This window comes from Salvelinus fontinalis, chromosome 30, assembly GCF_029448725.1.
Source record: "Salvelinus fontinalis isolate EN_2023a chromosome 30, ASM2944872v1, whole genome shotgun sequence".
Lineage (NCBI taxonomy): Eukaryota > Metazoa > Chordata > Actinopteri > Salmoniformes > Salmonidae > Salvelinus > Salvelinus fontinalis.
The window spans coordinates 28397149-28864993 of NC_074694.1; the positions used below are offsets into that span (position 1 = coordinate 28397149).

At 43.4% G+C, this 467845-nt stretch overlaps 11 protein-coding genes, 1 long non-coding RNA gene and 4 other non-coding genes across 35 annotated transcripts; 2 read left to right on the top strand and 14 right to left on the bottom strand.

The window, feature by feature from the left end:
• Nucleotides 1-2171: 2171 nt before the first annotated feature.
• LOC129828956 (serine/threonine-protein phosphatase CPPED1-like) lies at nucleotides 2172-31426 on the bottom strand. Its single transcript, XM_055890298.1, has 3 exons — nucleotides 31339-31426; nucleotides 19581-19792; nucleotides 2172-3817 (listed from the first exon to the last, which is right to left on the bottom strand). Exons 1-3 carry the CDS (start codon nucleotides 31357-31359, stop codon nucleotides 3730-3732), a joined length of 321 nt encoding a protein of 106 aa, XP_055746273.1. The 5' UTR covers nucleotides 31360-31426; the 3' UTR covers nucleotides 2172-3729.
• A 91-nt stretch (nucleotides 31427-31517) lies between these two features.
• LOC129828955 (protein shisa-9A-like) lies at nucleotides 31518-78416 on the top strand. The gene is made up of 4 exons (XM_055890297.1): nucleotides 31518-32035; nucleotides 33369-33475; nucleotides 67383-67511; nucleotides 72506-78416. The coding sequence occupies exons 1-4, from the start codon at nucleotides 31518-31520 to the stop codon at nucleotides 73768-73770; spliced, it is 2019 nt and encodes a 672-aa protein (XP_055746272.1). The 3' UTR covers nucleotides 73771-78416.
• Nucleotides 78417-175531: 97115 nt separating this feature from the next.
• Nucleotides 175532-297709, bottom strand: LOC129828957 (sorting nexin-29-like). 2 transcript variants are annotated; one of them, XM_055890301.1, is made up of 22 exons: nucleotides 297126-297708; nucleotides 296360-296424; nucleotides 294336-294388; nucleotides 294077-294201; nucleotides 289577-289757; nucleotides 289395-289465; nucleotides 288661-288930; nucleotides 288408-288502; nucleotides 288139-288302; nucleotides 287903-287997; nucleotides 287486-287582; nucleotides 286046-286134; nucleotides 284288-284351; nucleotides 283970-284098; nucleotides 279676-279764; nucleotides 220617-220723; nucleotides 211322-211438; nucleotides 210369-210424; nucleotides 206605-206686; nucleotides 195080-195220; nucleotides 183471-183610; nucleotides 175532-178117 (listed from the first exon to the last, which is right to left on the bottom strand). In XM_055890301.1, exons 1-22 carry the CDS (start codon nucleotides 297130-297132, stop codon nucleotides 177988-177990), a joined length of 2367 nt encoding a protein of 788 aa, XP_055746276.1. In that variant the 5' UTR covers nucleotides 297133-297708; the 3' UTR covers nucleotides 175532-177987. The 2 variants fall into 2 exon arrangements, with proteins under 2 accessions (XP_055746276.1, XP_055746275.1); XM_055890300.1 differs by having other exon boundaries at nucleotides 288139-288502; nucleotides 297126-297709.
• A 6286-nt stretch (nucleotides 297710-303995) lies between these two features.
• Nucleotides 303996-305375, bottom strand: LOC129828958 (transmembrane protein 238-like). The gene is made up of 2 exons (XM_055890302.1): nucleotides 304700-305375; nucleotides 303996-304254 (listed from the first exon to the last, which is right to left on the bottom strand). Exon 1 carries the CDS (start codon nucleotides 305212-305214, stop codon nucleotides 304708-304710), a length of 507 nt encoding a protein of 168 aa, XP_055746277.1. The 5' UTR covers nucleotides 305215-305375; the 3' UTR covers nucleotides 303996-304254; nucleotides 304700-304707.
• Nucleotides 305376-310054: 4679 nt separating this feature from the next.
• LOC129828959 (uncharacterized) lies at nucleotides 310055-333226 on the bottom strand. 8 transcript variants are annotated; one of them, XR_008755318.1, is made up of 16 exons: nucleotides 333138-333226; nucleotides 331370-331481; nucleotides 327855-327999; nucleotides 325986-326087; nucleotides 325680-325775; nucleotides 325134-325245; nucleotides 321623-321767; nucleotides 319754-319855; nucleotides 319448-319543; nucleotides 318902-319013; nucleotides 315390-315534; nucleotides 313521-313622; nucleotides 313215-313310; nucleotides 312669-312780; nucleotides 310755-310873; nucleotides 310055-310439 (listed from the first exon to the last, which is right to left on the bottom strand). It is a non-coding gene; the product is annotated as an uncharacterized LOC129828959 (long non-coding RNA). The 8 variants fall into 8 exon arrangements; XR_008755321.1 differs by having other exon boundaries at nucleotides 313499-313622; XR_008755322.1 differs by having other exon boundaries at nucleotides 319732-319855.
• On the bottom strand, nucleotides 312952-313079 carry LOC129829275 (small nucleolar RNA ACA64). Its single transcript, XR_008755364.1, has one exon. It is a non-coding gene; the product is annotated as a small nucleolar RNA ACA64 (small nucleolar RNA).
• On the bottom strand, nucleotides 319185-319312 carry LOC129829276 (small nucleolar RNA ACA64). Its single transcript, XR_008755365.1, has one exon. It is a non-coding gene; the product is annotated as a small nucleolar RNA ACA64 (small nucleolar RNA).
• On the bottom strand, nucleotides 325417-325544 carry LOC129829279 (small nucleolar RNA ACA64). Its single transcript, XR_008755367.1, has one exon. It is a non-coding gene; the product is annotated as a small nucleolar RNA ACA64 (small nucleolar RNA).
• Nucleotides 331653-331780, bottom strand: LOC129829280 (small nucleolar RNA ACA64). The gene has a single exon (XR_008755368.1). It is a non-coding gene; the product is annotated as a small nucleolar RNA ACA64 (small nucleolar RNA).
• A 10-nt stretch (nucleotides 333227-333236) lies between the features above and the next one.
• LOC129828960 (eukaryotic peptide chain release factor GTP-binding subunit ERF3A-like) lies at nucleotides 333237-344854 on the bottom strand. The gene is made up of 14 exons (XM_055890303.1): nucleotides 344440-344854; nucleotides 344067-344108; nucleotides 342323-342592; nucleotides 342154-342187; nucleotides 341901-341978; nucleotides 341544-341724; nucleotides 341011-341165; nucleotides 340632-340772; nucleotides 340300-340393; nucleotides 338784-338864; nucleotides 338237-338410; nucleotides 334475-334564; nucleotides 334151-334319; nucleotides 333237-333996 (listed from the first exon to the last, which is right to left on the bottom strand). The coding sequence occupies exons 1-14, from the start codon at nucleotides 344636-344638 to the stop codon at nucleotides 333944-333946; spliced, it is 1761 nt and encodes a 586-aa protein (XP_055746278.1). The 5' UTR covers nucleotides 344639-344854; the 3' UTR covers nucleotides 333237-333943.
• Nucleotides 344855-346455: 1601 nt separating this feature from the next.
• Nucleotides 346456-360573, bottom strand: dmc1 (DNA meiotic recombinase 1). The gene is made up of 13 exons (XM_055890311.1): nucleotides 360113-360573; nucleotides 359749-359793; nucleotides 359390-359536; nucleotides 359143-359225; nucleotides 358975-359027; nucleotides 358796-358837; nucleotides 358592-358664; nucleotides 354994-355085; nucleotides 348423-348496; nucleotides 348114-348228; nucleotides 347905-347965; nucleotides 347653-347769; nucleotides 346456-347492 (listed from the first exon to the last, which is right to left on the bottom strand). The coding sequence occupies exons 1-13, from the start codon at nucleotides 360167-360169 to the stop codon at nucleotides 347423-347425; spliced, it is 1029 nt and encodes a 342-aa protein (XP_055746286.1). The 5' UTR covers nucleotides 360170-360573; the 3' UTR covers nucleotides 346456-347422.
• Nucleotides 360574-360848: 275 nt separating this feature from the next.
• tomm22 (translocase of outer mitochondrial membrane 22 homolog (yeast)) lies at nucleotides 360849-365560 on the bottom strand. The gene is made up of 4 exons (XM_055890313.1): nucleotides 365259-365560; nucleotides 363820-363938; nucleotides 362842-362959; nucleotides 360849-361842 (listed from the first exon to the last, which is right to left on the bottom strand). Exons 1-4 carry the CDS (start codon nucleotides 365340-365342, stop codon nucleotides 361768-361770), a joined length of 396 nt encoding a protein of 131 aa, XP_055746288.1. The 5' UTR covers nucleotides 365343-365560; the 3' UTR covers nucleotides 360849-361767.
• A 434-nt stretch (nucleotides 365561-365994) lies between these two features.
• Nucleotides 365995-371572, top strand: LOC129828965 (transcription factor MafF-like). The gene is made up of 3 exons (XM_055890312.1): nucleotides 365995-366321; nucleotides 367835-367921; nucleotides 368023-371572. The coding sequence occupies exons 2-3, from the start codon at nucleotides 367889-367891 to the stop codon at nucleotides 368464-368466; spliced, it is 477 nt and encodes a 158-aa protein (XP_055746287.1). The 5' UTR covers nucleotides 365995-366321; nucleotides 367835-367888; the 3' UTR covers nucleotides 368467-371572.
• A 2246-nt stretch (nucleotides 371573-373818) lies between these two features.
• On the bottom strand, nucleotides 373819-389837 carry LOC129828961 (transmembrane protein 184B-like). Of its 5 annotated transcripts, XM_055890306.1 has the most exons (11): nucleotides 389561-389837; nucleotides 389237-389265; nucleotides 389043-389115; nucleotides 384288-384539; nucleotides 382276-382441; nucleotides 378001-378091; nucleotides 377709-377876; nucleotides 377328-377497; nucleotides 376932-377132; nucleotides 376434-376460; nucleotides 373819-376156 (listed from the first exon to the last, which is right to left on the bottom strand). In XM_055890306.1, exons 4-11 carry the CDS (start codon nucleotides 384537-384539, stop codon nucleotides 375927-375929), a joined length of 1305 nt encoding a protein of 434 aa, XP_055746281.1. In that variant the 5' UTR covers nucleotides 389043-389115; nucleotides 389237-389265; nucleotides 389561-389837; the 3' UTR covers nucleotides 373819-375926. The 5 variants fall into 5 exon arrangements, with proteins under 5 accessions (XP_055746281.1, XP_055746282.1, XP_055746280.1 ...); XM_055890307.1 differs by lacking the exon at nucleotides 389043-389115; XM_055890305.1 differs by having other exon boundaries at nucleotides 389237-389837.
• A 574-nt stretch (nucleotides 389838-390411) lies between these two features.
• Nucleotides 390412-398371, bottom strand: LOC129828963 (casein kinase I-like). Its single transcript, XM_055890310.1, has 11 exons — nucleotides 398022-398371; nucleotides 396311-396411; nucleotides 395689-395799; nucleotides 395330-395478; nucleotides 394885-395113; nucleotides 393992-394162; nucleotides 393566-393714; nucleotides 393108-393315; nucleotides 392548-392687; nucleotides 392281-392344; nucleotides 390412-392073 (listed from the first exon to the last, which is right to left on the bottom strand). The coding sequence occupies exons 2-10, from the start codon at nucleotides 396384-396386 to the stop codon at nucleotides 392312-392314; spliced, it is 1266 nt and encodes a 421-aa protein (XP_055746285.1). The 5' UTR covers nucleotides 396387-396411; nucleotides 398022-398371; the 3' UTR covers nucleotides 390412-392073; nucleotides 392281-392311.
• A 7201-nt stretch (nucleotides 398372-405572) lies between these two features.
• Nucleotides 405573-441145, bottom strand: LOC129828967 (trinucleotide repeat-containing gene 6B protein-like). 8 transcript variants are annotated; one of them, XM_055890316.1, is made up of 22 exons: nucleotides 440673-441145; nucleotides 439051-439138; nucleotides 438604-438625; nucleotides 436438-436794; nucleotides 433207-436227; nucleotides 432791-432961; nucleotides 431661-431860; nucleotides 431414-431488; nucleotides 431017-431229; nucleotides 430519-430623; nucleotides 429966-430094; nucleotides 429397-429552; nucleotides 425360-425518; nucleotides 416686-416881; nucleotides 416263-416424; nucleotides 415929-416090; nucleotides 415573-415716; nucleotides 415187-415279; nucleotides 414350-414559; nucleotides 413890-413963; nucleotides 409172-409311; nucleotides 405573-408526 (listed from the first exon to the last, which is right to left on the bottom strand). In XM_055890316.1, exons 2-22 carry the CDS (start codon nucleotides 439105-439107, stop codon nucleotides 407965-407967), a joined length of 6408 nt encoding a protein of 2135 aa, XP_055746291.1. In that variant the 5' UTR covers nucleotides 439108-439138; nucleotides 440673-441145; the 3' UTR covers nucleotides 405573-407964. The 8 variants fall into 8 exon arrangements, with proteins under 8 accessions (XP_055746291.1, XP_055746289.1, XP_055746290.1 ...); XM_055890314.1 differs by having other exon boundaries at nucleotides 430519-430626; XM_055890315.1 differs by having other exon boundaries at nucleotides 413890-413960; nucleotides 430519-430626; nucleotides 440673-441144.
• Nucleotides 441146-467845: the final 26700 nt, after the last annotated feature.

Genomic DNA, 467845 nt, shown 5'->3' on the forward strand with positions numbered 1-467845 from the left:
CAGACCTGACTGCCCTTAACCAACACAAAAACATCCTATGGCGTTCTGCATTAGCAGCGAACACCCCGTGATATGCAACTTTTCAGGGAAGCTAGAAACCAATATACACAGGCAGTTAGAAAAGCCAAGGCTAGCTTTTTCAAGCAGAAATTTGCTTCCTGCAACACAAACTCTAAAAAGTTCTGGAACACTGTAAAGTCCATGGAGAATAAGAACACCTCCTCCCAGCTGCGCACTGCACTGAGGACAGGAAACACTGTCACCACCGATAAATCCACTATAATTGAGAATTTCAATAAGCATTTTTCTACGGCTGGCCATGCTTTCCACCTGGCTACCCCTACCCCGGTCAACAGCATTGCACCCCCACAGCAACTCGCCCAAGCCTTCCCCATTTCTCCTTCTCCCAAATCCAGTCAGCTGATGTTCTGAAAGAGCTGCAAAATCTGCACCCCTACAAATCAGCCGGGCTAGACAATCTGGATCCTCTCTTTTTAAAATTATCCGCCGAAATTGTTGCAACCCCTATTACTAGCCTGTTCAACCTCTCTTTCTTGTCATCTGAGATTCCCAAAGATTGGAAAGCAGCTGCAGTCATCCCCCTCTTCAAAGGGGGGGACACTCTTGACCCAAACTGCTACAGACCTATATCTATCCTACCCTGCCTTTCTAAGGTCTTTGAAAGTCAAGTCAACAAACAGATTACCGACCATTTAGAATCCCACCATACCTTCTCCGCTATGCAATCTGGTTTCAGAGCTGGTCATGGGTGCACCTCAGCAACGCTCAAGGTCCTAAACGATATCCTAACCGCAATCGATAAGAAACAATACTGTGCAGCCGTATTCATCGACCTGGCCAAGGCTTTCGACTCTGTCAATCACCACATCCTCATCGGCAGACTCGATAGCTTTGGTTTCTCAAATGATTGCCTCGCCTGGTTCACCAACTACTTCTCTGATGGAGTTCAGTGTGTCAAATCGGAGGGTCTGTTGTCCGGGCCTCTGGCAGTCTCTATGGGGGTGCCACAGGGTTCAATTCTTGGACCGACTCTCTTCTCTGTAGACATCAATGATGTCGCTCTTGCTGCTGGTGAGTCTCTGATCCACCTCTACGCAGACGACACCATTCTGTATACTTCTGGCCCTTCTTTGGACACTGTGTTAACAACCCTCCAGACAAGCTTCAATGCCATACAACTCTCCTTCCGTGGCCTCCAATTGCTCTTAAATACAAGTAAAACTAAATGCATGCTCTTCAACCGATCGCTGCCTGCACCTGCCCGCCTGTCCAACATCACTACTCTGGACGGTTCTGACTTAGAATATGTGGACAACTACAAATACCTAGGGGTCTGGTTTGAATGTCAACTCTCCTTCCAGACTCACATCAAATCTCCAATCCAAAGTTAAATCTAGAATTGGCTTCCTATTTCACAACAAAGCATCCTTCACTCATGCTGCCAAACATACCCTCGTAAAACTGACCATCCTACCGATCCGCGACTTCGGCGATGTAGCCTCCAATACCCTACTCAATAAATTGGATGCAGTCTATCACAGTGCCATCCGTTTTGTCACCAAAGCTCCATATACTACCCACCACTGCGACCTGTACGCACTCGTTGGCTGGCCCTCGCTTCATACTCGTCGCCTAACCCACTGGCTCCAGGTCATCTACAAGACCCTGCTAGGTAGAGTCCCCCCTTATCTCAGCTCGCTGGTCACCATAGCAGCACCCACCTGTAGCACGCACTCCAGCAGGTATATCTCTCTGGTCACCCACAAAACCAATTCTTCCTTTGGCCGCCTCTCCTTCCAGTTCTCTGCTGACAATGACTGGAATGAACTACAAAAATCTCTGAAACTGGAAACACTTATCTCCCTCACTAGCTTTAAGCACCAGCTGTCAGAGCAGCTCACAGATTACTGCACCTGTACATAGCCCATCTATAATTTATTTAACTACCTCTCCCCCTACTGTATTTATTTATTTTGCTCCTTTGCACCCCATTATTTCTATCTCTACTTTGCACATTCTTCCACTGCAAATCTCCCATTCCAGTGTTTAACTCGCTATATTGTATTTACTTCGCCACCATGGCCTTTTTTTTTGCCTTTACCTCCCTTATCTCACCTCACTTGCTCACATTGTACATAGACTTATTTTTCTACTGTATTATTGACTCTATGTTTGTTTTACTCCATGTGTAACTCTGTGTTGTTGTATGTGTCGAACTGCTTTGCTTTATCTTGGCTAGGTCGCAATTGTATATGAGAACTTGTTCTCAACTTGCCTACCTGGTTAAATATAGGTGAAATAAATCAAAAATATATATATTGTGGCTGAATGTAAGCAAGTCCCAACAGCAATGTTCTATCATCTAGTGGAAAGCCTTCCTAGACATCAATGCATGAAGTGAAAATATGTTTTTAGTGGAAATTAGGATTCTCTCCTAAATAAAGTTTAATTCAAGTTAAATTACTAAAATTAAAGGCTTGTTTGGGAGTGACCCCAGGCCCCTGGGAGGCCTTCTGCAGCTGGCCCTCTAACCAGGCCTCCTGGACGTCTCTCAGGTCCGGGCAGGCCCACACACCAAAGAACAGCTGGGTTGGGATTACAGTATAGGTTAATGTTATTTAGATTATGTCATTATCAAGCTTTATGTATACAGCACATTTCAGACATGGAATGCAGCGCAATGTGCTTCACAGAAAAAAACAAATAAAAAACAGTGAAACTTTTACTACACAACAAACATAATAGGATAAAAAAACTAAAGAATAACAATAAAAACGGAATGACTAAAAAGCACACTAAGATCTCAATAAATTTCCACAGTTTTGGCCCCTTCAGGTTCTCTGGCAGGCTATTCCATAGGCTGGGGGCATAATAACTAAAGGCTGCCTTCATGCCTCTTTGTCCTAGGCTTTGGGATAGTTAAAAGGCCAGTGTCAGAGGACCTGAGGGACCTACTGGGTACATAACTTAAAAGTATGTCTGACATGTATTGGGGTGCACAGTTGTGGATTGATTTAAAAACCCATAGAAGAATCTTAAAATGAATTCTAAAACTCATAGGCAGCCAGTGCAGAGACCTTAAAACCGGTGTCGTGTGTTCTCCGTCTGGTCTTGGTCATTACCTGTGCTGCTGCATTCTGTATGTTTTGCAGTTGACCAATGGCTTTCCTGGGTAGACCAGACAGGAGACCATTACAGTAGTCAAGCCTGCTTTTAATAAAATCATGGATGAGTCTCTCTGTATCAGCCTGAGAGAGAAACAGATGCACGATCGAAATAGAGTTCAGAATCTAAAATGACACCTGTTCAGAGCAACATTTGTGTGACTGTCCTTGTCTATCAGTTTTTTGTTACTTGTCATGTTTTGTGTTATTTGTGGACCCCAGGAAGAGTAGCTGCTACTTCTCCAAAAGCTAATGGGGATCCAAATAAACAAACAAAACAGTCGTAGCCTAATTCACATTGGATTAAAGTGTTAGCTAAGGGCTGGCACTCTGCCCCTACCATTCATGCTATAGGCCAATTGTTTCTATCTGGGTCAAAATGACCAGTGTTTTTATAAGGGACTGTAAGGGCTTTGTACAATCTCCTTCTACAGTATGTTTTCATCTCACTCTACCCACCCAGAAGCTGAAGTAGTCGTCTCCCCAGGCGTTGCAGAACTGGCCTACAGTCTCCGGGGTGGGTGTGTTACCCAGGTCATGGTTCTCACTGACAAACACCAGAGGGATGGAGGGGTCTGTACCCCTCAGAGCCACCTTCAAGTCCCGCGCCTGCCCCTCCCGGAACGGGGTGCCTGCATGGGGGAGAAAGGACACACTCACTGTTAGGGGTCGGCAATTGGCGACCTGTGGGCTAGAAATAGCCCAAGCCTGCCTTTTATCCGGCTTGAGAATTGGTGGTATTATTTTTAACTTCCAAGGTTGTTTTTTTCCATTTAAAGTTTGGATGGATATTATGGCCCCCTACCTGTTCACAACATTCATTACCATCCACATATTAAAAACTGAGAAATTGAACAAAGTGAATATATCTGCTCTGTGAATAAAGTAAGGAGAAAGAGTAAAATAAGTCTATTTATAATTTACAATCAAACAAACCCATCAATGCATAGCAAAGTATTTCTTCCTTCCTTTCTTCCGGTTTTTATTTTTCCATTTAAGTAATTATTTTACTGCCCTACTTTTGGAGATAAAAATTCCTTAGAAGTTTGGATAGGGTTGGTTTCATAAGACAAGAGCATTTCCGGCAATACGAATTGTGCTGGAAGTAGAGAATAATAGTTTAGTAAAAAAATAAAAAAAGATAAAAAACCAAAGTGACTTTTTCCCTCCCTGCTATAATTAAGTGAACCTTTCTGTATTCTGACACACATACGCACAAGCACACACACACACACACACACACACACACACACACACACACACACACACACACACACACACACACACACACACACACACACACACACACACACACACACACACACACACACACACACACACACACACACCACTCTCTCACCCACAAACATGGGAAAAGGAAATGGGAAAATTAGGATAGCTCCTTCTGTCATTTAAATCTGGTGCTTGTATTCCCCATTCAAGCAGCTGTGGTGTCTGTACTGTATCAATGCCTGCATGCATTGACTTTATTAACATTTGGGGATCCTCGTGGGGTGGGGAGCCAATCAGCCCATATGTCCTGCTGAAAGGAATGGACGAGCAGCTAATTATCTGATGACTGATGTGGAGACCGGAGAGACTAAACCAAATCAGAGAGCCATCTGGACTAATAGTTACAATACACTAACATGATTTAGACGAGAGGAACATTTATCATATAGAGCAACAAAATCCGTTAAGTAAGAAAGAATAACAATCAAATGAGGTACAACGACTGCCAACTGACTGCTGATTGCTGCTGTGAACAAAGGGTCAATACAGGAAGTCTGGTCTGAGGCTTTCAACAATATGTGTCATTATGTTTTTTATTTGATTTATTTTACCTTTATTTATACAGGGTTTTTCTCATTGAGATAATATCTATTTTCCAAGAGAGACCTGGTCCAATAGCAGCAGGGGGAACAACATTTCAGACATAACAACTTCCATACACTAACACAACATTAAACAAAACTATAAACACACATACAGTACAACAATTACATATTACATTAAAAACACAAACATCTTGACTAAAAACACCTGGCCTAAAAACAATTACACTCTTCTATGTTAAATACAACTGGTAAATAAATGCTCCTGTCCTCTTAAATACATTTTCAAAACAATAATACAATTATAAAAAAGGAGCCCTCACATACAGACACAGATTGACATACAGGCTACTGTTGATAAATCCACTACACGACACCATACAAGGCTACTGCTGTTAGATCCACGACACGACACCATACAATGCTACTGCTGTTAGATCCACGACACGACACCATACAAGGCTACTGCTGTTAGATCCACGACACGACACCATACAAGACTACTGTTGTTAGATTTGCATCCTGTAGTATAAACTCTAAAAAGTTCTGGGACACTGTAAAGTCCATGGAGAATAAGAGGACCTCCTCCCAGCTGCCCACTGCACTGAGGCTAGGAAACACTGTCACTACTGATAAATCCACATTAATTGAGAATTTCAATTATCATTTTTCTACGGCTGGCCATGCTTTGCACCTGGCTACCCCTTCCCCGGTCAACAGCCCTGCGCTCCCCACAGCAACTCGCCCAAACCTCCCCCACTTCTCCTTCACCCAAATCCAGATAGCTGATGTTCTGAAAGAGCTGCAAAATCTGGACCCCTACAAATCAGCCGGGCTAGACAATCTGGACCTTCTCTTTCTAAAATTATCTGCCGAAATTGTTGCAACCCCTATTACTAGCCTGTTCAAACTCTCTTTCGTATCGTCTGAGATTCCCATAGATTGGAAAGCTGCCGCTGCCCTTCTAAGGTCTTTGAAAGCCAAGTTAACAAACAGATTACCGACCATTTCGAATCTCACCGTACCTTCTCCACTATGCAATCTGGTTTCAGAGCTGGTCATGGGTGCACCTCAGCCACGCTCAAGGTCCTAAACGATATCATAACCGCCGTCGATAAGAGACATTACTGTGCAGCCGTATTCATCGACCTGGCTAAGGCTTTCGACTCTGTCAATCACAACATTCTTATTGGCAGGCTCAACAGCCTTGGTTTCTCAAATGATTGCCTCGCTTGGTTCACCAACTACTTCTCAGATAGAGTTCAGTATGTCAAATCGGAGGGCCTGTTGTCTGGACCTCTGGCAGTCTCTATGGGGGTGCCACAGGGTTCAATTCTCGGGCCGACTCTCTTCTCTGTATACATCAATGATGTCGCTCTTGCTGCTGGTGATTCTTTGATCCACCTCTACGCAGACGACACCATTCTGTATACCTCTGGCCCTTCTTTAGATACTGTATTAACTAACCTCCAAATGAGATTCAATGCCATACAACTCTCCTTCAGTGACCTCCAACTGCTCTTAAATGCAAGTAAAACTAAATGCATGCTCTTCAACCGATCGCTGCCCGCACCTGCCCGCCCGTCCAGGATCACTACTCTGGACGGTTCTGACTTAGAATATGTGGACAACTACAAATACCTAGGTGTCTGGTTAGATGTAAACTCTCCTTCCAGACTCACATTAAACATCTCCAATCCAAAATTAAATCTAGAATCGGCTTCCTATTTCGCAACAAAGCGTCCTTCACTCATGCTGCCAAACATACCCTCGTAAAACTGACCATCCTACCGATCCTCGACTTCGGCGTTGTCATTTATAAAATAGCCTCCAACACTCTACTCAACAAATTGGATGCAGTCTATCACAGTGCCATCCGTTTTGTCACCAAAGCCCCATATACTACCCACCACTGCAACCTGTATGCTCTCGTTGGCTGGCCCTCGTTTCATACTCGTCGCCAAACCCACTGGCTCCAGGTCATCTACAAGACCCTGCTAGGTAAAGTCCCGCCTTATCTCAGCTCACTGGTCACCATAGCCGCACCCACCCGTAGCATGCGCTCCAGCAGGTATATCTCACTGGTCACCCCCAAAGCCAATTCTTCCTTTGGCCTCTCCTTCCAGTTCTCTGCTGCCAATGACTGGAACGAACTGCAAAAATCTCTGTGCAGCTGTAGCTCCAGTCCTGTTACAGTTATACCTGATCAATCTGCATTTGGGACAAGTCAATACCACGGTATCGGTGAGTGATGATGAGACTAAGATTTTTCACATTAGGGTACTAGGGGGTAACTAGCCACCCCTAACAAAAATGTCTAATTGCTGACACAAAAAAGCAATGTTTAGAAAAAAAAGTATCTGGATGAAGGTTATGCTTTGGCGAATAAACTAAAGGGACATAAATGGCTATTAAATCCATTTAATCAGTTTTATTTAGAAATTCTTAAGTAAGTAATACTTAAAATCCAAGTCTAGTTGTTATATTTTTATTATTTAAATCAAATTTGGGGGAAAAGGGTGTTGCACATGTCACTATTAATATCTGTACTATGAGGAGAATTGATGTAAAGTCCCTCTTTTTAACTCACCTGCACATTCATTGTCTTTGTTCTTTCTTTGTTGTTTATTTTCCTACAATCCATTATGTAAATTACACTAAACATCATTTGAATAATACAAGATTTTAAATCCCAGCAGTCTTTAAAATGACATTCAGGAGCAAAAGGTTTTCAATAGCTTTTAATTCATTCAAAAATGTATTCATTGGAATATGATATTGTAATGGAATATAACTAATAACATTAAATAACATTGGAATATAACATTTAATAACAATAAAACATAACTTAACTAATTCAGTGTAACATTGATGTTGCATCTCTTATGCTCTGCTATTGCACAATTCTAATTTGTACCTGGGTCACAAATGAAGCTATCCCCAGTCAAATTGGAGCACAACTCATGAGCCCACCTCCTGCATTGCTCACACCTAATCCAGTCCTGTGACTGAAAACAGCTCCTCACAGGAAAGACATTCCGCATCCTCTTCTTCTTCGGTGGCTGATGTGGCTTGTTGTGCTGCAACAACCTTCTCTGAGACCACTTTTATTTGAAGAACCTGCATCATTTTCTTACTCTCTCTCTCTTCTTGTTGATGTTTCTGTCGAGCGTTTTCCTCCAGCAACCTTTTGTAAGGTGAGGCTGTCAGTCCAGCCGCAGACTCTGCCTTCCTCTTCCTCGTCCTCGACTCCTGGAGCCTCGACCTCAGGGACAACTCCAATAGAACTGCTGCAGCTGTTGGTTGTCGGTTTAAGCAAAAACAAACAAACAAGAACACATGAGTATTGGTACAATAAACACTTCTAACAGACTTTTTTATTTTCTTACCAACATTTGGACACGGGTAGGCTGCAGTGTGGAGATTATGGCAGAGGTAGATGGGGTGGAGGTAGAGGTTTTGGTGTTAAAGCTGGTGGAGGTAGAGCTAGTGATCGGTAGAGGTGGCGGCGGTAGAGCTGGTGGCCGAATCGGTAGAGGTGGAGGCGGTAGAGCTGGTGGCCGAATCGGTAGAGGTGGAGGCGGTAGAGCTGGTGGCCGAATCGGTAGAGGTGGAGGCGGTAGAGCTGGTGGCCGAATCGGTAGAGGTGGAGGCGGTAGAGCTGGTGGCCGTATCGGTAGAGGTGGAGGCGGTAGAGCTGGTGGCCGAATCGGTAGAGGTGGAGGCGGTAGAGCTGGTGGCCGTATCGGTAGAGATGGCGGCGGTAGAGCTGGTGGCCGTATCGGTAGAGGTGGCGGCGATAGAGCTGGTGGCCGTATTGGTAGAGGTGGCGGCGGTAGAGCTGGTGGCCGAATCGGTAGAGGTGGCGGCGGTAGAGCTGGTGGCCGTATCGGTAGAGGTGGCGGAGATAGAGCTGGTGGCCGTATCGGTAGAGGTGGCGACGATAGAGCTGGTGGCCGTATCGGTAGAGATGGCGGCGATAGAGCTGGTGGCCGTATCGGTAGAGGTGGCGGCGGTAGAGCTGGTGGCCGAATCGGTAGAGGTGGAGGCGGTAGAGCTGGTGGCCGTATCGGTAGAGGTGGCGGCGATAGAGCGGGTGGCCGTATCGGTAGAGGTGGCGGCGATAGAGCTGGTGGCCGTATCGGTAGAGGTGGCGGCGATAGAGCTGGTGGCCGTACCGGTAGAGGTGGCGGCGATAGAGCTGGTGGCCGTATCGGTAGAGGTGGAGATGGTAGAGCTGGTGGCCGTATCGGTAGAGGTGGCGGCGATAAAGCTGGTGGCCGTATCGGTAGAGGTGGCGGCGTTAGAGCTGGTGGCCGTATCGGTAGAGGTGGAGGCGGTAGAGCTGGTGGCCGTACCGGTAGAGTTGGCGGCGATAGAGCTGGTGGCCGTATCGGTAGAGGTGAAGACGGTAGAGCTGGTGGCCGTATCGGTAGAGGTGGCGGCGATAAAGCTGGTGGCCGTATCGGTAGAGATGGCGGCGGTAGAGCTGGTGGCCGTATCGATAGAGGTAGGGCGGGAGAGCTGGTGGCCGTATCGGTAGAGGTGGCGGCGGTAGAGCTGGTGGCCGTATCGGTAGAGGTGGCGGCGATAGAAATGGTGGCCGTACCGGTAGAGGTGGCGGCGATAGAGCTGGTGGCCGTATCGGTAGAGGTGGCGGCGGTGGAGCTGGTGGCCGTGTCGGTAGAGGTGGCGGTGATAGAGCTGGTGGCCGTATCGGTAGAGGTGGCGGCGGTAGAGCTGGTGGCCGTATCGGTAGAGGTGGCGGCGATAGAGCGGGTGGCCGTATCGGTAGAGATGGCGGCGATAGAGCTGGTGGCCGTATCGGTAGAGGTGGCAGCGATAGAGCTGGTGGCCGAATCGGTAGAGGTGGAGGCGATAGAGCTGGTGGCCGTATCGGTAGAGGTGGAGATGGTAGAGCTGGTGGCCGTATCGGTAGAGGTGGCGGCGATAAAGCTGGTGGCCGTATCGGTAGAGGTGGCGGCGGTAGAGCTGGTGGCCGTATCGGTAGAGGTGGAGGCGGTAGAGCTGGTGGCCGTACCGGTAGAGGTGGCGGCGATAGAGCTGGTGGCCGTATCGGTAGAGGTGGAGACGGTAGAGCTGGTGGCCGTATCGGTAGAGGTGGCGGCGATAAAGCTGGTGGCCGTAGAGGTGGCGGCGGTAGAGCTGGTGGCCGTATCGATAGAGGTGGCGGCGGTAGAGCTGGTGGCCGTATCGGTAGAGGTGGCGGCGGTAGAGCTGGTGGCCGTATCGGTAGAGGTGGCGGCGATAGAAATGGTGGCCGTACCGGTAGAGGTGGCGGCGATAGAGCTGGTGGCCGTATCGGTAGAGGTGGCGGCGGTAGAGCTGGTGGCCGTGGCGGTGATAGAGCTGGTGGCCGTATCGGTAGAGGTGGCGGCGATAGAGCTGCTGGCCGTATCGGTAGAGGTGGAGACGGTAGAGCTGGTGGCCGTATCGGTAGAGGTGGCGGTGGTAGAGCTGTTGGCAGTATCGGTAGAGGTGGAGGCAGTAGAGCTGGTGGCCGAATCGGTAGAGGTGGCGGCGATAAAGCTGGTGGCCGTATCGGTAGAGGTGGCGGCGGTAGAGCTGGTGGCCGTATCGGTAGAGGTGGCGGCGGTAGAGCTGGTGGCCGTATCGGTAGAGGTGGCGGCGATAAAGCTGGTGGCCGTATCGGTAGAGGTGGCGGCGGTAGAGTTGGTGGCCGTATCGGTAGAGGTGGCGGCGGTAGAGCTGGTGGCCGTATCGGTAGAGGTGGCGGCGATAGAGCTGGTGGCCGTACCGGTAGGGGTGGTGGCGATAGAGCTGGTGGCCGTATCGGTAGAGGTGGCGGCGATAGAGCTGGTGGCCGTACCGGTAGAGGTGGCGGCGGTAGAGCTGGTGGCCGTATCGGTAGAGGTGGCGGCGGTAGAGCTGGTGGCCGTATCGGTAGAGATGGCGGCGGTAGAGCGGGTGGCCGTATCGGTAGAGGTGGCGGCGATAGAGCTGGTGGCCGTATCGGTAGAGGTGGCGGCGATAGAGCTGGTGGCCGTACCGGTAGAGGTGGCGGCGATAGAGCTGGTGGCCGTATCGGTAGAGGTGGAGACGGTAGAGCTGGTGGCCGTATCGGTAGAGGTGGCGGAGGTAGAGCTGGTGGCCGTATCGGTAGAGGTGGAGGCGGTAGAGCTGGTGGCCGTATCGGTAGAGATGGAGGCGGTAGAGCTGGTGGCCGTATCGGTAGAGATGGAGGCGGTAGAGCTGGTGGCCGTATCGGTAGAGGTGGCGGCGGTAGAGCTGGTGGCCGTATCGGTAGAGGTGGCGGCGGTAGAGCTGGTGGCCTTATCGGTAGAGGTGGCGGCGGTAGAGCTGTTGGCCGTATCGGTAGAGGTGGCGGCGATAGAGCTGGTGGCCGTATCGGTAGAGGTGGCGGCGGTAGAACTGGTGGCCGTATCGGTAGAGGTGGCAGTAGAGCACTGTGGTTGAATGAATTCTTTGCATTGAAAATAAACAACAAAAAACACTTTCTACCAAATACATGCTGCTTCTGCAACGTTTCCTTCATTTTGATGACTTTTTCTTACCGGCAATGGGCCCCTCTATAACCTCAGCGGACACGAAGTCCACTTCTATGAAGATATCCTTCTCCAAAGGCCACAGCCCACTGGCCCGGAAGCCCTCCACTCCTCTCGCCACACTGGCCAACTTGTCATAGGCCTTTGCGAAGAGGCCAGCCATTTGGTATATACCTATCGTTTTCGCAGGATGGGTCGTCATACACTGATCTGCTGCCCTGTTGTAAAAGGCCTTCAGACCCTTGAAGATGGTACGGTCTAACGGCTGCATCTTGTGGCTGCATTGGGATGGCAGAGTGATGAGAATCACTCCCTGGCTTCTTGCCGTCAGAACAACCTCCAGGGTCTAATGGAAGGGGTGCCCATCGGGGATCAGGATGTGGGGTTCCTCAGGGATGCAACCAACACTATGGGTGAAGTGGTGGAGCCAGACGACAAAGATGGTCCTGTCGACCCAGCCTGAGTCACTCACCCTTCCAACGGACCCTGGAGGTGCTCCAATCAGGAGCTGTTCTTTCATCCTCTTCCGGGGAAAGATGAAGAGGGGAGGTACGTACTGCCCCGCTGCACTGATAGTACAAATTACTGTGACTGTGAAGCCCCTCTCTGTGCTGGTCATCCGTGCAACCTGTTTTGCTCCCTGGGTGGCCACCACAGGCAACGGTTTCTGGACACTTTGTATTCCCATCTCATCCATGTTCCAAATCCTCATTGGCCCAACGTCCCTGACGCTGTTTAAAATGTCCTCATAGGCCTTAAAAAAAACTGGTCAACCTTAAGCTCATTAATGCCCACGGCCCTCACAAGACCGGTTGCTTACAGTACTCAAACTGATAGTTGAGTTGCGCTTCATGAAGCCACTGCACCAATCGAGCCCTGCATACCCCGTTCCTTTGCTGAACCTGTGCTTGATTCCCATCCTCTCTGTCAGATCGAAGGCGAGTCTTCTCACGTCCCATGATGTTAGGCCAAACAGGGCTCTTTCCAATTGTTGAATGTGGTTGACAAGGTCACTTTCATACGTGGAAGAGAAGGCTGGCACCCCACCCATTTGGCTGAAGCCTGGGTTTTTCACCTCCTTTCCTCTGTGGTGCTGTAGGGTTCTTGGTGGAATGTTGAACACCCCAGCAGCCCCTTTAAGGTCTGCCAATTTTCTACTGCCTTCAGGGCATGCTGTATCACCTAAGAGCCATAGCTTCCAAGGTCTGTTTCCTTCTTGTATGTTCTTATTTGCAAATAAAAAAATGAAATTATTTTAGGAACTGTAAGGAACTGACCCCTAATCTAACAGATGGCCCCTAACCCCCCTAACTACCCCACATAGGATGGTGTACCTTAAGACAAGTCAGTTTCTTTCAAACCACCTGACTCAAAGTATTATTATTAACCTGCAGAGGGAAGAGGTGCCAATTTAAAAGACCTCTCTTAAAAACGTAGCTTGTTATCTAGCTATATGACGTAAAATGCTGTGTAAAATAGCTAAAAGGCTATACAGTAAGATTAACTGTAAAGCTATCAGTCACTAGTGCAAACATTTACAACTGCTATTAAGTTGTGTTATATTTTTTTATGTATCTTACCTCAGACGATCTTGTAGTAAGGTTGCTAGCTATCACTGCTAGCAGCTTATGCTAACTAGCATTTACTGGTATGCAGGTTAGCATAAACTAGCCCATAACTAAATGTCTAAATGACAGGTAGAAACACATTCATAACCATAACCCCAGGGGCCAGTTACCCCCTAGTAGAGGGGGTACTCAAAAATGATCTACATTTCTCTTTCTAAACAAGTAGATTATTTATCTTAAGGCTTTCCTACTTGTATATACACTTGAAGTCAGAAGTTTACATACACCTTAGCCAATTACATTTAAACTCAGTTTTTCACAATTCCTGACATTTAATCCGAGTAAACATTCCCTGTCTTAGGTCAGTTAGGATCACCACTTTATTTTAAGAATGTGAAATGTCAGAATAATAGTAGAGAGAATAATTTATTTCAGCTTTTATTTCCCTCCGATGAACCATCAAACACGCAAAGCGCCAATAAAATAAAGTGGTGATCCTAACTGACGTAAAACAGGGAATTTTTACTAGGATTAACTGTCAGGAATTGTGAAAGACTGAGTTTAAATGTATTTGGCTAAGGTAGTAAAACTTCCGACTTCAACTGTACCTTTATTTTAAGAATGTGAAATGTCAGAATAATAGAGATAATTATTTATTTCAGCTTTTATTTCTTTCATCACATTCCCAGTGGGTCAAAAGTTCACATACACTCAATTAGTATTTGGTAGCATTGCCTTTAAATTGTTTAACTTAGATGAAATGTTTTGGGTAGCCTTCCACAAGCTTCCCACAATAAGTTGGGTGAATTTTGGCCCATTCCTCCTGACAGAGCTGGTATAACTGACTCAGGTTTGTAGGCCTCCTTGCTCGCACACGCTTTTTCAGTTCTGCCCACATATTTTCTATAGGATAGAGGTCGGGGCTTTGTGATGGCCACTTCAATACCTTGACTTTGTTGTCCTTAAGCCATTTTGCCACAACTTTGGAAGTTTGCTTGGGGTCAGTGTCCATTTGGAAGATCCATTTGCGACCAAGCTTTAACTTCCTGACTGATGTCTTGAGATGTTGCGTCAATATATCTACATAATTTTCCGCCGTCATGATGTCATCTATTTTGTGAAGTGCACCAGTCCCTCCTGCTGCAAAGCACCCCCACAGCATGATGCTGCCACCCCCATGCTTCACAGTTGGGATGATGTTCTTTGGCTTGCAAGCCTCCCCCTTTTTCCTCCAAACATAACGATGGTCGTTATGGCCAAACAGTTCTATTTTTGTTTCATCAGACCAGAGGACATTTCTCCCAAAATTACAATCTTTGTCCCCGTGTGCAGTTTCAAACTGTAGTCTGGCTTTTTTCTGGCGATTTTGGAGCAGTGGCTTCATCCTTGCTGAGCGGCCTTTCAGGTTATGTCGATATAGAACTCGTTTTACTGTGGATATAGATACTTTTGTACCCGTTTCCTCCAGCATCTTCCTCCAGCATCTTCACAAGGTTCTGGGATTGATTTGCACTTTTCGCACCTCAGTACGTTCATCTATAGGAGACAGAACGCGTTTCCTTCCTGAGCGGTATGACGGCTGCGTGGTCCCATGGTGTTTATACTTACTATTCTTTGTACAGATGAACGTGCTACCTTCAGGAGTTTGGAAATTGCTTCCAAGATTGTACCAGACTTGAGGTCTTCAATTTTTTTCTGAGGTCTTGGCTGATTTCTTTTGATTTTCCCATGATGTCAAGCAAAGAGGCACTGAGTTTGAAGGTAGGCCTTGAAATACATCCACAGGTACACCTCCAATTGACTCAAATTATGTCAATTAGCCTATCAGAAGCTTCTAAAGCCATGACATCATTTTCTGGAATTTTCCAAGCTGTTTAAAGGCACAGTCAACTTAGTGTGTGTGAACTTCTGACCAACTGGAATTGTGATACAGTGAATGATAAGTGAAATAATCTCTATCTGTAAACAATTGTTGGAAAAAATACTTGTGTCATGCACAAAGTAGATGTCCTAACCGACTTGCCAAAACTATGGTTGAAAAACGAGTTTTAAGGACTCCAACCTAAGTGTATGTAAACCTCCGACTTCAACTGTATATATATATATATATTTTTTTAAATATAAAAAAAATCACAAAATTGTTTTGTTGAAATATATCCAAGAGTTGTGATGACACAAATTACATTTTTGGTTGAGCAAGAGCAGTGGCAGCCAGGGAAAGTGTTCGTTGACATCTTGTGGTCTTAATTTGAATTACAGGAGGGAGGGCAGTTACCCCCCTAGTACCCTAAAATGTGAAATGATTACAAAGTTAAACAAACCATACAACTCTATGCACAATTACTACTTTTTTAAATTTCCACTGCAAATTTTACAAAAACATATTTCGGCTTACTAGAAGAAGAGTGCAGATGCAAAGATGGGTAACAGGATGACAGTTTGTGCTGTTTTAGTGCCGTCATTCTGTTACCAAACTTTGCATCTGCACTGTTCTAAAAAAAAAAATGAATATGTAATACATTTTAAAGTGAAATATCGGTGTCTCCGCATTATTACCATGAAATTGCCCAACACGTCAACTGAGATTCATGAACCATGGCTAGCTGTGATTTCTGTAGACACAACCCCACTAAGGCATTGACAGCAACTGTAACCTAGAACCACATGTCTAGCTGTGATGCTGATTTTCATTCACCCATTGATTTCTGATATTAAAGTTATGATGTATGTGGACCACAGGAAGAGTAGCTGCTGCTTTTGCAGTGGCTAATGCGGATCCTAATAAATAGCCCTAAATACCAAATATTGCAACGCTAAGGCCACTAGCTTCTATGATGGTATCATTTTATTTAGACAGCGAAAGGCACACTTTAATAGGCTGAGCTGAGCTCAGAGAATATCTGAGAAAGAAAGGATTTTGACAGGTCGGGATAAACACTTTCCCATGGGACTCTGCTGAGAACTATAGTCCTGTACTGTATACCACATCGTTGGCTCAAGCATTTAGGAGATTGAAGGGTTCTCCAGCTGCTAGTCCTTCAGTCTAGCCAAATACTGTATATAACCTATGTATCCATATTCATCAGACTGCATACTGTGCTTAACTTCCTGTGCGTACAACCTTGTCCTTGAGATAAAGTATAAAAATATGCATCACAATTAGTCTAAAAGATTAAAACTATATAAAACGGAATACATAATAGGCAATTCACAAGAGCAAAAACAAAACAAGGGCACAGGCAGTATTACAAAGTACTGTATTGACTTCACTATGAATCAACTGAGCCAGCCAGGACATTCTGACACAGATGTACCAGAGACAGTTAGTTCTAACTCTTCTCTGTAGGGGTCCCCCCTACATAGTCTCCTCTCTCCTCCTCTCCTTTCCTCTCCGCTGTCCCCAAACCACTCATAAACCCATTAGAAGCTCTTCCCATTGGATGTCCCCATCAGCAAAACACAGACACACACACGCACACGCACACTACGCTGCATGTACACACACTACGCCTCCTCACAGAGCCTGATTTCCCCACTCTCTCTCCTGTCCAAATGATGTGCTGCTGTTGCTCAATTCCACAGAGTCCCACTTTATCTGCCTTCAACTACAATTAGGAGGCTTCCGCATGGGTGGAGGGTGACTGTATGGCTCAGTTGGTATAGCGTGGTGCTTGCATCACCAGGATTGTGGGTTCAATTCCCGGGGCCATCCATATGTAAAATGTATGCACACATGATTGGATAAATGCATCTGCTAAATGGCATACAGCATATTATTCTATACTACTGGGAGTCCGAGACTAACCTCACTCTTACCTTCCCCCGTTCATGTGCTCTTCTGTCGTCCCCTAACCAACCCCTGAAGTCCTTTGTAGTGCTCATTAGGAGTGTGTTTAGTCCAGCATGTTGCTTTAATCGAATCATCCTTCCTTCTCTGAACGTTTCACGGCTCTTCATTCTCTGTGAGAGAAAAGTCCTTGATGGGTCTCTCCCTCAGTCTCTCCTGGGATGGGATTACATTTTAGTCATTTAGCAGACACTCTTATCCAGAGCGATTTAGAGGAGCAATTAGGGTTAAGTGCATTGCTCAAGGGCACATCAAGGGATTTAAAAGAGCAACCTTTCGGTTACTGGCCCAATGCTCTTAACCACCTGCCGCCTTGGGATCACAGCGAGATCTGTCAGTAATAGCAGCACGGGATGGGATGGTAACAGGGGATATGTTTCCTCTGACAGCTGCTAGTTAGGGAAGGAGACCTGTGGATTGCTGGAGTAGGGGCTCAGGGATGGGCATTTTCATTGGGCCCAGCATGGAGCCTTGTGGCACACCACAGGTAGTTAACAAAGGTAATGGATGATCAAACTGTCAGTCGCTGAGTCATTCAAGGCCCTGTGTTTTCCTGATCACTACAGTGATAATGTACGGTGTTGAAGGATACAAGTAGAGAATTTAATTAATTATTTAGTCTTTCTCCCTTCGTGGTGACTGAAGAATGGTGAAATAAGAGATGTATTTTCACACAGTAAATTGAGTTATGCAAACAGGTTGGGAAGGGAGATGTTTACTCAAAGACACCCACCCAGGAGACATTTGGCGCCAATTTCCTGTCTTTCCCTGACAGCACTGTTTGTGGACAGGCAACTTCCTCTGGCCAGCAAAATACTTTTTTTCTGTTTGTAAATAAACACAAACAGTTTTTGGGCGATACCCCCCCGGCAGTGGGAGCCGTGGAAACGGTTGTGCGTGTGACGGACGTAGCTTGTAATGCACCTGGCACACACAACCTGCTCAGGCTGCCTGATGGTAACTAAGAGAGACGGCAGGCCATTTAAAATGTGCCCAAACCCTGGGCGGTTAGACTATCACTATGCATTTGGTAGGGACATGTGAAATCACAGTGACCTATAAATGCAACTGATCAGGGAGGGAGGGAGGGACAAAGGGGAATGAGAGGGAATCGTGCCCGACTTAAACTGTACAGTCATGGAAAATATTAGTTACCGAGCACTCAGAGGATTGTGCAGGAGTGGAATGTGTTTAATGTATAAATATATCCATTATAGTGTTTGTCAGCACAAGGCGAATTGGAGGTACAGTACAAGGCGAATTGGAGGTCATTATTACTAAGCATGGACAAAAGGAGAGGAAGAGGGTAGCTCTGGGGTTATCTGTATGCACAGCATTTCTTATGTAAGCAGAAGTAAGATTTTTCCCTCGTCATTTAGCTAAATGTGCATTCTGCAAAATGTGAACAAACAATACAGAAAAATTATACCTTTTTATATAGTCATAATAAAATCCTGTTCATGAGAACTATATTGGACACGTATAGTATACATCCCAGAGAAAACAGACAGACAAGCCTGATGACTTCTGCAGATGCCAAATATTCAGAGCCAAATATTCCACAGATCCACCCTTGGAAGGCAAGGCACCCCACAGTCCCTAATTGTCAGGCAAAGGTAGTTCCATTGGGAAGCAGCACGTTGGTGTGCAACAATATTATCTCTGCAGTGGGTCTAGCCTTCCGATTCCTCTTATCCTGTTATCAAATTAGTCAGCTGGACATCAAACACTCACCAAGCTATAGCCGCTCACTTAATTACATTCACCACCAGCACCTGTTTCCCCGCGAATGCCTCTCAGGCATACAGAGAACACCACTCAAACTTGTTCTCCTCTTTAAAACCACACAGGGAAGGATTGGGTTTTTCTGCATTTTTTCTTACATTGACAAATGGGAGTTTAGTTTTCCTTAAGGCCCAACAAACCTCTGCTCTGCTTTCTCCCAAGCCAGACTCAGATCTATTTGAGTAGATAAAACTCATCAATTTTCCAAGATCTACCATTTGTGAAAAATTTCCTAGAGGCAAATACTTCCCTCATATATTTTTGATAAAACGTCACAAAGATACAGTAGTGGGAGGGAGTCTGCTGCTAAGTCCACCGGTATCAAGATGCGGCTCATTCTTCTGCCTCTCATAGAGAACATTCTGTAATGATTCCAAACGCTCTAACGTCCTCAAGAGTGCATACATTTAATCAGAACAATCTCAGTGGGGAAGGAGAATCCATTAATCATTATATAACAGCCATATTCCATTCCCTTTATAGACCCATATAATATGAGAGACTTTCAAACTGATTTATCAGAATGTCAGTAACAGTGCATCTGCATAGCTGCTGGACATAAAACTGTTGTGGTCACACAACTACAATGAAATGTGCCGTAGCAAAACTATACTCGTCCACTCCTAGTTGTTGTTATGAATACAAACGATGGCATCATGTCGGGGACAGTGACACAAAAAGGATCCCATCATTGTCAAAGCATGACTGGACTGCTCTCTTCTATACAGTATGTCTACCATATGAATACAGGTAATATCCTCATGTTCACACCTGTTAAGGCTCAGGTGTGTTTCCTTTGAACTTTGTCTTACCTGGCATGGACCATGTCCCCACACAGCACCATGAACTTGGGCCTGCGGCACAGCTTGTTAATGGCCTCCACAGCCTGCTGGGTCAGTTGGACCTCTTCGGCCCACTCGTCCCCTTCCCCGTCGCAGTCCCCCTCCCTCCAGGCCTTCATCAGATCCAGCTGGAGGTCTGCAAAGGATGAAGCCGAATGGACCTCTCCATTCCTTCTGCTCTTCTGGGAAGGTAGGGGAAGAGGAGAACAGGGGAGAGATGCCAGAGACATTGAATAAAAGATACACTCAACATACGTTTTTTGACACCCAGTCTCTCTGTTCGTGAAAGTAATGCCAGAGTTATAGTCCTAATAGCAGCATTCTTACAAAATGGTCCTGTAGACCCACAGGGGATTTTGTTCTAGCTACTAATCAATTAGTCATCAAGCCCTTGAATTGTTTATTCTGGTATGTTACTACTGTGTGTAACAAAAAGCCTACACACCCTGTGGGTCCAGGACCAGGAGTGGAGAACAACACTGATGTAACAGTTATTGTCATAGTCGTGTTTCTCCTCTCAATAAAGAAAAAGGTTAAATAATTAGGCCTAACAGAACTATGGATATTGATGTGTGCATGGCAAAGTGTTTGAAATAATCTGGACATTACATAACGTGCCCATGACCTACAATAATCTCACTCAAATATGCATTTAAAAAGGCATTTGTTTTCACAGAGATAGGCAGGCATGCTGCGCCGCCAGTGAGTAGCAGTCGGGAGGACCTAAGACGGATCTAACAGTTTTTAATGGATTGCCCTTGTTGCATGAAAATGGCCAGCAGAAACAGACATCCGCTGTTTGTACAATGTGTTAAGAGGAAGGACAAACAAACTCTCTCTAGTCTGGTCTGCATCCCTCATTCTGTTCTAGAAGCTCAAAAAGCTACACGCTGTGTATACACACACAGGACTACACACACACACACACACACACACCCACACACACACACACACACACACACACACACACACACACACACACACACACACACACACACACACACACACACACACACACACACACACACACACACACACACACACACAGGACTACACACACACACACACAGGACTACACACACACACACACACACACAATACAGTACAGTATACACTCTCTCTCACACACACACACACACACAGACACACACACACACATGGCCGTACACAGCAGGACTTCCTTTCTCATCAGAATCTTCAATGTTTAACAAGCAGCAAATGAATGATGGTGAATCACAGTACTTGGAACAACAGAAAAGAGCTTTGTCTTTGGTCTTTGTATCTTCGTTTAGGAAATAATGGGGAACATTCCCTGCTTCTATGGTCAGGGCAATTCTGCTACATTTTGACCTCATATTCATTATCTCCAGCACCATACCAGTGTTTACATAATGTGACAACGGCATGTTTCTATGATCTGTTATTAAAACAATAAGAAGGAAGATCCTAAAAAATTATTCTCTGTGACTCACAGGGTAGAATTAAAAGTAAGGAAAACTGTGATTTTTAAAACCTGCAACAAGTTTCTATGTCACGTTCCTGACCTGTTTTCCTTTTTCTTGTATTTATTTAGTTGGTCAGGGCGTGAGTTGGGTGGGTTTGTCTATGTTTGATTTTCTATGTTGGGATGTTTGTGTTCTGCCGGGTATGATTCTCAATCAGAGACAGCTGTCAATCGTTGTCCCTGATTGAGAATCATACTTTGGCAGCCTGGGTTTCACGTGTGTTTTGTGGGTGTTTGTTTCCGTGTCTGTGTTTGTTGCACCACACGGTACTGTATCGGTTTATGCACTTCGTTTATTTGTTTTGTAATTCAGTATTCAGTTTATTTTAATAAATCATTATGAACACTAACCACTCTGCGTATTGGTCCGATCCGTCTCGCCTCTCCTCGTCCGAGGAGAGGGAAGAATATGACGATAGCCGTAACATTCTAGCCAGAGGGAGGGTATTTTCTTGCTCCCCAAGTCACCACGAATGTCATACTTTGAAAATCACTGTTTTTAAAATATTGTATATTTTGATGATGTCATCAGGTAAAACTTTTTTAATGTATATTCTTTCTACAAAAAGTATAAATATACCGTTTTCATATATGTAGACACTGGTATTGTGCTGGAGATAATGAAAATTAATTTGAAAAGAGTTGGAATTGCCTTAAAACATCAGATTTATTAAACACAACACCAATTAGATGTCTTACTTGCAGGGTATTTGGAGGGAACAAGGTTAAGGCAGTGTAATGTCTGCTTCCAACTCACACCCTCAAACACGTAGATCACCTGAACCCAGCTCACTTTCCAGACCACGTTTCAGCTCACACCCTCAAACACGTAGATCACCTGAACGCAGCTCACTTTCCAACTCACACCCTCAAACACGTAGATCACCTGAACACAGCTCACTTTCCAGACCACTTTCCAACTCACACCCTCAAACACGTAGATCACCTGAACGCAGCTCACTTTCCAGCTCACACCCTCAAACACGTAGATCACCTGAACGCAGCTCACTTTCCAGCTCACACTCTCAAACACGTAGATCACCTGAACGCAGCTCACTTTCCAGACCACTTTCCAACTCACACCCTCAAACACGTAGATCACCTGAACGCAGCTCACTTTCCAGCTCACACCCTCAAACACGTAGATCACCTGAACGCAGCTCACTTTCCAGCTCACACCCTCAAACACGTAGATCACCTAAACGCAGCTCACTTTCCAGCTCACACTCTCAAACACGTAGATCACCTGAACGCAGCTCACATTCCAGACTACTTTCCAGCTCACACCCTCAAACACGTAGATCACCTGAACGCAGCTCACTTTCCAGACCACTTTCCAGCTCACACCCTCAAACCCGTAGATGACCTGAACGCAGCTCACTTTCCAGCTCACACTCTCAAACACGTAGATCACCTGAACGCAGCTCACTTTCCAGCTCACACTCTCAAACACGTAGATCACCTGAACGCAGCTCACTATCCAGACCACTTTCCAGCTCACACCCTCAAACACGTAGATCACCTGAACGCAGCTCACTTTCCAGCTCACACTCTCAAACACGTAGATCACCTGAACGCAGCTCACTTTCCAGCTCACACTCTCAAACACGTAGATCACCTGAACGCAGCTCACTATCCAGACCACTTTCCAGCTCACACCCTCAAACACGTAGATCACCTGAACGCAGCTCACTTTCCAGCTCACACCCTCAAACACGTAGATCACCTGAACCCAGCTCACTTTCCAGACCACTTTCCAACTCACACCCTCAAACACGTAGATCACCTGAACGCAGCTCACTTTCCAGACCACTTTCCAGCTCACACTCTCAAACACGTAGATCACCTGAACGCAGCTCACTTTCCAGCTCACACCCTCAAACACGTAGATCACCTGAACGCAGCTCACTTTCCAAACCACTTTCCAGCTCACACTCTCAAACACGTAGATCACCTGAACGCAGCTCACTTTCCAGACCACTTTCCAGCTCACACTCTCAAACACGTAGATCACCTGAACGCAGCTCACTTTCCAGCTCACACCCTCAAACACGTAGATCACCTGAACGCAGCTCACTTTCCAGACCACTTTCCAGCTCACACTCTCAAACACGTAGATCACCTGAACGACACTAATGACGCCTTTTGCCTATTCGCTGCCTGTTCTTTAGCCTTTATCGGATTTCCTGTTATCTACCTATTGCCTGATCTCTTGGACTACATTACTAGCCTTTTCCCTGCCTGTACTGTTGCCCTTTTGGACCCCCTGTGCATGACCTTCTGCCTGCCCCTGGACCCAGCTACCTGCCTCCTCCTGTGGTCCTTTGCAATAAACACCTGCTGCGCCCTGCGCTTGAAACCAGCTCTCGGTCTCCCTCGTGTTCATTACTGGCAAATACTAACTAATTTTGACATTACAATTTTCAGTCGAAGTTTATATTATTTTCACTGAAGACAGAATGTTGCTTGGGTACTTTTCATAGGTTGAAAACTTCCCTGAACTTCTACAATTCAGCAAAACCCTTATGCTGTAAAGGTTTATGCTGCAATATATTGGAATATCCTGCATCAGCATATGGGCCTTAGTTCACTGATCTCTCCAGCACCAATTGGATATATGTGTTTCCTCCCAACCCTAGATATGTAACAGGCTAAGCCCTCTCTTTTTTACTGCCTCATATGAGACAGACGCGTGATTTGTAAGGCTTTCATACTAGCCTAGCATTTAATCTCTCATTCTAGCCAAGCATGGTACCTTTACAGTAGTGTGCGTCTCAGGAATCGCTGCTGTGTGAACTATTTTAGAGGCAACTTTTTTTTTTTTAAGCATAAATAGTTTTTTACACAAGGAGCCAAAGCTCCCATGACCGCTGATAAGTACACGCAACTTTGTGCGCATGCGCTGATCGAGCACCACTTCAAACATAAATCGGAGAGATTTCTCAGGTGGCAGATGGTATGTTCAAACAATCCTAATCATAATTCAACATGAAGCACTGAGGGCCTTTTTAATAAAAAATTAAAAAAGGAATGAAATATGGAACTTATGTGGAATTGTCAGTGAAGAGAAAAACCTATTAATTCCACCATCAGTTTGAGGTGCTGAAAAACTAACACGGTTTGTAGAGATGTGATGGTGCAATCAGCAAAGCTGTCAGAGGAAGAGATTAGTCTGCGAATCTGATTAGTCTGAACACTCAAATGCCTCAGTCTGTAAGCTTGGCCAGAAATAGGACTATTCAGCCCAGCCCGTTCACTGGTCAAAGGTCAAATGTCTAAGGTAGATAGGGTCTTCATTAGTTACCACAGCTACAAAGTCATTATTAAGGCTAAACCTAACTTTAACCACACTTCTAACCTTATGCCTAAACTTAAAAAGCAATTATTTGTTTTTATACATTTTTATGATATAGCCGATATACACCGAGCAAAAATATAAACACAACATGTAAAGTGTTGGTCCCATGTTTCATGAGCTGAAAAAAAAGATCCCAGAAATGTTTAATATGCACAAAAAGCTTATTTCTCTCAAATAAAATACTCAAATTTGTTTACATCCCTGTTAGGGTTGGCATATCAAGAAGCTGATTAAACAGCATGATCATTACATGATCATTACACAGGTGCACCTTGTGCTGGGGACAATAAAAGGCCACTCTAATGTGCAGTTTTGTCACACAATGCCACAGAGTTCTCAAATTTAGAGTGAGTGTGCAATTGGCAAGCTGACTGCAAGAATGTCCACCAGAGCTGTTGCCAGAGAATTTAATGTTAATTTCTCTACCAATGTCGTAATAGACCGCAGACCACGTGTATGGTGTCTTGAGGGCGAGCGGTTTGCTGATGTCAACGTTGTGAACAGAGTGCCCCATGGTGGCGGTGGGGTTAAGGTATGGTCAGGCATAAGCTACGGGCAATGAACACAATTGCATTTTATTGATGGCAATTTGAATGCACATGAGATACCGTAATGAGATCCTGAGGCCCATTGTCTTGCCATTCATCCGCCGCAATCCCCTCATGTTTGAGAATGATAATGCACGGCTCCCTTTTGCAAGGATCTGTACACATTTCCTGGAAGCTGAAAATGTTCCAGGTCTTCCATTGGCCTGCATACTCACCAGACATGTCACCCATTGAGCGTGTTTGGGAAGCTCTGGGTCAACTTGTTTCAACAGCGTATTCCAGTTCCCGCCAATATCGAGCAACTTTGCACAGCCATTGAAGAGGACTGGGAAACATTCCACAAGCCACAATAAACCACCTAATAAACTCTATGTGTAAGAGATGTGTCGCGCTGCATGAGACAAATGGTGGTCACACCAGAAACGGACTGGTTCTCTGATCCACGCTCCTACCTTTATTTAAAGGTATCTGTGACCAACAGATGCATAGCTGTGTTCCCAGTCATGTGAAATCCATAGATTAGGGCCTAATGAATTTATTTCAATTGACTGATTTCCTTATAAGACTGTAACTCAGTAAAATCTTTGAAATTGTTGCACGTTGCGTTTATATTTTTGTTCAGTATATATTTTTACTTTGTGTCTGTGGCAACTAGTGAGAACCGATAGACAGTGAGCGGGTTCGATTAATCTTGCCTGGGCGCACGTGTAGCCATGTTTTGCATAGGCTGAAAGTTGATTTTAATTTGGAACCGGGCTGCTTCCCGGGCATGAGCCAGGTGCCCGCTTTGTCCAACGGCAACGTCTGCTCAAAACAAAAGTTACTTAATTAAGCACATGTTGTAATTAGTAGGATTCTGTGTTTTTACATGAAAAAGTGATTGCTTTTGATTAAAAGCCTTTATCTGCCTTCCCAATGAAAACTAGTTTGAAAATTCTAAATGTATTTGATAGAAAAGAATAGATGTATATTTAAGCAATTAGGCCAGAGGAGGTGTGCTATATGGACAATATACCACGGCTAAGAACAGCCCTTAGCCGTGGTATATCGGCCATATATCACAAACCCTAGAAGTGCCTTATTTCTATGATAAACTGGTGACTAACGTAATTAGAGCAGTAAAAATAAAGGTTTTATCATACCCATGGTATACTGTCTGATGTACCATGGTTGTTAGCCAATCAGCATTCAGTGCTCGAACCAGACAGTTTATAATTCTGGACAATGCACCATGCTGCCTTGTTGACAACATGACCGAGCGGTGCAGATTACTGTTCGATTTGAGACAGGCAGTCCTCCTTCCCCACTTTCGCCCAATGATGTGACAAGCCATTGCCCAGTTCAGCCCGGGCCAGCATAAAAGAACTCCCACCCTAACTGACTTCCTATCACACCATGACCAACCAATCCTAAAATAGGCCTATTTAAAGTTAAAATCCTAAATTGCTACAGCCATTTTTGGACTTATAAATTAATGATATATACCCATTGAATCTTGAAGAATTTTACTTATAAACGCCTCATAAGCTTAGTTCAACCCTCATACCCCATCAGAAACCCAAATATTCTTTAATATTCTTTAATTGCCAAAAGACTACAAAGACATAGAGAAATATGTGCAGTCCTTTCGATATGATGTTATCATATTTCTTTATTGTTTCTAAACAATGTAAATTTAAACAAACACTGCATAGCCTCAAAACATGTTTAAACCTAGCTTATACATGTGATATCATGGATGGTCAGTACTTGCATCCATAGCTCTGTCTATGAATTTGAGAGTGGTTACATTTCTCCAGCCCTCCCCTTAGCTTTTTAACAAAACAGGGGTGGGGTTGTTTTCTTATTGTTTCAATTAAGGATTCTAGCTTCAAAAATAGGATTTGAAGGTATTCATAATTTGTTAAGTCTTCCATACAACACCACATGTAATATGCCATTGGTTTTGGGCAGAGACCCGTTTTGGGGTTATGATAAGGTAGCTAAACGGCAATAATGCAACTCACATTTACAGCTATAGGCTATACAGCTATAATTCAAAATCAAGGGGTATATTTCAGCAAAACTAAATTGCAAAACAAATGGATGTTAGCTAGCCTACTATATGGACGGCTAGTTAGTTAGCTTGCTAGCTAGTTGGCTAGATTTAGGTAGCTACGTTCAGTCAGTCTTGATGTTGTTCTTTTTTTGTCAATGTACAGTGAGGTATTTGTGAATCACAAACAAGGCGAAAGTCACTATCTGGCCAAGTAGCATAACAACAATGTCCGAACCCCTGCCTAGTTCTACAATTTCTACAACAACCCCCGGCCTTGTTGCTGACGAAACTCAGAGGGAGACTTCCAGAGACTGACAATACACTCGTGAATTTAATTATGTAATTCATATGAATCAATAAAACGAGCATGAAATTCATATTTGTGATTCAGCCATAAACTCGTCGCTCGTGTTGAATCGATGTCACGATCGTCGTAATGAGGCAGAGTGGACCAAGGCGCAGCGTGATAGAAAGACATCTTCTTTATTATGAAGACGAAAAAAACGAACAAAAACAACAAACAGACGACCGTGAAGCTATTCAAACAAATAGTGCTGACACTAAACACTACACATAGACAATTACCCACAATAGCCTAATGCCTATGGCTGCCTTAAATATGGCTCCCAATCAGAGACAATGAATGACAGCTGTCTCTGATTGAGAACCATTCAGGCAACCATAGACTTACCTAGACACCTACACTCAACACAAACCTATACACTCTACCCAAAACCCCCTATACCATACAACCACCCAAGACGAGACAAATACACAAACATCCCCCCTGACACACCCTGACCAAACCAAAATATTACAGAAAATAAAGATAACTAAGGCCAGGGCGTGACAATCGACTACATCATCTAACTATTAACTTTGCTTTGCTGCATAACTTTTCTGTAGCAGCCCTTGTGACTGACTGACTGCATCTGGGAGCTGTACCTTGACTTTCTCTCTCTCATATATATATATATATATATATATATATATATATATATATACAGTATATATATATATAAACTCAGGAAAAAAAGAAACGTCCCCCTTTTCAGAAGCCTGTCTTTCAAAGATAATTCGTAAAAATCCAAATAACTTCACAGATCTTCATTGTGAAGGGTTTAAACACTGTTTAAACACCCATGCTTGTTCAATGAACCATAAACAATTAATGAACATGCACCTGTGGAACGGTCGTTAAGACACTAACAGCTTACAGATGGTAGGCAATTAAGGTCACAGTTATGAAAACTTAGGACACTAAAGAGGCCTTTCTACTGACTGAAAAACATCAAAAGAAAGATGCCCAGGGTCCCTGCTCATTTGCGTGAACGTACCTTAGGCATGCTGCAAGGAGGCATGAGGACTGTAGATGTGGCCAGGGCAATAAATCCGAACATCACACCTGCGGGACAGGTACAGGAGTGCAACAACAACTGCCCGAGTTACACCAGGAACGCACAATCCTTCCATCAGTGCTCAGACTGTCCGCAATAGGCTGAGAGAGGCTGGACTGAGGGCTTGCAGGCCTGTTGTAAGGCAGGTCCTCACCAGACATTACCTGCAACAATGTCACCTATGGGCACAAACCCACAGTCGCTGGACCAGACAGGACTGGCAAAAAGTGCTCTTCACTGACAAGTCGTGGTTTTGTCTCACCAGGGGTGATGGTCGGATTCGCCTTTATCGTCAAAGGAATGAGCGTTACACAAAGGCCTGTACTCTGGAGCGGGATCGATTTGGAGGTGGATGGTCCGTCATGGTCTGGGGCGGTGTGTCATAGCATCATTGGACTGAGCTTGTTGTCATTGCCGGCAATCTCAATGCTGTGTGTTACAGGGAAGACATCCTCCTCCCTCATGTGTTACCCTTCCTGCAGGCTCATCCTGACATGACCGTCCAGCATGACAATGCCACCAGCCATACTGCTCGTTCTGTGTGTGATTTCCTGCAAGACAGTAATGTCAGTGTTCTACCATGGCCAGCGAAGAGCTCGGATCTCAATCCCATTGAGCACGTCTGGGACCTGTTGGATCGGAGGGTAAGGGCTAGGGCCATTCACCTCAGAAAGGCCCGGGAACTTGCAGGTGCTTTGGTGGAAGTAGCGTAACATATCACAGCAAGAACTAGCAAATCTGGTGCAGCCCATGAGGAGGAGATGCACTGCAGTACTTAATGCAGCTGGTGGCCACACTAGATACTGACTGTCACTTTTGATTTTGACCTCCCCCTTTGTTCAGGAACACATTATTCCATTTCTGTTAGTCACATGTCTGTGGAACTTGTTCAGTTTATGTCTCAGTTGTTGAATGTTGTTATGTTCATACAAATATTTACACATGTTAAGTTTGCTGAAAATAAACGCAGTTGACAGTGGGAGGACATTTCTTTTTTTGCTGAGTTTATATACCGACTACCGTTCAAAAGTTTGGGGTCACTTAGAAATGTCCTTGTTTTCCATAAAAACATACTTGAAATGAGTTGTAAATATAGTCAAGACATTGACAAGGTTATAAATAAGGATTTTAATATAAATAATAATTGTATCCAAACTTTGTGCTCGTCAAAGAATCCTCCATTTGCAGCAATTACAGCCTTGCAGACCTTTGGCATTCTAGTTGTCAATTTGTTGAGGTAATCTGAAGAGATTTCATCCCATGCTTCCTGAAGCACCTCCCACAAGTGTAGACCTTGTTAATGTTGTAAATGACTATTGAACCTGGAAATGGCAGATTTTTTATGGAATATCTACATAGGCGTACAGAGGCCCATTATCAGCAACCATCACTCCTGTGTTCCAATGGCACGTTGTGTTAGCTAATCCAAGTTTATAATTTTAAAAGGCTAATTGATCATTAGAAAACCCTTTTGCAATTATGTTAGCACAGTATCTGGAGCATCAGCCTTTGTGGGTTCGATTGCAGGCTCAAAATGGCCAGAAACAAAGAACTTTCTTTGGAAACTTGCCAGTCTATTCTTGTTCTAAGAAATGAAGGCTATTCCATGTGAGAAATTGCCAAGAAACTGAAGATCTCGTACAATGCTGTGTACTACTCATTACAGCACAAACTGGCTATAACCAGAATAGAAAGAGGAGTGGGAGGCCCCGGTGCACAACTGAGCAAGAGGACAAGTATATTAGTGTCTAGTTTGAGAAACAGACGCCTCACAAGTCCTCAACTGGCAGCTTCATTAAATTGTACCCGCAAAACACCAATCTCAACATCAACAGTGAAGAGGCGACTCCAGGATGCTGGCCTTCTAGGCAAAGTTCCTCTGTCCAGTGTCTGTGATCTTTTGCCCATCTTAATCTTTATTTTTATTGGCCAGTCTGAGAGATGGTTTTTTCTCTGCAACTCTGCCTAGAAGGCCAGCATCCCGGAGTACCCTCTTCACTGTCACTGTTGATGTTGAGACTGGTGTTTTGCAAGTACAGACAGTATTTTGATGAGGTGAGCTTTTTGAACAGGTGAAAGGCAGCGAGTAGAATATGATAGCATATGGGAAATATGAATTGTATATAAGGGAAATCATTCCCAAAGGAAATCAATCCACAGAGCTCTATAATCCAACGTTTGTGAGGCATAACAAATATAATTTTGTGATGAATAGAGAAACGTCTCTGTGTATGATGTCACTGTGCATGGAAAGAGACGAGTGTTTGTGTGGACACTTAGTCAGGCCAGTGTATAAAAGCATTAGTCTTCGAGTGTAAAAAATAAATACATACGTGTAACCTATGCAACTCAGGCTGGCAAAACAACCCCCCTATAATCCTCTAATCTCATTTGGAAGTTACCGTAACGGAAATGTCTGCATCCCGTGACCATATTTTGTCCGTGCGCAAATTATAAGAAGGAAAAAACTGATTTGCTAGGCAGCACAACTCGATCCACAATTCGTAATGCGCGTTTTGGGCTGTCACAGACTCACAGATATGTTTAACAATACAGTGATCTCTCTTTCTTCTTCTGAATTCCTCCTTACCTTCTCTCCTCCTATCTTTTTGCGCACCATGCTCTCCCACCTCAGCTCTTATTCGCTCACTCCCGCTCAAAACATTTGTGCAGTTAGTTCTAGCTCCATCGACTCCTGTGTGTGAGAGCGCGCTGATGGATGTGAGAAGTGAAGTAGCCTAGATTTGATAACATCATGGAATTATTTTTCTAAGAACACCTGTAGAGAGATTGTGCACTGGGGAAATATTCTAAGAAGGACAATACCCATATAAATGCAAGGTTTTATTTGGGGAAAAAATAACAACAAATGGTTCTCTTTACCTTCATGGATGTCGAGGACATTAGTGAAAACGTTCACCAACACTGATGGCAGTGTTCTGCAATTTGCATGTATGTTTTTGGACTTTTCATAATACCAAGACCGTACGCTCTTCTTTTTCTTCGAGTGTCTTCTGAAATGCTCTAGAGGAGCTGAAAGGAAGGGGGAGAAGGACAACACAATGAGGGGGAAATACTTTCTGCTCGGTTACTTGTTGGTCAAAGTTATGGCGCTGGTCTGCAAGGCGGACGGAGAACCAGGACAACTGGATGGCTTTGTCATGATGACGACGTCCAACGGATCTAGGGAGGACGAGGGCGCAGGCTTCTCAGAGCCCCCACACACGGAGGACCGGTGCCGGGGGTACTATGATGTGATGGGCCAGTGGGACCCGCCGTTCGTTTGCAAAACGGGCGATTATCTGTATTGCTGCGGCACCTGTGGCTTTCGGTTCTGCTGCTCCTACAAGACCTCGCGGCTGGATCAGAGCACCTGTAAAAACTACGACACTCCGGTGTGGATGATGACAGGTCAAACCCCGTTTAAGAAAAACGACCTCCGGCACGACCCCACCAAAGATAAAACTAATTTAATCGTGTATATAATCTGTGGAGTAGTCGCTATCATGGCACTTGTTGGGATATTCACCAAACTCGGCCTGGAAAAGGCGCACCGACCCGAGAGAGAGAATATGGCTAGGTGGGTTTCTGGGGTTCTGCTGCTGAGCGCGCCGCGAGCTCCTTTCATGCGCTTGTTTTCAAGGAGCTCGCTTGGTGCGCACATGTAGGCTAGAGCGCGCGCCACAATAATATTAAAGCTTGAGTTCTAGACTCGTGCTTGACAGTTTTACATTGGTAAACGACTCTATTGTAATAGCCTTGTCACTGATAGTAGGAACGATCCAATCTAAATGTGGTTCTTGTTTAAAATTATAATAAGAAATCCCCCCTATAAATTACTTTTACGCGAACAATAAGACCTCTTCGATGGACAGAAAGTAGCTGTCATCGACAGTTTATCAATTGGACTAGATTGCATAATGTCATCAGACACTTGGCTCACCTGTGTGGGTTGCTTGCCTGCTTCACTCGCGGAGAGCACGGGGGCGTGTGTCTCTTGCAGTTGTGAGCGAGGCCACAATGCCCCCCCACAACATGCGCATGCTATGCCTTTATTTGGAGATAACAATGGACCAATTATTGTCCTATTAGTTTTCATCATCGTGTCTTATTTATTCTTAGAATTTAATATTTTCGAATTAATGTGGAACCGGTTAAAATTAACTAGTCAAATTAACTAAATGTTTAATTTTGCTTTCTCTTGAACTCCCTGCCCTGTGCCTGGTCTCATAGACTAGACATATCATAGTAAATGTAAATCTGAGACACTAAAATTAGCATGATATGTTATGTTTGGTATGGTTACATAAGACAGATGGTTACGTGGTTGGTCAGGGTAGTCTAGCAACTGAAAGGTTGCAATTTCGAATCTCATCACGGAAAACTTTTGCATTTTAGCTAATTAGCAACTTTTCAACGACTTACTTATTTTTTCCTAATTTGCAACTACTTAGCATGTTAGCTAACCCTTCCCCTAACAGTAACCCTTTTAGCTAACCCTTCCCCCAACCCTAACCCTAACCTTAACCCTTCTAGCTAACCCTTTAACCTTCCTCCTAAACTTAACCCTAACCCTAATCCCTAGCCTAGCCACCTAACCACCTAGCTATTATTCGTAACATATCATACGTTTTGAAAATTCGTAACATATTGTGCGTTTTGCTAATTCATAACATATAATACAAATTGTAATTCGTAACATATACAAAATGGATGATGGACATGCACAAATGAATAAATAATATTCAAAACTTAGCATATCACACTAAATGGATTGTCTCAGATTTCCTTACAGAATAATACGAAATGCTCTGAGACCAGGTTGCAGCGCAGCGGTGTTTAGCATGAAATCAAGCATTAGGCGCAATTCTTCATTCTCTCTCTCTCTCTCTCTCTCACTCATACACACACAGGGCTGTCCAAAGCGTGTTACAGGTCGGCAGTCCAGGTGAGCAGTTCCAGGGGGAGGACACCCTTGGCATGCACGCACAGCACTATGACACAAGGGCCAACAACCTCCGTAAGTTTTACAGTTTTGGCCCTTATAAGCAGAGGTTTTTGGTGGTGATGGTTGTGGACAGCTTTGTGTGGATGTATCTGCAACTTCAGAGAAATTTGAGACTGGGAGGGTTGGCCATGAGGTCCCCAAACAGATAATAGCAAACGTAATGTGGGCAGGTTGCATTGTTGCATATTGTATTTGTTTCAAGTGTGGCATTCATGTTATAATCTTAGATGGAGTCATGTGGATGGAAACCAACTGCCTTATGCTTTAGAAATCCAGTGGTAATTCACAGTTTTATTTTGTCCCATGTCTACATGATTCAACGATTCAAAATGTGTAGGAGAGACAGAGAGAGAGAGAGCGAGAGAGAGAGAGAGAGAGAGAGAGAGAGAGAGAGAGAGAGAGAGAGAGAGAGAGAGACAGAGAGACAGAGAGAGAGGAGAGACAGAGAGATAGAAAGAGAGAGAGAGAGAGATAGAGAGAGACAGAGAGAGGAGAGGGAGAGGAGAGAGAAGAGAGAGAGAAGAGAGAGAGGAGAGAGAGAGACAGAGAGAGAGAGAGAGAGAGAGAGAGAGAGAGAGAGAGAGAAAGAGAGAGAGAGAGAGAGAGAGAGGAGAGAGAGAAAGAGAGAGAGAGCGGTGTGAATGGCATCTATTTCTGTTGCATCATGTGGGCAGCACAGTTATGGGCTTTGTGTAAACAACTCAGAAACACAGAAGAGGCTTAATCTGGAGTATTTCATACTCATTCCATACTGCTGTAGCAAGAGATTCTGATTCCAGTATGATTACATCACCACCTTTTGGGGCTGGATGTGTTTCATCCTAAAAATTGAAAAATTATTAAAACACAAAGCAAGCGGCACATCTAAGCCCCCTTCTACTTGAAAGGATGTATTTTGAGACGTACTGACTGAAACTGAGAGTGTAGCTGACAGTGCTGTTGTCAATGGGATTTGTCCTATTTTCTTGATACTATCAAACACAATCTGACTGACACACCTTATCATCCGGTGTGACTGTACTGGACTCCTAACAGCTCTCCTTCGAATCATTTTAAGGTAGTGTCCTTTGTCTCTAATGTATTCTGGGGTGCTGGTGTCATCTGTCATCAATTATATCTATAAATAACGGTCACTGATGTTTCGAAGAGGCAGATGTACCAGGTCTACCTCAAAATAAATAAAGGTTAAATATATATAGATAGAAGTACCAAACATGAGGAGGCATGTGTGGAAATCTTAAACGAGGCTCTAGTCTAAAGCCAGGCTCTCTGAAGTATGCATAGTAATATATGTCTTCTGCTGCTGTGAGGGAACACAAAAATAGGATAATATCACCTGGGAGGCCTGGCTGGTGAAATAGTGATTATTATTGATGTGGAACCCTGCTCCACTCTTTAGTCTGGGGTCTTGTGGGTAATCATGTGGAGTGTTATTAACCCCTATGATCTGATTCGATCCCCAGAGAGGCTTCATATGGGTTTAGATGTCTCAACCAGCCGGGAGACGGATTTATCATAGAGAGAGGGATGGATGAAGGGAGTTCAACTGTGTACGTGTCTTGTTGATCACACTCTATTTTTAGAGTAGACCATCTATTGATTATAGCTTATGGCCAGATTACCTTATTACTGACATTATCAGTAGATCCCCATCTTAGCTGTCCTCACCCAGCTTTGGAGAAGAATGACGAGGGCAGTTTGTATGGCTGATAGTCATAACAATGCCTCTTTCAGCAGGGCAATGGTGGATAACAGCTTGGGATGAGCTACTTTCTCCCCCAAGCATTTTCTTCAAGCACCTCTGAGTATTAGCTAAGGACAAGACTAGAGCAAGTGTTTTGTTCCTTACGTTGCTTTGTTTTGCCATCATATGGGATGTAATGCGTAAAAAACCCTTTATCATGTATCGCACATGTGAGACATGTCTCACACACCACATCAATGAGTAATACGTCAGATCTCTCCATGTTATGTTAGACCCCATGAGGACTGGGGCCTCTGCTCTGTACCCCTCTACATATGAAAAAATTAACAGTTTAATCTTGGTGGCTCCACGGCCATGAACCAAGCAGCCCTCCCAAGCCTTGCTGGGCTGGTGATAACACTTTCATGTCATCTCAAAACGGGATACTTTTTAAAAATTCTTAAAGAGGTCAAAATTCCATGTCTCCGAGCCTTCAGCATCAAAGCACAAAGTGAGAAATGGAGTGAGAGACGGAGACAGAAATAAAGAGGCAGCGAGACACAGAGAAGGAGAAGGGGAAATGGAGTGAGAGAATGAAAGAGAAGGAGAGAGAGAGAAAGGGAGAGAGGACAACATGTCAAGACTGTCGGAGAGGATCAGTTCAATGTCAACAGTCAAATATCTTTAGAGTGACAAAGTTGACAAACTGCAGGCAGAATGTAACCTCGTTTACATCTGTGAAGGGAAATGTGTCATACAAACGATATAAGGTCAGCGCTGCTTCTGGTAGATTTGTCCCACCTCAACCTAAACTCATGAGGTGGGACATTGATAAAAATAGAAGAAAAAAATGGTACTCTGAAAAAAATGAAATATTGTTACGTGAGAGCCCCAGGACGAGAGCAGGGTAGGCTTTCCATCCGTGAGCTGACTGGGAGTGATCTGTATTTACAACTCACGTTCACAAAGGTAATTACCTGCCCAGCAGTTCTAATCTTCCCTTAAACATCTCCAGATATGAAGTATGAAATTGCTAATAAGTAATTGCTTGGAGATTACAAAGCATGAAGAAAGGCCCTGTCTCCAAAATACTCTCCACTCTTGGATTTCTCTAACCTCATCTACTGTTTATTAATTATGCTGAAAAGTATCACCTGCAGCTATAGTGTGTGTGTGTGTGTGTGTGTGTGTGTGTGTGTGTGTGTGTGTGTGTGTGTGTGTGTGTGTGTGTGTGTGTGTGTGTGTGTGTGTGTGTGTGTGTGTGTGTGTGTGTGTGTGTGTGTGTGTGTGTGTGTGTGTGTCTAAAATGTAACACTACTGCTGGGTTTATCAGATCACACAGTTATGTTGAGAGATGCAACTTTACCCTGACCTCTAAGTCACCCATCACCTAAGACTCCAGACTCTTTCATCCTGAATCCTACACAGACAGGCATCCAGGGAAGCAGCTACAGACAGGCACAAAGCAAAGGAAAATAAAGAAAATTTACATTTTCCAATCAAGGTACAGGAACAGGAGCAAGCTAAGAATAAAAAAATATTCAGCAACCCTAGGGAGGACAAAAATAGTTATTTATTATTGGCAAAAAAAATAACAATAAAGAAACAATGTGACCCACCCCCTGGATTCGGTCCTATGTAGCAAAATTTGAAATGTTTTTTTACATTGGATAAAAGTACAGAATCCGAGCTAGATAATGATATATCATACTCTGCAGTTGAGGAACAATGAGAAAGTAATTCTACTTCGAAAGTTGATAAACTTGTAGCCCAGTTTTGAGAAAATGGCCTGTGAATAGGTTTGTACACCTACTGGAGAAGCTCTTCTTCGTCTACACCCGTTCAGCAACGTTCACACCCATCTCTTTAAGGATTCACAGTGTAGTAAACAACCAAACATTTCAAGTAGTGAAAGTAGTAGCAAAAAGTAGCAGTAAAAATAAACTTTATCTAGTCCTTGGCCTTTATTCTAATCTGACTTTGGTGCAGGTCATGTTGTTCTTCACGTTACCATCTCTGGTAAACACACACTATATCAAATGAAATCAAAGTTTATTTGTCACATGCACAGGATACAGATGGTGTAAACGCTACAGTGAAATGGTTACTTGCATAATGGAGTCTTTTTTGGCTAGCTAGCTAAACAGTGAACCATAATCTCAACTCTAATGCGGCATTCAAAACAACTGGGAAAAAACTATACCTGGGAAAAATCTATTTGAACGGTCATCCAACTCGGAATTCCAACTCAGGAACTCGGGCCTCTTTCTAGAGCTCCTACACAGATCATACACGTAACTTTAGCTAGCGAGCCAGCCAGCAAACATTAGATAGCTAGCTAACAGCATGCTTTAACTTGCAATGAAAATGACTTTCTGACCAAATTTGAAATGTATAATATCTGAAAATGTAGCTAGACTCTTACCCGTATACATGGATGGACGCTTCTCCCTCTGTCATGGTTGCCCTTAGTTTGAAGATGTAATCCAAAGACAGGTGTTTTATACAACAGCCTTCTTTCTGTGTTCTCTTTTTGGACTCTCTCCGCATTTGGCAATCATCTCTCTGCTTCACTGGGCATTCCACTGATTTCAAAACTCGGTTAACTTATTCCCTGACAACGACACCGTTTCGTCCCCAGCATTGTCATCAGAAGACTATACAATGTCTAGTTCAATGAAAATGCTTTTACCTAAATCAGGGATTTCCGCATTCTCTGATTCATTTTCAGAGTCAGGTGAGAGTCAGCATGGCACGATCATCTTCCAGAAAGTAGTCCCTCACAACGTTTTCCCACTGATCTGTCGATAGCGCTATTAACTTCAGGGCAGCAATGTTGAGAGCAATAGCAAAACTTTTTCAGTTCTTCATGATAACTTTCAAAAAAAGCTGCTGTAGACAGGATTATCCACACATACTTAGCAGTTCATGTTAAAGACAGAAGCATGCTACATGGCAGACCAATCCGAACTCATCTCTTGGCATGTCCAGCCCATCCATTATCTCAGCCAATCATGGCTAGCTGTATTTTTCCTTGGCTAAACCAACTATGCTCATTATTTAACAATTTTATTCGTATTTACAGATGGCATACAAGTTTGTTATTAAGGCACATGAACGTTTGCATGTTCGAGAAGGCATTTCTGCCCCTCCCCCCAAAAAACGTTCAAATGCTTCTCCTGTGAAGTAGTAATGAGCGACATACGCCTAGTTTCTTGAAACAGGTCACAAGTGTATACCTTGAACTTCCATTGTGTTTTTTTAATCCATTGTCCTCCTAAAAGTTGCAGAATGTTTTTGAATCTACAGACAGACCCAGGTCCAGACGTGCTCCTCCCGGGCCTCGTTCCCATGCCCTTGCTCAGGCTAATTACACTAATATGAGTCCCCTCAGCAGCACCGGAGATCCATTAGGCTGTGTTCATTAGGGCTGTGGGCCTCCCAGCCTCCTCAGACGGCTCTGATCGACCAGACACAGTAATCAGCTCAGAGTCATACACATGGGGAGGCTGGGACTCACTGCTCTTTGGAAGAAGTAGAGTAGAAAACATAGAAAAAGGAAGTGAACTAAAGTTGAACAAGGGAAGTAGAATAGCCACACGCTGTTTTAATGCTTTTAGGGATTATTTAACCATCTAAGGATTTTTGTCATGGAGGGAAGTTCCCCTGTATGTCCTAATTGTCCTCTATCTGACTGATTACTGGACTTGGTCTTAATGTATGACTCTGTTCCTATGTACTGTATAATCTGCCATCTTGTCATGGTGTAATAACAAAAGAAGCTGTAAGGAGGCTGAATATCTCAGGGTGTAATCAGCGGACTGGCCTCTGTCCTTGTACGACCCTGGGGAATATTAATCAGTTCATTTACAGCCAGAGACTCAAATAAACATTTTGACAGATAATTACGTGTGTGTGTGTCTTCTGCATGTGTGCGTGTTTGGCTTGTGCGTGCGTGAGTGGGTGTGTGCGTACATGTGTATCTGCTCGTGTGTGTGTGGATTGGGTCTGAGGAGGGCTAAGTGGATAAGAGTCTGTCATGTCTTCAAGGGAGCGACTCATCAGACATTTGTATTACTACACCCATCTACATCAATATCAATAAAAAGATGAGCATTCCTCCTTTCTATGTTTGAACAGTCGGGAATCCTTTGGATTGTAATTAAATGCTACAGTGAGTATATCTTATTACACAGTTTAATTCATTTGAATTAAGATCTTCACAAATATTAGGATTATGTGTTTAATCTGCAAAAGGAAATTCTTTTTCCAGATGTCCTCTGATTTTAAATGTCTTAAGTTTTAATGTAATGTAATGTAATACCCCAAGGAAATTAGGGCGGAAAATTGTTATTGATTGAGGCTCAGATTATGATGCATATGGAATACATCGATGTAGCTCCTACTGAGAAGGATGCTCAAATGTCTGTTTTGCTCCTCTGGGGTCCAAACAATTGGGGATCCTAATAAAATACAAATAGTGAAGGGAGGCAAATCTGAGAGAGACATTCTAGCACTATTTAGCTTCTGTATGTGGCTACACAGTAGTATTTAGCTTGCCGAACATGTGGCTGAGTTAGTACTAGTCTCCCTAGCATGTGGCTGTGCTACACAGTGAGAAATCCCCTTAATGTCTTGCATCATATTTTCAGTGAGAAAATTCCATTTGAATTTCCATTCATCACATTTACATTGTGTTGATGAACGCCTCTGTATGTAGGTTTGCATTGCAAAATTGCATTGTGAAGAAAGACTATACAGAGTTTTCATGTTGGTTCTAAGCTCTGACGCTACAGAACATACGGGCACTTCTGGTTCAATCTCTGTACATAAACTGAGATGTTTGGCTCACTTGCTCACTCAATCAATCACACACACACACTCACTCACTCTCTCACTCTCTCACTAACTCACATACACTCAAACTCTCCCTCCCTCATGATTTGCCCTGGGGGCAGGCAGCAGATTCTTTTGGCTAACTGACTAACGCCACCAGCGATGTCATATTACTGGCAGGGGGACCACCCACTGAGGGCAAATTTTGTGATGCACCACCTCCCTCTCTCTTAGGGCACGGCTCTATGGAGAGTTGGCCCCTTCTCCCCCGCCTAGAGATTCTCTGGCAGCAGCTCTCTGTATGCCTCCTGGGCTCTGGCCCAGCCCGGGAAACAGGGACATGTGGTGGCAGTGAGAAGTGCGTCACGGAGCTGGGCACATTCACAGGTCTACTGCTGATCTTATCTATTTAGGATTGGTGGTTACACACACTGAATCCTGCTGCTTTCTGGGTTTTGATTTTGACAGACTTTGATCTGTAATTAGCTTGCAATTGATTTGGGAAGCATTATCAGGTATCAAATCAAACTTTATTTCTCACATGCGCTGAATACAACAAGTGTAGACTTTACCGTGAAATGCTTACTTAAAAGCCCTTAACCAACAGTGAAGTTCAAGAAGAGTTAAGAAAGTATTTACCAAGTAGATTAAAATAAAAAGTAATAATAATAAAGACGACCGCCGAGCGCCGCCCGAACGGGAAGAGGCACCATCTTCGGCGGGATTCGTGACAGCAGCACTAAGGTCTAAGAAGGACATATGCAGAGCCTTGGTCTGACGTGATTAAAAAGTAATTTACCACCTTCACGAGTGCAGTCTCAGTGCTATGAGGGGTCTAAAACCAGACAGAAGCTTTTTATATACATTATTTGTCTTCAGGAGAGCAGTGAGTTGCTGCTCAACAGCTTTTTCAAAAAAATTTGAGAGGAATGGGAGATTCGATATAGGCCGATAGTTTTTTTTACATTTTCCGGGTCAAGGTTTGGCTTTTTCAAGAGATGCTTTATTACTGCCACTTTTAGTGAGTTTGGTACACATCCGGTGGATAGGGAGACATTTATTACGTTCAACATAGGAGGGCCAAGCACAGGAATTAGCTCTTTTAGTAGTTTAGTTGGAATAGGGTCCAGTATGCAGCTTGAGGGTTTAGAGGCCATGACTATTTTCATGAATGTGTCAAGAGATACAGGATTAAAAAACTTGAGTGTCTCCATTGATCCTAGGACCTGGCAGTTCTGTGCAGACTCAGGACAACTGAGCTTTGGAGAAATACACAGGTTCGAAGAGGAATCCGTCATTTGTTTTCTAATGATCATGATCTTTTCATTTAAGAGGTTCATGAATTCATCACTGCTGAAGTGAAAGCCATCCTCTTTTGTTGAATGTTGCTTTTTAGTTAGCTTTGCGACAGTGTCAAAACTACATTTGGGATTGCTCTTATTCTCCTCAGTTAGGTTGGAAAAATTGGATGATTGAACAGCAGTGAGGGCTCTTCGATATTGCATGGTACAGCTAGTCGGAAGATTTCCAGTTTGGTGGAGCTCCATTACCATGACACGCCTCGGGTATTTTCTGTATACCAGGGAGCAAATTTCTTGTGACAAATGTTTTTTGTTTTTAGGGGTGCGACTGCATCTAGGGTATCACGCAAGTTTACATTTATATCCTCAGTTAGGTGGTTTACCGATTTTTATTATCTGACATCCTTGGAGGGAGTCTAGAAATGCATCTAGGAATCTTTGGGCTGTCCGAGAATTTATAGCATGGCTTTTGATGATCCTTTGTTGGGGTCTGAGCAGATTATTTGTTTGCGATTGCAAATGTAATAAAATGATGGTCCGATAGTCCAGGATTATGTGGAAAAACATTTAGATTTAGAAAACGTCCTCTCACTGTCAACTGTGTCAATTTTAAAACCTCTTGAAGCTAGGGGGCAGAATTTTTATGTTTGGAAAAATAACGTTCCCATTTTAAGCTGCCTATTTCTCAGGTCCAGATGCTAGAATATGATAATATTGACAGAGTGGGATAGAAAACACTCTAAAGTTCCTAAAACTGTCAAAATATTGTCTGTCAGTATAACAGAACTGATTTTGCAGGCGAAAATCCAACCCGGAAGTGACTCTTATTTTGAAAAAACACTGTTCCATTGCCTGCCTTTCGTCCATTTTAAGGGACATCAACCAGATTCCCTTTCCCGTGGCTTCCTCAGGGTGTGAGCAGTCTTTAGACATAGTTTCAAGCTTTTATTCTGAAAAATGAACGAGATTTATCATATCGCGTCAGTGGATGGCCGATGTCCTTCCATTAGTTCATGCGCGCAACACTGGTAGCTAGACATTTTCTTTCTCTCCAGTATTGAATAGTTTACAGTACGGTTGAAATATTATCGATTGTTTATGTTAAAAACAACCTGAGGATTGATTATTAAAAATGTTTGACATGTTTCTACGAACTTTACGGATACTATTGGAATTTTCGTCAAGCCTTGATGACCTGCCTAAAGCTGTGGAATACTGAACATAACGCGCCAAACAAATGGAGGTTTTTTGCTATAAAAATAATCTTTATCGAACAAAAGGAACATTTATTGTGTAACTGGGAGTCTCGTGAGTGCAAACATCCGGATATCATCAAAGGTAAGCGATTCATTTTATTGCTTTTCTGACTTTCGTGACCAATCTACATTGCTGCTAGGTGTTCTTAATGTTTTGTCTCGTGATCGATAAACTCACACAAATGCTTGGATTGCTTTCGCTGTAAAGCATAAAATCTGACACGACAGGTGTATTAACAACAAGCTAAGCTGTGCTTTGCTATATTGCACTTGTGATTTCATGAATATAAATATTTTTAGCAATTTTTATTTTATTTGGCGCTCTGCAATTCAGCGGTTGTTTACGAAACTGATCCCGCTAAAGGGATCCGTGCGACAAGAAGTTTAAGCAAACTTAACATGTGTAAATATTTGTATGAACATAACAACATTCAACAACTGCGACATAAACTGAACAAGTTCCACAGACATGTGACTAACAGAAATGGAATAATGTGTTCCTGAACAAAGGGGGAGGTCAAAATCAAAAGTGACAGTCAGTATCTAGTGTGGCCACCAGCTGCATTAAGTACTGCAGTGCATCTCCTCATGGACTGCACCAGATTTGCCAGTTCTTGCTGTGAGATGTTACCCCACTCTTCCACCAAGGCACCTGCAAGTTCCCAGACATTTCTGAGGGGAATGGCCCTAGCCCTCACCCTCCGATCCAACAGGTCCCAGATGTGCTCAATGGGATTGAGATCCGGGCTCTTCGCTGGCCATGGCAGAACACTGACATTCCTGTCTTGCAGGAAATCACGCACAGAACGAGCAGTATGGCTGGTGGCATTGTCATGCAGAAGGGTCATGTCAGGATGAGCCTGCAAGAAGGGTACCACATGAGGGAGGAGGATGTCTTCCCTGTAACGCACAGCGTTGAGATTGCCTGCAATGACAACAAGCTCAGTCCGATGATGCTGTGACACACCACCCCAGACCATGACGGACCCTCCACCTTCAAATCGATCCCGCTCCAGAGTACAGGCCTCGGTGTAACGCTCATTCCTTCGATGATAAACACGAATCCGACCACCACCCCTGGTGAGACAAAACCACGACTCGTCAGTGAAGAGCACTTTTTGCCAGTCCTGTCTGGTCCAGCGACGGTGGGTTTGTGCCTGCCTTACAACAGGCCTACAAGGCCTCAGTCCAGCGTCTCTCAGCCTATTGCGAACAGTCTGAGCACTGATGGAGGGATTGTGCGTTCCTGGTGTAACTCGGGCAGTTGTTGTTCCCATCCTGTACCTGTCCCGCAGGTGGGATGTTCTGGATGTACCGATCCTGTGCAGGTGTTGTTACACGTGGTCTGCCATTGCGAGGACGATCAGTTGTTCGTCCTGTCTCCCTGTAGCGCTGTCTTAGGCGTCTCACAGTAAGGACTTATTTTATTGCCCTGGCCACATCTGCTGTCCTCATGCCTCCTTGCAGCATGCCTAAGGCACGTTCACACAGATGAGCAGGGACCCTGGGCATTTTTCTTTTGGTGTTTTTCAGAGTCAGTAGAAAGGCCTCTTTAGTGTCCTAAGTTTTCATAACTGTGAACTTAATTGTCTACCGGCTGTAAGCTGTTAGTGTCTTAACGACCGTTCCACAGGTGCATGTTCATTAATTGTTTTTGGTTCATTGAACAAGCATGGGAAACAGTGTTTAAACCCTTTACAATGAAGATCTGTGAAGTAATTTGTATTTTTAATTACTTCACAGACAGGGTCCTGAAAATATAGGCCTATAGGCTAGGCTACATGAGGTGTGTGACTATGATATGACTATGATTTGACCAAGTTGACAAAAAAAAGAATTTACCATTATCAAGCACCTGTATCAAAACAGGGGCAGAGGAAAAAATGTATGTCATCTATGCACTTAAATAGCGAATGGAGGGCTCTTTTCCCCGTGGTTTATTTTCAAGGGTATTCTCCTTTAGTAAATATAAGCAATGTGCTTAATATTAGGAAAGTTGAGAAATAAATATAGTAGGCCTAGCCTATAGAAAGCTGATGGGATCCTATTTTTATTACCGGCCATCACTCGGTTTTCTCCCGCAATTGCATAGCCTATAGGTATGTTGCTCAACATGAGCTCATGGGCTCTCATGAAGTGTTTGATTAGATTTTCGAAGACATTTGCATTGATGTCAGAGTGACTAGAGGGACAATAGAGTGCTGAGTACCAGGCAGTTAGCAAGTTTGGTAGGCTACTAATAACCAGCAGCAGCATCAGAGCTTGGAGAATCCTAATTACCGGGACTAAACGGTCATGTGGAATTTGACTGCCTTCATGACTGGCGACCGCCGGTAATACGGTCACCGCAACAGCCCCAGGCGTGACCACCATTTGCCTCATTCAGCGTGACATCTTCTTTGCATAGAGTTGATCAGACTGTTGATTGCGGCTTGTGGAATGTTGTCCCACTCTTCAAAGGCTGTGCGAAGTGGCTGGATATTGGCGGGAACTGGAACACACGGTCGTACACGTTAATCCAGAGCATCCCAAACATGCTCAAAGGGTCAAATGCAGCATGCCTAAGGCACGTTCACGCAGATGAGCAGGGACCCTAGGCATCTTTCTTTTTTCTTTTTTTTTAGAGTCAGTAGAAAGGCCTCTTTAGTGTCCTAAGTTTTAATAAATGCGACTTTATTGCCTACCGTCTGTAAACTGTCTTAACGACCGTTCCACAGGTGCATGTTCATTAATTGGGAAACAGTGTTTAAACCCTTTACAATGAAGATCTGTGGAGTTATTTGGAATTTTACAAATTATCTTTGAAAGACAGGGTCCTGAAAAATGGACGTTTCTTTTTTTTGCCGAGTTTAGATCCAGGGTATGACTGTGGGAAAGAGTAGGTCCGGAGACATGTTAGACAAAACCCACTGAGTCAATGATGGCTCCGAAAGCCTTTTGGAGGGGTTCTGTGGACTTTTCCATGTGAATATTAAAGTCACCAAATATTAGAATATTATCTGCCATGACTACAATGTTCGATAGGAATTCAGAGAACTCTGAGGAATGCGTTATACGGCCCAGGAGGCCTGTAAACAATAGCTATAAAAAGTGATTGAGTAGGCTTCATAGATTTCATGACATTTTTTTTTCTAAATCGAAATTTGCTGTCATAAATGTTAGCAAGACCTTTGCGGGATGCAAGGGGAATATGGTCACCAGTGTAACCAGGAGGAGAGGCCTCATTTAACAAAGTAAATTCATCAGGCTTGAGCCATGTTTCAGTCAGGCCAATCACATCAAGAATATGATCAGTGATTAGTTCATTGAGTATGACTGCCTTGGACGTGAGGGATCTAACATTAAGTAGTCCTATTTTGAGATGTGAGACATCACAATCTCTTTCAATAATGACAGGAATGGAGGAGGTCTTTATTCCAGTGAGATTGCTAAAGTGAACACCGCCATGTTTAGTTTTACTCAACCTAGATTGAGGCACAAACACGTTCTCAATGGGGATAGCTGAGCTGACTACACTGACTGTGCTACTGGCAGACTCCACTAAGCCTGCCTGTGGAGCTAGAGGAGTTAGAGCCCCGTCTATGTTGATAGATAAGATGAGATCACCCCTCCAGCTAGGATGAGGTCCGTCACTCCTCAGCAGGCCAGGCTTGGTCCTCTTTGTGAGTGAGTCACAGAAAGTGGGCCAATTATCTACATATTCTATCTTTTGGGAGGGGCAGAATACAGTTTTCAACCAGAGATTGAGTTGTGAGACTCTGCTGTTGAACTCATCACTCCCACTTACTGGGAGGGGGCCAGAGACAATTACTTGATGCCGACACACCTTTCTAGCTAATTTACACGCCGAAGCTATGTTACTCTTGGTGACCTCTGACTATTTCATCCTAACATCATTGGTGCCGACGTGGATAACAATATCCCTATACTCTCTACACTCGCCAGTTTTAGCCTTAGCCAGCACTACCTTCAGATGAGCTTTTATGTCAGTAGCTCTGCTCCCTGGTAAACAGTGTATGGTCGCTGGATGATTATTTAATTTTTATTGCAGGTAATGGAATCGCCAATGACAAGGGTTTTCAATTCGTCAGAGCTAATGATGGGCCGCTTCGGCGGCTCAGACCCCGTAACGGGTGGAGGAGAGACCTGAGAAGGCTCGACCTCTGACTCCGACTCGTTGTTTAATGGTACAATATGATATTATTACAGGTTGAAAGTTCCTGTCGACTGAATGAGCGACACTGGTTGAGCTTCACCATAAGGCGATAGTTCTCCTGTATATTATAAGTACAGTGACTGCAATTGGATGGCATAGTGTTAATGTTACTACTTAGCTTTTTCAGTGGGTGGAGGTCCTGTAGAAACATATATAGCGTCCGGGGTGAAAACTTTCAATGAAAAAAGTTGAGCGAGGAAAAATACGAAATGTTTGGCAGATAGATAGTCAAGTAGCAACAAATAGCACAGCAGCATGATAACAAGTCCGGAAGTTTGTTAGGACTGTCTGGGAGTGTTCAAAAATCGAGATAGCAGCTGTACAGAACTCATCCAAAGTAGCTAGTAAACATGTTTTACAATTAACAGAGACATACACTGTATTTTGTCACGATCGTCTTGCTGTGAGAGATTGGACCAAGGCGCAGCGTGTGCAAAATACATCTTCTTTATTTTTAAGAAGAGAGAAACAAACAAGAAACGGACAACTATACACGAACTAACACAATAACAAAACTGACGACCGTGAAGCTATAAATACAGATAGTGCTGACACAAACACTACACATAGACAATTACCCACAAACAGCTAAAGCCTATGGCTGCCTTAAATATGGCTCCCAATCAGAGACAACAATAACCAGCTGTCTCTGATTGAGAACCAATTCAGGCAACCATAGACTTTCCTAGACACCTATACTAAACACTAACCCATCTACTCTATATAACCCCCTAAACCATACAACACCCTAGACAATACAAAAACACACAAAGACAACCCACCCCAACTCACGCCCTGACCAACTAAATAAATAAAAGAAAAAGGAACAATAGGTCAGGAAGGTGACAATTTTACATTTTTATAGTGGCCTTTAAAGTAATAATATTTATTATTTATTCATACTGTCAGGTCGTACCAGTATCTCATTTAAAGCCAGATTTTGTCAGAGTGAAAAAAGTGTTTTGCTTGACATTGGACAAAAGATGTAACCCACAAATATGTTGGATTAGTTTTTTTTTGCCAAACTAACAATGTCTTACTGTATTTAATTTATTTATTTGATTTCAACTAACTTATGTTTTAATGTCCTTCAGAAACTTTGATACCTCTGATACCTCCCTCCTTGAATCTGAGACGATCACTCACAGAGACGCAGTATCAAAGAGATTGGTCAAAGTTTTTAATGTTACCCTTCCTGATTGAATGTATAACATCAAAGACATTCATACGACCTTGCCTTCAAAAGAAATCCAGGGATTAAAACTGTTTGAATAGATGAGATCAAATGATATAATCTCCACCCATCATCATCTCTACATAGCTCGATCTATTATCATGTACAGTATACCATCCCCTTCACTCTTCTCATAGATTTCTGAGTGTGTGTTTGTGAAACTGGTGACTGTTCTGGAAATGCTGGCAGTTTCTCTGCCTTTTTGTCACCCACTGTATTTCGTGCAAATGCTACTACATGATACTCCAATGTTCCCTATACCCATTATGAGGTTGCTCCAACCTAGCCTATGAATAAATGTTTACACGCACACAGGTCGAGAGAACATTTGATTTGACAGACAGTGACACATTCAATTCCGCTTGCACACTCTTTCCTGCATCTAGCTGATCTAGGGTGTAATCATTAGTCGAACAATTGCGAACAAGATTTTTTATATGGGACAAATTCAGGTAACTTTATCCTCATTTCGTTCCGTTTGCGTCCGTTTAATATTTTTTTTTAAACAGAATCGGCGGAATGAATACACCCCTGATCACGGGTAAACACAGTTCACTTTCATAGCAGCCAGGTTGTATTCCTTCTCGCATCTATGCGCTCTCCTCCTCTCACCTTTTCCCTTTGCTTGTGGACTTGCACAACTCATCAGCTGTATGTGACCAGGCAAAAAAAACGTTCCATGCCAAACCATATCATAACCGCTACAGACAGCCTACATTGTTGTCACCATATTAGCTAAATTAACGTCAGTCAGCATAGCTAATAGAACTAACGAGTTAGTAGACCCACTACAATCATGCAGTAACATTACAGTGTACTGTCAGTTAGCAGTTTAGAACTTACACCGGCGGGCCCGGTGGCAATATTTTTGACAAACCAAAAGCTTACCTTGACTTGGAAGACTTCCAGTGTTGTGTTGGATAGTCATAGACAGCTAGCTAACATAGCATCTCTCTGTTTGAGCAGGGTGTTTGAGTGGGCTTAACTAGCTCTCTGCATTTGCTAGCTAAGTAAGTGAAACTGAAAGTTAAAAAAAAATAACTGTCTATATCTCTCTCTTGCTTGTCCTTTATTTGAGAAGAAATGAATTTGTTCAAAACTATTCAACTATTGTCTTTCTTTCTCTTTGAGTCAACTACTCATCACATTTTATGTGCTGCAGTGCTAGCTAGCTGTAGCTTATGTTTTCAGTACTAGATTCATTCTCTGATCCTTTGATGGTGCACCATGGTGCTACCCTACAGAGTGTTGTTGAGGCTACTGTAGACCTTCATTGCAGAACAGTGTTTTTATCAATTATTTGGTGATGTGAATATATTTAGTATAGTTTTATCTAAAAAGGATAATTGTTTTAATATTTTGCAATTTAATAAAAATAAAATCCACTAAGGAGGATAGTCCTCCCCTTCCTCCTCTAAGGAGCCTCCACTGGTACAATATGATATTATTACAGGTTGATTAATTACTTTATCTAGCTCTGTGACATATTGACACGTTTGACTCCGAATGTTTTTCTGTCTTGTCAGTAGTATGTTTCTCTCTGCGACTTGACAGCGAATTTCCCCTTGGGGATCAATAACGTCTGAATCTGTCTATCTATCTGTCAGTATGGCACACTGCAGAATACTCCAACCCTACCTTTAGGATTTCTGTCCTTTCCTCAAAGTGAAACATGCCCATTGTCTGAACATGCACAGGCTAAACTCAAGCAGGCAGTAAGTATACCACTCCCACGGTCACCCAACGTATAATCAAACATCTAGACATCTTGAAATCATAGAACAGAGAGTGACTGTACTCTGTACAGTTGAAATTCAAACAGGGCATGGGGAGAAAGAGCTCCAAAGGGAGAAAAATACCTTGGATGTCACTGTCATTCTCTTTAGAAATTATATCGAGTTTGCCCCTAGGATTCCTGGAAAATAAAAGAACACAGGAGTTGAAAGGATCTTTTTCCCCGATATGGTTTGTAGCCCGAAGGGGAGTAAGACGTGTCACACACCCGCAGGAGCACCTCTCTTCGGAATACTGATCTGGGAGCCATGCTTTGCAGAGTGCTTGACGGCTCAGGAGAGAATTCTCCCAGTCGGTCACCTGGTACTGGATTCTGACACAATGGGTGTTGTTTTGGTGACGGCTTCGACTTTCTTTACGTAAAAAAACAAACAAATTTTCATGTGATCTCATGTGAAGTTAATGTGATAACATGTGACAACATGTAACACAACATGTGATCACATGAGAAGTGTTCCAAAAACATGTTTTCACATGATTTCACATGAAATTTCACATGAAATCATATGATTTTCCAAATGTGAAATCATGTGGTTTTTCTGTAAGAGTTTATAATTAGTCAATGATTCTCAGTATGTAAAGAACTGCCCCGAGCCCAATAGGAAATCCCTATTATGTCAAGTGTAAACACATTTGACAGGTTGCGTCAGTCTAGTAGAATTTCATTTGAAAAGATAGCAGCCAGTTGTATGGTGCATCATTGATAACTGATTCCTTCAAGGACTAGGCTGCAGTTTTATAGTCATACGGTACGATCATGATGAAAAGACTTGGTCTGGTTGGGCTGCTGGGCAGTGTGTGTGTCTGTGGACGTCTTTAACTATTCTTGTGGGGTCCCCACATTTAAGGTTAAGCTTTTTGGTTAAGATTATGGTTAGGATTAAGGCTAGGTTAAGGGTTAGGGAAAATAGGATTTTGAATTGGACTGAATTGTGTGTCGTCACAAGGTTAGCTGTACAAGACTGTGTGTGTGTGTGTGTCGGTGTGCTCATATGTGCTCGTGTGTGTGTCTGCATGACGCAATTATTTTAGTATCATATAGAATTGCATCTATCCTGACCTCAGTCACTTAGCAGGTGTATATGTGTATTGATTTTAATCTGTAACTGTGGCTCTTCCAGCACCCCCCCCCCCCCCCCCCCCCCCACCCCCACACACACACACACACGCACATCTCGGGTAAATTACTGATTGTGTGCCAGGATCTGCAGTCCTCATAAAAACGTTTTACAGGCCTAAATCATGTATAATTCATAGCATGTATGTGTGGTTTCTGTTTTTCACCTAGAATATTTATCTTGTGGAAACTCTCTAGATTTTAATGCATTACTCACTTTTCTTGGGTGAAGTAAGAGAAACGGGAATATTATTCTACATGTTGTCATAGGAATTCTGCGCTTGCTATGGTTTTATGTATTTTATCTACACTATAGCACAGTACTGCAGTACTTACCGTATACCCCTCAGTTTGGTAATCATGTAAATATGATTAACAAACATCAATGATTCTCAATTATCTCCAAAAATGTCAGCATGTATGTTTATGTACCCAATTATAATTCATTACATACAGTATCATAACTACATTGACATATCGTCCTGATAAAAAACAAAGACCTTGCATGTCTCTATTCTTCTGTCTCTCGTCTCCCGGACCACAACAGACAGCTGAGTGTTTGTTTATTTGTTAGTTTATTATCTAAAATGATTTGCTAGCAGCAGGAGAAGGCCACAGGTTGTGAATGGTAATGAGTAGAGAGTCTGAAGGTCTACCGTTGTGGCAGCGTGTCATTTTCTCCTGAGGCAGTGATTGGCATTAATTACCTAACAGGTGTTAACTGGGATGAATCTCATAATTAACTATTTTAGAATTTTAGTTCACTCGGAGTGTGTATCTTTGTGTGTGTGCGTGCATGTGTGCACTTGTGCGTGCGTGCGTACACTCATGTTTGTGTGCATGAAAGCATGCATACCGTACATACACAGTTCCTTGCTGAAGGCGCTGAGTTAGTTCTGCAGCCCTGAAGGCAGTGGGGCTGAGCCGAATGGCCCGGGGTTCCATATGGGGTTTCCTAGCGACCCACTTCTTCCTCCATAAAAAAAGTAGTCCCTCCCTGGCGCTGCTTCATATTAGGAAGAAGGAGATCCTTTGTCTTGGACCAATATATTTTTCTCACCATTTCCAAGACGCCGCAATGGCAAAGCACACCCAAAACTACTGCTCATTCTGCTTGTGCCCTCACCAACAGAGCCACACGCTGTGTTCAGTAACCTAGTTTTCTCCCTGCTAAATGTGCTAGCTTGTATTTTTCTCCAATGGAGTATAGTTGTCTTCTTTGAATTGATTTTCATCTCTCAGATCGCCACTAAGATACATGTTCAGTTTTAGCTAATAATAAAAATAATGTGCATCCTAGAATGTAAATGGATAGGCTTGACCAATGCAGGGTGGACATCACTGGTGAGCTAATATGCCCTTCTCATTGCTGCATTCCTATGGGATGCTTCTGCTCCTCCTGAAAGAAATGCCTCTGCATCTTTAATGAGCTATAGGAGAGGAAAGGTATCTGCTGCTGGAGTGTTGACCTAGTCTCTCTGTGTCAACAGACTTTGCAGCAACCTTCAACACACAGTGGCCCGTCACTGCTTTCCAAACACAGAGAGAAATGAGAGCAAAGCGAACAGACGGACAAGTAGACACACATGGACAGACTGACAGACATGTACGTAGTCACATACATGAACACACACACACATCAAGCTCCCCATGCCCTAAAAACCCAGTCCTGAGGTTTAGTGTCTCTTATTATGATGTTTTTTAATAATAGCATTTTCTCTCAGTAATGGAAAGTGAACCTGTAAAAAGAGCAGCTTAATCATGTTCAATTTCAGCTAATTCTAGTTTCACTGCTGCCTTTCACAAACGCTAATCCCCATGCTGGGTGAAACCTCTCCAGAAGAATCCTACCCAGCTTCCCTGTCTGGGCTGATTTAGAAAAACATCAGTACACAGATTAAAAGCATGAAGTAGCCTGAGGGCCCGAACAGGAAGAGGATGACAGTGCCGTTTAAAGAACAGGGGGACAGACGTACAGTACAGTATTATCTAAGTTTTACCAATTTGATTCTGATGTTTATCCACGTTAATCCAAGAGTCAAATTTCAAAGTTAAGGGTTGATGTTTTTTATAGGGTTAAAACAGTACATTTAGGCATTCATTCCGAATGGTTAAGTTTGGGGTTAAGGTTTGGGATAGGGTTAAAACAAAACAATTTTTTTTGTGTGTATCACTGGGATCAAACACGCAGCCTTTCGGATCTGGAGTCATGGGATTACGCCTAACCACCACCCCCATCCACCCTAGCAAAATCCAATCCTACATGATGTAATAGCACTCACCATTGCCCATAGTGGTCGGTTTTGAAGACATTTCCTGACTTCCTCAGGACATGGACAGGTGTCCAATTTTAAAGTCAATCTTGAGCGATCTGCCTGGTACGGAAAGGCAGGCGGATGCTTTTGACTCACTTGTTTGGGATTTCGCTCTTTTTTTTTTAACCAGAGATAAATATATGTATTTATTCAGGTTTTTCCTCGTTTTCATATTTCATATTTAAAGTTATTACACATTTCATGATTTACAATTACAGATGACTTCTTCCAGTTACATACTGTACATTTAGATGGGTCAGAGGGCCAGGTCTATTCAAGGTCATGGACACTCTAAAAGGCAGTGAGAGTATTACCAGAGATGATTTGATGTTGAGTTTGAGTGCTAGGGTTTTGATGCTACCACCACACATTTCTAAACATCCCCCTTTATGATCCCTATGTAGATTCCCTGGTGCATTTATTGATGAGTAGATTATGATACTTTAACGGACTGTAGGCTATCTCCAGCCTATCACCTCAAACTGTGCAATAAGAAGACATTTTGTAGAATCAATAGAATCAATAGTTTTTTGTAAAACACTACAGAGTTTTTTGGACCTGGTGAAAGATTAGTTTGCAGTGTTGCTGTGTAAATAGTGGGCCCGTTTATTGTTTATCCCTGTTTGTCCCGTAAACCCACATATAATCACTTGCCTCTCTCATCCAGCTTCTGTTGCTGAGGGATTTAAAAAAATATCTTAATTTTATTTAACTAGGCACGTCAGTTAAGAACACATTCTTATTTACAATCAATCAATCAATCAATCAATCAATCAAATGTATTTATAAAGCCCTTTTTATATCAGGTGATGTCACAAAGTGCTATACAGAAACCCAGCCTAAAACCCCAAACAACAAGCAATGCAGATGTAGACGCACAGTGTTGAGGAAAAACTACCTAGAAAGGCAGGAACCTAGGAAGCAACCAGGCTCTGAGGGGTGGCCAGTCCGCTTCTGGCTGTGCCGGGTTGAGATTATAACAGTACATGGCCAAGATTTTCAAAGGTTCATAGATGACCAGCAGGGTCAAATAATAATCAATGACGGCCTACCCCAGCCAAACTCTAATCCAGACGACTCTGGGTCAATTGTGCGCCGCCCTATGGGACTCCTAATCACAGCCGGTTGTGATACAGCCTGGAATCGAACCAGGGTCTGTAGTGATGCCTCTAGCACAGAGATGCAGTGCCTTAGACCGCTGCGCTACTCGGGAGCCCAGCTTGGGATGAACTGCAGAACTGCTGGCAATCGAACCACTCTGTTCTGTCTTCTCTTCTCAGGGCCAAGAAACTCCCTCAGAGAACGGGCTTTGCCTGGCACTCTCTCACACCTGCCAAGGCCTACAACACAAGGCCATGCAGGCTGAGGCTAGCGGTATTAGTTATTTAACGCACAGTCGTTTCACAGGAGCCAGACTGTTACACTAGGCCAGGGATGGGCTACTTTGATAGGGATGGGGTCCAAAGAAAATCAGAGCTCATGTTTCTCTGAGGATATTTACATCACATCCCTGTCTGTCTCTCTGAGGATGTTTTCATCACATCCCTGTCTGTCTCTCTGAGGATGTTTTCATCACATCCCTGTCTGTCTCTCTTAGGATGTTTTCATCACATCCCTGTCTGTCTCTCTGAGGATGTTTTCATCACATCCCTGTCTGTCTCTCTGAGGATGTTTTCATCACATCCCTGTCTGTCTCTCTGAGGATGTTTTCATCACATCCCTGTCTGTCTCTCTGAGGATGTTTACATCACATCCATGTCTGTCTCTCTGAGGATATTTACATCACATCCATGTCTGTCTCTCTGAGGATATTTCATCACATCCATGTCTGTCTCTCTGAGGATGTTTTCATCACATCCCTGTCTGTCTCTCTGAGGATATTTACATCACATCCATGTCTGTCTCTCTGAGGATGTTTTCATCACATCCCTGTCTGTCTCTCTGAGGATGTTTTCATCACATCCCTGTCTGTCTCTCTGAGGATGTTTTCATCACATCCATGTCTGTCTCTCTGAGGATGTTTTCATCACATCCATGTCTGTCTCTCTGAGGATGTTTTCATCACACCCCTGTCTGTCTCTCCGAGGATGTTTTCATCACATCCATGTCTGTCTCTCTGAGGATGTTTTCATCACATCCATGTCTGTCTCTCTGACGGATGTTTTCATCACATCACATCCCTGTCTGTCTCTCTGACGGAGAGGATGTTTTCATCACATCTCATCCCTGCCTGTCTGTCTCTCTCCGAGACCTGTAGAATGTTTTTATCAGGGGTTGCTGGCTGCTGGCTGCTGACACATACAGCTGTCCAGGAACTGTGAGCAGGCAGGGAATATAACTCACCCTGACGGTGGCAAAGAGCTACTCAGAAGGCCAAAATAAAATGCTCTCAGCAGATCACTCAGGGAAAACCAAAGATTAAAAACTAAACAGGGGTGACTGTCAGCCAGGCTGGCTCCCTTTAAACTCACAGAAACAACCATGGACCTTTTCTACGCATGTAGGGCGTGGAGAGAACACCTTGAACAATACGAACTGGACAGTTGTTGCTCCGGTCTCTGTGGTTCTGTGGTGGTCCATCACTATGATGAACGAGCTGCTCTTTGTCAATCCTATTGTTTAGTGGACCATTGTTTATCTATCTGTCTGACTGATGAGGCTGTCAAGGAGGAGACACAAACGCTAGTCACAGGGGAAACAAGTTCCCGTTCAGAGTCCTACCTGCCCGGAAACCAGAGCATGACCTGAGACAGAAAGCAAACTTGTAACCACCTAGTATGACAGAAACTGGATGTGTATATTTCATAGCAAAATTTCTGTTGAAATTTATAAACTATCCTTTTTGAGAGATAATATTTCTGTTTCCCTCATATTTAGGTTAGGTCCCTCATTATCCAATTCCTTATTCACCAGACAAGACAATGGTGGAGAAGGCTGCTTGTTTGTGAATCCACCTGGGAAGACTATATTCAGTTGTGAGTGAGTAGAACAATGGAGATAAATATGTGGTCTACAGAATAGGGGTGGAATATTATAACAGGAGCCAAGTGGAATTCATACACGTCGTATCATAGCATAAAAGACACAGACAACTAATCATAGCATGAAAGGTACGGGCAGGACAATGAAAGCAACAGAAGCCAGTGCTTTATCTATGATCATCTCACTCTAAGAAAATATATGAAACCCTCCACATTTTGTATGCTCCTGTAACAGTATTGCTTCCGTCCCTCTCCGTGCCCCAACCTGAGCTCGAAGCAGGGGCCCTCTGAACACATCGACAAGTCAACCTCGAAGCATCATTACCTACCACTCCACAAAAGATGGATTATTTTTATTATTAGCTAAAACTGAACATGTATTTTAGTGGCGATCTGAGAGATGAAAATCAATTGAAAGAAAACAGGACCCTATGGGCACTATATAGTGAATGGGGTGCCATTTAAAACCCAGTCAGGTTCTGTATCTTGTTCCCCTCTGAGTCTCCTTTAACTGTATTCTCATTAATGAATACACCCTGTCCTGCTAATGACAGATGATGAAGAGATGGACATATGGTGACGATAATGAGCACCACAATGTTTAGAAAACAAGCCATGTATTGTACAGCACCGTACTGTGGATCTCACACATTGTCTTCGCCAACGTACAGTATGACTACTGCAGAACCTATGAATTTAAGCTATACAGCAGCAATACAGACTCCTGATCAGTTGGCACTTACTGCATAAGTGTACACTTGGAATAAGTGCAGAGACAGGTATCTGCATAGTCCGCTTAAGTGCACTCTTGAACAACACTCCAAATGATTGCATACAGAACATCAGGAGGATGCTACTGTAAATTACAGATTCAGCGTCAAATGCGCAAAAACAATGTATGGCCACCTTTATGTGAGAAATAGAACACACAGTAATACCACAATCTGTCTAATCACACATTTACGGATACAGATGTAGGATCTTAATTTGATCACTCTTTTATTGCTGAGAATTTTCCTGCGCAGAAGAAAATCCAAACTTGTAGTGTATTCAAGGTTTAAAAATGCTTCTAAAGTTTGTAATTTCCACTTAAAAATGTCCGACTTGATTTTCCTAAAACCAAAAGTGTATCAACCCCTACAAAATATGTAAATGATTTTTAATCCACATTATAATTCACATTTCCTGATGCGGTAGGGTTATTTACCTGCTGTATCAAACTGGCTCAAATTAAGATATGGCATCTGAAATGCCGAACACACACACACACACACACACACACACACACACACACACACACACACATACAGTATACACTCACACTCCTACAGATAGAGAAAACACACATAAATCCACATACAAACACACACACACGCTCACACTTACCTCACACTTCTCAGAGCAGATAAACCGGCTTAGAGGGCAAGTTCTAGTATACATATACAGTGCATTTGTAAAGTATTCAGACCCCTTGACGTTTTCCACATTTTGTTGGATTGGATTAACTTGCATTCCCCCCTCATCAATCTACACACAATACCCCATAATGACAAAGCAAAAACAGGATTTGAGATTTTCTTTGCAGAAAAAAGGAAAAAAAGAAAAATAAATATCACATTTACAAAAGTATTGAGACCCTTTACTCAGCACTTTGTTGAAGCACCGTTGGCAGTGATTACAGCATCGAGTCTTCTTGGGTATAACGCTACAAGCTTTGCACACCTGTATTTGGGGAGTTTTTCCCATTCTTCTCTGCAGATCCTCTCAAGCTCTGTCAGGTTGGATGGGGAGCATCGCTGCACAGCTATTTTCAGGTCTCTCCAGAGATGTTAGATCGGGTACAAGTCCGGGCTCTGGCTGGGGCACTTAAGGACATTCAGAGACTTGTCCCGAAGCCACTCCTGCGTTGTCTTGACGGTGTACTTAGGGTCGTTGTCCTATTGGATGGTGAACTTTCGTCTGAGGTCCTGAGCACTCTGGAGCAGGTTTTCATCAAGGATCTCTCTGGACTTTGCTCTGTTCATCTTTCCCTCGATCCTGACTAGTCTCCCAGTTCCTGCTGCTGAAAAACATTCCCACAGCATGAGGTTTAGTGTTGAGTGAGTGATTTGTGCCAAAAACGATGCTTTTAGTTTTGGAGATATTTAGCACCAGCACATTGCTAGTTAAAAAACTGTCTGGAGCTCTATATTAAGGGTGTCAGTTATTTATTTTACTGTCGTAGCCGACATGTATACTGTTGAGTCGTCAACCTACATATCAATCAAGTTTATTTTATATAGCCCTTCGTACATCAGCTAATATCTCGAAGTGCTGTACAGAGACCCAGCCTAAAACCCCAAACAGCTAGAATGCAGGTGTAGAAGCACGGTGGCTAGGAAAAACTCCCTAGAAAGGCCAAAACCTAGGAAGAAACCTAGAGAGGAACCAGGCTATGAGGGGTGGCCAGTCCTCTTCTGGCTGTGCCGGGTGGAGATTATAACAGAACTATGCCAAGATGTTCAAAAATGTTCATAAGTGACAAGCATGGTCAAATAATAATCATGAATAATATTCAGTTGGCTTTTCATAGCCGATCATTAAGAGTTGAAAAACAACAGGTCTGGGACAGGTGGCGGTTCCATAACCGCAGGCAGAACAGCTGAAACCGGAACAGCAGCAAGGCCAGGCGGACTGGGGACAGCAAGGAGCCCCCACGCCCGGCAGTCCCGACGTATGGTCCCAGGGCTCAGGTCCTCCGAGAGAAAGAAAGAGAGAAGGAGAAAATTAGAGAGAGCTAAGATTTTCAAAATGTTCATAAATGACAAGCATGGTCAAATAATAATCAGGAATAAATCTGTTGGCTTTTCATAGCCGATCATTAAGAGTTGAAAACAGCAGGTCTGGGACAGGTAGGGGTTCCGTAACCGCAGGCAGAACCGTTGAAACTGGAATAGCAGCAAGGCCAGGCGGACTGGGGGCAGCAGGGAGTCGTCATGCCCGGTAGTCCTGACGTATGGTCCTAGGGCTCAGGTTCTCAGAGAGAGAAAGAAAGAGAGAACGAGAGAATTAGAGAAAGCATACTTAAATTCACACAGGACACTGGATAAGACAGGAGAAGTACTCCAGGTATAACCAACTGACCCTAGCCCCCCGACACAAACTACTGCAGCATAAATACTGGAGGCTGAGACAGAAGCGGTCAGGAGACACTGTGGCCCCATCCGAAGATACCCCCGGACAGGGCCAAATAGGAAGGATATAACCCCACCCACTTTGCCAAAGCACAGCCCCCGCACCACTGGAGGGATATCTTCAACCACCAACTTATAATCCTGAGACAAGGCCGAGTATAGCCAACAAAGATCTCCACCACAGCACAAACCAAGGGGGGGCGCCAACCCAGATAGAGACACATGCTTTATTCAAGGTCAGTAAAAATAGAAAACAATAATGGCTCAAGCCGGCTTCCCTGCGGTACACCACACTCAACTAAATTTGCATTAGAGGGGCTTTCATTGGGCCTCTCGAGTGGCGCAGCAGTCTAAGGCACTGCATCGCAGTGGTTGAGGCATCACTACAGACCCAGGTTTGATCCCAGGCTGTGTCGCAGCCAGCCGCAACTGGGAGGCCCATGAGGCGGCACACAATTGGCCCAGCGTTGTACGGGTTAGGGGAGGGTTTGGCTGGCTGGGCTGTCCTTGTCCCATTGCACTCTAGTGACTCCTTGTTGCGCGCTGGGCGCATGCACACTGACTTCGGTTGGCAGTTGTACAGTGTTTCCTCCGACATATTGGTGCGGCTGGGTTAAGCAGTGAGTCAAGAAGCAGTGCGGCTTGGCAGGGTCATGTTTCAGAGGACGCATGGCTCTCGACCTTTGCCTCTCACGAGTCCGTATGGAAGTTGCAGCAATGGGACAAGACTGTAACTACCAATTGGATATTATGAAATTGGGGAGAAAAAGGGGTAAAAATTTGAAGTAAAAAATATTTAGCAACTTGGATTAAATAAAACCCTCTGTGTTCTATTAGATAGGTAACTCTCAATCCATGATAAGGCAGAGGATGCAAATCAGTTATATCAAAAGCTGCACTGAAGCCTAACAAAACAGCTCCCGCAATCTTCTTACTATCAATTTCTTTCAGCCAATCATCAGTCATTTGTGTCAGTGCTGAGCAGATTGTGTGCACTTCCCTATAAGCATGCTGAAAGTCTGTTGCTAATTTGTTTTCTGTAAATTTACTTTGTGCAACATTTTTTCACAAATTTGCAAAGCACTGGCAACAGGCTGATTCGTTGGCTATTTGAACCGTTAAAGGGTCCTCTGCTATTATTGGGCAGTGGAATGTCCTTTGCCTCCCTCCTGGCCCGAGAAAACACACCATCTTCTAGACTTAAATTGAAGATGTGGCAAACAGGAGTCGTAATGTATTCCGCTACCTACCTCAGCAATTTACCATCCAGGTTGTTGGTACCAGGTGGCTTGTCCTTATTTATCTGAATCCAAGATGGCGTAGCAGTCAGGCGTCTTTGTCTTCATCTTGTCGTCTCCCGTGTTATATCTTTTTCTTCGCATTTATTTCGTATATATTTTTAAAATATTTTTTAACCTCAACTTCAACATACTCTCCTGCAACCCGCCTCACCCAATGTGGTATGGATCTGCTATTTTCTGTACTTTAGAACCGGAACCCCCAACAGAAGCTAGCCAGCTAACTAGCTACTAGCTAGTAGTCAGCTAGCCACTGCTAGCAGTCATCAGCTAACCTTTAGCCCGGACAACTCCTGCCAGTCTGCACAGCGCGATTCAATCCAGAGCATACATTACTTATTTTTCTCCAAATCTCCGGATTCCTACCGCGAGCTCTGAACCTTCATCTCTGTCCCGAAGCAAGCACCAATTAACCTGGAGCTAGCCTATGCTAGGCCCATCTCCCAGCTAGCTGAAGAGGTCCATCAGCCACTCCTTGGGCTACAACACCTATTTTACCAATTGGCCTGGACCCCTTTTACTGCCGATGCGGAGCCCTGCCGATCCATCACGACTGGACTACTGACGTAATCCACCCGAGGGGGTTTTCAACAGGCTCCTCCGTCGTGACGTCCCCTGAATGTCCATTGCTAGCCTGCTAGCCGCGGCCCGCTAGCTGTCTAGAGCATATCCGACTGTTAGTTGAAGAGGTCCATCAGCCAATTTCTTTGGCTACAATACCTATTTTACCAATTGGACTGGACCCTTTTACTACACGGAGCCCTGCCAATCCATCACGACTGGTCTGCCGATGTAACCGCAGGAGGGGGCTACAACAGACTCTTCCGTCGCGACGTCCCCCTAAGGCTCTTCTGCTAGCCTTCTGCTAGCCCGCTAGCTGTCTGAATCGCCGTGTCTCCAGCTCGCCTATCTACTCACTAGACCCCATGATCACTTGGCTACGCATGCCTCTCCCTAATGTCAATATGCCTTGTCCATTGCTGTTCTGGTTAGTGATTATTGTCTTATTTCACTGTAGAGCCTCCAGCCCTGCTCAATATGCCTTAGCTAATCATTTTGTTCCACCTCCCACACATGCGGTGACCTCACCTGGTTTAAATGGTGTCTCTAGAGACAATACTTCTCTCATCATCACTCAATGCCTAGGTTTACCTCCACTGTATTCACATCCTACCATACCCTTGCCTGTATATTATGCCTTGAATCTATTCTACCGTCCCCAGAAACCTGCTCCTTTTACTCTCTGTTCTGGACGTACTAGGCGACCAGTTCTTATAGTCTTTAGCCATACCCTTATCCTACTCCCCCTCTGTTCCTCTGGTGATGTGGAGGCCAATCCAGGCCCTGCTATGCCTAGCTCCACTCCCATTCCCCAGGCACTCCCTAAGTTTGTTTTATTCACTGCTTTAGCACACTCTGCCAACCCGGATGTACTAGCCGTGTCTGAATCCTGGCTTAAGAAGGCCACCAAAAACACTGACATTTTCATCCCTAACTATAACATTTCCCGACAAGATAGAGCTGCCAAAGGGGGCGGAGTTGCAATCTACTGCAGAGATAGCCTGCAGAGTTTTGTCTTACTATCCAGATCTGTGGCCAAACAATTTGAGCTTCTACTTTTAGAAATCCACCTTTCCAGAAACAAGTCTCTCACCATTGCCGCTTGCTATAGACCACCTTCTGCCCCCAGCTGTGCCCTGGACACCATATGTGAATTGATTGCCCCCATCTATCTTCAGAGCTCATACTGTTAGGTGACCTAAACTGGTACATGCTTAACACCCCAGCCGTCCTACAATCTACCAGGTACAACCCCAAATCCGTAAACATGGGCACCCTCATAGATATCATCCTAACCAACCTGCCCTCCAAATACACCTTTGCTGTCTTCAACCAGGATCTCAGCGATCATTGCCTCATTGCCTGCATCCGTAATGGGTCTGCGGTCAAACGACCACCCCTCATCACTGTCAAACGCTCCCTAAAACACTTCAGCGAGCAGGCCTTTCTAATCGACCTGGCTCGGGTATCGACCTGGCTCACTGTAAAGTCCATGGAGAATAAGAGCACCTCCTCCCAGCTGCCCACTGCACTGAGGCTAGGAAACACTTTCACCACCGATAAATGTACGATAATTGAGAATTTCAATAAGCATTTTTCTACGGCTGGCCATGCTTTCCACCTGGTTACCCCTACCTCGGTCAACAGCCCTGCACCCCCCACAGCAACTCTCCCAAGCCTCCCCCATTTCTCCTTCACCCAAATCCAAATAGCTGATGTTCCGAAAGAGCTGCAAAATCTGGACCCCTACAAATCAGCCTGGCTAGACAATCTGGACCCTCTCTTTCTAAAATTATGCATATATGATAAACAGAGAGCAGCAGCAGCGTAAAAGAGGTGTTTGGGTGGGGACACAATGCAGATAGTCCGGGTAGCCATTTGATTACCTGTTCAGGAGTCTTATGACTTGGGGGTTAAAACTGTTGAGAAGCCTTTTTGTCCTAGACTTGGCCCTCCGGTACCGCTTGCCATGCTGTAGTAGAGAGAACAGTCTATGACTGGGGCCTTCCTCTGACACCACCTGGTGTAGAGGTCCTGGATGGCAGGCAGCTTAGCCCCAGTGATGTACTGGGCCGTACGCACTACCCTCTGTTGTGCCTTGCGGTCGGAGGCCAAGCAATTGCCGTACCAGCCAGTGATGCAACCAGTCAGGATGCTCTCGATGTTGCAGCTTATCTCAGCTCACTGGAACCTTTTGAGGATCTCAGGACCCATGCCAAATCTTTTTCCTGAGGGGGAATAGGCTTTGTCGTGCCCTCTTCACAACTGTCTTGGTGTGTTTGGACCATTCTAGTTTGTTGTTGACGTGGACACCAAGGAACTTGAAGCTCTCAACCTGCTCCACTACAGTCCTGTTGATGAGAATGTTCGGTCCTCCTTTTCCTGTAGTCCACAATCATCTCCTTAGTCTTGGTTACGTTGAGGGAAAGGTTGTTATTCTGGCACCACCTGGCCAGGTTTCTGAACTCCTCCCTATAAGCTGTCTCGTCGTTGTCGGTGATCAGGCCTACCACTGTTGTGTCACGGCCGTCGAAAGACCTTGACCAAAGCGCAGCGTGGTGAGCGTACATATTCCTTTTTATTAGAAATGACGCCGACAAAACAATACAAAAACGACCATGAAGCTTAAGGGCTATAGTGCCACAAACAAAGACAACTTCCCACACAGAAAGGAGGGAAAAGGGCTACCTAAGTATGGTTCCCAATCAGAGACAACGATAGACAGCTGTCCCTGATTGAGAAACATACCCGGCCAAAACAAAGAAATACAAAAACATAGAAAATAGAACATAGAATGCAGACCCAAATCACACCCTGACCAAACCCAAAATAGAGACATAAAAAGCTCTCTAAGGTCAGGGGTGACATGTTGTGTCGTCTGCAAACTTAATGAGGGTGTTGGAGTCGTGCCTCCCCATACAGTTATTGATTTGTTTTGCCCCTTTGCACCCCAGTATCTCTACTTGCACATTCATCTTCTGCACATCTATCACTCCAGTGTTTAATTGCTAAAGTGTAATTATTTCGCCACTATGGCCTATTTATTGCCTTACCTCCCTTATCTTACCTCATTAGCACACACTGTATGCAGAATTTTCTATTGTGTTATTGACTGTATGTTTGTTTATTCCGTATGTAACTCTGTGTTGTTGTTTGTGTGGCACTGCTTTGCTTTATCTTGGCCAGGTCGCAGTTGTAAATGATAAAAGTTCTTAACTGGCCTACATGGTTAAATAAAGGTGAAATAAAATAAAATAATTTTTTTTTTTTATGTATATACACTTTTTTATGTATAGCAGCAATTTTCTCACCTCTTCCACACCCACTTTGTGGAACTCACAACTACAGTGCTTGTCTTTCATTATTTGGTCTTTATGCATGAATATGAAGGCTCATCGTTTGTTGTTTGCATGTCATGCCTAAGTTTGCTGATCAAAAAAGTTATTAAAGTGGTTGGCAATATCAAAGGGTTTTGTTATGAACAAGCCATCTGCCTCAATGAAGGATGGAGCCAAGTTTATTTTTCATTTAAAGTAGTCCAGAGCTTTTTTCTAGCATTCTTTATGTCATTTATCTTTGTTCCATAGTTTAGTTCCTTCTCCTTGTTTAGTTTAGTTACGTGATTTCTCAATTTACTGTATGCCTACACAGTAGCCTGTTGGTATGTGTGGGCGATGCGCACAAGACAGAAAAGAGCTCTCACACACACACACATACACACTTCATGTTGCCATGACAAAGTGAAAGCGTGAGAACAGGAGAACATAAAAGCAATCAGTAGCTGAATCCAGGAGAGGAGGTTTATTATGACACAGCTCTTAAACACCAAACCAAACAAACACTGAATTCACATGCAGCTCGACATGAAGCCATGCCAAGCACTAAGCATGTAAATAACTCCCATGTACATGGGTCACATGTACTGTGCTGCTGTTAAACTGTCAGTTTCTTCAGCATGTACATGTTCTTACTGCACTGCTACTGTTTCAGCAGAGATGGAGCAAAAGTCCAGATAGAGAACTGTTGTATTCGTGCCGCGATTCATGCAATTCAGAAACAGTGTGAAGGTGAGTCATTCGATACTCCATACAGACCTCAGAGGCACAAGTAGAGGAGTACAGATACAAAAACGTAATGCTCTCATACTGCAGAGTGCATCATGTGCCGTGCTGTTACTACCTATAGACCATGTGAATGTGTAGTGCTGTTACACTACTCCCCTTGAACTCAGCCTTCTAACTGGGCCGACTCGTCATGCTGATGGACAGGCTGACATCTGTCACTCAGATGGGGGTTTGGATACACAGTGGATGAGATTGAGATGCTTACTGACTACATGTGTGTCGAGGTGGGACGGTACTGCAAGGTCACAGACTTACTGTGTGTGTGTGTGTGTGTGTGTATGTGTATGTGTGTGTGTGTGTGTGTGTGTGTGTGTGTGTGTGTGTGTGTGTGTGTGTGTGTGTGTGTGTGTGTGTGTGTGTGTGTGTGTGTGTGTGTGTGTGTGTGTGTGTGTACGTTCATGTGACTAAAATGTAAATGTTAGTCTCCTCTGTCCTCTGTTGTGTGTAGATTAGAGCCAGATCAGAAGCAACCATTGAGCCATTCTATATGGTGGTACACTGTGGAAATTGAAAACATTGCTGTTCTCACAGCATTCATCCTGATTTAACCTCTGACTATGAGGGGTTCTGCTGAAGTGTGTGTGAGTGGGCTTGAAGTTATGGTGTGACTGCAATCAGTCATTCTCCCTCTCCCTCTCCCTCTCTCTCTTTCTCTCTCTCTCTCACTCTTTCCCTCTCTGTCACAGACCCTGCATCAAGCGTAGATGATTAATTAGTCACAGCTTTAGCTGCCTGTCTGACAGGTGTGACGTGGAGGTTACAGGTGCTTTGATTGTTCCGCCACTCTGACAGCCCAAAGAGATGAAAAAGAGGGAAACAACTGTCTGAATCAATAGGCGCTTGTTGCTGACATGGCTCCCCTTCCTCTGTCTGTCTCTCTGTCACGGGAGGAAGACAAAAGGGTGATGTCGCCGCTGCCATAAGTAAATGAGACCGCTGCCGCTCTCTCCTCTCTCTTGGGCGGCGCAGCGTTTAGCTCTCTGTAGGGCTCTCTGTTTGATTCTGAGACTTAAGCTAGACGAAGCTACTCGGAGTCGGTTGGGAATATTAATATGAGGACTGGGTAAATCCTCTGATCAGACATACAAAGCTCTTTCTTTTCTGCTGTCTGTCTCATTCACTCTTTCTTTTCTGCTGTCTGTCTTATTCACTCTTTCTTTTCTGCTGTCTGTCTCATTCACTCTTTCCGTCTCTATTTGCTCTCTATCGGCCCTCTCCCCTTCTTTTATTTTTTCCCTCTTGTACTGCTCTCTCTATGTACTCTCTCTGTCTCTCTTCAACTCCTTCTCCTGCGCTCTCTCTCTCTCCCTCTCACGCTCTCTCTCTCTCTCTCTCTCACTCTCTCTCTCTCTCTCACTCTCTCTCTCTCTCTCTCTCTCTCTCTCTCTCTCTCTCTCTCTCTCCCTCTCACGCTCTCTCTCTCTCACGCTCTCTCTCCCTCTCTCTCTCCCTCTCACGCTCTCTCTCTCTCTCTCTCTCTCTCTCTCTCTCTCTCTCTCTCTCTCTCTCTCTCTCTCTCTCTCTCTCACACTCTCTCTCTCTCACGCTCTCGTTCTCTCTCTCTCGCGCTCGCTCGCTCTCCACTCCTTCTCCCTTTCTTAATCCGGCTTTCAAGGGCTGTAGTCTCTTATAAAGTATCACTTTACCTTGAGTAAGATGGCAATTAATGTTCATCTCCATTACAGTAGGAGGATGGTTCTAAATGAGAGCTTGCTCTTTTTCTTACTGTCATTATCACAAGAAAAAAGACACTACCAGACCTGTCATGTACTTACCCAACAAAAACATCAAAATTACCAATGGTTCATTATTTCGGCCCATGGTGGGCCGATACTGGGACAAGGCATGTGTATTGTAAAGTGAGAACAGCTGTTCATTGATGTGTTATATGTCCCCACTAGTGACATACCTAATATTTGTGTGTTATTGACTACAATGGTTAAATGTCACTATCTTGACTTATTGTAATGAGACCATGTTGGTACCAAAGCCCTCTAACATTACTCCATTTTGTGTATTGTCTCTTCAGAGGGAGGTCAGATTAACAGCACCGTGGGCCAGCCACACCCCTACCCTGCTCTGAGCCAGCTGGCTCACGTCTATGAACAGCAACAACCTGGGAAGGAACTCAACAAGTATGCCTCGCTCAAGCTCGTCGGTGAGTCTCTGCTCTATCTGCTTTGTCCTGCTTTGTTGACGCTGCCTGTGTCTGTAGAGGCCTGGGTTCGACTAAGTAAGTAAGCCTTGTTCGAGCCAGAACGGCCCAACGACTAAGTAGTGTATACCATTATGTATACAGTCGTGGCCAAAAGTTTTTAGAATCATTTTCACAAAGTCTGCTGCCTCAGTTTGTATGATGACAATTTGCATATACTCCAGAATATTATGGAGAGTGATCAGATGAATTGCAATTAATTGCAAAGTCCCTCTTTGCCATGCAAATGAACTGAATCCCCCCAAAATTCCCACTGCATTTCATCCCTGCCACAAAAGGACCAGCTGACATCATTTTAGTGATTCTCTCGTTAACACAGGTGTGATTGTTGACGAGGACAAGGCTGGAGATCACCCTATCACGCTGATTGAGTTCGAATTACAGACTGGAAGCTTCAAAAGGAGGGTGGTGCTTGGAATCATTGTTCTTCCTCTGTCAACCATGCTTACCTGCAAGGAAACACGTGCCGTCATCATTGCTTTGCACAAAAAGGGCTTCACAGGCAAGGATATTGCTGCCAGTAAGATTGCACCTAAATCAACCATTTATCGGATCATCAAGAACTTCAAGGAGAGCAGTTCAATTGTTGTGAAGAAGGCTTCAGGGCGCCCAAGAAAGTCCAGCAAGCGGCAGGACTGTCTCCTTAAGTTGATTCAGCTGTGGGATCGGGGCACCACCAGTACAGAGCTTGCTCAGGAATGGCAGCAGGCAGGTGTGAGTGCATCTACACGCACAGTGAGGCAAAGACTTTTGGAGGATGGCCTGGTGTCGAGAAGGGCAGCAAAGAAGCCACTTCTCTCCAGGAAAAACATCAGGGACATACTGATATGCTGCAAAAGGTACAGCGATTCGGACTGTTGAGGACTCGGGTAAAGTCATTTTCTCTGATGAATCCCCTTTCCGATTGTTTTGGGCATCCGGAAAAATCTTGTCCGGAGAAGACAAGGTGAGCGCTACCATCAGTTCTGTGTCATGCCAACAGTAAAGCATCCTGAGACCATTCATGTGTGGGGTTGCTCACTCACAATTTTGCCTAAGAACACAGCCATGACTAAAGAATGGTACCAACACATCCTCCGAGAGCAACTTCTCCCAACCATCCAGGAACAGTTTGGTGACGAGCAATGGCTTTTCCAGCATGATGGAGCACCTTGCCATAAGGCAAAAGTGATAACTAAGTGGCTCGGGGAACAAAACATCGATATTTTGGGTCCATGGGCAGGAAACTCCCCAGACCTTAATCCCATTGAGAACTTGTGGTCAATCCTCAAGAGGTGGGTGGACAAACAAAAACCCACAAATTCTGACAAACTCCAAGCATTGATTATGCAAGAATGGGCTGCCATCAGTCAGGATGTGGCCCAGAAGTTAATTGACAGCATGCCAGTGCAGATTGCAGAGGTCTTGAAAAAGAAGGGTCAACACTGCAAATGTTGACTCTTTGCATCAACTTCATGTAATTGTCAATAAAAGCCTTTGACACTTATGAAATGCTTGTAATTATACTTAAGTATTCCATCGTAACATCTGACAAAAATATCTTAAGACACTGAGGCAGCAGACTTTGTGAAAATTAATATTCGTGTCATTCTCAAAACTTTTGGCCACGACTGTACACTACATTTCATAAAGGGTTTCTGTATATAGCCCACTTTCGCTGGAGCTAAAGACCGGTGGGTGTCTAATGTAAAAGTCTCACAGTCAAAACAGAATCAACTTGTTTGGTGATAGACATTCTGTACATTCCATTCACTGACGGCATATTTGAGCCTAAACAACTTTTCAATTTCAATACCATAATACATACGAGCAAAGCAAATAACAATTTATTTGAGTAGAAGTCGTGCTGAGTCTTCTTCTTTAGTATGCTAAAGGCAGCTCCCCCAGAAACAAAATGATAGGATCCATCTGGCTCTGAGTACTGTAAAATCATAGTCACTACCTCTGGAAAACACAACATCACGGGAATGCAAAATACCCACATCTCATTGAGATGTTAAATGTAGGAGTAAAGCTCTTAATTTTAAATGCAATTCCCAATCCATCACTTTACCATTCAGTCCCTGACTCATTTTGAACAGATTGTTGTGATTGTTTACACAAAGGCACTCCATTATGCTGGGGCATTCAGAGGGAGTAGAGAAGATGAAGTGTTTTTCTGTTTTCTGTTTATGCCACACAGTTTATATAACCATTAGCTATTCAATCTGAGACAATTAAGAATGGGAAATGTTGACTGATATGGCCCATATCTCCTATGTTTGACTAATAAAGTGAGCTTGGTAGCTTGGTATTCATGAGGCTATCTGCATACTGGAGTAGGTCCACAATACCAGCAACTGTTTTAGAGAGACACCTATATTTGCTTATTTCTCCTCCTCCTCTTCCGCCCCCTCTTCCTCCCCTTATTCCTCCTACTCCCCCTCCTCCTACCCCTCCTCTTCCTTCTCCCACTCATCATCCTTTTCCTCCCCTCTTTCCCGTGCTCCTCTCCGTCTACCTCCAAACCTAATCTCAATGTGATTCTCCTTTTCTCATCTTCACCTTTCCGCTCCCCAGGACTCTATCTGATGTAATGTCTGTAATAGAGGGTCTCCCACCCCCAGTATTCAGAGCCTTGACTACGGCCTAACTGATAGCTTCTCATTCTAGAGCCGCTCTCCAATGAGATGGCACGGGAGTTATTTTAATCTGCTTTAGAAAGGAATGGACGCATAGTCCCAAGAGACCATCTCCATCTCCTGGAGTCATGAACCGATGAAATGCACGTGGAGATGCACAATAACGAGGGCAGCCTAGAGGGACAGAAAGAGAGAGAGAGGGAGAGAGACGGAGACAGAGAAAGAGAGAGGCACAGAGACAGACGATAAATGGTGCCTTCATTTGAGCTGTGTTATTGCGAAACTTTAACTGAGCCCTTTTTCTTCTCTCCTCCATATTGCTCTGCCCTTATTCCACTCATCACTAGTGGCCTAAAGGAAAGAAACACTCTAGTTTGAAACTACAGTGCTCTTTTCCCCTTTTTTCTTTAATTGCCTTTCTGTCACATTCCCAACGGTAGCTACAGAATCCTCAGGCTGAGAGCTGAGAGCTGATAAGCCACAATTCTGCAAATCAATATTTATCTGTACTGTCCCCAAGCGAATCTATAAGGTCACACTATTGGATTTTAAAACCAGACATGGAGAGATGGACTAATAAAAGGGACCCAGTACCCAAAACGTAACCCTGAAGACGGTTTGGATATCTCTATCTTTCACTGGAGCAAATGGCCAATTACTATGTATGGCATTGCAAATGCATTTGTGTCTCACTACTCCACCACCCCAATACCATAGAGACCAACAGTTATGCTATCTCTGGCATTTCCCAGATACTGTTGTAGCCTAATTGGAGTTGACACATCATTTAGTCCCTACAGTCCCGACGCCAAGCATCCACATTTGAATTGTTTTTGTATGTCTGTGGCCTTTTGTGCCGGAGGAACTTACTCTGTCTGTCTGTAGTTATTCTGTTTCTCATCACGTTTCCCTGTGAATGTGTGTGTGCCAGTGAGCTGACTGTTGCAAGATTGATTTATGTGTCGCCTGACTGAGTTTGATCCCAGAGGCGGTTTTCTTGCAGCCAGGCAGCCAGGCAGCCAGGCAGACAGGTAGACAGGCAGACAGGCAGACAGGTAGACAGGCAGACAGGCAGACAGGCAGCCAGGCAGACAGGCAGACAGGCAGACAGGTAGACAGGCAGACAGGCAGCCAGACAGACAGGCAGACAGGTAGGCGGGCAGACAGGCAGCCAGGCAGACAGGCAGATAGGTAAACAGGCAGACAGGCAGCCAGGCAGACAGGCAGACAGGCAGACAGGCAGACACCCAGACACGCAGACAGGCAGCCAGGTAGACAGGCAGACAGGTAACAGGCAGCCAGGTAGACAGGCAGACAGGCAGACGTGAGGCGAGCTCACCGTTCACAGTGCCTCGCCATGCCCTCCTGGCTCGTTTTCCTGCACTAAAAGGAGAGCAGAGCGATAAACTAGATGCATAGTTGCAGCGGCAAGTCAAACTCCCCTAGTATGTTAGCTTTATCTTCAAGGATGTGAAAAGCGAAGGGCCATCCACCTTAACTTAAGAGTTACACTAGGATGCTTATTGCTCAACAGCTAAGGTTAAAGATTAATGAGTGAACCGGGGAATGTGAATCACCCAGTAAAAAGGACACATTTCTCAGTGTTAAGAGCGATTACAGATTGCTGACATGAACGACAGAGAAATTAATGAGGTCAATTTAACGTGAATAAACTGATTGATGTAGGCTAGCTGGAGGGCACAGGTCTTGGGAGACAGGAAGCATACGAGGCAGAGAATGCTATAGCCTAGACAACATTCCCCTGCCTAGAAGTGTCCTCATATCAATTGATCAGCAGAGTCCAATTTAAATTCTCCTCATTTACGGTATTTACAGTACATGTGTAGAAGTAGTAGCCTGCAGTGTCTGTATTATATCATTGGGTTTCAACCAAAGCAGTCTGTGTTCATTTGATGGTTGGAGGCTGTCTGGGTGATTTCAGGGCCGTTGGAAAGTTTGAGCGAAATATAATTCCTTCTGAGCAAGTTTCTCCTCCAACAGGGTGAAGTAGAAAACATGTTTTATTTCAGACTCAGTGCTCGATAAGGGAACTAACATTTGTAATAAAGTTTGGAATGTGATGAATGTACCCTGAACGGCACGTATGTGGATTCCTTATGATCTGAACAATACTCCATGATTGTTTTGGTCTGGTATTACAGTAGGGGAAAGAACTCGAGTTAAAGGTAATGGTAAGTGCACAACCAGAGACAACTTTTGGGAGCATAGGCCACTAGAGGTGCTATAGGGCAGTACTGTAGTGTTATAAACTACAAAACATCTTAAACATATGCATCTGCCTCTATCTCCATGCAGCGGCCAAGGCCAACGGCGACTTCTACAACAAGCGGCGTCTGATGGTGGAACTGCCATCCGAAGGCGGCCTCCCCCTCCAACAAATGAACGCCATGCGACCTATGAACCCTATGACCAACAACCCTATTTCCCACAACCCAATTAATAACCCCACCATGACCCACAATCCAATGAACAACCCCACCATGACCCACAATCCAATGAACAACCCCATGGCCCACATCAACCCCACGGCCCACATCAACCCCACTGCCCACAACAACCCCATGTCCCACATCAACCCCATGTCCCACATCAACCCCACTGCCCACAACAACCCCATGCCCCACATCAACCCCATGTCTCACAACAACCCCATGCCCCACATCAACCCCATGTCTCACAACAACCCCATGTCCCACAAAACCCCCATGGCCCACAACAACCCCATGTCTCACAACAACCCCATGGCCCACAACAATCCCATGCCCCACATCAACCCCATGTCTCACAACAATCCCATGGCCCACAACAATCCCATGCCCCACATCAACCCCATGTCTCACAACAATCCCATGGCCCACAACAATCCCATGGCCCACAACAATCCCATGGCCCACAACATCCCCATGGCCCACAACATTCCCATGGCCCACAACAACCCCATGGCCCACAACAACCCCATGGCCCACAACAACCCCATGGCCCACAATCCCGTGAATCCCATCAGCCCCCTGGGCTCCCTGGGCCCAGAGCCCGTGGCCACCTACATCACAGAGATGCCCAGCAGCTTGCCCATTCTATCCAGCTCCCACCAGGGCTCCACCATGCCAGCCGCGCCCAAGCAGAACGCACTGAAGCCCCAAAGACTCAGCAGCAGTGGCGGCGACAGAGTCAGTAATAAAGGTTCAGGAGCCATGACCATGTCCAGCATGACTAGAACAGGGACTTTCCCAGGGCCTCACCGCCACACCGGGACGGTTCCCGGTCCTCACCGCCAACAACAACACCACCACCAACATCAAGAGCAACAACACCACCCACTGGCCTACAGCTCCAACACCATCGCTGCCCCCAGGGGGATGGGGGGGGGGATGGGTCTGAAGGGCTGGGGGGGGACTGAGACGGTAGGCAGGAGGAAGGGTTACGGCTCCAAGAGGCCCCAGTGTACGGTGGAGCAGATCAACAAGCTGCACAGTCAGTCCCGCTCCCAGAGCCACAGTCAGCACTTCCTGCCCACTCAGCCTTACTTTGTGACCAACAGTAAGACGGAGGTGACTGTGTGAGAGAGTGGGAGACGGGGACGAAGGTTGCCCAAAGCAGAGTCACCCAACAGGCAAAGAGGGAGAGGACAGAGATGGTGGTGTGTAAGGCCCAGGTTGTTTTGTGTCTTTCTGGGAGCGGGGGCCAGAACAGTGCACCCTGGTGGTGTGGCAGTGTGCTTGCGTGTGTCGTCCAGTATGAGTGGATAACTGCACATGTGACTGTCAGTCAATCCTACACAGATCCTCAGTCAGAGGGCAGGGGGGCGGAATTGTATAACCATGGCAACGTCCAACAGAAGTATCAAATTCATTGTGTGTGTTCTAATATCTTCTGTGTAATGACAACATTATCAACCAATGACAGTGAAACGCGAATCCAGCAACAGCAAAAGGAAACATGAGATTGCCATGGATTGCATTACCAAATCTGACAAGCAATATGAGATCTATGGACACCACAGTGGCTGGGGCTAAAACATTGAGCAGGGAAACAACAAACTGTAGGGAAAGGAAAAGACATTCATTAAGGAGGCTCTCTCCTACAAAGCCATTGAATCCGCCACAGTTTTAGGTTTATGGGATATGGCTACGAACATTATGGGCTTTGTTCTGTGCTTGTAGCCTTGAGAAGTCTCTTGGTCATCAACACAGAGAATGGAGGCCGTTGTCCTGTATATTTGAAGTACAGTACTTGATCACAGCTGACCCGAAGGCAAGGAGGCTGAAGCATCATCTGGAGGATAGTACTGTACTCCTGAAAGACTCATCAGTCACAATGCTGTGCACACATAGAATCTGTGATCCAATATTTAAAGATGTGACTACAGAACATGGCCATCTGTAGTGATACCAGCAAGCTTTTATATTCCCCCTTTTCTCTCTCTTTCATTTTCTCTATCCCACTGAGAAAAGGCAACCTTCAGGTAAAGACAATGTAAAGAGAGAGAAAGTGGTTCTGAATCGTTTCTGTTCTACAGCGTATGGCGAGGCCCCGATAAGAACTATGAAACCGTATTGAGAGATATCCCTCACCTGTATTATTGCTACACAGTATTGTGATTTATATAATGTACCAACATTTGTATTTCTGTTTGTATTTTTGTATGACTGTGTTCTCTTGACCTTTGGCCATCTCTTCACTCTGGCGTTTGTGGAAAATACTGTTGCTAGGGCATCCAAATATATAATGGTCTAAAAGTAGAAGACAAAACCTCATCAAGCAAATTGAACAGTCAAATCAATACAAGCTGAATTTATAGTTCCATTTCAGCCTATAGAAAGCATACTGCATTCATGTACTGTGTTTCTGGTTGTAAACATCCCCCATGTGCTTCTGATTGTAAACATCCCCCATGTGCTCCTGATTGTAAACATCACCCATGTGTTTCTGATTGTAAACATCCCCCATGTGCTTCTGATTGTAAACATCCCCCATGTGTTTCTGATTGTAAACATCCCCCATGTGTTTCTGATTGTAAACATCCCCCATGTGCTTCTGATTGTTAACATCCCCCATGTGTTTCTGATTGTAAACATCTCCCATGTGTTTCTGATTGTAAACCCCTCATGTGTTTCTGATTGTAAACATCTCCCATGTGTTTCTGATTGTAAACCCCTCATGTGTTTCTGATTGTAAACATCTCCCATGTGTTTCTAATTGTAAACCCCTCATCAGTTTCTGATTGTAAACATCCCCCATGTGTTTCTGATTGTAAACATCCCCAATGTGCTTCTGATTGTAAACATCCCCCATGTGTTTCTGATTGTAAACATACCCCATGTGTTTCTAATTGTAAACCCCTCATGTGTTTCTGATTGTAAACATCCCCCATGTGTTTCTGATTGTAAACATCCCCCATGTGTTTCTGATTGTAAACATCCCCCATGTGTTTCTGATTGTAAACATCCCCCATGTGTTTCTGATTGTAAACATCTCCCATGTGTTTCTGATTGTAAACATCCCCCATGTGTTTCTGATTGTAAACCCCTCATGTGTTTCTGATTGTAAACATCCCCCATGTGTTTCTGATTGTAAACATCCCCCATGTGTTTCTGATTGTAAACATCCCCCATGTGTTTCTGATTGTAAACATCTCCCATGTGTTTCTGATTGTAAACATCTCCCATGTGTTTCTGATTGTAAACTCCTCATGTGTTTCTGATTGTAAACATCCCCCATGTGTTTCTGATTGTAAACATCCCCCATGTGTTTCTGATTGTTAATATCCCCCATATGTTTCTGATTGTAAACATCCCCCATGTGTTTCTGATTGTAAACATCCCCCATGTGTTTCTGATTGTAAACATCCCCCATGTGTTTCTGATTGTAAACATACCCCATGTGTTTCTGATTGTTATTATCCCTAATGTGTTTCTGATTGTAAACATCCCCCATGTGTTTCTGATTGTAAACATCCCAAATGTGTTTCTGATTGTAAACATCCCCCATGTGTTTCTGATTGTAAACATCCCCCATGTGTTTCTGATTGTAAACATCCCCCATGTGTTTCTGATTGTAAACATCCCCCATGTGTTTCTGATTGTAAACATCTCCCATGTGTTTCTGATTGTAAACCCCTCATGTGTTTCTGATTGTAAACATCCCCCATGTGTTTCTGATTGTAAACATCCCCCATGTGTTTCTGATTGTAAACATCCCCCATGTGTTTCTGATTGTAAACATCCCCCATGTGTTTCTGATTGTAAACATCCCCCATGTGTTTCTGATTGTTAACATCCCCCATGTGTTTCTGATTGTAAACATCCCCCATGTGTTTCTGATTGTAAACCCCTCATGTGTTTCTGATTGTAAACATCCCCCATGTGTTTCTGATTCTAAACCCCTCATGTGTTTCTGATTGTAAACATCCCCCATGTGTTTCTGATTGTAAACAGCCCCCATGTGTTTCTGATTGTTAACATCCCCCATGTGTTTCTGATTGTAAACAGCCCCCATGTGTTTCTGATTGTAAACATCCCCCATGTGTTTCTGATTGTAAACATCCCCCATGTGTTTCTGATTGTAAACATCCCCCATGTGTTTCTGATTGTAAACATCCCCCATGTGTTTCTGATTGTTAACATCCCCCATGTGTTTCTGATTGTAAACATCCCCCATGTGTTTCTGATTGTAAACCCCTCATGTGTTTCTGATTGTAAACATCCCCCATGTGTTTCTGATTCTAAACCCCTCATGTGTTTCTGATTGTAAACATCCCCCATGTGTTTCTGATTGTAAACATCCCCCATGTGTTTCTGATTGTTAACATCCCCCATGTGTTTCTGATTGTAAACATCCCCCATGTGTTTCTGATTGTTAACATCCCCCATGTGTTTCTGATTGTTAACATCCCCCATGTGTTTCTGATTGTAAACATCCCCCATGTGTTTCTGATTGTTAACATCCCCCATGTGTTTCTGATTGTTAACATCCCCCATGTGTTTCTGATTGTAAACATCCCCCATGTATTTCTGATTGTAAACATCTCCCATGTGTTTCTGATTGTTAACATCCCCCATGTGTTTCTGATTGTAAACATCCCCCATGTGTTTCTGATTGTTAACATCCCCCATGTGTTTCTGATTGTAAACATCCCCCATGTGTTTCTGATTGTAAACCCCTCATGTGTTTCTGATTGTAAACATCCCCCATGTGTTTCTGATTGTAAACCCCTCATGTGTTTCTGATTGTAAACATCCCCCATGTGTTTCTGATTGTAAACATCCCCCATGTGTTTCTGATTGTTAACATCCCCCATGTGTTTCTGATTGTAAACATCCCCCATGAGTTTCTGATTGTTAACATCCCCCATGTGTTTCTGATTGTTAACATCCCCCATGTGTTTCTGATTGTAAACATCTATGTGTTTCTGATTGTAAACATCTCCCATGTGTTTCTGATTGTAAACATCTCCCATGTGTTTCTGATTGTAAACCCCTCATGTGTTTCTGATTGTAAACATCCCCCATGTGTTTCTGATTGTAAACATCCCCCATGTGTTTCTGATTGTAAACATACCCCATGTGTTTCTGATTGTTAATATCCCCCATGTGTTTCTGATTGTAAACATCCCCCATGTGTTTCTGATTGTAAACATCTCCCATGTGTTTCTGATTGTAAACATCCCCCATGTGTTTCTGATTGTAAACATCTCCCATGTGTTTCTGATTGTAAACATCTCCCATGTGTTTCTGATTGTAAACATCTCCCATGTGTTTCTGATTGTAAACCCCTCATGTGTTTCTGATTGTAAACATCCCCCATGTGTTTCTGATTGTAAACATCCCCCATGTGTTTCTGATTGTAAACATCCCCCATGTGTTTCTGATTGTAAACATCCCCCATGTGTTTATTTTCTTTCTCTTCTTTGCTCATGTAAAGGACGTCACACTGCTTGTTTATCGAGTGCCACTTCCTCCTGATTCGGCCCATACCATTTTGCCTCCCGAGTGGCGCAGAGGTCTAAGGCACTGCATCTCAGTGATAAAGGTGTCATTACAGACCCTGGTTCGATCCCGGGTTGTATCACAACCGGCTGTGATCGGGAGTCCCACAATTGGCCCAGTGTTGTCTGGGTTAGGGGAGGGTTTGGCCGGGGTAGGCCGTCATTGTAAAAAAGACTTTGTACTTAACTGACTTGCCTAGTTAAATAAAAAAATTAACAATTCCTAGTGCAAACTCTGCCTTGCTAGGACATGTGACCACCCTCCTGAAGCGTCTTACCAGTCAGCGCCACTCGAAAAGCTAGCTATACACTGGTGCAAGTGGGGACACTTCAGGCTGAGGAGTAACTTTCACACGTCTCCATGTGCTACATTCACCCCCAAACTTACTCAACTGCGACCCCAGATTTGAGCTGAGCGCAACTGTACATCCGAGTCACAAGGCACCACTGAAGAGGACGTCACGCTGCTTGCTTAGCCAGTACCACTTCCTCCCAAGTTGGCCCATACCTGGCGCGAACTCAGGACCTCTGCCTGGCTGACCATCCTCCTCACACCTGACCATCCCCTTGAAGCAATTTACAAGTCAGCTCCACGTGAAAAGCTAGCTATTCGCTGGCGCATGTAGGGACACTCAACCCTGGTGGTTCCACTGTGTAAGCCATGATAAATAACATCAATGTTTTCAGGATGTGCATTATCACAATACTCAATTAAATTAATCCAGCTATGCGGAAATCTGGAAATATGAACCCCAAACCATCAACATTAAAGTTCACACTGCTCTCAGTGCAGCGGGAAGGCAGATGGGAAGGCAGACATGGAGGGAGGCAAACCAGGCAGGCAAAGGAACTCAAACAGAACATATTTTGTCTGAGCAGTGCACCGGGAAGGCAGGGAGGGAGGCAGGCAGAGAGGCAGGGAGGGAGGTAGGCAGAGAGGCAGGGAGGGAGGCAGGCAGGCAGGGAGGGAGGCAGGCAGAGAGGCAGGGAGGGAGGCAGGCAGGCAGGCAGGGAGGCAGCTGGGCAGGTAGGGAGGCAGGCAGAGAGGCAGGGAGGCAGCTGGGCAGGTAGGGTTACAGGCAGAGGAGGAGGCAGGCAGGCAAACCAGGGAGGCAAAGCAGCTCAAGCATAACATATTTTGTCTGAGCAGCATTCTGCACTCAGCATAACTTAATAGAGAAGAGTCATCCTTCACACTGTGTTCTTCCCAGCAGTAGACTCGGTGTGCATTCAGAGCACAGTTGGTCAGCGGGACTCACTCTGAAGTAGCAGTCATACAGCTCTGAGACGCTGAGAGGGCAGGAGATACTGGAGTATTACTAGTGTAGTAGATTACTACTTTGTCAATGATTGCCTTCTCATGACTGTCCTTATAGTAATGTTATGATATAATAGCTTTATCATTTCCATACTTTTACCTGGCTTGATTCGGCCCACTCGGACAAAGTGTATAAGGTCCCTAGGAGACCATTCCACACTAGCACACCATTTAGAATGCATGGCCATGCCAATGCATTCCCTCATTCTAAGTGTGCCAGTCTGGATATTGGAATGGAGCCTAATTCCCCCTCATCACATCTGATCCTTTCTTCCCCTCTAAAGCCAGGTGTCTGAAATTAGCAGATCGCCGAGCCAGCCAGCTCCTGATTGACCTGCTGCCAAAGAAAATTGTTTCTGCTCGGCTGAAAGGAGCGAAATTAAGACTGGATGGTGCGAGTGGCCTAATTAGTGGAATCAGAACCTCTCGTTCCCCCGCTCTGCTCTTGCCTCACGGTAGCAAATTGATCGAAGGAGTCGGGTGGTCGATACAATCAGGGCTGCCAGGCATGCAGCTGAAGTCTTGTATTAACTGCCTGGCTGAATATGATTTAGTATTGTGTAGTATGGTGTTGCTCGTTAATAACAACAATCACCCTGGATTTCTATATGGCTTGAACATAAACTACCCCTGATTGAGAGACCAATTAACATAAACTACCCCTGATTGAGGGAGCAATTGAGGGAAAACTGTACAGTACCGATTGTCACTCAAAGAAGCTACATTAAGGAACTCTGTGAACCCGGAAATATTTTGTGTGTAGAATAAATGTGATTTTTGTTCATTTTCTTGGAAACCTGAAAACGTATTGAAACCATTCTTGTAAAGGTGTCTAAAGGAAGTGACTCATTAGAATGTTGGGACGATGTTTGAAGCCACCACACCGTTATTCTCTCTTTCTGTCAAACTTAACTTGGTGGTTTCATTTGATTTTCCTCCTACAACCTTGAAGTGAGGAAGTTGAGATAATTACATATAATTACAATCTTGCGCCTATCATCTCAGAAAAGAAGTGACTGAAGGGAATCTGGAGAGAGAGAGAGAGAATAAAAACCTCTCTAAACCGTCAACATCAAACTCTCACGTTCTTTCAGCTGCCTGCTGTAACAGGGAGAAACTCCACCTGGAAACTCAACATAAAAACTCATCTTGGAAACAATAAGATCTACAAACCAGACGAGATTAAACCTGACCTTAAAATACCTGCCATTACTACTTACCATTATTGACATTTATAATATAAAATCAGAAAACATCTGCAACCTACACACACACACACACACACACACACATACACATATACGTACACATACACAAACACTCTCCCACAGTAATCAGCATCAGTAAAGGTAACAGGATTGTGAGCACTGAAAAATCATGGAAGTTCTCTAAATTCTTATAAAAGCTTATAATGAGCAATATAGTCACAGGCATCAATTTTGCAGATTGCCCAACCAAATGTATATTGAAAAATATATTTGTCCTTGAATGTTATGTTTGTATGATTTGGTTGGACTGAGTATGTACACCAGGTTACATCGAGCCAGATTAAAACATAACGGAGGCTTATACTCAAAACAGAAATTGGAAGTGTATTAGATCATGAACTCTTTACCACAGTTCTGTACTAACCAGATAAGCAAACCAGGCGGGGATGTTAGTAATTATTGTTAAACCATTCTGTATGACAGAGAAACATAATTGTATTTATCGAGCAGTAAAAAAGGAATACATACAATGGGCTGATATTAAAGGACTTCTGCAGGTCTGATTTCTATAACACACTGTTTATTTGGTTACCCAGAAGAGGTGAGCTGAATAAATTCCAGTTAATTCCAGTTCCACCCTGTCATTGAAACTATGGAATGTTTAATCATGCTTTTGTCTGCTATGCCAACCTGTTAATTTTCTGTCATTCTGCCTTCTATCAAAAACTGTCGAAACTAAATATTGTACTGTATACACATGATGAGGGTGAAGATATCAAACAAGATCTGCAGTTTCTCTTACATCTGATTAAGGGGTTTGTTCCAATAGGAAGTATATCATTAAGTTATTATCTGATATCAGAATCAATGGAAGGGTATCAAACCCATACAATCTGTGTGTTTGATATTTCTGGGGTTTGAACTCTATTGCAATCAAGGGCCAATGGATACAGTTACCATGGAATGATTAATATGCTTTCTATAAACTACAGTATATAAATATAATCCATAGAAACCACATCCTTTAATAGATTCTTACATTTATTAGATCATCTGAATTCTAATCATGCATTAATCAATAAAAGTCTGTTTTTGATGTCCAACTCATTCTATGATATTTATATACACTACTGTTCAAAAGTTTGGGGTCACTTAGAAATGTCCTTGTTTTTGAAAGTGAAGAGGTGACTCCAGGATGCTGGCCTTCTAGGCAGAGTTGCAAAGAAAAAGCCATATCTCAGACTGGCCAATAAAAAGAAAAGATTAAGATGGGCAAATGAACAAAGACACTGGACAGAGGAACTCTGACTAGAAGGCCAGCATCCCGGAGTCGCCTCTTTACTGTTGGCGTTGAGACTGGTGTTTTGCGGGTACAATTTAATAAAGCTGCCAGTTGAGGACTTGTGAGGTGTCTGTTTCTCAAACAAGACACTCTAATGTACTTGTCCTCTTGCTCAGTTGTGCACCGGGGCCTCCCACTCCTCTTTCTATTATGGTTAGAGCCAGTTTGCGCTGTTCTGGGAAGGGAGTAGTACACAGCGTTGTACGAGATATTCAGTTTCTTGGCAATTTATAGCATGGAATAGCCCTCATTTCTCAGAACAAGAATAGACTGACGAGTTTCAGAAGAAAGTCCTTTGTTTCTGGACATTTTGAGCCTGTAATCGAACCCACATATGCTGATGCTACAGATACTCAACTAGTCTAAAGAAGGCCAGTTTTATTGCTACTTTAATCAGAACAGCAGTTTTCAGCTTTTGCTAATTGCAAAAGGGTTTTCTAATGATCAATTAGCCTTTTAAAATTATAAACTTGGATTAGCTAACACAACGTGCCATTGGAACACTGGAGTGATGGTTGCTGATAATGGGCCTCTGTACGCCTATGTAGATATTCCACAACAAATCTGCCGTTTCCAGCTACAAAAGTCATTTACAATATTAACAATGTCTACACTGTATTTCTGAACAATTTGATGTTCTTTTAATGGACAAAAAATGTGCTTCTCTTTCAAAAACAAGGACATTTCTAAGTGACCCCAAACATTTGAACGGTAGTGTACATATGTGTATATTCATACATTGGACTGAACACTGCATAGTATGAGTGATTATTAGTCAAGCATATTTTATTATAGAGCCTATCCCATACTCTTGTTTGAACAGTAGCTATAAGAACACACTGTTGCCAGTCCTGACCTAGGATTTGTGAGGTTCAGTTATGGGGTAGCTGTATTTTTGGGTACTGTTAAATTATAAATAGATATAAAATTTTAAAAAGAAGAAATATAGCAATGTTTTGTCCGAGAATATATTACTATAGTGTTGCTATGAATTTGTCTTTTCTAGTTTATGGATTGACAGGAGTATCTTCTTTTTTTAACAATTCATTTGATGTTGAAAAATGTTAATTTGTCATCTACAGATTACTATCAGTGTTCTATATTCAACTTTCTTATGTGGCAATAAAAAGATGAGTACATGACTTCTGAAAACACTGCATTCTGCCTGTTTCTGTTTCTCGTCCTGTTTTTCTGTCCTAATCGTCCCCCAAGAGGTTCTCCCACTATCCCTGTCTCTCCTCTCTTCCTCTCCTCTTCAAGCTCGCTGAGTCCATGCCAGTCAGTTAATGTGTCCTTGGAATTAAAACGGCTGATTGCTGCCAGCTACAGTCAAACCATACTGTTTGGTCATAAACATTGCTTTTACCTTCAAATGAACCGGGCGATTCATGAGAAAACATATACTGTCCTCACCTTTGCAGGTAGGAGACTGCCAGATTTCCAAAGCACTAATTACAGCATGCTGCCAGCGCTATTGGCTATAAAAGAACAGCTGTAGAGGCAATCCTGGGTTTTCCAATCAATCAGAAAAAAATAAGACCTGAGTTTCATCCCACCATAGAAGCTACCTTCTCCTCCTGATCAACCTAGCCAAATAACACAGCAGTGAGGTAAATAACATAACAATGAACCAAATAACTCAACATTGAACTGTTTATGCAATATGTCGCTGAAGACAGGGATTTCTCTCCCTCTTGCCCTTCATTCATGTCTTTATTGATGTCTGGTCCTCCACGAGTCGACCTGGAGTAATTGTGTTGGAGCCTGGCCCACAGTGGCTCATTTCCTGAGAGAGAGTATAGGGAGAGAGGACCACTGATGAGCCATGTGGTATCCAGGTGCACTGACACACTCCCCTGGACCTTACTGCCCGTTCAAATCAAATCAAAGTTTATTTGTCACGTGCACCAAATATAACAGGTGTAGACATTACAGTGAAATGCTTACTTCCAGGCCTCAAACCAACAGTGCAATTTTTAAGTAAAAAAAAAAAGGTATTAGCTGAACAATAGATAAGTAAGGAAATAAAAAACAACAGTAAAAAGACACTGAATAATAACAGTAGCGAGGCTATATACAGGCACCGGTTAGTTGGGCTAATTGAGGTAGTATGTACAGTTGAAGTCGGAAGTTTACATACACTTAGGTTGGAGTCATTAAAACTCGTTTTTCAACCACTCCACACATTTATTGTTAACAAACTATAGTTTTGGCAAGTCGGTTAAGGCTTCTACTTTGTGCATGACACAAGTACTTTTCCAACAATTGTTAACAGACAGATTATTTCACTTATACTTCACTGTGTCACAATTCCAGTGGGTCAGAAGTTTACATACACTAAGCTGACTGTGCCTTTAAACAGCTTGGAAAATTCCAGAAAATGATGTCATGCCTATAGAAGCTTCTGATAGGCTAATTGACATCATTTGAGTCAATTGGCGGTGTACCTGTGGATGTATTTCAAGGCCTCCCTTCAAATTCAGTGCCTCTTTGCTTGACATCATGGGAAAATCAAAAGAAATCAGCCAAGATCCCAGAAAAAAAGTGTAGACCTCCACAAGTCTGGTTCATCCTTGGGAGCAATTTCCAAATGCCTGAAGTTACCATGTTCATCTGTACAAACAATAGTACTCAAGTATAAACACCATGGGACCATGCAGCCGCCATAGCGCTCAGGAAGGAGACCCGTTCTGTCTCCTAGAGATGAACGTATTTCGGTGCGAAAAGTGCAAATCAATCCCAGAACAACAGCAAAGGACCTTGTGAAGATGCTGGAGGAAACAGGTACAAAAGTGTACATATCCACAGTAAAACGAGTCCTATATCGACATAACCTGAAAGGCCGATCAGCAAGGAAGAAGCCACTGCTCCAAACCCGCCATAAAAAAAGCCAGACTACGGTTTACAACTGCACATGGGGACAAAGATCGTACTTTTAGGAGAAATGTGCTCTGGTCTGATGAAACAAACAGAGAACTGTTTGGCCATAATGGCCATGTTTGGACCATGTTATGTTTGGAGGGGAAAGGGGGAGGCTTGCAAGCCGGAGAACACCATCCCAACCGTGAAGCACGGGGGTGGCAGCATCATGTTGTGGGGGTGCTTTGCTGCAGGAGGGACTGGTGCACTTCACAAAATGGATGGCTTTATGAGGAGGGAAGATTTTGTAGATATATTGAAGCAACATCTCAAGACATCAGTCAGGAAGTTAAAGCTTGGTCGCAAATGTGTCTTTCAAATGGACAATGACCCCAAGCATACTTCCAAAGTTGTGGCAAAATGGCTTAAGGACAACAAAGTCAAGGTATTGGAGTGGCCATCACAAAGCCCTGACCTCAACCCTATAGAAAATTTGTGGGCAGAACTGAAAAAGCGTGTGCGAGCAAGGAGGCCTACAAACCTGACTCAGTTACACCAGCTCTGTCAGGAGGAATGGTCCAAAATTCACCCAACTTATTGTGGGAAGCTTGTGGAAGGCTACCCAAAACATTTGACCTAAATTAAACAATTTAAAGGAAATGCTACCAAATACTAATTGAGTGTATGAACATTTCTGACCCACTGGGAATGTGATGAAATAAATTAAAGCTGAAATAAATCATTCTCTCTACTATTATTCTGACATTTCACATTCTTAAAATAAAGGTATAGTTGAAGTCGGGAAGTGTACATACACCTTAGCCAAATACATTTAAACTCAGTCTTTCACAATTCCTGACATTTAATCCTAATAAAAATTTCATGCCAATCTTCCACTCCCAATGTGTATCACCCACATGGGTGATTTGATTTTACAGTCAGAGATTATTATATAAAATTGTGTTGTTTAAATAAAGGATCACCACTTTATTTTATTGCCGCTTTGTCTGTTTGATGGTTCGTCGGAGGGCATAGCGGGATTTCTTATAAGCTTTCGGGTTAGAGTCCCACACCTTGAAAGTGGCAGCTCTACCCTTTAGCTCAGTGCGAATGTTGCCGGTAATCCATGGCTTATGATTGGGGTATGTACGTACAGTCACTGTGGAGACGACATCCTCGATGCACTTATTGATAAAGCCAGTGACTGATGTGGTGTACTCCTCAATGTCATCGGAAGAATCCCAGAATATGTTCCAGTCTGTGAAAGCAAAACAGTCCTGTAGTTTAGTATCTGCTTCATCTGACCACTTTTCTATAGACCGAGTCACTGGTGCTTCCTGCTTTCATTTTTGCTTGTAAACAGGAATCAGGAGGATAGGATTATGGTCAGATTTACCAAATGGAGGGCGAGGGAGAGCTTTGTACGTGTCTCTGTGTGTGGAGTACATACAATCTAGATTTTTTCCCCCTCTGGTTGCGCATTTAACATGTTGATAGAAATTAGGTAAAACTGATTTAAGTTTCCCTGCATTAAAGTCTCCGGCCACTAGGAGCGCCGCCTCTGTGTGAGCGGTTTCCTGTTTACTTATTTCCTTATACAGCTGACTGAGTGCGGTCTTAGTGCCAAACTCGGTTTGTGGTGGCAAATAAACAGCCACGAAAAGTATAGATGAAATCTCTCTTGGCAAATAGTGTGGCCTACAGTTTATCATAAGATACTCTACTTCAGGCGAGCAAAATCTAGAGACTTCCTTAGATTTCGTGCACCAACTGTTGTTCAGCTGTTGTTCACACCACTCAGACCGAGACGTTCATAAAGGCTACAGAGACAGGATGACATCAATAAAGGCTGAGTTTAGAAACACCTTTATCTAATAATCCCAGATTTCTAAAGACATACAAAGACCTGTATTGGTATTGTCTGTCCTCTGAAATTAACGTCAATCTGGTCTCGCCTTTTCTCAACTTGTTCTGAATATATTTTTCAACACCAGCAATTCAGTGATTCATTTGATATTTCATGTTGATATGAAATTATTTAGGAAATGCTCTTTAAAGCCTTAAATCCATTGAAAACTATTATCACTATTTCCTGCATGTTATTTTCAAAACCTATTTTCCCAACTGAGATGCCAAAGGCCTCTGCATATATTCCTCTCTTGTAGAACATATTGAATAGAGTACATGACTCTGTATAGTTAGGAGCTAATGGGAAAGTCTTTGGGTGGCAGCCACCACTGTGCCCTGTGTGCACCATGACAGCACATTTTATTTACACAAACGCACACACACACACACACACACACACACGCACACACGCACACACACACATGCGCGCGCGCACACGCGCGTACACACACACACACACGCACGCATGCGGGCGCACACACACACACAGACATACCTGTGTTGTGCCCTTTTCAGTGTCACGGTGACAGCACTGTTTATTCACCCCGCTCTGACGAGGGTACCCAGGTGCCCCTGTGCTGGCTTCGTGTCAGCAGAGTGAACACTCCATATTTCTAAAGGAGGCACTCATGTTGTGCCTCTCTACTTATTCTGCGTCACGCTAACTGTGGTTTTATGACAGGGTGGATGGAGGGTGATGTAACCGTTTTCTTCCTGGGATGAAGGAGAGGACCAAAACGCAGCACGGCTAGTGTTCAACATGTTTAATAAAGAATAATAACGTGAACACTACAAGCTACAAAACAGTAAAACGTGAAAACCGAAAACAGTCCTATCTGGTGCAGAACACAAAGACAGAAAACAATCACCCACAAACCAACAGTGCAAACAGGCTACCTTAATATGGTTTCCAATCAGAGACAATGCAAAACACCTGCCTCTGATTGAGAACCATATTAGGCCAAACAACAAACCCAACATAGAAACACAAAACATAGACTACCCCCACCCAGCTCACGTCCTGACCAACTAAACAAAGACTAAACAAAGGAAATAAGGTCAGGAACGTGACAGGTGATGTATGCATACAGGCACAACTCTGAGAACACAGCCACCCGGGGGTGATAATAACATGTGCAGTTTTTCTGTCTTTATCCACGCTGAACTTTAAAACTGGAAATGTACTTTGTGTGTATCTTTCCATTTTTGTTGAAATACTTTATGTACAGTAAATTGGCCAGAATCATGTGGCTAAATGTGGTTCTCTACTCATACCCTGCAACTGTACAGTGCAAGCCTACCCCATCAATCTCTCCTATCCCCACAGTGTTCCTTAGTGTTTCCAAACTCTTAAATTATAACCTCATCAATAGCGATACCACTGCTTCCTTCGTGTTTTCCAGTCAAGTGTGAGTGTCTGCTGGTGGTCAATTTGACAGCTGAATTTGAGGAGCCAGAGGGGTTGCAGGACTCAACAGTTCCTGGATGAAAGCCAGCCGTTGCCAGGGTGACCGAACTTGTGCCTCCTGTGAAGAAATCTCTTTGTATTGTTTCCAAGGCAACAACTGTAGAGAGAGAGAAACTAGAGAGAGTGTGTGAGAGAGTGAGAGAGAGAGAGAGGAGGCTGAGGGTAGAGTGGGTAGGGCTATTGGGTTTGGTTAGATTTTTCTTCCCATGTCTGTGTTGTTTATGTTCAGTAGTTGTTTGCGTGGGCAAAGTCATATGATATAAATCCCCCAAAACAACGTAACTCAGCAGATTCTATAAAGTCAGGTGCAATGATACAGCTTACAGAGGGAAAGAGTAAGATACAATGGTTCTTGACGATGTTTGAGGTGTTTTTATGTGCAGTTATTGAAGAGACTGTCAACCCAAAAGCTCTTTCCAGATTATAGAATAGGACATGAAAAACCAGATTTACTGCGGGGATGATTCCGTTTTAAACAAACAACAACTTCAAAGTCTTTATGAAACCTTTAAAAAAACATTATAAAACCTTCATAGATTTACTGTGGGGATGATTAGAGCTGTGACATTTTGTCAGCCGGTTATTGTCATGCAAAAGACTGCCGGTCTCACGGTAATTGACCGTTATTTAACATAAACATGTTTAGCAGCTCCAGGCCTCCACACATACAAGCAGCTGATGCCCGCCTTTGGAACATCTACATTTTAAAAAGTTGAATAAAAAAGTTGAATAAATGGGCCTCCAGCAGTCTAAGGCATCACTACAGATGCAGGTTCGATCCCGGGCTGTGTCGCAGCCGGCCGCGACCGGGAGACCCATGAGGTTGCGTACAATTGGCCCAGCTTCGTCCGGGTTAGGGATGGTTTGGCTGGATGGGATGTCCTTGTCCCATCACAATAAATCAATTTTACTTTAGGCAGGTCTAACATCTCTGGGTCGCTCGTCTTTTCAGTTCGCTGCGGCTAGCGACTGGAACGAGCTGCAACAAACACTCAAACTGGACAGTTTTATCTCAATCTCTTCATTCAAAGACTCAATCATGGACACTCTTACTGACAGTTGTAGCTGCTTTGCTGATGCATCGCTGTCTCTACTGTTTTGCCCTTTGTGCCGTTGTCTGTGCCCAATAATGTTTGTACCATGTTTTGTGCTGCCAACATGTTGTGTTGCTACCATGTTGTTGTCATGTTGTGTTGCTACCATGCTGTGTTGTCATGTGTTGCTGGCATGATATGTTGTTGTATTAGATCTCTCTTTATGTAGTGTTGTGGTGTCTCTTGCTGTGATGACTTGTGTTTTGTCCTATATTTATATTTTATTTATTTTTATTTTTAATCCCAGCCCCATCCCTGCAGGAGGCCTTTTGCCTACCGTCATTGTAAATAAGAATTTGTTCTTAACTGGCTTGCCTAGTTAAATAAAGGTTCAAAAAAACATTTTTAAAAGTCTAAAGAAACATTACGATACAAAGAAAATGCATTTTATAAGAACAGAATATGATTTGGCTTGTATGTTATCTGGCTGTGCACCAGGGCATCGGCTGTAGGCTTGCTCATTCAGCAGACAAGATATGCTTAGAAGTCTTGTGCCATTGTTTTATATTGTATGATTTTATAGTAAGAAGTATAATAGCTGAATAAAATAGAAAGGATATTTTTCCCATACCAGAGCGAGTGTGCATATGAAGTGGCTATGTTGAGCGTAAAAGGGATCATTTGAAACAGGTCCTATTTGCTAGATTTAGAGTTATTTGGCAACTTTAGTTGTGAATGATACAAACCTTAGAATGCCTTAGAAATCAGAAGCTCTATGTGCTGCATGATGCGGCTATAGGTTATTGACTTGAGAAAGTCGCATAAAAAGCTTGCCTGTTCCTTGCCTCAGGCTGTACACGTTGTTCTCTCATATTTTCACCAATCAGACTATTCTCAATTTAATCTACTCTTTAATAATATGTACAATTGGTTTTGATTTAGAATGGCACATTATCAAATGGGCAGAAAAAGGAGCAGGAGAAAAAATCCATGTCATCTGTGTGCACTGGAATAGTGAATGGAGGCAACTTTCCAGGTTCATTTTTCACTCATGTCAGGTAGGCTATTCCGGTTATTTCACTCCATGCATCAAGCACTGTTTCAGGAGCTGGCAGCCTCTGGCTGTGTGACAGGTGATATTCCCACCCAAACTCTGCCATGTTCTCTCCAACCCTGTTCCTGCAGCTACCCAGTGTTTCATTTGGGAAACCAAGTTAAATCTGTCTGGGAATATTGACAGTAACATGTTTTCACAACAAAACATATTTCATGAAACTGTTGACAGCCTCTCTTTCTGTCTGCTTTAGAAAGGAATGAAGGAGAGAGGGGAGGAGATGGAAACGCATGGTGGTGAGATATTCTGTAGCTAAAGGTAATGTGTCAGCCTATTCATTATGGGGGCCAAAAGCCCTATTACTAGGCTATTCAAAATCAAAAATGTATTCAAGAATGCAAATTCACTTTAATTGTATGCCAACTCGAAATTAGTTTAATTATGTACCAAAGATGTGAAATAAATGTTTTATGTGTTTATGCCGTGCGTAATATGTCTAGTATTGTATAACATCACAATCATTATTTGAATTCAGGTTTTATGTCGGTCATGGGCTCATTTAGAGGCCTGTGCTTATGCATAGGCCAATATATTTTTGTTGTGTTAGGCTTTGAAATAACATCCACAACGACCATGTTCTCCACTCAGTTTCAACCTGTTGTTGAACTTCTTTCTTCACATTGATCAATCACAGTGAGGTGAGTTTTAAAAGCATGATACTGTTTTGATGATAAGTGATGTGTTTTTAGATTGTATTTGCATCGATGTCAGAGTGGTTAGCGGGACAATAGAGCCCTGAGTAGCAGACCATTAGGAGCTGATGGTCGTTAGCGAGTTGGATACTACTATGTGCATAAAAGGAGATTACCGTGACTCAAGCATCACTTAGAATTTGACTGCGGTCATGAATCATAACTGCCAGTGTGACGGTAATGTGGTCACTGCAACAGCCCTGAAGATGGTTCCATTTTAAACAAACAACAACTTTAAAAGCTTCATGAAGCCTTTATAAAACCCTTTATAAAACCTTCATGAACCATTTCTGAGAAAATGTCATGATATAGCCTTTAGTAGATGGAAAAGGGACATCATCCTACATTTGGCAAAGCACCTCTCATATCAAAACTTTATAAAGCCTGAAAAGTTGTTGATTTTAATTGGGACCAAAATTATGTATTTTTTTATTTTTTATTACAATAGCTCTTTAATATGGAGAGGAAATGGATTCTGCTGCTTGATAATTGATTGCATAAATTTAGCAGTGATTTTACAGTTGATTAATAATGTTGCGAGTTCTCTCGCATATAAAACTGGTTTATCCATATCACCGGATTCCACTAAGACGCTCCTTCTTTCCTCAGTAGAATCTATTCTATAATATATAACTTACGTTTTGTTCAGGTCCAGTGATTTGTTATTTGATTAAAGAGTATGTATGACTTCATTTGGATAATGGTGTGGATTAGATTCCTACTATCTGCTGGACAGTCTACCAATAAATGAAAGGGATTGAAAGTTTTTGCCATTTAGTTTCTCACTATCTACAAATGTACTGTACATGTGTGGAGAAAGAATGAAGAGTGGATAAAGACACATTGCATGTACACACACACACACACACACACAGACACACACACACACAGCAGAATTCAGGAGATCTTCAGGGGAAGATGGATCTATACCTCTGGGTAAATATTATCCAAGTCTGGTATTATATGACACGTGTAAAACAATAACTTGCAGAGAAAATCCTAGGAGAGAGCTGAACGGGCTGAAGACTCAATTCCAACTTTTCAGAAAATCTCCTGGGGCCATTTATTAGTTTGTTCCTCCGGCTTCCTTCCAGGTGAGGTTGTTTTCTCTCTACAGAGACACAAACAGCACCCGACAGCAGCCATGGAATGTGAAGCTCTTCACCATGAATATTCTGAATGAGGCGATGAAAATTCAACTGTCAGGTAAACCCTGTTATCTCAGGGAGATTTACATATACCCTGTGAGGGTACTGCACCACTTAAACCCCAGGATCAGGCATCTGAACATCCCACTCCTCCTTTAACTGTGCCTGTTGGGGTTTAATCAGACACAAGGCTACTGCAGTAGTTGGGATAGCCAACCCTCTACCTATATCTATAAGCCAGACCATAGAATAGAAGGTAAAGCACCATGTTGAATCAATATAGGAGCCATGCTCCTTATCGTGGGCATTGCACAGACATTAGCGAAGGGGTTGTTGCCCCCTCGCCCCCCCCTAATTCCGAGTACACACACACATGCACAGACACACACACAAACACACACATGCAGGCACTATCACACACAAACACAGATATGCACACACATACATACACACATGTACATGTAAATACACACACACACACAATCACCATCCCTCTTCATTTTTGCCCTGCAGCTAAAGCGAAGCTCAGAGTGATAATCAAGTGTTTTTCCACAGGGACTCAGTGCTTAGTGGAGAAGACAAATAGAAACGCATACATCTCCTACCAACCCACTCCCTTCACACGCACACGCATACACACAGGCATGCACACACACACACGCATACACACAGGCATGCACACACACACACACACGCATACACACAGACATGCACACAGGCATGCACACACACAGACATGCACACAGACATGCACACAGGCATGCACACAGGCATGCACACAGGCATGCACACAGGCATGCACACAGGCATGCACACACACACACACACACACACACACACACACACACACACACACACACACACACACACACACACACACACACACACACACACACACACGATCCACCTGAAGCAAAGCATTTTCTGCATCTGTGTAACAACGTGAGACACACTCTTCCACACACTCTTCCACACACTCTACTTACAGTAAGCTGAAGGGGAAAACATCCATATATAGCTAACAGATATGTGTTAGTAGATAACAACACCAGCACATTATTTTCAAGATGGAATGCATATGGCTGTAAAAGAATGCTAAATCTCCCCAGTGTACCTTAGAAACAGTTTTTTTCAATTGCTAACAAGCATCGGTCAATACTGAAGCCACTTCTTCAAAACTCTTGACCAAACAGTTTATCTCACCTCCAAAACTCACTCAAACCACCAAAACACTTCATACATGTCTCAAAATAATCTTGTTCGACCAAAACACTGGCAACATTTCTCACTCAGAAAGCGTACATTGTCACTCATAACACATTGACCTACAAAACACTAACAACTGGGAGCATTACATAAATGATGAACTTTTCTCTTTGAAGTTAGAATGATTGCACATACTGTACAGTACTGTGAGGGTTCTAGTTCTCCCTTTCTCCTGCATTTGGCCACAAGTTCTCATCAACATCACATCTTATGTCTTCTCTGGCGATGCATCTTGGAAAGTATCTTCTGGAATGTCTAATCCAACCCTGGCCATCTTCAGGAGAAGTGTCTATACACCCTGGCATGTCTTCAGGAGAAGTGTCTCCACACCCTGGCAGTCTTCAGGAGAAGTGTCTCCACACCCTGGCAGTCTTCAGGAGAAGTGTCTCCACACCCCGCATTCATGGCATCCAGTATGGACATCTGGTCATGTGGATGGTGGTCATAAACCTTCCACCTCCAAGCAGAGAAAAACTCCTCTATGGGGTTTAGGAGGGGGGAGTATGGAGGCAGGAATAGTACTGCCATCCTGGGATGTGCAACAAACCAGTCTGTGACTGCAGCAGAGTGGTGGAATCCCACATTATCCCACACAACAACGAAGATAGGGGAGTTTATTGCCCCTCTCTCCTCCGCTGGGCCAAGTCGATTATGTAGATCATCAAGAAAAGAAATGAGCATCTGTATTGTAGGGGACAATGAGTGGTTTGTGTAACAGCAAACCATCATTGGACAGTGCTGCACACATTGTGATGTTAGCTCCTCTCTGGCCTGGAACATCCACGGTTGCTCTCTGTCCAATCACATTTCTTCCCCTGCGGCGTGTTTGTGCCAGGTTGAATCCAGCTTCATCCACAAAGATGAATGTATGTGCAGTTTGCCTGGCTTCCATCTCCATTACTCTCTAAAATACAGTAAATCCACAGTTTTAACGTACTTTACATTATGCATAGCTGTTTATGTACTCTGTTTGGTTATTGAACAGACATCTTACCTGGACATATTGATAGTTCTTTCACACGTTCACCATTTCTCTCAAAGGGTTCAGTGTACAACTGCTTCATCCTTATTTTATGTTTCTCTGGGACTCTGGCAACTGTCGTTGTGCTGACTGTATTCCCATTCCCACACGTGCTATTGTCTGTCAGCATTCTGTCCCGAATTTCCCGCAGTTTTATTGCATTGTTACCAATTACCATGTCAACAATGTCAATTTCCTGCGCATCTGATAATATTCTGCCTCTCCCTCCTGTGGGAGAATACCTTTGGATCTCACTGAAAAACACAAAACAATTAATATATTTCAAAATGTCAGTACATGTAAAAATGTGAACATACTGTATTTTACTGTAACATGTAGTTCAATTATCATTGAAGGATGCACATCTCATCTTTTGCCCGGAAAATGTGTACTATTGATGCAACTGTTGAATGCTGCAGATTTGGTTGCACCCTTAAACCGGCCTCTCTCAGAGAAAGACCATGGTTTACAACATGGTCAATATTTGTTGCCCTTGTCTCGTCAGAGACCACCTCTCTTCGTCTTCCTCTCCTTTGTCCTCCACGTATTCTCCCTCTCCCTGCCACTCTTCTTTCCCCACCAACCTGTCTTCCTCTCCTTTGTCCTCCATGCATTCTCCCTCTCCCTGCCACTCTTCTTTCCCCACCAACCTGTCTTCCTCTCCGTTGTCCTTCACACATTCTCCCTCTCCCTGCCACTCTTCTTTCCCCACCAACCTGTCTTCCTTGATCCATGTTTCCAAACTAAATCATTCCGAAGCCGTCCTCTCTTGTCTGTTTGGTAACGAGACTAAAACAGGACACCTGAGTAGGCTGTCAGCTGAAATTGCAATCAGCTGTGTTAATTAAGAATTATTAAATATTCTGATGAGATTTTCTATATGTTTCAATCTGGTTACTGCAGAAATGCACAACATTTGCCATCGTTCTGTTTTGAATGTGTTTTTAACAGTTTTGGAAACAGTGTGTTTGCATTTGAAAACATGTGCTGCAAATATATAGTTTAGCAGGTGGTGAAGTATGACTGAGAAAATAGTTGATGGATTTCGGAGAATGTGGTCATTGAATGCATTTTGTGTGAAAGCAATGAAAAACGATTCACAGTTTGGTCCACATACACGACTGTTTCGCTGATTGTATGAAGAGTTTTGACAATGTGACTTCAGTTTTGACGAATGCATGTCAGAAATTGAAAAAACTGTAAATGTATGCCAGGAGATATCATCAAATCAAATCAAATTGTATTTGTCACATGCAGCAAATACAACAGTTGTAGGTAGAAAAGCTTACTTACAAGCCCTTAACCAACAATGCAGTTCAAGTAATAGATTTAAGAAAATATTTACTAAATATACTAAAGTAAAAATTAAAAAATCAAGTAACACAAGAAAATGACATAACAATAATGAGGTTATATACATGGGGTTCCGGTACCGAGGCAATGTGTGTTGGTACAGGTTAGTCGAGGTAGTTTGTCAAGTTGTCACACCCTGATCTGTTTTGCCTGTCTTTGTGCTTGTCTCCACCCCGCTCCAGGTGTCGCCCATCTTCCCCATTATCCCCTTTGTATTTATACCTGTCTTCTCGGTTCCTTTTGTTTGTGAAACCTACCAGCGTTTGTTCCCTAAGACCCTGGCTGCAATTCTGGACCCTTTGAACCCTCTCTGGATTATTGACCCCTGCCTGCCTTTGACCTGTCGTTTGCCTGCCCGTGTTTTAGAAATAAACTTTTGTTTCTTCGACACGGTCAACACATCTAGGACATACCTGAAACGTGATGGTACGAACTGGTCATGACTGACCCAGCAGACTCAGACCAGCTCCGCAACGCCCTCTCCTCCCAAGGAGCCACCATTGGATGTTGCTTCGTGGTCTTTTGGAATGGTTCCAGACCTTAGCCGAACGCCACGACCAAGCATTGAACACATTTCTAGAGCAATTCCGTGGGTTGTCTACTATGCAGCCTACCACGACGGTAACCTCCCAGCAACTCAGTAACCCAGCTGTTAGCAGCGCTTTTCACCCCGGTTCACCAGGAACTCCGCTTATCTCCCCCGGAGCGCTTCGATGGAGAGTCGAGCACCTGTCAGGCGTTTCTCACTCAGTGTTCACTCATCATCAAGCTGCAGCCCTCCTCCTTCCCCTCAGACCGCTCTAAGATAGCATACCTCATCACGCTGATGTCCGAGAGGGTTCTCGCCTGAGCTATGGCAGTATGGGAACAACAGTCGGTCGTATGCTCCAGTCTGGAGGAGTTCGTGGCAGAGGTAAAGAAGGTTTTCGATGCTCCATTGTCTGGGAGAGTGGCTGCCCGGAAGTTACTCCAGCTTCGGCAAGGCTCCTTCAGTGTGGAAGACTACGCAGTGGATTTCTGCACATTGGCAGCTGAGAGTGTCTGGAACCCGGAAGCACTGTTCGACATTTTCCTGCACAGAGTTTTGGAGGAAGTAAAGGATGAGCTTGTTGCCCGGGAACTACCGACAGATTTTGACTTGCTCATTGCCTTGACCATTAGGATCGATGGGAACGAAGGAAGGAGATTGGATTTCACTCGCCCGTTTCCACCTCGCCTCTGAGGGAACCCGGAAGTCCCCGACGGCTCTGTTGCCGAGAGAACCCGAAGCTACCCGAGTTCCCCTGAGAGTCTCCGAAGGCTGCCAATTCACCTCTTCCCGAGCCCATGCAACTAGGCAGAGATAGCCTGTGTCCAGCTGAACGGCTATACAGGATTCACAATAAGAGCTGCCTGTATTGCGGGACTCCTGGTCATTTTGTCTCCATCCGTCCACTAAAAGACCAGGCTCACCGGTAGGAGCAACTATTCTGGTGGGACTGTGGGATTTATCGTCTCCCAGGCACCACTCCACCCCGGGGACGACTGTACTCTCTGTCGGGTCCGGAGACCAAGGCAATGGAGACCTACATTGATGATTCCCTAGCTGCTGGGTTCATCCGTCCTTCTGCCCCTCTGCTGTTCGTCTTCTGTTGCCCCGTACCCTTCATATACATCCCACCTTTCATGTGTCCAGAGTTAAACCCACGTCTCACAGCCTTTTGTTTCCTGTCTCCTGTTTGCCTGCCGTTCTGGACCCTTTGCACCCTCTCTGGATTACTGACCCCTGCCTGCCTTTGACCAGTCATTTGCCTGCCCCTGTTTTAGAAAAAAAGTATTGTTTCTTCGACACTGTCTCTATCTGGGTCATACCTGAAACGTGATAAAAGTGACTATGCATAGATGATAAACAGCGAACAGCACCAGTGTTAAAAGCAAAGGGGAGATTGCGTTGTCTGTGGATCTGTTGGGGCAGTATGAGAATTGGATTTAAAAACCAATCAAAGAATCTTAAAATTAATTATAAAACTTACAGGCAGCCAGCGCAGAGACCTTAAAACTGGTATAATGTGTGCTCTCCATCTGGTCTTGGTCAGTACCCGTGCTGCAGCATTCTGTATGTTTTGCATTCTGTATGTTTGCATTCTGTATGACCAGACAGAAGAGCATTACGTTAGTCATGCCTGCTTGTAATAAAGTAATGGATGAGTCTCTCTGTATCAGCCTGAGAGAGAAACAGACGCACCTTGGCATTCTTCCTCAGGTTGTAAAAAGCTGTATTTGGGTCACATTGCTAATGTGTGATTTAAAATTGAGTTCAGAATCTAAAATAACACCTAGGTTTTTTATCTTTATTGCCTGTGAATTAATATACCGTAGGTAGATACATTACTATCACATACGAGTGTATGAGTCTGCTTCCGCTACTGCATATTTAACATCCAATTACCGTTGTGAAGTAGAGAGGAACAAGACACTTCCCAGGTGCAGATTAAAATAAAAAAGTTAGTTTGTCTTCTATTCTTAACTCTTGCAAAGTTATGGAAATAAAACGTGTTGTAGAAATAAAGAAAGTTGCACACACTATGCTCCCAACAATTTAATTGGTAAACCTAATAATCAAATGGGATATAACATATAATAACAACAGGAGATGACGTCCTGTGTCCTAGTAATGAAATGACAGTAATAAAATTAGTATTTGCTATCACTAGGGCTCAGAGTCTATCCTTATCATGTCAGCTAGCCAGGAACTACTCTGATCCTAACTATACAGTTTTCTCTGACAGACCCACACAAATGAAAAGATACGGTATTTCTGAGCTCAAACTTCGTGTGAAAGTAAGTTAAATTATCCCTACTCTGCTTCCCTCGTTGCTAATGGGCTTATCCAGTCGCCTGAGGTAGAGAAAACCAGTTTAATGATAATGAAGTATATGGGCTGGTCTGATAGCCACACTACACCACAGGTTTAGGATAACAGAGGCAAGTGCTTAATTGCAACAGTTTCTGCAGAAAAAGCTCATGGTTTTACATGATGTACAATAACAGTGCATTAGGAAAAGGGACATCTCTGGTTGTGCTGATGTTACTGAAAAATGTGTTTTGTGATGCTGGTTTTTCTTACCACACATTTCTTGTTTGGTTCTTCAACTATCATAATGCCTTCTGTCTTGATGTAAGATGACCTAACTGGGCTGTTCAGAAAGGTTCCTAACAAATTGCTCGAACAGCCATGCAGTGTGAACAGACACTACATGGCTAAATGTATGCGGCGCCTGCTCGTCGAATATCTCATTCCAAAACATGGGCATTAATATGGAGTTGGCCCCCCCTTGCTGCTCTAACAGCCTCACCTCTTCTGGGAAGGCTTTCCACTAGATGTTGGAACATTGTCCACATACACTGTATATACAAAGTATGTGGACAACCCTTCAAATTAGTTACTATTACTATTTCAGCCACACCCGTTGCTGACAGCAGTATAAAATTGAGAACACAGCCATGCAATCTCCATATACAAACATGACAGTACAATGTCCTTACTGAAGAGCTCAGTGACTTCAACATGGCACTGTCATAGGATGCCACCTTTCCAACAAGTCAGTTCGTCAAATTTGTGCCCTGCTAGAGCTTCCCTGGTCAACTGTAAGTGCTGTTATTCTGAAGTGTAAACTTCTAGGAACAACAACGGCTCAGCCACAGTGGTAGGCCTCACAAGTTCACAGAACAGGACCGCTGAGAGCTGAAGTATGTAGCGTGTAAAAATCGTCTGTCCTTGGTTGCAACACTCCCTACCGAGTTCTAAACTGCCTCTGGAAGCAACGTCATCACAATAACTGCTCGTCGGGAGCTTCATAAAATGGATTTCCATGGCCGAGCAGCCGCACACAAGCCTTAGATCCCCATGCTCAATGCCAAGTGTCGGCTGGAGTGGCACGATGCCAGGAGAACGCTACCTGCCCCCAATGCATAGTGGCAACTGTAAAGTTTGGTGGAGGAGGAATAATGGTCTTGGGCTGTTTTTCATGGTTCGGGCTAGGCCTCTTAGTTCCAGTGAAGGGAAATCTTAACACTACAGCATACAATGACATTCTAGACGATTCTGTGCTTCCAACTTTGTGGCAACAGTTTGGGGAAGGCCCTCCCTGTTTCAGCATGACAATGCCCCTGTGCACAAAGCGAGGTCCATACAGAAATTATTTGTCGAATATTTTTTACATTTTTTATCCCTTTTTCTTCCCAATTTGTCATATCCATTTGGTAGTTACAGTCTTGTCCCATCGTTGCAACTCCCGTACAGACTCGGGAGAGGTGAAGGTCAGGAGCCATGCGTCCTCCGAAACACGACCCTGCCAACCCGCACTGCTTCTTTGCACACTGCTCACTTAACCCAGAAGCCAGCCGCACCAATGTGTCGGAGGAAACACCGTACAACTGGAAACCAAAGTAGCGTGCATGCACCCGGACCGCCACAAGGAATCGCTAGAGCACGATGGGACAAAGTCATCCCGGCCGCCCAAACCCCTCCCTAACCCGGACGATGCTGGGGACAATTGTGTGCCGCTCATGGGTCTCCCGGTCGCCTGTCCAGCTGCGACACAGCCTGGGATTGAACCTGGGTCTGTTGTGACGCCTATAGCACTGCGATGCAGTGCCTTAGACCGCTGCGCCCCTTGGGATGCCCCAGTGTGGAAGAACTTGACTGTCCTGCACAGAGCCCTGACCTCAACTCCATTGAACACCTTTGGGGTGAATTGGAACGCCAACTGCGAGCCAGGCCTAATCCCCCAACATCAGTGCCCGATCTCACTAATGGTCTTGTGGCTGAATGGAAGCAAGTCTCCTCAGCTATGTTCTTACATCTAGTGGAAAGCCTTCCCAGAAGAGTGGAGGTTGTTATAGCAGCAAAGAGGGAACCAACTCCATATTAATGCCCATGATTTTGGAATGAGATGTTTGACTTTTGGCCATTTAGTCCATTTAGCCTATTGGCCATTTAGCCAACTGTTTGACATTCAATATTAAAATGCATTTGTCCTTTTATTATGTTCAAAGATGGTCTAACTCACATAATCATGAGCCCTGCTGTTGACTCAAACATGACCTTTCAGCAAGAGGTCGGATAAAAAAATACATGACTCCTCATCACATCTCTCTAACGGTCACATCTGTCTGCAAACCTGGATCACGTCACGCTTCACAGCCTGCTGACGAGCCCACAGACTGGGATAACACACAGACCAGGATGTGGGCTTGGCTCCATAGCCAATCAAATCTCAGCATGGATAAACCCCTCAAAAACAATGATCCACAATGCTGCACCCATTTACTCCACTCCCAAATCATAAAACTCACTCACTCATCATCATAATCCCTTCCCCTTAAAAAGATTACAGGGTAAGTGAGTGAAGTACATAAGATATGTGTTAAAAACTATTTTAAGTCTCTTAACTTTCTGTCTCTAGCTCTGTTCCTGTTCTAATTCAACCAACACAGTACAGGAGGCCTACGTAGGGATTGTCTAAAATGACTATATCATATAGTGGACTACTTTTAATCAGAGCCCACATAGAGAGACATTTCAGAGGGAGCCTAACCTCACGTCACTGGACACAGCAGAACACAGTCAGGTTGGATCAGTCTTCCCGCCTAGAGAGGGCTCAACGTTTTCATCATCAGTACAGATTCATCTACAATAACTAAACAAACCACATGGGACTGTGATGACTGTGATGACACCCAGTAGGCCCCCTCTATCCATCCCTCCCTCCCCCCACTGTCCACATGTTTAATCTCATCATAACTACAGTACCGTCAGTAATTACCGGATTACACTGTAATGAATGATGCAATGCCACCACCACCAGTGGAGTCACTGAGATGGATGGAGGATTACTCTGTTACTCCAGACAGATTTTTTACCATCTCACTCCAACAAGCTAATAAACACATGGATTTTCTCCCTGCACATAATTAGTGGCAGTATTCCAGCTTAATCCAGTTTTTTTACACACACACACACACACACACACACACACACACACACACACACACACACACACACACACACACACACACACACACACACACACACACACACACACACACACACAACCGTATAAATTGCCCTAAATCTTCAAAAGCATTAAATAAAGGATGATTTATCTAAATCATAACACTCTGTTATGAAAATGACAGATTATTATTTTTCCAGAACACAATTTGTAAATTAATTAGAACCAGCTTCTGCTCCGCAGTGTGAAAAATAACACTACATTTACAAGTAAACAAAAACATTATGTGAAAGCTTATTTCAGCATTGCATTTTGTAATTTGCCATAATAAGAGAGAGGAGCATATATTAGTTTCAGGTTGTCGTCTACTCCTTCATCGATCAGTGTTGTGTGTGGAGGCAGCAGGCTTCGTAATGATAAAACTGCAGCGTTAGATGGAGATTCCAGATTGCAATGTAATAATGTAGTGTTGATATGCTGGAGGAGTTATTACACATGGAGGATTACAGATAGAAGCAGATGAAGTAGCGTGGCTGGACCCAGTAGACCTCATATCCTGCTTTTGATTTAGGAGGGAAGTCTCCACAGACAAAATTAATAAAACAATAAATCACCAGCCTTGAAGAGAAATCAGGATGACCTTTTGGAAAGATTGATTCGCAGATTGATTAATCCCATGCGCTAATCTTGATTTATTTAAACTACAGTAAAACGTCAAAGAAAATAAAAACTAAATTCAGATCATTACCAGTGAGTGTTTTTATTCTGTTCATTCTCTTCATTCACATCATGGCACAAAATATTTTCTATAGATGTTGATGGAATTCCATCCCTCCATTTGAGTATTCTAAATGTCAGGATCCTCTCAAAGCCACTCTAATCTTTCTGGAATGTGTTTTGTTCCATTGAATCAACGACGGATCAACATTCTCGCATACACAGATTATAGCATAAAAATAGGTCAAGATTTAACACTATGGATTCAAGTGGGTTCTATGGAACAATAAATGAGATGGACATATGAGTGAATCCAAGCAGCAGACAGAGGTCTTTACTGTGTGGCCTGCTGAGGCTACAGCTGGAGCTAGCATCTCATCTTGCTGCAGAGTGGGTCAATCTGGGAACAAAATAAACCAAGGAAGCAAGCGACAACTCAGACCAGAGGTGGAGGGATGAGACAGAAAACAATGGCGAGAGAAAAAGTTTAGTAGGTGAGTATTGCAAAGAGGCTCTACTGTTGGGGAAGCCTGACATACGGAGTTTTCTTGTACAGTAGGTGTAGCCCATGTATCTGATGCTTTCTGGACCAAAAGAGTATGACATGTTGCCACCATATCATTTGATTGATTGACGCCAGCAAGTGTTTGGCTTCCCTTGATAAAAGAAAATATTAAAGAATTAGCCAATCAACGTTTAGCTGAGCTCAACTGCGGGTTTTCCTGGCGCAGCAAAACGCACCCCCGAGGGAGGCCAGTTTGGATTTGACTTAATGCTAATCAAATCAAATCCAAAGCAACACATCATTGTCAGAAAAACTTGTCTGTTTCTGGTCTGATTGTGTTGATGTCCTGCAGTAGCTAGCTTGCTAAATCAGCCCTTTCCTAAGCCATGATTGGAGATTGGAATTTGGACTTGTGGTTTTGACTTAATTTTCTGTACAGTTCAATGATTAAAAGGAGCAATTTTGGTCTAACCATAAATGTATATACAGTTGAATTCGGAAGTTTACATACACCTAGGCCAAATATATTTAAACTCGGTTTTCACAATTCCTGACATTTAATCCTATTAGAATGATTTATTTCAGCTTTTATTTATTTTGTCACATTTGCAGTGGGTCAGAAGTTCACATACACTCAATTAGTATATGGTGGCATTGCCTTTAAATTGTTTAACTTGGGTCAAACGTTTTGGGTAGCCTTCCACAACCTTCCCACAATAAGTTGGGTGAATTTTGGCCCATTCCTCCTGACAGAGCTGGTGTAACTGACTCAGGTTTGTAGGCCTCCTTGCTCGCACACGCTTTTTCAGTTCTGCCCACAAATTGTCTATGGGATTGAGGTCAGGACTTCGTGATGACAATTCCAATACCTTGACTTTGTTGTCCTTAAGCCATTTTGCCACAACTTTGGAAGTTTGCTTGGGGTCATTGTCCATTTGGAAGACCCATTTGCGACCAAGCTTTAACTTCCTGACTGATGTCTTGAGATGTTGCTTTAATATATCCACATACTTTTCCTCCCTCATGATGCTATCCATTTTGTGAAGTGCACCAGTCCCTCCTGCAGCGAAGCACCCCCACAACATGATGCTGCCACCTCCATGTTTCACTGTTGGAATGGTGTTCTTTGGCTTGCAAGCCTCCCCCTTTTTCCTCCAAACATAACGATGGTCATTATGGCCAAACAGTTCTATTTTTGTTTCATCAGACCAGAGGACATTTCTCCAAAAAGTACGATCTTTGTCCCCATGTTTAGTTGCAAACTATATTCTGGCTTTTTATGGCGGGTTTGGAGCAGTGGCTTCTTCCTTGCTGAGTGCCCTTTCAGGTTATGTTCATATAGGACTCGTTTTACTGTGGATATAGATACTTTTGTACCTGTTTCCTCCGGCATCTTCACAAGGTCCTTTGCTGTTGTTCTGGGATTAATTTGCACTTTTCGCACCGGAGTACATTCATCTCTAGGAGTCAGAACGCGTCTCCTTCCTGAGCGGTATGATGGCTGCATGGTCCCATGGTGTTTATAGTTGCGTACTATTGTTTGTACAGATGAACGTGGCACATTCAGGCATTTGGAAATTGCTTCCAAAGATGAACCAGACTTGTGGAGTTCTACCTTTTTTTTGAGGTCTTGGCTGGTTTCTTTTGATTTTCCCATGATGTCAAGCAAAGAGGCACTGAGTTTGAATGTAGGCCTTGAAAGACATGCACAGATACACCTCCAATTGACTCAAATGATGTCAATTAGCCTATCAGAAGCTTCTAAAGCCATGACATCATTTTCTGGAATTTTCCAAGCTGTTTAAAGGCACAGTCAACTTAGTGTATGTAAACTTCTGACCCACTGGAATTGTGATAAAGTGAATAATAAGTGAAATAATCTGTCTGTAAACAATTGATGGAAAAATTACTTGTGTCATGCATGAAGTAGATGTCCTAACCGACTTGCCAAAACTATAGTTTGTTAACAAGAAATTTGTGGAGTGGTTGAAAAACGAGTTTTAATGACTCCAACCAAAGTGTATGTAAACTTCCGACTTCAACTGTGTATATACTTTTGTCTAAACATAGCTTACCAGTGTTTCCCAAATGGCAAATGGTGGGTCGAGGATTTAGACCGAAGCTGTGAGATGAATGAACAGTGGACAAAGTGTGGACTGGACTATCATCTTTGTTACTACTGGAATATAGCAGGCGGAATTCTAATTGACATATATCTCATCAACTCTCCAAGAGAACGGACATCAATTAGACATCGACACGGTTATCGATTAAAACACAATCTGGAGTACAATCCTGCTGGTTTGTTATTCTTATAAAACCCTGCGAACACAGATGATGCAGGCTTCATAGAATTAGAATTCTATGAATTCAAACATGAAATTATTAAGTAAATGGATGTTATTTGCACCTGGGTCATATTAATTTGGAATCCAGGGTAGCAGGATTTTGACAGCCAAGTTGCCAAACCTAAAACCAAGTTGATTTAGTCTATGAAATCGCTCTCTGAAAGTGTTGATTAGCGTGAAGAAAATAACTTTGCCTGTCAGCGAGAGATGTATATAGAACTGTGAATAAGGTCCATTCCATGATTTATTCAATTGAGTTTCCCTACAGTGTGATTAACACAGTACATTCGGAAAGTATTCAGACCCTTTTCCCAAAAAAATTACGTTACAGTCTTATTCAAAAATGTATCAAATTATCATTTTTTCTCATCAATCTACACACAATACCCCATAATGACAAAGATGTATTAAAAACAAAAAACAGAAATACCTTATTTACATAAGTATTCAAACCCTTTGCTATGAGACTTGAAATTGAGCTCAGGTGCATACTGTTCCCATTGATCATCCTTGAGACATTTCTATAACTTGATTGGAGTCCACCTGTGGTAAATTCAATTCATTGGATATGATTTGGAAAGGCACACACCTGTCTATATAAGGTCCCACAGATGACAGTGCATGTCAGAGCAAAAACCAAGCCATGAGTTCGAAGGAATTGTATGTAGAGCTCCAAGACCAGATTGTGTCATGGCACAGGTCTGGGGAAGGGTACCAAAACATTTCTGCAAGATTGAAGGTCCCCAAGAACATGAAATCGCTCTGAAGGGAAGCAGTTTGGATTTGGCTTCACAACAATCACATCACATCAAAATGTAATTGTTGCATCTTGTTGTGTCGTTGTTCTCCGGTGGCTAGCTAGCTAGCTAAAATTGTCCCTTTCCTAAATTAGCCATGGATGGAGATAGAGATTTCGACTTTCGATTTTACTTAATTCTCAGTACTGGCCAATGATTTTAACGGTGATTCTGATCAAACCATTAATTCATACATTGCGCCCTGAGCTGAGAGGATGGAAGTTCAATATGTAACTAGATGTAGTAGGCTAATGTTAACTAGCTGGCTGATCGTTGCCTATGAAAGGAAGTTAGGCTAGCGAGCAAGCATTTTAGCCAGGTAGCCTAGGACACTTGCTTGTGTCACGTTCCTGACCTTATTTCCTTTGTTTAGTCTTTGTTTAGTTGGTCAGGATGTGAGCTGGGTGGGCATTCTATGTTTTGTGTTTCTATGTTGGGTTTGTTGTTTGGCCTAATATGGTTCTCAATCATAGGCAGGTGTTTGTCATTGTCTCTGATTGGGAACCATATTAAGGTAGCCTGTTTTCACTGTTTGTTTGTGGGTGATTGTTCCTGTTCATGTGTTCATCTTTTCTTTGTTCCCATGTTCAGGACTGCAGCGTTTTCGGTTCCTTCTGTCAGTTTGTTGTTTTTGTTCGTCGTTTAAATAACCTAATTAAAATATGGATTATCATCACGCTGCATTTTGGTCCTCCTCTCTTTCACCCGAAGACAGCTGTTACAGCTTGACCATGCTGTAGGTCATGTAACTGTTTGTTATCTGTAATATGCTTTGCGGACTTCACCGGACAGAGGTTGCTCTCCAGTTTTGTGATGAAACAAAGGTGTGGTTGAATTTATTCTGCCACTGTGTCTTCATATTGTCTTGGCCTTAGGCCTATGTATGATGGTGGCAAGGCATATGAACTAACAGATTATAGAGCAAACAATGCAATTATTACAACACAGGTTGTAATATGGCATTTTTGGGGGGCTTGGCTTCCCCAGTGATTTTACCCACACACAGCTACTGGTCACAAAAGTGTTTTTGTTCAGTTGCTTGCCTGTTGCACGATTATAATTGATTTAATTGGTTTATCTTACACCTTTCATGGTCATAGTTTAATGCAAGTTTAAAAGTTGAATGTAAGGGTAAAAGTGGAAAGAAGGTTTGGGTGCAGACAATTATTCCACTTTTGTTTTATGTCATTAGTCAGGCATGTTATCGCTGTGAAATTCTATGCAAATTCCTACTCCATGGTGACATCACATTGACATGACAACAAACCTACATATGTCGCCTCACAACAAAATAAAAGGCCCTGCTGTGTTGTCTTGTGTTTTGCATTTGATCAAAGTACTGTCTGTGCCGTATACCTATAACTCTCACAGAGAGAAAGCAGAACCAGATTGGATTCATTTGATTACAGAGTTATACTCTTCTGGATGCACACATGGGAACATCTGCGTTCCCATTAAATCACAAATATATTATGTTTGTTACTTCTCCTTTGATATGCTCGGTGTGCCACTGTCCCTCGGGACCATATATATGTTCTCATTCCGGAGGGTATTGGCATTAATGGCGTTATTACACACCACATTGCTATCCTCAGCTGAAGGGAATCAAATCAAATTTCAAATCAAATCAAATGTTATTTGTCACATGCTTTGGTAACAATAGGTGTAGACTAACAGTGAAATCCTTGCTTATGGTTCATTTTTCACCAATGCAGCATTAAAGATAATAAAAAATCTATATATAAACACAGTGAGTAATGAATAAAGTAACAGTATAGAGTCGATGTGCAGGGGTATGAGGTAATTGAGGTAGCTTTGTACATATAGGTAGGGGTAAAGTGACTAGGCAAGAGGATCGAAAATGGATAGTAGCAGCAGTGAATGTGGTGAATGTAAATGTGTGTGTGTGTGTGTGTGTGTGTGTGTGTGTGTGTGTGTGTGTGTGTGTGTGTGTGTGTGTGTGTGTGTGTGTGTGTGTTTGTGTGTGTGTGTGTGTGTGTGTGTGTGTGCGTGTGCGTGCGCGTGCGCGTGCGTGTGCGTGCGTGCGTGCGTGTGTGCTTGTGTGTGGTGTCAGTATGAATGTGCGCACGTGTAATGTGTATGTGGGCGTATGTAGTGTGTGTGTGTTGGGGTTTCAGTGTAAGTATGTGTGAGTGTGTGGGTAGAGTCCAGTTTGTGTGCATAGAGTCAGTGTAGGGGAGGTAGTGCAAAAAAAGTGTACGTGTTAGGGTGTCAGTACAAAAAAAAATGGTCTTGTTTAGCAGTCTTATGGCTTGGGGGAAGAAGCTGTTCAGGGTCCTGTTGGTTCCAGACTTGGTGCACTGGCACCGCTTGCCGTACGATAGCAGAGCGAACAGTCTATGGCTTGGGTGTCTGGAGTCTTTGACAATTTTATGGGCTTTCTCCTGACACCACCTGGAGGTCCTGGATGGCAGGGATCTCGGCCCCAGTAACGTACTGGGCCATACTTATCACCCTCTGGAGAGCCTTGCGGTCGGGTGCCATGCAGTTGCTGTACCAAGCTGTGATGCAGCCAATCAAGATGCTATTGATGGTGCAGCTGTATAACTTTTTGAGGATCTGAGGGCTCATGCCAAATATTTTCAACCTCCTGAGGGGGAAGAGGTGCTGTCATGCCCTCTTCACAACTCTGTGGGTGTGTGTGGACCGTGTCAGATGTAGAGTTTGCATCCCAACCCAATATTACACTTTATACACATCATAGAAGACTTAAATATAACAAAAGTGTTTGACATAGAAACACTGGATTTTTGGCGATTTAAACACAATTATGTTAATGAATTATGAAATTATGAAAAATATGAATAACATTCCACTCATGAGGCCACTAAATTAAATCAAATCGCGAAGCGAGGCGGTCGGTCGGCATCGGAAGTAGGACTAGAGGGAGATTTGGTCATTTGACTGCAGAAAAGGGCTACTTCCTTAGTGATGTGGACACAGAAGAACTTGATGCTATGTTGATGGTCAGCGTGGCAGATGTGTTGTTGCCTACCCTCACCGCCTGGGGGCGGCCCATCAGGAAGTTCAGGATCCAGTTGCAAAGGGAGGTGTTCAGTTCCAAGGTCCTGAGCTTGGTGATGTGCTTGGAGGGGACTATGGTGTTGAATGCTGAGCTGTAGTCAATGAACAGTTTTTTTTACATAGGTAATCCTTTTGTCCAAGTGGGTGAGGGTAGTGTGGAGTGCAATAGAGATTGTGTCGTCTGTGGATCTGTTGGGGCGGTATGCAAATTGGAGTGGGTCCAGGGTGTCTGGGATGATGGTGTTGATGTGAGCCATGACCAGCCTTTCAAAGCATTTCATAACTAAAGATATGAGTGCTACTGGGCGCTAGGCATTTAGGCAGGTTACATTGGTGTTCTTGGGCACGGGGACTATGATGGTCTGCTTGAAACAAGTTGGTATTACAGACCAGGTCAGGGATAGGTTGAACATGTTAGTGAAGGCACTTGCCAGCTGGACAGAGCATGCTCTGAGTATACATCCTGGTATTCCGTCTGACCCCGCAGCCTTGTGAATGTTAACCTGTTTAAAGGTCTTCCTCACATGAGGCTATGAGAGCGACATCATACAGTTGTCCGGAACACCTGGTGCTGTCATGCATGGTTCAGTGTTGCTTGCCTCGAAGTGAGCATAGCTGGTTTGGTAGGCTCGCATCGCTGGGCAGCTCGTGGCTGGGTTTCCCTTTATAATCCATGATAGTTTGCAAGCCCTGCCACAGCCTTTTAGCGTCAGAGCTGGCATAGTAGGATTCAATCTTAGTCCTGTATTGACGCTTTGCCTGTTTGATAGCTCGTCAGAGGTCGTAGCGAGATTTCTTATAAGCGTCCAGATTAGTGTCCCTCTCCTTGACAGCGGAAGCTCTAACGTTTAGTTCAGTGCGGATGTTGCCTGTATTCCATGGCTTCTGGTTGGGGTATGTACGTACGGTCACTGTGGGGACATTATCGATTCAATTATTAAAGGATCCGGTGGCTAATGTGGTAAACTCCTCAATGTTATCAGACAAATCCCGGAACATGTTCTAGTTTGTGCTAGCGAAACAGTCCTGTAGCTTAGCATCTGCTTCATCAGACCACTTCCGTATTGAACACATCACTGGTACTTCCTGTTTGAGTTTTTGCTTGTAAGCCGGAAGCAGGAGTTTAGAGTTATGGTCTGATTTGCGAAAGGGAGGGCGAGGAAGAGCCTTGTCATTTCTGTGTGTTGAGTAAAAGTGATCTAGAGTTTTGTCCCCTCTAGTTGCTCAGGTAACATGCTGGTAAAAATGAAGGGAAACAGATTTAATTTCCTTGCATTAAAATCACCGGAGATATTATGTATCAAAAAAGTTAACATCAGAGTAAAATACTAGCCCGTAAGATGGCTACTATCCACTGCAGAGCCATCTTTTCATGAATATCAGATGAGGATGATGTGTATGTGTATGTGTATGTGTATGTGTATGTGTATGTGTATGTGTATGTGTATGTGTGTATGTGTGTATGTGTGTATATGTGTGTATGTGTGTATGTATGTATGTATGTATGTTTGTATGTATGTATGTATGTATGTATGTATGTATGTATGTGTGTGTGTGTGTATATGTGTGTATGTGTGTATGTATGTATGTATGTATGTATGTATGTATGTATGTATGTATGTATGTATGTATGTGTGTGTGTGTGTGTGTGTGTGTGTGTGTGTGTGTGTGTGTGTGTGTGTGTGTGTGTGTGTGTGTGTGTGTGTGTGTGTGTGTGTGTGTGTGTGTGTGTGTGTGTGTGTGTGTGTGTGTGTGTGTGTGTGTTTCAGTCACCAGATCTCAACCCAATTAAACACTTATGTTAGATTCTGGACTAGTGCCTGAGACAGCATTATCCATTACCATCAACAAAACACCAAATGATGGAATTTCTTGTGGAAGAATGGTGTAGCATCCCTCCAATAGAGTTTCAGACACTGGTAGAATCTATGCCATCACTTTTCTTTAATTTTGACAGTTACCTGTAGCTTCTTTGTTGGTAACAGTATCTAAAGACATGATAACATATTAATATCTATTCAAGAACATGCATTGTTTATTCCTCTGTCTTTGGGGATGGAAATAAAGTATCTAAGAAAAAGTCCCTTGTTATCCCACTACAATACATAGGGATCATGCTGAAAGATGTACAGGCTGACATTCAGACAGCCATTTGTAAAGCCCATAATAATCAATGAGGCATTTTATTCGCTCTACATTCACATATCATTTTTATAGTCCCATAGATCACACCCTTGCTCTGTACTGTAGGTCTTTGTGTGAGTATTGAGTGTACAAAACATTAAGAACACCTTCCTAATATTGAGTTGCACCCCCCCCCCCCCTTTTTCCCTCAGAACAGCCATAGCTTAGTTGACTCCATAGCTTTCCACAGTTGTGTCAAGTTGTCTGGATGTCCATTGGGTGGTGGACCATTCTTGATCCACATGAGAAACTGTTGAGCGTGAAAACCCAGCAGTGTTGCAGTTCTTGACACAAACCGGTGCGCCAGGCATCTACTACCATACCCTGTTCACAGGGACTTAAAACTTTTGTCTTGCCCATTCACCTTCTGAATGGCACACATACACAATCCATGTCTCAATTGTCTCAAGGCTTAAAATCCTTCTTTAACCTGTATCCTCCCCTTCACCTACACTGACTAAAGTTGATTTAACAAGTGACATCAATAAGGGATCATATCTTTCACCTGGATTCACCTGGTCAGTCTATGTCATGGAAAGAGCAGGTGTTCTTAATGATTTGTATACTCAGTGTAGTTTATTAATGGCATCTGTAATGTTTTGTCATGACTGAGAGAATTCTGAATCCACAATTAGTCAGTATAAACACCTGTAGGCCTAACCCTATCTCAGCCACACAACCTAACCCTAACCCAAGCCTCAGCCATAACACAAACTCTAACCCTAACTAACCATAACCCTAACCCTAGCCGTGGACATGCCACTCCATGTAGGACATTACGCCCACCTCACATGACTAACTTTCCCACTAACCAATCTCCATCCACTCCCGAGGTGGGACTTCTACCACACCCTTTCCCCCTTAAATAGACTCACTGGTTGTTAATCAGTGTGGCCGACCTGACAAACTCCCGCAAAAATTAACCTAGCTTCATATCCACATCCCAGTTCAACCCTTACCCTCAGCCACTACTCTAACCATAAACCTAACCATTACCATTACCCTAAGTTATGCAAGGACATAAGTTATGCATGGAAATGGCTGAAGGCAGTCTTATCATTGCCTCCCCTATGCATGAATATACAGAAGCAAATTGGAACTGTCCATGTGGCTGAAACAGGATAGAATATGCAAAATAACACATTGGTCTGTTTTCTGTGGAAATTAAGCTGCCCTGTAAGCAGGGTTGTCCAAACTCACAGTTCTCTAAAGAATTAGAAGCTTTTATAATTAGGTGCACAGTTGACGTGAGCAGGCAGAATTGACTAGACTTGTCAGAACTTGAGTTAGGAAAGGTAGGAAATCTTTAAACATGAATTCTCCTTCCACTTCTGAGGAGCAGAGTAGAGCAGAGCTAGAGAGGAGAGAGAATGTACACACGTCCAATAAATGCATTACCTTATTTTACATCTGCTGTCCAATGAGATGCATGAATATTTGAAACGTTGGACAGATAGAAAAACAACATTATGCCTTCTGCAGTAATGCATACTTCACGTAATGGCGGTGTGGGAGAGTGAATACATCAAGCAAGCTAAAAAAAAAAGATTGTTTTGTATCAATAAATAACCATTCTTGAATGATATTCAACCTGTAATTAGTGTAGGCCTACATCAATATTGCTTTCTGTAGATCTATATAAGGCTGAGTTTGAAGTTGAAATGACTAGAAAACTCATAATAATAAAAAACAACTACAACTAGGGCTTGGAGTTCTTTCTGGTTTGTCTACTGGTCTGGGAAAACTCATAGCAATAGATACACTAAAGTATGTGGACACCCCTTAACATTTGTGGTTTCAGTTATTTCAGCCACACCCGTTGCTGACCGGTGTATAAAATCGAGCACACAGCCAGGCAATCTCCACAGACAAACACACGCACTGAAGAGCTCAGTGACTTTCACCGTCATAGGATTCCACCTTTCCAACAAGTCAGTTCGTAACATTTCTGCCGAGCTAGAACTTACCCGGTCATCTGTAAGTGCTATAATTGGAAGTGGAAACGTCTAGGAGCAATAATGGCTCAGTCGCGAAGTGGTAGGCCACACAAGCTCACAGAACGGCACCGCTGAAGTGCGTAGTGCGTACAAAACGTCTGGCCTCGGTTGAAATACTCACTACCAAGTTCCAAACTGCCTCTCGAAGCAACGCTGTTCGTCTGGAGCTTCATGAAATGGGTTTCCATGGCCAAGCAGCCGCGTACAAGCCTAAGATGTCCTCGATTTGTCCTCTAGAGTGGTGTAAAGCTCACCACCATTGGACTCTGGAGTGATGAATAACGCCTCACCATCTGGCAGTCCGACAGACAAATCTGGGTTTGACGAATGCCAGGAGAACGCTACCTGCCCCAATGCATAGTGCCAACTGTAAAGTTTGGTGGAGGAGGAATAATGGTCTTGAGCTAGGCCCCATAGTTCCAGTGAAGGGAAATCTTAACGCTACAGCATACAATGATATTCTAGATTATTTTTTACTTCCAACTTTGCGGCAACAGTTTGGGGAAGGTCCTTTCCTGTTTCAGCATAACAATGCCCATGTGCACAAAGCAAGGTCCATACAGAAATGGTTTGTCGAGATTGGTGTGGAAGAACTTGACTGGCCTGCACAGAGTCCTGACCTCAACCCCATCGGACACCTTTGGAATGAATTGGAACGCAGATTGTGAGCCAGGCCTAATCGCCCAACATCAGTGTTATAGCACCAAAGGGGGGGACCAACTCCATATTTATGCCCATGATTTTGGAATAAGATGTTCAACGAGCATGTGTCCATATACTTTTGTATATACTTAGTGTATAACCTTATATTCTAGTTTCCACTCAGCGCCTCCGTGACACAAAAAGGGCAGAAGCTATTTCCATATTTATTGAAGTGTGGCTGTGATGAACAAATCAAAGCCCCAGCTAATGGCCTTTGCACATTCCTTAATAAATCTCCTCTTTAATGTGCATCATTAAGTACTCGCCTGTGTGTGGCTCCTCAAAAGACCAAGAGTGCTTTGTTTTCATTTGCTAAAACATTCCTCTCTCTTTTTCTCTGCCTGTTGTTGTTGTGTTGTGTCTGTTCTCTTCTGTCTTGTTGCTTGCTTCTTGCTTATTCTACCATCGCCACGACGACTGGGTCACAATCACTGTTAGTTGCCATGATTAAATACGACGTGTAATCAGCCAATTAAGATATACTGGTGTCCAATTAGTGATGTAAAATCACATGTTGCGTCAAACTCTGTCAGACAGAGGAGGAGATCGAGGGTACCGCTCCCTTTGATTTCAAGACCGCCCCTGACATCAGCTCAAACATGTTACTAGCATCCCACTAGTCGGAAACACTTTATTTACTTATCACTCAGACTGACGATCCTCTCTAGCCAGCTCATCCAAATAAATGTGAGGAATTATGTAATTTGTTTAATGGAATGTTTCATGTAATACAGCATTAACAAACTATGTAACCCTAGGGACAGCGCTAAATAAATTAAAATGGTTATTTGCCAAGCTGTATGCATATTAATTGTCACATCTGATCTTTTCTGAGTGTGCTCTCCATGGTTAATATGCCAGGATATCTGCACAGCCACTGGGACAGGAATGCTTCGAATACGAATTTACATTTGCTTTCTGAGAGAATTGTAAAGTTTCAGGAGCTGGGAGATGGAGTGTGAATGTGAGGAGAGCCATGCTGGCTGCGTGAGATGGGAGCGTTGTAGCGCGTGCGAAATGGGAAGCTAGGTAGCTGGGCTGGGTATTGTTCAGGTAGGAGAATGGATCTCTGAATGGTGTTCAGCAGGAGGTCAGGGGCCTAGGGTTCACACAGGCACAGCTTTCTCTCTCTCCTCTCCTTGGGTGAGACTACACACACACACACACACACACACACACACACACACACACACACACACACACACACACACACAGAACAGCACCCCGTCTCACACCACTTTCTCGCAAGTAATACATTTCAAGACACGAGAAGGGAGCAAAACTAGAAAATTCATGGAGAATGGATGCTCAGCAAGGAGAATTTAATCATTTTAATATCTATAGACTTCATTCTAACAAGGCTCTAGACATGGCTGGCTGCTGGCAGGGGAGAAAATGCACAGCAGAGGTACCTTCCAAAATGTTATACAACACAGCAAGCAACAGTTGCAAGTTGATTTATCAATAATTTAAAATATGGCAGAAGTATTGAAATGCGTCAAGCAAACTTCTGGAAAGCATTTATTCAGGAATATATTGGATCCAGTTGTTCAGGTCTCCACGGTAATACTTTGAAGGAGGGAGTGGAGGAGAACCGAGGGATTTGAAGAGAGGTTATGAGACAAAACGAGAGGACAGAAGAGGAGAGGACATACAAGGATAGGTAATAAAACACAAGTGAAGTTAGAGAAGAGAAGAGAAGAAGGTCCTTCGGGTATACTTGACATGGCTACATGCCTCATTGCCTCCTCCACACCGCCTTTGCCTCCCAGCTTCTCCTCACCGTCTCCTCTCCCCGCTTCCCCTTTCACCTACTCCCCACTCACAAACTCTTTCATCTTGTCCTCTTTTCAATTTCCCCACATGTATTCCCAGCCTTGTCGCCTCCCTGCTCCTTCCTTCCCTTCCTCCTCAGTTCCTCCTTCTAATCGTGTCCTCTCGCTGGCTCCCTCCTTTCTTTGGGTGGCTGTGCGACTGAGGCAACGCTATGTGGCTGTGTGGCTAAGGCGGCGGTGCGATGCCAGGTCGGCTGTTCTGCTCCATTTGGCACGTCTGTTGGGGCTGGCATGTCTCAATGACACCCAGCAGCGCTAACGTTCTTCTGCTCCCCTGCACCACAGTCACCCCAGCACCACAATCTCCACAGCACAACCACAATTAATACAGAGACCCAGACCAATCCAAAAGAGTCCCCTGCTCTTTCTTCCATACACACAGAACCTCAGGCTACATCTGTGTCTGTAATAAACCATTTAACTTAGCTTTGAACTGATTGTATGCAACTGGGTGCTCAGAATCCAGGGGTATACAAATTATATATTTTTTTACAACAAGATGGTTGCACAACAGTGATCTTGGTGTTATGGGACAACATAGATAAAATGGCTAGAGGGGCAGTCCATGAAAGCATCTGCCCTGGGACATCATGGGGTGACATTGGAGAAGGCTGGCAGGGAAGGCACAGTGTAGTAGAGGAGAGGAGGAGGAGGATGAAGTGGGAGTGCTGGATAACTGGCAGAGAGACAGAGTGTGTTTAGTGATTGACAGAAACAGACAAGACTATCTGTGTAGGGGAGGTTTTCCTCTGAGCTCTGATCTAAAGTGCAGAGTGATTTATTGACAGATAGACGGGCAGTATCATCAACCAGACATACAGGAGATGTATGACAATCACTGAGAGATACAGAGACAGAGAGATGGGGAAGGGGAGGGAGGGAGGGAGGGAGGGAGGGAGGGAGGGAGGGAGGGAGGGAGGGAGGGAGGGAGGGAGGGAGGGAGGGAGGGAGGGAGGGAGGGAGGGAGGGAGGGAGGGAATCAAGAGGAAAAGGAGAGTGAGAAAGGTAGAGAGAGAGGAAGAGAGAGGTGTAGTAGATCTTAATATTCAAAATATTTTAAAAAATGACTCCCATATCTGACTGAAGTCCTCAGTTGAATAAGGACAATCTCTTACAGGATGTAGAATGAGTTGATTACAGGAAAGAGGTACAGTACAGTTGGAGAAATGGCAAGTGGTGTTTTTCAACTGCATCCGGTCAATTGAGGACCTCTGTCCTTAGAAACCAGTTATTCCCACAGTCTGCAAGTCAGCTCTACACAGCTCTGATGAATTACCACGCAATATTAGGAAAGATAGAGTGTATCAGCTGAGAGGAGAGGGGGAGAAAGAGAGAGAGAGAGAGAGAGAGAGAGAGAGAGAGAGAGAGAGAGAGAGAGAGAGAGAGAGAGAGAGAGAGAGAGAGAGAGAGAGAGAGAGAGAGAGAGAGAGAGAGAGAGAGAGAGAGAGAGAGAGAGAGAGAGAGAGAGAGAGAGAGAGAGAGAGAGAGAGAGAGAGAGAGAGAGAGAGTGGAAGGAAGGGGGGAGTAGAAAGGAGGAGAAACTTGTGAACGGCATCTGTTCTGATCACTGCCCTCCTCGTTATTTCAGTTATTGTTACTAACTAAACTGTAATGACTGGTAATATGAGAGTTGTGCTATTCTCCCCCAAAATTACACTGCTGCTTATCATGTAAGCCAACATGCAGGGAGAGAAGCCAGGGAACTACAGTATCTCCAAATTGTCAACCAGCCATTAGCAGTCATTTCTACAGCTGCTGTCCTGGACACCGGTCTTTGGCTAGCCAAGCTAGTTCTTTTGTGATCTACTGTGGCTCAATCTCAAATAAATCAAATCAAATCAAATTTTATTTGTCACATACACATTACATTTAAGTCATTTAGCAGACGCTCTTATCCAGAGCGACTTACAAATTGGAAAGTTCATACATATTCATCCTGGTCCCCCCGTGGGGAATGAACCCACAACCCTGGCGTTGCAAGCGCCATGCTCTACCAACTGAGCCACACGGTTAGCAGATGTTAATGCGAGTGTAGCAAAATGTTTGTGCTTCTAGTTCTGAAAATGCAGTAATAACCAACAAATAGTCTAACCTAACAATTCCACAACTACTACCTTATACACAAATAATATCCTATTCCCTCCCTATAAAGTGCACTTTTGGCAAAAATAGTGTGGTAGCACACTATGTAAGGAATAGGGATTGATATTGGCCCTGTGTTATTGTCATCGTATACCATGGCATTGTTAAATACTTGTTTCTGATTGGTTTGAAGGGCAATCTAGAACGTGCATTATTTCCCAAAAACGCAGGGTATATTTGCACGGTAGAATTCAATGGCTATAGTTCATTCTTATATCTTCTATGTTTAAACTTCTTTTGACAGCAAAAGTCAATTTGAAAACATTAATGGCATTGTTGAATTCGATGTTCATAATGTCAAGCTAGGACTGTTGGTTTGGTTAGCTAAACTAGCAAATCTGTTTGTTTGGTTACCACAGCAACTACTGTAGCTATCTAATAAACCTGCTAGCTACTTCAGTGGATGTTGAACACAGATTTCTAGCAGCAAGTGTGCTAAATTATAGCCATTGTATAAAAGGGACTATATACAGAGGCTCTATGCTGTGGAAGCTCTTCTCTTCTTCCGCATGGAACACACCTTCCACGTCGTTCATTATTTTCAATAATGCATACCCCCGTATTGATTAATCCTTACATAACCATTACCCACAGCCTAGGCTTTACAGGCAACAAGTAGTGCTGGACATTCTGGTTGCTGTGGCAACTGCTATATCAAAAGTTGCAGTGATTCAGTTTGGTGAGGAATATCAAATTAATGTTTTGAAAAGCACACGTGAAATACAATTGTGTAGAAATGTTGGAGCAAATATTGGTTCTCTCAGGCTCTAAAAAGTCATTAATACTTTGATTTGATTTATCACTGTGTTGCTCGCAGTGTATAAAAGCATACACTTTGTTTATTTCTGGTATGCATGGCTGGAGTGAGAGTTAGCACTTTGTATGCAGCCCCATACATCCCACGCAGTCAACAACATGCAGCAACAAATGTATTCTACAATAGATGATCAGATTCAACCCCTTTAAACCACCTCGTGCCCACGAAAACACAGCTCATGTTCGTTTCCTGTCAAATTGTCACGATTTCACGTGTCATGTGGATTTTCACATCATCACATGTGAATTGTTCCAAAAACACATGTGTAAATGTCACGTGAAATTGTGACATGAGGTGTGTTTTCGTGGGCACGAGGTGGTTTAAAGGGGTTGAATCTGATCATCTTTTGTAGAATACATTTGCTGCATGTTGTTGACTGCGTGGGATGTATGGGGCTGCATACAAAGTGCTAACTCTCACATTTGTATGCGCTTAGCGGTGCAGAGATATTTCAGGTTCTTATGATCAGTCCACACTAAGAATGGATGTTCAGCCCCCTCTAACTAGTGCCTCCACTCCTTCAACGCCACCACGAGTAGTTCTCGATTTTCCACGTCATAATTCCTCTCAGTGGTGTTAAAATGATGGGAAAGGAAAGCGCAGGGATGCATCTTTTGGTTCTGGGCAGACTACTGGGACAGGACAGACCTCACTTAAACAACCGAGGCATCGACCACCACCATGAACTGATGGGATGGATCCAGATGGATTAAGATGGGAGATGTAGTGAATTGATGCTTGAGGTCCGAGAACGCCCAGTCAGCAGCTAGAGACCACGTGAATGGGATCTTTGGAGAGGTGAGTACTGAAAGGTGGGAAGCCAGGGTGCTGTAACCCTGGATGAAATGGCGGTAGAAATTAGCGAACCCTAGGAAGTGTTGCAACTGGAGGGGTTACTGAGAGTCTGGGAGGATACTGTTGTGGCTGGCTGCCTAATAGACAATCAGCAGAATTGCTCCAGCAATGTACTGAAAGTGTGGGGATGGCGTTCTGCCAAGGTCTGGAATCCTTACTTAAGATGGGTCAGGGCAGGCAGAATGGTCAGAAGCGGGAAAACTAGAAAACAGAAATTAGAGATACTGGAAACCGGGAAACACGCTGGTAAGACTTGACGAACTGGCAACAGACCAACAGAAGACGCAGGTATAAGTACACAGGGGATAATGCGGGAAAATGGGAGACACCTGGTGGGGGGTGGAGACAAGCACAAGACAGGTGAAACAGATCCGGGTGTGACAGTAAATACAAGTTGGATGCATTTACATGCTTTGAAATTGTTGAGAAATGCTGATTGGCTAAGGACGAACAAGCTGCATAAACCATAAACTAAAACTAAAAAGAAATCACAGTAATTTACTGTAGCTAATTACAGTGACATGCTATAAATTAAATATTGTATGGCTCTTTTGTGCACGTACATCAGCGTTTAACAAGGCTACAGAACTTCCAACTACAGTGTTTATGAACTGAATACAACAGAGCACATTAACAGGGATGACATTCCCTCTCATGGGAGACCAAAAAGAGTTAGCTGAAAGCCACGCCTGCAATCTTCTGATATGCTGCTGGTGCTACAATATGCAACCAATCAGCAAGTGATGCGCATGTTTTCAACAGAAAAGTCAGTGATGGCACAATAGGTACTGGCAAGAATTGCTAGTGGCAGAAAGTGTCCTCTTGATACTGGCAACGTTTTGCCAGTAAGTTACTGTGGATTCTACAATAACTTACTAACTAGTAGTTTCCAGGTAAGAAATTACAAATTCACAGCAACTTCTGGGAACTACACTGAACAAAAATCTAAATGCAACATCCAACAATTTCAAAGTTTTTACTGAGTTACAGTTCATATAAAGAAATCAGTCAATTGAAATAAATTCATTAGACCCTATTCTATGGATTTCACATGACTGGGAATACAGATGTGCATCTGTTGGTCACAGATACCTTAAAAAAGGTAGGAGCATGGATCAGAAAACCAGTCATTATCTGGTGTGACCAGCATTTGCCTCATGCAATGCGACACATCTCCTTCGTATAGAGTTGATCAGGCTGTTGATTTTGGCCTGTAGAGTGTTGTCCAACTCCTTTTCAATGGCTGTGCGAAGTAGCTGGATATTGTCGGGAACTGGAACACGCTGTCGTACATGTCGATCCAGAGCATCCATTACATGCTCAATGGGTGACATGTCTGGTGGGTATGCAGGCCATGAAAGAACTGGGACATTTTCAGCTTACAGGAATTGTGTACAGATCCTTGCAACATGGGGCCGTTCATTATCATGCTGAAACATAAGGTGATGGCGGCGGATGCATGGCACGACAATGGGCCTCAGGATCTCATCATGGTATATCTGTGCATTCAAATTGCCATCAATAAAATGCATTTGTGTTCGTTGTCTGTAGCTTATGCCTGCCTATACCATAACCCCACCGCCACCATGGAGCACTCTGTTCACGACACCATACACACTGTCTGCCATCTGATTAATACAGTTGAAACTGGGATTTATCCGTGAAGAGCACACTTCTCAAGCATGCCAGTGGTCATAGAAGGTGAGCCTTTGCCCATTGAAGTCGGGTTACAACGAGGCCGGTTGTACGCACTCCCAAATTCTCTAAAACAACGTTGGAGGTGGCTTATGGGAGACAAATTAACATTACATTCACTATTTTCACGTCCGGATGAAAAGTGTGCCCAAAGTAAACTGCCTGAGGAGCTAGGATTTGGATAGAAAACACTCTAAAGTTTCTAAAACTGTTAGAATTGTGTCTGTGAATATAACAGAACTTATTTGGTAGGCGAAACCCCGAGGACAAACCATCCAGGAAAAATAAAATTTGAGGTCACTCTCTTTCCAATGGGTTTTCTATGTGGATCTAGATTTCTAGGGCACTTGCTTGCAGTTCCTATCGCTTCCACTAGATGTCAACAGTCTAGAAATTGGTTGATGTTTTTCCTTTGAGAAATTAAGAAGTAGCCATTTCCTATCTGGGTGGATAGCCAAGTGTACTGTTGTGGTTGGGGCGCACGACCTGAAAACTCGCTCCACTTTGTTTTCGTCAGGTATTGAACACAGTTTATTCCGTCTTAAATTTGATCGATTATTTACGTTTTAAAATACCTAAAGTTGGATGAGGAAAGTTGTTTGAAATGTTTGGATCAAGTTTACAGGTAACTTATTAGATACTTTAGTCATGTTGCACAAGTTGGAACCAGTGATGAACAACCATTTGTGATGTTTAATGGACATATTGGAGTGCCAACAGAAGAAGATCTTCAAAGGTAATACATGAATTATATCGTTATTTCTGACTTTTGTGTCGCGCCTGGCGGGTTGAAATATGATTTTCATGTGTTTGTTTGATGGGGTGCTGTCCTCAGATAATAGCATGGTTTGCTTTCGCCGTAAAGCCTTTTTGAAATCTGACACTGTGCCTGGATTAACAAGAAGTTCATCTTTAAACCAATGTATAACACTTGTATGATTTATGAATTATTATTATTATGAGTATTTCTGTTTTTGAATTTGGCACGCTGTTATTTCACTGGGTGTTGTCAAATCAATCCCGTTAACGGGAATGGCGCGCGAAGGGATCACTAAGAAGTGAGGTTGCAAGTTCAAATAATCAATGTATATTCTATGATGTCAAGTGTCCTTGAGCACTGTTAGTTTTACATTAAGGGTATGTTGGTGGTGATAATTGGACATTTATCTACTTAATTCTGGGCAGCTTTTAGCAAAGTGCAGAAATACTTTCTTGCCAGTAAGTCTGTGGCCCATAGCTCTTAAACACTCACAGATCGTGTGGTGCAGCTGAACTGTAGCAGGACATTTCAGGTTGCTAGTAACCAAGAGGTTATTCATTCAAATCCTATTTGAATCTGAGTCCCAATTGTGGTCACAGTACAAGATTTTACAATAATTGAAATCAGAATACAGCAGCATACTGTGATTTTATATATATTTTTTTACTTTAATAAGCAAAGCGCAGAAATGTGTTCTTGGCAATAAATATATAGCCGATCTCCACAATGTCCACAGGCCCGGTTGGCACAACAGGAACTTCAGGTAACTACAAATCTAGAGGTTGTGAGTTCATATCCCAAGTGAGGTTGAGTCCCAAATAGTCAGCATCATACTGTCCTTTAACCTTAACACCTCAATTTCACTGTTCATGGTATCATGTTGAAATTTTGCTTCCCCATGTTGTCACATTTATTTCACATGAGATTGTGTTTTCACATGTGCTGACATGTCACTTGTAGTTTCATGTTAACACATGTTGAGATTTTGCATCCCCATGATGTCATATTTATTTCACATGAATTTCACATTAAATCACGTGATCACATGAGATCACACGAAATCACATGTTCACATGAAATGAATGTGTTTTTTCCGTAAAGGAAGCCACCGCGGGCGGCCCTGCTCCTCGCTTCCCTGGCCCCTCTCCACCCAGCTCCTCTCCTCCCCGGGTCCTCTCCTCCAGTGTCGGTTTAGTCAGGGTCTCAACTTACTGTCGAGAGTTAGAATAGTAGAAGACACAAGATGCAATTTCTAAGCCCACGATAGTGCATCAGCAGATTTCCTCTTGTTATCTCACTCAATTAACCCATGTATGCTCACATGTTTTAGATTGCCAGGTAAGTTAGTCTAGCCAGCTATCTAAACCTTGTAGTAATCATGGCTGAATTACCAACCGGGCACCTGCCCATGCCCTGACCTCAAGGGTGCCCCCATTGATTATGTTAGGCCTATATTCAATCAGATCAGGCATTAACCAGCAATAGCAGACACCCGCATAGAGGTTTTGGCGGTGTCAAAGGTGGAATTGCGTTGGAGCCGTCAAATTAGTGAGCCGCTGCTCTTGTGATCATTGTCAGGAAGCCACACCCGCCACACGCGCATTAGAAGTTCAGAACGAGAAAGTGTAGGCAATACAGAAATAATAAGGCTCATATTGAAAAATCATTAAACAAAATGATGTGGATTTCTATAATCCTAACGGAGGTGTAGATTACATCTCACATTCCACTGTTCAAACTTGCATGGGATTTCTGTTAATGTGACTCCGTGCAGCCAATAGCAATGTCTGGTTTAGGTATATGCCAGGAGCCGCTTGTGGATTTGACAGCTCTAACGCAGTTCCATCTCTGACAACATCAAAACATCAGCTATGCGGATGTCGGCTAAAGTGGATCTGCTTGAATAGTCAGTTTAACTCAGATATCATGGCATAAGTCAACAATTACAAGAAAAGCCAAATGTTCTCTCCGCCCCATGGCAAAACATGTAGAATTACAGAAAATGTGCTTTAAAACTGCAAGAACAAAAAAAACACAACCTAGAGGGGTGCCACTTCAATGTTTTGCATGCAAAGTAGTGGCTTAGGGCCCCCAAAAGGCTAGACTCAGCCCTGCTCTCCTAAACTTGACAGCACACTCTGTTTGTACCTCAGAGCACCAAGCGTTCACCAGCCAGGCAAACAAATTAGCATAAGAGACTTGACCCCCACTAAAAGCAAAGGGCAGGCTGGGAAATTGGAATTTAGACGTTATTATGGTTACAGCGGCACACTCCCCAGATGGTTGTCAGAGATATGGTGGGGCTTTGGCACATGTTCAGGTCTTAATTAACATACACAGAAAGGGACAAACACACGCACACCCGCACCCACACAAGTCAGTAGTCACTCAGTCCCAAATGTGTAAAACCCATATATTACACACAATTCGGTTTCATAGTGCCAACATACTGTACTATACATTACATACTAAACCACACGACTACAGAACGTCTAAAAAGAGCCTCATAAATATGTCCTAAAAGGAAATATTCATGAAATTGTGTTAATCTCCATGAAACAACCACACTATCCCTGGTTACTTACTCCAACAAATTAGCATAAAAACCACAACAATTGAGCATTTTTATTTTAATCAATGAAGCAGGTCCCCAAATAAATCCTACTCTGAATAGAGGAGGGAGAATAGCACAAACAGACAGAGAGATTTGGGCAGCTTATTGAATCCATTTGTCTTTGGATTACAGATAATAAAAGAGCTATTAGCCTGAAAATGTATTAGTCTTTATGTTCCTACTGTGAAGCTGGGGCTGAGGCTAGAGAACATTGAGATAATGACAGGAGTCTATCTATTGAACAGTCACAGAAGGCCAAAGTAAGAGACATCCCTCAAGACAAAATACTTTTTCAAAGTAACATTCATTTATATGGAGAGTTCAACATCCTCACACAACTGATCTGGGGTGAGTTTCCTTTGTAGCTTTGTAGCTCTCAACAACCCAGCTGCACAGCCAAGAGAGAGTTCCCTAAAACTGTTAAAACATTTTACACCCTAAAACTTCAGAGGCAACCAGAATAACAAAAACATTACATTTTAGATTTATTTCTGGTAGAAACAGCACATTCACGTTCTCCCTCCCATCACCCAGTGTCTCAGACTCTCAGCAATGGAGTGAATTCATCTCTATCCTCCAAACAAAAAGCACCAAGGTCCCTCCCGATATGAGAGCCAGTGAGAAATTACAGTGGCTTGCGAAAGTATTCACCCCCCTTGGCATTTTTCCTATTTTGTTGCCTTACAACCTGGAATAAAAATTGATTTTTGGGGGGTTTGTATCATTTGATTTACACAGCATGCCTACCACTTTAAAATTGCAACATATTTTTTATTGTGAAACAAACAAGAAAAATGAAGACTTGAGCTTGCATAAATATTCAACCCCCCAAAGTCAATACTTTGTAGCCACCTTTTCCAGCAATTACAGCTGCAAGTCTCTTGGGGTATGTCTCTACAAGCTTGGCACATCTAGTCACTGGGATTTTTTCCCATTATTCAAGGCAAAACTGCTCCAGCTCCTTCAAGTTGAATGGGTTCTGCTGGTGTACAGCAATCTTTAAGTCATACCACAGATTCTCAATTGGATTGAGGTCTGCACTTTGACTAGGCCATTCCAAGACATTTAAATGTTTCCCCTTAAACCACTCGAGTGTTGCTTTAGCATTATGCTTAGGGTAATTGTCCTGCTGGAAGGTGAACCTCCTTCCCAGTCTCAAATCTCTGGAAGACTGAAACAGGTTTCTCTCAAGAATGTCCCTGTATTTAGCGCCATTCATCATTCCTTCAATTTTGACCAGTTTCTCAGTCCCTGCTGATGAAAAACATCCCCATAGCAGGATGCTGCCACCACCATGCTTCACTGTGGGGATGGTATTCTCTGGGTGATGAGAGGTGTTGGGTTTGCGCCAGACATAGTGTTTTCCTTGATGGCCAAAAAGCTCAATTTTAGTCTCATCTGACCAGATTACCTTCTTCCATTTGTTTGGGGAGTCTCCCACATGTCTTTTGGCGAACACTAAAGATATTTGATTATTTTTTTCTTTAAGCAATGGCTTTTTTCTGGCCACTCTTCCGTAAAGCCCAGCTCTGTGGAGTGTACGGCTTAAAGTGGTCCAAAGGACAGATACTCCAATCTCTGCTGTGGAGCTTTGCAGCTCCTTCAGGGTTATCTTTGGTCTCTTTGTTGCCTCTCTGATTCATGCCCTCATTGCCTGGTCCGTGAGTTTTGGTGGGCGGCCCTCTCTTGGCAGGTTTGTTGTGGTGCCATATTCTTTAAATTTTTTAATAATGGATTTAATGGTGCTCCGTAGGATGTTCAAAGTTTCTGATATTTGTTTATAACCCCACCCTGATCTGTACTTCTCCACAACTTTGTCCCTGACCTGTTTGGAGAGCTCCTTGGTCTTCATGGTGCCGCTTGCTTGGTGGTGCCACTTGCTTAGTGATGTTGCAGACTCCGTGGCTTTTCAGAACAGGTGTATATATACTGAGATCATGTGACAGATAATGTGACACTTAGATTGCACACACGTGGACTTTATTTAGCTAATTATGTGACTTCTGAAGGTAATTGGTTGCACCAGATCTTATTTATGGGCTTCATAGCAAAGGGGATGAATACATATGCACGCATGCACCACTTCTGTTTTATTTTTATTTTTTTAAGTTATTTGATTTGATTTCACTTCACCAATTTGGACTATTTTGTGTATGTCCATTACATGAAATCCAAATAAAAATCAATTTAAATGACATGTTGTAATGCAGCAAAACAATGAAAAATGCCAAGAGGTATGAATACTTTTGCAAGGCACTGTAAATCCCCTTAATTAGGCCAACTGATTTGCCGTAGCGTTCTCCTTTGCAACACAAACCCCTCCTCCTCTCAACAAATCTGTAATTACTGGGAGCAAGGAGCTGATTACCAGCACTTCTTCAGAAACAAGGCAGGGCATGACCAGAGATTCTCAAGGTTGGAGAGTAATACACTGGAAATAAGGATAGTACAATCAGTTGTGTTTCCTCTTCTTGTTTCCTCTCCTACATTTACACTCATTTTGAGACACAGGACAGGTTCTTTTACATCAATGCAGATGAAGGATAAGAGAGGAGGCCAGGTCAGACTTCATTGAGATGCACCCGGCGTCCCTCTCATTCTGCATCCTGCTGTACTATCAAATGCAAATCACAACATGGGAATTGTATCACCCCTAGAATATCTCTGACCATCAGCAGAATCGTGACATACTGTAACCACCTCATTTACCCACAAATCTAAAGGTAGAGATAGGAAGAGCCTGCTGCTCCCATCTTTGCAACACCAGGCAGGAAGGAAGAAGCAATCTTACCCAAATCTCAGGTGGTTGCAGAGCAATCAATGTCATGTATTCCTCTGCTACAATTTGACATATTCCATAATTTCTCTCTCGCTCTCCCTCCCTTTCTCTCTCTTTCCTTCCCCCTCTCTCCCTCCCTTTCTCTCTCTTTCCTTCCCCCTCTCTCCCTCCCTTTCTCTCTCTTTCCCTCCCCCTCTCTCCCTCCCCTACCCGCCTGCTGAACCCCTGGTTTAGATAAACATAGCTGTGTCCCAGCTGGGCTATACTCTTCAGAGCAGGGCCTTATTAGGCCTATTTCTATTTTGTCCTGTTTATCAAAAATGTTGGAAAAACATGTCAATAATCAACTGACTAGCTTTCTTGTTGTCTATAGTAGTCTCTCGGGTATGCAATCTGGTTTCCGATTCAAGTTATGGATGTGTCACGGCAACCTTAAAGGTCCTCAATGGTGTCACCATTGCCCTTGATTCTAAGCAATATTGTGCTGCTATTTTTATTGACTTGGCCAAAGCCTTTGATACGGTAGACCATTCCATTCTTGTGGGCCGGCTAAGGAGTATTAGTGTCTCTGATGGGTCTTTGGGCTGGTTTGCTAACTACCTCTCTCAAAGAGTACAGTGTATAAAGTCAGAAAATCTGCTGTCTCAGCCACTGCCTGTCACCGAGGGAGTACCCCAAGGCTCGATCCTAGGCCCGATGCTATTCTCAATTTACATCAACAACATAGCTTAGGAAGTAGGAAGCTCTGACTTGCCTAGTTAAATAAATATACAATTTAAATAAAAAGTCAGGGTGACTATATAGGGAATAGATTGCCATTTGGAAGGTAGCCTTATTGATGGACCCATGTTGTCTCTAACACCCCATGATTCACATTAACCTCTGTGCTCATCAGGCAGATGGGGATATACAGTATGATGCTCATCTACCCTATGCTGTGTTTATATGGAAACAGAACCTATAGCCCACAACACCGTAAAAAGATAACTCTGGATCAACCCCCCAAAAAATACTTAAACTGCTTATAAGTAGGGGAGAGTGGTGTAAGTTGAGCCAAAAGGGTATGTTGAGCCAACCTTGTTTCTAGGAAACCATACACAAAATTAATAATTTTACCAAATGTTTAGGAAGCAGTCATCATTTCATGGAGTCTGTGAATGAAGAAACCACATTGAAAAAGTGGTAAGCAAGTTATTCAAAAAACGGATTTTCATAAAGTCAAATTAATTTATTGTGTTAGAGGTTTCATGATGCTTGTATCTAAACCAAAGTACATAATTTTAAGATTGTTCTGTAAATCAGTTGGGGTCTATATAGTCTTCAATATGAGGTCCTAAACCTGGCATGAAAGTGCATCCTTGTAGCTGTGTGGGCTAATAGTCAAAATGTTTGGCTTGGGGTAAGTAGAAACAGGGGCCATAGGGTAAGTTGAGTCAGTGTTTGAGCCAATGGTTGAGCCAATGGCAAGTTGAGCAAATTCCTCGTGTTTTCTTCCCAGGCATAATGCAAGGCATTATCGCTGGGATATGAGACAGATTCGAACATCTGTCAAATTTACTACTTCCCAAAAAACTAATCCTCCCTCAAATATGGTCTTTTACAGTTAATACTTTCAATGAGTTTGTAGCCTACTCAGTGCGCCGTGCACACGCCCAGAGCCTATAGGGGGGTTCCGTCAGCTGGGAGAGCTAAGTGTTTGTAAATGTTACATTTAAATGTTAAATGTTTTATCTATATTCTCTTTCGTTGGCCTAGTACTGTTTAGAATGTATAGTTTTTAAAGTTTTACATTTTTTAAGTACAATGTTTTTGAAGGTGTTAAGCCTGTGTTAAAAGATGCTTAAAATGATTAAAAGACTAAAAAGCGATTGTGTTGAATTGTGTTTGTGAAATAAAGATAGAAATGGTTTTGAAAAGGTAGTGGTCATATTTCATTCAGTATAGGAATGGGTAAGTGGCTTAATTTACCCCATACCATGGGTATGACGTGCCAAGATACCACTTTTTTTGGGACAAGCTATATTTTCAAAACGATCATGAATTCGGGTTACTTCCAGGGAAACACAACATCCTGAAATAATATATGTAGATATCTTTGTTAAAAATAATACTATATTTCGCTTTGACGGAGTGATGCTGAATGTAAAAAATGGCTCAACTTATCCCACTTGCCCCTAAATTAGGTTTTATCAATTGAAAAATATTACATTTATTGAAACCAAATATATGATTCAATACCAACTGTTTTATTTGATTACTACCAAACCTACAGTACCAGTCAAAAGTTTGGACACACCTACTCATTACAGGGTTTTTCTTTATTTTTACTATTTTCTACAATGTATAATAATAGTGAAGACATCAAAACTATGAAATTGTCACGCCCTGGCCTTAGTATTCTTTGTTTTCTTTATTATTTTAGTTAGGTCAGGGTGTGACATGGGGAATGTTTTTGTTTTGTTGGTTTTGGGTGGTTTTTATGGTATAGGGGTTGTTGTATAATATATGGGTTTGTGTGGAGTACAGGTGTCTAGTGTTGTCTATGTAAAACGTTTGTAGCCTGTATGTATGTGCACAACGTTTGTAGCTTCACGGTCGTTTTGTTGTTTTGTTAGTTTGTATAGAGTTTTTGTGTCGTGTTCATCTTCGTACTGTAATAAAGAAGATGGCTTATTTTCCAACTGCTGCTTTTTGGTCCGTCAATCCGCCACACGATCGTGACAGAATTACCCACCATAGGACCAAGCGGCATGGAAGGCGGCAACAGGACCTACCTACACAGGATTTCTGGAGTTGGGAGGAGGAATTGGAAGGAGATGGACCTTGGGCTCAACCTGGAGAATATCGCCTCTCTCGTGAAGAGCTGGAGGCAGCGAAAGCCGAGAGGAGGCGATATGAGGAGGCAGCACGGAGACAAGGCTGGAAACCCGTGAGTACAACCCAAAAATTTCTTGGGGGGGCCCTTAAAGGGAGTGTGGCGAAGTCAGGTAGGAAACCTGCGCCTACTCCTTGTACTTACCGTGGAGAGCGAGAGTACGGGCAGACACCGTGTTACGCAGTAGAGCGCACGGTGTCTCCTGTACACGTGCATAGCCCGGTTCGGTACATTTCAGCTCCACGTATCGGCCGGGCTAGACTGAGCGTTGAGCCGTATGTCATGAGGCCGGCCCAACGCATCTGGTCACCAGTGCGTCTCCTCGGGCCGGCGTACATGGCACCAGCCTTACGCATGGTGTCCCCGGTTCGCCTACATAGGCCGGTGCGGGTCATTACACCTCCCCGCACTGGTCAGGCGACGGGGAGCATACAACCAGGTAAGGTTGGGCAGGCTCGGCGTTCAAGGGAGCCAGTACGCCTGCACGGTCCGGTATTTCCGGCGCCACCTCCCCGCCCCAACCCAGTACCACCAGTGCCTCCTCCACGCACTAGCTATATGGTGCGTGTCTCCAGCCCTTTACCACCAGTGTCTAAACCACGCACCAAGCCTCCTGTGTGTCCCCAGAGTCCTGTGCGTCCTGTTGCTGCTCCCCGCACTAGCCCTGAGATGCGTGTCCCCAGCCCGGTGCCACCAGTCCCGGCACCACGCACCAGGCCTACAGTGCGCCTCAGCCGGCAGGAGTCTGCCGTCTGCACAGCAATGACTGAACTGCCCGTCTCCCCAGCGCCATCTGAGCCATCCGTCTCCCCAGCGCCATCTGAGCCATCCGTCTGCAATGAGCCTGCAAAGCCGCCCGTCTGCCATAAGCCTGCAAAGCCGCCCGTCTGCCATGAGCCCACTGAGCCGTCCGCCAGACAGGAGCCGCTAGAGCCGCCAGCCAGACAGGAGCCGCTAGAGCCGTCCGTCAGACAGGATCTGCCAGAGCCGCCAACCAGACAGGATCTGCCAGAGCCGCCAACCAGACAGGATCTGCCAGAGCCGCCAACCAGACAGGAGCAGCCAGATCAGTCAGCCAGCCATGAGCAGCCAGATCCGTCAGCCAGCCATGAGCAGCCAGATCCGTCAGCCAGCCATGAGCAGCCAGATCCGTCAGCCAGCCATGAGCAGCCAGATCCGTCAGCTAGCCATGAGCAGCCAGATCCGTCAGCTAGCCATGAGCAGCCAGATCCGTCAGCTAGCCATGAGCAGCCAGATCCGTCAGCTAGCCATGAGCAGCCAGATCCGTCAGCTAGCCATGAGCAGCCAGATCCGTCAGCTAGCCATGAGCAGCCAGATCCGTCAGCTAGCCATGAGCAGCCAGATCCGTCAGCTAGCCATGAGCAGCCAGATCCGTCAGCCAGCCATGAGCAGCCAGATCCGTCAGCCAGCCATGAGCAGCCAGATCCGTCAGCCAGCCATGAGCAGCCAGATCCGTTAGCCAGCCATGAGCAGCCAGATCTGTCAGCCAGCCATGGGCCGTCCCTCAGTCCGGAGCTGCAGTCCCTCAGTCCGGAGCTGCAGTCCCTCAGTCCGGAGCTGCCATTCCTCAGTCCGGAGCTGCCCCTTACCCTGGAGCTGCCCCTTACCCTGGTGCTGCCCCTTACCCTGGTGCTGCCCCTTACCCTGGTACTGCCCCTTACCCTGGTACTGCCCCTTACCCTGGTACTGGCCCTTAGTCCGGAGCTGTCCCTTAGTCCGGAACTGCCCCTTAATGCAATGGGGTTAATGTGGAGGGGGGTCGTTTGGAGGAAGCCTAGGAGGTGGTTAGGTACTGTGGTGACGTGGGGACCGCGACCAGAGCCGGAGCCGCCACCGTGGATGGAAGCCCACCCAGACCCTCCCCTAGACTGTGTATGGTGCGCCCGGAGTTCGCGCCTCAAGGGGGGGGTTATGTCACGCCCTGGCCTTAGTATTCTTTGTTTTCTTTATTATTTTAGTTAGGTCAGGGTGTGACATGGGGAATGTTTTTGTTTTGTTGGTTTTGGGTGTTTTTTATGGTATAGGGGTTGTTGTATAATATATGGGTTTGTGTGGAGTACAGGTGTCTAGTGTTGTCTATGTAAAACGTTTGTAGCCTGTATGTATGTGCACAACGTTTGTAGCTTCACGGTCGTTTTGTTGTTTTGTTAGTTTGTATAGAGTTTTTGTGTCGTGTTCATCTTCGTACTGTAATAAAGAAGATGGCTTATTTTCCAACTGCTGCTTTTTGGTCCGTCAATCCGCCACACGATCGTGACAGAAATAACACATGGAATCATGTAGTAACCAAAAAAAGTGTTAAACAAATGAAAATATATTTTATATTTTAGAGTCTTCAAAGTAGCCATCCTTTGCCTTGATGAAAGCTTTACACACTCTTGGCATTCTCTCAACCAGCTTCACCTGGAATGCTTTTCCAGCAGTCTTGAAGGAGTTCCTACATATGCTGAGCACTTGTTGGCTGCTTTTCCTTCAGTCTGCGGTCCAACTTATCCCAAACCATCTCAATTTGGTGATTGTGGAGGCCAGGTCATCTGATGCAGCACTCCATCACTCTCATTCTTAGTCAAATAGCCCTTACACAGCCTGAAGGTGTGTTGGGTCATTGTCCTGTTGAAAAACAAATGATAGTCCAACTAAGAGCAAACCAGATGGGATGGCACATTGTTTTAGAATGCTGTGGCAGCCATGCTGGTTAAGTGTGCCTTGAGTTCTAAATAAATCACAGACTGTGTCACAAGCAAATCACCCCCACAGCATCACACCTCCTCCATGGTGGATCTCGCATTTTGCATCACACGGTTTAAAAAATAATGTGATCAAATGAAGCTTCAGATGTCTTTGATGACGTACTTCTGATAGTGATACACGCATTGGCACACTGCTTCGAATTTAGCTGCTTAGCGATTTCGAACTCATGTCTCTGAGCTCCAGTATCAAACGTAACTACTATTCAATTACCATTGGCAACCGTCACACCTGTTTTGAGCCCCACATTTTTAGCAATTATTTTTTTAAATAAAAATAATAATAATTTGTTTGTGTTTTGGGTTGCCTGTTTTGCATGTCATTTTGGCATTAATACATGTCACATATCAGTTTGCAAACAATGTAAAAATAAATAACAAATCACTGAGTTAATAAAGCTGCATACAAACATGGTCTCTTTTTTGCTTTCTTGAGTAAGGCAGCTCCAAAATGCAGGTGTTTCAGCCTAGCTCAGTGCTTTGTGGTGGGGCAGCCAGAGGAAAATACAAAGCGTAGGAGTTGGTAATTCTCTCTAGGTGCGCCGTGATTGGCTCAGTGTTCTGTTACTCATGGGGACACTACGTCACCATCAAATCTAAGGGTAGAGTTTGAAAATTCAAGCCCCTTGGGTGCTGCCATAGAGTTACATTAGAAGTGCCCAAGAAGGCTCAAGGTCATTGGCCACAGATAAAATGACATCAAATTATATCTACAGTAGCTTTGATTGGGCTTTTCAAATCTTAGCTAGCAGTCCTAATCATGAATAAAGTCGATAATCTACTGGCAAATCATTTTTAATCCTTGTCATATGAAGAGAAATTATAAAGAGAAATTATAGATAAAACGTATTGGTGCTCATCGTTCACTGAACATAAACATTACACAACAAGTTGGAAATTGCAAATTCAACATTGAGTGGTTTGGAAGGAATCAGTGGCTAACTGCAAACATTGCAAAGCAATCACTAGACTGCTATTCAGTGTAGTGGCTGTGTGGTCCCAAGTCTGGGAGTAAGGGTCTATTTTCCAAGCTTAAAATTATAAACATTCAACATTGGCCACGCTGTCAATCCAGCATGATTTCTCTCTGACCTCTTTCTAGAACTACAACCTGAAGATCACCAACGTCGTCATGATTCAACCTTGTTTTTTTTAGTTCCCAGTTGTCTTGAAACTACCATGAATCCAGAGAATGCCAGACTTTAATGACAAAGTTTGATGACAAATTTTCCCACGAAGGACCGCCATGCCACCTTCCTGTTCAAGTGAGCACAGTACAACAAGGCGAGTCCAAGAATGTCTTGTATGCTGCTGCATAAATTAGGTAATATGCCAGGGAGATATGTATTTTGTAGCTAAGAAATTAATACTAAGTGTATGTTGTGTAGTAAGCTGTTAGTAGCCCATGTACCTCACTCTATTAATTTGGTCTATTTTCCCCTCTTAATTTTGCCTGCTGTTCTGACTTGGTGGTGCACATGTAGCCAATAGCCTATTTTAGAGAAATGTAATCATCGAAATCTATAAGAGCTTTCATTGGCTGCTTATATGCCCCCTTTATTTATCCTACGGTTCTGACTTGGTGTACAGGGAGAACACTAAGAACTGCCAATGTTCTGAATTCTGTCGCTGTACATTTCAAAAGTGCTGAACAAATAGTTAAATTGACTACGTCCGTCCTAGCTCACTCATTCATGTATTAATCAAAATTACAGATTGCGTCTTATCCGCTTGCCGTCCCCTTATACCATAGTCTGTACATCTCAATTGTCAGTAGAAACCACATTTGTTAAGCAAATCAGCCATATCAGCTATGTTTTTTTAAAAGGCAGTAAATGAGACTGAATGAACTGTTTCGCTGCCAGACAAGGCTCCACAGACAGCCAGGATTAGCGGAGATAAGGTGTTGGGACTCTGCTGTTGGGACAGCTTTATGTAGGCCCTAACAGTTTGTGGGCACCGTTTGTCACCGCTATAGTGCAATTACTGTATTGTTTAGTGTTGTATTGGGTTGTGTAGGGTAGTGGCTTTGCTGGCTTGCATCCCCACCCAATTTTTTTCTGCCCTATCAAGATTTACATGCTAAAATCGCCACTGTCAATGACCTGAGCTGTCAGGTGTTGAAAGCAATTTAAACGCTTTCTTTCAATAAAGAAAACCACATTGATCTGTCGAATTTGTTATTTGATTTCAGACAAAGTGAATAGAATAGGTTGAACAAACCAAAGCGTAATTTTCAATCATTCTAATCAGTAAAAGCCCTTTAGATGAACAGCTTCGTCCTGCTTTGTATACTGTACACACACACCAGTGTTTCCTTTTGGAAAATGTGGCTCCGGACAATTTACCGGCAGCATTTTAAATTACAGGACATTTAACAAATGTACCGGATCCATATGCATTGGTTGCGCAACCTGATTAGGGTGTCCACCCACAGTGTTCAGAATGCCAGAAATCACATTTAGTTTATGATAATTCATCTTAACAGAACATCCAACTCGGATGCCACTGTGTGCATCGTTCTTACAGAATTCCAATGAGCAACTTGAAGCTGTCAGAATACATCCTTAACGCTAGGGGAAGCTTTCCCTAAATTCAATTGAATTAAATTGCCAAAATTATATGTTCTAAATAGCTTACTCTTGTCTATAGAGAAATAAATAAAATAATTCAAAATAGGCTACTACACCAGAAAGCATGATTTGTCCACAGGGACAAATGCCAAATAGATTATTGTTGAGTTGCGACTGTCAGTGAAAAGCAGAGACAGACCCAGCCAGGCATATCGCAATATTTAAAAATGCAATCACAGAAAAACTGTTAGGAAAGCGAAATAGCTATTGCTGTAAATAGAAGACAATGAAAAGACTCCAATCTGTCTTTTAGTTATCAAAATTCTCAACTTAATTGAGCGAAAAGTAGCATCTTATTGGCACCATTGGAGAACATCGGCTATAAACCCAGTGAGTGGGCATATTCACTGTGTTTTGGGTCAGTGGCACTTTATTTTGTTTTTGGACAATAATTTCCGCCTCCAGGTTGTATTCGTCTCCCCTTTTGGTAGGCCTAGTATATGGATCAGACAACGGCGTTCTAATTGATCTGTTGGTCAGTGTCAGCAGAGCAGGCTACCCTGACATTTTTGTTGTATTAAAAACGATTCTGTTAATGTCTCCTGTCATATAAAGTGTATTATAAACTGGATGGTTCGAGCCCTGAATGCTGATTGGTTGACAGCTGTGGTATATTAGACCATATACCACGGGCATGACAAAACCTTTCGTTTTACTGCTCTAATTATATTGGTAACCAGTATATAATAGCAATAAGGCACCTCGGGGTCTGTGGTATATGGCCAATATACCACGGCTAAGGGCTGTTCTTACACACGACGCAAAGCGGAGTGCCTGGATACAGCCCTTAGCCGTGGTATATTGGCCATATACCACAGCCCCTTGTGCCTTATTGCTTAAGTAGAATTGCATGAAATTAGTTTATGAAAGGCCAACATTTTCCTGTGCAAAGAAGACATGTATGCTATCTGATATAGCCCAAAGCTATAAAGCCTAATCTACGCCACTACACGCTACATTGAACAGTCTTTTTTGAGAACAGTGATTGAGTTAAATTATTAGCCTAAATTATGACTATCCAAACAAATCATCACATTAGGAATAGTAGGTTATCTTAGATAAGTCTGCAAATGCGAAGATGCATGGAATGATTTATCATAAAGGTGCATTTTTAGAGTAAATATTTGCTTCCCCAAACTTGAAACCCACACGCCGCTTATTATTATTTTTCTTTCTTTAACCTTTAATTAACCCTCCTGCTGTGTTCCCGGTCGAATTGGAACGATTTACAAGTTTTCTCGCTGAAAATGTAGTTCATTTAATCTGATTGTCATAAGGTTCCATGACTTTGTCTACCCAGGGCATCTGAACACACAAAATACATTTTGATGATTTTCATTACATTTTGGGTGTTTTATTTAACTTTTGTATACCTGTGGTGTTCCCGGACAAAAATTACCGGTCGTTAGAAATTAATGGGTGAGACGACAATTAGTGTATAAAATTGAGTTCAGTCACATGCCCATTCATCAGATGGACTCTCCCAGACTCCCACATGCATGTGTGTTTGAGCACACACACATGCACGCACGCACACACACCTCACTCCCCTTTTTGGTTTCCATGACAACTGCCACAGGAACCTTTCCCCAGTAGAATCTTTCCCCCACGGGAACCACACCTGTTGGCATTTTCACAAACAATTCCAACATTGTTTCAACAATATATAGAACTTTCCTCGCAGCTCTGGTATATAAAGCTTTTTTGAGGCCTTGCTCACAATTCATTCTGTGGCAGCACAATGACCAAACAATATACTGTATGTGAGGCCCTTGATCATATCTTTGATCATGACACTGGTGAGGAGGAGAGTCCTTGTTTAACTTTGACACAAAGTAGTCTGTGATAAATAGCACAATATGTTTCACCTGAGTACTTGATATAGTCAAAATAATCCATACATTATACTTTTTTTACTCAAAAACGAGTTGTATGAGCTGAGGTTAATGAGGCCTACAGGCCATAAATAGCAAATAGAAGTTCAAAACTTGTAATGTTCACAAAACTTAAGATGCTAAAAAGATGTACCACAACATTAGGTGATAATATATGTATTATTATGGATTTATAATCAGCTATAATGGGGCGGTCATTTTGGACCGGGAACACAGAATAATTAACATGAAACAAACACAACAGGAGGGTTAACTAGGCAATTGAGTTAAGAACAAATTCTTATTTACAATGACGGCCTCCACCGGGCCCTGACGACGCCGGGCCAATTGTGAGCCAGCCTATGGGACTCCCAATCACGGCCGGTTGTGATACAGCCTGGATTCGAACCAGGGTGTCTGTAGCAACGAACAGCAAAATCCCTAGCCTATGTCAATCTACTATCCCCCATAGTAGAAAGGTTGACCTATTCTATTGGTCAGCTTGTCATTCTGTGTGAGAAAGAAATAGCCTATTCCAAACAGACTAGGGCAGTTGTGGAACGATAGATCCCAAGTTCATACAACCAGTAGGCCTAGGCTACATCACAATTTTTAAAGCTATGAGGCTCATGCAACAGATCTGAAAGTTTAGCTTAAAATGTTGATAAATTATATATTTTTTTCACATTCTAAGCTCAGCAATGCACACTCTTGCCTGCATCTAGCTGATATACTGTAGGGTGTAATTAGTCAGAGGAAAGCCCAAAAAATTGTCAAAGACTCCAGTCACCCAAGTCATAGTCTGTTCTCTCTGCTACCGCAAGGCAAGCGGTACATGAGCGCCAAGTCTAGGTCCAAAAGGCTCCTTAGCAGCTTCTATCCCAAGCCATAACAATGCTGAACATTTAATCAAATGGCCACCCGGACTATTTGCATTTTTACCCCCCCCCCCCCCCCCCCCACCCCCTTTGTTTTTACACTGCTGCTACTTGCAGTTTATGCATAGTCACTTTACCACTACCTACATGTACAAATGACCTCTGCTAACCTGTATCCCCGCACATTGACTCAGTACCGGTACCCCTTTATATAGCATCATTATTGTTATTTTATTGTGTTACTCTTTTCTTTTGTAAATATTTTCTTAACTCTATTTTCTTAAAACTGCATTGTTGGTTAAGGACTTATAAGTAATCATTTCATGGTAAGGCCTACTACACCTGTTGTATTCGGCGCATGTGACAAATACAATTGTATTTGAAGGCAGTATGATACGCATTAACGTTTTTTCCTTAATGCAATCAGCCGGAAAAATACATTGTGAGCGGTTACATGGTAGGGAGATGACAATGTCTCTGTATTTAGAAAGAGGGGATATCTAAATATGCAACAACTAGCATGAGTTGCTAATATCACTTTTTTCATGCGCATGGCCTTGCAGCCTATTACAGCCTATTACAGCCTATTACAGCCTATTACAGCCTATTACAACATATTGGATGACTGTCATTCATATTCCATTCACCCAGTTCATTGTAACAGCGATAGGTTTAGGCTTCTACATGATACTCAAATTTTCCCTATACCCATCATGAGGGTTGCTACAACCGAGCTTATGAAGGAAAGTTTACAATGTAGGTGCACACAGGTGGAGAGACAAATTTGAGGTGACAGGCATTGACACATGGACAGACAATGACATTCAATACTGCTTTGCACACTCTTACCTGCATCTTGCTGATATAGTGTGTCATCATTAGTCCAACAGTTGCAAACAAGAGTTTTTATTGGACAAATTCAGGTATGTTTATTCCCGTTATGTTCCATTGACTTCCATTTCAGAAATGTTTTTCAACAAAATCAGCAGAATGAATACACCCCTGATCTCGTGTGAACACAGTTCACTTTCATAGAAGCCACATTGCATCCTCGCATCTATGCACTCTCCTCCTCTCACCTCTTCCCTTCGCTTGTGGACTTCTACTCAATCACAACTACTCAACCACATTTTATGCACTGCAGTGCTAGCTAGCTGTAGCTTTTGCTTTCAGTACTCCATTAATTCTCTGAATCTTTGATTGGGTGGACAGCATGTCAGTTCTTTCTGCAAGAGCTCTGAGGTTGTAGGACGTCCTCCGGGAAGTTGTCATAATTACTGTGTAAGTCTATGGAAGGGGTGAGAACCATGAGGCTCCTAAGTTTTGTATTGAAGTCAATGTACCCAGAGTAGGACGGAAGCTAGCTGTCCTCTGGCTACATGATGGTGCTACCCTACAGAGTGCTGTTGAGGCTACTGTAGACCTTTGCAAAATAATGTGTTTTTTGGTTAGATTTGGGCTAGGCTATTTTGAAGCTAGGTAAGATATGCCTCTTAACACGCAGTAAAACGTTCAGGTTTTAAACAATTAGGTATGTTTCCAAAATGGAAGCTAAGTGCAAAGTGGTGTGTGACATGCTGAAGCCTGCCTAGTTGCCTATGCACTTGAATGATGAATGGGAAGCGCACTTCAAATACCAGTTTTTTTTTATTTATTTTTTTTACATGCGATTGCCTTTATAATTGTTGTGCAATGATTGGGCTTATTAAAGCACATGTTTCACTCCAGCAGCAACAAACTGCTTTTTGATCAAGCCGATCTCATAGTTTCACTTCTGAACTTCACGTAATTGGATGAACATTGATTTGTTTTACCCATTAATTCTGTGTTTGCAGGGTTCATTCCGCGTGGTTACAGGGTTCAAACAGAAACAACTCAAAGGGTTAAGTTTAGGTATTAATGAGTGGCTAGAACTATGGTTTGGGGAAAGCATAAAATTAAATTATTGTACAAAAAAATGCTGTTTCCATTTAGTATCATCAAGTACTCTCCCTGATTGCTAGACAATTGTGAACTGCCATGGCGCAGTGGTCTAAGCAGCGTGCTCTGGTGTTGTGAGTTTGAGCCCATTGCTGTGCCATCGTTTTTTTGGGGGGAGTGAGCGCCGAGGTCGGCATATATATCAACATCCTCAGGACCTTTTCAAACAACCGAAATCGACGTGTGTTTCTAGTGACCAGCCTTGATTGATGAGCTGCAGCAGCATCACTCGCGCTACATCAACTGGTATTTCAATCAATGAATAGGCTAAAATGCATTATTTCGCAATGGGATTATTTATATTCTTTGAACAATTGGCTGGTGCCAATTATATTTATATTTATTTATCATTTTTTGGTGGGGGCCAAAAGACGGCTTTTACCCACTAACTGAAACACTGACACACACGCACACGCTGTGTTATGTCTCGTGGGTTTCATAACCACGTCTTCATAAGAATTCAATAATGATGAGACGGGAGACAGGAATTAGTTCAACAATTTATAATGAACGTGTGTTGATCTCAACACATATAACTCCCATGATGCTCAACTGCACAACCCTAATACATGATATCTCCTCTCCTCCTAGTTAAATTGTTCCCATTTTTAACAACAGTCCTGAGAAGGTGACTGTGAGCCCCTAGGTGATGACTGCTGGGTCAGGGTATCACCCAGTAACATTTCTGACCGCTCACGACTGTTGGTTCTGTCGGTGTGGCTTTACTCAATAGTAACTGATCTCTCTGCCTTTTCCAGTTGACGTCCTATGCAGTCTGGACAGTGTAGTACACAGGGCCAGTCTGAGCAATGACTGTAGCAGGAACCCACTTTCTCCAGGATTGAAAGCTCTGTACTTCGTTCGCAGTTCATGACATTTGACTTGACTCTTGTTCTGTTTGAGTAAGTCGAAGCTTATGCGTAGCTCTCCTTTCATGTGTAGCGAAGCGTTGGTGATTGCATGAGGTGTGTTCCTGGTGGCTAGCAGGAAGCTGTGTCCCTTGACCCTGAGACCCTTTTAAGGCATGTTTCATGTGCTGTACGAACCTCTCCGCAAGCCCGTTGGTAGATGGATGATACGGTGCGGACCTGATGTGCTGTACGCCATTCCCCTGTAGGAACGTGGCCATTTCTTTGGACACTAGCTGCAACCCGTTAATGAGTTGCAGTGGTGATCAGAACTGACTAAAAACGTATCCAAGTCTTCTCTGCAGTAGTAGACCTCATGATGACAACCTCTGGCCACTTGGAGCATTCACGACCAAGAGAAACATTCTGTCTTCAAATGTGAATTCGATGTGTATGCGTTGCCATGCCTCCTCCAGCCAACCCCACGGATGAAGAAGTGCAAGTTGAGGTACATTGCAAACCTTCTGATATGAGGAACATATTTTTGTTTCTCCTTAATGCTTCCATCCAATCCAAGCCACCAGAAGTAGCTATGTGTGATTTCCTTCATGCAAACCATTCCACAATGACCTGAGTGTAGCTGTTGAAACACTGGTTTCTTCAGCAAAGGCGGATTGATAACTCTCCTCCCCCACAACAGACAACCGGACTGTACTGACAGGTTTTCAGTTCTGGAGCATCTCCTGCGACTTTATCTTTGATGATAATGTCCATCACTTCAGAAACCCCGGGTCATTCCTGGGTCATTCTCCGCACTTGTGTTGAAGTGACTGGTGTGTTTTCCACTTGTCTGAAATAGAGGATGTCCACTTGGCATGACTTTGGCTTGACCACAGCTAGTGGTAACCTGGAAGGTCCACCTGCATTTCAGTCCAGTTCTGACTTGTGCTACTTGATGTCGTAGGTGTGTGCTGACAACTACAAAGCCCACCTTTTCATTCTAATTGCAGCATGTGACAGAATTCCAGTACACAGCCCAAAGATGCTGGTCAGCGGACAATGATCTGTAAGAAGGGTGAACTTCCTCCCGTACATATACTAGTGAATGCACTCTGAAAACAATTTATTTATTTATTTATTTTATTTTATTTATTTCACCTTTATTTAACCAGGTAGGCAAATTGAGAACACGTTCTCATTTACAATTGCGACCTGGCCAAGATAAAGCAAAGCAGTTCGACACATACAACAACACATAGTTACACATGGAGTAAAACAAACATACAGTCAATAATACAGTGAAAAATAAGTCTATATACAATATGAGCAAGTGAGGTGAGATAAGGGAGGTGAAGGCAAACAAAATATATATATAAATAAATAAAAATATAAAAAGGCCATGCTGGCGAAGTAAATACAATATAGCAAGTATAAAAAAAGAAAAAAAGTAGAGATAGTAGAGATAGAAATAATGGGGTGCAAAGGAGCAAAATAAATAAATAAATAAATACAGTAGGTAAAGAGGTAGTTGTTTGGGCTAAATTATAGATGGGCTATGTACAGGTGCAGTAATCTATGAGCTGCTCTGACAGCTGGTGCTTAAAGCTAGTGAGGGAGATAAGTGTTTCCAGTTTCAGAGATTTTTGTAGTTCGTTCCAGTCATTGGCAGTAGAGAACTGGAAGGAGAGGTGGCCAAAGGAAGAATTGGTTTTGGGGGTGACCAGAGAGATATACCTGCTGGAGCGCGTGCTACAGGTAGGTGCTGCTATGGTGACCAGCGAGCTGAGATAAGGGGGGACTTTACCTAGCAGGGTCTTGTAGATGACCTGGAGCCAGTGGGTTTGACGACGAGTATGAAGCGAGGGCCAGCCAACGAGAGTGTACAGGTCGCAGTGGTGGGTAGTATATGGGGCTTTGGTGACAAAACGGATGGCACTGTGATAGACTGCATCCAATTTATTGAGTAGGGTTTTGGAGGCTATTTTGTAAATGACATCACCGAAGTCGAGGATTGGTAGGATGGTCAGTTTTACAAGGGTATGTTTGGCAGCATGAGTGAAGGATGCTTTGTTGTGAAATAGGAAGCCAATTCTAGATTTAACTTTGGATTGGAGATGTTTGATGTGAGTCTGGAAGGAGAGTTTACAGTCTAACCAGACACCTAGGTATTTGTAGTTGTCCACATATTCTAAGTCAGAGCCGTCCAGAGTAGTGATGTTGGACAGGCGGGCAGGTGCAGGCAGCGATCGGTTGAAGAGCATGCATTTAGTTTTACTTGTATTTAAGAGCAAATGGAGGCCACGGAAAGAGAGTTGTATGGCATTGAAGCTTGCCTGGAGGGTTGTTAACACAGTGTCAAAAGAAGGGCCAGAAGTATACAGAATAGTGTCGTCTGCGTAGAGATGGATCAGAGAATCACCAGCAGCAAGAGCGACATCATTGATGTATACAGAGAAGAGAGTCGGTCCAAGAATTTAACCCTGTGGCACCCCCATAGAGACTGCCAGAGGCCCGGACAACAGACCCTCCGATTTGACACACTGAACTCAATCAGAGAAGTAGTTGGTGAACCAGGCGAGGCAATCATTAGAGAAACCAAGGCTGTCGAGTCTGCCGATGAGGATGTGGTGATTGACAGAGTCAAAAGCCTTGGCCAGGTCAATGAATACGGCTGCACAGTATTGTTTCCTATCGATGGTGGTTAAGATATCGTTTATGACCTTGAGCGTGGCTGAGGTGCACCCATGACCAGCTCTGAAACCAGATTGCATAGTGGAGAAGGTATGGTGGGATTCGAAATGGTCGGTAATCTGTTTGTTGACTTGGCTTTCGAAGACCTTAGAAAGGCAGGGTAGGATAGATATAGGTCTGTAGCTGTTAGGGTCAAGAGTGTCCCCCCCTTTGAAGAGGGGGATAACCGCAGCTGCTTTCCAATCTTTGGGAATCTCAGACGACACGAAAGAGAGGTTGAAAAGGCTAGTAATAGGGGTGGCAACAATTTCAGCAGATAGTTTTAGAAAGAAAGGGTCCAGATTATCTAGCCCGGCTGATTTGTAAGGGTCCAGATTTTGCAGCTCTTTCAGAACATCAGCTGACTGTATTTGGGAGAAAGAGAAATGGGGAAGGCTTGGGCGAGTAGCAGAGGGGAGGGCAGTGCTGTTGACCGGGGTAGGGGTAGCCAGGTGGAAAGCATGGCCAGCCGTAGAAAAATGCTTATTGAAATTCTCAATTATAGTGGATTTGTCGGTGGTGACAGTGTTTCCTATCTTTAGTGCAGTTGGAAGCTGGGAGGAGGTGTTCTTATTCTCCATGGACTTTACAGTGTCCCAGAACTTTTTTGAATTTGTGTTGCAGGAAGCAAATTTCTGCTTGAAAAAGCTAGCCTTGGCTTTTCTAACTGCCTGTGTATATTGGTTTCTAGTTTCCCTGAAAAGTTGCATATCACGGGGGCTGTTCGATGCTAAGGCAGAACGCCATAGGATGTTTTTCTGTTGGTTAAGGGCAGTCAGGTCAGGAGAGAACCAAGGGCTATATCTGTTCCTGGTTCTAAATTTCTTGAATGGGGCATGCTTATTCAAGATGGTGAGGAAGGCATTTTAAAAAAAATATCCAGGCATCCTCTACTGACGGGATGAGATCAATATCCTTCCAGGATACCTCGGCCAGGTCGATCAGAAAGGCCTGCTCGCTGAAGTGTTTCAGGGAGCGTTTGACAGTGATGAGTGGAGGTCGTTTGACCGCTGACCCATTACGGATGCAGGCAATGAGGCAGTGATCGCTGAGATCTTGGTTGAAAACAGCAGAGGTGTATTTGGAGGGCAAGTTGGTTAGGATGATATCTATGAGGGTGCCCGTGTTTACGGAATTGGGGTGGTACCTGGTAGGTTCATTGATAATTTGTGTGAGATTGAGGGCATCAAGCTTAGATTGTAGGATGGCTGGGGTGTTAAGCATGTTCCAATTTAGGTCGCCTAGCAGCACGAGCTCTGAAGATAGATGGGGGGCAATCAGTTCACATATGGTGTCCAGAGCACAGCTGGGGGCAGAGGGTGGTCTATAGCAGGCGGCAACGGTGAGAGACTTGTTTTTAGAGAGGTGGATTTTTAAAAGTAGAAGTTCAAATTGTTCGGGAACAGACCTGGATAGTAAAACAGAACTCTGCAGGCAATCTTTGCAGTAGATTGCGACACCGCCCCCTTTGGCCGTTCTATCTTGTCTGAAAATCTCTAGTTGGGGATGAAAATGTCAGAATTTTTGGTGGTCTTTCTAAGCCAGGATTCAGACACGGCTAAAACATCCGGGTTGGCAGAGTGAGCTAAAGCAGTGAACAAAACAAACTTAGGGAGGAGGCTTCTAATGTTAACATGCATGAAACCAAGGCTATTACGGTTACAGAAGTCATCAAAAGAGAGCGCCTGGGGAATAGGAGTGGAGCTAGGTACTGCAGGGCCTGGATTCACCTCTACATCACCAGAGGAACAGAGGAGGAGTAGGATAAGGGTACGGCTAAAAGCTATGAGAATTGGTCGTCTAGAACGTCTAGGACAGAGAGTAAAAGGACGTTTCTGGGGGCGATAAAATAGCTTCAAGGAATAATGTACAGACAAAGGTATGGTAGGATGTGAATACAGTGGAGGTAAACCTAGGTATTGAGTGATGATGAGAGAGATATTGTCTCTAGAAACATCATTGAAACCAGGTGATGTCATCGCATATGTGGGTGGTGGAACTGAACGGTTGGATGTGGTATAGTGAGCAGGGCTAGAGGCCCTACAGTGAAATAAGCCAATAAACACTAACCAGAACAGCAATGGACAAGGCATATTTACATTAAGGAGAGGCATGCTTAATCGAGTGATCAATAAGGGTCCAGTGAGTAGAGGTTGGTTGGGGTCACGGCGATCCAGACAGCTGGCCGGGTAGATGGCTATCGGTAGCAAGATAGCATAGGATGGAGATCTATTTTTAGACACCTCGTGCGTTTCCGTCGGTAGATTAGTGGGGTTCCGTGTCTTGTAGAGGGGATCAATCCAATTGGCAAAATAGATATAGTGACCCAAGAAAAAAAAAAGAAAAAATGTCCGATATACGTATTAAGATAAGACAGCTAACGATTAGCGGGCCCCAGATGAGCGTTCAGGTAACGTCGCGACGGAGGTGCCAGTTGGATAACTCCCTCGGACAGATAACGTCGGCAGTCAATCGTGAAGGCCCGGTGGGGCTCCGTATCTGCAGCAAAAAAAAAAAAAAAAACGGGTCCGGATAGGTGACTGTAGCCCAGGAATGGCTGATGGAACTCCTCAGCTGGCTAGCTCCGGAATAGTTTAAGTTTGCTCCGGGATCGACGTAAGCCAATAGTCACACGGTTTGCAGCTAGCTAGCTGCGAAATCAAGGTGCAAATGTCCAGAGCCTGCGGCTGAAATCCGGGGAAACTGAGAGAAAAAAAAGGCCTGGTATGCTCCGGTCCGAGTCGCGTTGCACAAAAGTGCCGGTAGATTATCGAGCTAAAGGAATAGCTGATGACCACAAAACGTGGGCAGCTGAAACACCAAAGCTAGCCAGCAAGCCGGCTAACTTCTGGGCAGCTTCAGATTAGCTTTCGGCTAGCTTTCGGCTAACTTCTGGTTAGCTTTCTGGCTAACTTCTGATTAGCCCCTGGTTAGCTTCCACTGTGGATTTTCAGATTTGAGGTAAATAATACTTTTTTTTGTTGTAATTGGTGAGGCGGGTTGCAGGAAAGCTTTTGTAGTTGAGTTCTTGGATAATAAAAAAATATAAAAGATATGCGAAGAAGGTGTAAATATATATATACAGGACAAGACAGTACGAGGAAAAAAAAATGACGTCTGAACTGCTAAGCCATCTTGGAATCGAATGCCTAGATCTTCCCATTCTATCTGTGTGTAGGTACTTTCTGCTTTGTTCAATGTCCTCAATGCAAAAGTGATCAGCTTCTCTTCACTGGAAGGCTCAATATGGGTCACGTCTGCTCCCACACCATATGGACTAGCATCACAAGTGAGTTGGATGGGCAATGACGGGTCGAATTGTGTCAGTGCCTCAGATTTCAGTATTGTTTCCTTGGTTTTCACAAATGCTTCCTTGCATTGTTCTGTCCATGTACATGTTTTGTCCTAATAAAGCAACTGATGCAGCAGCTTCAGCTTCGTGCTCGGGATAAAGCATCCTTAGTAATTCAGTAACCCCAGGAAAGAACGTAGTTGGTGTCCAAGATAGCCTTGACCTTGAACAGAGTCCTTATGAAATTCAGCCCTTAGTCCTTCAGTTTCTATAAGGTAGCGTCCATGTTCTGGAGATGGTCCTCAACCTTTTTCAGTTACGTGGATGTCATCCAGGTAGCATTGTACTCCTGGCAATCCTCTCAAGATCTGGTCCATCGCTCTCTGGAACAGCGCTGGCGCACTAGTTATTTCTAACGGTAGACGACAGTACCTGACGAGCCCCTTGTGTGTCACGGCAATCAGCAGCTCATTTGACTTTTTATCCACATGCATCTGCAATTGGGCTTGGCAGAGGTTGACTTTGATATTTTTTTTACCCACAGCTAAGCCCACAAAAAGTGTCTTCACATGTCCTGATTTCACCATCCTTCTTAAGGACTGGTATGATAGGTGTTGCCTGTTCACTCATGCTGACCAGCTCCAGGACTTTGTTCTTGACTAGAATGTTCAAGTCAGCCTCGACTTTTGGTCTAATAGCATAACTCACCTCTGTGTTCTCTTTCTCAACAGCGTGAATATCTATTTTTCTTTGGTTGGAATGTCTCTTTCTTGTTATCAGTCTGACGTTTTCTCAGAGGTCTTTTTGTTGCTGCTGGCTAGCTCGATGTGGCCCTTTTTACCACAAGCTTGGCAATCTATGTACTTACGCCAGCATGTAGAAGAAGCCTGAAGTCACGACTTGCCAAAGTGGAAGCATGTGCCTTGATTTCCCTGTCTCTGATTTTCAGTTGCAACTCTGTGCACTTTTCCTGATGAACTAGCAGCTAGTTCCATGGACACACTTCAATGGCCTTTGCCAAGCTCAGATGACTTTCAGTCAATAGTCTCTTTTGTGTACATTCACTCCGCAGCCCACATACAAGTCTGTCTCTAATTGTGTAATGTAGAACATCGTTAAACTCACAGTGCTTTAACGCAGAAGCAAACACTGTCACTGATTTTCCCTCTTCCTATATGGAACCTAAACCTTTCAGAAATAACTAGTGGTTTTGGTGAAAAGTGTCCTTTAAGTATTTCCACAATATCCCCACACATCTTATTACCTGGCCTGTCTGGCTGCAGTGGGCTGCGTAGTAAATTAAATCTTTAAGTCTTGAACCCCATTACACTAAAAAATATAGGCACAATTTTGTCCTCACCAATGTAATTCGCAAGAACAAAACATTCAAACCGTTCTGTATATGAGCTCCAGTGCTCAATACTTTCATCAAACTGTCCAATTTTTCCAACAATTCCAGACTTTTTTCGTCCCTCACTTTAATATTGTGTTCAACCATGGCAATATTTTCCTCAGTCACGTGATCTTCATTCACTTCACTTACTGATTTTTTTATCCTAAAGTTCCCTCATTTAGCAGTTTTTAATTCCACAGTTCTTTTTCACTGTTGAATGACTTTCCTTTCCTTTATTCACTGTATATTTGTCACTTTTGATTCACATCGTTTTCCCACTCTGACGTCCGTCTCAAATCCTTTTCTGCCGTTCATGATGACAGGACACCATGATGCTCTGCCACACACACACACACACACACACACACACTGGCATTAGGCGTCAATGTACATGTATGGAAATCAGCGACATCAGTCTCCCGTATGGGGTTTCAAGTGAGGAGAAACATGTGTGTTAATCTGTCAGTTGTGTCTGTTTCTGAGACCTCACCCCCGGATTTTATTCATGCAAAAAGTCATTTATATAACGTCCTCAGAGGCAGAGAGATGCTGTTTGAGAGATTGTAGAATCAGTTATTACATATATTACAGTAATGCAATAAAGTTGACTGTATGTTTGTTGTGTATTTTAGGGAATGTTTCGATTCTGCAGTTGACTCTGGTGATTGTTTGCAAACAGAACTCCTGTGTTTGTGTAAGGGCTGTTGTCCTCCTCCTCCTCCGATGAGGAGAGGAGAGAAGGATCAGTGGACCAATACGCAGCAGTAGGGAAATAAGCCATCTCTTTATTTGAATACGACGGCAACACGAAAACAAAACACTTACAAAATTACAAAACAAGAAAACGACGTAGACGAAAACCTGAACATGAACTTACATAACTAAACGTAGAACTCACGGACAGGAACAGACTACATCAAAACGAACGAACAGCCAAACAGTCCCGTATGGTACAGACATGGACGAAACAGGAGACAATCCCCCACAAACAAACAGTGAGAACACCCTACCTAAATATGACTCTCAATTAGAGGAAAACGCAAAACACCTGCCTCTAATTAAGAGCCATACCAGGCAACCCAAAACCAACATAGAAACAGAAAACATAGACTGCCCACCCAAAACTCATGCCCTGACCATTATACACATACAAAAACAACAGAAAACAGGTCAGGAACGTTACAGTTTGCCTTTATTCCATGAGATTTTTTAACAAAGCAAAGAAGAAATTGAACATCTAAGTTGCTATGGTGATGTACAGTACAATGAAATAAAAGGCCTGGTTGCCGTGGGGACGGGGTTATATTGAGTTAAAAGCTCCCTAATAATTAACCATATACACAAGGCAGACCTATGGGACAGATGGAGAGACAGACTGACGGACAAATAGGTTCAACCTGTTCTTCCCATAGACTTCCACAGCATACAATGGCAATACCCATAGCTCCCCATACAGTTATAATGTGTGAGTGCAGTAGGCAGCTGTGGTGCTGAGAGCTGTATCCACCCTGTGGCCTGTGAAATGGATGCTCTCCAGAACAGACAGTGGGAGACACGGAGCCCTGAGCGTTATGTAATCCCCTGTAGCTAGAGCTGTAGAGGGGCGTGCTGCCAAACAGCCACACTAGAGCAGAGTGGAGCACAGGAACCAGTCAAATCCCTAACAAAGCAGCCCTAGCTCTGCATGGTTTCCTCTTCTCTCACCATGCATAAACTACTCACTGAACAATAGGTCTCACAGCTGCCTGGGACCCACTGGGAGAAAAAGGATGGATACACACTCTCTAACACACACATGCACACATACACACACTGAAACTGCATGCACACAGAGGTATGCACGGAAAGTAGACATACACCCGCACGCACACACACATTTGTTTTACTATCGTTGTGGGGACCAAACAATTGATTCCTATTCAAAATCCAACTTTCCCTAACACCTAACCCTTAACTTAACCTTAGACCTATCCTTAACCCCTAACCCATACACCTAAACCCTAACCTTAATTCTAACCCAAACCCATAAGCCTTAAATACCTTTTTTTCTTGTGGGGACCGGCGAAATGTCAATGTTTCTTGCTTTACTATCCTTGTGAGGACTTCTGGTCCCCACAAGGATAGTAAAACCAAACCCCACACGCACACGCACACGCACACACACACACACACACACACACACACACACACACACACACACACACACACACACACACACACACACACAGCTATGTTCAGGTCTCTCCAGAGATGTTAGATCGGGTTCAAGTCTGGGCTATGGCTGGGCCACTCAAGGACATTCAGAGACTTGTCCCGAAGCCACTCCTGCCTTGTCTTGGCTGTGTGCTTAGGGTTGTTGTCCTGTTGGAAGGTGAACCTTCACCCCAGCCTGAGGTACTGAGCGCTCTGGAGCAGGTTCATCAAGGATCAAGGATCTCTCTGTACTTTGCTCCGTTCATCTTTCCCTCGAACCTGACTAGTCTCCCAGTCCCTGCCGCTGAAAAACATCCCCACAGATTATGCTGCCACCACCATGCCTCACCGTAGGGATGGTATTGACCAGGTGATGAGTGGTGCCTGAATTTCTCCAGAGATGACGCTTGGCATTCAGGCCAAAGTGTTCAATCTTGGTTTCATCAGACCAGAGAATCTTGTTTCTCATGGTCTTAGAGTCCTTTAGGTGCCTTTTGGCAAACTCCAAGTGGGCTCTCATGTGCCTTTTACTGAGGAGTGACGTCCATCTGGCCACTCTACCATAAAGGCCAGATTGGTGGAGTGCTGCAGAGATAGTTGTCCTTCTGGAAGGTTCTCCCATCTCCACAGAGGAACTCTGAAGCTCTGTCAGAGTGACCATCGGGTTCTTGATCACCTGCCAGACCAAAGCCCTTCTCCCCCAATTGCTCAGTTTGGTTGGGAGTCAGCTCTAGGAAGAGTCTTGATTTTTTTATTTATATATATTTTTTTTATTGAACTAGGCAAGTCACTTAAGAACCAATTCTTATTTACAATGACTGCTTACCCCAGCCAACCCCCAAAACCTACTCTGGCCAAACCGCTGGGCCAATTGTGCACCGCCCTATGGGACTCTCAATCACGGCCAGTTGTCATACAGCCTGGAATCGAACCAGGGTCTGTAGTGATGCCTCTAGCACTGAGATGCAGAGCCTTCGACCGCTGCGCCACTCGGGAGCCCCAAGAATGATGTGGTCCCCACTGTGTTCTTGGGGACCTTCAATGCAGCAGACATTTTTTGGTACCCTTCCTCAGATCTGTGCCATGACACAATCCTGTCTCGGAGCTCTACGGACGATTCCTTCGACCTCATGGCTTGATTTTTGGTCTGACATGCACTCTCAGCTGTGGGACCTTATATAGACAGGTGTGTGCCTTTCCAAATCATGGCCAATCAATTGAATTTACCACAGGTGGACTCCAATCAAGTTGTATCAATGGAAACCCGATGCACCTGAGCTCAATGTTGACTCTCATAGCAAAGAGTCTGAAAACATATGTAAATAAGGTATTTAGTTTTTTTTTAAACCTGTTTCGCTTTGTCATTCTGGGGTACTGGGTGTAGATTGATGAGGATTTTTATTTATTTAATCCATTTTAGAATAAGGCTATAATCTAACAAAAATGTGGGAAAAGTGAAGGCGTCTGAATACTTTCCGAGAGCACTGAACGTCAAGAATACAGTATATACATACATAGTATGTAAACAACAGTATATAAACAGAATAGGAGGTGACCAGCGTTCAATGATTCTATCTATATACATGGGGCATTAGTCCCAAGTTTCTACAATAAATAGTTCCCTCCAATTATGTGAGAAGCACAGCCACAGTCACACTGGTGATATTATGAGGCTAAGTGAAATCTTGGTCACATGGGACACACACACACACACACACACACACACACACACACACACACACACACACACACACACACACACACACACACACACACACACACACACACACACACACACACACACTCTCAAGCAAGCGCGTGCACACAGACACACATACACACCACACACACAATCAAGCACATGGAAAAGCTTTTTTGGATGTGTGAAAACTGTATCACAACTCCTCTTAAGGATCCGCCCCTTTTTTTCAATTTCCGCCTAAAATGACATACCCAAATCTAACTGCCTGTAGCTCAGGTCCTGAAGCAAGGATGTGGATATTCTTGGTACCATTTTAAAGGAAACACTTTGAAGTGTGTGGAAATGTGAAAATAATGTCGGAGAATATAACACAATAGATCTAGTCAAAGATAATACAAAGACAAAACCAACTGTTCTTTTGTATTTTTTTTGTCAATCATCTTTGAAATGCAAGAGAAAGGCCATAATGTATTATTCCAGCCCAGGTGCAATTTAGATTTTGGCCACTAGATAGAAACAGTGTATGTGCAACGTTTTAGACTGATCCAATGAACTATTGCATTTCTGTTCAAAATTCTGTATCAAGACTTCCCAAATGTGCCTAATTTGTTTATTAATAACTTTCATGTTCAAAATTGTGCACTCTCCTCAAACAATAGCATGGTATTATTTCACTGTAATAGCTACTGTAAATTGGACAGTGCAGTTAGATTAACAAGAATGTAAGCTTTCTGCAAATATCAGATATATCTATGTCCTGGGAAAGGTTTTTGTGACTTACAACCTCATGCTAGTCGCATTAGCCTACGTTAGCTCAACCGTCCCGCAGGGGGGGACACCGATCCCGAAGAAGTGAACAATCTCATCTGCCGTTGCCCACCTTTTTGCTTTACAGTCTATTTTAGACCTAACAACCTCCCCTCTTTCTCCCTCTCTCTCCCATCCCCTCTGTGCAGTAGTGTCCTTGCTCGGGCAGGGAGGTGTTGTCTCTCTGAGCTCTGGGGTCTGGGGTCGGCAGCACAAAGGAGTCTGATTACACTCAGCCAGTCAAGGTGCTTTGTGGGTGGGCAATGTCAATGTCTGAGACTTTCCCCAGCTGCTTCTATTACCTCTTTACTTCATCCACAGGGTCTAACCTAATCGTCTGTCAGACAGACAGACTGACAACCCGTGTTGGGGAAGATACTCTGAAAATATAGTTTACCAAGCTACAGTACCAATTACTTCACACTGGAAGAAGTTAACCTACACTAAAGCTACCCTTACGAAAAATATAGTTTTACTGAACTAAAGTTGTCATTACATCCAAACAACTTTGTGATGAATTCTCATATCTAAATCGCAAGAACAGATCACTCTGAAGTCAGACTTTAACAGAATGTGGAATTTACCTATTAAACACAATAATGTTTCAAGTGAAAATTCAGTAGGTCTTATGCTGAAAATGAAAGGAAATTCTTACCTACATGACAAAAACGCTAGTGTGTAGTTACAGTAGTTAGCTACATGGCAAAACAGTAATTAACTACTCAAAACACTACCAAAATTTGAATTTAGTTAAACTACCATCAAGCTACTGCAAAATATAGTTAAATTACTAGTTGATCTACATGTAATTTACTACTCCCCAACACTACTGACAACTGCAGGCCTTGAGAAGGGTAGTTGGAGGGGGTGGTGGGTCTACGATATGCCAACATATGCAATATGTATCGTTCCCAAGCCATTCTACCGACTAAGCCTATTTTCCCTGTCAAAACCATTCTACATGATTTGCATAATTGTTATAATAGTCCAATGTTTTGTGTTTATTTTCAAACACAGGGCAGTGAGGTTAAGAAGTTTTCCTGTGAATCTGCATTGCTATGAGCAGGCCTGAGATGGTGTGATGTTGCAGGAAATAAAAATAGCAGCACTCATGAGTGCTGAGGTACTGAAAGGCAATTAGAGACACAAACACAGACACACGCACACACACATACAAAGACACACACAAAGTATGAGTGAGTACAGAACATAACGTGGGTGGGAAGTCGAGCAGGTAGACGTGTTACTGTACGGGGGAATAATCCAAATACAACCTGCAGAGAAATGTATAGTCTCCACAAACCCAAACTTGGCAAATCATGCGTGTGAATATAGCTGTCGATTACACCTGCTGATTGCATACTTTACATTCAGTGGCACATTTACAGAGTGAGGACTAACTTCAGGGTGAAAACAAAGTGGAGTGATAAAACAAGTGTTCCTGAGAACTAGCACAGCAACACATGGCGTGGAATATGAACTCAACTTGACTTGACTAAAAAAAAAAACACATCTGACAAAGTTTGATTTTGTGGTTAACTATCCCTAGGGTTGCAAAGGAAGGGTATATTACTGGAAACGTGAAGTTTACAGGTAAACTACCAGAATTTTGGTAGCTTTTTATTTATGAATTTTATAAGACAGTGGCCTTTTGGAGTACTTCAGATTATCACAGGTCTGTTATTATCTCTGGCACTCTGTGCATCTTATTGCATGTAAAATGTATAAAATAATCAAATAAGTATAAACCATATACTGAATACCACTGATGTTTAATATAAGGGGTTCAGCATGAAATATCCTTTCTATTTTTTTTATTTAATTTTACAATGTCAATATGTCATTGTTGTAAATGTTTTGTCACCAAACTGGTGGCAGTTGTGAAAAAAGTAAATAGTTGGAAGTTCTAGAGTTCATTAAAAATAATGTCATCTTTGATAAGATGCTTTTTTTCATTAATTAGCTTATTTTCTCTTGAACCATATGCACTAGAAACTGATGGATAGTATGGACACAGATATAAACATTTTATACTATATGTGAATAATTTTTTAAAAAGTTATTCAAATATAAATTACTCAAGTTACCATAGATACCGTAGCTAACTATCCCTTTAACATGTTTTGAGAAAAATACAAAGCTGGTCTCAATGACAGTGTATCATTTCTATATGCAATATCAGTCACAGAATGCTATGAAAACTAAAGATTCAATACACACACTACTCATTACTCATTCAGTAGTTACCTATTTGACAGTCAAATGGACATTGAAATGTATTTCGGTGTAAGAACATCAGTCCATAGAATGACAGCCAGTAGGACACAGAAACACAGGTAAATGAATCAACCCCTGTGATCTCACCAGTTATCATCTCTCCTATATGGCAGTCCTCTGAAGGACCCAGCATCTCAACACAGAACAAATGGAGCTGACCTTGAAGCTTTAAGGGCAATTTCACCACTTTTCAACCTCATTTATTACCTCCAGCACAATACCAGTGTCTACATATGTGAAAACAGAGCAAGTTGAAAAGTGGCGGAATTGCCCTTTAAAGCAATAAGATGAATTCACCTTGGCAGAAAGTCTGCCTTGAAACCTACTAGCTAGTGAATACTCAGCTGGGCCGGAATAAATACACAGCATAAGTGTGGATGACAGAGGATGTTCAGAAGACTGAGGCCAGGATTCAATCTGTTCAGCAGTAGCCCGTATTATAGCCGGCGAGTTCGGAGGTGTAACTGCGTTAGTGCTGTCAAATCCACAAGTGGCTCCTCACCTATTGTGGACATGAGTAGATATTCAATGCAGCTGCATTACAAGTTTGAACACTGGAATGTATGATGTTGTAGTTTAGACCTCGATTAGGCTGACATAAAGGCCTATTTATTCAGTTGAATTAATTACGTAAAATTGGATTTCTCATCGATAGAGCCTACACTTTATATTGCCATTCTGAACTTCTAATGTGGGAGTATGTACTGTATCTAATGGGATATAGGCTATAAGGATGGGTGTGGTTTCGTGACAATGAAACACTCACCCATTTGACAGCTCTAACACAGTTCCACCTCCGACACCGCCAAAACAGGACCAATGAGTTTTGGTGGCCTAACACGGACTACCACTGATCGGATTGAATCCTGGCCTCAGCGACAGGGGCGGACTGCTCCGGCATTTCTAACACACAGGACAGTTTTTTTCCTTGAGGCCCCAACACCAGCCCATTTTCTACCTTGAGGCCCCAACACCAGCCCATTTTCTACCTTGAGGCCCCAACACCAGCCCATTTTCTACCTTGAGGCCCCAACACCAGCCCATTTTCTACCTTGAGGCCCCAACACCAGCCCATTTTCTACCTTGAGGCCCCAACACCAGCCCATTTTCTACCTTGAGGCCCCAACACCAGCCCATTTTCTACCTTGAGGCCCCAACACCAGCCCATTTTCTACCTTGAGGCCCCAACACCAGCCCATTTTCTACCTTGAGGCCCCAACACCAGCCCATTTTCTACCTTGAGGCCCCAACACCAGCCCATTTTCTACCTTGAGGCCCCAACACCAGCCCATTTTCTACCTTGAGGCCCCAACACCAGCCCATTTTCTACCTTGAGGCCCCAACACCAGCCCATTTTCTACCTTGAGGCCCCAACACCAGCCCATTTTCTACCTTGAGGCCCCAACACCAGCCCATTTTCTACCTTGAGGCCCCAACACCAGCCCATTTTCTACCTTGAGGCCCCAACACCAGCCCATTTTCTACCTTGAGGCCCCAACACCAGCCCATTTTCTACCTTGAGGCCCCAACACCAGCCCATTTTCTACCTTGAGGCCCCAACACCAGCCCATTTTCTACCTTGAGGCCCCAACACCAGCCCATTTTCTACCTTGAGGCCCCAACACCAGCCCATTTTCTACCTTGAGGCCCCAACACCAGCCCATTTTCTACCTTGAGGCCCCAACACCAGCCCATTTTCTACCTTGAGGCCCCAACACCAGCCCATTTTCTACCTTGAGGCCCCAACACCAGCCCTTTTTCTACCTTGAGGCCCCAACACCAGCCCTTTTTCTACCTTGAGGCCCCAACACCAGCCCATTTTCTACCTTGAGGCCCCAACACCAGCCCATTTTCTACCTTGAGGCCCCAACACCAGCCCATTTTCTACCTTGAGGCCCCAACACCAGCCCATTTTCTACCTTGAGGCCCCAACACCAGCCCATTTTCTACCTTGAGGCCCCAACACCAGCCCATTTTCTACCTTGAGGCCCCAACACCAGCCCATTTTCTACCTTGAGGCCCCAACACCAGCCCATTTTCTACCTTGAGGCCCCAACACCAGCCCATTTTCTACCTTGAGGCCCCAACACCAGCCCATTTTCTACCTTGAGGCCCCAACACCAGCCCATTTTCTACCTTGAGGCCCCAACACCAGCCCATTTTCTACCTTGAGGCCCCAACACCAGCCCATTTTCTACCTTGAGGCCCCAACACCAGCCCATTTTCTACCTTGAGGCCCCAACACCAGCCCATTTTCTACCTTGAGGCCCCAACACCAGCCCATTTTCTACCTTGAGGCCCCAACACCAGCCCATTTTCTACCTTGAGGCCCCAACACCAGCCCATTTTCTACCTTGAGGCCCCAACACCAGCCCATTTTCTACCTTGAGGCCCCAACACCAGCCCATTTTCTACCTTGAGGCCCCAACACCAGCCCATTTTCTACCTTGAGGCCCCAACACCAGCCCATTTTCTACCTTGAGGCCCCAACACCAGCCCATTTTCTACCTTGAGGCCCCAACACCAGCCCATTTTCTACCTTGAGGCCCCAACACCAGCCCATTTTCTACCTTGAGGCCCCAACACCAGCCCATTTTCTACCTTGAGGCCCCAACACCAGCCCATTTTCTACCTTGAGGCCCCAACACCAGCCCATTTTCTACCTTGAGGCCCCAACACCAGCCCATTTTCTACCTTGAGGCCCCAACACCAGCCCATTTTCTACCTTGAGGCCCCAACACCAGCCCATTTTCTACCTTGAGGCCCCAACACCAGCCCATTTTCTACCTTGAGGCCCCAACACCAGCCCATTTTCTACCTTGAGGCCCCAACACCAGCCCATTTTCTACCTTGAGGCCCCCATATTATCCAGATAATGATAATGTTGTGCAAAACAAACAAGTCAGACAGGCCTACTTGGCTAAAAATGGACCAGCCCATCTGGCATTTGCTAGAAATGCTCATCTTAACTAAGGACACTGTTTTCTTCATGTCCTTCAGATACATAGGTAAAAGCATGGTAATGAAGGGCCTCCCGGGTGGCGCAGTGGTCTAGAGCTGCGCCACCAGAGTCTCTGGGTTCACGCCCAGGCTCTGTCGCAGCCGGCCGCGACCGGGAGGTCCGTGGGGCGACGCACAATTGGCATAGCGTTGTCCGGGTTAGGGAGGGTTTGGCCGGTAGGGATATCCTTGTCTTATCGCGCTCCAGCGACTCCTGTGGCGGGCCGGGCGCAGTGCGCGCTAACCGTGGGGGCGGGTGCACGGTGTTTCCTCCGACACATTGGTGCGGCTGGCTTCCGGGTTGGAGGCGCGCTGTGTTAAAAAGCAGTGCGGCTTAGTTGGGTTGTGACTCGGAGGACGCATGGCTTTCCACCTTCGTCTCTCCCGAGCCCGTACGGGAGTTGTAGCGATGAGACAAGATAGTAATTACTAGCGATTGGATACCACGAAAATTGGGGAGAAAAGGGGGGGGGGGGAATATATATTTTTTTTTTCAAAGCATGGTAATGATATTCAGTCCTATACCACCATACTGGGCGATCACGTCAGCGAGAGAAAATTACACTTTAAGGACTGGCTTATCGTCCTATGTGTGTGTGTGTGTGTGTGTGTGTGTGTGTGTGTGTGTGTGTGTGTGTGTGTGTGTGTGTGTGTGTGTGTGTGTGTGTGTGTGTGTGTGTGTGTGTGTGTGTGTGTGTGTGTGTGTGAGAGAGAGAGTGTTTAAGGACGCATTACAATACGGCCTCATGTCCTCTTTCCTTCATCTGCACTGACTTTATTAAGATGAAGATAATTTTATTCGCCAATTGAACACAAGGTCCAACTGAAATCTGACTTCTGCTTCATCCCAACACATACAGGTTAAGTGACTTGCTCAAGGGTACAACGGCAGGCAATGGCATACAGGATTTGAAACCAGCAACCCTCCGGTTGCCAGCTCACTTCCCACCAGATTTTTCCCATCAGACCCAGGATTCGAATTGGCAACCCTCCGGCTGCTGGCTCACCTCTCTAACAGCTGGGCTACTGTACCTGCCGCCACATCAAGTTATAGAACTGGAATGGTGAAGGAACATAACAGATGTTACTGTGTTAAAGTGTGTTTATTGCATTTCAATATCTGGGCCAATGTCTTGTTGTGGTCCGAATCCTTCCCCTTTTCTCTTCCCTCCCTCCTGCCTCAGGGTATCAGTTCCTGCCATCACACCCAACTTGATGAGATTAACTATCCAATTAGGTTCCGAGACCGGCTTCCTCCTTGACACAATGGTGGAGATTTCAATCACCCTGCACAAGAGCACATTTCTGTGGTTGTGATCAACTGGAGAGCTACAGTTCACAGTACTATACCCCCACAACTTGAAACAGGCTGGAAAGAGAGGTGGAGTCCTATGGTTCTACAAGCAGCTCAGCTAACGATACGAGTTCACTTAGCTTCCCCCCTGGATAGGGCAGTGCACAGATCTTTAAGAGGGCATGTGCTCAAAATGACCCCGCTAGTTACAGTGCCTCCTAACACATTATTGACATCGGGAAAAGAGTGGGCTATCAGCTGATCATTGATGTTGGTGATTGATGTAAATCTGCTAGTTAGCTAGCTCTATTTATTTTACTGATGCATTTAATGATTGGCTGGCTGGCTAGTGGCTTGTGTGGATATTTTAATATGAAGGTTAGCTAGAATGTAGTCTACCTGTGTTGCTGCTGCCCTCGATTGAAGAAGGGGTGGAGTTGGGGGGTCGTTTCTGCCTCTCTCTGCTGCATGTATAAGCCAACCAGAACGAATATTGCTGATGATTTAGCTACCTACACACTTGACCGCTGGCCACAGCTCTCAAACTGTTGCATTGTGTATGGATACTGTGTGCACCCAATCTCCATAAAGGGCAGATTGGGAAACAGGCACAACTGGGCGCAAACGAGCCCCATACACGTCAGATCAACAGGCGCAACAAACGGGCAGGGTGGGGTGTGAACTTGACAATGTCACAACAACTTGCAGGCAGTGGGTTCCGAACAACAATGACAAAATATTTATATAAATCAATAAAAAATTATGCCACCACCCAAAAGGTCACTTTGGAGACTGGAAGGGAAAAGGTAGAGCCTTATCTGTGCACCTGCCTGCCCCTCGTAGACGACAGCAGCTCCACAGAATTTTCGAACGGGTTAGATCAAATGTGGAGGCTTGATCAAAATAGCCACTGGGGCTATTGTTAAAGCTTTGAGCTTTGTGAGGTGTGTGAGGTGTAGTAGCCCAGTAGGAGCAATAGATTGAGGAGCTACTGGCAATTATCTTGAGCCAGTGAGTCTGAGGCTAAGTCCCAAATGGCACCCTACCCTATTCCCTATATTTTGGGGTATTTTATTAGGATCCCCATTAGCTGTTGCGAAAGCAGCAGCTACTCTTCCTGGGGTCCACACAAAACATCAAACATGACATAATATGGAACATTAATAAACAAGAACAGCTCAAGGACAGAACTAGATAAATGTAAATACGTCACACACAGCCTACATATTGGTGCATACACACAATATCTAGGTCATATAGGGGAGTGGCATTGGACAATGAGGTGTTGCTTTATCTGTTTTTTAAACAAGGTTTGCTGTTCACTTGAGAAATCTGAGATAGAAGAGAGTCCATGCAGTTATGGCTCTATATACAGTGGGGTTCAGAGAGTATTCAAACCACTTCAACATTTTGTTGTGTTACAAGCCTGCATTTAGAATTGGTTATATAGATATTTATTTGTCACTGGTCTACACACATTGAGCCATAATGTTAAAGTGGAATTATATTTATTGAAATGTTTGCAAATTAAATAAAAATGAAAAGCTGAAATGTCTTGAGTCAAAAGTATTCAACCTCTTTGTTATGACAAACTTAAATAAGTTCAGAAGTAAAAATATGCTTAACAAGTAGCATAATACGTTTCATGGACTCACTCTGCACAATAATAGTGTTTACTATGATTTTTGAATGACTATCTCATCTCTGTACCCCACACACACAATTATCTCTAAGGTCCATCAGTCGAGCAGTGAATTTCAAACACAGATTCAACCACAAAGACCAGGGAGGTTTTCCAATGCCTCGCAAAGGGCACCTATTGGTAGATTGGTAAAAAAAGAGCAGACATTGAATATCCCTTTGAGAATGGTGAAGGTATTAATTACACTTTGGTGGTGTTTTAATACAACCAGTCACTACAAAGATACAGGTGTCCATCCTAACTCAGTTGTCAGAGGAAGGAACCCCTCAGGGATTTCACCATGAGACCAATGGTGACTTTAAAACAGTTACCATTGGCTGAGGATGGATCAACAACATTGTAGTTACTCCACAATACTAACCTAATTGACAGAGTGAAAAAAGGAAGCCTGTACTGATACAATATATTCCAACAAGGCACTAAAGAAATACTGCAAAAATGTGGGAAAGCAATTCACTTTTCAAGCATAGTGGAGGCTGCATATGGGTATGCTTGTAAAAGTTAATGACTGCAGAGTTTTCAGGATAAAAAAAGAGAACCCGGTTCAGTCTGCTTTCCACCAGACACTGGGAGATTAATTCACATTTCAGCAGGACAATAACCTAAAACACAAGGCCAAATCTACACTGGAGTTGCTTATCAAGAAGGCAGTGAATGTTCCTGAGTGGGCGAGTTACAGTTTTGACGTAAATCTGCTTGAGAATCTATGACAAGACCTGAAAATGGTTGTCTAGCAATGATCTACATCCAACTTGACAGAGCTTAAAGAATTTAAAATAATAATGTGCAAGTATTGTACAATCCAGGTGTGCAAAGAGCATATAGATGTACCCAGAAAGTCTCACAGCTGTAAACGCTGTCAAAGGTGATGTAACGGTTCTCTAAATCCTCCTCCTCCTCAGACGAGGAGAGGAGAGAGGGATCTGAAGACCAATATGCAGCGAGGTATGATGACATGATTTATTGATTTAAACAAGACACGACATAGACAGAAAACGAACTATACTTGAATAACTACAAAACAACAAACGACGTAGACGCACCTGAACATAAGAACTTACGTATAACGAAGAACGCATGAAAACAGGAACAGACTACATAAACCGAACAAACAAAACCGAAACAGTCCCATGTGGCCTAACATCACACAGACACAGGAGACAACCACCCACAAACAAACAGTGTGAAAACACCTACCTTAATATGGCTCTCAATCAGAGGAAATGAAAACCACCTGCCTCTAATTGAGAGCCATATCAGGTCACCCTTAAACCAACATAGAAACAGAAAACATAGACTGCCCACCCAAACTCACGTCCTGACCAGCTAACACATACACAAACTAACAGAAAACAGGTCAGGAACGTGACAGGTGATTCTAACATGTATTGACTCAGGGGTTGAATACTTATCTAATGAAAATATATTAATGTTATATTTTTTATATTAGTTTTTACAAATGTTCTAATTTTTCTTCCACTTTGCATTAGTAGTAGCACAGACCTGGAGAGAGGCTATATGAGGGTGTGTGCTCATGATCTGACGATGGGGTGAGGGAGGGGGGGTGTAATAATGTAATATTTTTTTTTTAATATATATATTCTGTTTGGGCACCTACTGCAGCCATGCAATGTCATAAGGTACCGCCTTCATTAGGCTACCTTGTTTAGGAAGCTCATTGGAACCCAGGACCGATTTTCTTTTCTATTTTTCCCCCTCACAGATGGGAAAAAGTTGTTCACAAACAGCTAATTTATTTTATTTAACTAGGCAAGTCAGTTAAGAACACATTCTTATTTACAATGACGGCCTACCCCGGCCAAACCCTAACCTGGACGACGCTGGACCAATTGTGCGCCGCCGTATGGGAATCCCAATTATGGCCGGTTGTGATACAGACAGGAATCAAACCAGGGTCTGTAGTAATGCCTCTAGCACTGAGATGCAGTGCCTTAAACCGCTGCGCCACTCAGGAGCCCATTAAATAATATGGTAGCTAGTAGCTACTAGCTTCGTTAAGTTTAGGTAGCGGCGCTGTGAATATTTATAGCTAGTTGGCTAAGTTTTGATCAGCATGGATATCCGGAAATGGCTGGGCACTGCCAAGAGCAAAAAAAAACGGAGGACCACCATGTTGAGAGCGATACCAAGCTCACTGACCAGCCTGCAGCAAGCCCAACCCCCGAGGTTGAGGAGCCTACTGTAGCATAAAATGTAATACCTGCCCATCCCCCACACCGCCTGCTGACCAACAAGATCGAGAAGAGCCAGGGCCTAGCACCAGCAGCAGGAGGGTAACATCATAACAAGCACCTGCGCCTCTTTTACCCCAACCACTAGCACCTGACGACGTGTTGAATCTAACCAAAACTGAAGCAGATGAAGCAGAGTTTATTGTGGCTCGCACATTCTTTCAAAGTGAAATCGCAACCACAGCCAGCAACAACAAATGAACCCCACTCAGTGTTGTTCAAAGATACGGCGGGCCTCTTCCAGCGATGCCGGCTGTGCTGTTGGCACTGAAACATGATGAACAGTTTTGTGGCATCTACAGCAATGTGCGAAACTTCCTTCTCCACCTTGAAGAACACAGACTCTGAACTCAAGACATGTTACATCAACGAAAAGCCCAGCTTGTCCAGCTTGCATTTGAGAGGGACCTTAAAAATAAATTTAGCCAGGAAGGAAAATGGAATCAGAAACTTCTTATGAGGTTCAACAAAGCATCGAAGAGGCTGCAGCTCTTCTAAATGGTAAGCTACGATCTTTATGGCTCTGGCTGCCGTGCCAGAATTATTTATTCATTGGTTTTTGCTCATGTAAGCCTACTGGTTGTTTGGCTAAATGTTTTATGTAATGTATAGTTTAGACCTTTGATTTTTACTTCAATGCAATGGATCTTTTAGATGTATCTGTGATTCTTAATATCCTTAGGCTACTGGCTTTTGCGGATCTAATTGTTGTTGACAGATAAACAGCTTTGCATTATTTGATGGGTATAGGTACAATGATCAATGAAGCCCAGTTGGTTGTGTTCTGAGGTGAGCCCTGGCTCAGTGCTCCTGTGGTCCTGGCTGTCCACTCCGGTGGTGCTGAAATTGTCAGAGCATCTAACGTTATCCTTTAATCGCGCTGACTGGCGGTAGCCTTCTGTCCAAAATGATGTCAGTACGATGATATAACGTCTCTGCTCTCTTGCTATTGCGTGTTTGTGAGTGTGTGTATGTGTGAAACTCTCCCATACAGAAAATATAACAGAGTTGAAGTCAGAAGTTTACATACACTTAGGTTGGAGTCATTAAAACTCCTTTTCAACCACTCCACAAATGTCTTGTTAACAAACTGTAGTTTTGGCAAGTTGGTTAGGACATCTACTTTGTGCATGACACAAGTCATTTTTCCAACAATTGTTTACAGACAGATTATTTCACTTATAATTCACTGCATCACAATTCCAGTGGGTCAGAAGTTTACATACACTAAGTTAACTGTGCCTTTAAACAGCTTCCAGAAATTCCAGAAAATTATGTCATGGCTTTAGAAGCTTCTGATAGGCTAATTGACATCATCTGAGTCAATTGGAGGTGTACCTGAGGATGCATTTCAAGGCATACCTTCAAACTCAGTGACTCTTTACTTGACATCATGGGGAAATCAAAAGAAATCAGCCAAGACCTCAGAAAAAAATTGTAAATGTCCACAAGTCTGGTTCATCCTTGGGAGCAATTTCCAAACGCCTGTAAGTACCACGTTCATTTATACAAACAATAGTACGCAAGTATAAACACCATGGGACCACGCAGCCATCATACCTCTCAGGAAGGAGATGTGTTCTGTCTCCTAGAGATGAACGTACTTTGGTGCGAAAAGTGCAAATCAATCCCAGAACAACAGCAAAGGACCTTGTGAAGATGCTTAGAGGAAACAGGTACAAAAATATCTATATCCACAGTAAAACGAGTCCTATATCGACATGACCTGAAAAGCTGCTCAGCAAGGAAGAAGCCACTGCTCCAAAACCGCCATAAAAAAGCCAGACTACGGTTTGCAACTGCACATGGGGACAAAGATCGTACTTTTTGGAGAAATGTCCTCTGGTCTGATGAAACAAAAATGGCCATAATGACCATCGTTATGTTTGGAGGAAAAATGGGGATGCTTGCAAGTCGAAGAACACCATCCCAACCGTGAAGCACGGGAGAGGCAACATCATGTCATGGGGGTGCTTTGCTGCAGGAGGGACTGGTGCACTTCACAAAATAGATGGCATCATGATGGAGGAAAATTATGTCGATATATTGAAGCAACATCTCACGACATCAGTCAGGAAGTTAAAGCTTGGTCGCTAATGGGTCTTCCAAATGGACAGTGACCCCAAGCAAACTTCCAAAGTTGTAGCATAATGGCTTAAGGACAACAAAGTCAAGGTATTGGAGTGGCCAGCACAAAGCCCTGACCTCAATCCTATAGAACATTTGTGGGCAGAACTGAAAAAGTGTCTGCAAACAAGGACGCCTACAAACCTGACTCAGTTACACAAGCTCTGTCAGGAGGAATGGGCCAAAATTCATCCAACTTATTGTGGGAAGCTTGTGGAAGGCCACCAGAAACGTTTGACCCCAGTTAAACAATTTAAAGGCAATGCTACCAAATACTAATTGAGTGTATGTAAACTTCTGACCCATTGGGAATGTGATTAAAGAAATAAAAGCTGAAAGAAATCATTCTCTCTACTATTATTCTGACATTTCATATTTTTTTAAATAAAGTGGTGATCCTAACTGACCTAAGACAGGGCATTTTTACTAGGATTAAATGTCAGGAATTGTGAAAAACTGAGTTTAAATGTATTTGGCTAAGGTGTATGTAAACTTCCAACTTCAACTGTATGCACACACCAATTTATCGTTTTTATTTTTTATAATTTTTTGAAACAAGTTACATTTTTAATTTCACTTTACCAATTTGGACTATTTCGTGTATGTACATTACATGAAATCCCCCAAAAAATCAATTTAAATTACAGGTTGTAATGCAACAAAAGAGGAAAAACGCCAAGAGGGGTGAATAGTTTTGCAAGGCACTGTACTCACATGGGCTGCGGAGAGCGTGATCACACAGTCGTCCGGAACAGCTGATGCTCTCATGCATGGTTCAGTGTTGCTTGCCACGAAGCGAGCATAGTAGTTATTTAGCTTGTCTGGTAGGCTTGTGTCACTGGGCAGCTCTCGGCTGTCCTTCCCTTTGTAGTCTGTGATAGTTTGCAAGCCCTGCCACATCTGACGAGCGTCGGAGCAGTGTAGTACGATTCGATCTAAGCCCTGTATTGACGCTTTGCCTGTTTGATGGTTTGTCGGAGGGCATAGTGGGATTTCTTATAATCTTCCAGGTTAGAGTCACACTCCTTGAAAGTGGCAGCTCTACCCTTTAGCTCAGTGTGAATGTTGCCTGTAATCCATGGCTTCTGGTTGGGGTATGTACGTGCAGTCACTGTGAGGACGACGTCTTCGATGCACACATTTTTTTGTTTTTGTTTATTTTAATTTTTCACCCCTTTTTCTCCCCAATTTCGTGGTATCCAATTGGTAGTAGTTACAGTCTTGTCTCATCGCTGCAACTCCTGTACGGACTCGGGAGAGGCGAAGGTCGAGAGCCATGCATCCTCCGAAACACAACCCAACCAAGCCGCACTGCTTCTTGACACAATGCCGATCCAACCCGGAAGCCAGCCATACCAATGTGTCGGAGGAAACACCGTACACCTGGCGACCGTGTCAGCGTGCACTGCGCCCGGCCCGCCACAGGAGTCTCTAGTGCGCGATGAGACAAGGATATCCCTGCCTGCCAAACCCTCCCCTATCCCAGACGACGCTGGGCCAATTGTGCGCCGGCCCATGTGCCTCCCGGTCGCGGCCGGCTGCGAAACAGCCTGGACTCGAACCCAGAATCTCTAATGGCACAGCAGCCTTAGACCATTTCGCCACTCGGGAGGCCCCCTCGATGCACTTATTGATAAAGCCAGTGACAGATGTGGTGTACCATCGGAAGAATCCCGGAACATATTACAGTCTGTGCTAGCAAAACAGTCCTGTAGTTTAGCATCTGCTTCATCTGACCACTTTTTATAGACCGAGTCACTGCTGCTTCAATTTTTGCTTGTAAGCAGAGTTATGGTCAGATTTGCCAAATGGAGGGCGAGGGAGAGCTTTGAACGTGTCTCTGTGTGTGGAGTAAAGGTGGTCTAGAATGTTTTTCCCTCTGGTTGCACATGTGACATGCTGGTAGAAATGAGGTAAAATTGATTTAAGTTTCCCTGCATTAAAGTCTCCGGCCACTAGGTGTGCCGCCTCTGGATGAGCGTTTTCCTCTTAACTTATGGCGGAATACAGTTCATTGAGTGCGGTTTTAGTGCCAGCGTCTGTCTGTGGTGGTATGTAGACAGCTACAAAAAATACAGATAAACTCTCTAGGTAGATAGTGTGGTCTACAGCTTACATGAGATACTCTACCTCAGGCGAGCAAAACCTTGAGACTTCCTTAGATATCATACACCAACTATGGTTTACAAATATTCATAGGCCCCCGTCCCGTGTTTTACCAGAAGATGCTGTTCTGTCCTGCCGATAGTGTATAACCCGCCAGCTGTATGTTCTTAATGTCGTGACTTGGTGAAACATAAGATATTACCGTTTTTAATGTCCCGTTGGTAAGATATACGTGCTTTCAGTTCATCCCATTTATTTTCCAGCGATTGAAAGTTAGCTAGCAGAACGGAAGGCAAGGGCAGATTAGCCACTCGTTGCCTGATCCTCACAAGGTATCCTGATCTCTTTCCGTGAAACCTACGCTTCCTTTTCCAGCAAATCACGGGGATCTGGGCCTGGTCGGGTGTCTGTAGTATATCCCTTGCGTCCGACTCATTGAAGAAGAACTCCTCATCCAATTTGAGGTGAGTAATCCCAGTTCTGATGTCCAGAAGATCTTTTCGGATATAAGAGATGGTAGCAGCAACATTATGTTCAAAACAAGTTACGAACAACGCAAAAAAACTATCAAAATAGCATGGTTGGTTAAGAGCTGATAAGACGGCAGCCCTCCCCTCCGGCGCCATCTTGACTTATTTTGTGTAGTAACCAAAAGGTCATGTGATGCTGCCTTTGAGTCAAGCGAGAAGAAGAACAGTAGAGTATTATCAAATTTAGGGAAACGTAGTTTTCCAACAAATTGAATAGGTGGCCATCACGCCAGCGAGCAGCTACTGTATACATTCTACTTGCACAGACCTGCACAGCTGTAATCAGATGGGGAAGCAGCAATGGTCAGGTAATGAATGACATCATTATAATATTCCACTAGAATCCCCACTAAGATTCATGCAGAATCCCTAGCCATAGATTCCAAGCTTCTGAGATTCCCCATTCCCCATTCATTAAGTTCACAAACTATACATTCTTCTATTTTCTTACCTTTCATGTCAATGTAGAAATGAAAGCCATGCCTTCCGGTATTCAAATGACTGTGGCCTATTACTGTATAACTGCATATAAAGCATAACCAGTCTTTGTGTTAGTAAAGATCTGTTTATGCTGTGACCTCATCTTAACTAAGGTCACTGTTGTCTTCATGTCCTTCAGATACAAAGGTAAAAGCATGGTAATGATATACAGTCCTATCCCAACATACTGGACCATCACTTCAATGAGAGAAAACTATATTTTAAGGACCGTCATATTCCTATGGTAAAAGGGACCTCAGTAGGCCTATTGTATTCATTGCTATGCATAAACACTGTATATATAATGTAGATTGAAAGTCAATGCCCTACAGTACACGTGAAACGGTAAATATAATCTCTGTGTAAATGCTTGGTGTGTTTGGCCTGTATCCGCTCAGCTGTAAGTGAGCAAGTGTGTACTCTGTCGAACATAACCGCGAGCACTCATCCCCATCCTAACTGGGCATGTACACAATTTTCTGGTCAATAGACAATGCACATTTAGCACACACTCGTCTTCATCTACCGAACACACCCCTGGAAATTCCGGAGTGTGTTAGTAAACAAAAGCGCAGGAAGGAATAAATAAAGACTTAAGGCGATGTATAACTGATGTTAAAGAGCCAGCAGTAGAAGTAATATGCAGATGTAACATTCAGAATGTGTTTATCCATCCAGGTAGCCTAGCGGTTAGAGCGTTGGGCCAGTAACCAAAAGGCAACTGGTTTGAATACCAGAGTGAACTCCAGCAACACACTTCACTCTATTTCGCTCCAGGGGGGCCGTCCTGCTATGGCGGACCCTGTAAAACAACACAAATGATATTGGTGGGGTACACAGTTAGTAGGTGTTATGGCGGACCCTGTAAAACAACACATTATATTGGTGGGGTACACAGTTAGTAGGTGTTATGGCGGACCCTGTAAAACAACACAAATTATATTGGTGGGGTACACAGTTAGTAGGTGTTATGGCGGGTGCAAGGAAATACCTATGTGCCTAGTTCTTATCAATCAATGCAGTAAATATCAAACAAGCACATAATAATACATTTCAAATCAAATTTTATTAGTCACACGCGCCGAATACAACATACAGTGAAACGCTTACTTACGAGCCCCCTAACCGACAGTGCAGTTAAAATAAATATGGATAAGAATAAGAAATAAAAGTAACAAGTAATTAAAGAGTATTTAAACATTATTAAAGTGACCAGTGTTCAATGACTATGTACGTACAAAGGGCAGCAGTCCCTAAGGTCCGGGTAGAGTAGCTGGTGGTAGCCAGCTAGTGATACTAAGGGGCAGAGTAGGACAAAGGACAAGGCACTGGGGGAGGCCTAGTGGGCCTAGTCTAGTGGTGGCTGTTTAACAGTCTGATGGCCTGGGGATAGAAGCTGTTTATCAGTCTCTCGGTCCCAGCTTTGATGCACCTGTACTGTCTTTTTTTATTTATCTGTATTGTTGTTTATTACACATTTTCTTTGGTGAAAATAAATTAAACCTAAATTAAACCTCATTATTGTGATGGCAGAAACTGAACAAGACCTGCAGAAAATGTTATTATGTATAGACAATTGGTGCAAAAGATGGATCAATTGACACAGATAATGCATTTTAGACCAAGTACTACGAGAAGTATTTTTCAGTTTTGGTGAAGAAATGCTTGAGTTTACTGGCAATGAAAAATATTTGGGTCTTTATTTTGATGAACGGCACATTTCCCCTGGCCGACTCAGCAAATAGAGCTCTTTGGGGAGGAATAGGGAAAACAAAAACACTGAAAGATATTGGTTTTGCCACGTATTTCAAACTGTGTCAGACATGCGTGTCTCCTGTTCTGGACTATTCAGCAGGAGTGTGGGGTGCTAAGAGGTATCTCAAAAACCCTAATAGAGCAGGATGTCATTTTTTAGATATCCACAAGTTTGCACCTATACTGACAATAACTAGGCACACGGGCTGGGAACCGTGTAAGGTGAGATGGGAGCATGTATGGTGAGACTTTGGAATAGACTCTTGGATATGCCAATTGCCAGAATAGCAAGCAACGTTTTTCAATGGGATCTCTCCATATGAGAGCATGGGCAACTGATGGTTTGGGCTAGGCCCCTTAGTTCTCGTAAAGGGAAATCTTAACGCTACCGCATACAATGACATTCTAAACGATTCTGTGCTTCCAACTTTGTGGCAACAGTTTGGGGAATGCCCTTTCCTGTTTCAGCATGATAATGCCATGCACAAAGCGAGGTCCATACAGAATTGGTTTGTCGAGATCGGTGTGGAAGAACTTGACTGGCCTGCATAGAGCCCTGACCTCAATCCCATCTAATACCTTTGGTATGAATTGGAACACCAACTGCGAGCCAGACCTAATTGCCCAACATCAGTGCCAGACCTCACTAAAGCTCTTGTGGCTGAATGGAAGCAAGTTCCTGCAGCAATGTTCTAACATCTAGTGGAAAGCCTTCCCAGAAGAGAGGAGGCTGTTATAGCAGCAAGAGGTAGATTTGGCGTAGACAGAAACATAGAAAAGTACCTCATCCCCACTGTGAAGTATGGTGGTGGATCTTTGATGTTGTGGGGCTGTTTTTCTTCTAACGGCTCTGGACAAATTGCTAGGATACATGGTATCCTGGACTCCATCAAGTACTAGCAGATATTAAATCAAAACCTGACTACCTCTGCTAGAAAGCTTAAACTAGGCCGTGGTTAGATCTTCCAGCAGGACAATGACCCAAAGCACTTCATAATCAACACAAAAATGGTTCACTGACCACAGAATCAAGGTTTTGCCATGGCCATCCCAGTCCCCTGACCTAAACCCCATAGAAAACCTGTGGGATGAGCTGAAGAGGAGAGTCCACAAGTGCAGACCTCGGAATCTGAAGGATTTGGAGAGATTCTGTATGGAGGTCTCAGATCCCTTGCCATGTGTTCTCCAACCTCATTACGCATTATATGAGAAGACTCAGAGCTGTTATCTTGGCAAAGGGAGGTTGCACAAAGTATTGAATGAAGGGATGCCAGTAATTGTGGCACACATACAGTTGAAGTCGGAAGTTTACATACACTTAGGTTGGAGTATTTAAAACTCGTTTTTCAACCACTGCACAAATTTCTTGTTAACAAACTATAGTTTTGGCAAGTCGGTTAGGACATCTACTTTGTGCATGACACAAGGAATTTTTCCAACAATTGTTTACAGACAGATTATTTCACTTATACACTGCTCAAAAAAATAAAGGGAACACTTAAACAACACAATGTAACTCCAAGTCAATCACACTTCTGTGAAATCAAACTGTCCACTTAGGAAGCAACACTGATTGACAATAAATTTCACATGCTGTTGTGCAAATGGAATAGACAAAAGGTGGAAATTATTAATATTATATTAATTAGCAAGACACCCCCAATAAAGGAGTGATTCTGCAGGTGTTGACCACAGACCACTTCTCAGTTCCTATGCTTCCTGGCTGATGTTTTGGTCACTTTTGAATGCTGGCGGTGCTCTCACTCTAGTGGTAGCATGAGACGGAGTCTACAACCCACACAAGTGGCTCAGGTAGTGCAGCTCATCCAGGATGGCACATCAATGCGAGCTGTGGCAAGAAGGTTTGCTGTGTCTGTCAGCGTAGTGTCCAGAGCATGGAGGCGCTACCAGGAGACAGGCCAGTACATCAGGAGACGTGGAGGAGGCCGTAGGAGGGCAACAACCCAGCAGCAGGACCGCTACCTCCGCCTTTGTGCAAAGAGGAGCACCGCCAGAGCCCTGCAAAATGACCTCCAACAGGCCACAAATCCAATCCCTTTATTTTTTTGAGCAGTGTAATTCACTGTATCACAATTCCAGTTGGTCAGAAGTTTACATACACTAAGTTGACTGTGCCTTTAAACAGCTCGGAAAATTCCAGAAAAAGTCATGGCTTTAGAAGCTTCTGATAGGCTAATTGATATAATTTGAGTCAATTGGAGGTGTACCTGTGGATGGATTTCAAGGCCTACCTTCAAACTCAGTGCCTCTTTGCTTGACATCATGGGAAAATCAAAAGAAATCAACCAAGACCTCAGAATTTTTTTTTAGATCTGGTTCATCCTTGGGAACAGTTTCCAAATGCCTGAAGGTACCACGTTCATCTGTACAAACAATAGTACGCAAGTATAAACACCATGGGACCACGCAGCCGTCATACTGCTCAGGAAGGAGACGCGTTCTGTCTCCTAGAGATGAACATACTTTGGTGCGAAAAGTGCAAATCAATCCCAGAACAACAGCAAAGGACCTTGTGAAGATGCTTAGAGGAAACAGGTACAAAAGTATCTATAACCACAGTAAAACAAGTCCTATATCGACATAACCTGAAAGGCCGCTCAGCAAGGAAGAAGCCACTGCTCCAAAACCGCCATAAAAAAGCCAGACTACGGTTTGCAACTGCACATGGGGACAAATATCGTACTTTTTGCAGAAATGTCCTCTGGACTGATGAAACAAAAACAGAACAGTTTGGCCATAATGACCATCGTTATGTTTGGAGGAAAAAGGGGGAGGCTTGCAAGCCAAAGAACACCATTCCAACCGTGAAACACGGGGGTGGCAGCATCATGTCGTGGGGGTGCTTTGCTGCAGGTGGACTGGTGCACTTCACAAAATAGATGGCATCATGAGGAAAGAAAATGATGTGGATATATTGAAGCAACATCTCAAGACATCAGTCAGGAATTTAAAGCTTGGTCACAAATGGGTCTTCCAAATGGACAATGACTCAAGCATACTTCCAAAGTTGTGGCAAAATGGCTTAAGGACAACAAAGTCAAGGTATTGTAGTGGCCATCACAAACCCCTGACCTCAATCTTATAGAACATTTGTGGGCAGAACTGAAAAATTGTGTGCGAGCATTGAGGCCTACAAACCTGACTCAGTTACACCAGCTCTGTCAGGAGAAATGGGCCAGAATTCACCCAAGTTATTGTGGGAAGCTTGTGGAAGGCTACCCAAAACATTTGACCCAAGTTAAACAATTTAAAGGCAATGCTACCAAATACGAATTGAGGGTATGTACATTTCTGACCCACTGGGAATGTGATGAAAGAAATAAAAGCTGAAATAAATCATTCTCTCTGACCTTAGAGAGCCTTGTTTTGTCTCTATTTGGTTTGGTCAGGGTATGATTTGGGGTGGGCATTCTATGTTTTGTTTTTCTATGATTTTGTATTTCTATGTTTTGGCCGGGTATGGTTCTCAATCAGGGACAGCTGTCTATCGTTGTCTCTGATTGGGAACCATACTTAGGTAGCCCTTTTCCCTCCTTTCTTTGTGGGAAGTTAACTTTGTTTGTTTGTTTGTGGCACATAGCCCTTAAACTTCACGGTTGTTTTGTATTGTTTATTGTTTTTGTCAGCGTCATTTCTAATAAAAAGGAATATGTACGCTCACCACGCTGCGCTTTGGTCCAGTTCTTACGACGGCCGTGACACTCTCTACTATTATTCTGACATTTCACATTCTTAAAATAAAGTGGTGATCCTAACTGACCTAAGACAGGGAATTTTTACAAGGATTAAATGTCAGGAATTGTGAAAAACTGAGTTTAAATGTATTTGGCTAAGGTGCATGTAAACTTCCGACTTCAACTGTATTTTTGAGAAAAATATTTGTTTTATAAGAATTTAGTTTTTCTTTCAATTATTTTACTTTAATTAAAGGTTTGATTTTTGTGAATATTTTGAATGAGGATAAACAATAAAGAAAAACATTTCACTGCCCGTTTTACTCATATTTACCAAGGGTTCCAATATTAGTCAAGGGCACTGTATCTGTAAAGTCCCTCAGCCGAGCAGTTATTTTCAAACACAGATTCAACCACAAAGACCAGGGAGGTTTTCCAATGCCTCGCAAAGAAGGCACCTATTGGTAGATTAAAAAAAATAGAAGCAGACATCGAGCATGAAGTTATTAATTAAACTTTGGCTGGTGTATTAATACACCCAGTCACTACATAGATACAGGCATCCTTTCTAACTCAGTTGTCAGAGAGGAAGGAAACCACTCAGGGATTTCACCATGAGGCCAATGGTGACTTTAAAACACATACACAGTTTAATGGGTGTGATAGGAGAAAACTGAGGATGGATCTACAACATTGTAGGTACTACACAATACTAACCTAAATGACAGAGTGGAAAGGAAGCCTGTATAGAATAAAAAATATTCCAAAACATGTATCCTGTTTGCAACAAGGCCTAAAGTAATACTGCAAAAAATGTGGCAAAGCAATTCACTTTTTGTCCTGAATAAAAAGTGTTATGTTTGGGACAAATCCAATACAACACATTGCTGAGTACCACTCTCCATATTTTCAAGCATAGTGGTGGCGGCTGCAGCATGTTATGGGTACGCTTGTAATCGTTAAGGACTGCCAAAGATGATTCTAACATGTATTGACTCAGAAAAATATATAATTTTTCTTCCACTTTGACCATTCGAGTATTTTGTGTAGATTGTTGACAAAAAAATTACAATGAAATCGATTTTAATCCTGCTTTATAACACATCAAAATGTGGAAAAAGTCAAGGGGTGTGAATACTTTCTGAAGGCACTCTACATACTGTATATACGTTGATGTCTTTATCTAGCCTTTATTTAACTAGGCAAGTCATTTGACCTAGATAGTTTGTGTGTATGTATTGATGTGTAGGCTACGTGTGCCTTTCTGTTTAAAAATGGATGTAGTTCAGTCCTTGAGCTGTTCTTGTCTATTAATGTTCTGTATTATGTCATGTTTCATGTTTTGTGTGGACCCCAGGAAGAGTTGCTGCTGTTTTGCAACAGCTAATAAGGATCCTAATAAAATACTCCCCCAAAAATACATTGATCCAATTAATTTACATAATGTTCATGCCCTTAATGAATCATCAAGAACCAATATTGTCACAGATCCGTTCCTGCTTTGGACTTCCATATGTAGAATATCACAATAACAACACCATTGGTATGTATGTACAGTATGAACCCCTTTATTCATTAGTCTCTCTGTGCCACTGTCTTTTAAGGCAGACTGTTAGGCTAAACGGTAGGACAGAAGGTACAAGAGAAGCCCTCTAAAGACAGGAGCGTTGTGGAGGGCCAGGAGTTTTTCTTTCTCTGACCATGTGACCTGATAGGGCAACACTTTGGGCTCTAGTCGTGAAATGACCAGGAAACACTCTAGGCTCTAGTTACAGCCTACAACTAGGGTCCAGAGTTTCTCCTGGTCAGGTCACATGATCTGGGGAAAACTCCTGGTCCTAGCCATGAGACACAAACAGGAAATGAACCTTAGTAGCGGTCCTGTAGAAGTGGCAACGACAACATCACATAATGTCTGAGTAGAAAGAACAGCTAGATCAATTGAAGTGCTTCGTTATGAATAGATAGAACCAGCGTCCTGTTTCTCCATGTCAAGTTTAACATACAATATGCAACAGCAGCGCTGTTTGTCGGGGTGAATGAAAAAAAAATACATTTGTTGTTTATCATTAATATTTTATAATTGTGCTTCAAAATAAGATTGGTAATCATTTCATCATTTGCTCCTATTATTGATGTGTGCATACTGATTTACAGTCTTCCCCAGTGCGTTATCATCTGCAGCTTCCTGTTTAAATCTAATTTTAACAGTTCTGATTGGACAGCTGACTGGGGGGCGGTCACAAGAACAACTTCCATCACAAGCAATCTCTTATTTTTCCCCCCGAAGTAATCTCTATACTTGAGTAAAATGTATGTATTTAGGATTTCTATTTTATACAAGTTAAAGCAGTGTACAAACTGCATCTGTAAATTACTTTTCATGCACTTGATCAAGCGGCTTCTCTTCAAGTGTTACCCAACTGTAAGACATTCATCTATGATCTATTCACTGTTAAGTCTCCTGATAAGTCACATTCAGTCCACAATCACTGGAACGGCTGGATAATCAGTCCAGCAGTAATATTTGTATTAAAAGTCCTTAAATTGTGTGATGGAATATGTCATTGTGCACATTATCGTATGGTAACAGACTGGCAAAATAAATATAAAAGATGAATGCCCATTGCTTTGGTTAATGTTAGGTAAAAGGATGATGTCAAAATAAAAAAATGGCACCGAAATGCTGACATTGACCAAGAAAACACCTGTTAGTTTTGTTTGAAGAACACTTCTCTCTGTCCCCACACCTCAATGCAGAAAAGCTAGAAAACACTGTAGGTACCATGACCATGATACAGTTTCACTACAAAACTGAGTAAAATTAGGAAACAGTCCTCCCATCTTGTTTTAATGCCCAGTTAGTCCATGTGTGGTCTTTGAGTGAATCCTCCGTTCAGGAGAGCAGGCATAGTTAGCCTCTGGGGTTCCAAGAATTTCAGGATAAAAGGTTCTCCTGTTGCCTCTCCCCTCCATAACCTCCACTGTCCGTCTCTCTCTCAGGCTCTGCGTTAGTCCAGGAGCAAGAAGTACCCCTCAGTATCAACAAATCAAAGAAAAGATCAGAGTGTAGAGGGTAGAGGTTAGAGGTCGCCGCTCTGGGGCTCTGGGTTGCGGCCCTCCTGATTGCGGTTGCGCCCCAGTCTGGGAAAGCGTGACGAGGCTTTGGACCGGGCTGTCTTACTGCTCCCCTCGCTGGCCACTGATGTGTCCCTGGGAGGAGACAAAAGGTCAAGAATTCAGCAAAGGAAACCAGAGGTTAGTAATGCCACTTAGGGTTTTTATTTTATTCTTGGCACCAACCAGAACTTGAGGCTAGAACTTGAACTGTGTTTTCTGTGTTCCTGTGAATGTGCCATTTTGGGCAGAACGTGCTGGCTGCTGACACTAAAGGCGACACTTTTGGGGTGAGGTGAGACCGAGTCACCTCCCAAGAAAGGAGTGATGACAAGTGCAGCTTTTGAAGAATCAGGTTCTAATCTCTCTCCATCTCAGCCCCCTCCTAACCAGGGGCCCACTCAGTCATTCATAAAAGAAAGGTCACCATTTTGGATGAGTCATCAATGAATCAATGGATTTTGGATGAGTCATCAACCACTGACAGCTCTACTGTTAATGTAGATATCATCAACTCAGCTCTTTATTTAGCTGAAGAATAGCGCCAGAGGGGATGGCTTCCGTTTTACGGGCTCCTAACCAATTGTGCTATTTTGTGTGTTTTTTCGCATAGTTTATAACTTATTTTGTTGATGCTACCATCTCCTATGACCGAAAAGAGCTTCTGGATATCAGAACAGCGATTACTCACCTCAAACTGGACAAAGATAATTTTTTATGAGTCGGACTCAAAGGATATAATGTTCCCAGACAAGGCCCAAACCCCCGTCATTCACATGAAGAAAAGAAAGAAATACATGGGGCGGAGATCAGGATGCCTTGTGAGAATAATTCCGCGAGTGGGTAACCCGCCTCTACCATCCATTCTATTAGCCAACTGTCACACCCTGATCTGTTTCACCTGTCCTTGTGATTGTCTCCACCCCCTCCAGGTATCGCCCATCTTCCCCATTATCCCCTGTGTATTTAAACCTGTGTTCTCTGTTTGTCCGTTCCCAGTTCGTCTTGTTTGTCAAATCAACCAGCGTTTTGTTTCTCAGCTCCTGCTTTTTCCCAGTCTCTCTTTTCTCGCCCTCCTGATTTTGACCCTTGCCTGTCCTGACTCCGAGCCCACCTGCCTGACCACTCTGCCTGACCCTGAGCCTGTCTACTGTCGTGGAAATTCAAAGTCAGTACTGGTATCCACCCGTGACCGCTACCTCTCAGATCATAGGCGGGTCCAGCTGCTCAATAATAAACATGGTTCACCCTGAGATCCCAATTTCTGATCTCCTGTGCACAGTTTACCCAGATCTTCAGGAGCGGTCAACAGGTGAAGTTGCAGATCACCTCCTCGTCGCCAAGAATGTTGTGGAAATTCAGTACTGAGAGAGACTTGGTCATTTCTTCAAACAATCATCTTTATTTAATATCGATGAATTATTGAAATGATGAAGCCGTCAGCCCAGAAGTCTTGACTGTCGGACCGAGTGCTTGAACCATACAGAGAATACTGTGTCCTTATATACCAAACCTAAAAATGCTTCAACCATGGCTGGCTCCACCCTTCCCATATAGATTGGGGGGACCATGAGACACTTTGGGCTCATCCTGTCTTTATCTGCCCCTGGCGTTATCTTAACCCCCAACCCTGGCCTAATTTCCTAGATGCCAGGATGTCTAAGAACCACTGAGGCCTTTGTTCTACTCCTCTCTATCCCAGTCACAATCACCCCACATCCTGTCACTGGAATGCCAGCTGTAGGTTTTATCACCAGGTCAATCAATGTCCACGACAGCTAGACTAGCTGCAGGAAGCTAGAGTGGACACCATAAAACTCAGCATTAGCAGGACAGACATATCTTACTGTTTGTTAAGTAAATCATTGTTACATATCCAACAAATAAAGTGAATACATAATTTTTCCCTCACACTACCAACCTGTACCTTTGCCCCCCACTGGATTTTTGACCGCTGCTTATCCTGAGCCTGCCTGCCATCCGGTACCGTTGCCTCACCTCTGGTTTACTGACACCTGCCTGCCTTGACCTGTCTATTGCCTGCCCCTATTGGATCATTAAACTATTGTTTATTCAACGTGGTCTGCATCTGGGTCTTACCTTCATACTTGATACCAACGTGCAATTACTGGAGAATAAACTGGATGAGCTCCGTTCGAGACTATCATACCAACAGGACATTAAAAACTGTAATATCTTATTACTGAGTCGTGGCTGAACGATGACACGGATAATATACCGTTGGCAGGGTTTTCCGTGCATCGGAAAAATAGAAAAGCTACGTCTGGTAAAACGAGGAGTGGGGGTGTGTGTCTATTTGTCATTAACAGCTGGTGCACGATGGCTAATGTTAAGGTAGTCTCGAGGTATTGCACGCCTGAGGTAGAGTACCTCATGATAAGCTGTAGACCACACTATCTACCAAGAGAGTTTTCATCTCTATTTTTTGTAGCCGTCTATTTACCAACACAAACCGACGCTTGCACGAAGACCGCACTCAACGAGCTGTATACGGCCATAAACAAACAAGAAAATGCTCATCCAGAAGCAGTGTCCTAGTGGCTGTGGACCTAAATGCAGGGAAACTTAAATCTGTTTTACCTCATTTCTACCAGCATGTCACATGTGCAACCAGAGGGGAAAAACTCTAGACCACCTTCACTCCACACACAGAGACGCGTACAAAACTCTCCCTCGCCCTCCATTTGGAAAATCTGACCATAATTCTACCCTTCTGATTCCTGCTTACAAGCAAAAACTAAAGCAGGAAGTACCAGTGAATCGCTTAATACGGCAGTGGTCAGACAATGCGGATGCTACGCTACAGGACTGTTCTCCTAGCACAGACTGTAATATGTTCCAGGATTCATCAAATGGCATTGGGGAATATACCACTTCAGTCACCAGCTTCATCTATCAGTGCATCGATGACGTCCCCCCCACAGTGACCGTATGTATATTTCCCAACCAGAAGCCCTGTATAACAGGCAACATCCACACCAAGCTAAAGGCTAGAGCTGCCACTTTCAAGGAGCGGGACACTAATCCGGACGCTTATAAAAAATCCTGCTATGCCCTCAGACGAATCATCAAACAGGCAAAGCCTCAATACAGGACTAAGATTGAATCCTACTACACCGGCTCTGACGCACGTCGGATGTGGCAGGGCTTGCAAACTATTACGGACTACAAAGGGAACCCAGCCGCAAGCTGCCGAGTGACGTGAGCCTATCAGATGGGCTAAATGCCTTTTATGCTCGCTTTGAGGCAAGTAACACTGAAGCATGCATGAGAGCACCAGCTGTTCTAGACAACTGTGTGATCACGCGCTCCGTAGCCGATGTGAACAAGACCTTTAAACAGGTCAACATTCACCAGGTTGCGGGGCCAGACGGATTACCAGGACGTGTACTCTGAGCATGCGCGGACCAACTGGCAAGTGTCTTCACTGACATTTTCAACCTCTCCCTGACCAAGTATGTAATACCCACCATAGTCCCTGTGACCAAGTAAGCAAAGATAACCTGCCTAAATGACTACCGCCCCGTAGCATTCACGTCGGTAGCCATGAAGTGCTTTGAAAGGCTGGTCATGGCTCACATCAAACACCACCATCCTGGAAACCCTAGACCCACTTCAATTCTCATACCGCCCCAACAGATCCACAGAAGATGCAATCTCAATCGTACTCCACACTGCCCTTTCCCACCTGGAGAAAAGGAACACCTATGTGAGAATGCTGTTCATTGACTACAGCTCAGCGTTCAACATAGTGCCCACAAAGCTCATCACTAAGCTATGGACCCAGGGACAAGACACCTCCCTCTGCAGCTGGATCCTGGACGTCCTGACGGCCCACCCCCCAGGTGGTAAGGGTAGGCAACAAAACATCTGCCACGCTAATCCTCAACACAGGGACCCCTTAGGGCTGCATGCTTAGTCCCCTCCTGTACTCCCTGTTCACCCACAACTGTGTGGCCTGGCACGAATCCAACACCATCATTAAGTTTGCAGATGACACAACGGTGGTAGGCCTGATCACCGACAACGATGAGACAGCCTATAGGAAGGAGGTCAGAGACCTGGCCGTGTGGTGCCAGGACAACAACCTCTCCCTCAACATGAACAAGACAAAGGATATTATCGTGGACTACAGGAAAAGGAGGGCCGAACACGCCCCCATTCATATCGACGGGGCTGTAATGGAGCGGGTCGAGAGTTTTAAGTTCCTTGGTGTCCACATCACCAACAAACTATCATGGTCCAAACACACCAAGAAAGTTGTGAAGATGGCACGACAACACCTTTTTCCCCTCAGGAGACTGAAAAGTTTTGGCATGGGTCCCCAGATCCTCAAAAAGTTCTAGAGCAGCACCAATGTGAGCATCCTAACTGGTTGCATCACCTCCTGGTATGGCAACTGCTCGACATCCGACCGTAAGGCACTACAGATGGTAGTGCGTACAGCCCAGTACATCACTGGGGCCAAGCTTCCTGCCATCCAGGACCTATATAATAGGTGGTCAAAGACTCCAGTCATCAGAGTCATAGACTGTTCCCTCTGCTACCGCATGGCAAGCGGTACCGGAGTGCCAATTCTAGGTCCAAAAGGCTCCTTACCAGCTTCTACCCCCAAGCCATAAGACTGCTGAACAATTAATGAAATTGCCACCCGGACTATTTGTATTGACACCCACCCACCCTTTGTTTTTACACTGCTGCTACTCGCTGTTAATTATCTATGCATAGTCACTTTACCCCTACCGACATGTACAAATTACCTCGACTAACCTGTACCACTGAACATTGACTCGGAATCGGTACCCCCTGTATATAGCCTCATCATTTTTTATTTTTTTACTTCAGTTTATTTAGTAAATATTTTCTTAACTCTATTTTCTTACAAGCCCTTAACCAACAATGCAGTTAAGTAATAATTTCATGGTAAGGTCTACAACCTGTTGTATTCGGCGCATGTGATCAATCAAATTTGATAATTCTATCTCAGCGTTTTAGAACCTCTGTGCTATGACTATCAGCTGCTACAGAACAGAATTCTTGTTGGGATCTGTGATTGGTCGTGCTCACCGAGTGGTCACAGCCTCAATTGGTGTGAATGATGCAGGAAATGACTGGATCCTATGACTGAGCTGGCACAAGAAGTCCCTTTCAAGGTGTTCACAAAACAATTTGCATTATCTATCGCACTCGCACACAGATGTGTCAGGCAATGCATTATTATGAAGCACTTTGTGAAATGTGTGTTTTCCCCATCTGACAATGCACACTCTGACACACACACACACACACACACACACACACACACACACACACACACACACACACACACACACACACACACACACACACACACACACACACACACACACACACACACACACACACACACACACACACACACACACACACAGACAGTGGGGTCACTCACTGGCAGAAGGGCAGCAGCTGCAGCAGGGTCTCCTTAGTGGGTTTAGCAGAGAACTCTGGCAGGGTCTGGATCAGCTTGTTCAACACCATCCTCAGGTACGACTGGAGCTGTTTCCTACGCTCCTCTACAAACTTGGCATCCTAAGGAGAAGAGTGGACAGAGGCAAGGGAGACATTAAAACTATACCATACAGAATGAGAGGGAAAGTACAGGTAGGAGTTATAGATAAGTGTGTAGGGTAAGTGGGTGGAGAATGATGCCAGCTGTCAGATTAGATAAGGTCCCAGCTGCCATGTCTCATTTAATGGTTTGTTTGCATGGAAATGTAACACCCCCATTTCTCTGTCTCTCTCACTCTCACTCAGTGACACACTGAGCCTCTCTCAGTCCTTGTCTCTAGCACCTATGCTCTGTGGATGCTCTGTGGATCAAAATTGCAATCATTCAATTGAAAACTGTGGGTGTACAATGTAACACTTTTGAAGTTTATATATGAAAACCATCAGAAAAATGTTAAATGAACACTTTTCAAAGCGTTGCTCTTTTAACACTGTCATAGTGTGCTTTTCCTCACTCCAATGGTGTAGATACTATTACAGTAGGTGACTGAGTGAGTGTTGTCCAACTGATACTTTTCAACACCGGTGGCATTTACATTTTACAACTCAGTGTGAAAGGTACACTGCTATGGTGTTCAAAGACACCGTGAATTTAACACTTTAGAATTTTAAAATTGCAGTCTACTACTTTTTCTAGCTGTCTGTCTTTCCAGTGAATTGTAGAGTTGCCACCAATGGCTATGTTTGTTAGACAGGCAGAGTTGTTGTATTCATTCTTCTTCTTAAGTAAATGTGTTATCATTCAAATAAAACACTTTAGGACAAAATATTTGATATATATATATATATATATATATATATATATATATATATATATATATATAGTAAATCAAATCAAATTCTAGGTCACATGCGCCGAATACAACAGGTGTAGACCTTACAGTGAAATGCTCACTTACAAGCCCTTAACCAACAATGCTTTAAGAAGTCTTAACAAAAAATAAGTGTTCAGTAATAATAGATAAGTAAAAAATAGAAAATAAAAGAAACAAATAATGAAACAGCAGCAGTAAAATAACAATAGCGAGGCTAAATACAGGGGGTACTGGTACAGAGTCAATGTGCGGGGGCACCGGTTAGTCAAGGTAATTGAGGTAATATGTACATGTAGGTAGAGTTAAAGAGAGAACAGTCTATGACTAGGGTGACTGGAGTCCTTGACAATTTTTAGGGCCTTCCTCTGAAACCGCCTGGTATAGAGGTCCTGGATGGCTGGAAGCTTGGCCCCAGTGATGTACTGGGCCTTACACACCACCCTCAGTAGTGCCTTGCGGTCGGAGGCCGAGCAGTTGCCATACCAGGCAGTGATGCAACCCGTCAGGATGCTCTCGATGGTGCAGCTGTAGAACCTTTTGAGGATCTGAGGACCCATGCCAAATCTTTTCAGTCTCCTGAGGGGGAATAGCCTTTGTCCTGCCCTCTTCTCGACTGTCTTGGTGTGTTTGGACCATTGTAGTTTGTTGTTGATGTGGACACCAAGGAATTTGAAGCTCTCAACCTGCTCCACTACAGCCCTGTCGATGAGAATGGGGGCGTGCTCGGCCCTCCTTTTCCTATAGTCCATAATCATCTCCTTTTTCTTGATCACATTGAGGGAGAGGTTATTGTTCTGGTACCACACGGCCAGGTCTCTGACCTCCTCCCTATAGACTGTTAAACAGTCTGATGTTATAAAATTGTTCAGGGGATGTAACACATACTAAAGCCCAGGCCCAGACAAAATACGTGGACATGTGTTAAAGCACTGTGCTGAACAATTGGCTGGTGTTTTTACAGACATTTTCCAATCCTCACTCGACCAGCAACACGTGCCAGTATTGTGTAAAAACTCAATAATTATACCAATTCCTAAAGCATCTAATCCCTCTTTGCTGAATGACTACCGCCCTGTCGCCTTGACATCCTTAGTAATGAAATGCCTTGAGAAAATTGTGAAAAGTCATATTCTCAGAGTCACCCAGAAGCTCCTCGACCCATTTCAGTTTGCCTATCAGCCTAGCAGAGGAGTTGATGACGCCATTCTTACCCTCCTTAACATGGTCTATAGACATCTAGAGGGTGCCAAATCCCATGTCAGGGTTCTGTTTGTTGAATTTCAATTTACATTTACATTTACATTTAAGTCATTTAGCAGACGCTCTTATCCAGAGCGACTTACAAATTGGTGCATTCACCTTATGATATCCAGTGGAACAACCACTTTACAATAGTGCATCTAACTCTTTTAAGGGGGGGGGGGGTTAGAAGGATTACTTTATCCTATCCTAGGTATTCCTTAAAGAGGTGGGGTTTCAGGTGTCTCCGGAAGGTGGTGATTGACTCCGCTGACCTGGCGTCGTGAGGGAGTTTGTTCCACCATTGGGGTGCCAGAGCAGCGAACAGTTTTGACTGGGCTGAGCGGGAACTGTACTTCCTCAGAGGTAGGGAGGCGAGCAGGCCAGAGGTGGATGAACGCAGTGCCCTTGTTTGGGTGTAGGGCCTGATCAGAGCCTGAAGGTACGGAGGTGCCGTTCCCCTCACAGCTCCGTAGGCAAGCACCATGGTCTTGTAGCGGATGCGAGCTTCAACTGGAAGCCAGTGGAGAGAGCGGAGGAGCGGGGTGACGTGAGAGAACTTGGGAAAGTTGAACACCAGACGGGCTGCGGCGTTCTGGATGAGTTGTAGGGGTTTAATGGCACAGGCAGGGAGCCCAGACAACAGCGAGTTGCAGTAATCCAGACGGGAGATGACAAGTGCCTGGATTAGGACCTGCGCCGCTTCCTGCGTGAGGCAGGGTCGTACTCTGCGAATGTTGTAGAGCATGAACCTACAGGAACGGGTCACCGCCTTGATGTTAGTTGAGAACGACAGGGTGTTGTCCAGGATCACGCCAAGGTTCTTAGCACTCTGGGAGGAGGACACAATGGAGTTGTCAACCGTGATGGCGAGATCATGGAACGGGCAGTCCTTCCCCGGGAGGAAGAGCAGCTCCGTCTTGCCGAGGTTCAGCTTGAGGTGGTGATCCGTCATCCACACTGATATGTCTGCCAGACATGCAGAGATGCGATTCACCACCTGGTTATCAGAGGGGGGAAAGGAGAAGATTAATTGTGTGTCGTCTGCATAGCAATGATAGGAGAGACCATGTGAGGATATGACAGAGCCAAGTGACTTGGTGTATAGCGAGAATAGGAGAGGGCCTAGAACAGAGCCCTGGGGGACACCAGTGGTGAGAGCACGTGGTGCGGAGACAGATTCTCGCCACGCCACCTGGTAGGAGCGACCTGTCAGGTAGGACGCAATCCAAGCGTGGGCCGCGCCGGAGATGCCCAGCTCGGAGAGGGTGGAGAGGAGGATCTGATGGTTCACAGTATCAAAGGCAGCCGATAGGTCTAGAAGGATGAGAGCAGAGGAGAGAGAGTTAGCTTTAGCAGTGCGGAGCGCCTCCGTGACACAGAGAAGAGCAGTCTCAGTTGAATGACTAGTCTTGAAACCTGACTGATTTGGATCAAGAAGGTCATTCTGAGAGAGATAGCAGGAGAGCTGGCCAAGGACGGCACGTTCAAGAGTTTTGGAGAGAAAAGAAAGAAGGGATACTGGTCTGTAGTTGTTGACATTTTCAATGAAATCCAGCCTTACATTCTGTCTTCTCCTTAGATGGGGGGCTGGTTTTGTGGCTGTTGGACTTCCTGAATCAACGCTCACAGCGAGTCAAAATAGGTCCCCACGTGTCGGACATATGCAACACCAACACAGGCTCTCCTCAGGGAAGTGTTTTGTCCCCACTCCTGTACACAAATGGTTGTACTAGTTCCTATCCTGACAGGCACCTCGTTAAGTTCGCTGATGACACTGCCTTGATCAGCCTGTTGCATGATGACGAGGAACATCATGGCCCGGTCCTAGATGACTTTGTAGAGTGGTGTGAGGAATCACACTTGGTCCTCAATACCAACAAGACCAAAGATGTGCATAGATGTGCATAGATGTGCATAGAAGCGTACAACACCTACCTCTGCAACATCTATCAGAGGTCAGAATATAGAGATTGTAGGGGAATACAAATATCTGGGTGTCCTCTTGGACAATAAGCTTCAGTGGAGTAAATGTACAGACCTGATCCACAAAAAGAGCCAACAGAGACTGTACTTTCTCAAAAAGCTGGGATCTTTTAATGTAGACTGTACTATATTGACTCTGTTTTACAAATCTTTCATTGAGAGTATTTTAACTTTTTGTATTGTTTGTTGGTTTGGCAATGCCACTGTCAGCCAGAGAAATATGCTGAGAAGGATTATCACCACAGCAAGCAAGGTACTTGGAGTCAAACAGACAGGCCTGGATGAGATCTTTAAGGTGACTGTGACTGATGTGGTGTACTCCTCAATGCCAACGGAAGAATCCTGGAACATATTCCAGTCTGTGCTAGGAAAAAAGTCCTGTAGCTTAGCATCTGCTTCATCTGACCACTTTCTTATTGACCGAGTCACTGGTGCTTCCTGCTTTAGTTTTTGCTTGTAAGCAGGAATCAGGAGGATACAGTTATGGTCAGATTTTCCAAATGGAGGGCGAGGGAGAGCTTTGTATGCATCTCTGTGTGTGGAATAAAGGTGGTCTAGAGTTTTTTCCCTCTGGTTGCAAATTTAACATGCTGGTAGAAATGAGGTAAAACAAATGTAAGTTTCCCTGCATTAAAGTCCCCGGACACTAGGAGCGCTGCCTCTGGATGAGCGTTTTCCTGTTTGTATACAGCTCATTGAGTGCGGTCTTAGTGCCAGCATCGGTTTGTGGTGGTAAATAGACAGCTACGAAGAATATAGATGAAAACTCTCTTGGTAAATAGTGTGGTCTACAGCTTATCATGAGATACTCTACCTCAGGCGAGCAAAACCTTGAGACTTCCTTAGATTTTGTGCACCAGCGGTTGTTTACAAAAATACATAGACCGCCACCCCTTGTCTTACCAAAGGCCGCTGTTCTATCCTGCCGAAAAAGCTTAAAACCCACCAGATGTATGTTATTCATGTTGTCGTTCAGCCACGACTCGGTGAAACATAAGATATTACAGTTTTTAAGGTCCTTTTGGTAGGATATACGTGCTCGTAGCTTGTCTCTTTTATTATCCAATGATTGTACGTTGGCTAATAGGACCGATTGCAAAGGCAGATTACACACTCGTCGTCTGATCTTTACAAGGCACCCAGACCTTCGTCCCCGAAATCTCAGTCTCTTTCTCCTGCGAATGACGGGGATCAGGGCCTTGTTGGGCGTCTGGAGTAAATCCTTCCTGTCCGACTCCTGTCCGAGAAAAAGTATTCTTCCAGTACGGGGTGAGTAATCGTTGTCCTGATATCTAGAAGCATTTTTCGTTCATAAGACACGGTGGCAGAAACATTGTGTACAAAATAAGTTACAAATAACATGAAAAAACACACACAACAGTGTAACGGATGTGAAATGGCTAGCTAGTTAGCGGGTACGCGCTAGTAGCATTTCAATCAGTTATGTCACTTGCTCCGAGACTTTAAGTAGGGTTGCCCCTTGCCCTGCAAGGGCCGTGGCCTTTGTGGAGCGATGGGTAACGACCGTGCTTCGTGGGCAACCGTTGTTGATGTGTGCAGAGGGTCCCTGGTTCGCGCCCGTGTCGGGGCGAGGGGACGACGTAAAGTTGTACGGTTACATTGATGCTGTTGACCTGGATCACTGGTTGCTGCGGAAAAAGAGGAGGTTGAAAGGGGGGTGAGTGTAACGGATGTGAAATGGCTAGCTAGTTAGCGGGTACGCGCTAGTAGCATTTCAATCAGTTACGTCACTTGCTCTGAGACTTTAAGTAGGGTTGCCCCTTGCCCTGCAAGGGCCGTGGCCTTTGTGGAGCGATGGGTAACGACCGTGCTTCGTGGGCAACCGTTGTTGATGTGTGCAGAGGGTCCCTGGTTCGCGCCCGTGTCGGGGCGAGGGGACAGTGTAAAGTTATACTGTTACAACAGCACAATTGGTTAGGAGATCGTAAAACAGCATTATTACAGCTTAATGAGGAATTATTTTCCAACAGTCTTGAAGGAGTTCCCACATATGCTGAGCACTTGTTGGCTGCTTTTCCTTCCTCCTGATGCAGCACTCCATCACTCTCTTTCTTGGTCAAATAGCCCTTAAACAGGCTGAAGGTGTGTTTTGGGTCATTGACATGTTGAAAAACAAATTATAGCCCCACTAAGCGCAAACCAGATGGGATGGAGTATTGCTGCCGAATGCTGTGGTAGCCATGCTGGTTAAGTGTGCATTGAATTCTAAATAAATCACTGACAGTGTCACCAGCAATGCACACCCACACCATCACACCTCGGGTGCTCCATGCTTCACGGTGGGAACCACACATGTGGCGATCATCCATTCACCTACTTTGGACTCATCAGACCAAAGGACAGATTTCCACAGGTCTAATGTCCATTGCTCATGTTTCTTGGCCCAAGCCAGTCTCTTCTTCTTATTGGTGTCCTTTAGTAGTGGTTTCTTTGCAGAAATTCGACCATGAAGGCCTGATTCACGCAGTCTCCTCTGAACAGTTGAAGTTGAGATGTGTCTGTTACTTGAACTCTGTGAAGCATTTATTTAGACTGCAAACAGAGGTGCAGTTAACTCTAATGAACTTATCCTCTGGGTCTTCCTTTTCTGTGGCGGTTTTCATGAGAGCCAGTTTCATCATAGCGCTTGATGGTTTTTGCAACTGCACTTGAAGAAACTTTCAGAATTCTTAAAATTTCCCGGATTGACTGACCATGTCTTAAAGTAATGATGGACTGTCGTTTCTCTTTGCTTTGTTCTTGCCATAATATGGACTTGGACTTTAACCAAATAGGGCTATCTTCTGTATACCACTCCTACCTTGTCACAAAACAACTGATTGGCTCAAATGCATTACAAAGGAAAGAAATTCCACAAATTAACAAGGTACACCTGTTAATGGAAATGCATTCCAGATGACTACCTCATGAAGCTGGTTGAGAAAATGCCAAGAGTGTGCAAAGCTGTCATCAAGGCAAAGAGTGGGTACTTTTAAGAATCTAAAATATATTTTGATTTGAACCCTTTTTTGGTTACTACATGATTCCATATGTGATATTGTAGTTTGGATGTCTTCACTATTATTCTACAATTTAGAAAATAGTAAAAATAAAGAAAAACCATTGAATGAGTAGGTGTGTCCACATTTTTTACTTGTACTGTATATATATCTATCATAAGGCGTTACTTTGATGGCCTAGTTTCTCCCAAAGACAGTGGTTGTATTCACCTGCAGTAGTGCATGCTGGTAAATATGATAATAATGGGCGTGGTTTTAAATGTTTTTGAGTGTTTTACTCTACATTGAGTGACATCATCACACTCAACTCTGGTTAATAAAACAAACACAAGCAACACCCCGATTGAACAGTATATTAAAAGATATGAACAACAGCTGGTCTTCAGTTACACAAAGTAACGCCACATCAACATCAAAACTGCTTACACTAGGATACGAACACAGACAATTGTGTTGTACAGCTCTACTTATAGCTACCATCCTCACCTGCTGTTTCAAGGCAAACCTGCTACAGCCCACTGACTGACGGACAGACGGACGGACGCACACACACGTATGTAGCGTAGAGACACAGATAGAGGCAAATATAGCCCCGTAGTTCTTTGTTTGCCACGTCCCTAACCTGTCTGTTCCAGATGACTCATTTTAGTATAGTACATCTCACTATACGACAGAGCCTCACATACACTCCCCACACATGGAAATCAACACAGAGATGACACTATGGAGGTGTAAGTTTATATGTACACGTATAAAGACATGAACTATTCTTATCCCATCAGCGTTCACCTGTCTGCTACTGTATATGAGGCATGTTACTGTAATTTAACTCACTATAAGACAGGGACACACTCGGGTAGACATGGATATCAACACAACACTGAAGGCACAGACACAGGGAGATATCGCTATAGATAGGATCGCCACTGGCTACACCTGTCCGCTATGAGGCATGTTACATCAATTTACAAGACAACTCAGACAGATACACACGGGCATGTGTATCCACATGTGTGTACAGACATTGAGAGCATGGCGACACAAGTGAACCACGCAGTCAAAGTGAGACAGAGGACAAATCTCAAGATCAGAGGGAACAGTATGACCAACTCAGTATCACAGATTATTGTAAAATAGACACAAATATCTTATTGGAAATTCGTGACCGGCACACGATTTTGTATACAGTGAATTTCAATCACAGATTAAGACAGTAGGTTACTTAAGACAGAAACGACAGGAGGGAGGTTGGTAGGGGGGGATAGGTGGGCATAGAACAAGAACGTCTAGCAACCCAAAAGCACGGCCATGCCAATTCACAGAGCGGTGAGACAGATGTGAGTAGTCCTGACAGAGGAAGGAAGCAAAGCGACGAGAGCTCAAAGTAGGCCAACACAGCTCCAGCAAAGGATCATGGGTAGGGCATGAACAGATTTGTGAGGCTCAAAGGAGTTGTTTGCGATGGAACTCAAATGCAAAGCTTGTGACGGGTTTAGTGAATAGAAACGCATCGTCCGTAGGGGTACAACAATCAAGCCATGACACAAACACACCATTTTTAGCTTGGAAGATACATAATATAAACAAAGAGATGCGAACTATAAAGATAGTTAACCTTGTTTTGTAACTAATGTCACAAACAGGAAGTGTAGACTAAAATACAAAAACATCAGCGAGATACTGTAGAATAGAAATCAGGCCACCACATTGACTTATGATTATGGCACGCAAAGAAACTCCTCAAAGACTGCTCCTATGAAAATGCTTATACACACAAACCGCCGTGCAACTGATGCATAAAAGATCACAAGCAATTCAGGAATGTTCATACAAGACCTCCACAATGTCTCTTTGCCATCATTAAAGGCATTAGACATGCATATTGAATGTTACATGTGAACACAACATGCAAGATTCAGAAATGATTCCACGTTTACTGGTTAATTATTCACTTAGCTCTCCTGTTCTGTCGCTCAAGGTGCAACGCCAGCCCTGACTTTTACAGCCCTCCATATACTGTAATATTACAGCTCATAACGATCTTGTGTTATTATCATCAGAAAGATCAAATGCTGTTTAAAAAATGATGAGAGTAGGACAGTAGACAGTTCCATAGTCTCTAACAGCGCTCTGATTTGGTGGAACCCCCATAACACTACACTCTACAAAGCAGCCCAGCAGGGGAGGAAGAGGAAAGCAGCAATTGAAAAATTGACTGATTTGATCCAAATGAAAGGAACATGGGTAGGAAAGACGCAGAGAGAGAGAGAGAGACAGAGAACTAGAGAGACAGGAAAAACCTCCATCAAAGCAATAAGAATTCTCTGTGAATCTGAGACGAGAAACCCTGACAGTTGAACTCTGGGGAGCAGAGCAGAGCAGACAGACAGTGGCAGCCTTTGATGTCATCATTCTTCCTTCCGCAGTCATGGCAATGGTGTCCATCAGGACGGATGTGACAGGTGCGCTCGGGAACATTTAGCGTGTTTTGCCAGCCGAGCCCTTGACAAATCAGCTGTTTAGGGGCTGTCAGTGTCAGATGTGTGTGTGTGTGTGTGTGTGTGTGTGTGTGTGTGTGTTGGTGAGGCTATGTCAATGCAGTTAGGAGATTCTCAGAGACAGCAGGAGGCCGAGTAATGCTCAGATAATGTTGCCGTGGTAATACATTGTGCTGTGATTCTTATGTACACTGGCAGTTATGGCGCTTGACATCACAAAACTGAGATGTATTAAAATGTCATCACACAACACTACCTGTATTCCATTCCATCATCCATACACCTGATCCTGCAAGCTAACGCAGATACATCCTATAGGTATTGTGGCTATTAGAATTAGCTTCTTACATATACGGCCCCATGCTGTAGCCAACTGACAAGATTAGCTACACGTCTCTCTCTCTCTCTCAGGATCAGGTGTTCTGTGTGTGTGTGTGTGTGTGTGTGTGTCTGTGTGTTTAGCAGGCATGATGACCCAGGGTCCTTGGTGTGTAAGGTTGTTAGCTTCTCAATGAGGATAACCATGGCGGGGCTGAGGCAGAGTGCGTGTGTACACTTGTGTGTGTATGCGTGTTTACGTATGTATGTGTGTATGTGCATGTGTGTTCCTTCCTGTTTCCCCATCTCCGTGACAGCTCTCTCGTTTCATCCATACCGTAGCAGATATCCATGCTACCCAGTTAAAAGGATTTGGAGAGGTTTCTCTCCCCATGACCACTGATCATATGGACCAACATTAGCATCCCCCCATCATTAACTGAACACATCCACCATGTAAGCCCCAGCGTCTACCTTAGAATATATACAGCATAGATATTCCATATTTCCGAGCTGCAACGATGCTGTGTTTCATGAAGAGAGAGCAAACTGAACATATTGTGCGTCCCCAGTGAGTGAAATAAAGAGAACAGTTTATCTGTTTGACTACAGTGCTGTTAAACAACACATCTCCATAACAGCATCTCCGTCAGAGGAGATCAGATAGACAGAGGGGGAGGCTTTTTGCCAGCGCACCACGCTTCACCTGAGGGAGAAGAACTAAGCCTTGTCTGTACAAAGTGTTCCTTCTGAGAGGATAGAGGGAAGGAAGGAGGGAGGGAGAGAGAATCAGAGGAAACAATGATGAGATTAAAAGTGACATGACAGCCCATACCCCAGGTAAGCAAGCTCACTGATTACACACACAGACACACAAAAATGCATACACACACGCACACATACCTACCCATGCACGCACACCTACCCATGTACACACACACACGCGCACACACACACACACACACACACACACACACACACACACACACACACACACACACACACACACACACACACACACACACACACACACACACACACACACACACACTACCCTCTCAAATGCATACCCACATTCACCTACCCATATGCACACACGCAAACACACACACACACACACACTCAATTACCAACGCAATCCTGTCTCTATGTGAACCCTCTGCCCCTACGTCTTTACTGTCAGCTCCAAACACCCTCTCACACTATCTAGTTTTAAACTCTGCCCCCAGGCCTGGTGCACTCCTTTGTGTTTCCATGTCAAAGTTACTCTACAACTTCTGTAACAAAAGCACTCACAGCCCCCTCAACTCTACTCAGAGACTTAAAAAGACTCCTTCCCTCTGGAACTGAAAGGGAGAGGGAGGAAGAGAGTAAGGAGAGAGCGGTGGAGAGATGAAGACAGAGAGAGGGAGGTAATGTTGCCCAGGGGCTACTGTAACTAACATCCAAGCCTGTCGATTCAAGTGATGGACAAGTGACCACAATATGACTTAACAATGCATTCACATTCAATACATTTGACTACAGGTCATTTAAAACAACATTGAAGGAGGGTGACCAATAGTAAAAACCGGATTACATCAAAAAGGCAACGATCTCCCCGACCGTACATACCTTGTTCCCTATGGCTTTCTTGGGTGGGAAGTTGAAGGTGCCGACTTGCGGGAATTGTGAGCGTAAGTGGTTGTGGAGCGTCCGGAATTCCGTGTAGCGTCTGTAGACATTCCATTCGTTGTCTAGGATACGGATGTACACCTACGGAACAGGTAAGACACAAACAACAACACAAACAGCGCCACAATCAGAATACTTTCTGTGGTACAAATCCTGCTCTTACGAAACCGCTCACAGTCTACAGAGGAGGAAATTAGCCAACCATAATGTCTCAATAAGGTTATCTATTCTCAATATGGCAGTAAAACATAGTAGGCCACTCTCTGCCTGTGCACTGCTATTTTCATGCATCATTAAAGGAGAGCGTTGGATTCCTTTGTTCAGCTGCTGATGGTCTGTGGCAGGCAGACACTGGGGATTGTGAAGGGAGGATAAGAGAGGCAATTACAACTCGAGGAGGGAGAGCGAGAGGGGGAGAGTATGAGAGGGAAAGCGATAGAGTGAGAGATGTTATTTTCAAATGGAGGAAAGGAAAGACGAGGAGAGAACAGAGATGCCATTTTCACGCATCATAGTCTCTCCCTCAAGCCTAGCTGGAGAACAGTGTCACAACGGTGAAGCAACGTAGCGTTAGAATTAACAGACGTCCCATCTCAAAGCTATAGAGGCACAGACTGATCCTGTCTATTGGGGTTCAGTTGTCCTATCTGAGGTGACAAGCAATCACTTTATCACCTCTGTACTTTTTTGAAAACTTTTCTTCTGAAAGTGAGGGACTGTAGAGTAGAGAGAAATGAAGAGAAGACAACAAAGGCAGCATTTTAAACAGCCTGAAGCTTAGATGAACCTGTTGTTTGTTCGTAATTGTAGTTTTCAAGGGGGAGTGTGTGTGTGTGTGTGTGTGTGTGTGTGTGTGTGTGTGTGTGTGTGTGTGTGTGTGTGTGTGTGTGTGTGTGTGTGTGTGTGTGTGTGTGTGTGTGTGTGTGTGTGTGTGTGTGTGTGTGTGTGTGTGTGTGTGTGTGTGTGTGTGTGTGTGTAGGCACATGTGCGTATGTGCTGTGCGTGGCATGCGTGTGCATGTGTGTTCGTGTCTGTGATCAAAGCGTTAGGATGAAACGGGGCAAATGGGTGGACACTGGGTCCCTGGGGAGGGCTGGCCAACCTGGGCCAACATTAAAGTCCTCACACCCCACAATAAGACCAGTACTCTTGGAAAACTGCCCCCTGGCACACTCACACACAGTAGTCGTGTGCGCGCAGACACACAACACTCACACACAATGTATTCTCTCTCACTCATACACACACACACACACTGTATTCGTGCACAGGCAAAGTGGAGCGGGTCGAGAGTTCCAGGTCCTTGGTGTCCACTTCACGAACAAACTATCATGTTCCAAACATACCAAGACAGTCGTGAAGAGGGCACGACAAAACCTTTCCCCCTCAAGAGACTGAAAAGATTTGGCATTGGCCCCCACATCCTCAAAAGGTTCTACAGCTGCACCATCGAGAGCATCCTGACCGGTTGCATCACTGCCTGGTATGGTAACTGCTCGGCATCTGACAGTAAGGCGCTACAGAGGGTAGTGCGAACGGCCCAGTACATCACTGGGGCCAAGCTTCCTGCCATCCAGGACCTATATAATAGGCGGTGTCAGAGGAAAGCCCATAAAATTGTCAAAGACTCCAGTCACCCAAGTTATAAACTGTTCTCTCTGCTACTGCACGGCAATCGGTACCGGAGCGCCAAGTCTAGGACCAAAAGGCTCCTCAACAGCTTCTACCCCTAAGCCAATAGACTGCTGAACAATTCATAAAAATCGGCACCGGACAATTTACATTGACACGCGACCCCCCATCTTGTACACTGCTGCTACTCGCTGTTTGTTTGTTATCTATGCATAGTCACTTCGCCCCCACCTACATGTCCAGATTACCTCAACTAGCCTGTACCCCCGCACACTGACCCGGTATCGGTGCCCCCTCTATATAGCCTCGTTATTCTTGTTGTGTTACTTTTTATTTCAGTCTACTTGGTAAATATTTTCTTCTTCTTGAACTGCACTGTTGGTTAAGGGCTTGTAAGTCAGCATTTCACCCGTAAAGTCTACACTTGTTGCATTCAGCGCATGTGGCAAATAAAGTTTGATTTGAATGGCATTCATACATGCACAGGATCACTGTACACACACACACACACACAAAGACATATGCAATCACACATTTACAGACACACTCTGTAAATGTGTGATTGCATATGTCTTTGTGTGTGTGTGTGTGTGTACAGTGATCCTGTGCATGTATGAATGCCATTCAAATCAAACTTTATTTGCCACATGCGCTGAATGCAACAAGTGTACACACACAGACGTTGGGCTTGCTCATTACCATACACATTTAAGGCAACATCATCCCCAGAGCAGCTATTGTTTCCTCCTCAGTAACAGCAAATTCATTATTTCATCATCTTTCACAAAATATTTGCCAACATCCAACGCTCGCGTTCTGCATTAAAAAAAACATCTCTTTGTTTTCAATAGAAAGATCATCAAATGTGACACATCCGTGGCCTAGGCTCAGCTAGCTCTGGGCCAGGTCCAGACTATTCTGATTATGTTATATTTGAACTAGTCAGAGCTTTTTTGTACAGCGAAAGTAACAAGCTTACAATTCACAAAATACATTATCATGAATGAATTTGAAACTGTTATAAAATTGTGTACAAATTATGGTGCCATGTTTTTTTGTTTTTGTTGTATATATGGAAAGTAAAAAGATATTTAAACAGTGTTTCTGAAACTTTCTAGAATATTGTTGACTAATCTTTCAGTCAAAATAAATCAATTTTCTCAGCTCTCCAATTGTCTTCAAGGGTTGCAGCCCCCAGTACAGAGCCCCTGGTACAGAGAAGAGAAGCATTAAAACAACATAAATCTAGGGGGTCAAATTAAATTCAAAAGCTTTACCCTTCAACGCGAACAAGATAGATAACTGCAAGTTAGCACTATTTTACTTGTTGTGTTCTCACCATCTCTTTGATATAGCCTGAACAGGCAGGTCATGTATTATTGTAGACTAACAAGGCTATTGAAAGGAGCAGCGAGTGATTCATCAACAGCCAGATAGACTGGGAGAGGAAATGCTGTCATTTACAACAACAACAGTGGCATTTACAACTGCTCATTATACAGAGACTGATCAGTTCATCGAAAGGAAGGAGGCAAAGACAGACAGACAGACAGACAGACAGACAGATGTTTTCGAGAGGGGATCCGAGGTGATTAGCTCACTTAAGCAGACACCCATGATGAGATGATTCTGGGCAATCTGAAAGTTAGCACTTTTCATTCAATAGTGTAAATGGTTTGCAAAATCTTGAGAGACATGCCCAAAAAACCTCTGAACAACATATAGATGTTGCTCTTATGAGAGCTACAGCACAGTATGACTCAAGATGTTATACTTCAATCAGCCACAGTGTTAGATGCACACCCTTTACTCTTGTAGCCTGGTCCCATCTGTGTAATGTGTAAAATATTCTTCAACCAGCTCATTTATTGTTTATATATCTATTGGATTATCTAGTACATCTGCTACATCATGTACGTTTGTCTAGCCACCCAGTTCCCTCTCTCTCTCTCGCTCTGAAGTACGTAACTATGAGATACAGTCTGGTCTGATAGCATAAGCCGACACTCTTCTGACAGGTAGGGTAATTGTAGGTTACCAACTGTGGTAAAAGCACTGGACTCACCTCTTCCATCTTCTGAGGAAACCACTAAGAGCCCTCTTGCTCACCTCCGAGTGGGAAAACACTGCAACTACCATAGAGACCGCACAAAATGGCAGACAAAGGATCAGGACTCCCGCTCACCTCATAATGGGAAAACACTGCAACTACCATACAGACCGCACAAAATGGCAAACAAAGGATCAGGACTCCCAGGGAGTGGGGATGTTAGTTTCACCATAATGAGTGGAAGTAGAAGCACTATTAGGTGGACCGATGTTGTAATAAGATGTTGCATGTACGGTTTGTGTGCTAATCTCTAACAATAGCATTGAAACCATAGAAATAAATGCTGTCTATGATTGAAACATTCTTAGCTGGAGAACTCCAGCTAAGGCACTTTGAAAGAAGGCTGTATGATAAGTTATATTGCTCATATGATCTAGTCCTTTATTTAAAGAACATTCAGCTATATTCATCACCTTCATCACCTGCCAGACTTTTCCTGGTCAGGTCACCTATAGTAGTTGGCCTGTAGCAACAGTGGCCTGTTATACTTGAGCCTCAGGCATGAAAGTAAACATGAAGTTACAACAAAGCCCAGAGAGAAGGATAATATGGAGATATGAAATATTAATGTGAAAAACAACCTTGATCATTAATCTAGACTAATGCAAAGTTATTTATATTTTTGCACTGACTATGTAGAGGACTCCACACACTCACTCACACAGACTCCAACACACACTGACACTCCAACACACACACTCACTTTGCTCACACACATTCCTACTAACTCTACACACACACTTACTTTGCTCACACACATTCCTACTAACTCTACACACACACTTACTTTGCTCACACACATTCCTACTAACTCTACACACACACTTACTTTGCTCACACACATTCCTACTAACTCCACACACACACACACACACACACACACACACACACACACACACACACACACACACACACACACACACACACACACACACACACACACACACACACACACACACACACACGCAAACCAGGCCAAAGACCCCCTCAGAGACACCAATTCTCCTTAGCCGAACCACAAAAATGGAATGGTCTACCATTGTCACGCCCTGACCTTAGAGCGCCTTTTTATTTCTCTATTTGGTTAGGTCGGGGTGTGATTAGGGTGTGCATTCTAGTTTTTATATTTCTTTGTTGGCCGGGTATGGTTCCCAATCAGAGGCAGCTGTCTATCGTTGTCTCTGATTGGGGAATATACTTAGGCAGCCTTTTTCCCACCTTTAGTTTGTGGGATCTTGTTTGTGTGTAGTTGCGTTCTGCACTGCATGTAGCTTCACGTTCGGTTGTAGTTTAATGTTTTTTTCGTGTTCATCTAATAAAATGATGTCCACTCACCACGCTGCACCTTGGTTCGATTCTTCCGTCAACGAACGTGACAACCGTATCAAAAGCTTAGGCCAAGTCAATAAAAATAGCAGCACAACATTGCTTAGAATCAAGGGCAGTGGTGACATAATTTAGGACATTTAAGGTTGCAGTGACACATCCATAACCTGAGCGGAAACCAGATTACATACCAGAGATAATACTATAGACATCAAGAAAGCCAGTCAGTTGATTATTGACATGTTTTTCCAACACTTTTGATAAACAGGGCAAAATGGAAATCGGCCTGAAACAAGTTAGGATCAGCTTGATCTCTCCCTTTAAATAACGGACGCACAATCATTATGTGCGTCACGCTGCTGCTACTCTGTTTATCATACATCCTGATGCCAAGTCACCTTACCCCTATACCTATCTAACCCTACCACACATTTTAAATATGGTACTCATGTTCTATTTCTCCTATGTTTTTCTTCTACTTGACTTTATTTTATAGTATAATATGTTTACTACTGATATTGATTACTGCATTGTTGGGAAAGAGCTTGCAAGAAAGGCATTTCACTGTACTTGTGCAAATGACAATACAACTTGATTTTGAAGCACCACAGTTTTTTCAGGGCTGTGTGAGACAGAGATATAGTAAAGCAAAGTACATGCAGCGGAACAGTAGTGCTTATGTCATCCCTCCCTCGTTCCCTCTCTCCTTCTCTCGCTCTTTATTTCTCTGTCCACTCCGGGACACAACATTTGCCAAATTAGGCAGAAAATATAATCCATTTGGAGGACTGCAGTAAAGAAGGAGGACGCGGAGTGATAAGAGCGTATAAAGAGAGAAATTTTCCATTAAAAATATTCAGCAGAGATTTATCGGCCGTACACACTCTGTGTGTGTGTGTATGTGTGTGTGTGTGTGTGTTGGAGGGAGGGAGGCAGGAAGCGATACCCTTCCCAGTGTCATTGAATCTGTTTAAGTAAAATAGCCTCTTGTCATGGACTAGTATTCTTACCACAATCATCATAATAACAGAGATGACTAATAATACTAGCAATGGACATTTTTTAAATATGATCATAGTATCATCTCACATCCTTCTCAAACCATCATCTGTCCAGTCATCCTGCTGAATGAGTTTGCAAAATGACCCACTGGTTTGTGATTCATTAATATACATACTATTCAAACATAAAATCCCTGTGAGGCCTGCTGTAACATCATGAGTGACAGAGCAGTTAGCTAACCAGGGCACACACACCTTCATTAGTGCACACTCTAACCTCTGGCTCTCCGGAGTGGATAAATATTTCATCTTCATACGTACAACACGTAAATGTAGTTGACACATGACTCTAAATTACATCCCTGGTACATGTACAATACTCTGACCTACGAGCTACGACACAGACTTGACCTTAACGAGATCGAACATGCATACACAAATCCTGCTTTACATAACTGATGGGAGAGAAGGTTGTGTGCACAGACACAGACAGACAGACAGACAGACAGACAGACAGACAGACAGACAGACAGACAGACAGACAGACAGACAGACAGACAGACAGACAACTCATATACTTTGACATATGTGAGTAGATTAGTATGGATGACTTTTGTCGCATCATTTGTAGACATCAATACTCACTAGCCAAATGAAGTTCTCAGTCATATACCCTTAAAAGATGAGTGCAGCAAGGGTCTTCAAGGGTATCATATTATACCCTTGAAGTTTGAGTTCTGGAACATTAACAGAGTTACAGAACACTGAGAACTACATCACCCATGTATTACTACTCCAGGTAGACCAATAAAATGTGAGATGTTTATCTGTGCACTAAAGTCCATCTCACCCCGCCACACACTCCTGCTCTCCCCAGGAAGGGAAGGTTTGTTTATGATTGGGCTGTGAACTTCTAAAACACTAGGAAGGTCGCTTGTAAAAGCCACTCCTACAATGTACCTCATATTTCTCCTTTCCATCCAGAGAAGAGGATTTGGAGCTCGATAAATGAACAGTGATGTTGTTGACTAATGATTGGAGAGCAACATGTTGTTGTTTATTATCAGTGGTATGGATTAAGTACTTGAATATGTTTACCTCTGGAAGAACCTGAGGTAAATCTACCATAATGGTAAACAGTTTTATGATTACAGCACATATTTTGTTCAAGAGCAGCAGGAGAAAGCTAGGATCACATTGACTTGACTATGTATCCTCATCACATGCAGCCTACAATCATCCAAGCTCATTCCGAGCTACCAAGCTAATTTCTGCATAACCTCAGCCATTCTGCATTCAAACTGTACAACCTTCTCGTTGTCATAACCTTCAAAGATGGATTACAGCGTTTTGTTACAAGCTCTGATAAAACAACTGGAGCTATGTGATGATAGACAGATAGATGACTGCTGTCACTGGATGAACACTGTCACTCTTGTCTGACAAACTGCCAGGGACAACTTTGCATTCAAACACCAGGGAAAATGCTGATACTCACTCACTTTTGTCTCACTCAATCTCTCACTTACTCTCTCTCTCTCTCTCCCACCCTCTCTTTCTTCCATCTTATTCTCTCTCCCACCCTCTCTCTCTCTCCTGAATGAATAAGTCACGAGTCGGGTTCGTAGCATTGCTCTAATGAGTATGGCAGGAAGTGGCAAAGTGAGGGAATGAGAAAACGGATAAACGAGAGAGAAAAAGAGAGAATTAGATGGGAGACGTGGAGGAGGTTAGAAACACAGCCCCATAGTGTTTCCAGGAACTATAGTAAATGAATGGCTTGAGTTGACTCGGACTCTGAGGTACGGCATTGGTGATTCCACTACTAGCCCCTCACAAGACAAAGATCAAACAGCCTAGCAAGGCTCTGCAATCTAGAGCCGCTGCAATTCTGATTAAATTACCAAGAGAGAAAGTTGGGCAATTTCCTGTCACCTTCCAGCCTTAACATCATCTTCTCTGAATTGCCGTTATTATCTTTGTATATCTGAGTTATTTGATGGTTATTTCCTTCCAAATATATTTGCAGATCGTACAACGTGTTCTCAGTTCTCTGACTAGCCTAACGTGTTCTTCTAAAGCTGGAAATCTAACAAAAGCGATCTTTGGCTTTTACAGTGGGGATCCAATTTATGATGAATCGATGCAACTAAAAACAACGATCATCATAGTAATCAACATCCACCACAAACAACTACCACCATGTCGATAATCAAGGGCCTTCATTACCATTACCATAACCATCATCTTTACAGACTTGATCATCATCTCAATTAGGAATCAGATTAATAATGGGCTCTGGTCTACTTATGGATATGATATCCCTCATTTGCATAGCCAAAGAAGCCAATGAGATGCAAACTCAGGCTTTGGCAAAAGAAACACGCACATACACAAAGAGTTTGCAGACTGAACTACGTAAACCCTCCACCACTCCATTGTATGAATCCTCTCAGTGCGTTGTGAAGTCAACTGCATGCAATATAGAGATTATCATCATTAGTACTTTTCCCACAGTGCACCTCTGGGGAATGGGACCTATGGGATCTATGTGATGGGAACAGCACACGTTGGAAGCATGTCAACGAGGATGACTCAATTATTCATTGTTATAGCTGATTTATATTTCTAGTATGTGCATGTTCAAGGGCTTGGCTCCAACAGGAAGCCAAAGGTAGCTTATATAATGCCTATTGAATACTCGATTAGTGTGTCTGTGACTCTCTTTCAAATCACCCTCACACACACTCAGCTTGCCTCTGAGAAACTAGTCTCAGGTATCCCGGAATATTTGGAATTGAAATGAGAGAGCAGGCGAGAGAGAGAGAGAGAGAGAGAGAGAGAAAAGCAGTTATCAAATCTCATTAGTGTTATAAAAATATGGGAAAGTTTGCAGCAGGCCTGACTTTGTGTGGAAGCGATTGGCTCAGCTGCTTTTTACTGATCAAAGGGAATCACTCATTTAGAATAAAAAAAACAGTACATTCTGTGTGCCGTGGCTCATCTAGAGTACAGGGCTTCACTTGGCATCAGCACACAAGAGGTAAAATAAATCTGTGTACAGTGTGTGTGCTCAACTAAGCAAAGAGTTTTCCCATGAATCATAACATTGCTTTTACTTTCCTTTAAGCAATTAGTCTACTCTAGAAGATATATATATTTATTTTAGCTACGCTGGGAATGTAAGTGGATTTGATATGTTGGTTCTGTCAGAGACGTTTGGAGGGAAGGAGGGAGGGTATGTTATCACTACAACATGCCAAAGTGCATCCGTCATCTCCACCTGGCAAATGAAGGGCTCTTCAGTTCTGTTATTATTTGACTTGTTTCTCTGAGGGAGAAGAGAAAAGCCATTTTTGTTATTTTTTCCATGACACACATAACTTCTTGTTGGTATCGTATGAGAATGCAACAATAATTTCCAACTGCCGTTATAGTCTCATGAAAGGAGATGGAGAAAGGGAGAGTGTAGGGGAGAGACGGAGAGCTCATCTGAGGAGAACAAAACAGGAGTGATAATAGTGAGAACCATCACAACGTCCCTCTCTCTATGGGCATCCCAGGCCTTGTTCTGTCTACATAGAGTCATTTTAAACGGAGAAGAAAAGTGGCTTTTGAGAAAGGCAAAGACAGAATGGAGAACAAGCAATTTGCCTGCTCAATAAATGCCCTGTAATCTAGTGGCAGAGAAGAACGCCACGCTTCTCTGGCTCCCATTTCTCTCTCACTTTTCTCTCTCTATTTATCTTCTCCCCCCCCCCCCCTCTCCATCATTTTCAGTTCAGCAGAGAGTGAAACGGAGCTGTGTGGTTCTGATGTTGTGTTCTGCTGGGTGGGGCTGGTTTTTAGGCCCTGCTGTTGTTGGAACAGTACAGGAACAAGATGTTTAGAATGACTGGCCGAGGGTTGCTGTCACCTGGTTGGCTGGTTGAAAATGGGAACATTTAATTATTTAAACACATTCTACAACAAATTGTTTGTAATGCCATTAGTCTCTCTTTCAAATGCTATTTAAGAACAGGTGTATGGACCTTCTGTATGAGAAATACTTATTCTCACGTATCTCGCATACAGTTCCAACGTTTTGGCCTGAGTGACCCATCACGTCTGTTTTTAAGCCTTGGAGAGGAAGATACAAAGCGCCTATCACACACAGCCAACAATGGCAAACCGTTCTCATCTATCTAGTCTATTAAGAACAATAGTAATGTTTCCGTAGGGATCTATAAGACAAATAGACCCCTGAGAACACACCACAAAGGCACAAAAGACTATACAGGACACAGCCATTGTCTGAGGCTAGACTAAGCAATAGTTTCAAAGCGCTAGTAAAAACAGGTGTCATTAAATCAATGAAAAATATTTACGTAACCATTTAACTAGAATATAGAAGTTCAATGCTAAATCCGTCAACTGAACTTCCCAGCAAAACCTTGAATGACCTCTGATTCCTTTCTGTACCAATCAGATCATTGATGTCTTATCAGCCATAACTTTTCACTCTCCAATACCAGCCTCCTGTCACTACTTATCAGGGGTAAACATCTGGAGGCAGCTGCCCAGGCCTCTACTATTCTGTCCAGGGGTGCGTGTTATGTCTTCACACCACACTGCAGTGGCAGAGATACAAGAGCAGACTTGTATATAGTTCAGTTCGGGAGCAAGCCAATCACGCTCGACTATCTCTCTGCTGAGGTTGTGTCACCTGTCGTGTCCCATCATTTCTGGTTTCACCTCGCTACACTGTGTGGCACGCCCTGACCATAGAGAGCCTTTTTATTCTCTATTTTGGTTAGGTCGGGGTGTGACTAGGGTGGGTAATCTAGGTTGTTTTATTTCTATGTTGGCCTGGTATGGTTCCCAATCAGAGGCAGCTGTTTAGCGCCATATATTAATACTGTCATATTAGGCAGCCATTTCCCCACTGTTTTTTTGTGGTATCTTGTTTTTGTGTTGTTGCCTGTGAGCACTCCAGAGCTTCACATATCATTTGCTGTTTTTTTTATTGTTTTGTGCGTTTCACGAATAAAAAGATGTGGAACCCATATCACGCTGCGCCTTGGTCCGAATGTTATTTTGACGATCGTGACACTGTGGCTCCTCTTCCTGACAGAGGAGAGTGGAACCGAGCAGGGCAGTGACACATATCCCCTCGGGGGGGAACAGGAAGGAAGGCGACACAGTGAGAGACCTGAGGTTTCACGCCTAGTCAATGTGCTAGGTACAATAAAAAGCAGTTATCGAGGCCAGGGCATATGTTGGGTGTTAGTTTTTACTAGTTACTCCATTCAACAACCAAACACAGAAATGGGATACCAGAAAATTAGGATGTCTTGATCTGCAAATACAATTTGTGTTTGTTTATTAGACTAGGATCTGGTGTTAGTGTCTCTTACCTGGTATACATGGTAGGCGTTAGAAGCGCGTCCTTGCAGAAACACAGAGGGAATCCAGACATTGATGAGAGCACGGTGAGCCCTGGGGGAGAGGAATACGCAGGAAAGCTGTCATTCATCAAATATACTACGACATTAAAGAGAGGGTCTTCAATAGATTCAAGAATTCACTACTACTACGCTTATATGAAGATCACGTTGTCAGGAAGCATAAATCAGAACCATGAAGCGCTACGATATTTGCCTGGCTACCCATCCATACCACTCCGGCCAAACGCGACGGCCACTAGCGTTTCTTCTCCACGATGAATGTATGGGGAAATCGACAGAGCAGCGGAATTCAATTCAGGATGAGTCGTCAGGCAAGCAGAGTATTAAACCATGAGAACTTTCACCTCAGGAAGGAAAACAAATGGCATAAAAAACTACATAAATACCTACATTGTCACGCCCTGGCCTTAGTATTCTTTGTTTTCTTTATTATTTTAGTTAGGTCAGGGTGTGACATGGGGAATGTTTGTGTTTTGTTGGGTTTGGGTGTTTTTTATGGTAAAGGGGTTGTTGGGTATAGTATATGGGTTTGTGTGGAGTACATGTGTCTAGTGTTGTCTATGTATGTTTAGTTGTCTAGGAGAGTCTATGGTTACATGAATGAGTTCCCAATTAGAGACAGCTGATTTCGGTTGTCTCTGATTGGGAACCTTATTTAGGGTAGCCATAGGCTCTCATTGGTTGTGGGTAATTGTCTATGTCAGAACGTTTGTAGCCTGTGTGTGTAGTGCACAACGTTATTTAGCTTCACGGTCGTTTGTTGTTTTGTTCGTTTTGTTAAAGTGTTTCGTGTCGTGTTTATTTTTCGTCATCTTTTAAAATAAAAGAAGATGGCTTACTTTCCAAAAGCTGCGTTTTGGTCCATCAATCCGCCACACGATCGTGACATACATAAAAAACTCCAGGAGGAGACCTTTCATTAGGGAAATGGAAAGAACGCAAAGGGAGATAAAATGTGAACCTCCTACCAGAGGATATTACTACCACCTTGCTGGAACAGTGTTTCAGACACTCATGGTTTGTTCAAAATCGCACACTATCCCTATATAGTACGCTACTTTTGACCAGAGCCTTATGGGTACTAGTTAAAGGTAGTGGACTATATACGGAATAGGCTACCATTTCAGGCACCCAGTAATAGTCAGGTGTTCCAGCCCTCTAGTCCTCTACCCCTGTTCCCTGTGTTTAACGAGAGACATAACTGATTTAAACAGCACAGTGACCCAGCCTCCCTCCTCCCTCACAAAGGTTGCACAGTGTTCTCTTTTCACCGCGCTAACGAGGACATGAGGAAAGTGGTCAAGTGGGTGACCACCTTGGTTCAACTCTGTTTTAAACCACTCCTCTCCTAATGAGACGACAAGGGTCATCCCTTGACCAGGAGAGCTAGTGTCAACAGGCTTTCTTTACAAATAGCCCTCTACATTTTAGTCATTAGCGGATGCTCTTATCCAGAGCGACTTACAGTTTGCATTCATCTTAAGATAGCTGGGTGAGACAGCCACATGTCACAGTTGCACATTTTAAGTAAGTACCTTTTCCCTCAATAAAGTAGTTATCATAAAGTACTAGCCAGGTTCTATTAGCAGTTAGTACAACACCTGTAAATACACTGCATGTACAAAACATTAGGAACAGTAGGAACACCTTCTGAACCCCCTTTTGCCCTCAGAACAGCCTCAATTCTTGGGGGAATGGACTCTACAAGGTGTCGAAAGCATTCCACAGGGATGCTGGCCCATGTTGACTCCAATGCATCCCACGGTCATGTCAAGTTGGCTGGATGTCCTTTGGGTGGTGGACATTCAAATCAAATCAAGCTTTAATTATACAGCACATTTCAGACATGGAATGCAATGCAACGTGCTTCACAGGAAAATAACTAATAAAAACATTGAAAATAAAAGCTGAACTATTTACTACACAAGGAACATAAGACAAAAAACTAAACGGAAAAAACTGAACGACTAAAAAGCACGCTAAGGAAAAGCAAAGCTAAAAAGATGCACACAGGAACCTGTTGAGCGTGAAAAACCCAGCAGCGTTGCAGTTCTTGACACTCAAACCGGTGCACCTGCCACCTAATACCCCAGTCGAAAGTACTTAAATCTTTTGTCTTGCCCATTCACCCTCTGAATGGCACACATAAACAATCCATGTCTCAATTGTCTCAAGACTTAAAAATCCGCCTTTAACCTGTCTCCACTACTTTATCTACACTGATTGAAGTGGATTTAAAAGGTGACATCAATAAGGGATCATAGCTTTCACCTGGATTCACCTGGTCAGTCTATGTCATGGAAAATATTGTGTACACTCAGTGTACACAGTAATGTATGTTTACAATATACAGAGTATATAGCTTACCATGAAAATGGTTTAGTGTCTTATGACTGGGGATCTACAGGGCTGGGGTTGTCCTCCCCTGATTTTAAAGACTGTCATTCTCACTCATTGTCACAGATTTTCAAACAGAGAGGTAGAGGTAGAGACCAGCAGCGATAGAGGAAGATAGATAGAGGAAGATAGATAGAGGAAGATAGATAGAGGAAGATAGATAGAGGAAGATAGATAGAGGAAGATAGATAGAGGAAGAAGGATATTTTCCGAGATCTGAAAATAGGTCTGAAAACGGTCACCTACCTTCCGTCACCTGAGGTGATAAAGATACACATGATAATGACAGAGCTGAGCCGTGGTGTCAGAGATACACATATACATATACAGTGCATGACTTTTTCCACATTTTGTTGTTACAGCCTTATTCTAAAATGTATTCAATAGTTTTTTTTCTTCATCAATCTACACACAATACCCCATAATGACAAAGCAAAAACAGGTTTTTAGACATTTTTGTTAATTTATAAAATAAATTCTAACTGAAATATTACATTTACATAAGTATTCAGATCCTTTACTCAGTATTTTGTTGAAGCACCTTTGGCAGCACTTACAGCGTCAAGTCTTCTTGAGTATGATGCTACAAGCTTGGCACATCTGTATTTGGGGAGTTTCTCCCATTCTTCTCTGCAGATCCTCTCCAGAGATGTTTGAACGGCTTCAAGTCTGGGCGCTGGCTGGGACACTCAAGGACATTCAGAGATTTGTCCCGAAGCCACTCCTGCGTTGTCTTGGCTGTGTGCTTAGGGTCGTTGTCCTGTTTGAAGGTGAACCTTCGCCCCAGTCTGATGTCCTGAGCACTCTGGAGCGGGTTTTCATCAAGGATCTCTCTGTACTTTTCTCTGTTCATTATTGTCTCGATCCTGACTAGTCTCCCAGTCCCTGCTGCTGAAAAACATCCCCACAGCATGATGCTGCCATGACCATGCTTCACCGTAGGGATGGTGCCAGATTTCCTCCAGACGTGACGCTTGGCATTCAGGCCAAAGAGTTCGATCTTAGTTTCATCAGACTTGTTTCTCATGGTCTGAGAGTCTTTAGGTGCCTTTTTGGCAAACTCCAAGCGGGCTGTCATGTGCCTTTTACTGAGGAGTGGCTTCCGTCTGGCCACTCGTCCTTCTGTAAGGTTCTCCCATCTCCAGAGAGGAACTCTAGATCGTGTTCTTGGTCACCTCCCTGACCAAGGCCCTTCTCCTACGATTGGGGTCTGAATACTTTCCGAACACACTGTATATAGTAGAGATAGACAGACACTGCTCATGTGATAAGAGATATACTGTAGATGTAGATATGGGGAGATAGAAGGTGCTTACGTCTCAAAATCTGATAGGCTGGGGTCGTCAGAAGTCTGGCTCAGGTCACCAGGAACCTTTATTCAAAAGTAAGGAGAGGAAGATGGAGCGAGAGAGAGACGGAGCGAGAGAGAGAGCAAAATGTCACTGTTTATACAAAATGTCACTGCGTTACTATGTCAGCTACCTTTCATCCATTTCTACTTTACACAACCCTCTGTGTCTGAGCAGCAGGGTTGGGTAGATCCTGAGGGAGAGGGAGTCTTTCTGTGTGACCAGTGGAGCAGAGCACTGTGACATTACTGTACTCTGCCCCCCCATCCCATCACCACCACTCTCACATCAACGTACTGTACACACCAGAAAAACAATTGGAACTCATAGTGTAGTGCGTGACCCCATAGGGCCTCTTGTTGTTGTTAATCCCTGGATAGAAGGGAGCGCCAGCGGCAGAGATGGACACTATTACCCAGCGTGGCTGTAAGGGATCCATTCCTATAATCTGTCTGCAACTTCTCCTCAAATCCCCCCACAGCCCAGGGACACATGCAGGGGTAATTCTTTGTGTGTGTGTGTGGCGGGGGCTGTGTTTATGTGTGTGTGGGTTTCAACAGCCTTTTGTCTTTCATTTTCAATGTGTGGAATGTCTATTAATAGAACAAAATGGTCTGGTGTAGAGAGGATGAAGTAGGGCTCTCACACCCCAGAGACAGGGCCACAGGGCTGGGATAGAGGGGGCAACATCTCCTCTACTCCCCTCCTGCTCCAGACCCAGGGACCAGAGAACCACACATACAGCTTGCCTGGTCAGCTAGCCAGTGTGCGGCCAAAGCTGGGCCAGCAGATGAGGGCTGGAGCTCTGGGATAAGAGGTAGCCTGGGGTAGTTGATTTGTTACCGAGTGGCCGGCAATCTCCCATGGGTGTGCTTGTGTGTGTGTATGCAGGCAATGTGTCTGTGTAGAGGGTAACTCACTGGTCCTCTGAGATCAATGAGTTCCTGTTTCATTTGGTTGATGAGGTGGTCCTTGGCCATCAGAGAACGGTACAGACGCTCATTGAACTCTATCAGCTCGCCATGCATCTCAGCCACCTAGTATAAACACACACACACACCGGGTTAGTTACAGTCTGGAACACACACATGATCCTTGCAGCTGTATATGAACTGAAACAAAAGACTCCAAGAACAAGTCAACAATGATACACAGTGGAACCGTAAGATTGACAGTTTGGCCAATCAGCTAATCGGATGCGCACACACACACACATGCACGCACACACACAGGGTGGTTGAGTCCAGGCTGCTCACGACATCAGCTGTCAGTGTCCATAACAGACCTGGACAGGGTGATAGGTTTCTGCCATCAGCATGTCACAAACAGAGACAGCCAGATAGCTGTGACATGCATTCATTTGTCTGGGGACATCAGGTGTCAGGGTAGATTGAGGACAAGGACGTCTGGGTATGACCGGTGAATGATGTAATTTTTGACATGACTGTTGTCATCACTGACCATCACTGACACAGAGTATACCACCTCAAACACACTGGGTTAAAATAAGACATCATAGAGTCTCAATTTAAAGTGAGACAGAATGTTTTAGCCTGGTTGTTGGTTTTAACAGGAATGTTTGGGACAAAAACTACCAAGGAATTCACTTCAGTACCAGGCTAGTTTGAGAATGGTTATTTTAAGAAAGCTCTTTGTCTGTTATTATGAGGGAGAGATATAATTATAGTAGTTAAACAGCAAGAAATAATGAAGACAATTTATAGCACAAAGTTGAATAATAACCTCAACGTGGCATCTGGGAGAGGTGAGGAAACAAACTTTTCCTTTGTTATAGTTTTCCAGCTTGGCTATAATTATTTCATAGTTAGCTAACATTTCAACATTCACCTAGGTTTCTAGGTCACTATTAATAAATACAGTCATTTTTAACTTTCCAGACTTCAGATGAATAAATTCAAACACAGTGACCTCAGGATCAGGTAGAGAGAGTTGGGCATTAAAATGCAGAATTTGACATCTTTGAAGGCAGCACCATCAGAACACTCCTGCTTCCACTGCTTCTACTTTGAAATGCACTCAACATTCAACTTTCCCATCTCAGGAGTTAACCTGCAGCTTCCTTGAAGTTGTCTAACTCTACAGAGACCGGGAGAGACAACGGGCATGTTGAATGATGTGAACACACCCACCCACACAAACACAGGTACGCACACACAGGTACAAACACGGACACACAAACACAGACGCGTGTGCATGTGCACACATACACACGTGCGTGCACACACGACTCAGCTGGCATTTGGAGTACCAACAGCACTAGCGAGGCCCAACAGTGCCGCATCACCTTTGACAGCCTCCTTGTGGGGAACACTAAACAGCACAACAGAAAGGTTCCTAGCTACCAAGTCGGAACAACAGAACTCACTGACGGCACAACGGATCATTCTGGAAAACTCAATCCATTCATCACCTCTATTTATTTGTGCCGTAACTTTCAAATAGGACATTAAAAAAAAGAAATTAATTTGAAGCGTGAAGGAACCCAATTAATTCTCAGTGAGAGGGAGCTAATCAGTTTGTTATTCTGTGGCCGCGCGTGCTGATTTGCATATGTCATTTCAGTCAGTCACAGCCACTTGTAACGCTCCCAATTCAGTTAAACAGTTTCAACCTCATTACTCACCATGCAGCGTTGGTCGGGAAGACAGGACCAAGTCACTGCATTCATTCATTCAATGTTTTGTTTAACTGGGTTTGAATTTGAATTTTGTCCATTTTCTATTTCAGCTTTTCCATTAAAACTCTCAGAAATAGCAATGCATCTTATTGAGAGCAGTTAGTTTTGGTCTATTGTAATTTTTATTTATTTATTGTAAGTTATTTAGAACCTACAAACTAACTTAAAACCTTTTCTCAATAGGGGGTGCTGTTTGCACTTTGTAATAATTTCGTTCCCAAATTAAACTGCCTCGTACTCAATTCTTGCTCGTACAATATGCATATTATTATTACTATTGGATAGAAAACACTCTCTAGTTTCTAAGACCGTTTGAATTATATCTGTGAGTAAAACAGAACTCGAGTTGGAGCAATTTTCCTATGAGGAAGTGAGAAATCTGAAATCTGCAGGCTGTTCTGAGGTCGGTTTATTAATTTGCATGTCTTCTATTGGTTGAGATGCACTGCATACGCCTTCCCCTGGATGTCAGCAAATAGTGAGAATTGGAATGGAGTTGCTAGGCAGATCTGAGGCCTTATAAATGGGCTGGCAACGTGGGGTCCTCTCTTTCTTTTGCCATGACGCAAGACAGACCTCAGGATGGCGTTCTAGAAAACTCCCGTTATAGCCCTTAGATATATCCGGCTCTGATTTTATTCGATATAGGTGTTAAAGACATCATAATGTTGTTATTTTAAACCGAGTTATATCAGTATATTGCGATTTTCGGGGATTTATTTGTGCTGCGTTCTAGTGAGTTGGGCATGTCTGGCCCACATGGCTAATGTTTACTGCTAATTCCAAAGTTGAAGGCGACAATCTACAACCGAGCAACAATTCTTTTGGAAAAAGGACAACTTGCCCAAGATTCTGATGGGAGCTCATCAAAAAGTAAGAACTATTTATGATGTTAATTCGTTGTTCTGTTGAAAAATGTAAAACTCATATTCCGCCATTAATTTCGGTGCGGTCTCGCTTTAACGCACGCTGTATGTCGTAGTAACGTTAATTTAAAAAATCTAACACAGCGATTGCATTAAGAACTAACATATCTTTCATTTGCTGTCCAACCTGTATTTTTTAGTCAAGTTTAAATTTAGTTACTGATTAGATTAGGTGCCTCTCCCAAGATTTCTCCCGACATATTGTTGGCAGCTTGGCTACTATTCTCATTGTATAACCACGATTTCTGCCACTAAATATAAACATTTTCGAACAAACTCTATATGTATTGTGTAATATGATGTTATAGGACTGTCATCTGAAGAAGTTTGAGAAGGTTAGTGAAAAAATTAATATCTTTTGCTGGTTTATTCGTTATCGCTATTGTTGGCTTGAATCAATGCTGTTGTGTGGTTGGCTATTGTAGTAAGCTAATATAATGCTATATTGTGTTTTCGCTGTAAAACACTTAAAAAATCTGAAATATTGGCTGGATTCACAAGATCTTTGTCTTTCATTTGCTGTTCGCTGTGTATTTTTCATAAATGTTTTATGATGAGTATTTAGGTAATTCACGTTGGTCTCTGTAGTTATTCTAGTTGCTTTGGTGAGAGTTGTGATGGTGGCTGCAAAGGTAAACTATGATTTATACCTGAAATATGCACATTTTTCTAACAAAACATATGCTATACAATAAATATGTTATCAGACTGTCATCTGATGAAGTTGTTTCTTGGTTAGTGGCTATTTATATCTTTATTTGTTCAAAATTGTGATAGCTACCTATGCAGGAAAAAAATGGTGGGAAAAAAAAGTTGTGTCTTTTGCTATCGTGGTTAGCTAATAGATTTACATACTGTGTCTTCCCTGTAAAACATTTTAAAAATAAGAAATGATGGCTGGATTCACAAGATGTGTATCTTTCATCTGGTGTCTTGGACTTGTGATTTAATGATATTTAGATGCTAGTATTTACTTGTGATGCTATGCTAGGCTATGCTAGTCAGCTTTTTTACTGATGGGGGTGCTCCCGGATCCGGGATTGTGTGCAAGTAGAAGTTAACAGTAAAATCAGTTGTCAGTCTCTATTTGTGGGCCTTTGAGTTCTATATGGCACTGTTGTGATGCAGGTGATCCTGGCAGTTCCCTCCCTCCCTCTCTCTCTCCCTTCCTCCCCTCCCTCTCTCTCTCTCCCTAGGCTGACAGTAGTGTGAGGTGAGCAGCAGTTAGTGTGAGGCGAGCAGAGTTGCTGTGCTGAGTTGGGAGCCTGTACAGAGAAGTCCCAGCCTAAGCAGAAACGGCCACCATAGCTGACCTGCTATCTAACACAAGTAATTGGATGTGAAACGAGTCTGAAGAGAGAGAACAGAGAGAAGTGGAAAGAGGAGACGACAGGCTTAGCTTTCCCTCAGAGCGGTAGCATGAGAGGGGGATGAATGTGTGGTGGATAGGGGGATGGATGTGTGTGGTGGAGAGGGGGATGAATGTGTGTGGTGGAGAGGGGGATGAATGTGTGTGGTGGAGAGGGATGAATGTGTGTGGTGGAGAGGGGGGTGAATGTGTGTGGTAGAGAGGGGGACGAATGTGTGTGGTAGAGAGGGGGGTGGATGTGTGTGGTAGAGAAGGGGATGAATGTGTGTGGTGGAGAGGGGGGTGGATGTGTGTGGTGGAGAGGGGGATGAATGTGTGTGGTGGAGAGGGGGATGAATGTGTGTGGTGGAGAGGGATGAATGTGTGTGGTGGAGAGGGGGGTGAATGTGTGTGGTAGAGAGGGGGACGAATGTGTGTGGTAGAGAGGGGGGTGGATGTGTGTGGTAGAGAGGGGGACGAATGTGTGTGGTAGAGAGGGGGATGAATGTGTGTGGTGGAGAGGGGGGTGAATGTGTGTGGTGGAGAGGTGGATGAATGTGTGTGGTGGAGAGGGGTGAATGTGTGTGGTGGAGAGGGTGGTGAATGTGTGTGGTGGAGAGGTGGATGAATGTGTGTGGTGGAGAGGGGTGAATGTGTGTGGTGGAGAGGGGGATAAATGTGTGTGGTGGAGAGGGGGATGAATGTGTGTGGTGGAGAGGGGGGTGAATGTGTGTGGTGGAGAGGGGGATGGATGTGTGTGGTGGAGAGGGATGAATGTGTGTGGTGGAGAGGGATGAATGTGTGGTGGAGAGGGATGAATGTGTGGTGGAGAGGGGGATGAATGTGTGTGGTGGAGAGGGATGAATGTGTGGTGGAGAGGGGGATGAATGTGTGTGGTGGAGAGGGATGAATGTGTGTGGTGGAGAGGGGGATGAATGTGTGTGGTGGAGAGGGGGATGGATGTGTGTGGTGGAGAGGGATGGATGTGTGTGGTGGAGAGGGGGATGAATGTGTGTGGTGGAGAGGGGGATGAATGTGTGTGGTGGAGAGGGATGAATGTGTGGTGGAGAGGGGGATGGATGTGTGTGGTGGAGAGGGGGATGGATGTGTGTGGTGGAGAGGGGGGTGAATGTGTGTGGTGGAGAGGGGGATGAATGTGTGTGGTGGAGAGGGATGAATGTGTGGTGGAGAGGGATGAATGTGTGGTGGAGAGGGATGAATGTGTGGTGGAGAGGGGGATGAATGTGTGTGGTGGAGAGGGATGAATGTGTGTGGTGGAGAGGGATGAATGTGTGGTGGAGAGGGGGATGGATGTGTGTGGTGGAGAGGGGGATGGATGTGTGTGGTGGAGAGGGGGGTGAATGTGTGTGGTGGAGAGGGGGATGAATGTGTGTGGTGGAGAGGGATGAATGTGTGGTGGAGAGGGATGAATGTGTGGTGGAGAGGGATGAATGTGTGGTGGAGAGGGGGATGAATGTGTGTGGTGGAGAGGGATGAATGTGTGTGGTGGAGAGGGATGAATGTGTGGTGGAGAGGGGGATGGATGTGTGTGGTGGAGAGGGATGGATGTGTGTGGTGGAGAGGGATGAATGTGTGTGGTGGAGAGGGATGAATGTGTGGTGGAGAGGGGGATGAACGTGTGGTGGAGAGGGATGAATGTGTGGTGGAGAGGGGGATGAATGTGTGTGGTGGAGAGGGATGGATGTGTGTGGTGGAGAGGGGGATGTATGTGTGTGGTGGAGAGGGATGAATGTGTGTGGTGGAGAGGGATGAATGTGTGTGGTGGAGGGGGGGATGAATGTGTGGTGGAGAGGGATGAATGTGTGGTGGAGAGGGGGATGAATGTGTGTGGTGGAGAGGGATGAATGTGTGTGGTGGAGAGGGATGAATGTGTGGTGGAGAGGGGGATGAACGTGTGGTGGAGAGGGATGAATGTGTGGTGGAGAGGGGGATGAATGTGTGTGGTGGAGAGGGATGGATGTGTGTGGTGGAGAGGGGGATGTATGTGTGTGGTGGAGAGGGATGAATGTGTGTGGTGGAGAGGGATGAATGTGTGTGGTGGAGGGGGGGATGAATGTGTGTGGTGGAGAGGGATGGATGTGTGTGGTGGAGAGGGGGATGTATGTGTGTGGTGGAGAGGGATGAATGTGTGTGGTGGAGAGGGGGATGAATGTGTGTGGTGGAGAGGGATGAATGTGTGTGGTGGAGAGGGGGATGAATGTGTGTGGTGGAGAGGGATGAATGTGTGGTGGAGAGGGGGGTGAATGTGTGTGGTGGAGAGGGGGTTGAATGTGTGTGGTGGAGAGAGGGATGAATGTGTGTGGAGGAGAGGGGGTTGAATGTGTGTGGAGGAGAGGGGTGAATGTGTGTGGTGGAGAGGGGGATGAATGTGTGTGGTGGAGAGGGGGGTGAATGTGTGTGGTGGAGAGGGGGATGAATGTGTGTGGTGGAGAGGGGGGTGAATGTGTGTGGTGGAGAGGGGGTTGAATGTGTGTGGTGGAGAGGGGGATGAATGTGTGTGGTGGAGAGGGGGGTGAATGTGTGTGGTGGAGAGGGGGTTGAATGTGTGTGGTGGAGAGGGGGGTGAATGTGTGTGGTGGAGAGGGGGATGAATGTGTGTGGTGGAGAGGTGGATGGATGTGTGGTGGAGAGGGGGATGAATGTGTGTGGTGGAGAGGGGGGTGAATGTGTGTGGTGGAGAGGGGTGAATGTGTGTGGTGGAGAGGTGGATGGATGTGTGTGGTGGAGAGGGGGGTGAATGTGTGTGGTGGAGAGGGGTGAATGTGTGTGGTGGAGAGGGGGGTGAATGTGTGTGGTGGAGAGGGGTGAATGTGTGTGGTGGAGAGGGGGATGAATGTGTGTGGTAGAGAAGGGGATGAATGTGTGTGGTGGAGAGGGATGAATGTGTGTGGTGGAGAGGGGGATGAATGTGTGTGGTGGAGAGGGGGATGGATGTGTGTGGTGGAGAGGGGGGTGAATGTGTGTGGTGGAAAGGGGGATGAATGTGTGTGGTGGAGAGGGATGAATGTGTGTGGTGGAGAGGGGGATGAATGTGTGTGGTGGAGGGGGGGATGAATGTGTGTGGTGGAGGGGGATGAATGTGTGTGGTGGAGAGGGGATGAATGTGTGTGGTGGAGAGGGGATGAATGTGTGTGGTGGAGAGGGGGATGAATGTGTGTGGTGGAGAGGGGGATGAATGTGTGTGGTGGAGAGGGATGAATGTGTGGTGGAGAGGGGGGTGAATGTGTGGTGGAGAGGGGGATGGATGTGTGTGGTGGAGAGGGCGATGAATGTGTGGTGGAGAGGGGGGTGAATGTGTGTGGTGGAGAGAGGGATGAATGTGTGTGGTGGAGAGGGGGATGAATGTGTGTGGTGAGGGGGAGATTGGTGTCAGTGTCTGGGTACACACTGTCGCTCTCTCACTGACTCACTTTACCCAGCAGTCTCCACAAACAGGAAGTGACATGAGCAGGGAGACGGGTGGTGGGGAAGGAGGAGGGGCGGGTAGAGGACTAAGCTGTCCACTCAGATTGGCACGCATGCAAGCACACACACAGGCACGCACATGCACACCCAAATTGGCAATTTGTTGAGCATTATTTAGTCCATCCATCTCTTCCATTTTTAAGATCAATATAGGAATGGCTACAGTGGAACATGTTTCCAGGCTGCTATTATTGTGAGTCTATTGTGAGTCTTTTCTAAATTGAACAGAAATAAAGCCTGTTAGTAATTGCTGTGGTGTTTCTGCTGTTGGATAATTAATGAGAGAACAGATCAAAAGGAAGATCCAGAGATCCCACAGGAGTCCCCGACCCATATCTCACTGTTATATACCACACACACACACACACACACACACACACACACACACACACACACACACACACACACACACACACACACACACACACACACACACACACACACACACACACACACACACACACACACACACACACACACACACACACACACACACACACACACACACCCTCAAACACCCTAATCTCATTGAAGAACAAACACCCTCAAACACATATCCATCTCTCCTCCACAAAAAGACTACTACATCCCATAATACTATCTTACAATATTAAACTATCTCATATCACACCGCTGAACTTGATTATAAAGAATTGTGGTTATACATGTGGGTATTACATATTCCTAATGAATGCAAATCTCCTATACTTTCCAACTATTTCACTGTGGCCACCAGTAAAACCCATCGTCAATAGCAACAGCCAACAGTACTATCCAAGATGCTGTAGTCTAAACATCTGCATGTTTCCATGACTTCAGAGAGTGTACACTTTAAATGTACACTGTATGCCAGTACATTTAAATAAAGTTGTCACAGTGTTGAACTGAGATTTAAAGTGAAAACGGCAGTACCCGTCTCAGCATGTTTAGGAAAGCCCTATTGAGACTGACAGGCAAGCAAATGAACGCATCATTAAGTAAACACAATACAAAAGACATAGATAAATGCATAAATAAGTGAAATGACAGTTTTCCCCAAACACAAACAGAATTATTTCTTATTAAAGAAATATAAAACACTTATGAATAATTGACTGCAACCTCATTAAAATAGAGGCGGGCGGTGTTCCCGGGGTTTGCTGATGTCATTGTCTCTCAGCACAGAGTGCCACACCGTTGGTTGGTCATTAGTTAACCAGCATGCCAAGAACTCCCAGAACCACCCACTCCCTGGCTCTGTCTCTGAGTGACTGCATCATCGTCATGTGTAAAAACAGAGTTGGAACTGTACATCAGCTGCCTACAAACTCCATGACTGTTTGAATACTTTAGAAATCCCTTGTTGAAGTAATCACAGGGATTTGACCAGGCTGGATTGGTGATAGCAATCCCCTTCACTGATCTGTGATGACTGGGTAGATAGTTTGAAGTTGTATTAGTCGTATGTACAGGATACACATGGTATACAACTTCCATCAAAATGATTACATGCAGGTTCCTTCTTGATAATGCAACAACGAGAAATAACAAAAGATAAGAACACAAACGCAAAGTAAACGGCTCAGTAGAATAGAATAAACATTTGAGCTCTGACTAGTTGCTGCCATATGCATAGAAATCCACGACCTCTCCATCAGCTCCAAGAAAGGGAGTGAATGAGGGTAGAGGGGAGAAAGCTACATTCTGGAATGAAATGCAGCCATCTCAGCTGCCTAAGTACTGGTAAGGGTAAGACTGCGCCAGCCAGTAGTACCCACCTCTATGAGTTTGCGTTCATAGCTGGCAGCCAGCTCCTCAACATCACCCATAGACCTGCTCTGAGGGGCCAGAGTAGGATCATCACAGTTCCTCACCATGGGGAGAGCTGGAGAGAGAGGGGGGAGAGAGAGGCAAACAATTACTTTGGGAATAATAATCATTTGATGGGTGTTTATATTTGTCCTGTTTCACACATGTACAATTATGTATGATATGCATGTGTGAAATGGAAATGTGTTTTTGCACAAATTCTAACGCCCTCTGAGACATCCCCGGAAAGAGGGGTCCCGGCCAGGGTCTGCCATTAACAACAGTGACCCAGGAGCAATTAGGATTAAGTGCCTTGCTCAAGGGCACATCAACTTTTTTTCAACATGTCGGCTCGGGGATTCGAGCGAGCTACCTTCTGGTTCCTGGCTAAACGCTCTAACCACTATGCTACCCGCCTCCCAACATAATGAGTCATATTAATAAGAAGAAGTGTTTGATATGCCTGGGGCAACAATCAACAAACACACACACACTATTATCACTGGATTATTATGCAGAGGAGTATTGTCTTGTCGGTAGTTAAAGTAAAAGCCAACAACTGTTTGATGGGACGTTTTTTTTCACGCAGCTCTAATTGTCTGTTGGAGGCATGGGTCAGAGAGCAGAGCGGTTACTTCCTGGAAAGCTTTCAAACAGCATCCTCTCTAAGGTACTAAACCCGCTGTATGTACCAGGGGAAGTAAACAAGTAAACATTGTTGTTATGACAACCATTTTCTCTAATTACTGTCTTTTTGCACCGAGATTCACATTAAAAAAAAGATTGTTTCTCAAAACTTCAGACTGTTGTATCAAATTGACACACTGCTTGGCTCTCCCCACATACTCCTAAAACTGTGGTTCATCACTACTAGTTCTAGCTGGCTAACGTCATCAATATGGGCCTACAGCGGTTCCACGTCAGCTATAAACATGGTGTAATCTAGTTATAGGAGGGAGAACAACAGAAGTTAGACTAGAGGGACTTGGAGGAGAGGTGGCTCCTACAGCGAGAGATGGATCGTTTCTCCCTTAACACCTTTATATATAAGGTCCCACATTAGGTTAGATAACACAAACACACACAACAATTATGGCAGAACACACACACACACACATACACACACACACACACACACACACACACACACACACACACACACACACACACACACACACACACACACACACACACACACACACACACACACACACACACACACACACACGTGTGCCCAGTACACAAACAAACATCTCAGAAAGTAGAGCACGTGTGCCCAATACACAAACATCTCAGAAAATAGAGAATAATAACCCACTTAAAATAACAGATGTGAGTTTTGGTTGAATTTGAAGAGAAACTGTCCAAATCTCTCAGTCCTTATAGTGATAAAGGGCAGTGTGTGTCTGGTCTCGCAGGGGCAGATATTGATTTAGGAAGATGATTGCTGGTCCAGAGGAGACAAAAGCACAGCCTGCTGCTGAGAATCTGAGTGATACAGCCCTATCAGAGGACGACGAGGAGGACAAAGTCAATCAACCCTTTCAACACACATCTCCCCAGTCTACACACACCTCCCCAGTCTACACACACCTCCCCAGTCTACACACACCTCCCCAGTCTACACACACCTCCCCAGTCTACACACATCTCCCCAGTCTACACACACCTCCCCAGTCTACACACATCTCCCCAGTCTACACACATCTCCCCAGTCTACACACACCTTCCCAGTCTACACACACCTCCCCAGTCTACACACACCTCCCCAGTCTACACACACCTCCTGAGTCTACACCAGTTTACACCAATGCAGGATGCGCAGACTAGTAGTACAAAGTTGGGCTAGAACAGCAAGAAAGTTTAAAAATATCATCCCCCCTACACACACACACACACACACACACACACACACACACACACACACACACACACACACACACACACACACACACACACACACACACACACACACACACACACACACAATCGTAGAGAAGATTTGCCACCCAGTCATCCAGAGAGAGTCAACAGGCGTGATAGGGTCATTATCACCCCAGCCAGCAGCACACAGCTCTCTGCCACAGCAATCCTAAGGCTTATCTTTCACTACCAATAGCCTGTATATCCCCTCACACACATACACACACAGACTGCCTTTGTCAGTAAAACTGCTGACAGTACATTCCCAAGTTACCTCAGCTCAGAGTTTCTCTTTCACTTGGATTTCTGTTCCCTGTCACGGCAATAGGGTCTTAATAATAAAACACCGAAGACATAGTGAATGGCTAAGTGTACGTGCGTGTGTACACTGTAAACACTTATTTGGCCTTTCAGTTGTTTCAGCAGTTAAGTCAACTTAACTGAAACATACTGAAATGGGTCATTGTTAAAAAAGATTTGTTGAGTCAACATAAAAGTGTGTTATCCTGCTGCCTTGAAATTTGAAATCAAGTCTAATCTGGATTCCGTGTTGAGTTAACTTAATCTTAAAGTTACTTCAATTTAGTATAGTGAACTTCATACTTTTAGTCAAATCAATATGCTTCAACTAATGCTTTAAGTTGTGCTTACAAAGATACACTGTACGCAATTGCTGTACATTTTATGATACTGATAAAATTATAATTTTATGGTAAATAAATAGTGTATTACTGTTTTGCTGTATATTTACAGTCAATCGCAATGCATTTGGATACTTTTTGGATCGTCCTGTAAACTCTCATCACGCCTCACTTGCAATTACAGTTATTAGTATAGGATACTTCAGATGTGCTTATGGAACGCATGTTTATTTTTTTACAGTAAATATCGAACTTACTGTATTTTTACAACTGAATTCGTTATTGCTGTAAAATGACAGTATGCAACTGTATTCTGATTACAGTATACTTGTTAATTATGATATTTTCTGTATTTTAACAGCAACTCAGTAGCAAGTCAGCTATTTTAATTTTACAGGATAAGTACACTATATATACAAAAGGTATGTGGACAGCCCTTCAAATGAGTGTATTTGCCTATTTCAGCCACACCCGCTGCTGACAGGTGAATAAAATCGAGCACACAGCCTTTCCAACAAGTCAGTTCATAAAATTTCTGCCATGCTAGAGCTGCCATGGTCAACTGTAAGTGTTGTTATTGTGAAGTGGAAACGTCTAGGGGCAACAACGACTCAGCCGTGAAGAGGAAGGCCACAAAAGCTCAAAGAATGGGATCGCCAAGTGCTGAAGTGTGTAAAAATGGTCTGTTCTTGGTTGCAACACTCACTACCAAGTTCCAAACTACCTCTAGAAGCAACATCAGCACAATAACTGTTTGTCGGGAGCTTCATGAAATGGGTTTCCATGGCTGAGTAGCCGCACACAAGCCTAAGATCACCATAAGCATATGCCAAGCTTTAGCTGGAGCAGTGTAAAGCTCACCACCATTGGACTCAAGCAGTGGAAACACGTTTTCTGGAGTGATAACGCACACTTCACCATCTGGCAGTCCGACGGACGAATCTGAGTTTGGCGGATGCCAGGAGAACGCTACCTGCCCCAATGCATTGTGACAACTGTAAAGTTTGGTGGAGGAGGAATAATGGTCTGGGGCTGTTTTTCATACAAAATACCCCATAATGACAAAGCTGGCGGCCCGGCCAAACTGAGCAATCGGGGGAGAAGGGTCTTGGGAGGTGACCAAGACCCAATATTCACTCGGACAGAGCTCCAGAGTTCCTCTGTGGAGATGGGAGAACCTCCCAGAAGGACAACCATCTCTGCAGCACTCCACCAATCAGGCGGAGTGGCAAGATGGAAGCTACTCCTCAGTAAAAGGAACATGACAACCCGCATGGAGTTTGCCAAAAGGCACCTAAAGTCTCTCAGACCATGAGAAACAAGATTCTCTGGTCTGATGAAACTAAGATTGAACTCTTTGGCCTGAATGCCGAATGCCGGTGAAGCATGGTGGTGGCAGAATCATGATGTGGGGATTTTTTTCAGCGGCAGGGACTGGGAGACTAGTCAGGATCGAGGGAAAGATGAACGGAGCAAAGTACAGAGAGATCCTTGATAAAAACCTACTCCAGAGCTCTCAGGACCTCAGACTGGGGTGAACGTTCACCTTCCAACAGGACAATGACCCTAAGCACACAGCCAAGACAACGCAGGAGTGGCTTCGGGACAATTCTCTGAATGTCCTTGAGTGGCCGGGCCAGAGCCCGGACTTGAAACCGATTGAACATCTCTGGAGAAAGCAGAAAATAGCTGTGCAACAACGCTCCCCATCCAACCTGACAGAGCTTGAGAGAATCTGCAGAGAAGAATGGGAAAAACTCCCCAAATACAGGTGTGCCAAGTTTGTAGTGTCATACCCAAGAAGACTCGAGGCTGTAATCGCTGCCAAAGGTGCTTCAACAAAGTACTTAAAGGGTCTGAATGCTTATGTAAATGTGATATTTCCGTTTTACATTTGTAATACATTTGCACAATAAAAACGTTTTTGCTTTGTCATTATGGGGTATTGTGTGTAGATTTATTATTACTTTTAATCTGTTTAAGAATAAGGCTGTAACATGACATGTGGAAAAAAGCAAGGGGTCTGAATACTTTCCGAATACACTGTACATATTTATAACCACGAACATACAGTATATCCACACAATCTCAAAAATAATGGTACAGTTAAGGTACACTGTTGTTGCCTGGGGTACAAATATATCAAATGTATACAGATAACCTAGTATAATGGTACATTTCTACACAATATTTTTAATAAGGTACAATCGTCAATGCGCTTTGAAATGTAAGTGGGGCTTTTGAGGCCGGGGTGCTCATTAACATACTTTGGGGCACAGTCTAAAATATGTTGTATTTGTGCCAACCGTTAGTGGAAGTTGAGGCTGTGAATTCAAATCCCAGGTAGGGCTGAGTACCAAATGTTCTCACAGCAGAGAATGATTTCCTTGTGAAGTATTTTTACAAGTTATCATCACAAAGCTTCTATGAAATGACAGTAATTCACTGTCAGATAGTTGGCTGTAAAATGCACAGTAACCTCTTTAAAGTGCAACTCTTTGTCACCAACTCTTACAAAGATTGCAGGACTGCAAGTGGACAAAAGAGGTGCTCGACCTTCCTCAACATAACCATAAACCACTTAAACTGGTACGACGCTCTCACTTAAACTGGTACGACGCTCTCACTTACAGTTGGTACAAGTACAACATATTTTAAGTGTACCTAAACACTGCTATATTTATGTTGGTGTTGTCAGAGAATTGTAATCCTTGCCAATCAATTTGTGGCTATCTCTGTCATGGCCACAGACCTGATGATGTGGAAGGAAATACAGGTCTCTGGCATCCAAGAGGTTCAAATTGTAGGTGAGTCCCAAGTAATCCGACTATAGCAGAAAACTGCCTAAATACAGCTGTAAAAAATTATAGTAACTTGTTGTATATTTACCGTATTTTCACTCCAACCAGTAGCCGGTAGTGTACCGTAAAATAACAATTTTAACAGTGAAGTTCACTTCACAAGTCACCAAATCCACATGTATCAGTTCAACTAGGTTGAAGTAACTTTAGAGGAAGTTAACTCGGCAAAGAAATCCAGCTTGGACATTAAAGCAGCGTGTGCGCATGCACAGATGTTACAAACTCTATGAAGTTGGGAAGGCAGCTAGTCTGTAAGAACTGACTTAACTGAGCAGAAATATTGAGCAGCTGCCTGTCTGCAACAGTGTGTCTGCGAGGCCATGTGTGAGTGTGTGTGAGACAAGTGTTATGGTCCTGAGAGAGGTTGGTTCTTAAATAGTGAGAGAATGGCAACAGAGACATTTGTTCTTAAATAGTGAGAGAATTTCAACAGAGACTTTTGTTCTTAAATAGTGAGAGAATTTCAACAGAGACTTTTGTTCTTAAATAGTGAGAGAATTTCAACAGAGACTTTTGTTCTTAAATAGTGAGAGAATGGAAAGAACAGAAGGAGCAGGACTTCCATCATACAAACAGAACCCCCAATATGGAGGAGAGTTCCAAACTAAACAGGAACTCACAGCTGTGTGTGTGTGTGTGTGTGTGTGTGTGTGTGTGTGTGTGTGTGTGTGTGTGTGTGTGTGTGTGTGTGTGTGTGTGTGTGTGTGTGTGTGTGTGTGTGTGTGTGTGTGTGTGTGTGTGTGTGTGTGTGTGTGTGTGTGTGTGTGTGTGTGTGTGTGTGTGAGAGTGTGTTATGTACGTCCGTGTGTGTCTGTCTCTCCGTAGGTGTGTGTGTGTGTGTGTTACGTATGTACATGAGTGTTTGTGTGGCGAGCTCTTTAGCTGTGATTCCTCCTGCTCAGCTGTAAGTGTTAAACAGGGGAAGCCGTCTAAATAATATATAAATAATATTCGCATCCAGTCTTTTTCACAACAAGCCCTTTTTTATGTGCAATGAAGTGGAGACTAACATGTAGGTCACAGCCATCAGAAATCCCTTTTCTCTTGAAAATGTTTCACTTTCACAGTGGGTGAACTGAAGCATGGTACAATGTATTACTACAGTCTCAGCGGCAATTTATACATGTTCTCTAAGAATCCCTCAATAAAACTATTGAGTGGCTGATAACGGTTCCTGAAGGTTTAGTGCAGAAAGACAATGAGAAACCTACACACACATATATATAGAACCATAACAGAAGCAAGAAGACATGACATACTTCGCAGATCCACAAGGGAGAAGGCAGGAGAGGTTAATTAAAATGTGGTAATCAAAGCAATCTCCTTTCATAGTCCCATCACACACTGTCTGTTGCTTCCTGTATCTCTCCTCCAGACAACAGTGTGTGTGTGTGTGCGGGTGTGTGTTTGTTTTATCGGTCCATCGGAGTGAGACTGTCTGCACTGATGGCCAAAAATTACACGATCCACAGGCGTGAAATCGCACACCAAACACTTCACACCGCACACACACCTCACCAACTAAAACAGGACAAAAAGTCCACCTAGACTTTTTCCTTCTCTGTTAAAACAACAACAACCCGTGGAAAAGACCATTTAACATGATCTGATGAGAGCAATCAAAGTGTTTGGACGTGGCTGACCAGTGCATACTGATGAGTTATGTCAGTTGGTACACAGGCAGCACACACACCTCTAGGTGACACTGGATTTCTAATTGTTCAGTTAAAACAAGAGTCCAGATCATAGCTAAGCGTCACCCGGACTATTTTCATTGACCCCCCCTTTGTTTTTACACTGCTGCTACTCGCTGTTTATTATCTATGCATAGTCACAAAATTACAAATTACCTCGACTAACCTGCACATTGACTCGGTACCGGTATCCCCTGTATATAGCCTCGTTATTGATATGTCATTTAAAAAATATATATACTTTAATTTATTTAGTAAATATTTTCTTAACTCTACTTCTTGAACTGCATTGTTGGTTAACTTCTTGTGGCTGCAGGGGCAGTATTGAGTAGCTTGGATGAAAAGGTGCCCAGAGGTGCCCAGAGTTAACTGCCAGCTCCTCAGTCCAAGTTGCTAATATATGCATAGTATTATTAGTATTGGATAGAAAACACTCTGAAGTTTCTAAAACTGTTTGAATGATGTCTGTGAGTATAACAGAACTCATATGGCAGGCAAAAACCTGAGAAAAAAATCCCACTAGGGAGTGGGAATTCTGAGGTTTGTAGGTTTTCAACTCATCGCCTATCGAATACACAGTGGGATATGGGTCAGTTTGCACTTCTTACGGCTTCCACTAGATGTCAACAGTCTGTAGAACCTTGTCTGATACCACTACTGTGAAGTGAGGCCGAAGGAGACGGGAATGAGTAAGGTCTACCATGACCTGACCATGCTCTGACCAATTTTTGACATTTCGTCTGCTTTTAGTGAACGCGCTTCCTGACTTTGGATTTGTTTACCAAACACACTAACAAAAATAGCTATTTGGACATAAATTATGGACATTACCGAACAAAACGAAAATTTCTTGTGGAAGTGGGAGTCCTGGGAGTGCATTCCGACAAAGATCAGCAAAGGTAAGTGAAGATTTATAATGCTATTTATAACTTTTGTTGACTCCACAATTTGGCGGGTAACTGTATGGCTTCCTTTTGTGGCTGAACGCTGTTCTCAGATTATTGAATATTGTGCTTTTGCCGTAAAGCTTTTTTGAAATCTGACACAGCGGTTGCATTAAGAACAAGTGTATCTTTAATTAATATTTATATCTTGGATATAAATATGAATTTTAATGAACAAAACATATATGTATTGTGTAACATTAAGTCCTATGAGTGTCATCTGATGAAGATCATCAAAGGTTAGTGATTAATTTTATCTCTATTTCTGCTTTTTGTGACTCCTGTCTTTGGCTGGAAAAATGGCTGTGTTTTTCTGTGATTTTGCGGTGACCTAACATAATCGTTTGTGGTGCTTTCACTGTAAAGCCTTTTTGAAATCGGCAACTGTGGTGGGATTAACAAGAAATGTATCTTTACACGCGCGCACGCACACACACACACACACACACACACACACACACACACACACACACACACACACACACACACACACACACACACACACACACACACACACACACACACACACACACACACACACACACACACACACACACATCTTTCTATTCTTGTGAGGACTTTTTGGGGACCAACAATTGATTACTATAAAACCTAACCCTAACCTCTCGAGGGCTCCCGAGTGGCACACCGGTCTAAGGCACTGCATCTCAGTGCAAGAGGCGTCACTATAGTACCTGGTTCGAATCCAGGTTGTATCACATCCGGCAGTGATTGGGAGTCCCAGAGGGCGGCGCACAATTGGTCCAGCGTTGTCGGGGTTTGGCCGAAGTAGGCCGTCATTGTAAATAAGAATTTGTTTGTAACTGACTTGCCTTGTTAAATAAAAAATTATCCTCTAAGCCTGGAATAGCCTTTTTACAAGTGAGGATCTGCAAAATGTTCTCACTAATGAATTTTAGTTGGTTTACTATTCTTGTGAGGGCTTTTGGTACTCTCAAGTATAGTAAAGCGTGTACGCACACACACACAAACACACAGTACTTGTTAATTCATTCAACCCAGCCATGTCAAATACCCCTGTCAAAATACAAACTTTCCCAGCCAATCTCCCACCATTTTCAAAGCAATTTCCAAAGCCCAAAGGGAAATGTTGACATTATTAGTTTGTTTTCATCCTGGGAGGACATCTCACAACCAATCACTCCCCAGGTAAAGAGGAGCACACCATTTTATTTTTTTGTGTGTACGTGCAGTGCTTACATGTGGTGTTGGGGGAAAATGTAAAGTGCCTCTCAATAAATGAGTACTGAGTGTTAATCAGGGGGAGAGAGAGACGTTGCGTGGCGGGGTTGTCTGGGTGGGAGACTGTGATGAAGAGGCTGACGTGTATTTTTGTTGAGCAAAAATGTTTGTGAAAGGTACTCCGGAGCGCACAGACCTCCTCGCGCAATCAACTTCATTGAGATATGTTGAGTTTCCTTGTAGGCCTATTTGGCAGGAAAACTGTGCAGCCAACTGTATAGCCTATTGCCTGTTTGAGTTTTTATTAAAGAATGTGAAACCACATTGTGTCTGTTTACTGCTTTTCCTTAAATCATGCCTAGCTGTTCTTTATATGGCCTAAAATAAACATGTTCATATGGACAGATTATTATCAGTTCTGAAAATTACACATTTCATGAGGAAAAAATTGATCTGCTCAAAGGCTGACATTTGGATGTTTCAGTTAATACAGACTATTTGTCACATGACTATAGAAATGGAAACAATGTGTTTTTCGAAACACAAAGTAACAATAGCCTATGATTAAAGGGTTAGGTCTCACCATCATCACTATTATCATTATTAACATCATTCCAATTCAAACAAGTCAAAAAAAAATATTTTTATTTATTTTACCGTTATTTTACCAGGTAAGTTGACTGAGAACACGTTCTCATTTGCAGCAACGACCTGGGGAATAGTTACAGGGGAAAGGAGGGGGATGAATGAGCCAATTGTAAACTGGGGATTATTAGGTGACCATGATGGTTTGAGGGCCAGATTGGGAATTTAGCCAGGACACCGGGGTTAACACCCCTACTCTTACGATAAGTGCCATGGGATCTTTAATGACCTCAGAGAGTCAGGACACCCGTTTAACGTCCCATCCGAAAGACGGCACCCTACACAGGGCAGTGTCCCCAATCACTGCCCTGGGGCATTGGGATATTTTTTTTTTAGACCAGAGGAAAGAGTGCCTCCTACTGGCCCTCCAACACCACTTCCAGCAGCATCTGGTCTCCCATCCAGGGACTGACCAGGACCAACCGTGCTTAGCTTCAGAAGCAAAATGATCAGCTTTGGTATTGACATCTGAAAACGAAAATGATTAGGAAATTTGGACCACAGAAATCCAATGTTTATATAAAATGTCTGCCTTTTCCTTAATAAAGGACATCACAAAATCCATTTGGCCTATGTCGTGTCATTTAGTCTCATTATGATACAGAAAATGTAGGCTATTTCAAAAGAACAGAATACCATATTTTGAGTTGACTGTATAGGCTATTATACTAAATATCTATCCGAGGTTCAACTTTAATGCAAGGGCATCTTTTCAAACTATCATCGCTCCCATTGTTCCCTATTTTAGATCCAAAAATATGCATGAGATTCACATTGGAATGTTGTAAAGTGCCACCCTACTCTGGCTGGCGAGGACACAGGTGAAGCCATTGAATAAAATGAATTACAAGGAAATAAAGCTTTTTAGCTTTTGAACCTGATTCGAAAAATGCTATAGGCCTACATTTTTTGCCTGTATAGTTTGGACTAACGTATGAGACAACATTCTAGAAAAACCTTGCGTGTCATCACAACAGCCCTCCCCCACAACTCACTTACATTATCTGATGCTCCCCCATGACATTCTTTCTCCTGCTGCTCCACCCCAGTTGTTAATATGCATATTATTTAAATGTTTTATTAACATTTTTATTGTTTTTATTTCACTCAATGGTCATGCTGCTGCTCCCCCCCTATGGTCATTCCACCCCACCCCCTCATCAGTCTTTACTCTGCCTCCACCCCAATGGACATTTATTTATTAATCACTGCCACAGTTGTTATTATGTATATAGTGCTATTTATCTAGTTTTTTATTACAATTTTCATTATTTTATTTCACTTCGTCCTGCATGTTGGAGCTTTAAGCCTACGATTGCAGGGTACAGTGACAATCACACCTGCAACCCTGTACATGTGACTATTAAACACTCGTAATCTGAATTGATCCTCTCTGTGAGTGGATAAAATATCCCGGCGCATGAAGGCTACACCGACAGACGGCAAATAAGTCCTTCTGGAAGAGCACCGAATATGAAGATTCGAATGCCGAGTTCGCGTAACGCTCACTGATGGGGTTATCACCAAGTTATCTGGAGAATACAACCGCATCCCAGACAATGCTCGGATTCGGATTCAAAAGGTGATGAATGGCCTGAAGTAGAGAAGCCTGGAGACCAAGACAGAAACCGACCAAGTTGTGGACATTGGCACATTTAGCTTGCCTGAGTCTATTTGTGGAGAAATGCCCTCTGAAAAACATGAAGAAGTTGGTGCAGAGCCACTGACAAAAGAACAACGCAGCATCCCTGTCTGAACTCGTCATCCCTGACAGCTATCAGAGCTACGGCAGAGAGCTGCTCCTCCAGCAGACAGAATTCTGATCTTTACAACCACGCGCAACTTATCTATGTGACGCAAAGGACTGGTTTGCAGATGGAACATTCAAGACAACCCGTCCTTTGTTCAGCCAGGTGTACACCATTCATGGGTCTTCATGTTGCTGCCCAATAAGACTGAGGTATGTATGAACAATTACTATAGATGTTGTTTTATTGAAGTGTTCGTAAAACAACTAAAACAATACAAAATGTAGGCCTAAACATGCAGTCTAACATGATATATTTAATATTTTTAGGGAACATACGCTCATGCAGTTGTGGAGCTGAAGAGCCTGAAACGCCCGACCTGAAACCAGACTCCATCATGACTGACTTCGAGATGGCGGCTTTTAAAGCCTTCATGAAGGTGTTTCCTGGGAACCACCAGGGTTGCTTATTTCACATGACACAGGCCATTTATCGAAAAGTACAAATGCTTCTCAACAAAAGTACCTGAGCGGCATTGATTACGCCCAAGAGATCAAGAAGCGTGGCTCGCTCGCATTCGTCTCACCAGCTGATGTAGGCGAATGCTTCAATGACCTGCTGGATACCCGGTTCTTTCAGCGCCCAGAATGTCAACTGGAGGAGCTCCTAACTAAACTTTCAGGGAACATGGGTTGGGGAGAAGGTTGGATGTATTTGTTGTATTTTGCTATGCTTTTTTTGTTGATAAATAAATGTTTTATAGTGAATGGTTGATGTTAATGGATGGTGTAAAAACTATATCAAACCAAAACACATTCCTTAAAATGAAAATATACTGAACAAAAACCTAAACGCAATATGTAAAGTGTTTCTTGAGGTGAAATAAAAGACTTGATTTTCTATACTCACAAAAATCTTCCCTCAAGTTTTGCGCACTAAATTTGTTTACATTCCTGTAAGTGAGCATTTTCCTTTGCCAAGATAATCCATCCACCTGATAGGTGTGGCATATCAAGAAGTTGATTAAACAGCATGACCGTTACACAGATGCACCTTGTGCTGGGGAAAATAAAAGGCCCCTCTTGTAAGAACCGACGCTGGAGATGAGAAGCAGGTACAGGGAGTTGAACATTTAATGAACGGACAAGTGACAGAGCATGAACAGCGTCAGAACAGGGGCAACAAAATGACATGACAACAATAATGCTGAAGCGGGGAACAACCTTGGGAACAGACAGACATACAGTAGGGGAGGTAATGAAAGCAGGTGATTGAGTCGCTGATGCGCCTGACGAGGGAAACAGGTGTGCGTAATAATGGTGGCAGGAATGCGTAGTTCTGGGAGGGAGCGTGGGAGAAGGCGTGACAGTACACGCCCCCTCCCCCCAAGGGCGCCACCTGGTGTCCCACCTGAACAAGCCTGACGGGCCGGCCGAGGCATGGGAGCCTGGCGAACCAGCTGAGGCGTGGGAGCCTGATGATCCGATTGAGGCGTGAATCCTGATGATCCCGCTGGGACAGGGAGCCTGACGAGCCGGCTGTGACGTGGGAGCCTGATGATCTGGCTGAGGCGTAAAAACCTGACGATCCGGCTGAGGCATGACGTGGGATGGGAGCCTGCCGAGCCAACCGGGGCAAGGAAACCTCTCGAGCCGGCACTCCCTGATGCTTCAAATTATGACTTCAGCATTCTGTCAATACTTTCCGAATGTACTGTTTAGTCATACATGATTTAATGAAACGCAGTAAATATACAAAGTTTTTCACATTCTTTAATAATAGACTCAATCACGCAATAGGCTACAGCTCGCTTCACAGCTTCCCCGGCGCTTTCAGCTTCCCCGAGTAGCTCAACGTATTGTAGCGCGGACGAAAGAATAGCAGAGGAAGGAGTTCACTTCTGCTGTAGTGTTTGCGGTAAAATATTATGCGTTGCGGTGGTGCTTCAGATAAAGAGACAGTAATAAAGTCCAGCAGGGGCCATTTATCATGACGGCTGTCATGGGTGTGAAGCTCCATCATGTAGCATTGCTCTACACTGTCTGGCGGCTGGCCCTATCCTTCATCTATCTCAGCTGGCCTTAGGGAAACTGATTAGGAGTTTTGGGACTAGGGGTAAATGTACTATAAGGGGAATGGGATAAATAGTGTTTCCTACATAACTACCCAGTGCATAACGTAGAGGCCATTTACTTGTTTGAATAGATCACTTTCCACACTGACGGACTGGCTACCTGTCCTACAAAAAGAGGATGTGAGAAGTAGCTGACCCACTTGGTTTAATTCAGATAGAGAAATGATGAGCACGGTCAATGCAACCGCCACACATTCTCTAAAAGTGGTGCTTCACTACTGCAAGTGCCTACGTGGGGAAATTAGGTACCATCGCTATGTCACACAATCCTGGCAGTGGTAAATTGGATATTATAGGTATCCGAAGTACCAATGTCTCTGTAGTAAAATGGTTCCCAGTTATAGAGAACGTAGTATGTCTTTTTTTCAGAGCCGCTGTGCTACTGAAACGAATGCAGTTTTCTGCATTATCAACTCCTCATTTTCTCAGGTACAGATGAGAAACCACAACCCAATTTGAGAATCAAGGAGTTGTAAAATGATTCATGCCTTGAGAAAACTGAGACATCTATGATTGTGGCTCCTATGAAAAACCAATGAAAAGCAATTGAATTTGGTTTTATAAGTCAAAGCTAGAGTATGCATATTATATTTGGAGGCGTATCTGAAATAAAGTTTGGATTCTTTGAGATGTACATTTGAGGATAATGAATAAATTTGGTTACATAGCGATGTGGAGGCTGCTATTTAAAATCCTTATTATTGTGCCTGTGTGAATAATTACATATGCATTTGAAGTAAATACCTGACACAATAATGATCTCCTATTCTTCACTTGTTTACCGCACTGGGATTGAGAGAGATGTTAGATGTGCTTCTATGTTTTGTGCTTACGTGTGTTTACATGTGTGTTTTGTTAATGTGTGTTGGTACCATGCCAGTGTGTGTGTGTGTTTGTGTGTGTTTGCATGTGTGAATGTGACTGTGTTTGTACTGTTTCAGAGAATAAAGAAAACCTCATTATTTTCAAGATCAAAGCAATTATTTAAAAAACTTTGAAACAAAAATGTCTCTGTTGGAAAACATCAGAGCTCATGCTGCTGCAAACTATTAAAACGGAGTTACATGCTGACCAGACCGTTCATGTGCACCCGTGTGCCATCGTGCGCATGTAGATTTTGTTTACCCACACCAGGACAAGATCAGGACACGCAGTTTGAAATATCAAAACAAACTCTGAACCAACTATATTAATAAGGGGACAGGTCGAAAAGCATTAAACATTTATGGTAATTTAGCTAGCTAGCTTGCTGTTGCTAGCTAATTTGTCCTGGGATATAAACATTGGGTTGTTATTTTACCTGAAATGCACAAGGTCACAGATAAAAGGGTAACCCGAGTTTGTTTCTAGTAATCTCTCCTCCTTCAACTTTAAGGTGCATTACCACCACCTACTGGACTGGAGTACGGACCTCAGTTCATCTTTCAATCACCCACGTGGGTATATGCTCCTAAAACCCAATGAGGAGATGGAAGAGGTGGGACTTTCAGCGCGTTAAGCATCAGAAATAGAACCAAGTTCTATTTTAGCACCTGGCTACGCACACTCGTTGAGGCGCGCGAGCAGTGTGGGTGCAATGATTGAATAACAAGTCAACTCAGCAAAAAGGAAACGTCCTCTCATTGTCATCAGCGTTTATTTTAAGCAAACTTAACATGTGTAAATATTTGTATGAACATAACAAGATTCAACAACTGAGACATAAACTGAACAAGTTCCACAGACATGTAACTAACAGAAATGGAATAATGTGTTCCTGAACAAAGGGGGGGGGTCAAAAGTAGCTGCATTAAGTACTGCAGTGCATCTCCTCCTCATGGACTGCACCAGATTTGCCAGTTCTTGCTGTGAGATGTTACCCCACTCTTCCACCAAAGCACCTGCAAGTTCCCGGACCTTTCTGAGGTGAATGGCCCTAGCCCTTACCCTCCGATCCAACAGGTTCCAGGCGTTCTCAATGGGATTGAGATCCGGGCTCTTCGCTGGCCATAACAGAACACTGGCATTCCTGTCTTGCAGGAAATAACGCAAAGAACTAGCAGTATGGCTTGTGGCGTTGTCATGCTGGAGGGTCATGTCAGGATGAGCCTGCAGGAAGGGTATCACATGAGGGAGGAGGATGTCTTCCCTGTCACACACAGCGTTGAGATTGCCTGCAATGACAACAAGCTCAGTCCGATGATGCTGTGATACACCGCCCCAGACCATGACGGACCCTCCACTTCCAAATCGATCCCGCTGCAGAGTACAGGCCTTGGTGTAATGCTCATTCCTTCGACGATGAATCCGACCATCACCACTGGTGAGACAAAACCACGACTCGTCAGTGAAGAGCACTTTTTGCCAGTCCTGTCTGATCCAGCGACGGTGGGTTTGTGCCCATAGGCGACATTGTTGCCGGTGATATCTGTTAAGGACCTGCCTCACAACAGGCCTACAAGCCCTCAGTCCAGCCTCTCTCAGCCTATTGCAGACAGTCTGAGCACTGATGGAGGGATTGTACGTTCATGGTGTAACTCGGGCAGTTGTTGTTGCCATCCTGTACCTGTCCCACAGGTGTGATGTTGGGATGTACCGATCCTGTGCAGGTGTTGTTACACGTGGTCTGTCACTGCGAGGACGATCAGCTGTCCATCCTGTCTCCCTTTAGTGCTGTCTTAGGCGTCTCACAGTAAGGACATTGCAATTTATTGCCCTGGCCACATCTGCAGTCCTCATGCCACCTTGCAGTATGCCTAAGGCACGTTCGCGCAGATGAGCAGGGACCCTGGGCATCTTTCCTTTGGTGTTTTTCAGAGTCAGTAGAAAGGCCTCTTTAGTGTCCTAAGTTTTAATCACTGTGACCTTAGTTGACCACAGGTGCATGTTCATTAATTGTTTATTGTTCATTGAACAAGCAGTGTTTAAACCCTTTACAATGATCTGTGAAGTTATTTGGATTTTTACAAATGATCTTTGAAAGACAGGGTCCTGAAAAAGGGACGTTTCTTTTCTTGCTGAGTTTATGTGTACATTTATTTTAAAACACTCGCAACGCAAGCGGTGTGGTCGGCATGTTAATCTCTCTATCTCTCTCGATTTGGCATGGATCCCCAGATCCTCAAAAAGTTTTACAGCTGCACCATCAAGAGCATCCTGACCAGTTGTATCACCGCCTGGTATGGCAACTGCTCGGGCTTCCGACCGTAAGGCGCTACAGAGGGTAGTGCGTACAGCCCAGTACCAGTACTAGGCGGTGTCAGAGGAAGGCCCAAAAAATTGTCAAAGACTCCAGTCACCCAAGTCATAGACTGTTCACTCTGCTACCGCACGGCAAGCGGTACCGGAGCACCAAGTCTAGGTCAAAAAGGCTCCTTAACAGCTTCTACCCCCAAGCCATAAGACTGCTGAACAATTAATCAAATGGCCACCCGGACTATTTACATCGACACCCCCCTTTTGTTTTTACACTGCTGCTACTCACTGTTTATTATCTATGCATAGTCACTTTCCCCCTACCTACATGTACAAATGACCTCGACTAACCTGTACCCCCACATTGACTCGGTACCAGTAACCCCTGTATATAGCCTCATTACTAACCTGTACCCCCCCACATTGACTCGGTACCAGTAACCCCTGTATATAGCCTCATTACTAACCTGTACCCCCCCACATTGACTCGGTACCAGTAACCCCTGTATATAGCCTCATTACTAACCTGTACCCCCACATTGACTCGGTACCAGTAACCCCTGTATATAGCCTCATTACTAACCTGTACCCCCCCACATTGACTCGGTACCAGTAACCCCTGTATATAGCCTCATTACTAACCAGTACCCCCCACATTGACTCGGTACCAGTAACCCCTGTATATAGCCTCATTACTAACCAGTACCCCCCCACATTGACTCGGTACCAGTAACCCCTGTATATAGCCTCATTACTAACCTGTACCCCCACATTGACTCGGTACCAGTAACCCCTGTATATAGCCTCATTACTAACCTGTACCCCCACATAGCCTCGGTACCAGTAACCCCTGTATATAGCCTCATTACTAACCTGTACCCCCACATAGCCTCGGTACCAGTAACCCCTGTATATAGCCTCATTACTAACCTGTACCCCCACATTGACTCGGTACCAGTAACCCCTGTATATAGCCTCATTACTAACCTGTACCCCCACATAGCCTCGGTACCAGTAACCCCTGTATATAGCCTCGGTATTGTTATTTAAAAAAATTAACTTTCGTTTATTTAGTAAATACTTTCTTAACTCTATTACTTGAACTGCATTGTTGGTTAAGGGCTTGATAGTAAGCATTTCACTGTAAGGTCTACACCTGTTGTATTCGGCGCATGTGACAAAAACAATTTGATTTGATTCATTGTAAAAATGTGGAATACAAGTGGTCAGTTGCCAGCCCTACATACGGAAACAAAGAACATTAGGATATCGTAATGCATCTTGGAAATATAGACCTGTAAACATAGATACAATAGGCGGAAATATCAACTATGAATATGTATGATGAATGTAAGTTTTACTTTTTGGTATATGATTATTATTAGATAACTTTACAAGTCAAATCTGCTCTCATTCATTGCTGTATGTTCCTGCCTGACAAAAATGCATACAGTTACACATAAGAGTTGGAACCGGATGAGGGAACAGAAACGAAAACTGGAGAAAATAAAATGAAATTATTTTTGGGACCGAACCGGAAACAATACTGTTCTGGAATATAACCATCATTTTAAAAGTGTTGGATCCGGTTAATAACATTCTTTGACGTTCCAGGCATTTTTTTCCAATCCCACAACAATCGCGGCAAAGCGCCCATGCAAAGCCCTCAGAAACGTATTCCAGCGTTTGCCTGCCATCTGGAAATCTTTGCCAGAGGGTGTGCGTAGGCTACCTGCCCCCCCCCCCCCCCCCCCCCCCCCCCCCCCCCCTGCTAGTTAATAAGGATATTATAGTTGTCACGTTTCACATTGGATTTATTAACTACAAAATGTAAGACGTGTTTTTATTTATAGTGATGCTCTGCACACACAAGCTAGCTAACGTTTGCTCTGGTCCAACGTTAAACCACCCCAGAATTTCAAAGACATTAAAAGTTCCCCCATAGAAGCCACTCCTCTGTAGGTATAACTCTGTGGGCCTAACTCAGATAATGCATGTCATAGCAAGATGCCCAGCACTTCAAGCCAAGCTTCCTCCCATCCTTACTCGCTCTCTCCCCACCCGCAAAATGTCCGTTGCATCTCACGCCCTACAATGTGACTGGCAGCAGTGTGTGTTTATCTTTCATTATGATTAAACCATGCTGTTACAGCAAAATACAATTTGCTCTTAACGACTTTCCTATGAAGATTAAATCACTTATCCGCTCCATTGCAAGCTGCTCTATTGGTGAAGTAATTTAATATCCAGACGCATACACAGTGGACGGATAGGGGCACATTTTAATACAATGTATAGATGCAACAAACCTTGATCAGATAGTGATTGGATTATATTGATCAGATCACAATACTCACATGTAAACGCAAGGTGGTGTAAACGCAAGGTGTAAACGAAGCTATGGTGACATTATGGTGTATAGGGAGGATGCAACCACATATGATGACTAGCTCATAAGACAGGTGCTCACCGCATTGAACCAACACACCTCCAATGTCAATGTCATCCTGAATCTCCCAGAACTGTCCTCAATAGGCCCACTCCACCATCAGTTCCCCCTCTGGCAGTTAATAAATACAGACACACCATGGAACTCGACTGCGACATGTCAGGAGGCCATTCAACAACTAAAATGCCATCTGGAAAGTGCTGGTGTGCAATGCCCTCATATGTACCTATTTTGCTACCACCCATGAGCGCTCATGCTGGAAACCATGTGTTTGATGGATTTGATATCATCACACTGATTCCGCTCCAGTCATTACCACGAGCCCGTTCTCACCAATTAAGCTGCAACCAACCTCCTGATAGTGGTCTGTGTGCACCACCACCCCTCATAACCAACAATTCATAGTCGTAGTCTATGACCTACACTGTAAGGAACCTCTAGGTAACCTGAGGTCACCCTCACAGGTTCTGTCACTTTCCTCATCTCCTGCTGGGCCTGACCCAGACCGGAATCAAAGACAACTACCCACAGAAAATATTGGCCAAATAATCATCGTACCCGACTTCCAAAGGAATATAAAGGAAAATGTAGGATATGTGACCTGCAGGATTTTTTGCTACATTCAACATAAAACACACAGATCACACGTCAATTAGGTTTTGTAAAGATCTAAAGGAAGGCCTGTTTGTAACAGCCCTTTTACATACTCTCCTTCACAACCAGAAAACCAACCATGCCACTACTGGAGTATCCAATATATTGTGCCTTCCTGTATTATACTTATACAAAAAATACAAAACAAAAATCTATTCTACTGAGCCATTTACTTTATGTTCGTCTTCTTATCTTTTATTATTTCTTATTGATGTTGCATTTAAAGATGGAACCTGCAAGTAAGCATTTAGTTGGACGGTGTATACCATGTGTATCCTGTACATATGACTAAAAATGTGAAACTTCCCCCGGCATCATTCTGGCTGCGATAACATTCCAGTTAGTAAATGGGTCTCATTGGAATCCAAGCTGCATCTGCTGAGTGCCTGCACCCAACTGCGGTAGAAATGGAAACTGACCACCACACAGCCCTGAATACCCTGCCAGTCATTCATGAAGGATACTGCCCTTGTCGCTGCAGCTTGTCCAGAATGACTAGTCCAAAAAAATGAGTCATCTACAAAATTCATATTTACTTGTAATTTGACATCTATCAAATGGTATTATGGTGGCCATTTTGGATTTGAGGCAAAATCCAGGGTAGCCTCAAAGATAATCTATGGTGGCCCCCTGACTAAATTGTAAGAGAATGGGTTAAAGATACAAAATCCTTCAAGGAACCGTGGACCCCAAAACATTTTATTTCGATGTCTGAACCCACTTGTTTTCCTTAGAGCCAATTACAATAGCCACAACATCAACGTGTAACTGTATGCATTTTTGTCAGACAGCACCACTGAATGAGAGCAAATTTGAGTTGGAAAGTTGTCTATTAATCAGCTACCAAAAAGTAAAGCTTACATTCTTCAAAAATATTCATAGTTGATATTTCCGCCTATTGTATCTCTGCATTTACAGGTCTATATTTCCAAGATGCATTAAGATATCCCAATGATGTGTGTTTGTGTATGTAGGACATACAATTGACTAATTGTATTCTACATTTTAGCCATATCAGAGCTTGCAATATTGGGTTACTTGAGTTTGTGGTCCATCGCCCCTCCAGCCAGGCATTACTCTGCACTTTAGAGATTAGAGGTGTGTCACATTATCTATAAATTTAAGCACTTTTGCAGTGAAATATTTTTACACAACCATCCATTTCATAAATGGGAGACATATGTGAAAAAACATGGTTGTGTTTTGTTCTACCTCTGGTAGGGTATCAACAACAAACATGGTTGTGTTTTGTTCTACCTCTGGTAGGGTATCAACAACAAACATGGTTGTGTTTTGTTCTACCTCTGGTAGGGGTATCAACAACAAACATGGTTGTGTTTTGTTCTACCTCTGGTAGGGGTATCAACAACAAACATGGTTGTGTTTTGTTCTACCTCTGGTAGGGTATCAACAACAAACATGGTTGTGTTTTGTTCTACCTCTGGTAGGGGTATCAACAACAAACATGGTTGTGTTTTGTTCTACCTCTGGTAGGGGTATCAACAACAAACATGGTTGTGTTTTGTTCTACCTCTGGTAGGGGTATCAACAACAAACATGGTTGTGTTTTGTTCCACCTCTGGTAGGGGTATCAACAACAAACATGGTTGTGTTTTGTTCTACCTCTGGTAGGGGTATCAACAACAAACATGGTTGTGTTTTGTTCTACCTCTGGTAGGGGTATCAACAACAAACATGGTTGTGTTTTGTTCTACCTCTGGTAGGGGTATCAACAACAAACATGGTTGTGTTTTGTTCTACCTCTGGTAGGGGTATCAACAACAAACATGGTTGTGTTTTGTTCTACCTCTGGTAGGGGTATCAACAACAAACATGGTTGTGTTTTGTTCTACCTCTGGTAGGGGTATCAACAACAAACATGGTTGTGTTTTGTTCTACCTCTGGTAGGGGTATCAACAACAAACATGGTCAGAGTGACAAGTTACAATGTATATTTGTAGCTAACCGAGTGAGAAGTGGCATGAACGAGCCACGAATGCACAGCAACTGCTTGCTCCTCATCATCTCCCTACAGTGCAGTGGAGTGCATCAGTTATATTTCCGATGTTGTCAACGTAATTACATTTTCATGCATTTTGGAGTAGAATGTCATTTTAAAAAGTCCCCAGAAGTAACCTTCTCAATCGACTGGAACGAGCTTCAAGAAAACACTCAAACTCTTCATTCAAAGACTCAATCACAGCCACTCTTACTGACAGTTGTGGTTGCTTTGCATGATGTATTGTGGTCTCTACCTTCTTGCCCTTTGTGTTGTTGTCTGTGCCATATAATGTTTGTACCATGTTGTGTTGCTACTATGATATTGTCATGTTGTGTTGCTACGATGCTGTGTTGTCATGTGTTGCTGCCTTGCTATGTTGCTGTCTTACGTCTCTCTTTATGTAGTGTTGTCTCTCTTGTCGTGATGTGTGTTTTTGTCCTATATTTATATATGTTTTGTTTTTAATCCCTGCCGCGTCCCCGCAGGAGGCCTTTTGGTAGGCCGTTATTGTAAATAAGAATTTGTTCTTAACTGACTTGCCTAGTTAATTAAAAAAATGTAAATTTAAATCGTTCTACAAAAAAAGATCTTCCAGGGGGGCTTGCCCCTGGACAGCTACATTTACCATTGCTGCTGAAAACAATCCTAGGGGAAACACTGACGTTCACATAGAGTGCCTATAGTCCACACCCCCCTTGGATTTCTTCCCATTTTATTGTGTTACAATGTGGGATAAAATTGATTTAATTGTCTTTTTTTTGTCAACGATCTACACAAAATACTCTGCAATGTCAAAGTGGAAGATTTCTTTTTTTTATGAATGAAACAATAAAACACTAATATACCTTGATTAGATACAGTAAGTATTCACCCCCCTGAGTCAATACATGTGAAAAACACTTGTGGCAGTGATTACGGCTATGAGTCTTCTTGGTTAAGTCTCATAAGAGCTTTGCACACCTGTATTGTGCAATAGTTACCCATCATTCCTTTCAAAATACTTCAAACTCTGTCAAGGCATTGGGAATCATGGCTAGACAGCAATGATCAAGTCTTGCCATAGATGTTCAATTAGATTTAAGACAAAACTGTAACTTGGCCACTCAGGAACATTCACTGTCTTCTTGGTAAGCAACTCCAGTGTAGATTTGGCTATGTGTTGTAGGTTATTGTCCTGCTAAAAAGGTGAATTCCTCTCCCCGTGTCTGGTGTAAAGCAGACTGAAGGTTTTCCTCAAGGATTTTGCCTGTGCTTAGCTCCATCCCGTTTCTTTTCATCCTGAAAAACTCCCCAGTCTTTGCCGATGTCAAGCATACCCATACCATGATGCCACCACCATGCTTGAAAATAAGGAGGCAGTTACTCACTGATGTGTTGTCTTGGATTTGCATTTAGGCCAAAAAGTTAATTCCTTTGCTGTGATTATTTTGCAGTATTACTTTAGTGCCTTGTTGCATACATATGCATGTTTTGGAATACATTTTTATTCTGTATATGACCTAAATGACAAAGTAAAAAAAAAAATATATATATTATTTATTTTTTACTTAGTCATTTAGGTCATTATTGTGGAGTCACTACAATGTTGTTGATCCATCCTCAGTTTTCTCCCATCAAAGCCATTGAACTCTGTAGCTGTTTTAAAATCACCAATGACCTCATGGTAACATCCCTGAGCAGTTTCCTTCCTGTCCTGCAGCTCCGTTCAGAAGGACGTCTGCATCTTTGATGTGTCTGGGTAGTTAAATACATCATCCAGAGCATAATTATTAACTTGACCATGCTTAAAGACATTAAATCCAGCGGATAAGAACCAAATATACCTGAGATCATTTCACTTCATGATACGGGTATCAAACTTGGTACACCAATACTAGATAACATTTTAAAGATTGGAGGCAATCTGGGAAACATGTCAGTCAACCAGGGTGTCCATTTTAATAAAATGGCTGCCATTCAGATTTCCTGTTAAAAGAAAATAGGGTAAAATCATTCTAAACAATATCAAAATGACTTTGTAATCTTACACACCCACTAAATGAACCCCACAAATGATATAGACAATAATTATGACCTTATGACCTTCATGGTCATTTTGAACACAGTCTAGTGGCTATGGGAATAAATGTTGGACTCTGTGACAGATCCACCGAATTTCCCACAAAACTGGGGCATGTCTAAAGAAGTATTTTTGGTTATAGTGCCATCACAGATTTCCAATATGGCCACAAACCAGCTGCATGAGTCCATATTGTACTAGATTCACTTGGCCATATCTCCAGAAAAAATTGGTACAGCCCAATAATAGCTTAACTTCTTATGGCTGCAGGGGCAGTATTGAGTAGCTTGGATAAATGGTGCACAGAGGTGCCCATAGTAAACTGCCTGCTCCTCAGTCTATATGCATATTATTATTCATATTGGATAGAAAAGACTCTGAAGTTTCTGAAACTCTTTGAATGATGTCTATGAGTGTAACAGAACTCATATGGCAGGCAAAAACATGAGAAAAAATCCAAACAGGAAGTGGGAATTCTGAGGTTGGTCGATTTTCAACCAAGACCCTATTGAATACACAGTGGGATATGGATGAGTTTGCACTTCCTACGGCTTCCACTAGATGTCAACAGTAGTAGAACCTTGTCTGATGCCTCTACTGTGAAGTGGGGCCGAAGGAGACACAAATTAGTCAGGTCTATCATGACCTGACCATGCTTTGACCATGCGCGTTCACATGAGAGGGAGCTCTGTTCCATCGCACATCTGAAGTCAATGTAATTCTCCGGTTGGAACGTTACTGAAGATTTATGTTAAAAACATTCTAAAGATTGATTCAATACATTGTTTGACATGTTTCTACTGACTGTTACGGAACTTTTTGACATTTCGTCTGCTTTTAGTGAACGCGCTTCCTGACTTTGGATTTGTTTACCAAACACGCTAACAAAAATAGCTATTTGGACATAAATGATGGACATTACTGAACAAAACAAACATTTCTAGTGGGAGTCCTGGGAGTGCATTCCGACGAAGATCAGCAAAGGTAAGTGAAGATTTATAATGCTTTTTATGAGTTTTGTTGACTCCACAATTTGGCGGGTAACTGTATGGCTTCCTTTTGTGGCTGAACGCTGTTCTCAGATTATTGAATATTGTGCTTTTGCCATAAAGCTTTTGAAATCTGACACAGCGGTTGCATTAAGAACAAGTGTATCTTTAATTCTATGTAAAACATGTATCTTTCATCAAAGTTTATGATGAGTATTTATGTTATTTGACGTGGCTCTCTGCAATTTCTCTGGATATTTTGGGGGCATTTCTGAACATGGCGCCAATGTAAACTGAGGTTTTTGGATATAAATATGAACTTTATCGAACAAAACATATATGTATTGTGTAACATGAAGTCCTATGAGTGTCATCTGATGAAGATCATCAAAGGTTAGTGATTCATTTGATCTCTATTTCTGCTTTTTGTGACTCCTGTCTTTGGCTGGGAAAATGACTGTGTTTGTCTGTGATTTTGCGGTGACCTAACATAATCGTTTGTGGTGCTTTCGCTGAAAAGCCTATTTGAAATCGGACACTTTGGTGGGATTAACAACAAGATTACCTTTAGAATGGTATAAGATACATGTATGTTTGAGGAATTTTAATTATGAGATTTCTGTTGTTTGAATTTGGCGCCCTGCACTTTCACTGGCTGTTGTCATATCATCCCGTTAACGGGATTGCAGCCATAAGAAGTTCATCCTTAAAAGTCTATAGACACACCAGTGCGTCAATCTAAGTAACATATTAAAATATTCACCTTCAAAATCCGTCAGTTTAAGCTAGAGATATTTTTAGCATGGGCTGTGTCTCAATCCACCACATCCGCCTATGTCGGCCTTCCGCATCTGCGGTGGAAGGTGGCTGAGTTACAGCGGTGTTAGTCAGACCATGAGACATCCTGAAAATCACGAAAACAGCAGTTTTAATGGCCTTTGTGAAAAAGAGGGGTATCCCAGCTTTGCATTCCTATTTTATTTATCAACTCCTAAATATGCGAACTGCACCATTTTAGGCTGAGTTTTTAGCAGCAGCATGGTTAAGCATGTTACTGCTTGGCAATTCACAGTGAGTGGGGTTAAATGTAACACCAGTCAATTGTAAGGTAACTTGGGGTACAATGCCACACTAGCTCAAAATCTTTTTTTGGGAGTGACTTAAAAGATTGTGATAAGACAAATCATATTTTTAGTTGACCAAGAGTAGTGGCAACCAAGGAAAGTGTTGGGCGGAAAATTTGTGACATGAAGTGTTTTCTGTGATAAGTACAGGCCGGGTGGCGAGTTCTCAAGTTACCCTAACAGGTACATTATACTACATTATTCATTATACATTATTACTGTTATATTCAGTGTTTTTGCTCGTTTTTTGGGAAATCAAATTCTTTAGTAGGATAATAACTAGTTAAAAGATTTGGGATATGGCTAATGATTAGCCCAATGGGGTAAATACAGTTAGGCAACCCCACGCTTCAGCCTATTTATTTGCAATTTGCTGCCTCAGCCGGGCTACAGCTGATCATGTTTATTGCTAATAGCATACCTGATAATATGGACCATGCATAGGCCCAATATGATAAAAAAATTATTTTAACAAATCATTTTACCTATGTGTTATTGGGCTCATTCTGGATGTGGAAATTATATTTTAGATGGTGTCAGAATACTTTCATTCATTTTGGAGTAGAATGTCCCTTTAAAAAGTCACCAGAACTGAGCTTCTCAGTCCACCCCAATAGGAATATATTATGTTCAGCAGAGAGACAAGTAACCTATTTTAACAAAATACTTTTATGACCAGCCTTTACACAAAGTAAGTAAAAGTTTAAACAAAGATGAGTAGCTATAATGCCATTGAGATTTAACCGATTATACACAGTGGTGTAGTGCAATTTTTTTAGGTGCCGGAGCGCATAAAATTACATAATTTCTCAATCAACGTTTGCACAGTAGCCTGTTGAATAATATCCTTTTATATGCATAAAGAGGCATCATCCAAATGGAACGTCTGCCTATGTCTACACACATTGACTTGAATAAAATGTATATTTAATACCCTTAAACATCAAATTAGGCCTACCTCATTTTTTGGGGGTCTTACATAAAAATGATAGTATGCTATTACATTCAGGCTGTTATGCAGAATACTAATTAATCATTCATTAAGTGATCTTGTGAGACATTGATTCATCGCTCCAGTGCGTTCCAGCAGCACTACACCCCTGATTATACTAAGTGGTGGCATGTCTTCTGGGGTATGCATGGGTGTCCGAGCTGTGTGCAACTAGTTTTAACAGACAGCTTGGTGCATTCACCTTGTCAACACTTACAAAAACAAGTAATGATGAAGTCAATCTCTACTCCACTTTGAGTCATGAGAGATTGACATGCATATTATTAATATTAGCTTGCCGTGTACATTTAAGGGCCAGCCGTGATGCCGTGTTCTGAGCCAATTAAAATTTTCCTAAGTCCCTCTGTTGCACCTGACCACACGACTGGACAGTAGTCCAGGTGCGACAAAACTAGGGACTGTAGGACCTGCCTTGTTGATAGTGTTGTTAAGGCAGAATAACACTTTATTATGAAGAGACTTCTCCCCCATCTTAGCTACTGTTGTATCAACAGTAACCAAAACATGATCAATAAAGCGTACCTTTCGGTGAAAAAGGAAAAAAACATTAAAAAAAAGGACAACAGTGTGTCTAAAAGTTATTTTCCAGAATCTACCAGTCACTGCCCTTCTTCATGAGCCTTTCGAAAAGCTCCCTGGTCTTTGTAGTTGAATCTGTGCTTGAAATTCATGAATTGACTAAGGGACCTTACATATGTATGTATGGGGACAGAGTAAGAACATGTCAACATCCTAGAGTGAGTCCATATAACTTACTATGTGATTTGTTAAGCCACATTTGACCTCTGAACTAATTTAGGTTTGCCTAAACAAAAGAGTTGAATACTTACGCAACAACTATATTTTAGTTATTTTATTTGTATTAATTTATAAAAATGTGCAGAATTTTATTTTCACTTTGACGTCAGAGTATTTTGTGTAGATCAATGACAATTCAATCTATTTCAATCCCACTTTGTAACGAAACAGAATGTGAAAAAAGTTCAAGGGGTGTACACTTTTCTATAGGCACACACATACAATACCCACCACCACAAAAACCCCACAGACAGACACACACACTTCACATGAAGTGTTAAATGCTGTGTTAAATGAGGCCTCACCTCCTGGTTACACTAGTGACCATATCCCCCGTGCATCCCGCAAAGGCGGAGGTGTTCCTAACATTTACGATAGCAAATTTCAATTAAATGTTTTTTTTTTAAATGACGTTTTCGTCTTTTGAGCTTCTAGTCATGAAATCTATGCAGCCTACTCAATCACTTTTTATAGCTACTGTTCACAGGCCTCCTGGGCCATATACAGCGTTCCTCACTGAGTTCCCTGAATTCCTATCGGACCTTGTAATCATAGCAGATAATATTCTAATTTTTGGTGATTTTAATATTCACATGGAAAAGTCCACAGACCCACTCCAAAAGGCCTTCGGAGCCATCATCGACTCAGTGGGTTTTGTCCAACATGTCTCTGGACCTACTCACTGCCACAGTCCCATGGAATAAATGTTGTAGATCTTAATGTTTTTCCTCATAATCCTGGACTATCGGACCACCATTTTATTACGTTTGCAATCACAACAAATAATCTCAGACCCCAACCAAGGAGCATCAAACGTTGTGCTATAAATTCTCAGACAACACAAAGATTCCTTGATGCCCTTCCAGACTCCTTCTGCCTACCCAAGGACGTCAGAGGACAAAAATCAGTTAACCACCTAACTGAGGAACTCAATTTAACCTTAACCTAGATGCAGTTGCACCCCTAAAAACTAAAAACATTTGTCATAAGAAACTAGCTCCCTGGTATACAGAAAATACCCGAGCCCTGATCTGTCTTTTGACGAACATATCAAGACTGTTTCAAGGACAGCTTTTTTCCATCTACGTAACATTGCTAAAATCAGAAACTCTCTGTCCAAAAATGCAGAAAAATGAATCCATGCTTGAATCCTAATGAATCCTGGGCTCGGGAAAGACGAAGGTCGAAAGCCATGCGTCCTCCGAAGCACAACCCAACCAAGCCGCAGCGCGCCTCCAACCCGGAAGCCAGCCACACCAATGTGTCGGAGGAAACACCGTGCACCCGCCCCCCTTGGCTAGCGCGCACTGTGCCCGGCCCGCCACAGGAGTCGCTGGAGCGTGATGAGACAAGGATATCCCTACCGGCCAAACCCTCCCTAACCCGGACGACGCTAGGCCAATTGTGCGTCGCCCCACGGACCTCCCGGTCGCGGCCGGCTGCGACAGAGCCTCGGCACGAACCCAGAGACTCTGGTGGCACAGCTAGCGCTGCGATGCAGTGCTCTAGACAACTGCGCCACCCGGGAGGCCCCGCTTTTGTTACTTCTAGGTTAGACTACTGCAACGCTCTACTTTCCGGCTACCATGATAAAGCACTAAATAAACTTCAGTTAGTGCTAAATACGGCTTCTAGAATCCTGACTAGAACCAAAAAAATGTAGCATATTACTCCAGTGCTAGCCTCCCTACACTGGCTTCCTGTTAAGGCAAGGGTTGATTTCAAGGTTTTACTGCTAACCTACAAAGCATTACATGGGCTTGCTCCTACCTATCTTTCCGATTTGGTCCTGCCGTACATACCTACACGTACGCTACGGTCACAAGACGCAGGCCTCCTAATTATCCCTAGAATTTCTAAGCAAACAGCTGGAGGTAGGGCTTTCTCCTATAGATCTCAATTTTTATGGAATGGTCTGCCTACCCATGTGAGAGACGCAGACTCGGTCTCAACTTTTAAGTCTTTACTGAAGACTCATCTTTTCAGTGGGTCATATGATTGAGTGTAGTCTGGCCCAGGAGTGTGAAGGTGAACGGAAAAGCTCTGGAGCAACGAACCGCCCTTGCTGTCTCTGCCTGGCCGGATCCCCTCTCTCCACTGGAATTCTCTGCCTCTAACCCTATTACAGGGGCTGAGTCACTGGCTTACTGGTGCTCTTTCATGCCGTCCCTAGGAGGGGTGCGTCACTTGAGTGGGTTGAGTCACTGACGTGATCTTCCTGTCTGGGTTGGCGCCGCCCCTTGGGTTGTGCCGTGGCGGAGATCTTTGTGGGCTATACTCGGCCTTGTCTCAGGATGGTAAGTTGGTGGTTGAAGATATCCCTCTAGTGGTGTGGGGGCTGTGCTTTGGCAAAGTGGGTGGGGTTATATCCTTCCTGTTTGGCCCTGTCCGGGGGTATCATCGGATGGGGCCACAGTGTCTCCTGACCCCTCCATTCTCAGCCTCCAGTATTTATGCTGCATTAGTTTATGTGTCGGGGGGCTAGGGTCAGTCTGTTATATCTGTAGTACTTCTCCTGTCTTATCCGGTGTCCTGTGTGAATTTAAGTATGCGCTCTCTAATTCTCTCTTTCTCTCTCTCTCTCGGAGGACCTGAGCCCTAGGACCATGCCTCAGGACTACCTGGCATGATGACTCCTTGCTGTCCCCAGTCCACCTGGCCGTGCTGCTGCTTCCGTTTCAACTGTTCTGCCTGCAGCTATGGAACCCTGACCTGTTCACCGGACGTGCTACCTGTCCCAGACCAGCTGTTTTCAACTCTCTAGAGACCGCAGGAGCGGTAGAGATACTCTCAATGATCGGCTATGAAAAGCCAACTGACATTTACTCCTGCGGTGCTGACTTGCTGCACCCTCGAAAACTACTGTGATTATTATTATTTGACCATGCTGGTCATTGATGAACATTTGAACATCTTGGCCATGTTCTGTTATAATCGCCATCCGGCACAGCCAGAAGAGGACTGGCCACCCCTCATAGCCTGGTTCCTCTCTAGGTTTCTTCCTAGGTTTTGGCCTTTCTAGGGAGTTTTTCCTAGCCACCGTGCTTCTACACCTGCATTGCTTGCTGTTTGGGGTTTTAGGCTGGGTTTCTGTACAGCACTTTGAGATATCAGCTGATGTAAGAAGGGCTATATAAATAAATTTGATTTGAGTTGATGATTTGATTTGATGAACAAGCTCAGGTACAGTACTACAAATACTGTAAGTTGGACTCACCCCAGTCACAAGACTGCGATCTAGCGGTAAATCACCAGACGCATAACTGATATTACAGCTTCTATATTGTACTGAGCTAAAGGACACAGCTTGTACTGATGATCTCTAATGTTGATATAATCTCTTGTGAACAGACGAACATAGAGGTGGCAGATAGCCTAGTGGTTCGAGCGCCAGTAACCAAAAGGTTTCTAGCTCAAATCCCCGAACTGACAAGGTAAAAATCTGTCGTTCTGCCCCTGAACAAGGCAGTTAACCCACTGTTCCTTGGCCGTCGTTGTAAATAAGAATTTGTTCTTATTAACTGACTTGCCTAGTTAAATAAAGGTTAAATAAAAAAGTAAATGGTAGCACCTGTCAACAGACTGTAGGAGGCAACGATTAACAAAGTACTTTGTTCCGGTACACTGATTTTTTTGTCAATGATCATTCGCAGGTGGGGGGGTGCATGTCTAACAGATCAGATGGCGTGAAAAGACCTTTGTTCCTGTTCAAACACAAAAGATTAATTTATTGACCAATGAGATCTTTGAAGAGGTCACTAATGACAACAACAACAAGAACATCATCAATAATGGTTCTGACAGCGATGACCCAGCATGCTTTGCTCTCTTGTTACATCAACGACAAGTGAATGACTAGCCTTTCTCATTAGCAACATGCTGCTTCTTCGTCGGACAGCCAACGCCGTGTATCCCCCCTTCCCGCTTTACGATGTTCGCTGCAGCGTTGCTAATTGACTGAAAAGTCAACCAAATTGCGTTTTGGTTATTGTATTAACCTACTTGAAGCTGTGGAAAGGGGTCTTGAGGTCACTGGTGACAACAACAACGACATCATCAATAACGGTTCAAACAGCGATAACCCAAAATGATTAGCTCTTGCCACTTAGACAATGACTGAACAGCCAGCTTCACAGAAATAAACTGCCTCTCTCATTAGCGACAAACTGCATTCTTCATCAGAGAGCGATCACCGGAGATTCCCCTTCCCGCTTTGCGATGCTTGCAGATGCTGCATCGTTAATTGACTGTCATTTTCAAAAGTCAATCTAACTGCGTTTTGGTTATTTTGTTAATAGTCTTGACTCTGTGGAAAGGGCGGTTGGCCCTGCCCACGAGAGAGAGGATCACACAGGCAATAAATTTGCCTCCGCCATAATTTAATTCAAGGAAGCAGATGACTAACGACAAATGTTAAAGTGGGTCAAATCATTAATTCCTCCGTCTAGTACTGAAGACAAATGCTGTCGTGGTGCTTCAACCTTAAATGCAGCGTAGACTCGTCTCATACTGTACAAAAAGAGGATGAAGGGTAGGGAGGCATGGGATTACGATGGCAGGTGATTGATCAAGCACCCTGAATATGGCATTAAACAATGTTTTTTTTTGTGTATTTTTTTGTATAATATTACTTATTTATTTATTTTTTCACTCTATATACAAATAACAATTTACAGACACACACAAACAATGACTACATCTCATCTGTCCAGACCAGCATGCTCACACCCCCATCCCTAGTGCCTGCATGATTGCCCATCATATTTCAATAGTAAATCATTAGATTTTTCTATTATGTTAATGATGGCGGATTGATTGATTTCCAAGTTTTTCATATACATTTTTTCTAAATGAGTGATGAGAAGAGAATCATCCAGCCAATTGGGTATCTCACTACATCACCATATTCCAAGTCTCCCAAGACAGACAACTTTCTAGCTCCGCCCACAACTTCCAGACTTGATAGCATTCCCAGAAAGCATTGATTATTGAGTCATTATTAGTTTTACACTTAAGACATGACTCTGCCATTGTGCTGTAGAATTTGTGAATTTTGTCTCTTGTATAATACATTCTACACATAAGTTTATACTGGATTAAGCGTACATTTTCATTAAATGTAATTTCGTTAGTTATGCCCCTAAACATTTAAAATCTAAATTTTGTGATATGTAACTTTTAAGTTGGATGTATTTGAAACTATATACATTTGTTAGTCAAAAATTACTTTTTAATTCTGTCATGGAATAAGTGTATTTCCTGTTACCAAGTAATTTACAATATCTATGCCTTTAGTTTTCCATGTGTGCCAATTTATCTGTGAATTCTGAAAAGCTATCCAAGGATTGTTCCATAGGGTTGTGTTTTTAGGAAGTTTGACTTGATCTATTGGAATCCCCATTAGCCGATGCCAAAGGCGACAGCTAGTCCTTAACAGGGTCCGACACGTAACAAAATATACATTACAGACAAAATACTTCACAATTTCCTAAACATTTAAAAACATTAACATGTTGTTTGTGTGTGTGTATCTATCAGTTACACATACAGTGCATTCGGAAAGTATTCAAACCCCTTCCCTTGCTCCACATTTTGTTACGTTACAGCCTTATTCTAAAATGATTCTCTGGTCTGATGAAACCAATATTGAACTTTGGCCTGAATGCCAAGCATCACATCTGGAGGAAACCTGGCACCATCCCTTCGGTGAAGCATGGTGGTGGCAGCAGCTGTGGGGATGTTTTTAAGCAGCAGGGACTGGGAGACTAGTCAGGGTTGAGGGAGAGATGAACGGAGCAAAGTAGAGCGATCCTTGATGAAAACCTCAGGACTTCAGACTGGGGCGAAGGTTCACCTTCCAACAGGACAACGACCCTAAGCACACAGCCAAGACAACGCAGGAGTGGCTTTGGGACAAGACTCTGAATGTCCTTGAGTGGCCCAGTAAGAGTCCGTACTTGAACACGATCAAACATCTCTGGAGAGACCTGAAAATAGCTGTGCAGCGACGCTCCCCATCCAACCTGGCAGAGCTTGAGAGGATCTGCAGAGAAGAATGGGAGAAATTCCCAAATACAGGTGTGCCAAGCTTGTAGCATCATACCCAAGAAGAATCGAGGCTGTAATCACTGCCAAAGGTGTTTCAACAAAGTACTGAGTAAAGGGTCTGAATACTTATGTAAATGTGATTTTAGTTTTTTTATTTGTAAATCATTTGCAAACATTTCTAAAAAACTGTTTTTGCTTTGTCATTATGTGGTATTGTGTGTAGATTGATGAGGGAAAAAAGCAAACAATTTTATCCATTTTAGAATAAAGCTGTAACGTTAAAAAAAAAAAATGGGAAAAATGAAGGAGTCTGAATACTTTCCGAATGCACTGTACATGTCAGTACATAAACACAACAAGTAGGTCACATGGGGGAGAGGCGTTGTGCTTTGAGGTATTGCTTTATTCGTTTTTTGAGTCATATTGTTTCTTGTAGAATACGTTTCATTTTCTTCCATATTGTTATAGTGTTCTTAACTAAGAAGTTGTTAAATGTTCTTAGGTTTATCCTTTGTAAATAGACACATAAAAATATGCTGGGGATGAGCATCTTCAATATGTACCCATTATTCCTGTTTAGTGCATTTAACTATATGTCGCAAGTAAAAGCCTTTGTTAGCGAGTTGATACAATTCCAAGTCTGGCAGGTTAAAACCCTCCTCAGACTCCTTTTTATTCTATGAGTTTTATTTGCCCATATAAAGTCTTATGACTAAGTATACTTTTCTAAAGAATGTCTTCGGTGGGGTAATTGGTATTACTGAAAAGAAATACCAAAAACTTTGGCAGCCATTTATTCTAAAGAGGTTTATTCTACCTGTAATATTTACTGGAAGATTATTTTATTTAATTCGATCTGCATTCAAATTGTTGAGTAGTTATCTTTATATATTTGTTGTCATTTATTAAGCATCCAAAGTATTTAATATTTTTTGTGGTCCACTTAAAGGATTGCTGTAGATCATGAGTTATTATTTTTATTTTTCCTATTGCCTTTATTTAATTTTTTCCCACGTTAATTTTATATCCTGAGATTGAGTATTCTGAAAACAATTTTAGCATAGGGGGCATTGAGTTTTCAATATTGGTCAGGTGTTCCAGGAGATCATCTGCAAATAATTTGAGTTTATATTCATGTTCACTATTACTCATACCTGTTATGTTTGGGTCCTGTCTAATTCTTTCTGCAAGCAGTTCAATTACCAGTGCGTGCAAACAGGAGGGGGGAAGAGGGGACATCCCTGTCTTGTGCCCCTTTCTAAAGCAATTTCATCAGATAATGTATTATTTTTGTATATTTTTGCTTTAAGACATCTATACAATATCCTTATTACATTTATTATTTCAACTGGAAAGTTGAAAGCTTCCAAAGTTTTGAATGGAAAACACCATTCAAGATGGTCAAAAGCCTTTTCGGCATCGAAAGCCATTATTGATAAATCTTCTTTTTTTTTGCATATTGTATTAAACTGAAACATGTTCTAGTATTTGTTTGTGTTTATTTTTAATAAACCCTGTTTGATTGGTATGTATCAAGTCTTGACATTCTCTTGCTTATAAGCTTTTTTATTATTTTATTGTCACAATTTATTAAACCTACAATGTGTTGGGTTTTAATGACAAACACATTTTCCATTTAAAGTTACATTTTCTTCCAAGAGTGTCTGCATTGCATATCTAGTGTTGGGTTTGTAAGTAAATATTTCACTGTCAGGTCTACAGTACACCTGTTGTATTCGGCGCATGTGACAAATAAAATTTGATTTGATTTGAAGATCATTACTGATCTCCATCAGACACATGGATTCCCACAATACACACAGAGATGGCTGAGGACTATGAGGTTGGTGATTGATCATATGAATATGGTGTGCGTGGATGCTATGATAGTCATGTTGTTTGTTTTGTACTATACACAAAATGAAATGTTTTCTAACAAATGAAAGGCTGAATGCACAAACATGATTTCCAGTAACACAATCTAGGCTACAGTGTACCATGATTTAACTTTACATCTACAATGTATTCTGATAGGAGAAAAACCAGACAACATTCTGCAGACAATAAAAAGCTTTCAGAACATAAGTACATTGCATTGTAGGAAACTAAAGGAAGGCCAGAGAGTTGCCTGGTGTGTATTGTATTTCATTTTAACAGTCGATTGTGACTGGGATTGAGGCTTGTCCTGGTATTTAGTCTATAGGCAGAGGAGTTCTAGCGGCAGAGGGGAGTTCTAGAGGCAGAGGGGACTATTAACTAGTATCTGTTTAAAGAGGATGGAGGGGCATCCACTACAGTAAAGGAGAAGATAAGAGGAAAAGAGGATCTGGCTGTATATACCATACTTCCTCTCGCTCTATAAACCACTCTCTCCCCCCAACTGAAGTTCAGCCACTCCTCCCATTCCCTCGTCACTCTTTTAACAGTCGATAAGAAAAAGCCTTTCATTTGGTATCAAGTGAAATGTGCTCTGTCCCTGATGCAGAATTAGACTGAAGACAAGGAGAGAGAAAAAGCTGCCGCCGCATCCTATTAGCAAGTGTAATTTAGACATTTCCTATTTTTAGAAAGAAGGGGGGAAGAGAGAGGCACATGGAGAGAGAGATGGAGAAAAGGGGGAAGAGAGTGGCACATGGAGAGAGAGAAAGAGAGAGTCAGAGAGGGGAGAGAGAGAGATGAGTGCTATTAGTGCTGGCAGAGGGCTTTGTGATATTTTGATTTTATCACTGGGCTATTATGAGAACAAGGAGTCTCTCTCAAACACACACACCATTTGACGGAAGACCTTTCCTGTCACTCTGGAGGGCATTAAAACACACACTTCAAATAATAATAATAATAATTTGGTGGGTGCTTATATTTGTCCTATTTCAAGTGTGTATTAATACTCATGTGTGAACTGGAAATGTGCTTTCTGCATATCACAACTCTCCCTGAGACACCCTCGGAGAGAGGTGTGCGTGTGTTTGGATGTACAGTGGCTTGCGAAAGTATTCACCCCCCTTAGCATTTTTCCTATTTTGTTGCCTTACAACCTGGAATTAAAATAGATTGTTGGGGGATTGTATCATTTGATTTACACAACATGCCTACCACTTTGAAGATGCACAATTTTGGGGGGGGGGGTGAAACAAACCAGAAATAAGACAAAAAAACAGAAAACTTGAGTGTGCATAACTATTCACCCCTCCAAAGTCCATACTTTGTAGAGCCACCTTTTGCAGCAATTACAGCTGCAAGTCTCTTGGGGTATGTCTCTATAAGCTTGGCACATCGAGCCACTGGGATTTTTGCCCATTTTTCAAGGCAAAACTGCTCCAGCTCCTTCAAGTAGGATGGGTTCCGCTGGTGTACAGAAATATTTAATTCATACCACCGATTCTCAATTGGTTTGAGGTCTGGGCTTTGACTAGGCCCTTCCATGACATTTACATGTTTCCACTTAAACTCCTCGAGTGTTGCTTTAGCAGTATGCTTATGGTCATTGTCCTGCTGGAAGGTGAACCTCCGTCCCAGTCTCAAATCTCTGGAAGACTGAAACAGGTTTCCCTCAAGAATTTCCCTGTATTTAGCGCCATCCATCATTCCTTCCATTCTGACCAGTTTCCCAGTCCCTACCCGATGAAAAACATCCCCACAGCATGATGCTGCTGTGGGGATGATATTCTTGGGGTGATGAGAGGTGTTGAATTTGTTCCAGACATAGCGCTTTCCTTGATGGCCAAAAAGCTCAATTTTAGTCTCATCTGACCAGAGTACCTTCTTCCATATGTTTGGAGTCTCCCACATGCCTTTTGGTGAACACCAAACATGTTTGATTATTTTTTTTCTTTAAGCAATGGCTTTTTTCTGGCCACTCTTCCGTAAAGCCCAGCTCTGTGGAGCGTACAGCTTAAGTGATCCTATGGACAGATACTCCAATCCCCGCTGTGGAGCTTTGCAGTTCCTTCCGGGTTCTCTCTGATTAATGCCCTCCTTGCCTGTTCCGTGAATTTTGGTGGGCGGCCCTCTCTTGGCAGGTTTGTTGTGGTACAATATTCTTTCCATTTTTTAATAATGGATTTAAATGGTGCTCCTTGATGTTCAAAGTTTCTGATATTTTTTATAACCCAACCCTGATCTGTACTTCTCCACAACCTTGTCCCTGACCTGTTTGGAGAGCTCCTTGGTCTTCATGGTGCCGCTTGCTTGGTGATGCGCCTTGCTTAGTGGTGTTGCAGACTCTGGGGTCTTTCAGAACAGGTGTATATATACTGAGATCATGTGACAGATCATGTGGCACTTAAATAAAGTCCACCTGTGTGCAATCTAACTAATTGTTACTTCTGAAGAAAATTGGTTGCACCAGATCTTATTTACAGGTTTCATAGCAAAGAGGGGTGAATACATATGCACGCACCACTTTTCCGTTTTTAATTTTTTTCATTTCACTTCACCAATTTGGACTATTTTGTGTATATCCATTACATGAAATCCAAATAAAAATCTATTTAAATTACAGGTTGTAATGCAACAAAATAGGAAAAACGCCAATGGGGATGAATACTTTTGCAAGGCACTGTATGTGTGTGTGGTTCCGTGTTATGCCTCGCTGCAGGTGAGAATCGCTGACTACTAATGAATGTCCTCATCTCATACGAGTTGTTACTTACTGAACCTAAACATCCTGTCTGATGATCTGATGCGACCTGCTGGAAGAACTTTCCTAAAACTTCAGTTAGCCGTCATCAGTCCGTTACATCACAAAGAGACGCGGAAATTCTGACAGCACCGCAGCAAGGATCATTTAAAGTTAACAGCCCTCAACAGAGAATGACATCTCCTTTTAAAAAGAAAACCTTTTCGGCCTTCCCTCTTTGTGCGGATAAAAAATGTATGAAGAGAAATTACATATCACTGCCTCTCTATGGCTACAGGAACAAAGGAAGTATTAATTGAGAGACCAGAGAGGGAAGAAGCACAGAGGCAGGTCGGGGTGAACAGTTAAAGGAAATACTACTATATAGTCGTTTCTGTCCAGTTAAACCAAAGGCAACTTATCAACAGGTTAAGATCAGAGGTGCCAGATAGAGAAAAGGATGAATTTTCTGGTCCCAATCATTAGCATCATTACTCAAAGGCAGTCTGAAACGTTTTGGTCTGTGGCAAACAGCAAGGTCATCGCAGACAGCGGAGCAAGATGTCTTAACTGTCTTTCCAAACTATTTAACACTGTACATCTCATTTCCTACGAGAACATTATGGTAAATCTACATTAGGGAGAGATGTCAGGGCCTGTCTGCTCTGCTCCCCAGGTTCACACCCCTCACCATACAGGAAAGGGCTCGTAAGGAGTCATGGAAACACTGCCATCTATGGGTTAAAGGTATAGCAGAGCAGTCAGGATGGGTAGGCAGGAGCGATCCATGCATTATCTAGGTGGGAGAAGAAACGTTAATACGTCACACATACATCCAGACACCACTAAGAAAGAAAAGATACAAGCAGCAACTTTATTAAGCAACTATGGTTAACAAACACCACTGTGAATATCTGATTTAAATCAGGAGGGCAGACAATTATGATGGAAATTAAACCTCCATTAGATATTAGAGGGAGACAATTATGTTAGCATAATGATGATTACCGCTACCTTCTCTTCTACCATTATAGTACATTGATTAGAAATTCTCTACCATTCTAGATAGGATGACAGTGAAAGAAGTTGTCTACTAACCACTGGATGGACAGTACAGTCGTTTACTTTGACAGAGGTGAATTCTACCCAGCTATTCTGTTGAGAAACTACTGAGTATTTAGGCTACTTTGACATATCCCAGATAGTCAGTTGATTATCTGTCTCAGTATTTACTTTAACATGTCTGTTAAATGATCTCTGCTGATCTGTTGATTACATAATATATCTATATTAAGATCCTGGTCTCCAACAGCAGCCTTTAATATTTCCTGCCTTGTTGTGTTGGCAGCCACACGCTCATTAGCCACTGAAGTTCCAGGAAGTGTTGTGCAGGTGTCAACAGCAGCCCCAACATTCCCCAACGCTGTGTTTCATATTCAGACTAACACAAAGAAGAGCACTCACATTCAAACTTCTCTACCTGCGAGGATGAAAGGAACGTTTTGCCACAGCTAAAACACCAGGTATACTGTACCTATCTCACTCTCTTCTTTGTTCTCTCCCTCTACTAGGCTACTTCCACTGCTACTTCTCTCTCTCATGTGAGAATCTCCAGAGGCCCATTACTCAAATCCAGCCTGTTAATCAGGTCAAGAGGTCAGCCTAAAGACAATCCAATATGAATAACATTTAATCTCCCTACAACTACCATTACAGACGATTTCGAACGGAGGACAGGGATTTCATGGGACAGTTTCCAGTTTTCAATCAGAGATTTGATTTCCGTCCTATATAAAGTAATGCTTAAGGACTTGAAGCAAAACTCACTTGTGCTTTTCACTGTGCCTGGCATGTTATAAACATATGGACAATTGCACTGTAATGGAATTACGCTTTGACTCCGTTTTTTTTTTCACTTTAAAAATGTATGCCAAACAAAAAAACACTGATTTCAAATTTTAACAAACCATACAGCTCTATGTACAATGACTACTTTGAACAATTTCCACAGAAAAATGTACAAAAACTAATTTAGTGGAAGAACTGTGCAGATGTGATCTTCAGTAGTGTAACGACTCCCACCGAAGGTGGCTCCCCTCCCTGTTCGGGTGGCGCTCAGCTGTCGTCGTCACCGGCCTACTAGCTGCTACTGACTTTTCCTCCCCCTCCCTTTTTGTTGATTATTGACACCTGTTTGTGGTTAGGGTGATTTGTGGGGCTTTATTACCCAGCAGCCCGTCCTGCTGGGTGTGCGGGATTGTTGTGTGTACAGTCTGTACATTCTTGTGTGTCAGGGTACGTGTTCGTTGGTTTGTGTTTATTCGTGTTTCTCACTTTGTTTGTGGTGAAGCATTTGTTTTAGAGTAGCGTCGTGTTTTCACCCGTGTGGGGAATTAAATTTGGAACGCTACTCTGAACTCTCTGTCTCCTGCGTTTGACTCCTTTCATCCACGACACCCCGGGCATTACAAGTAGCTGAATTAGTGTACAATCTACCTCAGGTTCTTATGCGACCACATTTTCCAAAAACACAATATCTGCTCTGTATTAAGATTCAAAGATGTCTGCAGAAAAAAATGGGATTGAAGATTGAGATTGAAAAAGTATATTTTGGTTATTGAATGTGAAGTATGTGAAGTGGATTTACACCCAGTAACGGAATTACATCATGGGTCCCTGATCTGTACTACACAGAGATGCATAATTATGGATATGAATGTCATTCTCCTCATGTTTCACAAGTTTGGACAGCGCAGTGCAGAGTAGAGCAGAGATCAGTAGAGTTCAGTACAGTACATTATACTGTACTCAACTGCAGGGGTTCCCAAACTTTTCTACTCAGGCCCCCCTTCCAGCATTGGGGAACCCCTATGGGCACAAACTGTTCACACCCCTCTTGTTGACAGAGAGAAAATGTTGCATGTTTTAAACCTTATTTCCTGCAATTCTATACATTTTGCCAGGAGGTGCAGAGACGATTTGCAGTTTTACAGCTCATGTTCTTGCAATTCTATACATTTTGCCATGTCTAATGTGTATCCGTGTGATATTTAAGTGACTCAAACATTAGAACAAAATCTATGGGCTAAAAAACATGGGCTTGATCTGGACATATAAATAACTCTAAGGTATGCAATGACTGACGTGACAGGAGGATTCTATTAGTGAATTCTACTATTACAACTTTCAAGAGTAAGTTGTAAGCCGGACTGAGTTCCAACCCCAAAAATGCCGGTTTGGTTTGGGAACCTGCTCTACTGTACTATAATCTACTTTTCTTTAATGTACTGACCTGTATTGTACTCTACTACTGTATTGTACTGCACTCTACTCACTATACTGTACTATCCAAACTTATGAAACATACATCTATGATAGGTTCAGATTTGGTCCAGTGCGGTCCACCAGGGTGGATTGACCAAATTTCAATGACGTCCGGTGTTGGCCGGTGCTCAGTGGGTGAGGATGCTGGTTACAGTAAATGGAAGCAGAGAGGACTCATGTAGGTGTCAGTAAAAGCTGGGAAATGTGACATTAACTGGAAAGTGAGAGAGAGGCAAAGAGAAAGAAAGATGGCTACTAATTGTCTACTAATTGGTTGATGATTGATCAAACTTATTTTCCTATATCTGTTTTACTACACAACATAAAAACACAGGGCCTCCCGAGAGGCGCAGTGGTCTAAGGTACTGCATCGCAGTGCTAGCTGTGCCACTAGAGATCCTGGTTCGAGTCCAGGCTCTGTCTCAGTGGTCTAAGGTACTGCATCGCAGTGCTAGCTGTGCCACTAGAGATCCTGGTTCGAGTCCAGGCTCTGTCTCAGTGGTCTAAGGTACTGCATCGCAGTGCTAGCTGTGCCACTAGAGATCCTGGTTCGAGTCCAGGCTCTGTCTCAGTGGTCTAAGGTACTGCATCGCAGTGCTAGCTGTGCCACTAGAGATCCTGGTTCGAGTCCAGGCTCTGTCTCAGTGGTCTAAGGTACTGCATCGCAGTGCTAGCTGTGCCACTAGAGATCCTGGTTCGAGTCCAGGCTCTGTCTCAGTGGTCTAAGGTACTGCATCGCAGTGCTAGCTGTGCCACTAGAGATCCTGGTTCGAGTCTAGGCTCTGTCTCAGTGGTCTAAGGTACTGCATCGCAGTGCTAGCTGTGCCACTAAGGTACTGGTTCGAGTCCAGGCTCTGTCTCAGTGGTCTAAGGTACTGCATCGCAGTGCTAGCTGTGCCACTAGAGATCCTGGTTAGAGTCCAGGCTCTGTCTCAGTGGTCTAAGGTACTGCATCGCAGTGCTAGCTGTGCCACTAGAGATCCTGGTTCGAGTCCAGGCTCTGTCTCAGTGGTCTAAGGTACTGCATCGCAGTGCTAGCTGTGCCACTAGAGATCCTGGTTCGAGTCCAGGCTCTGTCTCAGTGGTCTAAGGTACTGCATCGCAGTGCTAGCTGTGCCACTAGAGATCCTGGTTCGAGTCCAGGCTCTGTCTCAGTGGTCTAAGGTACTGCATCGCAGTGCTAGCTGTGCCACTAAGGTACTGGTTCGAGTCCAGGCTCTGTCTCAGTGGTCTAAGGTACTGCATCGCAGTGCTAGCTGTGCCACTAGAGATCCTGGTTCGAGTCCAGGCTCTGTCTCAGTGGTCTAAGGTACTGCATCGCAGTGCTAGCTGTGCCACTAGAGATCCTGGTTCGAGTCCAGGCTCTGTCTCAGTGGTCTAAGGTACTGCATCGCAGTGCTAGCTGTGCCACTAGAGATCCTGGTTAGAGTCCAGGCTCTGTCTCAGTGGTCTAAGGTACTGCATCGCAGTGCTAGCTGTGCCACTAGAGATCCTGGTTCGAGTCCAGGCTCTGTCTCAGTGGTCTAAGGTACTGCCTCGCAGTGCTAGCTGTGCCACTAGAGATCCTGGTTCGAGTCCAGGCTCTGTCTCAGTGGTCTAAGGTACTGCATCGCAGTGCTAGCTGTGCCACTAGAGATCCTGGTTCGAGTCCAGGCTCTGTCTCAGTGGTCTAAGGTACTGCATCGCAGTGCTAGCTGTGCCACTAAGGTACTGGTTCGAGTCCAGGCTCTGTCTCAGTGGTCTAAGGTACTGCATCGCAGTGCTAGCTGTGCCACTAGAGATCCTGGTTCGAGTCCAGGCTCTGTCTCAGTGGTCTAAGGTACTGCATCGCAGTGCTAGCTGTGCCACTAAGGTACTGGTTCGAGTCCAGGCTCTGTCTCAGTGGTCTAAGGTACTGCATCGCAGTGCTAGCTGTGCCACTAGAGATCCTGGTTCGAGTCCAGGCTCTGTCTCAGTGGTCTAAGGTACTGCATCGCAGTGCTAGCTGTGCCACTAGAGATCCTGGTTCGAGTCCAGGCTCTGTCTCAGTGGTCTAAGGTACTGCATCGCAGTGCTAGCTGTGCCACTAGAGATCCTGGTTAGAGTCCAGGCTCTGTCTCAGTGGTCTAAGGTACTGCATCGCAGTGCTAGCTGTGCCACTAGAGATCCTGGTTCGAGTCCAGGCTCTGTCTCAGTGGTCTAAGGTACTGCCTCGCAGTGCTAGCTGTGCCACTAGAGATCCTGGTTCGAGTCCAGGCTCTGTCTCAGTGGTCTAAGGTACTGCATCGCAGTGCTAGCTGTGCCACTAGAGATCCTGGTTCGAGTCCAGGCTCTGTCTCAGTGGTCTAAGGTACTGCATCGCAGTGCTAGCTGTGCCACTAGAGATCCTGGTTCGAGTCCAGGCTCTGTCTCAGTGGTCTAAGGTACTGCATCGCAGTGCTAGCTGTGCCACTAGAGATCCTGGTTCGAGTCCAGGCTCTGTCTCAGTGGTCTAAGGTACTGCATCGCAGTGCTAGCTGTGCCACTAGAGATCCTGGTTCGAGTCCAGGCTCTGTCGCAGCCAGCCGCGACCGGGAGACCCATGGGGCAGCGCACAATTGGCCCAGCGTCGCCCGGGTTAGGGAAGGGTTTGGCCGGCAGGGATGTTCTTGTCCCATCGCTCTCTAGTGACTCCTGTGGCGGGCTGGGCGCAGTGCACTCTGACACGGTCGCCAGGTGTACGGTGTTTCCTCCGACACATTGGTGCACGGTGTTTCCTCCGACACATTGGTGCGGCTGGCTTCCGGGTTAAGCGGCATACTGTCAAGAAGCAGTGCGGCTCGGCTGGGTTGTGTTTCGGAGGATGCACAGCTCTCGACCTTCGCCTGTTCCCAGTCTGTACGGGAGTTGCAGCGATGGGACAAAACAGTAACTACCAATTGTATACCATGAAATTGGGGAGAAAAAGGGAGAAAAAAAAATAAATAAAAATAAACACATTTTCCCCATATGTAGATGTTGGGATGGTGCTGATAAATATGAAGTTGGACATTTTTTTAAATGTTCTTTAACACTCTTGGTTTGACCACCAGAAAGACAACGAAAACAGTTATGAGCTGAACATAACAGTATGACAGTGGAAGGGAGCAGGTGACCCAACTGTGGTTTGTGACTGTTATGATTTCCCATTGTAGCCAATTCAGTTGCAGTAAATCCGTTACAGATTTTTGGGTAATTCGGCTACCAATTTGGTAACGGAATTACAAGTTTTAATCACTTAATAATTCATAAACAAAATCACTAAAACCAATTGGTAGGTCTACCTTTACTTCTGTGAACTTTCATTATGCTCCCTTTATGAGGGAGAGAAATGTGAAAATATCTTAAAGATAGTAACGGTATTAAAAGGCACAAGGCAATATTTCTTAAACTTACAGAAGGTAAGCAATTTCTCCAAAACAAAATATACGTATTGATATTAGTTGTCAGGGGTCTTTAGGTCAACATTCTTGTCTTTTGATGTACAGTCGTGGCCAAAAGTTTTGAGAATGACACAAATTTTCAAAGTCTGCTGCCTCAGTGCCTTTAGACATTTTTGTCAGATGTTACTATGGAATACTGAAGTATAATTACAGGAATTTCATAAGTGTCAAAGGCTTTTATTGACAATTACATGAAGTTGATGCAAAGAGTCAATATTTGCAGTGTTGACCCTTCTTTTTCAAGACCTCTGCAATCCGCCCTGGCTTGCTGTCAATTAACTTCTGGGCCACATCCTGACTGATGGCAGCCCATTCTTGCATAATCAATGCTTGGAGTTTGTCAGAATTTGTGGGTTTTTGTTAGTCCCCCCGCCTCTTGAGGATTGACCACAAATTCCCAATGGGATTAAGATCTGGGGAGTTTCCTGGCCATGGACCCAAAATATCGATGTTTTGTTCCCCGAGCCACTTAGTTATCACTTTTGCCTTATGGCAAGGTGCTCCATCTTGCTGGAAAAGGCATTGTTCGTCACCAAACTGTTCCTGGATGGTTGGGAGAAGTTCTTCTCGGATGCACTCACACCTGCCTGCTGCCATTCCTGAGCAAGCTCTGTACTGGTGGTGCCCCGATCCCGCAGCTGAATCAACTTAAGAAGACGGTCCTGGCGCTTGTTGGACTTTCTTGGGTACCCTAAAGCCTTCTTCACAACAATTGAACCGCTCTCCTTGAAGTTCTTGATGATCTGATAAATGGTTGATTTAGGTGCAATCTTACTGGCAGCAATATCCTTGCCTGTGAAGCCCTTTTTGTGCAAAGCAATGATGACGGCATGTGTTTCCTTGCAGGTAACCACGGCTGACAGAGGAAGAACAATGATTCCAAGCACCACCCTCCTTTTGATACTTCCAGTCTGTAATTCGAACTCAATCAGCATGACAGAGTGATCTCCAGCCTTGTCCTCGTCAACACTCACACCTGTGTTAACGAAAGAATCACTGACATGATGTCAGTTGGTCCTTTTGTGGCAGGGATGAAATGCAGTGGGAATTTTTGGGGGATTCAGTTCATTTGCATGGCAAAGAGGGACTTTGGAATTAATTGCAATTCATCTGATCACTCTTCATAACATTCTGGAGTATATGCAAATTGCCATCATACAAACTGAGGCAGAAGACTTTGTGAAAATTAATATTTGCGTCATTCTCAAAACTTTTGGCCACGACTATATTTCTGATGCCCTAAGACTTTTTCTAGTATATGTTTTTTCTAAGACCCCTTTCCATCTACTTTTCCAGAAATCAAAGCCTTTACTTATGCCAAATTTTTACGATGGAAAATAGTCATAATCCTGGACTATCGGACCACCATTTTATTATGTTTGCAATCGCAACAAATAATCTGCTCAAACCCCAACCAAGGAGCATCAAAAGTCGTGCTATAAATTCTCAGACAACCCAAAGATTCCTTGATGCCCTTCCAGACTCCCTCTGCCTACCCAAGGACATCAGAGGACAAAAATCAGTTAACCACCTAACTGAGGAACTCAATTTAACCTTGCGCAATACCCTAGATGCAGTTGCACCCCTAAAAACTAAAAACATTTGTCATAAGAAACTAGTTCCCTGGTATACAGAAAATACTCGAGCTCTGAAGCAAGCTTCCAGATAATTGGAACGGAAATGGCGCCACACCAAACTGGAAGTCTTCCGACTAGCTTGGAAAGACAGTACCGTGCAGTATCGAAGAGCCCTCACTGCTGCTCGATCATCCTATTATTCAAACTTAATTGAGGAAAATAAGAACAGTCCGAAATTTATTTTTTATACTGTCGCAAAGCTAACTAAAAATCAGCATCCCCCAAGAGAGGATGGCTTTCACTTCAGCAGAAATAAATAAATGAACTTCTTTGAGGAAAAGATCATGATCATTAGAAAGCAAATTACGGACTCCTCTTTAAATCTGCGTATTCCTCCAAAGCTCAGTTGTCCTGAGTCTGCACAATTCTGCCAGGACCTAGGATCAAGGGAGACACTCAAGTGTTTTAGTGCTATATCTCTGGACACAATGATGAAAATAATCATGGCCTATAAACCTTCAAGCTGCATACTGGACCCGATTCCAACTAAACTACTGAAAGAGCTGCTACCTGTGCTTGGCCCTCCTATGTTGAACATAATAAATGTCTCTCTGTCCACCGGATGTGTACCAAACTCACTAAAAGTGGCATTAATAAAGCCTCTCTTGAAAAAGCCAAACCTTGACCCAGAAAATAAAAAAAACTATCGGCCTATATCGAATCTTCCATTCCTCTCAATTTTTAGAAAAAGCTGTTGCACAGCAACTCACTGCCTTCCTGAAGACAAACAATGTATACAAAATACTTCAGTCTGGTTTTAGACCCCATCATAGCACTGAGACTGCACTTGGGAAGGTGGTAAATGACCTTTTAATGGCGTCAGACCGAGGCTCTGCATATGTCCTCGTGCTCCTAGACCTTAGTGCTGCTTTAGATACCATCGATCACCACATTCTTTTGGAGAGATTGGAAACCCAAATTGGTCTACATGGACAAGTTTTGGCCTGGTTTAGATCTTATCTGTCGGAAAGATATCAGTTTGTCTCTGTGAATGGTTTGTCCTCTGACAAATCAACTGTACATTTCGGTGTTCCTCAAGGTTCCGTTTCAGGACCACTATTGTTTTCACTATATATTTTACCTCTTGGGGGTGTCATTCGAAAACATAATGTTAATTTTCACTGCTATCTGGATGACACACAGCTGTGCATTTTAATGAAACATGGTGAAGCCCCAAAATTGCCCTCGCTAGAAGCCTGTGTTTCAGACATAAGGAAGTGGATGGCTGCAAACGTTCTACTTTTAAACTCGTACAAAACAGAGATGCTTGTTCTAGGTCCCAAGAAACAAAGAGATCTTCTGTTGAATCTGACAATTAATCTTGATGGTTGTACAGTCGTCTCAAATAAAACTGTGAAGGACCTCGACGTTACTCTGAACCCTGATCTCTCTTTTGACGAACATATCAAGACTGTTTCAAGGACAGCTTTTTTCCATCTACGTAACATTGCAAAAATCAGAAACTTTCTGTCCAAAAATGCAGAAAAATGAATCCATGCTTTTGTTACTTCTAGGTTAGACTAATGCAATGCTCTACTTTCCGGCTACCATGATAAAGCACTAAATAAACTTCAGTTAGTGCTAAATACGGCTGCTAGAATCCTGACTAGAACCAAAAAATTTGATCATATTACTCCAGTGCTAGCCTCCCTACACTGGCTTCCTGTTGAGGCAAGGGCTGATTTCAAGGTTTTACTCCTAACCTACAAAGCATTACATGGGCTTGCTCCTACCTAATCTTTCCGATTTAGTCCTGCCGTACATACCTACGCGTACGCTACGGTCACAAGACGCAGGCCTCCTAATTGTCCCCAGAATTTCTAAGCAAACAGCTGGAGACAGGGCTTTCTCCTATAGAGCTCAATTTTTATGGAATGGTCTACCTACCCATGTGAGAGACGCATACTCGGTCTCAACTTTTAAGTCTTTACTGAAGACTCATCTTTTCAGTAGGCCATATGATTGAGTGTAGTCTGGCCCAGGAGTGTGAAGGTGAACGGAAAGGCACTGGAGCAACGAACCGCCCTTGCGGTCTCTGCCTGGCCGGTTCCCCTCTCTCCACTGCGATTCTCTGCCTCTAACCCTATTACAGGGGCTGAGTCACTGGCTTACTGGTGCTCTTCCCTAGGAGGGGTGCGTCACTTGAGTGGGTTGAGTCACTGACGTGGTCTTTCTGTCTGGGTTGGCACCCCCCTTGGGTTGTGCCGTGGCGGAGATCTTTGTGGGCTATACTCGGCCTTGTCTCAGGATGGTAAGTTGGTGGTTGAAGATATCCCTCTAGTGGTGTGGGGGCTGTGCTTTGGCAAAGTGGGTGGGGTTATATCCTTCCTGTTTGGCCCTGTCCGGGGGTATCATCAGATGGGGCCACAGTGTCTCCTGACCCCTTCTGTCTCAGCCAAACAGGAAGGATATAACCCCACCCACTTTACCAAAGCACAGCCCCCACACCACTAGAGGGATATTTTCAGTGGTTTATGTGTCGGGGGGCTAGGGTCAGTCTGTTATATCTGGAGGATTTCTTCTGTCTTATCCGGTGTCCTGTGTGAATTTAAGTATGCTCTCTCTAATTCTCTCTTTCTCTCTCTCTCTCTGAGGACCTGAGCCCTAGGGCCATGCCTCAGGACTACCTGGCATGATGACTCCTTGCTGTCCCCAGTCCACCTGGCTGTGCTGCTGCTCCAGTTTCAACTGTTCTGCCTATGGCTATGGAATCCTGACCTGTTCACCGGACATGCTACCTGTCCCAGACCAGCTGTTTTCAACTCTCTAGAGAAAGCAGGAGCGGTAGAGATACTCTCAATGATCGGCTATGAAAAGCCAACTGACATTTACATTTCGAGGTGCTGACTTGTTGCACCCTCGACAACTACTGTGATTATTATTATTTGACCATGCTGGTCATTTATGAACATTTTAACATCTTGGCCATGTTCTGTTATAATCTCTACCCGGCACAGCCAGAAGAGGACTGGCCACTCCTCATAGCCTTGTTCCTCTCTAGGTTTCTTCCTAGGTTTTGGCCTTTCTAGGGAGTTTTTCCTAGCCACCATGCTTCTAGACCTGCATTGCTTGCTGTTTGGGGTTTAGGCTGGGTTTCTGTACAGCACTTTGATATATCAGCTGATGTAAGAAGGGCTATATAAATACATTTGACTTTGATTTGAAAAATGTATCTATGCCTTTCTTCCAAAATATAGACTCTTAACTTTCATTTGACAAACAATTTGATAGAAGTACAACGCTTTACAAATATCTTCCTTATTTGGGTTCAGTCTTTAGTAGTTCACACCTAATCCCCGTTATATGACACAATGGTTTCCAGATATTCTGTAAGGCCCTGAACATTGTGCAAAATACAACAGAATCAAATTAAACGGAGAAACAGAATTCTCCCCGTTATGATGAGAAATCTGGTCTAATCCAACCCTTCGTGACTTCTAAACCAAAGAGCCTGGCTCAACGCCAGGCTATCAAACAACACACTCAATTAAAACTGATTCAGCTGATAATACCATAACAAAACGTCAGGTTTTAAAAATTCATGAACAAGTTCAAAGAGCTCTTTGAACAACAAAACACTAATCTGATTGATACAATGGAATAGTAATACATAAAAATATGGAACATCAAGAGCCAGCAGATGTAGCCTATATTTGGAGTGTGTAGCGTAACATGTACCACATGTTCCATATCATCAGATTATGATGATACACATGATGAATCACATTTAATCACAGCTTTAATCAAATGCTAACTGATCATTTAATTACACTTGCACGGGGGGGTACCAAGAGTGTGCAAAGCTGTAATCAATGCAAAAGGTGGCTATTTGAAGAATCTCAAATATAAAATTACTACATGATTCCATATGTGTTATTTCATAGTTTTGATGTCTTCACTATTATTCTACAATCTAGAAAATAGTAAAGATAAAGAAAAACCCTTGAATGAGTAGGTGTTCTAGAACTTTTGACCAGTAGTGTATGCGCACCACAGTTTGCCTGTCCCCTTCTCTCTCTCTCCCTCGTCCTGGCAGCATCGCATTAGTGGAAATCAAGACAGTTCTCAGGGCAGAGCTGGTTGTCGCGTTGCCGGGGACAATTTTATCTAACCCTTTCCTAACCTTAACCTAATACTCCTAACCTGCCACGTTAATTCTCCTAACCTGCTGTGTAAGTTCTCTTACCCGGCTCCAAAAAGTTACTTCTGCTAGTCAAAACCAGCAGACCTGCCCTGAGAACAAATTTGGTTTCCACTAATGTGATACAGACTCGCGCTTGCTCTCATGCTCTTTCTCTTCACTAATAATGTGAGTGTGTGTTCAGTCTTAGGTCTGTTACGTGTAGAATACCATAGACTATTCATTGATGATAGGCCCTGGTTTACTGAAGTTGCGAGACATTGTAAGCCAAGAAATTGTGAGATAAGGAATTCCATTGCGAGATGCAGCTTTTGATTGCCGGCCTAGTGCATGGTTCTAACTGTCTGCCTGGTGTCCGACCCTGTGCCTCTCCCATCTCTCTGCATCCCTCGCTAGCTCACCATGAAAGATGTTAACTGTTTGTGTTCTCATTAGTATGGCAACTAATCAGTCTACTCCGTTCAAAAATTGTGAATCTTAGGAGTCGATTCCTTGCGAAATCGAATCGTGATATTCAGAAACGTGAGTTGACACCGGGAGTCGATGTGCAAGCAGTCGAGGAATCAATTATTTTGGAGTCGACTCTCCACCACTAAGTCATTGCCAACAGTTGGAAAGTCCTGTATGGCAATATTTTGAGAAGTTAAATGAGAAGGAAATGCAAACTTTGCGAGGTGGAACTGAGGTACAGCAATGGTAGTACAGGTGCAATGCATCTGAAAGGGACGCACCATGAGACCCAAACCGTTGCTGGCAGCAGGGTGTCTCCTTGATTTCATTATCACCTCTCTCTGTATCCCTGGGAGATCACCGATTAACTTTGATTATGGTCACTGCCCAGCGCCTCTGACGTCTCTGTGACATCACTAAGCCCCGCCCATCGTGCGAGCTGCCGCAGCGGTGCAGCGCAGGTCCTCTGACGTTGAGTTTAATCTGAGTAACGGCAGGTGGCTGACACATACAGCTGTTGGTGTGATTATAAAACACACACTCAGCGTGCACACTAGAGCTGGGACAATAAACCTAAAATTATCAACACCGACAACTTATTGTGGACATTTTTCTGATATTGTTCATTATGATAAATAACCTATAGGGCCCTAATAGAAAAATATGAAGTTTGAAATGAAACGTTTGCTAATATTTGTGATTGTTAACAATTGATAGCTACAACCATCAAAATAGTAGTAGTAGTTTAAAGGGTAATATTTAAAAAATTACTGTGGTGCACATTAAATGTTATAAACATATAGTTCCATTTATTGTTATTGTGATAATTCAGTAAATTTGTTGTGATTTCTGTCAATATCACCCAGCTCTAGGTCACACACAGTCACACACACAGACTGTGCACACAAACGCAGTTAAAATTAGTTCCCTCCCACAGTCACACACACAAACACACGCAGCTACTCCACCCAGTGACTTTGTGACAATGACAAAACAAGTTTAGTAAAGAACAGCCTACGTGCCCACAACACATTTTCCCCATCCTTTCATCTGAACAGTGTTAGGCACTCCTCTCCTCTGCGTGCTGAATATCAAATGGTTATCAGGCTGGGCAGTCATGCAGTAAATGACTGGCTACCCTGTTAATACAACACAGGTTCCCCAGACTGGAGCCAGATGTAATCCCTTACTGACTGTGTGTGTGTGTGTGTGTGTGGTGTGGTGTGGTGTGTGGTGTGTGCGTGTGGTGTGTGGTGTGTGGTGTGTGGTGTGTGTGTGTGCTGTGTGTGTGTGTGTGTGTGTGTTCATGCGTGCATAGGGGACCAGGTGTTGGAAGGATAGGCCTAGCTGATAAACACCACGGGGGACGTAGAAGAGAGGTGCATCTCGGAGGTCTCCTCCAGGTATTTCACCTGACGCCCTGCAGCAGCCTGAGGCTCTGTCCCCTCTTACTCTCCCCGCCACCCTCGACCAGCCCCTCATCTCCCACTTCACCCCGTCTACTCTCCCTTTTCATGCCCTATCATCTCCCCCTCATGAGATTGGCCAGGTGGGAGGCTACAGTACACAATGACACTGAACCATCTCTGGCATGCAGTCGTTCATTAAAATGTTCATTAACACTGTACAGCTCAGGTGATGAGACCTGCTGCCCCACCCGGTCCCCTTAAGCTGACCACCTTGGCCCAGCTGTCTCTGTAACACCCCTCCACCCAGGTAAACACACACCGGCTGGTTAATAAAGAGCCTCTCACACACCAACACACACTTTCTGGTTTAATAAACAAGCCTCTCTATTCAAGCAAAATAAATAAATACGCACGCACACACACACACACACACACACACACACACACACACACACACACACACACACACACACACACACACACAGTTCTGTTTCATTAAGAGGCTCCATGGTGGTGGCACAAACCCCAATCTCCCATACACGCACCGTCTGTTTAATAAACACTCATCCCATCTCAACCCCCAGGAACTGACATTAGTCAACACAAACACAATAAACACCATTACACACGTGTGGGCGCGCACACACACACACACCAATGACCCTATGACGTGGAAGGTCTGATAGATATGGCAGTGTGTGTGTGTGTAATGAATTAGTAACATTTCTCTGGCGGCCTGAGTCGCGTAGGTGAAAAATGCTACTGGTTGCTTCCTTCATTAAGTAGCTTGTCGGTCTGTCAAAGGAGCATGAGAAGTAACGTCACTTTGTGTGTTGATTCGTTTTTAACTGCCGCCGTAATCTGTTTTCTGAACTGAGATTAATCCCGCCTGTCGAGGGCTTCTTATAAATGGAGGTATTAAAGCGTATGAAGTGAGACGCTCCAGCACAAATTAATCTAGCAGGGGTCAGAGAGCGTCTAAATCTAATTTAGGAGAGGAAGAAATAACATGCGTTTGAGATTAATACCTTAAATGTAAACAGATACTGGAAGGAGAGAATCACAAAGATGAAATGAAGAAGGTTGAATCCTGACCTTGGGACAGAGAAAGTTGACCCTCATATCATGCCTCTGTGGCCAGTGTTTCATTGGTTTATGCGTACTCAGACTTTGCTTACTTCATTGGATTTGATACTTGAAATATGGGGAACCACTGCTAAATTGATGCATATCTCAAGCCTACAGCAAGTTTAGCTAAACATTCTGTATAGAAAATGTTCATATGTATTGCATGCTCAGAAATGGAAGTACATTGTCCTCAGAAAGTATTCACACCCCTTGACTTTTTCCACATTCTGTTGTGTTACAAAGTGGGATTAAAATTGATTTTTTTTTAAAATTATTGGTCAACGATTTACACTAAATATTCTTTAATGTCAAAGTGGAAGAAAAATTATAACATTTGTTGTCATGGGCGTCGTCGTGGAAATGACCGGACCAAGGTGCAGCGTGGTGAGTGTACATTTTCCTTTATTTATGTAAATGTCGCCAACAAAACAAGAAACAAAGAAACAACCGTGAAGCTTACTAGGGCTATAGTGCCACTAACAAAGATAACTACCCTCAAAATACAAAGGAAAAAGGCTGCCTATGTATGATTCCCAATCAGAGACAACGACAGACAGCTGCCTCTGATTGGGAACCACACTCGGCCAAAAACAAAGAAATATAACACATAGAATGCCCACCCTAATCACACCCTGGCCTACCCAAAATAGAGACTAAAACCCTCTCTATGGCCAGGGCGTGACATTTGTAAAAATAAATAAATAAACATCAGGAATAATAAAATAATCATATCTTGATTAGATAACTATGCAACCCCCTAAGTCAATATATGTTAGAACCTCATTTGGCAGCAATTACAGATTTGTGTCTTTCTGGATTAGTCTCTAAGAGCTTTCCACACCTGGATTGTGCAACATTTGCCCATTATTCTTTTCAAAACTCTTCTAGCTCTGTCAAATTGGTTGTTGATCATTGCTAAACAACTATTTTCAGGTCTTGCCATAGATTTTCAAGTAGATTTTCAAGATACTCACTGTCTTCTTGGTATGCAACTCCAGTGTAGATTTGGCAATGTGTTTTATGTTATTGTCCTGCTGAAAGGTAAATTCATCTCCCAGTGTCTGGTGGAAAGCAGACTGAACCAGGTTTTCCTTTAGGATTTTGCCTGTGCTTAGCTCCATTATATTTATTTGTTATCCTGAAAAACTCCCCAGATCACAAGCATACCCATAACATGATGCAGCCACCACTATGCTTGAAAATATTGAGAGTGGTACTCAGTAATGTGTTGTATCGGATTTGCCCCAAACATTACACGCTGTATTTTTTGTTGTTGCAAACAGGATGCATGTTTTCGAATATTTGTATTCTGTACATGGTGTCTTTTCACTCTGTCAATTAGGTTAGTATTGTGGAGTAACTACAATGTTGTTGATCCCTCCTCAGTTTTCTCCTATCACAGCCATTAAACTTTGTAACTGTTTTAAAGTCACCATTGGCCTCATGGTGAAATCCCTGAGCGGTTTCCTTCCTCTCCGGCAACTGAGTTAGAAAGGACACCTGTATCCTTGTAGGTACTGGGTGTACTGATACACAATCCAAAGTGCTAATTAAGAACTTTACCATGCTCAAAGGGATATTTAATGCCTGCTTTTTTTCTACTAATAGATGCCCTTCTTTGCAAGCCACTGGAAAACTCTCCCTGGTCTTTGTGGTGGAATTTGTGTTTGAAATTCACTGCTCGACAGAGACCTTTACCAATAATTGTATGTGTGGGGCACAGTCATTAAAAAATTATGTTAAACACTATTAATGCACACAGAGTGAGCCAATGGAACTTATTATGTGACTTGTTAAGCACATTTTTACCCCTGTACTTATTTAGGCTTGACATAACAAAGGGGTTGAATACTTATTGACCCAAGATACTTCAGCTTTTCATTTTTAATTCATTTGTACCAAAACAATTCTAAAAACATTATTCATTTACATTTACATTTACATTACATTTAAGTCATTTAGCAGACGCTCTTATCCAGAGCGACTTACAAATTGGAAAGTTCATACATATTCATCCTGGTCCCCCCGTGGGAATTGAACCCACAACCCTGGCGTTGCAAGCGCCATGCTCTACCAACTGAGCCACACGGGAATCATTCCACTTTGACATTATGGCATATTGTGTGTAGGCCAGGGACAAAAACAACTACATTTAATTAATTAAAAATTCAGGCTGTAAAACAACAAAATGTGGGGGAAAAAGGGTGTGAATACTTTGGAAGGCACTGTATATCCCAAGAGAATTCATAGCTTACTGTGAATTACTATACAGCATGACTATGCCAGTAGCTCTAGGGTATTTTCTAAGAGCTTCCTAAAGACTGAGAGACATATTAGTTGACTATATACACCATACTAATCATCCCATACAATCTGTCTCATCCCATAACCACACATAATGATACACGCCACATGGGAACAATGTGGCATGCCTTCCCTTCACGCCGCTGTCAGTCAGTCAGTCACACAGCAATAACATACAGACACCGTGACACACACAATCTACGGCAACAGCTGGGGAGAATCCAAACAAACGTGGATAGACGAGACGTCAGGAGGAGGGAAGAGAAAACAGTGTCGAGTTTAACGAGAGGAAAGCTGTTTCAGATGGGTTGTCAGTAGCCTGTCTCTGCCTGAGCTGCGTTCAAAAGATGACATCTGGATTGAGCTGCATCATTAGAGGAGTTTCAAAAGGCTGCGCGATGATCAGGTGAACAGTGTTGACAGGACATGAAACAAAGCCTGTATTGTAGCGCTTGTGCATCAATTTCATTGTTTCCCCTCTCATCTCTTTCAGCTGTAACTCAACACCAAAGCCTGATGGAGTATGGCACATCATTAGCAATAGAGACAGAAGGGATGCAGGGGGGAAATTATTTTGACTTATACGCAAAAGGGGATTCAGTATGCCTGTGTTCTACACTTCTACAGAGATGGAGAACGAGACCGAGAACGAGAGCAAGAGCGAGAGAGAGAGGTCCTCCCCTCTCAGAGGACCTGAGCCCTAGGACCATGCTTCAGGACTACCTGGCCTGATGACTCCTGGCTGTCCCCAGTCTGGTCGTTTCAACTGTTCTGCCTGCGGCTATGGAACCCTGACCTGTTCACTGGACGTGCTACCTTGTCCCGGACCTGCTGTTTTCGACACTCTCTCTCTACCGCATCAGCTGTCTCGATCTCTGAAAGCTCAGCTATGAAAAGCCAACAGACATTTACTACCGAGGTACTGACCTGTTGCACCCTCTACAATAACTGTGATTACTATTTGACCCTGCTGGTCATCTATGAACGTTTGAACATCTTAAAGAACAATCTGGCCTTAATGGCCATGTACTCTTATAATCTCCACCCGGCACAGCCAGAAGAGGACTGGCCACCCCTCAGAACCTGGTTCCTCTCTAGGTTACTTGCTAGGTTCCTACCTTTCTAGGGAGTTTTTCCTAGCCACCGTGCTTCTACACTGCATTGCTTGCTGGTTGGGGTTTTAGGCTGGGGTTTTCTGTATAGCACTTTGTGACATCTGCTGAAAATGTATTTGATTTGAGAGAGAGAGAGAGCGAGCGAGGGAGAGAGAGAGAAAGAAGAAAGCGAAACAGAACAAGGGGCAAAGTCAAATTGGGATATTTATATCAAGAGCGTCACTATGTACACTGTTGGGCCAGACTCCACTGGGGACCATGAAAGGCTGAGGAGGATTGTGGGTAATTCATCAGGCGGTGGCTGTGCGGAGGCCCTTGATTAGTGTCGAAAAGGAACCTCAGTCAGGATTCTACAGCCTGCCGGAAGCCCATTCATTATTCCACATTGTCAGTGTCCCAGAGCATTGCTCCACGTGTCACTTTAGACAGAAACATCCATGTTGGAGATTTGACGAGTCTGACTACTACATAACTGCTGAGACCTGAGAGATGAGATGCTGTGTGTCTGGGATATTTTTCTAACCATTGTGTGCATGTTTCCCCTTAACTAGTGGCAGAAGCCAAGTCACCTGTTTCAACTAAAAACATGATTTATTTCAACAAATATAACAATTATTTATATATTTGATACTTACACAAAAGCAATGATCCTGATATGAAACACTTAAAAAACAACCCAACAATGCTGAACATCCACAAGCACATTACATCACGATTCTAAAAACACAAGTCACGTTTTAAATTGGCCGATATCCTAGGCATCCTTGTGCCTTACGGGTGTCCCACACAGTGCCTGAGGAGAATCCCTGTCTCTGTAGAAGGGAGATACCAGAGATACCAGTGTCGACAGGACCCGAGAACAGTACTGATAACCACCGTCTCTCCTCCCAAAATGTCATTAGGCATTCTGTCTCCCTACATAATCTGCCATGTTGATTTTGTTTGCCTTTGATATAACAGTCTTATCTTTGTACCCTTTGCACAGCGTGGATTTATCCCCAGGCAACATGAGAGAAAGTCACTTTTATCCAAATTCCCCAAAATGACTAAGTAACAAAAGGAGGGAAACTAATTACGTATCACAGAGGCATATCTTAAACCAGGCTTATTATCCACTCACGTCCTTGAGTGGTGGCGCAACACTGACCTTGTCATGCAAAAGAGAATATATTTCTCCTGCCCTGTTTAGATACATTTATTTATTTAAACTTTATTTAACTAGGCAAGTCAGTTAAGAAAACATTCTTATTTACAATGACGGCCTTCCCCGGCCAAACCCTAACCCGGATGACGATGGGACTCCCAATCACGGCCGGCTGTAATACCGCCTGGATAGTGTTGAGTGTGTGTGTAGTCTTACCAGTGTCGTTTCCTTGGCTCCCCTCTCTCTTCAGCATCTGGACAGCTCCCACGTATTTCTTCAGCTGGACCTTGAGGACCTCGTTCTCCCTGCAGACACACACAAACAGAGAATCAAGGCCTATGCCCAGACAGAGAGAGCAGCAGACTGGAACATTACACAGACAGGAACAGTAGCTATGTTGGTTCCTGTGTATGTGGCGGGCTTACAGCCTTGTAAACCCCAGCCCATCTCTGGAGCTGGATTATACATGCAGCCCTACAGGTTTTCTGTGATTGCTTACTGTCACTGGAGACTGTGCACAAGGGTGGTGCAAGTGTGTGTGTGTGTGTGTATGTTCAGAAAAAGTGTGTAGCGGTATATGTTCTTACAGGGCCTGTGCGGATGATTACGGTTTGTTTGAGGGAAAATCAATCAGAATCTAAGAGAATTACAGTGCTGTAAATAATAACTACCTGCATTCCTCCCCTGCTCTTTGTACCCTGCTTATCGCATCCCATTTTACCCCTACAAAGGACACTCGGGATGGGAGATCTCTGAAAGCCGGCTGATGAGCTCTCGGTGGGACGATTGGGCCGTTGTTATCGGAGTCGGCGAGCCGAGACACAATTCCGCTGCCATTTAATTCAAGGTAATAAATGGTCTGGCGTTCCGGAGGCGAGGGAGGGGATTCCACGGCTCAAGTGCGTCTCATCGATCTCAGAATGTGCCCTCCTGCTGAGTCACAGGCAGGTTAACAGTCACACACAAAAACACAGGTTGGCTTTAACCCATGTAAGCCCGTCTCACATACACACACAATCCCACAGGTCCGCTTTGTGTGTGTAAGCCCACACACACGTCTCCTGTACATGTCTAATGTTACATTGGAGAAATAGAGGCTGACTGCAGGATGTGTACTGCAGGATATATAAACTATAAATGGCTCGCTCAGGAACCAGACGCCTGAGGAACTGGACTGAAACACAAACACACATCTCCTCTACATCTAGAGGTAGAGATACAATGATACAACTAAAGACACAGAAGAGACGTAGAAACAGAGAGAAATTCCATATTGACACAGGTATATCTATATAATAAGAGCAACCTACAGGCCATATGGGTCTATGTAGTTTATCACTATGTAGCCGTCTATTGTACTGTAAAGTAATATAAAAGGTGTCCCCGCAGGAAAGACAATGTAGAGAACATCCTATGAGGATAATGTAGAAGCTGTGTTATTACACAAACCCCACCCAAATCCACAGTATCTGACCAAATTCAAATCCCTGGAACTGTAGAATATGTCGCAGACAATCATTTTTATATGGGTTTATCATTCTACATTACGGTGCAAGTGTCCCTGAAAGTTTCAAAGGCATCCTACAGCACTCACCTTCCTGTGTATTATACAACCGGCACGTGTGGTTGAGGGCGTTTAACATGGAGGGTATTCCGCCCAAAAAGCTCTCTGTCTAAATGGACGCTCTCTAAACCCATTAGTGAAATTGGATCAGTGGAGTGAGTCTCAGACAGCGTGAGGAAAAGCCCAGATATCAGAGAGAGTGAGAGGCAGGAAGAGACGCAACACAACTTCCTGTGACCTCTACTGAGGGCTTCTGGGATAGAGGTCACAGAGGTTTTATTTGGATTTGACAGTTTAAAAAAAATGCTATAAAGCTGCTCCAGTTAGAGAAAACATTACAGTAATACACTCAGAGGATAAAACAAAACAAAGCCAAAATAAAGGATGTTTAAGACTAAGAGCAATTTAGAGCAGGGGTTCTCAAACCTCTCGTTCAATGTATTTTAACTATTCCACAGATAGCACACCCAATACAAATTGTCAACTAATCATCAAGCACTTGACTAGATGAATTAGGTGACTTAGTTCAGGGGATTCACTGAGGAGATGTTTGAGAACCACTTATTTATATGCTCTGCAAACAATGCTTCAAACATGTACTTTGGTTTTCCTTTCATAAACATTCTTGTTCAATGCCCACAGCACAGTAAAGTTAGGCAGACAGTGTACAGTAGAAGATTGTTCAAAGTGGGAGAACTTCAACTGTACAGTAGCCCCTTGAGACAGCTGGATAATTGACTTCACAAAGCAGCAAAACAACTAAAATCCTCTCAACAACTACAGTAAAACCGCCCAAACCTTAGGTGTTTTCTTTACAGTACATCAAAATTTTCCATTCCCAACAACCTTCAGGAAACGCTGAATGACAATAAGAAAAACTCACAATCTCTCTTTAGTCTTCTCTCAGTGGGTTTCTTCTAACCACCCACCAAACAGAGAGAAGGACCACTTTCTCCTTGGCCAGGCCCGCTCTCTCCTGGCTGCGTGCCTACCCGCCAGCCTGGGTGAGTTCTAGTTTCTGCTCTGCTAACGTCACTGGGAGACTGGCCGGAGCTCCATGCTGGTAGGGAATAGGATTTCTCTGCACGTGTGTATGTGTCCGTGCGTGCAAACATGTGCCTCATTCAGTCAGGAATGTACATAGCGTACATTCGGAAAGTATGCAGACCCCTTGACTTTTTCCACATGTTTCTAACATGTATTAAATATGTTTTCCCCCTCATCAATCTACACACAATAGCCCATAATGACAAAGCAAAAATCAGGTTTTTAGAAATTTTGCACATTTATAAAAAATACTAAACTCAAGTATTACATTTACATAAGTATTTAGACCTTTTACTCAGTACTTTGTTGAAGCACCTTTCACAGCGATTACAGCCTTAAGTCGTCTTGGGTATGATGCTACAAGCTTGGCACACCTGTATTTGGGGAGTTTCTCCCATTCTTCTCTGCAGATCCTCTCAAGCTCTGTCAGGGTGGATGGGGAGCGTCTCTCCAGAAATGTTCGATCGGGTTCAAGTCCGGGCTCCGACTGGGCCACTCAAGGACATTCAGAGACTTGTCCCGAAGCCACTCCTGCGTTGTCTTGGCTGTGCGCTTAGGGTGGTTGTCCTGTTGGAAGGTGAACCCTCACCCCAGTCTGAGGTCCTGAACGCTCTGGAGCAGGTTTTCATCAAGTGTTTCTCTGTACTTTGCTCCGTTCATCTTTCCCTCGATCCAGACTAGTCTCCCAGTCCCTGCCGCTGAAAAACAACCCAACAACATGATGCTGCCACCACCATGCTTCACCGTAGGGATGGTGCCAGGTTTCCTCCAGACGTGACGCTTAGCATTCAGGCCAAGTGTTCAATCTTGGTTTCATCAGACCAGAGAATCTTGTTTCTCATGGTCTGAGTCTTTAGGTGCCTTTTGTCAAACTCCAAGCAGGCTGTCATGTGCCTTTTACTGAGTGGCTTCCATCTGGCCACTCTACCATAAAGGCCTGATTGGTGGAGTGCTGCAGAGATGGTTGTCCTTCTGGAAGGGTCTCCCATTTCCACAGAGGAACTCTAGAGCTCTGTCAGAGTGACCATCGGGTTCTTGGTCACCTCCTTGACCCTTCTCCCCCGATTGCTCAGGTCACTGTGTGTGGGACCTTATATAGACAGGTGTGTGGCTTTCATGTTCAATCAATTGAATTTACCACAGGTGGACTTCAATCAAGTTGTAGAAACATCTCAAGGATGATCAAATGGAAACAGGATGCATCTGAGCTTAATTGCGAGTCTCACAGCAGAGGGTCTGAATACTTGTGTTAAAAAAATATATATTTTGTATACATTTGCACACCAAAAAAAATCTGTTTTCGCTTTCTCATTATGGGGTATTGTGTGTAGATTGATGAGGATTTTTTTTGCATTTAATCCATTTTAGAATAAGACTGTAACGTAACAAAATGTGGAAAAAGTCAAGGGGTCTGAATACTTTCAGAATGCACGTCAGAAGCACTGCCTCAGTCAGTGTGTGGCCCACGTCTTAACCAGCACAGTACCCACTCCTCTCACTGTGCTGAATCAATATGGGTACCTCTATGAGAGCAGCTCAGCCCAGCTCACATCCACTGGGCTTTGTTAGACACAAACACAGGGAGGGCTTACTTACCAGCGTCAGTATTTTTAGCTACTATTGATCCGATCAGGCCAGATTTGGGTGGAGGATAGCACTTGAGTTTGAGTGGCTGGAGTTTCCAGTTTGTCTTGAAGGCGTAGAGGAGCGGAAAGACTAAACCACTCAAATGTAAACGTGCACATCGCAGCATACTCAACACTTAAAAACACACATATTGAACTCCTAAAGACTGTTTCCAGTGAGTGTGGGTTTGTCTGTCTCTAACCACCAATATTCCTACTGTAGCCATGGGAAGCTGCCACTGGGAACAACAACCACCAGCGATCTGGTACCCACCTGCCCAGAGCCTGGACCTTGGCTGTGTGTCTCTCCTCCAGCTCATCCAGGCGTCTCCTCAGGGCGTCTGTCTCCTGTCTCAGCCCAGCAGAGTGCTCCATCTCCCCATCCAGCAGGCTGCGCAGGGACCTGGAGCCCCGGAGTACACAACAGCACAATACTGTTAGCATACAGTCACACACACACAACAGAACACTGGCATACACTGTCTGCTCACAACTCTCAGAAAACCCACATACATACATAGCTCTTAATTCCCCTTGATTTTTCACGTCAAAGATCAACTCATCCCACCAACATTAGCAGAGAGGATCTCACATGTTCAGATCATCCAGCTCATCCTTCCTGTTCATCATGGCTACTATGGCCTGGCGGAGCTCCACTGTGGACAGAGGACAGAGACCGTTAACAACACTGAGACAAACAAAACACAGACACAAACAAATTGATATATATCTCTGTACAAGTGTTTACTGTTCACATTTCTTTTACTCAGCTCATATTTAAGTCTCATCATTAGCGGAGCTGACTGATACCTAAATACTAACCTGGTTCCATACTGTACTGTGCTGCCTGTAGCCAACTCTTCTGTCGTTGTCATGACTACACACGAGTTAGCTCCAGAACATAGAGCATGGGACCCGCCAGGCTACTAATATACTACCTCTGCCCAGATACAAACACACTTTAGCACCATACTGTCACAGCACAGCTCTGTATTCACATGACGGATATAGGCTAATATATAGCACTGCACTGCGAGAAGTAGGTCTATGGAAAAAGGGCCAAGATACGGCAGCCTTATGAATACCAAAGTATTTACTCAATTAAAAGCAAATGAATAATGCAGATCAGCTCTTGGCTACATTAACAGTAGGGAAGCGCGAAGAAGTGGAGCGCGGTTTGGCCCCAGACGCATTTCAAAAAGTACGTTTACAACCCAAAGTGCCTGGTTGAGGAGGTGAAGAAGAGGATGAGGAAGAAGAAGAAAGGTAGAGGAGAGCCCCATTATATCTGGAGCTCCCAATTCCACATCAGTGCTCCAGAAATAGGTGTGACATTTACAACAACCATGCGTTCACCACAGGAAGTTAGCACCGGAAATCCATTAAGGAGCTTTATAGAGAGGCGCCCCTCTGTTGCACTACAACTGTGTGTGTGTGTGCTTGTGCGTATGTGGGTTTGTGTGTGATGCTGGCAGTGTATGGATTTGGACAATGGTTCCCATTACAGATCCAGGTAAGCGGCAGACGCCATTATGTTTTCGTTTTTTTTACTGCACACAATGTTCTGTACACAAAAGCACACAAACACAAATACACACACACAGCTCTCTTCTTTTGAGAGCCCCTAATCTGTGAGTGTTCGACTATAGACGTGAGTCATGACTATAGATGTGCCTGTGGGTCTAAATGTGCCGCCACACTCAGATCCCCTGCCCTAACTCACATTACAGGCTTAGTGTGTTCCACACACAGGAAACAGCATCAATATGAGCATCAGCCGGGCTACCCTCTTAAGCTTTAAGAAATTACGCAAATCACGTTCTGGAGTCAAAAACAGAGACAGTGTGTAAACTGTTGACTGGATCAGGGCATTTTACATTCCATGAAGATTTGAAAAGACAGTAGAGCGGACAAAATGTCAATTAATGGTTGTGTTGTTTACCGAAATGAAATCTATCAAATAAGACATGCTTTTCTGAGTGTACCGTTCTGTTTCACTCATATCATCCTTTGTTAGAGTCAACTGTAGGCTACCGTGAGTACACAGAGGCACACTGACGCAGCAGTGCCATCACCTGGTTGAATAAGGGATTTTTTTATTATTATTTTTATCTAGACAAGTCAGTTAAGAACAAATTCTTATTTTTAATGACGGCCTAGGAACAGTGGGTTAACTGCCTTGTTCAGGGGCCGAACTACAGAATTTGACCTTGTCAGCTCGGGGATTCGCTCTTGCAACCTTTAGGTTACTAGTCCAACGCTCTAACCACTAGGCTACCTGCCACCCAAATGATCATCATACAGGATTCCCTTCTTATTACCAAACACATGTACAGTATACCATACACACCCACTGTCATTGACTCAGGTAGACCAGGGGTGGCACTGGGCAGTACACTGGAGAGAGGTGCATTCTGGACCGGCGGGCTGGGCTCCAAGCTGTAACACCACAGAGAGAGAGAGGTTGCGTATATATCTCCATCCAATAACTCAAATCAAATGTTATTTGTCACATGCGCCAAATACAACAGGTGTAGGTAGACCTTACAGTGAAATGCTTACTTACAAGCCCTTAACCAACAATGCAATTTTAAGAAAAGACCCCCAAAAAATAAAAGTAACAAATAATTAAAGAGAAGCAGTAAAATAACAATAGCGAGGCACCGGTTAGTCGAGGTAATTGAGGTAATATGTACATGTAGGTAGAGTTATTAAAGTGACTATGCACAGATAATAACAGAGAGTAGCAACAGCGTAGAAGAGGGGGGAGGAGTATGGGGGCAATGCAAATAGTCTGGGTAGCCATTTGATTAGATGTTCAGGAGTCTTATGGCTTGGGGGTAGAAGCTGTTTCAAAGCCTCTTGGACCTAGACTTGGCGCTCCGGTACCGCTTGCCATGTGGTAGCAGAGAGAACAGTCTATGACTAGGGTGACTGGAGTCTTTGACAATTTTTAGGGCCTTCCTCTGACACCGCCTGGTATAGAGGTCCTGGATGGCTGGAAGCTTGGCCACGGTGATGTACTGGGCCGTACACACTACCCTCTGTAATGCCTTGCGGTCGGAGGCCGAGCAGTTGCCATACCAGGCAGTGATGCAAACAGTCAGGATGCTCTCGATTGTGTAGCTGTAAAACCTTTTGAGGATCTGAGGACCCCTGTCAAATATTTTAAGTCTACTGAGGCGGAATAAGTTTTGTCGTGCTCTCTTCACGAATGTCTTGGTGGGCTTGGACCATGTAAGTTTGTTGGTGATGTGGATGCCAAGGAACTTGAAGCTCTCAACCTGCTCCACTACAGCCCCGTCAATGAGAATGGGGGCGTGCTTCTTTTCCTTTAGTCCACAATCATCTCCTTTGTCTTGATCACGTTGAGGGAGATGTTGTTGTCCTGGCACCACACGGCCAGGTCTCTGACCTCCTCCCTATAGGCTGTCTCATTGTTGTCAGTAATCAAGCCTAACACTGTTGTGTCATCTGCAAACTTAATGATGGTGTTGGAGTCGTGCCTGGCCATGCAGTCATGAGTGAACAGGGAGTACAGGAGGGGACTGAGCACGCACCCCTGAGGGGACCCCGTGTTGAGGATCAGTGTGGCGGATATGTTGTTATCTACCCTTACCACCTGGGGGCGGCCCATCAGGAAGTCCAGGGTCCAGTTGCAGAGGGAGGTGTTTAGTCCCAGGGTCCTTAGCTTAGTGATGAGCTTTGAACTCAAAATGATTGATTGGAGTGCAGTTTTCCTCCCACCCTTGTTAAGATGATGCTTATGTAAAATGGACTGACAACTAACTTGAACTGTAGCTGGGATCTGGTCGTCTCGTAGTCGCCGACTGGACCTGTGGAATCTGTCTGTACAGGAAATGCAACCGTATCTTTCACTGAGCCGACTGAAACAAAATGAAAGTGAAAAACAATGAGAGAGAGAAAGTACCTAAATGCTGACGTATCTGTCTGGGTTTAATGCTTTCCATATTCTACAAAAGCTTAGTAAATTTACACTTCCGTTTTCTCATGAGCTTTATCACTAAGCAACCTCGCCCACTATTCTCTTTTAACGCCAGTCTGCTGTTGCTATAGAAACTATCCCCAAAAATGAACACATATGAACCAACACATTATAACCAAAATTCTGTAGTTATGTAAGAAATGACTGTTGGGCGCAGAGGACTGGGTTGAGAAACACTGCTGTAGAGGAGAGGAGCCTCACCTGGCTGAGCGTAGGAGTGGCTGGAGGCCACAGGAATGAGGATGTCTGAACTGTCATTATCAGTTATGGCCTGCAGGGCACTCCACGTTGACACTCTGTAACAGACACACACGTTACAACACAGATAAAGTACACCTGTTTATATCAATTCTTGATTAGGAGTTTCTCTCTTTGCTTATTGTATAGTTAAGAAAGTGCTAGATGATGTATAATCCTTAGTCTCCATGGTTACTCACTGGTCAGCGTTGGCCGTGCCATGAAAGGGGCTCTGTGGCTGTGGCCTACTCTTGTATACCTCTTCCTCCTCCTCATCATTATCAATAATCTTGGTGTCAGGCAGAGCTCTGGAGAAAGGATGAGACCCGGCCCAGCTGACTATCCCAGGATCAGGCAGCCCGTTCTGGAGAGGCGAGAGGGAGAAGGACTCCAGTGGGTAAATACCCTCCTCCAGACTGACCTGAGGAGCAGTGGTGCTCTTCCTGAGGGTGACAGTCCCCCCCCCCACCTCTTCCTCATCCTCCGCTCCCCCATCCAGGTCGTCGAAGGAGATGATGTTGGTGATTTTCTTTTTCCTCCGTCGCTCCTTCCTCAGGCCAGAGTCTGGAGAGGAGAGAAGACATGTAGTCAGTTACATCTCCATGTTTGTTGGTGTATTATTCCTTCCCTGAGTAATAATATGAATAGAACTGAATAGAAATTATTGTTTATATGCACTGTCCCCCTCAGTGTCTGAGTTCCTTGTAATTTCTCCTCCCTACCTGCGGAGACGCTGCGTGGCAGGATAGGCAGTGGGTCTGATGAGCCGTCAGTGCAGTGTGTAGGGGTGAAGCCTGGCACCACAGCGGTGACGGTGCTGATCTCTCGAAGTAGAGTGCTCACCCCCTGGGTCGACTCCTTCCATAGGCTCCCTATGCCCTGGGTGGACTCCTTCAGGAGGTGGCTCACGGAGGAGGAGGAGCCGCCCGCCCGGGTCACACCGTTCAGGTCTGTGTTGTCGATGTTGATGGCAAACAGGATGGAGTTTAGTCCTGTGTGAAGGGTGGAGAGAGAGGAGAGGGTCTAGTTACTAGTCGTTCACACATCACTAATGGTAGTGGATAAGGTGAGTTGGTTCTCCCAAACTAACAATGAGAATTGGAAAAGTGCTACATAAATCCAAATCCATCAGCACTGCACTAGACACAATAGGTGGGTAAACTCAGATTGCAGGTCGCGGAGATAAGTATAACATAAGTATATAAGTATAACACTAAGTATATCACTCCCTATACTTTCAATGCATCTTCCCGTATTGGTGGGTCAACACTTACGCAAAATACAAAAAAGCTGAGTAAACAGCGTTTACGTGCGTTCAACCTCCACTACACCACTGACTGCATATCACACAGGGAATAAGTGACTCAGCTGTGACTCATGGCTTACTCTAAAGTAGCTCTCTGAATGGTAGAGACAAGAATGTGTTTCACCACAGGAATCCGAGTCATGCTCTCACCTGCAGCCATGGTGGGCAGCATGCTGGCTCGCTCCTCGTCCAGAATAAACGCCCAGTCTTCATAAAAAGTACTTGAAAACACAAAGAAATAAGATATACTGGCAAGAAAGGTCCAGACTCCACACACACACGCACACTGACCTGAGATAAATACAGACATACAAACAGACACACACTCTCACCCGAGGCGTATGCCGTCTGCGAGCAGCGTGTGTAGGTAGCGTTCTAGTGAGTGTTCGTTGAGGGCACAGCGGAGCCAGGCGCGGCCGCGGCCCAGCTCAGAGGAGATGTGTCTCAGGGAGTAGAACCGCTGCACCTCATGGCGGTTCAGATGCTCCTTCACATAGAGCCAGAACGTCAGCTCTGAGAGAGAGAAGAGAGAGAAAGAGAAAGAGATGCACCAAAAAGAAAGTGAATGTCCACTGCTTGCTACTCCCAAGATCTATATCCTGTAAAACAGCTATAATTTGAACTAATTTCTACACAATTGCCCTTTCTTACCAACTGAAGCTTCTGAATGGCCATGTCAAAGGTCAGAGATCAAAAGGTCAGAGAGCAGCCAGTAAAAGCTTAAAGATCATCTAAGTAATCACAGTTCTAAACCATCATATTCATCCACTGACTAATTAGCCATGTTCACACCTTCCTCCTTTTCCTCAGTTTGTCATCAAGCCCTCAACAACTACCCAGAGGATAGAGTCACCCAACACATCACCTATTGGCCAACAGAGTTTTCACTCTTTATATAACACCCAACTTGCAAGACAGTTGAAAGTCTGTTCGCTGTACGTTTTCAAGTTCTTGATAATTAGTGTGAATAACTGCTATGGAGGTCTCTCTTTAGCATAGCATTACCATATGGCCTTAGAACAATGTGTTATACAACAGCCTATTTCACTCTGCAGCACTGGACTTATTAAACATCGTGGTAGCTGTGTCCCAGAGTTCTCTCTCCATCATCACCAAGGCTTTGTTAACTGGGACAGGAAGGGCTAATGGAGAGGCCCAATGAAGTAAAAAATGATCTAGAAACTTGAAGTTTTGTAATTTCCTAAATACATAATCTATGTCTAAAAACAACAATGCAATGTAAAACTAGTTGGCATTGAGGTGAAAGTGTGCCTTCTCAATTTACCAAATGTTGCTAACCGTTGCTTAAGACAAATTATTTTTTTATTTTTTTATTTTTTTTACCGTTATTTTACCAGGTAAGTTGACTGAGAACACGTTCTCATTTGCAGCAACGACCTGGGGAATAGTTACAGGGGAGAGGAGGGGGATGAATGAGCCAATTGTAAACTGGGGATTATTAGGTGACCATGATGGTTTGAGGGCCAGATTTGGAATTTAAATTTAATTAAAGATGATCTTTGTATGAAACATCTTAAATTACAGTTTACTTTGAGCAAATTCAGAATTTGCGATTAATCGTGATTAATCACAGCAAACCCTGCAGTTAACTTAATGAAATGTTTAAATCGTTTGACAGCCCTAACAACAACAACAACATCTGGTCCACTGAGACCTCTTTTAAAACTTGTTCAGCCAGAATTATCTGTTTGAATTTTACCACGGCTTCTTTTAAGAAACCACAACAGGTGCTGGGCTGCCCTCAGAGAGAAAGAGAGAGAGAATTTTCTTTCTTGTCGTTTTTGACTAAATCTGTTGCATAACCCTCTGGTTTCACAGCCAGTATCTGCACCTGGTTTCTCTATCAGTCGTCCTTCAGCATCTGTTTCCTGCGTGGAGAGAAGACACTCATCACAGCCGATCTCTCCTACTGAGGTGAGTAAAGTATTCTCAGGTCTCCAGTTTCCTAGGCTAATATTAGGTATGCTCCTTTTCTGGTTTTTATAGCACCTTGCACTTGTACCTTTTCTATTCTTTCGAGCATCGATTAAATTAAGTATATTATTTTAGCATCTTGGCCTCCTTTGGTTATTCCTTTTCACGGTTTGAGTGCAAGTAGCTTTTGAACTCTACTAATATTAAGCTGTTACTAGGGAAGTCGAAGGAATGGGCTGCTGCACAATCACTATGGGGAGCTCTTTCTAGAGGCCCCGGTTAAATTAAGAGCATTTAAATCTCTAAAATGGTTAAACTAGTGAGAAATATATGTGAATATTGAAAAAAAATTGAGCGTTTGCGCCATTTGCTATCATCCTAAATTAAGATATTGAATTATTTTGCCATATCGAATCAATGTATATTATGTTACTTTCCATGATCTGGACAGTATGCATTACTACATTACACAAGCTGACGTTTTGCCACATGGTAATTGGGGGGAATTACATATCCTTCAAAAAAAGTTTATAGTCAACACAATATCAATTGCTTAAAACAGATCAATATCTATGGTTTTGTACTGTTCATTTTTGTCATACTCACTGGGGGTCGCGGGACTTACAACACAGCTATACATTTATTTCTCAAATGGCACACATAGTTTGGGGTGGTATCTCTATAAAAGTTGCTGGCCACACACCAATACACTGATTTTACAGTCAAATGACCACTTAAATAGCAGTTGTCACTGTTTATATCCTATGGCGGGTTGTGATTTGTTGACGTTTGTCACGCCCTGGCCATAGAGAGGCTTTTATTCTCTATTTTGGTTAGGACAGGGTGTGACTAGGGTGGGCATTCTAGTTTCTTTATGTCTATGTTTTCTATATCTTTGTGTTTGGCCGGGTGCGGTTCTCAATCAGAGGCAGCTGTCTATCGTTGTCTCTGATTGAGAACCATACTTAGGTATCCCTTTTTTCCACCTTTCTTTGTGGGAAGTTATCTTTGTTAGCGGCATTATAGCCGAGTTAAGCTTCACGGTCGTTTCTGTATGTTTATTGTTTTGTTGGCGACATCATTAAAATAAAAGTATGTACGCTCACCACGCTGCACCTTGGTCCTCTTCTTCAGACGTCCGTGACAACATTACCTAACAGAAAAAGTGGTTTGTTCCCTTTGCCATGATGGCAGCCTCCAGCCATCCCAAAATATAGATATAAGTCTTCTACAAGTTCTCATCTGACCAGCCATGTATAGGTTATTCCGTGTGGCCTTTGAATAATGTTTGTTTAAACAGTCCTACACCGCAAATGTTTGCCCCCATTCTATTGACTTCAGCGTGATATCGACGGAAGTGATTAACATAAAAAGTGCTGCTTTACACTTTATTTAATTTTTTTCACCTTTATTTAACCAGGTAGGCCAGTTGAACAAGTTCTCATTTACAACTGTGACCTGGCCAAGATAAAGCAGAGCAATTCAATACAACAACACAGAGTTACACATGGAATAAACAAAACATACAGTCAATAATACAGTAGAAAAAAGAAAACAAAAAGTCTATTTACAGTGAGTGCAAATGAGGTAAGATAAGGGAGTTAAGGTAATAAATAGGCCATGGTGGTGAAGTAATTACAATATAGCAATTAAACACTGGAATGGTAGATGTGCAGAAGATGAATGTGCAAGTCCCCATAAATACAGTATGAGGATGAGGTAGATAGATGGGCTGTTTACAGATAGGCTATGTACAGGTGCAGTGATCTGTAAGCTGCTCTGAAAGCTGGTGCTTAAAGCTAGTGAGGGAGATATGAGTCTCCAGCTTCAGTGATTTTTGCAGTTTGTTCCAGTTATTGGCAGCAGAGAACTGGAAGGAAAGGCGACCTAGCAGTGACTTGTAGATGACCTGGAGCCAGTGGGTTTGGCGACGAGTATGAAGCGAGGGCCAGCCAACGAGAGCGTACAGGTTGCAGTGGTGGGTAGTATATGGGGCTTTGGTGAAAGGATGGCACTGTGATAGACTGCATCCAATTTGTTGAGTAGAGAGTTGGAGGCTATTTTATAAATGACAACGCCGAAGTCGAGGATCGGTAGGATGGTCAGTTTTACGAGGGTATGTTTGGCAGCATGAGTGAAGGATGCTTTGTTGCGAAATAGGAAGCCGATTCTAGATTTAATTTTGGATTGGAGATGCTTAATCTGAGTCTGGAAGGAGAGTTTACAGTCTAACCAGCCGTCCAGAGTAGTGACGGGTGGGCAGGTGCGGGCAGTGATCGATTGAATAGCATGCATTTAGTTTTACTTGCATTTAAGAGCAGTTGGAGGCCATGGAAGGAGAGTTGTAAAGGCATTGAAGCTCGTCTGGAGGTTAGTTAACACAGTGTCCAAAGAAGGGCCAGAAGTAGACAGAATGGTGTCGTCTGCGTAGAGGTTAATCAGAGAATCACCAGCAGCAAGAGCGACATCATTGATGTATACAGGGAGTCGGCCCGAGAATTGAACCCTGTGGCACCCCCATAGAGACTGCCAGAGGTCCGGACAACAGGCCCTCCGATTTGACACACTGAACTCTATCAGAGAAGTAGTTACCGGGTTTGCGATCCACTTCAATCAAAATGCAACACTTCAAAATGTAACAATGTAGCTAGATGTCTTCTACAAATTGTACTCTAACCAGTGATGAACACATTATTCCCAGATTCAGTGTGTTTTCTTTAGCTGTGTTAGTTCTTATAGTCTGACTAAGAGTATACTGTATATACCTCTCGTCTGACCAAAATCTTCAAGGGCCCCTGATGCGCCCCCAGTGCAGATAAAGGTTACCAGTACTTCCTGGAAAACCTTTTTTTATACTTCATATCACTGTAATCTGTTTCCAGGTCATGTGACTGTACCTGCTTCAGTCTTGCTGGTGAATCCTGCGGCCTGCTTGATGGCAGCAGCAGTGAGAGCCAGTCCTTTACTCTTCCTCAGGCCATGCTGGAGGACAGCCTCAAACTGGGCACACAAACAGATCACCCTACAGGGGAGATACAAACACAAGCATTACAATACATCACACACACACGCACACACACATAACACGCATTACACATTCACACACAAAACATAAGTAAATCATATCAGTTTTAAAATAATAAAGCACATTGGTACCTGCTGTCTAAATCTGAGGCGATCTCCTTTCTTCCTCCAAAGCGGATTTGGCACTGAACAGACATGAAGAATGAAGATGACATAACTATAAAATAACTATGATGCAACACTTTTACTTCCTCAATGGTAGCCTGCCAGCTAAAGTCCATAACATCAAACCAGGTTGAGAAACAACACAATGTGCACAGTATTATGCCTTATAAACTGTAGAGAGTAGATAAGTTCACTGTAATTACACTGTAAAAGCACATCATTATGAGTTTATGATTACATGACTAATTTGAACATAGCTGTAATGCACTCCTCTTCAGTGGAGATTATCCATAGTAGAAGAGGGCAATAGGACAGCTAACATAACCTGTCCTTTCACGTACAGGGCAGCTAACATAACCTGTCCTTTCACGTACAGTGCAGCTAACATAACCTGTCCTTTCACGTACAGTGCAGCTAACATAACCTGTCCTTTCACGTACAGGGCAGCTAACATAACCTGTCCTTTCACGTACAGTGCAGCTAACATAACCTGTCCTTTCACGTACAGTGCAGCTAACATAACCTGTCCTTTCACATACAGTGCAGCTAACATAACCTGTCCTTTCATGTACAGTGCAGCTAACATAACCTGTTATGACACGTACAGTGCAGCTAATATAACCTGTTATGACATGTACAGTGCAGCTAACATAACCTGTTATGACACGTACAGTGCAGCTAACATAACCTGTTATGACACGTACAGTGCAGCTAACATAACCTGTTATGACACGTACAGTGCAGCTAACATAACCTGTTATGACACGTACAGTGCAGCTAACATAACCTGTTATGACACGTACAGTGCAGCTAACATAACCTGTTATGACACGTACAGTGCAGCTAACATAACCGGTCCTGACACGTACAGTGCAGCTAACATAACCTGTTATGACACGTGCAGTGCAGCTAACATAACCGGTCCTGACACGTACAGTGCAGCTAACATAACCGGTCCTGACACGTACAGTGCAGCTAACATAACCTGTTATGACACGTACAGTGCAGCTAACATAACCTATTATGACACGTACAGTGCAGCTAACATAACCTGTTATGACACGTACAGTGCAGCTAACATAACCTGTTATGACACGTACAGTGCAGCTAACATAACCTGTTATGACAAGTACAGTGCAGCTAACATAACCGGTCCTGACACGTGCAGTGCAGCTAACATAACCTGTTATGACACGTACAGTGCAGCTAACATAACCTGTTATGACACGTACAGTGCAGCTAACATAACCTGTTATGACACGTACAGTGCAGCTAACATAACCGGTCCTGACACGTACAGTGCAGCTAACATAACCGGTCCTGACACGTACAGTGCAGCTAACATAACCTGTTATGACACGTACAGTGCAGCTAACATAACCTGTTATGACACGTACAGTGCAGCTAACATAACCGGTCCTGACACGTACAGTGCAGCTAACATAACCTGTTATGACACGTACAGTGCAGCTAACATAACCGGTCCTGACACGTACAGTGCAGCTAACATAACCGGTCCTGACACGTACAGTGCAGCTAACATAACCGGTCCTGACACGTACAGTGCAGCTAACATAACCGGTCCTGACACGTACAGTGCCGGTGTAAATGTTGCTGATGATTGTTGTGTTATGATTGTTGTGACCCCTCATCTAATCTCTGGTGGACAGAGCTAAGTAAACATAACTGGTACCGTAACCATAGAATCTGTCGGGAAGGAATGGGATGCGTGGGATAACAAGCTGTAGTAGTTCCAATGTTTGGGTTTTTCCATCACTGGCTATTTGGACAAATCACGATTATGCAGGTGTTAACATCTTTCGAAATTCGGAAGGGGAGGGGACATTTGGCCGGTAACTTGCAGAGTGGAGCTCCTCGTTCCGGTTCCACTCCTCGTTAAATCTCTTCTCATGTATGGAACCAGAACTTAATCGAGCAGCTGACCAATTATGCAAGACTTCTGTTCTGGGTTAACCGAGATTACCATTCACCTGTTTGACAGCGTCCAGCAGCCTCTCTAGCAGGTGTTGTCTCTTTGCGTCATTCTGCTGAGGGCCTGGAAAGGAGAAGGAGGGCGATCATACAAACATGACCATCTGTCAGTTTGGTCATCTCATCTCAGATTTCTGACCTAAGAGTGACTGGCCTGCATAATGGACAAGTCATCTCTGGCTAAATCACAGAGCTGTTTCACCAAGTTTATCAGAAATGTATAGAATGATTTGTTCCACAAAGAAGAATATGATTTGGTGAAATATATCTTTATTCTACAGTAGGAAAGTGACATAACACATTTTGGAGATACTGTAATAACAAGAAAAGGTTGTTGTAAAAACTAGTCACCAACAAATACATGCAGTTTGCTAAGAAAGCACTCCCTTGGAGAAAGTAATGGGCTAGATGAGGTTGGTCAGGACTCATTAGCAATAACAAAAAAGGTATAATATGGTTAGAGGGGTTTCTCTTTGATGTATCAACAATTGATTTATTCATGACTACTATGATGTCATTCAGTCAAGCCATAATTCGATTTGCATGAGGAGATTCAAGATACCCGCGGGAAGAGTCATTATCTATCCTTTACGCCTGCCCGAACTCATTAAAGAGAATGATGCATTGTCATCCATTCTAAACCTCATTGTTTTAATAGGCATATGTGCACAAAACATACAAAATTCCTGTAATAAACCAAAGCCATTTCAATTGGTGATGGTAGAACAAAAAGTGAATGTTTTTTTTGCTAACGTTACAACTCACCGTTCATTCTGTCAGTCCAAGTCGTTAGTGTTGTTGTTGACACACCACATGTAAACTAGTTCATAGCTCTTCGGTTCGACATGGTGGAAATCCAGAATTCTATTGCTATTCTGTACGAACCAAACCTTGTGAGGCAGAGAGCACTACTTCCATGATTTTGCACTCCCTTCTTCCCATCAACACAACCGGGGTCCGTAGCCCACTGTTGCGCATGTCGGCTGGAACTACAGAGGCCTGCGAGTAGCCGTTTATCACTATCGCTATAAGAGTTAAACTGAGTCACATTTGTAGATCAAATGTTTAACTTACAAACCCAGAAGCACTTGTAGTTTCAGTGACTGGACTGTCGTAGCTCTGGTGTATCTTTAAGTTGTAATAAAATACATTTATTGTGCCACTGCCTGCAAAGCGAAACATCGTCGGCACTGCAGGTCACATGACCAGACACACTGTTGTCATATGATAGGGTAGGGGTGGTGTGGGATCTGTAGTTCATTAATATAATCTCTGTTAAACATTCACTTGTTTTCAAACACATTCATTGATAGTTTTCTCTTTCTATGGCAAGCAGTGTGTGTGTGTGTGTGCGTGTGTGTGTGTGTGGGCGGGGGGGGGGGGACATCAAGCTACAAAGCCAGACCTCCACAACCCCAATGTCTTTCCGTCTGTAATGTCATCTGTGTGGTTAAAGATCTGTACTGTCTTGGTTGTGACCAGTATGGTGGTGCCCTCCTCAGTGGAAGGGACAGGCAGGTTGGAGTTGCAGTCGGGAGTCTGGCTGTTTGTTCCCTCCTGGAGAACCATGGCTCCAGCTCCTCTCGTCAAGCTGTCCTGTCCCATGATAACCACTGTCTGCTCAGGGACATCATCAGAGACCATCTCAGTCCCGGGACACTCTGCTTCCTGTAGTCGTGATACTGGGAGATAACATTGACGTGAGTTACATACTGTATGATAGAGATATAGGGTTAGGCAATGTATTGGGTATAGTCACAAGGATATGCATTCGATTCATTCATTGTAGATCTTCACAGAGTTTTTACATTTGACTTATCATTCATGGAGGGGAATTTCCATTCATCACAAATGAGTGAATCAATCACCAATCAGATGTGGAAGCATTCTCACACATTGTGACAGACGTAACCTGTGTGCCTGGTACTAACAGCGAATCACTGTATAATAATTTCCCATTATATGAAAGGTAAAGCAAGCGTTGTCATATTATGACTGACAGGCAGATACTGTAACCTGTCTGCTGATAACAGACCATCACTATATAACCACAAATCACCTCCCTATGCTTCTTTGTGTTTTATCTTACATTTGTTCTTTGGGAAATGTCTGCATGTCTTCTTCCTCAGTACCTGCAGCAGCAGCAGGAGAGTAGTAAAAGCACACAGGAACACAAACAGCCAGACCAGGGTCAGACGAATGTTGAACGGCTCAGGGGCTTTGCTCTCTGATGCTGGACAGGTTAACAGAAAAACATATGTCCATAATGCTCATACTTACCCTACAGATTCACTGGGCCAGCTTCATTTGTCTATGCCTCCTTCGCTTGAGTATAAGGACTAACAATACAATGTCTCACATAACAATTCAGATGCCAATATTTATAACAATGCTTAAACATATTCTATAACAATAACAAATACAATCATGTTTATTCATAAACAGCTGCATTATAATTTCAGAACTCAAATGATCAAAAGTTAAAAATGATAAAACAGTATTGTACTTACATTGAGTACAGTATGTTGTGCAAACCCTGGGTGGTGAATTGCATCGTAAATAGCATTGTTTACACTCCTCGACTAGCCCATCATAGTAGTATCCCAGTCCACACTGTCCTTCTGACATAGCAATACAGTATAAGACAATCAAGAATAAGATCTGAAATAGATGCTAAAATTGTGTACTTTCCAGTTTCAGTAACTGAGATTGACTGGGCAGTGATGGGGTTCTGGTTTTAAAAGAGAATACATAATATGTAAATAATGTGTAATGTAGGGGAAATCCCTCTGCTACACAGAGACTGGTGAGATTTCAGAACGAGAGAGGAACTATACTCACAGCACGAGGGTGTTATTCACCACAGAAAGTAAGTAAATACACTGAGTACCCCCCCCCCCCCCCCTAGTCTATTAACTAATTTAATGCCTAGTGATGTCACCAGGCAGGACAAAACTCCATCCCACTGACACAGACTGAAATTTCATGCTGTCTTTTAAACCGTTCTTACACTCAAACAGAATTATAATTTTCACAATTTCACAATATAATTCCAACCTCAAAGTGTGGATGTAGCACGTGCTCCAGCAGGTATATTTCACTGGTCACCCCCAAAGCCAATTCCCCCTTTGGCCGCCTTTCCTTCCAGTTCTCTGCTGCCAATGACTGGAACGAACTGCATAAATCACTGAAGCTTTAGACTCATATCTTCCTCTCTAACTTTAAGCATCAGCTGTCAGAGCAGCTTACAGATCATTGCACCTGTACATAGCCCATCTGTAAATAGCCCACCCAACTACCTCATCCCCATATTGTCATTAATTTAAAAAAAGAGAAAGGCTCCTTTGCACCCCGGTATCTCTACTTGCACATTAATCTTCTGCACATCTATCACTCCAGTGTTTAATTGCTAAATTGTCATTTATTTCACCACTATGGCCTATTTATTGCCTTACCTCCCTAATCTTACTTCATTTGCACACACTGTATATAGACTTTTCTATTGTGTTACTGACTGTACTTTTCTTTATTCCATGTTTAACTCTGTGTTGTTGTTTGTGTCGCACTGCTTTGCTTTATCTTGGCCACGTCACATTTGTAAATGAAAACTTCTCAACAGGCCTACCTGGTTAAATAAAGGTGAAATCTCCCCCAAAATATATATAGATATATACAGTGCCTTCAGAAAGTATTCACGCCCATTAATTTTTTCAAAATTGTGTTGTGTTACAAGTGGGATTCAAATAGATTTAATTGTCATTTTTTAGTCAACAATCTACACAAAATACTCTGTAATGACAAAGTGGAATTCTAACATTTGTAAAAATAAAAAATAAAAAATATGAAAAATAAAACACTAATATATCTATTAGTGTAAGTATTCAATCCCCTGAGTCAATACGTTAGAATCCCCTTTGGCAGCGATTACAGCTGTGAGTCTTTCTATAAGTCTCTAAGAGCTTTCCACACCTGGATTGTGCAACATTTTCCCATTATTCTTTTCAAACTTCTTTAAGCTCTGTCAAATTGGTTGTTGAGCATTGCTAGACAACCATGTTCAGGTCTTGACAATTCAAGCAGATTTAAGTCAAAACTGTGACTCAGCCACTTAGGAACATTTACTGTCTTCTTGGTAAGCAACTCCAGTGTAGATTTGGCCTTGTGTTTTAGCTTATTGTCCTGCTGAAAGGTGAATTAATCTCCCAGTGTTTGGTGGACATAAGACTGAACCAGGTTTTCCTCCAGGATTTTGCCTGTGCTTAGCTCCATTGCTTAGCTCCAAAAAGTTAATTTATTTGCCATGTTGTCTTGCAATATTACTTAATAGCATTGTTGCAAACATAATGGATGATTTGGAGTGGGTTTTTTAAACACTTTGTCAAACAGGCCAGTAATATGGGGTGAATGCAATGTTGTTGATTCCTTTGTACTTTCAAGTATTGTGGTGGCAGCATCATGTTACCCGTATGCTTGTCACCGGCAAGGACTATGGAGTTTGTTAGGAAATATGAAATGAGCAAAGCCCGGGTAAAAAGTTAGAGGAAAACCACGTGAGTCTTCTGAAAACCTAACCCGGGGTTAGGGTTTTATTTTTCTGCGAGACGATTACACAAATGTTAATGCAAAAGAAAAACCAGAATGGCTTTCCACGAGGTGTTGAATGTTCCTGAACCGACGTGATTTGCCCGAGGGGGTTTTCTCAACTGGCTCCGTCGTCGCGTCGTCCCCTGAATGCCCATCCATTAGCCTGCTAGCCGAGGCCTGCTAGCTGTCCAGAGCACATCGGACTGTTAACTTAAGAGGCCCATCAGACAAATTCTTTGGCCACCACACCTATTTTGCCAATTGGCCTGGTTTACCACACGGAGCCCTGCTGATCTGTCTGCCGACGTAATAGCACGAGGGGGCCACAACAGACTTTCGACCGTTGCAACGTCCCTCCAAGGCCTTTCTGCTAACTTGCTAGCTGCCTGAAGCCACTCACTGGACTCCTTTGATTCACTTGGCTACGCATGCCTCTCGCTAACATCAATATGCCTTGTCCATTGCTGTTTTGGTTAGTATTTATTGCCTTATTTCACTGTAGAGCCTCTAGCCCTGCTCAATATGCCTTATTTAATACTTTAGTTCCACCTACCACACATGCGATGACATCATCTGGTTTAAATGATATTTCTAGAGACAATATCTCTTTCATCATCACTCTATGCACAGGCTTACCCCCACTGTATTCACATCCTACCATACCTTTGTCTGTACATTATGCCCTGAATCTACTCTACGGTGCCCAGAAATCTTCTCCTTTTACTCTCTGTTCCAAACGTACTAGGCGACCAGTTCTTTTAGCCTTTAGCCGTACCCTTATCCTACTCCTCCTCTGTTCCTCTGGTGATGTGGAGGTTAATCCAGGTCCTGCAGCGCCTAGCTCCACTCCCATTCCAAAGGCGCTATCATTTGTTGACTTCTGTAACCGTAAAAGCCTTGGTTTCATGCATGCTAACATTAGAAGCCTCCTCCCTAAGTTTGTTTTATTCACTGTCCTAGCACACTCTGCCAACCCGGATGTCCTAGCTGTGTCTGAATCCTGGCTCAGGAAGACTACCAAAAACCCTAAAATTTCCTAAACTATAACATTTTCCGACAAGATAGAACTGCCAAAGGGGGCGGTGTTGCAATCTACTGCAGAGATAGCCTGCAGAGTTCTGTCTTGCTATCCAGGTCTGTACCCAAACAATTCGAGCTTCTACTTTTAAAAATCCACCTTTCCAGAAACAAGTCTCTCAACGTTGCCACTTGCTATAGACCACCCTCTGCCCCCAGCTGTGACATGGACCCCATATTTGCCCCCCATCTATCTTCAGAGCTCGTGCTGCTAGGTGACCTAAATTGGGACATGCTTAACACCCCGGCCATCATACAATCTAAGCTTGATGCCCTCAATCTCACACAAATTATCAATGAACCCAACAGGTACAACCCTAAACAAACAGATCACCGACCATTTCGAATCACACCGTACTTTCATCCGCTAAGCAATCTGTTTTCAGAGCTAGTCATGGGTGCACCTCAGCCACGCTCAACGTCCTAAATTATTTCATAACCACCATCGATAAGAGACATTACTGTGCAGCCGTATTCATTGACCTGGCCAAGGCTTTCGACTCTGTCAATTACCACATTCTTATTGGCAGACTCAACAGCCTTGGTTTCTCAAATGATTGCCTCGCCCGGTTCACCAACTACTTCTCTGATAGAGTTCAGTATGTCAAATCGGATGGCCTGCTGTCCGGACCTCTGGCAGTCTCTATGGGGATGCCACAGGACGATTATATTTTAAAATTGATATGATTTATTGATGTTTTGTGTGTGAATGTGTATTGCGTGTTATGTGTGTGTGTGTGATGTATTGTAATGCTTGTGTTTGTATCTCCCCTGTGATCTGTTTGTGTGCCCAGTTTGAGGCTGTCCTCCAGCATGGCCTGAGGAAGAGTAAAGGACTGGCTCTCACTGCTGCTGCCATCAAGCAGGCCGCAGGATTCACCAGCAAGACTGAAGCAAGTACAGTCACATGACCTGGAAACAGATTACAGTGATATGAAGTATAACAAAAAGTTTCTCCAGGAAGTACTGGTAACCTTTATCTGCACTGGGGGCGCATCAGGGGCCCTTGAAGATTTTGGTCAGACGAGAGGTGTATACAGTATACTCTTAGTCAGACTATAAGAACTAACACAGCTAAAGAAAACACTGAATCTGGGAATAATGTGTTCATCACTGGTTAGAGTACAATTTGTAGAAGACATCTAGCTACATTTTTACATTTTGAAGTGTTGCATTTTGATTCAAGTGGATCGCAAACCCGGTAACTACTTCTCTGATAGAGTTCAGTGTGTCAAATCGGAGGGCCTGTTGTCCGGACCTCTGGCAGTCTCTATGGGGGTGGCACAGGGTTCAATTCTCGCTTCATACTCGTCGCCAAACCCACTGGCTCCAGGTCATCTACAAGTCTCTGCTAGGTAAAGCCCCACCTTATCTCAGCTCACTGGTCACCACAGCAGCACCCACTCATAGCACGCGCTCCAGCAGGTTAATTTCACTGGTCACCCCCAAAGCCAATTCCTCCTTTGGTCACCTTTCCTTCCAGTTCTCTGCTGCCAATGGCTGGAACGAACTGCAAAAATCACTGAAGCTGGGGTCTCATATCTCCCTCACTAGCTTTAGGCATCAGCTGTCACAGCAGCTCACAGATCACTGCACCTGTACATAGCCATCTGTAAACAGCCCTGTTCAAAGGCACTTAAATATTTTGTCTTGCCCATTCACCCTCTGAATGGCACACACACAATCCATGTCTCAATTGTCTCTCAAGGCTTAAAAGCCTTCTTTAATCTGTCTCCTCCCCTTCATCTACACTGATTGAAGTGGATTTAACAAGTAACATTAATAAGGTATCATAGGGTTCACCTGCTTAGTCTATGTCATGGAGAGAGCAGGAGTTCTTAATGTATATGTTTTGAACACTCAGTATATATTGATATTTATCTTTGTACTGCACTGTTGAAGAGAGCTTGCAAGTAAGCATTTCACTGTTCCGTTTACACCTGCTGTATCCTGTGCATGTGACAAACTTTGATCTGTTGTACATTTTATTTTGCTATAAATAGTTTATAAACAATTCACAAAATATGACTTTAGAAAGAAATGCAGAGATATGTTATTGTACAAAATAATGTGTTACATTTACAGTGACACTGTCAAATTCCATGTTATGAACAATTATATAGCGTCAGAGTGCAATCAATCTCATTACTCTAATCAGCTTTGTTGGCACAGTCACAGTGTGCAATACATCTTCAGGTTCCTGCAGACTGATCTTGAATCCAGAGAAAATGCTCTAAAATTACATTGGGAAAAAAATAACATAAGTATACTAAATAATTCAAAGGGATTCTATTCCTTCCTAAAAAGGTCTCAAATTAATTATTTTGAGGAGCATTTGTAAGGATTAATGCAACAATTATACTTAATCAAAACATCAGAATGAAAATAAATTTGCATGTGCACGTTTTTTGGCACCATTATCAGCAAAATTATCGTATACCACTTATGCACAGTACAAAGTCTGCCATTTTATCTACAACATAGCAGATAGGTAAACATGTGGACTCTTTCCAGTGACCTTGATGGTGTTTAATCATTACCAGTGAGGCAAATATAGGTTTATTATTATATATCCGAAACATTACATTATGATTCAGTTAATGAAATGTCTATTATGGGCTTATAACAGAACACTATTATTACGATGTTGCCAATAGTTAAACTTGAAACGAAATTACCTGTAAAATCATATTGCCAGTGTCTGTCTGGTAAGTTCTTTAGATGAAGCTTCTGATGTGTTCTGATAAATAACGGAAAGAGTGACAGGGGCTTGCTGCTGGTTAGAGGTAACATTTCCATCCGTTGTTCGGGGCCCCTCTCCCTTGACCCTCCCGTTCCTTCGGAATGAGTTCCTAATTCCGTTAGTGAGACGGTTGGAAACCTTCCTGACAACACCGCTGATCCCTTTGTTCTTTAGTTTGACCAAGCCAACGTCATCCTCCAGTTCCTCAGATGGCACCTCGATGTTCCCCGAGAACCAGAACACCCACCAGATGAGACTGAGGAAGATGATGACGGCTCCTGCATAGATGAACAAGTCGTGGCAGAAAATGTCTGCAAACACTCCGGTCAGCAATATAAACACTCCAACTACGTCGTGGCCCACCGCAAACCAAAAGGCACATTTACAGCGACCAACTCCCCGATATCTCCTCTCCGCGACCTCCACTTCCCTTTCTTGTCTTTGCGCCATGGTAACGGAAGTGAAATATTTCCTTTTCAAAAAGTTATTTGAAGTCCAGAAAGTAATGTCATTTCCAAAAGTGCCGACTCAGGTGCGGACACAAGGTGATGTGCGATGACGCGCCTTTGGACTGTTGGAGAACGCAGTGCACAGTCACAGGGACGCAACATACTGAGAGCGCACAGTAAAATTGTTCAAAGTACATTCACCTTGGGTTTTTAGTACAGCTTTACGAGACATGATCTTCTTTGATGATACTTTATCAGATATTTAGAAATCATTTTAAGGTGCATCTTAAAAAGGCAAAACGATGGTCCTTTCTGAAGTTCCCTTGTGAAAAATAAATTAATCTGTCAGTAAATGACAGTATAACCAGTTATCCAAAAACATCCAAGTGTCTCTAATAAATAAAATATAAATGTCTATATTATTTAAAAGACAAAATTAGGATTCCAACCACATTAAACCAAATGTCCAACTGAGCCAACAGAGCATCTGAAGAATGGATCACCCCTTACCATCACACACTGCTGAGGGACCTGCTTGTGCTCCTGGCCCCCAGCCCCATACGTCTCTGCTTGTCCTTCAGGATGGGTATCCAGACCAGCCCTACCACTACAAATATCATGCCAATGGACAGGCAGACCGGGGCAGTGGCATGGGGGGTGTCCGTCACACCAGACGAGTGGAGGAGAATCAGCACCGCACCCGCGCCAAGCATCAGGGCTCCCATCACCATGACAATAATAGGTTTGTGTATGTAGGCCCAGCGAGGTGGTTCTGGATTATTGGGGTCAAGTTCTGGACACAGGACTCTCCTCACAGAATCCTCTGTTCTTGGAAGCTCTTCTGATGATGCCATCATAATGATGTGATGACTGTTTGGTCAAAATCAGGTGCTCTTGAGTGAAAAGCTGCCCTTACTAAACTGCAATTGTTCCTCAAAGTGAAATTGATTTATATTTTGGAGACCCAGTTTGTTTTTCACTTCATGACCTCTTGGACACGCCAACTAACTTGCATTAACATGTATACTTTTTCTTCTGCCTCAACTGCAATAAAAGATTTCTAATGCTTCCCAACTACAACCTCCCTACTGATGTTAGCCTGACTGCACTGTTGTTTCCTAAAACCCAGTCCACTCATCTCATCCCAACCCATGTATTTCCACCCAGTTAACCACACCCACATCAAATAGGGAGGGGTAGTTCAATACTAGACAGACGTGGACCACCTGTAGGTGTGTATTGTCAAAACTTGCTAGCTAACTCCGGCAGCTTTTACATTCATATGAAAACAGTGCTGAACAAATAAATGACTTTGCTTCAAATGGATATTACAGAAATTATATTTAGAAATCAATGTTAGACATTGCACTTAAAAAGAGCACTATAGTGAACAACCCAGTCTGTGATATTAGAAAGGCAAACATGGCCTGTAAGGATCAGGCAGCAGCTGCACAACCATGTTATGGTCTCATCAACAATAGCCTTGTCATCTAATACCAACAGTCTATTGTATTTGGACAGTGTTTACCATGGTAAACATCACTCAAGGCTAACGCATCGGAGGTGAACCAGAACCACACATTACCTGTACAGACAGATATTGCCTAATGTAATGGGTTTATATTACATAAAAACCTTACATGTATTCATTATATAAACATTAACAGTGAGCCCATTGCAGTGGTCTCCACAAGTAGGAGTTGCCAGCCAAATAGAAAAAAATTGCCTGTCTTCCCCAGTCTGGCATTTTTGGCCAAAGGAGCTCTCTTTTGGTGGCCTCCGGTACATTCTAATGCCTTATATTCTATCAGAAATACAGTGAAATTATTGGGTACTTTATAAAGTTTACCTCCAAGATTGGTTGTGGTATTATGTAGAAAGACATGACTTTACAATTTAAATGAATGAAAATGTATGAATTCAGTGTATTGTTAGTTGTTTTGGATATCGTCTAGTCCAAAGGTCGCCAACTTTTTGAGTAAAGATCAGTTTGAGTCAAAATGCAAGCAGAGATCTACTGCTCACATTTTTTTTTTTTTATTACTTAAATGTAAGGCTATGCAACATTAATTTATTAAAAACTGTTCTGTAGCAATGAGGTTTGTAGTAGGCTATATACCCAATACATTATCAATGCATATGGTCTATGCTTGAATTGCCCTGCCAATATTGTTCTTCAGACCATTTTGAAATTATATTTAAAAATTGTAGGTATATCACACTAGCAATAGAACAATTGTAATTTGTTTTATTACTTGAGGCACGGCTGAGTGAGCATAATAATTAGCTTATTTTTTTAATTTACTAGACTGATGGCCGGCACCTGATGGTCAGTCAGAGCGAGAGAGCAGCAGTGAGGCTGCCTCTCAACCGACTCACCGTCCCTCCGCTCTCCCTCACACCACAGAGAAAAAGGGACACCGTCTTCCAGCTGATGGGGAACTCAAGTAACACTGCATTATTTCTGCCTCATGCACCAATTCATGTTAATCGATGGAACACTTTGCCTTCCCAGCAGTGGGGCTGTTGAATCAAGTGCAACTACCGCCAACAGCAGGAAACAAATAAAGAAGACCGTTTTCATTAGCATCATCACTAACGGCTATCCAAAGTGGTAGACGCATGCACTGCACGCACACACACACACACACGTCGCCTCTTCAGAAAGTTACAGGAAATACAAATCACTTATTCATTCTGTTCATGTCTTAAGATAAAACAAATACATTTCAATGCATTTAGTTGATGCCCTACTAAAGGTCAATACATATGAATATTGTTCGATTCCGTGAGGGCCCTAATTATCATGAGTCGAACACGGCTCTCCATTACCTATTGTTCCTGCAGTGATGACTTACCATCTTCAAATGTTTTCATAATTTATCTGCAGATAATTGCTAAAAAGCCTTGGCCTACCAGTTGCATACGCAAATTAGGGCGTCAAATGAACAGCTCTCAATGTGTCCAACTCAATTGTTTGAACATGATTTAGAAAGAAACACACCTGTCAATATAAAAGGTCCCACCGTTGATAGTGCATGTCAGAGCAGAAACTGTACCATAAAGCTCAAGGAACTGTCCGTAGAGCCCGGAGAGAATTGTGATGAGGCATATAAACAATAATTGGGAGATGGAAAAAACATTGAACTACCCAGACTGCCTATAGCTGGCCGTCCAACCAAACTGTGCAACCTGGCAAGGACCTTGGTCAGGGAGGTGACCAATAACAGTTCCTTGGCTGAGATGGAAAAACCTACCAGAATGACAGTCTCTACAGCACTTCACCAATCTGGGCTTTATGGGAGTGGCCAGACTGAAACTACTCCTGAAAAAAAGTCACGACAGCACACCTGGAGTTCACAAAAATGCACGTGAAAGACTTAAGGCAAAAGATTGTGCTCTGATGAGACAAATTGAACTCTTTGGATTGAATGAAAAAGCACCATGTCTGGAAAAAACAAGGCACACCTCATCACCCTTCGAACACCATCCTACAGTGAAGCATGGTGGTGGTAGTAACATGTTATGGGGATGCTTTTCAGCACCAGGGACTGGGAGATTGGTAAGGATAAAGGGAACAATGAATGGAGCCAAATACAGGCAAATCCTTGATGAGAACCTGCTTCAATGCAAACAACCTTGGACTTGGGCAAAGAATTACATTCCAACAGGACAATGACCCCAAACATAGGAATGGCTTCAGAACAAGAATGTGAAAGTCCTCAAGTGGCCCAGCCAAAGCCCAGACTTAACATTGAAAATCTGTGGAAAGACTTGAAGATTAATGTTCACTGCCACTCGGGTCTCCCAAGTGGCACAACGGTCTAAGGCACTGCATCTCAGTGCAAGAGGTGTCACTAGACCCTGGTTCCATTCCAGGCTGTATCACAACCAGCCGTGATTGGGAGTCCCATAGGGCGGCGCACAATTGGTCCAGTGTCATCCGGGGTAGGCCGTCATTGTAAATAATAATTTGTTCTTAACTGACTTTCCTAGTTAAATAAATTAATTCCCATCTAATATTAGAGCTTGATAAAATCTGCGGTGAAGGGAAAAAGATGTGCAAAGCCAAGACAAAGCTGTAGTCGCTGCCAAAGGTCCTTCTACAAAGTATTGACTCAGGGTGTGAATACTACTGTAAATGAGGTATTCCATTCAATACAGTTGCTGACATTTCTACAAACATGTTTACACTGTCATTATGGTTTATTGCGTGTAGATGGCTGAGGAAAACAATATATTTTGAATTCAGGCTGTAAGAACAAAATGTGGATTAAGTCAAGGGGTACGAATACCTTCAAGGCACTGTAGGAGACTAGTCGGTTTGACATCTTTTATAAAAACTAGTCAACACTGGCTGTTCAGTTGTCAAAATAAAATGGCAATTAAAGCAGTAAAGCCCATGCATCACAATTCCAAGTGGCTGGCTGTGCTTAACACACACTAAAGAAAAATGAATGTGCCAAAATTCAAAATCAGGCTGAGTGGATTGACTCATCGTTACCACTCGCATTACATGGGAAGTGCAAATTCCCAAACATCCTCTCCCTCTGTGTAAAGAAATTTGACTGCAACCAACCACAGCGCAGCAAACAAATTGTACCGGATGGCGGGACAGTTTCTCAGTCATCCCTCGCTTTGTGACTGGCGCCTTTCCTAGCAATAGATCGCTAGAAGATGAATATCCTTCATTCTAACGGGAGAGAACTCGAGGGACTAGCAAATTGAAACTTAAATGAAAAGTAGCCTAGTTAATATGAAGTGGAAAAAGTAGCCGGCTGAAAATGAGTAGCGCTAATGGAAAACAATGCCATTGTGGATAACAAATTAAAGACATGAAATATACTTTGTGGTAATATTTTAATTTACAAGTTGGGTTTATACAAAAGATGATTTTGAACAATACCCTTTTATGGGGCAGACAAAGATTTGCAACACATTTGAGTTTGTCCTTGGATCAATTAACGCTGACAGTTTATATACATTTAGAACCAGTCCTTTATATCAGTATGAAGTCAGAGTTCCATTTAGAGAAAGGCGGAGTAATACACAGATAGTAATGAGAAGAGAAAGGAGAGTTGTGTTCCACTGAGTTGACAGACATTAAGATTTAGGTACTTTTCATATTTTGTTAGGGTATTTTTGCAGCCTTCTTGGTCATTTTTTATTTTATACCTTTCCTCCTGTTGGTTTGAGTACCTTCACAAGTCCCTTCTTGGTCGGCTTCTACGGAGATCAGAGAGAGAAAACAATTAGCACAGTACTGAAAGAGGTCGGTCAATTAACTTCCACTGGGGGGCAGTGTTACCAGAGAGTGAACAGGGAAACGTCATAAAAGGGATACCGCTCCCCTGCCTCACTGGAATAAGTTTCACATAACATTGGATTTAAACCAAAATTCATACGGAGAGTGAACCAAGTTCCAAACCAGTGCACAGAGTCCTTTGAAATATTTTATTTCATAAAAATAGATAATCGATAAACAAATATTCTACTAATATTATTAAAATGCATTTAATTTGACACTAGCGGGGTACAGACCTCCACTTTAGCCTTTTTCCTTGTCGTTACTATGGGAACATCTTCCTCCGTCAGCACCAGAGTTTTTTTTCTGTAGACTTCTGTTCCTTCTTTGCAGACTTCTGTTTGCGTGCATTTTTCTGAAATTTCATAAACAAGACAGGCATTGATGAGATGCAGCTCTGTTTATATACACACACAGTACCAGTCAAACGTTTGGACACCTACTCATTTGAGGGTTTTTCTTTATTTTTTACTAGACATCAAAACTATGAAACATGGAATCATGTAGTAACCCAAAAAGTGTTAAACAAATCTGAATATATTTTTGATTCTAAGTAGCCACCATTTGCCTTGATGACAGCGTTGCACACTTGGCATTCTCTCAACCAGCTTCACCTGGAATGCTTTTCCAACAGTCTTGAAGGAGTTTCCACATACGCTGAGCACTTGTTGGCTGCTTTTCCTTGACTCTGCAGTTTAACTCATCCCAATTCGGTTGAGGTCAGGTCATCTGATGCAGCACCATCACTCTCCTTCTTGGTCAAATAGCCCTTACACAGCCTGGAGGTGTGTTGGGTCATTGTCTTGTTGAAAAACAAATGATGTTCCACTAAGCCCAAACCAGATGGGATGGCGGATCGCTGCAGAATGCTGTGGTAGCCATGCTGGTTAAGTGTGCCTTGAAATCTAAATAAATCACAGAGTGTCACCAGCAAAGCATCCCACACCTCTTCGTCCATGCTTCCCGAAGGGAACGACACACGCGGAGATCCGTTCACCTACTCCGCATCTCACAAAGACATGGTGGTTGGAACTAAACATCTATTTGGACTGACCAAAGGACTTGCATTGCTCATATTTTCTTGGCCCAAGAAAGTCTCTTCTTATTGGTGCCCTTTAGTAGTGGTTTCTTTGCAGCAATTTAAACAGTTGATGTTGAGATGCTTCAGAGTTCATGTAACAGATACATTTATTTGGGCAGCAATCTGAGGTGCAGTTAACTCTCATGAACTTATCCTCTGCAGCAGAGGTAACTATGGGTCTTCCTTTCCAGTGGCAGTTCTAGTGAGAGCCAGTTTCATCACAGCGACTGCACTTGAAGATACATTCAAAGTTCATGAAATGCTCCATATTGACTGACCTTCATGTTTTAAAGTATTGATGGACTGTCGTTTCTCTTTGCTTATTTGAGCTGGTCTTGCCATAATATGGACTTGGGTCTTTTACCAAATAGGGCTAACTTCTGTATACCACACATACCGTGTCACAACACAACTGATCGGCTCAAATGTATTAAGGAAAGAAATCCCACAACTTAACCTTTAAGAAGGCACACCTTGTTAATTGAAATGCATTCCAGGTGACTACCTCATGAAGCTGGTTGAGAGAATGTCAAGACTGTGCAAAGCTGTCAAGGCAAAGGGTGGCTACTTTGAAGAATCTCAAATATTTTGATTTGTTTAAGACTTGGTTACTACATGATTCCATGTGTGTTATTTCATAGTTTTGATGTCTTCACTATTATTCTACAATGTAGAAAATAGTAAAAATAAAGAAAAACCCTTATTTAGGTTTATTTAACCTTGAGTAGGTGTGTCCAAACTTCTACTGGTACTGCATGCATGTACATATGCATGTAAATAATAGAGAGAGGTCTGCAATTGACCTCAATAGTCCATATGTGGCACTAAGAGCTATGTTGATGTTCCCAGAGAGTGAACAGGGAGACAGCACTAAATGGAGACCGCTCCCCTGCCTCACTGGAATGGGTTTCATATAGCACTGGATTTAAACCAAAATTAATAGAGAGTAAAACAGGTTCCGAACCAGTGCAAAGATGAGTGCTTTACTTTGACAAAAAATAGATCATTGATCAAATGACAATATAATCTTCCAATGCAATTTACAAGCATTTGTGTGTAGCAGTCCTACCTTGGCTGCGCGGGTCTCTTTCGGTTTCATTTATCAGGGTCAGGTTAGAGGTGTAGATGGGCAGAGCTACTGATTGGCTTTTCAAGTGGATGATCTTTATCAACGGTCCTTTCTGCAAAAAAGAGACAACACAACCATCTTTATACTCAAAGAACACAATCACTCATACATTTAGGTCAAAACTATTTCTGTGAAGAAAACATTTTCAACGTTACGGCCATTTCTACCCTGTGTATCGTATCACACAGATTGCAGCCACTTGTTAAAGGCCTTTCTTTGTCAGGATTGTAGGCACATGGGTTTAATCACACTGCTATACAGAGCAGGCAATAAGCTTAACGTACCACAGTACTATAGGCCCTGTAATCTCACCCCAGACAACAGAGATATCAAAGGTGATTTTCAGACTGGGCCCACACATTTCTTTAGCATTAATAAACTTTGAGTATACCTGACCATTTAACGTAGAATAAAAGTGTAAATATCTGTGTTGACGGTGTACAATTGATTAGGGTGATCAGGAAGACATCCTGGCAGCAAACTCACCTAACCCGTAGTTTCGTCACGATGGTGCTGACAGCTGAATCAATATTCTCTGCTATTTCATCTGCAGCCATCCCAGAGTGGGCCACACAAGCCATGCTAAAACAAACAACATTTTACAGGAGGCAATGTGTATAAATGAATGTGCATTAATTGCCATTTTGTGTCAGTTGCAGAGACAGGCTCCAATAGAGGGGGAGATCTGTCAGGATATATTTTGAGTCACTATGGCACCCTCATTGCCCATGTCCAACACGGACAGGGTTTGCTGAGGCGCACTTACTGACCAAGTCAGAGAGCAGGCCTCACCAGCAGCAGCCGTTCTTAGAAATGGAGATTGTTGTTCCCTGGATGGTTCTCTGGATGTCCAAGGCCAGCTTCTTGCTCTGCTGGTTCAATGACAAAGGCTCCCTAAGCAGGGGAGAGAAAAAACACACTCCATTAGATTAGAACTCTATAAGGGCTAGCTTAAAGGCACATTTAAAAACTTACAGTTGAAGTCGGAAGTTTACATACATTACATAGTCATTAAAACTCAATTTTCAACCACTCCACAAATGCCTTGTTAACAAACTATAGTTTTGGCAAGTCGGTTAGGACATCTACTTTGTGCTTGACAAGTAATTTGCCCAACAATTTTTCACAGACAGATTATTTCACTTATAATTCATTGTATCACAATTCCAGTGGGTCAGAAGTTTACATGCACTAAGTTGACTGTGCATTTCAACAGCTTGGAAAATTCCAGAAAATTATGTCATGGCTTTAGAAGCTGTGGAAATTAGGCCAATTGTCATCATTGGAGTCAATTGGAGGTGTACCTGTGGATGTATTTCAAGGCCTACCTTCAAAATCAGTGCCTCTTTGCTTGACATCATAGGAAAATCAAAAGAAATCAGCCAAGACCTCAGAAAAACAATTGCAGACCTCCACAAGTCTGGCTCATCCATGGGAGCAATTTCCAAACACCTGAAGGTACCACGATCATCTGTACAAACAATAGTACGCAAGTATAAACACCATGGGACCACCCAGCCGCCATAGCGCTCAGGAAGGAGACCCGTTCTGTCTCCTAGAGATGAACGTATTTTGGTGCGAAAAGTGCAAATCAATCCCAGAACAACAGCAACGGATCTTGTGAAGATGCTGGAGGAAACAGGTACAAAAGTATCTATATCCACAGTAAAACAAGTCCTATATCGACATAACCTGAAAGGCCGCTCAGCAAGGAAGAAGCCACTGCTCCAAAACCGCCATAAAAAAGACAGACTACGGTTTGCAACTGCACATGGGGACAAAGATCGTACTTTTTGGAGAGATGTCCTCTGGTCTGTTGTGTCAAATTATGTGGATATATTGAAGCAACATCTCAAGACATCAGTCAGAAAGTTAAAGCTTGGTCGCAAATGAGTCTTCCAAATGGACAATGACCCCACGCATACTTCCAAAGTTGTGACAAAATGGGTTAGGGACAACAAAGTCAAGGTATTGGAGTGGCCATCACAAAGCCCTGACCTCAATCCTATAGAAAATTTGTGGGCAGAACTGAAAAAGCATGTGCGAGCAAGAAGGCCTACAAACCCGACTCAGTTACACCAGCTCTGTCAGGAGGAATGGGCCATAATTCACCCAACTTATTGTGGGAAGCTTGTGGAAGGCCACCTGAAATGTTTGACCCAAGTTAAACAATTTAAAAGGCAATACTACCAAATACTAATTGAGTGTATATAAACGTCTGACCCACTGGGACTGTGATGAAAGAAATAAACCAATCTATCATTCTGACATTTCACATTCTTCAAATAAAGTGGTGATCTTAACTGACCTAAGAAAGGGAATTTTTACTAGGATTAAATGTCAGGAATTGTGAAAAACTGAGTTTAAATGCATTTGGCTAAGGTGTATGTAAACTTCCGACTTCAACTGTATAAGAGGACATGTATTTCAAAACCAGGGAACAGCACTATGGGCTATGTTGATGTTCCCAGAGAGTGAACAGGGAGACAGCACAAAAAGGATACCGCTCCCCTGCCTCACTGGAATAAGTTTCATATAGCAATGGAGTTAAAACAAAATTCATACTGAGAGTGAACCAGGTTCCGAACCAGTGCAAAAATGAGTCTTTAAATAGATTTCATTTGACTAAAATAGACATGGTGATCAACCAACAATATTTACAAGCTTTCGTCTTTCTCTCGTAGAAGTGCGAAGACAGCAGGCGGCAAATGCGGTCGTTTGAAAGAAACATGTCAAAGTTCCCCAGCAGCCGTCGTTTGGCTTCAAAGAGCTTGTACTCAGTCCTCAGTGTCTTGTAATGGATCACCTAAAGAAAGACAAAGGGATATGCCTGGATGAGTCGTGTCTCGTGCACCAAGAAGTAAACGAGGACCATTTCATAAGTAATCATCATTATTACATACATAAAAAGTATGACAGTAAGTAACTGTCTCAAAGTTGTAGCGACACACTCCAATAGGGAGGAAAGTCCGTCTGGATATATTTAGAGTCACAATGGCACCATCGTGGCCCATGTCCAACACTGAGACAGGGTTTGCTGGGGTGCACTTATTTCACACTGGATGACCAAACACTAGCTACAGACTATAGAGTAAAATCAGTTGAAGAGATGCATTGGACAGTTCACTGAGTAAAACATATAATCCCCCCCCCCCCCCCACACACACACACACACACATTACTGTCAAATTCAACACAAAAATCAATATCTTTGGGCTACACATGACATTGAACACTTTCTGCCTGTAGATATCTGTTCTACAATGTGCCAGCAGAGCAAGATATCCTTTGTTGGCATAATTGATCTCTTTCAGGCAGAGTACATCTGGCATACCACGTTTTATTGAAAAAGTGAGACAGGGAAAGTGTGTGGTGTTCCATTCATTTCTATAGTGGCATCCAGCTTAAGCCAGGCCCAGCTCCATCTCCACTTCATCCCTGAATAAATCAAATCAAAGTTGATTTGTCACGTGCTCCGAATACAACAGGTGTAGGTAGACCTTACAGTGAAATGCTTACTTACAGGCTCTAACCAATAGTGCGAAAAAGGTGTGTGTGTAGGTAAGTAAAGAAATAGAACAGTAAAAAGGCATTTGAAAATAAGAGTAGCAAGGCTATATACAGACACCGGTTAGTCAGGCTTATTGAGGTAGTATGTACATGTAGGTATGGTTAAAGTGACTACGCATATATGATGAACAGAGAGTAGCAGTAGCGTAAGAGAGGGGTTGGGGGGGCACACAATGCAAATAGTCCGGGTAACCATTTGGTTACCTGTTCAGGAGTCTTATGGCTTGGGGGTAAAAACTGTTGAGAAGCCTTTTTGTCCTAGACTTGGCACTCTGGTACCGCTTGCCATGCGGTAGTAGAGAGAACAGTCTATGACTGGGGTGGCTGGGGTCTTTGACAATACCCTCTGAAGTGTCTTGCGGTCGGAGGCCGAGCAATTGCCGTACCAGGCAGTGATGCAACCGGTCAGGATGCCCTCGATATTGCAGCTGTAGAACCTTTTGAAGACCTCAGGACCCATGCCAAATCTTTTTTGTTTCCTGAGGGAATAGGCTTTGTCGTGCCCTCTTCACGACTGTCTTGGTGTGTTTGGACCATTCTAGTTTGCTGTTGATGTGGACACCAAGGAATTTGAAGCTCTCAACCTGCTCCACTACAGCCCCGTCGATGAGAATGGGGATGTGCTCGGTGCTCCTTTTCCTGTAGTCCACAATCTCCTTAGTCTTGGTTACGTTGAGGGATAGGTTGTTATTCTGGCACCACCAGGCCAGGTCTCGGACCTCCCCCCTATAGGCTGTCTCGTCGTTGTCGGTGATCAGGCCTACCACTGTTGTGTCGTCTGCAAACTTAATGGTGTTGGAGTCGTGCCTGGCCATGCAGTCGTGGGTGAACAGGGAGTACAGGAGGGGACTGAGCACGCACCCCTGGGGAGCTCCAGTGTTGAGGATCAGCGTGGCAGATGTGTTGCTACCTTCCCTCACCACCTGGGGGCGGCCCATCAGGAAGTCCAGGATCCAGTTGCAGAGGGAGGCGTTTAGTCCCAGGTTCCTTAGCTTAGTGATGAGCTTTAAGGGAACGAACGCTGAGCTGTAGTCAATGAATAGCATTCTCACATAGGTGTTCCTTTTGTCCAGGTGGAAAAGGGCAGTGTGGAGTGCAATAGAGATTGCATCATCTGTGAATCTGTTTGGGCGGTATGCAAATTGGAGTGGGTCTAGGGTTTCTGGGATAATGGTGTTGATGTGAGCCATTACCAGCCTTTCAAAGCACTTCATGGCTACGAACGTGAGAGCTACGGGTCTGTAGTCCCCCGTCTCCGTGGTCAGGCTTCTCACCTACCTCTTTGATATCGTTCAGGGGACGCACTGCTGTAACTAGCAAACTGTCTTTCCACCCTCCCGCTGTCTTTACATAGTGCACGCTGATGCTGTAACTAGCAAATTGGTTGTCTCTTTTTTCTTCAGTCACATGCTGCATTCTGTTATGTGAACGATTGGCCGAGCCTTGGATACAGCCAGTATTGCGCATCACTTGTTCGCTTACAGCTAGTAGTGATCCAAAGCCCCCCCCTCCCTTTTCTCATTGGATCTACACAAATCACATAGGTATCCTATTTTGGATTCAAAACGGCAAAATTCGCCAGAATGTGACTAGCTTGCATCCCTGATTGGAGGATGAGGTAAACACTTTGAGTGTCTAGAAAAGCCTTGTATAAATAAAATCTATTATAGTACTTAGAAATACCTCTCAACCCCCCCCCCCCCCCCCCCCCCTCCTCTCTGTCAGGACCTTCTTGCAGAACTGCTGGGTCAGGGGTCGTCTCTGGTGAAGAGACACACCTCGTCTGAAATTAAATGTTCCATATTGACTGACCTTCATGTTTTAAAGTATTGATGGACTGTCATTTCTCTTTGCTTATTTGAGCTGGTCTTGCCATAATATGGACTTGGGTCTTTTACCAAATAGGGCTAACTTCTGTATACCACACATACCGTGTCACAACACAACTGATCGGCTCAAATGCATTAAGGAAAGAAATCCCACAACTTAACCTTTAAGAAGGCACACCTTGTTAATTGAAATGCATTCCAGGTGACTACCTCATGAAGCTGGTTGAGAGAATGTCAAGACTGTGCAAAGCTGTCAAGGCAAAGGGTGGCTACTTTGAAGAATCTCAAATATTTTGATTTGTTTAAGACTTGGTTACTACATGATTCCATGGGTGTTATTTCATAGTTTTGATGTCTTCACTATTATTCTACAATGTAGAAAATAGTAAAAATAAAGAAAAACCCTTATTTAGGTTTATTTAACCTTGAGTAGGTGTGTCCAAACTTCTACTGGTACTGCATGCATGTACATATGCATGTAAATAATAGAGAGAGGTCTGCAATTGACCTCAATAGTCCATATGTGGCACTAAGAGCTATGTTGATGTTCCCAGAGAGTGAACAGGGAGACAGCACTAAATGGAGACCGCTCCCCTGCCTCACTGGAATGGGTTTCATATAGCACTGGATTTAAACCAAAATTAATAGAGAGTAAAACAGGTTCCGAACCAGTGCAAAGATGAGTGCTTTACTTTGACAAAAAATAGATCATTGATCAAATGACAATATAATCTTCCAATGCAATTTACAAGCATTTGTGTGTAGCAGTCCTACCTTGGCTGCGCGGGTCTCTTTCGGTTTCATTTATCAGGGTCAGGTTAGAGGTGTAGATGGGCAGAGCTACTGATTGGCTTTTCAAGTGGATGATCTTTATCAACGGTCCTTTCTGCAAAAAAGAGACAACACAACCATCTTTATACTCAAAGAACACAATCACTCATACATTTAGGTCAAAACTATTTCTGTGAAGAAAACATTTTCAACGTTACGGCCATTTCTACCCTGTGTATCGTATCACACAGATTGCAGCCACTTGTTAAAGGCCTTTCTTTGTCAGGATTGTAGGCACATGGGTTTAATCACACTGCTATACAGAGCAGGCAATAAGCTTAACGTACCACAGTACTATAGGCCCTGTAATCTCACCCCAGACAACAGAGATATCAAAGGTGATTTTCAGACTGGGCCCACACATTTCTTTAGCATTAATAAACTTTGAGTATACCTGACCATTTAACGTAGAATAAAAGTGTAAATATCTGTGTTGACGGTGTACAATTGATTAGGGTGATCAGGAAGACATCCTGGCAGCAAACTCACCTAACCCGTAGTTTCGTCACGATGGTGCTGACAGCTGAATCAATATTCTCTGCTATTTCATCTGCAGCCATCCCAGAGTGGGCCACACAAGCCATGCTAAAACAAACAACATTTTACAGGAGGCAATGTGTATAAATGAATGTGCATTAATTGCCATTTTGTGTCAGTTGCAGAGACAGGCTCCAATAGAGGGGGAGATCTGTCAGGATATATTTTGAGTCACTATGGCACCCTCATTGCCCATGTCCAACACGGACAGGGTTTGCTGAGGCGCACTTACTGACCAAGTCAGAGAGCAGGCCTCACCAGCAGCAGCCGTTCTTAGAAATGGAGATTGTTGTTCCCTGGATGGTTCTCTGGATGTCCAAGGCCAGCTTCTTGCTCTGCTGGTTCAATGACAAAGGCTCCCTAAGCAGGGGAGAGAAAAAACACACTCCATTAGATTAGAACTCTATAAGGGCTAGCTTAAAGGCACATTTAAAAACTTACAGTTGAAGTCGGAAGTTTACATACATTACATAGTCATTAAAACTCAATTTTCAACCACTCCACAAATGCCTTGTTAACAAACTATAGTTTTGGCAAGTCGGTTAGGACATCTACTTTGTGCTTGACAAGTAATTTGCCCAACAATTTTTCACAGACAGATTATTTCACTTATAATTCATTGTATCACAATTCCAGTGGGTCAGAAGTTTACATGCACTAAGTTGACTGTGCATTTCAACAGCTTGGAAAATTCCAGAAAATTATGTCATGGCTTTAGAAGCTGTGGAAATTAGGCCAATTGTCATCATTGGAGTCAATTGGAGGTGTACCTGTGGATGTATTTCAAGGCCTACCTTCAAAATCAGTGCCTCTTTGCTTGACATCATAGGAAAATCAAAAGAAATCAGCCAAGACCTCAGAAAAACAATTGCAGACCTCCACAAGTCTGGCTCATCCATGGGAGCAATTTCCAAACACCTGAAGGTACCACGATCATCTGTACAAACAATAGTACGCAAGTATAAACACCATGGGACCACCCAGCCGCCATAGCGCTCAGGAAGGAGACCCGTTCTGTCTCCTAGAGATGAACGTATTTTGGTGCGAAAAGTGCAAATCAATCCCAGAACAACAGCAACGGATCTTGTGAAGATGCTGGAGGAAACAGGTACAAAAGTATCTATATCCACAGTAAAACAAGTCCTATATCGACATAACCTGAAAGGCCGCTCAGCAAGGAAGAAGCCACTGCTCCAAAACCGCCATAAAAAAGACAGACTACGGTTTGCAACTGCACATGGGGACAAAGATCGTACTTTTTGGAGAGATGTCCTCTGGTCTGTTGTGTCAAATTATGTGGATATATTGAAGCAACATCTCAAGACATCAGTCAGAAAGTTAAAGCTTGGTCGCAAATGAGTCTTCCAAATGGACAATGACCCCACGCATACTTCCAAAGTTGTGACAAAATGGGTTAGGGACAACAAAGTCAAGGTATTGGAGTGGCCATCACAAAGCCCTGACCTCAATCCTATAGAAAATTTGTGGGCAGAACTGAAAAAGCATGTGCGAGCAAGAAGGCCTACAAACCCGACTCAGTTACACCAGCTCTGTCAGGAGGAATAGGCCATAATTCACCCAACTTATTGTGGGAAGCTTGTGGAAGGCCACCTGAAATGTTTGACCCAAGTTAAACAATTTAAAAGGCAATACTACCAAATACTAATTGAGTGTATATAAACGTCTGACCCACTGGGACTGTGATGAAAGAAATAAACCAATCTATCATTCTGACATTTCACATTCTTCAAATAAAGTGGTGATCTTAACTGACCTAAGAAAGGGAATCTTTACTAGGATTAAATGTCAGGAATTGTGAAAAACTGAGTTTAAATGCATTTGGCTAAGGTGTATGTAAACTTCCGACTTCAACTGTATAAGAGGACATGTATTTCAAAACCAGGGAACAGCACTATGGGCTATGTTGATGTTCCCAGAGAGTGAACAGGGAGACAGCACAAAAAGGATACCGCTCCCCTGCCTCACTGGAATAAGTTTCATATAGCAATGGAGTTAAAACAAAATTCATACTGAGAGTGAACCAGGTTCCGAACCAGTGCAAAAATGAGTCTTTAAATAGATTTCATTTGACTAAAATAGACATGGTGATCAACCAACAATATTTACAAGCTTTCGTCTTTCTCTCGTAGAAGTGCGAAGACAGCAGGCGGCAAATGCGGTCGTTTGAAAGAAACATGTCAAAGTTCCCCAGCAGCCGTCGTTTGGCTTCAAAGAGCTTGTACTCAGTCCTCAGTGTCTTGTAATGGATCACCTAAAGAAAGACAAAGGGATATGCCTGGATGAGTCGTGTCTCGTGCACCAAGAAGTAAACGAGGACCATTTCATAAGTAATCATCATTATTACATACATAAAAAGTATGACAGTAAGTAACTGTCTCAAAGTTGTAGCGACACACTCCAATAGGGAGGAAAGTCCGTCTGGATATATTTAGAGTCACAATGGCACCATCGTGGCCCATGTCCAACACTGAGACAGGGTTTGCTGGGGTGCACTTATTTCACACTGGATGACCAAACACTAGCTACAGACTATAGAGTAAAATCAGTTGAAGAGATGCATTGGACAGTTCACTGAGTAAAACATATAATCCCCCCCCCCCCCCCACACACACACACACACACATTACTGTCAAATTCAACACAAAAATCAATATCTTTGGGCTACACATGACATTGAACACTTTCTGCCTGTAGATATCTGTTCTACAATGTGCCAGCAGAGCAAGATATCCTTTGTTGGCATAATTGATCTCTTTCAGGCAGAGTACATCTGGCATACCACGTTTTATTGAAAAAGTGAGACAGGGAAAGTGTGTGGTGTTCCATTCATTTCTATAGTGGCATCCAGCTTAAGCCAGGCCCAGCTCCATCTCCACTTCATCCCTGAATAAATCAAATCAAAGTTGATTTGTCACGTGCTCCGAATACAACAGGTGTAGGTAGACCTTACAGTGAAATGCTTACTTACAGGCTCTAACCAATAGTGCGAAAAAGGTGTGTGTGTAGGTAAGTAAAGAAATAGAACAGTAAAAAGGCATTTGAAAATAAGAGTAGCAAGGCTATATACAGACACCGGTTAGTCAGGCTTATTGAGGTAGTATGTACATGTAGGTATGGTTAAAGTGACTACGCATATATGATGAACAGAGAGTAGCAGTAGCGTAAGAGAGGGGTTGGGGGGGCACACAATGCAAATAGTCCGGGTAACCATTTGGTTACCTGTTCAGGAGTCTTATGGCTTGGGGGTAAAAACTGTTGAGAAGCCTTTTTGTCCTAGACTTGGCACTCTGGTACCGCTTGCCATGCGGTAGTAGAGAGAACAGTCTATGACTGGGGTGGCTGGGGTCTTTGACAATACCCTCTGAAGTGTCTTGCGGTCGGAGGCCGAGCAATTGCCGTACCAGGCAGTGATGCAACCGGTCAGGATGCCCTCGATATTGCAGCTGTAGAACCTTTTGAAGACCTCAGGACCCATGCCAAATCTTTTTTGTTTCCTGAGGGGGAATAGGCTTTGTCGTGCCCTCTTCACGACTGTCTTGGTGTGTTTGGACCATTCTAGTTTGCTGTTGATGTGGACACCAAGGAATTTGAAGCTCTCAACCTGCTCCACTACAGCCCCGTCGATGAGAATGGGGATGTGCTCGGTGCTCCTTTTCCTGTAGTCCACAATCTCCTTAGTCTTGGTTACGTTGAGGGATAGGTTGTTATTCTGGCACCACCAGGCCAGGTCTCGGACCTCCCCCCTATAGGCTGTCTCGTCGTTGTCGGTGATCAGGCCTACCACTGTTGTGTCGTCTGCAAACTTAATGGTGTTGGAGTCGTGCCTGGCCATGCAGTCGTGGGTGAACAGGGAGTACAGGAGGGGACTGAGCACGCACCCCTGGGGAGCTCCAGTGTTGAGGATCAGCGTGGCAGATGTGTTGCTACCTTCCCTCACCACCTGGGGGCGGCCCATCAGGAAGTCCAGGATCCAGTTGCAGAGGGAGGCGTTTAGTCCCAGGTTCCTTAGCTTAGTGATGAGCTTTAAGGGAACGAACGCTGAGCTGTAGTCAATGAATAGCATTCTCACATAGGTGTTCCTTTTGTCCAGGTGGAAAAGGGCAGTGTGGAGTGCAATAGAGATTGCATCATCTGTGAATCTGTTTGGGCGGTATGCAAATTGGAGTGGGTCTAGGGTTTCTGGGATAATGGTGTTGATGTGAGCCATTACCAGCCTTTCAAAGCACTTCATGGCTACGAACGTGAGAGCTACGGGTCTGTAGTCCCCCGTCTCCGTGGTCAGGCTTCTCACCTACCTCTTTGATATCGTTCAGGGGACGCACTGCTGTAACTAGCAAACTGTCTTTCCACCCTCCCGCTGTCTTTACATAGTGCACGCTGATGCTGTAACTAGCAAATTGGTTGTCTCTTTTTTCTTCAGTCACATGCTGCATTCTGTTATGTGAACGATTGGCCGAGCCTTGGATACAGCCAGTATTGCGCATCACTTGTTCGCTTACAGCTAGTAGTGATCCAAAGCCCCCCCCTCCCTTTTCTCATTGGATCTACACAAATCACATAGGTATCCTATTTTGGATTCAAAACGGCAAAATTCGCCAGAATGTGACTAGCTTGCATCCCTGATTGGAGGATGAGGTAAACACTTTGAGTGTCTAGAAAAGCCTTGTATAAATAAAATCTATTATAGTACTTAGAAATACCTCTCAACCCCCCCCCCCCCCCCCCCTCCTCTCTGTCAGGACCTTCTTGCAGAACTGCTGGGTCAGGGGTCGTCTCTGGTGAAGAGACACACCTCGTCTGAAATTAAATGTTCCATATTGACTGACCTTCATGTTTTAAAGTATTGATGGACTGTCATTTCTCTTTGCTTATTTGAGCTGGTCTTGCCATAATATGGACTTGGGTCTTTTACCAAATAGGGCTAACTTCTGTATACCACACATACCGTGTCACAACACAACTGATCGGCTCAAATGCATTAAGGAAAGAAATCCCACAACTTAACCTTTAAGAAGGCACACCTTGTTAATTGAAATGCATTCCAGGTGACTACCTCATGAAGCTGGTTGAGAGAATGTCAAGACTGTGCAAAGCTGTCAAGGCAAAGGGTGGCTACTTTGAAGAATCTCAAATATTTTGATTTGTTTAAGACTTGGTTACTACATGATTCCATGGGTGTTATTTCATAGTTTTGATGTCTTCACTATTATTCTACAATGTAGAAAATAGTAAAAATAAAGAAAAACCCTTATTTAGGTTTATTTAACCTTGAGTAGGTGTGTCCAAACTTCTACTGGTACTGCATGCATGTACATATGCATGTAAATAATAGAGAGAGGTCTGCAATTGACCTCAATAGTCCATATGTGGCACTAAGAGCTATGTTGATGTTCCCAGAGAGTGAACAGGGAGACAGCACTAAATGGAGACCGCTCCCCTGCCTCACTGGAATGGGTTTCATATAGCACTGGATTTAAACCAAAATTAATAGAGAGTAAAACAGGTTCCGAACCAGTGCAAAGATGAGTGCTTTACTTTGACAAAAAATAGATCATTGATCAAATGACAATATAATCTTCCAATGCAATTTACAAGCATTTGTGTGTAGCAGTCCTACCTTGGCTGCGCGGGTCTCTTTCGGTTTCATTTATCAGGGTCAGGTTAGAGGTGTAGATGGGCAGAGCTACTGATTGGCTTTTCAAGTGGATGATCTTTATCAACGGTCCTTTCTGCAAAAAAGAGACAACACAACCATCTTTATACTCAAAGAACACAATCACTCATACATTTAGGTCAAAACTATTTCTGTGAAGAAAACATTTTCAACGTTACGGCCATTTCTACCCTGTGTATCGTATCACACAGATTGCAGCCACTTGTTAAAGGCCTTTCTTTGTCAGGATTGTAGGCACATGGGTTTAATCACACTGCTATACAGAGCAGGCAATAAGCTTAACGTACCACAGTACTATAGGCCCTGTAATCTCACCCCAGACAACAGAGATATCAAAGGTGATTTTCAGACTGGGCCCACACATTTCTTTAGCATTAATAAACTTTGAGTATACCTGACCATTTAACGTAGAATAAAAGTGTAAATATCTGTGTTGACGGTGTACAATTGATTAGGGTGATCAGGAAGACATCCTGGCAGCAAACTCACCTAACCCGTAGTTTCGTCACGATGGTGCTGACAGCTGAATCAATATTCTCTGCTATTTCATCTGCAGCCATCCCAGAGTGGGCCACACAAGCCATGCTAAAACAAACAACATTTTACAGGAGGCAATGTGTATAAATGAATGTGCATTAATTGCCATTTTGTGTCAGTTGCAGAGACAGGCTCCAATAGAGGGGGAGATCTGTCAGGATATATTTTGAGTCACTATGGCACCCTCATTGCCCATGTCCAACACGGACAGGGTTTGCTGAGGCGCACTTACTGACCAAGTCAGAGAGCAGGCCTCACCAGCAGCAGCCGTTCTTAGAAATGGAGATTGTTGTTCCCTGGATGGTTCTCTGGATGTCCAAGGCCAGCTTCTTGCTCTGCTGGTTCAATGACAAAGGCTCCCTAAGCAGGGGAGAGAAAAAACACACTCCATTAGATTAGAACTCTATAAGGGCTAGCTTAAAGGCACATTTAAAAACTTACAGTTGAAGTCGGAAGTTTACATACATTACATAGTCATTAAAACTCAATTTTCAACCACTCCACAAATGCCTTGTTAACAAACTATAGTTTTGGCAAGTCGGTTAGGACATCTACTTTGTGCTTGACAAGTAATTTGCCCAACAATTTTTCACAGACAGATTATTTCACTTATAATTCATTGTATCACAATTCCAGTGGGTCAGAAGTTTACATGCACTAAGTTGACTGTGCATTTCAACAGCTTGGAAAATTCCAGAAAATTATGTCATGGCTTTAGAAGCTGTGGAAATTAGGCCAATTGTCATCATTGGAGTCAATTGGAGGTGTACCTGTGGATGTATTTCAAGGCCTACCTTCAAAATCAGTGCCTCTTTGCTTGACATCATAGGAAAATCAAAAGAAATCAGCCAAGACCTCAGAAAAACAATTGCAGACCTCCACAAGTCTGGCTCATCCATGGGAGCAATTTCCAAACACCTGAAGGTACCACGATCATCTGTACAAACAATAGTACGCAAGTATAAACACCATGGGACCACCCAGCCGCCATAGCGCTCAGGAAGGAGACCCGTTCTGTCTCCTAGAGATGAACGTATTTTGGTGCGAAAAGTGCAAATCAATCCCAGAACAACAGCAACGGATCTTGTGAAGATGCTGGAGGAAACAGGTACAAAAGTATCTATATCCACAGTAAAACAAGTCCTATATCGACATAACCTGAAAGGCCGCTCAGCAAGGAAGAAGCCACTGCTCCAAAACCGCCATAAAAAAGACAGACTACGGTTTGCAACTGCACATGGGGACAAAGATCGTACTTTTTGGAGAGATGTCCTCTGGTCTGTTGTGTCAAATTATGTGGATATATTGAAGCAACATCTCAAGACATCAGTCAGAAAGTTAAAGCTTGGTCGCAAATGAGTCTTCCAAATGGACAATGACCCCACGCATACTTCCAAAGTTGTGACAAAATGGGTTAGGGACAACAAAGTCAAGGTATTGGAGTGGCCATCACAAAGCCCTGACCTCAATCCTATAGAAAATTTGTGGGCAGAACTGAAAAAGCATGTGCGAGCAAGAAGGCCTACAAACCCGACTCAGTTACACCAGCTCTGTCAGGAGGAATGGGCCATAATTCACCCAACTTATTGTGGGAAGCTTGTGGAAGGCCACCTGAAATGTTTGACCCAAGTTAAACAATTTAAAAGGCAATACTACCAAATACTAATTGAGTGTATATAAACGTCTGACCCACTGGGACTGTGATGAAAGAAATAAACCAATCTATCATTCTGACATTTCACATTCTTCAAATAAAGTGGTGATCTTAACTGACCTAAGAAAGGGAATCTTTACTAGGATTAAATGTCAGGAATTGTGAAAAACTGAGTTTAAATGCATTTGGCTAAGGTGTATGTAAACTTCCGACTTCAACTGTATAAGAGGACATGTATTTCAAAACCAGGGAACAGCACTATGGGCTATGTTGATGTTCCCAGAGAGTGAACAGGGAGACAGCACAAAAAGGATACCGCTCCCCTGCCTCACTGGAATAAGTTTCATATAGCAATGGAGTTAAAACAAAATTCATACTGAGAGTGAACCAGGTTCCGAACCAGTGCAAAAATGAGTCTTTAAATAGATTTCATTTGACTAAAATAGACATGGTGATCAACCAACAATATTTACAAGCTTTCGTCTTTCTCTCGTAGAAGTGCGAAGACAGCAGGCGGCAAATGCGGTCGTTTGAAAGAAACATGTCAAAGTTCCCCAGCAGCCGTTGTTTGGCTTCAAAGAGCTTGTACTCAGTCCTCAGTGTCTTGTAATGGATCACCTAAAGAAAGACAAAGGGATATGCCTGGATGAGTCGTGTCTCGTGCACCAAGAAGTAAACGAGGACCATTTCATAAGTAATCATCATTATTACATACATAGAAAGTATGACAGTAAGTAACTGTCTCAAAGTTGTAGCGACACACTCCAATAGGGAGGAAAGTCCGTCTGGATATATCTAGAGTCACAGTGGCACCATCGTGGCCCATGTCCAACACTGAGACAGGGTTTGCTGGGGTGCACTTATTTCACACTGGATGACCAAACACTAGCTACAGACTATAGAGTAAAATCAGTTGAAGAGATGCATTGGACAGTTCACTGAGTAAAACATATAATCCCCCCCCCCCCCCCCCCCACACACACACACACATTACTGTCAAATTCAACACAAAAATCAATATCTTTGGGCTACACATGACATTGAACACTTTCTGCCTGTAGATATCTGTTCTACAATGTGCCAGCAGAGCAAGATATCCTTTGTTGGCATAATTGATCTCTTTCAGGCAGAGTACATCTGGCATACCACGTTTTATTGAAAAAGTGAGACAGGGAAAGTGTGTGGTGTTCCATTCATTTCTATAGTGGCATCCAGCTTAAGCCAGGCCCAGCTCCATCTCCACTTCATCCCTGAATAAATCAAATCAAAGTTGATTTGTCACGTGCTCCGAATACAACAGGTGTAGGTAGACCTTACAGTGAAATGCTTACTTACAGGCTCTAACCAATAGTGCGAAAAAGGTGTGTGTGTAGGTAAGTAAAGAAATAGAACAGTAAAAAGGCATTTGAAAATAAGAGTAGCAAGGCTATATACAGACACCGGTTAGTCAGGCTTATTGAGGTAGTATGTACATGTAGGTATGGTTAAAGTGACTACGCATATATGATGAACAGAGAGTAGCAGTAGCGTAAGAGAGGGGTTGGGGGGGCACACAATGCAAATAGTCCGGGTAACCATTTGGTTACCTGTTCAGGAGTCTTATGGCTTGGGGGTAAAAACTGTTGAGAAGCCTTTTTGTCCTAGACTTGGCACTCTGGTACCGCTTGCCATGCGGTAGTAGAGAGAACAGTCTATGACTGGGGTGGCTGGGGTCTTTGACAATACCCTCTGAAGTGTCTTGCGGTCGGAGGCCGAGCAATTGCCGTACCAGGCAGTGATGCAACCGGTCAGGATGCCCTCGATATTGCAGCTGTAGAACCTTTTGAAGACCTCAGGACCCATGCCAAATCTTTTTTGTTTCCTGAGGGGGAATAGGCTTTGTCGTGCCCTCTTCACGACTGTCTTGGTGTGTTTGGACCATTCTAGTTTGCTGTTGATGTGGACACCAAGGAATTTGAAGCTCTCAACCTGCTCCACTACAGCCCCGTCGATGAGAATGGGGATGTGCTCGGTGCTCCTTTTCCTGTAGTCCACAATCTCCTTAGTCTTGGTTATGTTGAGGGATAGGTTGTTATTCTGGCACCACCAGGCCAGGTCTCGGACCTCCCCCCTATAGGCTGTCTCGTCGTTGTCGGTGATCAGGCCTACCACTGTTGTGTCGTCTGCAAACTTAATGGTGTTGGAGTCGTGCCTGGCCATGCAGTCGTGGGTGAACAGGGAGTACAGGAGGGGACTGAGCACACACCCCTGGGGAGCTCCAGTGTTGAGGATCAGCGTGGCAGATGTGTTGCTACCTTCCCTCACCACCTGGGGGCGGCCCATCAGGAAGTCCAGGATCCAGTTGCAGAGGGAGGCGTTTAGTCCCAGGTTCCTTAGCTTAGTGATGAGCTTTAAGGGAACGAACGCTGAGCTGTAGTCAATGAATAGCATTCTCACATAGGTGTTCCTTTTGTCCAGGTGGAAAAGGGCAGTGTGGAGTGCAATAGAGATTGCATCATCTGTGGATCTGTTTGGGCGGTATGCAAATTGGAGTGGGTCTAGGGTTTCTGGGATAATGGTGTTGATGTGAGCCATTACCAGCCTTTCAAAGCACTTCATGGCTACGAACGTGAGAGCTACGGGTCTGTAGTCCCCCGTCTCCGTGGTCAGGCTTCTCACCTACCTCTTTGATATCGTTCAGGGGACGCACTGCTGTAACTAGCAAACTGTCTTTCCACCCTCCCGCTGTCTTTACATAGTGCACGCTGATGCTGTAACTAGCAAATTGGTTGTCTCTTTTTTCTTCAGTCACATGCTGCATTCTGTTATGTGAACGATTGGCCGAGCCTTGGATACAGCCAGTATTGCGCATCACTTGTTCGCTTACAGCTAGTAGTGATCCAAAGCCCCCCCCTCCCTTTTCTCATTGGATCTACACAAATCACATAGGTATCCTATTTTGGATTCAAAACGGCAAAATTCGCCAGAATGTGACTAGCTTGCATCCCTGATTGGAGGATGAGGTAAACACTTTGAGTGTCTAGAAAAGCCTTGTATAAATAAAATCTATTATAGTACTTAGAAATACCTCTCAACCCCCCCCCCCCCCCCTCCCTCCTCCTCTCTGTCAGGACCTTCTTGCAGAACTGCTGGGTCAGGGGTCGTCTCTGGTGAAGAGACACACCTCGTCTGAAATTAAATGTTCCATATTGACTGACCTTCATATTTTAAAGTATTGATGGACTGTCATTTCTCTTTGCTTATTTGAGCTGGTCTTGCCATAATATGGACTTGGGTCTTTTACCAAATAGGGCTAACTTCTGTATACCACACATACCGTGTCACAACACAACTGATCGGCTCAAATGCATTAAGGAAAGAAATCCCACAACTTAACAAGGTGTGCCTTCTTAAAGGTTAATTGAAATGCATTCCAGGTGACTACCTCATGAAGCTGGTTGAGAGAATGTCAAGACTGTGCAAAGCTGTCAAGGCAAAGGGTGGCTACTTTGAAGAATCTCAAATATTTTGATTTGTTTAAGACTTGGTTACTACATGATTCCATGTGTGTTATTTCATAGTTTTGATGTCTTCACTATTATTCTACAATGTAGAAAATAGTAAAAATAAAGAAAAACCCTTATTTAGGTTTATTTAACCTTGAGTAGGTGTGTCCAAACTTCTACTGGTACTGCATGCATGTACATATGCATGTAAATAATAGAGAGAGGTCTGCAATTGACCTCAATAGTCCATATGTGGCACTAAGAGCTATGTTGATGTTCCCAGAGAGTGAACAGGGAGACAGCACTAAATGGAGACCGCTCCCCTGCCTCACTGGAATGGGTTTCATATAGCACTGGATTTAAACCAAAATTAATAGAGAGTAAAACAGGTTCCGAACCAGTGCAAAGATGAGTGCTTTACTTTGACAAAAAATTGATCATTGATCAAATGACAATACAATCTTCCAATGCAATTTACAAGCATTTGTGTGTAGCAGTCCTACCTTGGCTGCGCGGGTCTCTTTCGGTTTCATTTATCAGGGTCAGGTTAGAGGTGTAGATGGGCAGAGCTACTGATTGGCTTTTCAAGTGGATGATCTTTATCAACGGTCCTTTCTGCAAAAAAGAGACAACACAGCCATCTTTATACTCAAAGAACACAATCACTCATACATTTAGGTCAAAACTATTTCTGTGAAGAAAACATTTTCAACGTTACGGCCATTTCTACCCTGTGTATCGTATCACACAGATTGCAGCCACTTGTTAAAGGCCTTTCTTTGTCAGGATTGTAGGCACATGGGTTTAATCACACTGCTATACAGAGCAGGCAATAAGCTTAACGTACCACAGTACTATAGGCCCTGTAATCTCACCCCAGACAACAGAGATATCAAAGGTGATTTTCAGACTGGGCCCACACATTTCTTTAGCATTAATAAACTTTGAGTATACCTGACCATTTAACGTAGAATAAAAGTGTAAATATCTGTGTTGACGGTGTACAATTGATTAGGGTGATCAGGAAGACATCCTGGCAGCAAACTCACCTAACCCGTAGTTTACGCAATCTACTATACTATTTAGAAATACAATCTATTATACTATTTAGAAATACAATCTACTATACTATTTAGAAATACAATCTACTATACTATTTAGAAATACAATCTACTATACTATTTAGAAATACAATCTACTATACTATTTAGAAATACAATCTACTATACTATTTAGAAATACAATCTACTATACTATTTAGAAATACAATCTATTATACTATTTAGAAATACAATCTATTATACTATTTAGAAATACAATCTATTATACTATTTAGAAATACAATCTATTATACTATTTAGAAATACAATCTATTATACTATTTAGAAATACAATCTATTATACTATTTAGAAATACAATCTATTATACTATTTAGAAATACAATCTATTATACTATTTAGAAATACAATCTATTATACTATTTAGAAATACAATCTATTATACTATTTAGAAATACAATCTATTATACTATTTAGAAATACCTCTTGACCCCCCCCCCCCCCCCCTCTCTGTCAGGACCTTCTTGCAGAACTGCTGGGTCAGGGGTCATCTCTGGTGAAGAGACACACCTCGTTGGCGTTGGTGCGGATGCCATGAGGCAAGGGGCTGAGCGAGCGTGAGCGACTTGTGATTAGTACAACAGCTTCACCACCTATACTCCAGGACAGGGTGTTGCTGGAGAAACACCGACAGATTTTTTCCCATAGATATTATTCTATTATGTAGCCATGTTGCTCCGTACTGTGTGGGCAAAGGGACTCACGCGCGGCTGGTCTGGGTCTGCTTGGGGATCTTTCATCGTGTGAAGAGCAGGGAGAGGTGTTGACTCTCGTCCAGGAGCAGATACGCTAGCTAACTTTAACTAGTTACAACTTTTTCACTTTGCGCCTAACGACATTACAAGTCATAGTAGATAAGGGTCGCTACAAAGGCACTTTCACCAAGATAACCAATTGAGGGGGGTGTACACATTTGATCCTTGATAATGTATTCACAGCGTTCCTCGTTGAGATACAGAAAATAACTGAGTGACTTGCCTCGTGTCGTACTATCTGAATGCACAAGCAACCAAGCGTACTAGCCAGTGAGTTGCTAACTCCAAAGAAAGGTGTATACAATATAAACAATATCACCCCCACTTTTCCTAGCACCCAAATAACAACTATACTATTGTCGAAGAATATCTTATGAAAGTTGCGTTAATACATTACCTGCACCCGGTCCAGAGCCAAATACTTCTTTCTTCACGTTTATCCAGGTTGGCCCATGCGTTAGAGGTGCATGCGCAAATCGATTGGGCCACGTCACTCTTGAAATTGAAACATCCCAACTTTATTTGCAAGAAGTTTGAGGACAATTCGGCACACTTCTCTCTACATACAAGAGTAAAAAAGGCTAAATGAACATTGTAAGAAATTGAGAATAAACAGAGCTTTTACTTTTATTCCTCAGTTTGATACTTTATTTTCATTGTTGTTGGTAACGTGACAACACATGATCACAACAGGAACCATGTTTGTTTGATTGTGTGTGTGAACATACCAGATTTGGTATGGGGATGTCTACTACCAAAATATTTACATTTTGGTATAATATTTTGGATTTGAATGGGTATAACTAGCTAACTCTGGTCCAAAGTGATGCAACCGGATGCAACGCCAGTCCCTTCCTTTACAAGCAAAGTAACACTGCATATATTCCCATTTCCAAAACAAAAGGTGGACCAGCGCAGAGTGAGATTGTCCTAGGAAAGGGTAGCGGCTACATTAGTGGCATAGCTGAGCTCTCAATATGAGAAAGCTGACACACTGGACTTGTCTTTCTTTAATATTGTTCATCATAAAAACTGATTCAGTCACTTTTTACAGTTTCTTCTTTATTTTCAAACTTGATTTGTTCTCCTTCTCTTCCTCGTCCTCTTCAGGAGAGTGGTATGTAAGAGGGGGTGGCTGGCTAGGTCGGCGTCAGCAGCTTCCTCTGTCATGACAACTGTCCCAGGATTCTATGCTGGTTCACATTAGTCCTTCTCTGGTACCAGCTTCAGCACTTTGCCAATAGCAATGGTTTTGCCTGAAAAGGGAGGCAATTACATAGTTATAAAAATCTTTAGTATTCCATTTGGCAATAGTTCTCATATATCAAGTAGAAGCTTCTTCATATTCATGAATAGAAACAATAAATGGGGAAAAACAATATCACAGGAACAGACACACACACACTCTACCTTCATCTCGTAGGGTGAACCTCCCCATCTGTGGGAAGTCTTTGAAGGTCTCGAGGCAGATGGTTCCGGCACACCGAAGCCGGGCGATGCACACCTGGTCCTGTTTGACAAAGCGAGGTCGCGTCTTGCTCTTCTCACCTGTCTTCTTGTCCACAAGACAGATTAAGGCCTGATGAGAGAATTTAATTAAATACAGGTTTATTTACTAATAAGCATTAATTCACTCACTGACAGAGAAAATACCTGTGGTTGGCAAACTATAAATGGATAGAGACCCGGTCAGGTTTGGATATGTAAACAAGCTAATGTAACTTAGTAACTCACTGTGATTTGTACTTCTTCAATACAGGTGTGGATGTGTAGGACTGCGTTGTAACCTGGGCAGATTATGGATTTATGCTCAATGATGACGATCTAAAAACAAAGTAAAAAAACAGCAGAGAAATTAGCACAGGTGCAAGTACTGGAGTTTACATATCTAGTCAGCTCAATCTAGCATTAAGGTTGGGTAGGTTATTTTGTAACTGTAATCCATTAGGGTTACCTGTCCAAAATTGTAATCAGTAATGTAACTTTTGGATTACCCAAGCTCAGTAACATAGTCTGATTACTTTCAGTTACTTTTGGATTACATTTCCCTTAAGAGGCATTAGAAGACAAAAATAATCCATCGAACACATTTGGTGTGTCATCAGTAGATTAGCGTTTTACGTAATGCATCTTCTTCTGGAGGCAGCTCTGCAGAGTGGTCACCAGCTGGCACAGCCAAAAAGTCATAAAATATGTTTTTAAACCAGTGGCGGTTGGTGCCATTTAAGATTAGGGGGGGACACTTTTTTTTATGAGCATGGCCTTATTTCTATTACAGCATATTGGATGACTGTCATTCATATTCCATTCACCCAGCTCAATGTAACATCGATAGGTTAAGGCTACTACATGATAGTCAAATTTTCCCTATACCCATCATGAGGTTGCTACAACATAACCTACAAATTAAAGTATATATATAACATATCGAGAGACATATATATAACATGTCGAGAGACAAATTAGAGTAATCAAGGTGACAGACAGTGACATAGTCAATACCGCCTTGCACAGTCTTGCGTGGATCTAGCTGATCTAGGGTATAATCATTAGTCCAAACTGTTGCCAAAACAAGAGTTAATATTGGACAAATTCAGGTAAGTCTATCCCCATTTCATTTAGTTTGCTTCCATATACTAAATATTTTTTCAACAGAATCGGCAACATGAATACACCCCTGATGATTCGCACACAAAGTTCACGTTCATAGCAGCCACATACAAACAGCATCATCACGTTGCTTGTTGTATAATTCCTTTTCGCACTCACTCTCCTACTTTCACATTTTCCCTTCGCTTGTGGACTTCAGTGCACAACACAACATCTGTCTGTGATCAGGCAACAAAAAAATAAACTCTCCAAGCCAAACCTTCATACCATAACCGTTAACCGATGCACACAGCATACAGTTGAAGTCGGAATTTTACATACACCATAGCCAAATACATTTAAACTAAATTTTTCACAATTCCTGACATTTAATCCTAGTAAAGATTCTCTGTCTTAGGCAGTTAGGATCATCCCTTTATTTTAAGAATGTGAAATGTCAGAATAATAGTTAATAATAATTTATTTCAGCTTTATTTATTTCGTCACATTCCCAGTGGGTCAGAAGTTTACATACACTCAATTAGTATTTGGTAGCATTGCCTTTAAATTGTTTAACTTGGGTCAAACATTTTGGGTGGCCTTCCACAAGCTTCCCACAATAAGTTGGGTGAATTTTGGCCCATTCCTCCTGACAGAGCTGATGTAACTGAGTCAGGTTTGTAGGCCTCCTTGCTCGGACATGCTTTTTCAGTTCTGCCCCCAAATTGTCTTTGGAATTGAGGTCAGGGCTTTGTGATGGCCACTCCAATACATTGACTTTGTTGTCCTTAAGCCATTTTGCCACAACTTTGGAAGTATGCATTGTCCATTTGGAAGACCCATTTGCAACCAAGCTTTAACTTCCTCACTGATGTCTTGAGATGTTGCTTCAATATATCCACATAATTTTCTTTCCTCATGATGCCATCTATTTTGTGAAGTGCACCAGTCCCTCCTGCAGCAAAGCACCCCCACAACATGATGCTGCCACCCTCGTGCTTCACGGTTGGGATGGTGTTCTTCGGCATGCAAGCATCCCCCTTTTTCCTCCAAACATAACGATGGTCATTATGGCCAAACAGTTCTATTTTTGTTTCATCAGACCAGAGGACATCTCTCCAAAAAGTACGATCTTTGTCCCCATGTGCAGTTGCAAACCGTAGTCTGTCATTTTTATGGCGGTTTTGGAGCAGTGGCTTCTTCCTTGCTGAGTGGCCTTTCAGGTTATGTCAATATAGGACTCGTTTTACTGTGGATATAGATACTTTTGTACCTGTTTCCTCCAGCATCTTCACAGGGTCCTTTGCTGTTGTTCTGGGATTGATTTGCACTTTTCGCACCAAAATACGTTCATCTCTAGGAGACAGAACGCGTCTCATTCCTGAGCGTTATGACGGCTGCGTGGTCCCATGGTGTTTATACTTGCATTTTATTGTTTGTACAGATGAACATGGTACCTTCAGGCATTTTGAAATTGCTCCCAAGGATGAACCAGACTTGTGGAGGTCTACAATTTGTTTCTGAGGTTTTGGCTGATTTCTTTTGATTTTCCCATGATGTCAAGCGAAGAGGCACTGAGATGGAAGGTAGGCCTTGAAATACATCCACAGGTACACCTCCAATTGACTCAAATGATGTCAGTTAGCCTATCAGAAGCTTCTAAAGCCATGACATTTTCTGGAATTTTCCAAGCTGTTTAAAGGCGCAGTCAACTTAAGGTATGTAAAATCACACTGGAATTGTGATACGGTGAATTATAAGTGTTTTAACGAGTTTTAATGACTCCAACCTAAGTGTATGTAAACTTCCGACTTCAACTGTGTATATATATATATATATATATATATATATATATATATACATACAATATATATATATATTTTTTTTAACAATTAAAACAAATAAGAAAGACCCAAGCAACTAATAATAACAACAACAACGCAAGCCTATACATACACTTTCCAGCTCATTCATTACTGCTGAAGTGCTTGTTGTAGCGCTTAGTGGAAATAAGAAGAACGCACATCTTATTGCTTATAAAAAAGTGGTGTGCTGCTATACAAAGTTGACAGTGCTGAGTAAGAACTTAAACATACACTCACTCATAAAAACAGCAGTTCTTTGCTGTATTCGTTGACAGTTTCTCTCTAGTCATGGTTTTAAACATTGTGAAATCTCACAGTATTAACTTTGCTGTAGCTTTCTTTTATGCGCGCTACGTTCCAGCAGACACGGTCATCTGAGCCATCCGATTGGCCAGCGGTACAGCTATAGTGCACTTGATTTGCTCTCTGGGCCCGCCGGAAAGGCAGAGTTTGTACCTTCAGACAAATGAAATGGTTCAAAATCGCAACAGTTCGCCTACCCGGGGCGCAGGGCAGCTGAATCGGGTGCACCTGGGTTTTTGGAAATCGACCAGTCGGTGACCACTGCTCTAAAAAGTTGTGGGCACACCCGCAGCTTAGAGGGAACTTTGGTCATAACGTATTTTTCCGCAAACATTCTTTCTGAATTCAAAAATAGTCCAATAAGTTATCACCTAGTTTTTCAAAAGTATCTGTAATCTGATTACAATATTTTTGTTGGTAACGTAACTGATTAGTTTGTTTTTTTTGTAATCAGATTACATGTAATCAGTTACTCCCCAACCCTGCCTAGTATCACTATCATTTAGCATTTCTATGATGCAGCGTATCTTCTTAAGATGATCCTAGACAATAATAATATATGCCATTTATATAGCAAACTCTTTTATCCAAAGCAACTTACAGTCATGCGTGCATACACTGTACATTGTACGTACGGGTGGTCCCGGGGATGGAACCCACTATACTGGCATTGCAAGTGCCATGCTCTACCAACCAAGCTACAGAGGACCTTAGACCTGTCCTAAGGAGCGTAGGCTACCTGGGCATCAAAGGTGCGTCCGGAGTGGCAGAGGTTCTCAGCGTTACAGAGGATGAAGCCAGGCAGAATCTCCTCTTCCTCGATGCCCTTCAGCCTTAGCTTCAGGTTCTCTCCAGGAACAGCTTCATCTGTCTCCACCTCATCAGACAGCAGGCTCAGCACCTCCACTGTGTGCTGGGGGTAGAGATAACACATCACATGTATCATAGTGCTATATATACAGTATATGTTATACATCAAGTATTATATTAGTATCCTTAAATCGCAAGATAAACTGCGTCTGGGAAGGGAAATATAAACATTAGAACCTGAAGTAACGCCTTTAACACAGGTGCGTACATGTTGGAGAATCCAAAACAGATGTGCATTTTAATGTCGGAAGTCTGGAGTCCCTTTCACAATTTACATTTTAATTATTTAGCAGAGGTTCTTCTGCACAGCATCTGCCAAATTAGTAAAAAGTAGATGTAAATTGTGAAAGGGGCTCCTGTACACTTGTGTAATGTATACTCTCCAGGACAGATGAATGACCTATGGAGAGCCTTACCCTGTTAGGCATCATGACCAGCTGCTGGGCTTTGGCAATGGAGCCAGACTCCAGCTTCCCCAGGATCACCGTGCCCATATCCTGAGCAAAGAGCACAACCAAGACCAGGTTAAAGGTTATGCTATCAGTTCAAGTCAGTGGCCTTGTGGTTAGTGTCCTCCCTGAGATTGGAAGGTTGTGAGTTCGATCCCTGGCCAAGTCATATAAAAGACTGTAAAAATGGGACCCGATCCGTCTCTGCTTTGCACTCAGCGAGATAGTTTCGGGGTAAGAACCTGCAATAGACCAGCATCCTGTCCAGGGGGTGTTGTACATCAAGCTGCCTCACACTACAGAAACAGGAGGCTCCTGTTCCTATGAGCCATTCCGGCTCCCACAAGGGTACTTCCTATCAGTTAAAGAAAATTGTATTATTACATTACATCCTCTGTTCCCGTTCTCATCCTCTGCTCCCATCTAAGAGGTGTTAATAATTTGGTGGGTGCTTATACTTGTCCTATTTCAAAATTGGATTTTTGTATACCCCAACTCCCCCTGAGACACCCTCAGAGAGTGGAGTCATGGCCAGGGTCTGCCATTAACAACAGTGACCCTGGAGCAATTAGGGTTAAGTGCCTTGCTCTAAGGCACATCAACAGATTGGTACTAAGGGTTAGGAAGGACACTGGAGTTTGCAAGATCACCTTGATATTGAATGAATGAATGAATGAAATTAAAACTAAAATGGAATCCAGCTGGGAGATTAAAATGGTTGTTAAAAATGCAGAAAGTTTTTGGTTCCTTTCCTTTTTATGCTACCACCTAAGATTCCATATCTTCAGTGTACTGGCACTAAGCTGTTGACCCCCTGTGCTACTGTACTGTAGTGAAGTTAGAACAGGCCCACTGCCAGCTAGTCTAACAATCTAACCATCCCCCAATTAACTGGACCGTAATTCCATTATATCAACTGAATAGAAGACCTAGTTAGAGCTCCTGGGTTTCATAACACCCTGCAGTGTGTATGTGTGTAGAAGACCTGCTGAGAAAGCTATACAATATCTTAATTCCATCACGTTCCCTGCCTTCTAACATGTTCCAAAACACACCCACACACTGATGAAACCGGTGCCAGAAAGCTAAATTGTCTTGTGGAGAAAATGGCTGTGCTCTGCAGTCCTTGGCTACAGTAGGGAGGACTTGGAAGGATACCCTGATGTTGGAAGGCCAGAGTGTGCGTGTGTGTGTGTGTGTGTGTGTGTGTGTGTGTGTGTGTGTGTGTGTGTGTGTGTGTGTGTGTGTGTGTGTGTGTGTGTGTGTGTGTGTGTGGTGTAGCAGCTGCACAGTCCTGCGTTATCGTTATCTTTTGGCAGTCATTTCATAAAACGTTGGCAAACTCTGAGATAATAATGGATTATTAATTACTACAGAATAAAATGGCCTGGCTTGATTCAAATTTATGCTAGCTATGCTGTTAAGTGCAATACAGAAGTAGAGATATGTAACTGGTATAACTCATGACAGCAGTTGCACTCACCTTGTATTTGTCTACGATGGGTAATCTGACGGGGCCGTCTATGATTCTGTTGAAGCTTGGCAGGCTGTCTAGGTGTGGGATGAATGGCAACCCCCTGGCAACGAAGAATAATTAGGACAATAAATTATTATATTTTCTAATACTATATATTATAGATTTTAAATTATTGTGGGAATAGAGAACTTTTATAGCTTCAGAAAAGTCAGCAGAGCTACATTGATTTGATGGACTGTTATGAAAATTAAGACTTGACAAGCAACCGTCACTCAGCACCCACAAAGCGATTGACTTTCATGTACTTTTGGCAGAGAACAGAACGGAGGTTGACTTACGTGTACCACGTGCACTCCTCTATGGGGTCCTTCAAGTTGGCTCCCGTTAGCCCAGAGCAAGGCATGAAGTAGATGTCCTTCTTTGGGTTGAAGCCCACCTTCTTCAGAAATGGCACTAATTTCTCTTTACATTCCTCATACCTGTAGTGGAGAGGGAGGAGGATGGGTTATTTTACTGCATTAAGTATCAATGTTACAATGTTGACTAATTGAGGAACACAATCTCTTTCCTATTCTATGACTGTCTGTCATAACCAGCCATGCAGCATGAGGGTCAATGAACACATTAGATTGGATACTGTAGATTCTGCATTTGGCTTTAAATATAAATATTGTTTCTCTCTACCAAGATGCATGTCTGTACATTGTACTGAGTCACCTTTCCAAGCTCCAGTTGACGGTGGGGTCATCCATCTTGTTGACGAGGATGATGAGGTGCTTGACTCCAGCCGTCTTGGCCAGCATGGCGTGCTCCCGCGTCTGGCCTCCCTTCTCAAAGCCTGTCTCAAACTCTCCTTTTCTGGCCGAGATCACCTGACCACAACATAGGGTTACGTTAGACTAGCATAGGGTGCAGAAGATACTGATAAACAACTAGGGTACACCATAATGTACTGTAAATACTGTCTGTCATTATCTACAGTGTCGTTTTCAAAACTAAAATGCATGTTAGAATCTACCCTCTCATTATACAGTAAGTCAGTCCTCTTCTTCTCATAAAAAATATATATTTATAAAAAAATGCAGTCCCTGTCAACTTGTCAAATCAAAGTTTACTGTGTACGCGACCAATAAACTATGATTTGATAATGGCAACTTTCCAACTACCTAACTAACAGGGACACATGGGTCTGTTTTGCCTTGACACAGCAGATATGAAAAGTGGACAATACAATACAATACAATACTCACAAGCACTGCCAAGTCAGCCTGTGATGCCCCACCAATCATGTTGGGGACAAAACTTTTGTGGCCGGGAGCATCCAGGATAGTAAAGTGCTTTTTCTCTGTTTCAAAGTAGGCTCTCCCCACCTCCACCGTCTTTCCCTTGTCTCTCTCCTCCTGGTTAGTGTCCAGGGCCCAGGACAGGTACCTAGGGAGCAGAAAAACAAATCTGAGTGCCTAAAATGTATGATTAAAAACAGGCTACCATATTTTCTCATGTCGTACCCAATATGAAAAAGTAATATGCAAACTTTTTCAGAATAATTTTTATTATTTTCAATCATACACATAACTGAATCTAGTCACAACAGAAGGTAAGCTCACCATGTTTCTCTGTTTTTTTCTTTTGCTTCTCTTTCATATTTCTCCAGGGTTCTTTTCTCCACCATACCTGTCAAATACCTACGATAAGAAAGAAAAACAGACATTGTCTGATCTGATAAATATAGGAGAACATTTTATTTTTAGGTAGCCATGGCATTAGTAGCAATGGTTATCATACTGTAGAAGAAAATGATAAGGCATCTTCAGTAACCTGAATGTAGGCACAGTTATTGATAACCATGTTATTACTCACATGATCTGTCCTCCAATAGTTGATTTACCAGCATCTGAAAAGAAAGAAAAATAATCCTCAATCCAAATGAATACACAGGCAATATCTAAGAGCCATTTCTCTGTGCCCAGGGAGAACAAACAATGTACGAAAGAAAACCATGAGGTAATAGTATACAATAGGGACGGACCCACATGACCGATGAACACCACATTGACATGCTCCTTCTTCGGGGCATTTGGTGGGAGCGGGATTACTTTTAGCACGGGCAACTCCTCCTCTTCTTCCTCCTCCATCATCTCCACTTCCTCCGTTCCCTGTGCCTCTTCACTGGAACCTCCCTCTCCTCCCAGGGCTCCCCCTCCTCCTGGTTCTCCTTCCCCGGGCTCCTCTTTCTGCTCCCACGTCTCTACCTCCACCACCACGTCTGCTTCTGTCCCTCCTCCGTTCTCCACCGGAGCTAAACGACACAAACGGCACTCGGTTACCACTGATGTAAACCATGAAACAATGCTCTTTTGTTTAAGGTAGTCCGCACAGCCAGCAGATTTCACAGGTGCATTATGGGTATATGAGATCGCTTGTGAACAGAAAGGAGAGTACCGGCACACTGTTCAGATGATCTCAGGGTTTTGATGGAGAATCTGGGAGCATCTAAACTGTGTGCTGGAGAGTACACTGATTGGCTGTTCTCTTCAAACAATGCTCTTTGACCTCACACAATATAACAATGAAATTGGCTTTGCAATAAATTGGCTATGCAATATTATTATTATTGCATAGTTGTTGTCACCTATGGCATGGATGTTCAATAAAAATATTTAATAGTGATATAGCGTTGCAGTGATAGCTAGCTAACCTTATATTGAACAAATTAAATGCATTATTTTAAGAAATTAAAGTGCATCTAGCACTGATGCAAATGTAGAAACCTGCTAATCAAATCAGTAGATTAGTGTGTCAAAAAACTCTTCCCATAGCAGCATAAAAACAAGGCCTGCACCTCCTTATCCATGAAATTAAACAACTGGCCGATCATGTACAATGCCTGTTCTCTTCTCAACGCTTGTCATTCACAATCACCATTGGAGAATAGTCATGATGATGACAACTGCTCGGAGAGGCATGCATGCAATACCACAGAAAACGTTGGCATCTTTGTTCTGAAATATAAACCCACAAGGTAACTTCACCAATCACTCAGAACTCCCTTCCCATCATGTCTTCTCTCTCTCTTGCAGGATGCAGTTTCAGCCAGGTGTCACACTAACAGATAAATCAGGCCAATGTAACCTGAGTAGATGTGCACAGCGGCAGTGTTCTCTTGCCAAATTGAAACACCTGACCTCAGCACATATACGGCTGGTCAACATAGTACATTTCTACAGAAACGTTCCCTGAAAATACAAGAACTGGACTGTGCCCCATTTGGTTATACCAGTCTAACAACATATTTTCTATCTGTTTCCACGTGATCCAGTGTACTAGTCTATTTTAAGCATAGGCTGTGATGTTGCATCATGCTATAGATGTGCATGTAGGGAGTGGGAGCCTGCAAACCTTCCCAGTTGGACCTTGTCATGTCTCCCAGAGCTGGCCTTCAGGCATAGGCTACCTCCTAGTGAACAGTAGGCCTGAAGAGATGTTTCAATTGAATGAATGAAAGGTAAACAATACTGACTGAAGGACATTTGTAATTGCTTCTGGAATGAGTTGGGTGGGAGTTGGCAAGGCAACCTTCTACAAGTAAAAAGACCTAAGGCCTTTAAAAAAAAAAAATGTGATACACACCTTCAACAAACAAATATGATACTGTCTGTGATTGTACAAACAATAACATTGTGTGAAGTACAATGCAGAGTGTGAAAAAATGAAGTAAAAGGAAGAAAGAACAGTTAATTACATAATAATATAGTAATAGACACAAAACATACCAACTGTTTCTAAAACCTCCATGCTGGCAACTGGCTCAGCACCTGTGAAGAGACAAGTTGTTGCATTCATCATTGGCATTAAATGGACATTGGAGCTTTTAGGAATCACCATATCAGATTCAGTATGGGTGATGGCTTAACAATAATTATAGCATCATGAGCAGTAGGCCCAGTTGTAAAATTTGCACCATCATGTCAAAGCTGTCACATTAGTGTTGAGCAATATCATAGCTACAACACTAGCCTGGTGAGCTTGCTAGCTACAAACTCAAGCTAGCTATCTATCTGGCTAACTTGGTTAACCCCTGGCAATAACAGCAGCTGTCAACATCTCGTTAATCCAACACTCCACCACAAGCACGCACTGACCTACCGTGACCGTCGGAATTTGAGATTTCCGTAGGGCTACTTTGAAGGAAAGTCGGCACAAACACCGCCGCGTCGACATTCGGGATAAATGGCTTGGCATTGACGTTGAGAGCGGCGAGAGCGGACTGGAGCCCCGCGGCAGCTCGGGCCTTAACATCCTCCTCCTGCTCCCACGAATCCGGTGCTGTGTCTCGCGGGTCCATGGCACAGTTAGCTAAGATAGCTAGCTAGCTTGACTGTGAATAATGCAGCTGGCTTGATCTCCGTTAGCTATGTTATCTTGCTACTTATTCAATACTTTGCGTTGCTTCACTGTGTCTTGTTTTGGGAGGCATATGGTGCGCCGGTGTCACGCACGGAGGCAAGACCGACGAGAGAGGGAGAGAGAGAGACGTGAACCTACAGTTCCAAAACTAACCGCTAGGAGGACTACTCGAGGGGGCGACCCCTGGAACTACAGAACAATGCATTCTGGAAGGTGGGGTTGAATATAAAGCTTTTCATCGTCCTCTCTTTTGACTCAGTATACCAGTAAATATGAACATTAATAACAGTATAATAATCAGAGCATGTGTACACATCATTTACTTTATTAAACAAATAATTTAAACAAGTTATATACAGTGCCTTTAGAAAGTATTCACACCCCTTGACCTTTTTCACATTTTGTTGTGTTCCAGCCTGAATTTAAAATAGACCAAATTGAGAATGTTTTTCTCCACTGGCCTACACACAATACCCCATAATGTCAAATGTCAAAGTGGATTTATGTTTATCGATTTTTTCTATTAATGAATTAAAAATGAAAAGTGGAAATGTCTTGAGTCAATAATTATTCAACCGAAGAGACAGTGTCATTAGATCATTTATTTTGGTACTGTCCATATGTAGCTTGTTTTTGGTCAAAGGTCCAGTAATGGCTGAAGAATTGCAACATTTACCTGGCGCTAACTCCACAGATAGCAATACTGGGTGATTTCAAAAGTCATAGTCAATCGATCAAAAATATTATAATAATTTTAGCAAACATTTTTATTTTTTATTTTGCACTCTGTAGAAACTATTAGAATACAGTTGAAATAGATGGGAGGGGTTGAATGGACCTGAATGGTGGGACTAAAAACAACAAGATAACTCATGTAAAATATACTGTCCGTAAAATGTGTATAGGTTCAGAACTTTTGTGAAACAGCACAGTTAAAAATATATGGCAAATAGAAATTAAACTGGATGGACATCAGAAATAGAAATAGAGGTTGAGTGTAGAGAAATACTATTGTAAAATAGATTGTCCGTAAAATGTATATAGTATGTATAATCGGGAAGTAGAAGGCTATGTTTTGATGTTCATTAGTTTACTCCAAATAGGGGAAGGGTGGTAGGATAAGTGGAAAATAATAAAGGAAAATACACTTTAAAAAGATATGTATACCATACCAGTCCAAGGTTTGGACACACCTACAGTATTCATTCAAGGGTTTTTCTTTACATTGTAGAATAATAGTGAAGACATCAAAACTATGAAATAACACATATGGAATGATGTAGTAACCAAAAAAGTGTTAAACAAATCAAAATATATTTTATATTTCAGATTCTTCAAAGTAGCCACCCTTTGCCTTGATGACAGCTTTGCACTCGCTTGGCATTCTCTCAACCAGCTTCATGAGGTAGTCATCTGGAATGCATTTCGATTAACAGGTGTGCCTTGTTAAAAGTAAATTTACAGTATTTCTTTCCATCTTAATGCGTTTGAGCCAATCCGTTGTGTTGTGACAAGGTAGGGGTGGTATACAGAAGATAGCCCTATTTGAAGATAGCCCTGTTTGGTAAGAGACCAAGTCCATTATGGCAAGAACAGCTCAAATAAGCAAAGAGTAACAACAGTCAATCAATACTTTAAGACATGAAGGTCAGTCAATCCGGAAAATGCCAAGAACTTATACAATTTTGGTGGGGTAGGTTCCTTGTTCCTTGTCAGTCATTTGCTTATTGGTGAAATCAGCATTCAGACAATATCTTTAAGTAAGTCAATCAAAACTTTTATTAATGCAATTGCAGACAGAAGTTGACAACGGGAACATAGCACGCATGTTTCCGAGTAAGTTCTTCAAAATAGGAAAGGTCCAAGTTGCTTTAATATGCTTGCAGTCAACCCCTAGCGATGAAACTGCCTACGTCAACACCTTCTACTCATGAGACCAAGCCCATGCATATACATTTATACAAACTTGCAGGAGAGAACAATAGTTCCAGTGTTTTCTACGGGCTCAGCAGTAATTTTCCACTCCCGTGTGGCTTACAGTGGTATGTCTGACTTGTCTCTTATCTCTCCTTCACTCCCCTGCAGGGTTCTGTGTCTATGAATCTCTTTTAGCCTTGAGGTGCTTTCTCACAGACACCCTGTTTTGACTGCAATAACTCACACATCTCTCAGACCGTTTCGTATAAGAGGTAGAGACTAGAAAAGAACTGTGGAACAATATTAAACCTTATAATGCATATATATTGCTAATCTGTAGTCCAGGACCCTATAAATGTAGTGGGGGAGGGGTCTTATAGCCCTTGCCCCTTCTATTAATACAACATATGCATAATCAATTATTATACTACATCAATCATTTGGTGCAGCCCCTATCATGAACCCATCAATTTCTTCAAGTGCAGTCGCAAAAACAATCAAAACCATTTTTTCCCCTTTTTTTAATACAAATGTTAACATTTTTCTTCCACTTTGACATTACAGTGTATTTTGTGTAGATCGTTAACAAAAACAAATGACAATTAAATCTATTTTAATCACAATTTGTAACACAACAAAATGTGGGAAGAGTCTAGGGGTATAAATACTTTCTGAAGGCACTTTACATATAAACACCAAATAGTACAAATAGTCTTCATCAGAATTCAAAAAATTACGATTTGCTAAAATCTGCCTAGAACTGTATGTGGTTCCTCTCTTCTACTTGTAAATCCATGAGGGTCTTTCACTCTTTGGCATCAGCAATTCCCCCTGGAGTGATGGCGAAAGTGGCCTCGTTCTCAGGCATATCAGGACTGCAGGAGGTCATGGAAAATAATTAAGCTATGAGGGGGGAGATCTTTCTCCATAAGCAAGAAAAATCATATTCGACCACTTCTTTACAAGGGGGGTTGTTACTACTAAGGAATAATGAGAACAACATATATTGAGTGAGTGAACTTTCAGACTAATTACCTGTCAAATATCTTGGCAATTCTCAACTCTCCGCGTCCTTTCCTCAAGCTGATTCGTGTGGTGGACGCATGCGCCAGGATGTGCCCTCCAATCGGCTTCTTGGGATCAGCTTGGAACCTGACAGAGACAAGAGAAACCCTCTGATCAGAACTCCAGGCCAAAACCTGTTAGAACTTTAGCCGAGTGAGTTGCTGACTTTCCGTTTAATTTCAAACCAATCCCTATTTCCTACATCTAGTTACAGTCACTTACGACATCCCAGCTCCAGGGTCTGCAGTCATCTGGTTGGTGACAAACACTGCAACGTTGTACTCTAGGGAGAGGAGAGCAGAATACATGAATATCAATATGTCTATATCAATGAAAGGTTTACGCAAAAGTCAAGACTTTTTCTGCCAGTTATTCTGCTGCAGACTTAAATGCATAGTTTGCATATACGTCTGCAAGAGAAGTCGCCAGACCTTCAGAGATCTTCTGCAGACGGGAGAGCATCTGGGCCAGCTTCTGCTGTCTCTCTGCCAGCTCCCCTCGGCCAGAGAAATCTACCCGGAACAGAGCCATGATGGAGTCTATGATCTGAAGGGAGAAAGGGAAAAGACGTAGAGACACAAGACATTCTAAATGTGTATAAAACATAATAATGCATTATACCTGTCGGCATTAATTAAAGTGTTAACGAAAGACAGGTACAGTGATGGAAGTTGACAATATGAAAATATAACTATCACAAAACAAAAGTGACATTGATTATCTTTTCTTTTCATTACTACCAGAAGTTTGAAGACACCACCCTCCTCGTGGAATTTGGCCGCCACAAAATCCAACAGCTCCATCTGGTGTTCACCTGAAGTTGAAACCCAATTATGTATACAGTACAAATGCCTAATCGTCTGATGTCATAACTACCAGTTAGGAAACACAGCAGTCAGCTTCAAATGTACACATTATTTTTTTAAATAGAAACAGACTCAAAATGTATACTTAACTAAATGTATACTCACTGTAGAGCCCTCAGTCCCGCTTTAAATGCCTTAGATAGCTCTTTTGTCCCACCCCACACACATGCAGAGACCTCACCTGGCTTAACTGGTGCCTCCGGAGACGAAACCTCTCTCATCGTCACTCAACGCCTAGGTTTACCTCCACTGTACTCACATCCTCCATACCATTGTCTGTACATTATGCCCTGAATCTATTCTACCACGCCCAGAAATCTGCTCCTTTTATTCTGTCACCAACACACTAGACGACCAGTTCTTATAGCCTTTAGCAGTACCCTTATCCTACACCTCCTCTGTTCCTCTGGTTATGTAGAGGTTAACCCAGGCTCTGTAGCCCCCAGTTCCACTCCTATTCCCCAGGCGCTATCATTTGTTGAATTCTGTAACCGTAAAAGCCTTGGTTTCATGCATGTTAACATCAGAAGCCTCCTCCCTAAGTTTGTTTTATTCACTGCTTTAGCACACTCCACTAACACTGATGTCCTAGCCATGTCTGAATCCTGGCATAGGAAGGCTCCCAAATTTTTGAAATTTCCATTCCCAACTACAACATTTTCCGCCAAGATAGAACTGCCAAACGGGGTGGAGTTGCAATCTACTGCAGAGATAACCTGCAGAGTTATGTTATGCTATCCAGGTCTGTGCCCAAACAGTTCAAGCTTCTACTTTTAAAAATCCACCTTTCCAGAAATAAGTCTCTCACTGTTGCTGCGTGTTATAGACCACCCTCAGCCCCCATCTGTGCCCTAGACACCATATGTGAATTAATTGCCCCCCATTTATCTTCAGAGTTTGTACTGTTAGGTAACTTAAACTGGGATATGCTTAACACCCCGGCCGTCCTACAATCTAAGCTAGATGCCCTCAATCTCACATAAATTATCAAGGAACCTACCAGGTACAACCCTAAATCCGTAAACACGGGCACCCTCATAGATATCATCCGGACTACCCTACCCTCTAAATACACCTCTGCTGTCTTCAACCAGGATCTCAGCGATCACTGCCTCATTGCCTGCGTCCGTAATGGGTCCACGGTCAAACGACCACCCCTCATCACTGTCAAACGCTCCCTAAAACACTTCAGCGAGCAGGCCTTTCTAATCGACCTGGCCCGGCTATCCTGGAAGAATATTGACCTCATTCCGTCAGTAGAGGATGCCTGGTTATTATTTTAAAGTGCTTTCCTTACCATCTTAAATAAGCATGCATCATTCAAAAAATGTAGAACTAAGAACAGATATAGCCCTTGGTTCACTCCAGAATCGACTGCCCTTGACCTTCACAAAAACATCCTGTGGCGTACTACATTAGCATCGAATAGCCCCCGCGATATGCAACTTTTCAGGGAAGTTAGGAACCAATACACACAGGTAGTTAGGAAAGCAAAGACTGGCTTTTTCAAACAGAAATTTGCATCCTGTAGCACAAACTCCCAAAAGTTCTGGGACACTGTAAAGTCCATGGAGAATAAGAGCTCCTCCTCCCAGCTGCCCACTGCACTGAGGCTAGGAAACACTGTCCCCACGATAAATCTATGATAATCGAGAATTTCAATAAGCATTTTTCTACGGCTGGCAATGCTGTCCACCTGGCTATCCCTACCCTGGTCAACAGCTCTGCACCCCCCACAGCAATTTGCCCAAGCCTCCCCATTTCTCCTTCACCCAAATCCAGATAGCTGATGTTCTGAAAGAGATGCAAAATCTGGAACCCTACAAATCAGCTCCATGAAACCGTCTGGACCCTCTCTTTCTAAAATTATCCGCCGCAATTGTTATTATAACCCCTATTACTAGCCTGTTCAACCGCTCTTTCGTATCGTCTGAGATCCCTAAAGATTGGAAAGCTGCCGCGATCATCCCCCTCTTCAAAGGGGGAGACACTCTTGACCCACACTGTTACAGACCTATATCTATCCTATCCTGCCTTTCTAAAGTCTTCGAAAGCCAAGTTAAACAGATCACCGACCATTTCGAATCCCACCATACCTTCTCCGCTATGCAATCTGGTTTCCGAGCTGGTCATGGGTGCACCTCAGCCACGCTCAAGGTCCTAAACGATATCATAACCGCCATCGATAACAAACAATACTGTGCAGCCGTATTCATCGACCTGGCCAAGGCTTTCGACTCTGTCAATCACCGCATTCTTATCAGCAGACTCAACAGCCTTGGTTTCTCAAATTACTGCCTCGCCTGGTTCACCAACTACTTCTCAGATAGAGTTCAGTGTGTCAAATCGGAGGGCCTGTTGTCCGGACCTTTGGAAGTCTCTATGGGGGTGCCACAGGGTTCAATTCTCGGGCCGACTCTTTTCTCTGTATACATCAATGATGTCGCTTTTGCTGCTGATGATTCTCTGATCCACCTCTACGCAGACAACGCCATTCTGTATACTTCTGGCCCTTCTTTAGACACTGTGTTAACTTCTCTGGGATATGTGGGACGCTAACGTCCCACTTGGCCAAAAGCCAGAGAAAATGCAGAGCGCCATATTCAAATAAATTACTATAAAAATCAAACTTTCATTAAATCACACATGAAAGATACCAAATGAAAGCTACACTTGTTGTGAATCCAGCCAACATGTCAGAATTCAAATAGGCTTTTTGGCAAAAGCAAACGATGCTATTTTCTGAGTTAGCACCATTGTAAACAAAGAGAGATAGGCATATTTCAACCCTGCAGGTGCGACACAAAACGCAGAAATAAAAATATAATTCATGCCTTACCTTTGACGAGCTTCTGTTGTTGGCACTCCAATATGTCCCATAAACATCATAAATGGTCCTTTTGTTCGATTAATTCCGTCGATATATATCCAAAATGTCCATTTATTTGGCGCGTTTGATCCAGAAAAACCCTGGTTCCAACTCGTGAAACATGACTACAAAATATCTCGAAAGTTACCTGTAAACTTTGCCAAAACATTTCAAACTACTTTTGTAATACAACTTTAGGTATTTTTTTACGTAAATAATCGATAAAATTGACGACGGGATGATCTGTGTTCAATACAGGATTAAAACAATCTGTAGCATGCTTTCTGGTCACGCGCCTCTATCTAACAGTACACAACAAGTGACCCTGATTCAAAATGGCCGTACTTCTTCATTACACAAAGGAAAAACCCTCAGCCAATTTCTAAAGACTGTTGACATCCAGTGGAAGCGGTATGAACTGCAAGAAGGTCAATTAGAAATCTGTATTCCCAATGAAAATCCATTGAAAAGAGTGACCTCAAAAAGAAAATCTGAATGGTTTGTCCTAGGGGTTTCACCTGCTAAATAAGTTATGTTATATTCACAGACATGATTCAAACCGTTTTAGAAACTTCAGAGTGTTTTCTATCCAAATCTACTAACAATATGCATATCTTATCTTCTGGGGATGAGTAACTGGCAGTTGAATTTGTTATGCTTCTCATCCAAACGTGAAAATACTGCCCCCTATCCTAGAGAAGTTAACAAACCTCTAGACGAGCTTCAATGCCATACAACACTCCTTCCGTGGCCTCCAACTGCTCTTAAATGCAAGTAAAACTAAATACATGCTCTTCAACCAATTGCTGGCCGCTCCCGCCCGCCCGTCTAGCATCACTACTCTGGACGGTTCTGACTTAGAATATGTGGACAACTACAAATACAGTTGGAGTCGGATGTTTACATACACTTAAGTTAGTCATTAAAACAAATGTTTCAACCACTCCACAAATTTCTTGTTAACAAACTATAGTTTTGGGAAGTTGGTTAGGACATCTACTTTGTGCATGACAAGTCATTTTTCCATCAATTGTTGACAGACAGATTATTTCACTGTATCACAATTCCAGTGGGTCAGAAGTTTACATACACTAAGTTAACTGTGCCTTTAAACAGCTTCCAGAAATTCCAGAAAATGATGTCATGGCTTTAGAAGCTTCTGATAGGCTAATTGACATCATTTGAGTCAATTGGAGGTGTACCTGTGGATGTATTTCAAGGCCTACCTTCCATCTCAGTGCTTGACATCATGGGAAAATCAAAAGAAATCAGCCAAAACCTCAGAAACAAATTGTAGACCTCCAAAAGTCTGGTTCATCCTTGGGAGCAATTTCCAAACACCTGAAGGTACCACGTTCATCTGAACAAACAATAGTACGCAAGTATAAATACCAAGGGACCACGCAGCCATCATACCGCTCAAAAAGGAGACGCATTCTGTCTCCTAGAGTTGAACGTACTTTGTGCAAATCAATCCCAGAACAACAGCAAAGGACCCTGTGAAGATGCTGGAGGAAACAGGTACAAAAGTATCTATATCCACAGTAAAACAAGTCCTATATTGACATAACCTGAAAGGCCACTCAGCAAGGAAGAAGCCACTGCTCCAAAACCGCCATAAAAAAGCCAGACTACGGTTTGCAACTGCAAATGGGGACAAAGATCGTATTTTTTGGAGAAATGTCCTCTGGTCTGATGAAACAAAAATAGAACCGTTTGGCCATAATGACCATCGTTATGCTTGGAGGAAAAAGGGGTATTCTTGCTAGCCGAAGAACACCATCCCAACCTTGAAGCACTGGGGTGGCAGCATCATGTCGTGGGGGTGCTTTTCTGCAGGAGGGACTGGTGTACTTCACAAAATACATGGCATCATGAGGAAAGAAAATTATGTGGATATATTGAAGCAACATCAAGACATCAGTCAGGAAGTTAAAGCTTGGTCTCAAATGGGTCTTCCAAATGGACAATGACCTCAAGCATACTTCCAAAGTTGTGGCAAAATGGCTTAAGGACAACAAAGTCAAGGTATTGGAGAGGCCATCACAAAGCCCTGACCTCAATCCTATAGAAACTTTGTGGGCAGAACTGAAAAAGCGTGTGCGAGCAAGGAGGCCTACAAACCTGACTCAGTTATAGCAGCTCTGTCAGGAGGAATGGGCCAAAATTCACCCAACTTACTGTGGAAAGCTTGTGGAAGGCTACCTGAAACATTTGACCCAAGTTAAACAATTTAAAGGCAATGCTACCAAATACTAATTGAGTGTATGTGAACTTCTGAACCACTGGTAATGTGATGAAAGAAATATAAGCTGAAATAAATAAATCTCTCTCCTATTATTCTGACATTTCACATTCTTAAAATAAGGTGGTGATCCTAACTGACCTAAGACAGGTAATTTTTACTAGGATTAAATGTCAGGAATTCAGAAAAACTGAGTTTAAATGTATTTGGCTAAGGTGTATGTAAACTTCTTACTTCAACTGTAACAAGGTGTCTGGTTAGACTGTAAACTCTCCTTCCAGACTCACATTAAGCATCTCCAATCCAAAATTAAATCTAGAATCAGCTTCCTATTTCACAACAAAGCATCCTTCACTCATGCTGCTAAACATACCCTCGTAAAACTGACCATCCTACCGATCCTTCGGCGATGTATTTTACAAAATAGCCTCCAACACTCTACTCAGCAATTTGGATGTAGTCTATCACAGTGCCATCCGTTTTGTCACCAAAGCCCCATACACTACCCACCACTGCGACCTTTATGCTCTCGTTGGATGGCCCTCGCTTCATATTCGTCGCCAAACCCACTGGCTCCAGGTCATCTATAAGTCTTTGCTAGGTAAAGCCTCGCCTTATCTCAGCTCACTGGTCACCATAGCAGCACCCACACGTAACATGTGCTCCAGCAGGTATATTTCACTGGTCATCCCCAAAGACAACTCCTTCTTTGCCTGCCTTTCCTTCCAGTTCTCTGCTGCCTGGAACTGGAACGAATTGCAAAAATCACTGAAGCTGGAGTCTTATATCTCCCTCACTAACTTTAAGCATCAGCTGTCAGAGCAGCTTACCAATCATTGCACCTGTACACAGCCCATCTGTAAATAGCCCACCCAACTACCTCATCCTCATATTGTTATTTATTTTTTTGCTCCTTTGCACTCCAATATCTCAACTTGCGCATTCATCTTCTGCACATCTATCACTCCAGTGTTTAATTGCTAAATTTGAATGTTTTCGCCAGTATGGCCTATTTATTGCCTTACCTCCCTAATCTTACTACATTTGCACACACTGTATATAGATTTTTATATTGTGTTTGATATACGTTTGTTTATTCCATGTGTAACTCTGTGTTTGTGTCGCACTGCTTTGCTTTATCTTGGCCAGGTCGCAGTTGTAAATGAGAACTTGTTCTCAACTGGCCTGCCTGGTTAATAAAGGTGAAATTAAAAAAATAAAAATAAAATGTATATCTAAGATTGTGACTGCTTTCCTCAGACAATATGTTCTCAGGTTTAGGCAGTAATGATGAGAGAGGTACTGTTTAATGACTAAGTTAGATGTCTTACTGGTGTAGGCTCGGGCGTATAACACATTGTCCAGCACAGCATCATGGTCGACATTGAACCTGTCTGCTATGTCCTTCAGTCTGTCTGGACGACTAGAGGGTCACATTAGGTTAAGGAAAACATAGGATTTCGTAAGAGACTAATGGTTGAGTCGTGAATAAAAACACTGATACTTATGACCCAATATCCTCAGAAATACTTGCAAAGGTACAGGTGATTTCCCAGCTAACAACAAATGTTCTCACAACTTTAGAGAATGTTCCCTTAAGAGGCTCATTAACTAACGTTTTCATGGGAATGTTTCTGTGATGTGCAGGGAATGTTTCGAAGACACCATTCCCTTAATGTTAAATAGAACTTACCCAGAACGTGGTTACCATGTTCTCAGAACTTAAGATACTAATGTTCTAGATACAATTCATGGGAACGTTGCAAGAACATTCATGTGTCCAGTTTCTGTAGGTTAAAATAAAATTCCATCAACGTCCCACCAAACATACACAGAACATGGTTGTCATGTTCTCAGAATATACAGTACCAGTCAAAAGTTGACACACCTACAATTTTTTTTATTTCGACTATTCTCTACATTGTAGAATAATAGTGGACATCAAAACTATGAAATAACACATATAGTAATGATGTAGTAACCAAAAAAGTGTTAAACTAATCAAACTATATTTTATATTTGAGATTCTTCAAAGTAGCCACCCTTTGCCTTGATAACAGCTTTGCACACAATACCCCATAATGACAAAGCGAAAACAGGTTTTGAGAATTTTTTGCAAATGTATTTAAAAAAATGGATTGGAGTCCACCTGTGGTAAATTCAATTGATTGGACATGATTTGGAAAGGCACACACCTGTCAATTAAACGTCTCATAGTTGTCAGTGCATGTCAGAGCAAAAACCAAGACACGAGGTCGAAGGAATTGTCCGTAGAACTCAAGAGGCAGGATTGTGTCGAGGCACAGATCTGAGGAAGGGTACAAAAAATGTCTGCAGCATTGAAGGTCCCCAAGAACACAGTGGCCTCCGTCATTCTTAAATAAAATAAGTTTGGAACCACCAAGACTCTCCCTAGAGCTGGCCGCCCGGCCAAACTGAGAAATCGGAGAAGGGCTTTGGTCAGGGAGGTGACCAAGAACCCGATGGTCACTCTGATAGAGCTCCAGAGTTCTTCTGTGGAGATGGGAGAACCTTCCACAAGGACAACCATCTCTGCAGCACTCCACCAATCAGTCCTTTAGGGTAGAGTGGGGAGATGGAAGTCACTCCTCAGTAAAAGGCACATGACAGCCCGCTTGTAGTTTTCAATGAGACCATGCAAAAACAAGATTCTCTGGTCTAATGAAACCAAGATTGAACTATTTGGTCTGAATGCCAAGCGTCACATGTGGAGGAAACCTGGCACCATCCCTACGGTGAAGCATGGTGGTGACACCATCATGCTGTGGGGATGTTTTTCAGCAGCAGAGACTGGGTGACTAGTCAGGATCGAGGGAAAGATGAACGGAGCAAAGTACAGAGAGATCCTTGATGAAAACCTGCTCCAGAGTGCTCAGGACCTCAGACTGCGGCGAAGGTTCACATTCCAACAGGACAACGACCCTAAGCACACAGCCAAGACAACGCAGGAGTGGCTTCAGGACAAGTCTCTGAATGTCCTCGAGTGGCCCAGCCAGAGCCCGGACTTGAACCCGATCGAACATCTCTAGAGAGACCTGAAAATAGCTTTGCATCGACGCTCCCCATTCAGCCTGACAGAGTTTGAAATGATCTGCAGACAAGAATGGAAGAAACTCCTCAAATACAGGTGTGCCGAGCTTGTAGTGTCATACCCAAGAAGACTCAAGGCTCTGTAATCGCTGCCAAAGGTGCTTCAACAACTGAGTAATGGGTCTAAATACTTATGTAAATGCGATTTTTTGTGTTTTTTAAAATAAATTTTACCCCCTTTTCGTGGTATCCAATTGCTAACAATTACTATCTTGTCTCATCGCTACAACTCCCGTACGGGCTCGGGAGAGATGAAGGTCGAAAGCCATGCGTCCTCCGAAACACAACCCAACCAAGCAGCACTGCTTCTTAACACAGCGCACCTCCAACCCGGAAGCCAGCCGCACCAATGTGTCGGAGGACACACCGTGCACCTGGCTCCCTTGGTTAGCGCGCACTGCGCCCTTACCGCCACAGGAGTCGCTGGTGCGCGATGAGACAAGGATATCCCTACCGGCCAAACCCTCCCTAACCCGGACGACGCTAGGCCAATTGTGCGTCGCCCCACGGACCTCCCGGTCGCGGCCGGCTGCGACAGAGCCTGGGCGCGAACCCAGAGTCTCTGGTGGCGCAGCTGGCGCTGCGATGCAGTGCGTTAGGCCACTGCGCCACCCGGGAGGCCGTAAATGTGATATTTAAGGTTTTTATTTGTAATAAATTTGCTTTGTCACTATAGGGTATTGTATGTAGATTGTTTTTGAATACTTTCCGAATGCACTGTATCTTAGCTACCGTAGTGTTCACTTTGCAGGCTGACTAGCATCTATTGAGTTGCAATAGCTTGGTTGCCCAAATCAACTGGAAGTATCTACAAAACAAGTTTTGAAGCCACATAATCGAAAAGGCTACATCTAATATTTTTTCCTAAAATTAATGTTCACGTTTCACAAATTATTATTTGGATTCAAATGATTTGATTCACCGCGGTTGAACCCAATCCCAACTTATACAATCGTTAAGTGAGTTGTTTGTTTCGTCAAAAAATAATTGTTTCAATTAATCATATGAATCGCTCCCAAAAAGTTTTGCAATTTTGTATGGCCTTATTTGCGAGTGTCGGTGGAAACTTTTTGGGGACATGACTAAAATAATAACACTTGCTAATAATAGCTTAACCGTTAACTAAAGGGTACAATATATTATTCATCTGGCTACCTAGTTATTCGTCTGTTCTCCATCATACTTTATAGGCCCGTCTACCTGCTGCTGCAATGTCCGACTGTCTCTCTCTCCTTGAGCAACGGCCCACTCATCTCGCACATATGCAGGTGATGCGCACAAACACAGATGTGCTTAAGTGACAAACCTATCCTGGCTGATGTGTTGATTTATATATATGATAAAATATTTTTTAAATGTGCATAAATTAATACCATTAACAGAAATCATGAAATGAATGTCCATGACTTTTCCTCAACTTTTCTGGTTTTATAATTTTCTAAAACTGTTTAGGTCTGAAAAAAATAACATTTCAATATTCCATGACTTTCCAGAGTTTTCATGACCATATGAACCCTGTCTGTGTATGTTTGATGTGACACTGATGGAATATTCTCCTAACCCTCAGAAAACTGGACACATGAATGTTCTTGAACCTTCCCATAAAACGAGTCTACAATATTAATATTCTGAGAACATTGTAACTACGTTCTAGATCAATTCTGCTCGACTTTAACTGAATGTTCACCTAACTTTAACACCAACACAGAATATATACGGGTAACATTACAAAAACGTTCTCTCTCCCTGAATTATTACATGGGTTTATATTGATGCAAATCTGGCTTTATAGATTAGAGCTCAGATAAATTTGGATACAAGGTGTTCTCTGTGTCGATGAAGATGACTTTTCCTCCTGTGTAGCCGTCCTCTCCAGGAAGCTGGGCTGTGACTGAAGAACAACAGAGACAAGGTCTAAATGAAAAGAACCAACCATGGAAGAATATCTATAAATTTCAGAAAACTGACTTCCAGGACTGGAAAATCTGGGACTACAGAAAAAACCCTCAGCCATTCACTTACCACATAGTGTATGAGAGAGCTGGGTCTTGCCTGTCCGAAACTCTGAGGGATAAAAACTGTACTGTTAAAGTGTGACAAAAACATGTTTTATATTTGACCCAGGTCGGGTCTTATACATCATGAGCATGAGATTAATCATATCTTTGACTGAGGGACACACAGTCAGAAACAGAGCTCACCTCCAAATGCCTCAGTGATTGCCATGCTCTCCATACCTCCCCCAAGTAGTTTACTGCAGAGCAGACCGACAGATGAAGAGGAAAAATAGGAGTACTGTATTATACCGTAATATGACTCAGGAAAATGTATTAATATGAAAGGTTGAGCATGTTGGGGCGAATCTTAACTCAAACTCCAGGCTTCCAGTCATGACGTGGAACACTTGTTTCCTCTTCGCACTATATTCAAATGCTGTCAGGAAACCATTGGTCTACAATGAACACAAGAGCAAATGAAAACATGTCAACTGAAGTTTATTTGATTCATGTCTTCCATACCTCATCCCCAAACCAAATCTTTAGGGACTTGACAATTAAACTAATCATGAGACACCAAAGTCCTCTATGCTGAAGGTGACTCAGCTGAGTCTCTCACCAGAATTTTCCCAGCAGCCTCTTTGATCTTGTCCACCTTTGCTTCTGAAAGACCCTTGATGTTACACAGGGCTCTGCGTGTGGTCATCTGGATCCCCTTTACTGTGCAGATACCCACAGACTTTAGCTTCTTTAAATCTGCCATGTTCTGAATGGATGGATGTAGGGTGGGATGGAAGGGGGGAGAGAAAGGGGTGGTGGTGGGAGAGAATAGAAGAAGTTTTTTTTTTTTTTTTTTACTTATTAGCTTTGAGGTTTAATCTTGAGTTTATCTACCAACTGACCTATGACGAAGTTTCTATATACACTCAAGGGTCAGGGCAGACTACTTTCCTAGACCTTGGTTTCAGATATACTCACAATTCCATGCTTCTGTAGGGTGTCTATGTCTTGGAAAAATGACTCCTGTGGGTAAAGAACATGACAAAACGTGTTTGAAACCATGTTGAGAAGTAAAATATTCTGCCACTGACTTAGGCTAGATGAAAGTAGTGTAGAAATTGAGCTACCACTACCAAACAATATATTAGCTAGCTATGTTATGAATGATTAACAATGAGTGACAGATAACTTACTAGCTACAACAATCCATTCTACCTGGGGAAAAAATAACATGTACTGTAGCTAGCTAGTAGTAGCTAACGAGAATGCTAGTTTCAAACAAAACTGACAACCACAGCCAGGCTAGCAAGCAAGCTAACATTAGCTAGCTTAGGCAGGTTACCTCATCGTCTTGGTATCCGGCCTCATCCTCCACAACTTGATCCTCGGCGGCTTTCATCTTGATTAGCGCAATGTAGCTACTAGTAGCTCTTGAACTAGATGTTTTTTTTTGTTTCAGCGAGATAGCTGCTAGCTAACGTTATAAGCTACCAGTTAATAAATGGGGCAGGGGAAATAACATTTCTTGCAATGTCAGCAAGCGATCTGTTAGCTACCCAACGTCAGCTATGGCTCCTGAAAGATGTTATCAACATCTACAGAATGAGGTTGCTTCTTTCACTAACTTGACAAACCTGTAAAATGTTGCAACGCTAATGATGACCTTATCAAGTTGAAAAATTACTTGCCACCTGAGATTTCTTATTGAGGTGGCGGGAATGTTTGACGCTCGTGCTGAAAGTTGAGAACTGTCAATCATAAAAGTTACGCTCATGAGATGCTCTCTCATCAGCAACAATCAAGTGAAATGTCAAACTGTACACGCGAGATGCTCTCATGCTCTCCTCAGCAACAATCTTTGGTAGTGACTGATCTTAATGCACAAAAGCCACAGTCAATTTGTAGCATTTATCTGTAAGATACCTGTACTTTACTACAGTATATAAATGTAATGTCTCTGATAGATTATTTACATGTAGGTGACTTTCCTTCTCTAACAAGTTAAACGTAAAGAGGAAATGCGTTACATTTCCCTGCACCCATCTAGCATATATGATAATACAACTTTTTTTCTAATGTCCATTTCGTTGGTGTTTTTATTCCTGCCGTTAGGTTGAACACACAAGACAGAATTTGCTCGTTGCAAAGTTAAGAGAACATACATTCCAAAGTGACAATAGAAAAAAGTAACTGACATTCTCTCAGGCTTGACAGGACTATGTGTACATTGACATAATATCTTTAGAGTTATACAGTATGCAGGGAAAGTGCTGTTTGAATCTTATCAAAATATACTTTTTGTGATGATTTTTTTTTATGGCTTTAATGCCCACAAATGAAACAATGTCTCAAGCGACACGTGACAGACACGTGACATACATACTCTTATCACCAATGCTTTTGCAAAACCAGCAGACACTATAGATCTCAATGACCAGCTGTGATTGTGAATATGACGGAGATATGATGTCAGTCATACCATGATTTTCCCACATACAAGTGGAATGAACATGTTCCCAACCCAAAGGTTTAAACCACAGGTTACAACAGTTTCAAGGCCATATGTAGCTACAGACCAAAATGAAAAGAAAAAAAAATATTCAGACCACACACAAACTATTGGTAACCTCTTATAACCACAATAATTTCCCAATTTCTTCAATTATCCACCTGATCCAAATCCCCTGGAACACATACATATTTATATCGCTATGTATAAAAAAGGAAATTAAGTAAAAACAGTGCTCAGAAGAATGTGCAGAAGTCTCTGCAGGATGTCGAGTAAGAGAGACAGCGAACGGGACATTCGTTATTGCAACACCCATGAAGTGACATCATCCTCCTCTAATCTCCTTAAATGGCCAATCCTGGATGTTGGAAGGAGCACATGTGCTGACCAGATGCAGCTTTATATCCTCTTCTTTGTCTCTCTCTCTCCTTCCAAGCCTCCACTCTCCCTCATTGATTGAAGCGCTAAGGCTGTCGGAGGGACATCGATCACATTTTCACTGGAGCGGGAGGCATCAGCCCTGGCATCCCACCTGACATCCCTGCATTGGGGCCCAACAGGATCTACACAAGGAAGGGGCGTCACAAAAACATTTGTTCATTGACAACATGCAGATCCTAATGAAAGAGTGATTTGCCCAATTCCAAATCCAACCCTTTTCACGTAGATCGAAAAGTATAGGATAGGTATACAGTGAGCACCAAAAGTATTGGGATAGTGACAATTTTGTTGATGTTTTGGCTCTGTACTCCAGCACTTCAGATTTGAAATTATACAATGACTATGAGGTTTAAGTGCATACTGTTATCTTTCATTTGAAGGTATTTACATCCATATTGCAGCACTTTTTGTACATAGCCCCCCCCATTTTAGGGCACCAAATGTATTGGGACAAATTCACTTAAGTGCATTAAAGTAGTCAAAAGTTTAGTATTTGGTAATAAAAAACCTAGCACGCAATGATTACATCAAGCTTGTGACCTTACAACATTGTTGGATGCTTTTGCTGTTTGTTTTGGTTTTGTTTAAGATTATTTTGTGCCCAATAGAAATGAATGGTAAATAAAGTAGTGTCATTGGAGTCACTTTTATTGTAAATAAGAATAGAATGTTTCTAAACAATTCTACATTCATGTGGATGCTACCAGGATGACGAATAATCTTGAATGAATCGTGAATAATGATGAGTGAGAAAGTTAGAGGCATAAATATCATAACCCCCCCCAAACATGCTAACCTCCCATTATTGTAATGGTGAGAGGTTAGCATGTTTTGGTGGTATGATACTAGTGCGTCTAACTTTCTCACTCATCGTTATTATTCACGATTCACTCACTATCCATAATCATGGTGCTGTGTCACGGTCCCAATACTTTTGGAGCTCACTGTAGCTATATGATTATATCTACACCTTGCTGTCTGATATGCTAGACAATTTGTGTGTACTTTTGGCCATATTGCATTTGTTTCTTTAGACATAAACAAGAGCCAAGACCATAATAGTAGGGTCTAAGTTGTGTATTTGGAACTGAACATCGTCTGTCAGTGGGATAGTACAGTACCTGTCTCTGCTGCTGTAGCTGCTGCTGCTCCAGCTGTAGTCTCTCAGTCTCAAACACCACCGGAAGGACCAGGATCATGAACGAGGTAGTGCCCACCCACAGGGCAGCACGGGAGAAACTAAGAAACACAGAGGCAAGAGGGGAGATGGAAAGGTGGGGGTAAAATAACAAACAGACATGGAGAGAGAACTGGAGTAGATAATAAACACAGAGAAGGCCTAACTGATTGTCCTTGGCAAGATCAGGGGCAGGCAGGGAAAACAGTCCTTGGAATACAGAGCTGTTCAGAACTGTGAATGCAATATAGTGCTCCATCCACACACAGCTCCGTCCTCATTGTCTGTGTGTATTGTGAAGATTAGCCCAATAATGGACTAAAGGAGCCTAACGTTAATAGTTATAGTCCAAGGACCTTACATTTTCTGTTTAGAAGCAAATGATCTAATCCACCTAAACGTGAATCGATTTTCAATTGCTATCATATCACATCAAAATAATTTCACAAATGCAAAATATACATTTACTGTTTTAACAGTTGCAGCTGACAGTATTTCTCACGTTTGTGGCGTCCGTCTTCTGTTTGGAGATGCAAATAGCTCATTAGCATAGGTATTTGGACTCTGTCTTCCGTCTGTTTTCCGTAAACAAGTGCTGTAACATGGAAATTTGGCCATGTTGGACCCCTAACCCCATAAAGGTGTAGAAATGTCACCTTTTATTACTATTATTATTATTATTTCTTGTTGATATGAAAGATACTTTCCTTATGTTTACAAAACCATACCACAAGTGATGCGTGTTAACATTTCGGGCAAGCGTCGGCGCTCTTTACAAAACTACCCCAGACACTATCGTCAATAGGCACTAAAGGTAGTTAGCGTCTATGAATGGGGTAGATGAAGATCTAAAACGAGAGGTCTACTCTAAGGCTGCTGATACATCCAGAGCAGCAGCAGCAGTTTTTAGGAGAACATTTACCTGTACAGCTTCTTGGCCACAGTGACTGAGCCCGATGCGGTCACCTCAGCCGCAGAGCGCAGTGTATCAGGGAACATCTCAGTCAAGCCCCACAGCCTCTCCAGAATAGTCTCATCCAGCTGAGGGAAGGGAGACACAAGGAAGTTACTACAACACAGATAACATGGTTATTTTAGACCCAATAAAATAATGGAGGTACACTAAATGACCAAAAGTATGAGGATACCTGCTCGTCGAACATCTCATTCCAAAATCATGGGCATTAATATGGAGTTGGTCCCCTCCTTTGCTGCTGTAACAACCTCCACTCTTCCGGGAAGGCTTTCCACTAGGTACACTAGTGTTATGGAAAATTTGTTACAACAGCTCATCCCAAATTCTGCCAACAAACTAGGTAGACAGCCACAAGAGCATTAGTGAGGTCGGGCAATGATGTTGGGCGATTAGTCCTGGCTCGCAGTCGCCGTTCCAATTCATCCCAAAGGTGTTCGATGGGGTTGAGGTCAGGGCTTTGTGCAGGCTAGTCAAGTTGTTCCACAACGATCTCAACAAACCATTTCTGTATGGACCTTGCTTTGCGCACCTGGGCATTGTCATGCTGAAACAGGAAAGGGCCTTCCCCAAACTGTTGCCACAAAGTTGGATACACAGAATCGTCTAGAATGTCATTATAGGCTGTAGCGTTAACATTTCCCTTTGCTGGAACTAAGGGGCCCAGCCCAAACCATGGAAAACAGCCCCAGACCATTATTCCGCCAACCACCAAACTTTACAGTTGGCACTACGCATTCGGGCAGGTAGCGTTCTCCTAGGCATCTGCCAAACCCAGACTCGTCCAGGTAGCGTTCTCCTAGGCATCTGCCAAACCCAGACTCGTCCGTCGGACTGCCAGAAAATATAACGTGATTCATCTCTCCTGAGAATGTTTTTCCACTTCGTCCAATGCCATTGGACGAGGCTGAAATATCCGAATCCACTCATTTGAAGGGGTGTCCACATACTTTTGTATATATAGTGTATAGTAACATGAACTACATTAATTAAATATTTTAATGTCTCAAAAGTAACCAGTTCTGTTGGGGTACTAGTTAGTACTGTAAGCTACAGATTACTGAATGACACATGAGCGTTTTAGACAATTCCTACAAGGTACCCACACCATGGGACATCTGACTTTTTTAATTGAATTACATTTACAATACAGTCAATTACAGTACAGATATGTAAAACAGATATTATAGCTGTACATGTGACAGTTAGATAGCTAGCTACCACGCTAACGTTAGCAAACTAGCTAGCAATTACTCGCATAACGAATGAGCCTGAGTAGCTACAGCTAGCTAGCTAGTTAAATAGGCATACCACTCAAGTGAAACTGTACGTATGATCGTGCATGACAGTTACGGGGTGACATGTGTCAAGTTTCCATTCATCTTTACCTCTTCATCTTCATCAATCTCGCCTTCTGGGGGACGGGTCTCGACTGGGCCCGCAGCCGGTGATAGCTCTTCGATTCCAGCCATGGAAAACTGTTCTCGCGCCGCTTACTAGCCGGTGTGTTTAGCTAATTTAAAATGTACCTCAATTGGTGGAAGGGCAAATCAGTATTTTAATGTTTTATCGTGGAATTATTGCGTTGGCCCCGGCTTGCATAAATGTTGGACCCAGGAGGTGAGCATTGGTCCTGCGACAATCTGAGGTCACTCGGTTAGAAGCTACATGTGCGTTGGATGACGGAAAAAATGGTTACTTGCCTGGCTAGCTAAAATAAATTGCGCCCTCTGTTGTACGAGAGGTCTAATAGTGTGTTTCGGGATTGAACAAAAAACTATAGAAAATAAAATCTGTTATGAAGATCCAGTTTATAGTATTTCTGTATTAGAAATGGTGGTCTTTGGGCTAGTAATCCACTATAAGAAGAGCCTCAACATGTTTTATTTCCAAATGCAATATATTCGTAAGGAGTAAGCCTTTCCCCTTTCTATAAGCATTATTGGAATTTCAGGTTGTTGCTTTTTATTTCACTTTTATAAACATGAAAGTAATTTTCACTAACATTCACTAAGTGAGCAAGCAGCAAATGCAGCTGACTATTCCTTTGGAATGTCATTCTTCCCTAATCTATTTTCCTTTTCCATGCAGTGCCTTTCTAAATCAATAAGGAAGGAAAGGAGAGGCAGGTCTTCATCATGGAAAAGTTTGGGACGCAGGGAATCCTTATTGTTTACATCCTTCCATCTCGTACGCTGGGGGCGGGCGGGATCCACCCTCATTCTTTAGAGTTTACGTCATTGTAACTGTGTTTTTTGTGAATGAAAGAATCCAACCCCACAGAACAGAGTAATTCCGGGAAAAGGCGAACTGACATTTTGTCGCTTGACTCGCTTCGACTGAACACAGTATTTGACGTTTCTCCGTGTTTTAAAAACATTTGTTTATACAATTGTGTTGACAACTGAAGGACTGGCAGCTGGTACTCTCCAACGACATAGCCAAGGACAAGTAAGTAGGCAGCTGTTTGCTTTTCTGGTTAGCCACCTAGCATTGGCTAATCCATGTTGCTGGCTAATATGCTAGCTGGAGTACTAGCTAACGTTAGCATGTTGTTTAGTTAGCCTTGCGAAATGGTTACAATTTGGCAACAAAGACACGACCACATTCACTATTTACATATCGTAGATGCGTGTCAGGTATTATACTCGATAAATAGTGTTCTGTTTAAAATTGTGTAGGTTCTCATAAAATTAACGTTTTAAACGTTGCTAAAAGAAATGGGTGGCCACCTGCGCACTTGCAATGGCGGTGTGTTTACTATCGCATCGAGTTAGCGTAGCATGGCGCACCTAGCTCGCCAGCTCCCTTCCGTATAAGGAAATGGGTGGATTGTTATTGAGAATTAAATGTTTACCTAGGCAGGCATCTTTAATTTCGTTAATAACGGAAGTCGGTTTATGAAACAACAATATATTTTGAACGGTAAATATAGCTTTGTGTTTCTGCTTCTCAGCTAGTTTTTAATGATGTATTGAAACGTCATTTGGTCGACATCTAACGTCAGCACTGTATTGTGTTACAACACTATTATTAGGTACAAAATACTGCTTTAAATTGAGAATTTGAGAAAACATGTATGTTAAATATTTAATGGAGTTTTTTTGACAAAATGCATGTAAGAGAGTGATTGTAGTCGCCCGTCAGACACTAGCGGTGGGCAGCTTATTGCTGAATCACTATGACTTTATGAAATGGTCATATCGGTTTACAACGGCGCCTCGTGGTAGGACAGTCGTTGAGTGTACAGTCACTTCCCACGCATTTCAGAAAACGGTAAGGTCGAGAATCCACCGAAAGCAAACTCATCAGTCTTTCTTTAGTTTTAGAACAATCATTATTATCAATCATTATTAGACTAGACAATGTAAGGTTGTGAATGATTATGACAACATGGTGAGGATAGCTTACATCAAAGACAAGAATAACTGATAAAGTAACAATCAAAACACGGATGTCATTTGTCCTGAATAGTTAAGATATTAGAATGTTAAAAAAATATATAAATATCCTCAGAATGCTGAGTTTCACATGCAAGAGTACAACCAAGCCAGCCTCCAATGAACCTTGCTTTGAGCATTTGGAAAAGCACTATGTCCAATCCATTAGGTTATTACTGTATTATTACCAATTCATGTTTTGGAGAGGCCAGTCCTGCTATGAGTGTTAGGAAGAAGTGGTTACTAGTGTTTGAGGGGAACACCTGCTTTGAGCAATGTGGGATGGGCACATGATAGGCCTAACTTCCCTCCACGATTCCAGCTGGGAGAAATCTTCAACTTTCAAAAATTGTGTGGCATGTTTTTTTCTTATTTATTTTTTTCCAAAAGAAAATCTTCAGTCCAAGATTGAATATCTTTATATCCTACTATACCAAGCAGTATATAGGGGAACATGTGAAATTAATATTTCTTAAGTGCTTCAACTTAATTGAATGGCCTTTCTCTCACTCCCTCTCTTGTAGATCGTCTGTAAATCTGTGTTTACTGGTGTCGGAGAAAGAGGATAAAGCCAGACCATGACGTCAGAAAGAAGCAGCAAAGCCCTGAAGGTAGAATTACAAAACATTTAAGTTTGGAGTTTATTCAATTTTAAAGTACATTTTACACATACTTTGCAAAGAAAATGGTCAAACTCTCAATCCCTCTCCAGGTGAAGCGGGAGTGTGGTGAGAATGTTCCGGTGTTGTCGGACAGCGAGCTCATGTCCTTGTCTGTACGGGAGCTCAACCTCCACCTACGGGGTCTATCCCGCGAGGAGGTCCAGAAGCTCAAGCAGCGCCGGCGCACCCTGAAGAACCGTGGCTACGCGGCTAGCTGCCGGGTGAAGCGCGTGTCCCAGCGCGAGGCCCTGGAGCAGCAGAAGAAGGAGCTCCAGAGGGAGGTGGAGAGGCTGGGTGTGGAGAACGCTGGGATGAGGAGAGAGCTGGAGGGCCTGGGGGCCAGGCTGGCTGCCCTGCAGAGGTTCGCCCGTGGGTTAGAGTCTGGAGGAGGTAACATCCTGGCTACGGCCCCACGCTTGAACACAGCCTCGGTCATTACCATAGTGAAGACCCCGCCACAGGCCCACGTCCAAAGAGAGCAGGGGGGCTCCTAGGAGGAACCGATCGGGCTGGGGAGGGACTCATGCACGCACATACTCTCATATAGACACACACACAGGCAGACACATGGAGAGCCCTGGAGGATTGGAGGAACACAGACAAATAGGCACTTATGAAACTCATGCGCTTAGGATGATACACATACACTCGCACACCAGGGTTTCCGTTAGGAAAATGTGACGCCAGACCTTTAACCGGCAGTGTTTTAATTTACCGGACATTTAAGACGTTTACCGGACCCATATGTATTGGGTGTGTAACCTGATTAGGGCGTCCACCCACGGTGCTCAGAATGACAGAAATCACATTTCGATTATGGTTATTCTTCTTAACGGGACATTGAACTCGAGGGTGCAACGATGTGAATACTTCTTACCGAATTCCGATGCGCAATTTGAAGATGTTAGAATAACTGTCCACATTTACTTTTCCTCAGCCAACAAGATGAGTAATGAACATAGCCTATGTCAATCTACTATCCCCCATAGTAGAAAAGTTGACCTATTCTATTGGTCAGCTTGTCATTCTGCGTGAGAAAGAAATAGCCTATTCCAAACAGACTAGGGCAGTTGTGGAATGATAGATCCCAAGTTCATACAACCAGTAGGCCTAGGCTACATCACAATTTTTAAAGCTATGAGGCTCATGCAACAGATCTGAAAGTTTAGCTTAAAATGATTATAAACAAATTTCTTCACATTATAAGCACAGAAATTCCACACAAGGCAGTAGGCTATGTGCGAATGTTCGTTCCATAATACCATTGTTAGGAAAAAATAGTTGTCAAAAGCACACCACACATGCGAGCGGTTTCATGAGACAGAGTTGAAAATATCCGTTAGAAATTTAGAAAGAGTGGACCTCTAAAGATGCAACAACTAGCATGGACTGCTTATATGACTAGGATTGTGCCTTTCGGCTACTGGACAATGAAAGAAGGTTGATCTGAAAACCAGTAGAACATGAGAAATAGGCTACTGGTTTCAATAGAATATGGAAGTCTTTAGAAAAGAATTGCCTGCATGTTTGGTTGGATTTTGGCTAGGCTACTTTGAAGCAAGGTAAGACATGCCTCATAATGTGTAGTAAAATGTTCCCGTTTCAAACAATTAAGTATATGTTTTCAAAATACATACTGCCTCCTGCTCATTGCAAAGTGGTGTGTTGACACGCTGAAGCCTGTCTAGTTGCCTATGCACTTGAATGGGAAGTGCGCTTCAATTAACAGTTGATAAATAAAAATAGTAGCTATTTTTAATCATGACCATCAAAACTGTTTTTAACACAAGATTGCATATAGAATTGTTGTGCAGTGATTGGGCTTATAGTAGCACGTTTCACTCCAGCAGCAACAAACAAGCTGTTTGATGAGCTGTAGCAGCAGCTCTTGCGCTAGATCGACTGGTATTTCAATCAATAAATAGGCTAAAATGCATTTTCACAATGGGATTTTCCTTCTCCAGGACAATAGGCCGGCGGCAATTTTAGTTATCTGCCAAAAGCCGGCTATTACCGGCTAACGGAAACCCTGTCACAAACACACACACACACACACACACACAAGTAAGGTGTTCAGTGACAAATACTCACTCTAAACCCAGCCAACATACATACAGACTCATACAGATGTGCAGTTGAGGAAACATGACTGCTGACGAGTCCGGCTGAGGCATGACAGGCGTGCAAAACAGGGACATAGACAACATCCCTCGACAAAGCCAGTCTTGCTGCTGGTGCTCTCTGATACTGCTACTCAACAGGCTGAGCCGGCTAGCGCTCTGCCTTCTAGCATGGCATCTAGCCCCGCTACACAATGTCTGGGTTAATCAGACTCTTCCGCAGCTTCTTCCAATGCAAGCTTTGCGTTTTAAACGGCATCACAGTTGACATCTGTACATGTCTTCGAGTGTTGTTCATCTGTACTCTTGTGTGTCGATACTATTGTGCTTCACTGTGTTGCCGTTTGTAGTGGCTACATGGGTGTTTTTCAACTGCACAGTGCACATTTTGGTTTGTTATAAACGGCTTTGGTTGTAGTTGGTCATTGCTGGAAACAGTTGAAAAATCCACATCTCGTAGAATACTATGTCAATGCAAAAATCTATTGATACATTCCTTTATATTATTTTGTAATGTTTATACAAGAGACAAATGTTTGAGCGAACATTTATTCAGAGGTATTCTATTTTATTTGTATTTAAAGAATAGATATTACAAAAGCTAATGAGTGCTGTGGTGTAATGTATGTTTCAAATACCTGCGTATGACTAGTTTGGGGAAATTCTCACGTCTAATTGTTGTACTGAGTGTGTGACGATTATTTGTGTAATGTTTAACTGTCGTAATGAGCTGTTTAGATATGCTAAAAGCCGATGGTCATGTTGCTGTAAGATGATTTTAGTATGCGTGTACACCATATTTGTACTAATTTCATAGTGAGTCGAGTGGCTTGTTGTAGGGATATTATTTTTCTATCGAGTACCAAGGTGATGATACGTATTGTTATTTATGATACATTTTATTTCACGTTTTCTGAAATGGCTAGAGAGGGAGAGTAACACTGTAAGGAGAAAGAACGAAGGAAAAGAATGGTAAAGGAATAAAAGAATGAGGCTGAGATGAAAAAGAAAGGGATAACAGGATATGAAGGAAAGATGTGGTGGTAGAAGAGGGTTTGGGAGGTGAATGAGGAAGGAGAAGAGGACCGATATGAGGTGGTGCTTAATTCAATTGAAAACCTTGTAACATCCATGATTTATCAATAAACCCCTGCTGACTCTTATTAGACTGGGGTTGACTTAATGTTCCGAAAGTAATAGCAATATGATTTAAATTGTCAATAGTGACATTGTGTTGATTACTCCTGTAAGATATATTTAGCTATCTGCTCAATATCAATGTTGCATAGCATTTATCCTCAGTAATATCTAATGTCTCATCTAAGATTATTGTCAAATTGTGCTGGATGTTTTGTTATACCGCAAAACAAAAATGGTCTTTGTATTTATTACATGTATTTTTTCTATGGTGAAAATTAAGTACATTGTCTATTTTATATATTAATAATTGAAATAAATGTTGTATATATTGTACATAAAATGGTGTGATTTATCATTTATACTGTATACAGTGCATTCGGAAAGTATTCAGACCCCTTGATTTTATGTTACAGCCTTCTAAAATTGATTAAATATTTGTCTTCAATCTACACACAATACCCCATAATCAAAGCGCAAAAAGGTTTTAGATATTGTTTTAACAAACAGAAATACCTTATTTACATAAGTATTCAGACCCTTTGCTATGAGGCTTGAAATTGAGCTCGGGTCATCCTGTTTCCATTGATCATCCTTGATGTTTCTGCAACTTGATTAGAGTCCACCTGTTGTAAATTCAATTGACTGGACATTTGGAAAGGCACACACCTGTATATAAGGTCCCACAGTTGACAGTGCATGTCAGAGCAAAAACCAAGCCATGAGGTCGAAGGAATTGTCCGTAGAGCTCTGAGACAGGATTGTGTCGAGGCACAGATCTGGGGAAGGATACCAAAAACTTTCTGCAGCATTGAAGGTCCCCAAGAACACAGTGACCTCCATCATTCTTAAGTGGAAGAAGTTTGGAACCCCCAACTCACCCTAGAGCTGGCCACCCAGCCAAACTGAGCAATTGGGGGAGATGGGCCTGAGAGAAGGGCCTGGTGGTCACTCTGACAGAACCCCAGAGTTCCTCTGTGGAGTTGGGAGAACCTTCCAGAAAGACAACCATCTCTGCAACCACCAATCAGGCCTATATAGTAGAGTTGCCAGACAGAAGCCACTACTCAGTGAAAAGCACATGACAGCCCGCTTGGGGTTTGCCAAAAAGCATCTAAAGGACTCTGACCATGAGAAACAGGATTATCTGGTCTGATGAAACCAAGATTTAACTCTGGCCTGAATTCCAAGCATCATGTCTGGAGGAAACCTGGCACCATCACTTTTTTTAATTCACCTATATTTAACCAGGTAGGCCAGTTGAGAACAAGTTCTCATTTACAACTGTGACCTGGCCAAGATAAAGCAAAGCAGTGCTACACAAACCACACAGAGTTACACATGGAATAAACAAACGTACAGTCAATAACACAATAGAAAAAGTCTATGTACAGTGTGTGCAAATGGTGTATCACATTGGGTGAGGCGAGTTGCCGGAAGGTATATTTAATTTAAAACATGGAAAAAGAGATAACATATTTCACAAAGAAAGACGAAAAAAACACAAATTTAAACGGGAGAACGACAAACAACGTCTGCACTGCTACGCCATCTTAGGTGAAGCATGGTGGTGGTAGCATCATGCTATGGGGCTGTTTTTCAGCATCAGGGACTGGGAGACTAGTCAGGATTGAGGGAAAGATGAACGGAGCAAAGTACAGAGAGATCCTTGATAAAAAACCTGCTCCAGCGCGCTCAGGACCTCCGACTGGGGCGATCACCTTCCAACAGAACAACGACTAAGCACACAGCCAAGACAACGCAAGAGTGGCTTCAGGACAAGTCTCTGAATGTCTTTGATTGGCTCAGCCAGAGCCCGATTGAACATCTCTGGAGAGACCTCAAAATAGCTGGGCAGCGACGCTCCCTATCCAGGCTGACAGAGCCTCAGAGGATCTGCAGAGAAGAATGGGAAAAACTCTCAAAATATTGGTGCCAAACTTGTAGCGTCATACCCAAGAAGACGAGAGGCTGTAATCACTGCCAAAGGTGCTTCAACAAAGTACTGATTAAAGGGTCTGAATACTTATGTAAATTTAATATTTGTAATAAATTAACAAACATTACTAAAAACCTGTTTTTGCTTTGTCATTATGGGGTAGTGTGCCGATTGATGAGGACATCAATTTAATTAATTTTAGATTGTTGTAACATAACAAAATGTGGAAACGGTCAACGGGTCTGAATACTTTCCGAATGCACTGTAGTTTTTGATCACGCTGTTTTGGCCAGTTCTTCCAAACTGTCAGGCTACAATGTATGAGAGGGAAGCAGAAACGAGAAGTGTGTGTGTACATTAGCAGGGATAGGTTTTTTCTTTAGGGAACTAGAACTACTGATGAGTAGGGTGGTTAAAATAAGCAATATGTGCTGTACAGTAAACTTTTATGTCAAATGTACTTGCAAAAAAGAGAAGAATAGCAAACATGCAAAACTTTGCAGACATGAGTAAATCTTCCCATGAGAGAAATCCTACCCTTTGACACGTGTGATTTGGAGCTATATTTAAGATAATCATGACATCTAAAAGACAACCATGTTCTAAAAAGCCTACATTTAATATGAAATAGAATAATATGACAAGACTAATTTAAGACAAATCTAAATATCTTTATTTTGTTCAAATTTCATTTAGACTAAAAATAGGAGCATATCAGCAGCTTTGATAAAATACAAAAGAACTAGACAAGAGAAAGCAGTCATCAAAATAAGATTTAAATGGTTTATGGAGCGACAGTACAAAACTAAGCCTTTTTAAATCAGAGTTTTACATCATTATTACATCAACATCACTAAATATTTCTCCAGTATATCATTTCAAACTGTATGTACATCATCTTATGGCTAGCAATAATAGTCTTATACATCTCAAAATACACCCTAGGCCTAGATAAAGAGAGCGCAGAGATAGAAGAAAGATATCAGAAAAAGAAGAACTGGAGAATGAAACGGTCTTGTGGTGACTTTCTCTTTGTACCAGAAACTGGAAATGTTTGGGGATGAGGCCAAACCCTCGTAATTTATTCAACATGGCAAAGGATTCAACAGAATGCTACAGTAGACAAACCATAATAAGTGTAGTTCCATAACACGGTACATACTGGCCTCAACAATATAAATAAAGCAGACATTCTGACTATACTTTAATGAGAAATATTGACACCCCGAATAGTTAATAGCCTCTCTGGACAATGGCTTGCCTACATGTATAGGGCCTAGCTCTCTCACACACAGTAGAAGTTGAGGGAGGGGTCAGCATAGACTGAGGCTGGGACTCCACTCCACTAAGATAAAGCATTCCTTTCTCTAGCAGACAGAATGTGTAGGCTACAAGCATAATGTGTGACCATGATCGGTCTGTGTTTGATAGATAAGGGTGTGTGTGTCTGTAAATTGACCAAATATAATATAGACTCTCTGCTGCTCTCTGGTGGCAGGACTGAGCATGGAGCAGCAGTGACTCAACATGACTACTGTATAATGGCAGCCTGTCCGTATGACTCACTACAATAACCTCAAAGCTAAACTATGTATAACGCAATAGCTTTTCTCTGTAAGCACTTAACGTCCAATTCTGTGTAATGGAAACGTCTATAAGACACTAAAAGTGATTCTAAAATTGACCCACGCTTCATTACAAAGCTGAATCTTTTGTTGTTTTTTTGCATCCAGTTACACTTTTTTTGCCTGAGATTGTTTAACTGGAATTGTAAGTATTTAAAAATAGCGTTTACCTATATTCCTGCGGTGTCTACGTACTCTGATCGCACAGATATCACTAAAGGCGTTTTTCCTACCATACATTAGAGGCCAGGAGAGGTCGGGTAGCAGAATGTGCCTCGCTGGATTAGAGCCTGGCCTAATCCTCACCATACGAATAATGCCCCAATTACAACAGTATAATCCAGACTACCACGTGGCTCGATTGCCCTCACCCTGCCTGTATGCTACACACTGGAGCAGGTCTCTCTTCATCTGTAATCTGATCAAGTGCTGTCCAACCAACCACTATCCCTGCCCTCCCCTCACATCCCCTATCCATCCCCTGTCCCTAGTGAATCAATGACAACACCACCATTCTCCAGTCCACAGAGCTGCTTATGCCCTAAACCGCCCACTCACACCGTCCATTTAAAACCCACTGTAAACATGGTCACCACAGAGATCTGAGAATGGCCTGATCTTAAAACTAAAAACCAATAGGCCAAATCAAATGCCACTCATTGCTAGAGTACTCTAATATCAATCTGGTATGGGCTGTCTTCTTCAGGGGATGTTAGCTAGTAAGCACACACACTTTAAACCATACAATCCATTTTATCCAAACCACAAATACAATCTCTAATAAGTCTACAATTCTGTCTCAGAAAATCCTCAAATTCTATTAAAAAATAATTCTAGACAATGGTTTCAACCAAAATGTACCTCAGCATGTTCCCACTAAGTGTGTGCTCTATCAATAGTTCCTGTATAGTCCTGAATTTGTGCAAATAGTATGTGTGTAGTAGAGCATATTAAAATGGACCAGGCTAAGTCACATGGTCCTGTATTGACGTACCAACCCCTAACACACCTTACATCCCCTGCCAATCCTCCATAAGATATGTACTACATGAGGAAGACCAGGGGGTAGTACCTTACCGCAACAGTCAGTAAAGATGTGATTGGCTGGGATTGGTGTTTGTTTGTGTGTTAACTTAGAACTCATCGTCCGAGCTGAGCAGCAGAGTCTTCTCATTGTCGCGGGTGCTGACGGTGCTATGTGTGCGGGACACAGGGGGGGCAGAGTGACCCTGTTCCAGGGTGGACTGCTGGGTGTACTGCTGGTAGGCCGGGGAGAAGTTATGGATAGCATCCTGGACCATGTCTCCAGGGTTCATCGTCTCCTTCAGGCTGCTGGAGATGCTCTTCATGGGGGCACAGCGACCTGGGAAAAGGGTGGTGGAGGAAAGGACAATAAATAAAATATTTAAAAAAGTTAAAGTAAGAGTTGTGTAGTAATTGTGAATAATGTAAAACCTAAACACAGTGGAAAATCACTTTTGTAAGCTTGCTACAGTGAACGTAAAAACAGCAACCACTGATTTCACAGAAAGCAACATTTCCTTCAAAGTAAGACAAAGGGAGCACAACATTGAACATAGGATTGTAAAAAGTAGAAAGAACCATAAAGATGGTGAAGAAACAATCATTGGTAGACCTACCATACTCTCCATATATAGGAACTGGGCCTTGATAACGCAGCATGGGGAAAGAGAAAGACAAAGGGGCAAGGATATGGAAGGAAGAATAAGAGACAAAATGACCCAGAGAATACAAAGAGGGATGACCAATGAACCAAGGAGGGAGTTTTTAAAAAGAACGAGGAAAAGGAGGTATTCCAAAACCAAAGATGAATGGGAGGAGATGAAGGGAAATAAAGATTTGAAAAAGTGCCACAACATAGGAAGTACAGGGGTATGGCGAGGAGGAGGAGAAAGTGGGAAATGTATGTTGACAAGGGAATAGAGGGAAAGGGAGTGTGAGTCAGTGAAAAGAGAAGACGTGATCATATTATCTAGAGAAGTTCTGCAAAGATACTATACCATGAGTACCATGAGCTGGACCAATGTCGAGTAGGTCCAGTTAAATAAAGGTTAAATGAAATAAATTAATAAATGGTCACCACAGTATATAATACGGCTAAAACTCAGTCTCCTTACCCTGAGAGAGAGAGTCCAGCCTCTTGTCCATGTAGACCTTGTATGTGAAGGCATGACGCAGGGCCAGGGAGGCAAAGAACATCTCGATGCAGACGATGAAGTTCTGGTAACCGGCGGCAACCGTTCCCTCTCCCACTGACACCTCGGGTGAGTTGATTTTGGGGATGGCCCCACACTTCTCTAGGATGGCCAGCAACATGCCTGATGGTAAATAAACAGATATGTGGAGAATGACTACAGTACTATAGAATAATGATATTGACTTGGCATGTAATATGATATGAATGACATTACTCATATTCAATTGCCTACAGTGCTTCAAAGACCTAAAAATGTCAATCTGTATTTAGATGTTTAGTATGTGTGTGTGTGTTTATTTGTGCTTGTGCTTCTCACCCTGCCAGAAGGAGAGGAAGATGACAGATTTGACCATGAAGAATTTGAGCAAGGGTCTGTAGGGGCTGAGCAGGTCCCGGGTGGAGAAATAGAAGAGGAAGAGGGCGTAGAGAGACAGGCTGACTGAGATGTTGTAGACGATGGACACATACAGGTACCCACTGTTCACACTAGGGGGACAGACAGGGACAAGACTGTTGATTAGATTTGAGAGTAAACCAACATTAGGACAAATCTGTATCACTGGATTTGCAACCATCTACACAGAAGCACATCATCTTTTTGGTAATCAAAGTCTTTTAATAAAAAAATAGATGTATATATCTTAACATTTTTTGTATGAGATATTCAACGATTGCATAACAAGAAGCAGTGTCGTACTTGAAGTCTCCATCACGGTACTTTCCAAAGGCCTGCAGGATGACTGTGACCACGGCCATGAGGGGTTTGATCACACAGAACTGTAGCGTGGCCTGCTTACAGAACCGCAGGAACCCAATGGAGTAACTCCTTCCCCAGAGACAGCACGTACCGTACATACAACTGGACCTGGGGACGCAGGAAAACGCTTATTAAATACATCAGTTAATGAGAATCTTGAACACACACACACGTAGACTACACACAAATAGACTACACACACACAAACAACAGAGTGGAAGAAGAGACTCACTCGATAGGTTTTCCTCTGATCTCAGCCATGATGGCGCTCTCTCCTCCCAGGTACTCATAACACAGGCTCAGGAAGTTATAGATGACAAACGCTGCACAGGAGAGAGACACACACACTGTCAATAAAGGACCATTTAAGAAGTCAACTCCTCAGACATATGTTTTACATCTAAATATCGTGTACAGTATATTAACCTCCTAATATGGACATGGAAAAAGATGTAAAACCCAGTACTCTTCCATTACCCCAAGAGACAAGATAAGCCAATGACTGTCATATCAAAGGCAGTGGGGAAAAAAGGCAAACACCAGACCACCCAGCCACTCGTTGACTTCCTGTGCTGAGTTATGTCACAGACCCAAGGGAGCCCTCTACTTCCTTCCCACAGGAGATGTGTTTTTCTAACTGGTTGATCGGACCAGACCACACACACACTCATGGAATTACACTAAACAAAAAAGTATTAAAAAAACACAACATGCAACAATTTCACTGAGTTACAGATCATACAAGGAAATCAGTCAATTAAAATGAATTCATTAGGCCTTAATCTATGGATTTCACATGACTGCGCAGGGGCATGAGGCCAGTTGGACGTGGCTTATGATAGAGAAATTAACATGACATTTTCTGGCAACAGCTCTGGTGGACATTCCTACAGTCAGCACGCCAATTGCACGCTCCCTCAACTTGAGACATCTGTTGTATTGTGTTGTGTGACAACTGCACATTTTTAAAGTGGCCTTTTATAGTCCAACACCTGTGTAATAATCATACTGTTTAATCAGCTTCTTGATATGCCACAACTGTCAGGTGGATGGATTGTCATGGAAAAGGAAAAATGCTCACTAACAGGGATGTAACCACATTGGTCCGCAAAATTTGAGAGAAATAAGCTTTTTGTGCGTATGGGAAATTTCTGGGATCTTTTATTTCAGCTCATGAAACACTTTACATGTTGCGTTTATATTTTTGTTCAGTATAATCAAGATACTAAAGCTTATAGGATCCCTGTGCATACTGCACAGATCCACTGAGCTATAAATCATCTGAGTGGCCTGCCAGCACTACTAGCAATGGCATTGACCCATCCATATGATATAACCAGTGACTGAGAAGCAGTGTCTGCTCTCCTTGGGGAGTGATACATGTCATGTCTGTAGACCAGTCATACTGGAGCAGGTGGCAGTGACTTTGCAGTCTGTGTTCCGGATGTGCACGTTCTGTTCTACGTAGTGTGTGTGTGTGTGTGTGTGTGTCTGCAGTGTGACTGATGGGCTGTGTCAGGTCAATAAAGCAGGAAGGGATTACCAACTCTCACTACACCAGGGGCTCTATGAAACTGTATAGTCGCACAGTGTATTCGCACGCACGCACGCACACCACCTCGCTTTATTCTTAAGGAACAACAATAAAAGTAAACACATATGGACGTGCTTAATTCTCACCTTCGACCGGACCAATGAAAGACATCCAATAGCATGTCTGTGACCTACAGTACCAGTCAAAATTTGACACACCTAGTCATTAATCCAGGATCTTTCTTTATTTGTACTATTTTCTTATTGTATAATATTAGTGATGACATCAAAACTATAAAATAACACCTATGGAATCATGTAGTAACCAAAAAAAAAAAGTGTTAAATCAAAATATATTTTATATTTGAGATACTTCAAAGTAGCCACCCTTTGCCTTGATGATAGCTTTGCACATTCTTGGTATTCTCTTAACCAGCGTCACCTGGAATGCTTTTCCAACAGCCTTGAAGGAGTTCCCACATATGCTGAGCACTTGTTGGCTGCTTTTCCTTCACTCTGCGGTCAAACTCATCCCAAACCATCTCAATTGGGTTGAGGTTGGATGATTGTGGAGGCCAGGTCATCTGATGCAGCACTCCATCACTCTCCTTCTTGGTCAAATAGCCCTTACACAACCTGGAGGTGTGTTGGGTAATTTTCCTGTTGAAAAACAAATGATGTCCCACTAAGCCCAAACCAGAAGGGATGGCGTATCACTGCAGAATGCTGTGGTAGCCATGCTGGTTAAGTGTGCCTTGAATTCTCAATATGTCACCAGCAAAGCACCCCCACACCACCTCCTCCATGCTTCACGCTGGGAACCACAAATGCGGAGATCATCCGTTCACCTACTCTGCGTCTCACAAAGACATGGCGGTCGGAACCAAAAATCTCTCATTTGGACTCATCAGACCAAAGGACAGGTTTCCACCGGTCTAATGTCCATTGCTCGTGTTTCTTGGCCCAAGCAAGTCTCTTCTTCTTATTGCGGTCCTTTAGAAGTGGTTTCTTTGCAGCAATGCAACCATGAAGGCCTGATTCAAGCAGTCTCCTCTGAACAGTTGATGTTGAGATGTGTCTGTTACTTGAACTTTGTGAAGCATTTATTTGGGCCGCAATTTCTGAGGCTGGTAACTCTAATGAACTTATCCTCTGCAGCAGAGGTAACTCTGGGTCTTCCTTTCCTGTGGCTGTCTTCATGAGAGCCAGTTTCATCATAGCACTTGATGGTTTTTGAGACTTTACTTGAAGAAACTTTCAAAGTTCTTGAAATGTTCAGTATTGACTGATTTTCATGTCATAAAGTAATGATGGACCGTCATTTCTCTTTGCTTATTTGAGCTGTTCTTGCCATAATATGGACTTGGCATTTTACCAAATAGGGCTATCCTCTGTATACCACCCCTACCTTGTCACAACACAACTGATTGGCTCAAATGCATTAAGATGGAAAGAAATTCCATAAATTAACTTTTAACAAGGCACACCAGTTAATCGAAATGCAATCCAGTTGACTACCTCATGAAGCTGGTTGAGAGAATGCCAAGAGAGCGCAAAGCTGTCATCAAGGCAAAGGGTGGCTACTTCGAGGAATCTCAAATATATTTTGATTTGTTTAAAACTTTGATTTCATGTGTTATTTCATAGTTTTGTTGTCTTTACTATTATTCTACAATGTAGAATATAGTAAAAATAAAGAAAAACCCTGGAATGAGTAGGTGTATCCAAATGTTTGACTGCTGCTTTATGTGTCTGTCTGTATTGCATCAATGTGACTAGTATAACTGAGATGAGGAAAGGCCCAACCCTGAGGCACTCACTGTATGACTAATACGCTATACACCATTATACTGTCTATTAACCCCTGAAGGGGGATTCTAAAGTTCTCATTCCCTGCTCACCAGTTCTGTGAGAGTGTGTGTCGTGTGTGTATTGAACCAGTAAGCGAATGTGATGGTGTATAACATATGGAAGGGTATGTGCCAGAGTGCATGTTGATGACTTGTAACGTTAAGTGAGGGTGTGTGTGACTGTGTAGTGAGTGATGGTACTTGCATGAGAATGTGTGGGAGTGTGTGTTACAGTGTACAGCTCTATATTTAGCCTGTACACCCAGGGGAACAGAGCTGCTGTGAGAGCCCATTTGCCAAACACACCTTCTTCTCTACAGCAGAAGCACTGGCATCAGCTATTCTGTCATCTCTCTCCATCACTCGTACCCTGTCTCTCACCCGTTTTCTTACTCTCATCATCACCCTCACTCTCTCTGTTTGTCTCCTGCAGCACAGCTGTACTAACACATGCACATACAGACAGAACCATAGACATTAAGGAACAGAACCGACCTGGGGTGACACCACATCACACACACTAGCCCACACAGACTGCCAGACTAAATTCATAGATAACAGAGTACCAGTATCTAGAAGTTAAAAGGTATTTTACAAGTACATTAGGCCTATATAAAATGTGTGATATTCACCATTGTATGTATCCCTTGTGACTAGGAATATTCCATAAGCCATACCAGATAAACAGCTGACTGTCTTCTGTTCTCTGTGTGTGTACCAGCATGTTTGGTTGAGACCTCATTATTAGGGCTGCCGTGTGCAGTGAACACGGTTGCTATGCAACAGGTTCTTCCTACCCAGAAATCTGGGCAGGCCCCAGAACAACAAGAGACAGCACAGAGGCAGATCAGCGGTTAGCCACCTGTCCATGGGGCCGCACCATGACTCCCACACACTGGTAAACAACACGCTCGCACACACACACACACACCCTTGTGGCTGTTTATCTAATCCACATGTGTGGACATTGGAGCCCAAAGACAGCCTTTGGGCTCAGGGAGCAAAACTGGTTGAAAATACATATTTTCAACCAATTTGGCTCACTGGGTGAGGAAGTATCACAACAAAGCTGATCGGCATGGTAAAGCCATTCATTTCTGTTCAACTCATGTGTAGTCTCTTACCTTCATAGCAGTCCCGGACGGTGTCAAAGTAGACGTAGTACTCCTCGTTAGTGAAGAAGAGGAGGCTGAGCCAGGAGTCAAAAGCATAGATGGGCACGATGAAGAGAATCCGCACGATGTGTCTCTGCTCATTAGGAGAACTGTAGTACCGCAGGTGCATGTAGATCTGAGAGGGTGAGATAGAAACAAAGATGGATGGAAAGGAGATCATATATGAGAGAGGAGAGTGGGAATGAAACAAATAGAGAGGGATATAGTTTAATGTTTACATCAATTTCTATTGTCCCGTTTTACAAGACACAAAAGCAGCATTGCATACTTTCTAAACCTGTTACTAATTAACATCCTGCCTCTGAGGGAGACAGGAATGAGAGTGAGAGCCGTGGGAATTCACAGAAGAACACAGTGATGCCTACACCATAGAGATCCTATTCAATTAGAGGGACTAGGTCATAAACCCTCCAACGTTCCAAAATGGGGCAAAATGGCAGCCATCTTGGTCAGGGAGAAATCCAAAATGAGTCTAATTGGAATGAATGACACTAGTGGCATAGGTGATGCATTTCCTGCTTTTACTTATGCAGGAAAACTAAAGTACGTGATGCATCTGAAACTGTAATGGAATTATATTCAACCTAAAATATTGTCATACACTGAGTGTACAAAACATTTGAAACACCTGTTCTTTCCATGACAGGTGAATCCAGGTGAAAGATCCCTTATGAATTTCACTTGTTAAATCCACAGTCTAGATGAAGGGGAGGAGACAGGTTAAAGAAGGCGTTTTAAGCCTTAAGACAATTGAGACATGGATTGTATATGTGTGCCATTCAGAGGGTGAATGGGCAAGACAAAAGATTTAAGTGCCTCTGAACGGATTATGGTAGTAGTTGCCAGGCGCACCGGTTTGAGTGTGTCAAGAACTGCAACGCTGCTGGGTTTTTCACGCTCAACAGTTTCCCGTGTGTATCAAGAATGGTCCACCACCCAAAGGACATCCAGCCAACTGATACACATGTGGGAAGCATTGGAGTCAACATGGGCCAGCATCCCTGTGGAACGCTTTCAACACCTTGTAGAGTCCATGCCCCGATGAATTGAGGTTGTTCTGAGGGCAAAAGGGTGTGCAACTCAATATTAGGAAGGTGTCCCTAATGTTTTTTACACTAAGTGTAAAATTATAAATACAGGTTTTATACATATTTTCTGTATAAATAGCATCTAAAATATATGTAAACAGACCATAAATGTCTCAGATGTTGTTTTCTTGGAAAGCTATTATATGATACAATGTCAATACTTTTTTGAGCTAGGCTATGGCTGTGGATTGACAGGATTGTTTGAATGGAATGTTTGCAGTTCATTAAATAAAATGATGGAATCATTCCTCTAAAACGGTCTGGCTAGCTAACAGACATACAGCACAGATACATTCTTCACATTCATTGTTTTACACAATATCTTATCACAACACTGGCAAACCATGGTTGTCCAACTCCCTGACCAACATGGCTGATCTTTGGACCATCATAAAAAGGTTCATGTTCATTCTAGCATTCAAATTCCTAATTATATGGTCTACACACTATCCTTGGCATCTTTTCAGTTTAGCCCCCTTTCCTCTACCCAAACAAAGAAGCCACCAGACATTCTCATTTCAGAGAGTAGGACAGGGATTACCTTTCATAAAGTTGGTGCAGTTGTGTGTTGAGTTTTTCAGTTAAACAAACAGGGATTGTGTGTTGTTGCTAGGCAACCTATGCTCTCTGACTGAGCAGATGCATCTATTCCTCCAGCATCAACCCAGGTGAAACCTCCTGTTAAATAAGCTCCCCACACTGTAGGTGCCTACAGGGGAAGACAACACCTAGACCCCCGAGCCTTGGCATACCATTTGGAGTTGGAACTCTATTTGGAACTCTAAATGGTGTTCGGTTTTAGTGGATTGAGTGTGTTTTGAGATGTGGGGAAGTGTGTATCCGTGTGTGCGTGTGTAATGTGTATTTTATTACCTGGTGACAGGTGAAGAGCAGGGCAGTCCAGACGAAGAAGCCCGAAACAGCCTGGGCAGCGGGGGTCATCAGGAAGGTGGGCTGGTCCAGGGTCAGCAGGGGGGTCTCTGGGAACCAGGAGATGTTGGGGCCCGGGGAGTCCATGGTGGGAGGGGGACCAGGGGCCCCACCCAGGGGGTATTCCTCTCCAACCCCAACACCTAGTCCTAGCCGTTCAGACAGGGGCACGTCACGCCTCCAGAGACGACTCATCTGGAGAAAAGGGTACAGAGAGAAAACATGTCCTTTATGTCCACATTAATGATACCATGCATAAACAGTGCAGACATTCAGTCTGATACTTTCCAGTAATACATGTAGAAAGCAGAGCATTATTGGAGATACTGTAACCATCAACCACAGCTATCGATAATGTAATTTATGTTGATGAGAGCATCTGATAAAGGAAGAGCAGAGACAATGAGTCAGGTGTCTTGTACTGTTTACTGAATAGAGTCTGAGGGAATCAATAGATTCCAGAGGGGGAGATAACTGTATAATCTCTGATAGTCAAACCAATGTTTCCCCCTCCTAGGCTACTAACTGTATAGACAGCAGTGGCATGTATTCATGGATGCCAAGGAAAGCCAGGCTTCCCAAAAATATTGCCCCCCCCAAAAAATAAAGAATACATTATTTTGTCTCTCTGTTTAATAATTTTCCTTCAATTTGCAAGAGGCTGAATGTTTCTCACAGGACAAAGCATCCAAGCAAGTGAAAGTGAAACAGTGCCCCTCTGTCTCTCTACATGTAGGCCATCTATCTGATGCGATCTGGTCCAAACGAGTATGACATTGTTGCCACCTGTACCATTGAAAGCAAGGAAAGCCAGCAAGCATCTGACCTCCCTTGACAAAAAAAGTATAACATTTTTTGCCAATCAGCATTGAGCTAAACTGAGCGAGCTCAACTGTGAATGGTCCTGGTGCACCAAAAAAAAGAAAGTGTCAAAGGAAGCCAGCTTGGATTTGGCGTCACTCCTATCAAATCCCATTAGGAGCATACGTCATTGACAGAAAAACTTAAATTGTTGCATCTCGTTGTGTTGTTGTCCTCCGGCGGCTAGCTAGCCAGCTAGCTAAGATTGGCCCTTTCCTAAATTAGCCATGGATGGAGATAGGAATTTGGACTTGGGGTTTTACTTAATTCTCCATACTGACCAATGATTATAACGGCAATTCTAATCCAACTATTTCATACATTGTTGTACCCCTGGCCTGAGAGGATGGAAGTTCAATATGTAGATAAATGAAGAAGGCTAATGTTAACTAGCTAACGTTGCCCATGAATGCAAGTTAAGCTAGCTTGCAAGCATTTTAGCCAGGTAGCCTAGGACAACACTGTCATTCGGTGTGTACTATATGACAGTGATAAACCGTTTCGTCAACATGAAAAAGAGGATGGCATTGGCGTTTCTCTACAAGTAGGGTGAGTCAACATGTTTTTCTACTTGCATGAACGCACACACACAGAAAGAGAAATCAGAACCATGAACAACCACATACATTTGAAGTCGGAAGTTTACATACACTTAGATTGGAGTCATTAGAACTAGTTTTTTACCACTCCACAAATTTCTTGTTAACAAACTATGGGTTTTGGCAAGTTGGTTAGGACATTTACTTTGTGCATGACACAAGTCATTTTTCCAACAATTGTTTACAGACAAATAATTTCACAGTATCACAATTCCAGTGGGTCAGAAGTTTACATACACTAAGTTGACTGTGCCTTTAAACAGCTTCCAGAAATTCCAGAAAACGATGTCATGGCTTTAGAAGCTTCTGATAGTCTAATTGACATAATTCGAGTCAATTGGAGGTGTACCTGTGGATGTATTTCAAGGCCCACCTTCAAACTCAGTGCCTCTTTGCTTGACATCATGGGAAAATCAAAAGAAATCAGCCAAGACAAAAAAATGTAGACCTTCATAAGTCTGGCTCATCCTTGGGAACAATTTCCCAATGCCTGAAGGTACCATGTTCATCTGTACAAACAATAGTACACAAGTATAAACACCATGGGACCACGCAGCCGTTCTACCGCTCAGGAAGGAGACGTGTTCGGTCTCCTAGAGATTAATGTATTTCGGTACAAAAATGCAAATCAATCCCAGAACAACAGCAAAATGACATTGTGAAGATGCTGGAGAAAACAGGTACAAAAGTATATATCCACAGTAAAATGAGTCCTATATCGACATAACCTGAAAGGCCGCTCAGCAAAGAAGAAGCCACTGCTCCAAAACCGCCATAAAAAAAACAGACTACGGTTTGCAACTGCACATGGGGACAAAGATCATACTTTTGGAGAAATGTCCTCTGGTCTGATGAAACAAAAATATAACTGTTTGGCCATAATGTTATGTTTGGAGGAAAAAGGGGGATGCTTGCAAGCCGAAACACACCATCCCAACCGTGAAGCACGGGGGTGGCAGCATCATGTTGTGGGGGTGCTTTGCTGCAGGAGGGACTGGTGCACTTGACAAAATAGATGGCATCATGAGGAAAGAAAATTATGTGGATATATTGAAGCAACATCTCAAGACATCAGTCAGGAAGTAAAACACGGGTCACTAATGGGTCTTCCAAATGGACAATGACCCCCAAGCATACCTCCGAAGTTGTTGCAAAATGGCTTAAGGACAACAAAGTCAAGGTATTGGAGTGGGCCTCACAAAGCCCTGACCTCAATTCAACAGAAAATTTGTGGGCAGAACTGAAAAAGCGTGTGCGGGCAAGGAGGCCTACAAACCTGACTCAGTTACACCAGCTCTGTCAGGAGAAATGGGCCAAAATTCACCCAACTTATTGCGGGAAGCTTGTGGAAGGCTACCTGAAACATTTGACCCAAGTTTAACAATTTAAAGGCAATGCTACCAAATACTAATTGAGTGTATGTAAACTTCTGACCCACTGAGAATGTGATGAAATAAATAAAAGCAGAAATAAATCACACTCTACTATTATTCTGACATTTCACATTCTTAAAATAAAGTGGTGATCCTACATTTTTACTTGGATTAAATGTCAGGAATTGTGAAACTGAGTTTAAATGTATTTGGCTAAGGTGTATGTAAACATCCGACTTCAACTGTAGCTTACGTTGATTAGACTAAATAGTTTTGTGTATCTTTTAGTTGTCACTATATTGGATTAAGCAGAGGTGATTTGATCATGTTGAAATGGTGCTGGAATAGTGATTGGTTTCCCAGGTGATTTTAACCATGCACATCTACTGATAGACAGGGCATTCCCTCCTGCCTAAAATAATTGAGTTTCTATTGACAGTTTTGGGTTAAACAGGTTGATCTGAAAGCATGTATTGTATGGGCAATTCCACGATAAAAAGAGTGCTGCTGAGACTGCAATCATTGACATACAAAAAGCATCAAAGTAAACAAACCATACAACTCTATGCACAAGACCTACTTTGAATAATTTCCACAGATTTATTTCTCTCTCCAAAAACACTTACTTGAAGAACAGTGCAGACACAGAGTCTGGTAACAGAATGACGGCACAAACTGCGCAAACTGTCATTCTGTTACCAAACTTTGCATCTGCACAGTTCTTGAAGTAAATGTGTTTTTATTTTAAAAAATCTGATTTTTTTTAAAGTTGTTCTTGTGCATAGTGTCGTACAGTTTGGTTAACTACAGTATTTTTCTATGGAAGAGGGACCAAACACAAGGAAAAGCCAAAAATGGCATCTGTAAACATTTCTATTTAGTCATTATGAATCCCTATTTCAAACAGAATTTAGTATCAGATATCCTGCTGGCATGTTTGTATCTGCCACGCGATAACCTCAATGCCAGTTGTTGCTGTCATTGACATAGAAATAATAAGAAATACTGTCCACTTCAAAGGCCACACACAATAACACACACAGTGAGACTAGAAATAGCCGCTGTAACTCATAAAGCCTTTCTCAAGCAAAATCAGAGACAGCAACAGTGGACAGCATATAAAAAGACATGTCTAAACTGACCTATCATATCATATCATGGCTTGGCTGCCAAACCACATAGCAAGTCACATTAACAGCAGCATGGCAGACTGATGCAGTATTATGTTGTTTCCACACACACAGGCATGCAAACACAGGTGTAATCCTGGGTCTCACTACACTAATGAAATTAAATTAATCCAATTACACTGATTATGTGACTTGTGTCTCTGACTGTGTGGGCATTGGAGCTTGAGTCACATTAATGTCTATGAATGTGCATGTTTCTCTCTGTGTGTGATGGGGGAATTTGTATTGGTTTGCAGAGAATCAGCAAATTAACATGTAGAATAGGGCTGGGTTGAATGCATCAACGGCAGACAGTAGGACAGACAGGGAGAGACACATGACTGGAATATGTGTGTGTTGGGGTTTGTGAGGGAGGTAATAATATTAAAAACCATCAAAAAAGGGTAAATGCTTTCAATACAAAATCCATAACAAATGCCACTAACTTCAATTACTTGTCAGGTAAATACCTTTTTTTTTTTAAGGTAAAACGATGAAATATGAGATTAGGAAGATCGAGTGATTACCAGCAAACAGCAGCAACCATTCAAGCAAATTTGGCAAAAAAACTGACAGAGAAACATTGTTTGCAGTAGAGAAACATAGTAGCCACTAATGTAAGCAGAACTCGACACTGAATGTATGAATGACAGGGTGGTAAACAGGCGCATACTGTATACAGACCGTCACTCTCACCTTTGCAGTTGATTGTCGATATGTAAACTTGAATTAAGATGACGTCTGTCTGAAGAATGGATTTTCTTTTAAACTGAAATATACGTTTATGCTAATTATATTTCAAAGGGTAGACAACTAGAAACGATTGTTATTTTAGACATAACTTTAATCGGATTTATTTGCATTCAAACGGGCAAGTAAAATAATTTTACCTTTCATCAATTGATGGTTTCTGAACAAACTTCAGTCGGCGGGTGCAGTTTTAAAGCAAGAAACAAGAGAAAAATGTATTTAATTCCACAAAACTGCGATCGTTACTTCGACATCCATGTTTATTTTCCAGTCCTGCTCGATTGGAAATCTTTCAATTCTAACCAAGAGTTAAATCCGTTCTTAAAAAATCTCAGTTTTTAAGGTTTTAATCTAATTTTAGTGTGCCTTGGTCCTTTCTTCATTCCGTTATGAACAATACAGGTAAAATATCAGTTTTGTCCTGCTCTATAAACTCCGTCATTCCTTTCTCTCCTTTTTCCTACCTCGGCGTTTGTAACAGACCCTATCTTCTAGGATTAGCTACATTCGATCAACTCCGTTCGGTACTCTCCGTAGGTTCTCTCGAATGATATGTAGCCCTGTTTCCACCAATCACAGCCAATGAACACCGAGCACCAGGAAGTGGATGGGTCGTGACAGAGAGGAGTTTATAATGACGAGATGCTCATGTCTCCACCCTAACAATGGGAGTCGTTGTCCAAAAGGCTCGAAGGCAGGCGACACGTTTACTGTAGGTCCAGAATAAACCCATAGAAAAGCTTTGGGTTTATATTGGACAATTTTGGCGAGCGAAATCTCTCGTTTTGCTTCTTTCTCTCTAGTTGTGATTTGTTGCAATGCGCACGCGCATGTCTACATCTAATTTGAGTCGAATCGCATTTAAGGTCAGTTTAGTTTGACATTATTTTCCATCCTAAAAGCGAAGGTAAGAATTGAAAATGTATCTAAGAACTATCAAAATTACTTCTAAAATAAATTATCCACACACACACACACACACACAACAGACAATATTATAAGTTGTGCATATCTTTATTGACTCATAAAATATAGCCCCCCCCATGAATCAAAACGGTATGAACTAGCGTTGTCCTATTCCGTAAACTGTGTCCACATCTGTCGTTTTTTGTTGCATTATTGCACGTAATTTACATCGTTGTATGTATCTATGTATTTATGCACTATATGTGGTGATGCTGTGCTGTTGAGTTTGAGATGCAACAAGACAGTTTTATGGAACGGGACAATACAATTATTATTATTAATTATTATTATTATTATACACAATATTGTTGTAATAAAATCTAAGCATGGTAAAGAAATGTACAAGATATCAGTGCACCCACACAACCATATATTCCATCTTTATTATTATCTGCCTGCTCATGCAGGTGTAGGCCTACCTTACATTTGACTCACTTTGCACCTAACCAAGCCCTCCTGCAGGTCAATAAATCTCTGTTACTACATTGACATCTTCAAACAACCGAGCACATTTTTGCTTTAGACAAAAACATATTTAAAGAGATAAAAAAATAATTTAAAAAAGTTATTGAGCATATAACTTTGAAATCCAACCTCTTCAGTTCTCCCATGCTCCTCCTCGCATCGGCAGGATAATACGGCTTGTTTTCTTATTATCATAATAACCAAGAGCGCAGGTATTGTTCAACATTATTTTCCCTTTTGCGAAGCCTGGCATGAGAGGTTAGTGTCTTGCCTTGACTTACCAGTTGACAAAAACACCAGAACAAATAACGATCAATTGAGTAAATAACTAATATCCTCCACTTAATGATAAGAAGTAATGGTCCTTTATTATATGATCCACCATCATTTGAAGGGGCATTTTTAGCTCTTTGTTGTTGACAAATGTAATACAATACTGTGTTCAAATACACCGCAGAGGGGAGTGGAACCTCAATGGAAATGTGTCAATAATCTTAACAGTAAGTGTTGTAAAACCAAAATGTCCTCATTTAACGCTAGGTTAAAATCTACTCATAATTATTCTTATCCTGGAATTCCTAAACAGCGAAGACGTAAAGAGAAAATGGGTGACAGTCCATCTCTCTAAGTCTCCTACCATCCCCTTCCTCCTTTGACTCTTGGTCGGTCCTTGGCTTGCTAAAACCAAAAGTACGAAAAACAAACAGTAAGACAATAAGACATTGACATACACTGACTATATGCAACCCCACTTCTCTAAGCAATTCTGATGCAAACACTTCCACTTCTCTAAGCAACTCTGAAGCAAACACTTTCACATTCATTCACATTCATCTTTTCCCATTCCTGAACAACGTTTTACCACATCTCTTCCCATCTCTCTTTCTTTCATTTGCACCCAATTCCTCTCAACCGAGATCGTCTTGCCTACCAGTAAATAAATCCTTTTTACTTGACCACAGGAAACCTCTGATTTTGTTCTTGTTGTTGTTGATTATAAACATACACCATTAGCAGTAAATGCAGCTGTCATAAATTAGACATTCAATGTGAGACAAACGGTTTCGACGGTGTGTTTTTGAAGCTACACATGAGCCCATACAACCACCTCAGCGGTGAAAACAGCTAGAACAATCAGAGCTTGTCCGTTTTGCACTGACATGTGCATGTTTTTTTGCGCATTGAGCTTCTGAGAGACGTGTATGGTCTCACTGATCATATAGCCGGCGTAATGAAAGTGAACCAGGACAGTAGTACAGAAGTCTCATTCACCAGCCCGAGGCAAAGGTCTTACAAGCCCGGGAAGCAAGGCTAGACCATGAGAGTGTCTTTAAGTTGTCAATCTTTCATCTTTTCACAATTTCTTCCAGTTAACTACAGTCATAGTGGACAGGCGTTCACTTCTCACACTTTCTTTCAATCCTTCGTTCCTCTCCTTTTTTTCTTCCATCTTTCATCCCTCTTCAGTGTTGTTGACCCACTCCTTTCTTTTTTTTATCCAACAATTTCAAAAGTACTTGAGTAGGGATTTGATACAATGCCATGGCTGTAAAAAAAATATTAATATATTTACTTCACTTTTTACACACATTTGCAAAAAATGTCATTCAAGAAAGCATAAACATACTTAGGGACAAATTCGAACTTGAGATCTGTGCATGCAACTCACTAACATGAGTAAATCATGCATTGATGTTACAGGTTAGGGTTGGTCCATAGTTCACATAGTGTTGTCCCTCTGATGTGTCCTTACCTGCCAGTCCAGAGGGCCAGAGAGGAGCAGCTCACTTCCCCAGGTGTTCAAATGGCACACTGACCTGGTGAAGAGGAGAGGGGGTTAACAGAAAGCATAGGCTTAGTATAAGGTGCTGTGCATTCAACAGACATATTATACATTCACATACACAGGCAGACAAACTTCAATCCCTTTCAGAAGAGGAAGAGTGGGGGAGCAGTGGGGTTCACGATAGCAGAAAGAGAGAGCAAAATAGAGAGAGAGATACAATGGTAGGTAAATTACCTGTGATGTGGCAATGCGTGATTGGCCCATCTGTGCAGTGAGGTCAGAGGAGGAGATGTTGGCAGGGGCGCCACGGTGGAGCCTCATGGCCACCTTTCTCTCTCGCTCTGCACGGGACACAGCTTGTGGGGACCGGTTCCCTACACACATACACACATTATTGTTCAAATGGAATCTAGTGCTGGGCTGGAACAAATACTTGCACACCTTGGACTTTCCTCAAAGTTTCCTCAGCCAAGTCCAAACACAACAGATTCTTTAAGAGACTAGAGGGCTACAAACTGGAGTCATGAATTGAGCAAGTGGTTTAGTTTACACACCCTCCCTTGTGTTTATGCAGTAATATCCTGTAGACCTAATGAAGTAAGTAAAAACCTTACGCCCTAGTAGACTCCTAAGTAGTTGGTGCATAGATCTGAAATAATCAGTAGTAGAAAAAGAGAAGGTCCGGACTCTTAGATTTGTTTTAGTCCAAATGGAATAAAGATTTTGTTTGATATTTCACTTTCATTCTAAGAATGCAGACCTTCTTTTCAACTACTGTCTGCCTCATGACTCACCTGACTGTGCGACTCCTTTTGAAGCAGGGTTAGAGGCTGCTGCATTGGGGCCATTTCTGATCCTGTCTACGCCGCCCAGGGGGTTGCCGCCCGGGGGTAGGGCACGAGGTACCCTAGGTCCTCCGCCGATCCTCTCATCCCCCTCTTTTCCCTCTCTCCTCTCCCTTTCCCTCTCCCTCTCCCCATCCTCGGCTGTCCTGCTGGCCCCCTGAAGCAGAAAGATGTATGTGCAGGTTAGGAAGGTGCCAGGGAATCAAAATAAACTCATAGGGAACTATGTTTCTATAATCAACTATGTAAACGTCATATATTATACATTTATAATACACATGTAATCCGCTAATGTATAATTGCATTTAAAATGAAAATGTAATGATAAATAAGGTCAACAAATAGATATATTGTTAATAAATGATTTATAATGTAATAATAATGGTTAATAGGGATGCAGTACTCACGAACTTGAGCATGTTCCAGTCAAAGACGTAGTCGTAGGAGAAGCCCTGTCTGTGGAACAGGTTTCTGAACAGCTGTCTCAGGTACGAGTAGTCCGGCTTATCATCGAACCGCAGAGAGCGACAGAAGTTCAGGTAGGTGGAGAACTCAGCTGTGGATAGAGTGTGCGACAGAAAGACTCAGCTATGGATAGAGTGGGTGACAGAGAGACTCAGCTGTGGATAAAGTGGGTGACAGAGAGACTCAACTGTGGATAGAGTGGGTGACAGAGGGTAACCAAAGTGTCACCAAAAACTTAGGTCAATTGCACATTAATTTAGCTAGGTGTTGAAAGACTACTTGAAGTGAGTTTCTAACAACACTAACACAAACTCACTCATAGTTAGTGTTGTAAACCCAGGATAAAGAAACAGACTTTAGCTACTTACATGGGTATCCCTTGCAGAGCACCTCGATGGGGGTGGACATCTTCTTCTCACTGATGCGTTCGTACTTCTGCCTCTTGGTGGCGGCCTTGAGGCCCTGCCAGGGCAGAGAGCCCAGGTTGAAGTACATCAGGACGTAACCCAGAGACTCCAGGTCATCACGACGAGACTGCTCTGTAGAGAGAGGAGGGGGAGAAGAGTGGGGGGAGAGAGGAGACATGGAGAGAGGAGACACTATACTGATCTTATTTAGAAACATAAAACAAAACAATAACGTGTATACCTTTAGAGGAGAAAGAGGAGAGAAGAGGAGCATAGAGTAAAGGAAATGAGAGAAGAGGAGCATAGAGTAAAGGAAATGAGAGAACAGGAGTATAGAGTAAAGGAAAGGAGAGAACAGGAGTATAGAGTAAAGGAAATGAGAGAAGAGGAGCATAGAGTAAAGGAAATGAGAGAAGAGGAGTATAGAGTAAAGGAAATGAGAGAACAGGAGTATAGAGTAAAGGAAATGAGAGAACAGGAGCATAGAGTAAAGGAAATGAGAGAAGAGGAGCATAGAGTAAAGGAAATGAGAGAAGAGGAGCATAGAGTAAAGGAAAGGAGAAAACAGGAGTATAGAGTAAAGGAAATGAGAGAAGAGGAGCATAGAGTAAAGGAAATGAGAGAACAGGAGCATAGAGTAAAGGAAAGGAGAGAAGAGGGGAGTGAGGGAGGGAGGAAGAGAGAGGAGATGGAGAAGTGTCAATACTCCTACTGCAGTAGTTCTGTGAATCAACCCCTGATCAATACCGACGCAATCACGTAAAATCTATCGACTCTCTCACTACACACACACAGCCGATGAAGGGTCAAACATACGTGAACACACACTGTTAATATTACAATTAGTACTGTACCTATCCCCAGATGTGTGTTGATGGATGCATAGCGTGCCGTGCCGGTCAGGTTCTTGTTCTCGCGGTAGGGGATGTGCTGGTGTGTGCGGGCGTCGCGGTACTTCTTGGCCAGGCCAAAGTCAATGATGTACACCAGGTTGCCCTTCTTGCCCAGGCCCATCAGGAAGTTATCAGGCTTCACATCTCTGTGGATGAAGTTCTTAGAGTGGATGTACTCAATTCGGCTGATCTGGAGAGGAGAAAGGGAGTAGAGGAAGAGGGGGAAAGGAGAGAGGGAATGGTTGACTATCATTATCAGTTCCAGTTCTTGGTTAAAGCCAATAACGTTATATATAATCAAGGTGTATTCTTTGAAAATGCAATCACAATAAAGCATATAGAGAAGCATATGATATGATAAAAAGATTAAAGAGGTTTTGGAGGAGGAGGAGGAGGCGTCCTGTACCATCTGGTCAGCCAGCAGCAGGACAGTCTTGAGGCTGAACTTGCGGGAGCAGAAGTTGAACAGATCCTCCAGACTGGGGCCTAGCAGCTCCATCACCATCACGTTGTAGTCTCCCTCTGCTCCACACCACTTTATGGATGGGATGCCCACTATAGGGAAGGGAAGGGAGAGTGTGATTTATAAGCTAGTGTCACTTACTGGGGTTCGAACCCAGGTCCAGAGTAAGTCTTCTAAGCTAAAGCCTAGGCATTAGCTTGGAAAACCCATGCAAAACTTCAGGTTTCAGGTTAGGGTTTCCCAACATAGTCGCCCACTACCCCCACCCCTGACCACACCCTCTTGTCCTACTCCTCTCTCACCTCCTCCCTGCATCATCTTGTAGAACTTGCTCTCGATGTGGAGTTGTGGGTGTTTGGTCTTCACACATTCCAGCTTAATGGCCACCTCCTCACCCGTGGCGATGTTAATGCCTGACAGAGACACAGGAAGGGACACATACCATGACCACCTTTTTGATGATGCAATCACCATGGTCTACTCTGACAGTCTTTTCTTTTTATGGCCAGCTTTGATGTGTTCAATGATGAAATGTGTTCGGACAGAATTTAAAAGGATACTTTGGGATTTTGGCAATGAAACCCTTTATCTACCTCTAACTTCTAGTAAGAAAGAAGTTATAGGTAGTTTCGCAGCCGAATGCTAACTAGCGTTAGCGCAATGCCTGGCAATCTATGGTATCTACTAGCATGCTAGCAGTTACCATAGACTTCCAGTCATTGGAAGTTAGCAACTTCCTTCAAACTGCACGCAGATACATAAAAATTGTATCCACAAGTTCATCTGACTGTGAAGAAGTAGATAAAAGTAGACAAAATCCTGAAGTATCCCTTTAAAGTTAGTATGGAAGGCAGTCTACTCTGGAATATGTTTATTTAGAGGTTTGTGAGAATAAGTAGAGCTGCATTAAAACGAAGGTCTTACCCAGGTAAATGTCTCCAAAAGAGCCGCTCCCTATCTTCCTGCCGAGGCGGTACTTGTTCCCCACTCTCAGTTCCATGGTTCCTGTTGGTCTTCCCAACTCACTTAGGGAGCAAACATACGGGAGGACATACATTTACATTTTAGTCACTCTTATCCAGAGTGACTTACAGGAGCAATTAGGGTTAAGTGCCGTGCTCAAGGGCACATCAACATATTTATCACCTAGTTGGCTCAGGGATGCGAACCAGCAACGTTTCGGTTACTGGCCTAACGCTCTTAACTGTTAGGCTACCTGCTGCCCCCTGTCATCAATCAAACTGTAGATGATATAGCTGAAGGACGTTGTGACGCAACCCAGTTCCATCTCAATCTCATGGGGATCCAACTCAAATAAGATGTTACAAAAGGGAGAATTGGTTACAAAATAAGAAACGGGACAAGAGAAGACAAAATGAAGACCAAGTCAGGGATGGAGAAAGAAGAAAACATTATTTAAGCCAAAATAATTGGAATGGGAGTGGAAAAAAGTGTGGTTAAAATGTTGATTTACAAAAATAGTTTTTTAACTTATAAGAAAGTTGGATGATTTAGCTATGGATTTGAAAAAGCTGTGTACTATGTGTCTCTGAGAGGGCATGTGCAGGGGAAAACTCAGTGTGAATCTGACTTAATAAATCCAGCACTTTGAACCAGCTGGCATCTCACACACTCCATCTCACTTCAATGGAAACCAGCACATACACAAATAATTAGCATAACCTCATCATTTCAGAGTCCCAAATTAAATTAAGTGAAACACATTTTCTTCCAGCTAGCCATGTGCATGCGTTTCCCATCACAATACAGGAAGAGGTTTACTATGGAAAATGGCTGTGATAGTGTTGAAATACATAGGAAAGACAGACTGATTGTAAATATGTTTAATTTGCATTTATAGTCATGCTCTGTAAGGGCAGTGCACTCAGGATGCCTTGCTGGTGTCTTGTCTGTAAAGGTTGGGAGCAGAGCAAAATAGAATGTGTAACAGACGAACACTAAACAGATTATTAAAGATGAACTCATAAAGTTATATATTATATAATTCTATTCAAAAATATATATTCTACAGTCGTACATAATGGTGGTGGATGAGATGGGATAAATCCCAACAGCGATAGAACATTTTGAAGCAAGGTAATGATAGATGATAGGAACTACATGCAATCTTACCATGATCATTTTACACTGTAAACCCGTCTCAGTTAAGGTCAAACTCTTGTTAATGAATGCATATACGAAACAGCTCAAGTTCGTGTTAGGTAAGTAACCTACCCTATAAGCCTATTACAAAATTGAGCCCTATTCTTGTTGCAAGGTTGTAGCGCTGCTCCATAGCAAGATGCCAGGGGCCACGTCATTTGCTGCAGATCTAAAATAGTAAATCATCCAGTCGACAGAGCTGGGAAGCTAGATTAAACCTATCCAAAAGTCTAATCAATATAATTAGGCCTATATTAGACACATTCGAATTCACGTTCAGTGTTTATTGTCAATATTTGCACAAAGCCGCACCCTTGGCTTGGGAAAACCTTCTCGGTCGAGAAAAACCCTATGTCCCTACCTTCGGATTCTGATTTGCTTGTTTGGGTCCCTGTACAAACCCCAAACAGACAAACACAATTACCCCTTATTTACCAATGGACCCGTGCCTTTCCTCCCCTCCGTTGCTCACCGTTTTTGATCAAGCTCTTCAGGGACTGATGCCTTCCTTCCACCGAGGTGCTGATCAGGACGTTGTCATTCAAACAGCACCATGGACAGCGAAAGACGGCCGCGGCGCTTGACGAACCATTCCTCACCGCCCTCCTGATCCTGACCTCGATGTAAGCGTCCCGCGGTATACTCTGGTCTAGTCTGCACTGCGAATGACAGCTATTTTGGTGTAAACTCAGAAATCCAGCTATTCCTCTATCTCTCGTCTCAGTTACACCATTGACAATATCAATGATGTCATTCAGCACAGACCATAAGAAAATGCCCGGATTACCTTAAAGACACCGCGCGCCTCATGCAGCTGTTGTTCCACTGTTGTGAATGTCGTGAGTTGGAGCACTTTCCATGGCTGCTATACTCAGTCTACTGAAAGTGTTGTAGTTTGTTGAGTCTAAGAAGACTGTAGGATCAGTCCCACTGTTGTCTAATTCTAATTAACGTAACTTAATCTTTTAAAATGATAACTAGTTTGATGTATTGGTTTTGTGAGGGCTGCAAGATGTTTACCAGGTTTATTTGCCAATAAGTAGTATGCTTAATAGTAGCCTATGCTTTAATTGAGTTTAACCTATTGGATCTCTTCAAAAGTAAAATATCATATTCCTGCTCAAATTCAGAAATTAAATGTTATTCTTTACTTGGTAAAGATTTTTTATGGCCTTTTTCTAAAATAGTGAATTATTAAATTTGTCTTTAATTTTAATTTCTAAATCAGATTTAACCTTTGCTGAGTATGATCATTCCCATAATGTACGACTTAAAAGTATCCCAAATTATATTGAGTGTCGGCTTTTCTCTTTCCTCTATGTCTACATTTGTAATGGTAAAGGTTTTAATATTATCATTTATTTAATACATGTCGGGTCTTGAAGATACGCTCTGTTGATTCTCCATATTCTGTTGCTAAGTGTATTTTCTGTTGGTGTAATTAAGCATGATACCGGAGAATGATCCGAGATCACTATGTCATGGATTTTTTAACCCAGTAAATTGTTGAGAACGTTTTTTAAAAATAAAAATGTAGTGAATTCTTGAATAGCTTTTCTGAATTGAGAAAAAATGAAAAAAGGAGTAGTCTTTTGTAGTTGGGAGTAGTAGTCTCCAGGTGTCCTGTAAATTATTTGTAGACATGGCATTTTTCAGATTCTTTGGAGGTTCCTTGAATCTGTGAATCTTATCGAATGTATGATTTAGGTCGCCTGCTAAAATAATAGTTCCTTTCTGGATTTGATCTAATATAACTTGAATTCTGTCTAAAAACACCAGATGTGCCCCTGGTGGGATATACAATGAAATCAATGTACATTGTTCACCATGTAAGGTACAATTCAACATTAGAAAACTGCCTTCTTGGTCAGTGTGCTGGGATATAAGGGAAAGGGGTGTATTCTTATTTATCAGGATGCCGACACCTCTGCTGTTACTACAGTAGGTGGCAGCATAGGCTTCTCTAACCCAAGTCCTCATTAAAAATTCCATTTCTCATTTTTTGAAATGTAACTCTTGCAGGATTGTTTATTTGTTATTGTTTCCATCGGCCCTGTGAGTTGTGGTGGCTGGAATTGTGTGGAGTACCAGCGTTAGCCTACTTTGCTACTATACTGCCGCCCAAAGTTAAAGAAGGTTGTAATAATGGAGAGGACAGTGTTTTGCTGTCACAGGTGCATTATCTTTTAAATCAACAAAAATATGTCTAAAAGCAATTGTTACAGCAACAGGAAAATAGCTTCAAGAGCTTTGTTCAAATACTGGTGGACTCAACTAACAAAAGAATGGACGATCTGACCAGAGGTCCAAGACCTTAAGAACAGTTTGCAGAGAGGCGGATGTCCTGAAAGAGAGACTTGCAGCAAGATCACAACAAACGGTAAGTCCACGCAAGATGATGTCAGCACTATCTGTGAATCATTATAGAGTATCACCAAAGGCATTACAGTATGGGTTAGAAACGCTGTGGTACCACAGTATGAGTCATAATACCCATAAAACCTACCCAAACACGGAAATGGTTGCAATAATTTTTCTACCATTCATTTTTTTCCATAGGGGATTTTAGAAACACTTAAAATAAGGTCTGTGTTTCATGTGAGCTTACCCTGGCGTGATGTATTCGCCTGTATTTACCTCCCAAAAATGAAATGCTAAATAGCTGCTAATGTGGCTATCATACAGAACTACAAATGCCTGTTGCAAACTTCACGTCACACACCAGGGCCATGATGATCTGGACAACACCATAGTACCCTCCAAGCTCATCATTAAGCTTGAGGCCCTGGGTCTGAACACTGCCCTGTGCAACCGCCCTGGACTTTCTGATGGGCAGCCCCCAGGTGTTGAAGGTAGGAAACAACATCTCCACTTCGCTGATCCTCAACACTCAACAAAAGAGATGATCGTGGACTTCAGGAAACAGCAGAGGGTGCACCCCTCTATCCACATCGACGGGACAGCAGTGGAGAAGGTGGAAGCTTTAAGTGGAGAAGAAGGAGAAGGTACAACAGAGCCTCTTCAACCTTAGGAGGCTAAAGAAATTTGGCTTGTCACCTAAAACCCTAACAAACTATTACAGATGCCCAATTGAAAGCATCCTGTCGGGCTGCATCCCCGCCTGGTACGGCAACTGCACCGCCCGCAACCGCAAGAATCTCCAGAGGGTGGTGCGGTCTGCCCAACACATTACCGGGGGCAAACTACCCGCCCTCCAGGACATCTACAGCACCCGATGTCACAGGAAGGCCAAAAAGATAATCAAGGACTTCAACCACCCAAACCACTGCCTGTTCACCCCGCTATCGCTATCATCCGGAAGGCGAGGTCAGTACAGGTGCATCAAAGCTGGGACCGAGAGCCTGAAAAACAGCTTCTATCTCAAGGCCATCAGCCTCCTAAACAGCCATCACTAGCATATTAGAGGCTGCTGCCTATAGGCATAGACTAGAAATTACTGACCACTTTAAGGAATGGAATACTAGTCACTTTAATAATGTTACATATCTGGCATTACTCATCTCATATGTATATACTGTATTCTATACTATTCTACGGTATCTTAGTCACTTAATGTTTATGTCACGACTTCCGCCGAAGTTGGTCCCTCTCCTTGTTCGGGCGACGTTCGGCGGTCGACATCATCAACCTTCTAGCCATCGCCGATCCACTTTTCATTGGTTTTGTCTTGCCTTCCATCACACCTGGTTCCAATTCCATCAATTACATGTTGTGTATTTAAACCTCTGTTCCCCCCATGTCCTTGTCCGTAATTGTTTCTTGTAGTGCTTGTGCACGGTATGCTGGTGATTACCGGGTTTTTGTTTGACCCATTTCATGTATTGTTCTGTTGACGGTGGTTTATGTTTATTAAACGACACCGTTGTAAATCAGTTTTTGCTCTCCTGCGCCTGACTTCTCTGCCGCCAGTATGCACCTCATTACAGTTTACATATCTGGCATTAATCATCTCATATGTATATACTGTTTCCTATACTATTCTACAGTATCTCATTCAGTTAATAATGTTTACATATCTTGCATTACTCATCTCATATGTATATACTATATTCTATATTATTCACTGTATCTTTGTCCGTTCCGCTCTGACATCACTCGTCCATATGTATATAGTCTTAATTAATTTGTGTGTATTGGCTATATGTTGTGTAATTTGTTAGATATTACTTGTTAGATATTACTGCACTGACGGAGCTAGAAGCACAAGCATTTCGCTACACCCTCAACAACTTCTGGTAATCACGTGTATGTGACCAATAAAATTTGATTTGACGAGTTTTCCAAATCCAGGCAAAGGTAAGAATATCTGGATGAACTATCTGATGTTAGCTACACTTAGTAATGAATAAATTAGCTAAATTTGTTTAAATGGACCATTCTGAAATCTGTCTTGGGCAAGATTGAAATGTGCACAATACCTGTTATCTAGCTAGCTAGTTAGCCACTAGCTCTCAAAAACCTGTCCTCTCTGTATGTAGTGTTTTCAGTGATTACATTCACCCAGTCTTAGCTCCATGTGAACTACAATTATGAGGCTGTGTTTTAAAGTTTATAAACAGCAATAATAATTGTTTTAAAACCGTTAAAAAAAAAACATATACCGATGTCCACCTTATCTTTCATATCAGAGAGAAATAATCTTTCAAATAAAAAATATACCCTTACTGTAGTAGTTTTGCAAAGATTCACAGGCTGTGTGCCTCCAGTTAACGAACTACACTTCCTCCCCAGTTATGCTTACACACAGGTGTTCTGAGCACGCTGGATAGCAAATTAACACTGGATAGCTTTTCACACCTGGATTGTGCAACATTTGCCCGATATTATTTAAAAAAATCTTCAAGCTATGTCAAATTTGTTGTTGATCATTGCTAGACAACCATTTTCAGGTCTTGCCATAGATTTTCAAGTAGATTTAAGTCAAAACTGTAACTTGGCCGCTCAGGAACTTTCACTGTCTTCGTGGTAAGCAACTTCAGTGTAGATTTGGCCTTGTGTTTTAGGTTATTGTCTTGCTGAAAGGTGAATTCATTTCCCAGTGTCTGCTGGAAAGCAGACTGCATCCTCTAGGATTTTGTCTGTGCTTAGCTCCATTCTGTTTCTTTTTATCCTGAAAAACTCCACAATCCCTAACGATTACAAGCATACTCATAACATGATACAGCCACCACTATGCTTGAAAATTTTGAGAGTGGTACTCAGTAATGTGTTGTATTGGATTTGCCCCAAACATAACACTTTGTATTCAGGACAAAGAGTTAATTGCTTTGTAACATTTTTGCAATATTACATCTGTGCCTTATTGCAAACAGGATGCATGTTTTGGAATATTTGTATACTGTACAAGCTTCCTTCTTTTCACTCTGTCAATTAGGTTAATATTGTGGAGTAACTACAATGTTGTTGATCCATCCTCAGTTTATTCCTATCACAGCCATTCAACTCTATAACTGTTTTACAGTCACCAGCGATTTCCATTCTCTCCAGCAACTGAGTTAGGAAGGACACCTGTATCTTTGTAGTGACTGGGTGTATTGATACACCATCCAAAGTGTAATTTAATAACTTCACCATGCTTAAAGGGATATATATATATATTTTTTTTTTTTACTTGTCTAGGCATTGGAAAACCTCCTTGGTCTTTGTGGTTGAATCTGTGTTTGAAATTCATTGCTGAGGGAACTTACAGACAATTGTATGTGTGGGGTGCAGAGGGAGTCCAAGCATTTTTTACACATATTTAACCCCTTTTTTTGGGTAGACACAAAACTACCTTCATACTTCCATAATTTTTTTAAAACCGTACCGGTTACCTTCAAACGAGTCCTGTGACACATTAGTTTGTAGCCAAAACGGTTAGGACACTACAAACAGAAGTTGGAACATCGACGGTACCGACTACAGAAGATTCCCCTGACATTTTTGGGGGTCGTAGAGCAAAACGGAGACCACCATTGGGGGTCGTAGAGCAAAACGGAGACCACCATTGTGTTCGTGAGAGTCTCCCTTTTCGATAGAGTGGTCAAACCGGCTGGACGTCACAGACATTTCCGTGAGGAGACCAATTTCGGAATGTCTCATGGTCTGACAAACACGCTTTAGCTCTGCCACCTTTCAACTCTGATGTGGATTGAGACGCATCCAATGCAAGAAAACATATCTCTATCTTAAACGGACAGATTTTTATCTTTAATCGACTCAATCAACTCTAGGGGGTTAAATCCACTTCAATAAGGGTAGATGAAGGGGAGGAAACAGGTTAAAGAGGGATTTTTAAGCCTGAAGACTGGGTTCGCGCCCAGGCTCTGTCGCAGCCGGCCGCAACCGGGAGGTCCGTGGGGCGACGCACAATTGGCATAGCGTCGTCAGGGTTAGGGAGGGTTTGGCCGGTAGGGATATCCTTGTCTCAGTATGTAAAAAATGTAATAAAATGTATGCACTCTACTGTAAGTCGCTCTGGATAAGAGCGTCTGCTAAATGACTAAAATGTAAAATGTAAGTGTTGTGATTGCAAGTTCACCTGCCTCGTCTAAAGCCTCTTCTTTAGGGGTGCCATTATAGGCCACCAAGTGCTAACAAAATCAAATCAAATGTATTGGTCACATACACGTGTTTGTGGGTGTAGCGAAATGCTTGTGCTTCTAGCTCCGACAGTGCAGTAATATCTAACAAGTGATATTTAACAGTTTCACAACATATACCCAAAATACACGTAAATCTAAGTAAGAAATGGATTAAGAATATACACTGCTCAAAAAAATAAAGGGAACACTTAAACAACACAATGTAACTCCAAGTCAATCACACTTCTGTGAAATCAAACTGTTCACTTAGGAAGCAACACTGATTGACAATAAATTTCACATGCTGTTGTGCAAATGGAATAGACAAAAGGTGGAAATTATAGGCAATTAGCAAGACACCTCCAATAAAGGAGTGGTTCTGCAGGTGGTGACCACAGACCACTTCTCAGTTCCTATGCTTCCTGGCTGATGTTTTGGTCACTTTTGAATGCTGGCGGTGCTTTCACTCTAGTGGTAGCATGAGACGGAGTCTACAACCCACACAAGTGGCTCAGGTAGTGCAGCTCATCCAGGATGGCACATCAATGCGAGCTGTGGCAAGAAGGTTTGCTGTGTCTGTCAGCGTAGTGTCCAGAGCATGGAGGCGCTACCAGGAGACAGGCCAGTACATCAGGAGACGTGGAGGAGGCCGTAGGAGGGCAACAACCCAGCAGCAGGACCGCTACTTCCGCCTTTGTGCAAGGAGGAGCACTGCCAGAGCCCTGCAAAATGACCTCCAGCAGGCCACAAATTCACACTGAGCAAGTGCCAAAGGTTGGGCTTAAAGTAATTTATAAGAGATCACACAAAATGTTTCCCCAGGACTCTTTTATTGAACATGTTGGTCTGATGTGTATGAGGAAGTGAATCCAAATGCAGCACTGGAATGATTTGTAAAATTATGCATGCCAATTAACTCTGAGAACCGGTTGGAGAGTTATTTATCCAACAGAACCCAGAGTGTTCTCCACTGGAATCTTCTCTAACATCAGATATGTACAGTGCGTGTACAGGACCTACTACTCTATATTTTTACAAATGATTTGCCACTGGTCTTACAAAGCTAAAATAACAATGTATGCAGATGATTCCACACTCCATGTCAGCACCCAAAGCCAGTGAGATCCCTTCAATTCTAAATAAGGAGTTACAGTCATCAGAATGGGTGATTAATAAACTGGTCTTAAATACATCTACAACTAAAAGCATTGTATTTGGTTCAAAACATTCTCTAAAGACCTAAACCTCAACTGGAGTTGTGTATAAAGGGTGTGAACATTGAGCAAGTTCAGGAAGCTAAACTCCTAGGTATAACATTGGATGGTCAATTATCATGGGCAAGTCATTGAAAAAAAGTTGTGAAGATGGGGAGGGGTATGTGTCGGACTCACTGAGATAGTGGTGTGGTTTTAAAATGTAACACAATGACACTCGAAGAGTTGAATTCAACCTTTATTGTGTTTGCTTAAATTAATTATCTCCTTTGTAAAATCTGAAAACAAACAAAAAGAACCTGAACAGGAGTGATAAAGCCCGCCTTAATTTAAATTGATACACAACAAAAAAATAAAACAATTGGTAACTTTAACGTGTTCGCAAAACACCGCTCCAGCTCAGCTTGGTATGGTAGGTTTTGGCATCTTAATATAATTGCCTTCAGTTGTTTGCTTCTTTAAAAAAAATATTACTGCAATTCAGACAACAAAAAATTATATTTCTGCTAAAACCACAACTTAAGAGAAATATGCATTAGTGCCTATGTTCTTGAACTTTCCACACACGCACACACCTGCATCAAGTACATACACACGGAACACCTGATGTAAAAAATGTCCGCCTACCAAGTGTTTGCAGACACACACACTATCTCTCACAATCACTCGCTTGTTAATCATGAATCCACTTGTTAATCATGAATCTCTTTGACAAAAACACATTCACCACGGCAACGACAGACACAGGGCGCGTTCCTATGCTTAGACGTTGCTGAAGACAGACCTTACTTAAAATACCTATTCAGGCGTTGTATCAGCTAACCACATCATAGGTTATAGCAATTTGTCAGTCGATGACGTGGCACGCAACCGTTGGTTGTTGCATCGCTTCTCCTTAGCTGTGAACCGCGCCCACAGCCTCACAATATCATCATCAACATACCGTCACGCCTAGCACATTCACACAGGCTAGTAATAAGTGATCAGTCATCATCATGACATAATAACCAACTTGATTAAGAAAAAATATATAACGAGGTCAGCATTTTGAAGGAAAAACAAAAAGAAAAGACATCTTGGATTTTTCCACTGTTCCACAATTTTTTTTACAAACAGGAAAAAAAATGACATACAAGATACATTTTTGCTTGTTAAACATCAGAGCGGTGTGTAACTGGTGAGAAATAGAGAGAAGGTGATTCCGAATGTCAGAACGGGTCGGGTCAGGTAGGTACTGTAAGCCCAACTGGCCCGGCGCTGTAACGTCCTGTAGGTTTGTGTAGTAGAGAGTAGTTGTAATAAGTTGTTACACATCACATAGGAAGACCTCCATGTGATGTCACGTTGTTAGTTCCTCTACAGGGCATGCCTGAGTGATAGGGGCTCAGTATGCTCAGTGTGAGTTCTGTTTTTGTATTACATGGGTGTAGAAAGAGGAGTCATCCAGGTGAATCTGTCAGTCCAACAGATTCCACCTCTCTGTTCAAGTCTTGCTGTTGAAGTCTTCATTTAAAGGTAAAAGGTGTGCGAATGTATGCGTGTGTGTGTGGTTATGTGTGTGTGTGAGATTTTGTGTGCGGGTAGTGTTGGCATGTCAACGTCTATTCGTGACATAATGTGTGACAGTTAATGTCAGTGGACCTGCATGTTTGTGACCAGTGTAGTATGAACTAATTTCATCGGTGTGTTAACGTATATGCACACAGTGGCCAGTTTATAAGTTACACCAGCTCGTTCCCGAAAAGGGCTCGCTCCTACAGACAGTGAGTCACGTGGCCGTGGCTGGCTATATATAGCAGGCAGACGGGCATCAAGGCATTCCAGTTACTGTTCGATTGAACACTAGAATGGGCAAAACAAGTGACCTTAGCGACTGAGCGTGGTATGATTGTCGGTGCTAGGCGTACCGGTTCCAGTCTCTCAGAAGCCTCCTGTGCTTTTCACGCACAACACTATCTAGGGTTTACTGAGAATGGAGCGACAAACTAAAAGCATCCAGTCAGCAGCAGTCCTGTGGGTGAAACCAGCTCGTTGATGAGAGGTCGAAGGAGAACGGCAAGAAAAGTGCAAGCTAACAGGCGGGCCACAAACAGGAAAATAATGGCGCAGTACAACAGTGGTGTGCAGAACAGCATCTCAGAAAACACAACTCGTCAGTCCTTGTCACGGATGGGCTATTGCAGCAGATGATCACACTGTGTTCCACTCCTATCAGCTAAAAACAAGAAGAAGCGGCTCCAGTGGGCACACGATCACCAACACTGGACAATTGAGGAGTGGAAAAACATTGCCTGGTCCAACGAATCCTGGTTCCTGTTGAGTCATGCTGACGGCAGAGTCAGGATCTGGCGTAAGCAGCATGAGTCCATGGCCAGCTCCTGCCTGGTGTACAGGCTGGTGGTGGAATGGTGGGGGAATGTTTTCCTGGCACACGTTAGGTCCCTAGATACCAATTGAGCAACGTATCCATTCCCCGAAGAATTCTGGAGGCAAAGGGGGGTTTGACCCGGTACTAGATGGGTGTACCTAATATACTGGCCACTGAGTGTGTGTGGGAGAAGTTGTGTAAGTGCATGTTTTTTCGTAATGTATGCGTTCATGTATTAGGTGTGGTCATTCAGATAGAATCAGCCCCTCCTCCTAGCAGGTCTCCAGGCAGCAGAGCAGCAGGACTCCCCATCTGGTGTCGATCCTCCATGGCAGGGGACCCCCACATACTACTGCTGGGGTACCCTCCACCCCCCATCCCTCCCCACAAACCCTGTCTGCCGGGCTCTACACCCCCAGCCACCCCTCCTCCCCCAGAACCGTTGCTGCTCCACTGGGCAAACATACTCAGGCCGGGCCCCTGGGTGGGGGTAGGATCCAGTGAGCCTCCTGTACCGTCTAAACTCTGCCAGCCAGAGCTGACGGGCCCCGAGCTGCCTCCTCCCCCTCCGTTACCTCCTCCTCCAGGGGCAGATCCCTCTCCTTCTCTGGTTCTGTCTCGTTCCCTCTCCCCGCTGCTGTTGGCCCCCATGGCGCCTGTCCCTGTGGGGCCCCCCTGGCCTCCGCTGGACCCTGGGGCCCCGGCTGCTCCGCTGGACCCTGCTCCTCCCGCCTGGGAATGTGCAAAATAGCGAGCGACCTCCTCTTCGCTCACAAACTTGGCCAAAATGGTGGTATTGCCCAGGACACACCTGGAGAGAGAGAGGAGAGAGTAAGGAGTGATTGAATGTTAGTTTTGTGTTCACCGGCTATTATCTATTAGTGTTCACATTTTATTATAGTAATCGCCATTAAGTCTAAGCAGGTTTTCCTTAGCCCATTCCTACAAAATGAGTGTGTTCCAAGCCCACCAGACAGCCTGCATGGAATGTCCTTGATTTTCAGTCTATGGTATGTCCATCTATGGAGCTGGAGCTTGTTCATCTACAGCAGTGACTCCAAACTGTGGGGCGTGCATTAGTCATTGCATACCTTACATGTCTAGATCAACTAGCCCATGTCAGCGAACGTTTGATTTTTTAGGCCATAGATTGTTGTAATTTTTTTTCCACTCAAATATCAAATGAATACATATTAGACATGGCAAAATGTATACAGCTGCAGGAAATAAGCTTTAAATAGGCAACATTCCCTCCACCAAAACAGGGGTGTGAAAAGCTTGTCATGAACAGTGCTTGTGCCCATAGCAATAGATGTGGTGCGGAGGGGTGGGGGGGATGTTTCCCCCAATGCTGAAACTTTTTCACTCGGCACCCCCGAGTGATAAAGTTTGAGAACCCCTGATCTACAAAACTACACCACTGAGGCTGATTGACAAGCTGAGAGGAGGGGCTTACATGTGTAGTGCGCTCTGGGCCTTTGCTGCTTCCTGTGGGGTGCTGTAGCGAATCAGAGCGCTGCCCTGGGTCAGGCCGAGGTGAAAGGTCAGCAGGGGGCCATGCTGCATACAGATGGTACGGAGGGTGGAGCCGTCAATCTGCAGGAGGGAACAACAGAGGGACATGAGTTAGGGATGACTTGTGTGGTAGAGGGGGATATGTGAAGGAAAAGTGATGGTTTGTGTGCACATGCATGTGGTTGTCTCTGTTGTCCTTAGGGATGATGTGTGTGTGTGTGTGTGTGTGTGTGTGTGTGTGTGTGTGTGTGTGTGTGTGTGTAGGTAGTCTTGATGAGGGATGATGTGAAAAAAATGGGAAGAAATGGCGCCGGAGGAGATGGCCGCCGTTTCACGGTCTCCTAACCAATTGTGCTATTATGTTTTTTTGCGCGATATTTGTAAATTATTTTGTACCCGTTTCTGCAACCGTATCTTACGGAAGAAAAGAGCTTCTGGATATCAGAACAGCAATCACTCACCTCAGATTAGAAGAAGATTTCTTCAACAACAACAAGCAGGACTCACACGATATTCTCCAAACACCCCGCAGGGCAGACATCCCAATTATTCGCAAAAGGAAGCGACGCAGAGGACGAAGAGCCGGTTGCCTCGTCCGGACCCGTAGAAGGCAACTAGGAAAGCTGCCGTTACCGTCAATATTACTCGCCAACGTGCAATCATTGGACAATAAACTAGATGAGGTACGGCCACGAATATCCTACCAACGGGACATCAAAAACTGTAATATCCTATGCTTCACGGAATCGTGGCTGAATGACGACATAGATATTGGGGGGCGGCGGAGGCGGTCTGTGCATATTTGTTAACAACAGCTGGTGCACGAAATCTAAGGAAGTCTCTAGATTTTGCTCACCTGAAATACAGTATATTGTGATAAATTGCAGGCCACACTACTTGCCTAGAGAGTTCTCAGCTATACTTTTCGTGGCTGTTTATTTACCACCACAGACAGATGCTGGCACTAAGACTGCACTCAGTCAGCTGTATAAGGAAATAAGCAAACAGGAAACCACTCACCCAGAGGCGGCGCTCCTAGTGGCCGGAGACTTTAATGCAGGGAAACTTAAATCAGTTCTACCAAATCTCTATAATCATGTTAAATGTGCAACCAGAGGGAAAACAATTCTAGATCACCTGTACTCCACACACAGAGACACGTACAAAGCTCTCCCTCGCCCTCCATTTGGTAAATCCGACCACAACTCTATCCTCCTGATTCCTGCTTACAATCAAAAATGAAAGCAGGAAGCACCAGTGACTCGGTCTATAAAAAAGTGGTCAGATGAAGCAGATGCTGAACTACAGGACTGTTTTGCTAGCACAGACTGGAACATGTTCCGGGATTCTTCTGATGGCATTGAGGAGTACACCACATCAGTCACTGGCTTTATCAATAAGTGCATTGAGGACGTCGTCCCCACAGTGACCGTACGTACATATCCCAACCAGAAGCCATGGATTACAGGAAAAATTCGCACTGAGCTAAAGGGTAGAGCTGCCGCTTTCAAGGTGCGGGACTCTAACCCGGAAGCTTACAAGAAATCCCGCTATGCCCTGCGATGAACCATCAAACAGGCAAAGAGTCAATACAGGGCTAAGATTGAATCCTACTACACCGGCTCCGACGCTCGTCGGATGTGGCAGGGCTTGTAAACTATTACAGACTACAAAGGGCAGCACAGCCGCGAGCTGTCCAGTGACACGATCCTACCAGATGAGCTAAATAGCTTCTATGCTCGCTTCGAGACAAGCAACACTGAGGCATGCATGAGAGCATCAGCTGTTCTGGATGACTGTGTGATCACGCCCTCTGTAGCCGACATGAGTAAGACCTTTAAACAGGTCAACATACACAAGGCTGCGGGGCCAGATGGATTACCAGGACGTGTGCTCCGGGCATGTGCTGACCAACTGGCAGGTGTCTTCACTGACATTTTCAACATGTCCCTGATTGAGTCTATAATACCAACATGCTTCAAGCAGACCACCATAGTCCCTGTGCCCAAGAACACAAAGGCAACCTGCCTAAATGACTACAGACCCGTAGCACTCACGTCCGTAGCCATGAGGTGCTTTGAAAGGCTGGTAATGGCTCACATCAACACCATTATCCCAGAAACCCTAGACCCACTCCAATTTGCATACCGCCCAAACAGATCCACAGACGATGCAATCTCTATTGCACTCCACACTGCCCTTTCCCACCTGGACAAAAGGAACACCTATGTGAGAATGCTGTTCATTGACTACAGCTCAGCGTTCAACACCATAGTACCCTCAAAGCTCATCACCAAATTAAGGAACCTGGGACTAAACACCTCCCTCTGCAGCTGGATCCTGGACTTCCTGACAGGCTGCCCCCAGGTGGTGAGGGTAGGTAGCAACACATCTGCCACGCTGATCCTCAACACTGGAGCTCCCCAGGGGTGCATGCTCAATCCCCTCCTGTACTCCCTGTTCACCCACGACTGCATGGCTAGGCACGACTCCAACACCATCATTAAGTTTGCAGACGACATAACAGTGGTAGGCCTGATCACCGACAACGACGAGACTGACCTCCTCCCTATAGGCTGAGACCTGGCCGGGTGGTGCCAGAATAACAACCTATCCCTCAACGTAACCAAGACTAAGGAGATTGTGGACTACAGGAAAAGGAGCACCGAGCACGTCCCCATTCTCATCGACGGGGCTGTAGTGGAGCAGGTTGAGAGCTTCAAATTCCTTGGTGTCCATATCAACAACAAACTAGATTGGTCCAAACACACCAAGACAGTCGTGAAGAGGGCACGACAAAGCCTATTCCCCCTCAGGAAACTAAAAAGATTTGGCATGGGTCCTGAGGTCCTCAAAAGGTTCTACAGCTGCAACATCGAGAGCATCCTGACCGGTTGCATCACTGCCTGGTACGGCAATTGCTCAGGCCTCCGACCACAAGGCACCTCAGAGGGTAGTGTGTACGGCCCAGTACATCACTGGGGCAAAGCTGCCTGCCATCCAGGACCTCTACAACCGGCGGTGTCAGAGGAAGGCCCTAAAAATTTTCAAAGGCCCCAGCCACAGACTGTTCTCTCTACTACCGCATGGCAAGCGGTACCAGAGTGCCAAGTCTAGGACAAAAAGTCTTCTCAACAGTTTTTACCAAGCCATAAGACTCCTGAACAGGTAACCAAATGGCTACCTGGACTATTTGCATTGTGTGCCCCCCCAACCCCTCTTTTACACTGCTGCTGCTCTCCGTTTATCTTATATGCATAGTCACTTTAACTATACATTCATGTACATACTACCTAAAATTGGCCCGACCAACCAGTGCTCCCGCACATTGGCTAACCGGGCTATCTGCATTGTGTCCTGCCACCCGCCAACCCCTCTTTTTACGCTACTGCTACTCTCTGTTCATCATATATGCATCGTCACTTTAACGATACCTACATGTACATACTACCTCAATAAGCCTGACTAACAGGTGTCTGTATATAGCCTTACTACTCTTTTTTCAAATGTATTTTTACTGTTGTTTTATTTCTTTACTTTACCACACACACACACACACACACACACACACACACACACACACACACACACACACACACACACACACCTTTTTCCCCCGCACCATTGGTTAGAGCCTGTAAGTAAGCATCTCACTGTAAGGTCTACCTACACCTGTTGTATTCGGCGCAGGTGACAAATAAAACTTGATTTGATGTGTGTGTGTAGGTAGTCTTGATGAGGGATGATGTGTGTGTGTGTGTGTGTAGCTAGTCTGGATGAGGGATGACGTGTGTGTGCATGTAGTCTGGATGAGGGATAACGTGTGTGTGTGTGTGTGTGTGCAGGTAGTCTGGATGAGGGATAACGTGTGTGTGCAGGTAGTCTTGATGAGGGATAACGTGTGTGTGTGTGTATGTGCAGGTAGTCTTGATGAGGGATAACGTGTGTGTGTGTGTGCAGGTAGTCTTGATGAGGGATAACGTGTGTGTGTGTGTGCAGGTAGTCTGGATGAGTGATGACGTGTGTGTGCAGGTAGTCTGGATGAGGGATAACGTGTGTGTGTGTGCATGTAGTCTGGATGAGGGATAACGTGTGTGTGTGTGTGTGTGTGTGTGTGTGTGTGCAGGTAGTCTGGATGAGGGATAACGTGTGTGTGTGTGTGCAGGTAGTCTGGATGAGGGATGATGCGTGTGTGCAGGTAGTCTGGATGAGGGATGATGCGTGTGTGTGTGTGTGTGTGTGTGTGTAGGTAGTCTTGATGAGGGATGGTGTGTGTGTGTGTGTGTGTGTGTGTGTGTGTGTGTGTGTGTGTGTGTGTGTGTGTGTGTGTGTGTGTGTGTGTGTGTGTGTGTGTGTGTGTGTGTGTGTGTGTGTGTGTGTGTGTGTGTGTAGGTAGTCTTGATGAGGGATGATGTGTGTGTGTAGCCTTGATGAGGGATGATGTGTGTGTGTGTGTGTGTGTGTAGGTAGTCTTGATGAGGGATGATGTGTGTCTGTGTGTGTGTGTAGGTAGTCTTGATGAGAATGATGTGTGTGTGTGTGTGTGTGTGTGTGTGTGTGTGTGTGTGTGTGTGTGTGTGTGTGTGTAGTCTTGATGAGGGATGACGTGTGTGTGCGTGTGTGTGTAGGTAGTCTTGATGAGGGATGATGTGTGTGTACCTGTGGAGTGAGGTTGCAGAGCACCAGCCAGCAGCTTCCTCTGGAGGTCCCCCCATCACTCCAAGCAGAGCCTGCTAGAACCAAAGCACATAGGAATCAGTTCCAGATATTAGAAAACCACTACCTCTGTACTTGCGGCAGGTAGCTCTGGAGCAATGAATGATAAATAAGCCCTACTGTACTTTAAGCTTGCAGCACCCAGAATAAAATATGTAATTTATCTGGGTCCGCGTCCCAAATGGCACCACATTCCCTTTATAGTGCACTAGTATTGACCAGTGCCCATAGGGAATAGGGTGCAATTTTGGACGGCAATTCAGATCAAGGCAAGGGACATCCTGGGTACATTTAGTCTGCTGAATGCTTTCCCAGGCAGCAGGGCAGCACAGAACAGTACAGGGTGGAAAGACTCAGAAACACAGGCCCCTCCATTCTCTACAACATTGTGTTATAACATTACCAGGGCCATATCTGGTTTCCTGGATCCCACTCGAGCTGCCCCAGCCACGGGCCTGCCATGGGCCACGGGACGGCGAGGCCTGCTTCTGATTGGTGAGTCCCGGGGGTGGGCGTGGCAGCTGCTGGGACTGTTGGTTGCGATTGGTCTTCCACATCTTGTTGTGTCCAATGGGCTCAGGGGGCCAGCTGGTCTTATACTCTGTGTAATTTGCTGTGAGAAACAGGAAATGAACTAAAGTCAGAACTGACTCTGTTATAACCGCACACGTGGAGGATGGAACACACAGAAAAACTAAACGAAGACAGAGTTGAAACTCGATTAACTGAATGATACAACAGCTGAAACAGTATGAGTGAAAAAAGCAGAGGAACACTATTTGAAGGCCTGCTCGCCTCCCTACCACTGAGGAAGTACAGTTCCCGCTCAGCCCAATCAAAACTGTTCGCTGCTCTGGCACCCCAATGGTGGAACAAACTCCCTCACGACGCCAGGACAGCGGAGTCAATCACCACCTTCCGGAGACACCTGAAACCCCACCTCTTCAAGGAATACCTAGGATAGGATAAAGCAATCCTTCTGCCCCCCCCCCCCCCCTTAAAAGATGTAGATGCACTATTGTAAAGTGGCTGTTCCACTGGATGTCATTAGGTGAATGCACCAATTTGTAAGTCGCTCTGGATAAGAGCGTCTGCTAAATGACTTAAATGTAATGTAAATGAAATGCCTGGAGAATATTAAGTGAATGTTTAACACTTTCGGTGAAAGGCACATTAGGACATTCATAAACCATACAGAACACATTTACAGTAATACTGTGAGTGTTTTCCAGTCTGCTACCTGAGTTGTGTGCGTTGTTGAGGGGGCTGTCTGAGGCACTGTAGGGCCAGGCACCAGGTGAAGGCAGCAAGGTGTTCAGGGAGGGGTTGGGTTCTGAAACAAACACCACAAGCTTAGCTAGCATCAACACACCATCAAGATATATGTATTATTAACACAACCTGATATTTAACTGAAAGATGCATGTATTGATGGGTATGATTTCAGTGTTATGTGCAAGTTTCTTTGACTTTATGTGAGAACATGGAGGTTTGACAATACACTTATGTAATGTGTTACTATTAAGTAATAAGTATTGTCAGGTCAGCCGGTCTCAGCAACTAGTGCTCGGAATGTGGACTTAGTCATAGATACAGGAGTAACTCTGCTTCAATCTAGGTAGGTACCTGTGTTGTCTCTTAGCAACTGGTGCTCTGTGTCATTGAGGCTGGACGGCCCAGGGATTCCCATCATGCTCCCTGGGGTCATGTAGGGATCAGACTCGGGGTCGATGCTCTGGATCCCCTTCCAGGGCACGCCGGGCTGGAACTCTGACATCATAGACAAACATACAGGAATTCTAGATTAGAATTTCAGAGCAAATAGAAGCCCTCCTCATCGACTTAACCCTGGTCACAGAGAGTTGCAGGCTTCTGTTCCAGCCCAACACTAACTGATTTAGGGGATTTGATCAAATCAAGTGTTAGTGGTGGGATAGAACAAATCCCGGCACATTCAGTTAATATTTAGAAGGGCCACTCACCAGGAGGCCAGCTGGACGTGCCCTGGGGCTTGGAGCCCATCTTGTTCCCAGGAGTACGGTGCCAGTTGTCCCCCTGTGTGGGCATACCTAGCCCCTCCCCTCCCATCATGTCATACTGGGAGTATGGCGAGCCACCCCTCCTCATAGGGGTGGACATAGGACCTGAAAGACAGAGGGGGACGGAAAGACAGAGGGGGAAGAGAAGACATAGTGAGATGAAGAGAAAAAATAAATAAAGTCAGATGAAAAAGCAGCTGATGGGTCGACAATGTTGGCATGTCATACTGTAATTAATTCAGTACACTCACTATAGAATAAGGGCTTTCGCTCTCACCGTTTTTGTGGAGGCTCTCAGGATGGGAGGGGGCAGGAGAGTGACCCTCCATCATCCATTTGAAGCGGGATTGCTGCCCTCCCACGTCCTTCATGCCCCCTGGGCCCCCCACCACCGAGCCCCCCATGTCCAGACCAGACATGTTCACTCCTCCACTGTACCCTGAGGGGGGGAGCAGAAAGGTGTCAGAGCTGATGGCAGGTGGCATGTACAATGACTCAATTACATGCAGAGCATCAGTCAGTATGCAATGAAAATCCTCAAGATGGTCTACATTGTTAGTGGTTTGTATTGAAAATAATATATTCTAGTTGTGTTAATTTTAGGAATGTTCTCTCAGGTAAAAAGGGAAATCTCAAGTATGTGACAAGAGACTATTATCTATCCTTTATATCCATTCATATCTATGTGTACACCACTCACCAGAGTAGCCCTGTGTTTTCTGGTGCAGGTCCACAGAGCCCCCCATGCCTGGATGGGGCAGGGAGTCTGCCAGAGGCAGTTTTGGGCCTCCCCCTCCCAGGTGAGAGGGGGACAGTTTGGAGCCCACTCCCACCCCGCCGACGCCCTGCTGCTGCTGTTGCCTCTGCTGCTGGAGAATAGCCACGATCCTGGCCAACTGAGGAGAGAGATGACAGATTAGTGGGATTGAAAACCCTGTAAGCAAACACGGCAACATGAGCGCATCACCACAGTCTGATTGACATCATGGGAAAATCAAAAGTAATCAGCCAAGACCTCAGAAAAACAATTGTAGACCTCCACAAGTCTGGTTCATCCTTGGGAGCAATTTCCAAACGCTTGAAGGTACCACGTTCATCTGTACAAACAATAGTACGCAAGTATAAACACCATGGGACCACGCAGCCGTCATACCGCTCAGGAAGGAGACGCGTTGTCTCCTAGAGACAAATTTATTTCGGTGCGAAAAGTGCAAATCAATCCCAGAACAGCAAAGGACCTTGTGAAGATGCTTAGAGGAAACAGGTACAAAAGTATCTATATCCACGGTAAAACGAGTCCTACATCGACATAACCTGAAAGGCCGCTCAGCAAGGAAGAAGCCACTGCTCCAAAACCGCCTTAAAAAGCCAGACTACGGTTTGCAACTGCACATGGGGACAAAGATCGTACTTTTTGGAGAAATGTCCTCTGGTCTGATGAAACAAAAATAGAATAGTTTAGCCATAATGAGCATCATTATGTTTGGAGGAAAAAGGGGAAAGCTTGCAAGCCGAAGAACACCATCCCAACCGTGAAGTGTGGAGGTGGCAGCATCATGTTGTGGGGGTGCTTTGCTGCAGGAGGGCCTGGTGCACTTCACAAAATAGATGACATCATGAGGAAAGAAAATTATGTGGATATATTGATGCAACATCTAAAGACATCAGTCAGGAAGTTAAAGCTTGGTCTCAAATGGGTCTTCCGAATGGACAACGACCCCAAGCATACTTCCAAAGTTGTTGCAAAATGGCTTAAGGACAACAAAGTCAAATTATTGGAGTGGCCATCACAAAGCCCTGACCTCAATCCCATAGACAATTTGTGGGCAGAACTGAAAAAGTGTGTGCGAGCAAGGAGACCTGACTCAGTTATACCAGCTCTGTCAGGAGGAATGGGCCAAAATTCACCCAACTTATTGCGGGAAGCTTGTGGAAGGCTACTTGAAATGTTTGACCCAAGTTAAACAATTTAAAGGCAATACTACCAAATACTAATTGACCCTCTGGGACTGTGAAAGAAATAAAAGCTGAAATAAATCATTCTCGACTATTATTCTGACATTTCACATTCTTAAAATAAAGTTGTGATCCTAACTGACCTAAGACAGGGAATTTTTACTAGGATTAAATGTCAGGAATTGTGAAAAACTGAGTTTACATGTATTTGGCTAAGGTGTATGTAAACTTCCGACTGTATATATTTTTGTAGTCGGGACCCGCAGTCCGTATTGACCCCACTCTGTGTCCGGACCGCCAGTTGACTATGGGGGAGGGGGAGCGTCTATATTATCAGATGTGCTATTGGCAATAAGCATCATCACCTGTAGCCTAAGTGATGCAGCATAGTGGGTATAAAATGTACATAGACAAACCTTCTGCTTCAACCTATCTGCATTTACACCATTGGACATATCCTGATTATAATTATTAATAATGTAATTATTATTAATATTATAAATACATAAATTAGTATTCACTCAATTCTTTTGGGGGGTTTCTATTACAAAGTCGGCCTATGTCATTGCTCTTTTAAGATGCCATTGCCCCTGTAAGAGCTCTGTTGGGCAGCTGCGCCTAACATATTTGTAAAACGATGCCACTCGCGCAATTGGAAGGAGCAGACAAATAAACATGGTAGCAATGGAAAACTGGGATCCCCCTCTTTCAACAAAGGACAAAACTGGTTTGTTGAGCATTGACTTCTTGTCAGAATACACGTTTCCCTCCTATGGCTCTCGCAATTAGAATGTGCCTCGAGAGTAATATTTATCTCGCATAAAACACACAACAAGACTATTAGGTAAATAGGTCAAACTATTCTATAGGGTTGTCCGATTTTAAAAAACAATATTATAATAAAAACATGAGCTGGCGCATACCCAGAGAAAATTATTTTATGTAGAGGTGCTGACTAACGGCGAATAACCTATAAGCTATAAAAATAGAGTCGCACACTCTATATATAAACTCCCAGTAATTTATCAAGTAAGTCACCACTGTTTCAGCATCACTGTGCCTTCTTCAGGGTAATGTCAAGAATGCTTGAACCAGGTTATGTAGAGAAACAGCGCAACCAATGACAACAGTGTGTCATAATTATTAAGTGAATTAGAATGAATTGAGTAAAACTTAAAACAATAGTTTATAGCATATATTAGGCTATTGTTATCATATGAAAACAATTAAATATTGTGCATAATATTAGCATAAACATACATTGTTTAATTAAATTTCACATATATTTAATTGTTTCCTATTTACTAAAAAAGTGCTACATGTAATGCATAATAAGCATCATCAACAGGTGGAACATACTGGGTGTGTACGTTGATGAGCTGTAGAAAGAATATATCCATTTATAAGACTTGCTCATAAGAGAGTTGTTCATTTAGGGCCTGAGATCAAAGTCAATTTCCAGACAACTTGGTGTCAAAGTTTTTAGATGGGATATCCAGTAAGCCTCCTTTTGTAAAAGTAGGATCTCGATGTTACCTCCTCTCCTTGGTAGAGCAACATGCTCAATGCCTGTGTATTTGAGGGAGGAGATGGGATGGTTTGCTTCAACAAAGTGAGCTGCTACTGGATAGTCAGTGTTCTTACACCTGATTGGGGCTGCAGTGTTCTGCTATGCATTGTTTTAATTGCATTTTTGTTTGTCCTATGTAGGCTTTCCCACATGAACAAGTGATAAAATAGATTACTGCCTTGGTCTTGCATGAGATACACCTAACAGGGATTTTTAGACCTTATAGGGCTATTGCACTGTGTGCATTAGCCACATTTGTAGTTCCCATTTGTAATGGGTGTCAAGAGTGTCTGAGTGTGCAGGTCAGATCTCACCAAGCTATCTCCAATATTGTGACCACGCTTATAGACCACCAGTGGGGGTTCCTTGAAGAGTTGCGTGATTATTTTTTTATATATATTGTTTTGTCTGATTACAGAATATGCCAGTGCTTTTTCAGGATCTTTCATGTCCTCCGTACACTTGGTGAAAAAGACTGTTGCGTTGTTTTTCTTTGGTTGAGTTTTTAGCATTTCCTCTCTTGGTTTTTGAGATATTTTCATCATTACAGCATCAAGAGTTTTGTCCTTGTAGCCTCTCATCATATATATATGAGTGTGCGACTATTTGTATAGCTTATGATTGTTTGAATAACAACATAACATGGCAAAAACAGTAGCACTGAAAAGTTGCATCCTAAGTGAAAGTATAGGCATTGAATTACTTTTCAAGCAGCTACAGTAGGCTACACACCACTGTTTGAGTTGAGCACCGCAGTAGTGCGCTTCAGACTATTTCACTCCCTTCATCTGAACATTGTGTCTGCCACCATCATACATGTCAGTTCAGTGCACACAGTTTAACAGAAAATAAAATATCTGAGAAAACATTTATACTGAACAAAAATGTAAACGCAACAAAATTTTACTGAGTTAGAGTTCATATAAGGAAATCAGTCAATTTATATAAATACATTAGGCACTAGTCTATGGATTTCACGACTGAGAATACAGATACGCATCTGTTAGTCACAGATTCATATTTTTTTTAAAAATGTAAAAATATATATATATTTTTTTTTTATAGGGGCCGTGGATCAGAAAAGCAGTCAGTATCTGGTGTGACTAGGGCTGTGGAAGTCACAGAATTCTGTCAGCCAGTGATCGTCAAGCAAATAACTGGTCGGTCTCCCGGTAATTGACCATTTTAAAACATAAAACACATCTAGCACCTCCTTGCTTCCACAGGCAGCCTACAAGCCATTTTAAAAAGTCTAATAAATCAATGTAATATAGCCTACACCTTCAGAATAAATCCATTATGTTAGACAGGTCTAAAGAAGCATGAAGAAAATGTAGTCTATTTCAGAAGAAAAGAATAGCATACTCTGAGCTGTCTTTATGTTAGGTCCTGATGTGGCTATGCCAAATGTTAGTGGGCTACACTAGTTCATTTAGCAGACATGATTTGCTTAAAATTCCGTGGCATTATTTTATATTATTTAATAGTATGAAGAATACAATTGAACAAAGCTGAATAAAATATAATTCTTTTCTCCAAGCGATTTGAGGGAGTGCCAAAAGTGTTAAAAAAAAAAAAGGAAAAATATCTAAAAAGCGCATTCACATTTTAAAAGACGGGGTTTGGACTGGTATACAAGTAACATTCTCTGAAATGCAGTACCAATTATCAGTATACAAATCACTGTCCTGTGGCATAAAATATTATGTTATGTTCTGACATGTGGTGTTGAGCGGTTAACAAAGACCCAGCTACTCCTATATGCTTAATTTAGAGTTAATAATGTAATTTTAGTTCTACAAACGTTGGGCTATATGTTTTGACATTTAATACATTGTAAGGCTGCATGATGAGACTAATGATGATTTGAAAAAAGTCGCTTGAAAGGCACGAGCTCTGCTTTGTTTTCTTGCGAAGGGTGTACACACGCCAATAGTCTCATTTACAATTTGACAAGCACTTGATAATGCCTCGAATTTCACGGCAGCATGCCCTTTGAGGCTGTAACGCACCCTAAAAAAATCCATGCCTTTTGCGGCCCGGGGTGCTGCGTTGTGCCCTTCTCCCTGAGTGTGCGGCACAAGCCGTAGTTACCAAGTGATCGGGTCTCTCACAGGCTACAAGTTAAGACAGACAAATTCCAAGGTGCATATTGAAGATATTGGAAGAATTGTCCACATTTACTTTGTCAGTCAACAAGATGAGAAGGCCAAACGAACAGCAAAAGCACTAGCCTATGTCGATCTACTATCCCCCATAGTGCAAAAGTCGACCTATTCAATTCTGTGCGCAAAATAAAAATTCCAAACATACTCTGGGACAGTTGTGGGATGCAATAGATCTCAAATTAATTACAACCACAAGCATCAAAAAAACATATTTATGCAATGTGGCTGACGGAACAGATCACAACATTTCACTTAAACATTTTAATAAATGATTAGGCTTTTCCTTCACATTATAAGCGCAGCAATACACACATTGTAGTTGGCTATAAGCACGAATGTTTCATTAGCGGGAAAACACAATTATCAAAAGTGACCAAAAATGCAATTATGCATGTTATGCTTTGATTATAAATTGTACATTTTATAGTGAAAATTCTCACGCTCCTTGTAAGGCGGATTAATGTGCTTAATTTTAAGAAGTTATTTGGCCACTTTAGTTGTGATAACTTTATTAAAGTTAACTCAGCAAAAAAGAAAACGTCCTCTCTGTGAACTGTGTTTATTTTCAGCAAACTTAACATGTGTAAATATTTGTATGAACATAAGATTCAACAAGGGAGACAAACTGAACAAGTTCCACAGACATGTGACTAACAGAAATGGAATAATGTGTCCCTGAACAAAGGGGGTGTCAAAATCAAAAGCCAGTATCTGGTGTGGCCACCAGCTGCATTAAGTACTGCAGTGCATCTCCTCCTCATGGACTGCACCAGACTTGCCAGTTCTTGCTGTGAGATATTACCCCACCTCTTCCACCAAGGCACCTGCAAGTTTCCGGACATTTCTGGGGGGGGGGGGGGGGGGGGGGAATGGCCCTAGCCCTCACCCTCCAATCCAACAGGTCCCAGACGTGCTCAATGGGATTGAGATCCGGGCTCTTCGCTGGCCATGGCAAAACACTGACATTCCTGTCTTGCAGGAAATCACGCACAGAACGAGCAGTATGGCTGGTGGCATTGTCATGCTGGAGGATTATGTCAGGATGAGCCTGCAGGAAAGGTACCACGAGGGAGGATGTCTTCACTGTAATGCATAGCGTTGAGATTGGCTGCAATGCTGCAACAAGCTCAGTCCAATGATGCTGTGATCCCGCTCCAGAGTACAGGCCTCGGTGTAACGCTCATTCCGTCAACGATAAAAGCGAATCCAACCATCGCCCCTGGTGAGAGAAAACCGCAACTCGTCAGTAAAGAGCACTTTTTGCCAGTCCTGTCTGGTCCAGTGACGGTGGGTTTGTGCCCATAGGCGATGTTGTTGCCGGTGATGTCTGGTGAGGGCCCGCCTTACAACAGGCCTACAAGCCCTAAATCCAACCTCTCTCAGCCTCTTGTGAACAGTGTGAGCACTGATGGAAGGATTGTGCGTTCCTGGTGTAACTCGGGCAGCTGTTGTTGCCATCCTGTACCGCAGGTGTGATGTTTGGATGTACCGATCCTGTGCAGGTGTTCGTCCTCGCAGTGGCAGACCATGTGTAAGATCAGCTGTCCGTCCTGTCTCTCTGTAGCGCTGTCTTAGGCGTCTCAAAGTACAGACATTGCAATTTATTGCCCTGGCCACATCTGCTGTCCTCATGCCTCCTTGCAGCATGCCTAAGGCACGTTCACGCAGATGAGCAGGGACCCTGGGCATCTTTCTTTTGGTATTTTTCAGAGTCAGTAGAAAGGCCTCTTTAGTGTTCTAAGTTTTAATAACTGTGACCTTAATTGCCTACCATCTGTAAGCTGTTAGTGTCTTAACGACCGTTCCACAGGTGCATGTTCATTAATTGTTTATTGTTCATTGAACAAGCATGGGAAACAGTGTTTAAACCCTTTACAATGAAGATCTGTGAAGTAATTTGGATTTTTACGAATTATCTTTGAAAGACAGGGTCCTGAAAATATAGGCCTATGGGTTAGGCTACATGAGGTGTGTGACTATGATTTGAACAAGTTGACAAAAAAATACATTGTTTCTTATTCTGGGCATCATTCACAAGTGATTGGCTAATTGTCACCCATCACACTATTATTGATTTAATCTTGTGTTTAGATATATTATTTAGTATATGTGACATTTGTTTTGATTTAGAATTTACCATTATCATGCACCTGTATCAAAACAGGGGCAGAGGAAAGAATTCATGTCATCTATGCACATAAATAGCGAATGGAGGGCTCTTTTCCCCATGGTTTATTTTCATTCCAGCCAGGTAGGGTATTCTCCTTTAGTAAATATAAGCAATGTGCTTAATATTAGGAAAGTTGAGAAATAAATATAGTAGGCCCAGCCTATAGAAAGCTGATGGGATTCTATTTTTATTACCGGCCATCACTCGGTTTTCTCCCGCAATTGCATAGCCTATAGGTATGTTGCTCAACATGAGCTCATGGGCTCTCATGAAGTGTTTGATTAGATTTTCAAAGACATTTGCATTGATGTCAGAATGACTAGAGGGACAATAGAGTGCTGAGTACCAGGCAGTTAGCAAGTTTGGTAGGCTACTAATAACCAGCAGCAGCATCAGAGCTTGGAGAATCCTAATTACCGGGACTAAACGGTCATGTGAAATTTGACTGCCTTCATGACTGGTGACCGCCGGTAATACGGACACCGCAACAGCCCTAGGCGTGACCACCATTTGCCTCATTCAGCGTGACATCTTCTTTGCATAGAGTTGATCAGGCTGTTGATTGCGGCTTGTGGAATGTTGTCCCACTCTTCAATGGCTGTGCGAAGTGGCTGGATATTGGCGGGAACTTGAACACGCAGTCGTACACGTAGATCCAGAGCATCCCAAACATGCTCAAAGGGTAAAATGTCTGGTGAGTATGCAGGCTTCCAGGAATTGTATAAAGATCCTTGCGACATGGGGCTGTGCATTATCATGCTGAATGGAACGACAATGGGCCTCAGGATCTCTTCACAGTATCTCGGTGCTTTCAAATTGCCATCGATAAAATGCAGTTGTGTTCGTAGCTTATGCCCGCCCATACCATAATCCCACCGCCACCATGGGGCACTCTTAAAGTTGATATCAGCAAACCGCTAGCCCACACAATGCCATACACGTGGTCTGCAGTTGTGAGGCCAGTCGGATGTACAGCCAAATTCTTTAAAAATGACTTGAGGCTTATGGTAAAGAAATTAACATTACATTATCTGGCAACAGCTCTGGTGGACGTTCCTGCAGTCAGCATGCCAATTGCATGCTCCCTCAAAACATGAGACATCTGTGGCATTGTGTTGTGTAACAAAACTGCACATTTGAGGAATGAATTATCCCTAGCACAAAGTGCACCTGTGTAATGATCAAGCTGTTTAATCAGCTTCTTGATATGCCACACTTGTCAGGTGGAAAGATCATTGTCTCAAAGGAGAAATGCTCACCAACAGGGATGTAAACAAATTTGTGCACAAAATTTGAGAGAAATACATTTATGTGCGTATGTAAGACTTCTGGGATCTTTTATTTCAGCTCATGAAAAACGGGACCAACACTTTACATGTTGCGTTAATATTTTTGTTCAATGTATTTGGGAATATATTTAATAGGACAGACATGACTCTGTATTAGACCTGTCATCTCCTAATCAATATAATAGTAGTAGTAGTGGTAACAGTAGCAGTAGAAGTAGTACCTGTTGTGGGTCGGCCTGCTGGCGTGGGTTTTGGGGGAACTTCCTCTGGTTCTGTAGGAGCTGTTGGAGCTGCTGTGGTGAGGTGAGCTGTTGCTGCTGGGGGTTCTGCTGCTGCTGCTGGAGGAGAAGCTGGCAGGCCTGGGGGAGAGGGATAGACGACTGTAAACACCTGTTACAACACCCTAAGAAGAGGAGGGCAGTTTGAACACAGCAGATAGAGAGAGGAGGGGTATGAACAGAGGTTGATAGAGCTGTAAGGTCTCAAAAGATGGAGACCGCCTCTAATTTTTAAACAAATTGGGCCAACAGTATAGTTGGAAAGTATTCAGACCCCTTCCCTTTTCCCACATTTTATTACGTTACATCCTTATTCTAAATTTGATAAAATAAAACATCCTCAATCTACACATAATACCCCATAATGACAAAGCAAAAATAGGTTTAGACATTTTTGCAAATGTATTGAAAATAAAGCCAGAAATCCCTTATTTACATAAGTATTCAGACCCTTTGCTATGAGACTAGAAATTGAGCTCAGGTGTATCCTGTTTCCACTGATCATCCTTGAGATGTTTCTACACCTTGATTGAAGTCCACCTGTGGTAAATTCAATTGATTGGGCATGGTTTGAAAAGGCACACACTTGCCTATATAAGGTCTCACAGTTGACAGTGCATGTCAGAGCAAAAACCTAGCCATGAGGTCGAAGGAATTGACTGTAAGAGCTCCGAGGCACAGATCTAGGGAAGGGTACCAAAAATGTTTCTGCAGCATTGAAGGTCCAAGAACACAGAGACCACCATCATTCTTGAATGGAAGAAGTTTTTAACAACCAAGACTCTTCCTAGAGCTGGCCGCACGGCCAAACTGAGCAATCGGGGGAGAAGGGTCTTGTCAGGTAGGTGACTAAGAATCTGATGGTCACTGACAGAGCGTCAGAGTTCCTCTGTGGAGATGGGAGAACCTTCCAGAAGGACAGCAATCTCTGCAGCACTCCACCAATCAGGGCTTTATGGTAGTGGCCAGACGGAAGCCACTCCTCAGTAAAAGGCACATACCATCCCAATTGGAGTTTGCCAAAAGGCACCCGAAGGACTCTGACCATGAGAAACAAGATTCTGATGAAACAAAGATGGAGCACCTTGGCTTGAATGCTAAGAGTCACATCTGGAGGAAACCAGACACTGCTCATCACCACTCCCGAATGGCGCAGCGGTCAGTCCCTGGTTTGAATCCAGGCTGTAGCACATCCGGCCGTGATTGGGAGTCCCATAGGGCGACGCACAATTGGCCCAGCATCGTCCGGGTTTGGCCATCATTGTAAATAAGAATGTTCTTAACTGACTTGCCTAGTTAAAGGTTAAATAAATAAAAATAATAATAAAATCACCTGGCCAATACCATCCCTACGGTGAAGCATGGTGCTGCATCATGCTGAGGGGATGTTTTTCAGCGGCAGGGACTGGGAGACTAGTCAGGATCGAGGGAAATATGAACGGAGCAAAGTACAGAGATCCTTGATAAAAACCTGCTCCAGAGCGCTCAGGACCTCAGACTGGGGCGAAGGTTCACTTTCCAACAGGACAACGACCCTAAGCACACAGCCAAGACAACGCAGGAGTGGCTTCGGGAGAAGTCTCTGAATGTCCTTGAGTGGCCCAGCCAGAGCCGGGACTTGAACTCGATCGAACATCGCTGGAGACACCTGAAAATAGAGCTAAAGGCTAGAGCTGCCGCTTTCAAGGAGCGGGAGACTAATCCGGACGCTTATAAGAAATCCGAAATTGACGAACCATAAAACAAGCAAAGGGTCAATAAAGGATTAAGATAGAGCCGGTGTAGTAGGATTCAGATGCTCGTCAGATGTGGCAGGGCTTGAAACCTATTACGGACTACAAAGGGAAATCCAGACTCGAGCTGCCCAGTGACGCGAGCCTACCAGAAGAGCTAAATGCCTTTTATGCTCGCTTCGAGGTAAGCAACACTGAAGCATGCGCACGAGACCACCAGCTGTTCTAGATGACTGTGTGATAACGCTCTCCGTAGCTGATGTGAACAAAACTTTTAAACAGGCCAACATTCAAAGCCGCTCGGCCAGACGGATTACCAGCACGTGTGCTCAAAGCATGGGCGGACCAACTGTCAAGTGTCTCCACTGACATTTTCAACCTCTCCCTGACAGAGTCTGTAATACCTACATGTTTCAAGCAGACCACCATTGTCCCTGTGCCCAAGGAAGCGAAGGTAACCTGCCTAAATGATTATCGCCCCGTGGCACTCACGTCGGTAGCCATGAAGTGCTTTGAAAGGCTGGTCATGGCTCACATCAACAGCATCCTCCCGGACACATTAGACACACTCCAATTCGCATACCGCTCCAACAGATCCACAGACGATGCAATCTCATTCGCACTCCACACTCGCACTTTCTAACCTGGACAAAAGGAAAACCTATGTGAGAATGCTGTTCATCAACTACAGCTCAGCATTCAACACCATAGTGCCCACGAAGCTCATCACCAAGCTAAAGACTCTGGGACTAAACACCTCCCTCTGCAACTGGATCCTGGACTTCCTGACTGGCCGCCCACAGGTGGTAAGAGTAGGCAACAACACGTCTGCTGCCACACTGATCCTTAACACTGGGGCCCCTCAGGGGTGTGTACTTAGTCCCCTCCTGTATTCCCTATTCACTCACAACTGCGTGGCCAAACACGAGTCCAACACCATCATTAAGTTTGCTGACGACACAACAACTTATCACCGATAACGATGAGACGGCCTATAGGGAGGTCAGAGAACTGGCAGTGTGGTGCCAGGACAACAACCTCTCCCTCAATGTGAGCAAGACAAATGAGCTGATCGTGGACTACAGGAAAAGGCGGGCCGAACAGGCCCCCATTATCATTGACGGGGCTGTAGTGGAGCGGGTCGAGAGCTTCTAGTTCCTTGGTGTCCACATCATCAACGAACTATCATGGTCCAAACATACCAAGACAGTCGTGAAGAGGGCACAACAACAAAAAATTCTCTTCGGGAGACTGAAAAGATTAGGCATAGGCCACCAGATCCTCAAAAGGTTCTACAGCTGCACCATCGAGAGCATCCTTACCGGTTGCATCACCACCTGGTACGGCAACTGCTTGGCATCTCACTGTAAGGCGCTACAGATGGTAGTGCAAACGGCCCAGTACATCACTGGGGCTAAGCTTCCTGCCATCCAGGACCTATATAATAGGCGGTGTCAGAAGAAAGCCCATAAAATTGTCAAGAAACTCCAGTCACCCAAGTTAGACTGTTTCCTCTGCGACCGAATGGCAAGTGGTACGGAGCGCCAAGTCTAGGACCAAAAGGCTCCTCAACAGCTTCTACCCCCAAGCCATTAGACTGCCGAACAATTCATAAAAATCGCCACCGGACAATTTACATTGACACGCGGCCATCACAAAGAGTGGCCATCACAAAGCCCTGACCTCAATCGCATAGAAAATTTGTGAGCAGAACTGAAAAAGCGTGTCCGAGCAAGGAGACCTACAAACCTGACTCAGTTACACCAGATCTGGTAGGGGGAATGAGCCAAAATTCACCCAACTTATTGTGGGAAGCTTGTGGAAGGCTACCCGAAACATTTGACCCAAGTTAAACAATTTAAAGGGAATGCTACCAAATACTAATTGAGTATGTAAACTTCTGACCCACTGGGATTGTGATGAAAGAAATAAAAGCTGAAATAAATAATTATCTCTACTATTATTCTGACATTTCACATTATTAAAATAAAGTGGTGATCCTAACTGACCTAAGACAGGAATTTTTACTACGATTAAATGCCAGGAATGATGAAAAACTGAGTTTAAATGTATTTGGCTAAGGTGTATGTAAACTTCAGACTTCAACTGTATATAAAAACATTGATGCTTCAACCAACATGGCTTTAATCAGAACAAATCTAAGGTAAGTTTTTGTGTTCCTCAAGGCTTTGTTCTCTGACCACTACTGTGATCATTCTAGTGTTGTATAGGAGTATAGCTACTCACCAGCTGGAACTGGATGTGCGGGGGGTAGATGCTGCTCAGCATGGCGATGTGCTGGGGGGACAGCTGAGGGGGGAACACGCCCCCTCCTACACCCCCCACACCTCCGACTCCACCCACGTTGGGAGGCGGCATCTGCTTCAGCACAGAACCTGGCACCTGGAACACGTACCACCGTGTTACCATGGGAACGTGGAATATAAAGCATCTTCTGTCTAGCACATTCCATTTCAAAACAGCATATCAGTGAGTGCACTAACTCATCGATTTGGTGAGGTTTTTTTTTATCCATTGAGTGTGGTCACCTAAATACTCCCATTAGCCTATGAACAAGAGCAGGCTGGTGAAATAAATCACATCTCTGGAAACAACGTTTCACAGAAAGAACTTACTAAGAAGCCAACGGACCAAAAATCTATTGTTCTGAGCAGAGGTTTGGGCATATAGGAGACTGATTTACATAAAGGAGTCCCTTGATAAAAGCCTTGTAAAGGTGAACGTTAAAACAACCGATTACCTCTAGAGTCTGATAAAATGTAAAAAAAATATATAAATAATAAACAAAAGGGTACCTGAGGTGACAGGAACTGATGAGGCACTTGTGCTCGTATCCCTGCGGACGGGTTTATGGGTGGCACACCGGGCTGGTGTCTGGACGGGGGCATCCCACCACCGCTGCTGCCAAACATGTTATGACCACCCTGACAAGGAAACAGAGGGAGGGAGTGGGTTAGAAACATGGCTGACTCTGACAGACATAACGATGGGGGAGATAGGGTATGAAATGAGAGACACAGAAGAGGACGAAACAACACTGACACAGAGGAACTGATTTTGGGGGACTTTTTACTTGATGTTTAAAGGGAAAATCTGCAATTGCTGCATACATTTTTTTATTTTCTATTAAATGATATGTATGTATTGATTTTTGATAAACACAATTTATGAGGGATGGACAGTAAGAGAAATGTCTATGTACAGGGAGATGTGGTGAAGTAGCCTGGTCCCAGATCTTATGGAATAACAACAAGTCAGAGTTGGCTAAAGCAGAAACAGATCTGGGACCAGGTTAGTGGTGAAGCAATGAGCTGATGGTCTAATGGAGACAGAGGGACACAGCCTTACTTGTCTAGGGGGGATAGTGTGGTTGTAGAGGGGGGAGGGCTTGTAGACAGAGGGTGGAGAGTACTCCTCCCCAAGGCACCCATCCTGATTGGTGAAAGGCAAGGTCTGCTGATTGCAGTGACAACCAATCAAAGTAGTTTCCCAATATGGGGGAAGAAGTAGGCGAGACAGGGAAGGGACCGGAAGAGGGACACAAAAAGAAGGAGGGCACAGGAAGAGGGACACCAAAAAAGGAGGGGACAAGAAGAAGGATACCAAAAGGAGGGGGGGGGGAAGTAAGAAAGAAAGAGACATATAATAAAGTGTTAACGAGACAAGTGGTACTTGGAGAACAGTCAAAGTCACAGAGGTTGCGTCCGAAATGGAACCATGTACCCTTTAGTGCACTACTTTTGACCAATACGTATAGGGCTCTGATCAAAAGTAGTGTACTATAAAGGGAATAGGGTGCCATTTGAGACACATCCACAGAGCGTTGCGATGTTCTGAGGTACCAACCTTGTCATAGTAAGGCCCAGGGTCGCCAGGCCCCATCTCTTTGGAACCAGGTGAACGGTAGACCATCCCTCCTCCTCCCATGGCTCTCTGCCCTCCTTTACGCATCTCTCCATTGTAGTCATTCAGACCCATCCCTCGCTTCTCTCCTTCCATCTTCTTATCCTGAGGAGGACCAGGGGCCAAGTCCAGAGGCCGCCCACTAGGATCATCACCCTGCAAACACAGCACTCATCACTCAGCACTCATATCCTCATCACTACGACCATCATAAAATCAACCCCACCATACCTATTGGCATGTCATCCTAGATACAACAACACATTTCTCACTACATACAGTATCTCAAACACAGTGGATGTCTGTGGGCTCTAAACTTAGCCTTATCTCTGAAACTTACCAGGAGCCCCATGTTGGAGAACTGTTTGTTCATGGGGTTCATCCAGGAGTCTCCTCCTCCACTCTTCAGGGGAGCCTGAGAGACAAACATACAGATATAACATTTCTGGCAGTAAGTTTTTTTCTGGCACAAACAAAGGCCATTCTCCCACCAAAAGGCCTCATCAAAAATCCAACTCCTCTCAAGTATCTGAATGAGGCAACCACCATAGAAAACCTAACCTAACCCATTGTGGATGCTGTCCTACCTTGTTGTTGGGCTTCTTGCCCCCGTGACCTTGGCCCCAGCCCCCACTGTTGTAGGAGGAGCTGCTGCCCTGGGACCCAACACTGTTCCACACCCCTGCTCCTCCCTCCTCCTCTTCCTCCCAGCTGGAGTGACGCGAGGCCGCCACCGAGCCCTGGTCTCCCTCACCCCAGCCTCCTTCTTGCATAGACTTTGAACCTGCTATGGAAATAACAATGAGTAGCATTATTACACCAATAATATGCTGTGTGTTATGATGACACTGCAAATCTGTGATTGTGTCTGGATTTTTTTGGGAGACATTTTGTAAACAAACCCTATGTCTCTACCATTAATGGTTAAAAAGTTACTGACGATTTACTCTGAGAATTTAGCATGATTAGAGTGAATAGAATATTATGACGGCCATGGACAAAAATGGTCGCTGCTCTTTAGAACTCGGTCACTGCTCTTTGGGCAGAATGGCACTAACTTCATGACAGTCCGCTTGTAGTTTGCCAAAGGGCACCTAAAGGACGCAGACCATGAGAAAAAAGATTATCTGGTCTGATGAAACCAATATTGAACTCTTTGGCCTGAAAGCCAAGCGTCACGTCTGGAGTAAACCTGGCACCATCCCTACAGTGAAGCGTGGTGGTGGCAGCATCATGCTGTGGGGATGTTTTTCAGCAGCAGGGACTGGGAAACTAGTCAGGTTCGAGGGAAATATTAACAGAGCAGAGAGAAATCAGAAAGATCCTTGATGAAAACCTGCTAAATAGCTGTGCAGCAATGGGAGAAACTTCCCAAATACAGGTGTGCCAAGCTTGTAGTGTCATACCCAAGAAGTTGAGGTTGCAGTCGCTGCCAAAGGTGCTTCAACAAAGTAGAGTAAAGGGTCTGAATACTATGAAAATGTGTAAATCAGTTTATTTGTAATTTGCAAAAAATTATAAAAAACATTTTTTTGACATTATGGGGTATTGTGTGTAGATTGATGAAGGGAAAAAACAACATACTCCATTTTAGAATAAGGCTGTAATGTAACAAAATGTGGGAAAAGTAAAGTGGTCTGAATACTTTCCGAATGCACTGAACCTAATCAGACATCGTCATGTCTTTTTGAGGCTTTACAGTAGTTAGTTTCCTTACCAGATTTGATGGGGTTGGGTGAGGGGTTTCCCCAGCCAGAGGTGTTCTTCCCAGGTTCCTCCCCAGGGTCTCCCCAGCCGGTGGGGGTCTCAGTGGGCTTCCCCCAGGCTGCGGTGCCGTTGTCCACCGGGGGGTCTGAGGGAGAGCCACCATCCCAGCCAGACGATGGAGCTACACACACGGGCAGGGATGTATCCATCAGTGATACAGTGGTGTGATTTATGTACGGTGCTCTACACGTTTATGGGAAAGACTGATTTCTAAAAGGCTTATTTATGCATTATGTCTTTACCAACAATCCCTTCCTTCCACTCCGCATGTCGATTAGGTAATAGGCTTAATCTTATATTTAAAAAATCTACGTGAACAGTCCAGCATCAAAGTATAACACATCAGCCTAACAGTTAGTCTCTTACCCATTCCTGGAGCTTTCCCAGGTCCAGGTCCATGGCCAGGGTTGATGTCCCTGCCTCCCATCCCAGTGGGCTGCCTCCCAGGCCCAGGTTGCTGCTGTAGAGCTGGAGGCCCAGGCTGCTGCTGTTGGGGCGGTGGTCCTGGTCCCTGGCCGTGCATTGGCAGCTGCTGACCAGCGGGAACGCCGTTCTTCTCCCACAGGTTGACAGCCTTGTTATTAAACTGGCTGGGGTCTCCCCAAGCCGACGTCCCATCGTCAATGTCCATCTTCCTGCTAATGAATTGTGGTGAAGGTTCCTCCCACCCGCTGGACTGCGGCCCCTCCCCTCCATTAGGACCGCTGGGGATTGGTCCGGCCGTCCAGCCTGAGCTGCTTTGGTTTTGGGCCTGGGGGCCCGATGGTCTCCCCCAGCCCCCTCCTCCTTGCATGTCCCCTGGGTCCAGCGCTTGCTGCGGTAGCGGCTGCTGCTGGGGCTGTGATTGGTGCTGCTGCTTTTGTGCCATGGGGCCTTTCAGAGAGGCTGTCTGGCTGTTTGGCATCTGTGACGGGTGCATTTTCCCACCCCCCCCTCCACCCCAACGCCCCTGGTGGGGTTTGTTGCCTCCCATGTCCACACCTGCCCCTCCTCCACATGTACCTCCTGCCCCCCAGGCTCTCCTCGGGGCTCCCTCGTCCCAGCTACCCCACGTACCGACTTCTGAGTCTCCCCCACCTTTCCTTTCCTCTCCCCATCCTCCTCCTCCTCCACTGCTTGATTTGGCCTCTCGCTCTCCCCAGTCCCCCCCACCCCTCTCCCTCTGTCCACCACACCCTCCTCCATCCCTCCCCATCTCCTTCCATCCTCCTCCTGTCCCCTTATCCTCCTGGCTGCCTCCCCAGCCACCACCTCCTCCACCTTGGTTACCCTGTTGTCCATTATCTCCCCACCCTCCTCCTCCACCACCACCACCACCACCTCCTCCTCTACTACTACGTTCCCTCCCTCCACCCCACTCTGATCCTTCGTTCCCCCATCCTTTTCCTTGGCTCTCCCCTGGTCCTACCCCACCCCAGCCTCCTGTAGGCTTCCCCTGGCCTGGTCCAAGGCCTCCTCCTCCTCCCATACCTGCTCCAGTGGTCATTGACGCAGATTGTGTGATACCAGAAGGATTCCTCATGTTGGATCCCGGGTGAGGTGGTCCTCGGTTGGGTAGGGAGTTGCTGCAACCGCTGCTGCTGTTACCACCACTCTCCCAGCCCTCCCCAGAGCCACCAGAGGTCCCCAGGGAAGGGTTGGAGTTCAGGTTGGGAGCTGAGCCAGGGAGAAGGGAAGGAGAATCAGTAGTTGTAGCAGAGCCAGTGGAGTACTGAGAAGACGGACCAATGGGAGGTGGAGAGTTTTTGGATGAAGCAGACAACCCAGAACCTCCTTTTCCTGGTTCTAGGTCCCAGGCCACGTTCTGTCTGATCTGGGTCTGGCCCCAGCCCGTGTTGGAGAGGACGCGCGGGTCCAGGTCATTGCGGCTGAGCATTGCCTGTAAGGCCACTTCAGGGTTGGGTGGTGGGGGGTGGGAATACCGGTGGTGGCCATACCCATGGTGTTGATTGTGATTGCCGCCACCTCTGGAGTTTCCTCCACCGCTGGATGAAGAATGACCTCTTCCACCCCGGCCCCCCCCCCACTCCCCTGTGTCCCCCTCTGCCCCTCCGTCCCCCACTCCAACTCCCTTCTGATTGTCCAAAGCTCTTGTCGTAGTGGTGGATGATTTGGGAGAAGAGGCGGCGGCAGGGGGGTTGCCGATACTGCCCCCGCTGCTGCTGCTGCTACTGCTGCGGCCGCCGACACCACCACCAGCCTCCCCTCCTGAATTGCCAACTCCACCACTTCCACCCATCCCACCTGAATTACCTCCCCAGTCTCCAACTGAAGACCCTCGCTCTCCTCCTCCCCACCCTCCCTGAGATACCCCGGCGGTCTGAGTGTTACCCCCACTTCCAGCGCCCCAGGCTTTCCCTCCATTACCCCCCTGAGCGCTGTACCCCCACCGCGAGCCTCCACCACCCTCAGCAGCTCCCCCTTCCCAACCATCAGTCCTTGAGGCACCCGTTTTGGAGTTAGCAGCGGGGAAAGGCTGGCCTCCCCAGGAGGAAGAGGTTTGGGAAGCAGAGAGATTGTCTCCCCCGTTGCCTCCTCCCCCACAGTCTATATTGGCTCCCTCCCCTGTCCCCACGTTTTTTGGTCCTGCTCCGGTCTCCAGTGCCGCTCCACCCCAGCCCCCGTCCGACTGGTGCTCTCTGTCTCTGGGTTGCATTTGGTGAAGTTGGTGCTGATGAGCAGATTGATTCAAAGCTAGAGGTTGGTTCCCCAGGGCCGGGGGAGGGTTGTTGGCAGACAGAGACCCAACCTGGCTCTGGAGGAAGGAAGAGGGGGGGGGCCCTTCAGAGGAAGCTGCCCCAGCTCCATCCTGCTGCACTAGGGCAGGCCAGGCGGAAGGGTTGGCATTTGGGTTGAAGTTGGCACCAGGGATCCCCCCACTGCCACCAAGGGAGCCATCGGGGCCCACTGGCAGAGGGGAGGATTTGGGAATGGGTGGCAATGACGTCCCTGGGGCTGCATTCCCTTCTACAGGACCCTGTGAGGCAGCAGACCCCCACACCACACTGCCGGACAGCATACATTCATTGGACATTGAGAACGAGGAAGTGGGTGAAGGACTGCCAGGATCACCACCTTTCCATGAGGCACAGCTGTTCGGCATTCCACCACCTCCCTCCCCCGACGACTCACTACCGCTTCCTGGCCCTGAAGCTCCACCTCCTCCACTCCCGTCACCAGGGGCGATGCTAGGCCACTCCTCGAGGTCCGAGCCGTCCACGATGACCTTCTCCCTGCCCTGAGAGGAGGGCAGGCTGCCAGAGCCCGTCCCCCACATGGAATTTGCATAATTTGAAGAAGTAGAAGAAGCAGCAATTGATGATGAAGAGGATGATGAGGTGAGGGGCAGTGAGGGTGCAGCTGGACCCACATAGCCTGGACTGGAATCTGGACGGGAAACAACATAAAGACACATGAGAGACACACACATTGTTGACTTCTGCCCAATTTTTATGGACTTGGACAAAGAGAGAACAAATAGTTTTTCCCAAAACGCTCTACCAAGACAAAGCGAGTAAAGTGGGATGCACTTCTAAAGTATTCAAACAGAGCCCAACTTCGCATGATGCCCCATGTCGACTCTTGCCAGACACCCACCTGAGGCAGCAGCCATGGTTGCGTTGGGGCCGTCTCCCCCTCCGCCCCCTCCACCCAGTAGCATGGAGGACAGCGGCGGCTGGCCCCTCTTCAGTAGCACTTTGTGGTCTTGCTGGCAGCGGAATCGCGGGGGCACTTCGCGGGGCATGTAGCGCTGGGGGGCCTGGGTGCCTGCTGTGGGGGGCTGTCCGCTGGCCACCGCCGGCCGCTTCGCATTGTTCCCGCCCTGAGGGGGGGCGCCGCCTGCAGCCGCGGTGGCAGGGGAGGAGGATGCAGAGGGGGTGGGTCCAGGGCTGGGGGAAGCAGAGCTGGGGGCAGCAGGAGACTGGGTGGACAAGGGCTTGGTCAATTCTGGCACTGCATGGTGAAGTAGAAGAGAGAGAGAAGTCAGTAAGGAGTATAGAGGACATTCAGCATAAAAATGGTGATATGAAATTAAAAGAACATTTCCTAGTGGATAATAAAACATTTTATCTAGCCATCATCGTTTGAAATAAGAGTCAAATTGCCACATGCATCTAAACAATAGACCAGACCTGGTTCAAATACATGTGCATTTCAAATAATGTAGCCAAATATACTACTTTCATTTGAAGTATTTTTAAGTATTTTCAAATAATTGGCTTGGGTTATTTGAAATTGGCTTGGGCCATGAACAGGGGTATTTGGAAATATCTACAGGATGACCGTTGAAACTATTTAAGATTCTTTATCAATCGGAATATCTGTAGCTACTTTTTAAGTAAATAACTGCAGTCAACTTCTGCCCTAAGTTAGGAGATAAAGCAGATTGCGTTCATTTCACCCTTCACATTTTTCATTTCGAAGCTTACCGGTAGCCCCCAGTCATATGGTGTATGTTTTCAAGCACATAATGACGAGAGACCGTTGACTGTTGTGCAGCACTCGTCAGGAAATCTAATTACAACTTTGCCGCTAGATATCTTAAGTTAACTGTCTTAAATGTGCTAAATGCTCTGCAGTTGTACATTTGGTTTGCTAATTTAGTGGCTAGTTAGCTAGCTTCTTGCAAAATTAAGAGTCTTGGTAACAGCCGAGAATCCCCTCCTGGATCTAGAGACTTACTGTCTAATATTTGCTTTGTGTGTACAGCAAACTGAGTAGCAATTTTGCATTACTTGTATAACTTTAAGAGCTGGGATGTCTGTCCTGCAAATTGTTTGTCAGAGACTGTATAAAATGTTTGCAATATGTTCATGAGCATTTAACTAGCATTCCCTATGGGATTTTACATATACTTTTTAGCATTGCTAACCTTTTGGGTTTGAAAAATAGCACCCCTTGTGTTCAGTGCCAGTATTACCGAATATCCTGGGATCGCACAAGGATTTCAAATAACCCTAGAGCAAATCAGACCGGAGATAAAATGCATGGAGTATTGCAATATTTGTACGAGTATTTTCAAATGCATGTCAATATTTTACAAATGCACTCCCTAATATATACAGGGGGTACTGGTACAGAGCCAATGTGTTGTACCGGTATCCCCTGTATATAGCCACACTATTGTTATTTTACTGCTGCTCTTTAATTATTTGTTACTTTTATTTCTTCTTTTTTCATATATTTTTTTAAAAACTGCATTGTTGGTTAAGGTTGTAAGCATTTCACTGTAAGGTCTACACCCGTTGTGTATGGAGCATGTGACAAATACGATTTGATTTAATATATTCCAATATTCAGTTACTTATGAGAAGGATGGAAGAGGGAAAGAAACTGTGCTCTTTATCTGCTGGATAGTGTGTCACTGGAGTAACAAAGCCAACCGCATAAACAAACAAAGCTCAGGCACCCAGAACAAAAATCTTGCGTAATTGCATAAGATGCTTGATTAAGTTCTGGTGGGAGAAATATTAGAAAATGTACTAATGAGACTAGCGAAGTCTCTAGCAAAGTCTCCACCCCTCCGAACAGAAACTCAGACAGTTTTGGGCAAGTCTATTGGCCAAAGATGCAAGCACTTGCGAAATTGTGATTAGTACAAATTATCAGTGATGAAAAATCTGCATACTGGAACAGTACTAAGTTCCTCGTTGGTTGTCGCAAAAAGAAATGATAGCGATGAGAACGACAAGACCGCCATAATTAGACAGAGAAACACGTGCGACAGGTGAATCTAGCAGAGGACACAAAGACACCACTCACCTTTGTTTTTTTGCTCTGCAACCTGAAAGCCAAATATGGAGATATTAATTAATTTGTTAAAGACATTCAAGTGAAAGACAAACAGAACTGTATGAACGGCAAAGTAGGCCAATGAAAGAGTCAAATGTGTGGCAGTGGCACTGGCTGGTTGGAGTACTGTGGCCTGGACAAAGTGCCAGGCATAACAACACTAATGAACAATCTATTATTCATTACATTTAATTTATTGAGACGTGTTGTGTGTATTGTATACAACTTTACAATACTGAATATGCCCCAGCTGGCCAGGTCATCACAACTTGGTGATATCATGTAGCCTATAATCTGGTTCATCAGAATACTATTGTGTCAAAACAAAAGTTCTAAGAAAAACAATAAGACTGCAACAAGTTAAACTGAGCATCATTCTGGGCAAAGTTGTATGTTGACGTGGAAATACATCTTTACCTTCTGAGATGCTTCCCTTTTCCTTTTGTCGTCTTTCTTCCTTTTCTTGTCTTCCATGAACTACTGTTCCCTTTCCTGATACTCCTTTCTGGGGGAGAGAGGAAATAGAAGAAACACATTATAAACCGCAAACCAGTGCAACTGTCCTTAGAACAATCTGTATACTGGCTTGAGCCACAATGATTTACAGGTTCAGAAGATTGCTTGGCAGGTGCTGTACTGTTCATAGGGTAATTATCCACATAATACACCTGCAGGAAATTTCAGGCTTATCCTCCCCTCCAAGCCTTGTGAGTTAGCCAGTAAAAGGATGGAGTGTTCAGGTCTTGTTCTAAGCTTCGAATGCTAAAGGCCTAGTCCTGTTGACAAAGCAGGGACACACTTTCTAATGCCTTGTTTTCAAACTATGACTTAACGCTAGCTAGCCTATACCATGACAGCACTGTAAGGGATCTGAAGTATGGCTGCCTTGACACACCTATTAAAATGCAGTTACTGTTTCTGAAAGGCCAGATATACTAAACGGGTTGGTATTTATCTTAAGTAAGTAAGCATTCAAATAAAAAACGGGGCATGTAACGTTACATCACAAAAATACATGAACTGCCAGCACACTCATTGTTGATAAGAGTCAAGGTGACACATTGCCGTGGACACAATGATCTGAAAATGACCTGTAAAGACAACGAAACTGATCATGATGCGAATGTGCAGCTATCTGGCCCTTATTTATCAGTGACATAGTTAACGTTAGAGGCTATGGGGGCTCAGTATGAGCCACAGTTGTCATGATTTCGGGAGCTCGGGGTAACTACTGTCAGACTTATGTAGCTAGTTACGTTAGCTGCAACAGCTATCCTTCATGCACGCACGTAACCTTTCGTGCATGGGAATAAGCAACTAGCTAGCTAGCTACCTTTGCAAGTATGAAGGTACAACAATTATTACAATATAACTAGCTAATGCTAAACCCTGCTGATGGTGGCCATTCAGCAACCGTGGCTCACAACCAAAACGCTGCATGTCGATGGATGTTAGCCATCGTTATGAAACTATGGCGGGCTAAAAATGGACACATGACACGGACACCAGGCTCAGATCACAAAACCCGAGGAGCTAACGTTATCTATCCACGCAATACAGGTAGTTCACTGACTAACGGTAAATGGACCAACATCTTCATATTTTAGTGTACGCGAGGTCTTGCACCGACCTAGCAAGGTAAAAGAGAAGTAGCTAAATTAGCTATCTGCTGTGTCGACCAACTACACACCCTGTAACTAGTTGCTAAACTAGCTAACACCATCTTTGTTTTGTGATTTTAAATACAAGTATGCCAGCATTATTTGCTGCAGGATTACTACCCAGGCTCCGGATTTATATTGCTACATTGGTCTGCTCGTGACTGAAGTGTCAAGAGAACTTCTCCAGATGCTCACTCGCGCGACGACATCAATTCTGTAGCATGCTAGCTAGCCATATTTTAGCACCGATGTCGACAGAAAATTGCTGCGTTGCAAGACTGTTAGCAATAGCCTCTTATCTATGGAATATGCATATTATTGCAAAATATGCATGCAGTTAACCAACAACTTTACAAATAGTGACGAAGATATACTCACCTCAGGAATCACATATGAAATAGAGCTAGCTAACTAAAGCTAAGATTATTTCCTCTTTCATCTGTGACTGAAGTGCTTCAGTGCGAAATCCTCGTTTTTTTTTTGTCATTCGAGGCTACTTGAAAATCAGCAGCCCCTAAACGAATAATGAGGTAACGTTATGTGGCTAACAAAGAAATATGCTTGTTGGTGCTCTTGATTTCTAAGTAAGTACTATGATAATGTAAACCTAGCTAATGTGCAGAAGAATTCGTTTTTAAAGCGCTGGAAAGTCAGTTGGTTGACGGTCGGCCATTTTGCAGCTATGAATCGAATGTCTCGCCAGCAGCAAGCTCTCTCTGGTGGGGGTGAGGGAGATTTTTGTCCTTCAATTAGACAACTGTGGAGTTAGTTTCATACAGCATCATTACCGTTAGACAATAATTCCTTCGTCAAATAAAATACCAGTTTTAATGAATGTCATGGGTTGATCAAGTATGGACACTGTGTGCTGTTAAGGGCTGTCTTTGTAATGACGTCGTATTTCAAAAATGTCTGCCATAAATATGCTACAAATGTTTTAATTTCATGGATTTGGTATTCTAACTGAAACGTTTAGATGCCCCCCGCCCTTCCCATATTATTTAGAGGCATTGATTGTAATGCACTTTTTTTGTGCTGCAGTATTGACTAAACCCTGAGAGTGGCGCAAGATTTCACACTACACATTTCTTGCTTATTTTCGCCCCCAAATAATCCGCCCGTTTGCTGTCTGTCTGCGAGGCGTTTGTGTTCCTTTGTGTTGACCTTGTCAGGGATACAGTATTTTGGTTGCAACAGTGGTGAAATTCTAATTTGAACTGATTACAACTATATTTCAAATATACAAGTACAGTTGTCTTCTTTAATTACTTGGATGCTGTCTTTAATTTATTTTTTGTCTATCAAGATAGAGTGATGGAGGAAGAAAAGGTTTGAGCAGGTGAACCAACAGAAGACAGGCCAGAGGAAAGAAGGGCCAGGGAAAGTCAGGAACATGGGAAAAATATAAAATCAACATGCAACAATTTAAACGATTTGACTCAATTACAGTTCATTTAACAAAATCAGTCAATTTAAATAAATAAATGAGGCCTTAATCTATGGATTTGACATGACTGGGCAGGGGTGCAGACATGGTTGGGCCTGGGAGGACATAGGCCCACCCACTTGTGAGCCAGTCCCAGCCAATCAGAATGAGTTTTCCCCACAAAAGGTCTTTATTACAGACAGAAATACTCCTCAGTTTCATCAGCTCCCTGGGTGGCTGGTCTCACGATCCCGCAGGTGAAGAAACCAGATGTGGAGGTCCTGGGCTTGCATGGTTACACGTGGTCTGCGGTTGTGAGGCCGGTTGGACGTACTGCAAAATTCTCTAAAATGTTGTTAGAGGTGGCTTATGGTAGAGAAATGGACATTACATTCTTCGAGAATAGAGAATACGATAGACATCAAGAAAGCCAGTCAGTTGATTATTGACAAGTTTTTCCAACACTTGATAAACAGGGAAAAATAGAAATTGGCCTGTAACAGTTAGGATCAGCTTGATCTCCCCCATTAAATAAAGGATGCACCGTGGCTGCCTTCCAAGCAATGGGAACCACCCCAGAGAGGAGAGACAGGCTTAGCAATGATAGGGGCTGCAACCTTAAAGAAAGGATCTAAACCATCTAACCCAGAAGTTTTTGGGGGGTCAAGTTTAATGAGCTACTTTAGCACCTCAGACTCAGTGAAATTTTGTAGCGGGGAAGGGGGAAAAGAGGGAGGAGCACCAGGGCTAGTCGCATTAGAAGGGGCGGGAGATGAGGAGATGTTGGGTGGGCAATTTTTATTTTTATTTTTTTTATTTCACCTTTATTTAACCAGGTAGGCTAGTTGAGAACAAGTTCTCATTTGCAACTGCGACCTGGCCAAGATAAAGCATAGCAGTGTGAACAGACAACAACACAGAGTTACACATGGAGTAAACAATAAACAAGTCAATAACATGGTAGGAAAAAGAGAATCTATATACAATGTGTGCAAAAGGCATGAGGTAGGCAATAAATCGAATAATTACAATTTACCAGATTAACACTGGAGTGATAAATCATCAGATGATCATGTGCAAGAAGAGATACTGGTGTGCAAAAGAGCAGAAAAGTAAATAAATAAAAGCAGTATGGGGGTGAGGTAGGTAAATTGGGTGGGTAGTTTACAGATGGACTATGTACAGCTGCAGCGATCGGTTAGCTGCTCGGATAGCAGATTTTTAAAGTTGTTGAGGGAGATAAAAGTCTCCAACTTCAGAGATTTTTGCAATTCGTTCCAGTCGCAGGCAGCAGAGAACTGGAAGGAAAGGCGTCCAAATGAGGTTTTGGCTTTAGGGATGATCAGTGAGATACACCTGCTGGAGCGCGTGCTACGGGTGGGTGTAGCCATCGTGACCAGTGAACTGAGATAAGGCGGCACTTTACCTAGCATAGCCTTGTAGATGACCTGGAGCCAGTGGGTCTGACGACGAACATGTAGCGAGGGCCAGCCGACTAGGGCATACAGGTCGCAGTGGTGGGTCGTATAAGGTGCTTTAGTAACAAAACGGATGGCACTGTGATAAACTGCATCCAGTTTGCTAAGTAGAGTATTGGAAGCTATTTTGTAGATGACATCGCCGAAGTCGAGGATCGGTAGGATAGTCAGTTTTACTAGGGTAAGTTTGGCGGCGTGAGTGAAGGAGGCTTTGTTCCGGAATAGAAAGCCGACTCTAGATTTGATTTTGGATTGGAGATGTTTGATATGAGTCTGGAAGGAGAGTTTGCAGTCTAGCCAGACACCTAGGTACTTATAGATGTCCACATATTCTAGGTCGGAACCGTCCAGGGTGGTGATGCTAGTCGGGCGTGCGGGTGCAGGCAGCGAACGGTTGAAAAGCATGCATTTGGTTTTACTAGCATTTAAGAGCAGTTGGAGGCCACGGAAGGAGTGTTGTATGGCATTGAAGCTCATTTGGAGGTTAGATAGCACAGTGTCCAGGGAAGGGCCGGAAGTATACAGAATGGTGTCGTCTGCGTAGAGGTGGATCAGGGAATCCCCCGCAGCAAGAGCAACATCATTGATGTATACAGAGAAAAGAGTCGGCCCGAGAATTGAACCCTGTGGTACCCCCATAGAGACTGCCAGAGGACCGGACAACATGCCCTCCGATTTGACACACTGAACTCTGTCTGCAAAGTAGTTGGTGAACCAGGCAAGGCAGTCATTAGAAAAACCGAGGCTATTGAGTCCGCCGATAAGAATATGGTGATTGACAGAGTCGAAAGCCTTGGCCAGGTCGATGAAGACGGCTGCACAGTAATGTCTTTTATCGATGGCGGTTATGATATCGTTTAGTACCTTGAGCGTGGCTGAGGTGCACCCGTGACCGGCTCGGAAACCGGATTGCACAGCGGAGAAGGTACGGTGGGATTCGAGATGGTCAGTGATCTGTTTGTTGACTTGGCTTTCGAAGACCTTAGCTAGGCAGGGCAGGATGGATATAGGTCTGTAACAGTTTGGGTCCAGGGTGTCTCCCCCTTTGAAGAGGGGAATGACAGCGGCAGCTTTCCAATCCTTGGGGATCTCAGATGATACGAAGGAGAGGTTGAACAGGCTGGTAATAGGGGGTGCGACAATGGCGGCGGACAGTTTCAGAAATAGGGGGTCCAGATTGTCAAGCCCAGCTGATTTGTATGGGTCCAGGTTTTCCAGCTCTTTCAGAACATCTGCTATCTGGATATGGGTAAAGGAGAAGCTGGGGACGCTTGGGCGAGTAGCAGCGGGCCGGGCGGGGCTGCTGGCCAAGGTTGGAGTCGCCAGGTGGAAGGCATGGCCAGCCATTGAGAAATGTTTGTTGAAGTTTTCGATTATCACGGACTTATCAGTGGTGGCCGTGTTATATAGCCTCAGTGCAGTGGGCAGCTGGGAGGAGGTGCTCTTGTTTTCCATGGACTTTACAGTATCCCAGATCTTTTTGGAGTTAGAGCTACAGGATGCAAATTTCTGCTTGAAAAAGCTGGACTTTGCTTTCCTGACTGACTGCGTGTTGGTTCCTGACTTCCCTGAACAGTTGCATATCACGGGGGCTCTTCGATGCTATCGCAGTTCGCCACAGGAGGTTTTTGTGCTGGTCGAGGGCAGTCAGGTCTGGAGTGAACCAAGGGCTATATCTGTTCTTGGTTCTGCATTTTTTGAACGGAGCATGCTTGTCTAATATGGTGAGGAAGTAACTTTTAAAGAATGACCAGGCATCCTCAACTGACGGGATGAGGTCAATATCCTTCCAGGGTACCCGGGCCAGGTCGATTAGAAAGGCCTGCTCGCAGAAGTGTTTCAGGGAGCGTTTGACAGTGATGAGGGGTGGTCGTTTGACCGTGGACCCGTGGCGGATACAGGCAATGAGGCAGTGATCGCTGAGATCTTGATTGAAGACAGCAGAGGTGTATTTGGAGGGCAAGTTGGTCAGGATAATGTCTATTAGGGTGCCCATGTTTACGGATTTGGGGTTGTACCTGGTGGGTTCCTTGATGATTTGTGTGAGATTGAGGGCATCAAGCTTAGATTGTAGGACTGCCGGGGTGTTAAGCATATCCCAGTTTAGGTCACCTAACAGAACAAACTCTGAAGCTAGATGGGGAGCGATCAATTCACAGATGGTGTCCAGGGCACAGCTGGGAGCTGAGGGGGGTCGGTAGCAGGCGGCAACAGTGAGAGACTTATTTCTGGAGAGATTAATTTTTAAAATTAGAAGTTCAAACTGTTTGGGCATAGACTTGGAAAGTATGACAGAACTTTGCAGGCTATCTCTGCAGTAGATTGCAACTCCTCCCCCTTTGGCAGTTCTATCTTGACGGAAAGTGTTATAGTTAGGTATGGAAATCTCAGAGTTTTTGGTGGCCTTCCTAAGCCAGGATTCAGACACGGCAAGGACATCAGGGTTGGCAGAGTGTGCTAAAGCGGTGAGTAAGGCAAACTTAGGCAGGAGGCTTCTGATGTTGACATGCATGAGGCCAAGGCTTTTTCGATCACAGAAGTCAACAAATGAGGGTGACTGGGGACATGCAGGGCCTGGGTTTACCTCCACATCACCCGAGGAACAGAGGAGCAGTAGGATGAGGGTGCGGCTAAAGGCTATCAAAACTGGTCGCCTAGAGCGTTGGGGACAAGGAATAAAAGGAGCAGATTTATGGGCGTGGTAGAATAGATTCTGGGCATAATGTGCAGACCAGGGTATGGTGGAGCACGGGTACAGCGGAGGCAAGCCCAGGCACTGGGTGATGATAAGAGAGGTTGTATCTCTGGACATGCTGGTCTCAATGGGTGAGGTTGACCGCATGTGTGGGGGGTGGGACAAAGGAGGTATCAGAGGTACGGAGAGTGGAACTACGGGGTCCATTGCAAACCAAAACAATGATAACTAGCCTGAACAACAGTATGCAAGGCATATTGATATTTGAGAGAGACATACAATAAGGCATAAAGTGATTGCAGGTCATGATTGGGAGAGCTAGCTAAAACAGCAGGTCAGATAACAGCAGCTAGTCGGCTAACACAGCAACAGAAGGTAAAAAATGGCGACGACTGGGCAGAGAGGGTCGGATTAACTACACACAGATCCTGAGTTAAGGCACAGAGCCGACAGATAAAACACAAATAAACAGAATGGAGTACCGTGAATTAATGGACAGTCAAGCAGGCATAAGCTATGTAGCCAAGTGATCATAGTGTCCAGGGGCCAGCCGTAGATGAAGTAGTGAGGCCTCCACTAAGCTAGCCCGCGGCGTTTAAAGTTAGTAGCCCGGGGGGGTGGTCTGCTCAGACGGAGGGGGTCTGCTCAGACGGAGGCCGGTTGAGGGCACAGCGGATGGGGTATTTGTCTGCAGACCAGACGTGGTCGTGTCGACAGAGAATCCAAGCCGGATGGCGGTGGCGAAAGAGAGGTTGTGAGTTGTAGAATTGTGTTTGCTAACTGGTGCTAGCTTCGTGATTCAGACAGCTAGTCATGGGTAGCAAGCTAGCAGAAGATGGAGGTCTGTTTTTAGCCACGCCGTGCAATTCCGTCGGTAGATTAGTGGGGTTCCGTGTGGTAGAGGGGACCAATCCAGTTGTCAAAATAGTTATAGTGGCCTAAGAAGATTGTTCGATAGACCTGTTCAGATAGCAGCCGATATGCTCAAGACAGCTAACGATTAGCGGGCCGCAGTTAGTATATGGACGTTCAGGTTACGTCGCGATGGAGGGGCCGGTTGAAATACTCCCTCGGGCAGATAACGTCGGTATCCCAGTCGTGAAGGCCCGGTGGGGCTCCGCATCGGCAGTAAAACGGGTCCGGATAGGTGATTGTAGCCCAGGAGTGGCTGATGGCACTCTTCAGCTGGCTAGCTCCGGGATAATTGGTGTTTGCTCCGGAATTGATGTTAGCCGATAGACACTCGGATAGCAGCTAGTTAGCTGCAAGATCCAGGTGTAAATGTCCAGAGCTTGAGGTAAAAATCCGGGGATATGGAGAGAAAAATAGGTCTGGTATGCTCTGGTCTGAGTCGCGTTGTACAAAACTGGCAATAGTTTTCCGAGCTAAAGGATAGCTGATGAGCGCTAGCTGTGGTTAGCTGAACTATTAACGTTAGCTACTAACGTTAGCTTGTGAGCTGGCTAACTTCTGGTTAGCTTGTTAGCTTCTGTTGTAGATTTCGGATACGAGGTGAATAATACTTTTGAGGAAGAAAAAAAACAGATCCGCACCACATTTGGTGAGGTGGGTTGCAGGAGAGTGTTTTGAAGTTGAGTTTTTAAGAAGAAAATAATATATATATAAAAAAGATATGCGAAGAAAAATATATATACACGGGACAAGACGAGGACAATGGACATCTGACTGCTACGCCATCTTGGAATGAGGCATGGCTGAGTCAAATAGGAATCCTGACTTAATGAAATGGTGATTAAAGAGCTCAGCCATGTACTCCTTGTCAGTAACAACCACATCATGGGACATGGGTAGCTGTGATGAAGAGGGTTTATTCTCCAGGTCTAACCGTTTTCCAGAACTTTTTGGGGTTAGACCCACAGAGAGAGAACTGCTCCTTAAAGTAACTAACTTTGGCCTTCCAGATAGCCTTAGTGCACTTATTTCTCATTTGCCTGAACGAGATCCAGTCACCCTGAGTATGTGTGTGCCGAGCCTTTTGCCAAATGGAATTCTTGAGGAGGAGTAACTCTGCAAGATCATGGTTGAAACAGGGGCTGAACCTGTTTTTTTTTCTCATTTTCTTTATGGGGTGTATTATACCACTGAAAATATACAAAAAGGTCCAAGCGTCTTTGACAGATGGGATCAAGCTGATTCTATAACTCACTCCAGACCTGACTGCCCTCGACCAGCACAAAAACATCCTGTGGTGAACTGCAATAGCATCGAAGAGTCCCCGCGATATGCAACTGTTCAGGGAAGTCAGGAACCAATATACGCAGTCAGTCAGGAAAGCAAAGGCCAGCTTTTTCAAGCAGAAATTTGCATCCTGTAGCTCTAACTCCAAAAAGTTCTGGGATACTGTAAAGTCCATGAAGAACAAGAGCACCTCCTCCCAGCTGCCCACTGCACTGAGGCTAGGTAACACGGTCACCACCGATAAATCCGTGATAATCGAAAACTTCAACAAGCATTTCTCAACGGCTGGCCATGCCTTCCTTCTGGCGACTCCAACCTTGGCCAACAGCTCCGCCCCCCCCGCTGCTACTCGCCCAAGCCTCCCCAGCTTCTCCTTTACCCAAATCCAGATAGCAGATGTTCTGAAAGAGCTGCAAAATCTGGACCCATACAAATCAGCTGGGCTTGACAATCTGGACCCCTATTTCTGAAACTGTCCGCCGCCATTGTCGCACCCCCTATTACCAGCCTGTTCAACCTCTCCTTCGTATCATCTGAGATCCCCAAGGATTGGAAAGCTGCCGCGGTCATCCCCCTCTTCAAAGGGGGGGACACCCTGGACCCAAACTGTTACAGACCTATATCCATCCTGCCCTGCCTATCTAAGGTGTTCGAAAGCCAAGTCAACAAACAGATCACTGACCATCTCGAATCCCACCGTACCTTCTCCGCTGTGCAATCCGGTTTCCGAGCCGGTCACGGGTGCACCTCAGCCACGCTCAAGGTACTAAACGATATCATAACCGCCATCGATAAAAGACAGTACTGTGCAGCCGTCTTCATCGACCTGGCCAAGGCTTTCAACTCTGTCAATCACCATATTCTTATCGGCAGACTCAGTAGCCTCGGTTTTTCTAATGACTGCCTTGCCTGGTTCACCAACTACTTTGCAGACAGAGTTCAGTGTGTCAAATCGGAGGGCATGTTGTCCGGTCCTCTGGCATTCTCTATAGGGGTACCACAGGGTTCAATTCTCGGGCCGACTCTTTTCTCTGTATATATCAATGATGTTGCTCTTGCTGCGGGCGATTCCCTGATCCACCTCTACGCAGACGACACCATTCTGTATACTTCTGGTCCTTCCTTGGACACTGTGCTATCTAACCTCCAAACGAGCTTCAATGCCATACAACACTCCTTCCGTGGTCTCCAACTGCTCTTAAACGCTAGTAAAACCAAATGCATGCTTTTCAACCGTTCGCTGCCTGCACCGCACGCCCGACTAGCATCACCACCCTGGACGGTTCCGACCTAGAATATGTGGACATCTATAAGTACCTAGGTGTCTGGCTAGACTGCAAACTCTCCTTCTAGACTCATATCAAACATCTCCAATCGATAATCAAATCTAGAGTCGGCTTTCTATTTCGCAACAAAGCCTCCTTCACTCACGGCGCGAAACTTACCCTAATAAAACTGACTATCCTACCGATCCTCGACTTCGGCGATGTCATCTACAAAATAGCTTCCAATACTCTACTCAGCAAACTGGATGCAGTTTATCACAGTGCCATCCGTTTTGTCACCAAAGCCCCATATACTACCCACCACTGCGACCTGTATGCCCTAGTCGGCTGGCCCTCGCTACATGTTCGTCGTCAGACCCACTGGCTCCAGGTCATCTACAAGGCTATGCTAGGTAAAGTGCCGCCTTATCTCAGTTCACTGGTCACGATGGCTACACCCACCCGTAGCACGCGCTCCAGCAGGTGTATCTCACTGATCATCCCTAAAGCCAAAACCTCATTTGGCTGCCTTTCCTTCCAGTTCTCTGCTGCCTGCGACTGGAACGAATTGCAAAAATCTCTGAAGTTGGAGACTTTTATCTCCCTCAACAACTTTAAACATCTGCTATCTGAGCAGCTAACCGATCGCTGCAGCTGTACATAGTCCATCGGTATATAGCCCACCCAATTTACCTACCTCACCCCCATACTGCTTTTATTTATTTACTTTTCTGCTCTTTTGCACACCAGTATCTCTACTTGCACATGATCATCTGATGATTTATCACTCTAGTGTTAATCTGCTAAATTGTAATTATTCAATTTATTGCCTACCTCCTCATGCCTTTTGCACACATTGTATATAGATTCTCTTTTTTTCCTACCATGTTATTGACTTGTTTATTGTTTACTCCATGTGTAACTCTGTGTTGTTGTCTGTTCACACTGCTATGCTTTATCTTGGCCAGGTCGCAGTTGCAAATGAGAACTTGTTCTCAACTAGCCTACCTGGTTAAATAAAGGTGAAATAAAAAAAATATATATATTTTTTTTTACAGAGGCCAGGTCATGAAGGTTTGCTCATTCAAGTTTTTTAGCAAGCGTCTATGACAAATCAGGACAGGTTGTTGCACTGAGCAGCCATTACGAACACAAGCTGTAAAACAGTGATCACTAAGGTAATTACAGAAAACACCAGACTGATACCTATCAGGATTATTTGTGAGGATAACATCAATGACAAACATTGGCAGTAGAATGGCCCTTACTGAAGAGCTCAGTGACTTTCAACGAAGCACTGTCATTGGATGCCACCTTTCCACCAATTCAGTTCGTCAAGACTGTTCTGCTAGAGCTGCCCCGGTCAACTGTAAGTGCTGTTATTATGAAGTGGAAAGTCTAGGAGCAACAACGGCTCAACCGCAAAGTGGTAGACCACACAAGCTCACAGAACTGGACTGCCGAGTCCTGAAGCGCATAGCACATAAAAATTGTCCTAGGTTGCAACACTCACTACTGAGTTCCAAAATGCTTCTGGAAGCACTGTCAGCACAAGAACTGTTTGTTGCGAGCCGAGCAGCCATACACAAGCCTAAGATCACCGTGCGCAATGCCAAGCGTCGGCTGGAGCTTGCCACCATTGGACTGTAAACAGTGAATCACGTTTCACCATCTGGCAGTCAGACGGACAAATCTGTGTTTGGCAGATGCCACAAGAAGGCTACCTGCCCCAATGCATAGTGCCAACTGTAAAGAGGCCTCTTAGTTCCAGTGTAGGGAAATCTTAACCGGACATCATACAAATGGTCAGTTGTTCCTTCAGCTAACTTTACCAGCAGAGGGTGCTATGGACACAGAAATACACTATTATGCCAGACCAATAAGCCATTGAAGCATTCTGTTTACTGTAACATGAGTGCTGGTTAAGGCGGTAAATACTCGTTATTTAGGCATAGGAACTTTTATATGAGGGACCTTTTGGATCCAGTCAGGCTCTAACAGGGCAAAAATATTTTAAAACCTGTTATAGGATCCTATGCCTAATGTTTGATATAGTCATTCTACCCTAATCTAACAATGTATTTCTCTCCCACTCACTACCATTCCTCTCTCCATTCTCATCATTATAAAATGTGAAATGGGAGACCCTGGCCTACTGTACTCTTCTGTCCCCCCCTCTCCCCCCTGGCCAGCTGTTGAATACATACGCATCCTTTGGTGCAGACAGCTGCCCATAGCAGGAGGTCCAGCACAGTCACACCAGATTACATAACACCTCCCCCATGAGACACAACACCATCACACACCATACTGGCGTGGGAGGTATGTTTAGGCGTACATCTATACATCATGGGAGATATGCCATGGACATCATTTCTCTATCATGTACAGTGTGAAACCATTTCCACAAAGAGTAGTATATAGGCTACTGGATAGCAATGATTGAGTCAGAGAAAGGCATGACCAATGAAGTCCTGAGCAGTGAAGGCTATGGCTAACATATAAGTGCCTCCTGCCCTGTAACTCTGAAGCAGGCTTTACAATTACAGTGCTGTATGGGGTGGATATCTAATATCTCCCTGATACCTTAGAAACACTCCATCATGAATACTTCTTTTCACCCTAATACATTTGATTCGAGCAGGCTTTACACTTACAGCCAGTCTGAGCTGTCTTCTATACTTATACTGCAGAGCGTCATTGAGCGTTGAGGGAGAGGCAGGAAACACGTCTTTCTGCGGGGTTTGAACAGAGACAGGAAGTGGAGGTGCCTGGCCCAGGAATGTCTCTGCCTCTCTGGCCCCGCCTACAGGAAATGCCAGTCCGCTGCGCGTCTGGATCAACAGGCTTCTGGAGGTCCTTAGACAGGGGACTGGAGTGCATCACAAATAACACCCTATCCTCTATATAGTGCAGTACTTTTGACCAGAGCCGTTTGGGCCCTGGTCAAAAGTACTGCACTATGAAAGGAATAGGGTACCATTTAGGACTAACCCTGGAGTGAGAAAGAGCAGGGCAAGGGGTACGACCCAGTGAGGGGGCAGAATAGGCTGGGTGACATTCTTATAGTTTGGGTGTGATATTCCGGGAGAGGGGGGTAGGGGAACAGTAGTAACACACACGCAACCACATCCTCTGCTCCCTTGGTGGTTTAGGGTCCAAATGTGAAGGAATTCATAAGAGATACTACATGACGTTGTCCTACTTTCATAAATCATATACCTCCTATTCGTCCTCTGGAAACATGGAGGTATTTGAGCTGAATGTGCCCTCTGCTACTTGGAAGCTCAAGTTCAGCTCAGTGAGTAGTCCTCCCTCTCTGTCATTACATTTTGATGAGAGTATTTTCCATAGCAGCCTAAAGCCACCAATCTAATTATAAGACATTGTAAATACTTCCAGATATTCTTGGTTAGACCATGCAATGTCATGGTGGAAGACCACTCGACACACTAAATAAAAGGATTCTGACTAACCAACCATTGGATGATCAGTTATTTGACTCACTTTCCATCTGCATCTCATTGACGAAACACTCCTATTAAAATATAAGTATCATTCAAATTCAGAGGATGAAGTTATTCGAATATTTAAAACTTACTTCAACATTTACGTTATTCTACACCGATCTCGACAAACCATTTCTGTATGTACCTCACTTTGTGTACTGGGGCATTGTCATGCTGAAACAGGAAAGGGCCTTCCCCAAACTATTGCCCCATGTTGGAAGCACAGAAACGTCTAGAATGTAATTGTATGCTGTGGCATTAAGATTTCCCTTCACTGGCCTCCTGAGTGGCGCGACTAGGAGACCCATGAGATGGTGGACAATTGGCCCAGTGTTGTCCTGATAAGGGAAGGGTTTGGCTGGCCGGGATGTCCTTGTCCCATCGAGCTCTAGCAACTCTTGTGGTGGGCAGGGCACATGCATGCTGACATGGTCGCCAGTTTGACGGTGTTTCCTCCGACACATTGGTGCGACTGTCTTCCGGGTTAAGCGAGCAGTGTGTCAAGAAGCAGTGCAGTTTGGCAGGGTCGTGTTTCGGAGGACGCATGACTTTTGACCTTCGCCTCTCCCGAGTCCATATGTGAGTTGCAGCGATAGGACAAGACCGTAACTGCTAATTGGATATCACGAAAAAGGGGTAAAGAATATAATAATATTTATAATAATATTTCCATTCACTGGAACTAAGGGGCCTAGCCCTAACCATGAAAAACAGCCATTAATCCTCAGACCATTAATCCTCCTTCACCAAACTTTACAGTTTGCATTGGTGCAGGTAGCGTTCTGTCATTCGCCTTAACGCAGATTCATCCATCGGACTGCCAGATAGTGAAGCGTGATTCATCACTTCAGTGAACGCGTTTACACTGCTCCAGAGTCCAATGGCGGCGAGCTTTACACCACTCCAGACAACGCTTGGCATTGCGCATGATGATCTTAGGCTTGTGTGTGACTGCTCGGCCATGGAAACCCATTTCATGAAGGTCCTGACGAACAGTTCTTGTGCTGACGTTACTTCCAGTTTGGAGCTCAGTAGTAAGTGTTGCAATCGAGGACAGGTGATTTTTAAGCACTCGGTCCCGTTTTGTAAGCTTGTGTGGCCCACCACTTCCTCCTAGACGTTTCCACTTCACAAAAACAGTACTTACAGTTGACCAGGGCAGAAATTTGATGAACTAACTTGTTGGAAAGGTGGCATACTATGACGGTGCCATGTTGAAAGTCAGTGAAATCAAAATATACAGTATTTTAGATTTGAGATTCTTCAAAGTAACCACTCTTTGCACAATCTAGGCTGTCTCATCGTCGTGGGTGATCAGGCCAACCACCCTCGTGTCATCAGCAAACTTTTATTTATTTATCATATATTTTTTTTAACCTCTATCTCCCCAATTTCGTGGTATCCAATTGGTAGTTACAGTCTTGTCTCATCGCTGCAACTCCCGTATGGACTCGGAAGTGGCAAAGGTCGAGAGCCGTGTGTCCTCTGAATTACAACCCAACCAAGCCACACTACTTCTTGACACAATGCCCACTTAACCCGGAAGCCAGCCACACCAATGTGTTGGAGGAAACACCGTACACCTGGCGACCGTGTCAGTGTGCACTGCGCCCGGCCTGCCACAGGACTCGCTAGTGAGCGATGGTACAAGGACATCACTATCGGCCAAACCCTCCCCTAACCCGGACGACGCTGGGCCAATTGTGCGCTGCCCCATGGGTCTCCCGGTCGCGGCCGGCTGTGACAGAGCCTGGATTCGAACCCAGAATCTCTAGTGGCACAGCTAGCACTGCAATGCACTGCCTTAGACCACTGCGCTACTCGGGAAGGCCCGTCAGCAAACTTAATGATGTTGTTGGAGTCATGCACTGCCACGCAGTTGTGGGTGAACAGGGAGTACATGAGGGGACTAAGCACGCACCCCTGGGGGGGCCCTGGGGTGAGGGTCAGCTTGGTGGATGTGTTGTTGCCTACCCTCACCACCTGGGGGCGGCCCGTCAGAAAGTCCAGGATCCAATTGCAGAGGGATGTGTTCAAGCCCAGGGTCCTGAACTTAGTGATGAGCTTGGATGGCACTATGGTGTTGAACACTGAGCTGTGGTCAATGAACAGCATTCTCACATAGGTGTTTCTCTTGTCCAGGTGGGAGAGGACAGTGTGGAGTGCAATAGAGATTGTGTCATCTGTGGATCTTTGGGGCGGTATGCGAATTGGAGTGGGTCCAGGGTGTCTGAGATGATGGTGTTGATCTGAGCCATGACCAGTCTTTCAAGGCATTTCATGGATACAGATGTGAGTGCTACGGGGCGACAGTCATTTAGACATGTTCTTGGGCACAGGGATTATGGTGGTCTGCTTGAAACATGTAGGTATTACAGACTGGGTCAGGAAAAGGTTGAAATGTCAGTGAAGACACTTGCCTGATGGTCAGCGCATGCTCTGAGTATGCGTCCTGCTAATCCATCTGGCACCACGACCTTGTGAATGTTAACCTGTTTAAAGGTCTTACTCACATTGGCTATTTATAGGGAGATCATACAGTAGTCCGGAACAGCAGGTGCTCTAATTCATGGTTCAGTGTTGCTTGCCTTGAAGCGAGCATAGAAGGAATTTAGCTCGTCTGGTAGGCCTGTGTCACTGGGCAGCTCGCAGCTGGGTTTTCCCTTTCTAACCCTCGATAGTTTGCAATTCCTGCCACATCCCTGCCATAGTCCTGTATTGACGTTTTGACTGTTTGATGGCTCGTCAGAGGTCATAGTGGGATTTCTTATAAGCGTCTGAATTAGTGTCCCGCTCCTTGAAAGTGGCAGCTCTAGCCTTTAGCTCAGTGCGGATGTTGCTTGTAATCCATGTTTTTTGGTTGCGATATATACTGTACATACGGTCACTGTGGGGACGACTTCATCGATGCACTTATTAATAAAGCTGGTGACTGATGTGGTAAACAATGTTATCGGATGAATACCAGAACATATTCCAGTCTGTGCTACCGAAACAGTCCTGTTGCTCTAGGTTACTCAATAAGCAGTACATCCACAGCTGCCGACTCGTTGTATAAATCTTCATCCAAATCGAGGTTTGTGATCACTGTTCTGATGTCCAGAAGCTGTTTTCGGTCATAGGCGATATATATATTTTTTTTTAAAGTGAAGCTCAACGTAAAAAAAACACAAAATAGCAGAATTGGTCAGGAGCCCGAAGACGGCAGCTATCCACTGCGGCGCCATTGTCTTCTTTTGTGTGTACGTGTGATGTGTGTGTGCATGTGTGTGTTTGTATGTGAGAGAGGGGAGGAGGGCAGGGGCAGGATTGTCTTTAGCTGGGCAGTAAAGGCCCTGCATACGTGGCTTATAGTCAGGCTTTAGCACCAAGCCAAGCTCCATATCCACAGTCTGACTGTCCCCATGCCAGCAGCTCCCAATGAAGATACCATACACACATACACAAACACAAAAACTCCCACACTTGCACATACACACTCAAACTAAAGTTCCTCAAGTTATGGTAAGTGTACAACAGGTTGGAGTCCCTCCTGCAATCTCAGCATTACAGTGAATTTGTTCCAAACTGCCCTGTACATCATAAATCAAACCTAAGATATGGCATTCCTTCCTTCCTTGTCTGTGTGTGCATGCATGCGTGCTTTCCTCCCTGCGCGTGTTTTCATAGCATTTTTGCCATTCATTTGTGTGGTCATGTGGCATATCTTTGTATACAGTAACAAGCAGTGCTTTGAGTGGCTGTCTTAGGAGAGTAGATGCAAGCTATAAACAGAGCTGTTGAAAGGAACATTTATGGTAAGTAAGCACTATCAAGACATACAAAATTATTTAAGACATAAAAGAAATGTGTTTAAACCTCTCAGCAGGGTCAATGTGGATTTTACATGCAGTAAACCAGTGTCTCTGTGGAGAGAGTTGGGTCTCTATATAAGGAGGCTTCCTGTGCCTCACTCTGTCCCAAATGGCACCCTATTTCCTATATAAGGCCCTGGTCAAAAGTAGTGCACTATATAGGGAACAGGGTACCATTTGGGATGCAGATTCTCTCTCTGGACCTGGCCTCAGGGTAAGTAAGGAATGCTACCCAGTGGTGGCTAGGCCTGGGTAGAAGGTCTGGGCAGAGAGCCATGCAGAGACCGGCTGTCACAGCACAGTAGTAGGACTACCACAGTCTCCTCTCAAGGTTAGTCCACATCAGGCCCTGTCTCTGTCTCTGTCTGCCTCCCTGGCCTGGCATCATCCCTACACCACCATCTGTCTTTCTGAGAATACACCAATACAAAGACCAGTACAGACTAGAAAAGATACCAGCACAGACCAGTACAGATACCAGAGAGGACTAGTTAGAATAGCAAAGATCAGCACGGATCTTCACATAATTGACAGACCAGATGCAAAGACCCGAGCGGTCCACTTCAGAGACCAGCATAGAAGAGTGAACAGCAGCACATACCAAACAGCACAGAAAAGCTCAGACCACAGGGACCCATTGGATGAAGATAACAAGTCCAGCTGTTTGTTTCTCATGGCAACAAAAGTTATGTTGGTTGTTTCTATAATTCTGGAGAGCAAGGACCTTTTAGCGCCCTCGTTGTTGAATAGAAAAATGGCCAATCTCTGCCCCCACCACAGAATGGGTGACCGCATGCCTCTTTTTCCACTTACATGCCCACTGTCATAAACACACACTCTACTGTTAGGATGCCACTCTTCACCACATGTTGAATACTAATTACTCTGAGGTGAATACAAAACACACACAGACACTGTCTCAGAATGTCAGTTTTTGGGAGAGAGTGTTATCCACATGTTGACTAACGTACAAACACATACATTACATTTCAGTATGTTGCATGTCTTTTGCACGCAGGGAGGAATCAAGAGTGTGCCTGGTTTGTGTGTGTGTGTGTGCGCCACTGTGCATGCTATGAGGAATGTCTGTGATCTTGAATTTTGGGCTCCCGAGTGGCGAGGCGGTCTAAGGCACTGTATCTTAGTGCAAGAGGCAACACTACCGTCCCTGGTTCGAATCTGGTTGTGATTGGGAGTCCCATAGGGCGGTGCACAATTGGCCCAGTGTTGTCCGGGTTTGGCCGTGGTAGGCCGTCATTGTAAATAAGAACTTGTTCTTAACTGACTTGCCTAAGTTAAATTAAATAAAATACATTTTGTGGACCACTGGCCTGAGAGGCTGACCCTTTATGTGTCTGCTCCACGCCTGACTACACACACACACACACTGCACCACTCCAGACACAGACACACACTCTTGACCCCTCCTGTTCCCTGCTCCTCGGATATACGGCTCAAACTAAATAAACACATACAGTTTATGTAGCTAAGCCCCCCTTCTCTCTGTTATCACATGGACAGATACAGGCTTAGAGGACAACACTGGCTTTTTCCATAAGATCCCTAATAACTGGGACCTAGAGTCTCAGCATAGTCCTGTGAACTCAGACACGTCACCTTTACAACAAAAGAGAGGAGGGTTGGGGCTGGGATGATCCATTTGCTTAGGATGGGTACGAAAGGATGAAATATCTATTGTGGGAGAGATCCAAAGCTATTTGGAGACTGTGAGATATGTGTCAGACGATTTCTGTTTGTGAGTGTGTGGGTCTTTTGAGAGAGAGAGTGGGTGTGTGTGTGTGTGTTTCAGTCCGTTTTCCTGTTTTAGTCTTGCACGAGCATATAGCTGGACCTTATAATAGCCCATTGTCTCTGGTCCCCGCCACATTTCCTTCCAGGTCAGAATTCACGGAAATAGGGACACAGTCCAAACAAATACCAACAGCTACACCTCCATCACTACCCCACTACTGCATCGCTGGAGGAACCGTGTGCCTACAGGGGTCTTGTTCCCCAGAGGAAGCTAATCAACGTCGCACCCTGACCTGAGAAAAAGCCACATGCAATTGTGCTTGGGTGTGGGTACATAGAGATAAATGGGGGGGATGAGGGTTTTAAAATGAAACCAAGACTGTGATATTCAATAGTAGCCCATGTAGTTTGTTTGGTCCTAATCCAAGGTAAGGATTTGAGGAAGGTAAATTGATCCTAGATCTGTGCGTACAGATCTGTGCGTCCACCCAGAGAGGTTCCACAGCAGATCATTGGACTCAGGGATATAGACTGGGTACCAGGGATACAGGCCTCTCCTGTACATCCCCTCCACCTCCAAACCTTCCCTTCTGAAGGCAACATCTGGGATTTATAATAACCAAATCCAGCTCTGCTCTCAGCTTCTAATAGAGCTCAAATACCGCGGCTGCATGGCCAAGGGTCTCTGTGTCTATGCTTTGGCTGCTCTGACTGCTCCATTACATAAATATTTGCTTTCTGGGAAAACAAAAGAAGGAGAAAATTACCCAACATGTTAACTGTTGATGTCCCTGCTGTTCAGAGACTAGAAAAACAGAAAGTTGATATAGAGCAGTTTCTTTCATGATGTGAATGTAAACATATAAATACATAAATACACACACACTTGCACACACACGCAAGTACACACACAAACCTTTCCTCCGCTAAGCCCGTGGCAGTATAGGAAAGGAAAGAGTAGGTCAGGAAACAGACTTCATGAAAACAAGAATTTGGGGATTTTTCATCTGGCCACTAAGATTTCACTGCGACTGCAGTAAGTCACTCCAAAACATATCAAACCCTGTGCGATACTCCTGGAGAAGATGTACTATACCTGTGGTCCCTCCAGACTTCTCCCTCCCTCAGACGGCTGAAAAACACAGTAGTTGCTGTTATTTTAGAAGTCAAATTAGTTTGGACCTCAACATAGAACCTCATTGCAGCTCAGATGAGTAATTGAAAACAGTTGTTAAGCCCACAATTAAGCATTCACTGCAATAAAGCTAGGAAGATATTGGTTAGCGGTATAATTTGAATTTAACTAACTTAAGTTACATTTGTGGTGTAAATTGCAATTTAAAAGATAGTGTCATCATGGCACTTATTAGTAGTAGACCCAGTCCAAGATCTCCCACAAATGGTGTGTCTATGTTATTAGCAAACTGTTGCTGGACCATTTGCAACGCCACTTTTTTTCAAACCATTACATATACATTTGTGAGGTTGCTTATTACCTGAACATTTTAAATGATACAGTAAGATGAGCATCCTGCTAAATCCTGAAGTAAATCATTAAATTTAACAAAAAATGTGATGAGGCGTTTGGTAAAAGGGTTTCAACATAGCTGGCAGACCTTCTACACTGTGTGAAAGTTATTTCCTGGAAAGACATCTCTGTTCTGTCTGTGATATATTCATCACATTTTACAGGCCCCTTGAAGAATGTAAGAATATTCAAACTGATCTCCTATCCAATTACAATGACACAAACTCAAGACACAAATCACAAGCAAAGGTTTGGAAAAGATTGGCACATTTACACTTCTAAACACAAAACTCAGGAGACAACAGGAGACAACATGGGCTTATACTATGAACCAGACATACCCACAGCCATGTACACACCTGCCCCTACTAAACAGCCCAAAAACAAAACACACAGTCAGTCCACTAAAAATGACAACCTGTGAGGCACGTTTGTCTCTCTTTGGTTCTCGACCTCAACCTCTCTCTCTCTCTCAGTTGTTGTTGCTCTGGTTATTGTGTAATTACACCCTCAACATGCTCAGGAAGCCAAACAGTTATCTGTATCTCTATATAGGAATGGTGGCCCAGTCTAAACACGGGATACCGTGTTTGTGTGCGTGCGTGCGTGTGCATGTGTGTAGGATGCTGTGGTCTGACAGTAGCTCGCCTCGCCGGCTGGTTACTGTGCATGGAGGACGGAGGTTGCTCTCATCGCACACTATCGCACAGCTGATACACAGTGCTGATGGGCCGTAACACAAGGAGGGAGAGAGGAGAGAGAGGCAGACAGAGGGTAAAGAGATACAGAGAGTGTTTAATGTCAAGACAACTACCAAAGACCACCAAAAAACAAAACAACAATCAAGACAATTATCCAAACCTAAAAGAGAATGTAGTGTGTTACCGCCAACTGTGTTGTTCAGTGTGTGTGGGTGACTGTGTGTGTCTGTGCATGCATATGTGTGTGAGCTCCTGTGGGACTATACTGAAGTTTAGCCATAGCTTTGAAGCCTGAGAACCAGAGGTTTTCCCCTTATGATAATTTGGGGAGAGTGTTGAATCCCCTGGCCAGTCATAGAAACATGTCAGTGATTGTTAAACAATGAGGGCGAGGGGGACTTGATACAGTACAACTGCTGGGCTATGGAGAGGGTGTGCAGGTCAAATGTAAGGGTGCCAGTATTACGGTACTGGGTGTGATAATTACCCAAATTGTGAGTCCACAGGGCCCTTTGAATGATTGACTTAAACCTCATCTGAGAGAGTGAGGGAACGAAAGAGCTAGTCAGACAAAGGGAGACAGAGAGAAAAATAAAAAGGATTACATTTGTAATCTTGCCTCCCTGTGGGGACCCATTTATCTGAACAGTGTCCAAAATCGGTGGGCTTTTTTGTACAAATAGCTGGCATGCTTCAGCACGGGGTTGTTTATCTTGGGATGGAGAGGGGGGGTAGTACGGAGGGATTCAGGGATAGCCTGTGAGAAAAGAAGGAGAAAGCAGACCCAAATAGATGGATTGGAAGATAGAGTATGGGCTTATACAAAAGCAACAGAAGAAAGAAAGACAGAGAGGGAGAGATGAGAAAGATGAGAGACAAAAAAAAAGAAGTAGACCTAAGCCTGATGCTATCCTTTGATCCATCCCGTGTTAAACCAGATTGGAAAGCCGGATCGGTTTGCTTCAAATTGCTGACGTCACAATGCTCCTTGTCACAAGATAGATCACAATATCAATCAGGCATTGAACCAAGTTTGGGGGCGAAAAAAATTATAATTTGGTTCAAAAACCTAGAGCTGTGCACAGCAAGAGGTTTGTATAAGTACCAGCCTTGTCAACGTCTCATGCCACACCATTTGAATCAGAGAAGCATAGGTAGAGGTGGCAGCTGAACACAGCACAGACCATATACAGCCCTGCCATCCTCACATGCCCTACTCTACTTGTTTATACTGATACAGGTGTGTGATCCACAATGGCCAGGCAGACACCTCAGCGAAGGCTTGAGGTAGACATTGTTGTTAGGCACAGATTTGGATCAGCTTATTGTTCCACAGGACTACAGCCTGTGTGGAGGGGAAAAGCATAACTGACCATAGATCAGCACTGAGGGGAAACTTTGTCCAACATTTAAGTGATGAGATGAGGAAGGGTGTTATCTTGGTTTTTACAGTTCTACGGAGGTGGTGTGTGTGTGTGTGTGTGTGTGTGTGTGTGTGTGTGTGTGTGTGTGTGTGTGTGTGTGTGTGTGTGTGTGTGTGTGTGTGTGTGTGTGTGTGTGTGTGTGTGTGTGTGTGTGTGTGTGTGTGTGTGTGTGTGTGTGTGTGTGTGTGTGTGTGTGTGTGTGTGTGTGCGCGCGTGCGTGTGTGTTGGGAAAGTGGTAAAACATGAAGAGTGGTTGTCATCAAAACTCGAACAGCCTTGCCAGAAGCTCAGGCCACCTGGGAGTTGTTACTACTTAGCGGCCGACACATGAAATACTTTGAAGACCGTCTTCAGGATACTTCTGTGTTCCTGTTGATAAGACCGTAGTATCCTGTTGAACATGCCAGCATTGGAAACTGGAAATTGGTTTCATTACTGTGTATATGTATATGCCTCACAAGTCCTCAACTGGCAGCTTCATTAAATAGTACTCGCAAAACACCAGTCTCAACGTTAACAGTGAAGAGGCGACTCCGGGATGCTGGCCTTCTAGGCAGAGTTCCTCTGTCCAGTCTCAACGTCAACAGAGTTCCTCTGTCCAGTGTCTGTGTTCTTTTGCCCATCTTAATCTTTTATTTTTATTGGCCAGTCTGAGATATGGCTTTTTCTTTGCAACTCTGCCTAGAAGGCCAGCATCCCGGAGTTGCCTCTTCACTGTTGACATTGAGACTGGTGTTTTGCGGGTACAATTTAATGAAGCTGCCAGTTGAGGACTTGTGAGGTGTCTGTTTCTCAACCTAGACACTCTAATGTACTTGTCCTCTTCCTCAGTTGTGCACCGGGGCCTCACACTCCTCTTTCTATTCTGGTTAGAGACACTTTGCGCTGTTCTGTGAAGGGAGTAGTACACAGCATTGTACGAGATCTTCGGTTTCTTGGGAATTTCTCGCATGGAATAGCCTTCATTCCTCTGAACAAGAATAGACTGACGAGTTTCAGAAGAAAGTTCTTTGTTTCTGGCCATTTTGAGCCTGTAATCGAACCCACAAATGCTGATGCTCCAGATACTCAACTAGTCCAAAGAAGGCCAGTTTTATTGCTTCTTTAATCAGGACAACAGTTTTCAGCTGTGCTAACATAATTGCAAAAGGGTTTTCTAATGATCAATTAGCCTTTTAAAATGATAAACTTGGATTAGCTAACACAACGTGCCATTGGAACACAGGAGTGACGGTTGCTGATAATGGGCCTCTGTACGCCTATGTAGATATTCCATAAAAAAATCTGCCGTTTCCAGCTACAATAGTAATTTACAACATTAACAATGTCTACACTGTATTTCTGATCAATTTCATGTTATTTTAATGGACAAAAAAAAGTACCTTTTCTTTCAAAAACAAGGACATTTCTAAGTGATCACAAACCTTTGAACGGTAGTGTATATATATATATATATATATTAGGGGGTATATCAGCATTAATATTGCAGGTAGATTGTGGCTTCTATCAATGTAATTGTCTGCATCATTTTCAATCTCCCAAGATATTTTTTAATTCTGCAATAATTATAGACATACTACAGTCAGTGTCCAGATTTCTAATTAACCCATCTGAACAGTAGGCTATCGTTCCTTTGACGTGCCATAGGCCTATTTGAAGTCCTCGTCTTCTGACTGTCAAATTTGTATAGCGCGCCTTAATCATCACACATAACATAGCCAGCCCTGCTATTATCCTCTTTTACCACCTCAACTCCGGCATTGTCCTTTTTGCCTCAGTGGATCAAATCAAATTAAATGATATTGGTCACATGCAGTGAAATTCTTACTTACCAGCCGATTCCCCAAATGCTGAGTTTAAAAACGGACAAAGATTTGCTAGATAAAAAAAGGAAATAATAACACAATAAAAACAATAACGAGGCAAGGAGTACCAGTACGGAGTCAATGTGCAAGGATACAAGGTAATTGAGGTAATACAGTATGTACATGTTAGTAGGGGTAAAAGTGACTAGGCAATCAGGATATATAATAAACAGAGTAGCAGCAGCATATGTGAAGTGTGTCTGTCTCTGTGTGTGTATGTGTGGAATGTCAGTGCAGTATGTGTGGAATGTCAGTGCAGTATGTGTGAGTGTCTGGGTAGAGTCTAGTGAGTGTGCATAGAGTCAGTGCTAAACAATGAAGATTTTTTTTTAATTTTTAATTTATTTATTTCACCTTTATTTAACCAGGTAGGCCAGTTGATAACAAGTTCTCATTTACAACTGCGACCTGGCCAAGATAGAGCAAAGCAGTGCGACACAAACAACACAGAGTTACCCATGGGATAAACAAACGTACAGTCAGTAACACAATAGAAAGGTCTATATACAGTGTGTGCAAATGTAGTAAGATTAGGGAGGTAAGGCAATAAATAGGCCATAGTGGCGAAATAATTACAATTTAGCAATTAAACACATAGCTGTGCAGAAGATGAATGTGTAGAGATACTGGGGTGCAAAGGTGGAAAAAAAAAATAACAACATGGGGATGAGGGAGTTGGATGGGCTATTTACAGATGGGCTATGTACAGGTGCATTGATCGGTAAGCTGCTCTGACAGCTGATGCTTAAAGTTAGTGAGGGAGATATGAGTCTCCAGCTTCAGTGAATTTTTTCTATTCGTTCCAGTCATTGGCAGCAGAGAACTGGAAGGAAAGGCACCATAGAGGAATTGGCTTTGGGGGTGACCAGTGAAATATACCTGCTGGGGCGCGTGCTATGGGTGGGTGCTACTATGGTGACCAGTGAGCTGAGATAAAGTGGGGCTTTACCTAGCAAAGACTTATAGATGACCTGGAGCCAGTGGGTTTGGCGACGAATATGAAGCGAGGGCCAGCCAATGAGAGCATACAGGTCGCAGTGGTGGGTGGTATATGGGGCTTTGGTGACAAAACGGATGGCACTGTGATAGACTACATCCAATTTGCTGAGTAGAGTGTTGGAGGCTATTTTGTGAATGTCATCGCCGAAGTCAAGGATCGGTAGGATAGTCAGTTTTACGGGGATATGTTTGGCAGCATGAGTGAAGGATGCTTTGTTGTGAAATAGGAAGCCGATTCTAGATTTAATTTTGGATTAGAGATGCTTAATGTGACTCTGGAAGGAGAGTTTACAGTCTAGCCAGACACCTAGGTATTTGTAGTTGTCTACATATTCTAAGTCAAAACCGCCCAGAGTAGTGATGCGGGAGGGTGCGGGCAGCGATCGGTTGAAGAGCATGCATTTAGTTTTGCTTGCATTTAAGAGCAGTTGGAGGCCACGGAAGGAGTGTTGTAAGGCATTGAAGCTCTTCTGGAGGTTTGTGAACACAGTGTCCAAAGAAGGGCCAGAAGTATACAGAATGGTGTCGTCTGCGTAGAGGTGGATCAGAGAATCACCAGCAGCAAGAGCGACATCATTGATGTATACAGAGAAAAGTCGGCCCGAGAATTGAACCTTGTGGCACCCCCAAAGAGACTGCCAGAGGTCCGGACAACAGGCCCTCCGATTTGACACACTGACCTCTATCTGAAAAGTAGTTGGTGAACCAGCCGAGGCAGTCATTTGAGAAACCAAGGCTGGTGAGTCTGCCGATAAGAATGCGGTGATTGACAGAGCCAAAAGCCTTGGCCAGGTCAATGAATACGGCTGCACAGTATTGTCTTTTATCGATGGCGGTTATGATATCGTTTAGGACCTTGAGCGTGGCTGAGGTGCAGTCATGACCAGCTTGGAAACCAGATTGCATAGCGGAGAAGGTACGGTGGGATTTTAAAAGGTCAGTGATCTGTCTGTTAATTTGGCTTTTGAAGACTTCAGAATGGCAGGGTAGGATAGATATATGTCTGTAACAGTTTGGGTCTAGAGTGTCACCCCCTTTGAAGAGGGGGATGACCGCGACAGCTTTCCAATCTTTAGGAATCTCAGACGACACAAAAGAGAGGTTGAACAGGCTAGTAATAGGGGTTGCAACAATGGCGGCGGATAATTTTAGAAAGAGAGGGTTCAGATTGTCTAGCCCGGCTGATTTGTAGGTCCAGATTTTGCAGCTCTTTCAGAACATCAGCTATCTGGATTTGGGTGAAGGAGAAATAGGGGAGGCTTGGGCAAGTTGCTGTGGGGGGTGCAGAGCTGTTGACTGGTGTAGGGGTAGCCAGGTGGAAAGCATAGCCAGCCGCGGAAAATTTTCACGATTACATTATGATATACAACATGCCACCTCCATATATCAGCAGTTCACTGGCATTTTATACATAACACAGTAACCTGCGTCTTGGTCAACTTCAGGTTTCACAGATTGTACCACTATCTGAAGAATAAATGTTAGGATGGTGCTCCCAGATCTGTTGTAAAATGGAAAAGAAGCGTATTAACTGAAAGTCCTCTATTAATCCTTCACTAGACTGGCATCCTCTTAAATATTTTACAACCATTTGAATGTGATTACAATGAAATTAAAGGGCCACATATTTTAGCAAGCTTATTGATACATTCTCAAGTTTATCTTAAGTAGTTCCATTGCCTCGATTATTGTAGATTTATCGGTGGTGACAGCGTTTCCTAGCCTCAGTGCAGTGGGCAGCTGGGAGGAGGTGCTCTTATTCTCCATGGACTTTACAGTGTCCCAGAACTTTTTTGAGTTTGTGCTACAGAATGCAAATTTCTGTTTGAAAAAGCTAGCCTTTGCTTTCCTAACTGCCTGTGTATACTGGTTCCTAACTTCCCTGAAAAGTTGCATGTCGTCGGGGCTTTTCGATGCTAATGCAGTATGCCACAGGATGTTTTTGTGCTGGTCAAGAGCAGTCAAGTCTGGAGTGAACCAAGGGCTATATCTGTTCTTAGTTCTACATTTTTTGAATGAGTTATGCTTATTTAAGATGATGAGGAAAGCATTTTTAAAGAATAAGCAGGCTACTGACGGAATGAGGTCAATATCCTTCCAGGATACCCGGGCCAGGTCGATTAGAAAGGCCTGCTCGCTGAAGTGTTTTAGGGAGCGTTTGACAGTGATGAGTGATAAATTGACAGTGATGAGTGATAAAGATAAGTAAGTAAATAATTAAAGGGATCAATGTAAATTGTCTGGGTAGCCCTTTGATGAACTGTTCAGCAGTCTTATGGCTTGAGAGTAGAAGTTGTTCAGATGCCTTTTGGTCCCAGACTTGGCACTCCGGTTGTGCCATTCAAGAAGCGCTTCTACTTTTTCTTCTTGTTGCTCGTTAGTGTGTGCTTTTTCCCTGTTGTTGCTCTACTGTTGACATCACGTTCATACAATCTAGTGATTTTCTCTTCTGTGGCTGTGCTAATTGTGTTACACTGCTTTTTCCTGGAGTATTGAAGACTTGTTGGCCTATTTTCATTTGCCCTTTGACCAGGCCATACTTTCTCAGGATGTTGCCTGTGAGCATTTTTGAAGCCACTTGTTTGCACTCCGCATTTTTTGATACTTTTGCTTTAGCTCTGCAATAGTGGCATTTTGAAACAATAAAATCCTTCTCAAGTTCTTCGGCGTTCCCTTCATTTGCAGTTTTGACTTGGAATCTTGTCTCTCCATTTTCTTCATCAGTTGATCATACCTTTTTTTTCTCAGCTTTCTGTAAAGTTTAATCAAGTTTGACATTTGTCATGCAATGAAATCTGTATGTTTTTGAGCGACCTCTTCCAACCTTTTTCCTTCCAGCAAGTATTCGACTTCTCA

Coding starts and splice junctions, on each gene's coding strand:
- LOC129828956 (XM_055890298.1), bottom strand. CDS start 31,359: ATGTCCTCGACATCCATGAAG. Junction 19,793..31,338: donor TGTCCTCGACATCCATGAAG/GTAAAGAGAACC, acceptor CTACCTTCCCAG/AAGAGCAGAAGGAATGGAGA. Junction 3,818..19,580: donor GGGGACATGGTCCATGCCAG/GTAAGACAAAGT, acceptor TCCCCCATGCAG/GCACCCCGTTCCGGGAGGGG.
- LOC129828955 (XM_055890297.1), top strand. CDS start 31,518: ATGAGGGGGAAATACTTTCTGCTCGGTTACTTGTTGGTCAAAGTTATG. Junction 33,476..67,382: donor CACAAGGGCCAACAACCTCC/GTAAGTTTTACA, acceptor TTGTCTCTTCAG/AGGGAGGTCAGATTAACAGC. Junction 67,512..72,505: donor TGCCTCGCTCAAGCTCGTCG/GTGAGTCTCTGC, acceptor ATCTCCATGCAG/CGGCCAAGGCCAACGGCGAC.
- LOC129828957 (XM_055890300.1), bottom strand. Junction 289,466..289,576: donor GCAGACGGCATACGCCTCGG/GTGAGAGTGTGT, acceptor TGTGTTTTCAAG/TACTTTTTATGAAGACTGGG. Junction 287,998..288,138: donor GGCACGGCCAACGCTGACCA/GTGAGTAACCAT, acceptor TGTCTGTTACAG/AGTGTCAACGTGGAGTGCCC.
- LOC129828958 (XM_055890302.1), bottom strand. CDS start 305,214: ATGGCGCAAAGACAAGAAAGGGAAGTGGAGGTCGCGGAGAGGAGATAT.
- LOC129828960 (XM_055890303.1), bottom strand. CDS start 344,638: ATGGACCCGCGAGACACAGCACCGGATTCGTGGGAGCAGGAGGAGGAT. Junction 341,166..341,543: donor AGGCTGACTTGGCAGTGCTT/GTGAGTATTGTA, acceptor TGTTGTGGTCAG/GTGATCTCGGCCAGAAAAGG. Junction 334,320..334,474: donor TTGAAGAAGTACAAATCACA/GTGAGTTACTAA, acceptor TTCTCTCATCAG/GCCTTAATCTGTCTTGTGGA.
- dmc1 (XM_055890311.1), bottom strand. CDS start 360,169: ATGAAAGCCGCCGAGGATCAAGTTGTGGAGGATGAGGCCGGATACCAA. Junction 359,794..360,112: donor CCGGATACCAAGACGATGAG/GTAACCTGCCTA, acceptor CTTTACCCACAG/GAGTCATTTTTCCAAGACAT. Junction 347,770..347,904: donor GACCCTGGAGCTGGGATGTC/GTAAGTGACTGT, acceptor TGTCTCTGTCAG/GTTCCAAGCTGATCCCAAGA.
- tomm22 (XM_055890313.1), bottom strand. CDS start 365,342: ATGGCTGGAATCGAAGAGCTATCACCGGCTGCGGGCCCAGTCGAGACC. Junction 363,939..365,258: donor AGATTGATGAAGATGAAGAG/GTAAAGATGAAT, acceptor CCCTTCCCTCAG/CTGGATGAGACTATTCTGGA. Junction 361,843..362,841: donor AGCTACAGCAGCAGAGACAG/GTACTGTACTAT, acceptor TTCCTTGTGTAG/ATCCTGTTGGGCCCCAATGC.
- LOC129828965 (XM_055890312.1), top strand. CDS start 367,889: ATGACGTCAGAAAGAAGCAGCAAAGCCCTGAAG. Junction 367,922..368,022: donor GAAGCAGCAAAGCCCTGAAG/GTAGAATTACAA, acceptor ATCCCTCTCCAG/GTGAAGCGGGAGTGTGGTGA.
- LOC129828961 (XM_055890307.1), bottom strand. CDS start 384,539: ATGAGTCGTCTCTGGAGGCGTGACGTGCCCCTGTCTGAACGGCTAGGA. Junction 382,442..384,287: donor TGCTCTTCACCTGTCACCAG/GTAATAAAATAC, acceptor TCACCCTCTCAG/ATCTACATGCACCTGCGGTA. Junction 377,877..378,000: donor ATCAGAGGAAAACCTATCGA/GTGAGTCTCTTC, acceptor CTGCGTCCCCAG/GTCCAGTTGTATGTACGGTA.
- LOC129828963 (XM_055890310.1), bottom strand. CDS start 396,386: ATGGAACTGAGAGTGGGGAACAAGTACCGCCTCGGCAGGAAGATAGGG. Junction 395,479..395,688: donor CAAGATGATGCAGGGAGGAG/GTGAGAGAGGAG, acceptor CCTTCCCTATAG/TGGGCATCCCATCCATAAAG. Junction 392,345..392,547: donor CACGCATTGCCACATCACAG/GTAATTTACCTA, acceptor CCTCTTCACCAG/GTCAGTGTGCCATTTGAACA.
- LOC129828967 (XM_055890314.1), bottom strand. CDS start 439,107: ATGGAAGACAAGAAAAGGAAGAAAGACGACAAAAGGAAAAGGGAAGCA. Junction 431,861..432,790: donor ACCCAACCCCATCAAATCTG/GTAAGGAAACTA, acceptor TTATTTCCATAG/CAGGTTCAAAGTCTATGCAA. Junction 425,519..429,396: donor CGCACATCCAGTTCCAGCTG/GTGAGTAGCTAT, acceptor AGGTGTTTACAG/TCGTCTATCCCTCTCCCCCA.